The sequence below is a fragment of the Natator depressus genome, chromosome 2, assembly GCF_965152275.1.
Source record: "Natator depressus isolate rNatDep1 chromosome 2, rNatDep2.hap1, whole genome shotgun sequence".
Taxonomy (NCBI): domain Eukaryota; kingdom Metazoa; phylum Chordata; order Testudines; family Cheloniidae; genus Natator; species Natator depressus.
Window position 1 is genome coordinate 171920177 of NC_134235.1, and position 576716 is coordinate 172496892.

Sequence of the window (576716 nt, forward strand, 5' to 3'; positions counted from 1 at the left end):
CAATAAAAATAATAGGCAGCAGGTTTAATACAAAGAAGAGGAATTAATTTTTCACACAATGCACAATTAACCTGTGGAATTCATTGCCGTGGAATGTTGAGAAGGCCAAAAATATAACTGGGTTCAAAAAGAACTAGATAAGTTCATGGAGCATAGGTCCATCAATGGCTATTAGCCAAGGTGGTTGGGGGATTCCCATGTGCGAGATGACCCTAAATCTCTGACTGCCAGAAGCCAGGAGTGGCAGATGGGTGGATCTCTCTAAAATTGCTCTGTTTTGTGTACTTTCCCTGAAGCTCTGGTACTGCAGAATATCAGAGACAGGATACAGGGCTAGGTGGACCATTGATGGCCCTATCCTCCACAAACTTATCTAGCTGTTTTTCGAACCCATTATGACAGTTTTTATGACATAAGAGCCCTTGGTTTTCATTCTTATGGTGCAATTCAGACCTGGCCTAATGCATGCAGCTTGATTTCTATTTTGTATAGGTTCTTATAGTACCCTCATCACAATAGCATCTGAGTGCCTTCCATTAGTGCATCAAATAATATGTCTGCATTAAGAAATACATCTAGCACATGTGGTTTGTTCTTTCTCTCATCCTCTCTGAGAGAGAGAGAGAGAGAGAGAGAGAGAGAATTGTGTGCATAGTGTTTTCTTTTGGTAGGGTTTGTTTTTTATTTTTTAAATTTATGCGCTAATATATGTTTATATTAGAGAAGGCAAGGTTAAAGTGTGCCTCACAATTGGAGTGGAAGGTGGGGAGGTTTGTGATGGTCTTTAGTTCCTGTGGGAGTTTGTTCCACAGTTTCAGACCAGTCCCTGAGAAAGCTGTCTCCTGCCAGATGTGTTTTACTCTTGTAGTAAGTCTTCATTCTGGAGCTTTAGGCAGTTGAGGGTATGTCTGGGCCCAAGCCATTAAAGGTGTGTCTACATTGCAATGTAAGCCCAAGTTTAGTAGGACTCGAGTTAGCAGCCCCTGAGTTTGTTAAGCTAGGGCTTGAGTGTCTACAGTCATTTGTAACCCCAGGTTAGGAATTGTTGAATCCTGGGTCCCAACCTGGAGCGCCACTGCATTATGCAGACCCAAATCCAACCACCCATACCCCAGACTTCCTAGTGCTCTCCCAAAATGTAGTTCTTCCTTCATGGTGCAGTGTGGGAAAATTTGACTGTCCATCAAATTTGACTGCCCACAGGACAAAGAAAGTCGGCCCATGGGAATGTGCAATACTTTTGGTAAATTCCCAGAGTATGAATTCAGTGGGGCTGCATCTATCCTGCAGCAATAGGAATTGAACCCTGGGTCCTGGCTTGACTCAGGCTTGGACCCTCCAGCCCCATGCGGTCCTGGGATGCTGGGTCAGAGGCGTGGATTAGTGCGATTTGTGTGTAGATGGAAGGGGAGTTAGGCTTGAGCCTGAGTTCAAACCCTGGGCTTACATTGCAGTGTAGATGTTCACTGAGTCGCTTGACAGTCAGGACTGAGACCTTGAACTAAACTCAATGTTCTATGGGAAGCCCAATGTAGAAAGTGGAGGACAGGTTTAATGTCCGTGTGATTGTTTGTGTTGCTGAGAAGATCCACTGCAATGTTCTGTACTAGTTGGAGTTTCCTAAGGCCTGGTGGCTTCATGTTCAGGTATATCGCATTGCTATAGTCCAGACAAGAGGTGATAGCAGCATGCATAACCGAGGCCAGGTCATCGTCTGCCGGGATGGTACGGAGTCTCCTAGCCAACCGGAAATGGTAAAGCATTAACCCTGGGTGCTGTTATGCAAGACCTTAGCATCAGCAAGGAATCCAAGATTGCTCCTAAACTATGGACAGAATGATCAATTGTGGGTACCTTCAACCAGCAGAGACTGCTCCTCTTCAAGGTGTTTTTCTTCTCCCTCCCAGCATAACCTCCATCTTGCTCTGGTTCAGCTTCAGCCAGCTGTTCTTCATCCATAAGCTGATCACACTCAAACATTGGGCCATCTTGGTGGTAATGGAATAGTCCTATGAGGTGAAGGATAAGTAGAGCTGTGTGTCATCTGCATATTGCTGCTGCTTGATTTGACCTTGTGTTTATGAGTTTTTCTTACTTTATCTATTTAGCTTTTATAATAACAAAACAAAAGCACCCCTCCCAGATTCCGTTCATTCTTGCTAATTTAATCAGTGTTGTCAACTTTCCCGATTTTATTGAAACTCTCATGATATTTAGTGTTTTTTCTTAAAGACACAGCTCCTGGAGTCTCATAAATATGTGAAAATCTTGCCTTTCATTTTTTAAAAAGTATGTTTCTTGCCCATGTGGTTGTGCAGGATAGCTTGAAAATTTGAACCTTAGTCTAGTCCAAACAGGTCCTTATACTATGCTCATCACTTTAGTATCGGCACACTCAAGATTCAAAAAAAGGTAAATAAAAAGAACTAAAAGTGTATTTAAAAAAAAAATCTCATAAGCCAATCTTATAATATTTTGGAGCCTAACTGATGATTTTTTGAATGGTTGGACTTGGCAATGCTGTGATTCTCCACTGCTGTGTGCCTTGTGCTTTATTTACACCTGCACAAAGTATATGCAAAAAGCTACTTAATTAGAATGGTAGCATTTTACACCCACTTTACTGTCACTTTGCACAGGTGTAAATGACAAGCAGCTTTCAAGGCAGGGAGGAATTGAGTGCCTGAGGCCTGAATTTGAGCCTATTAAGTTCATTAGTTCACTTAAGTCCATAAGTGATTGAATTGAAAAATCAGTACAGAACAAATTCAGGAGAGAAAATAAAAAGAAACTAATAATTTGTATGGAACATGGGAATGCTTCTCAGCTATTGGACATGGGAAAGTTGACAGCTGTCAGCGAAAAGTGGAGGTGATGGATGCAAATTGATTATATGTGGTGTCTTTCACTTGGACTATGTAAAAGTGATTCTGATTAAGGCAGAATCAATGTAATTTTAAATCAAATCTGGGACTTGCTTTCTTAAGTGACTTAGTGCCTTCAAGTTTAAGATATTTTGCATTCTCTCTGTTATTGTTCAGCCATTTGTGGCAGTTACTTTTTCTTTCCCCTGAATTGACAATGGTAATTTCTAGAGTGTTTTCTCCTTCTCCAATAAAACTTGAGCTATCTTCTTAGTAAAGAATTCAAAGAGCCTATGAAGGACTAGTGTTCCTATTGTTGTGTGCAGAGTTTAAGGTCATTTTTCCTCCCTAAAAATTCCTGCTTGTGTAATCCTCACAATTTATTCAGTGCGATCTCTCAAATGATGCATTTGGCTTTGTCTTACTGATCCTAATGGGAAGATTAGGTATAATACCTCTTATGTTGCTTTGCCTGTCTGATGTTTGGTTAGTTGGTTAATTGTTGGCTTGTGTCTATTATTAATAACAAACCAAAGCCCATTCTTCAGTGTTTACTGAAGTAAAATTTCACTGTAAGTTTTGATCTGAGTAAGCAGTGCAGGGCTGAGCCCTTCTAAACTTTAAGAAAATGCAGTGGAATTGCTCTTGAAATTTTTTAAACTACTTGGAAATTTTTCTAAAATTTGAGTTGACAATTAAAACATAACATTTTGTTTGTAACATGATTATCTCCTCCCTTCCCTTAATACCTTTCTTAGACCCAAATCCTTACACACAAGCTACTTCATATATGAGCATAGTCCCACTGAGTTGAACAGAACTATTTGCTAGAGCTATTCGGGAATTTTTAAACAAAGTTGTTGTTATGTTGTGTTTAGGTTTTTGTTTTTTGTCAAAAAATGACAATTTGTCAAAACCAAAATGTAGGTCCATGGTGGAATTTCTGGTCAGACAGAGACCCCACCTCAAAATAGCCAGGTGGTTAGGGCACTTAGCTGGGATATGAGAGACCCAAACTGAAGTCCCAAATCAGGCAGAATATGGATTTCATCCTGGCTCTCCCACATCCCAGTTGAGTGTCCTAACCCACCAGTGTGTTAGCTGTTTTGGGGTGCGTGAGAAGGTGTCTTTCTCCCTCTCTCTGTCATTTGCAAATTTTTTGAAAGGTCTCAGTTTCATTCTGCATTGGAACAACAACAAATCTTGAAACCTTGAATTTTTTTGTGAAATGGAAATGTTATTTTCTGGTCAACCCAACTACTTACATGCTGCATGATCCTGTGCCTGTTGACGTTAGTGGAACATCCATTAATTTTGGTGGTGCAAGATTAAGCCCCTGGATCTTCATCCTACGAAGCATGTGTTTAACTTTATGCACCGTGAGTGATCCCACTTAAGTCAACGGCACTACTTACAGTGCACAAAATTAAGCACGTACTTAAGACTTTGCAGGATCGGAGTCCTAGTAAATAAGGTTTGTCAGGTGCTTAAGTCTTTCCAGGATTGGCCAGATCAGTAATAACTACACACAACAAAGACAAAACTCCTCACTAAGTAGAAATGAGATGCCTAGTTTCTTTTATTTATTGTGATTCTGTGAATATCCCAGCTACACTGACAAGACATTCAGCTAAAAATAACTATCATCTGTCTTTCTGCTCAGAAATAACTGGTAGTCATGGGGATTATGCTCTGTACAGTGACGGTGAATGCTTCTTGGCTTTGTCCCCTTTTTCTGTGGCATAGGTCTCCAAACCTGCCACATGGAATTTGCATGAAGGGGCTAATATGAGCTCACGGGGAGCTTGGTGTAAAGTTGCTGTTCCCTTGTCTGCAAATTCTGGGCTTTTTACTAGCCCTTTTTGTGTTCCTTTGAACTCTCTGGGATGTGTAAATAAACAGAGCACAGATCCCTTAATTTGGACAATTAACTAAGTTTATATTAGAAGAACATTTTGTGGTTTAAAATTGGACAGTTTAAGTGAAGTTATTGTGGACAGTATAAGTGAAGTGGTGCTCAGCTTCATTCGTTTTCTTAACTTTCTGAATGATAGCTGGGGGGAGTGACAAAGAAAGAAATCTGAGGACATTTTCAAAAAAGGGAAACATATTCCGTGATCTGTTGGGAAGCCATGTAGATTTTGTCTGCTTGTTTTATTAGAGACGCAATTACAAGGATGTCTCATGTTAGGAGAAAAAAACAACAATAGCAACAACAACAATAAACAGGCACATCAATTTATAGCTTTGGTTTCTGCATTAGAAATATGAGGTCCTCACTTCCCTCTGTTTGAGTAGTGACATTTCATGAAACTTTAACCTGAGTTGCAGATCTCCTCTCCTCCCCCCAGATGAATCAGCATTCTGCCTGCCCAACTGGGGACATGGCGAGCTGGAGCTCAAGTTACAGCCTCCTTACTCCTGCTAGCCAGGTCCTCCAATGATCTTGCTAAGGTTTTCCAGTGAAGAGGGCGAAGAGAGAGGTCCTGAATGTAAAAATCAAGCGGGGTGGGGAGGAAAGCATAGGAGATTGTCTATGTCATAAAGAAGAAGCAAAGGGAGATGTGTATTTAATATGGGTTTGGAGGCATGATTTTTGGCCCTCGAATCCTGTGACACCTCTTGTATAGAAACAGTCAAATATCAAAAAGCCACGGCTCAACATATGAACAAATGCCCGCAAGGGACCAGACCAAAATCACTTGTATGGTTTGATTTCTGAGCAGATCCGGTTTTGCACCCAAGAGGCCAGAGAGGGTTAACCCACTTCACTAGGAGTTCTCAGGAACATTTTAATGCATAGAATGCTATTTAATTACAGATAATGCTATTGTCATAGTATACTTGGGAGAACTTTAGCTCTAGAGATCGGATAAATTTAATCATATAAATGCAATAGCAAAAGTGCATTAAGACTGTACTAAAAAGTGCTGTAAAATTGCTGATGAAATGTACTCACGTCCAGTGCCAAGCTTAAGTCCTGTCTCTGCTCCCCCCCAAAAAACAAACAAACTTACAAAGAAACCCAACTGTTCAAAAATCCTATAAATGCATCTGAGCAATATATTGGACATCTACCAAATATAATCAATAAATTTAAAAAACATTAGGTAAGAGGCCCATGAACAGTTTGAAGGCCACAAACTTTCCATTTATTTCAATGTTTTAATTAAAAATATAAAACAATGGAAAACAAATTTGTTTGCTGAAAAAACAACAATTAGTTGTCTCCTGGTGGAATTTCTGAATGCCATATTTCATTCAAGATGGAACATTCACAATTGTCAACTAAAAATAGAAATTCTGATGGTGGATCTTTTAATGCAATTGTACTAACTAGCACTGTCTGGGCAAAATTCTCCTCTCAGATCCTCATAGTGAATCTCAACTCTGACAATGTGCTCTTCCTGCATGGGAAGATTTTCAAGTGATGTCATTGGGAATTCGGCATATGTAGGGTAAAATCTATGATAAAGAGAGCCAGAAAAAGGACTATGCCCTGTTTTGAGGACATAAGTGGAACTTAATGGCACATAGGCCTTATGTTAGCTCTCTGCACAGGGGTAAGTTTAACTTGTAGAGAGAGCTGAATATTGGAGATGAGATCTGCAGTGGAGGTCTAACAGTACAATTCTGCCCTAATACTATGTTGTACTTACTATATACAGTACTTTTTTTTTTCCCCTACGAAAGGACTGCAACATCTGAACCTAAAAATGAAAGGGACAGATCCTCAGCTGATATAAATCAGAATCGGTCCATTGGAGTTAATATAGCTATGCTGATTTACACCAGCTGAGACTCAGTTCTTAAATCTCTAGAGTATGTCTTCCCTGCAGCTGGGAGGTGTGATTCCCAGCTCAGGTAGATGTACACTCACTCGTTCTGACCGTGTTAGCGCACTAAAAATAGCAATGTGTGGCTATGGCACCAGAAGCGGTGGCTTGGGCTAGCAGCCCAAGTACAATCCCATCCAAAGTCCTGCCTACATACTCAGGCATCCTAGCTGCCACCCAAGGTGCTGCAGCCACACTGGTATTTTTAGCACACCAGCTTGACCAGAGCTAACATGAATGTCTGCCCAAGGTGGGAATTCCACCCCTCAGCTGTGGTACAGACCTACCCTAAGAGGGATTAGTGAGTCTGCAAGACTACAGTCATTCTTGCAGAGAGAGATCTCACTCTTTAATATACTTTCCCCCCACTGTGCACCATCCCCAGCAATTGCTGCAATAGTTAATCGAGTGAAAAAAGGCCCGAAAGAAAGGAAATTAGATCTGAACTGGGAGTCCAGCCAAATTCCCTTGAAAGGTGTGAGCAGCCCAGTATTGCCAGTTTTCCTCACTAACTTTTCATTTCTTTTCAAATTTTATCTTTCCTTCTTTGCCTATATCTCTTTAATTTCTTCTTGTGCAGCTCTATAGCTGTTCTGTAAATAACTGCCCTGTATCAGGGCTCACACTTGTGAAGACTTGTACAAGTGAGTACATTTACTCAGGCAAGTAGTTCTAGTGACTTCTCTTGCCCTACTCACCTATGTAAAGTTATTCACTTCTGCAAAGATTAGAACCTGCAACTGGTTCTGACTGGGTTCAAGGACTCCCTTGTGCCCATGAAGTCAATCTAGCCCTAACTAAATCTGAGCAGGATCAGGCCTTAATTCTGGAATTATAAACTGGCTGTGAAGGGAGGATGGGGGGGTTAACATTTGTCAGGAAAAAATTATCCTTTTATGGGTCAAAAATTTCCAAATTCTACATTTTTCAACCAGCTCTAGTGATTATATTATTTATTCTATAAAGTGTTTTGTAATATATCTCTCTGAAAAATGATAGATTAAAATAACATTTATTATTAATTAAAAATAGATGTTAATCAGTGTAAGTTATTTTATTTCAGTGAAGTTCTGCAGTAGCTGTAGTGAAGAGTGTGTGTGTCAGTGTTCCCTGGATAAAGCCTGTTTTTCAGGCATTTAGGACATGGCTGTAAAAATGTGCTCCAGGCTCAATCTTGTCATACAAGGATTAAGGGCCAATTTCTGCCTTTGGGTGTGCATATGCTTTTCCACTGACTGCACAGGCGCTACACACCTTCAGATGCATGGGATATTTTTCCAGTTACCCCAAAAATACTAGTTTAGCCAGTGTTGTGCATGTATGTATGTTGTATGTATATCTAACATAATGTTTTATTGCATATTATTATTATTATACGTATTATAAATTGCTGAATTAATTTACAATACTTTCCTAGTTTAAAACCTTTGTTTTGCATTCGTGAAACTCAAAAATATATTCAAACCATTAAGTAATTGAGCACAAACATTTAATTTTTTTTGTTACACACCAGCTAAGTCTTAAAATATACTGGCACTAAACATATACTAGGCTGTATATTCAGGTGAAGCCAACATATGTATTGTTCTTTCGTAAGAAACAGAAAACATAAAGTGTACATATCAAGATACATAATTTGCAATGTCCTCTAGATAACAACAGTGCAACACTTTAAACATAAAACAAAACTTGAGGGCTAAATTGGGCAGTTTTGCAGTGGTTCTTTTAGCAGGTTTTTGTTATTTCTGGAGGCTACTATTTCGTGCTCTAGAATCTTTGCTTCCATTTAATAATAGTAATAATAATAATAAATTCTAAAATAAGAAGTCTAAGCCCTTAAGGTTGTGAAGATAATTTAGTAAGTGTAAACCAATCTAAAGATATCTGCCTAAAAAGTTTTTCTGTCATAGTGATGTCGGTCGGGGGTGTGATTATTTCCCCGCCCCCCCCCATCCTTAACTGATGTTATTCCAGCAAAAGCCCTACTGTAGTTGCAGTTATAACAGCAAAAAAGCCCTTTTGCCAGCATAATTTACTCAGTTCAGGGAACAGGTTTAAGCTATAGTGGCAAAAGAACTCTTTTGCAGGCATTAGCTGTGTCTCCATTAGGGGGATTTGCAGGTTTTCCTCTAATGGTATATCTTACCGGCAAACCCTTTCAAGTGTAGACAAGGCCTCAGTCTGCAGACCGCTTGAAACAATAGCTTTGAGAGAAGAGGTTGTTAATTTTGACCCATCTGATAATAATTTAAATATCATTATTGTTAACTATGTAACTGCTGATCAAAGCACCTAGAAAAAGAGAGGATCAGTCATATTATGAAGATTACTGTGAATGGAATTTCATTTTGGTGTTTTGGTTTTGACATCTCCAATGAGCAAAATTTAGTTTTGTGGGTGGAGTTAGGGAGAATCACAATTCCCCCCCCAACCCAAAATAACCGCAACCCTTAACCTATATGTTATATTTTAAATAGCAAACAAAGGAAGGAAATGTGCTTTTAGTTTGAAATATCATACGGATATATATGAAAACATTACTAAAATAAATATGACATTTCTTGGAAGAAGAAGTAGAAGAATGTAGGGACAGTCCCGATATTCAGGGCTTTATCTTAGATAGGCACCTATTACTTCCCATCCCCTACCCCGATTTTTCACACTTGATTTCTGGTCACGCTATGCATGAGGTATAAATCACAAGATAGATTCGATAGATTAAATAGGCAGACAAAGAGGATGGTGGATAAGAGCTAATCTGCTAGAGTAGAATGATAATCCTCATCATTCGGGGCACCATCATTCTCCCATTGAAGTCAATTGCAGGATCTCCATTGATTTCAATGGAGTCGACTCAGGCCCCAGGGTTCCTTCCTAGGAACACTTAGGGAGATAAACATATTTGAAAATGGCTTTAAGGGACACTCTCAAGTAATTCAGGCCCCCAAATGTAGATTGTGGTTTTTCAAAATCCAATGAGGCTGAAATGTTTTCATAACATTAAAAATAAGTAAGAAAATAATTACATTTTTAAAAATGTAAACAGTCTTCAGTGGTGCTGGGAACTGAAACATAGCATCTTTTTGCAAGCAAAGGAATTTCAGAAAGTGAAACTGAACCTAGCAAGTCAAGTTGAACCTTACAAGTTAAGTGAAATGCAAAGAATTAAAAATAAATAGATAACATAAATTGTGGCAAGTGATTTAGATTTGTGAAATTCTTATAATTTTAATTATCTGAGATATTCCACCATATGTGGATCTCCCCTTCTCATATTCAGAGTAAAAAGTCATGAGTCAGCCCCCTTCCCCCCATCATGAGACTAGCTTAAAATTTTAAGATTAAAAAAAGAAACATTTTGGAATTCTTTTTATATGTCTACTGGTTTTTGAGCTCTTAGAACACGCTAGGTCACATTTTCAAGCTTTGATCTACAGCTATGAATGTTAGAAATTTACTTTTTATTTAAATGAAAGCTGAGATTCTCACCTCATCAGAATGTCAGGAGCTGGGTCTTTAAGAAAAGCACCAAATACCATGCAACTTGCACTAAAACAGTGAGTAATACGTTATGGTCTACCCCAAAAGCTCAAAAATCACAAGTAAGAAAATCATGACAGAGACCAAAAAACGATTTTTTTTAGTCTTCTGATTTTTGAACTTCCCTTGCCAACTGCTAGCATGCATGTAATGATTACAGTGCTGTGGAATTGCTAGGGATTAGGTGGCTGATGGGGAGGAGGGTGCAGGGAACCTCTGGATGGTTAAGAGGTGCTTGGGTAGCAGGTTGGGGACTTCTGAAAGTTAGAGGGTCCCTCGGGCCAGGGTATTCCTGGTTTGGATATTTGCAGCATTTGGAGTGGGACGTGGGTGTGAAGGGGAGTTGGTGCAGCTGGATGTGTGGGGAAAGGGGAGCCTGAAGTTACAATTGGGCCTCTCATCTTCAGCTGTCACTGCTGCACTGCTTGCTTCTCTTGGCTGCTGTTTCCTGCCTTGATCCAACAGGGGGAGCAGCAAGAAGGAAGGCAGCTGTGATGCAGGAATGAATGTTTGAGTGTCATACGAAACACGATACTTGGCAACCCTGATTTCTAATGGAGTCCTACTACCAAGGAGTGGTTGACATAGTGGATGGTAGAGAGGTGGAGGTTGGGGTTGATCCAGTGGCATATTCTGCAAGGGGCAACACCTGCTCCCAAAGGAATCATATAGGTGAATTTCCCAGTGTGAGTTTTATCAATGAGCCAATGCAACCCCATAGTAATGATTTCTTGTTAACATAATATTTTTACTTTGCCACTGTATGAAAGTATGAGTTCTCTCAAACAGACATGACTAATCTTCAGGAAGAAACCTCCTTAAACAAATCTGCCCATTTTTATTTTGTTTAGCTGAAGGGCCTTGGAAGTTCTAAGCTTCTGTTATGTGTTTCATTGTCAAGGTGTTGAAACATTTACAATACATTTCAAATGTCACCCCTTCTCCTTCATATATTTCTTTTTCTTTTTTTGCTCAGTCTGACCCATTCAGACTGGCAAAGGCAGAAAGCCTGGTTGTTGTTTCTTTGTTTCTCCTCTTGCCTCAAGATTTTCAAGGCTCAAAGATGTATCTTTTCCCATAAACAGAAGTCAAAACACTCTGATTCCTTTTAAGTTTTTAAATTTCTTAGCTGTCTTAATTTTGGGGGGATGAGGGAGCACTGGTGATTGGGGGTCGGGGGGAGTGGAGGCTGAAAGATACGCTTTGAAAATACCCACTGTGGGTGAGAATAGCAAAAGATGAAATATTATTTTGTGGCATGAAAAAATGTTCAAATTCACAGAAAAGAGGAGTCCCACTAGTTCAAAGTCAACTATTGCTCACAAGAAGAGCTTTGATTTAAAGGGACACTCTCAGTGCTTAATTTGTGCCAGGGCTGATCCCCAATACCTCTAGGCTTGGCAGTTCAGAGCCTCAGCACCTCTGGACTTGCTCCATCAGTTATGAATGTAAAAAAAATTGCTTGAACCCTGGCACCTCTTTCAGTACAAATTAAGCACTGGACACCGTCAGTTTAAAATCACACTTCTGTCTGAATATTTTTACTGCCTATTGTTACCACTAACATCTCAGATTACTAGACCTGAAGAGATTAGATAAACAGCATTTTTCTCATTAGTTTCTCTCTCTATTTGATAGTACTTTGTGTATAATCAGCCAGTTTCCCCTTTGGCTTCTGAGGATATTTCATGAAGCAAGAGGGGAGAGAAAAACATTTTTAAAGGAAAATGTGATTATAAGAACATGAAAAAATGGCACAGGAAGCTGAAGGATCAGTGTAATACCTGAAAGGACTTTTAATTATTTTTAATTCACTGGAGGTTAAGTTGACTGTGGTCATTCTTAAACTATAAAAATAAAATCCAAAACATAGAAGAAAAGAGTGAATAAAATAGGCTTCTAGCCACTTTTCCTACCCTTGTCATATTTCACATTATTACCATTGTACTGTCGTGACAACTAACTTTCTCCCAAATCCCAATAAACAACTCATGACTAATAGAAACATGAATAAGACCAGACTCCTATATCCTTACTCCACCGATAGTCCTATGCTGGTCAGTGGAACTGCTTGTGAAATAAGAGGCTACTCACTGTGAGCAAGGGTATTCTGGATCTCTAATTGCTGTGAAAAATTAATAGTTAACAAGCCACAGATACACCATCTCCACCAAGTCAGTATGTTCTTGAAAACAATACAAACTGTAGGGAAATTCAGACAATACTGCCATCCCCAAGTGTTCAAAAATAATGAATCAGACCCTCCCAAATCATGGATTTAAAAAAAAAAATGTTGGATTATTTTTGTCTTCTATTTTTTTAATCTTTAGGGAACATGTACTTCGCATTTTCAAGCTTTTCTCTGTAGTCATGAAGATGTTAATTAACTTAATATTTAAAAAAGTTGAGATTCTCATGCAATCTCTTGATTCAGGCACCTGGGGCTTTAAGAAAAATACGAAATTTCACAAGACTTGCAATAGTGAGGGCCATAGCATTAAAGCCTGATCTTGCTCTCATTTAAATTCCCAATTCAGGAAGGTACTTAAGCATATGCGTAATTTTAACTTCAGTGGGAGTACGTGCATCCTTAAAGTTTGGTATTTGTGTAAGCATCTTGCTGAATCAGGTTCTAAGTCAAGAGCCTGGCACCACTGGTAATTAGATCATGGCGAAAGGTGCATATCAAAGGTTCGGTATTGGGCTACACCATTGGGTATATGTCATTATTGACACGATTAGGTATATATTGGAATGTACTTTAATGCATATACCCACTCTTTTCTGAAGGGGGCCATACCTTTGATCTGATTGGAGAATGATGTGATATGGGTGGGTAGGTGTGACTGTGTTCATTTATATTTGCTCTTCTCAGGCTATTTTAATGCCAGAGATACCCATGTATGGAACCAAAATAACACAAGAGCTGGTCTTGGCATGGTATTTTGATTCCTGAATGGTTGAAACATGAGAAGGGACAATCTTGAATTCTTTTGGCATCATAACTGACACCCTCAGCTCAGTTCCAAGTACCTGTGGAACCTAAAAACAAAGCCTCTCTCTGTAGAACCCCAGTGGGAACAATGGGGGCTAGAGATTAAAACAACCAGAATCTTGTTTTATACAAATATGCAGGTGACAGAACGCAGAAGTAATTCTTCATGTTAAAGGTTTACCATTGTATCATAGAATCATAGAATATCAGGGTTGGAAGGGACCTCAGAGGTCATCTAGTCCAACCCCCTGCTCAAAGCAGGACCAATCCCCAACTAAATCATAGTCCTAGGCTGGGGGAGAAAAGCTAAAGAAAAGAAGACAAAAAATTCAAAGGCAGGTTTTTAAAGGGAGAAGAAGCTCAATACTGGAGAAGGAAGGCAATATAATAATATTTCCAATTCTTCTGATCTTTGATGTTTTTTCTTACAGCCCCAGGTCCTGGAGTCATGTGATTTCATGAGACTCTGAGCTTTAATTGAAAAAGTTTCCAGCCCATGTGGGTGCAGAACTGAGCCTGAGAACGTGAACCCTGAGGGGGCAAAAACCAGAAGGTAAATAAATAGAACACCTCAAATATATTGGTTTTTTTTAAAAACCTCTTATGCTTTTATGTGGCTTGACTCATGATTTTTGAGTGCTGGGGGTACTGAGAAGGTTTGAAGGTAGTGGGAGAGAAACAGAGGGTAAAATGAACCAGAGTGTGAGGGCAGGATAAAAAAGGAGGAGCAGGAAAGGAGAACAAGTGGGACTTTCTGTCCCGGATTGAGAGCTGGACAGAGATTGAGGATGGGAAGGGAAGCAGAAAGCAGGACAGAAGGAAGAGAGGAAGATGAAAAAGAGAGAAAAACTGATGCCAGAGGGAAGGAAGGGGGAGGTGGCTCGGTGAAGGCAACATATTCACACCCCAACCCCCATCCCTCCCAGCTATGGGAGTGGCCTCCTGGTGTCTGAGCTGAAGCTGGGGGGAAGAGAGGAGGAGAAGTGTGGGGAAGAGGGGACATCAGATTGAGAGCCTGTGTTTCTGCTGGTCCCAGCTCCTCATTCTCCCTCACTCCCAGGCACTGAACAGCACCCAGAGGCACACCCCCTCCCACACGCCTTCTCTGCTTCTGATTTCCCTCCTCCTCACCGAAATATTCCGACATTCCCCAGTGTACAGGAGGAGGGGAGCGGGTGACCCTCACGTTTGTAGCACTTCGACTGGGCAAATCCAAAGAAGGGAGTCAGGCAAGAGTAAGGGAGGGGGAAGGGGGGAATCTTTTCCTCACTCCAGAAAGTTGAGCGCCCCTCTCTACCCACACTGCGGGGCGGGGGTTTGAACCAGCAATGTGCCCTGCCCTGAAGCTCTTTCCCCCTCCTCTGGTCTAAGAGTGGAGTCTTGAAAGAGAGAAAGCGGGAGGAGGGGTTGGTGGTGGAGAGGAGTCCTGCAACATCTGTAAAACTTGGACTAGGAGAAGAAGGAGGAGGAGGAAAGGAGAGAGAGAGAGAGAGGAAGGCAAAAGGGACAACTTTTCCAACACGTGAGTATCGGAGCAGAGTGTCTTTATTTCCCTCCTTTGGTGGACTTAAAAAAAAGGGGGGGGGGCTACAATGCAATCTATACGGGTTGGTTAGAGGGGAAGGCGAGGGGGGGCCCCTTTCCGATGCAAGTTTTTTGATGCAGTCTGGTCGATTCTCTCCCCCCCCCCCTTTGTTGAACCAAATCAGAAATGTCAGTCAGGGCGGGTGAGTCAGAAGGGATCAGATTACAAGATCACTGAAACTGATGTCGGATCCGCGCGCACACACAAACGGAGAGGGCTTCTCTCTCTCTCTCTCTCTCTTTGCGGGAGGAGGGCAGGAATAAACCAACCACCAATACACACACCGCCCGGCCTCTTCTCTCTCGCTCCATCCCCCCCGCGCCCAAACAGAAGCAAAATGCCCGCTTTCATCCTTTGGGGCCGGTCCTGTTAAGCTTTGCAAAAGGGGAGAGAGCGAGATCCCCACTGCGGGCGCTGTGCGTGTGAGATACACCAGCCCGAGCTTTTCTATGGGAAGTTTGGGGGGCTTGACAGAAGCAGCAGCAGCAGCAGGTACGTGGACTGAGTTTTGCAAGAAGTTCTTCTTTGTTTAATGGGCTCTGCAAAATGTTTTGCAAGAAGCCAGAGGTTTTTGGGCACTTAATTTTCATTTCCGATCTCTCTCTCTTTTAACTTGGAAGAGGGGGGAGCGGGAGACTATCCGAGATCTAACCAAAAAAATGGCTGTCAAACTGTCCTTAACTTAAACCCTCCCCCCCAAGTATACAGTCATATGTGAGTATTCTCTCTCGCTGTCTGCCCTACTGCACTCCGAAAGGATTTTGAGGCTTAATGTCCCACAGTTGAACTGCGGATTTCCATGCAGCAGCTGCTTTTCCCCGCAAAGAAACTGCTTGTTATTTTCATGCCAGTTTCTTTGGCTGAAACTTTGTTGCTGTAGCAAACACCCTGTCCTGTCTGGAGAGGTGGAACGGTCTCGGATGTGTGTGTTAGTTTTGGGGAGAGAAGAGGAGAGGGAAGTTCGTTTTCTAGTACTCAGTTTTGATTAATCTGTAGGAGTTTCAGGGGAACGGCTTGGGAGTGGGATGGGGGAAGGCGTCTCGTTCATAACAGAGGAAAAGTGAAAGTTGTGCCTTCTCTTTATGATTTTGTTGTTGTGACTGCTGCCTTTGGAACTTGGGAAGCTGCATACACCAAACTGCTGGGATCTGTACACCCTCTACAACTCCCCCCTTCCTCCTTTCTTCCCCCCCTCGTAATGTATGGAGAAAAATATTGCAGCGGGGAGGGATTGAGTATGAATCACTCCCTACAGTTACTTTCTCGGCTTTTTTGGGGGGGGGGCGGGGGGGGGGATGGAGAGGAAGGAGAACGCATATATGATTTGCTGCAAACCAATCCCTGTACTAGGACCTCTGCATGTTCTTACATCAAATAACTTTAAAGCATTATAGGAAAGTGGATACGCGGTTGTGTTAATTAGCCTGTAAACTTAGGTTGTTTACACAGTTGCTCTTCTTCCAACCCAGATGATATAAACACACACACACACAACACTAAATGTGAAGCTTTCAAGTCCTGGCACCACGTGAAAAGAAAAGGTAAAAGGAAATCCCCTCCACACCGCCCCTCCATTTTTTTAACCCTCTGGTGTATAGTTTTGAGCTGGTCCTTTGGGTACAGTGTTTGTGGCCTTCTGCCAGTTTATATGTAGATATATTTATGTAAAACATTTTCTCTCAGCTCTTTGCCAGCTGTTCCACATTTTCCAGCTGCCACTTCTGTTTGACATGATGGACTGTACGGATCTCAAAGTAAAAGAGCCTTTTTAGTCAAAGGTATGGATGTTTGTCCACTTGGTATATAATGTTTAAAGTCTAATTCACCAGAGGAGTGCTAGCTAGCAATGCATACCCCACGCATCACACTTTATTTTCAAGGGTTAATAAAGCATATTTTTATTTTGAAGTTTCATCATGCTTATTTAACTTCCTTTATGTGGGATCACAGAAGAACTCCAATATAAAAATGGTTCAAAGCCTTTGAAATATGTGGCTAATTAAATTAACAAACCTTTTTAAAAGGGCGCCAGAGTCTCTCACTGTGTCTCTCTACATGCCTGATATATGTATCTATGTGGGAACCATTTAGGTCTCTTTAATGCTTAGAAATCACTAAATTTCTTTGTGTTATACAACTCTTTATGGTTTCGTATTTTGGGAGATTATGAATTGAAATCCACAAGAATGGGCCTTAAGCATTTTGAATATTTGTGCAATTGCATTGTAATTTTGAAAGGTACCTCACTGATTGATTCCTATAATTATTTCATTTAGGTCCTTTATTAAAAATTAATAATAATCTGACAGTTTCTTAATTACATATGTCAAGATTATTTTGAAGGGAGAAAAATGCTATGTTTTCAAAGAAGAGTAACATTAAAATGTAAAAATAGTTCTGAATATACCACAGGATTTCAGCTGAGGGATTATATTAAAAGTAATGGTGAATTAATTTAACAATATAAACTGAATGAAGTATCTTCAGAATTGGTTTATGAAATGAAATTTGGGGTTTAACAAGCTAATACATAATACATTTAGTTGGTTAGTCTACACTCAGATTTAAAGCAAACATTAAATAACATTATCTGTGAGACAAGGTTACTTTTAAGCGGAAGATCATTTCTTTTACACTAAAGATCGTGTGGTTGAAAAGGCACATCTAATGTGCGGGGAAAAGGCACTGTTTTAGTGTATATAGTTCTTTAAAAAAAAAACAACAACCAAGCAGTAAAGGAAGTAAAACTGTGCATTTCTTGCACATGGCTTTCAGTATGGCATTCTGTTTTCCAAAGCATTTTCCTGTCCAAGTAGCACAAAACAAAGAATTACCTGTATTTTCCTTAATGAGTTGACTCCTGTTTTGTGCTTAAAATGTATGCATTAGCCAACACAACATTTAGCAGCGCATGTAAAGTTCATATCTGAAGGTATATTTTGAAATGAAAATGAGGTAGTTTGTAGCTGTGTTTATAAACATTCCATGTTTAATTTCTTAATTATTTTTATTTTGGATTAGCTGGTACATAAACTAAAATATTAAGACTCCTCCATAAAAAATTTTAGTAGAATTTATTTCCTTTTGTGAGTTACTCAATAAAAATGCTTTTCAGTTATCCATTGTATGCTAACTTTGGAAAGTTTGAATTACACTTTCGCTCTTATTTTTGGTAAAACTATTTCCCCCTGCACCCAGCAGCTGGTTTGATCCTGACTCTTTGAATACAAGTAAGAAGTGAAATCTGTTTGGTTGCAAAGTGTTCTTGAAAAGTTAGTCATCTTTGCCCAGTAAATAAGGTATATGATGCTTATTAAAGCAAGATCCATTGGGGGGAGGAGGAGGGAATTATGAAAGGAAGTAGTTTAATGATCAAGGTTGCATACACTTAACTATACGGAGACTGTAATGTACTAAGAAAAAGAAGACTTGAAGGAAAAGTGAATCAATGAGTCATGAAATCCTTAGGAAAACCTTAGTAATGGAATGTTAATGCTTTTAGACTATAGTAGATTATCTTAAAAGTCAGACTTTTCTTCTTTATGCAATTGTTGTAAATCCCTAGCTAAAGAATACTTTGAAGAAGGCTTTAGTTTTGCTAGCACTCATATTCTGCAGTCATTCTGATTGTTTTGGAAGAGTCAAGAAATTTTCTGCCAACTTGCAGCTAGGTAATTAAAATGCTAAAATGGCTATAGAGGAACCTTTTTATTCAACAAAAGGTTCAGCTCTAATAATGACTTTAAGTTGCCTTTCAACTACAGGTTTTATAGACACCCTTCCCCCTCCCACCCCGCCACTGCCTTAGATTTTGTCATTTTTATATGTGCATTGATTTGTTATAATTTAAAATCAAATCAAATGAGACAGAATAAACAAAAATAGGGCATGGCTGCTGAAAACTTTTCAAGTACTTTCAGTATGTTTTTCATCTTTACTTTTATTTGATAGGTCTGTGAAATAGAGTTGTAGACTGGCACAGACTTTAAATGAAATTTCACACTTTGATGATTTTTTTTTAACTTTGATATATTGACAGCAAAAGGAGCTGCAAAGCTTTTATATAACTTGAGCAGTAACGCCAAGCAGCAGTCAAACGTCTCTATGCATTTGTGTTTAACTGCAGAAGAAAAACATGTCCATGGGCAGTAGAGGTTCTTATCAACTCCCTAATCCCAGATCCCAGCAAACCTTGAGGGCATGCCTCAGATCTTGCTGCAATCATTGTAGACTCTCACAGTTTGCAGATTAAATATGCTATGTGTTCCTGGCTCCAACAACAGTTTTATGAGCTCACTAACCTTCCTGTTTAAAGATCCTTTTCTGAAGTTTTTAGGAGCTGCTAAAGGCAATGCTGTCTGGAGTAAGTGGTACTTGTTAATTTAGAGACACTTTAGATATTTCATTCTGTCTGTAAAAATAGCCAAAATTGTTGTTTTCAGATTGAAAGTCAAATTACACTGAAAAAAGGCCCCTTTAAAGAGTGATACTGTTGTTTTTAGTGTGTTTATGATTACCCAAGGCTGCAAAGCGTACATGGAGCTTGATTTGTTTTATGATGGTTTGGCTTTGAGTAGTGTCTTTAAAATTAGACTTTTCAGTTGTAATTCCAAGTGTATCTTTTACAACATCATTTTTGAACGTCTTGTTATTGATTGATTGATAGGCTGCTATAATGCATCTTTAAGGGGTGTTTCTTCACCTCGTTCCAGCAAAATTTTAACAAAAAATAAATATTTTCTGCAGAGGGTGAATTGCAGACATTTATATAGTTTGATATTGGAGACTGCTGGGCCTCAGGAAAGTACTTTAATTCTGTGCCCTAACTTCTCCTCTAGCTGGTAAATAGTTAACGCCTATACTGCATTCATTATAATCATGTTTATGTATTTGGTGTAATAGTCTTAATTAAAACGGAAAATACTTATATCATTGTCCAACAACATGTGTCATGTTATTCCCAAGAGAACTTGAGCCAATTTTGTGTTTAAAGGTTATTCAGTGAATGAAATTGTGAAAACCAATTTGTCAAGGTACTGCACAGTTTCTGTTGGTTTTCAACCCCCAAATTCATTGTCTGCGTGGCCCAGTCATTAGTCATCAGTGTATTAGTGCTGCCTTCAGGCAATGCTGCCCAGCACTTCTTCACACCATTATAGCTCTAAAAGTGTACTCTGCCGATTTGTAGAATTACTGCTCTGATTTCCGCTTGGCTAGGTTTGAGGTAAGTCCCCTTCCTACTTTCTAGCTCACTCTAATCCATGCTTTCTTTTAAGGCTGCTTTCTGCAGAGATTTAGGGGAAAACTTTCTTAAAGACTGTGTTGGCATCATACTGTGGTTTTGTTGTGGCATGCAGTGTATAAATTGTACCTGCACTAAACTGAAAGTACATTAAATTGGTTTTGATTGAAGAGCTGGTGTTTCTCTATTTAAAAAAAATCTAAAACCTAATCAATTGATTTTACTGTTACCTAATAGTTTGTTTATACTTTAAAAAGAAACTAATTAATTGGGATAGAGTGCACCTTGTTATTCTTGACTACACACTTCCTGAGTGTCAGCACAGATTATGTTCAGAACACATTATCAGATTTTATTTCATGAATATGGTATTTGACATTTCCACTATAGTTGTAGTTATTTAGTTTTAGTTAACATAGATTGGTCCCCGTCCCCCCATCCCCAAGCCTGTTATCTTAACTGAGTCCAAAATACTTACATCTTTTTTAGGTTGAGTACCTGTTATTTGGATTAGGATTGAAGGATCAAATTACCCTTGTGATGAATTAGAACAAAGTATATTTGGATGTTTTTGGTCTAGAACCATGTTTTCTATCTCATTTGTCCTCTTATGTACAAATCTGGTAATGTCAGGAAAATCAACTGGGTGTAAAAATACTTCATCCAGCTGCCTAAAGAATGAAGCCTTCATTAAATAAGATGTATGAATACCTGAAACTGAAGAGTCAGAAACACAGATTAAGCCAATGTCACTTCAGTACAATGTCGTCTGTTCTGAACTGTGTATATTAAAATGAAATTCTAGCACTAAAGATCTTAAGTAATAGGACATGTGGCTTGGTTTGGTGTGGCTTGGCACTTTGAACCATGAATCTCTATGGATGGTTTTTCTTGGAAAATAAGACAGCAGTAGAATTCTGTGATTATATTGTGTGTACAGCCTGAGTGGACTGGAAGGTAATTTATATTGCAGCAATGTAGAGTTGTCCTGTTGCAATTTTGTGAGGTTGCAGAAACTGCAAGGAATGCTGATACTGTTTTACTGCTACAATGAGACAGGTGTAAAACCTAAAATAAAGTTTAAAAGCTGAAGATAAAGTTTTATAAACTACATTTTACACTTCAAAGTCTTCTTGGATGCCTGTAGCTTTCCTAGCTTTTTACTGGTAAGGTTAAAACATCTGTTTTGGGTAAGAATGTGAAATCCTGCTTTCTGGATCAAGTCATCCTTAACATTAACGTATGTTGAGTAGATAAACCGAGATGTAGGAACTGGAAATTGGTGATTAGAATATTGGACTTCCCAAATCATTTTGCTTGAGTTCTTTAATTTTGTTTAAAAATGCTAATTGTAAAATGTGGCATACAGGCTTTTCTTCTGTGATTCGTATATCCTTAAGTTGGAAACAGAAGATGCATCCTAAGCAATACTTGCATTATGTATGTGTCATCTGGGCTGATATGTGTTAAATATATTCTTCATTGAGCTTTTTTGCTGTATAGATTGCCATTGGTATATAGATCTAGTTTGGATTCTAAGGAAACTTCATTTATTGGGATTGATGATCTAAAACAATGAGTCTGAAGAAAACGATCATGCTACTGAAAGTCACATATAGTGCCAGTGCTCTAATAAGAATATCTCTGCATTTTTCTGTGGTAGTTGTAGTTGCAGTGACCTTTTGTTTGATGAACTAAATATACCATGACACAAAGCACATCCATTACAGGTGTTTGTAATTTGTTTTACCATCCTGTTCTGGAGAAAGGGCAAGAGAAGAGGGGAAAACCACACCATATCCTCACCACAAGTGTTTTCAGTGCTAATAACAGTATCAGCAGAGGAAGTCATAGGGCTTGTTATCAACACAGCTAGAGTTGCTGATTGTCTTCCTCTGGGGCACATTCTCATCCTTTCAAATCAACATTATGAGTGACCAAGATCAGATTTTATAGAATCCCTGTTTTACAGAAGGAAATTATATTGCTTCTATTTGTTTCTTATGATTTTAGATTTATTAGTTTGGTCCATAAAGGGTCTAGGCAAAAACTAAGCATAGATTTAGAAGAGAAATTTAAAATGTAGCCAATTATTTTAATGAAATCAATTGTATAAACACCAAAATCTGAGATTTTTTTCTATGCTAATTCTTTTAAGACTAAATCTACTTTGCCTTAGGTTGTTTTTCTGTAGAAGAGTTTTAAACATAAGGACATAGGATTATAAAACATTAGGCAATAGCACAGATTATTCTGAACCTTCAGGCGATATCACAGTTTTAAATGAGCAAGTCTATGTTGTTAATAGCTTGTGTGTCACCCTGTTAAAAAAAAATCACTTACTAAAGTAAAACTTGAAAAAAGGAATTTATTTCTGTGTTTATAAATAACATTTATGGATTCATATTCCATATAAAAATAAACAGTGCTTCTGTTCCGTCTATCCTGGATTTTATATAAGTAGGCCAGAAGTTAGAACAGGGCAAAAAGAGGAATCCAAAGCCTCTATAATTCAAATAGTGTTCTGTTAGACATGGAGTTCATGGAGCTGCTTTTCCTTTTATAAGTTTAGTTGCATAACTTTAAGACAGCTGGATATTGAATGGGTTATGAATATATATATACCCCAAAAGATGCATACTTCCCCACATCATTTAAAATTGCTATAATGTGATGGAAGGCCTGATTATGCAGTCCTTACTCATGTGAGTTGTCCTCATTTAGCTTAGTGAGAGCTCCTTATGTGAGTAAGGGCCAGAAGATAGGGCTGTTAGTCCGACAATGGACAGTTAGAACCACATCCTGCAGTCCTTACTCAGGCAAAGCTCCCGCTCAGTAGAGTTCTGCCTGGGTAAGAAAACAAGAATCAGGTCTTAAATCAGTACATTTTTTTCCTGTGGAAAGCTATTTTATTTTGACAGAAAATTTAATCTTTTGTAATAGGAAAAGTATTTAATTGGTATTTTACCTAACAGCTTCCTAAATCCCAGTAACAGAAGTACATATAATGTACTAGAAATAGTGTATAAGTGAAATAGAACAGAGAAAAACTAAGTCAGGTGTTTCTTCAGAATAAAGTGTTGTTTGGTTCTATAAAATCTGTATGTTTCAAAATATTTTAACAAACTTGCAGTAATTTTTTACATCTCTCTCTCTAATACTGATAGGTAAACAATTATAGCTATCTATCTCCTGGGTGGTGTAAATATATGTAATTCCTCTAGAGGAAAGCATCAGTTACACTGAACTATTGAACAAGTGTGCTCCAGAATAATTTCTCACTTAGGGCCCTAATCATGGGGCTGATAATAGTGCTGCTTTGCCTAGCTGATTGCCTTTGTTGTTTGTGATCCTGTATTATTGTTGCCACTAGCTATTTAGCCTATCAGGAACAGATCAGATCATCATTAATCAGGCTTTAGGTTGAGTTGTTTTTAAATCTTCAGTTGTACATGGAGGAAGGGGGGTGGGGGTGGGAATCAAAGGGAAGTAATAGGTAGGAAAGTACAGCAGGCACATGAATTTTGAAAGGTTGTATTATTACAGTCATCGCTGTGTAGCTCTTTTTTTTTCTTTCAAATTCAAACAGCAAAACTTTCCTATTTGATTCTAGTATTAGTTTTACATTTTTTAAAATTCAGCACTGGTTTATAAGGACTATGTAATTCTCAAGATAGGCAGTTTTAGAACATGCATGAAAATTAAGGAGAAAAAGAAGAGTTGTGAAGAGTAAGATTTATCCAGTTACATATCACCAGCATTATATTATATTTCTGTATTTAATTAATATGAGCCCAAATTTTGCCCCATCTTACACTAGATGCAGCCTTATACTGACCAATGAGGTTGCACAGAATATAAATCAGATCAGAATTTGACCAACAGGTCATTCATGGAAGTTGTAGCCAAACTAATGAGGCCTTAAAAAGATATAAAATGATCTAACTTTTTTGGAAATTCATAGTATCTGAATTAATTATTACACCGATATGGAAGATGAAGTACACCAAAAGCTTAATCTTACAATTGGAGGGTATCTGATAAAATACATGAATCATTTATATTTTGGGGGAGGAATTATCAAGCGTAACTGTGTGAGTGTGACTTTGCATTCATGTTTGATGTGAAGCAATGCTAAAATTTAAGAGAGCTTTGGAAGTTAAACATACCTAAATCAAGCTTGTATAAATCAATGTAAAATAGCTCTCACTTAACAGAATAAAATTCTCATGGAAATTTTGCATTTGAATGTAGATGTACAAGACAGAATTTTCTTATTCTTAATATTCCCAAGGAATAGTGTGAGCAGTTCTGATAAAATTGATAAAGAGTCCTTTATGCTTGAAAGAGACTGTGTAATTTCCTGATTGTTCTCCATGCCTCCCCTTGTGTTTTTCACTTTCACACAGTTTCGCTTTTTGAGCTTTATTGTATCCCCAAAGACTGCTTCCAGTAGGGTGGATCAAAGTGGTACATACGAACACCCCAAATATGCAGAGTAATTTCTGAAAAACTAAAGATGCTGTGTTTGCTTGCACACTGATTGGGGCACTGTGGATGCTGATAGCAATCACTGCGAACTTCCCTACTGCTGATGTAATGATGATGAATGCTGTGACACTGCTATTTCAGACCGCTCTTCTCAGCGGACGCAAACCACTTGTTAATGAATTGAATACAACTACAGCAGCATCAAATAAAACCGGGAAAGGAATTAAAAAAGAGACATACCAAATAAGAAAACAAAAGGAGGCAGCAAGTGGTTATAGTATAGAAGAAACATAAAACTAATATGCAAATCAATAAGCAATTTAGGGGCTGGATGCTGCACCCCTTACTTAGGCAAGTAGTCCCACTGAAGTCAGTGAGACTTCTTGTATGAGTAAAGGATACTTGAAGGAGCAAAGGCGCGGCAGATCTGTCCCTTTATACCAGAAATTCAGAGAGGAGAAAGAGCAAAGAGGTTAAGATTTAAAAGAAAATGAAACTAAATATGCATATGAAGGGCCAAATTCTCCTCTCTTGCAGTGTTTCAACCCCGTTGATTTCAGTGAGGTTGCCCTGGTGTAAGTGGGGAGATTCCCCCCCCCCCCCCAGTATGCATATGATTGTTTTTACTACTATGGGTGAATACACACACATTGGTAATTATATTAGTTGAATTTACTTATTAGTGAATTTTATTGTAAGAAATAGGTATTATTACCATTTTGTTGACATTCAAATTAAAAGTGATGGTATTCTTGCTTTAATTAGTGTATTATTGACAGCTGCCTGTTATAATCTCTTCAATTTAATATGAAATTGATGAAAGCTTCCTATTTATGATTTAAAAAGTAGAGACACACCTGCAGACAGGTTGCTGGTATGAGAGGGATTAGGTTTAAAATGGGATTCTGGAATTAATTGTGCAGTGGGTTCAGGCCTGCGGGAAAAGTACAAAAGATTCAAGCATGGTTGAATGGGAAAAAGCCATGAATGTTTGCTTTCAGGAAGGAATGTTTATCCCTCTGTTTACCTATGAAAGTTCAGGCTTTAGCCATATAACATTATAGCATTTTCTCTTTGTTGCAGTCATCATTCATATGCACATGCAGATAGAGGACAGCCATCGAAAAACAGCATTCCAATTTTTGAAAGCAGAGTTCAATTTTGCAAAATATGTATGTGATGTCTCAAGGTTGGGAGCAGGGAAGTCACTGAGCCAAATGCATGGGGCGTTGTAGACACTATATATAAATAAATAAACCACATAATATTTTGAAAGTGCAAAGTACTTCAGCCTGGGTGTTTTTCAAAACCTTTTTGTTAGTGATCAACTGCCAATGGAAATAAAACTTTATTTTGTCCTGGACCTTTGATTGATCTATCTATCTATCTATCTATCTATCTATCTATCTATCTATCTATCTATCTATCTATCTATCTATCTAATAGACTGCGATTTACATGTTTCATTACAGTTTCTGAGAGGGGGAAAAATCACATCTGAGCTTGAGGATAGTGATTCTAAAAGTGTTGGGGGGCCTGTAGCTCCTACTGAAGTCAAGATTAGGCCCATAATATAACTGTGGTCAGAAGAGTGAATCTGTAAAAATGATATCTTGAGGTTCCATATTTATTATCCATTGATGGCTTCCATGTCTGCAGACATGTCCAAACATGAGTTTTTTAATGGTTAGCTTTGCATACTCAGTCTGCTATATGAGAATCGGACTATTCTTTCTGCCAAGCACATCAGCACATTTGATAAAGAATTAGAACACAGTTTAAAATTGAGGGTCTGATGCTGCAATCTCTATGCTAGTAGAACTCTTGTTAACTTCAGTGGAACGTATGTGTGTGTGTGTGTGTGTGTGTGTGTGTGTGTGTCAGGGGCAGAGTAGAAGGGGAAGGAGGGTGACAAGATGGGGAGGCCTAGAAGGACAGGATATTGGTGGTTCAAGAAGCAGAGTTGGTTTCTCCGTAGTGAGATTGCCTCTGCAATGCAGATAGTAATAAAAATAGGCTTCAGTGTGTAAACTAAGACTATGTCTACATGATGGACACAGCTGTACCATCTCCTGTGTAGCCGCTCTATGCTGGCAGGAAAGAGCTCTCCCTCTGGCATAATTAAACCACCCGCAACGAGCGGCGGTAGCTATGTTGGTGGGAGAGTGTCTCCTGCTGACATAGCCCTGTCCCTACCGGCGCTGTTGTTGGCAAAATTTATGTCGATCGGGGTTGTTTTTTTTTTCACACCCTGACCGACAAAAGTTTTGCTGACAACACTGATAGTGTAGACAAAGCCTAAGTAGATATGGCAGAGAGCATGTATAACCCACACGTGTCCTGGGTGTGGTGTTCTGGCCCATTTAGTGGCACTCAGACCACTTAAAGCGAGAGAGAGCTAAGACTGTAGAGCAGATTCATTTTTAACAGCCAGTTGGCTTTTAGCTCATACTGTAGAGACTCATGCCCTAAGCTCCAAAGGTCCCAGGTTCGATCCCGACGACGACCGGGGTCTGTCTGTGTTACACATGTACAACAAGCTGATATTTATATTAGCAAGTTGCAAGTTTTACAAATTTCTGACCATAAGTGCACTTTAAAATAGTAAGTTGCTAACTAGGGCCTCTGTAGCACCAGTTATGGCATGATACCAAGGGGAGCAAAATTGCAGAGAAAACTGGCAGAAAAAGTGGGATTCTAGCCTCTAGACATCTCTCCATATTTAAAAAAAAACAACTCACCTGTCTAATGGGCTGTGAAAAAAGTAACCAAAAGAAGGAGCAGGAGCCACTTTGAGCCACAAACTCCGCAGGAAAATATGTGGCAAGCTAATGCTGCATATAGCAAATTAATTGCGGCTCCCTCTCTCTCTTGCCCCTTTCCCCCACCTCCTTCTTGGGGTAGCTGCACAATTACTACTCAGAAGCTAATGTTAATGCAGCTACTGTCCCAGCCATGCTGTGACAGCTAGAGAGGAGGAGGCTGGAAACTAGTGAAGAAGAATAATCCCACCTCATAGCTGGCTGGGGATCTTCATGGTTGAGGGGGATGAAACTACTGCAGATACTTGGCCTCTGTGTCGTTTTCTGGCTCTGTCTGTGGCTGGTTCACTCGCCTTGGTTCTGTGACAGCGGGGCAGAATGTGTGGCCTCCACAACTTTGACAGTGGTGAAGAGTTCTTGAATGAATTTGTTCCCTTTCACATGCATTAGCCACATGAGTGGGAGTGTGTGGCCCTAAGATGTCAGAAAGCAAGGGTCAGATTCTGCAGTCCCTACTTCGTCCTCACACAGGCAAACCCATTGAAGCTAGTGGAAATGTTGCTTGACTAGAAGATTTGTCCCTTAAAAGTCCAAAGAGAGGAAAAATAATGGAGACAACCAAAGTTATAGCTTTCTAAATCCCTTGGAAAAACTGTGTGGAAGATTAGCCTTCACAGAGACCACTGCCTAATTTAACAAACTGGTGGACAAAGCACTAAAAATATATGTAGTAGGATTGTCCCCTGTACTGGTTGGAGGCTGGACTAGATAAGATGATAGGTATGGTAATTAACTGAAGCCATGGACTGGCCTCCCACAGAGGAACACACAGGAGAAAAGGGAGTGAAAGTGTGTTGAGAGATTCTGAAAGTTTAAAATTTATGAAGTTCCTACCAGATTTTCCCCCCAAAAGTGGAAGGTTTCAGGGAGTAGCCTCTAAATCCTATGGATTCCTTTAGCCACTGTGCAGTTTACTGCTGATAGTCTTTTCCCCCAGGATAGCAAGACTCCTGCAGGAATTATGCTCTCATTGGCCCTCCCCTAAATGACACACAAACTGCCTTGGAAAGGAATGCGGTGTCAGTTAATACTGAGGACTTGTACGCTGCTGGAGTTGGAATGGAATTTACCAAGTTATGTGTTACTCCTTGGCTCATTCAGTCCCGTATTCAGACACACCTTCTGAAATTCTGCTCAGGGTGAGACAGGAAATCATTCTATTCTATTCACTCTATGAATTACAGTAATATTTAGCCCTTATATAGCCATAGGCACCAACTTTCCCCGGCACCGGTGGGTGCTCGTGCCCCCTCCCTCCAGCCCCACCCCGACTCCACCCTTTCTCTGCCCCATTGGACTCCTTCCCCAAATCCCCTCCCCGGCCTTGCCTCTTCGCCGAGCGTGCCGCGTTGCCCCTCTTCCCCGCGCGAAACAGTTGTTTCGTGGCGCAAGCGCTGGGAGCTGGGGGAAGAAGTGGGCACACGGCGCACTCAGGGAAGGAGGTGGAGGCAGAGGTGACCTGGGGCAGGGAGCTGCCAGAGGGTGCAGAGCACCCACCAATTTTTCCCAGTGGGTGCTCCAGCGCTGGGAACGGAGATGGGAACGGAATGCAGGTCTTCTGACTACCAGGCCAATTCCTTGTCCTCTGGGCCACTATACTTCCCTTAGTAGTGATTCACATAGTACCTGGGCCTTTCATTGTTCCCCACTATATAATGATGAGTTTTTGGATTATTTTATTGCACTGTTAAACTAAAGTGCCCCATTAAATGCAGGGAAAAGGTTAACTAAAGAGCTGCATTTATATGGTTCAGCAATTTTGCTTTGTGCATATTTATTCAATTTTTTACCAGGTCAGTCAAAATTGCAGAAATCAGTTAACATGGGGTATAGCAAAAAAGTGTCATTAAATATCTTTATAGGTTACATTGTGATTTATTATAGAGTTTGGTATTTACTTATAACATAGTTGACTTCAGCTAAAAGTTGAGCTAATCTAGTCCTAGAATAATGCAACTTATTTTCTTTTAATATCTATTTTGTGACATCTTGGTGGGGGTTAGACTAGATGACCCTTGCGGCCCCTTCTAACTCTGTTTCTACGATAATTGTAACACCGCTCACAAAAGGAAGCTTCTAAAACTCCTTTTTTTAAAGTCAAGTTTGCTGATTTATATACTTTTTTAATGTGGGACCTAGTTTTAGTTCTTACAGCACTGCTAAGCAGCGCTGTACTTCTTTGGGTCTCAGCACCGTATGTGCTGAATATTGATCACTTTACTTTAATAGACTGCCATGTGTCAAGCTAAGCTACAGCCAAGAGCTTGGAAATACCTATGTTCCTTGCAGACCAGGATCACTGTAGTCACAGTACCTTGAAGTGGAATGCGCGTAGAATTTTACCCTCTTGGAAACCCCTGGGTTTCTTAGGTTTATGTCACAAATATGAAAACTCTAGGAATACGGTGAAGTGATCCAATGGATATAAAATGACGGAACGATGAGTCAGTGCAGATGACAGTAAAAGTAATCAGTGAAAGGCAGAATAACTAAACATGCTTTTTGCATGGCTTTCCATTTTCAGGGTTGTCATGCAAAGAAAGTGTTCCCGTTATCTGTCACTAGCAATCACATTTGCCTTTCTCTGTGGTTTTCAGAGCGTTGTTCCAATACGCTTTTGTTTGAGTTACATTTTTAAACAAACAAAATGAGAGATGTTTACATTAATAAGGCAAGATAGACTAGGAGAGGTAATTCGTTGCTGTCTATTAGGAGTAGTGAGAATGCTGAAGATTAAAATTTGGCTTCTACAGTAACATGATGGTTTGTCTCAGTTCTGCTACATGGTTCCAAGCTGTTCAGGACAAAGGAAAAAAATCCCGCCTTCCCCCCCCACCCCCTTCAAGTCCATTAAAATTCTTACAGGGTTTTAAAAAACGTGGACCTTCCTGTCAAAGCAGCAGACTAGACCATGATGCTGATTCTGTTTAAAAGCAAATGTGCTTGTCTCTGGTGTTAGCATTTCCTTAAATTCCTTAGGAACTCATGCATGCAAACCTGATTTGATGAGCTTCATGAAATGGCCTGTGGATTGCTAACGCTGCTGTGCTGCAGGCTCTTCTTCAGGTGAGAAGTGTGGCAGGTTTCTGACTAAGCTTTTTTATGGCATTTGAAGTTTATGACTCTATATTCTTTTATTCAGGTATTAGTGCGAGGAGAGCTGAAGTAATGAGAAGTCATCATGGAGGCCCAGTCCCATAGCTCTGCCACAACCGAGAAGAAAAAAGTTGAGAATTCCATAGTGAAATGCTCCACTCGAACAGATGTCAGTGAGAAAGCTGTTGCCTCCAGCACAACTTCCAATGGTGAGTAACAGCAGGGATTTACTAGCAGCAAAACCTACAGTAATTTTATGTTCACTGCATTCCTTGTGAATTGAGCATTTGCACCTGGATCTGTGTTTGTTCTAAGGAAAGACTAAAGAAAGCAAACGGGAGAAAAAAGTGGATAGGATATAATAAACCCTGTTTTGGCTTCAGACATAGCCTTTTTCTTCCAAATTTTCTAATTTGAGATGTAAATCTGCTAAGTTATTTATTATAGGAAGTTCCTGTTTTGGCATTTTGGAAATCTTCTTGATTAGCCTGGCAAGCATTGCAAATGCTTTGCATTTTACCATGGAAATCTCTTCCAGTAGTTAGATAATTAGTTATTACAAAAGAGACAAAAGTAGCCTTGCCAAAATTAATGGCAGGGTTTTTTCTCTCTTGTTTTTCAAATAAACTTGTCTATTGTAAATTTTTTCCCCTGTCCCTGAAGTTCTTTAATGGCTGGTGACAAAATCTCAAGTGAACTTCCAATGAATTCATTTCAAAGTTGTGACTATAAAGGTTGCAGATTTACAAAAATGAAGGGGTTTACTCAACTCTCCCCAGGGATTACCTCATTTTGCAATTTTGCATACTCTGTGCCATTCCACGCCCCCAACCCCTTTCTTTGTTTAATTTACAAGAGCTAAAATCATTGGTCCTTACTAAAGCAAAACTCCCATTGAGGTCAGGGGAAATTTTGTTCAAAGAAGGCCAACAGTATTTGGCCCCATGGCTTATGATTGCTGCAGATTAAGCCCTGCATTTAGCAAAGAAATTCAGGCAATCAATCTGGTAACTGTTACAGAAGAAAAAAATGGCTGTTCTTTTTTGTGTATTGGAGTTGCTGTGCATCCCTGGGAGAACTCAGAGTGCCCCCTCCTCCACCTTGCATCAAGGCCACCATCTTTCAGTCAAAGGCAGGGTTCACTGTTCATTGAGTTGAACAAAAGCGCACACACCCAAAGAGAATAGGTGGAGACTTGAAGTGAAAAATGCACAAGTTCTGCAGCTGTACTGAGGGGCAGATCAGGAGAATAGTTAAACATTTGGGGGAACATATCCCTTCGTCCTTCCCAGTGGTTCTGTCACTAGATTTAAAGCATGCCCAGCCCCAGCTAAGGCAGGCATCAAGTGAACATAAAATCTCCCTGTTAACTACTGGAACAGCCCTGCCAATTTTTAAAGTATGTTAGATCAGATCCTCAGCTTGTGTAAATCTGCACAGCTCCAGTGGTGTCACTAGACTTACGCTGATTTACACCCGCTGAGGATCTGGTCCACTGTATTCTTTTCAATGACAGGATTTTACACATTGACCTAGTTTTTTTACACATATGCATGCTTAAATACCCTGATGCAAATCCCGTATAGTGTGCACTCAACCACAATGTAGGCACACGTGGGCTATGATTGACAGCGTTGTCTGATGTTTGGATCAGAGGACCAGGAGTCAGGACTTCTGTGTTTTTTTTTTAATCCCCAGTTCCGCTGCTGACTTGCTGAGGTCCTTGGTCAAGACACTTAATCTTTCTCTGTTTAGTTTACATACCTGGTTAATGGGAATATCAGTAGTTAACTATCTTTAAAAGGGTGCTGTGAGGCTTAATTAATAAAAGCACTTTGAGATCCTCAGAGGAGAAATATAAGGATAAGGAATTATTATTAACCGTGTTTTCTGTGAATGTTTTCTGCAGTGAGATATTAATGCAGTACACCCTTGGTACCCTTTTGCAAAACTCTCTGATTTTTTTTTTCTTTCTGAAAAATGCAGATTCAGATCAACAGAAACATTTTGTGTATTTATGTTAATTTTGGCTACTTGTTATGGTTCAACCAAAAAAAGAAGAAAATTCAGAAATGTCAAAACAAAATTTTTTTTTCAGTCTAAAGGGGAGTTAGGTGGCTTTCACAGAACTGAGGAGGAGGAGATTGAGAGTGTGGGACCGCCCCTTATAACCAGTTGTCCAGCGGCTAGGGCACTCACTTTGGGAGTGGGAGACCTTGGATAGAATCCCACACGCTGGAGCAGGGACTCGAAGCCAGGCCTTCCCCCTTCCCGGGGAGCATCCTAAGCATCATGCTATATAGGCTTTTAGGTTTAAGGGGTCGGGAAAGCTTCACTACTGCTTCTTCCTCAAAAAATTTTTGGTTTGACCCAAACCAAAATTTTTCTGACTTTTTCAATTTGTGGAAAATTCTGAAAAAATTCAGTTTTGATTCAACCTGAACCAAAATTTTGTTTAGACTTCCTTCGGAACTGCCAGCAAACTGAAAAATCAGTTATTCCCACAGCTGTAGGACACACTCTACATCTAGTCAAGTCAATGACAAGGCTCCCTGTGACTTCAGTGGTTAAGGATTGAGCCGTTAGGTATGTTTTTTAATTGAGTCAATCGTAAGTAAATTCAGGACTGGAATGTCTGACCTACCCTAATATACAGCCAGCCCTAGAATTCTTCCACAAAGGGCAGGATTGGGCCTTGGATGGATATAAACTTTACTCTTCAAGGGTTTTAAGATATTTCTCTTAAAGTAGTCTATATGGTCCATGTATAACATACTGAAATAAGTAATGATACTAAAACTTAGGAATTTAGAGATACTGAAGGTTATAATTCCGGTGTGCTAAAATTTTGTCTCTTTGCAAATGTGACTGCCATGTTAATGAATTTTGGTAACAGGAGACAAATTTTATTAATGCAGCATGAAAGCTCTCTGTTGCATCTTTTGTTCTGTAATACTGGAATTGTTAAGTGTTAAATGAACTTCACCAGCTGATATAACACACCATTTGCTGCACAAACATTCAGTTTCTGTTTATGAATTGCAGCTTTTTACAAAAAGGTCAAATAACATAGAATGGTTGTGATTTACAGTTTTCTGCTTTCTTAAAACAAGGTAAAGCTGCTTAAAAATATACTGAGTAATCATTGGTGTATTTACCAAACAAGGCCCCGCATGTGGCCATTACAGATCAACATCTGCCAGTCATACCATCACCTCATAAATATATCTAAAAACTGTGTTTTCCTTTCTGGACAACACATTAATTAGCAAAGTTTGCCGAGTAACATACACTTGAGTGACAGCTGTCCAGGAGTTGCTATGTGAACTGGCATTTTGTAAGTGGCTCCACTGTCTTCTAAGATTTACAATTGAGTCATAAATAGGTTGAAAGCTCTTAGGGTTTTACGCAGAACTTACAATTGTGCAGGAGAAACGAGGAAGACTCTATTTTTAGTATTTCTTTACAGTTCCTGAAAGAAAATAACTGTCCAATGCACCTGATAGCAGTACCTATGTTTAAATAAATATTATATATGGAATCATTAAAAAAAAGGAAAAGCGTTTTATTGTCTGATACGCAAACTCTGTTTTATTTAAGAGTCTCTTTGGTGCATGCGTGTTATTGAGAACTATTTGATGATAGATTTGGGGCCCAATCCTGTGGGTGATGATTCTAAGTGCATACTATTTCACATATTATTTCACATTATTTCTCAGACCCATTGACAGGCTTGGCTCATAGTTTGCACTTTGGCCATTTATGCTGAACTACCATGATTACTCTACTTAGAACAACAACAGCAAATTCTGTTGCAGTCGCTTAACCACAGACTGTATAATAGTGCTAAACTGCCAGCACTGTGTTAGTTCAGGGGCTGCCAGCATTTCCATTATAGAACCCGAATTTCAGGGATTTATAACTCCGCCATTAAAATGTGCTCCAGGCTGAAACGTGCATGGAAGGTCTCAGTACTGGAGTAAATTAAAACTTTTTTTAGGCATATGCTCAAAAATAAAAATCATGCTTTTGTAATAATTTTAAAACATGTTTGCTAGTATTAGATGTCTTATGGGACTGCTGTATTTGTTTTGTTTTGAATGAATTTTTGAAGGCCTTTGGTCTCTTCTTTGGGTTTTGATTTTGTGTATATCAACTAAAACCACACATATCTTACTATGGTACACTTCTTTACAAATCTGTCCTTTTCCCCTTTCTTTGTATGAACACTATATTTACTGCTAGGATAGTGTTCAGAATAAAACAAAACAAAACCCTTAAAAGAAATTTGCTAATGGAGATATTTATACAGTACTTTGTGAATGAATGAGAATCTATGACTCTAATGTCAAGGTATGAAAAAACTTACATTTATTTGTAATTTAATACCCTTAGAATGAATCCACTCCACGAATACAAAGTATTAATAATAAACAAACAAATGAATATCATTTTCACATACTTGCCATGTTACTAACGTTTATGCTGGAATAATTGTGCCTATGCCTCAGACATAAACCCTGACACCATATTGATGTCATGAAGCTTCACTAACATGCTTCCACATCCCCCTCCCCATCCACAAAATCGGGCCAGGGGCTGGGGGATAATAGGTTCCTACATAAGGCAGAGCCCCTAATATAGGGACTATATTATATAGCCCCTAATATAGGGACTGTCACTATAAAATCAGGACACCTGGTCCCCTAATGCACCCCTACCACCACCATTTACGAACACAATAATACCTTTGTGACATTGGATGGACACAGGTGAGGGAGCTGTTCCCTGCAATGTTCATTTATCTGTGTATTGATTTAGACCCTGATCGTGCAAAGTGCTCCATGCACACAGTAGTCTCATTAAAGTCAAGAAGGGAACAGCTGTTATGAGAGGGGTCCAAAGGTAATAAACTGGTTTGAGTACAGATCACTAGCATTTTCTGTGGCCTTTTCTAGGGAGTCTGCTTGTTAGGGCAACTCACACCATTGTCCTGCTAGACCTTTCTTTCTCCTCTGCTGGTCAAGTGATGCCTACTATGGTAATAAATAATCACCTGATTTAAAAAAAAACAAAACATTTTCCCTCCTTGATGTGAAAGCTTTAAACATTAGGTGTTTCTAGAGCGTTTGAGACAGTACCCAAGCATCTGCCTTACTGAAGTGTAATAAATGCACACAGTTAGGTTCTGCTCCTTCATCTTGTTGCACTTGCATGAAACCCTGCACATATGTGGAGCCTCATTGACTGCAGTGGCTATCTGCATGGAGGAAGGGGGCTGAGTCAATGGCTTCTGATCCTTATGAAAAATTTCAGTGTAGCTCGGAGCTGCAATCAAGCAAGTGCTGCAGCATGTGCTTAACTGTAATCATCTAAGTAGCTCCAGTGGGACTATTTGCATGCTTAAAGTTAAGCATCTGCTTTATCACTTTAGTAGATTGGGCCCTTAGATATTAAGTTCTGCTTTGCAAATAAATGGAGCTTAACGTTAAGAAAACAAAAGGAGTACTTGTGGCACCTTAGAGACTAACAAATTTATTTGAGCATAAGCTCAGGAAAGCTTATGCTCAAATAAATTTGTTAGTCTCTAAGGTGCCACAAGTACTCCTTTTCTTTTTGTGAATACAGACTAACACGGCTGCTACTCTGAAACCTGTCGTTAAGAAAACACTTCCTTTTAAAAAAAATGTTGACAACCAATCCCCCTCCCCTCACACTCATGCTATTTGGAGTTTGAATTTTTTCATTGAGTCTGTTGTGTGAATATGTTGGTGGGGTTTTTTATTTTTAGTTTATTTTTGGTGAACAAAATCCAGTGAATTCCCATTACCTGCGAACAATAATATAAAAATGTAAACCTACATTTGACATTATTGCTTGCAATATATTTGAAAATGTTTGCATTCAGCCAGTATTTATTTGCGAATGATGTTTTTATGGGCTTTGTTGGTGACTGTAAATAAAATGTTTGTGTTCTGTCCAGTTGTGGCAATAAATGATTTTTTTTATTTTATTTTTTTTAGTTTGCATTACAAACAATGCAGTTATTGTATAAAAGCTCCTTCAGTTTCTGACAGGCAAGTACTTATTTTCAGTTTGATGTGTTTTGTCTACTTTTTGACCTATGAGCACTTTTCAGTGTAATCTGATATTTCTTATTAACCTATTACTCGGCTTAAAAAAAAAAGAAAAAAGAAAAAGCTAATTATAAACATATGTAGGTTGTAGACTTGACTACCTTTATCAGAATCAGACAGTTATTAAGAACATACTTTAAAGTGATAACAGAAATTATTATATTAATGATGATGTAACTTGAAACCAAGCATGAGAGGAAGTTCACATGCCCACTTTGATTCTTGGAGCCAGCTTCAACTAGGTCTTTAAAAAATAATTTTTAAAAATTGTCCTTTAAGGATTCAATGAGAGAAGTATTCAGGAATCGGCAGCTCAATAAGAATCACATTTCCTGTTTTAACATTTGGGTAGTTACTGGCCCTGCTGCTCGCTTTCAAGCTCACCATAAAATAGGTGTTAATCATGATACCTATTCTTTGGCCCCTTTAGTTGAAGTTATATGTCCAGAGTCCTGTTGAGAGGTTAGAGTTCAGAGGAGGTTGTTAGCTATCAAGAAATGTTGCCTGTACTACTTTAGTGCCCTGTGAATTGAGTCCCTCATTGATTATATTTATATGAGACTCAATTCTGCAAGGTGATGATGTGGACTTCTCCTCCCCACTGAAATCAATGGGAGCTCAGGGGCACTCGTCACTTTGCAGTATCAGGCCCAGAAGGAAACAACGTTCTATGGAATCATCTATTGTAGGTGACAAAAATGTTCTTAAATCCTAAATGTGTGGGTGTGCATCATTTTTAGTGAGATGGCAAATATTCCAAGTTACCTCTAGTCGTGATAATAATCAAGCACAGTAGCATACAAAATAAGTGTAACATTCTGATCCTGAGAGGTGCTGAGCATCCATAATAACCACAGGTCCCAAGTGAATGAATTTAAAGGAGGTGGCTTTACTTTGGGATATCTCTCACTGACTCTTGAAAGGCGCGGGGCTAAATTGTTTTCTGAAAGCAATGAGCGTTGTTCTATCCATGTAACTGAGAGCTTAAGTTGGTCCTCAGTATGTTGTAATGTGAGGTAGGCAGTCAGTTAAACATGGGGTCCATCTGAGTAATGGAAGCATGGTCCTTTTGGTATGTTTACTAATGGGATTTCAGTTATATTGTTATGGTTTATCATAATTTGAAACAAACTACTCATATCCAGTACTATATTTCAGTGTTGTGTTTCTTAGTTCTGGGAGCCAGCTTTTTTTCATGCCCTAAACTAAACAATCCAGCACAGACCATGGTCTGCAGAGATGATACAGTACTATAGCATTAATTCTGCAGGGTTTCCCTCCTCTCCTTTCTTCTCTTCCTTCCCTGCACATAACCCTGTGTATGTTAATAGTAAGAGGGATATTAAATGTCAATCTTGCTGTATTCCTCTGCAAGTTCCTGGGAGACTTGATTGAACAGCTTATCCCTGCAATCACTGTAATCAGTAAGTAATGACCTAACATCCCAGTAGATGACATGAGCTGGAATCAGTAGAAAACACTAGTTAACATTGGTAGCTTGCCACCCAAATAAGGTGGAAGGTTAGATTTAATGAGCCACACACTTGGAATTAGAAGAGGTGGAAGATTTACTAAAGCAGCCTACTTGCAGTGGCCAAAAAGGAAACCTGGAGTGTGAAACAAACAATGGTTTGAAGCGAGGTGCTTACAACATGGCAGCAGTAAATATACCATGTATCTTGTGCACTGCCAGAGTTCAGCAGCATAAATCAAGTCTTGAAAATCTAGGATTTACAACCTACAGTTTTCAAAAAACCAGAGTCTGATTTCTAACAGCACAGCGAAATGGATGCTAGCAACTGAAACTCCAATGATATCATTAATGTTCCAAGGAAGGGCTTTCTTGCATTAAGCCGTGGTCCCTGGGGAAGATATCCTAAAAGAGAGAGGATTTCTTAATGACCTTGCACCACTGAGCCAGTGTGTGCCACCAGGTTAGGAAGCTTTGCAGCAGCACTTCTACAGTAAGTACTGTTGCAACTCTCATTGTCACTGGAAGTGGATGTCAATACAAGCATCAATACTGAAGCGTGCACGTCAAAGACATAGGAGGGAGGACAGGAAAGGCATTAAGTGTTCTCCCCTCTCATGGGAGCGTCCACAGGTGGTTGGAACTTGACTGAACTTGGGAACCTACAAGTTATGAGTCCCCATGGAACAAATTTTACACTGACTTAAAAAACCTTTGACAACCCCACTGACAAGTAGAGGCACAGCATTTGGCCCTGCAATTCTTAAAGCTAAAGTAGTTGAAATGTACTGTTAAGTAGTTTAGCAGATCATGGAATGGTGTGCATTTTAATTGGTCTAGATATTTTCTATTTCATATTTAACTCTGTGTCCAGTTAAACAGAAACAAGAGTCAGTCGTTTGTTTGAATAGGTTCCTGCTCTGTATGTTATGTTTTTATTTTTCCAACTTTTGTTTAAAAAAGGAAGATATAAAAATGCAGCTTTCACTATCATAGGAATTGTAATTAAATGCATATGCTAGTAAGTAGTTAAAATGTGTTTAGGGTCTGTTAAGTGACTATATATAAAAAAGTTCCTTCTTAACCAAAAAATCTTATCTCTGTATTTATTCCAAGTAATATCTGATTGCTTCTGCAACAAAAATAAGATTTTGCTACTTTGCATTGCAGAGTCAACACACCTATGAGAGAGTGAGCTAGATTTTATTGTCTTATTATGTTTTGTTACCCTTTACAAAATATTCACCTTGAGGTGTACAGAAGTGATTCCAGCTTGACTTTTAGATTGTAGGTTATGTCTGTAGCACTGGTGGTTAGAAAATATCACTTATAAACTGAGCACATTTGATCTGGACCTATTGAAAGACAGTAAATATAAAGCTCAACAATTTATTCTATTCAATCACTTCAAAGTAGAACTATGCTGGAAAAAAAAAGGAGTTGTTTAGTTTATTTTAAAAACTGTCTTGTAATGCTTCCTGGGCCAAATTTTCAGAAGAACTTTTAAAACTTTGTCCCTGTGGTTCTTTGGATTCTCAAAACCCTGGGGTCTGTGCATGCACATCCTTTGCACATACTAACCACATAGATATCTGCCAAATTTTCATGTGCACACATGACTTTCTGTGTGTGCATGTTCCAACCTGTGCGCCCAGAAATTTGTGCCTAAAAAACATCAGGCCCACATTTAGACACTGGGTTGAGATCACTTTGAAAATGAACCTGGATATACTGGATATAAATGTTTGTTGTGTTTTCTGTAAGATAGTGGATTCATATCAGAAGATCTAATGTAATTATAAACTGGTAAAACTTAGGTATTCTAAAATGTTTCTCTGTCTCTCTCTTTGCAGCACAAGGGTGCATACATAATAACAGGAGGTTTTGTACAAAAGTTCTTTCTGGGCCTGACTGGCTCATGCTGGTTTTCATTCCCCCTCCTTCCTCCCTCCCATTCTCTGTCTCTCTCTCTCTCTCTCTCTTTTTTTTTTTTTAGTTGTAGAAAGTTGAGTTCCATCCCAATTATTAAATCTTTGGAGACCATTCCCACATGGTTCTGTAAATGGTAGCTTCAGCCTGAGTTCTTTCATCTCTTTTCCTGCTCTCCTGGCTTGACAGTTGAAAAGGTCTGACTGTGCCACACAATGGTTTGATTGGTTTCTCTAGGGGAGGCTTTTCCCTGCCTCATCATTCGCCAGGCAGGTGGACCAGAAAGTCTCTTGATTCTTTTGTTGCCTCTCAAAGTCCGAAGTCTTTGACTGAATAAATCCTCCGTCATGGGATAATTTGCTAAGAGGAGGCTGAAAGATGTGAGAGAAAAGCTTCACTACTTGGGTGCTGAATTAATGAAATAACTGGGCCTTAGAGTTTGCAATTGAAAAATCACCAGGAATGCAGTGGGTGGAGACAGACTTCAGAATGCAAGTCTGCTATTTCCCCATAATAAAGTAGGAGAGCTTTAAGTGATATTACTAAGTAAGTTGGCTTGTCTGGAGGCCTCTGGTTATTTGCATTTGTAACCACATTTGCAGGGGAAGCCTGGGCAAAATAAAAGCCTTTTTGGTGCAGTGTCTAGTTAGTCATTAGATTATTACGAGGGGATGGAAAGAATTCCATATGACAGAACTAGGGTTGAGTTAACACAGGACGAAAAGTAATTTACAGATAGGCTGTCCTCAGTCATCTTTGTAGACCCTGATAAGGTTTCATTTCAGAATGGATAGGCGACATTTCCACTTACGGGCCCATTCTGCGACACCTGTGATAACAGCTTCTGGATCCTAATTGAAATTGGTTTCAAAATGGATTTTCACTTTTCTCTGTCTGTGGAAAATATTGAATGGACTCAGAGCTGCCACAGAGAATCCCAGACCTTGGAAAATGGAGCAGGAAGCCAGGATCATCTTTCATAACAGTGTCGATGATATGACAGTTTTGTTATCTGTCTTATTAATGAAATCATTGATCACCTGGTGAGGGAGATAATAAACTACATTCTGCTGCCATTCAGGAAGCACAATTAGAGTGTTTAAAATATGGAAGAAAAAATGATGAAACTAAAATGTTTAAGGCCTCTTAAAAACTTTTTTGTTTAAGATTTTTAGACAGCAATTTCTTAGACTATAAAATACAAAGTGCTTCTTGATTGCCTTTAAAATAAAATAAACCTATACTGTATTTAAAGATTTAACTGTTGTGTTTTCTAAAAAATAAGTGCACTGACTAAATTAATGACATTAAGTTGTCATAGAAGAGTAAAATTGCAATGGAAACCCAAATGAACTCAGAAACAGTGAAACTCAGTTTTTGGTGAAGTAGAATTGCAGCCCTCAATAGTATCTGTACACCGAAATATGCAAATTCTAGTTCCTCTTATAGTGAATTTCCACTTATGATGGAGCTTTTCATGAAAATAATTTTTTCATTACAAAATGGATTTCACTGTGAATCTTAAAGTGTAAAGCTACTTAGATGTTTTGAAAAAAAAGTTTAGTTTTTTATATGAACAGAATTGTAGCAATCAAAAAGCAAACAAATATAATAAATACATAATCTGCCCTAGAAGAAAAAAAGAAAAATGGGCACACAAACTCACAAAAAGTAAAACCTGATAGAAATTGGGTTTATTTATTTATATATTCTTTTTAGAAATTATTTGGGAAAGAATAGAATCTGTTGTTTGTATGGTTGTTATGTATTCCTTTAGGAAGGGATAGTTTTTCTGGGAAGGGATGTCAGTGACTTCTCATATTTCACTGTGAATTGTATCCTAGGTGTTTCTTCATTCTCTCTGCTAGCGTGGGTCAATCAATCCCCCTTTCTGAGCTTGAAAGAGGAGCTCTGATCAAAGGCTTTAATGATGTCACTGATCTCTGATGATTGATTAGGAACAGAAGTTCTGGAGCATTTTGCATGTCCGTCTTTTCCTTATCACTTCAAATCCATTAGTGCCTACCATTAGGGTAGCTCTAAATCAGCAAATATATGTATATATATAAAAGAACGGTATAGCTGGCTGGGTTTTTTAACCCCCTGCATTATAAATGTCATTCTCTTTTATTTACTAGGTGAAATTATGTTTAGATTTCAACTTTATTGTAACCTGAGTGGATTTGAGAATATTGCAAAGTGAAACTTCCTGGGCTTAATATTCCTCTCACTTACCTACTCTCACAAATTTAAATCAGTGTAACTCTACCTTAGTATAACTTGAGAGTAAAATCATGTCCGATATTTTTATTTCTTTGTAATGCCATCATTCCTCTTTAAGACCCACCCACTTTCCTTGACAATTACTGAATGACATTTTAAAGTCGTACATAAAGATTAAAAAAAAAATTTAGATACATTTTCATGCCAGCTCAATTCTAGAAAGAATGCGTCTTGTTAAGCCAATTTCTTAAAAGGGGGGAAAAAAGCAAGGGTTGCAGGATTGGGCCTTAAGGTCCTGATTCTGAATTCATGGAAGCGTAAATCAAGAGTAGTACCATTGAAATGTGGTATGAAACTCCCGGAATCTGGCCCTAAATATATCACTCTGACAGAGTGTTGCCATTTGAATGATGGAATTAAAAAACAAAACAGAAAATCTATGAACGCTTTCAATTAATTACTTTGGTAAAATCAAGCTTTCATATGAGTGATAATTTAAGTGTTAATGTTATTTTAGTGCATTTCTTCCCCCTTGCCATTTGATAGAGTGGTTCATCGCTCCCTCTCTTTTTCTCTCTCTCTCCCTTTTTTTTTTTTTTTTTTTTTTTTTAAAACTGTTGTGCATTTCACACCAGGAGGTGACAAGTCTTGTGATTGCAGCAGAGGCAACTGAAAGAAAGTAAAAAGAGTTCTTTTTTTTTTCTGGTGCTGGCCCACGAACATACCATAAAAATTGAATTAGACACACCTAGAGTTGGGATTGATTGCATCTTGAATGGGAAATTAGAACATCTGAAAAATTCCTTTTTGGATGGACAGAAGCACAAAAAGGAAAAGTTGGATGGAAACCAGAAAAGAACTGTAAATCACTATTAAAGTTACTTTGTAGGGGTTACCATCGGTTGTCAAAGAAAATTGCCTCTGGCTTGTTTATAGCTAATTCCTTCTATAGAAAACTTCAATTTGTGGTCTGGCCTCTGAACGGGATTGATAACTCTGTTTATAGACCCGGATGAGTATCTAAAGATAACAGATAATGCAAATGAGCCTTTTTTTTTTTTTTGATAAGCCCGTGAGGCAATTATGGATACAACTTGGTTGATGGATTCAGAGTGCCTTTTCACAGGTTATAGATTTTCTTTGCATTATCGTTTTTCTTTGCAGTGTTAGAAAAACAAAATCAAAGTCACTTGAATAGAATAGAACTAAAAAGATGGCACAGCTGATATAACTAGCTTTCCCTGCCGCTTGTAAACATAGTGGATCAGATTAAAAAAAAATACACAGGCAGTCCTCAACCTCCTCTGGAAGAAATATGATTTGATAAAATGTGGGCTCAATATTCAATTTACAGTTTCATCCAAAATGGATAAAACTAGATGTCCCATGGGAATTCAAGCCCACTCTAAATTGCATTTAGATTAGTGCTCTTTGTAAACTGCGAATTAGTGAATTTAGTGCTCTTTGTAAACTGTTTCTGCTTTTATTTCAAATGCTGACTTGTGTTATAGAAAAGAAAAGCTAAATTCTTATCCTGTGAGCTGCTTTGAGCCTCCTGTGTGGTGCTGAGGGTGCTCAACCTCTTTCTGGATTAGGCCCTTAATCATAGATCACGTCTATAGCTGACTGTGGGTTTTGAGATGGGGCATGGAGATAGCTGGGAAAAGTCAGAAAGCAGCTGTTCTGTCTGGCATGTTTCTCTCTCAGCTCTGTGTACTTTCTACTGATGAGCGTCTTGGAAGTTTCTGCTTCTCAGAGCAGAATTAGTTCCTGTTCTGTGAGGCCCATTGGAGGAGGTCTCAGAACACAGGTACAGCCAGAAGACCAATGTCAGCACGGCCACTGAACAAACATTCTGCCAGTGCAATTAGAGCTGCAGTAGCAGAGAGGCATCCACTCCCTGCAGATGTCCTGAGATCTGTGGGATTGGACCCAAAGTCGGTAGGTCCTCAGGCTACGCACAACACCCTGTTCCCTCTGTAACCGGCATTACCTCCTTTCTCCTTTTCTTCTCCTTCCACAAGGACAAAATTAGACTCTGAGTTTGTGACTTAGCATTTATTCTCCTTGTGGAGAGGGGATAATTGGCCTTAATTCTTTATCAGACCTTGGGAAAAGAATGAGAGGCTCATTGATAACTGGACCGAGTACACTAGCTAGAATTAGAAACGCATGACTCCAAGGGTGTTCAAGGACAGCACCATGGTGAGAATTCCAGTATGGGGAATTCCAGTAACTGCTGGCAGGAGAGAGAATTTTCCTCTCTCCCAGTCCTCCTGGTTGTGGGGTAGGGAACAGGAGTACTCTCATCTAGTTCATCTCCACTCTCCAGTCCCTTTCCAACCATATGTTTTTGTTTGCTTTTGTCTGCTATGTATATGTTGTTTGTTCTTTCTCCACTTCAGATTTGTCTTTGTTTGCTCCTCATTGTCTTTCTGGGGTGTGTCTCCTTGCCATTCTGTGAAACCTCCCTTTCTTTGCCCTTATTCTGCTCACACACTTCTCACACTTTCAATCCTAGGATCATGCTGATTTACTGCTTGCTATGGACTGTAGTTACAATGGGTTTCAGAGCAGCAGCCATGTTAGTCTGTATTCGCAAAAAGAAAAGGAGGACTTGTGGCACCTTAGAGACTAACAAATTTATTTGAGCATAAGCTCTCGTGAGCTACAGCTCACTTCATCGGATGCATGTAGTTACAATGTGAACCTGACATTACTCTTGTAAGTTTCACTTTGCTGGACTTGCTGGACAAGCCAAACAGCAACTGGGAAATGACAAAAGTAGGTTTCTGGGTCTTACTCAACACACATTCTTTCCCGTTCCCTGGTGAATGGGAGACTACACTTTTAAAGACTTGTTTATTATAATTCCAAACAGGGAACACATTCAGAGAACATATAATGCATATTGTTCCAATATATAACATACGGAATTTATCCAGTGAGATTAAAAACAATGATACAAAAGACAGTAGGATGCCACAATTGAAACAATTCAGTTGAATTCATAAATTAAACTCATATTTTAATTTTTAAAATAGATCTGTGTTTCGTGTTTGAATGCATATCTTGGTCTCCAAGGTCCTTATCCGTAGCCCACTGAAACCAATGGGAAGGATTGCTATTGATCTCAATATGCATTGAATCAGGCCCTTAAATTCTAAATCTTGTTATGTAATCTTCTATCGCCCTTACTCTAGTATTTTTCTCTTTTAGCTAGTTAGTGGTCAGAGGTGAAGAGCATCTCCAGCTCCCATTGACTTCTGTGGGAGTTGTGGGTAATTAGTTACCTTTGTTACTGGATTATAATTTTTATCCCTGTTGTATGGCTCAATCCTGCACACAGAGTCCTTGCAGCTCTCTCGTTGAAGTCCATTTTATACGATGAGCTAACAAATATTAACTGTGTAAATTAATTACCATTCAATTGTTATACTTCAAAATTATTCATTGCCGTTTGAACTACTCTGCACTCCAGAGAGTTAAAGGGTAGAGCTAGGAGGCCTGATTCTACCCCAGTGAAGTCAGTGGCAAAGCATCCATTCACTTCCATGGGAGCAGGACAAGATCCAAGAGATGTAATTGGGTGGCCAAGGGACACTGATTTTTTATTTTTTAAATACAATTTAAATGCTTGTCACAAAGGGCTGATTTTGGACAAGCAGTTTCTAGTCTGTTGCCTTTTAACATTTTTGTACTTGCAAAATATTTAACAGAAAACAGTATAATTTTGTTCATTTCAGAAGTTGGACACTTCTCAGTTAATTCAAAATGATTTTTTAAAAAAAACTGTGTCTGAGTTGTTTTTATGTGCTGAGTTACTTCTTATGGAGAACTAGAGCAACTGGACACTTTTCTTTCAAATACCATGAAATGCATGGGATCAGGAGTATATCTATCAAAAAACCCTCCCAAAATAATTGTGTATGGAACTGGAATCCTTCAGGGATTGTTCCAAGTCCATATCATGTTCTTGAGGGCTACATTAGCAGATGAGGAATGGAAAATAAAGATGCAGTATCCAGCAACCTCCCTGGTAAATCCATACTTAAGGAGAATGAATTGTTCCATTGCACACCTGAATACGATTTCAGTTAAGTGATGATCATCAGGCGTTATGGCTCACTAAATCGTGAGAGATGTGTTTGGCCAAACTTACCCTTTTAGATCTTCACCAATTGACCTTCCAAGAATGTAGATTTTTGGGGGGGCATATGGCAAACCCTTGAGTCATTTATAGCTTGAGCCTGTGAAGTGCTGTGCACCCTCATCTACAGTTACTTTAATGGGGGTTGAAAGTGCTCAACATCTTGGAGGACTGAGCCTCTCCAAGCGTACAACTTATATCTCTTAAAGGTGAGCAACATTAAAAACTGGGTTTGTTCCCTCTTGATTCTTTATGATGTATAAAGAATGCCTGAAATATTTTAAGGATTTTTCTCTGCTTGTTTTTTACCTTAACAATATCAGGAATGTCCAGTTTGGTTTGCTGGAGGACTTTCGGAGTACGTATATTGTCAGCTGCCTTGCTTTAAGTGAAGTGGGGGGTGTTGAATCCTTAACAAAGGTTTCCTTTCTTCAAAATGTTAAATAGTCCTTGAAGTTAAATAGGTGATAGCAAAAAGAAAGACCCAAAAAGTTTAAAGGCTCTGAGTGAAAATCGCTTCCACTCTCAAGGTATGTCTGCACTGCAAATTAAGATGTAATCATAGTGTGGGTATGTGTACCCATGATAGCTTTACCCTAGCTATCGTGGGTAATGGTAGCAGTGAAAACATGGTGGCATAGACCCTGGCACAGTCTAGCAACCAAAGTACATAACCACGGTCCTTGATTGGCTTGCAGTAGGGCAGCTAGCCTGTGCTGAAGTCCTTGTTGGCATGTGCTCACTACTGTTGTTATCTGCACTAGCTAGATTAAAGCTAGCCTTAATTTGCAGAGTTGGTCAATTTCCTCTCTCTTGACTCTTGTGATGTCATCTTTTCACTCCAGGCTAGATAGAATGATTTAAAAAAATCATTAAAAAAATACACAGATGGGGTTCGAATATGTCGAATATGGGGTCCCCAAATATATTAATTTTTTCTTCATAGATGTCCCAACTCTCTAAATTTACTTCCGAAAGGAAACAGGCTAGGGAGAGTGGGTGATGGTGGAGATTTATAAACATTCAGTAATCATGTGACTACTGTCACATGCTCTAGATTATCAGCGTATCTACATATACGTAACTAGAGCAAGTAGAAAGAGAAGGAAAGAGTAAAGAGCTCAGGAGTTAGAGTTTGTAACAGACACTGTTTAACTCAATAAGAAGTGCACATTTTCTGTTGTATAAGTAGCGTTCATTCTGCAGATGCGTACCCATGACCTTAAAAAAAAAAACGTGGGGGAGCACTTTAAATGTTAATGTCACAGGAAAGTATCCTGGAAATAAAATTTAGCAAGAGCTAACAGGTGTGTACTGGGTCCCCCCCCAGTCCCCGCTTTGCATTTCTTTGTTTACTAAAATGCTCCACTTTCTTTGTTCAATACCTATTATTGTATTATCTGCCCTGAAATGGGAACGGCGGGCATGTAGATAAATTCATTGGGAGGTCCTCCAGTTTCACGGCTGTTTATGTAATCTCATTTATTTCTCTGGAGCAATACTCTGTGTTTAATATTTTGTAATTTCTTATACTGTGTGAAGTATCCTTGTCCCCCTGTAGCACCAGGATCCTAGGAGTAGAAGAGAGGTGGTGATGCTTCTTTCTTTCTTTCTTTCTTTCTTTCTTTCTTTCTTTCTTTCTAGAAGACCACCATTACAGAGCTTTGCCAGATCAGACCCTCTCTACACTGTTATAGACCTAAAATAACATAAAATGTGCACTAGTCATGATAAGCAGTTATGGTTGGATTATAAATTATTTTGAAATTACCACATTTCTGGGGTTGGCCAAATGATAATTAAAGCAGCATCTTGTGGAGCCAGTATAAATAGGGGTCTGTCAGTGTCTGTCTAATTAGACCCCTCTTTTGGTTTGGTTTACAGGGCTATGTGATACAGTGTATTTATGTGGTAGTATTTTATTTCTGCAGACCTGTGTTCAACTATTGGCCAGGTCACAGTTTAAAATGAGTTTTGAGGTCTCATCTTTGTCTCTGTTGGACATTTGCAGATGTCAGAAAGCCATCTAGGAATTTCATTTCTTTGCTTAGAAGGCACCCAGGATTGGAGAAACAGGAGATTTTGCGGTTCAGAATGGGGTGTATTAGCAGAGCAGTCTGTGGAAGCTTAATCACTGCAGATCATATTTTCAAAGGACTGCATTTTTTGTGAGTCCATCCAGTTAGGGATACAAAAACATGCATTTCAAATACATGTGCAAATACCTGGCACCTGCAAATGAATGCACAAATGGATGTGCTTGTAGATATTTAGTACTGAATTTTATATCAGTTTTGTGTCAGTTTATATCAGTTTTGTGGAATAACCAGTGTTATTCCATCCAAATTAAAATAGACTGTCATAGTTCATATAATAGTGGATTAGACTCATTCTCTATTGATTTAAATCAAGAATTGCTATCAGTTCAACATTGAAACCTTGCCACTGGGTAATAAATCTGGCTATAATGACTATTTGTGTTTCATAATACAGTATTTAGTAAAACTTGGAATGCTATATTAATTTCAGTTGGACTTTGTATAGTAAGCATAATGTGTAGTAACACTGTATTCAGTGTATACATTTCAGAGTAAGACTAATATGGTTGGTGAATCTTGTGGGGGTGCTTGCGTGCAGGGGTTGTGGAAGGCCTACATCATGAACATTCTCTTGTATGGGGGAATGAGAATGCTGAATTGACATTTAGGGAACTCTACACCTCTTAAGCATGACCAAGTTGAGTCCATGTCAGATCTGATTGGGGAGTGAGGTGGATATTGGCAGAGGTCATTGAGTTTGTGATTACATCACCAGCTGGTGACTAAAACAGTCCTGCCCTTGCCCATCAATGTAGGGTAGATTCCATTTTCTTCCATGTAAGCCCTTTTTAGTTCTTTACACAAAGTCTGTGTAATTGGGTGGAGTGAATTTCATCCTATATTGTGTTCTAAACTGTTCTTAATCTAGCTTTATATATTTTTATATATTTAAGAAATCAACATTTGAAGAATGACTGCTTGATTGTAATGTGCATGATCTGGTTTTAAACTCCCCGAATCAACAAAATTTAGATTTCACTTTGACTACCTCCTTGTTGTACCTAGGTGGTGTAGACCATATATGGTGCAAACCTGGAATCATATATGTATATGCATAAGTGGTTGCAGGATTGGATGCATGTTATAGTTTAAATCACCAGTTGAAGAATGGAGTTCTAGATTCATAGAATTTACAGATGGACTAGATCTGTTGGGTCATCTTGTACACTTCTTTGTGTCAGTGCAGGTCTAAATAAATTGCTCTATTCTGGTACAATATTTTAAATAAAGTAGGATGAAGTGGCACCTTTAATTCTAAATTTACATGCCTTTGTGATCAAAAGCCTCCTTTTTATATAGTTTTTGCTCATTTCCTGGGAATTGCTATTAAGTCAATATTTACTCCAATATTTAGGAGTAAATATCAGAGGCACATGTAAGTAAATGTGAGAGACATATATTTAGGAGCTAACATTTCTCATCAACAATGGACATTTTTAAAACATAATCAAGCATGCTACAATACAAATTCTCTTAGAGCTCTTAGAAGTGTTTAGGAAAGTGACTTTGTGGTAAGTAGCTGGAACCACATTAGGCACTTTTAACCAATTTTATAATAGCTTTCAAACTCTTTACATTGTTAGACAATGCATTTCTCGTACTTCACAAACATTGTGCTAAACATTTCTGGTTTAGTTTTCACCATAACGAAGGACTCCTTTGTTAATTGGCATCATTGAAATTTTGGTAAAACGTTAAATTATTTTGGGGAAAGCTGCCGTAAATGAGACCTTTTTCAGTCATTCCAGTTATTTTCATTTATAAATTGATTTCATTCGATAAGTACAGAGCTCAATCTATACAGAATAAAAGAAGTGAGCTACATTGTGCCTTTGATCCATGTATACCACTCCCAGGCATGTCATTAGGAAGTGTGTGAAAAAATTAAGGTAGTCATATAATTCTATCTGAATGCTTAACAATGCTTTATACACCTTCTGTGTATTAAGCCTCTATTGTCTTTGTTAGGGCCTGGCCCCAATCATACAGCATGTATGCAGGCAAAATTTCCACTGATTACAGGATCAGGCAGTCTGGAAGCAGAGGACTTGTTACAGCAAAGCAGCAGCTTAACAACTACTGGGGACACCTACTGAGGTTTAGTGCCTTTGCACAACTGCCCTTTTGGTCTCCTATCGTGGCAATCTCCTCTGACCCAGCGGTTAAACAGCATTTAACTTCCAATCAGATTTTCCAAAGGGAAGGTTCAGGAGCTGCTGGGGAGCAGGCTGTGGTGTATGACTGCTCCACAGCTGCACCTCCTGCCTCTGGTTTTGCCCATTAAACCAGGTGGAGCCCAAGCCCTTTGGGAGGGGCTTCCAGGGGGTTTGAGGCCTGATCCACAACACAATGACGTCAGTGGGAATCTTTTCCAAGGGGCTTTAGATCAGCCCCCTTGGAGAACGGGAGCATTATCCCATGGATGTTGGCTTCTTCAGAATTGTCTCCTCTCCATGCTTGGAAGTAGAGGGGAAAATATGGCCCTTAATGACTGCTGAAAATAAATAATTAGGAATAACTCAGCATGTAGGCTAACGTGTTTTGGTTATGGTGTGTTTTGCATGTACTAAATGTTTCTACTCTCCTGTGACCTGCCGTCTTTGCTGAGTCTCTCTCACTACTTCCTTGTGTAAACACTGGGAATTAGAACAAGGAAATAGGCCTCCAGTTTGAATACTCTTGCATTCCACAGAAACGGACTACCATGTGAGTTCCTTTTGTGTCTTCTTAGTGATGAAGCCCCGGCTTAGAAAGTGTTCATTTTTATCTTTAGTGCTTCCCTTTATTGCTCGGATTATGCATAGGGTGAGAATTATTCGCCTATAGGTGATGTATAGTGAAGTGATTTAGGTAATTCAAAAAACATGGTTTATGCAAACACTTAACACTGACATACAGCAGAACCAATGACTTTTGTTTGCATCATTGGGTCCAGAAAAGATCAATCAATCCTTGTCACGGTAATGGGGCTGTAATCATGCTCTTTTGTTTGAGTACACTTTTTCTTCTCTATAGATCATGTACCAATAAGACAACAGACAAAACTAATAAATGCACACACTCTCACAGGTGATGTTTACTTAAGGAAAAAAAAAGTATAACGCTAGTTTTTCTAAGGACTTGGTTAGAACAGTAAAGAACACCTCAAAGACTAGTTAACATTTATACCAAAGATGGTTTTTAAAAGATTTAAAAAAAAAATCTGGTTTTACTCTTCAGAAAAAGTGTTGTCTTCATCCAGTTCATAAATCTGAAGCTGAAGTGAAACTACACTGTTAAACTCTGATGTGACGCAGGCAATGCATAACCTCTACAAATCAAACCTTTAACCTACTGCTTTTAAAAGTGAATGCCTAGAGGATGCTTTTGTGTAGCAATTTTTTTTATATTCTATTTAAAAGTAGATTTTATTTATTTATTTATTTATTAGGCCTTTAGTATAGTGGTGCATCTTTTGCAATGAAATGCTAATCAGGACTCTTTTGTAGCACCTTCATTCCTAGATAAAATATTTAGTACTGTTGTATATTGAACCCTGCATTTTTGACTCTTTTTCTATAAGAGTAGTGAGGATTTTTTTAGTTACTATTTGAAGTGCTGAAACTGTGTTTTCCATCACAGATAACCTAACTTTGTTGCATTGCCAGCATTCTGCTAACAGAAAAGTGCGGTACATTGAATTTAGAAAACTGAATGCAATTAATTATCAGTTATTTTCTTTTCTCTTCTTTTAAGGTGAAAAAACCTTCAATTTTAACTATCTGAACTCAGTAAGTTTCTTCACTGAGCCAGATCATGACAACCTTGCAAGTCAGGATTTATATATTCATTGATTTGCTAATTCTGGCCACTGTGGACAGCTTCATAGTTGAGAATTAAATAGGTTCTTTTGTGTTTCTGTTCGGAGAATTCAAGTCCAAATCCTACAAACATTTATGTACAGGCTTAATTAGAGGGCATATAAGGGCAGTGTGCATTCTATATGCAGTCATTGGCCGATCATTACATCCTTGGGCAAATGAGGCTCTTTAGCTCAGGTCAATAGCTCATCTAGGAGAAGCACAACTCTGAATACAACTCCTGCACCCTTGTCAGCTGCCATGTTTATGGCATCTGCTGCACCAGTGCAGAATAGCTGCATGGGCGAGAGAGTGGGAAGGGCTCTACACAAAACTTTTTAATTAAATCCATTCATAGTGCAGGCTCTTCAGCTAACTCATTTAAGCCAATCAACTTACTGGAGTCCTGTGGCAATGGGGAAGTGGTGATGGGGACAGGTAGAGAATGCTGCTGGCAGTCCTTTGTCACAAGGCTCCACACAGGCAGCCTTAGGGTGTTGGTTATTCTTCACAGATTGGGGAAGATATGGAGCTCGTATGCGCCTGTGGTGACAGGACAGGTGCAGCTCTCCCCGGTCGGGGGAAAAGGACCTGAAAAGGAACCCTAAACACAGCCTGCCCTTTCTGTAACTGTCAGGTCACTGCTCCTACCTGGTCAGCCAAGTCAGTGGTCGAAATAAAATGTAGATTCACTGACTGACTTTGGGGTCATGGAATGTCAGAACCCTTCTTGACAATTACCAAAGAACAGCCCTTACAAAACACGGAAGAGGTAAAACATAAACATTGCTGCCCTCAGAGAAACCAAACTCAGTAATGAGTCCCACCTTGAGGAGATGGGAGCAGGCTACACCTACTAGGTTGGCAAGACCAAGGATGAGCTGAGACCGATAGGGTTCGCCATACAGTCTGACATTGCCAGACTTACAGTGCTCTGTATTAACTTGTCCACTATTATCAGTGCTTGTGTGCCGACAGTGACACATACAGACAAGATCAAGGAGGTGTTTTCGGAAGATCTCAGCAAGGTCATCAGAAGCATGCAACTCCAGGACAAACTCATTGTTCTTGGCGACTTTAATGCTTGTGTGAGATCGGACTCTGACACATGGAGAAGGGTGCTCATCCATCACGGCATTGGAAGGTTAAACTCCAATGGCCAAATACTTCTCTCCAAGTGTGCCAAGTTCAATCTCACTATTACCAACACAGTCTTCCAACAGGCCAACAATTATAAGACCAGATGGATGCATCCCAGGTCAAAACAGTGGCACATGCTGGACTGTGTAATTGTACAGTCTAAAGACATTAAAGATGTGACATCAGCTCTTTGAGAGGTGCCAAATGCTTGTAAGACCATTGGCTTTTGAAAAGTATCATGTCACTAAACTTCTCAGCAAAGTGCCTCAGAAGATGCCTCAAACCCCCAAAGAAGATCAATGTGGCTGCCATGAAAGATCCTAGCAAACAATAGTCTACAGTGTCTATTCCAACTTTAGCTGCGATCCCAGAGAACTCCACAGACACTGAGGCAACTTGGCAGAATATCAAAGATGTCACATATAATATGGCATTTGAGGTACTTTCCCTCTGTAAGAGGGAAACACCAAAACTGGTTCAGTGAGAAAGACCCTGAGATAGACCAGCTAGTGGAAACTATGCAGATCACACACAAGTCCTACAACTTGGATAAGAAATCAGCAATAAACAAGGCCAGATACCATCAGCCCAAACATACACTACAAACCCAGTTAAGACCAATGAAGAACCCCTGGTGGGAGCAGAAGCCTGCAGAATGCAGGAAGTGGCTGACAAGCATGACGTGAAGGCCTTCTGCGGAAGGTCTCCATGCTGTGTGCGGCTCAAAATCGAGTGGTACAGTCCTGTCCTCACAGCAGATGGTAACCGGCTGCTCATAGACAAAGGCAATATTCTCTCTCACTGTGCAGAGCACTTTGATTTTCTCCTGAGCTATCAGCACGCTATGTCCAAAGAAGCCATTGACTCACTCCCAGAGCATCATGGAGGAGCTGTCTATGGCGCCTTTTTAAGATGAGGTTACTAAGACTATCAAGCAGCTTTCCACGTGCAGGTCCACCTGAAGTGTTTCCACCTGAAGTGTACAAATTGGAGGTACCCACCTGGTCAGGAAACCCACCAATCTTTTCAAGACTATATGGGAACAGGGTACTGTGCCCCAGGAGTATAAGAATGCTTTCATGATCTATCTATACAAAAGGAAGGGAAGCATAACTAGCTGTGACAATATCACTGCTGTCTTTAGTGGGGAAGATCCTTGCACGGGTTGTCCTCAACAAGTTCATCTCTCATCTAGTGGAGTCAGTGTATCCAGAGTCAGAGTGTGGCTTTTGTGCTTTCTGTGGCACCATGGACATGATTTTTCCAGCCTGACAAATACAAGAGAAGGCTCATGAACAGAACAAAAACCTGTACAAGAGGTTTTTTGACCAAGGCCTTTGACTTGGCGGCCTATGGACCTGTGAGGGCCTATGGACACTCTTTCATAAAGTTGGTTGCCCAAAGGCGACTGCACTTATCCAGTTATTTCAGTGACATGATGGCCAAGTTGATGGAGTGTGGTATGTTCAGAGCCAGTTTACAGGAGAAGAGTAAAGGTCATACTGTATGCAGTGAGGCAGCTATTGGCACGAGCAGCATTGTTGAGCTTGTTTTAGCATCCAGTAATATGGTGATGGGTGCTCTAGAAATGCTTAGGTTGTACTATATAGATATGATTTCCTCCTAGTAACTTCGTGAACAGGATCTTTCAGTCACTAGTCATCACCTAGAGCAAAATCAGTCACAAACCATGTTGGCAAGTATTGAACCAGCCAGGAAGAGGGGGAACTTTTCCCAGTATTATAACTTTCAAGACTTGATTCCTTCCTCATACCACTTCTACATCAATATAACTCAACTGGGTTACTCCTCCTGATCAGTTTAAGTGAGAAAAGAATCAAACCCTAATTGTTTGGATAATAACCATTTACCCGATTCTCCTTATGGCATTGCCTTCCTATAACTTTTATGAGGGTTATCTAAGCTTGAGGTGGAATCCTCAGTGTCATCAAATGTTCTCTATTGGCTCCCCCCATCCTTCATTTGCTGAGCATGATTTTAAAGAGCAGTATTTGAGCAATTAAAGGAACTCTTACACTAGCTATTTCCTTTTAAAAATACTTGTTGAATATTGTGCTCTTTTTATAAACATTTAGTTTAAACGAGGCAGAATAATTTAGTATTTAAGACACAGGAGCGGGGATCAGTATGCTTAGGTTCTACTCCTGGTTCTGACTAGCTTGTTGTGTGTCCCTACACAAGTTACTTAGTCTTTCTGAGCCTCAATTTCCCCATCAGTAAAATGAGAATAATAATATGTACCTGCCTTTTTTAAAGCACTTAGCACCCTTATTCTTGTGAAGAGTGTCATGGGACTTCTAATGACCACAAGTAATCAGAGCCTTGGTACTATGACATATCCAAAAAATGGCATCTCCAATTGTGCCCTCTGTCTTGAGCAGGGATAGCCGACTATGCTGACTCACAGAGAAGAATGCCACCTACTGATTCACTGGTTCCACTTCCTACAGCACCTGGATTTTCTTTGGAGGGCTTCCCATCCAAGCACTTACTTTTCTGAATTTATCCAGGAAAATCAGCGATTTCATGGATTTTCTGCTTTTCTTCTTCCTTTTTCTTTTTCTCTTTGCAGCTTCCAAGTCTCACAAAGAAATTTCCATTCACAGATTCCTTAGCTGTGTTTCAGGTTGCAGGGAAGGGTAAGGAAGTCTGCAGCTCTGGTGACAAAGGAAGCGGAGCAATGAGACAACTGAACAAACAGATTCCACCTGCCTCCTGCAAGAGGGAGAGTTGTGTTAGGACTTAGACCCTCACCTGCATGTGACATTAGTGGAAACCACCTCAGTAATCATCAGCCTTGCAGGGTATGTCTCCCTGCCAGGCCAGTTTCAACTCCTGCTGCTTTCCCCATCTTTGGTCTTCCCCTCTAGCATCTGTTGTCTCTATGGTAACAGACAGCAAGTGTTGGAGATTGAGTTCCGGGCAGAGAAGGCAGCATAGATCAAACCAGCCTTGCTCAAGGCTGACCTAATATTGAGTAGGGGTTCTCTTCCTCCTAGCACGAAAGGGGAAACAGTAGGGTAGCTTACTGCAGGGCAAGAGCAGGAGAGGAGGCCCTGGGAGGAGCAAAATAGAAGGGGCCTGATTCTGTTCTGTATCTCAGGTGGGGCACATCTCAGACCGTGCAGCCAAGGAGGTGAGGGCCTACCAGATTCTGGGCTGCTCTGGGGAGGATCGTTTGGCTCCTGATGTGAGTTAGAGCAACTCTAACTTATGGCAGCCTTACCCTTCCAGCTCTTTATGGGCTGCTCCAAAGCCCAGGATTTCAGAGGATGGAGTGTACTCTAGGCACCCAGGCCAGCATAAAGCCCTGTGCTAGGGGCTCTGAAGGGGGTGGTCAGTATAGGGGGCTGCATATGCCAGCCCTTAATGGAGGAATTCCCCGGGAGGGCTACTTCACCTGCATCCCCTTTAAAACCTTTGTACACTGCTGGAGCAAAGTATGGTGAAGCTGTAGGGAGGAGGTGCGTGGAGACTGGAAGATGGTAGGCAGGAGTAGGGCAGCTGGTGGAGTAAGGAGTGGAAAAAGGGAAGCTGGGAGGGCAGGATAGGGGAAGCTGGGGCTACACAAAGAAGGGAAGGGGAAAGTTTTGAGTCAGGCGTTGAAGGGAGGAGACAGGGCAGAAAGTGAAAACTGGTGAAGGAAGGACAGGTTAAGGGATATATGAGGTACCCAGTGGACCGAGAGCAGATGGGTGGGGAATAGAGAGAGACTTTTGAGTCAGGAAAGTGCATGAAGGAGAGGAAAAAAGTGCGTGGCGGGCGTAGAGGGTTTGTGTATGTGAGAAAGAGAAGAACAGCAATGGTAAAACACAGGCGAAAAACATAATAGAAGAGAGATGACAACGCTGAGGTTAAATAAAATAGAAAAAATAAAAAGCTCCAAAATGTTTTAAATATGCTAAAAAACAAAACAAAACCTTGAGAAAAAACAGACATAAGCCTGAAGAGGAAGAAGAAAAAACAAAAACAAAAAAACTCAGGAGAGGATGGAAATTTAATAAAAAAAAATTGTTGTTTTACATATGAAATATAATAATGACTCCTACTTTGTGGTATTACCATCCCATCAATTCCGGTGATTTTGTTTCCATGTGATTAATGAAGTAATTTAATCCTCTGGAAAAGAGAGATGCTATTTTTACATGCTTTGAAAAGGTGATGTCACATATTTTGGTAAGGATGTTGAGAATTATAAAAATACCCAGTACGTGTCTTGTGGCTTGTGAGAGGTGATGAAATCACAGCTGTAGCTGAAGTGCAGGCGTGTACTTATGTAGGAGCCTGCTGCACAAAAAGTGGCCTGTCTTTTTTTTTTTTTTTTCCATTTTTACAAAAACTCAACAAATCAAAATCTTTTCTACTGTTTAATACATTGGAGTAAGCATCTTCATTCAGGCCAAAGCTGATGTCTCCAGAGGCAGGGTACTTCAGTGACTCTGAGTACCTAGAGTTTATGGGAAGTGAAGTTCTCAGTATCATAGTTCCAGAAATGATGATTGGCAGGACATGTAGTGCTAAACGTGGAAGTGCAGCGGTTATACAGACATCTGAAATCAACAGGCCTTAGCCTTTTTTGCGAGTAAAGGCCCCAATGACATCAACTAGCAAAACCCTGTCAGGATTACAGGAGCTGCAGCTAATTTAGTTTTATGTCATGTTGTGGGGCGGGGAAATAAAGAGGAAAGAGAGGAAAAAGATCCCATGAGATGCTGAATTTTGAACCCGCTATACAAGCAGGGTGAAAAATTGATTGAATGTTAAAATAATGTGGTGGCCTTCCTTCTCCTTTCCTAATGTGTTATATATTGTTCTGTTTCCCTGTTTTATGTTAGGTCACATGATTTGTCCCTTCCTTATTCCTCCTGCATTTCCCAGTGCCTGAACTGGTTCTTCTCAAGTCAACCTTCTCGTCTGATAATGTTGAAATGTGTTGCATGTGGCAGGATTGCCTTTCTCCATTTTTCTTCTGCCGTCCCTCCTCTTCAGCTTTCTTTCATTTTCTCTTCTATTTTCTCATGTTATCCTTTTCTCCCCTGCCCCACTTGTTTGTTCCTTTATTGTCTCTGTCTTCCTTTTCTTACTCTGTTCCTTTCCAAATCCTTTGTTCTCTGTCGCCTTTATTTTTCATTCCTTTCTCTCTCCACCTCACTGTTCTCATCCTTTCCTCTTTACTCTATCTCTCTCTCTCCCTATTTTCCTCTCCTTTCCCCTAGCGCGCTCTCTCTCTCTCATTTTTCCATTTCCTCTCCCTTTGTGTTCCCAGTTCTGGTTTGCACCACTGAACACCTGAACCTGCGGTCTTTATGAAGCCAAGGAGAGTTTTGCCTTCTTAGGACTATGGGATCTGGCTCTCTCATCAGATCAACTTGCCCTGATTTACCCTCCTCTTCCTGATTTCTCCCTTACCCCCCGCCCATGCCCAGTTTTCCTGACTTTTTTGGTTTCTCTCTCCATTCCTGTTTCCTTTCCCATGTGGACATCATCTGTGATTCTCCATTTCCCTGTGTCCTCACAGTATGGGAACTCTTCTCTTACTGCTGCCATAACTCTGTATCATTCCTAAAGTGCCTTTATTTGATTGACACTCCATCTCCTGCTAAAATGGAACACTAATTAGAGCTGTGTATGGAGTACTTCCAGACCATAGTGAGGAGAACCAAAACATGGCTTCACACTACTCCAGTTTCATCATCCTAATGGTAATGCTTAATGAATCTGTGTAGGATCAGCTAGACTTAATAATTCACTTATTCCACCTCACAGTGGAGGCCGAGGAATGATATTTTAGATTCCAAGGAGAATCTGGAATGTCCAGTCGACAGAGTGAGTGCTATCAGCATGCAGGATGGGGAGAATGAAATGGTTACACTGGGTGGTGATGTGAAGGAATAGAAGAAAGAATGGAGGAGTACAGTTTGGATCATCTTTTCCTTCAGTTACAGTCCCCAAATACTTCGTGCAGTTGGAGAAGTGAGGGGGGAAGGATAGCTTAGTGGTTTGAGCATTGACCTGCTAAATCCAGGGTTGTAGTTCTCTCCTTGAGGGGGCCATTTAGGGATCTGGGGCAAAAAATGGGGATTGATCCTGCTTTGAGCACAGGGTTGGACTTGATCAGTGGTTCTCAAAGCCAGTCCGCCATTTGTTCAGGGAAAGCCCCAGCAGGTCAGACCAGTTTACCTGCCGCATCCGCAGGTTCAGCCCATCGCGGCTCCCACTGACCGCAGTTTGCTGCTCCAGGCCAATGGAGGCTGCGGGAAGCAGCGTGGGCCAAGGGACGTGCTATCTGCCCTCAGCTGAAAAATAGATTTATTTAAAAAAAAATCTTGCCATTTAACAAGCACCATACTTGTTGATGCATGTCCTCAGGATATGCCAGCATACGCAAGCGCACACACTAAATTTGTTAATCAGAAAGGATAACAGGTTACAGATAGTGGTGCTGCAGTTTGTCGCAGAGCCACCGTGGTGGTGATTACAAGCTGCTGTCTACAGCTTCAAATTCAGTTTATAAAAATAATGTGATATTAGGGGTTTGATTGTTGCTAGGTTTACTATAAGCAGACTTTATATTATTTTTTTAAAATGTTTGCTGGCAGAGTCTGTATTTAGATTAAACCGATTCCATTTTCTGTGGATTTTTACTTTTAAATGAGAAAGTTGTTCTTAAATTTAGTGGAGTTTACAGTTTATGGCTTGCACAGCGTACTGCTTGTTGGAGACCAAATTCGCTATTGATAATCACAGATTTGATCTAATCAAATTCTATCGTTTTTATTTGTATTATCATAGTGCCTATGAGCCCCAGTAGTCTATTACATGGTGCTGAAGTAGGATATATATGTGTGTGTATATATATATAATTTTACTGGGATATGTTTGAAATGGCTAAGACACAAGTGAGTTGTGCAGGCCATCACAAATGAGTGCTGATCAACCTTTACCATGTACCATATATTCTGTAAATACCGCATATTTTATAAAATAAAAACAGAAGACCACGCTATTTTAGAAATATGATGGAGAATTTAAAAAAACATCACTAAGAGATATCCTTGTGCTGAACTGCATTTGTCATTCATATCACCTGTACTCCACCCACCAATACATTTCCACTGAGCCTTGTTTAAACAGCCACTAATTTTTAAATCAACTTTACACAAATATTATTCATTCTTTCCCAAAAATATTGAATTATCCCTTCTTCAAAAATTAAACTATTTGGAGGCTCAGGAAGAGCATCACTGGAGTTTTCACTAGTTTTAGGGTCTGATATCTTGCAACCTGTAGAGCCAGAATTTGGGTCTTGACTTTGTCCAGCATTTGCTCATGGTCCTAGAATATGGGCTCCCGGATCTTATCATTATATTTAGAAGAACTGTATTAGATCATTTTAAAGGTGTTTTAAATTTGATTTTTTTATTGTAATTATCCATTGTCAGATGTTCAAAAGCAATCTAGCCTGCTGCTGTTATTTCACATTCCAGTTAGAAAGTTTAAAACCAGAATGCCAATATCAGCTGGTATGTCATTCTGGAAAAAGACTCCACTTAAAAAAAAAAAAAAGATGAAAAGTGTGGGTTTTATAAAGTGTGGGCTGTATAATGGGTAAAGTCATCCAAAGAATGAATATATTCTAGTGTGTGTTTCCCTCTGTCTTATTTGAAGGCAACATCAAGCTTCATAATTTATTAGCTGATTGTAGCAAAAGGAAATGTCCGTGCCGTGAAACCTTATGGGATGCAATAATATTTTAGCCAGTTGGGCTCTGATCCTGCACCATTAGAATCAGTGGGAATTTTGCTGTTAATTTCAGTGAGTATGGGATCAAAAGCCCATGACCCTGATTCAGCAAGGTACTTAAACATATGACTTCAGTGGGACTACCCCTATGCTTAAAGTTTGGTTCATGCTTTCGTAGCTTTCTGCATCGAGGCCTGTGTGTTGGCTATTGCATTTCAGATGCTAGAAATGCTGCTGAGAGAGAATCTCCTGCCTCAGTGTGAGTTTTAGGTCTCTTGTGCTCTACAGCTGTAAGTGAGCCAAGAGACTGGTTACATCATGGCTATCCTGATTATAACGCCCTGAATAGTTATAGTACAGGTGGGCACTTAGTCATTCCATCACTGGATAAAACGTGGGATAAACAATTTTTGGAAAAAAATAGTATACTAGAGAAAAAAAGCTCTAGTATTGCTGGACCTCTCTGGCATTCGATACTGTTGATTGCTAAATACCTTACCTCTAACAGGCTGAAAGGGTGAACAAAAATGTCCCCTTAGAACAAATCCAGTTATGCTCTGGCTCCGCTCCAGCTCTAGGCAAAAACCTGCAGCTCCACCGCTCCAGAGCTGCTCCGCTCTCCAGCTCCGGGCTCTGCTCCAAAGCCCTGTTTAGAAGAACTGGTTGGATAAACACCTCTCAGGGTATGTCTACAGTATGAAATTATTTCAAAATTATTCTATTCGAAATTTCAGAAGCTAATTTATACATTCGGTCTTCTGTGTCCCCACTAAAGTGCTTGAATTCGGCGGAGTGCATCCACAGTACCAAGGCTAGCATCGAAGGTCGGAGCGGTGCACTATGGGTAGCTATCCAATAGTTCCCGCAGTCCCCACCGCCCACTGGAATTCTGGGTTAAGCTCCCACTGCATGATGGGGCAAAAACATTCTCACGGGTGTTTCTGGGTGTGTGTCATCAGTCGCTCTTCTGACCTTGAAAGCTACAGCAGACAATCGTTGCGAGCCTTTTTGGTGTGCAGACACCATACTGCTTTCACACCGCTGCTCTCCTGCTACTATGAATCCACCTCTCATTTCCTCTCATCTTACTATGTAATCTCTACTATCTACTCTTTCTGTTCCTCATCGAACGCTTCCGCTGCCAACTCCGAGCAGCACAGCTTCCACTGCCAACTCTGCTCTCCCACTATTGCTGCACTTCCGAGCTTCTCCATGTTGTCTGTCCTGGGCTCCCACCTCCGTGAAAGCTATAGAAGACAACCATTTTCCGCCTTTTGTTTGGCTACCATGAACCGAACAGCACAGCTTCCGCTACCAGTCTGCTCTCCTACATTTCACGCCCTTTTTCCAGGATTACCCGTGCAGGCACCGTAGCCATGGAGCCCGATCAGAGCTCCGCTGCAGTTTTGATCACTGTAAATACCTCGCGCGTTGTCCATTAGTATGTTCAGTACCTGCAAAACCGGGCGAGGAAGCGATGACAGCGCGATTACTATACTGATGAGGACATGGACACAGATGTTCCTAGAAGCACGGCATGTGGCGATTGGGAGATCATGTTGGTGTTGTCTCAGGTTCATGCCGTGGAACGCCGATTCTGGGCCTGGGAAACAAGCACAGACTGGTGGGACCACATAGTGTTGTGGGTATGGGATGATTCCCAGTGGCTGAGAAACTTTCGTATGCGTAGGGCCACTTTCATGGAACTTTGTGACTTGCTGTCCCCTGCCCTGAAGCGCAAAGACACCAAAATGAGAGCAGCCCTCACAGTTGAGAAACGAGTGGCCATAGCCCTGTGGAAGCTTGCAACGCCCGACAGCTACCGGTCAGTCGGGAATCAGTTTGGAGTGGGGAAATTTACTGTGGGGGCTACTGTGCTGCAAGTAGCCAACGCAATCATTGACCAGCTGCTATCAAGGGTAGTGACTTTGGGAAATGTGCAGACCATTGTGGATGGCTTTAATGCGCTGGGGTTCCCTAACTGCGTCAGGGCGATAGGCGGAACGCATATCCCTATCTTGGCCCCAGAACACCGGGGCGGCCGGTACATAAACTGCAAGGGGTACTTTTCCATGGTGCTGCAAGCACTTCTGGATCACAAGGGACATTTCACCGACATCAACGTGGGGTGGCCGGGAAAGGTGCATGACGCTCGCATCTTCAGGAACTCTGGTCTGTTTGAACAGCTGCAGGAAGGAACTTACTTCCCAGACCAGAAAATTACTGTTGGGGATGTTGAAATGCCTATAGTTATCCTCAGGGACCCAGCCTACCTCTTAATGCCATGGCTCATGAAGCTGTACACAGGCACCCTGGCCAGTAGTAAGGAGCTGTTCAACTATAGGCTGAGCAAGTGCAGAATGGTGGTAGAATGTGCGTTTGGACATTTGAAAGCACGCTGGCGCAGTTTACTAACTCAGTTAGGTCTCAGCACAACCAATATTCCAATTGTAATTGCTGCTTGTTGTGTGCTCCACAATATCTGTGAGAGTAAGGGGGAGACATTTATGGCGGGATGGGAGGTTGAGGCAACTCGCCTGGCAGCCAGTTTTGCACAGCCAGACAACGGGGTGATTAGAAGAGCGCAGCAGGGCGTGCTGCACATCAGAGAAGCTTTGAAAGCCAGTTTCATGACTGGCCAGGGTACGGTGTGACAGTTGTGTTTGTTTCTCTTAAAGTTACCCACCCCCTATATATATGAAAGGAAATAAAGTCACAATTGTTTAAAAACTGTTCTTTATTATTTGTTGCACAAAACATTGAGAGAAATCAGAAGCTAGACGGGGGAGGGGGAGTATTGGGTTAGGGGGGTGGAGGAGGAGGGAAGGACAAGTCCAGAAACGAAATCAAAATTTAGAATATGCCACCTTTCTGCTGCTTGTGCAATCCTCTGGGGTTGACTGTGTGGGTCCCTGTAGCCTCCCCCCCCGCCATGTTCTTGGGTGTCTGGGTGAGGAGGCTGTGGAACTTGGGGAGGAGGGAGGGTGGTTATTCAGGGGCTGCAGCAGCAGTCTGTGGTCTTGCTGCCTTTCCCACATTAGATCCACCATACAGCGGAGCATGTCAGTTTGCTCCCCCATGAGCTTGACCATAGCATCCTGCCTGCTCTCATTGCGCACGTCCCTCCTCTCTTCGTATTCATGTAATGCTTTACGCGACTCCGCAATTGTTTGCCTCCACGCATTCAACTGGGCCCTATCAGTGCGGGAGGACTGCATGAGCTCGGCAAACGTGTAGTCTCGAGTTCGTTTTTTCCGCCTTCTAATCCGGACCAGCCTCTGGGACTGAGTAGATAGGGGCCGCGTTGAAACATTTGCACCTGCTGTGGGAGGAGAAAAATGGAGGATAGTATTTTAAAAGATACATTTTAGAAAACAAAGGGGACACTCTTTCTCAGTGAAACAGGCAATTCATAGTACACAGCACGTGTTCTTTCTGTACATGGTCTCATTTTGCCTCTTATACTGAAGTGCCTGCCACTTTGGTGTGAGTAAGCCATCACATGCGGCCAAGCAACAGAATTCAGCTTGCAGGCAGCCATGGTAAGCCCTGGAGGCACGTGGGGTTCTGCTTCTTCCGGATTCATTTCAATGCTTTCAAATGCCGGGCCCCCTTTCCCATAGCAAGCAATGCCTGGTGGGTTTGCCATATAAAAGGAGAGCCTGCAGGCTCTCTGGGATGATCGCTTCACACAACACCCTCCCCCCCCCACACACACACACATGCCCACCGCGGGGCTCTGATGAGGCTCTGAGCTAGGATGAGCCCTTTAAACTAAATGTGAACAGCCCAGTGCGGCTGGGTTTCCCCCCACTGCGTGGCTCTGATCAAGCTCTCACTCACCAGAAGTGCCTTCTCCAGGGTCATGGTCTGGTAGCATGCTTTGGGAGTGGGGGGAGGCTGTTGGCTCCAGCATTAAGAATAGTTCCTGGCTGGGGGGAATACAGATTCCCCACTTGCAGCCTGTGCACTGTCCTCCTCCTCCTCCTCTTCGTCCTCCAAAAACTCATCCTCCTTGCTCCGTGCTACTACCCCCTTGCAGGTGTCCATGGACAGTGGTGGGGTGGTGCTGGCTTCACCCCCCATAATTGCATGCAGCTCACGGTTGAAGCGGCATGTATGGGGCTGTGACCCAGAGCGCCCGTTCGCCTCCCTGGCTTTTTGGCACGCTTGCCTGAGCTCCTTGATTTTTGTACGACACTGCTCTGTGTCCCTGGAGTAATCTCTTTCCGTCATGGCCCTGGAGACTTTAGCGTACGTATTTGTGTTTCTTTTTTTGGAATGTAGTTCTCCCATAACAGATTCGTCTCCCCAACATGCAATGAGATCCAGTACCTCCCGTTAGGACCATGCTGGAGCTCGTCTGTGAATCCGAGACTGCGTGGTCTCTTGTGATGATGGACTCCGCATCGTTGCCTGTGTTGGTGGACTGTGCTGATGGTCACCTGTGCTGATGGTGACCAAACAGGAAATTCAAAAGTTCCCGGGACTTTTCCTGCCTACCGGGCTAGTGCTTCGGAGTTCAGAGTGTTGTCCAGAGAGGTCACAAGGGAGCATTCTGGGATAGCTCCGTGAGGCCAATATCGTCAAATTGTGTCCACAGTATCTGTAACCCGGAACTGCGATCTCAATTTTAGCGCTACTCCACTTGCCGAGGTGGAGTACCGAAATCGGATTAAAGAGCCCTTTAAATTGAAAAAACTGGTTTGGTCGTGTGGACGGAATCAGTTTTATTTTGAGGTAACTCGGCTAATTCTGAAATAACCGCGTACTGTAGACCAGGCCTCTGGGATAGTCTAGGTTTACTTGCTCCTTCCTCAGTACATGGGACTGGACAGGACTTCTCGACGTCCTGTCTTGCCCTACATTTCTATATTTCAGTGTTGTATTCAGCTGCTCATCAGCGCATTGGAGCACCTTCCACATACATTTAATAGCAAGAGAGAAATCCACACACTTCATAAACATAGGTAATAACAATTAAGATAGATAGCTGATTAACTAAAGAGGAAAAATCCCTATATTAGTTTTCCCTGTGATATATGACTGCAAGAATAAGCCATGTATGATTTTCATGTCGTCATATTGATGTGTTAGTTCTAGGAACTGTAGAGTGAATTTATATAGATAAAAAGCTCAGCCTTACCATGGCATACAAACCAAAATATGGAGATAATTTCTTTCCAAATGAAATGAAAATATGATTGGAAACATCATGCTTTAGTTGTGTGAAGCACTATTAGAAGCAGGCCAGTGGACTTTGATTCAATGTGATATGGAAAATTATAAAATCAAGAACCAAAAAAATCTCACCCTCTTTGCCTTTGTTTCTGAATAGACTTTGGGGTGAATTCTGCTCATAGTTACACTGAGTACCCCATTGGTGTCAGTTGGGTTGTATCAGTGTAGCGAAGAGCACAGCTTGGCCCTTAATGTGCAAAGGGGAGTAACTTATGTTTATAAACAGTATTAATAATCTCTCACTCAAAATTCACTATTTGGTTACTTGTATTTAGGAAACCTCTGAAGCCAGGTAAAGATCTCAGAATCATTTTCATTAATTTGGGATGGTAGATTAATATTTTGATTATTTTTTGTCTTGCAAAGTGCCTGAATATATTCTTAAACACTTCGATGAAGAAGTTTGTGCAGCTGCTAGTGACTTCCATATCACTAAGACCAGAGGGGACATACAACCTGTATGCCCACCATGAATCTCTGAAGGTGTGTAGATAGAAAGATAGATCCCATTTCCTAGATGGCAGCTGGTTGAGTGGTCACACAGATTTGGATGGGTAGATATATGAATATTCAGTCATCATTTCATGACTCTTCACCAGAACTACTTCAGTGGAGGTCTCTGGACCACTGATGATCTGAGAGTTGGCTGGTCACATAATACTGACTCCTCCTTGTTTCCAGCTGCATTAAAAGAGAGCAAAAATACATTCAAATACTTTTCCATGTAATTAATTGTTGTGGTTGCTATACGGGTATTATACTCTTTTGAATAGGAGAAATGGTGGGTTTTTATTATGCATTGGTATTACTGTAGCACCTAAGGTTATGAACCAATCTTGATTAAGCTGTGGCCCAGACTATGAAAAGTGTGAGGAACCTGCTCTTTATCCTTTGAAGTAAATTAATTTTTGAGGACGTGAACTCTTGTATTTCATATACATGCATGAACACTGATATTTCTTATACACAAGATCCTTAGCTTGTGTAAATCAGTGTAGCTTCATTGGCTTGGTTCTGGCCTATAAAATGAATGATGGCTAGACTACAAAACTTGCTCAAAACTTTTTGAAGATCTAGCCCAAAATCTTATCTTCATTCTCTCCAGCCAAGGAGGTTAGGAAGTTCTGGAAGCTAAGAGACAACAGCATAGATGTTAAATAAAAAGCTATAACTTTGTCAGATGGAAGATAAATATTTTGGGTGTTTTTAAACATTTAAATTATTCTTTCAAATAGTGCTCTTGCTGCTGCTTCTTAGGATATGCACAACCTGCCTCAAGTGGCACATGACCAGGATTCATCACTGAATTTGGTCTGCTGGTTGGATCATTAGCTTCCTCAGCTTGGGCCGGGTACTGATGGGGAGTGTGATGTGAACACTGACCCATGCCCCCCCTCAGGGGTGCTGGAACAATTTTTATAGTGAGGGTGCTGAGAGCCATTGAACCAAAATGTAAACCCTGTATATAATAGAAACCACTTCAAACCAGGGGGTGCAGCAGCATGCAGTTCCAGCACCTATGTGCCCCCCAGAGATCTTGCTGAATTGTGCTGTTTTACCTGGGCACATATGAGTAGCTGTCCTAACCCACTTCTGTTCTTGCAAAAGAAAAGGTTTAATGGTAACACCTTTTGGCAGCTGCTTAACAATGCAAGCCTTTAACAGTTTATATGGAAAAGGTATAAAACAAAACATTTGGGTTTTGGTTAGAAGAACTCTGACTTGATAAAAATTGAGATAAGTTGAAGAACAGTTTTGTAGACTGCTTTGAATTAATATTGACCCAATATATCAAACTAGTGAGAATCAGGGAATCAACTGTACAGGGTCTCATAGAGAGAACACTGGTATTAAATATTGCATTTGGATCAAAGTTATTTTGCTAGATAGTTTAATGAGGGGTGTGGGAATAGACTAATATGAGATTATTTTTCTGTCAAGGAAAGAGGAAGATTTATCATTCCATGGATGCTACTGTATTTGAAGGCAGCATCTAGTGGTTTGAGCAGAGTTCTGGCAGATAAGAATGCCCGAGTTCTAATTCTGGTTCTGCCAATGATAACTTAACCTCTGTGTCTGTTTCCACAACTGTAAAATGTGGAGCTCTGAAGACTGGTTAATGTTGGCGCAGCCCTTTAAAGCTATGAAATGCTCCTCTCGCCGCATGAGACTAGCAGTTGCAATTGCCTAAATTGCTTGACCTGATTCAAATGAAAAGATGCTTGGAGCATGGTGTTCTTGGTGAGAGGTCTTCAGCTCTGTGATTTTGCTGTGATTCATGAACTAGGGACAGCTTTAAGGTATAATATCACATGACCTATCAAAGTTAGAAACAAATGCTTCATTCCACTGGAAAGTTAGCTGTGGAAGCTTGCAAGATAGCTACATTTAAATCACATCACCGTCTTGCTCCCCTCCCCCCCCCGTGTGTAATTCCAGTGTGTGTGTGTGTGTGTGTGTGTTGGGGGGCGTGGGGGAAGTAGGGTGAAGATCAGAAAGATGGGATTGAAGAGACCAATATCATGCAAACTGCCAGGGCTAGAAATGCTTTGGGTTGGTACAAACACTTCCTGTGTCAGTAAACTTTTCCAGATCCTTGGTACAGTGATCAGCAGAAAGAAATTTTGGTTCCTGATTAAAACTCCTTCTTCCAATCCATTTCTCTCCTTTGGCCTGGATCATACAATTGGTGATGAAGCCACTCCAGTTTTGGTTGCTGTTTCTTGCTTGTTGGCACCTTTGTGAATGATAAGAGAGCTTTTTTTCTTGCTGCCGACTCTGATCCACAAGAATTTCAAATTTTTCCAGTTACCAGTCAGACTTGAAAGAAGCAGCACCTCAAAGTGATGGCCACATGGATATTATGATGCCAAACTTGTTCTTCTTTTACTCTTGAATTTTGTCTTTTAGATTTTTGAGAAATGTTCATCTCTACTAATGAGGGATAGCTGTCATGGACTTTAAAAGAGTCCTCTTTCAATCTCTCTCCCTGCTCCTCCCTCCAGATAAGTTATAACTTTCAACTGAGTTTATAGCCAGTTGGTGATGTGGTTTGTATGATGGGAGCCAACCAAGTATTTTCTTTGCCGGCAGCTTAGGCAAGCACAGAGTTGTCTTCCTGTAACTAAATGGTAACTCGTTGTGTAGGCGGGATCCTGTAACCATCTGTGTGCGACAGGTTCGGCTGGTCCTCCTTCCACCCAGCTCTGTGTGTAGTAAGACATTCCAGAGAGCATTGCCCCATGTCTTCCTGGCATGCTGTCCCCTGTTGAAACACTATGGGATAGCTATCCAGATTTTCACAGAATGAACTTGTACAAACACAGACCGCCTGGGTACAAAGAGTTTATACATGATTGTGTTGGGAGGACACAGCTCAACTGTTTCTGCTGTTACCAGATCAGATAAGCATGTCTAGACCTAATTTTAAATCAATGTACTTATCACGTGGATCTTAAAATTCAGGCCTCTGAATTTCAAGAAGGATAAACAAATGTCTATGATGATAATTCTTGTGGCATGTAGTTACGTGCAAGATTGGTGAGTCAGTGGCCTAGATTCTATGGCTCTCATGGGAGGGAAATAGCACAATTTGGTGCATACGGTATCAAAAGATGTGCAACATATATGAAAACAAGGGCACTATTGTGTTGCCTCTGTGTGCAGTGGTATTTGGGCAGCCTGTCTGTGGAGGAAGGAGATGTGGCCAGAAGATGGAAGTCTGTGCTTCATGCTCCTACGACCAGTGCATGGACAGATAAAGGGCAAGGGAACACTTATGAGACAGCTTAACGTCTGCCATTATTTATGTGCTCCACTTTTACTGGGTGGGGAAATTGGAGGCTGAAGAGAGGGCTGTTGTGATTGGTGTACTAACAGTGACAGAGATGCCAGAATGGGAGGCTTTAATGGGGCAGTGCAGTGTTGGTGCCAAGCTGTGATAACAAAAATCGATGCTGAAAGTAGATAAATCACCACTACCCAAAAGCACATATACCCTCTTCTTGCCACACTCCAGGCAGAGTCTGTTGTATGAAACTATCTGTCAGAGCCATTTGGGATATGTGAGACCTCTGAGTTCTAAACTTATTAGCATGCTATTTGTTGTGTTTTTACTAAGTAGCTGTCTTCCTACTTATTTGTCACTACCTCCCCTGTGAAGTTGCTGTGGTTTAAACTCTGTTGCACATTTAACTTTTGTGTGCATGATTTTGGAGCCTGTTCCTAAAACATTTCTATATTAATTCCTTCATGGGTTGTTTTCTCCATCACCATGCTTTCTTTTTCTATTATTCATTTTTGGCTTTCAGCTATGACAATGTCTGTAACTTGGCAGCCATGTGATAAACTGAGTTCTCCTTTCCCACTTTTTGTGCTAGGCATCATGTTAGTTCCTGCTCTGGATACCCAGCAATCATTATTTTTTCTATCCAAAGGCGTTACTGTCTTGATACATGAGTGGTGCTGCTTTTCCCGTACTTGCATAAACTGTCCTCTGAGCCTATATATCCATGGCATGCTCAACAAGTCATATAATCACTCATTTAGGGATGGGGATGGGGGGAGGGCACATACGAATTTTTAAAGTCAGTTTCTGTACATTTTTCAGTGCACATTTTTCATTTATTTTAGCCTTTTTCTGTGATCGAAGAGATATTTGAGGCTTGTGACGTTAATATTCATTTTGAAAATTTCAAAGCCGTTTCAAGACCTTTGTAATCAAATCTGCTGTTGTATTTGAAGCCAGGGAAATTTGAGACCAATAAAATCATTCAGAGCCATTTGTGTAGGGCGGTGGATGGGGGAGGTGGAGGTTGTGTTCATTTTGGAAGTAAAAAGTATGAAGAACCATGAAATTTCATTTGTTATTTCCCAAAGTTGCAACTAATTTTTCTTTCACAAGTGCAGTCCTGGAGTGTGGAGTAGAGTAATTTTGTTATCAAAATAGTATGTTGTTTTAAATTTGGCCCCATATTTTATATTCTGAATATTGATAGGGACAGGGAGGCAAGTAAGAGCAGTGGGGAGAGAAGAAAGTGAGGAGGGAAAGGAAAGCAGATGCTCTGCTGGCATTAAATAAATGTTGTAAAAGCACCCACACATGCAAAGTACTGAACCCTTGAAATGTTAGTTGTAAATAAAACTGAAAATTGAGTCAACTCAGGTCAGACTGTAGAGCAAATCATCACAATTGCATGTAAGGTTATTTTACCTTTTGACAGCTTTTAATAACCACTCAATTTATTCAAGTGCTTGGAGAAATAACTCTTCATTTAAACTATGTAAGTGCAAGCCCTGATAAAGAATGTGGAAGTTTCGTAGCGGGTTGGTCCTAAGTGCATCCTTGCTGTGTTTACTAATATAAAGAAAACTAACTCTGTTTTAAAGAAAAAATAGATTTAAGCCATATGTACAGTGCACAGGAGGGAGCATCTAAAATCTGATTTAAGTAAAGAGTGGCTCTATCATCTGTGTAGAACTGAAGGGAGAATCCATTTTGTTAACATCTCCCTCTCTCCAGCTTTGATTTATGTCTGATTTCCCTCTCCAGATTCCTTGCCTGACGTGAGTTTTGAAGATCTGCTATGGTCACTTATCAGACATAGTAAATAACAGTCTTCACCAGGTTTAAGATGAAAGATATTGATAACACAAATTAGAAAACAATCCAAACATTTGAGAACAAATGCCTGAGCACTTTCAGTGAATTACCAGAGTAACCCTAATCCTTATTCACACACGACACTCACTCACTCATTCACATAATATTTGCTCTAATTCTAACATAGTTGCTGCTCCCAACAGTGTGCTGTTCTGAAGCTGTCTTGAAATCAAATGGCACATGTGAAAGAATCTAGAGGTTTTTCTCCAGCTCACTATTTCTCTCTATGTTTCTCTGACATGCAGAATCTCAAGAAATATTAAACACAGAAGGGAAGGGTGGGTATTTTGTATGTGACTTTAAAGTGTTACTTATTAAAATCTTATTATTATCATTAAACCTAAACATCACTGCAAAGGATGCTAAGAGTCACCATGGTGCAAGGGGTAGGATGCTGGATTGGGACTCAAAAGGCCTGGTTTCTGTTTCTGGCTCTGCTACTGCCCTGTTTTGTGAATCTGGGTGTCACATTACTTCTCTGCTTCTTGTTTCCACTCTCACCCTTCATCTGTCTTGTCTATTTAGACTGTAAGCTCTTTGAGGCAGGATCTGTCTCTTACTATGCCTATATATAACATTTGGCACAATGAGCCCCCAATCTTAGTTGAGCATCCCAGGACAACAGCAGTGCAGGTATTTCTCAGATGTACTCCACAGTTTGATTTCAGTCTCCCAACAAGACAGTTTTGTGGTGTGAAATTCTGTCATCAAAAATAATGCAACTACTTGGGTTCACTTACAGATGCTACAGCCCAAATTTTTAAAATGCCTTGGCTTTTAGGTGCCTGATTTAAGGACACACCTTGCCTAGTTTTCAGAGGTTCTGAACACCTCAGTGCCCATTAACTTAAACTGGAATTGAGGGTGTTTAATACCTCTGTCTATCAGGCACTTAGATGTCTAAAGTTGGGCATTCAAATCGGAGGAGACTTTTGAAGATGGGTCTATACAGATATTCTATAACACGTATCATAGTCTTATAGGTTACAGCATTATAAATGTTGTCATGAGATTTCTTACACTTTAAAAAAGTTGCATGGCTATATTGACTTAGCCTTGGTATCTAGACCTTTGACATCATAGTTACTATGAGATATGGTATCCTTTCTCTCATTACAGTCAAGCTGATTCCTATGATTTTGAATGAAATAAGCAGTCAGTATCATAGCACTCCCTCATGGGGTCTGTACTGCAGTTTGTGTACAGTACCATGTGAGAGAGTACTTTTAATGTTTGAAATCATTTCCTTTGGTTCCTTCTTAATTATCATGGATTTTGCTTGAACTGCCTTTCTACACAGTTTCTTTCACAACTTTGGCCTTCAGTAATAGTTACATGGAGTCCTTCTATAGGTAGTGGTCAAATTATCCAATGATATCTGCTTAATGTAATAAAAACTGATAAAAATAAATGGTGCAAGTTTTTTACTTTAGTTCCTGAGGATCAGGTCAAAATAACCAGTGATAGAAGTAACTGCAAGGCCCTGTATGGCTACTTTCGCCTCACTTAGATGGCAAAGCAGTATTTGCTGGAGATAACTTTTAGAAAACACTCTTCATCCCAAAGTTTCCTAAAAATCTTTACAAACTACAGATTTAATCCTGTGAGCTGCAGAGCCCCCTTCAGTTCCTGCTGACTTTACTTTTTGCATCCAATTAAACTGGAGGGGAAGTTTAGAAAGAATGTAATTACCCATGTTGGTGTTTTGTCAGGACACTGCGATTAACACCTGTACACTTGCAAAAATGCCAGGGGATCTCAGGTCTGATTCTGATCTTATTTATATATGAACATGATCTCTCTATTTCTATCTCTGTCTCTCTCTGTCTGTGTACGGCTGTGGGTGAGAGTGGTAGCACTGCCTCTTTTTAAGGTTGCTCAGCACTTCCCATTGTAAGACACTGTGTTCGATTTCTTATTCCTTTGCCAAACTTATCTGTTTGGGCTGACGTTTTCCATGTCTGGTGTCTGTCTGAGTCTGAATTTATGTGGAAAATTTAAGCCAAAATGGGTCAGCTATTTCCAAGAACTGGGCTAGGGAACATATGTCGTTTTGCCCATGTTAAAAAAATTCTGGGACTTGAAATTTGCTATCCCTGTGAAACTCTGCCCAAATTTGGCGTAGTTATATGCCTCTGAAAAATGACAGTTTGCATGGGCACAGTAGAGTTCCTGAATTGAGAGCAGGGAGCCTGTCTCTCCTGTGGTCTCAGTGACCCCCGTGCTGAGCCCAGATAGCTTGGAGGAGGAACCTGCCTAATTCGAATGCAGAGGGGAGAAGAGCCGGATGTGTGAGGGGGATTAAATTGGGACAAGGACCTGGGGGGAAGGGAAACAGGGCTGAGGGCTGAGGTGGGGGAAGACTGGAACTGGCTGGGCAAAGAGACTGGGACTGGGAGCTGAGGATGGGGACTGGAGGCTGCGGGAGAAGCTAGGATTGGCTGGACGAGGAGACTGGGACTGAGAACCAGCGGAGTGTGGGGGAAGAGAGACCAATGTGCTGAGGTACGGGAGTGTGGGGAGAGAATTGAGACTGGCTGGGCAAAGAGACTGGGACAAGGATTGGAGGATACACACTGAGATTGGAAGAGGAGGCTGAGGAGGAAGATTGGAGTGGGAGCCGGTGGGGAAGGGAAACGTGGATGGGGGCAGAGGGTGTGACTGGAGGCTAGGGTGGAGAAGAGAGGCAGATTGGATGAGGAATCGAGGGTGGGAACTGGGAATGGCTGAGCAGGGAGACTAGGACTGGTAGCTAGGAGGAGACGCAGTAGGGTGGGGAGTCTGGAGGATGAGATTAAGACTTGGTGGGCAAGGAGACTGGTGTTGGTATGAGAAGCCTGACAAGTGGAGACTGGGGACTAGCTGGGACAAGGAGTGGGGAAGAGGCAGGACTGTAACAAGGACAGATTGGAGAAGATGGGGCAGAAAGGGGCGGGTCACACTTGCGGGAAACAGGCAGAAGAATCTGTGTCCACTAGAGCATAATCCCCTCCTGGAATGGAATGCAAGATTCTTGAGTCTCATCATCCCTCTGCTGTTACCAAACAGCTCCGAAACCCACTGGAAAAGTATGTCTCATCTCCCTCTAGTACTGGTCCACACAGAGAATGACAGCGTGCTACAGCTATCTGTTATTCTATTCGCTCAAGTGACAGAGAACTGTGAGGTAGGTCTAATTAAGAATTAAGGCTGCCTGAGTAATTTGACCCCTTTGTGGGTGTGTGTTATGATACAGTCTTCAGTTACATGATCACACACTGGTTTTTCTACAGGACCCATGCCTCATTCAAGGGACCTGCTCTGAGGATGCATCAGGGTTGTTGTGAAGTGAAAGGAGACATGTCTGTAGGACCTCTGCTTCATTTGTTGCAGAAGTTGGCAGGTGTGCAGTGAATGAGGCATGGGATTGCAGGAAGAGAAAGAAGGGTCTCATGGTTTACGGAGTTGAATTCTGGCCAAGAGAAGTGGATTCTGTCTCTGCCTTTGCCACAGTGCTCCTATGTGACTCTGGGTAAGTCACTTAAACCAGACTTTCAAAGGTGGTCACCAGTTGCATGTTCCCCTTTTTCTGGGTGTCAGATTTGAGACCATGGGGTCTGACTTGCAGAAGTGCTGAGCACTCACAGCTGCAGCTGAAGTACATGGGAGCTGTGTTTTGAACATAAAAAGTACTATATAATGCTAAATACAGGTCAAATTGGGCATCCAAAATGAGTGGATACTTTTGACCTTAATCTCAATGCTTCAGATCCCGATCTGCACAATGGAGATACTACCTTCTTTTCATGTCACTCTCATTTTCTGAATATAATAAATGTTTGTGAAGCAATCAGATGCTATAGTGATGAGAACCATAGAAAAGCCCATGAGGAAATTAATAATTCTGTCTTTATAGCTGTGTTTGAATAGTGTGCAGTAAATAAGGCCTCAGGCCATATATTGAACAATGAGAAAAAATAAAATATTGAATAACTGCTCATTAATTGAGCACTATCCATCCTGTGCATTGAATGAGACAGGACTGCTGTGGCCAAAATCATATGTGATCATGTGGTTTAAAGAGTATATCATAAAGCATATGTGGAAAGGGGCTGAATTAAGGTTGTAGAGACAACCTTAACTCTGGCATTTCCTAACTTTTCTGTACTTGACTTTGTAACCTTAATGATGTTCTTTGAACATAATTTCTGTGTGTGTAATATATATAGATATATAAACTACACAGATATCTATATCATGTTCGTACATATACAAACACAAACTATATATACACTCAAATAATTTTCAGAAAGAAACTTTGCAAAATATGTTTTAATAAATTAAGGATCCAATCCTGTAAATACTTAAACACATGGGTAACTGTACACATGCAAGTAGTCTCATTGACTTTCATGAATAAAGTTTCTTATGTATATGTGTTTTCAGGATTCAGCCACAAGTAACTAGGTAGTAGTGCATGTTGTTTTTTTCCCACTCCAAAATAAGTTATATACTCCCATTTAGTCCTACTTACTGACAGTCGATCTACATATCTGTCATCTAATCGTTTAAAATCCAGTTCCCATTCCTTTAAAACTTTCGACTCCCTCTCAATAATGAGATAACTGCTTGACATAGAAATTTTATTGGTAAAAAGTGTGATTTGTTCCCAACCTCCTGCGGGCCCACTCTTGCAGTTGTTACTTGTATGTGACTTTAAGTTAATGGTGATTTTGTCTTAAGGACTATAGGATGAGGCTCTTTGCCAGTAAACTTAGCTAAGTGGTGTAACAAAGGTCTGATAATTAATTGATAACTGCCCACCCTGTTCAAAAATTCTGTGAATTTTTTTATATTTCTTTTTCCTAGAGGAAATTTGTATTTTTTTTAAATTGGAGCCATATTTAACTTGTTTTCAATTTGTGACTGACTGTATGGCCATCCTTGTAAAACACCTGACCAAATAAAACCTCTAACATCTTTAAAAATCTTCCAAGTCCTCCATTCTGTAAATGTGATGGTACCTGGCAGCTCACATTTTAGTTCAGGTATATGATGTGTTGTTATTTAATCAATTTATTATTCAGCCTTTAGACACTACGGTGAGAGATGCTACAGAAAAACATTAGCTGGACTCGTTAGCTATTGTTTAGTATACTCCTGTATCGCCAACCAGTAAGGCCTTTTATCGTTCAAGTATTGGTATGGTATGCAGCAGGGAGCAGAGATCTGCACTAGAGATTTGCGCCAGTTCTAGCCAGCTACCTGTGTAAACCCCGCACCCTAGTGGAAACAAGCAAAGCAGCCTAGAACAAGAGTAGGCTCCTCCAGTGCAAATTTCAGCTTGGCCTCTTTTACACTAGGGGTTTGTAATGGTGGTTGGAATTGAAGCATTTCCACAACGTGGACAAGGTCTAGTCTTCCATACTGAGTGGAAAGTATGATAACTCTAGCACAGCCTCTCCCTTACTCTCAAGGGCACTGAGTGAAAAGGGGGTGGGATGTGAGTGGAGAATGGGTATCTCTGTGGAGACATATTGTCTTGAGTGTGATCTTGATCTTGAATAAGGCACCAAGCTGTATGCTCTGTTGTTTAATTCTATCTAACATCAGCACCAATGTTGTGTTTTGCAATGGAAATCTTATTAATTCAGGATCAGGTTCCTTTGCATCCCCTATCTTGCTCTTCACTTTTTACCCTGTGTTTGTACACACAACACTCTGTGCCTGAATTGTGCAGGATGAAGCCTACGGCTTTGCCTAGACTAAGATAGACTAGCTAACGCGTGAGCTAACATATTCTAAAAGTCCAGTGCAGACTTTGTAGACAGTGGACACTTCAACCTTGTGCTAACCTGGTGGATTAAAGTCTATGGGGGAGCCTCGGCTTTAATTCAGCCATTTTAGGGTGTTAAAGTCTACAGTAGACTTTTAGAAGGGGCTAGCTAACACATTCCAAGAATGCATCTTTAAATCCTAGTCTAGACAAATTCTGAACGAGAACCTTCATAGCCGAGTGGGTGATAGAAGAACTGTCAGGGAGAGCAGCAGCTTGGGAAGTCTGAGAATGTTGACACAAATCTCTAGTGGTCTTCAAGAAAAGAGCGTATATAATATTGATTCTTCTGGATTAGGATTGTTCTCTGCAGACTGTGACTATAGTGGATGGTTTCTGATGGATTTATAAATTTTATTGGGGTGAGAGTGTGGATGTTTGTGTCACCAGGAATCTGTAGATAAAAGATAGTACAATTAGTAGCATTTACCTGCATTATTTCTCCACATACTGCTATGTTCCCCTCCACCTTGCGTTTTAGACTTCAACAAACTTAATCTCAAAGGAAATTGAGTCAAAAATGCTGAGTTTCAGCTGATTTTATGGCAAAATGGCGAGTTTCACCTTGTTTTGATACACAACCATAAATTATCTCAGGTTCACTTGTAAGTAGGCCCAGTTGGCTCATAAGTTTCACTAACCTCATCAAGGTTCTCCTTGATCATGGGCTAAGTTCTGAATGTGAAACGAAGCCTGAAAGTTTCATGGGGTTTCAGGTTTCATATTGAAAGTTCACGCAATTCTAGTTTTTATTGACCCAATATTTCTGTAGTTCTGGTGTGTAATTCACTAATGTATCAATGGAGGTCTCTAAAGGGATGAGGCTGAGTAAAGCTCTAGCACAGTAGTAATAACAGTCATTTAATTTATAACTTATAAAGCACTCCCCACATCTCTTGGCAAAGTATTTGGAGTGCTATACAGTAATTTCCAAATAAATTAAAAAAAATTGCAATATAATAAAAAATATTGTCCCATATTTAGTGATAGGTAAAACAGAGAAGGGGATTCTCTCTGGAGAGAGGAATTGTTCTCGCTTTGGCCGTAACAGGCTTATAATTTATTTTTAAAAATACAAAGATTTTAGATATTTAGAAGCATGGAAAGAGGAGCTGAAGTGGCTGCCCAAGGGGGAATGAATTTCTACGTAAAAGTCAATCTGCCACTTGAGAGTCAACCAGTTATAGAAAATGTAGGGTTATGCTGATGTTACGTTTTCACAAACTAGTGAGCAAATGCATCACCATGTTCAGTTCAGCTACTTCTAAAACTTGCATATACACCACTGATTGGTGCCAGTACGACTGCCAGTCTGAGTCTTTGGTTATTATCAAAAAGCAGTGCATGTACTTTGTCGTTAACACCCTTTAATGCCCACATTACAGTTTTGTCTCCATGATTTTTGAAGATAAAGCCCAAAAGAGAAATATCTAGTTCAGTACAGCAAGTGGCGCTAACCTTACTACGATAGAAAGAGTCTTTTAGTCTTAGCTATGGAGTCCAACAGGCAACTCCATTATCCGTTCTATTTCTAATAACATATGCACTCTATGGAGTGTTGAAAAACCTTTCTGTCATGGAAGTACAAAATTTTCTGTTGGGAGTTTCCTCCATTGCAGGTGGTGATTTTTGAAAGATCACCCTTTGTACATCTGTGGTGGTTAGTTACATTTGATGGGACTAATACTATCAAATTTCACTTTCTCTGGAGGTTTGCCTGTCTTATTTCAGTATATGATGCTATGTGGCTGTGATGGTGCACCTGCCCTGCATTGGACTCTAAAGCGTTAATAAGTCCTTGGGAGGCTGTGCAGGAGACAGCCAACCAGAGAGTGGCTGCGAGGAGCAGCCAACCAGAGAGTGGCTGCGAGGAGCAGCCAACCAGAGAGAGGCTGGCACATTTAAGAAGGGCTGCAAAGCAGCGCAGCTTCAGTCACTCCCTGGAGCTTGAGGAGAGAGGAGGACTGGCTGTCTTGCAGGCTGAGGGCAGCAAGCACCCTGGACAGAGCAGTGCTGCAGGCAGAGATCTGGGAATTTAAAGGCAGCTCCTGGTGGACTGCAGGGATCTGCAGGTTGAGGCCCTCAGGCAAGGGCAAAGAGGGTGCTTGGGCCGTAGGGAAGTGGCTCAGGTTGCTCTACAGATGAGTCGGAGGGGACGGCGCAAGTGGCGGCCATCTACAGGGTCCCTGGGCTGGGACCTGGAGTAGTGGGTGGACCCGGGTTCCCCCCCGCCCCAGTCGCCACTGGGAAAGTGGCGGAACTCTGGACAGCAGTTGTCACTGAGGGAAGTGGCTGGACAGATATTGTAGAGCCCCCAAAACTCATAGCATAGCATGGTTGGAGACCTGTGTCACTGAAGAGGACACTGAGGTCCTGGGAGTGATGTGGATCCCAAAGCAGAAGTGACGGTGGCAAGGCACCGCCAGAAGAGCTAATCTCCATGACAGCCAGCAGGAGGTGCTGGAGTGGTGAGTTGGACCCCATCACAGTGGCACAATTGACAAAATTGTCGAGAAGCACAATAAAAGCAACACAAGCTACATGCTTAGGTTATGGTTTATCTTTTGCTATTCTTCACCACTTACAACACTTCTAGTAGAACTCGCCCAAACAATGAGATTAGGATAAAAGAATTCTTCTTATCTGAAAGGGCTGGCAGCTTGATGTGAAATATATCTGTATTATAGTACCAAAGGACTAAAGCTTTCCAGTGAAGAGAAAAAAGATGAATTTCCATTAGTGTCAGCCAGGTGTACATTTTTTTTTAAATCACCTTCAACTTCTACCAATGGCTAGATTTTCAAAGCGGCTTCTATTCACTTTCAGTATTTGTGCTTCCAAAAAAGAATGTATGTAGTCGGACTGCATCTAGCTACTTGATTTGATCCTGCAAACGTCATCTGCATGCACCATTTTTTTGGTTTTATGGGAGAAAATAATTGTATTCCCCAAACTGTAGACACAAAATTTGAGTCAATTTTTGAACACTTAACCTCATGTATTTAATAAACTGGGAGAGACATTGGTACTTTGAGCTTGCTACTACCATTGTTGATGTGATGATCAAAAATTATCATTATGAGAGGTTTTAAAAATAGACATGAGAAGAAAGTGCTGCTGTTAAGAAAACAAACTGTTTTCAGATTATTTATTTATTTTGCAGTTTTCCTGCAAGTCTATTAGGAAACTTCAGAGTCAGATTTTAAAGTAGTATAGGTATGAGGAGGAAAAGAGGAGACATGAGAGCGGAGGTCCAGATCCTCAAACTATTTAGGCATGTAACTCCGTTTAATTTGAATGGGAAACGCAGTGGATCTAATTCACCTCAATTTCAGTAAGGCATTTGATACTGTTCCACATGGGGAATTATTAGCTAAATTGGAAAAGATGGGGATCAATATGAAAATTGAAAGGTGGATAAGGAACTGGTTAAAGGGGAGACTACAGCAGGTCATACTGAAAGGTGAACTGTCAGGCTGGAAGGAGGTTACTGGTGGAGTTCCTCGGGGATCGGTTTTGGGACCAATCTTATTTAATCTTTGTATTACTGACATTGGCACAAAAAGCGGGAATGTGCTAATAAAGTTTGTGGATGACACAAAGCTGGGAGGTATTGCCAATACAGAGAAGGACCGGGATATCATACAGGAAGATCTGGATGACCTTGTAAACTGGACTAATAGTAATAGGATGAAATTTAATAGCAAAAAGTGCAAGGTCATGCATTTAGGGATTAATAACAAGAATTTTTGTTTATAAACTGGGGACGGAGCAGGAGAAGAACCTCGGAGTATTGGTTGATCACAGGATGACTATGAGCCGCCAATGTGATATGTCCGTGAAAAAAGCTAATGTGGTCTTGGGATGCATCAGGAGAGGTATTTCCAGTAGAGATAAGAAGGTGTTAGTACCGTTATACAAGGCACTGGTGAGACCTCATCTGGAATATTATGTGCAGTTCTGGTCTCCCATGTTTAAGAAGGATGAATTCAAACTGGAACAGGTACAGAGAAGGGCTACTAGGGTGATCCGAGGAATGGAAAACCTGTCTTATGAAAGGAGACTCAAAGAGCTTGGCTTGTTTAGCCTAAGAAGGCTGAGGGGAGATATGATTGCTCTCTATAAATATATCACAGAGATAAATACCAGGGAGGGAGAGGAATTATTTAAGCTCAGTACCAATGTGGACACAAGAACAAATGGATATAAACTGGTCATCAGGAAGTTTAGACTTGAAATTAGACAAAGGTTTCTAACCATCAGAGGAGTGAAGTTCTGGAACAGTATTCCAAGGGGAGCAGTGGGGGCCAAAGACATATCTGGCTTCAAGACTAAGCTTGATAAATTTATGGAAGGGATGATATGATGGGATAGCCTAATTTTGGCAATTAATTTATCTTTGACTATTAGCGGTAGATATGCCCAATGGCCTGTGATGGGATGTTAGATGGAGTGGGATCTGAGTTACTACAGAGAATTCTTTCCTGGGTGTCTGCCTGGTGAGTCTTGCCCACATGCTCAGGGTTTAGCAGATTGCCATATTTGGGGTCGGGAAGGAATTTTCCTCCAGGGCAGATTGGCAGAGGCCCTGGAGGTTTTTCTCCTTCCTCTGCAGCGTGGGGCATGGGTCACTTGCTGGAAGATTCTCTGCACCTTGAAGTCTTTAAACCATGATTTGAGGACTTCAATAGCTCAGACATAAGTTAAGGGTTTGTTACAGGAGTGGGTGGGTGAGATTCTGTGGCCTGCGTCATGCAGGAGGTCAGACTAGATGAGCATAATGGTCCCTTCTGACCTTAAAGTCTATGATTTCTATGAGTCTATGATTCTGTGAATTAGGCACCTAAATGCCTTTGAGGATTTGGGCTTAATTTTGTGTGAGATTTCTCCATTACATAGTACATAGGCAAAATATTTATGACTGCTCACCACGTGGCTTTGTGCAGTGTAATTTGTTGAGGGCCAGAGCTGCATAAAGGTTAGGTTGATTATTTTCTTTTTCTTTCCTATTGAGGTTGATTTTTGTTACTTATGATTCAGTAATTAAATTCGTATATGATCCACTTCTGCTGTCTTTGACTGTCCTCAGCTGCCGTTAAAGACAATGGGAGGTCAGGGTATTCATGATTGTAGAGAATTGAGACCTTGGTGTGCAGGGGTTAGGTGGTATGCAGGATGGCTTTGGAGTAGGCTTACGTGCTCACCCAAATATGGTTTGGTTGTAAATCTGGAGAGAGATTTTTGTTTTTAAAATTTGATGCACTTCTCTGTTCCTACATGTTTATTCCTCACAATAATACCAAGTTCTTATTAATACAAATGTTTTTTATCTTGAGAGTGCTTTACAATAGTAATTTACTCAATCACAGGTCAGTATACTACTAACTGTACAGTTGGGAAAACTGAGGCACTGAGAAATTTAAACTCTGTCTACTCAGCCCCACAGATCAGACTGCGTGGAAATGAATTTCAGTGTGCACTGGTGTGCTGTGCTGTGCTGTAACTTCCCTGTGTGGATGCTGTGGGTGCAAACTAAAAAGGTACCCAGGTTGCATTTCCTTTTTAAACAGGACTAAGTTAATACAAACGAGGTACCTTTTAGTTCATGCTACAGTGTCCACACACGGGAGTTTCAGCGCAGCACGCTAGTGCATGCTCAGTTCACACCTCAACAGTCCAAACTGCATGTAAACAAGCTCTAACTCAGTGGCTTTCAGCCTTTCCATATTACTGTACCCTTTCAGGAGTCTAGTTTGTCTTGTGTACCCCCAAGTTCCACCTCACTTAAAAACTACTTGTTTACAAAATCAGACATAAAAATACAAAAGTGTCAGAGCACACTATTACTGAAACATTGTTTACTTTCTCATTTTTACCATATAATTATAAAATTAATCGACTGGAATATAAATATATTACTTACATTTCAGTGTATAGTATATAGAGCGGTATAAACAAGTCACTGTATGAAATTTTAGTTTGTACTGATTTCGCTAGTGCTTTTTATGTAGCCTGTTGTAAAACTCGGCAAAGATCTAGATGAGTTGATGTACCCCCTGGAAGACCTCTGTGTACCCACAGGGGTATGTGTATCCCTGGTTGAGAACCACTGCTCTTGACTTGCTGAAGGGAACAGAGGAATTTGGAGACGAGATTGGTGGTTAGTCTTTTTCTATGTAAAACTCCATTATGAGTCCACCAAAATAAGTTTTTCCTGTGTAAGAACTATAGGCTCAAACTCATTATGAGAGATTCCTGTGAAATGCTTGTACAGATTGTGTTTTAATTCTAAAAATTTTCTCTTTCAGTAGGAGGCCCCTTTTTTTCATGAACTTTGTTTCTTTTTGCTTCAGTTCCTCTGAGTCAATGCGGCACTACTGCACTTCATTACTGCATATACCTTATAATTAATAGAAATTTAAAAAAATGCTTGTTAGTTTTAACATTGTCTGGATGGAAAAGTCTGTGACACATTTAGGAATGGTTACAATTCCTTGTAGTGCTTTTTAAGAAGCAAATCCTAGTTTTGTTTTAAAAAACAGGCTACTTAAATTTATTATAATTTGATAACCCTCTTTTGTTTTTGAGAACTTTCTTGTTTGGTATGAAACCTCTTTTATTGGCTACAGCTTCACATTCTTTCTCAGTACGCGGGAGTGGATTATACTCCTGAGCAGCATTCAGTGAAATTTTTGTGTATGCTTGTTTCTAAATAATCCAAGTGAAGTTGCTTTCAAGTGTTTTCCCCCTCACCTTCCATAAAGCATACACTTATTTAACTGTTCTTTTTTGTGAAGCTGATTTGTTTAGTTTTACACAAAATAATTAGGGTATTACTTGCAAATCAAAATGCCAAAAAAAAAGAAAAATGTGAAATGTTCTTTTGTTCAAGTGTACATTTCTGGAACCACTGAAACATGATTAATAACTTTAAAATTCTGATTTGAACCTACCACAGCAAATAAATTCAGCGTGAAAGCCGAAAGTTTAATAAAATGTTTCTGAAACTTCCTCTGTGAAGTTACAAGTTTCATTCCTGATTATCTGTCTGTTCATCCATCCTCAGACATACAGCACATAATGATGATTTGAAATATATGATATCCCTAAAGATGGTTAGCAATTTGGGATTAATTTAATAGAATTAAAGTGTTAAAAAGACAGGCCTAAGGCATTAACAAGATTCTGAAGTGCTGAAAAATACTATAGCGCATTAAGGCTAGAGGGGTGAAAGTAGGGATGGGCAGAATTGTCTGAAAAAACTAATTCTCAAAGCGCTTTTGCTCATCCCTACACTCCAACTAATAGTAAGCCTTCTTTTGAGCCCTGAAAATATTTGGTTAAGAACCAGCTCTATCTCCATGCTATTTTATAGTCCTCCTACTGCACAGTGGTGGGGAGAAGAAAACCGTCCTACTCTCAACTCAGAAAATGTCAGAGTACCATGGATGTGTAGAGGGATGGGGTTGGGAAAAAGGACGCAGGGCTTCAGGCTGAACGGCCCCCTCTCCCAAAATAAAACAGGAAGGGGTACTGAGCTAGCCCTTGAAGATCCAGAAGAACTAATGGCCTTTTATCTGCCCCTCCAAGACCTTAGTGGTGAATACAGGCTGTTCAGGCTTCTCCTCTGGTGAAAGCATGAGCCCTTCCAACAGCATCAGGCTGATGGTATGAGGGTCACAGAGCTTGTTTATGAAGAGGGGTGATTAGGCAAAGGGAGATGGCACATTTCTGGGGATGGGGAGCTCTGAAGCTCTACAAACATAGGTTAACCATCTTAATTATTCAGTTTTTATCTGACCCAAACCTGCTCTGCAAAGCTTTGAAGGTTATTCCTTCCCTGGGTGAGGGGATTGGTGGGACTAGGATTTAAGCAGGCTAAAAATGAGAGCCAGGATAAGTATATTAAATTATAGCTGTATGTATAACTATCCTTTGAGGCCCCTAAACTTGTACCTTTGGGGAGTCCAACTACGATAGAAGAAACTTGTTCTTTGCATTCCTTCCAAAATCTCCATTTCTCTTTCATTTTTGCCCATCCCTATGCACCAGTCCCTTGGAACCACCCTGGCATACACTTAAATCTGATGATAGAGGGATTTAAGGGCAGATTGGAATTTAAGGGCCATATATATGTGCAGCTGTAATATGGCCATGTGCATCTCTGTACAATGGGCTAGTGTCCCCCCTGCCCCCAGCAGAGGAACCTGTAGGCGAGCAAGCAGAAGGGTATGTGTTGCGGGAGATGATTTTTCAGAGTTTTCTGGAAATTGCTGCTGCTTCTTCGAGTGCTTGCTCATGTCAATTCTTCTCTTAGGTGTGTGCGTGCCCACGTACACAGTCATCAGAGACTTTTTGCCTTAGCGGTATCCGTAGGGTTGGCTGTGGCATCCTCTTGAAGGCTGCACTCATGCTCTGGTATATTAGGCGCTGCCAGCCCTACACTCTCTCAGTTCCTTCTTACCACCCCTGACAGTTGGTTTGAGCACCTCGTCTTGCATTGCAAGAGCGTTAGCGGTTCTTTACAACCCACTGTCCATCTTCTTTGTATATAATTGGTGGGTACTTAGTCAGCAAATTCAAGGAGGCCCTCCCGAAGGACTGAGCCCAGGAGTTCGCTGCTTTAATGGAAGAAGGCACAGCGGTGGCGAGAGGGGCCCTCCAGATGGTCTGGGATGCTAGGGACTCAGCGACCAGGGTGGTCACCTCTGCGGTGGTCATGAGGCGCAGCTCCTGGTTACAGTCCTCCGGGGTATCCCAGGAGATGAAGGACCTCCCATTTGAGGGGGCAGGGCTCTTTTCCGAGCTCATGAATGCAAGGCTCCATGGCCTTAAAGACTCCCGTGCCACCCTCCACTCCTTGGGCCTTCATACCCCTCAGCAGGTCAGGAAGCCATTCCGTTCTCCACCTCCTCCGCATCCCCAGTCTAGGTCCTGGGGAGCTCCCTGGCTGAGCACCTACAGGAAAAAGGATAGAGACAAGGGGTCTAAGCGGGGACACCTGTCATCTTACCGTTCATCTGCTCAGCCTGAGCTTTTCAGGAACCAAGGAGGCCAGAAGCAGGCATTTTGATGGTGCGCTCGAGGACGGCACCCCAGTTACATCCCGGGATCCACCCTCCTACTCTTTCCTCCACTGCCTGTGCCCCTTCTGGTCAGCCTAGTCACAGCTGACCTCAGACCATTGGGTGATTGGACCTGGGGTGGGGAGCCCACTTGGGTGGTCTCAGCACGCAAAGTCATTGGTCGAGTCACGATCGCTCCCTACACATCAATGTCAGGGAGCTCAGGGCATTTTGTCTGGCCTGCCAAGCCTTCCTACCTCACATAAGAAGCAGGGTGGTTCAGGTCCTGATGGACAATACAGTAGCTATGGTCTGTATCAACAAGCGGAGCCAGATCGTCTGCCCTTTGCCAAGAAGCCCTTAGGCTCTGGGACCTCTGTGTACAACATGATATCCATGCTGCACACCTCCCCGGGGCCAGGGATACAACATATCGTAGCCGCACACCTCCCCGGGGCCAGGAATGCTTCAGCAGGTCTCCTCAGCTGGACCTTCTCGTCTCGCCATGAGTGGTCACTTCATCTGGAGGTTGCCTGCCTCACCTCCCTCGGTGGACCTGTTCACATCCCGGCAGAACAGGAAATGCCACGTTTTCTGCTTGATTTGGGGGATCGACAGAGGCTCCCTGTCAGATGCTATTCTGCTCCCATGGTCGGGGGCTCTGATGTATGCCTTCTCTCCGGTGCCGTTAATTCACAGAGTCATCATGAAGATCAAACAGGACAGGGCAAAGGTGATCCTCGTAGCACCGGCTTGGCCGTGCCAGCACTGGTTTAGCATGCTGCTGGACCTCTCTGTGGTTGCTCCATTACAGCTACTGCTCCGGCTGGAGCTGTTGTCCCAAAACCAACAGGCTTCTGCATCCAAACCTGGCAGCGCGGCACCTGACTGCTTGGCTGCTGCATGGTTAAATGCGGAAGAACAGGAGTGCTCGGCCGGTGTCCAACAGGTTCTGTTGGGCAGCAGAAAGCCTTCCACCAGAGCCACCTACCTGACCAAATGGAAGCGGTTCGCTTGTTGAACCTCAGATAAAGGCATTCAGCCCAAGTGGGCCTCACTGCAGTTAATCCTGGACTACTTTCTGCATCTCAGGCTTCAAGGCCTGTCCCTTTCATCTATTAAGGTCCACTTGGCTGCTATCTTGGCCTTCCATCCGCCACTCGAGGGTAGGTTGGTTTTCGCCCAGGACATGACTTCCATGTTCCTCAAGGGTCTTGATTGCCTTTAGCAGCACGTCAGGGACCCTGTCCCTCTGTGGGACCTGAACCTTGTACTGTCACGGCTCCCGGGACCCCCTTTGAACCTCTAGCTTCCTGCTCTCTCCTTCTCTTTCCTGGAAGGTCGCATTCTTGGTTGCAATAACATCTGCCCTCAGGGTCTCTGAAATTAGGGCTCTTTCCTCAGAACCACCCTATACTGTCTTTTACAGAGACAAGGTCCAGCTGCGGCCACACTTGGCTTTCCTGCCCGAGAGGGTCTCACAGTTTCATACAGGCTAAGATATTTACTTACCTGTCTTTTTTCCAAAGCCGCATAAATCGGAGGAGCATAGGTTGCATTCCCTAGATGTCAGGAGGGTGCTAGCCTTTTACATTGAAAGGACCAAGCTATTTCGCAAGTCAACACAATTGTTTGTTATGGTGGCCGACAGGATGAAAGGTCGTCCAGTGTCTGCTCAAAGAATTTCTTCTTGGATCACTGCATCCATTCACTGCTGCTACGATCAGGCAAAGGTGCACCCTCCAGCGATCATAACTACCCATTCCACCAGGGCACAAGCCTCGTCGGCAGCTTTCCTAGCCCAAGTACCTATCTGGGACATCTGTAGTGTGGCCACCTGGTCATTTGTCCACACGTTCACATCCCATTATGCACTTACCCTGCAGGCCCAGGATGATGCTGGCTTCGGTAGAGCAGTGCTGCAAGCCGCAAGACTGTGAACTCCAAGCCCACTTCTGTGGATACTGTTTGTGAGTCACCTAGAATGGAATGGACATGAGCAAGCACTTGAAGAAAAAAACGGTTACCTACCTTTTAGTAACTGTTCTTTGAGATGTGTTCCTCATGTCCATTCCATTACCCACCTTCCTGCCCCTCTGTCAGAGTTGCTGGCAAGAAGGAACTGAGAGGGCGTAGGGCTGGCGGCGCCTAATATATTGACGCATGAGTGCGGCACTCAAGGGGGTGCCGTAGCCGACCCTATGGATACCGCTAAAGCAAAAATCTCTGACGACTGTGCACGTGGGCGTGCACACACCTAGAATGGAATGGACATGAGCCACACATCTCAAAGAACAACAGTTATGAAATGGTAGGTAACCGTTTTTTCAGGTGGGAGGGGTTTTTATTGGGATGTGTGTGTGTGTGTGTGAGACAGAGAGAGAGAGACTTGAAGGGTATGGAGTGGACAGGGTGCGCGGCCTCTGAACCCTTGCACTTGCTGTACCTGTTTGGTGGATAAACAGATGACTTCATGGTCCAGGACCATCAACTTAGCTCCTTTTAAATTCAAGGGGGAGAAAAATAAAGACACAGGACTGTTTGGTTGCCAGCTTCCACTTATTAATAACGGTCATTTTTAGAAGAGCCTAGTTTGCAGAATGGCCAGGAATGTTTTTATGGCCAGCAATGTTTTATTTAAAAATCAACTGTTTTGGCTTACAGGGCTTTTAACTCCTCTCCCCTATCCCAAACCTGATATGTTTTAAAATTCGTTTTGTAGTATTATAGTTTTTTTAAATGGTCAATAGACATTTTATATGATATGTAGAAATACACATTTGTGTGTGTAAGTTTACATTTTATATATACCTCATGCAACCTCATTTGAAGCCATTACATTTGGGCAGGGTGTAAGCTGGAGTATAGTTTGTGTCTATATAATATAATTAATTAATATACACAACCACACAAGCATATACAACATACAACTGTTAGCACATTTATGCCTATCTGTGGGTGTTAGATGATTAAGAAATACATTTAAAAAAAACCCCTCTCCTGGGAAGTTATTGTAGCTTCTTTGATGTGACTAATTAGCTCACTCAAAGTAAGCAGTGACTAACAGTCTAATAACTGGCTAACAGAAGGAACTTCATAACATTTTCAAATTCTTAATCAGAGGAGCCTTTCAGTGCTTTGCAAGAAGTTGAGAATGATTCTCCTTCCTGAGAAATAGTTGCCAGTGGTCAGATCATAAAGTACGTAGTCACTTTTCTCCAAGGTATATTTATGAATCTTGGCCTTTGAAGAGTTTAAATATTGGGGGAGAGCAGTAGGCCTGGAAATGTGTTTAAACTGCTAAGTTTGATCCTAGCTCTGTTCAACAGACTCAAAGCAAACATTTTAGTTTGCTGAGGCTGAATTACAGTAACTTGCTGTCTTTGCAGAGTTTCATAGGGAAGGAGATACTTCTTATAAATAGCAGTAAAAAAACCCAAGCTTTTATTTGTGACTATGTTAACCCTTCTCATTTCTTAAGTAGCGGTACTAAAAAAATTTAAATGATTATAAAAATATAAATTAAAATTAAATCACACAAATTGAAAGGGAGAAATTGTACAACTCAATGCCTGCAAATTTGGCAGTTAATTAGGACTGTAGATGTCTACCCCTACTGTACTTAGTTTTTTCTTCTTTTTTTTGCTGGAGCTATGTAGTGATTCTGCAACTGCTATGAGATTCTTTCTCAGCAAGCTAAGCAGTCACTAGAACGTTTCCATATGTCAACAAGCATCTCAGAGATGGTTTGTAGTCTATATACCATTCTTACCCAGCCACCTGAACATTTCTGATGCTGGACGTGAGGCTAAATCCCTCTTGCCTTACTTGCATGAGTAGTTCCACAGAACTCCTGGGATTACTTGTGCAAGGAAAGCAAGCAGGGTTTGGGCCTTCTAGTAGAAGGTAAATTTAAAAGCTCACCACCTGCTGATACCTGGGCTTCTGTGTTTCTCTTGCAGCAGTCAGTGACGTCACAAACACCTAAAACGGAGTGCAGGGGCTCTACTCGCTGAATGGCGTTAAGTGTCAGAGCAATAACCCACTGTCTGTAATGGGAGAAACACTTAGCTCTGAAGTCAGCAAGGAAGAAAAGTGATTTTCAGCTATTTGGATTTCAGTTGTATTTATTTGCTCTTTTAAAGCCTGTGTGGATTTAGACCCCAATCCAGCTCTTTCAGAAGCAGGCGCCTGCTTCTTTGCAGTCCCTGGGTCTGCAAAGTGCTGAGGGCCCTCAACTCCCATTGACTTCAGCGGGCACTGAGGATGCTCAGCATCTCTCAGGATCAGGCTCTTGCTGTGGCTGGGTAGATTACTCACTTGGGCAGCAGCAGTCAGATTGACTCGTAGGATTGTACAGGAATTCTGTACACTGCAAGCAGCTTCGGTGACCTGGTCCAAAGCCTGTAGAAGTCAATGGAAAGGCTCAAGCCCCCAGTGTTTAACTTCAGTAATATGCAGGTGTAGTTTCTTTTTCTGCCCCATGAATTCTCTGCACTGGATTAGTGCAAGGCAGCCTGGCCCTGCTCTCTGCCCACACTTTTTCCCTTTTATGTGTGAGAACACAAGCAGCAGGGGAGCCTGTACTCAACAAGATGGTTTCCACAGCTGCGGACTGACTTGTGGTGCCTCTGTGCACCTGCATGGGTGCAGATAGTCTCTTTGCATCCCTTTTCTGTGGCATACGGGGAATATACTGGTTATGACTTGACAGCTTAAACTGGTCTTTTGTAGTTAATCAGGTTTATTTAAGCACTTTTCATTTTAGCAATATGGGCCCAATGCTGCAGTCCTACAGAGAGAAACTCCCAGTTAAAGCCAATGGGGTTTGCTTGCAGCTGACTGAAAGCTGGGCTCTAAATTTCCTTTTACATTTAATTTTTCTCCTGGGTAAAAAAATCTAGCTAGTTACTGACTTCAGCTAAAGAAAATTCTTCTGTTGTTCAGACAATTTAGAAGAGTTCTAAACTTCCACATGCTATTCCCAGGGCACCCAATGATGTAGCTCAAGAAGAATTTGGGCCTGATCCTGCTGATGTTAGTGTGACTTTGGACTCTACCTGGACCTGATTCTGCACCACCGACGTCAGTAGGTGCTTTGACATTGATTTCAAAGAGTGCAGGATCAAGCCCTATACTCCATAAAGTATAGGGATTGCATTGTTACAGAGTGTTTTGGGCTTGTGCTCAGTTTTGAAACAAAAGATTGAATACAAATTTGAGCTGTACTGTGTGCACTATCATAATATTAAAATTACCTTCATGGTCATAATAATAGTGATATACTATCTTGTAAAATTTTCATATCACAAAGAAAGGCCCAGTTCTGCAAACTCTTGCTACCTGGCATTATGCTTATGGGACTATTTACCGTAGTAAGCGCTACTACACCTGACAGTGTCGACAGGCTCAAGTCCATAGTTAGTACCTCTCACAGTAACTCTTCTCCAGTTAGTTCAACTTCTTTTATTTCTGCAGAAATTTTAAAAAAGACAACAGAAAGGAACAGGATGTTAAAAAGAAAAGCAGGGAAAAACTGTGTATCCGTATTCTAAAGGTCTCAATTAATGTTTGGAAAATGCCACACATATGATAGTGAAAAAATAACTAAATCGAAAATCCATTACAAACAGGAACATAAAACTGTCTATTTTAAGTTGTTAGTTTAGATAAGGTATACTATTTGTAAGGCACAAAATGTTTGTATAATGTATGTTCAAGCACTGCGAATAAAGTAAGCATAGTTCTTATTATCTATCAGTTTTTGTGGCTTGATTGTATTTTTTATAACTCATTAAGAATTTTGTAACACATATTTGTGTCATTCTCTCTAAATCACCTCATATGTGTGCAATTGTTCAGAATGTAAAAAAATAACACTCTTGGGACCAAGGTGCTGGATTTAAACTTTCCTACATATAGGAAGAAAATTTTTAGTTAATACACGTACTGTGGAATTTATAAAATCAGCCATAATTCTACAGGTGTATTTTTCCAGCAAAATATATTTACCTGTTTTGTTTTTTGCTTGCTTTTTGCTTGAGGGTGGTCAAAAAGTGGTGATCAATGTATGTATGCAAGAAACTTAGGACACCCATATCCTAATGAGGTTGGCAATGGCTCTATTACATCATGCCAAATAGCAAAATACTGGGTCTCAAAAACACAGACCTTTTTAAACACAAGGGAAATGGCTTCTTTATTAGATATATATTCCATTAAGAACCTGATTATTCAATCTTTTTTACACTCCCCCCACACCATTTTGGTTCACAGCAACCAAAAATGCTACTTTTCTGGGAAAAACTGATATTCTGACTACAGTTTTGTAATTTAATGATGGAGAGTTTCCTTAGTAAACCAAATTTAGAGTACTAGAATGCTTATCTTATATCCAGACCTTGAACATAAAAGGCATTTTATACCAGCAATTGTTCATTTAATGAGCAATTGCAGAGTGCAGGACGGTTAAGGGATTGAGCTATATGCACCATTATTGCAAGAAGTATTCCGAAATACCAGAAATAGGACGTAAGCTCTGATCAGGGAGACTGTGAGCACAATTACCTTCTTTTCAAATCCTTCTGTGACACTGCGGGAGGAAAAAGGACTTTGAAACTTGAAAGGAAAGAGCTTGCTTTCAACCTCAAAAGCTAGGAGGAAAGGGCTCTGAAATTTGCTCAGTATTCCCAATTCACCATTAGCCTGTTTCTTCCTTTAGCCTCAAGGCATTCTCCGCTTTTTGAAAAGATGTTAAGAAATTCAGTCACAATAGAGAGCCTAGTTTTGAACATGTTTCACTCGGTCCATTGAGGTCTGGTCTTCAGCCTTTGTGTAGGGTGAATTGAGCTGAGCAGCTAGCTGGTTGGGGAGAGGTGAATGAGCAGTCTCTGTGCAGTCACAAATTCTGGCAAAGAAAAGATTACCCTTTCCTTTATTTTACAATATGCATTCCTGTACAATCCTGCTAGTGGCAATATGCGGAGCAGAGCTTGTGCTTAAGTCAATACGGAGCACTTGGTTTATAGCAACTCTTGTTAAGTTTGTCTTGTAATTGAAGCTGCTGTTGACCTTGCTTGGAGACCATTTGTAAAACCGTTTATTTAGCATAAACTGAAATAATAAACCCTCCTTCTCTTAGGCCGATTGTGATAGGGTGACATTAGTTTGATTTAATGATTAGCCGCCTGACCCCCTCAGCTAGAGAGAGCTGCTTGAATAGAGAGAGTTCACTAGGAAGCACACAGGAAGAATACTAATGAGCTTGTTAAATTTAGCATGGCACCAACCACTTTTAATTCCTCTAATGGGAGAAGCACTGCCTCTGAGAGGGAGGGAGGGAGATAGGAAGAGGGAGGGAGAGAGAGGAATGTCCACATACCCGTAGCTCGAGAATTTCGGTCAAGAGAAGAGGTTGGAGAGAGTAAGCCAGGGTCTTTTGGACTGAGTTGTAAGTATGTTGTCTGTTCTCTTACCCAGATGACGTGTGTCCTCCTTAATCAGTTGAAAGACAATAATGCTAGTTGCAAGTTGCATATAGAAATATGATTATGAAGGCTAACCTATGCAGCCTTTGCTACAATGATGACTTGTTGTTTAAATGTGGGTATCTCAGAATTTTGTTGAGGGGAGCTTCAGCATCTTAAGCAATGGTTTGAAACTGATTTTATCACTGACTTTAAAACGCTTGAACTAAAAAAGTTTCCACTTGTGTCTGCAGAATGTTAATGAAAACAAACAAACAAAAGTTTAATGGAGACAAGAAGTTCAGTGGACTGACATGTTCATGTTTGTTTCCCTTATTTTTTTTCATTTTTGTTAGGTACACAAAATAAGTAATTAAAAATGCATTTCTTAAGCATGTAGATTGATTACAAGCTTTTTTGAAAAGATTTGTTAATGAAACAAAGTATTCTTTGATGCTATATTTAAAAAAAACGATTATGGCTAAATGCCAAGAACAAATATATTTCCCATTAGATGGGAGACTCTTGGATTAATTTGATAGCTCCAGAGTGGGTACTTGTTACACGTCTTTGTGGCTGCTAGCTAGTTATCATTCAGTGGGGACACATGTGGAGAAGGAGAAGCTAATACAAATTTATCATTTGGGACTGATTCTTTTTTCTGTAACACCTCAGTAAGTCAAGAGAAACTGTGCTAAAAAGTGGGGGTACAAAACAGGTGTGAGAGGAGAATCGGGCCCTTTGACTTCAAATCATTCATCTCTCTGAAACTTTTTAGTAAATCGGATGTTTCTTTTGGACCTAAAGCAGGCCGTTTTTTAAACATAGGATAGCAGTAACCGTTGTCTTGTGTTTGGCTGTAAGAATCTATTGGCAGATGCTACTAGAGAAGTGAGTTGTTTGCTTACATTTTTGCTATAGACTCCCACTTGTTGCCATGGTGGACGGTATGTTTCTGTCAATAATTTGGCCTGGCGCAGCTTGTCTGCACTTACTCTTAAACTTTATTGAACAATTCAGCTGAAACAGAATGAGATTAGACAGCTTTCGCCTTTTGGCTCGCTGAAGTGGTTTTACTGCAGTTATAAGAGCAGGCAGAATTATTGCAAGAAAAGTTTCCCTTCAGTGTATAGAGAATTCTTTCAAATCACTTGGCTATTTGTATTCTGGAGTGCGTGTACTGTCAAGTTTTTCATCTGCTCCCGTATCAAAAACACCTCTGTGGTGCAGAGCATGAAGTAAACTCTTAACAAAATGTTTATCCATTGGATTTCCTTATTATTGCAAAAATGCCATGGTGTTTACTTAAAAAATATTTCTGGGTGACTATTTAGAGGGGAAGCAGTGTTCAAAAATGATTGACTGGCTAAACAGTAAGCATTATTTTTATGATGAGGAAAAATAATTTGTTGGTGTTGGAAAATATTTTTTCTCTTTTTTTCTCCTTTTTCAGAGCTATTTATTAAAATGAAACACATTTTGCTTTAATTTTCAAAGTTACTAAAAGTAGGTTTGAATTCAGTCAGCAATTTAAAAAAAAGTCATCTCATTTCATATCAGTAATTGGTGCCTTGATTCTTGACACATGCAGGTCTTAAGAGGGACAGAATAAAATTGAATTATTCAAACAGACATGGACTTCTTGTTCTATTCTGGGATGGCAATTTAACAAATGTTAACTTTACACGAAGAGTAAAAGAAATGAAATCCTTATCTGATTTTCAAATTGGTTATGTTGCTATACAAATCACTTCATCATAGTATAGTAGCATAGGTTAGCCCTGCTCTAGTTAAGGGTCTGTCAGCATTTCAAATAGAATGTAATCCCCTATTTTTAAGAGTTTGCATCTCATCTGCAAAAGTTCACTCTAAGGTGAAATTTAATATAAAAGGCTTGAGCCAGAGAGAAAATTGGTGGAAAAATTACTTGGACTTTTAAAAAAAGTTTTATACAAGCAGTTTTATAAAACCTAATATAAGTTGTAAACTAAAAACAGCTTCAGTGTAAAAATATGAAAACTTTAAACTCCATTAATCCAGAGGATAGAGTAGTGCTTATGCATATTAACACAAAGGAAAAAAACAGGCAAAGATTGTTAGCTTTACAATATTTTTGTCCCTGTTTATATTAACTACTTCACCATGGGCCCAATCCCGCAAGTCCTCAGCGCACAGATGGGAGACCATGGAGGATCTGGGCCCAATGACTAGCTCCTCTTCGGAAGCTGGTTGATACGATAATTGCAAATGTAAAAATAATCCATACATTTACACAAACTACATTGATGTTTTTCTTTGTTACTTTTGGGGAAAAAATGCGCCCAAAACGCTACATTTAAAATAAAGTTGTAGACTGATAAAAGGGTTTAGATAGTGGCCAGAACTCAGCCTGATGCAATTAGATATTGCTGTATGCACAGGCCCCCTTTCTGAACTCACTTATAGCAGTGAAAATCAGGGGTAACTTGACTGAAGTCAGTGGAGTCACACTGGTGCAGAATTTGTGAGAGATTAGAATTAGGTTTATGCCCTTTCTTATCCCTGTACTGAGTAGGCACAAGAGGGGGAGTTAAAGATGAAGTTTTAGCCAGAACTTTGAATGTTCTGGACTTTGACAATTAAAGCTGGATTCTTCTTATCATTCTGAACTGTTCTTTTTTTGGTGCATCAATTATAAAATAGTGCCGCATAAGTTTTTCTTCCTTCCTAAATTTGTTTTCGGTTAGTGTTCTTGTTGTTATCTGTTTTTGCACGAGAATTTTTGATGAGCTCCTGAACAGTTTTCTGCAGTTGTTTGTGAACATATTTCTTAATATTTATGTAGGGCAATATTTATCATATTTATAAAGTGGGCCTTCTGGAAACAGGAATCTGGAGACCAAATGTTCTGACTTTGTAGATATAGGTCAGGACTCCAGCCAGTGATGATAGAATTGTTAACCAGCTCTCTTCCCGCCCTTATATAAGCAATGATATACTGTCAGAAGGGTACTTACGCTAGATATGTGTGTAGATGATGGAACTTTGAAGTCTTTTGTCTCACGTGAAAGGTACCTGAAAGCATGTGGCTAACGGTTGAACACCTGCACTGTTCGCGTCTCTTGGTGCCATTGGTGGAGTAGCCAGGGATGGGTCCTTTGCACCCCCTTACATTAAGTTAAAGTCTGTCAGAGGGTGGCTTGGAGACAGACTGGCCAAAGGGCCATGGAATGAGTGATGTCATGGATCCCGTGGCCATAACAACACACCCAGGTAGTGCAGAGTAGGCTGAAACACCCATTTCAACCCATCCCCTGGAGAAGCGAGCGCAAAGCATGTGCTTCAGGCCTAGTCACTGGCCCCAAGTTGGGGATTGGCATTCACCTTCCTAATTCCTTTGCATGTCAGCCACAGAAAATCAAGTTATTTGGGTTCCATGCAGGGCAGCTGAATTTCACCCATATTGGTCACATACAGATATGTGTAAACTGTAATTTTTATGTATTTGTGAGTGAAAGATGTTCAACTCAATGCTGTAAAGTGTTAACCTCGAAGTCTGTACATCTCGACACATGTGGGTGACACTATTATAGCAGGTGACTTCACTGCTCCTATCTTGTGCTTGCTTAGTAACTGGAACAGGATAAATGCGTTTTACTGTCATCTACCTTAATTTTAATGAATAGGGCCTTTTCTATTACTCCAGGCTCTTGTCTTTTAACAGTGCATCTTTTTGTGGGTGGAGCAGCACAGTGGCAAATACAAAGCAGCAGTGGGTGGCTAGACTTGATTTAGTCTCAGCTAGCAGGGTTCATCTTCTACTGTTTGTGACAAATTGTTTTTTTCCTCCCAGTCAAGCGGCCAAAAATTCCAGCCTACTTGTCCCAGAGGCAAGAAAACAGCAAGTTTGTGTCCTTTCGTGTAGGATTAATAGCCCCGCTGGTAAATGCATCAGTGAACGGGTGATGATGATCTACTGCTCAACTGCCACTTGGTCTGAGTGGGCTAGTTTTTTCAGCTTGTATCCCAGAACATCTTTCATAACCACACATGCATGTACTGTCACAAACTTACATTGCGGCTTGGAAAGTGGTGAAAAGTGGGGGGAAAAGTACTTTTATTTTATTTGCTAAAGTGGTCTAAAAGTGTCTCTCTCTCTCTCTTTCTCTCTCGTTGTCATTTTTTTCCCCAGAGGATGAAAGTCCTGGACAGACCTATCACAGAGAGAGAAGAAACGCAATCACAATGCAGCCACAAGGTGGGCAAGGCCTCAGTAAAATCAGTGAAGAGCCTTCAACATCTAGTGAGGAAAGGGCCTCATTAATAAAGAAGGAGATCCATGGATCTATATCGCACCTTTCTGAGCCTTCTGTACCTTATCGTGGGACGGTTTTTGCAATGGACCCCAGGAATGGTTACATGGATCCTCATTATCGTGAGTATTTAATGCAAGTTCATTTCAGAAAGCAAGATTGGAAGGATACTGAAGCTGTCATATTTAATTGCATTTTGCATTGGCACTTTTCATCTCTCTCAGGATGAATCATTTTGCCTGTATATGTCTAAGATAATATAAGAATTGTTATTCTTTTCGTTTATGTAGGAAAATGTTGTGAATAGTTGCATTGTATCCCTAAATTAGCATAGGCCTCTGCAAAAGAGACTTCAGAAGGGCATGTATCATCTGTTGCTAATCTTCATGAACCATCAAACGTTATATTTGCTCCACCTACTTAGCAATACATGAAAAAAAAAGCCTAATTTTAAAAGAGCAGAGAGGAAAAGCAAATAGGCTTTAAAACAATTATTTAAAAGCTATTTTAACTACAGTTTAAAGAAAGGAGGGAACACATCTTTTGGAAAGAGATTTTTTTGTTTTGTTTTGTCATCTTCTCCCCCGCTACAGTCCCCCTGCGTTAGTGAAAAAAGTGAATGGTTTCAACTTCTGAAGTCCTGCTCAGGCATTAATAAAAAGTACGAAAGTAACTGACACTTGAACACAGATGTGGAATGGATTTCTCCACAGGCAAAATATGAGGGAGTTAAGCAATTTTTTTCATCTGCTTCTAGTTTAAAAAAAAAGCATTTAGTTGTGTAATAATGAACATCTTGAAGTGTCAAGGCTAGTGCCTTTTGATTATAGATTTATCACCTTGTCAGGATACAGATTTGCCATTTAACCTTCCAGTCTCCAGTTCCAGATGATAGGCTAAAGACCCACAAAGAGGGGCCAGTCTGTGGGTTTTTTTTCCACATAATTCAGAAATTTTAGTGTTTTAAGGCAAAAGGTCATTAGCCAGACCACTGATTAGTGAGGACAGCTGATTAGCGCATGTTTTCTTGCTAAAGAAAGTGCCAGGGATAAAAGCTAATTCTATCCCTTCATTAGTTGGGCTAGCAGCAAAGGGGAATGTTCACTCATCAGGGTGCAGATCAAAGTGTGTCTCTCACAACCTTAAGTCTCACCAACTGCCTTTATTTTAACAGAGTTTGATTGTTAATAAAGATGGAAGCTAGATAAGAAAATGAACACTTGTCTTTATAGTTGTTAAGTGAAAAGTTGATGTTGGGGGTTTTCAGCTCTCCTTTAACATGACATTTCAGTTGCTACATTGTTCCCCCTCCCCCCCCCAATATTGTTCAAACCCTTTAAGGATGTTAGTCACTCATCTTTTGAGTGCGCAGAGTATACAGCGTACTGCTGACAGACTTGCCTGCAGGAGAACGCAGAACATGCAGAAAGAACTACTACTGTCAAGCAGTAGCCTATAGAAATATTAGTTTGCATGTCGTTGGTGATTTGACTCACACATTATAGCTTCTAACACATGTAAATGCAAAATATATGAATGGAGATACTTCTGGGAATATATGGCAGTCGTGTGAGTGCACTGTACTTCTGCAGAGCTGAGATGCAGAGAGTTCTGAGATGACTTCAGTGATGACAAATGCTGCTTTGACCCCTGACTGGCTGCTGTGTCCCTTCCTAAACCAGTCACAGGTGCTAGTGATACTGCGTGGTGCATATTGGGTTCTCAGCCTGCGGCTGAATTGTTGTTGGTTTTTGGGTTTTTTTTTGTTACCTTTCCAGTCACCATTGTTTAATGTATCTAATGTGCCCACTCCTTGACCATTAGCACCTGGCTACCATTGTTGTGATGTGGCCTGCACAGAAGCATTGCTTTGGGAGCAAGGTTCTTAGTAAGTTAATAGAAAACAAAAGATTGCATATAACTAGCATGCACAAAGGAGAGGTTGGGGGATAGTTAGTCCTGCAAAACCGCCTTAAAGTATGAAAACATCAGCTGGACAGACCTACTTCACTGCTGCTAAAGGGAATTTCTTTACAGTTTTTTCTTTTTGGTTTGTAAAATCCATCAAGCAATTAATACCATATAAAACCCCATCACATTTCTGCTTACCTGTAATAGATTTGATACAGGAGGACAACTAAATGTATGAGCATCTGGCTAAATTTATAGCAAAGAAGACAGACAGACTTAATTTTTCATATTAGTTGCATCATTTATATATAAAAGACGTGCTTTTATCAAATCAGTGATTGTATTCAGCTTGACATTTTTAGTAGTCCTTATGAAGAACACTGAATAATGTAATCACATCCCAGTCCCACTGTAGCAACAGGTGAAGAAACAACCAGAAAGGCCATCCACTTTCTTCCGCAGTTTCTTGCCAGCTTTGCTGGGCAGATGGAGAGAACATTGCTTTAATCCAATGTAGCTGGGTATGTAAACATTCCCAGTAATTCCTTAGTTTTCCTGTGGTTGGAAAATACAGACTTTTCAAGATGGCTAATTTGTGCTTCTATATATACCCACTTTGTATTTAAAAGTGTGGGTAGGCTTCCTGTAACACAGGAAAAGGGAAAATAATTTTTTTGAAAGAGGACATCTGTATATTTTTATTGCAGCAAAAAAGAGCTTTTAAGTCAATTGTGTGTGGAATGCATGTCCGCTGCAGGTGCTGCAGTTATTAGAAAGGGCTCAAATACTTTACATTTCCACATGTAAATGTGCGTGTCTCTATATGTGGGTTTGAGGGTGTTTTGTTTTTTGTTTTTTTATTTTTTATGTTTTAATTAAAAAGAGTGATGGTAACTATTACTTCCAATATTTACAACATATGTGTGGAATAAATCCATTACTGAGGGGGTGATTGCTCTCTTACAGAGAGTAACGAGGAGATGAAGGTATGTTTTGAGTGGACTAGATTTTCAAAGAGCAGTGCTCAAACATATTCTGAGGCTGACAGTCCTTTTAATGTACCTCTCTACAGAACTGCAACCATTTAACATTTGAGAATGAGGGAGTGGCCTCCTGTTTGGGCCAGCGCCATTTGTCTTAGATGTGATAAGAGAGGGAAAAGATATCCAAGGCAGCACTCGACGATTTTTGTTTTTCATTTTTATCTTTACAGTGAAAGATTTCTTGGAACCACAGTTCTCACATCCATTTAATCTATTGCATAAATCTGCTTTTTCTTTTAAAAAGATTTTAGGGCAGGTGACAAAATCGTCATAGTTTCCTCTCATATGCTATACCTTTTCTGTCCTTACTATGGCCAGGTCTGCCCTACCAACTGACACTGGTATAACTACATTGTTCAGGGGTGAAGAATCCACACCTGAGCGGTGCAGTTCTGCCGACCTAACCCATGGTGTAGACCACGTGATGTCACTGGGAAATCTTCTCCCGTTGGCATGGTGGCATGTTCACTAAAGCATTTCAGCGGTGCAGCTGCACCACTGCAGCTTTTCAAGTGTAAACCTGCCCTAAGGAAATCTTTTTTTGGCGTGGTTACAGATCTCCTTGCATTTCTGAAGTTTCATACAACACTGGTTATTTTGAGTCTTGTTAGTGTAAATTCTGTCTGTAGAGGTGGGGTTGGGGTAGGTAATTCCTTTTGTTGTTCTCTCCCCAGTTTTAATTCCCATGCAATTTTATGGCTGTGCTAAGGCCGCCTGTCGTTCCTCATGGAAAAAATGAATCATTCCTATTATAAACACTTTGATTTAAAACATACTGCTGGTATTCTTCCTGGGTATCACAGCTCATCTGAAGGAACTGTTAGTTCCTAATTAGTAAAGCTCAAAGAATTAGCTTATGTAAAAGGCAGGGACACTTCAGTTGGCCTGGATTTAAAGGTCTCTGTGAAAGATGTTCACGAACAGCATAGACAGAATTCTGCTGTCTGTTACAACTCTGCAGCCCCAGTGAAGTGAGTGAGGTTGCAGGAGTACTTGCCCCACTTTTTCTGTAGGGATGTGTTTCTGCTGGTGTTTGAAACTTACATTATTTTCTTGGGGGTGGGGGAATTTTACATTTTAAAGGGTTTACCTTGCCAGATACTGAGTGTCCTCAGTTCCTATTCACTGCGTTGGGTGGGGAGGATCGGGCCCTTAATAACTGCACTGGATCATATCTTGTAGTGTCAAGTGGCATCTCAGAATCAATTTGCAAAGTGACCAAGAGGCAAAGAGGAGCAGTTCAGGCTTGACCAAAGTAACAACACAATGGCAGCTCATTGGATGCACCTGTTCATATACTGGAAAAAAAATTTCAGCACGCATTTGCCAATTTTTTTATCCTATTTAGCAAATATGAATTTTTATTTAGAAACTCCAGTTTGGGGGCATTAATAAAAAAACTTTTCTTTCTTTGTTACCTACTCGAGACAGGCAGCTTTCTTTCTGTTATGATACTGACCTATAACTGAGATGATAATAGTAGCCTAGGTCATTGCTGACTGATCAGTGCGTGGAGGAACCCCCCCACCAAGAACAGAACTCTCTCACTTTCACATGGAATGGAGTTAGCTGCATCTTTTGCAGTGTTCCTGTCATCCTCCTCCAGATCCTGTGGGGGCACTCTCTGGGTCTGTTGTCTGTGCAGAGATAAATGGCAGAAACTGAGTGGGTCCAGAGGAGACCTATATTATCTTTTCTGTTGAGTTCCCCCAGGGGTTCCCAGTGTTTGCAGCAGATACAGAGAATTCCTGTTGCCACAACTCTGGCCTCTGGTGGATTCCCAAGATTGGAGGGTGGCAGGTGGTGTGGCCTGTCTTTGTGGGGCCAAACTTCACCTCTCTCATTGGACATTAGGAGGGGTGTATCTGTGAGGGATCCTTGCAGAGATTTACTCCCTAAGGCCCTCCTGCAGCATTTTCCATGGGAGGGATTGATCCAAGTCAATAATACTGTGCATTTACAACAGTTTCTGGAGTGGTTTCAAATTGACATCATGGAGGGGTTGTTTTTTAAAAAAAGTTAAATCCAAGCTTTTAATACATTTCATAAAAGAAAGTGTTTAATGTGTTTAAAAGTGTTTAAAAGTGAAAGTGTTTAAAACTGAATGTTAGTTTAGTGCTTAGTAGAGTTGGTGGGAAAATGGTAAAAAAAAAAAATAGCAAAAATGTTTTTGTCAAAATTTTGAATTTTGGAAGAATTTCAACCAGCTCTGGTGCTTTGCTATCATGCTGACATGTGCCTTATAAAAGTTGCAGACAGGCAGAGAAATCTGAGTGTTCTCAAAACCAAACCTGGCATCCGTGGCAGCTTTTGTTCAAAATTTTAGATGGGGCAGTGTATCCTCTTTAGCTGCACAACTGCTCAGAAATGAAGTTTATGACGTTTGAAAGTGCTGCTCAGTGTTCAGCCCACTGCTTTTGCTGTTGGGATGTTCAGCACAGTGCAACACTCTCCTTTGAAGTCCTGCCGCTATTTTGGAGCCCCTCACTGGAATGTGCTGTAGTCAGTCTGGGGCATCAGAGTGGCTGCCTCTGCCTGGATCCCTGCGCTGATAGATTCACAGCTGGGGATAGCACATAAAAGCAATATAAAATACATTTGTCTTTCGCTCCATTTTTGTTTCCTAAGTTTTTTCAATCAGACTGTGCTGTAGGCACCTCAATGGCAAAAGGGACCTAAGAGATCCAGGAATAGGAATTGAGATAATGTACGTGTTTTGTTTGTTTGTTTTGTTTTTAATTTTTGGCTTAAATAAATTTTTGTTTGTAAATCTTGACCTTGGATTTTATAGGGCTTTTACCAGTAATTTTATTTTTAACTGGAAGCCACAATTACAATGCAGTCTGTAGGACCAGCTTTTCCAAAGTGCTCTGCATATACGTCTGGGGGCAGATTTTCAGTGAAGTTCTGCTTCCATTTATGCACCTAGATGCAGTGGGCCAAGTCTTTTTTAAAAATAAAGTTTTAAAAAAGGGGTGGGGGGGGGGAAAGAAATCCTTCCCGGTTCCATAGACCCTTTCTCCCTCACCCTGAGAATGGAATGCAGTGCTGCTGCTCTCTTTTATGAGTCTCAGGCTATAGATATTAAAATATTTATCCTTTCCAGCGATTTGATTTGACAGGTACATTTTTAGATGCTTTATAGTTTCTGTTTGTTGTGTGTGTTTTGCTTTGCAGGAGACAACGTCCGTGATTTAGAATTTAAGACTTCCTTTTTAAAGGTTTCTGCGCCCCTCGACATGTGGACCTTTGGGTCCCTGTGGGCATCTTGTCACTGCCTCTATACTCATGTTAGACAGACCCTGGTGGCCCTACATTACAACCGCTATGCCTCCATATTTTCAGCAGTAGAACACCAGATTGGGCACCCTTCACATTCCGTCAAATTCTGAGTTGGCTAGCGGGGTTGATAATGTCAAACAACTCTCCTCTCTAGTTGCTCAGTGTGCTGGTTTTGGGGTGTTTCTAGTCCTCTATACTCTGGAAACAAACCCTAGGTCTCCCCCGCGTGGCTATGCTAAATGCTATCAAAACGCTATAGTGCTTTCTGAAGCAATAATTTTGTCTTTATATTGTGATATTGCACATCACACAAAAAAAGTATGTATATGTAGGAACTTTTCACCTGAAACAGCATAAGTGTCTATGGCAAAGCACAAGCAACTTGGTCTCTGACCATCTTCGTGTTTGTACAGCACCTAGCACAATGGACTCCTAGTCCATGACTGGAACTCCTTGAAGCTACCACAATACAAATAAATAATAACAACAACAATAATCAAGAGCTGCAGAGGACTAGTTTGCAGACTTGACTGGTAGCTTCACATTTCTCAGGCTACTCTGCAATGCATGAGCTTGCTGAAGAAGGCCACAGTACTGCAGTAGTCTTTCTACACTTGGTCACATGAGTGGGTGAAAAAGATTTCACTGGCTTGTATCAGGATCACTGAAAATTTATCCCAGTATGTTCAGCACAGGCTGCAGAAAGCAAACTTTAAAGTTCAGCTTATTTTTAGTCCTGTCAGAGCAGCACCTTTCTGCTTTGTTAAGGTACTTAATGTGTTTTAGAAGTAGGCAGCATGGTTTCTATCTACACAGTTCAACTTTAAAACTGTGATACAGCCCTTTCTCAGCACCATGTTTGACCTCCATTTGGGAGGCTAGACTTGAACATGATTCTGCCTTAAGGCAATGTAAGTGCTTCTGCTAGTGAACCATTTTCAGAATTGCTAGTGGACAAACCTTCATTTCTTTTGAGTGAGCTCAGTACTTAGGACAAGAGCCTCTTGACCATACTCTATGCTTCCTTTTATTCACACCTAGTTACCCAATTAGCTCTCTGTTAGCCACACCATTGCAATGTCCTTGCTCTTTGAAAGCTTGCTTTGTAGCTTTTAACCCCTTATTAGCACACTGCTTGAATCACTTACAACTTGGGTTCTCAAGTTTTTTCATAGCGTGGACCACACTTCAATACAGAGATTAGTAGACTCCTCTCTCTGCATTCACAGTTGCATAGCTTGTGGCAAAGACAGCAATTGCTAACATGGAAAAATAATATTAGAAAAATGTGTATGTGCTTTCGGCTGTATTTTAATTCAGTTTTGCTGCTGGATGTAACGAAGAGGAGCCAACACCATGTGGCCACCAGCAGTGTTCTGTGGTCCACTGTCCATAGTTTAACAACCTCTAACTCTTTGTGGGTGGGTGGGTGCTGTTCTCAGAAACTTAAATTTAAAAGGACAGTGATCCCTGTAAAAATAAATGAGCAAAAGGATATATTATAGAGGTTTTTTTAGGCTTTATATTAATGGGGTTTGGGTGTTTCATGGCTATCTAAAGCACCACCCCAGCTAATAAATTAAACTGCTTGTGTGTTGCTGTTTTGTACTAAAAGAGACAGGCTGCAAAGAAACCGAACAATCCCCTTTCCATGATTGTTTCCTCTTCCTCGTTTCAACACTGCCTTTTCCCAAACAGCAGTAGCAGCCTGGTTCAAAACCCAGTGAGGTCAATGGGACGACTTCACACCAGTGAGCTTTGTAGCTCTACCTTCTAATCTCTTATCTTGCTGGTTCCCCGTGTCTAGTCATAACTTGTAATTACAATGCCTAGGGATCCATTTTACTGTTTCTCAATTGGAGGGGAGTGTACCAATATTCCTATATCTCTAGCTCTCTGTAGCAGCCATTCAAGGCAACAGCCAAACGACACACAACATATTGTGAAATAAATGGCTGAGTATGGTAACAGCTGAGTGTAGCACTTTACCAAGTGTTGAAGTAAATGGTTGATGAGGTAGAAAGTGTTGAAATAAATGCCATTCTAACACTTCATACTTTAAATTGTAAAATATTGCTATGTTTCATCATGTGCTTTTCATCTACCCACCTATGGATACGTGTTTGGAGGCATGAAGTTGCAGTCCTTACTCATCTGAAGTCCTTGTTGGCATGAAATTGGACTACTCCTGTGAGTAAAGGGTGTGGGGTTTTTTTAGGTGTTTTTTTGTTTTGTTTTGTTTTTTATTAAGGCCTGTATTTATGTCTAAGCACTTCACTGAGATTGTCAGAGTTTTCATAGGATAGATCTAGGATATAGCGTAGAAGTAGGATTCTTTTTAGCAACTAGAAAGGAGAAATGAGGCTTGGCGGTGGATTTCAAGCATATCCCAGCCTCCAATAGTTGCATCACTCAGTCCTCAGGTTCATTGGCTTGTGGAATCTTTGCTGTACAGATTGGTCACTTTCACCTTCACTTGGCCTTCTACTTAACTTGGGATCTGTAGTGGTGTACTGTTCTGTGATAATCATGGTTTTGCAAATTTTCATCTTTTACTTGCCAGGTCAGCTATGACCTTTCATCTTGATCTCTAAGCACACAAATTCTAGAAGCTTGTACACAAATAAACAAAGTTGACTGGAAGAGGCCTTTTGTGAATGAAACCCAAATAGAGTTGTTGCACAGAGGTTTTTGTTGGCTGCCAAGCAAACAACTTCTGACCTGAAAGAAGTGCTTTTCATTTCTTGTGTGGAGTGGCACAGGGCATGTCATTTGAAAGAAAAGACCATTATTTTCCATCTAAGTCAGCAATGTATGACAAATCACATGTTTAGTACAGTTCCCTCCAGCTTCAAGTGTATTGTAAACTATGGGCTAGATTGTGGTGTAGGCTAAAATGTCCTGGCAGGGTGTGGTTGTGGAAGCACGCTGCCTCCGTGGGAGCTCCTGAGGACATTGTGTTTGAGGACTTGTCTGCTCTCACTACTCATGTACACTGTTTCTGAGGGAGTGCAATCCAATGTGGTCCCTACCACATTCTTTGAAGGGTGCTCTCTGCTGGCCAGTAAAGAGGTTTGTGTGGCTATAGCATTTCTCCCACTTTGGGGATGCTAGTGCTTCTGTGAGTGCTAGCCTTGCACTGTCCTTGTGCTCCAGAAGAACAAGAGCTACTATTGTGATGGTTGGTGTAGGAATCGGAAGAATCCTCTCTTCCCCTTTATATTTTTGCATAGTCTAGCCCCTGTGTGCTCACCACCAATTACATGTTAGAACCTTTGTGGTGGAGGATGGCTCCAGATAATGCTCTTTTCTCTCAACTTCTTCCTCCTAATGCATTTCTTAATTGGCATGCCCTATATAACGGCTTGTTTAGGGGGTTGTTTATTTGTAGTCTTTGCTGGTCTGTGTGTGCCTAGAACAGAGATCTGATGCTCAGTTCATTGGCTTGATTCATAACATCCTCCTTCACCCCATTTGGATAATTCATTTAATTCTGCCCACCTGCAATTTCTCACATGGTTTGAAGTGGGAGAACATATTCTTCATTTGCAGCTCAAGTCTGTTTGTATAATATTGCTATGAGCTGGTGCTGCTGTGGGGAGGAAAGGAACTTTGCCCTTCCCTCTACTTTCTCCATGGACTGCCCAGTGCTCAGCTATGGGGACCAGAAGCACCACTTCCCTGCGGGCTGTGAAGCCACCTCCAGAGCCCTGTGGCCTGCTGCTTTCCTTGTCCTATTGCTGATGCTGTGCAGGCAGGAGAAAGGGGGTGAGGAGCTGCTATGGAATTGGGTGCTGGGCAAGAGCAGGGTGGTGGCAACAGCTACAGCAGCAGGAGCTGCTTCTTCCCTCCCTCACTGGTGCTCTTCAGGGTCCTACAGACCCATAAATTGTGCTGTGCTCTTAACCTGTGGGATGCAGCCCAGTGGGCAGCCTCTTAACCCTACTTCCAGGTTTTGCCTCCAACCTGAGACGTTCTAGACTAGTGAGTGCCAGGGGTGGGGTGTGTTTATGACAACATGCCTTATATAGGCCACTGCCCCGCTCTCCCCATAGAACAGGCTGAACCCCTAAGACATGGTAGTTTACAGTAGATGATCTAAGCATACATATGCACCATTCATACACAATGGAACATACCCAATTTGCATGCATTTGTGCGTGTGTGGTGTTCATTCTTAACTATTGTGGGTGTAATGTATTTATATTCTATATGTGCACTACATGCATGCATCAGGTAGCAGAGCTCTTATTTTAGCTGAAGTGTCGAGGGCTTTTATTCCTTCAGATGAATTCAACATTATTGTAAGCTGGACACTAATATTATAGGATGTGTACATTGAATGCAGGGTGATTGTATAAATACAGTTTAATAATTTAGTGTAGTCTCTGCGGCTTGTTGCTTTCCTTTTTTTTTTTTTAATGTGGTTGTTAATGTACTTCTGCATTCTAAAGCTTTTTGTTTTTAAGCTATCTCTGATATGCAGCTTTCATATCTTGGCACCCAGCTATATTGAACCCCATTGTAAAGTCCCTTCGTGTAAAAGCCATCTAGTTATAACTCTCAAAAATAAGAGGCTTGTCTCCCAAGGACAGCTCCATATTGCGGGTGGAGTATAATCCTTAACATTGTTTTTTTTTGCTTTCAAATAGCTGGGGACAGTGAGTCAAGGAGTGAGAACTCCCTTTGTTTCATGTAGTGTGCATTGCAGGGAAAGAATGTAACAGAGCAGAAAATGAAGAAAGACATAAAAGAATCTCAGCTCAAGGAGGTCAGATCCATCACAGGCTTAGCGTTGCCTTCAAAGATGCCTGGGACAGGTGGCAGTTCAAGACAATCAGAGGAGAAGCATCCGCTAGCGCTGAGATAAGGGATTCTTGCAGAATCCTGCTATCTGGTCCCAGTTCGCTTTGATGTAACTCTGCTAGAGAAGACTTCTGGGAGCCAGCTACTGCTTCCCTCAGTGATAGGCTGCTGTTGTTCAGCCTTTTGAGGTCTCATTATAGTGGTCCTTGAGGATTAATCCTCTTTAAGGTTTACATGGGAATGGTTTTGTCTGAAGGCCCAGCCAGAGACCTGAGTACCACCTGTACAAAGCATTATTGCATTCTTTCTTTCTTTTTTTTTTTTCCTGAGTGGTTCATATTTAACAGTATTTGACAGAAAGCTAAAACCAAACATCTAGCCTTTTTTGGCTTCCCTCTTTGGCTGTTACTGAGTTTTTGTTGAGCACAGCTTGAGCAGTTCTTTGCAGACACTGAACCATTAGCAGTAAATTGTCAGTTTCCGGTTACTCTATTTAGCCTGCTGTTTTTGGCAGTTTTTCTTTTCTTTCCTTCCTTGCCTTTCCTACCCTCCCCCCTTTTCCCTTTTTTAAAGGAGGGAAGCTATGGTGCTGTTTGTCTGCAGTATTATAGATTGTCCCACTGATGCCTTATAAGTATGCCTGCAGTAGAGGATTGTACTTCGTACTGTTTTGCTCAGGATTGAAAGCATCCAACATCGAAAGGCCACAAGTAACATTTATGTTGATTTTGTATAAAAACAGCCTATTTGCGGTTTCAGGTGCTTGCACGCTATTATGAAAAACTTTTATGTTTCTCTTTAAGGAATAAGGTCCTGCTGCTGCTCCTGCTCCCAATGATATCAACAACAAATTGTCAGTGGTAATCATGGATGCAGAATCTGGCCCTGTATTTTGCTATGTGAAAGGAAAGCTCTATTTTCATGTCTTGTTGACATATTTTGTTGGTGATGCTTGTACATTATTACATGCCAAAATGTGGATTTTTTCAAGGATGGGAAAAGGACTGTAAACTTGATTCTGAAAAAAGTATTGTGTCCCCAACAGTTGGGGGGAAAAAACAACAACGTTTACTGTTGTGCATTGTTTCCCTGATTAAACAAAGCATTGCAAAATCATTTTGATATGTTATGGCTTTAAGGTGGTGGTTGGGGTAAAAATAATGGGAAAATTATATGATATTGGATAAAGGAAAATAATACGTTGGTGATTTTGACACAGAAAATCGTATTAAACTTATTGTTTTGGGGATACTGATTGGCTCCAGGGATTCAGATCTAGCCTAGTTTAGTAATGACTGATAGTCTTTAAGATCAGACAGCTGTTTCCTCTGTGACCTACGTTAAAGAACTTGGTGATCTCAGTTCAGTTCATTGTTGGTAAGTGGTCACACGATTAAAAAAAACTGAATCACCAGCTGACAATTTGAGGAACAGGCCCAGAACTGAATGGTCATGCCGTCTCCGGTACCCTCTAATCTAGAGAGGTACTCCCACCGAAGAAGTTTGAGCAGGATAAAGTAAGGAGGGTTGCATTGCTGTTGCCTGTGCCTGTTCGGTAGCTAAATAGTGACTTCAGCTTTTAGAGGTGTCAACTGATCACTCAAGTACAAGTACAAGAGCTGTACTTCAGTTTGTTTGGAAGTTATCAGCAAACTTCTGTTCTACAGTTTTGTAGCTTAATAGTGTTCTCTCTTAATATAGGAATGTTTAAATTTGCATTGAATGTATGTGTATATATAGCATAATAACTTTATATGTTTACATAAGCCTTATAGGGAGCCTTGCTTACGCTGCCTGTAGGGGCCTAACACTTTCCATTATTAACACACCTGGCTATAACTGTCATCCATTCCTGAATTTCCCAAATCGTGATAACAGTTTAAAAGCAATACATATATTTACATTTTACTGTATTTGTGAATATTAATAAGCTGTGTCCATACAAATTACATAATTGTTTCCCTGCTAACTAATTCCAAGTGGGAGGAGCAGAAGGAGACTAAGAAAAGGAGAGAAAAGCCACATAAAATAAGTTTAAGAAACAAAATATGTCATGGTGTGAGGTGTTATAGAATCATTCAAGAACTCCTGCCCTCCTAAGTAATGCAGTCATCTAAAATTCTTGGCAATCTAAGCTTTTATATATTAAAAAATACATACACCACCTATTTGATTTATACTCACATACACATATATATTAGGGTTGTCAAGCGATTAAAAAAATTAATTGCAATGAATCACGTGATTCAGAAAATTAATCACCGTTAATGGTGTAGTTAATCACAGTGTTAATAGAATACCATTCATTTAAATATTTTTGGATGTTTTCTACATTTTCAAATATATTGATTTCAGTTACAACACAGGATGCAAAGGTACAATGCTCACCTTATATTTATTTTTTATTACAAATATTTGCACTGTAAAAAACAAAAGAAATAGTATTTTTCAGTTCACCTAATACAAATACTGTAGTGCAATCTCTTTATCATGAAAGTTGAACTTACAAATGTAGAAATATGTACAAAAAGACCTACATTCAAAAATAAAACAGTCAATTTTTAGCATCTACAAGTCCACTCAGTCCTATTTCTTGTTCAGCCAAGTTTGTTTACATTTGCAGGAGATAATGCTGCCCACTTTTTGTTCACAATGTCATCTGAAAGTGAGAACAGGCATTCGCATGGTACTGCTGTAGCCAGCATCACAAGATATTTTATGTGCCAGATGCGCTAAAGATTCATTATGTCCATTCATGCTTCAACCACCATTCCAGAGGACATGCATCCATGCTGATGATGGGTTCTGCTCAATAACAATCCAAAGCAGTGTGGACCGACACATGTTCATTTTCATCATCTGGGGCAGATGCCAACAGCAGAAGGTTGATTTTCTTTTTTGGTGTTTCAGGTTCTGTAGTTTCCGCATGGGAGTGTTGCTCTTTTAAGACTTCTGAAAGTATGCTCCACACCTCGTCCCTCTCAGATTCTTAAACCTTGGGTCAAGTGCTTTAGAAATCTCACATTGGTACCTTCTTTGCATTTTGTCAAATCTGCAGTGAAAGTGTTCTTAAAATGAACAACGTGTGCTGAGTCATCATGCGAGACTACTATAACTTGAAATATATGGCAGAATACGGGTAAAACAGAGCCAGAGACATACAATTCTCCTCCAAGGAGTTCAGTCTAAAATTTAATTAACACCTTATTTATTTAATGAGCGTCAAAAGCATGGACATATGTCCTCTGGAATGGTGGCCAAAGCAAGAAAGGACATGCGAATGTTTAGGATATCTGGCATGTAAATATCTTGCAATGCCGACTACAGAAGAGCCGTTCAAATGCCTATTCTTACTTTCTGATGGCATTGTAAATAAGAAGTGGGCAGCATTATCTCCCATACATATAAACAAACTTGATTGTCTTAGTGATTGGCTGAACAAGAAGTAGGACTGAGTGGACTTCTAGGCTCTAAAGGTTTACGTTGTTTTGTTTTTGAGTGCAGTTATGTAACCAAAAAACCTACATTTGTAAGTTACACTTTCATGATAAAGAGATTTCACTACAGTACTTGTATGAGGTGAATTGAAAAATACTATTTCTTTTGTTTATCATTTTTACAGTGCAAATATTTGTAATGAAAAAAATACAAAGTGAGCACTGGACACTTTATATTCTGTGTTGTAATTGAAATCAATATATTTGAAAATGTAGAAAAACATCCAAAAATATTTAATAAATTTCAGTTGGTGTTCTATTGTTTAACAGCACAATTAAAACGGCGATTAATCACGATTAATTTTTTAATTGAGATCAATTTTTTTGCGTTAATCATGTGAGTTAACTGCGATTAATCAACAGCCCTATAAAGGATGCATGCTGGAGTTGGGGAGGGAGAGTGGCCAGTGCTCCCAATGTTAGCATAAATTACTATTCTGTATTCATAGACCCGAGTTTTTAAATGAGGATAATTGTTTCTTTTAGTTATTTTCCAAATAATAAAAGTGCCTTGTAATCGGTGAGAGCAGCCAACCTGAAAAAAAATAAGACTGTAAAGTTCAGCCATTCTTCATCAAGAGAGGAAAACAGTGTCTTAAAATGAGATACTTGTATTTTCCGCACCTTTCCATAACCCTAACATAGCTGACAGTTTTTGTTCAAACTGAGAACAAACGTGAAAAACTTCACTGTCCTCCACCCCCAAAGTGAAATTTGCAGGTTATCAGCTAAAAATAGGGTTTTAAAATGAAAATCTTGAAATCTATTTATGGCAGGTGCTTCTTGGTACTTGTTCTAATATATTACATACATTGAGAGTTTTTGCAGCTTTGGTGTCTCCATGCCTCTTGGTAGTTCTGAGGGCAGTAAATATTATATATTTGCAGCAGTCACTTGTTACTCTTTTTTTCCTCTGGAAGGAATGAAAACTGAATTGAAACTGATCTCAGATTAGTCAGTGTGAAACTGATTAGGAGTCAGTAATTGGAAGCATCACAGTATCAGTGTCTAAATGATAAAAGGATATTTTCCGTAGCAGTAACTCTCCTCATTCTTAAAAGGTACCATGCATGCCACCACCCAGCCTATGATTTTCTGCTGTGTGATATAGAATTTTATTCTGCACTGAGCAAAGCAATTTTTAAAGTCCAGTCCTGCAGTATTTTGCACTCAGAATGTATGTAAAATGTAATGAGATGTGTAAGAACTGTAGGATTTAGCCCTAATTTTATTGGTTCAGTGAAATCAACCTTTTTGTTACAGAGTAGAGCACTTGGCACAAATACTAACGACATTAACCAAGGGTTTGATTAAAATGAATCTGGATCCAGATATACCAAAATGCCTTTCCACAAAAAACTTGAAGGCTCTTCACAGAAAGACCCTTCCTCTTTCTTTGAACTATTCTTCTTATCCAAACCTTTCCCCCACTTTTTCCCTGGGATGTCTCCCCCAGCCTCTTTTCTATGTTTTCTAGACCTCTTTCACCTACAACCCTTCCTTCTGCTGACTCTCCATACACTTTCTACTCTCTCCCATCAAGAACCTCCAGACATTCCGCCTTGCAGAGATAACCACTATCCATGCAAGACTTCCTGTCTCTCCTCAGTCCATGCTGTGGAACCTCATTTTACATAGCATCTCTTGAGCAACCAGAGTAGGGGAACCTCCTGGAAACAGAACCAAGCTGTCCAGGAGCTAGCAGGAACCTGTGTGGCAGAGAGGAATCAAAAAATGATTCATGCAGATATCAAAGGATGTGCAGGTTCAACGGGAGTTGGATCAAACTCTGTGTAGGCTGAAGCATTGACTCATTGCCGCATAGGAAGAACGTAAAGGTCCTTCCTGTGTGACAGCTTACAGACATCCACTTTAGCTCAAGTGGTAAAGGCCTGTGTTTTTGAAGCCGTGGCACCAGTGTTCTAATCCTGGCTCTGCAGGTGGCTGTGCTTTATTATGGGGAGGTGATGGTCGCTTCTTAGTTAAGGTTACAGTCCCATTATAAGACTGATTTAGACTCACTTGTAGTGCAAAAAGAGAAATCCTCCTCCTTTCAGAGTTTTAGGGTTAAGTCTCATTAACATGCGCTAAAAATATTAATTCAGTTAAGGACTTTTTGAAATGAAAAGACTTTAAAATGGTTCCTTTATAACATTTTTGCAAAGTCTCTGTTTCATTGTGTCCCTGAATTTACTCAGCAAAAGCCACGACATTTGGAGGGGGAAAAAAAGTAGATTTGACATTGGCTCATGCAAGAGGCAGTTTGCAAGAGCGAGAATAGTAAAGTATTTAAGGATTTGCCATTATATGAACATAGGCATGATGCTCTGTCAGTGAAGACAAGGGAGAAAAAATGTGATGGAGAATATTTTCAGCATTGACTTCTGAACTGACCTGGCCTATTTTTCAAAAATGAAGCAAAACACCAGGATTATAACCACCAGATTAGAAAAAAAGACTCCTCCCCATCTACTCCGTAACAGAAGTTGTAGGAATGTGCACACGTCCAATTTCCATTTGAGGTAACTGAGGACCAGAGAGCTTGTGACTTGTTCATAGGAAGTTTGTGGCAGAGCTGTGAATAAAATCGTTATCTAATGAACTAGACTCATGGTTTACTCATTAATCCATAAGGCCTTTCATGAAATCTGCTTTAAATCTCTGTTCTTAGCTATAAATGCCCCTCCCGGCATCTTTGTCCAGACGCTAACTGCAAAACATTATTATTACCCAGATCTTTTCAGATGAATTTACTAAGGAACGGAGAGGATAGCGAATTGGTTGATAATCACTAATAGTAGGATAGGCATTGGCTATGGAACCAAAAGAGTCCCAATGGCAGATTTTCTTAAAAGAAGACTGAAAACTAGACTCCTAGACCCTGATTATGCCTCAAAATAAGTTTGCTGTTTTTCAAATTACTGAGTACATAGCAGCTTCCATTGAAATCAATAGAAGCTGCTTGGTGCTCAGCATTTTTGAAAATCAGACCACTTATTTTGAAGCCTAAATCAAGTTTTAGATCAGCGGGACTTGTACTCCAAGCACTTAGTCAATTAGGTACTTTTGAAAATCCCTTCCTAGGAGCCTAATTTTTGGCTCCTATTTTTGAAAATCCTGGCCCTAGTTTTGAGTCTTGAAAATTAATTTGTTGTCATTTGCTTTTCCTTTTTTTAAAGCAACTTTTGCCAGACATTCACTTTGAAGGCAGGCATGTGTGGCTAATTTAGCTACATAATGAAAGTGCAAGAGTTGTCAGGTCTGCAGTGAATGAGACAGATCTCCACAGGAGCGATTATCAAGTTGGCCAGCTAAGCTCACTCCTTTTAGTTTAATAATATGGTGGCCCATTCATTGAAAATTTAAATAATGACAACCCTGATTCATGAAGACACTTAAGCACCTGCTTAAAAGCGGTCCTAAAAGTGCTTAAGCTCCATTTGACTTCAGTCGGATTTAATCTATGCTTGAAGTTAAGCACTTGCTCCGCTGTTGCCCTGAACAGGGATGCTTTTATGAATCAGGGTAAGAAACTTCAGGCACCTGCACAAAGAAAGAAAAAATGAAACACGTGGTGAGGTAAAAACTCATGGGAAATTCCAGAAAGAAAAACATTCATTTCAGTAGACAGCTAAGGTTTCTAAGTGACAAAGAGTGAGGTTACCTGTCTCGTGACTTACACAATCTGAGCTCTTATAAACAAGAACACTAATAGTTAAGAAGATCATAAATCTTACACTATCCAGATAATAAACAAGCACATTATTTATATCAGTTATAAACTCTTATCAAGTATTGAACTCCATCTATGACATTTTAAGTGCTTTTTTATACACCATAAGTACTTGACAAAAAAATTCTACTGTCAGTTAATAAATATATCAACTGGTAACATTTCCTCTTTAAAAGATTATGATAATATGAATAAAAATAATTTAAAAAACAAAACAAAAAGCCTAACAATTCAGGGGTCAGAGTTAAGGTTTTGTTTTGTGATGAAAGATGCATTCCTTTATATGTAATGAGAATAATGTGTGTGTGTGTTATATGGACAGAGTAAGATTTATTGTGTCCATAACTATTAATTTATTTCCTTTTAAATTGCTTGGGTTTTGCAAATGATATGTTACATAAATAAACTTCTGGCACTTAACAACCATAACAGACTTCTGAAACAAATCTTACTTTTGGAATAAACAGTTTGGACCAATATCCAATTTAATAAACTCTTCCAGGTCCTCCCCAGCTATCGCCAAACCCAGAATTCTCCCATTCCACTCCACATCGTTAACTACCCCTCCTCACCAGCAAAAACTTTGGAGAACAATTGTCTTGCAGGATAACTCAAAGGTCAGTCAATTTGGGCTTTTGCAAACTATTGGGAAAAGTGAATTCCACAATCAAGGATCCCTTCCTGAAAACCACCTGCCTACACTTGGCTCATGGTTAAACCAGGGCACTGCTAACTCATGTGCCTGTCAATCTCAAATACCATGGTATTACAAAGGGAAAAAAGGTGGTCGCTAAGATAAGTAGCGCACAACCATTTTAAGGCCGTATCAGTTCAAGCCCACACTTTAAATTGCAACGGTAATTGAACTGGAAGCCAGTGCCTACAGTGTGTGCCTACAGAGCACATGCCTACAGTGTGTGTGGGTATTTGTACAGTATCTGGGTACCTGTGCATATAGCTAGATACACGATAAGTAATTAAAAGTCTGCATATCTTATTGGGTTTTTTCCCCTCAAAAAATCTGATTGTTGATGGAAACAATGCTGAGGGATTTTTATTCTTGATGACCAGGTCAGGTGTGTGTCTTGTAATTTGTATCTATTCATCTGCTATATCTGCTATACTGTATTTAATCTCAGCAGTGGAATTTGTATATGTTACAGCAGCAGCAAACACTAGGCACTGAGCAACATTCAAAATTTTCTCCTCCTTTCTCTTGTACTTTTGCTCTTATAGAATAAAGAACAAACAAAACCAAACCTTTATGACCCTGCATGAGGATTCTGGGAAAGGAATCATAAACAGTACCTTGCTGATGTGTTTTAATAAATACTAGTTTACTGCATCCCACAACAGAGAGCAAATACATGCAATTACTTGCAAATTTCTTCAGTGTTTGTACTTATAAATCTCTGCCTAAATCTTCCCAGCTGGGAGTTAGGCTAGTCTTTTTGCTGTGGAAGCAGGCCTTTGTTCTCATGTTCAGCTTCAGCTCAGTCTGGAGTAATTCAGAAACGTATTAGATAGATTGCTGCTCCCAAAAGGCATAATGAAATAACCTTCACTCCCAGCCTTAGGGAAATAAGCACACAATCAGGGTTTGGGCAGATTTCTCGATTAAACAAAGAACTAACTGTGCACAAATTGCTCCATAACAATTTGTAAAGAGTCCACTTTATAAATTTCTTGCAGATGCAAAGCTGATATTTTTTAATCAGAGCGGCAGGGCTGTTAAAGTCAAAATGTCTTCAACATTTTCCCTTTGCTCAATAATTAGAATCAAAAATATTTAGATTTAAAATTGAATTGGTAACCATTCTGGGGTGTTTTTTGTTTCATTTTTTGAAAATCAGTGAAATGTGATGTCAACCGCAAACTAAAATCCCCATTTAATATATATAATTAACTCGTCCAGCTGGAATAGATATAGGATAACTTTGTGCTGTCAATTTTTATTTTGGTAAATTTCATATTGGATACAACAAAGGAATGAAAAGTTATTGTGCTTAATGTTGTTGTGACTTAAGGTGTTCTCTGGTCAAATTATTCAATAAATCAAAATCAGGCTCTTGTTGTAACCACTAAACATTGTTTAGAATAGGATATTTAGGAGATGTTTAGTAGCTTTCCATTGATTGAACAAGACACTCATGTCAGGCAAAAAGCATGCATATTTTGATGAATTGCAGTATTTGGTTGCAAGTCTAGGGACCTGGTAAACTGTGGTTCATATTTTTACTTGTCTTTGTTTGTTTTTAACTTGAAAGCTTACATTGCATGGAAAAATACCACTCTAAATATTAATACTGAAGCCTAACTTCTTATCTATAACGCATACTTTAATGCTATGAAACCCCCCCCCCCCCCCGCATTTAAGAACACATACATATTTGTGTACATTAGCTTGGAATAGATTACCTCATTCTACAGCTACTTAGAGAGTCCTCTATTCTATGCTAACCTAAACAAACAGAGATATTGCTATATTTCATTGAGAATGGCTGCGAATTTCAGACTCTACTTTCTATGAAATGAAGTGACAGTTCTCTGGCCTGGTCCCCATCTGATTCATCAGTGTAGATCAAAAGTAACTAAATTGAAGTCAATGGAATTATAGTGGTGCAAGAGAGGGAAGAATCCATTCCTTTCTGTTCCCCACATCAGATTCTGAAGTGTAGTTGTACTTTCAACAGACACTGGTTGGTTGTGTTTTTTCGCTGTTTCTACCAATAAAAGTGTTCAATTAGTGATTTAAAATTTTTTCTCAAACAAATAGAACCTGCTTACTGTGAACGTAGATACAGTAAAACAGTGGCCACCCTCCAGTTCATATTATAGTGATTCTTCACCTATAGGCAATTAATTCTGTGTGTGGGTAAAAAAGATATGACTAGAATAACAGGGTTCTACCAAGCAGCATAGTATGCATATAACTGCATCCACACATAGGGATTGTACCACTTTAATCAGGCTGGTTTCTAATCTGATATAGTTAAAATGGTACAAAATCACTGTGTATACCAGCCCTAAGAAATAGAAAGGTGAAAATACAACACATTCAGGGCCTGCTCCTATAAGGTGCTGAGCACTCTCAACTGAACTCAGTACCACACAGGAAGTTATCTGTATGTCACGCAATTGACATCATGGTATTAAACAAAACAAATACCTTCATATTTTGGCTCTAATACTCTCTGGGTCCAATATTTTACCTTTCATAGGTCACTGGTAGATTCTCATCTGGTGTAAATCGGCATAGCTCCATTGATGCCTATCCCATTAAAATGAAAAACAGCAAGTAGCATTTGTCATGCTGCGAAAGTCCAGATTTGTTAGGAACAGATGTATAATCCCTAGTGTTGTCTATCCCTTAGTAGTGTGCAACCCTAGGGCTTGATCTTATTCCCACTGAAATCAGTGGGAGAATGGGAGCAAAATTTGACTCCTACTTGTGCTAAGGTTAGTTGTGGTTTGTCTGTGTGAGAAATGAGAAAATAAAAGGAAATATATAAATACTTATACAGAAAGATGAACAGACTGTTTCTGTGTAAGTGTGTATATGTGCATGTGCGTGTGCGCACCCACGTGGATCATGTTTACTTCATGCACGTGAGTCTACTCAATTTATCTTGCATGTAAAATAATGGAATATTTTGAGTGATTTTTTGGGAAATGAGGATAGTAGAGCTATGCTGTTAGAGTAACAAAATGGTAACTGGCATCTTGAGTTAAAGGGAAAAAAACCCCACTGAATTTACTGGGAAACTCATCTTATCCCTTACGCTGTTTCATGTTTGACAGGATCTTCTGACAGCTTTTACCCATCAAGCAGATATGAAACACTGTTCAAACGTCTTCTATTCTGATAACTGAGCCCAGTGTTAGGAAATGAACTTTACAGTTACAGTGGACATTTAATTAACTACAGTACTGTCGTTCCAATAGAGATAGTAACAACTGCTTGAGGTACTGTACATTTATGCTAGAGAATCTGCAGTGGCATGTTGAACAGGAAGGCTCCAACTCGGTTTTCTTTTAAAGTTGCATTTAAATGTATACTAGATACGCATTCATCACTTTAATCTAAACTCTACTGTAAATTAACATGTATAGCCTCTGAGATCATACACTCTCACAGAAGTACTCTAATGAAACTTGGCAGCTTTTACCCAATAACATCATTTGTTCCATTCACCAGCAAAAGCAGACCTGAAACAAGTCAAAACTGTTTTCAGTAATGACTTCCATTTTTTTCGAGTCTTAAATGTCTCCTATCCTGTACGTATTTCATGTTAAGTCAAAAGCACTACAAGCCTGCATATGTATCAAAGGAAAGCTCACTTGTATAAGATCCTGAGATGTTTGTCATTTACCAATTAGGATATGAGTGACTTGTCAGTAAGTCAGCTTTCGTCTCAAAACTGTTACATTAGGTGCTTGATGTTCACAGTTGTTGGAACAAGTAAAATTGCCTGTCAAGTGAATGATTTTGTCATAAAGTTCTTTGCGTACCAGTTGGTACCCATATAAGGCTGAGTTGAAAACCTTATTCTAAAGTATGAAATAGTGTAAAATATTGAAATATAAAGCTTTTACTTGTTTCAAACCTTTTCTTGACTTGGTCAAAATCACATTGTTTTATCATAGCAGCACCATGGGGGTTGAGTTGGTGAACTTTTCTGTTATGACAGCTTATTTTCAGAAGGAAAGGAGTTGGTCACAATTTGATGTTCTTGGATTAAACTTGACATACAAGGTTTGTCCCTGAAGAAGTTATTTTTATCTTATTTGAAAAAAAAAAAAGTTGGCCATTTTAAGGTGTAACAATGAAAATAAAAAAGGAAGTGGCTGTTTTTAGATAGTTTTGTGTGACCTAAATAGAAAAGAAAAAAAAATAGCTACTCCTCTCCCCTCTTTCTGAACCTGCATACTTCCACAGCCTCCTTTCCTGCTATCTATTCTCTACCCTCTGTTTTCTGCAATACACCCATTCCATTTCTCACGCTTCTGTATTCCAGTGTGGCTGTTTCCTCCTCCTCTTCCTTGCTTTCTGGGTGCCAGAAAGGGGGTAAACAGCATTGAGATCACAGGAGAAACTGTGAGCCTACTCTCAGTTCCGGGGCCTGACACCACAGTAGCCTCTGGTGACTATCTGTTGGTACAACATGTTCTATAGACATTTTAAGTGTTTGTTGCTGTTTGATACTAAAAATATAAAATGACCAACACTCTTCCTCATGCTTTACATCTCCAAAGCACTTTACAAACATGAACTAAGTAGGGTAAAAGTTGCCCTAGCATAAAGGGCATGCTCAAGGTCTTCTGTGTCCATTTTGTAAGGGGCTGAGCTAGAGATTGGGTCCAGGTGGAGTATCTCTCTGCCCAGATTGATCTCTACGCTTTCTGCGTGCCACAGAGGTGGTCTCAAATAGGGTGGCTTATTAAGGGGGTTGTGGATTAGCATAGGTTGAGTGTCCTTAGGACCCAGGATGTATGAGACCCACTGGCTCAGAAATCCCTTGGTGACGTTTCCAGTCAATGGGCTAGAACAGTGGTCCCCAACCTTTCTGTGGCCAAGAGCACATTCATGCCTTCAGAAGAGTGTGGCGGCATTTCGGTGGCAATGCTTCTCCGGTGGCTGCACTCCTTGGCGGTATTTCGGCAGCAGCTTCTCCACCGGAAGCGCTCATTGGCAGCATGTTCTCTGGTGAATGCGCTCCACTCCTCTTCGTTCCTTGGCGCCGGCCCTAACCACGGTCGCAGAGAAATGCCCCAGTGGGCGCCATGGTGCCCCCGGGCACCGTATTGGGGACCACTGGGCTAGAATAACAGTTGTGGAGGGCCTGCACTCCAGTCCTGCCAGTCCATGCAGTCAGGATTTGAGGGTACATTTCACCCTTAGTACTTACCTAAGAGAAGACTGTTCTCCTTTTCTAGTTTCATTTTCTTTTACAGCTCTGTGCACAACTGAAGGTATGGGTCACAAATTTCAAAAATGGGTGCCCAAAGTTAGATACAAGTGCTCAGTGCCCAGTAGCTGCCATTGGAAGCAATGGCTGGGTAATCAGCACACTTGACAATTGGGGTGAAATCCTGACCCCAGTGAAGTCAATGGCAAAACTCTTATTGACTTCAGTGTAGCCAGGATTTAGGTGCCAGAATAAGGATTTAGGAGCTTAATTTTAGACACTTTCAAAATCTTGGTCATAATGTACCTTGCTTTGTCTTAGCTGCTAGCTTAAGTTCTATAAAGTACTGTAAATAGTTTTACTTGTTTTGTTTTGCAACTAACTTTAAAATTGTAATAATCTGTTTGCATGTTACATTATCATTTCATTTTAGAATATCTGCATCACAGTATTTACTTACTTTGTAATTTAGAAACATTTGTAATTAAAAGCTAGAATTAAAACAATGAAAGACAAGGACAAGACTTGATCATGCAGCTGGGTAAAAATCAACAGCAACAATGCAAAAACCTCAGCATATTAGAGCATGTATCTTATCCTTGTATTTAGTTTATCCTTCTTTTTCATCATCAGATGCTTCTCTTTCTCTGCTCCCCAACCCATTTTGGAAGAAATACATACATTTCCAGGTGTTTTAGAATAACTGTGCAACTTACACATCTTTGATTTTAGTGAAGTTGTCTAGTATACCTTTTGTAATACCATTTGTTGCACAATTATACTGCTGGAGAAGATGCAAGCTTTGTAAAAATCAGAATGAGAATTGAAGAAAGTTAAGGTACATTAAAGGCCTTTCTGCTCCTAAATTTTCTCACTTAAAGGGCTTGCATTTTTTATGAGCAGACCACGTAGTATAGTAAAATGGTGTACGTTCAGCACACTGTGAAACAATACTTTCATTGGAAAGAAAAATCTGGCTGCTAGAAAATACCCATATTACGAGGGAAATGAATCAAATTATGACAGTAGTTGCGTGTGTTTGAAACCTGACCGAGTAACCTATCACTGCAAAGCATTTTCCTATCGCAGTGTTGTCTCCCCGCCCTCTGCAACTCTGAGGAAGTGGATGCTACACACCAACTCATTCACAAAAATCCTGGCAGGGGGCCAGCTTCCCTCTCTGTCTTCCTCTGCGAGTCAAACTCCAGTCTCTCTTCCCTGCTTCTCTTTCTCCGCCTTAATGCCCCATGCGGTTTTTGCCTGCCAGATTTGTACCTGCATCAGCAACAAATGGAGATCTAAAAGACTCTACTTTCTTTCTTTGACTCTTTCATTTGCTGCATACTGTTCTTCTGTAGCTGCTTTAGTTTGTATTAGCTTTGATTCTGCTATTCAGATGTTTGCTCTTACTTCCAAAGTGTTCATGTGCACACCAGTGGGCTGTTGGTTTTTGACCTGTTATGTTACTTTATTTCCTGATTCTTTTTTCTTAAAGCTATCTTGCTGTTCTTGATCACTGCCTATCATTTCAAAGAGACATGTGGCTACATGCTGCTGCCAGCAGTGAAAAAGTACAGAAGACATCACAGACTTCCGAATGCCCGTCATTTGCCAATTCTTCTTCCCCAGCTGGTTTGGCACTATACCTGTTATGGCTGCGGCGACTGCTGCTGTAGCTATAGAAGCATGGCAGGATTTAGATGCATACTTCATCATAGACCTGTGCCAATGCCTGTGGGTTTGAGTCTGAAGTTGTAAGCTGGAAAAAAGTGTACACTGAATGGCTCCAACAGTGATTCCCACCTGCTGTGAGAATGTGGATTTGGGTAGTGTCCAAGCTCTGAATTTTTCCACGTCGGGGTAGCACTATATTAAGAGGCACCAGATACTGAATAGAAAATGTTGACTGCAAAAATCTTCCTAGCAGATACCTGACTGTTTTTTGTCAATTAGAAGGAAACTCTGTGGCAATTATACAACTCTTGTTCAGACTCTCAAGTTACAATGAGATATGTTACTGTTGGTCAGATTTTCAAAAAGACCTCAGCCCATTGGGTGCTGAGCTCTTTTGGAAATCTGGCTGTATATGTCTGTATATGCAGCGCCTCGCACAATGGGGCCCTTGTCTTGTTGAGGCCTCTAGGCACTAATGCAATATAAATGTTAAATGATTACTGCAAAAATGGAGAACTAAAAATGTGCTCTCAATTACACTCATGTAAATATAGTTATCTCTATTGATTTAGTGGAGCTACTCTAGATTTACGCTGATGTAAGTGAAAGCATAATTTGGCCCTGGTAGAAATGCTTTGAATAAACACCCCTCCAAGCACAACTCCCCAAACAAGCAACGATCGCAATCTCCAATTCTTTCCTCCCTGCCAAAAAAGGAATCCTAAATCCTAGTCATTGGGTGAAAAATCTGGCATCTGTTTTAAGATCTGCTGGTTTTATGTAGGTAGCATTAGTTAATTCTTTGTTGAAGCTGACCTTCTCACTATGTGTGGAAACTAGTACAAATTGGGAGCCATGCGAGTACATTTAATGCAGATGTTCCTTATCCCACTATTTTAAAATTCCTTGTTACAAACCACCAACCATCTCAAAAAAGGGGAACAAGCTGTTTGCTTCGGGAGCAAATTGGTACAATTAACAAAGAACTTAATTCCAGATTGTTAATAGAGGCCAATTCACTCCCCCCTCCCAACTGCCCCCACTATTTGCACCTCTCTTAGGCAGCTTCCACTGCAATTGTCAGGGCTCTGTTTCCTATTAGAGTCAACTCCTGAAAAAGGGACCCTTCCCTGGGTGCTCTGAAATTTTCAGAAAGGAAAATCAAAGTCAAATTTGTAATCAGAGACAAATAGGAATGAAAGCCAAATACAATGTGTCAAAGGCAGCTTTTCATCTTGAAAACTGCTTTCTCACCTGACCAAAAAATCCAAAATAACAAAATACCTGGCATAGGCTGAGTATGATAGTCCAAGTCCCTTTCCTTTAATACCTCACGCTCAGATCCTCAAAGGGATTTAGGTGCCTAACTACCATTGAGGATTTGGGCCTTACCCCCCAGCACAGTTTTCATTGGGAGCCTTGTGTCATGCCCTATGTCTTATCCAGTGTTCAGAAGTTTGTTCTAACCTCCAATGTTTCCGGTTTACTGCTCCCTCACTCCTGGCCCCAACACATATCTTTCAGAGGAGAGGGGAGGACATCTAAAGATTTACATGCCATGTCTGCTCAGAAGGGAGCTTACTGCTTGGGAGTTGTTGTAAATAGCTTCTCAGACAGCTATCAGAGCAGGCTAGCCTCCTGCGAAGGAGAGTTTCACAGACAGCAGCTATTCCCACTGAGCCTTCTCCTGCTAGGTGCTGAGTACCCTACTCCCCCTGAAGTCAAAGGGGAAGTTTCACAGAAGATGTTCATCACCTCGCAATTCTGAGTCATTTGTTTGTATTTGTGTCAATTGTTTATTTTCCCAAAATCGTCACTATGGTATCCATACTAGACTCTCTAACCATAGAGCTATTCATCATATGATGGTCACAGTTTCCATTTTCCATCTACTTCAAAAGTCACAGGGTTTTCAACAAGTTCTTGACTTACAACTGAAAACGCTGGATGTACACATGACTGTTTGCATGGTTATTGCACTGTGTACGCACAAGGAAGGGCAAGCCCATCGTTACTTTTTCTTGATCTTCAGTGAAAGGCGGCTTGTGCCATAGTTATTGTAAACATCAGTGTTCTGCTGCCATCCCATTTTGACTAATGAGAATATGTCACTAAGAGAAATCCAAGAGCACATGTTATTGTTAACTCTGTGTGTTCACATTCCACTATCAAGAAGCACATTGCTGAACTCAAATGTGATTGAGAGTCTCTTGATGATGACCTTGGGTTTGGGCATCCAGTGAGAGGTCATTGTTACCAAAGAAACGTCACCCCAAGTTAAACCTTTAGAGTTGCAGAATAGACCATCAGGAGTGATTCATATTAGTGCTTAACTGGATATTTGTGTTTGTTCAGTGGGCATTTTTCATGTTTATCCTTCTTCAAAGTGAATTCACAGGAATTTTACATACTTCTATTTTTACTTAATTACATTGACTTTTATTGTTGCCACAAACCAGATGGACAGACTGACGCTAATGTAAGAAGTTGAAAGAGAGAAGGAAGTAAAAGAAATAAGGCTCATTGAGCAAGAATCTTGGCTAGTGGTTAGAACAGGGAAGAAACATTACTCTGAAGTTCAAATCCTGGCTCTGTCACTGACTGGCTATGTGACTTTGGTCAAAGTCTCACTGCACCCAGGATTGTCTTCCTTGGGAGGCCCAGTGAGATGGTTGCTTTGCTCTCCTTATTCCAAAATTTAACTGATTAATTTTAAATAGAAAGGGGGATCTGCTGCAGAAGTAGATTCCAGCTACTGCTGGAGTATGTAGACACCTGTTGTGGTTATGTTATTAATTATTGCTCGATTATTCGTTATATTACTAATCTTAACACAAAATCCCTCCCCATTCAAATCCCTCCCCGGATTCCTCCCTACTTCTTGCACCATACGTACAAGGAAGGAGTTTCACTTATTACAGATTGCTGGGTCAGCAGGGAGAAAGTCATTATATCCACTTCTGAGTTTTTTAGTGCATCCTGTCTTCTAGAATCTAAACTCTTTGGGCAGGACACTGTCTTAATTTTTGTGTATTGTACAGAGCTGAGCTCATCAGTAGTGAACAAATAATCTTTATGGTGCCGTTTGGAAATGTTTTAAAGTTACACTTGTCCAATTAAACTGCATTTCTGGGTGCTGATAGATCGCTGACTGCATCCACTTTTGGGGGGAATGGCTGGGGGGGGGCATTCTTGTGAAGTTTAGCTTTCTCTTTTCATTTTTTCCTCCAACTTTTTAACTGTAGAATTTAGAATATTTTTTAAAATATAAATGCTCCTAATGGCCATCCCATTAATTTGCCCCCACACAGAGATCTTCCTTTTCTGTGAAGGAAATGTAGTAAATATAGGAACGTCAATTCATTAAATTTCACCAACTCTAAGTTGTGTCATTTTTTTCCTTTTCCATTCTTTCCAGTTTAATTAACCCTTTTCTTTCTTCTTACCTCCAGCTCATTCTATCTCATTTGTATTTCTCATTTGTTAGTTTTCTTTTTCTTTTCTTCTTTTTAGTGCCTTTTTAAAAACTTCTTTAGAAAGGAGTATCTTCTTTCCCCTCAATTCTCCATTTCGTATTCACCTCCCCTGCTATCAGTTATCTATTCATTGTGTTCCTTCCCAGAGTACATTGTCTCTTCCTCCTTGTTCCCCTTTGGTTGATCTCTCTGTCCTTTTACTCCTTCCATTCTCATTTCTCTGGCCACCCCTTTGATTCCCCTTTATTTCATTTTCTCTTACTGATCCTACTCCACCTCATTCATCCCTCACCCCCAGTGTCTCCCTAACCCAATGGTGGGAAACCTGCGGACCGTCAGGGTAATCCACTGGCAGCCCGTGAGACAGTTTGTTTACGTTGACTGTCTGCAGGCATGTCTGCCCGCAGCTCCCAGTGGCTGCGGTTCGCCATTCCCAGCCAATGGTAGCTGCAGGAAGTGGCGGCTAGCATGTCCCTGTGGCCCACGCCGCTTTCCGCAGCTCCCATTGGCTGGGAATGCTGAACAGCAGCCACTGAGAACTGTGGGCAGCAGTGCCTGCAGATGGTCAATGTAAACAACCTGTTTTGTGGCCCGCCAGCGGATTACCCTGGTGGGCCGCAGGTTGTCCACCACTACCCTAACCCCTCTCTCTGTTTTACACTAGAAAATCAGATTGACCTAGCTTCGTCACTCAGGAGCATGAAAAATCCACAACTCCAGAGTGACGTAGTTAACCCGACCTGAGTTGTTGGGTAGACAACACTAGGTTAATAGAAGAATTCTTCCTAGCTATGGCCTCCTGTCGCTGTAGTGTGTGTACACTGATACAGGTGTGCCACTGTAGCATTTTAAGTGTAGAAATAACTTAAGACCGCACCTCTACATTCTTTACCCTCCTAAGGTAGACCTTATCTCTCCTCTTCTTCCATCATCTGCCACCCACTTGGTGCCTCTTCTCTCCTTTTCCCCTTCATTGATGTTCCGTCCTCTTTTCCCCTGCCCAAAATGCCACAATTCACCTCTCTACCATTGAGGTTGTGGCGGAGGCTGGGCCTCCCACTATTTCCAAGTCCCCTCTATTTACTCTTTTCTGCTGCTTCCACAGCTGTTGTGGATGGGAGGATGCTGGATTTTCTTATTTTCTGTTTCCTCCTCCCATGTGTCAGCTCCCTGCCGCTGAGCATCCTTTTTCACTGAGCTGCCTTTGCTTGGGTCAAGAAGATGATGCTCTAGAAGCTCAGAGAAGGAGCTGGCCCAGATGCAGGCAGCTGGCTGGTACCTGTGGGGAGAACTTGTAGTATCCTTATCCCCTGCAGTGGCAGGTTCCATTCTACCAACCCACCAAAACCATGCATCCTTTGCGGGGCAGATGATGGCTCCCTCTAAAGGCTGAGTGATTTATCATGGAGAAATAAAGCCCAATTCTACCGTCATATAGATACGCTCAACTCCCTTTGATTTTCATAGGTGTATCTGAGGGTGGAATCTGGCCTTATCAGTGCAAAGTAGTGTTATCATTAATAGTTGAAATAAAGATGCGGGTGGGGGAGGAAGGAATAGAAAATGTTAGTTGTCTGAGAGTCTGGAAGCTTCTTTGGGCCTGGTCCTCCACTGCCTTGTACTTTATGTAGTCATTTACACCAAGGACACTTTAAAGATAAGAATTAAGCAGATTTAAGCTCATAGCTGAATATTCAGGCGAACTAAAGGCTGCAATAGAGGAATAGCTGGGGTATTATAAAGAAAAGTTCTACAGAAGTCGCCTGTTTCAAGTTGGAGGTGGGGGAATGGCATAATAAAAAATAAATTGGTTTTCCCTTCTGAATTAGAAATGCCTCAGGCCATAAGCATCTTGAAAGAAATTAATTTATTTTTCTTTTACCTTTCTGAACAGATCAACCAGAATTGTTTGAAAAATAATATTGTTAGTAAGTAACCCCTGAGAGTCGCAGGGTTTGGCATTCCCTTCATTAGTATTACTACGGCAACCCCAAGGTGTTACATTGGACGTCCCCAATTCCTGGCACCAAACGGTTAATTTTATTAGCTTTCAGAGAAATATGTTTAGAAGATATTTTAGCTACAAAAACCCAGCTTGTGTTACCAGGTAATAGTGCATTTTCTATTTACCCTTGGTCTGATGGCCACTCAAACTGCTGAGTTAGTCTTTGTTATTGAAAGGCTCTAACCTCTCTCTCCAGTTAAAGCTGCAACTCATTTTTCCACTTTAAGCCTGATAGCAACATCCTCAAAAAGAACCTTTCCATTTCATATCCTGTGATATATAAATCTCATAGGCCTAGATCATTAATGTGTTAAAAAACCTCAAAGTTTAATATGATGGGAAATATCATACTTTGTATTGGAGACAAGTTTGTCACCAAGTATAAAACCAATGATCTATGGTGCATAATTTTGATACTCCATCAAAAAGTTGTACAAATGGTGAGTTTCCCTATTTAAGGTGTTCTCAGCAATGGCCCACAGACATCCTAAGGATCCTAAAAGAATATCTTGATGGGAAAATTTGCAAAGTAGATAGGCTGTACTGCCCACCCTAAGTATTCAAAAATGATGAGATTGGCTTAAAAATTGTGGGTGTTTTTCAATACATTTTGAATCTTTTTTTATTTGCCTGCTGGATTTGGAGCCTTTAAGGGTCACATTTCAACTTTTCTCCATAACCGTAAGAGCTGGAAACTTAAGTTTTTTTTAAAAAAAGGACCCTGAGATTCTTATATAATTACCCAACACTAGGCGCTGAGACTTCAAAGAAAACAGCAAATATTGCAAGATTTGCAATAGAATTATGAGAGTTCACAACATTGGGGGTGAAATTCTTGCTCCATCGAAATAAATGGTAAAACATCCATTGACTTTAGTGGGGCCAGGATTTTACCCTGGGTATGAAAGGAACAAAAAATGGATGATGGGAGGCAAGGGTTGTTACAAGTGTACAGCTACGGTTGTTTGAGTGCCTTAACTCTTAATTTCCATACTTTCAAATGTTTTTTTTTTCTTAAATAGTAACCTTAACTCTTCGTTTCCTAGTTTTTGAATGGTTCTTTTTGATAATTGCAACATTCTTTATGTGCAGCTCTTTTTCTAGCGGTTTAACAACTTTGCAACTCATTTAAGCTGTAATGTCTCTCTTGACTACTTTGTTTCCTTTTGTATGATCAAGTTTAACATTAAATAATGATGTGGATGTGGTAGCCACTCTGTAGCTAAGGATGAGACTCGCTTTCTGTTACAGGGCCAATTTGCCACCACACATCACTGAGGCAATACTGATTATCCAGTTTAAGGGATTCAGGCTAAACTGTACTTCTATATTGTCATTAATTTTATTGTTTCATAACTGGCCTTTAGCTGGAAATGGACAGTTAGCCATTCTGTTTTTGCCTGTACAGCAGTGCTGATAGGCATCAGAAGCTTCCAGCCCTGCAGATAATCTCTTTCTGGGGTTATCATTTACTTACAAATAGATGTGTGAAGTATTTGTGAAAAGGCTTTTGAAGTGAAGTTCCACATGGTTGCTGCTTAGAGCTGAAGACAAGGAAGTGTTTACACAGGGGCAGAGGGTTTCTCTGCCCAGTGTGATTCTTCTCAAGTGCTAGTATTCTATGGCTAAACTGTTTGCCTTTTTAATGAAGTGAACTGTTTGTTTGAAATATGTGGTAGAAGGTATTTAAACGGGGACTAAAGTAAACTTTAGAGCTGTTCAAATAAGCCACGCATATCTGCTTTGTGAACTGAAGGAAAACAATTTGGCTGTAGCTTACCTCTGGGAAGAGTAGTTAGGGAACTGTTTAAACTGGGCTGAAACGGATGTTGCTGAAACCTCCTATAGGCGTTTTGTAATAACTGCTGCTCATGTAGGGGATTCTTCAGGATGTTGCCATGAAGGGGAGGGGCTGCCAGGTGAATTCTACATGATTATTCTGGTTTAAAAACAGGATTTATTCATTAGCTGTGAAAACTCAGCTACATTTAAATTTGATTAAAACCATCCTAATTAGGACTGAGGAGAGCCATCATATGTTGTGGCCTTTATAACATCATTGGAAACCCAAAGTCCGCTCTTTGAAATAAGATCATGTCAAAATATATGGACATCTGTTTCTGCCTAGCCAGATGGAGGCTAGGAGCATAACTTATACTGCAAAACCTTGTTGTAGAGAGGAGAACAGGAATCTGAGGAAGGTAGTAACAAGCAAACTTGGATCTTGTTTTTGGCAAACAGCTAGATGACAATGGTTGGTACAAGGCATGGAACACATATTGCAATGAAGTTTTTGACCTAACCGCAAACACAAGTTTTGAGAGGAAGGAAGGTCTGAGGGGAAAGATGATCTTGTGGTTATGTCATTGGACTGGGTCTCAGTAGTCTCCAATTCTATTCCTGACTCTGGCACAGTCTTCCCTTGGGCGCATCAGTTAATCTCTGCCTCAATGCTCCATCTGTAAAATGGGGATAATAATGCTTCCTTTCTTTCAGCCTTTGTCCTCTCTATTTAAATTAACCTCTTCAGCACCATCTCTTAATACAGTATGTTTCTCTACAGATCCTAGTAGAATGGGGCCTTGATCCTAGTTGGGGGCCTTTATACCCTTCTGTAACATAAAATAACATATAATCAGTAAATAAGAATGTGTGACTGTGTGCCGTTTAGGAGTAGAGGTTTCTAGCTCAAAATGATAAAGGCCACATATTCCCACCTCTTTTTTTTTGGTTGCAGAAGAAATTCCAAATTTTGTTGAAGCTGTTATACTAGTTTCCCTTGTATCCTTCCTGTGGACACTGGTTAGGAATCAAGTTAGCCGAAACGCTAGATTCCTTAAGCTAGGGAAAGATGCGTAGAAGCAGATGTTCAAATCACCAATAGAATGTGGTGCACATCTCTTTAAATGTATGATCTGTTATGTTCAGTGGCATATTTGATGAAAGCAGCATGATGAAATAAGTTGGAAAGCTCAGATACTATAGAGATGGGGGGACTATAAGATCTAGATTGATAGCTGTCAGAGTAACCATAAACTTTGCAGTTAACAGTTAAACTAATACCTCATCTGTGCTTGGTAAGAAGCTGTAAAACAAACAAAAAGTATTTTTATGCTCCCAGTGTACAATAAATGTGCTAGAATTTCACTAGGTTCCAAAAGATCTTCAGTAGCAGTATAAGAACTGACAGTCCCTTTGATGTGATTGACCAGAAAGGGACTGCTGTCATCTCTATCATGACCATTTAAACTTTTGACCTCCAACCTTTGTGTTCAACAGCTTTTTCCATATTGGGGTTAGCATATCTCTCCAAGTGCCCCTGCATTCAGTGGAGCATCAAACAGATCAGGGGTGGGAAACCTGTTGTTTCATGGCTTGGAAGTTTCCCAGACTTGCCAGGCAATGTGGATGACTACAACTGACTCTCCCTTCTAACCAGGGGAGAAAAATAAATTCCATGTGATGCCACCTGCTTATTTGCCATCAGATTGTGTCTGACCCTTGTGCAGAAGTGCGAAAGGGAAGAGAGCAAAGAGTCTGCCTCTTGTGTCTCCTTGGGTAGGGGGCAGGCAGAATTATTATTTTTTTATTTGTATTGTGGCAATGCCTACAAGCCCCAGTTATGGATCAGGACCCGGGTGTACTAGAATCTGTACAAACACAGAACAAGAAGATGGCTGCTGCAGTCTGCACTCTCACAAGCTCACAGTGTGCTTCTGAGCACAGGGACAGCTCCCTGCTTCAGCCTCCTAGAGCACTATTGACCCACTAGACAGTGGAGAGAAAGGTGAAGTAATTATTATTGGTTATTATTTGTACTACTGTAGTGCCTAGAGTGAGGGACTGGGGACCTGTTCTGCTAGGTGCTGTATACACATACAACAAAAAGACAGACCCCGCCCCAAAAATCTCTCACATGCTTAAATCTCACACCGTCCCATGTAGAAAAGCTTGTCTAAGTCAGGGACTGGGAGTGGTTGTGTCATTACAAAACCTAAACCTAATTTCCCCAATACTAGTTTCCCCCTACTGTTACTCACACCTTCTTGTCAACTGTCTAAAATGGGCCACTCTCATTACCACTTCAAAAGTTATTTTTACTTCCTTGGTATCCTGCTGTCAACTGAATTGTCTCGTTAGACTGACCTCACACTTGGTAAGGCAACTCACATCTTTTCATGTATTTATATCTACTCCTGTATTTTCCACTCCATGCATCTGATGAAGTGGGTTCTAGCCCATGAAACCTTATGCGCAAATACATTTGTTAGTCTCTAAGGTGCCACAAGGACTCCTCATTGTTTTTGCTGATACAGACTAACACAGCTACCACTCTGAAACCTAAATGCTATTGCTATTCATGTACCCGTTTTTTCAGTTTCTGCATTAGGGTTTGAAGAAGTGTTTTCTTTCCCCTGCAGTGAAGAGCTCCTGAGGGTGGCTTTCCTTCACCCCACCTTACCTACCCAAGCTTTAGGCATAAGTAACATATCATTGTGCAGTAAAAAACTCACTCCCATTGACCTCAAGTCAGTGAGTCCTACAGGTGTATTTTGGAAAGTTGTCAGGGATGAGGACAGTTTTACTGTCAATAGGTAAGGATTGCCAGAGTTAGCTTCTCTGAGTTGAGATCTTGGGTTTTTTACTCACTGCCTCATTCAGAGAACCATTTTTTTTGTTATAAAGTAACACACACGTGCACAGAGCCCCATAAATCAGCAGGTACATGACTGAAATGGCTCTGCAGTTGAAGGAGTGACAGTCTCACCTTTGTCGGTAATGTGGCTCCTTGGTCTGCTTTGGGGGAGCTGCAGTGGATGCTTGAAGCAACAGTATTGTAGGCAATACTCCACCATCAGTTCATAAGCAAAAGAAGAATGTTAGGAGGAAGAAGCAGTCAAGGTGACTTCCTGAGATACTGCTCAAACGTTGTGGAGTGAAAAGAACTTGTACAGCAAATGGAAAAATGGAAGGGAATATAAAAAGAATATAAAGAGGAAATTAAAGATCATAGAGATGGGTAGCAATGGCGCAAAAAGCAAGAATAACCAAGAGGTTAAGGAGAATAAGAAAGGCTTTTTATAAAGATATCAAGGTGGAAAGAAACACAATAGCAAAAGCAAGCTCTTTAATCAATTAGGAGAGGGATGAAATCAGTGGAATTACTAAATAAAGAGACAGAACTACTGAGCTGCTTTTAAGACTGACAAAATATAAAGAGGTTGAACAATTAGAAAGTAATGAAGATTTCTTAAATGTAGCTTTTGTTAAAAGCAGATAAGGGAATATTTGGAAAGGGTGCACATATACCAGACATCAAGACCAGATGAAACTCATTCTAAGATATGAAGGGAATTACCTAGTGAACTTACTGAATCTCTGACAATTATTGTTGAGAAGTCACTGGTGACTGGGTGAGACAACAGATGATTTGGAAAAGTAAATGTGATACTGAACTTCCAGAGAAAGGAAGGAAATTACTGGAAAATATTGTCTGGTAATAAATTCAGCTCCTATTAAAATAATGGAAATGATTAAGAGAAATCATCAATAAAGTCTAAGAATACAGTAGATGTAATGTATTGGGTTTTGGAAAAGCATTTTATACAGTGTCTCATGAAATCTTATGTGAAAAAATAATTCAAACTGGTTTCCGGTCGGGTGCAGGGAGGTTCGGAAGCTTGCTGTGAATGGGGGTATGAGGGGGAGGGAGGGAAGCTACTGAGACTTGGCAGGGGACGGTGGCTGCCAGCTCCAGACTGGGAAGGGGTGTCCCAGCAGTTCTTATTGCCATTCCTCGCTGGCTGGTGCCCAGTGCCCTATCCTTCCTCCTCATGCCCCTTGGTATCTGGCACCATGTACCAATGCAGCCCTGCTCCCGATCCCAGTAGTTGGTGCGTGTACTTCTGCCTGTCCACTGGGCAGGGAGTCTCCACTGGGACCTGAGGTGGGGAGAGCTGTCCCTAACTCTTCATGATGGCCAGCCCAATCTTGTGTGCCGCTGTGGTCTCTGCTCCCTGCACTCTCAAAGTGGATTAAAATAAGTCACCCTTGTTCCAGTATGAATGTGTCCACACATTAAATTATTCAGGAATAGCTCTTGTGCTTTAAATTCGCGCCCTACCTTAATCCAAATTAACTTTAAAGCGTAGATAAAGCTCTAATAACAAAAGGTCAATTTCTGCAGCCCTTACTCACATTGAGTAGCACCATAGTCCCCTGGCAAATGTAGAGTAGGTTGCTACTCATTGTAAGTGAGAGTGGAAGAATCTGGCACAAAATGGGAAAATGCAAGTTCATAGGCACATTGGGGGGAAATAACTAGAAATGCAGATATTCAGTGGGAGAGAGAAATGTCAGTAATGCTGAAAAACCTATCAGTATGTACAGTGAAATTCCAGTTTAAAATATCATATATAAATCAGTGTGATTTTTTTAGCCTGCATACACAGCCTTAATGTCGTAGAGCAAAGAGGTGATAACTGTCTCTCTTTCCCAAATTGGAAGGAGTTCAGGGAACAATGAAAAGGAATAAATTGACTGAAGTGTCCAATTTAAAGTGTGCAGATTGCAAGAATGCAATATATCTACATTCTGGGATAGACAAAGAGGGCAAGCGAAAGCCATCTGCAAGTATTTGAAGAGTATAAATAACACATAGGGAGAGGAACTCTTTAGGATGGTACAAAGGGAGGTAAAATAATTAGGAGTAATGGGGTTAAGAACAAAATTAGGTTAACTAGCAGGAAAAAATCTTTGACAGTGAGATCCATCAGATTGTAGAAAAACAATGAGAAGTCTGGTGGCACCTTAAAGACTAACAGATTTATTTGGGCATAAGCTTTCGTGGGTAAAAAACCCCATTTCTTCAGATGCATCAAATGAAGAAGATGTGGGGTTTTTTACCCACGAAAGCTTATGCCCAAATAAATCTATTAGTCTTTAAGGTGCCACCGAATTCCTCGTTGTTTTTGTGGATAGAAACTAACACGGCTACCCCTCTGATACTTGTCAGATTGTGGACTATTCTTCTGTAGAAGCTGAGTTGTTTTTATCTTTAAAAGTAAAAGCTCAATGACCTAATAAGTCTTTTCCATCTCTAATTTCTATTGTTATACAATTTACTTACCAAAGACTCTGAATGTAATTTATATAACTCTTCCAGCCTGTGTTGGCCAATGAAATAAGGGACCTCCACCAGATCATCAGCTGCTGTAAATCGATGTAGACTCATTGACATCTCTGGTGCTATGCTGATTTACATCAGATTAGGATTTGACCTCTGGACTTGCTTTCAAACTTGACTTTGCTACATAGGAGAGAAACACACTAGCAATTTGCATCATATGATTGACTAACTTTTTGTGGCCAGGCTTAATACTTTGTAACCCTTTTAAATGTGTTGAAGTTTATTAGTTGCTCCAAACTGACCTCCATAGGCAGATCCACACTATGTACAAGGACATCTGACATTTTTAAAATGTATTTATAATCTGTATCTTTCCATGAGTACACTGATTTTTGGCTTCCAGACTGTTCTCTCTCCTTGTCTTTGTCTACACTTGCAGCATAGTCACATTTGCAAGCACCATGTTTATACATGCGTCTTGTCAGCATAGTGCTAACACAGTCTTCCTGGCCATTGTAGATGGGAATGAACCAGACTATAAACTGTTTTACAAAATTGTTGTTTGGCAGTTCCCTGTCTGCCCTGGGCAGGGAAGCTGTGTTAGCACCCAGCTGCGGAGAACTGTGTGTAAACATTGTGCTGCAGCAGCGTAGTCAGGGCCTTCCTGTATGATTTCACTCTTAATCATCTTCAGTTTGGGTCAGGATTGATTTATTTTTTTAATTCAGTTTTATTTATTTTCCTTTAACACACAGTTTGTAATTCATCATTCACAGCTGCAGACTCCTATATGTTTGGGTTAACCTGCTTTTAATAACTTTCCGTGCATGTGTTTTTTTGTTTGTTTGTGCCAGATTCTCAGCAGGGAGATTGAGAATACAGAAGATGTCATCAGGCACATACAGATGGAATCAAAAGACAAGCAGCATTCCAGAGCATCTAGATTAAAGCATTTGACTGGATTGTTGAAAGTTAAATATGGACACTTTTTAAAAAAAAATCCTTTTGGGTATGAGTTTTAGCTGTGGTAGATGTATTGATGGTAGGGACACAAGAAGTTAGTGGGACAATGGCAGAATAGAAAGCACGTTGCAAGGGAAAAGATAAATTGGTTTTTCACTGAAGAGAGTACATTTGAGGTAACAGAGGCAGGGATTTCTTTTGTCAGTTCCCTGGCAGAGCACAATTTGTCATTTTCTTGCGGAGACCACATTATTAAGTTTGTTAAGAAGCACTGCATGGATCCAGAGGTTACGAAAAAAGATGAGCTGTGGCATACCAAGAGCCAGCTGCATTATAAGAGGTGATGTTCTTTCCAAATAACGTACTTTGTGGCCAAGATGTCTCGTTGGGTTCTCTTTTCGTGTGCTTGGAGTGCAGACACTGACTATATGCAACTGTTGTTACATTTAATGGCTTTTTAAACACCAATTTATATAAGAAAGGGAGGCAGTGTCGTCTAGTGGTCACAGCGTGACACTGAGATTTGGGACACAATAATTCTATTCCCAACTTTGCCCCCTGACTTGCTATGTGCCCCTGTGCAACTCTTACCTTTTCAGTGCTTCAGTCTTCCAACATGTAAAATGTACATAATAATGATATGTCCCTACACTGCACTGCTCTACCCATGCAAAACAGTCATAACCAATGGCCAACTAAGATGCTATTATGGCTATTTTATATGGCCAGTGCAGCACAAAGCAACCTTACTGTACTGATGCATCTGACCTCATACAACTAATAAGTCATGATTCAATCACTGGATTATCATAGGGCCTAATTTGTGTTTGCAAAGTGTTCAGAGATTCTTGGATTAACAGTGTTTTAAATATGTAAATTATTTATTATCATATAAATCAATTATTTTGGATGTGCAGAGTGTTCTGAGCACTGGACAGATGCAATCAAATAGACTTTAAAAAGTTTAGTATTCCAGAAGACAATCTTGCTGCAGTTTTCCTCTGATAGTAGTGTTGCAGTGATTGGGAAGAATGATAGTGTTCCAGCTGAAATCAATCCAATAGCTGGTTAGCCAATACCTGCAGCAAATCTGGCATATTAAAGATCTTCCAGTGCCAGTTGATGAAATCATTTCCAGCCACTTTTCTTCTTGATCAGAGATAACAGCTCCTCTTCCAAATGTTTGGTGGGATGATGATTATTATTGTGGAACCACTAAAAACGATAAAGCATGTTCCCACAAGGTGTTTGGGTTTACAAACACAGAGGAGGTAAATGAATGACAGGTGTGTAAGATTTCCTGGATTCTTATTTCTTTTCCAAAGTGGGAATCTTTTTCATCAGCAAGAACAATCAAAAAGTGGAGCAATATTCCACTTTCTGAGGTTTGTGGTGTTTTTAATATAGAGAAATGAGCTCTGAAAACTCAGGTTGAAGCTGGAGATGGAATTGTAATGATTGAAGTACATTAATGAACATAAAATATAAAAGTGTCATGATCAACCTGAAAGTCACTTTTTTTTCTGAGTTTTGTACCTACTGTAGTTACAAATAAAACCTAATATTACTGTAACTGAAAGAACTTAGTAAATAGAAGAGAAAAAACTCCACCTCTGCTTTTTCAGTTTATTTACTTTGTGCATTTGACAATATTTTGTGTACAGACAGTTTTCTTGGTTCCCCTCTTAGTCAGTCAGTTAGATTCCAGTCCTGAAAAGACTTACGCACATGGTTAACTTAATTCACTTTGAGTGGTCCCATTTACAATCAAGGCTGTGGGACTACTCGCAGTTCAGGAAGTTAAGCATGAGCCTAGGTCTTTGCAGGATTGGGGGTCTTAGTTATAGTTCTCTCTTGATGAGAAGACCCCTTGAAACAAAATGAGGAGCAGAAAAACTCATATACACATTTTGAAAGGGAAATTAATGGGCCCTCTTGGAAACTAATTTTGTTTAAAAATTAGCCAGTTGAAAAATATGCAGTTACCGGTGCAGCAGAACTTCCCATTCCAAAAAGTACCATGACTGTTACCATAAAACCAGACAACACCATCAAGGGAAGATAAATGGAAGCAAACGTATATGAAGAAATAGTAATGTCCTACAGGACTATGCGAATCAAAATATTAGAAAATTCCCATTGGATGATCAGCTGTGCACCAAGGGAAATGTAGAAATCTGCTGGCAAAACTGTTCACAATGCAGTGCACTGAAAAAGACATTAAGAAATTGCTATATTTTGCATAGTGGTGTTTTTAGTACATCTTGGGTAACAGTGTTTTATATAAGTAAATTATTTATTATCATAGAAGTCAATTATTTTGGATGTGCAGAGTGTTCTGAGCACCTGGTTCCATTGAAGTCAAAAGCAAAACTCTAACTGACTTCAAGGAGGCCAGGATTTCACCCCCAATATGTTATAGTTAGGTTAGGCAGAATTGGATTTTTCTTTTTTTTATAATTTCAATTAATAATATCAGTGTTTAATTTTAAGCATTTTACATTTTTTATCTATTTAAATTTTCACAGTTGTACAAAATTATGGGGAAGTCAAACAACTAGGGGTCAGTTAATAATTAGTTAATGACAGTAGACATTGAGATTCAAAAGTTAAAGCATTATAATATGTAATATAGGAAATGTCCCAACATCACACATAAAAATATTCAAAATAAATAGCCTTAAATCAAAATTCTAATAATTTCTCAAGCAGCATTTGTCTTAGTTTGTCCGTCTGTAAATTTAGATTAATGATCGAAATATTTTTTGTCAGTTTGTTTGGGTGCAGTGAAATTGACATTTACCGATTTTTAAAAAAAAATCTTATCCTTCCAAGCCTAATTGTATTTTGAGTAAAGTTCTAAACTTGACTTAGTGTTCTATTGTGGAATTTTGTGAACAGATTTATCTAATGATAAACCACTAAAATGTTACACATACTGAAAATGTGCACTGAATTGCATATTTTGTGTGCCACTATCTCATAATGCAGCTGCAGAGAGTGGAGCTGCACTTAGCCACTTGAGTTGATTCAAATCTTATACCATAACAAATAGTTTTTCAACTCACTAAAAGTTGAAGTCTATCTTTTCAAAAGCCTAGAGGGTTTAGCAAGAATCTCACCGTGCTTGAGCAAAATGGGATAGTAAATGGCGTTGTCTGTGTGATTCAAGTGATTTCTAACTGTAGAAGCCCTGTTCCAAAGATCAAGAAATTGATGGAAAGATTCCCATTGACTTCATAGTGTGTTGGATCTGGATAATGGTTCTTTCACTTTCTCTTGTTGTACTTTCTGCCACTGACTCAGTATTACATAATACCTCTTGGTCTGCTAGAGTCATGCAACCTTCTGCTGCATCTATTAGCAGATCATTGGTAACTCTTAGATCTCTTTCGACCTTAATTATTATTCTTTCTTTATCAAACATGCAAATTTTGATAATTTTCCCCAGTTTCCTTTATTCATTTCTCTTGTTCTTTCAGCGGAGGCATAGGTTACTGAGCTTTAGGGAACAGTGAAAGTCCCTTCTCCTCTCCTAGGTGTTTACCTGGTGGAGTGTGAGATTGATTATTATTTGTGAGGGTTGGTCCTTTTCACTGTATCCGAAGATGTATTTGTAAGAAGGGAATACACAATTTATACATATAAAAATAAAAAAAAACGACATATTTTCTTGAAAAATCTCAGAGATGACATCTACAAAATTGTGTGGAGCTTAAAGTGTTTACCAGTGCTACATTTCTACTCTTATACAACTTACTTACCTGTGCTCTAAATTTTGTTTGAAAGACCTCCTGATGTTCTCAAGCAGAGGTGGACCTTAAAGATATTTTTGCTTGTGGTATTGGAAAGGAAGACAGCTAAGGCCCCTATTCAACAAAACAAGCTGAAATATGTGTAAGTCCATCCATTTCAGCACTTAGCCATATGTTTACATCTCATTGAAGTCAATGGGTCTGAATCATGTGCTCAAGGGCTTTGATGAATTGGGCCTAAGGCCCTGATTAGGCAGTTGAATCCATACAGATGGATGCTTGTGCCCATATGGAGCCCATTGACTTTAGCCGGACTCTGCACAGATACAAGTCTCTGGCTGCAGAGATCTGATTGCAGGATTTGGGCCTGAGTTAATGAAGAACATTTTAAAGCCTTGTCATGGGCTACCCTTGCCTTCATTTCAGCCAAATCTTCCAAGATATAGAATTTTTTTATGAATAATTTCTGAAATACGACATGAAGGGTAAATTTTGTTAGAAGAGGTTGTTGATTCATTATAGTATAATTCCTGCTGATAGTTTTGTTTTATGCATGTTAAATAGAAAGCTCATAAATGTCATATTTTTAGAGCAGTGGTTCTTAACCTTTACTGCAGCCTGCAGCCCTCTGGTTCTCAAAATATGTTCTCGCACCCCTTATCAAAAATCAAAATATGTTCTCGCACCCCTTATCAAAAATTGTTGAAGTAGGTCAGTTCTTTAAACCTAGATATATTTTTTGTTTGTATATTACAGTAATTGTTAAAAAGTGTATAATGTTAATAAATACGTAAGTTTGATTAAACAAAGTAGTTGTACTTACATGCCTGTGCTTAATTTGTGTTTTTGATGATTTACCTTCTAAAAAAATCTGGCATGTCTCGCACTCCTAGAAAGGGCATCTCGCACCCCAGGTTAAGAACCACTGTTTTAGAGCAATTGCCAGATCCTTTTATTAAGGGTCTTTGTGGCTACAGGGTTTGTAGGTAGCCAAGACCTCTGCTAGCAACAGCTACAGATCAGGTTGTGACCAGATTTTACCACACAGAAAAAGAGCAGTACATTCCTGTACACGTAGTCCCATTCATTCCAATGGGACTACTCTTAGAATAACGTACTAGTTAGCATAAATGAATGTGGCAGAATTTGTCCTGTGATGGTCTGGCAGTATCTCTGCTGAAACAATTATTGTGTGAGGTCAGAATGACCAGTAGGAATACAATATGTGTTACAGCTATGCTAACTTTTTACTGTATATTTCAATTTAAATACATGTCAAACAATTACATATTTATAGGGTTTGAAGTGCATTCTAAGTGGAACCTTGGATGATAGGAGCTCTTTCAAATATCTGTTTGATGTGAGCATATTTTCATATAAATATTCAAAGCTGTTCAAAGTAGAACACTTTTGGACGCACAGCATGTAGAATTTACTACTTACCTCTGCATCAAGAAATTATCCGCACATAGTAGATTTTGAATTCCCTCAGTAAAACTGATTCCACTAGTTCTGCACATTATTCTCCCTGTCTCCCATTTAGCATGTTAGTTTGCTGACAGTAGAGTACACAGCACTTAGCAGCTGGTTTGTGGAACCATCAGTCAGGAAATTGTATGATAAATAGGAGGTAGCCAGGTTTAGTGGCACTTTATTCTGCTTCAGCAGTTTTAGCCTGACTTTGGAAAAGTCATCATGAGGTATTTTTCCAAGGGTTGCAACAGGAGATGGCTACAGTGCAGTAACTTATTACACATACGCTTGAGTTATGATGCTTACCAGCTGTATTGCTCATGTGTAAATAATAAACTGTGAGATGGATAATTATGGCAGATGCTAGATATTCAGGTCTGTTCTAGCCATGCGGGGTTGACTTGAACAGTTCTCTGTGCAGTGATGGAATACTTCTCTTTCCAAGACAAAAACCACAAACGAAATGCAGCCAGGACACACAGAGAAACTTAATATTAAAGGACTCAGAAATGTATTCTTTGAGATTTTTGCCTCATTAAATGTCAGTACAGGATGACAGAGGTTAATGAAATGACTGTATAACACAAACACATTAAATACTACTTTCTTCATCTGTACAGTTAAGATAGGTCTGGGCTATAGGTAATTTAATATTCAATATTCCAGTCCTGAGACAAAAAAATTATAGAAGATCACATTTAACTTTAGGGCTAATCCTGTACATGGCTAAACTGTGTTTAAAGAGGTAAATAGGGGAACTGCGCTCCAGAGTGGAGTTTCAGCCTGGCTCGGCAGGGATGGAAAGTAAGCTGTGCATCTTGCACAAGTTTGTTCACCTTGTGTGAGGTGGGGTATGATGCTATTTGACATGCCTATGGGGATCAGAATCCAGCCCCTCGGGACAAACCTCCCCTGTCCCTTGTTTTCCTCACAGTTACTACTGTGAGAGAGGCAGTGGGGAGAGAGATGTTTGTTGACAGTGGCTAATATGTCTTGGAGGAAAATAATGTACAGCAGGAGTAGGACCCCTACTCGGCTTACATTATTGCAATTAATAGGCTACGGGGTGGGGAGCACAGCATACAACAGGATCCCACACTATGTAGACATCTCTCTGTGCTGCTCCTGCTCCTTCAGACATTTCCCCCTGGTTTCAGGCTGTGTTGTGGCTTCTGGGACTGGTGATCGATGCAAAATGCATTTCATGCACGGGAAGCAAGTATCTTCTGGTCCCCCCATAACCACATACTCCTGTGAGGTGTATAAATTCCTGTGATTGACTGTGAGTCCTGTAGAAGTCAGCAGGGCTCAGCACAGGTGTAGGAGGGGATCAAATTGCAAGAGTGTAGGTATTTATGTCCAGTTAGTAAAGTAGGGCTAGAATTAGGGCTACCATGACTAGGGTTTCCCTGCTCATGTTAGGAAGCCACAATCACTTTTCAAACAGGATCGGGCCCCAAGTCAGTAAGTGGCAGAAATGCACTGTAACTAAGTGCACTGTAGTTGATACTTAACAAATAGCTGGCACTGGGGCTGGACAGGAAATTTCAAATGTTTCAAAATTGTCATGAAAAATTGGAAATATTTCCTCAGAACTTGTGTGAATTCCCCACCTCCCCCCACCCCATTATCTCTTACACTCCTCCTTTTCTACCAACTGCAGCTGGTTGGAGATCTCAAACATTCAAATTTTTGAGAAAAAACAGAGGCAAAATCCAATTCCTCCCCCTTTTTTTGGAACCTCACCTGGCTTGATGCAATTGTTTTCAGAGATAACGTAATCTAAGGTGGGGATTACATTTAGCTGAATACAGAAGGAAGAAAATACACATAGAATTTACCCTAAGAATCATAGCAAGACTGAAAAAGGTCTCTCTAGCTTGGTTTTCCCGACTGATCATAAATAAGGATTTTCTCTTTTTAGAATCCTTTTTAGTAAAACCATGACATTACATAACATCCGTTCTCATCAGGCTTTAGGATCACATAAACATATGGATTTAGGACAAAATAAAAATTAGTTAATAATTGGTCTGGATAGGTAGGTTTCACCCCCCAGGAGACAATGGGCTTTTCAACTGTTATGTTGCTGCTTGAACACTGTCTCCTCCATTCAGAATTGTAATGATGCATTAAATATCTTTTATAAAATAACATTCTTTACATTAGACAGTTGCAAAGGTATGAAAATGTTGATAGAGATCTATAGTATATTAAAACTAGAGCATCCAAAATGGCAGAGAGCTTTAACTCGAGAATTATGTGGAAAAATGAGGGCTAGATTGTTCTGACCTGTACGCAACCTGTGTAGTGGCGGGTTGGGGACGAGACTGTGAGGAACTGTCCCCTCTTGTGTAATGGATATAAGGGCTGTCTGGAAGTAATAGGAATTGCAGTGGCAGCTTCAGAGTTGGCCCTCCCAGGAACAACTTGCCAGAAATAGGGTGGGGAGTAACCAAAGCCATTTCTCCCCTCCTCTTTACATGCCTGCCAGCAGAGGTGACCAGCTGCATGCAAAGAATATGCTGCATCCTTTTCAAGGCTGAGGAAATGAATCCCCACGCCCTGAAGCACATAATTCCTGATGCTTCCCTTTGGTGCGCTGCAGCACAGCGTCTCCTCCAATGCAGCCTTTCCCAATCACGTTTTCCTTCTAACTTAATTGTAATTTACTCCAGATTGTACTTTGTATGCCTGCTGTTTTAGTTGTACATTCCACTGTATCTTTTTTACTACAAGCTATTTGTACTCTATTTTTAGGTCTTTCTTTCAATAAATTTTTTATTTGTTTTAATATGAAAAAAAATAGAACCAGGGATGCTTACAAAAGGTTCAACAATCCTTTTGATCTGACACTTCACATGTGTGCACTGTAATTATTTATTAAAGGCTTTTTTATGTAATTTGCCATTTAAGATAGAAAAAGAGTATATGAAAATTAATAAATGAATATTCACGCTCATCTATGCAAATTTTATGGGGCAAACTCTGTTCAGTTACACCGGCATTGTATTGAGAAAGAAGAAGTTGACCGTACATCATACAAGAGTTGGCACATCATGTGAGATGTGTAATTAATATTAAAAAATAGCTGCATGATATATTCATATTTGGAAACCTTATTTGTTTTTCAGATCCACCTCACCTTTTCCCAGCATTCCACCCTCCTGTGCCAATCGATGCAAGACATCACGAGGGACGTTACCATTATGAACCATCTCCCATTCCTCCACTGCATGTGTAAGTATTATTTTCCACATTGTGATATTATGGAGCCTACAACAAGAGACAAATATTGGAATCCTTATGGTACTTAAAACTCTGTGCCTGGAAAGCTTTGCAGCTTTCCTTTTCAAGCTGGAGAGCAAGATTTACGTTTGGAATGCGTCGAGTTTATCTGTTCATGGATTCACTGAAGCAGAACCAGGCTGGTGCCTTAGGAATGCCTGTTATAATAGGTAGCTGGCAAGTGTCACCTATATATTTTGCTGATGTTTATTCTGTGTGCTGTCATTCTATAAAATACTAAATTAAAAAGGATAGACCCCTATGAAATACTGCTAAACAAAATGTGTACTTTCTCTGGATTAGGCTTGGGATTCTTCATAGCTAAGATTTCCTGTAACATCAAAGCTTTTTCCTAGTGACTGCCATGAAGCATAATGAAATTTTGGGGGAATTTTCATAGCCCCTGTTGTGTGTGTGCACAAGCAGTCAGGTGATTGATGGGAATGTCACCCAAACAAAATGGCAAATGTAATAGAGCACATGGTTTACACAAAGATAAAAGAAAAGAATGCCAGTGATAACGTGCATTAGAAAAAGAGGGGAGAGGAGGAACCCTGTGGAAATAACCATTATCTTATTCTATATGTAGAGAGGAGTATCAGATTTGCAAAATAAAGCAATGATCTTTAGTTGTAATGTTCAGAAAACTGCCATATACCATAAAAAAATGGAGCCATAAGGAAGGCTTACTCCTGTGCTAAAAGTCTTGATGTATACATTTAATTATATCTAATAATCACCCCTCTTGTTGAGAAAATAAAAGAAGAAATGCACAAGTAATACTTTGAAGAATAATGCTAGTTGTTTAGATGGCAGATTGCATCTCCATGGCTATTAGTTACAGCTGTGTAATTACATATATACAGAAGAAAAATGAAGTTGTTTTAAAACAAGTCCTCCTCTGTGAGCAGAATTAATTGATATTAACAATCCTAACTACATGCCCAAGTACACACGCAATATTTTACCAACAGTTTTTTTGGATTAGTCTCCTATTACTGAATTTTAATTTCAGAGCAAATTTGCCTGGAGGGAAGTAATAAATCTGTGTTGCAGTCTTCCTTAGGCATTAAAGGAAAAGTGGGTATTTACAGAATGAAAGAGAGAGTACAGAAACTTGTGATTTATTCCTTAGAGTTTCACTGATGCATCAGTAAGTATTTACACCGTAATCAACCATGCAATAAAATACATAAAATAAAGATTTTGATTTAAACCTACTGTTCAAAAACAGGGACATTTTGAATTAAGGTGGAAGCAACATACAGATTCAGCCCTTTCATTCCAGGTTTTGCAATGCATATGAAGCTAAATTCTGAGGTAAGCTCTTTAGAGTCCTTCACAGGGTTTCTAAAGTCAGCCTCTGGTGGAGGCTTAGGGCATGATCCTGCTCTCTTCAAAGTCAAGGGAAATTATGCCTTTGGCTTCAACAAGAGCAAGATTGTCACCGTTTACTGTTATTTAATAATACCTGGTATTTAATAGCATCTCTCATTCCAAAGGATACCAAATTGCTCTGCAAACTAATATACAGATTCTGGGCCTGTAGTTTGCCGAGGCAGAGATTTCAAGGATGAGCCCTATTAGGGATCACTTTCCTGTTGCTGAAATGCATTAGTCTCTTGGGTGTATCACAACAGTATTTTACCAGTGGTTAGCAACAGAGCAGAGGCAAATTTTAGGTAAGCAGAATGTGGTTACTCAATTTGGAATATGAAGAGGAGTTGGGGTTAAAAACCTATTGTGACAAAAGCGTCACAAATTCTTTAAGAACCATAAATGGTCAATATCTCAGTTTAGTGTCTCATCTGAAATACAACAATACACTCTCTTCATACCACGTTGGGTCAGTGGAATCAGAACTGACTCAGAAGGAAGAGTGCCACTTATTGAATAACCAACACCAATACTTCCTGCAGCACCCTGGATGTCTCCCACAACTGCATAGCTCATAAGAAACAATAGGATTTTAGCATGAGATCATGGGCTGCAGGCAGTTGTTTGACACGCATGTCATAGTTTCAGCCTTTAACTTTAAAATTAAAATTTCTTTGTTATTGTTTATTTATTTTTACATAAACTTAAGCAGATTCTTCCCTTCCGTTTGTTTATGCCATTGCTGAAATGATAGGGTATAACATACCCAGTATGTAATGGACCCAATATGATCAGTGTAATTAAATGTAAATATGTCATTAGGTAATTGTACAAAGGAAACTTTCAGACTATAACAGCTTTTTCATAGGCATTTTCATAGGTTGTAGAGTTTTCAAAAATTCACAGTACTGTATAAACATGATGGACACCAACAGCTATGTCTCTGGTGTAAATCCATCTTTAGGAACATTGGATTTTGGCTTAGAAAGGATTAATCATTCTTTTGGAGACATTATTTGGATAGTTGTCATGGCATCCTTTTAAAAAAAACCGGATTTAAAGTTATTTCAGTTTCTGGGAGACTGCGGATAGGGCATACAACAGGAGTCAGGAAACCAAGGGTTTGTTCACTTCTCTGCCACTGACTCTCTCTATGTGAGTCACTCAGCTTCTCTGCTCCATATTTTCCCCATATGTAAAGTGGGGTTAATGATGGTTTTGCAACTTTGCAAAGCTGGTTGAGATCTATACCTAAAGAATGCGGAGTCTTACTATAATTAGGTATCAATAGAACAAATGAGGAAAAATACAGAACATTTCAAAAAGGTCTTGTGCACATGATGGCATCTGGGCCTAAAATATCTTTTTTGAATGACAGGCAAAACAAAAAAAAAAGTCAATATCAGTAAACTTTTAGGGTGTAAAGGATTCTTGCATAGTTCCACCATTAAAGATATGCATATGAGATATTAGGATTTTTTTTTTAATTACTCATGGGCAGAAATCTTGTATCCCAAATTTCACCCTGGAGCAAAATTTTATAACTGAGTTATAAACCCCTAAAATAGGGGTTTATGTTCATGGTGGAATTGCTGACAGATTCATATGTATAGTAGGACTAACAGGCACTGCTATAATTATGCTATCGTATCCTATCATTAAAGATTCCATTGAAAGAGGTTTATAAATTGCTCTTCTTCTTAGATAAACCACCCTACATTAAGGCATCAACAATATGGTGCAGAATTAAATTAAAATCTCATAAAATGAAATATGTTCTGTATTAGCTGTTTGACACTTAATTTGCCTCTGAATGAGGAGAGGAAATCACAAATTAACCTGCCTTTGTTTTCCCAACCGTGGCTTATTAGGTGTTAGAACAACTGCAATTACAGCCCAGTAATAACCCCCCAACCCTTATGAATATATACTGAAATGTGTCACTTTGTGTTACTGAAACCTGTTTGTTAGAACTGCTTCAGTTTTCCTAGAATTTCTTCAGTTTGTAGCTTAGCAGGAAGAAGCGTAACACACTTTCCCTCAACAGCAGCACATAAACAGTGTTAGTAGAAACTATATGTGTCTCACTTTTCAAATTCAAAGCATGAATCTAGGTGACTTCTATTAATGCAGTTGTATTATCTTCTGTTGAAGTAACAAGTTAAATTATCTTGTAACTTAAGCACTTGAAAATTAAAACAGACCAAAAGAAAACAGGGATTCTGTGATTTTTCTGTTTGTTTGGCTCTTTCCTCAATTTATTAACTGGATTTCTGCAGTGACAAATCACTCTTTGATTAACTGTGGTTTCTTGCCTTTTCCATTTACTGAAACATCCTTCTATAATTCCACCTTTTCCCGCCAGTCACCAGCCAATTAATGGATGGCCATGTCCTTAATACATTTGAAACCATGCTAGAAACCACAGTTATTTAAATATAATGTGTCACTATCAGCATGCTACCCTGGCCCTTGTGAAAGGGAATTATTTTTTCTGAGAACCAAATTGTAACCATGCAATAAAGTAGCTTTGGTGGTAGTCAGACTGGCTGGCATTGTTTTCAGTGTAACAAACAGACAAACAAACAAAAAAAATTGCCAACACTGATCAGGGGAACTATGATAGAATCTTGTTGTCAAAGACAAAGTAAGTGTAAAGTAGTGTAATTTTCAGCCGGGGAGCTTTTCACTTCCTGTGCAGGATGAGGGTGTCTTTTATTTTACAAGGAAGCCAGTGTTGTTTAATGGAATTCACTGTGCAGGGTAGAAAATTCCCTAGAGGGCAGGTAGAATTTTAAGGCACTGGAATTGTACACTCTTTCTGTCTTCATATGTAATATGCTACCAGTTTAGACTTCACCTCTTATCCGTGTATAATCTACATAGCCTACTTACACATCAACCCTGGATTTGGGCCACTGGGTCTGTGTAAGGGAGTGAGTCTAGGTTAGACTGAAGGAATACCTACAATGTTGTAACTTATGTGCTGAGGGGTCAGAGAGGAGTGTCACAAGACAACTAAAAGGAGGCAAGGTACAAATTAGTGTCATCATCTTCCAACTCCTCAACACATAAGTGACACCAAAACATAGACTCCCGACTCTTATTCTAAATTACACATTGGTAAGTGGGTGTAAATCTATTAGTATCTGAGTTAACAAAGTCTAAGGCTGCAATCCTGCAAACATGTACATACACGCTTAAATTTGCGCAGGTAAGTAGATTCACTGACTTCTGTGGGACTATTCATGTGCTCCAAGTTAAGCATTTGTGTGGAATGTTTACAGGATGGGACCAAGTTCAAATCAGAGAGCCTGATTCTCTGGTGCCTTGCATAGTCATTTACATCTGAACAAAGGGAGCATAAAATGCATGCAAATCAGCATGGTGTCATTTTAAGCCTAATTTTCACAGACACTAATGACTACACTAGACGGAAGGCAGAGGAAAGTTAGGCCCAGATGCTCTAACAGTTCAGAGCAGTTTCTCAGCCTTTTTGATACCAGGGACTGGCCTGCTGCCTTCCTAATCTGTGTTAGGGAGAGCTCAGGGACCGACACCAGACCACGGACCGGTCATTGAGAAACATTTGAACTTATACAAGTCTTACACATTGTGAATTTGGTTCATTTAATTCAATGGCAGTTCTACATTTGCGGGGCTTGGAGGATTGGACTCATAATATATTTTCTGTAAAGCAAGAATCTCTTGCCACACCAGGGTGAAAAGAAATCTGGGTTTTCTCTGTCTCTTTCTCTACTACTTTAATTTTTCCTTTATACTTGAGTTCCCAAGCTCCTTTCCCCTGTAGTAATTACAATGTCTAGTGTCTTACCTTTAGACCAGTGCCTTGGCAGGTGGCTTCTCAGCTTGGTGCAGTGCTATTTGACCCTTCCACAGCAGGAATGGAAATCACACGGGTCTAGCCAATGTTGCTAGTGGGACAAGATTTAACTGCTCTGTGGCTTGGAACAGATTTCCTGGGACAGCCAAGAGCGATTGAGGGATGAAGGCTGAGTGGCACATGGGCCTTTGAGGAAAGCGAATGGACGTCGGTATCGGAGACATTCAGAGCCATCCAGGAAAACATTTAGCTGTAAGCAGGCACAATGCTTGTGTTATGTAGGAGGCAGCTAAAGAAGCCTTCTTCTGGAAGTGGGGAGGCACTGTGTCTCGTCATCATCAGAAGCCAGTAACCATGGACAGCTGTTAGAGGGAAACTTGAAGTTGGGCTTGGGGCTGCTGGGAGCGAAGGTGTAGGTCAGGTGGTGCCAAGAGAAGGCAGAGGAGATGGGAAATGGAAGCTTGGAGCAAGAACATCAGAACAGCCATACTGGGTCCAACCAATGGTCCATCTAGCCCAGTATCCTGTCTTCTGATAATGGCCAGTGCTTGATGTTTCAGAGGGAATGAACAGAACAGAACAATTTTGAGTGATCCATTCCTTGATGTCCAGTCCTAGCTTCTAGCAATCAGTGGCTTAGGGACACCCAGAGCACAAGGTTGTGTCCCTTTCTGTCTTGGCCAATAGCTATTGATGGACCTATCCTCCATGAATTTATCTAATTATTTTTTGAATAGTTATACCTTTGGGCTTCACAACATCCCCTGGTAATGAATTCCACAGGTTGAATTGGGTGTTGTGAAGAAGAATTGTGTTGGGTGAAGAAGAACTCCCTTATGTTTGTTTTAAATCTGTTGTCTATTATTTTTTTCAGTTGACCTCTAGTTCTTGTGCTATGTGAAGAGGTAAATAACACTTCCCTATTCACTTTTTCCACAACAGTCATGATTTTATAGAGCTCTATTATATCCCCCGCAAGTCGTCTCTTTTCTAAGCCGTACAGTCCCAGTCTTTTAAAACGCTCTTCATATAGGGATTAAGGGATTTTCATACCCTTAATTATTTTCCTTGCCCTTCTCTGAACCTTTTCAAATTCTAAGATATCTTTTTTGAGCTGGACCAACCAGAACTGCACACAGTATTCAAAGTGTGATCATACCACGGATTCATATAGTGGCATTGTGATATTTTCTGTTTTATTATCTATCCCTTTCCTAATGGTTCCTAATATTCTGTTAGGTTTTTTTGGCTGCCTCTGCACACTGAGCAGATGTTTTGAGAGAACTATCCACAATGACTCCAAGATCTCTTTCTTGAGTGATGACAGCTAATTTAGACCCCATATTTTGTATGTATAGTTGGGATTATGTTTTCCAGTGTACATTACTTTGTATTATCAACATTAAATGTCACCTTCCATTTTGTCATCTAGTCACCAGTTTAGACAGATCCCTTTGTAACTCTTCACAGTCATCTTTTGACTTAACTATCTTGAGTAATTTTGTGTTATCTGAAAATGTGCCACCTCACTATTTCCTGCCTTTTCCAGATCATTTATGAATATATTGAACAGCACTGGTCCCAGTACAGATCCTTGTGGGACCCTGCTATTTACCTCTCTCCATTGTGAAAACTGACCAATTATTCCTATCCTTTGTTTCCTATCTTGTAATAAGTTACTGATGCATGAGAAGATCTTTCCTCTTATCCATGGCAGCTTACTTTGCTTAAGAGCCTTTGGTAAGGGACCTTGTCAAAGCCTTTCTGAAAGTCCAAGTACAATATATTGACCCCATCACCCTTGTCCACATGTTTGTTGACTCAAAGAATTATAGTAGATAGGTGAGGCATGATTTCCCTTTACAAAAGCCATGTTGACTTTTCCCTGACATATGTATGAGCCTGATAATTTTGTTCTTTATTATAGTTTCAACCAATTTGCCTGGTACTAAAGTTAGGCTCACTAACTGTAATTTCCAGGATCACCTCTGGAGCCTCTTTTTAAAACCAGCTTTACATATTTCGAGTCATCTGGTACAGAGACAGTTAATAGTTCTGCAATTTCATATTTGAGTTCCTTCAAAACTTGGGTCCATCTGATCCTGATCATTTATTCGTGTTTAATTTATCAGTTTGTTCTGAAACCTCCTCGACTGACACCTCCAATCTTGGAGAGTTCCTCAGATTTGTCACCTAAAAAGAATGGCTCGGTTGTGGAAAGCTCCACCTTATCTTCTGGAATGCAGACCAAAGCAAAGAATTCATATAGCTTCTCTTCAACCGCCTTGTCTTCCTTGAGTGCTCCTTTAGCACCTCAGTCATCCAGCGGTCCCACTGATAGCTTGGAAGGCTTCCTGCTGGTGACGTACTTGCAAAAACTAATAGCAATTTTTTTTTTATCTTTAGCTAGTTGCTCTTCAAAAAAATCAGTGTTGCATTAGCTACCCCTCGGTCACCTGGTACAGACGCTGATTTAAGTCATAGGTTAGGAGATCAGGTTAGAAGAGAATGTGGGCTGCCTAGGAGAGAAAGGAAGCAGGAACCAGACAAAGTTTGTTGGATACAAAGGCTAATGTGTACGTACTGCTTGTACATTATTTTGTTGATTAACGGAACAGCAAATCAGTGGTCATTTGCTGTCAGTTGCCTGGCAGCTGTGATGTAGAGTAAAAAGGTCTGTGTCCTACACCTGGGGCCTCAGTAGATAGTTTTTCCAATGCCTGGACTTTTACAAACTAGGGAGAGGAAGCCTGAATCTAGACTAGAGTTGTGGTCTCCTGCTTCAGTATGCAGTGTTGCATTATTTGGAATAGTGAACAATGTTTTGTTTAGCTAAAGTTACTTGTTTAGTAATATGGACCCTGAGAATTACAGATCATAAATCCTCATTTGCAAACACACCTGCAAAACAGGTTTAAAAGTAGACCATGTCTTTAAAGAGTAGCCGAGAATTTGGAAAAGCAAACTATTCTGTCTATGTATGGTAGCATGTATTTTCTGTAGAAAAGGTTTCTAGGGGGTTTGGCTTCCCGTTTTCTTTATTATGAGAGATAGTTGCAGAAGAAAAATATATTATTTTAGTGCCCACATTCATGATAGTGCTCCCCCTGTCCTGAAGTAGGTAACTACTTTTAAATATCGCTATTTAAAACAATTTCTGCATACTTAATTCTGTAGTCAGCTTTTAAACCTCTCAAATATATGCCCTGGCTGAACTGGATAACATGTATATGGAAACCATTGAAAAAGGACAGTCTTGTTTAAAAGTTTGATTATTTTAGGAAACAAATTTTAGATTAAGTGGGGTTTTGAGGCCAAATGCATTCCAATGTAAGTGGGTACAACTGCATTGAAGTCAAGTCAGTAGAGTTGTCCGTGATTGAACCAGACTAAATTTGGTTCTCAGTGTTCATTTTCCTATGCTGCTGATTCCTCATCCTTGCTTCTCCTGCTCTCGATCAGCCTTTGTTTGTCACATCATAATCTTCTCCACAGCAGTTGATTGTGATGTCAGAGGATTATGACTTTAGAAGGGAATAAACAACAGGAGCAGGTGAACTTAAAAAAACAAAGGATCGTTGTTCTTCTGCTGCAACCACAGTGACTTCAGGGCGGGGAAAAGGGGATATACACCAGGAAAACCAAGAGAATTTGGCTCAAAGTTTCAATACATATGTAGTTTTTAAAAATAGAAATTACCCCACTAAAAAAAATAAATCTTGAAAATAAACACAAAGTGGAAAATTTTTCAGTTTGGATTTTTTTGTTTGTTTTATTTCACCTCCTTAGTCTCCCTTATCTCCCTCCCACTTTTTCTTTTGCTCCCCTTTTCCAGTGGCATTTTCATTTAAAAACAAAAAGGGTTATTTTGAAAAAGTGCCATTTTCTGTCAAAAATGTTTTCAATATTAAAAATTCAACCAGCTGTACTAGAAACTTTCTAGGGCCTGTCTATTGGCCTAATGGAAGACCTAAAATGCCATGTTGGTTTGTTTTTACTTCCTTTCTCCCACATGTTGGGCTGGAAATGCTAATGCTACAGCAATCACCGCCCTTGGAGGGAGGTGGGGTGCATTGAACAGTGACATATTTGCTGTGTAGAGGAGCAGCACTGATGGACTCTGCAGTGACAATGAGTTTGTAGCAGTGCTTTCAGGGAATGTAAAGTGGGGGAAATAAGGGAAAACCCTTCCACATCAGTAAGGAATCATAGGATATGATCTTTCTCTGCAAACCCTCTCTGGATTAAACCCAAGAGTTGCTGGGCATAGACCCTCACTTTGATTCATACATGGAATGGATTTAATAACACAAGATGTCAAAATGAATTAACTTTTACAATAGGAACTCTTTTTATGTTCATCAATATCTCTTATGAAGATGGCAACTTAGAATCTTACCATTGGACATCAGTGTCACTTGGCTGCCTTATCCCAGCAGGGCAGTTAGTTACAATATTTATGTAAATTTTCAGGCTTCACTTGAGGTACAGTGGAAACAAAATAAGTGGCAATTGGAATAGTAGCTCATATATCCCGTACACAATATTGTTCTGCAGAAATGAAGAAATAACTTTGGGTGCTTTCATATGCATGTGTGTGATTTATCTTTGAATAATAGGACAAAGATCTTTGTCTCTGCATAATATAGACTTGAATTTGAGTTACTCCAGATTTACATGAGTATAATGACATCATTTGGCCAGATTCTGACTATAAAAAGCTGGAAATATGAAAAGAAAGCATAAGTAAGGAAAGTATTCACACAAAAGATAATGGGAAAATTTCCCATCAGTGATTCATTACTTTTTAAGTAAAATATTATAGCTTAAATATATAAATAGATTGGAATAACCACATTGCTATATTTATGCTGTTTGAAATATCTAAAATCTCATTCTGTTATCAGCTGAAAAGAATGCAGTCTTTAAATATAGTGCACATTCGGAGTCTCTGAGCCCGTGGCTTCTTGGACAAAATTCCTGTGTTCTTTGTGCTGTAGTCAGCAGTATTAGTCAAGTGAGCAGATATTAACTGTGGTATTCACATTCAGTGAACCGGAAGCAAGCCAACTCTATAGAGGCTGCCGTCAAACCTGTTGCAGTGGCCTGTGAGGTACTGGACTGTGACGGACTTTTTTCTTTTTTCTTTCTTTCTCTCTCTTTTTTCAGCAAAATGCTTCCACTCGTGTTAAGTCTTGCTTCCAAGAGAACTGAAATTTACAGTCTTAGCATAATTTTTTTAACAATAAAGTTACGTTATGAATTGAAAGTTCATCCCCAAATTAAGGTAGTATAAACTGTTGGAAACGAAAGCTATGTGTTTATCATGCAAAACAAAGAACATCTTCCACTACCACATTCTAACACACTCCTACTCTACTTAGAGTAGTCCACCTTCCCTCTCCCCCACCCCCAAAACAAAGACATGTCGTTTCTTGTAGTCTTGGAGCACGAATTGAGTTCAATTCAGAACTTTCCTCAAGGGAGACCAAACAAAAATCTAAGCAAGGGCCTGTCTATTTCTCTCCCTGTGTGTGTGTGTGTCTCTGTCTGTCTTTCTGTCTTTGTAACTACTGAGAGCAGGCTTCTGGAGCCCCTCTTCTCTAAGTTTCTCAAGCCTAAGTGTTAACTAGCTATTTGTTGCACATTCTGTGGTCTAAGTGAACCTACTGTACCATGTCGAAGTAACAATACAAATTTAGGCCTCAATTCTGCCCTGATATGTGCTTTGAAGTCCAATAGGAGTTCTACCCATGTACCTGAGGAGAGAACTGGGCTCTGAGTTGTTGCTTGGTGATATTGATTAAAAGATAAAATGGTTTAAAGAAAAATGTTGTGCTGTTTAAGTTTATGTCCTTAGGATACTTTATATGCCAAAAGGAGTTAACATCTTATTTTGCAAGGTGCTGAGTTCATTCTTCAAGGGGCTGAGCACCCTAAACTTCCTGTTAAAGTCCACAGGAGGTTAAGTTTCTCAACCCCCTGCCAGATTGAGTCCTTAGAGACTTATCCTGCCATGAATTATGACTGCACTTATAATTATTCGTGCATGGTATTTCATTGAAGTTAGTGACTTCACTGGGACTCCACCAGGAAATGACTATACACACCACTGAAATTCATTGCAGACCAAGGCCTGAGGATTGTATCCTTCTCAAGTCAGGGACCTCTATTCTATGTTAATTTTTTTTTTTTTAAATAAAATGTTGTGTACACTTGTGACACTGTAGAAAATTATTAGCGATCATTTCAAACTGGGAACGAAGTCTAAATATAGCTGATTTTAATGACTACCGTTTGAAATGTGTGCATCATAGACTCTTTCACCTTTACATCACCAGTTCAAATCCAGCCTACCTTACAATGTATGGTTACCATGGCTTTTTGTTGGCCTATATAAATGAATTTGATGGCTGAAATTCAGCCCATATTGTAGAGGCTACCAACACAAATAGCTCTATTTGACAACCTTCTAGACACTTTCAGCAGAGGGGGCATGGACTCAATGGCTCCTGAGAATCAACTACTCTCTACCTCTGGAGGCAATCCCTTCAGATTGTGATCTGCACACATCATCAAGACAACATGAGGAAGTTTGCACTGCTGATAGCCATCCTGTACTGTGGTACCTGTTCTGTGGAGATTTTGTTTGTATAATGTAGCTTCCAGTTTTAAGAAATGTAACCCATAAAATCCATTTACCTTGTACAAGGACTTGTTATTTATAGATTTTCTCCCTATGCTTGCATACATTTGTGTGCAAGAATCATTCCTAGCTCTGTAGATTTACTTTCCAAAAGGTCTATATTACAGGCGTTATCCAAGAACAACCTGTTGTAGCTCCAGCTATGGAGGCACACTGGTTTGGAGTAGCACCAGAATTGTTTCTTCTTCTGGCTATGGCGTTTCAGTTGTCCACATATGTTCAGCACCTAGCCAGAAGTGACTTGCAGTGCTGATTCTGTAGCAACACAATGTTTCCGTGTGCCTGCGAGGTAAAGTAGTAGGAAAAACTGAGAAAGTTCTGAAAGAAACATAAGAACTTGGGATAGAAGCAAAGAGAATGGAGCAATGGCTATTTGTATAAGTGTTTTTTGTTTCAAGTTAACCTTAATATAATTCACCTTTAACATAGGCTGTGTTTGACACAGTGGTACTAGAAGCATCCTGGTGCTTGTCACACCTGCTTCTTTGTTTGCCTGAAATCATTGTGTGTTGCTGGAGGATGGAAGATATTAGCCTACAGCTCCTTCAAAAGGCTCTGCTCTTGGAGCAACAAAACCACCCAGCCCTGAAGCAGCTCTGATTCCACAAGGTCACTCCCAGCGTTGGACGTGTGGGTGTACAGATGCACCACAATACCCATATACTAGCCTCTGCTATACAGGCAACCTGCTTAAATGGAGTGGTTGGTAGAAGCACACCAACCCACCCCTCTCCATCCCCAATGGCTCCTGCTCCCCGAACTTATTTTCCGGAATTGGCCCCTGCTTTGGGGCTTGTTAAGAGAATAGTTTAAGTACATATACATACATATATTTAAAACTGTATGGCATTTAGTGAGGTACTGTCAGAACACTTGAGATCTTCTGATGTTTAACACAGTTGCCAATCCCTGCATTACAGTGAATATTAGTTTTGCGCTGTCCACCAGTGCAGCGATGAAGAGCATCTCTCCAGTAGTGGACTAGCAACCACTATTAATGCTCAGAACTGGCATCACCATTCTTACCAGAACTATGGTCCTTTCAAATTAGAATGTTTGTAAAATGTTTTCTTTGCAACCACAGAATTTCAGTGGCAAATTTAAGATCAACAATATTCACATTTCCATAATTGAATTTGACTTTTGAAATTTAGTGACACTCGTTTTTTAAGCTCTCAAACTCACCTTCTAGCATGTAAATTAGGAATGAAGCAAAAATCCCACAGGGCTGGTGTTTAATATTGTGAATGTGATTTATTTTAGGTGTTATAAATGAAAGGATTTTTTTTTTAATTTGAAAAAAACCCAAAAAACGGTACTCAGCATTACAAAGCAGACATTGAAGACCATGTTCATTTAAGGGTAACGTGAGAGCCTTTCCAGGCAGCTAGCCAGAATAAAGAATGCCTTCTGTGCTACCTTCGTGGAAATAGGTAAGGGAAGAAGAGAAGCGCAAACTTGTTGAACTAGTAAAAATCATGGCATTCTCAAGTATTAAATGCAGCTGGTTTATAAAAATCAACAGTGATATATGGAATGGGGAGGAGGATACTGTATTAAAAGGTTTTAAAAAAGGCCAAGTTCCATGGAGGTTTTGAAAAAGACATCCAAAAACGTGAAATTATTGAGGGGGGGAGAGGTGATTCACTATAGTTTAAAATACTCATTTTTAAAAATATACGTGTGGAATTGGTGTTTTAGAAAATTGGTTTCAAAGTTTGATTCTCCTCTTACAGCTCAGTCCTGCTGTCCCTGTGCAGGGAAATCTTTCAGTGCAGACAGTGGCAGTTGTGCTTAGATTAAGGGCCAAATTCTGATACCCTTCCTCCAGCTGAGTAGTCATATTGGTTGATATCAAGAATCTGGTCATCAGACTGCAGGATTGGTTCCAAAATAGCCATGCACTTTTTCCTCAAATCTGTATAGAGACATATACATAGGAGTGGCTGTTCTCACACATGCTGCTACCTCTTTTACACATAAGGCTTCCTGTGATCTATGAACAGCCAAAAGATAAATCAAAAGTAATTATAGTAATTACTCCAACTCTCTTCTTAGTATTGCAATCTCTGGTGGTTATGGGTTCTCCTTCCCCCTCCCCCCCTTCTCTTTTGTACACAAAAATTTCAAGGTTGTTTTTTAAATACCTTGAGGCATTTTGTGAGTGTTTTTGAACTGGTTCACCATTCACCAGTGTATTTGCTCATCAGCCTTTGATGAGGTTTTTGTCATATGCACCCACTGAAGTTTCAGTGTACTCAAGCATTAGAAAAGCCACTATTCGAGAGTCTTTGTTTTCTTTGTTGAGCTGTTTATTTTGCTTTCTTCCCACGCGGTTCCCTGGCCTTGCTCTGACAACTGTTTTTCTGCATGAATTACATTCCTCGGGGCCACAAGTCTCCTAATTCTTCCAGTCGATTTGATTTCTGCCTGTGTGATTAGTCTTCAGCTCCAGCTCACAGTTGGTCTTTGCCAAGCAAACTGCTTGCTAAGTGCCTTTAACATGAAGACATAACTACATTTTTTAACCTCATTAGTGTGTAGGGCACTGCTTCATTCCAGTTTAATAACATGGCTACCATTGAGTCATCACTTGCTCTAAAACAGGTTATAAAAAGGTTACTTAGTTGTCTGGTTTTCCCCTTCATATGATCATGCTTTTGCAGGAGAGCAGTTTGGTGTCTTAAGTACATGTCCCGTTTTTATCATGTAAATAGCCCTTTGAAAGAAAACCCATTAACACTGAATAAGGTACATTTTCATAATAAGAAACTTCATAACAGTATTTCAAAAAGATCATTACAGGCTATTTGGAAATAGTGAATCTCAGTTATGAGTACTAGTGGAAAATATCTTACAGGATTCTTTCGAATGTTTTGGAGGTAGGGGGAGGGAAAGGACAAACATTTACTTCTCAGTCAAGCTTTCTAGTTATGCCAGTGTAAATCCAAAACCCACTGTAATTTGGATTTACACCACGGCAGCTGAGATCTGAATCTGTCCCAGCTCGCCTTTAACTAAGCTTTAGAAGAATGCAATCTGATTGCAATTTGCATGTAAAGTTCCATGGACAAGGTTATATTTTCAAATGTTATAAATACAGGAGAAAAATAAAAGTTTCCCTGAAAAGACAACTGCACCGGAGAACTGGGGGGAAGGAAGCAAGCACCAGGTTGCATGCCACTTGTGATGGTGCGTTTGTACAGATGCACAGCACAGCCACTCAGAGGGTGAGACTTCATGATTAATGGTGTTTATTCTTGACAGAAGCCTCCTTTATTTATCTGCAATACAGTTTAGCGATTTTATCAGTCACCTGAATGAAAAATATTCAGTCATACCAATATTGCAGTGTAAATTGAGTAGAGTCACTTTTTATTATATCTTTCAGCCTTATCATCTGCACAGTAATTTTCTAGCAGGGGTTTGATATAGAAAGGCTGGATTTAGCTGTACTTGACACAAAGCCTCTTCAATTTCCCATAAAAGTTCAGGCTGCTCTTAGAAATGTGTATATATATATACACAACCCCTCTTATCCAAGCAATTTCAGGATTTGAAAGAATAAAGATAAAATGCACAAACCTGGATGTGAGAAATGTTGTTAATATGAAAACATCTAATAGCTGTGAAGCCACTGGTGAAAGGTTCTTTAGTGTTTACGCTTGTGGTTTAGTGCAGAGCTTTTTGCATGGCTACGTAGTCTGACTTTCTTCTAATCAATCATCATCCAACTCCAATCAGCATACAGGCAGACCCTATCGTTCATCCTGGGTGTAATTTCAGAGTTGAAGACTATAATGGCCACATACAGCACATTAGTCACTGCGATAACAGCCAGTGGCACTCCTGAAGAATTGGGCCGGGGGACGAGGGGAAATAAAATTATTCTTATTCTCATGATGCGTTAGGGAAATAGGAGCCAATGTTAAACAAACGTTTATTCAATTAGCTGGTTTAGCAGCACTAAGTGTGAGAAGGCTGGTGACATTTCTTTGACCTGCTTTTTTGGGAGAAGATGCAGATGGTATTATATATCCACATATTAATGTGGTTCTTCTCACAAACATGCTAGTTAAACACATCAGGAGGTTTCAACCACTCTCTGTAAACCAGAGGAGAATATAATTTTAATACCGAATAAGAGCAGGTATGCACGAGTGCATTGCAAGAAAACTGTTGCACGCCTGAATTTGCCTGAGGAGCATGGTTGGTAATACTAACACTCAGTTAGTGTGGTGTATATTTAAAAAAAAAAATTAGACCTTTTCTGTAGCATATTGCACTGCGATACAGTGTGAAGGTGCAGTGGCATATGAAGTTTCATAATGTTTTCCACCTCCTCTGGAATGGCGCTGTGTTTTCTCTGATCTTATGTGAAAATGTACTTACAGTGTCAGTATGTTGTAGTGTAGGGACCAAGACCTGCACATCACATATTGTCTGAAGTACTGTTACCCTTGGTGCAGTAATGACCACAAGCTAACCGAACTGGAACCGGAGTTGGCTGAAGAGCGGGAGGGAAAAAATTCACAAACGCTGGGTTGGGCTGGCTTGTGATGCCTGTACTCTCACTGATTCTGTATGAAGTCCCATTGACGTCAATGTCACCAGAGTAAAGTAAGTCAATTTGTACAGTAAGGTAATACTAAATGTGGGTAAGGGTACCATTATCTGGCCCATTATCACTGTTATTTAATCTTTATAGTACCATAGCATCCAGAAGCTCCTATCAGGATCACAGCTCCATTGTGTTAAGTGCTGTACAAATATATACAAAGACATGGTCCCTGCCCTGAAGAGCTCACAATCTGAGAAGACAAATGACATATGAAGGGAAGAAGCAAGAGAGAGAGAGAATTGTTTGTAATATATTTGCAAAAAAGAAAAGTATCATCTCTGTTTTACAGGTGGGGAAACTGAGGCACAGGGAGATGACGTGACACACCCAAGGTCACACAGCAGATCATTGACAGCCAGGAACAGAGCTGATATCTCTCTAGACCTGATCCATTTCCCTATTCACTGAGTCATTCATCCTGACCATTTATGTGTATGCCCTGGGCTCATTAATGATGTATACATACATACATCTGCTGTATGATAACTCTCTTAACTGACATACTATTACTGAATTGTAGGCTCCAGAGTATCTTGTGGCTAATCATACTGTAATCTGATATTAATATTAATCTCTGCACAGATTTAATTGTTTCACTACGCTAGCTACAGTTTCGGCATTCGTTTTGGAGGCAAGGCAGGCACAGTGTTGATTAGTTGTTAGCACAGGGATCTGGACATAGGAAATCAAGGTTCTGTTCTCAGTGCCGCTAATAAATTATCATGTTATCTCAAGCAAATCATGACACTTCACGCTGAGATTTTAGATGAAAGGTGTTACAAATGTATAAAGTGCTTTTTTACAATTCATTTTAATTTTTAAGTTTGCTTGGTATTTTGCTTAGTTAGCCTGACTCTCAAAATGCAATCCTTCAGATCTGAAGCACTGAGTGATGAAAACTAAGAAGTAGCAAAGCTTAATTTAGAGGAATGCATGACTATCCTTTATTAAATGTGATTGATGAGGATCCAGAAATATGAAAAGTTGTTATTTTTATAAATCTTACCCCATCAGTTAAGTACATGTCTTTGTGTTTATTATTGTTTGCAAATTTAACTAGATGTTTAAAGAGGAAGGAGTGAGAGTTACGGGGTGGTATTTTTAAAAGCACTCAGTATTGGCCTAATTCTAGCTCCATTGAAGTCAATGGGAGTTCTACTATTGACTCCAGTGGGAGAAGAATTAGGCTCACACTAAGGGCTTGTCTTCACTACGGGGGAGATCAACGCTGCTGCAATTGATGCCGCGGGTGTCAATTTAGTGGGTCTAGTGAAGACGCTAAATGGACGGCAGAGCACTCTTTGGTCGACCCCGGAACTCCAGCTCTCCAAGAAGGGTAAGGGCAGTCGACTGGAGAGTGTCTCCCATTGACACAGTGCACTGAAGACACCTGGGTAAGTCAACCTAGGCTACGTCGACTGGAGTAGTGTACTACACATAGCTGGAGTAGTGTAACTTAGGTCGACTTACCCCGGTAGTGAAGACAAGCCCTAAGACTCATATGCTCAAACTCCATTGAGAGTGTAGGTGCCTTAATATCTTTGAGCATCTGGCCCTAAGTGTAGTGCTGTTGTCTCTCTCACCCATAATTACTTTACTTTGAAGACAGCGGAAGTTTTGCGATCGAGTAGGCTTGGGCACGGCCATAGCAAAATATAGTCCTTGAGAAACATGGTCAGTTAAAATTGGACCCACACACATGCACATAAAACCCTCACCAAAGTGGAAAACCTCTTTTTCCTATCAATGCTGCTGTCTTAAATAATGTATGAATTGTTGTGTAGTACACTCTACTGTCGTGTCCTAAAATAGTTAGATGCAGTGTACGTGTAAGTGTGTGTATGCATGTTGGTAAAGTATTTAGTCTAATCTGATTGGTTTTTTCCCTTGGGTTTGTAAAACTGCCATATGGGATTATTTTAGCACTTTCTTCTATGAATTAATAAACAATGTTTTTTCTCGCAAATAGTTTATCTGGTGGATGATATTCATGTGTTTTCTAGGGACATAATTAGTGCCCTGAGCCCAATATTGCAAGTACCTACTACTGAATGTGGGGCATATAACTTTGAGTAGTAACATTGGGATCATTTGGACTACTTAGAATTGTTAGCACTGCGCTCTCTAGTAAGTGTTTGCAGGATCAGGCCCCAGGTTTCCAGGGAACAGAAATTCTTGGTATAAAATACTCTTTCATTGTCAATAGGCATAACGTTGATAACTGGTGCCAAGGGGTTAATCGGCTTATATGGATCTTGTATTAAGCAAACTTAGTCATTTAACAAGGGATATATGACCAAACCTATTCATTCAGTCATGCATCAGAATAGGGCTGCATTTGTCTGAAATAACAAGGACGATTTTTTGTTGTTCAAATTCGAAGATCAAATGGAAATAAAAACTTTATTGCTTTGCTGACAGTCTTCTAAAGATTACTCACAAAAAAATCTCCAAATAAACCCATAGGCATATTTATGTTTTTAATTCTCCAAACAATACGGAACTGAATGGATATCAGAGAAACATCCTGGCATAGATATTAGCTCTTGCATTGAATGACGTACTGGAAAATGATTAAATATCGAGGTTTGAACTTTGACATTTTAGTAATATAACAAGAAATATGAAAAGGCGATAATAAATTAGGCTATGTTATAATATTTCATTCCAGTTGGTTGACAAGCTTTGTTCTCTAAGATAGATTATTGTTCTATCTGAAGCCTTAGCACAGTGTCATGTTTGAGATGCTGTAGTTATAGATTGCTTACTGTTTTCAGTATTACCTTTTGTTTCTCAATGCACTAATAAAAGGGCCATTTTGAAAACTTTGGATAAAACTTGGAAATTTCCAGTCTAGAATCAGATTGTTTCCTCTAAAAATAAGGAAATGCTTAAATTGTCATACAGTTTTTAAAAAGATAAGCAGTACAAAAAATAAAAACAACCCTAAAGCCCACAGTTTTATATTGATTTCAAAACTGTTTGTTCAGGCACGAATAAAAAAACCCCACCACCTTTAGTCCAGATTTTCTTATGATACAGGTCCTTTATGCTGCTGGGCTCAAATAGCCCCTGGAGAATACTGCCCTGCTAGGGGCGTTCTCCGATTGGAGTGAGGCTGGCGGAACAGCTGTATCCCAGCTCTGTTCCCAGCATAATGGGTGCAGACAGAGAGGTTTGCAGGGACATCCCTGCACAATTTAGTATAGTCCCAGGACTCAGAATTAGGAAAGCACAAAACTGGCTTAAAGCCACCTTAGCTCCCCATTCTCCTGTTCCTGTGACAGCCACAGAAGTTTAAGAATACTCAGCCTAAATTGAAGAATAGATTATTGGATGGCACTTGGGGCAGATCCCCTGCTTAGCTCCCATCTCTGGACACGTGGCTGAATGCTAAAACAGCATATGAAGGGGGGAGAAAGGATCGAGGGCATTAGTGGGTGAAAAAAAATGGCATGTTTTCTGTTTCCTTGTTGAATTCTAAAAATATTCTGACTAGCTCGACAGTAGGTTGAGAGAACAGCTAGAATATTTTGTCAAAAATTTCCCTTTTTTTTTTTTTTTTTTTTTTAATTTCAAACTGAAAAAATTGACTTTGTACGGCTAAGGGAAAGAATGTTCCCCCTCCTTCACATCCTCTGACAGCTGGAGAATAGATTTTGGGAAAGAGAAACACTCCACGTCTGTGTTGCCAACCTAAGGCCTGGTCTACACTTCAAAGTTGGTTGACAAAGCAGTGTCTGCTGAACCCCTGGTTCAGACACAACTAGGTCGATGGAAGAATGCTTCCGTTGACGTAGCTACTATCGCTTGGATGGGAGGTGGGTGATGTTCCTACAGTGCCGGAAAAACCGCTTCCATTGCTGAGGAAGCATCTGCATTGTGGTGCTACAGCAGCCTAGCCACAGCCCCGTAGCTGTGCCAGTGTCGCTCCTGTAGAGAGGGCCTAAAGGTTGGAGCCATCTGTGCAGCTGTCGTGCCTCACCCCACTCCATTGTCAATGAAGGGAAAAGACTCAGAAGCGCTCCTCCAAGTCCCCACTACGTACTGTTAAGCAGGGGGCTACTGCAGAGGTGTGCCCCATGGGATGCAGGAGGTGCACCTCTGCTCACCCCTGTGCAGTCTCTCCAAATCCTGCCTACCCCTCACTCCAATTCATAGCAGAACTGCAGTAGTTCCAAGAGACCCTCCGGCCCTATGGAGGAAGGGACGGGATTTCCCATCTGTCTGCAGCTGACCTGAGAGCGTTTTATTTTTCTTTAATTTTAAAGATGAGCACTTATTTTATGGTAAAATGTGGTTCCTCTGCAGTCTGCTTTCTATCACCCCCTTCTCCTCCAAAAAATATAAGTGACTGCAGAGCTCCTGAGAGGTGCTGGGCAGGCAGCACTCTGAATGGAGTCCTCTATCCACCCGGGCCACTGAGCACAGGCCGTGGCAGGGCAAGGCTCCATCCATGCAGTCCTTGGCCTGTCTGATCAGATTGCCAGTGACCGGGACTAATTTTAGTGATGAGGATACCTGTCCCTTAGAACTGGATGGGGAAAATCAACTCATGTTGCATCGTGTGCTGTCACTGCTCGGGTGGCCGTGACGATCATCCTCAACCTCTGCCATAGTCCTGCATGTGAGCTAGAGCAGTGGTTCTCAAACTCATTTCGTCGGGCCTCCCTTCTTAGTGTCCATAGCCATTTACGGATGCCCCTCCCCCCAAGTACCTTTACCACCCCCCAGCTCTGAAGGCAGAGCGGAGAGCCGCAGCTGCCGACAGGACACCCGGCTCTGAGGGCAGCCCCACGCCAGCAGCAGCACAGAAGTCAGGGAGGCAAGGTGAAACTCGATATTTGTCTATCACGTTTCACAGCCGACCTAGCGCCCCAGTGACACCCTTACTTCTGGGCTGCTGCTGCTGCCACCCCAGGGCTGACAGCCGGAGCTCCACTGTCTCCAGGTGAGGGAGAGGAGAGCCTGAGCCTGGGTGGCAGGGCTCCAGTTGTCCCCTTTATCCCCACCTTCTGCACCAGCCCCAGGACTGACTGACAGAGCTCTTCATCCCACCCCCAAAAAGCATGCAGCTTGCGCCTCCCTTGACACATTCCCACACCTCCCATGGGAGGCCTGCCCCACAGTTTGAGAATAGCTAATCTAGAGGCATAAAGGCTCTCTAACACTGTCAGTCCCCGGACTTACAACCTTCCTATCAATGCTGCAAATGAACTTGGGAACAATTTCCAGTAAAACTGAAACTCTTCGGATAGCCCTGAAGGCAAAGCCACTATTTAGTGTCAATAGAAGAATCATGGCAGCCCCACTGAGATTGTATCAGATACAACAACCTGTGAATAAGGTACCACATCTTGGAATAGGTATAAATAGTTCACTCTTGTTGTGCCAGATACAAAAGCCTCATAGCTGTTTCCCCAGTAAAGAGAAAAAAACAACTGCAGAAACAAAGTGAGGAAATGTTTCTTCAGTGCTACAAGGAAAGTGCAATAGAATTCCAACACTTATATTTATAATTTTGGTGTATTTTATTGTTTGTAGTTGACTATAAGAGTGTTACCTATATATTTCAGTGTTTGTTTTACGGGTTTCCTGGCTGCTCCCTCTCTATTCAGTTAAAAAACACAGTTTGGTCACATCTTTTAATAGCTCCTACCCGTTGTAATGTGCTGGCTTTTAATTTTCCTTCTCTTCCAGAAAGAATTTGGAATGCACTTAGTTTTATTTTTGAAAAGCTAAACAGTAAGTTAGTAAAAGATGTCACCAGTCATTGGTTTGATGAGGATTTCTGTGGTTGCAGTTGTGAACAGCAAAGCAAAATGTCACTCTATCTCCCCCGATAGGTAACTGTCAAATCAAATGTCTTACCTACAGTACAGCACTGGTCATAAAAAGTGAACATTGAACGATGGTGAACGTTAAACACTGTGATATCTGCAGTGCTGTGTATCTTAATGACAAGTTCTAAACAAGTATCGCTATGTACGTTTTTTAAAGAGGTTGATGTCTTTATTAAATCATCCAGAAAAAGTCATGACAAACAGGAAAGATATGTTTACCGGACCAGTTTCAAACCCCAAGCTCCCCACATGCTGATTGCACTCCTCCTGCACAGAAGATGGATCAGCTGCCTGTTTGATACCCTCCTCGCGTCCTGTGCAGAGTTGTCTACAGAGCTGGGATCTGCACAAGGGGAGAGGGCACAGACTTGGTAGGCTGACAGTGGGCGGTTTACAGCCCCGCATTATATGGGTGGGATGGCCTTGACTTGTGTCTGTGTGCGCGCGCACAACTTGTCCCCTTTCAGCCCTGAAGACATTGCCTGGAAAAGGGGAATTAGCTGTTCCCTTGAGCACTCCTCTGGTGGGGCAATGGAGGTAAAAGGGCATTCAGAAGGCAAGGCAGGAGGAGGGCCACTGGGTGAAGAGAGCCACTCTGGAGGTTTTATCAGGGTGGTTATGTCTCCAGCAGTTCCCTAGAGACCCTCCAGGTGTTGGGGCTGCCCTACAGATCATCCCTGGAGAGGAGCAACCCTGCTCTCCCATGTTTTCTTCTCCCATAGCCTCCACCTGTAGATTTTCCCTTGGGGAGGTGGATGTTATCTGGCTTACAGAGTGATTTAATGAGAATCAGCTGAATATACCATTATGAAAAATAGAAGCAGTAAAACACAGCCCCCTGGTCTCTTTTAGTGAAAGCTGGAAACATTTCTCAGTCTCCAAAGAACTATTCAGTGTATAGTAGGAGTTGTGTTGCCAGGGCCTCTGGGTGTAGATACAGCAACACTGAGGCCCCAATTCAGCAAAGCACTTGCATGTGCTTACTTCCCTTTGAAGTTACTTTAAGCACCTGTTTAACTACTTGGAGAAGAGGGATGGGGTTACTAAGGTGCTTAAAGTTCAGCACACACTTAAGAGCTTTCTTGGGCCAGGGGCTTAGCTACTATGGTGATGAATGCTACAGGAAAACATATGGGTAGATTAGATAGATTGTAACACTGGGTTTATGCAGATTTTCTTCAAAATGTCAGATCTCCGTGGAGGTGGGAGAACCAGATGCCTGCTCCCTCTGCAAGCCTCTTATTATACAGCAGGTAATATAGAAAGAGCTCTACTCTCCCACAGGGCATAGAGATTTTTGCTGAAGTGAGGGCAAGGATGATTATGATACAAAATTTACAAAATGAGGCATGACGTTCCGAGCTCTTATTGCTGAAGAAAGTGATCCTGCTCAGATTGAAATCAACAAAAGTGTTGCAATTGCATTCAGTGGAAGAAGGCTCGGACCCAAAGTAGAACCAGCTACATCAATCCTTTATCTGTCAGGGTATGTGAAGATCTGTCATGTGCCATGCCAATGTCCAGTGGACTGCCACCATTTTTTGTAGTTGGATTGTCACTGAATGATGCCATGAAGATCTCCCAAGTCCATGCTTCTTTATTGTTTGTCCATTATTTACACGATGCTCAAAGTGTGCTAAGTGCTTTCTTGACCCATAAAACACAGTTCCTACCCAAAAAATGCTTACAGTCTAAAATTAGACCCAGTATTAGGAAGAAGCAGCTAATAGTAAGGGTGTGAGAAAGGGAAGGACAAAAATTTGCTCTTGTTTGGCTATGTAACATTTGATCTCTTGTTGTTTGGTTTTCGTTGTTTTGTTTTTATAAAAGAGAGGGGAGGAGAGTGAAACAAGGTAGCTGAGGTGATTGGAGGAGGGTGGTAGCATGTTACACTCACGTGTTGGGGAGAAATCAGAAAACATTAATCTGGAGTTGAAAAGTTTAATATTGAGTCTGACGACACCCCCCATATGCTGCCCTGTCCATGCTGCTGCTCCTGGCCTGCTGAAGATTAGTGTTTTCTGGGGACCTAAGGCTTTTCATAGCCTTCTCAGAAGCTTGTGGGGCCCTTTGAGGGAGGGCTTTCTGGATGAAGTGTCCTTGTGTGGCTCCCATTTGATCTGGAAGGGGAGAGGTGGGCTGGCTTGTCTGGCTCTTAACCCTGTTCTTGCTGCTGCCCTACTTGGCTGTTGACCAGTTGGAGAACGAATAATTGAAAATAACATAGACTTTCAGCCTGCTGGGATGGGAAACTCACCCTGTGATGTGATGTCCAGCAGTGTTCTTTCTGCCCTGTACATCATTATCAGTGAAAAAGATTCTGTGACATAAACTTTACATGTCAATTTTTGTCAGTGAACCACGAGGCCAGTTTCTTCTTCCATAAATTATGGGTTTTACTGTGCGCAAACAGCATTAAAATCTGGTTTTGATCAGTAAAGCAAAGATAACTCAAAAACATACAGAGAAAAGATGCTTTGAGTAATGGTTGCTTTTCTAAGTATAACTACACTTTAAACACCTGTAAAGGTTTATTGGTCACTGCTTAGGTATTTGTGGATAATTTGTTTGGGTCCCAATGAAATTATTCCATTGCCAGAGTCTGCTTTTAACACAAAAATGTAGGGGCATAACATAAACATTACAGTGAAGGGACATTTTCAGGTGTGGAAAGCATAAAGGGGTTTACCTTGAAAATAACGAAGGAAGGAAGAAAAGATGGAGAAATACAAAGAAACAGGAAAAAATCTTTATTCCCCAAATGTTATGACCCTCGTATATTTTCTTTCAGGGAGTCTGGTGTCCCGTTAAGAACTAATAACTCTGATCTTTGTCCCATTCATATGTTAGTGTTTCTGAGCTGATATATCAGCAGAATTGACTCTTACCTCAGATTACATTTTGTTGCCTTATAAGTGACAACAACAATCCCCACTGACTGTGGTGTGTATGTTACAAAAATACATTTCTCTTTTTTATTATTTTGTGTAAGCCAGCAGCATCAAAGGAATGAGCTGCCCCAACTGGTCTCACAGCTGCTGCTTCTCTCTGTTCTGTATATACGCTAAATTAATTGAAAAACAGGGACAAAAAGGCATTTAGTTCAGGTCAGCCTATTAGACTACAGCAAATAAATGACAGGCTTAATCATTGTCTTTTGCGAAAGGACTGGTTGGCAGGGGTGAGCTCTCCAACACTTCCTTATGAATTTTTTTTTTCCAGTGCCTTGGAGCATGGATGCTGTGAGAGGCGGTACTCGGCACAGAGCATGGGCATGGTCCTATCAGGGTGTGACATCAAGGGGTGTTTTCAGGACAGGTTATTTGTCCTCATCAACCATGAAGTGGCATTTCAGCCTTAGTTCATTACAGCTTCATAGATATAGCTTAAGAAAAAAATTCTGTTCCTCCTTAATAACAGAGATGTGGTTAATTACTGAATTCTTGTTGTCGGCATTAGGTCAGTTTGTGGCACCATGCTAAAAACAAACATATGGAGAACCTTTGTTCCGTTGCTGTCTGGTTTTTGGTATCGTACGTGTAAATGAGCTATGTCAAAAATAGTTGTAGAAAAGCCCAACCCTTGTAGTGGTTTACAAACTGTGTATCTTCTGAATTTGTTTATAAATAGAAATGTGCACTTTACAATAAGGATAAATTGGCAAATCAAGGAAATGGGCTCAGGTAGATCTTCTTAAACTTCTTCCAGTAGACTTTTTAGAATTTGTAAATTATTAGGTGTCTCAGCATGCATTCTGTATTATAGCAGAAATTAATATGTGATGTACATATTTAATGCTAGTTAGATTAGTTTTCTTCTGAAATCCAAAGGAAAAAAATTATGGAGTGATGTAACATGAAAACTGAAAACCGACTTACATTAAAAATGGGTTAGAGAAATATTACTAACAATTGGTACAGAGAAGAACTCGTTCCCGATTCTTTTCTCTCCAGGCAGTGGAAATTAGTGTAAGTTATTGCATGTTCAATGCAGTTGTTCTTTATAGAATGAATATTACCTTACAGTTATTTTTTCTGTCCACATTTGTGATCTTGACTATATAGATAATCTTTCTTTTTTCTCTCTCTCTCTCTCTCTCTCTTTATTCCAGGCCTTCTGCCTTATCTAGTAGCCCAACATATTCAGATCTTCCGTTCATTAGAATTTCCCCACACAGAAATCCGGCTGCAACATCAGAATCTCCCTTCAGCCCTCCTCACCCTTATATTAACCCTTACATGGACTACATCCGATCACTGCACAGTAGCCCGTCTCTGTCAATGATCTCGGCAGCCCGTGGACTCAGCCCTACAGACGGTGGGTTTAAGACTGGCTTCCTGTTTGCTGTCATTGTGGCAACTTAAGTTATATTAATCTTGTCAACATTTCTTTTTTTTTCCTTGTTCAAAGCAGCTTCAGCAGATTTGTCAGCCATATTCATTATGTCATAAATGTTTCAATACTTCATCAGCCTATTGCTGGTCATTTGTACATTTCACAAACGTTGAAACTTCAGCAAAAAAAAAGTTCTCATTCAAAATTAAAAATGTAACAATGTTTATGGCTTGTAATATCTTCTGTTTTGTGCGACAGACCGTGGGTATGATTCTGATTTACCTTAAAACAGCATAAATCAGGAATGCCTGTACTGAAATCAAATCACCTTGTATAAATCAGCATATCTCCAGCGAGTTCAAGAGATATATTGTGTTGGAAAGTTCTTTTCCTTTATTAAAATAGCAGTTTTATTATCTTAACAACACACTCACTTGCTAATGAGGGTCATTATAGGTCTATTTAACTTAAATTGAGCTACACCAATTTATAGTAGCTGAGGATAAGACGAATGAAATTTCACTTATATGAGATATGTGATTGGTGATCGGAATCAGGTGGAGCATATTTAAATGACTCAGATTTAGGCAGCATAAAAGGAAAGTGATGTTCCCTGAGGTCTGAGTACGATGTAGATATTACCTCCCTGTTTATTTGGATGTAAGCTAAATTATAAAGGACCAAGATCTGCAATCTCTACTCAGTCCTTAGTAAAAACTCCCATTGATTTAAATGTGAATTTTGCCTTAGTGAGCAATGAACAGAATCACACATGGGCTGGATTCTGGGAAGTGTTATTTTTAACAGTACATTAGTAGTTTGAAGTTTCAAAATTGCTTTATTGTGCTGAGTGGAGTTATAATGGGCCAAATTAGCAAGTGAGTATGTAATGAAGATAATTAAACTACTATTTTAATTAAGGAAAAGCTCTTCCCAGTGCTCACACAAATTTACAAAACAGACATACTGCCTTTAGCAGAATTTGAAAAATGAGTAGTGTACTCTGTTCAAATGGATGACTAATTAATCCTCACTTGTAAGAGCCTATACCTTTACACTAACCCATTAGTTATGGGTGCATATTCGTCTTATGAGAATAAATTAAAATGATGTAATGTCAATCAAAGTGTATGTGTGCACATATCCACTGGTGATATCGACAGCCTGGTTGTTGTTTAAATCATGGTTAATTCTACACATTTTATTTTAACAAACAGTGTTATATGATGACCAGCAAAATCATTTAAAAAGAACACTAGTGATTATTTGGAAATCCTTATCTTGACACAAAGAAGTTCTATACGTTTATTGTCGAATAAATATGATATAACTTTTTTATAGCTTTTGAAACCTCTCTCTCTTTCTCAATCTCTCACATGCCCTCCCCCCACATATATATGTATATTAATATACATACATGTATATTGGCATACAAATGTACATATGCAGAGATATAGACATACATTCACTGTATCTGCAGTAAAATCTGTCTTAAGTGATCTCTCATGAGACTACAAACTGGACTAGTTAGAACAGAATCAATTGTAATGTCTTATGGCAGTGATTGTATTTATTTTTGCAAACTGTGTACAGAATTGAACATATTGTAGGCACAAGAAAACTTAATAAACTTTCCTAATAAATATGGATCAAGTTAGTACTCGGTTTATGTATTTGAGCAGAGTCACATCTTAAGACCAGAGATTGGCTAATAAAGATAGATTCTTGTACATCTAAAACATTCTACTGCATACTCTGTGTTTATTTATGTATTTGATTTTCAGGCAATATATAGGTATTTACATAGCACAGGGATAGCCACCATATAAGAGTGCATACATGCATGTGAGTATTGTGCTATACATACAGCATGTAAACTATGCAGTATAAGTTGATTTATAGGAATACTGCCATGGGCCAAAAAAAAGTTCTGAATTCTTAAATAGCCCTAATTATGAAAGTGGAAGCAAAATCCTTGGGAAATATAAGTGGACAAAGAAAAATTACAAGGAATTGTGTAAGGCTTTATAGCTTTTATTATCATTGCATTTTAGTTGCATTGTAATTACACTTTGATGGCATATACTTATAAAATTGAAAGAGTTAAAGTGGTAATATAACTTACGAAGTAAATTTATGTATATAGGCTTTTTAAAAAAATTGATATAAGAACAATTTAATAACGGCTATCAAATTAGATTCCTACATAATTTCACTTACACTTTAATTCCACCTCAGTTGCTCATGGAAATTAAAAAATCAGCATACTGCCATCTCTGTTGTCCAGTATGAAGTTTCATAGGTATCCCAATAAAAAACATATTTAATTAAAGGTTGTAAAATATGTTACATAGAATTCATAGTTAGCCAGGTAAGCCAGTCAAGTGTGCAACTCTAAAGCCCTTATTCAGACAGATCTATTCAGATCAGACCCTAATCTCCCTTGTTTGTTGACAGTACCTACCACATTTTGGACTCTACTGGAATGCAAATAATAAATAATAGTTCAAGTATATACCTGTGTACACACACAATGCTAAAGGTATAAGTGGCTTGATTATAAATTCTGTCACACACAGTTTGCATTTGAAGGTATGTAAAATTGTGCTGTTTTTTCTAAAAGTCAGGATGAAATATCTATTGCCCGTTAAATTGCTTTAGGTCAATTAGATCATTCTTTTTGGGCTCAGTCCACAGTTGCACTGATCCAGGGGCCAAACAGCCCATCGCATAATGTAGAGCAGCTTTAGAGTTGCTCTGTTATGCAACTTGTAGACGGTGGCTACAGCAGCTGAGGATCTGGTTGAGTGCTTTGCATACTATGTCATCACCTCACCCGGGAAAACAAGTGGTGTGGAGCCAGCTCTGACGGTTTTGGTCCACCCATGGATTTCCCACAGCAACACAAAGGAACTAGAGGTGGGGTCGAGGACTGAGCCAGTTGTTATGTGTATTGCAGTAGTGCCCACTATGCAGGGGGTGTGATTCTTTTTTGATTTACACAGGTGTAAAGCAGGGGTAAATCCACTGAGGCTACCCTGGTGTAAAAGCTGCTGTAAATGGGAAGAGAATCAGGACAGCAGTCCTTGCCCCAAACAGCTCAAATTCTAAAGGTCCAGTCACAGGGAGAGCTACACTTAGAATCCCACTTAGTGGGGTAATCCTGCAAATATGGCCAGGAGGAACTTTACATATGTGAGTAGCCACATTGAGCTTTGCTTTTATAAAATACTTACATATTTTAAAAAATAAATTGCACATCCTAACTGAACTCAATTACCCTTCAACCAAGCCATTATTAATTGGCCAATTTCTTGTATTTAAAAAGAGGAAAGATTTCTTAAGGAAACCAAAAATTCTTTCAATTTATGGAACATTGGTAATATAGTTATATGCTCACTATATGCCTTGATAGGTTCTGAAGCATTTCATTTTAAAGCTTGCAGCCAATGTTATTGTTAGTTAACCCAGACACTTATGTCAGAAAGCTCAGGAAGTGTTTTAAGTGTGTCTGGAAAGATGATATGGTCGTCTACTACTGTAAAACTTCAAAATCAATGACTCAGTGTAATGAGTGAGGGTTTTTTTTAATTTGTGGTCAAATATTTTTCTTGTCATTTTACAGAAAGTGACAGTGGCAAGGTGTGGATTATATTTATTTTAGAAATCAATTTGTAATTTGAAAACAAGAAGAATTCTTCTCAGCTCACTTCTCTTGTGGTTTCCTTTCCTGCACTGTCTAAAATCCTTTTATTTTTCTTTAATATTTCCTAAAGTTTGATTAAAATAATGTTTATTCTTCATTTATGTTGGATCTCACGATATAGCAGAGAACACTTTTTATTTTATAACATACTGAAATACTCTGTAAATCCTGTTCCTGTAGGAGCTCCCAACTCTGCCATTTCATTTTTCCTTTTAGAATAAACCTGGTTCCTGTGTTTGTGGTGTTTCATTTAGGACCTGATCCTTCAAACACTAATGCAAATAAGCCACTTTACCCGTGTTAGTAGTCCCATGTGAATAAAATTGTTCAGTGTTTCCAGGATTAGTGCTTAAAGTTGTATTTCCACTCAGAACATAGCCAATGAAATGGTGGAAGAATGGCGCTGAATAACAAGTATAAATATGAAAATACTCCGTTGCTGTAGAGACCTTAAATCTGAAAATCTCAAAGTACTTTACAGATATTAATGAACTGTGCTGCACAACATTCTTCTGAGCACAGTTAGGGAAGTATGATTATCTCCACTTTACAAATAGAGCAGCTGAGGACCAGAGAGGTAGAGTGATTTGCCCAAGCTCACCCAGGAAGTCTGTGGCAGAAACAAGAATAATGACTAATCTTCTGCTCAGTCCACAAAACCATCTATTAATAATTGCAGCATCAGAGGGCCACTGAAATGAAATATTAGTCCAATGTTACACTTCAGCTCGTTGCATGGAGTTTAGTGATGCTTGAAAATTGTATGGAGGAAAAACAGATCGTGAATAATTTTTGCAGAAATTGAGTTGTTTTTTATGAGTAAAGGAGGTTATCTGCAGGGGATTGGATGATTCATGAACACAGTAATGGCATATACAGCCTCTCTCCTCTATGGCACTGAGCCGTACACACCTAAGTAGACCCATTGAGGTCACTGGGACCACTCTCATGAGTACCATTACTCATGTATATGTAGGATCTGGGGGGAGGGGGAGCCTTACTCATTAACATGAATCCAGCCTTGGCTAAAAATGCCTATAAATTGTTCCTGTCTGACAGCTAATTTGCTTGAAAGAAATTAGTTTGTCCTAGTCCAGTTTTGCATTTCACAAAATATTCCCCCATTGATGACATCCTTTCGGTGTTTTCAGCAGGGCGTTCGAAGATGTGAATGATCATGGAACTTGACCTGCTTTGCAAGAGGTGTTTCAGGTTAAGATTGAGACACATTGGCGCAGGAGAGAAGCTTTTGCTGCTTGTGGTTAGCTTTTCTTGTGACTAAATAAAATGTGTTAGTTTCCAGGCCTGTCAGTCAGTCTGTCACTTTTAAATTCACTTAAAAAAATAAATATAAAAAATGAGGTCACTGTGAATGGTAAATGTCACTGGTAAATGAATATTTTATGTCTTGCCATTTTCTGAATGATGTCTTTGCAGTATCACTGGTTGAAGTATGTTGACTGCACGGGCATATTGCAGATGTTGCGTTGCTTTAAAAAAATAAACAAGCCGGTTTAATAGCCAAAGGGAAGCAGTGGAGTAATAAAATTTTGCCTCTTGTTTTTCTTACGTCATTAATGGTGCTTTTTTATGTTGTGTTCTTAGCTCCACACGCTGGAGTCAGTCCAGCTGAATATTACCATCAGATGGCTCTATTGGCAGGTCAGCGGAGCCCATATGCAGACATTATTCCTTCAGCTGCTACTGCAGGAGCTGGCGCCCTTCATATGGAATACCTTCACGCCATGGATAGTAAGTGAGCATGCTGAAAAAAGTGAGACAAATAAGGCCCTGATCCTGAAAAGAGAACCCCATGGGTGAATTCCCTATGCTCACATGAAGCCCCACTGTCATCAGTAGAGCTCTGTGCAGATGCAGGAGTTTGTGCCCACATGGTTCTCTTCGCAGGATCGGGGCCTAAAAGTAGTTTAAAAAAGAAGTGAGAGGTAGCAAAGTGAATCTGATAATAAACTTTGAAAGCGACTATGGAAAGAAATGTGATTGCTTCTAAAAATAAAGGGCTGTGGGTAAAACTAACTTTCAAGTGGACTCAGATTCCTAAATTACTAAATGTTTTTGAAAAGGTTACCTTACATTAACAAACATTGTCGTGTTTATCTTTAATGTCGATATTTTTGTTGCTGTTGACACCAGTAGTCGTTGTTCATAAATAAACATTTACGTCCATTTTCCTAACCTTAGTTAGTGTCTCTGTTCCCGCAAAAAAACCCAGCAACCAGTCAATGTGAACAACTCTTATTTTATAGCATTTGTCTAAAACATCTTCAGAGAGCAGCAGATATGTTTAAAAATTATGTATCCTGGTACTGACTAACCTTGGAGATTGTTTCTGGCTCAGGCAATGTGGATGGCCAAATCCCCAAGGATGCTGCCTCAAATTTCTAAGCTATGTACCTCCTTCCACGTGCTGCACCATCTTCAAGACCTTTTATTGTGGCCTCCATTTCTCTCAGCGAAGTTGAGGGAGAGCACTCCATCTGAAGCTGCTCACTGCTATTTTTTAGTCAACCAAATGGAGTTACTGTTGGTTGAGTAACAGTTGTGCAAAGCACTTCACTCAGGAGCTGCTAATGCTGTCTGTGAAATCCTCATTCCCCCATCTCCACCATAACTTGAGAAGTAAGAGACTGGGGCTCGGAATAAAACCTTATTGCTTCCCATGTGGCATACTATTAGAGAATTGGTTTAGCCTGTGACTCTCTTAAATCCTTGCCAGCATGTGGTTTCCTCATGTCTATATCTCATTATTGACCATGTTCCGGGGCTGCTGATCCCAAGGAGTCTGCATAGAATGTGAGAATTATGAGGCTCACCCATAGAAAGCATGAGGACATAAGAAAGTCAGTGTTGCAAGGACATTCATTTAAATTATGTTAAATAAGTGATTGATGAGATATATTGTGCAGGAATTGAGTGTGCAAATTAGACGTTTTTATTAGTCGGAAAGAAGGTGAGCACATTTTTTAACAACTCAATTTCAATTACATATTCTATATTCAGTTACTGTGCATGGTGCATTACAGTAGTTAAAATATTCCAAACATACCCATTTCCTACTTGGAGGTGCTTATAAAAACCAGAATCTGCTTTGTGGACATTATTTCTGATAAGCTTCACAGAAGATGGAGTTTTTCAAAGGGTTTTGAAGGGAGAGAGTTGGAGAGAAGGTGGGGTAGGGGGAGGATAAAGGGCTATTAATGTGTTTGGCACATATTAATAGCAACTTATTATATAACATTCATTTTCTGCTTTATGGATGGTTCAAGACATGTAAATATAACAATCACACTTGGACACATTTTCAACTCGTGTAACTGTCATAGCTCCACTGAAGTCAATGGAGCCATCCTTATTTACACTAGCTGAGGATCTGGTCCACTGTGTATAATCCTTTGAATCCCAAAGTGCTTGATAAATAATGTGCCCAATCCAAACTGGCATTCTGACCTACTGTAATTTGCCTGTTCAGTACTTACCTACCACCATGATGGGCATTCTAGGAAAACCTAAAGAGATAGATAAAATTCTGTATCACTTACACAAATAACGCTAGAGACATCAAAAGACTTACTTGTGGAGTAACGGCTGGAGGATTGAGCATGCTATAATATGCATAGAAATACAGCCTCAGCATCACAAATAATTACCTCTTTTTACTTAAAGGCAGGGGTGCTGGAACAGTTTGTATAGTGGAGGTGCTGAAAGCCATTGAACAAAACTGTAAATCCTGTACATGATGGAAACCTCTTCAAGCCAGGGGATGCTGCCGCACCCTAGTTCCAGTACCTGTGCTTAAAGGAAAGGATGTTGATCTTTGATGCATATGCTCTCTGTTCATTCATATAAAAAGGGTCCTAAACATAATCTCAAACAGGGACAGCTGTCCAGATATTTGATATATGCACTTTAATTTGTTTTGTGTTTGGTTTTAAAGTTGAGATCACACATTTGCAATTCATTATAGCAGCAACTTTTCAATTAGGGATTATTTCAGGACTAAAGTCAAAAAAATTGAAGCAGTATTATGCAAATGGGTTATTTTAAACAGTAAATAGAGAATTAAAATAAGAGCGAATCCTAAGAAGGTCACTTAGCCTCACCTTCTCTATTTGATGAGAATGTGTTTAGTCAGGCAGTAGCTTCTTTTATCTAAAGAGAGGATGAAGTTACCCTTTTACTTTGTAAAAACTAATTAAAACTATCTTAACTTGCATGGATATACAGTAAATTAATTGTCATTAAGTAGGCATCTGAATGTCCTATCGTTCATCATGCTAAAGAAAACCCCTTTCTTCTTTGTCAGAATTTTAGATTAGAAAAGAGAAACAAAACAATTAGCAGGAAGCCAATATTAAGATGCTTTTTTTTTTTGAACGATCAGAATGCCCATATTTGCATTATGATGATTTTAAAAGTCCTCTTTCCATCCTGCCCCATCTTGTTAAAAAGAATGAAAAAGAAGTTGATAATTTCCCTCATTATTTGTGACAAAATTCTGAGAAATAGCTGATTTGACCCACTGAAAGATCCCTGCTTACGTATTCTGTACAACAATGGGTCAGAAACAGAGAATGTTCTGAATTTACTATATGGAGAAGGTGACATAGAGACTGTCTCTTACTCTGTGTGTGTGTGTGTGTGTGTGTGTGTGTACAGCAGTGAGCACAATGATCAAATCTGGAGCCTTTAGACTCTAATGTAATACAAATAATAACCATATGCATTATGCAGAAGATGGACACAGAGCTTTATACAGGGTATGGGGAACACCCTGCCTTCTTCCTGCTTTATGGAGAGCCATTTTTATTGGGGTGGGGGACAGGATGCTTGGCTCTTGTGCAGGGGGTTGAAATGTCCTACATGCTCTGGAGCCTCGCTCTGTGGGAACTTTTTGGTGAACTCCCATTGAATTCAGTGAGAGCAGAGCTAGCTAGGTCCACACTGAGTGCTTTTGACAGTCCCACCCTGTAAGACTTTCTGAGGTGTGACCTTTTGACTGAATGTAGGCTGAGTTTCAAGAAAAGGTGGGACAAGTTTTGGCTAGTAGACCCATTCCTTCCCCTGTGTGTCATCAAGGGATTTATGGGTTTGGCAACCAAGACAAAATTCAGGATGTGTACTTCCATAAAGTAAAACCAAACTTCTACTGATGTCTGTGAACCAAAACCACCAAGTTTCACACAGCTCTAGTTTATTTTCAAAAATTCAAACCTGTCATGTTCACAGCCTTCAAAGAAGACCAGTTCCTTTGGCATGTTTGAAGAAATGTGATTTAAAGGAATAAAATTATACGTCTGAAAATTCTTCTCTAATAATTGATGCTAAAAACTTGAATTCAGAAATCGAATTCATGGACCAATTTGCAGCAAGGCATATTCCATTTTGGAAAGTAATGATTGAAATTGATTTCAGCTATTTTAGAAATGAGCTCCACCCTCAGAATAAGTCTTTACTTTTAACACTCACTCTGATTTTTGCCTACACATCCCTGTCTCAAAGCTTCACTAGCTGATATTACAGTTTCCTTTAGTATAATATCTACTCCACAAGGACTATATTCTTAAACAAGTCTGTCTTCTGCTCTGTAGAATGCCACATATACCTTCTATTTTCACCACCCTCCAAAGTTGATGGTTTTTCAGTGCTTGCTCAGAAGGTGAATGGAGTTTTTAATGAATCACTGGCTCTGCATTTTTGGTCTCCAGGAATCTTACAAAAAATGGAATGTGATGCTTCATTGGAAGAATACTATGAACAGATAAACATCTCAAATTAATAAACGCTGAAGTGTTTGTGTTTAAAATATATGCCAGAGCAAAGCTGCAAAGTTTATTTTAGCAGTCAGAGATGCTTATAAATTGTGATCTATTTCTTTTTATAGTAATATACGAACTCAGAATATTGTTATACTAAACATTTTGCAACATAATGAATGATCATTTCATATTTAAAACCTTTTAGGAATGTAAAACCTAATTCAATGGTGAATGCAAGAAAAACAGTCATTTAATTGGATTTTCCATTTTGAAAGTCACTGTCTCACTTGAAGCCAGTTCTACTCTTCCATTACCAAGTACTGTAGTGCTCTGATTTGGCTGTAACCATCATCTCATGTGACACAGGAATTCTCTGTTTACATATAGAACTGTTACCCCTTAGGAAACTGGCCAAGTCCCAGGTAGATGAAAGTTGGGGTCTGACTGATTTCTAGATCCAGGTGAGACGACTACGGCATGCTGTTCCAAGGAGAAAAAAAAATCTGTGGCTACTGAATGATAAGGCTGAGTCAAGGCTCCCTGTTATAAATCCACTCTGCTCTGCTCTGCTCACTCTGCTCTGCCATACCACATCTTTGTCTCTGGCCAGAGCACTTATGTGCCTACCACAGAGCCAGGGGACAGGGATGAGCTGGCCCAGAGTGGCTCTGTGCTGAAGAGAAGACTGGCTGCTGATAGCAGTTGGGCAGGACGAGGGAGGTTTAATGAGCATTTGAGGGAAAGAGTCTTTTCAAACCGCCATAGTGTGACTTAGGAATGGGTTGGCTCATTTTAGAGAGGGAAGGGAGAAGGAGGGAGTCATGCATTTGTTGAACATCTGTGGGGCACCAGGATGAGGATAATCATACTTGGTAGCTCTGTGCAGTTTGTTAAGGATGAGTATGCTTCTCTTCAAACTCCTAGGGGTAGCACAGACATGGGTGATACTTATTTGGTACAAGTGTCCTCTCCTGGGAAATGTGGTATAGAACTGCCAAAAGAGGTTCTAATGCTGAAATGAGACAATGCTCTGATCAGCAAAGAGGCAAAGTGCAACTGTGTTTGTAGATCATTTATCAGGCTGTCTAAGCTTTCACTTCAGATGAGAAATGTAATCTAGCAGGGTTCATGTTATAGTATTTTTAATGATCGCTTCATTTTCCAACAAAATCATTGGAATACATCTCTCATTTGCAGCGGAAAACATAACTAGCTGATATTTGATTTATAAACATAGTTGTGGTTTGCCTTTTTCCCAGTCAGCGCATTGTCTCATTTCAGAATCAGAAACAGTCAGTCTGTGTCTGGCAAGTCTCTAACAAATTCCCCAGGACACTTACATCAAATAAATGGCAGTCACCTCTATCTATACACATTCAGATCTGGAATTCTGATCAGTCACAATAAATATTTTTAAACTTAAGTCCTAAAAATCAAGTTCAAAATCTTTCCTAAATTATCATTGGTAACATCCCTATGCAGAGGTCAGGCTTCTCATGTTAAAAACAGAACTGTAACACGTAACAATGTCATGCTTATCCAAAGAAAGTGATCTATGTTTCCCTCATCATGAGCATGTCCGGTGTCTTGTGACTAATCCCATTCCTATCAATCTGAGGAAAATAAATGATTGATGCTTTTATCCATGTGACTACAAGGGGGAGGAGGGATCAGCTGGTGTAGAACATAGCAAGGATTATAAATAATGACAATAACAATGCTGTGAATAACATACCATTTAGCTGTTCAGTTGTGGTCTAGTGGATTGTGCAAAGAGTCCTGTTTGCCCCACTCATTTGATGTTTCACTGTGGACGACTGAACTTCAGTTATCCACTTGGTCAAATGGAGATAATAATAACAACTCACTTTTAAAGTGCTTTGAGCTAGCTCCTTAGCTAATGCAAATTGGCATAACTCCATTGATTTCAGTGTAGTGGTACCAATTTATATCAGCTGAGAATCTGGCCCATATGAGAGGTATAGATGAAAACTACTAAATAAATGCAAGATATTAATATGTAGTTATTCTTTTACTATCACATGGATCTTGTATATCCGTAGTAAATGTATAGCAACTTCTTATAGCCACTAATCAACGTTTGTACTTTCATGGAGATAAAACATATCAGGCTTTAGAAGTATCAAGGCACTGCACTTCATAAAGTAGCAGATGTACACACAGTACAATAGCACGCTCATAAAAAGAGAGATAAAACAGATTAAGTAAAATAGCTTGAAGTAGCTCGAGGAAAAAAATAAAATCTTCAAGTTTAAGTTTTAAACGATAATTCAGCAGCATGAATATCCAGTGAGAGACTGGAGGAATAAAGATGTGGGAAAAAACCCTGAACCCTGATGCCAAAGGCAATCCTTATTGGTAGTCTTAGCAGAGGTCAAAGAGTGTTCCAAATTAAGCACAGTTTATGAGGGGGAGTATAAGCAGAGATCAGATCACAGAATGATATCAACCGTAAAACAATGGCTTTAATTACAAGATTTTGAATGTTGGCTGAACACACTCAAAAAGGGCAACCAATACAGATGTCTAAGGAGAAGAGTCAAGGGAGAAAATTGCAAGCAATGAAAATTAAGACAAGTCCTGTGATTCTGTGCCACTTGCGTGTCAGACAGAGTAGCGATAGGAAGATTAGTTGGAAAACCATAGGAAGAGTTGAGACAGGAAAGAACCATGGCATGCACCATAGTTTTAGCTGCAAAATTTGTTAAGTAATCGTGAATTCTGGAGATGTTTAGTAAGTGGAACCGAGAATTGAAATAATGTGTGAAGAAAACAACACATCATAGTCAAAGAATAAGTCTGGATTGCAAGCATAGAAATGGGTGAAATACAAAGTCAGCTTACCTCAAAATAAAAACTCCAGTAGGAGAAAAGCAAAGTGAGAGAGCCTAAAATGAAAATGTCAGTCTTACTGTATTTAACAATAAAATTAGCAAGCTTTTAGTTGGACGTATCCATGAAATGTGTAAACAAAGAACATCAGGAAATTTGGGAAAAGAGCAGATCTCTACATCAGCTGTCTATAAACACTAACGAAGGCCCTGAATCAGCTATGTATTTGAGTATTTGCTTAACTTTAAGCACATGGATAATCCTGTTGGAATCAATGGACTACTCACGTACTTAAAGTTACACACATGCTTAAGTACCTTGCTGAATTGAGGTGTAGAGCACCAAGTAGTGGGAAGTATAAAGAAAAGATCACAGAAACCTGTAACCTACTCTTTAATTGTTGAGAAGTTACACAGAGCTGCAAGCCATCCAGTTAGAAAAATAGGACTTGAACCAAGAGTTTGTGGCCCTGGACATCAAAATTACATGGCACGCTCCAATATTACCAGTTTATTTGATTGAAATAAGAAGTGCAGGTGGTATTATTTTTAATACAAATAATTGGCTCTAGAACTTTGCTTACAATGAAATCGAGGATTACATGAATCAATATTAGGATGAAGTTGAAGGTGATATATCTCCCATTAGCACGATAGAATTGTGGTTACAGGTCAGGAGGAGTACCGGCCCAATAGTGGAAGTTTTCAAAGCCTCACAGAGAATTTAGCCATACATGTTCTGTTCATTTTAATGGAAGATGTGGGATCGAATCCCCTGCACTGCTCTGAAAAGCTTAAACTATAGTTTTGAAAAAATGGATACATCCACCCCACAAATCTTCTTAGTTACTTGAAAAAATTGAAATAAAATCCTAATGTCTCTTAGCCTAATGCTGTGACTGTCGAATTGATGACTTCTGTTGATAGAGTGTTTTGTTTTATGGCATTATTTTATTCATCTGTTTTATTTTTGCAGCTAGCATTGGCCAGGAGGAATTATGATCAGCAAAGGGAAAGCTGCATCTTAATCTTTATTTTGTATTTTAGAAGTTTATTTTTGGCTCTTTGCATTGAAGTGGCAGGGGTTTCAGGGAGCGCCGATGTGAGCCACTGTCTCATCGCTTGGGCTTGAATTAATGATGTGAATGTCTAAGCAGCCATCAGATTCATAAATCACCAGAAATGAGAGGGATAACATATAAAAGTCTTTTCCTTTTGTTTAGCAATTTATCATTTTGCTTGCACATTAATAAACAGAGCTCCCCTGAGGTAAGCCATAGGAAGATAAATTTTTCTTCCTAATTTTCCTCAATTGTAGCCAGTAGATCACAAGTGGAAAGAGTGGGCTTGTCACAGCATGTTGTGACTCTTTATACCCATCGCCAGGAGTCATAAATAAATGGGGTAGAGTACTTTGGTAGATAATTATTTTTGTTTACATAACAGGTGCCAGGTTTCCAAGTCCAAGGCTGTCAACTAGACCAAGCCGAAAGCGTACGCTGTCCATATCGCCCCTGTCTGATCATAGCTTTGACCTTCAGACCATGATACGGACATCTCCAAACTCCTTGGTCACAATTCTCAATAATTCTCGTAGCAGTTCTTCAGCTAGTGGTTCCTATGGCCACTTATCTGCAAGTGCAATAAGGTAAAAACTCTGCAAAGTATTGATTAATTTTTTGTTACAGCATTTTTTGTGTATAATGCTGTATTATCGATCTTACACCATAAATCTGCATGGATGCAAATATACACACATGTGTGTTTCTCTTTATATGTATATATATTTCTGTGTGTCTATACCATCTATCTTTTTGACTGGAGCAAAATTTATAGCGCCAAATATTTCTTTCTTGCTTGGAAAAGTAACTAATAGAGAACTTTGAGCCATTTTATTATCCACTAGAGGTAACTTTCACTATAAAAGGCAATAATGGTGTATAAATACACACACACACACAGAGGTTAATATTCAGATATAAAGACATAGGATGGGATTGGCACTTGTGCAACTAAGTCATTTAAATGATTTTGAAAATCCTGCCCATAAACACAACAGACAGCAAAGTGTCCCAGTGGTACTGTGTTCAAAAATGTGAAGCTCAAGTGCTTTCTGATACTATCATTAAACCCTCTAGATCAGGGGTGGCCAACCTGAGCCTGAGAAGGAGCCAGAATTTACCAATGTACATTACCAGAGAGCCACAGTAATACATCAGCAGCCTCTCATCAGCTCCCCCACCCTGCTCCCAGCGCCTGCCACTCTCCCTGCCAATCAGTGCCTCTCCCTCCCTCCCCGCACCTCCCAATCAGCTGTTCCGTGGTGTGCAGGAGGCTCTGGGGGTGGGGAGGGGGAGGAGCAAGGGCATGGCAGGCTCAGTGGAGGGGATGGGAAGGGGTGGAGTAGGGGTATGGCCTGTGGCAGAGCCAGGGATTGAGCACAGTGAGCACCCCCCAGCACATTAGAAAGTTGGCACCAGTAGCTCCAGCCCCAGAGTCGGTGCCAATACAAGGAGCTGCATATTAACTTCTGAAGAGCCGCATGTGGCTCCGGAGCACAGGTTGGCCACCCCGCTCTAGATATTTGTCTGATAGCTTTCCTACTGTGTGTATTTAAAAGTAAGGATCTCTAAGGCTAGATAACATGCATCTTCCTTTTCACCTAAGAAATATTTCTTATGGTTAGTAGCCCGTTTTCAGATAAAAGGACACCATACCTTAAAATAAGATAAGCAGCTCCCAACACACGTGCAAGAGTATGGCAGACAATGTCTCTATCCAGGCATGACAAGGAACCTCCGTTCTATTCCCTGGGACATTTTCCTTCACTATTTGCCCATGGGACAAAGTAGAGGAGCTATTCACTATAGAGCTTGTGAAATCCACTTTGCTGCTTCATTTGCACATGCAACAAATCAGCAAGAGAAGAATGGTGGAACCATGGGATTGAGAGAAGAAGAGTAGAGTGGAGAGGTGGAGAGAATTTGCAGGGGAGGATGAAGGGGGACAAGGAAGCAAACGGGACAGAAGGAGAAAAACAAGAGAGCAAAAGCGGAACAAAATAAAAGGAGATCAAGGAACTAAAAAAAGGTGTCAGTAATGAGGGGGGAAGGCAGAACAAAGAAGAAACAAATGCAGAGACTTTAAAGTGTTTGTGACATTACTACATTTTAACTGAAAAAGTTCCTGCAGCATTCCAAAAAAATCTCAAAAGTCTCAGAAAAACTGATTTTGCATTTATGGCACTCGAACAAAGACTTGTTCTGATTCCTTGCTTAAAAGCAGCCTCCACCTTCAATTTGCAGCTGGAGAAAAGAGCAAATCCCCATAGCAATTTCTTGAGAGTTAAAAGGTCAGTTTTTGGCAACGTGCAAACCTGCTTTTCCAACAAGAAAGACACACTTAAAACTTCAAAAACTGGTGATGGGGCTTTACATTGCTGGAGAAGATGGGGAGTGCAAGTGGTGTTTAGAAAACATGACTCTGGCAGACATTTAAAGTGACACTACTGTAAATACTTAGTATAAGCAAAAGTGCTGTTGTTTTTAGCACCTCTTTTTAAATAGTCATATTTCAAAGCTCTTCTGTACTTGAATAGCTATATAGTGTTTTACAGGTATGATGTCATAATTCTGAAATACAGCTCTGCAATCCATCTAAGCATAGTTCCAATTTCCAAGTACTGTAGCTGTGAAATATGACTTTTATCAGTAGCTGGCAGTGATTTTTGGCCACATCTGTTAAATATATGTACTGTAGAGGCATACTATTCCCACTGTTAGGAGGGAATGACACTTCCAGTATGAACCAGAAGGTGGGACTGGACAACAGGGAATGAATCACCTAGTAACTTCCCTGTAATGTTCATTCCCTCTGAAGCACCTGGCATTGGCCATTGTCAGAAGACAGGATTCTGGGCTAGATGGCCTATTGGTCTGACCCAGTGTGGCCATTCTTAGGTTCTTATGAACCTCCTTCTTCATTGCATATAACTTTGGAGAAGAAATTCTATGGAGAAACTTGGCATAGTTAGTCTCTTCCTTGGGGTAAACTTTTCCGCAAGTTTGAAAATATTTGGTCAAGCTCTTTTTGACATATAGGATCGCAAACACAAGAGGCACTCGCACAAATGCTTATTCATATGAGTAGTTTTTTTCAAGGCAGCTGAGGAATTTGAATAAGTGCTGATCAAAAACTGAGTAAAGTCCTAAGGATTAGGCCCAATAGGTCTCTTCATGTGAGTTAGCATTACTGAAGAGAATAATGTTTGCAAGATTGAGCTTATGCACTTTTATGGTTTTCAGAATGTTGTATTCATATATTCTGAGCATGTGTAATGGAAAATTTTGCACCATTTAATCATTCTTTCTTTTTTGATAATACTATAAATGTTCAATGTCAGAAGTGGGAAACATATTGTTACAGCCTTTCCACTGGAATCGAGGAAGAAGAGAGGGAACAGATCTTGAGATCCTTTAAAGGGTTACCCAGCACATTTCAAGAACTTTTTCTGACATTGCATCTTAACTGTGTGTTTAGCACTTTCAAAACCAGGTTTTAAACAATAGATAACACCCCTTACCTTTTCCCATGTGAATGTGTCTACAAAATTGTTAATCCTAAATACATAGTGTGACAGGGTCGGGCCAGATGGCTACAGGAGAGTAATAGAAGGCAGATATATTAGCCCCAGGCTAAGTAGGTCCCTTTTCCCTGGGTAAGGTAACAGGGAAGGTTCCAGAACAATCAGGAACCTTCTGGAGATAATTAAGACAGGCTGATTAGAACACCTGCAGCCAATAAAGAAGCTGCTAGAATCAATTAAGGCAGGCTAATCAGAGCACCTGGGTTTTAAAAAGGAGCTCACTTCAGTTTGTGGTGCGTGTGTGAGGAGCTGGGAGCAAGAGGCACTAGGAGCTGAGAGTGAGAACGCGGACTGTTGGAGGACTGAGGAGTACAAGCATTATCAGACACCAGGAGGAAGGTCCTGTGATGAGGATAAAGAAGGTGTTGGGAGGAGGCCATGGGGAAGTAGCCCAGGGAGTTGTAGCTGTCGCACAGCTGTTGCAGGAGGCACTCTTTACAGCTGCATTCCACAGGGCCCTGGGCTGGAACCCGGAGTAGAGGGCGGGCCCGGGTTCCCCCCAAACCTCCCAACTCCTGGTCAGACACAGGAGGAGTCGACCTGGACTGTGAATTCAGAAAAATGGCCAAGCTGAGGGCTGCCGTGAAGCTCCAAGGTGAGCAAATCCGCCAATCCGCAAGACCCACCAAGGTAGAGCAGGAACTTTGTCACAATAGCAACATGTGTCCAATTTGTGTTGAATAGATTATCTAAAGTCACAGTGTGTTGTATTAAGTACATTTCGTAGTTCAGGATTGCTGTAGTTCAGTAGTCCTGTAGTTGTAGTTCTGAGTTGCAATAAGGGTTTTGTAGTTCAGGGTTGAAGACACATTATTATTATAAGCAAAGGTGGTGGTGCCACCTTTAGTGAAGATTGGCCAAAGGTTCTCATGATAAGACCCTGTTGTCAGTTGCTTATAACTTTGCCAATCTTAAACCTTTCAGGATGAAACTTTTCATGCTGGTTGTCTGCATCAGGCTACATTTTTCTGAAAAAGTGTCAGCAAAAATCCAGCCATTTCCAAGAGCTGAGCAGGTCTAGCACCTCCATGCTTTAGAACAAGTACTTGACATTTGCCTGGATGGTTGCCCCCATGCCAGGGATGTGCCTTTTGCTGTTCCTGAGACAATCTGACCAAATTTAGCCAAGTTATAAGCCCTTTAAAACTCTCAGTCCATATATGCTCAGTGGAGACTTGTTAGAGTTTAGCTGCTTAATTCTGCAGAGGTTCCATCTGTATTGAGTATGATGCAGCCTAGGGACATAGAGGTTTATCAAGTATTTCCCCTGTAAATGCTTCTGTGGGCTGCTGTGGTGCTGGGCATCGCTTGTAGCAAGAACCTTGTCTCTCCATTGCTCTCAGTATTCACTCTGCAGGTTCCCAGGCATCTTGGAGAAGGAAGAAGCCTGACTTGAATGCAAGAGGACAAGAGCCAGACTGGGAGGTGGGGGGCAGTGTTGAAGGGAGCACATTGGGACAAAAAAGTAGTTTGCTCTTTAAAATACCTAAGAAATTACATTTAAAAAATCGACATTAATAGAACATTAAGGTTGCAAAATAAAACACTCAAAATTAGCAAATGCCAGAATTAAGCCTCCCTTTGTGTTTACGATACAAGTCTTTAATTACAGGATCACATGCTGTTTTTTCCACAGGACCCCTGCCTCATTCAGTGCACAGGATAGACCTATTCAGAGGATGAGTCAGGGTTGTGAAGTGAAGGAGACTGTTGTCTGAACGGCCCCTGCCTGATTTGTTACAGAAGTTGGAAGGTGTGCAGTGAATGAGGCAAGGGACTGCAGGAATAGAAATGACGGCTTCATGGTTAAGGCAGTTTAATTCTGCTCTGGATAGTTGGATTCTATCTGTGTCTATGCCACAGAGCTCCTGTGTGATGCTGGTCAGCTCACTTAAAGCAGACTTTTCACAGGTGGCCGTTAACTTGTGTGGTCCTCATTTTCTGGGTGTCTGACTTGAGACCCTGGGGCCTGGTTTCCAGAAGTGCTGAGCGACTGTCAGCTTCAGCAGAACTCAGTGGGAGCTGTGCTTCGAACATAGAAACTGCTTGATAATGCTAAGTACTCTGAAATATCAGGCACAAGTGTTTGAAATTGGCCCACAAAATCAGTGGACAGTTTTGACCTTAATCTCTCTGCCTCCATTTTACACATATAAAAGGAAGATAATATCACCCCCTCATCTCATGGGGTTGGGGGGTGGGGAGGTTGTGAACATAATTTAATTAACATTTGTGAACAACTCAGATACTATAGTGATGAGCACCACAGAAAAAAATGATGAGGAAATTAATAATTCTGTGTCCAGTGAACAAAGTGCACTAAATAAAGTTTGGGATCACACTCTGAACAAAATATTGACTAACTGGTCATTAACTGAGCACTATCCATCCTGTGCATTGAATGAGGTAGGGGTCCTGTGGAAAAAACAGTACGTGTTCATGTTATTAATGACTGTAATACAATGCCTACATATAAGGGGCTGAATGAAGGTTACATAGACAACCTTAATCCTGTCATTTCCTAACTTTTGAGTGCTTGACTTTGCAGCCTTAACATTCTTTTGACATTGGGGTGTGTGAGTGTGCGTGCGCGCATTCATGTATGATGTGAATTAAGACGGTGCCTCAGGGTTCCAATGCAGAACCAGGCCCCATTGTGCTCGACACTGCGCAAGCATTTAAAAGTACACATGCTGCCCTAAAGCGCTTACATTGTAGGTTACAACACGTAGATGAAACAAACTGGGGGGGAAGGGGGAATGGGAGGTTGGGGATGAAATAACAGTGAAACAAGCCTCATCTTCTTGGTCTGTGTTTGTGCAGTGCCTAGCCCAATGAAGTCCGTATTATGGGGATACTAGATGCTACTGCAATACGAAAAATAAATAATATTTTAGCAAAATAAGCATAGGTTATGGCTTGGCTTGTCATTGTCAGCTGGCAATGAAATAATCTGTCCTGTCTACTAGCTGAAAATTTGAAAGAGGATGTTACTATTGCTATTGTTGACAGCTCATGGAGATTCTCCGTTAGCTCACTAGCTAGAACTGCTACTTTGTAAATTTGAAACCACCTGTTTTACATTGCAGCTGGGAAGAAGTATGCATTCTGCATTTGGCACAAAGGAGCCAAATGAAACAACATCCAATTAGGGTAATCCTTTATTTGGCATTTACTCATTTGGTTACCTTCCTCAGTCGTGCAATGCAGTACCCCGCTATATATAAATCGTTTGTCGGGATGCACTTATATGTAGTATCTACTACTTGAACAATGATTAGATGTTGAACTGCTGTAACACTTCTTGCTGAGAGGCAGTGTGTCCTAGTAGGATGGGCTTGGAGGTGGTAGTCACTTCCCATGGCATTAATGTTGCCAACTCTACTCTTTTGCAAAAGGTTATGGGGTATTTAATAAACCTAAGAGGTTAGAACGTTGCTTTTTTGGCATCCAGAAATCACTGTTAGCACAGAGCCCATAGCATCCTTAAGGGTCATCAAATAAAATTCATAGGCAGTAGGTTTAAAACAAGTGTAAGCAAGTACTACTTCAGACAACACACAGTCAACCTGTTTAACTCATTGCCAAGGGATGTTGTGAAGGCCAAAAGTTAAAAAAAGAATTAGATAAGTTCATGGAGGATAGGTCCATCAGTGGTTATTAGTCAAGATGGTCAGGTATGCAACGCCATATTCTGGGTGTCCCTAAACCTCTGCTAGAAGCTAGGTCTGTGTTCCAGGGGATGGATCACTCAAAAAATTGCCCTGTTGTGTTCACTCCCTCTGAAACATCTGGTACCGGCCACTGTCAGAAGAAAGGATACTGGGCTAGAGGGACCATTGGTCTGATCCAGTATGGCCATTCTTGTGGTACCATTTTTGCCAAGTCATTCTTCAGCATCTGGGCCAAACCCTGCTCTCAGTTGCACTTGCTTCAATCAGGAGTAGCTCCACTGACTATGATGGAGTTACTCTGCATCTAGCAAGTTTAACTGAGGGCAGAATTTGGCCACATAACCCACCTTAAAATTGATTTTTGTGTTTGTTCAGGAGTCCTCTGGGATCTTTTCCAAGGATTGCAAAGAGCTGAGAAAACACAGCAGCTCTTTTTTCCGAGGATCTGCTCCTCTGCCTCTCAGTTGTATATGTGATTGGAGCAGAAAAGTGAAATTAACAAGATCTGGTTAATTATAGCCAGAGTTTGCATGATCTGGTTAATATCACTTTGCTGCTAGGCTGAAGTGAAGCTGAACATCCTTGGAGAAGATTTAAGTAGTGGGGGAAAGGCAAGCTGAACTGTAGCATAAGTTTGAGTAGTAGGAGAAGGGGTTGGGGGGAGGAGGGAGCATGAGCTTTAGCAGTGGAGGGTAGGGCTTGTGCTTCTACAAGGCGCAGCTGAATAGATTCCGAATAATTTTCCCTTTGCATTTAAGCTCCTTGTGTAAAGTACTAGAAGAGGGAAACTGACTAGAAATTATATACATGTGTGTATATATATATAGAGAGAGAGAAACAACTGCTATAGGAAATTGATTAAACTCATAGGATCACATATTAGTTTTCCTTCGGCCGGCACATGGGGAAAGACCTGGATGCTGAAGATCAGTTTCCCTCTACACACATAAGGAGGGGCACAAATCAACTGGAAAGGGGAGACCAAGAGAGAGATGATGCAAATGAGAGTAAAGTGGACTGAAAGTGAGGCCATCTCAGAGGATAATCTGTTCCCAAATCCCTCACAGTTACAGGTGGGTGAACATCATGAAGCATGAGATATTATATCCCTTTTAAAATTATTTTAGCATTAAATATTATAACACTGGATATTCATGTTATCCACATAAACATCCAATCTCTCTTTGAATCCTACTAAGTTCTTGGCCTCAACAACATCCTGCAGTGGTGAGATCCACAGGCTATTTATGTAGTGAGTGAAAAAAGTGTTTCCTCCTGTCAGTTTTCAGCCTTAAAATTTTACTGAATATCTCTTTGCTCCTGTGTTATGAGACACCGAGAACAGAGGTTCCCAGTCTAACTTCTCTATGTAATTATTTTATATACTTTTATCTCACTTCCTCTTATTTGTTTCTTTTCTAAAGTAAAGATTATTTTCAATCTCTTTTATGAGAGTTTTCCCAGGCCCTTGATCATTCTTGTTGGATTTCTCTGAAACCCCTGTGGTTCTACAATATCCGTTTGGAAGTGGGGTGACCAGTACTTCACACAGAATTCCAGAGGAGGCCCTACTATTGATGGCATTATAATATTATCTATATTCACGTCTCATTCCTTGTGCATCATCACATCTGACAAAAATATGTTGCTTACTGGAGCTGGTAAAAGGCAGGACGGAATTCTAGAATATATTTGGAAATGAGCAAGTGGACCACAGTATGTTTGGGGATACTTTACAGGAATCACTTAATGCAGGAGGTTGCACAGATCTTACTGTTTGCATAGGTAGAAAGACACACTCACACACCAGGTAAGAGACTTTGTTTACTCGACAAGCTTTAAAGGTGTTTTGCCATATTATTATTCATCTTTATTTTTAGATCTTTACAAGTCAGACATAAAAACTCACTTTGGGCTGAATTTTTTCACACAGTGTAAGGTCTCTGGCTAGTAGTGTGTAATTGTAAATAAAAGGTTTAGTTTAAATCAGTATAGTCATTTTCAAGATCTAGGAGCACAGAAAAGAAAAAGATGCCTCATAGGTCCATGTGTATTTTTGTGCTATTTTGAATAAGAGCGTAACAGCCACTTGTAGTATTCATTTATGGATTTAAACTCCCTCAATATTCAGAGAAATACTTTGTGGACAATGGGTCCATTTCGACATTCACTTTCACCCAAGCAACTCCATGAAGCCAACTTCAGACCTGAGACAATTCCAGTGAAAAACACCCTGTTGGGAGTACGTGTACATTACACACTTAAACATGAGGGGCCTTCTTTTCCACTGCTTTGTACAATGTAACCTGGGCAAAGTGGGTGTAAAGCACTACCTGATCAGTCTAGCTGCATTTTATACCCCCTTAGCACAATTATAAATGGCAGTGGAGAATTACAATAGGAACAGAAATCAAATCTTAATGTAATGTTGGAAGTTGAGTCTAATCCTAAGGAGTCTAATCCTAAAGTGGATTTCTATCTGTAGTCTCTTCTTATGAAATCTATATTTTACAGAATAATGAGATTCAGTTAGATTGTTTTGGGGATTATCCATGTTTTGAGTGGAAGGTGGTAGATGTTTTACACACACACAAACAACATGGTCTCTGCCTCTAAATCAAGCAGCATACAAAGGGTGGGAAAAGAAGGATATAAAGTGAGTGTGTGTATGCACGCATGTGTGTTCATACATACATATCAGATCTCTTTGTAGTTATAGTCCCTGCAGAGCAAATCACTTCAGATTGGCTAATTTGGCAAATGTTATTGGCAGAGTTATAGCCTTGAAACTAGGTAGTCGCGCATAATATAATGTTTTTCCAAGAAAAATATATAATAGTGTAGCTAAGGAATCTAATACAAAGCTTGTTTCATATTCAGAACATAAAATATGAGTGTTAAGGATAAATAACTATTAAAACATGTATTTAGTATCAAATAAGATTTCCTGTATATTTAATACACGTATGCCACCTGTTTTAGGACTAAAAACCTGCTTAGCCATGACTTTAGTTTAAAAGGTGTTTGCTATAAATGTCACTGAACTACAGGTAGAGAACTAAGACAAAATACTAGAAAAATTTTCTGGTGTCTTACAAAGCCTAGTTGCACTTTCTGTAGAATTCCTGGAACAAGAATACCGCATTAAGAGAAACAAATTATGAAGAGTCAGAGTGTCCTCTTATGTAAATCAGTGTAGTTCCGTTGACCTCAGTGGAGCTATGTCAATGAGGATGTAGCTATACTACGATAGTCTCCATAGTGTAGACATATCTTTACATTTATCCTGAATGAAGGGCAACTATTATGCATACCAGATTCAACAACGTTTTACCCAACACCCAGCAGAACAATGTAATGGCTGATGATTTAATTTGGGCTAGAGACCTTGAAGAACGCACTGAAATCCTTAGGAGGTTTTGCTGAGAGAAAGAAAGTTCATCTGCGCTGAACTTTAAAAAGAAAAAGAAAAAAAAAACCTTATAAAAGTTGTCTGTATTAGACACAAGTTGAACGAAGATGGTTTAATTGTTGATTCAGATAAATAAAAGTCATAGTTGGATTGCCTAATCTAGAGAGATCTATGCGGATGAAAAACTATTCGGTAAGGTTAATTCCAAATCAGCCTGTGGTCAATAAACCCTAAAAGGAATTCCAGGGCATTCCCTGGCTTTAGGAAAAGAAGCGTAAACAGGCATTTGAGAAGTTAAAAACATTGCTCACCAGTTTTAAATTATTATGATTTAGCTAAGCCATTTGTACAGCCTGTAGATGCATCTTCTGAATGACTAGGTCACTGATTCAGGAAAGCACTGAAGCACATGCTTAAGTCCATCCCTGTTCACAACAGCACTAAAGCATGTGCTTCAGTGCTGTCAGAGGGATGCTTTTCTGAACCATTGCCTCAGTTCATTCCTAAAACAGGAAGAGTATTCAGTTGCAATTGTATCAAGATCCCTTAACAATGTGTAAAAAGATGACACCCAGATTCAAAATGAAGGGGGAAATCTGGGCTCCACTGAAGTTGATGGCAAAGTTTCCGTTGACTCTAATGGAGCCAGGGTTTCACCCAAGATGCTGGCAGCTGTACTTTGTTGGGTAACTGAATCCTGCCTACCTCAGTTTCGTTGCCCTCGGGTCTTTATGCAACAGTAGAGGATAGTGTGACAAAATATGTAGCTTTATCGGCTCCACACCCATCCAGGGTATAATATTGCCAATCATAATGCAATGCAATTTATTATTTTTTAAATCACTAAAACTGCTGGATGGAAGACGTGCAGTACAAATTTAGGCATTCTACAGGAGTAGAACTTAGAGAGAGAAGCAGCCACCTTCCCCACAACTGACAAGCTCAGCAGAACATATATATGCACAGACTTATGGCTGTACTGCAAGCTTTTATGTAAATAAGTCCTGCTGAGATGGCTGACCTTGGAGGAGTCAACCAGCTGTCTGTTTTATGGAGGTTTTGGGTGTCCCCCATGATCTTTGTCAAATTGCGGTCCAACTATAAGTATATGTATCTGTCTATCTATATGTACATAAACAACATATATAAAAAAGCAAAGAATTTTCCTAACTTTGAGTCACAGCTGTTTTGTGGTGAAATCCACAGCTGTGTCTAGAAACTGGATAACCTTGTTAATAGGACAGCCACAAAGTAGCCACAAAGTTTGGTTTTGATTATAATGTCTGTTTTTCTTCTTCTTGAAGTCAGTTCCTTAAAACTTGATGTGCTCATGTAATTGCAATGTAGTTCATTGCCCTGTTTTACCTCCAGTGCAGGGTGTTTGAAACTTTAGAGAGGGGGGGAAAGAAAGAAAGAAAGAAGCACATAATATTGAAAAATAAATGTCACTGAGATTTTTTTTGTCATTATATTTGAAATATCATTGCAAGTTAAAGGAGAGTTACTACAGAGTTTTCTAACCCTTCCACCACCACCACCAACAAAGGACAATAGGCAAAAGACAAACTACATAGTTTCCCCTTCGTTTTACAGTACAGACATTCACCCTTTTCTTTTCTTTTCTTTTCTTTTCTTTTCTTTTCTTTTCTTTTCTTTTCTTTTCTTTTCTTTTCACTCTCTCACAGAATTTTAGAAAAATGATATTAAATATGAATTCTACAACCAAAATAGAAATAACACTGCATCGAATGTTATATATTTTCTCTTCTTTACATGCACTGGGAAGAAAGAGATGTGTGCTTTATTCATATTTATGTGACTGCTATTTGTTATTGCCAAGATTTTTTCATTAACTAGTGATTTTTTGGTGGCCAGTGTTGATACCCAACTTGAGACACCTTAAAGGACCTTGATTTTGCAAAAGTGCTGAGCACCTAACCTCTGAAAATCTGGTCGATTCAAGGTGTCTCAAGTTGGACACCTAAAAATCAAGGCATCCAAAATCACTCGTCACTTTTGAGTAGTTTTGGATTTCTAGCTCTCAGAAATAACTACTTTTAGGAGACTTTTTTACACCAGTACTTTTAGGTCTGCCACAATTGATAAATTTTAGAATTAAAAGTTCTTAAATCTGTGAAAAGATTAAAATGCTCTGCAGATTTAAGTCATATTTTTTAACTTTTCCCTTGATGCATGCAAGTGTTGGCTGACCCAACCGCTCTGTAGGGTCTATAGCAACAGGAGCCTTCTTTGTTCACATGTGAGATTTTTATTTTATATTTTATTGTCTGTATACTCTGTGTTTAGCTACTTATTCAACCTTGGAGAACAGGTACCGTAGCTCTTTGGCTGTAGGTGTTTAACACTCTCAGAGCTGGAAAAACTGGCTCAGATTTAGCGATCCTTTTCATTTTCCAACCGTCCTGTCCCTTTTTTCCTGTTTTAAACAGTCATAAAATAGCAACAACACATTTCTTATACACCAGGCAGCAGTGAGTCATTTTACATGGAATCATACCCAGTACCATTAGTAATGTTAGCATGGAGTAATCCAACACGCCCCATGCACAGGAATTTTAAAAACCGTTTTAGAGCATGCTCATAACAAATGTGTCCATCGTTTTCATTAGATTTTTCCTCAGTTAGCTTGTTGCACAGCATTCTGCTAAAAGACACCAATTGTCTGTGTGTGTATGTGTGTGTACAGTGTAATCCCATCACACATGGTCTATAGCAGTGGTAGGCAACCTGCACCCATCCAGGTAATCCGCTGGTGGGCCGCGAGACAGTGTTTACATTGACCGTCCGTGGGCACGGCCTCCCACAGCTCCCAGTGGCCGCCGCACGTCCCAGTGGCCTGTGCTGCTTCCTGCAGCTCCCATTGGCTGGGAAGGGCGAACCGCGGCCACTGGGAGCTGTAGGCAGCTGTGCCTGCAAACTGTCAATGTAAACACTGTCTCGGGGCTTGCCAGCGAATTACCATGATGGGCCACAGGTTGCCCAGCACTGGTCTATAGGGAACCCAAAACCCAGCATGTATACTGTATGCAGGTAATCTGTGATATCAGCATTTGAACACACCAGTTTTGGCTGAATATTCAGGATCCACTAAAATACCTTCAGTTTCCAAGTACTCTAACCAGCTGTTAAAGGCATTCCCCATTTGATAGGGGGAATGGGTCAGTTAATATTTACTAAAACTTCATTGAGGCCCGTTGCATGAGCGGTATCCATACTTCTTCATCCCTATCAGATCAGATTCTGTTCTTGCCTTGGTTTCTGTTCTCAAGGTGACATTGGGTGCCTCGTCTCTTCCTGAATCATGATGTAATGAAGTACACAGTATCAACATAGATATAAAAGGTTAAGTCACAGCCTGAGTCATTGGGGACGAGAAGGACTCTGCCCCAGAGACAGCTCACAGAGCCATTCTATCTGAGACAGCCAGATTCTTAGAGGGCACTGGGAAAGTACATGCAACAGTGGCCTTGATTATATCTCTGAATGACTGTGAGCTCCTCTACGTGCTGCCTTCTGTCTGCTGGCTGAAAGACTAAGCCATGGCCCCATCACTGCCAATCTACACTAGGGTATACAGTGATATAGCTGGTATTAGGTCCTTAGGTAAGGGAGAACCTGGACCTGGGATTGTGGTTGTCCACTGAGCAGGAGTGAGAGTTCTTTGCACCCTCTCCTCTCTTGCACAACCCCATAGGACCAGCCACAATCTTGCCCCGGAGTATATTCTTGAGATTTTTTTTTAAAAAGTTCCCTGTTGCTCCTGGCCTAGCTACACTAGGGTTATGCAGCTAGATGTGGTCAATATTTGTACAGTGCTTTGTACGTGCCATGTAAGTGCAAAGTACTGTTGTTATTACCTCAAGCAGGACTTTTAGTCAGTGCAGTGGTGCCCAAACTTTTCCTGTCTCGTCTCCTTTCCCCCCCCCCCCCAGTAATGGAATCTGTCCACACCAACCCCCCTCCATTACTGCACAGTTGGCTCAGCAGAGGAGCTTGAGCTGGGGGCTGAACTGGGGACGAGGGAGGAGGTGGGCCTAGAGGCAGAGCTTTCCTGGGGGTGGAGCGGGAATGAGGGCAGAGCTGGGCTGGAGCTGTGCTGGGGGCAGACCATGGCTGGGTGGCACTCCTCCCATCCTCCGCTGAGGCTGGCCGGTGCCCTGCCGCATGGCCCCCTGAACATTCCTCTGGACCCCCTAGGGGGGCACACCCCAGTGGTTTGGGGACCACTACCTTAGTGCCTTGTGGATTATTACCAACGGGAATGCTTTAAAAACACACACAGTATATTACATGGTGTGGAATTACAACAGAGAGAGGACAAACCTTAGGAAAAATCACAGCAATCTTTAGGAGCTCAGACTAAGAGAAGACATTGCAGACACTAAGCAAGCAGGAAGAATAGGGGAGTGAAAGGGGAGGTGGAGGACAACTCTAGTGATTAAGTGATTTTCTTTTTAGTCAGGTGAGTAAAGGGCGTCTGCATCAACACATGCTACACACGGTCTTCAGTGAGAGAGTTCTTGAGAACAAAAGCACCATAATGAAAAAGTATGAGTTTGATGTGAGGTCTTTCAACCATGCAAACATTTTGTCTTGGCCCCTGGTAGGGCCAGATGAGATGAACCAGATGATTTGTGGGGGTGTTGTTTTGAAAGGACAACAGGAAAAATCTCAGTAGCCTTGCCTTGCCTTGATCCCCCTGCAATAAGAGAAAGCAATGAGAGGCTGGATTACTGGATTTGTTAAACTTGCCACATGCTAATTAAGATTCAGGAAATCCATTCCAGATTCTCATTCAGTGTCAGCAGTTTTGTGTATCCCGATTCTTTTGGACTTCACCATCAACTGTATTGTTCAGCAGTCTGAGTGATTTCTCAAGGGCAGCAAAAGAGCTGCTACTCTCTGTTCTCCAAGATCCCTCTCATCCTTTCAGCTTCCGTCCCACCCTTTTCTAAATCACAAAGAGCAGCCAAACCCTCCTGATGACAGCATCTTATGTAAAGGCGACCTTGAGCCCAGCCAGGTCATCTTGTCTAATAAGTGGTCTTCAGAAACAGTTGGAGAGAATTGTTCTGAGGCAGGAGTCTGAGCTAGTTAGGAAGTCAACTTCATGGCTCTATAGAGGTTGCCATTTTTGAGTTGTTCCACTGAGATCTACTAGCTAATTGATACCCCTTCTTCCTATGCTGCCTCACTAACTACTTGGCCAAATTTGAGTGGTACTGTGACCCCATGCACTTGGGGGTGGGGGGGATGACCCCATGCAACACCACTCCCACAGATTTGGCCCAGCCTGCCCACCCTCAGAGCGGCTGGGGCAAACCCAAGTGCCACTGTAACCCTGGAGGTGGTGATGCCCTGAGCGGGAAGCTGAGCCCAGCCAGCCCCGTGGGATAGGAGCCAGGAGAGAGTGATTGGTGTCATGTTCTCTCGTAAGCACCACCCCTTGATGTATCCCCACCCCACAGCCTGGCAACACCACATCTCCCATACTTCCTGTGTGCCCTCTCCATCTCCTCTCCGATTTACCCTTCCTCACAGCTGTGCGATTCCAGTTTTCTCACGCCAGCCGCACAACCCCAACCCCTTCTGTCCCCAACCACTTCCCCCAGCCCCCCACTTTACCCTCTGCCCCTCATGGGCTGTCTGTCTGGGCTGTTTGTTTTTGGGGCCTTCAGATTTCTGCCCCTTCCCCCAGAATCCGCTGTCCTTATATCATTCCTCCAGTCTCACACTGAACCCCTACACCCGTCTGCCCTCTGGTTCCTTCCCAGAACTCCCAACTCCTTCCTCACCAAACCACCAGCCTCCCCAATCCCCACACTTCACCTCCAGGCCTGCGGATTGCACCCCCTCCACCTCTTTCCCATGAGCTGTGGGTATGTGTGTGTGTTTTTGGGGGGGTCTTGGCTCAACACCCCTCCTCCCAGTTGCTGGTGGGGGGTCCCCAGTTGGTCATATATGGCTGGAGAGTCTGGAATCTTAGCTCTGATACCTCCACTCTCCAGCTGGACTCTTATGGGGGGATCAAATATGCGAGTAGAAAACTTTAGTGTTTTATAGTCTTGTAGCTTATGTGAAACAGTTTAACATTTTGAGAATGAAACGTTATGAAGTCCTGAACAGTTGAATCACCATGTTTGAGGTGTATAATTCGAATTTCAGGGAGAAATTCCACAATAAAAACCTGCACTGGGGCCCATCTTTGTGTTCTTCTGCCACTGGGTGGAATATGTGTTGTCAGGCAGCACATGAAAATCATGATATCTTATTCTCAGTTCTTGCAGTAAGGTACTGAATAAAAGGGAGAAAATACAGAGACAAGGATTCTTCCTCTTTCCAGCCTCACTCCCCTGCTGAGTTTTTTTTTAGAGCTTCTTATGCAATTGCTACCTTCCAATATACACCACTTCCTACGAAGATGGGAAAAGAGTCTGTTTTGTCTGCCATGCTGCTACTTGTCTGTCCAACTTGTAATCTAGCGCACAACTTTGAAATGCCAAGTATATTGCTGATTGCTGTGAAAGAGTTAAGTCAATAAGTCATGCCCTCTATTTGAAGAAAGTGGGGTGAATACAGAGGGTCTTATGGGACAACATGGTGGCCATTGTAAGTCATTTGCATTATTCATGCTGGATATTTTACAGTTGCATGGATGTAGGAATAAAGCCTTCTCTTTGATAACGTGTGGGTTACTCAAAGCAGATGCGAAGAAAGAGAACATCTCTGTAGGCTAGGGTTTATCATTTTCATTCATCTTACTGGTGGGTGGCAGCTGGGACCATCTTTGAATTGTACTTGGGAGAAAAAAGCATATAACACATCTCCTGTTTCCTTTTTAAAGTGCCCATTTCCATCATGAGATCTACTGATGAAAAGCGCCACGTAAGAGCTAGGTGGTATTATTTTTAATATTATTGTATTGGGGAGCACCAATATAAAATATAGCAGCACTGTCTGACTGCGTGCAACAAACCGTTGGGAGTCCATTAGTTTAAAAGGCATCTTAAAGTTGGAAGTAAGATACAATGTTTGTGTTGTTTTCATGTATGTGAAATGGGGAGTGGAACGTGGTAATCATTGGCTAAGAGAAGGTCCTTCTTAAGTGCGTGTGCCTCTCTTTGGCGGGATTAAGTCGAGAATATTACAAATGTTATTCGCTGAGCTCCAATAAGTATAAGTGAACAAGTTGCTCAGGAGCACTGAGTGCAAGTAGAGCTCGCTAGTGGTGGTCTTGCAGTTTCTTTACTATCCCACAAAGATCCAGATCCAAAGGTCCGACCTTGACATTCCACTGCCAGTGTCTCAAGGCACTGATATCACAACAGCCATACTACCTCATCAAAGGAATCTCTGTTTGGATTGCAGGCTGTCCAAAAGAACTGATTGTAAGAGATCTTTTATGCACCATTCCTTTTAGGGCTAAATTTCACTCTAGGTCGGAGATGACCGTGTGTCAAAGGCAGTAACATATAAGTTTTTAAGAACAGATTTTAGCCCTTAATATCTTGTGGATTAAAACTAATATCACTTTTTTTTTAGTATGTAGGACCTAACGTATAGTGGCCAAAGTTTTCAAACCCGAGTGCCTAAAGTTAGGTTCCTAAATTTATATTTGAACACCTAAGTGGCTGGATTTTCAAACGTGCTGACCACCTGCAGCTCCCATTGAAGTTAATTTTTATTTGAACTGGTGCAAGTGAGAAGAGGATCAAGCCATTTGTGTCCCTACATGTTAAGTAAATATTATAATTTATTCCCAGAACACACCAGGAATAAAATACCAAGCACTTAATTCACATTATTTGAGTATTATATTTGTTGACCCAGAAGAACTGGGTAGCATCCTTGGGACTGTACCACCTAGATTTTGGATCATGTGTGACTTCGGACCTCCACCTGATTAATCTGTAGTATCTATAGAAACATAAATGCTTAGTAGGGCTACACGACTGCTGTTTCAGACTGGTGTGTGACGTTGTAATTGTATGTTATTTTTAATGAACAGAACAGTGTAGTTACACTTAGTAATGTGTGTTCACTAAAAGGGAAAAGGGGTGTTAAATCATTGTGTTCTTTGATGAATGGCTTGTACACTGAAGAATAAATTGAACAAACTGGCATAGAGCTCAGTGAACATGAAATCAGCTATTAGAAGAAAGCTTGTGAACAAATTCTGAGCCTGATATGCATCTTTTGATTAATGTCCTATCAATCATCCATAGTGGCTACCTTAGCTAAGTCGTGCTGTAATCATTCATGGTTGCTTACAGGAACACTGGCAAGGACTGTAGGGCTGCAATAACTGAATATTATTACTGATTTCTCCCTAACTCTTGCTGTGAACAATTACTGTTTTCACTACATTCCTGCCTCCCTTTATTAAAAGAATACAATGCAAAATGAAAAGAGAGTTCCTCAAAGACTGGTAAAATTCTCCCAGGGTATTCTTAATGATATTCTGTCCTAAATGGGCAGACTATTGTAATGCGGAGTTCTCACCAGGAATAATAGTAATGTAATCACGTTGAAGCCGTCTCTTTATGGATTGTAGTCAAACAGACAAAATGTATAGTCAGATTAATGAACACAGGCTATCTGTAGAATTATTACTTAAAATGGTTGAAATGATTTGAATTATTTTTTATCTCAATGTTTTCGGTTAATGTGCTTAACGGTAACAGTAATTAAGACTCCAGACTTTAAATTTGCACTAAAACCACCTTTGACTTTACAAGAAACCTCGATTCTTGCAAGTTATTATTTTTTTGTACACGCACGTGTCCAAATGTTTTTAATTTGCCAGGATCTTTTAATTGATTCTTTTTAAGAGAGAGAAAAAAAATAAAAAATACATTTTTTGTGAATACACTTTTTCTCTCTTTTTTTGGCCAGTGTGATTGTAAGCTATTGGCAAATGCTTGCAAGACTATCCCATGGCCTTGTCAGAGGATTTAGCTCCAAACAATTCATTTCTAAAGCATGGCACAAAAACAATGATTTGGCACTACCTATTAGTAGAGAGGTCTTTAGACTGCTGTGTAATTTCCTCAGAACTCACACTAGTCTGGGAAATACAGCGGGGTAATGAAGTGATGACAGGTATTAGCATGCATAATGGGCTTTAATAGACATTTAGTGTTGTTTAACTAGAAGAGGGAGAAGTGCTTTCCCATTGGAATATTTCTACATTGAAAAACATTGATCACCAATTTCAGAGGGGAAAGGTTAATCCATCAATTTCTGTAACCAAACGGCACTGATGGAAATTCTTTAGGTGACATTCTGGATGAACTGAGCTTTCCATCTTTACAAACAAATGAGTGATATGACAAGCATGTTGTTCAAACCACATTTAACCAATTGATTTTCTCTCCTCTTGTAATAAGATCTGGAGACATATGAACGCGCATAGCATGAAAGGAATTGCTTCGTACACGAGAACATACAGAGCTACTTATCAATAAAAGTACTAGCAAACATGTAATCGCCCATTCTTTTTCTTTATATAAAGTTTGTTATTGTAATAAATAGCTGTTATTGAACTGCTTGCCTCTTATTTCCGATTTCCTGAATTTTATTTCAGGCAGCTTTGTGTGTATTGTTGGTAAATGGGAGTCTTTTTAATGGAAGAGTAGAAACGTGATATTTTGCTGTAATATCATTTTTGCTCTCAGTAATCAATGTAACCCAGATTTGGATTTAATAGCAATGTTTGTCATTTGTTGGGGGAGGGAGAAAGGGGGGGAGAATGAGAGGGAAAGGGATAGCTTTTTGTCTATGCTACTTTAATAGCTGGAAATGTAAACTACCTGTACAACAATGGTCCTTATCTCTTTTTTGTCTGTTTTTCCTCCTAAATTCAGTCCTGCTCTGAGTTTCACTTACCCTCCCACACCGGTATCCCTCCAGCAAATGCATCAGCAAATTATAAGTCGTCAGCAAACCCTAGGTTCGGCCTTTGGACACAGCCCTCCACTCATCCATCCTGCCCCAACTTTTCCTACCCAGAGACCTATCCCAGGCATCCCTAGTGTCCTGAACCCTGTCCAGGTCAGCTCTGGTCCTTCCGAGTCCACGCAGGTGAGAGCAAACAAAAGAAACCTTTGCACCTTGTTAATGTAAAAAATAAAACAAATCACATTGTCATGTTAGCAGTTAATCACTACAGTCACTGAGAACCTTGGATAACAACTTTCTTGTGGCTATGGCCTTTGCAGTCCTTTACTATAAATCACAGGAGTGTATCTGTGATTTCTGATTGGTAGAATGCTTTCTGTCCCTCATAAATATTTCAGTGACTCCTTGTTCCCAACTGTCTCTCCTGAATCAGACAACTTAATCCAGGTGGGGAGTGGGGGAGGAGGGAAAGCATGTAGGAAACCACAGCGTTTTAAGGATAGGAACTGCTCATTCCCAAATCAGGCTAAATATAATGACTATACAGATGTAGGGTGACATTCTACTCTGCTGCACCGTGTAAATCCAGAGAAACTCCACTGATTACTTAAGGTTTTTACTGATTCGTGCAGAGTTTGATTCACTGGACCTGGATTCATCATTGTAGTTGCACTGACACATAACTGGAGTAGTGCAGTAGTGAATCAGGTTGATATTTTGGATTCATTATGGTTTATGTTGTCGTTGTTAATCATTATTTGTTTTTAGCATGGCCTAAGATTGGTTCCTTGTTGTACTGGCTGCTGCAAAACTCGGAGCTAATTCCTGCAAGTGGATCTGGACAAATCCCTGCAGAGCCCCCGTTGATTTTAATGGGGCTTCAGGCAGGTTCAGAGATGCACCCAGCAGATCTACTTGCAGGTGCTAGCATTCAGAACAGCCAAGGCCGGCCTTACGGGTGGGCAACATGAGCCACTTCCCAGGACATTGTGGTCAGGGAGGTGCCGTCGTCAAGAGACAAGGCGTGGGGAGGGCCTGGGATATGAGGCTGCAGAAGGGAGCTTGTGGCAATGGGAGAGATGCAGTGTGGGCCAGGGGCCATTTTCTCTAAGGCCAGCCTTGAGAACAGCCTGAGATACAAGAGGTGAAATGCTGGCCCCAGAAATATCAGTGGAAGTTTTGCTATTGACTACAGTGGAGCCAGGAGTTTCTCCCAAGATTTTTTGGCCTATGCTTTTGTATTAGCTCTCAGATCTTCTCCTTATTCCACCACTATAAGTCTCAGAAAAATGCTGAGATTCTAACTACAGATGTAAAATAAAATATATAGCCCTTCTTGTAAGTAAACTTTCTTTCTTCTCATGTTAATTGCAGCTAATGCACAGTGATCTCACATTTCAAAATGGTAATCACCTTTTGAAGTCCTAATTGCGTGGAATATTGACTCCTTATTACCCTTCCCCATCCTGACAAAAGCAACAATGGTTTATAATAATGAATTACACAGAGTGTATTCACTTATATTTTTTCCCCCTCTCCATTACACGTTCGAATGATGCAGCTATTCTGCAAGTTAATGCTATGTAATTGAATACAGTATAATGGCAATAGCCAATATAATTAACAATGTAGCATCTCCAAATAAAGTTGTTTAGCGGATGCTGCATATTTCTGTTTGGAGCTCTGTGTATTTATTACACTCTAATTTTGTCTTTTGGGGGAACAATATCTGCAGCAGAATAAACCCACAAGTGAATCTGCAGTGAGCAGCACCGGGGATCCAATGCACAACAAGCGTTCCAAGATAAAACCAGATGAGGACCTCCCCAGTCCAGGTGCAGGAAACATGCAGGTACAGCATGCAGGTTTCATTAATCAGACTTTCATCTCACTGCCAGACAGAAGGCACATCTTATCTGTAGCACGTTTTAAGGCTTTGTGGCCATTGGCCTAGCATACATGGATGCACACACACACTGCATCAGTCCATAATACCAAGGGATGATTATAGAATCAAATGTGAACAGTTATGACCTGGTTTGTTTTATATTTTTGCTGGGGGAGGAGGTGGGGAGAGACTTGCATCTGTGTATGTCTTTAGAGGAGTTTTCAATCCTCTGTTTGCTGTGGGGTATTTGGTGATAAAAGGTGAACCTGAGGCACTTAGGCCCTGCTTCAGCAGAGTATTTAAGCACATGCTTAAAGTTACGCACATGCTTAAATCTCATTGACTTCAACTGGGCTTTGCATGTGCTTCAGTGTTTTGCAGATTCAGGGCTTCAGCATATGATTCTGATCTCATTTGTGATGCTTTTTCACCAGCATAACTCTCTGACTTTGATAGAGTTACTTCTGATTTACACCAAGGTTGGCAAGATCAGAATCAGGTCCTCAGTCTTTTCACTGAATCCATAAAACCAAAACCAAAGTCCATCTAAATCCTACTTGGGGGTCTGAAGTAGAAAATAGCATGTCTTCATAATCTGAAACAAATGTTCAGAAAGACTCCTAACATCTGACTCTTAGCCTGAGCAAATAGCAAGCTGGGCAGAATGGGGCTCTGCTAGGAACTGAACCTATACAACCACACACATACACACGTTCTGGGAAAAAACCAAATGCATCCATCAAGTATCCTGAAAATTATCAGTCTAATTCTGGAAGAAGTTTCACATTCCGAGCCTATTACGGGATTCAGAATTGAAGTACATTTTAGATTGATGATCTTGCTTGCAAGCGCAGCCACAGTATTTGATCCCAATTTTGATACCCTTACTCATACTGAATAGTATCTCACTTAGTCATAATCTCACTGAAACAATTGGGACAACCCATATAATTAATCCAAGTATTAGAAACAGGCCCTTTATGATTTTAATTTATTTCATTGTGACTTCCAGTTATTTTTATTAAGAAGTTTTGACCCTTCACCTCCCTTCTTCCCCTAACCCTCTTCCACCTCTCATTGATATCGAATGCCAGCAGGTTTGAATAATTCGGGACATGATCTGCCTTTTCTCTTTTCCTCTTCTATCAGTTTGTATAATAAGGCACCATGTGAGGAGGTTCCTGCAGAAATGATCTGCACTGGATACTTCTGGAAAATATATTGTTAAAATAGGGAACCAGCTCTTAGAGAAATAGCCCATCTCCACTGTCTGGTTTACAAGGCCCACTCAGGGCTTCTGTGTTTTACATGTATGTGGGTAATGAGCTGAATCAAGAATAAATTAATCTAAATTGGGCTTTTCTTACTGTACCTTTCCTTTAATATTGAAGTAATTCATCTTTCTTCCCCCTCTTTATCAGAGTTTCTTCTCACCTCTCTTCACACCTGGATTGTTTTTTGTTATTTTTTCCCCCAGGAACAGCCAGAAGGAATGACCCTTGTAAAGGAGGAAGGGGACAAAGATGAAAGCAAGCAGGAGCCCGAAGTGGTCTATGAGACGAACTGCCATTGGGAAGGCTGTTCACGAGAGTTTGACACGCAGGAACAGCTAGTGCATGTAAGTTAATGGTATTCAGGAACTGGGTTTTAAAACTATGTGACCTTTTTCATGGGGGTCAGGTTCTCTGACCCTGTGCTGAGTCAAGTTTCTTAGCTAACAGCGTTGCAAACTGGAGAAGGGTTTATGAGTTTCTGAGAATAAAGAAAACTGTGAGCCAGAGTGCTTGACCTGTTCAGTCAGCTAAAGCTTAGTGTAAAATTCAATAAAGTCTTCAATAGAGAGTGTAATGGCTCTGATCCTGTAAGCCAGCAAACACTATTTTGAGTTAGAGACTTTGATAGTTATTGAGTAATAGTAAGCTGGACATGAATTATTATTAACCTTTACCCAAGTTTGATTTTTTTTCCTAAAGGGATTATAACAATAGAAAGAGGAGAAGGGGAAATTCTTCCCTCCCCCTAAGGATTTACAGTTTATTTTATGTATCAATTTACTGTAGTATGTGCACTGAGGTGGATTACTTGGCTGGATATGTATAAACTGGGTTACTGCAGTCCCTTGAATTAAGGCAAATCTTGTAGCCTTATTCGTTCCAGGTCAAAGGTTAGTCACACACACACCCCCCATCAACATTTTTTTTTTGCATTGTTTACAACTGTGTACTACACTTGGTGAAATATTGCACCATCAAATATAAGAATATCTCTTAGCAAACACACTCTTCCCCTATTGCTAGCCCATGGCAACTCTATTGACTGTACCTCTGTTAAATAATCAAATAGCCAAATAGTAGAACTATTTTAATGATGAACTTTTAAAAAATGACCTCCTGTGCCCTGACTGGGGATAGAGATGCATACCAGTGTTATCAGTTGAAGAGAACAGAGCATCAAAACCTTGATGTTTTGTGAAAAAACACCATACACAGGGCTGTATATAATGCATAATTCATTCCTTTATCGGGCCTACAGTATTAAAATAAACCTGTTGATAAATGCACATTTTTTCATGTTTTTTTATACATTCTAGAGCATTATAGGTCAGACCGTCTGCTGGTGCCCATCTACACTGGCTGACGATATTGCCCAGTGGGACTAAGGCTGCGTTAGCAATTTCCCGTCAAGACATATTTAACGGTAACAAATTTGTGATGCAGAAATTATTGCTGTATCACAGATTAGAATATGCCAAGTAGTTCAAAAGTAAATTTATTTCAGTGACATTATATTTTCACATTTTTACACAAGCGTAATGGGATTTTTTTTTTTTTTGGAGACCGTGTGAATTATTTTTGAGCAGAGGGGTAATATTTTTTTTTAATGAAGAGCAACTATTTCAACAGACGCCACAAAGACTTTGAATTTAGAAAATTAGGCCCCAATCCTGCGGGCCGGGTCGGTTTGTTTTCCTGCAGTGTCCACAGGTTCGGCCGATCGCAGCTCCCACTGGCCACGGTTCTCCGTTCCAGCCAATGGGGGCTGCGCGAAGCATATATTCCTGATATATGCTAATGATTGCAAGATTGAAGTATTAGGATGCTTGGAAAATATTTCTGAATATTCAGAAATGATCCAGTGTTGATGATGAATCATTTCCACCAAAATGTTAGAACTAAAAGAGAAAGGCAGACTAAAAATGCCTTTGGTAGTGAAAAAAGAGGAAAGTTGAAATTGTAGACATACAATCTAATTGAACTCTGCTGTGCATGTTATATAGCTAACATATTATAGTATTAAATGGCACTGCAATGTGAGATTTTAAAAGTGGAGATTGTTACTGACCTGATTTGCAGAGGGACCCATTACATTGGTAAGAGACAGCAGCAAGAATTACATGGAAATAGAATGTTTCTTATATTTGAAAGCGATGCTAGTATTTAATATGGGACCTCACAGCATTACAAAGAAAAAAGTTCTCTGTGGCAGGGACTGTGTCTTCATATGTGTTTGGACATGCTTAGTACAACAAGGCCCCGATTCTGATTGGGGCCTCTCAACACAAATGAAATAATAAGAGCAATAATAGTAAATAATAATGATAACTGCCACTTCAAAGTAGTACAAATCAAACTACAAGAGTCAGCATGATCCAGTGGATAGAGCATTGACCTGGGAGCCTATTCCTGACTCTGGCATTGATCTGCTATCAGATTTTCAAAGGTTTTTAGGCGCCTAATACTTCAGAAAATCTGGCCCTTCACCTCCGTGAGCCTCTGTGTCCCACCTTTTGTCTCTCTTAGATTGTGAGCTCTTTGGAATAGAAACTGGCTCCTAGTATGTGTACAGACAGCACGTAGCACAATGGGACCTAGATCTCTGCGGGTTCTAAGCACTTCTGTAACGGATATAATAAATACTTACAACTGGGAATTTGGCCAACAGTAATAAAATTTAATAATTTTAGTAATTTAATAATATTAGTAATTTAATAAAAACAGTATATTAATGACAGGAGGAGATTTTCAAAGGTGCAAATTGCATTTATGTGCTTAATTCCCACTGAAGGAGTTAGGTACCTAATTAGCATTTGGACTAGGGCTGTCAATTAATCGCAGTTACCTCACACGATTAACTCAAAAAAATTAATCGCGATTAAAAAAATTAACGATGATTAATCACACATTTAACAATAGAATACCAATTGAAATTTATTAAATATTTGTGGATGTTTTTCTACATTTTCAATATTGATTTCAGTTACAACACAGAATACAAAGTGCTCAGTGCTCACTTTATATTATTATTTTTTATTACAAATATATGCACTGTAAAAATGATAAACAAAAGAAATAGTATTTTTCAGTTCATCTCATATAAGTACTGAAGTGCAATCTCTTTATCGTGAAAGTGTAACTTACAAATGCAGATTATTTTTGGTTACATAACTGCATTCAAAAACAAAGTCTAAAACTTTAGAGCCTACAAGTCCATTCAGTCCTACTTCTTATTCTGCCAATCGCTAAGACAAAGAAGTTTGTTTACATTGACGGGAGATACTGCTGCCTGCTTCTTATTTACAATGTCACCTGAAAGTGAGAACAGGCATTTGCATGGCACTTTTGTAGCAAGTGTTGCAAGGTATTTACATGCCAGATATTCTAAACATTCGTATGCCCCTTCATACTTCGACCACCATTCCAGAGGACATGCTTCCATGCTGATGATGCTCGTTAAAAAAATAATGCATCAGTTAAATTTGTGACTGTACTCCTTGGGGGGGGAGAACTGTATGTCTCCTGCTCTGTTTTACCCGCATTCTGCCGTATATTTCATGTTCTAGCAGTCTCGGATGATGACCCAGCACGTTTGTTTTAAGAACACTTTCACAGCGGATTTGACAAAACGCAAATAAGGTACCAATGTGAGATTTCTAAAAATAGCTACAGCACTTGACCCGAGGTTTAAAAATGTGAAGTGCCTTCCAAAATCTGAGCGGGACGAGGTGTGGAGCATGCTTTCAGAAGTCTTAAAAGAGCAACACTCTGATGCAGGAACTACAGAACCCGAACCACCAAAAAAGAAAATCAAACTTCTGCTGGTAGCATCTGACTCAGATGATGAAAATGACCATGCGTCGGTCCGCACTGCATGGGATAGTTATTGAGCAGAACCCATCATCAGCATGGAAGCATGTCCTCTGTAATGGTGGTTGAAGCATGAAGGGACATATGAATCTTTAGCGCATCTGGCACATAAATATCTTGCAACGGCAGCTACAACAGTGCCATGCGAATGCCTGTTCTCATTTTTAGGTGACACTGTAAACAAGAAGCGGGCAGGATTATCTCCTGCAAATTGTAACCAACCTTGTTTGTCTGAGTGATTGGCTGACCAAGAAGTAGGACTGAGTGGACTTGTAGGCTCTAAAGTTTTACATTGTTTTATTTTTGAATGCAGGTTTTTTTGTACATAATTCTACATCTGTAAGTTCAACTTTCATGATAAAGAAATTGCACTACAGTACTTGTATGAGGTGAATTGAAAAATAATTTTTTTGTTTTTTTACAGTGCAAATATTTGTAATCAAAAATAAATATAAAGTGAGCACTGTACACTTTGTATTCTGTGTTGTAATTGAAATTAATATATTTGAAAATGTAGTAAACATCAAAAAATATTTAAAATTAATGGTATTCTACTGTTGTTTAACAGTGTGATTAATCGTGATTAATTTTTTAATCGCTTGACAGCCCTAATTAGGACTTTTGAAAATCTCCTCCTATGTCTTTAATGTTATATTGCTTTTATTAAAGACCGCTGGTCAAATGCAGATGTTCCCCCCTGAGGTTCTGACATTGTGTGCAGTGTGTGTCCATGCAAATTAGGGTAAGATAGAATACGTAGTTGTGTAGTGTGAGTATATTAATTCTTATTTAATATTTATCTTGAGGTAGCAGCTGGAGGCCCAATCAGGATTGGGATTCCATTGTATTAGACGCTGTTCAGATCTCTACAAAGAATGTCCTTTTATTGGCATGAGTTTGTAATAGCTGTGTGACTCATGCATGAGTGAGTTATGCAAGTCTTCACAAACAAGTACAAATAAATTGGTTAGTCTCTAAGGTGCCACTAGTACTCCTTTTCTTTTTGCAAATAAAACCTCTGTGTCACACCATTCTGCCATGTGCTCCATAAATTTCACATATTTTACAGAAAGGAGAGAGCTTTAACATTTTTAAATTGGAACTGTAAACGTGCCGCTGGGGCAGGACTGAATATTGGCTACTCTGCATGAGACCACTGTAGTTTTCGAGGAAGCTCCATATTTAAGTAAAAGACAGAGATCTTTCTCTAGCAGATTTGTTTTGTTTTAAGCTGCTGAGAGGTTTGCTATGTTCAAATGAATTCCAGTGCAGAGGGATTAGTGGGCAGAGTGCAGGTGAAGTTGTGTGAAGGGCAGGCTAAATGCAATTTATCACATAGATATCATCACTACTTGTGTGGGAGGAACATATTTATTTGTATTAATCTGTGTGTGTATCTCCTGATTCTACTCTCTCACTGAAATAGCTCTGTTGACTTCAGTGAATTTGCTCGTGATTTTCGCTGGTGTAATAACAGGAGAATCAAGTCATGTGTGTGTACGTGTGCGTGCGTGTGCACATAGGCGCACGTACTATGTATACAGAGATTTTAACAGGAAACGTCTCAACTTTAACTATGGCAGAGCTGGTGCTCTGCTACCATGTAGATCAGAGGTGGGCAAACTACAGTCCATGGGTCACATCCGGCCTGCGGGACCATCCTGCCCGACCCCTGAGCTCCTGGTCGGGGAGGCTAGCCCCTGGCCCCTCCCCCACTGTCCCCCCTCCCCCGCAGTAATGCCGCTGCACAGGCAACGTGGCTTGCGCCCACCCACCTCCCAAGCTTTCCAATAAGCCTGTCCTGCTGCTCTGAGCGGCAAGGTAAGGGGGCGGGGGCTGGGGCTGGGGCTGGGGTGGGGTTGGATGAGGGGCAGGAGCTCCCAGAGGGGCAGACAGGGAACAGGGAGCGGTTGGATGGGGCGGAGGTTCAGAGAGGGGGTGGTCAGGAGACAGGAAGCAGGAGGGGTTGGATAGGGGGTGGGGTCCTGGGGGGGTGGTTAGGGGCAAGGGGTCCCGGGAGGGGGCGGTCAGGGGACAAGGAGTTGGATGGGTCAGGGGTTCTGAGGGGGGCAGTCAGGGAGCGGGAAGTGGGAGGGGGCGGGTAGGGGGCAGGGCCCAGGCTGTTTGGGGAGGCACAGCCTTCCCTACCAGCCCTCCATACAGTTTCACAGCCCCGATCTGACCCTTGGGCCAAAAAGTTTGCTCACCCCTGATATAGATTATATAATATACACACAGACTATGTATGTGTGTATATGTACACACAGCATATATATTACAGCACAATTAAATCTAAATCTTAGGCATACTAATCACTATTTGATACTATTTTTCCTGCACTGCTTGTGTATCCTAATTTCCTCTGCCATTAGTATGAATTGTCGGTACTCAACAAAAGCAGGAGTGGACCCCAAGAGATGGTGTTTTCTTATTGAATTTATAAACAGAACTTTACTTGCTCTGCATAAATAAATAAAAATATACACAAAAGAGGTGTTATGGACCCACCCCAGAGGATTTGACACTGTAACAATTTCAGTGGTGGTTCATATTTTCGAGTGGTGTGTGCCACTTAGAACTCAGCATGGTTAAATTTTCGCAATACATACACCAAGAGGCAAGGTGTTAAACCATTCAGATGGTGTGCTTTATTTTATAGCACCTGTCCATCCTTCCCCTCTCCCCCCAACAGTTAATAGAAAGATTCATGATTCTTCATGGTTGTCTATCTCGTGTCTGACAGTACCGACTGCCCTGCTAAAGCAAGTCACTATCTATAATTGATATCCTTCTATGGAATAGGGTGCCGGTTGCAATTGAAGGGTTTTGCTGAAAGCTCTTAAATCCTGACAAGTTCTGCCCTTGTTCTGGTTCAGTCGCTGAGCTACACTGCTGGAATTCCAGGGTTATTTGAACTTGGTGCAAAAGGGATGCATGTGTTTCACATTAGCAAATCACAAAGTTGGAGAGTAGTATTAGGGCCTGGGCTGTGTTTGCCTGCCAGGTACATTGAACTCCTGAAAAGCTTGCTTACTTCCATTACTGTTTGCACATGTGTGTTACATACTTCCTTCTGTACATCCTTCAAAAAATATCTTATTTATTTTAGCACTTCAGTTTGCTGCTGGGGTCTTTATCATGCAGCTGTTTAATTAATTTCTCTGCCCAGCGAGATATTATAATTGGGCTTAGCTGAGCTCAAGTTTGTTTTAAATATTTGATAAATGTTCTCTAACGCCCAGAAGCTAATAAGATACTGTATATTTTTTTAAATCTGCTTTTTATTGCAGTTTGCCTTCCTCCCACCCCACCCCAGCCCCTAGAAATCAGTGAGACTAGAAAGAACAAAATATTGCAAAGGGGTTAGACATTAAAGATAAAAAATTGTTAAAGAAAATTATCCTTAAAGGAAACGACTGAAGTTATTGTTTAAATATTAACACAATGGCAATCAGAAAAATGCAACACTGTTTCTCATCCCTCCTCTGCTTGCTGTGTAGCCTTGATGATAATTATTCTTTTATTTGAAAACACAAATAGTTATACTTGAAGAACTATAGACCTATTTTGGTTAGTGTTTTCCGCTTAATCGTACAGCAGTAAAATCCTCTTATGGTTCTTGTGTTTGATTATATGAGATCAAGAAAGCCCTAAACTCAGACTGACAATATACATTTTGCATTTTAGTTTTCTGAATCCTTCCTGTGCATTTATAGGGCTAGGTTGCCAGATATGCTCCCCCAAGGGTGGAGGGATACCACTGCCCTTGCACTCCACTGAATGCAAACCTGCTATAGTAACTAGCACTTCTGTGCAGGCAGTGGGAAGGCTACTTGTACTTTATGCACACCTCTTGGCATATACACAAGGGTCAGCTACAATCTGGTCCTTGATATTTACAAAGACCAATCTACGATCTGCAACATGGCCTGTACCCAATAGGACTTGCCAGGTATTGGAGCCATTCAGAAGAACCAACATGTGGCATTTCCTTCATTGACTTTCCTCCAGATTCTTCCTTGGAGGCAGAGGGTTGCACCTCACTCTCACAAAAGAAGCAGAGGGTTCAGCCCCCAAAGCCAGCCCATGCTCCCAGATCAGGGCTACCCACTAGGACATCTAGGCCAAGCTTTTCAGGAATAACTGGTGATTTTGGGTGTCACAATCTATGATACCCGATCTGAGGCACCTTAAATAAGGCCTGATTTTTCAGACACTGCTAAGCACTCAGCCACTGAATATCAGCCCCCTTTAGGGTGATGCAAGTTGGGAACCCAAAAATTGAGGCACTGGAAATTACTAGTCACTTTTGAAAATCTTGGCTATTCTGCTTCTGCACTGCCTCCTGGTGCTGCTTCTGTTCCCTTTCGGAATGGCTGTGGTGGGCAGGGATTGGACAGAGCTTCCCTTAGCTACCTACAGTGTTCCAGGGCATGGAAAGGCCTCCATTCCCCATGCTGAGACTATGGGCAGGTTACTGGCATGGATAAGAGGTTGCAGGGTCAGGCTGTGACTGAGCATGTGAGACGCACCTGTGTGCACATTCAAGAAAAGGTCCTTGAAAATCTTATGGCCAACGGAACAAACAGACCTGCGTGGACCAGGATGGCAGGGTTCCACTGACAACAATTTAGCTGTGCATTGGCATCTTATTTTAAATAGGCAGTTACAAATACAGCCCTTCTCAAATGTGGTTAGTCATCTGCAGTATTCTTTCTTTCTTTTCTTCAGCGCTGACCATGCGTGCGGTACTGTATGTAAAGGCATGGCCCCAGGAATTGAGGGGCTTAATGATCTAAAGGAGCCTCATGACACACGTGTATTTAATGTATTTTTATTTGAAAGGATTGTTTTCAGTGTGTTTTGCTGTTATTTTATTCAGTTATATTGCAGTATCACCTAGCAGCCTCCACTAGGTCAGAAATTCATTGTGCTTGGCAGTGTAAAAACATGACAGCCCTTGCCCTGAATAGCTCACATACGTTTCCTTTCAGTTGAAATGACTGAAGAATAGATTTGACCATTATTTTAATTGTTATTTTCTAGGAGGAGCATTTTATCTATAACTAGCAAAGTTATTTTTTCCTTATTGGGTCCGGACTTTGCTCATTTTCAAAATGTGGACAATTAGTCTTTCTCACAGTAGGGTGACCTGAGTGAAATCCAGATCCTGGACTTGATGATGGGCTTGGGGAGGGGCAGAGCTTTTTAGAGGTAAGAGAGAGCGATGGAAAGGTTTTTCAACACCTCCTCTGTGTGTTTTGTAGCTGTCCTCAGATCTAGGATGATAGTAAGAGGAGGCACATGCATAGAGGGTCTTCGGTGAATTTTGAGTTCTTAGATTTTGAATACCACCCCCCCCCCCGCCCCGAGTTTATTATAAAAAAAAAATGATTATGGGGAAATTATACCCCCCCCTTCTTGCATATGGCACAGGCTGCCAACTGCACAGCTAGAGTGTCCGTGTGTGGAGTTGTTGTTTAGAGCACCAACATGCTTTCTAGAGAGTAAAAAGGCACATCTCTTCCCAACACACTTGTGCTCTCTCTCTCTCTGACACACGTTCTCTGTTTAGGCATATAGTGTAGAATGTTTGGTTGAAAAATATACTAGTAAATTACATCCCGGACCTCTGACCCCTATCAAAAGTAACTGTGTAAGTGCTCTTGGTTTCAAGGCTAAGTAACTCCAGACTCACTTAATGGCTGCTACACAGCTGGTTTCCACGTGCAGCATGCAAAGTCAGTAGCCTTGAGGGCCTGGCACATCCCCCGCCCACCTTCAAAATGTCTCTTTTCTGTGGTCTGCGGGCCGCCCGTGTATTGGATGGTCATGCCTTTTGCAACCCAGGGCTGTGTTTGGAGTAAGCCCTGCTATATTAGCTACATTTCCTTGCTCGCTGGAGGCCTGATCCAAAGCCCAGTGGAATCAGTGGAAATACTCACCATTGATGCCAGTGGGTTTTGATTCAGGTTCCCTAAGTGGTCTATTACATAGTGTGTATAAGCTGGTAGCCCTGAGTATCCCGATGCAGAGTACGGCCTTCAGTGAACCAGCGAGGAAACGGAAGGTTAGGTTGTTCTGGTTGCTTTTATTTTTTAAATAGAGAGAGGGTTGCAAATAAACAAACCACCCTAATCTGCGAGGAATTAAAAGGGGATTTAGAGAGAGGCCATGTAATCATTTCAATTCTAATTGCTCCATAATTAGCATTTCTCTTTCAGCATCAGTAAACCTTGTTGTTAACCTACTACTGCTTTTCGTTTGCACTGCTGGAGCCAGTTAAACTGAAAGGAAAGATGCACAAGCATCTTGTGTTTAACTAGCACAAGTGGGCACACAGATGGGAAGGACCAGGTATGATAACAAGCAAGGGGATTGGCTGTGCTTTTTGAGTGCAAAGACGTACAGGGGGAGTCTTGTGGCAATGAATATTATTTTGCATGTCCGGTGGCTGGTTTGGGTAGCTGTGCAATCACACTGGCAACTTCTTTCTTGTTTTAGTTACATGAGTCAGGTGATTTCCAACATTTATTCCATGTGTGAAATAGCGGTTGAGGCCCAAATCCTGAATATCCTGCCTGAATAAACAGTGTTTAGACAAATGTGTGGACAAGGCACGGGACAGAGCAATGGACTATTCAGCACTCATGTATCATAGCTGGTGCATAACTGATTGTATCTGCTAGTCCAGAGTGTTGGGAAGAGCACAGTAGGCCCAACTTGCTGCCACCCCCACCATAGGGGACCTGGGCCAGCAGATTTACCCTTGTTGAAATTCACTCCTGTGCAGAAAATTGCTGTAGAGCTTGGTTCTGCCAAGTGCAAGTTCTCCACTGTCTGGCACCCCACATCCTCCAGAAGAAATGCAGTGTTTCTACTGTGCTTTGCCTCCCACATGGCTGCCTACAGGGTAGAAGGCTGGATTTGCTCCACAGTGCACACAAGAAAAGCTAGATTCAAAATCTTTGATATGAGGGCCCCATTTTCCACATTGGCCACCCAAACTGTGCCTGAAAGGTTTGCGTGTGCAGTGATTGCTCCTGGGAATCTATGCGGACCAGGTTATTACATGTGGAAATGCTTGATCATGCATAGAAATGGCAGTTTTGCATGTGTCAGTGTAGGCTTGTGGGTATGCAGTTACATTTAGCTGATGCATTTTAGACAGTTCTAAGAATTTGACACTAAAGTTTCAGTTGCTCTATTCCCTTTATTCTATCTTTTTTGCAAAATCTTTTGTTTGTGTAACTTCTTAATAGAAACAAGCAGCGGATCCTTTTATCCTGATTGAATACATTCAGTGGTTTTGCTCTGAAGCTTTTATGCTCGTGTGACTTTCCTCAAGGTGCCTGGTATCTAATCTATAAAATGAATGGGTGGTGTTTTTGTCAGGAGTGGGTAGGTTTGGTGGCTTGTACTGTAGGTATGAGGTCTGCAAATACCATTCTTACATGTATCACTGGGTTGAGATGCTGCAGTTCTTAGAGTGAGATAAAGTAGTCAAGCTGGAAATGAAACAAAGCTCTAACTGTATTCCTCCTTGTGTTTAGCAGAGATAAACTTCAGTGGAGTCTCAATGCTGCTCCGTTTGGCTTCTGGCAGCAGCTTTAATTGGTAAAATGCAGATTTTTTTTTTTGATCAAGAGAGGATTATTCTTGTTATCAGTCTGGAGCATCTTATTTCAAGATGAAAAGACTTTGCTGAATTACAGATGCCAACATTTTTACAAAGCACTTTGGCGATTGACATCTCAAAGAGAAAGTATGATTTATTAGCCTATAATGGCTAACACTGAGCGCTGGTCTAGGTCCCACTGATTTGTGAAATTGCTTAATATGAATTGCCTTTTGGTGTAATTCAAGCCCCAGGTTTCTCAAATAAACTTAGTATATAAAGTGTATGTAACATTTTGTATCTGCAAGGGGGGGAGGGGAAAGGATGAGGAACACAAAACAAGAAAAAGAAAGAAAACCTGCTTTTAAATCCATCTTGGTGGTGCTTTTTACAGTAGTTTGGCTGATAAGCTGGCAGGGTAAAGATTAATAACGAGGCTTGTCGCTATCAGTACTTGCTTGTCGATTCTCTGTAACAGGGCTGTCTGTTCAGCATGAAAATTATTGATTAAGTAAAAATTGCTATTATATTGTGAAGTGATCCATAATCACAAACAGTGGTGGACATTCCTCTTTCACATCCCAAGCCATGCATCAAGTTTTCCCTTGCAGTAATTTATTGTGTGCTGACGCTCCCACTCATTAGGCTTATCCTCTCCTACATGTGTCAAGAAAGCACTAAACGAACAGCAGCAGCATGGTGGCAGGTGGGAACATACTAAATTTTCAGGTGGAAGGAGGAGGTTAAACAGCTCAGCTAGTTCCAGCCATTCCTTTCCGTTAGCAGCTTACCCCCAACAGTGCTTTTCTCCAACTATGGGCCTGATCCAACTTCCACTGAATTTAGTGAGTGTTTTGACATACGTTTCAATGAGAACAGGATCAGGCCCCACAAATATCAGGCCTCTAAATGCTCATTATTCCATGTGATTCTATTATGCAGTTGTCACTTACATTAATTACCGTACGTGGCTGAAGTTCACCCAAGCCCGGAAGGGAATAAGATCCCGTAGCAGGGTTGGATAGGAATAGGGCAATGCAGACAGCAGTGAAGTCGAATAAAGTCCGCACCCTCCTTTACATCTTGGAGCATGGGGGACAGTGGGTGATTTAAGACATAGTCTTCTATGTTGCCTTAGTTGACAGGCTTCCTGAGTTTAGGATTCCTGAGTTAGGGTTGCTTCAGTTAAGGCTTTGTCTTTTTCTCTCATTTTATTTTTTCTTAAAATCAGAGAAATTAAATGCAGCAAACGAATGTTAAAATCATCATCATTAACATTATTACTACTAATTCTCTTACTGCATTTATATAGCTAGTATTGATGCACCATTTGCCTATGATTTTTGCACTTTAAAACATTCCAATTTTGCCATAACTGGATAACAGTACCTCAGTATTTGTATTCCTTATACTTCTGTATGCTGAGTTTAAGGAGTACTGCAAATTCTGAGTTTATTTAATTACCTAGGACGATTAGCAAGTTTTTAAGTATGACCACTCTGGTTCAAATTAAGAGAATACTACATTTTTTTTCTAACAGGGAGCATATGCCTTGCACACTTACCCATACCTCTGTACAATAGAACCACTTTCTCTGAATGGATCAGAGCCAGGAGATTACCAGCTAGGAAATTAGTTGCCAAGGGGAGTCCAACCCTTAAGAGTCAGTAAAAAGCCTGAACAAATCACATACTAAAGGCACCAGGCTCAGGCTCTGATGGCTTTTGGATGAGGAAGCATTACAAAGCCACAGGCTGGTCACCAAGAATGCCCTTCCATTGGCTCCTGTGGATTTCTTCCTAGGCTAGCACATTCCTGTCAAATTCCAGTGGCCACAAAAGGGCATAGGGAAAGGGATGATCATTGAGATAACCCAGACCTACATTAGCTAGGGTTTTATATAATAGTAACTTCACCTGGAAGTGAATTAACAGAAATATATGCTCTTCAGTTCTCTCCTATATACGGCTGGCAATTGTGTTCTGTGCTACCTGACACTTATGAGTAGCCTTTGTAGCCTTAGGCTGAGTGTGTTGCAGTAATTGGGCTTTGAGCTGGCAAGGCAAGGATTACATTGTCGTCTGTATCTGAGAAGAAGGAATGCAATCTTCTCGCCAGCAACAGATGAAATGAAGAATTAGTGGTCACTGCTTATGTCTGGGAGTCTGGGAGGAAAGGTGAGACCAGCAAGACCCCAAGATTGAACGCCACCTTGACAAACTGAAGACAAATGCTCTCACGGCAGATGCAGTCCCCATCAATTCCTCAAAATGCTTCCCACTCCTAACAAATATCACACCCATACCATCTGGATTGATGCTGAGCCAGTTAACCTTCATCTCAGTCCCTGTTTCTGCTATACATCGGGAAGCCAGGAAAACACTTCTGTCCAAATTTCCTGGAAAGGAGACCTATCAGGTGAAATCCTGGCCCTATTGAAGTCAATGGCAAAACTCTGATTAAGTTCAATGAGGCCAGGGTTGCATTGTATCTGAGTCTCATCGACATATTAATAACACTGTATTCAGAGTGCTTCACCGTTCCCATCGTGGTTCTTCATGCATAGTGAACAAGTCAGGTAACATGCCCGCAGAGGGTTTTGCAGGTTGAGTCACGGAAAGAAAACGTGGAAGGTTGGGCCGTGGCTTGGGGGTTCACCAGGGATGGTGAGAGGGTGCTGAGGGCTGATTGTAGAGCTGGCGGGGACGTTGGTTGGGAGGAATGGCTGGTGCCGGGTTGGAGATGTACCTATAGCCACAAGTCAGTGGATACCGATCTTATAAGGATTATAACCTTTTGTAGCCCTGACCCATATTCTATGACAAGCTCAAAAGAGAAACCTTACAAGCGCTTGAGAGATTAAGTCTGAATAGATAGCTAGCCGAAGAAGCCCAGGTCCAAGCGTAATGCCTGATGGGGGCTGTAGAAGAGATATTGCTGCATATGTGTCCAGTTTTGGGACCCACACTACAAGAAGGAGGTGGAAAAATTGGAGAGAATCCAGCGGAGGGCAACAAAAATTATTAGGGGACTGGAACACATGACTTATGAGGAGAGGCTGAGGGAACTGGGATTATTTAGTCTGCAGAAGACAAGAATGAGGGGGGATTTGATAGCTGCTTTCAACTACCTGAAAGGGGGTTCCAAAGAGGATGCCTCTAGACTGTTCTCAGTGGTAGCAGATGACAGAACGAGGAGTAATGGTCTCAAGTTGCAATGGGGGAGATTTAGGTTGGATATTAGGAAAAACTTTTTCACTAGGAGGGTGGTGAAGCACTGGGATGGGTTACCTAGGGAGGTGGTGGAATCTCCTTCCTTAGAAGTTTTTAAGGTCAGGCTTGACAAAGCCCTGGCTGGGATGATTTAATTGGGGATCGGTCCTGCTTTGAGCAGGGGGTTGAACTAGATGACCTCCTGAGGTCCCTTCCAACCCTGATATTCTATGGTTCTATGATGAGATTACACAAAGGATGCTGTTAACATGGGATCAGATATATCCATCTGTGTTTGAGAAGACCAGAGCCACGGATGTCTCATTCTGGCTTAGGCATGGAGGCTGTTATTGAAGATAACACAGTGTTTCTTTTATTACCTATAGGTATTACAGTAGGTTATCTCCAGTTCGTCATCTCCTCTGTCATGAAACAAGTTTTACATATACACATTATCTGCTAAAGATTTCCCTAATACTTTGCCACTTCCTTCATAGTTCTAGGATAGATCTGGTCCATTTTTTTTTTATGAGCAAAAAGTGGATCAGTGTCTGTCACCTAATTTAACCTGCAGTTTCCAAAAATTGTTTGTAAAGAAAGTCCAGATCGATTTCGAATTCCTGCTGTTTAGAGGGTCTAAAATCGAAGATGACGCACCAACATTTTCACTCTCTAGATGATGTGGCTGTGATCATAGAATCATAGAATATCAGGGTTGGAAGGGACCTCAGGAGGTCATCTAGTCCAACCCCCTGCTCAAAGCAGGACCAATCCCCAATTAAATCATCCCAGCCAGGGCTTTGTCAAGCCTGACCTTAAAAACTTCTAAGGAAGGAGATTCCACCACCTCCCTAGGTAACGCATTCCAGTGTTTCACCACCCTCCTAGTAAAAAAGTTTTTCCTAACATCCAACCTAAACCTCCCCCACTGCAACTTGAGACCATTACTCCTTGTCCTGTCATCTTCTACCACTAAGAATAGTCTAGAACCATCCTCTTTGGAACCACCTCTCAGGTAGATGAAAGCAGCTATCAAATCCCCCCTCATTCTTCTCTTCTGCAGACTAAACAATCCTAGTTCCCTCAGCCTCTCCTCATAAGTCATGTGTTCCAGACCCCTAATCATTTTTGTTGCCCTTCACTGGACTCTCTCCAATTTATCCACATCCTTCTTGTAGTGTGGGGCCCAAAACTGGACACAGTACTCCAGATGAGGCCTCACCAATGTCGAATAGAGGGGAACGATCACGTCCCTCAATCTGCTGGCTATGCTCCTACTTATACATCCCAAAATGCCATTGGCCTTCTTGGCAACAAGGGCACACTGTTGACTCATATCCAGCTTCTCGCCCACTGTCACCCCTAGGCCCTTTTCCGCAGAACTGCTGCCTAGCCATTCGGTCCCTAGTCTGTAGCGGTGCATTGGATTCTTCCGTCCTAAGTGCAGGACCCTGCACTTATCCTTGTTGAACCTCATCAGATTTCTTTTGGCCCAATCCTCTAATTTGTCTAGGTCCCTCTGTATCGTATCCCTACCTGCCACCGTATCTACCACTCCTCCTAGTTTAGTATCATCCGCAAATTTGCTGAGAGTGCAATCCACACCATCCTCCAGATCATTTAAGAAGATATTGAACAAAACCGGCCCCAGGACCGACCCCTGGGGCACTCCACTTGACACCGGCTGCCAACTAGACATGGAGCCATTGATCACTACCCGTTGAGCCCGACAATCTAGCCAACTTTCTACCCACCTTATAGTGCATTCATCCAGCCCATACTTCTTTAACTTGCTGACAAGAATACTGTGGGAGACCGTGTCAAAAGCTTTGCTAAAGTCAAGAAACAATACATCCACTGCTTTCCCTTCATCCACAGAACCAGTAATCTCATCATAGAAGGTGATTAGATTAGTCAGGCATGACCTTCCCTTGGTGAATCCATGCTGACTGTTCCTGATCACTTTCCTCTCGTGTAAGTGCTTCAGGATTGATTCCTTGAGGACCTACTCCATGATTTTTCAGGGGACTGAGGTGAGGCTGACTGGCCTGTAGTTCCCAGGATCCTCCTTCTTCCTTTTTTTAAAGATGGGCACTACATTAGCCTTTTTCCAGTCGTCCGGGATTTCCCCCGATCGCCATGAGTTATCAAAGATAATGGCCAATGGCTCTGCAATCACATCCGCCAATTCCTTTAGCACTCTTGGATGCAACGCATCCGGCCCCATGGACTTGTGCATGTCCAGCTTTTCTAAATAGTCCCGAACCACTTCTTTCTCCACAGAGGGCTGGTCACCTCCTCCCCATGCTGTGCTGCCCAGTGCAGTAGTCTGGGAGCTGACCTTGTTCGTGAAGACAGAGGCAAAAAAAGCATTGAGTACATTAGCTTTTTCCACATCCTCTGTCACTAGGTTGCCTCCCTCATTCAGTAAGGGGCCCACACTTTCCTTGGCTTTCTTCTTGTTGCCAACATACCTGAAGAAACCCTTCTTGTTACTCTTAACATCTCTTGCTAGCTGCAGCTCCAGGTGCGATTTGGCCCTCCTGATTTCATTCCTACATGCCCGAGCAATATTTTTATACTCTTCCCTGGTCATTTGTCCAATCTTCCACTTCTTGTAAGCTTCTTTTTTATGTTTAAGATCCGCAAGGATTTCACTGTTAAGCCAAGCTGGTCGCCTGCCATATTTACTATTCTTTCGACACATCGGGATGGTTTGTCCCTGTAACCTCAATAGGGATTCTTTGAAATACAGCCAGCTCTCCTGGACTCCTTTCCCCCTCATGTTATTCCCCCCGGGGATCCTACCCATCCGTTCCCGAGGGAGTCAAAGTCTGCTTTCCTGAAGTCCAGGGTCCGTATTCTGCTGCTTACCTTTCTTCCCTGTGTCAGGATCCTGAACTTGACCAACTCATGGTCACTGCCTCCCAGATTCCCATCCACTTTTGCTTCCCCTACTAATTCTTCCCGGTTTGTGAGCAGCAGGTCAAGAAGAGCTCTCCCCCTAGTTGGCTCCTCCAGCACTTGCACCAGGAAATTGTCCCCTACATTTTCCAAAAACTTCCTGGATTGTCTGTGCACCGCTGTAGAGCTCTCCCAGCAGATATCAGGATGATTAAAGTCGCCCATAACAGGGCGTGTGATCTAGTAGCTTCTGCGAGTTGCCGGAAGAAAGCCTCGTCCACCTCATCCCCCTGGATCATATTGAATGACAGAACTCTCTTTAAAAAGAAAAATGTTCTTTGATTGATTTATACAGGAAAATCCTGTTGAGGAGCGCCCTCTCTCTTATTCTGAGAGGATCAGTGGTAGCAGTACAGTGATTCGTTACAAACTATTAAAAGCAATGGGAAAGATTCATGGCTTTGCAGAATGTGGTCCAAGCCTGAACTGCTGGACTCAAAGAATTACATATTCAGCAAGTACCATATGTATGCTCAGTGTTTACATACACATGTTTAACATACTCTAAATAGCAGATCGCTTTCACTGTCCCTTGCTTTCCTTGCTCTCTATCTTTCCTCCACTATGTGCATAAGATTTTCAATACAATAGCAGAGCAAAATTTTCTTAGGGCAGCATATACTTTGCTAACCTCTGCATGTAGATAGATGACCCACTGTACTAGTGTGGGTGCTTGGAACTCTTCAAAATCTGATTAAAAATACTACTCTGTAGCTTTGCCTTGTTTCATCATACCACAGCATTTCTTAGATTTATAAATTGGCTCATGGGATTAAGAAGTTTGTCTCTGCTAATATAAAATGATATAAAGCTGCTGGAATATATGGTTACATTTTAACTCAAAGAGCCTGTTGGTCTGAACCTGCTTGAGGTCTCTTTTTCAGAACCTTGCCTTGAACTGCAATGTAATTTTAACAGATTTTTCTTATTAAAGCTGCACAATTTATGTAACGCAATTTATTGGTTTTCATGCCTGAAACTTTTTCCCCTTCTGCATCTTTACTATTCCGAGTTTATGTCTCGGCTGCGTTGGCTTGATCTGCAATGTGAAAACGCGAAAGTTTTAAGAAAAATATTACTACTTTTATTTTGGTTTGAAACCAAAGTACAGTAACAGATACAATAATAGCTGTCTAATCCTCAGCTCGGCCATGAGCTCTGTTCAGAATCTCCTAGTCTTTAATGGGCTGCGTGCTGACGTAAGAGTCCTCCTGAACGGAGCAGCTCGTAGGGTCAGGGTCTAAATGCCTTCAGTAGAAAAGATGCCTAGAGTTTTTATTAAAGGGGAACAATATGGAAAAAGTAGTTAATTCACGTTTAATACATACAGTAGGTCTGATTTCCATTGAAATCACATGAGCTATGGCCGCAGGAAGGAGACCTATAGATTTTTGTCATCTCTCTTGCAGTAGTGAGAGGAAAACATCCAAAGTATTAAGCTGTCCTGCCTAGTAGGTGATAGTATGTTTTTACAAAACCAGGGTGGTATTTTCATCTTCCATAGTATTTTCAGATAAATGAAATACTCTGTTGACATACTGTATATTATTACTTTACTGTCCCCTGCACTAAGCAGAGTTCTCCAAAAAAGCTAGAAATGGCATATAAACGGTTGAAAAAATTTACACTAAAATCTGCAGCTGTGTTAAATGCGTGGAGCAGTTGGCATGCCTATTTTTCATGTATGTTTTTGTTAACGGTTATATGCAGCTTTATAGTGGGTTCCTTACTGCAAAGAAAGAATTGAAATATTGTTCATATCTGATACTGCGTATGTGGGGTTTTTTTTAGTAGGTTAAAAACATGGGTTTCCTGGAAATACTACAACGGTGGCACGTTACAACCATTTTATTCCCAATATACAAAGATCACAAAAGATGTGAATCTTGGATTTGAGCCTAAGGTCATACTGTATCTTTCCATATTCAATCACTCATAACATCAACTAAATTATGTATTTGCTGGGCAGCATTCTGAGATGAGCTCACTTATTCTGGTTGGTCAATGTGTGGTTTAATTATACAGTCATTGGAGAATGCAGCCCCGCAGCTTCTCCCCCACCGTGCTATGGTCCCAATTCTGCCCTTACTTCCATGACTGCAGTTCTTATTGGCTTCCATGAGAGTTGTGCCTGTGTGACTGAGGCCAGAACTGAGTTCTGTGTGTGGAGTAGAACCTATTTATATGGGAAAATCCTTCCCTACGTGCACTTATACTACAGAACTGTTTCCCTGTGATAGCCCTAAGACTGTGCTGGCTCTCCTGTGCTCCACTCTGTGCATTGGCTGGTAGATCCATGTAGAATCCTTGCTTTACCCTCCAGGCACAGCATCACACAAGGTGCCCTCATGGAGTAATTAGAGCATGTGTGTGTGTTTGTGTGTGCATGCACACTGGAGAGGACTGCCCCAAATCCAGCTCACCAACCAGGGTTAGGATACAGGACTCCTTCAGTGGTTATAGCCAGGAATAGTGGCCTCTGCCCATCCACATAACTTGCACTAGGTGTTGGGGCACTGGATCAACCTAAGCCCAGAGCAAACAGTCCCTGCCCCTACCACTCTTCCCAGTGCTAGCCTGTTTGGGCCAGCCTGGAGTCATCCTTCACTGGTAGAGGGTTTAGAGACCACCTCCACATGGTCCCCTTTCTTTTCACTAGTATGTCTAGTGATTCTTGGGTTATGCTCAAGGCATTCTGAATTGATGACTTACCTGTTATTTATTATACGCACTCCACACCAAAGAGAGACCATCCAATGCTCGGGGCACCCTGAGACACATCTAATAGACTGAAGAACAGAAGATTGTTAAAATTGACCAAAGGTAAAATTTTCAATAATGCCTAAATGACTTAGGAGCCTAAACCCCATTTTCAAAAGCTATTTAGGCCCTTGGGAGCCTACATCTCATTCCATATCAAAGGAATTTAGCCTTCTAAGTGACTAAGTCATGTCTGAAAATGGGAAAATTTTATGCCAAAGCAGCCGGACTTTTTCCCAACATACCCCCAGTCATGTGGTAGCCAAATGGAGCTTCAACACCCTCATCACACCTTCCCACTAGACAGAAAGCCCCACTTTCCGCTCTCGGACAGTGCCTGTTCAAATAGATGGACTTTAGCCTCATATCCAGAAGATCCCCAAACTAGGCTATGGGGGACGGGGTGGTGGCAGAGCATTCTGTTCAGCTTCACAAAATATGGAAGCTCTGACCCTCTTCTTAGACTCACGCACATACAATATAAACTTCAGTACAAAAGGGATTGGCCTGGCTTAGCTCTCACAGGAGTTTCTAAGTATATTGTAAAATTCTTTCCAGAAATAAAAAGAAAAGAGTCTGAATGCCTTAAAATGTCAGCTGCCTCTATTAGCCTCCCAGTTAATAATGTAAGAACGTAACACTCTTCCCTGAGAGATGGCACTTCAGTTTTAGATTATGTCATGTGAGGGAACATCAGAGGAGAAACAAAACTGAGAACCCATTAAAGTAGCTTTTATATAGCCGTAAAATGATTAACACCCATACCAGTTGTTGCAGAGATTACGGCAGATGCTCGCTCCGTAAACCTTTGATATTAAGAAGTAAAAACACAGTTTTTGCCCATCGCTTTATGTCTGCCTGGACTTGCACAGGAAATCAAGGAAGAATTGTAAAACACCACCTTTACTGAGCAACATTTTGCTGTTAGCAGACTTGGCATATTCTATATGTGAATGAAGGTATGTCAAATGTAACAAGAACAAGATGTGATCTTATTGGGAAAGAATCCTTATAATATCATGTTACCCCCTCCCTAAAATCCCAACGCCTATATAAAAACACAGGAACCTCAAATGCAGTCTCAAGGAATCCCTCTTCAGCCTAAACAGCAAAATATGTATGCCTCATCCATGCTGTGTCCTATACATACTGTATAACTACAATATCAGAGATTAAAAGAAAGGACATGCTGTATTATGAACTACTGTCTTTATTTTTAGGATTAGGTAACTTTTCTCTCTCTCCTTCCCGCCCCCCCCCCCCCCACTCTCTTTATATCCTAAGGGCAGATCCTTTCTCTTGGGTCAGGAATGTAATAAGGCAGGTTTTGCTCTCTCCAGGATATTGTGTCTGTCTCACTGTGCTTAAATTGCCACAGAGAGCTCTTCAGAGCAAAATACAGTATTTTCTTTGTACATGGGCCAACGATTGACGTATCCTTGGGGACTTCTCTGTCTTTAGCATTTAAACATACAAGCTGGATATGTTTAACCTATTGATGGGCAACAAAGACAACTGCAGAATTGACTGATAGAGAACAGAAGAAAATGCTTTAAATTTTGGAGCAGAATCGCCCCCACACAGATTAGCAAATAGGAAACATTTTTAACTTACAAAATTGAGAATGCTTTTTGTTATTACAGGAAAGTGAAGAAAAATAATCAGATCTATGTTAACAGCAGAAACACAGGCAAGAAGAAAACAGCCCTGCTGGGATGTGTCTTTTACATTATTATATAACATGTTCCTGTTTAATAACAAGAGTTTGCATGTCGATAACAACACTACTCAAGACCCATTTCTGCTGTGGCAACAATTACAAATCCTCCAGTTCACGATGGCTCAGGAGAATGGGCGTTGGGAATAATTGACTCTTAGTTTGTCTATTTAGAATGACCATCCCAAAATGCAAATGTACGTTAAAATGGCTTGTATTTGACAGCTTCCTCCTCCCCTATCCAAGCCCTGTGTTCCTTGTTTCTTGTGGGGCCCTGATCGGCATTGTGGCCAACGGACTCCATTGTACTACAGGTGTTAAACAATAATAAAAGGCTGTGGTTGTCTTGTGCCATGGTAGAGGGCATTGAAGAGGGAAGCTGCCCAAGAAGAAGCTTGTGGAGGAATTCTACCTTTCCGTCACTATGCCTCCTGAAGCATAAAGCAACCACTGAGATCCCCACACCTTGACAGACTGCTGCGTACTTTCCCATATGCACCTGGGATCAGCACTATTGTCTGATGGGATGTGGGGAGCTGTGTCCCTTATCCCTTCCAGTCCTTTTGGAGGGAGAATAGATTTGCATAGTATTTGTGCTTGGGGGGTTGGGGTGGGGCAAGAATTAGAACCAGGCTTGCACCTGTGCAGAGGACAATGGGGGCAAACGGGAGGGAAGAAGAAGGCTTCTTTTACCCAGTTTCCTCCCTTGCGCACCTTTGCCAGGCTGGGCACAATCTAGCTCATAGTGCCTAGCCCAATGCATTTTACAAGCATAGGCACCACTCGAACACAGCCACCACTGGGAACAGGATGGCAACCAACCAGTCCCCAGCATACTGCACAAGGGGGAAGGGGAACTTCACTGAGGTAAATCAGCTTTACTTAACACTTGTGTAAAGCTTAGTGGTGTGACTAAAATCATCTTTTTTAATCTCTTTTAGTGCTAGATTAAAGTATCGATAGTGCCTCTGTGGTTAAACTGAGACTGGGGCACTAACAGTGCCAGTGTATATTCTTCTCACATGACTGTGTCCACTTTCCTTCTCCCTCCTTCTTTGTTTCTCTTTGTTTAGTGGACTTTGCAGCACACACAGACCCTTCCTGATCTCCAGTGTGTTTCTTTCTACTGCTGCTTTCTCCTCTGTTCTCTGTGAGTTCCCTGAGTCTTCCCCCTACTACTTTAACTTCTAACTTGTTGCATCATCTCATTCCCAGCCCTCTCTCTTCAATTCCTGCTTTCCATTGCTTTTCCTATCATCCAGTATTTCCTATTTCTACCTTCTCTCCTCATCTCCTGACCATTCAACTGTTTGAAGGGCATACCTGCTTGCTGTCCCTCCCACTCTCCATGTGCATCTGAATCCCCTTCCATTTAATACTGTTGGCCTTCTTGATTGGTTATAACTCATCATTATTTCTCATTCCACTTGGGTTTCTAATTTGGATCTTTCTCCTCCCTCCACTCTTCACTGGCTGTTCTCTCCTCAAGGAACTAAGGTGGTAATCAGGAAGACTAACATTAATGACAGAGACTAATAAAATGTTGACATGGGCACCTGACTTTAAATTAACCAGAATTCCAGTTGAGCTGACTCTTTTTGTCTTATTGTAGAGGGTTGACAGCCATGGGTGGGATTCATCCAAGTACTTAGATGCCTGTCTCCCATTGATTTCAAATGCCTAAATACCTATGTGTACCCTACCCTATGTGAACTTACTGTATAAACATCTATGCTGTTTAGTGTATGTATTACTGTGGCATCACTTGTACAGATACCATGTGGTGTTCAAGTCTATAGAGTGGTTTAAATGATACCTCCTGGTTTTCACATGCTGATAAGTTTCTGAAAGAGCCACCTTTTTGAATGAAGCTTTATGTAATTATTTGATTTTTTTTTAAATTAAATGTACTGAGCAAATTGCTCCAGTAATTTTAAAATTCTGAGCACCTGGGAAATGTTTTTCACTCTAAAAAGAAAAAAAAATGCCATACTTTGGAACAGCGCTAATCAGAACTTCTGGACAGGCATGTATCTAAGATCACTCTTTTCAATGTATGGCAATAGGCTGTATTTGGCTTTAAGAACTTAAAAGTGGCTTAAAAGCTTATGCCACCATAAGGACTTAAAGCAGCTTATGTGCTTCTTCCATCTTAATGACTAAAAATGGCTTAAGTGCTTATGCCACCTTAAGGACCTGGGTCAAATACTTACTCATCTTTATATAGCAGTGAAGGAGATGTTGGCTTCTTGTTGCTGCTTACCTTGGCTGTTCAGGGCCTGACTGCTCCTCAGGCTTTCCAGTGTGATAGAAAAAGGACAGGGAGGATCCACACTTGCTTTCCAGGCAAGTGATGAAGAACGTCTACAATTGGTGGGAGATGGAGACCTCAATTTTAAGGAATGCAGTGTCCCCTGCAGAGCTGCTGCAAGGGTTGGAGAGGAAAGGGAGGGACTAGATTTTACCGATGGGATCATTTATAAAAATTCTACCCTGGGTGCAGTTGTGGTAGCAAGGGCTGATCCCACACACACGCAATTTTTACCTCCCTCTGTGATTTCCGTTGTGGGGGGATATCTGTGGTCTGGTAGGCCCATCTCTACATCCTGGCTCCTTTTCAGAGCTGTCTTCCATCTATGTGGTTCATTCCATCTCTCACCAGTTGTCAGGGAGGAGGCCTGCCATCCTGTAATGAGATGTTATGGAGGAGCAGCCACTCTGATGTCATCTCCTCGTTGCTTGACTGCCTAATATGGCAGCGGGGAGTAGTGATGAGTCATGGACTCAACCTCTGAGGAGGAAACAAGAACGGGCACTTGCGTAAGTGCTGCATGGTCACATCTCTAGAAGGGCAATGCCCTTTTTGAATCCACTTAGCCATCTAAGGAAGTTACTTACCCTCTCTGTGCCTCAGTTCCCCATCTGTGATATGGGGATACTAATACTTCCTTACCTCACAGGGGTGTTGTGAGGCTAAGCATATTAAAGATTGTGAGCTGCTCAGCTATTTCGGTACTGGTAGCTAGTACCTTAGATAAACAGATTTGATAGCTAGATATCAGTGCAGGGGTTCATATCACAGATGCCCCTTGTATATTTGATAGTTGAAGCAATTTAATTGCACATGGACTTAAGGCCAAATCTTCATCCCTTGTGCAAAAACCTAAGTAAAGGGGCTTTACATGGAGCACCTACAGGTTGGGGGCAATTAATTCCTTTCCAACCCTGCCACACAGCTATTCTGCTCTATTCATTGGTGACTCCAGTTTGTATTGTTGGCCTCAAATCTGCGCTACAGACGCCCCTTACACTAAGACTTGGAAAGTTGGCTCTGTGCAATTTGTGAACTCTCAACCTGTCCCTCCGTGCAGCTGCAGAGTATACCATGGTTAGAGGCTGTTCCACTGCACCGGCTCACCGTGGCTTACCCTCCGTCTCATGCCGAGTAACCACAGCAGTTTTGTGTCTTTTCCAGCCTTGTGGACCTGTGCACTTGGCGTGGGGAGATTGCCCGATAAAGTGGCCGAACTGTCTGTACTGCTTTTAAATCCATGCATTTAGTGGGGACTGTTAGCTTTCACTTGTTCTTTCCACGTGCTGGGGAAAAAATTGGCAAAAGCTTAGTTAGTGCAAAATTTAAGTTACATAGTTTGTTTGTTTTTTTAAAAAACTTACTGGAAATGCTTATGTTATGTTTTCCACAGCACCAATAACTTAGCCACATTGCATGCAAGTAATGCCTTTTATTTCTGGTTTTCTTGTTAAATATATTGCATAAGGTATTCAAGTGTATGAAATAAACTTAGATTTTTCTTCACACTGTTCTGTTTTATCCTCCAAACCATACTTTATTAGCCAATGCATCCTAAATTAGATCTATCTATTCCTTCTCTGTGGTTCCTGAATCATCCTTCCAGTGTCACAGGATAGTCTCTCTTGCTACTCTTTGGCCTTTGTTTATATATGAATGACTAATAGGCACCAAGTAGTCAGTCAGGATATCCCTATGTGCTCCCTTTCTATAGAAAACACACAGAAGGGGGAAATTAAACAAAAAAATCTGTTGGAAGTTCCTACCTCAAATGTAGTTGTGCATTTTCTGCTGTGGTGCAAAGCAGCAAGTGCGGCTTATGAAACCTGCATTGCCTCCACATTTTAGGCTATCTTTTATGCTTTTATTTATTGCCGGTCGGACGTGATCGTAGGCTACTTTGGCTTCTAGGGCAACTCCAAATCATGCCTGCGGTCTCTCATCCTTTTGAGCATTCCAGTAGAGAGGATGGGCCAGATTCAGCCGTGATTTTAGTGGAGTTGCAAATTGTTACCCTGCATTGTGTGTTGCCCTATATCTCTCCCTCTGTGTCACAGTATTTTTGCAGAAATGTTATATGCTCAGCATAGCAGCACTCTTTAAACCAAAGAAAATAGGCTAGAACTAATTTAACTCTGTTGATTAACATTCAATTGGCATGAAGGTGAACAGCATTCTATTAATGGGCCTTATTTTTTGAAGGGAGGTTCTATCATGCTTGTGTGAGAGGGACATTGTGTGGAATGCTCTATTCTTAAGAGAGCTTCAGTTTTCAGATGAGAAGCTTTTAATAATATAGAGCCTGTTCCAGCAGAGCCTTATGTGAGTAATCCTTACTATGGGGAGTAGACTTATTGGCTTGCACGAGCCTGTTGGCCTTAGTAAGGATTAATAACATGAGTAAGACTTAAAAGATCGGGCCTATAACAGACAAAAATTAAAAGAACAGTCTTTTCACACCCATAAGACACTAGGACTACTGCATTAAAATTCAATTTCACCAGGAAAAAAAAATCCTTCTGATCTAGTCCCTGGAATGTGACATTTCATGGGTGTAATAAGGTTACAAACAGATTATAAATTGAAACCCCATAAATCCTTATTGTACTGTACCAAAGCTTCTGCTTTGCATAATACTCTTATGCCAGAGCGTAAAGCTAAAAACTATTCATTTGTTCTCATAGTGGTGACCAAGGAATCAAAAATGCCATGCAAAATCCAAAGGTAATTATCAGAGTGAAAGAACCTGAATAGTGAAGTTCACAAACTAATGAACATTTTACATAGCAGTTGTCTGCAAGATCATTAATTCTATTTGTAGCATGTTTTTCAATGTGTGAGTCACACACATACATGTATATATTGCTGAATAATAATTAAAAGCCCAATAAAAATCGATAGACATTTTATTTAATTCTGCCTGTCTCTCTCTATATCAGTGAGCTGCTCCCAGAGTGAGGTACACTTCAGTCTGAGTAATAGTATCAGAATCTGACCCAAAGTGATGAAGGCCATCAATCTTATTGGCTAAGTGTTTTGTTGTGTTCTGCAACTGTGTACGTTTTATTATGGGGGCTTAGCACATTACATTCTCTTTACCCAGTTCATCCGTCTCCTCTTCCTCCTCCACCAATGCCCAGCTTCCATTCCAGTGTCTTTACACCTCTTTCTGGCAACTTTCTACCCCTTCCTCCCAGAGAAGCTCATTCAAGAGTAAAATAAATGAAGCAGATTAGTACTTGATTTTGTCAGCCAGTTTCTTCTAGGCCTTCCCTGAAGATGGAGGATTTCAATGAGAACAAGGGGCTTTGCAGACCAGCTTAGAGAGGACATTCAATTCATTGAGATAACATGGACAAAAGTAAAGATGACTGTGGGAAGAGTGGAGAGGATTGGAAAGGAGTGATAGGATAAGAGAGACTGGCAGATAAATAGGGAGGAGCAGAGTTATACAATGCTCTGAAGGCAATCACAAGACACTTGATGTTGTGGAGAAGGGGGGAGCCAGTGGAGGGATGTTAAGAGGGGAATGACAGTCAAATCACTAGGAAGGTGGTTTTAGTGGCTGCATTTTGCATGGATTGGTGGGATGGAGTGAATTTTAGGGAGGCCAGTGAGAACTGGTTACATTAATGAGGATGGGAGGTGACGAGGGCCTGGGTGAGAATCTTAGTTGTATGGCCGAAGAGGAAAAAGTAAGATTTTATAATTTCTGGGTAGGCAAAGCTAACAAGTTTTGCACACTGCCTGACTGTGTAGGTAAAATGATGCTGTTGTAGTTGAAACAAGAACAAAATTAACTGCCAGTCCCTATTTAAATCAGATGGAATGCAATTTGTGTAACATTCACCAGTTGTTAGTTTGTATCCCATGTAGCTTTATCCAGCTCATGCACCATTTTATTTACTGGAAGAGTTGGCCAATAGTTATGAGTTTCGGCCAGTGAGTTTTGTACAGTCACTTTTTTTTTCTTTCAGGAAATAAGAGTGCACATAAACCTCTCTGTACTGTTCTGATTCGGTTTCAAAACACTGACCATCTGTACTTTTTTGGTATAGGCTCATGTAATATGAATGGACGACAGAGATATGTATTTGAAACATAAACGTTGAAAGATTAAATGTTGTACATTGTCCAGCACATCTGTTCTGTTCAGATGCTGTGTGCACCATCATAACTTTTAAGAAATGGCAATAAAGCTTAGAAAACAGAAAAAGAACGGTCCTCTTTTATAGGAAACCCACATCTGTTTGCCATGCGGATACTGTATAATTGTGAACATAAGTGATTTTATTTGGTTTTCTGATCGTTTTCAGGACTTTAAAAAGATTAGGGTTATCTTTTTGTGCTCCAGTATGAACTACTGGCTTTCTGTATGTCTGACTCTTCTGTGAGCTACTTATGGAGCAGATACTGATTTCATCTTGGTACTAAGATCAAGTTGAAACTCTGGAAATAGTTTTTATATTTTTACCTTAACAGAAAGAATTGCATTTTCTGAGGCAGGAGGCCACCGAGTGGTAAAGCTGGGAAATGATGACTGTTTAGGAAGCCTGCAAAAACAATCAAGAAACTGTAATGACAAAGTATATGAAGGCTGGGATTTTCAAAGAAAGTTCAGTAGAGTTAGGCAACCAAATCCCATTGAAATTCATTCCATTAGGCCTCTTTGAAACTCCCAGTCTAGGGTGCTTTTTCTTAAAGGTGAGCAAAGAATTTGAACAATTAATCTTTTTCTAAATTCGATTTTATGTTGTGGATCCTGATTCAGGAGCCCATCCACGCACGTAATGAAAATGTAAGCATGTACTTAAATGTGTTACTTTACTGAGTGGAACAGCACAAGTTACCTTTTGGAAAGAGCAAAAGTCATAGAACCAAATTCTGCCTTTGGACACCTCACACATATCCCACTGATCATAATGACAGCTGCACAGGTGTTTTGGAGGGCCCTATTTAAGTCTTAGCCTTTGAGACAAGCTATTTAACAAGGGACAAACTATATTACAAAAAGACAAAAGAAGTCTGGGTTGGCATGAACTCCAGTTAGATTAGGGTTTTTTTGTTTGTTTTTTGTTTTTTTTTTATCATTGCAGTGTGTAATGTTTTCCAGGCATACATGAAGTAAATACACCCACTTTTAAGAAAATGCTGGAAATATGGAGGAAGTCAGAATGGGTGGTTTGAAATTCAATGAATCAGTTATATTGTCTTTTTTATTTGGAGGACGTATTCCCTGAAAAAAAATGTATGAAAAACTTACATTAGCATAAAGTCAATAAGGGCCTGATTTTGCAACCCTTACTCACGTAGAGTAGCATGTGAATGAGACTTCATTGGTGTAAGTAAGTATTACTCAACATGAGTAAGGTAAATTGAGTCCTGAGTAAAATGTCAATAAACCCATGATCAACTTAATATCTTTGTATGCCATGGGCCTGTTGAGGTCAGTGGAAAGCCTCTCGTTGACTTTAATGGGCTTTGCATGGGGCCTTTAATTTACTTAGATTGTAAACTCTTTGCAGCAGGGACTGTCTTTTTGTTCTGTGTGTCTTTTTGTTCTGGGGTTCCTGGGCACTATCATAATATGAATATTTAATAAAAAAAAATAATGTCTTAAACAGAAGCCAGAGAATCATACAGCTTAAGACCAGAAGGAACCACCAGATCATCCAGGAGTTAAACTGTAATATTGTTTTGTACCTATGTAGCATATAAACAATGATCATATACACGGAGAGAAGAAGGAGTTTGTGTGCCGATGGCTGGATTGTTCCCGGGAGCAGAAGCCGTTCAAAGCCCAGTATATGTTGGTGGTACACATGAGGAGACACACAGGGGAAAAGCCACACAAATGCACTGTGAGTAAATAACTCTGAGTTCCAGGCTATCCCAGGGTGGATAGGATCACTTGGAGAGCACTATAGGACTGATTCTCCACTGCCTTGCCTTTTGCAGAGCTGTTTTAGACCTGTGCAGAATGTTTGTGCAAACAGCACCACATCAGCATGGTAACATGATCTCTCCACTTTGTATGGCTGAGACTACAGAAGGTACAAGATAGGGCAGAATTAAACCCGGTTCGTCCACTAAACCATCTGATGAATCCCTAAAATAGCACATTGTTAAATAATGCAGAGGCATTTGCATGTGTGCTTAAAATCACTTTCCCACACTGAGGAGTATCTGGATCCTAGTGCTGACCCCAAAATATTAGTGACTGTGTAATGGGTTTTAATGTTAAAACAAACATGAACATATTGTTACCATGCAGGTTTTCTTCTCTTATAATAGCTGTTTTACATGGTGCTGGAAATACTTTATTGTGGAATTGTGCCATATTTAAATGAAAGAAAAGAAACCCTCCATCACATAGGATTTGGAAAGCTTCTAGTCTTTGAGATGTCTGGTTTTTTTTATTGGTTTAATTTTTCTGCAAGTCCAAGTGTGTAGAATAATCCCTATGTGCATGTTGTCTCCAGTTTGAAGGTTGTACAAAGGCCTACTCCAGACTAGAAAACTTGAAAACCCACTTGAGATCTCACACTGGAGAGAAACCATATGTGTGTGAGCATGAGGGCTGCAACAAAGCATTCTCTAATGCCTCCGATCGGGCCAAGCACCAAAACAGGACTCATTCCAATGAGGTAAGCAAGCACGCAGGCAGTGAAAGGGCCCTGGCTGCCCACAGACATACTGCTGTCAAAAGAATGTATTGTGGAAGGCAGACACAAAAATCCTCAAGAAACATGAAATAGGTAAGTTAACAACAGTAAATCATTTTAACAGCATGGTGATCTAAAGAGGCTCCTTGTCATTTTATCAAGAATCAAAGAGGGGGACTGGCTGGGTGATTTTATGGAGACTTTGTGTGGTAACCAGTGAAAGGGCTGTAATCCAGTAATAATTTTCTCGCTCCCTGAAGTGGAGGGGACACTCAGCTCCCAAGGAGAGTTTTAAGCCTCCTATTGTTGTTCTATAGTGACATCTGCTGGCTAGTCAGGAACATCGTCATCTCTGCCAGGAGTTTATTTGGAGTCTGATCCTATACATTGCCGAGCACCCTTGACTACCCACAAAGTGAATGGGAGCTAAGGGGGGTTTAGCATCTTGCTAGAGCTGCAGCAGGATTGGGATTTAGCTTCTTCAGCTGCTGTTGGTAAATATGGAAGAATCTCGAGGGGGCATGGCTTGTCCAAACTTCTGAGTTCTTCTCCCTACCCCTCTGTTCCACGTTTCGTTCTCTCTTTCCCTTTCAACTAGATTCTTCCCTAAACCTCATTCTTCCCTTCTCCTCAGTCTGCTCCCCGCTAGGCCTTGTAGAGAAATTAGCATCCTGGCTGATTGCATGGCCTGGAACCTGTGGTTCCTCTTCTCTCACAATCTCCCTCCATTTCCAAAACAAGCTCATCTTTCTTTGGTGATTTCCCATCACATCCATCACAGCAAGTCACTAGGGCTGGCATTCTCTTCAAATTTTGCAGTCTCTGTAACATCTGTGGGTCACAGATGACCCAGACAGCATTGCACAGCTCCATATTCAGGTTAAACCTGGATGCATGTGTTCTGAAAACTTCTAGACTTGCTGATACATGATAGTGCAAAGGGTAGGAGATTTACCTAAACCTGTCCAATACCTGATCTAAACTTTGGTTTGGTTCATACTTTGTTGGAATCAATTTGTCCATCGATATAAGGCACAAACAAGGTGGGGTTTTGATCTGGACGCTTTGCTCCGCTTTTTAAGCTCTAGGTTTCACATTCAACAGTGAATCACTAAATTTAGTTATCATCATTGATAGAACATCACTTTCTTGCATTGGTGACCATGCAACAACAAAAGCGAGCAAACAAATAAACCCCAAATCTTACCAGAAATGTATTTCACAATGAAGTGCACTGATGCTATAGAACCAGACTCTCAGCTGGATTTAAAGATTGACTTCACTGGATTTAAAGAAGAGCTGATAAATTTATGACCTTGAATAATAGTTATAGTTATGCTGGATCAGAATGATGGTGGTCATCAAATCCCATGCTTAGGCATTTAAACTGATGGCCTGTAGGGGGTGATGTATGAATTCCCCCCTCAGTAATTGGTCCACTGCATCATAGAAGGATTTTGCTTTTCTCTGAATTTCAAGCATTAGGTACTGGACCACCCAGAGGCAGGATGCAGAATTAGATAAACCAGTGATCTGATCCAATATGGTAAATCCCATGGAGTCAATCTTCAGCTGGAGCTGAAGCTACATTGTTGTAGCTTTGTTGACTTCAATGGAGCTATGGCAATTTACTCCAGCTGAGGATCTGCCGATGTTCTCCCTTTGTTACATATGTAGCATAATGTGCATTGTGCTCCCTTCAAAACCAAAACCAAGGAAGAGGAATAGATTTTATTAGGTGTGGTCAATGCTGAGACAGTTTCACAATGTCATCACTTTGTTAATGCACTCACTGTGGAAGGGTATAATTGTTACACTTACTGCGCTCAAAGGAACTCTTAGGAATCCTACAAGGAAACCAAATCTAACCTCAGCCTTTCTTCCCACCTGATCTGGCAGAAACCATATGTTTGCAAGATACCAGGCTGCACAAAGCGCTATACAGACCCCAGTTCTCTCCGGAAACACGTGAAGACTGTGCATGGCCCCGAGGCACATGTTACCAAGAAGCAGCGTGGAGATATTCATCCCAGGCCTCCACCACCAAGAGACCCAGGCAGTCATTCTCAATCCAGATCACCAGGCCAGCAGACTCAGGGTGCAACTGGCGAGCAAAAGGACCTCAGCAACACTACCTCAAAGCGGGAAGAATGCCTCCAAGTGAAAGCTGTCAAGTCAGAAAAACCAATGGTATGCAACATACTGTGCTTCTTTGTTTCTATTATCATTATTTGTTAATAAACTCCAGTGCACTACTTGTTTTTTTACAAAATCACATATTTTAAATGGTTTTAAAAACAGTAACAAACAGCACTTTAAAGTCGCCTGATTTTCAGGAAATGCTAAGCACTGAAAATCTGACTCCTTTAAGGTCTCTCAAGTTCAGCACCCTAAAACTGAGGCACCTAAAATCACTAGTCACTCTTGAAGATGTAGGCCATAGTCTTTAATTATGTGATTGCATATTCTATCTGAAAGCATGAAACATTTTTTCTCTACAATCTTAGGTACACATTTATCTAAGATATTTGATTATGAATCCACAGGTAATACCAAATATATGCGTGCAAGGGGGCAGAGCCAAAGTTGTGTGTTCAAACTGAACTTTCACATTTCCTCGGTGTTTAATTGTGAATTCTTCATTTTGCTTTCATATAGGTTTGTGCGATTAATTTCCTGTAGTATTTTAATCCTTTAATAAAAAAGGTCTATAAGAAGTAGGCACTGTTTCGCGAGACCAGTTGACACCTACCAACTAATAAACCAGAACACTTGGACTCAGCATCTCAAAGCTATCAATGGGAATTAGGCATTTAAATACCTTTGAGGATCTGGTCCTTGTAGGCCAGTGTTTGTTAGCATTGCAGGCTAAGTATAGTACACTTTTCCATGCTTGTGTGTATATATACACCCTTAGAATTAAGAAGTCCTTAAGGCAGCATGAGCATCTCCTGCCCAGCCATCCAAATTATGCCAATTTATGCTAGCAAAGGATCTGGCCCAAAGTCTACATTTAACCAGTTACACATGATGCAGGTAAATAATTACTATGTAAACAGTGGCCATGATTTTCAGTAATGCTGAGCACTCAAAAATCTACAGAAGTCAGTGGGAGCTTTGGAGATTCCTCACCCTTGAAAATCAAGATAGTATGTGTAAAAGACTAGCCAGTACTACAGAAATACAACATGTGTTTATAGTTTAGGGGCCATTGCTGCTTCTTTTGAAGTCAACAGGAAGTTTGTGATTAACTTCAATGGAAGCAGGATCATTTTCTTAAGAACCTGTTCTGCAGGCTCTTAGTACCAAGCATACAGCATACTGGCAGTCTCTGGGAATGGTGAGTAGTCCTAAGCACTACTTTCTATCACAGGGGTTTGCAGGAGCACTGCCTTAATTAATGTTTGTTCAATGCTTTGTAGGTTTAAAGTGACCTATGATGAATGCTAAGCATCATCTTCATGATGAATATATTTGTAAGTCTATATGTGTGGAGAAAAATGTTAACAGATTTAGATATAAAATCATGATTCCTGATGTATAGTATTGGTGTCTTATTAACTGATTCTCTACAGAATTCACTATAAAAGCCAATTGCCTATAGATGCAATATTATGGGCATACTTAAAATGTCTCGATAGTTAAGGTTCCACCAGGATTTTCCTTTAATGGGACCTTTGGAATATTATATGATTTTTAACTTTCCTTCCCTTTACATGTTAACTAATGATGGGGAATTATTTTCTTGGCTTATGGGAGGAGAGATGAATCAATAATAAATGCCAACATTTATTTCCCAGACCTTCATTGTGATCTGCACAGACTGACTGTTGCACAGAAAAATCAAGAGGCTCCACATGGATACAGCAGTTTGCTTGTGTAGATTACAGTGCAGGATCATGGTCTTACTGATCGGGCTTGTCTACATGAACAATGAGACTGTGGCAAGCCGGGGTGTGAATCATCCCCTCACTAGTCTGATGTGGACTAGCTGTCCATGAGCACTTTTCTGGGTGCACATTGACAGTTCATTAACGTGCTTTGGGATAGTCCCATTTCAAAGAGGATTGGGTCAAAGTGCTCTCACAGATTGCTAGTGCATATCAGAGGGATGCACGTGGGGAGTATGTGGGCAGTTACACTGCAGCAGGCTAGTGTGGGATAGATTCACGCCCACAGCTTCCCATGGTCTAATTGTTTGTGTAGACAAGCTCTGTGGCTCTAGTTTTCAAACCAGATCTTCTTATCGGAAGAACAACATGGCCCCATAGTTATCTGCCCCCACTGTTTTGTGTCCATGGTTTATTTCTGCTTTCCCCTCGCAATTCATTATCTATTTTTGAAAAGCACAGTTTAAGAGCTAGGTATTTATTATTAATTATTATTATTATTGTTGTTCACTGCAATCACAGGATTGGATCAGCCAAAATGGAGGTGTGGTTTGATAGATGTAAGCCCTCCAAGTTCAGGAGCTATTAAATATTGATACACATTTTTCAAACAAAAAATGGTTTCATCGAAAATTGCCTTTTTTCCAAACTGAAAATTTTCACAGATTTTTTTTTATTTTCCATTTTTGAACTAAATGTTTCTTGAAAAACAAGAAATTTTGCTTTTTTTCTGGTTTTTAGTTTATTGCTTATCTGTTTTCCCTGCCCCCTTCCAAGGCAAAATAGAAAAAATAAAAATTGGGAGAAAATGGGGAAACAAGATCAAAAGAGTGAGGAACAAAACAGAAAAAAAAATGGAAAATAAAAATTGCAATAAAAATGAGTGTGAAAAATTCAAATAAAGGAAAAGGTGTTGGGGCGGGGGACGAGGGGTTGAGTTTTTTAAACCAGTGGAACAAAAATAATTTTGTAATTTTGAGTAAATGTTTTGGTGTTTTCATTTTTTACTAGATCTATTAAATAATGAAATATTTTCTCTAAGTAACTATGTCTAGTGCACCCTTCTCTCAAGGGGGATAGAACTAGATAAAGAAGTTAACTCATTCTCTGCCATATCTGGATTCACAATATCTTCACGCCCATCCATTGGGGAATAAAAAGCTACTCACATAATCCTAACTCTGCTTAGTAGCTTCAATACCTACCAGGGTAGGAGTTACTCCATGACTAAGGTTACCACTTCAAACCCTAATTAGGTAATAGTTTTCAGTTAATAATAATCCAAGGGTCCAGTGTAACTCCCAATGTAGTCAAAAGGCAGTCATCTATTGACATTAGTAGTTATTACATTAGGCTCTGCGGGCCCAAGCCATTCCTGCCACTTTTACTTAGGTGAGAAGTCCATTGCTGTTAATGAAACTAGTTGAGTAAGAGTCACTAACATGAGTAAAGCTTTGCAGGATTGGGCCTTAAAACAAGTTAGTTTTTTATGAATGGTATTGAATATTTCCCACTGTAAATCAGCTCTACAAATAGGTGATTAAAATGTAATTTAGTTGGCCTTCTTTTCTTGGTTTTCATTGCTTTATGAGTTAAGACATGTCCCTTGTTTTTCTACTAATTCAATGTTTCTTCTGTCTAATGCGCTTAAATGTCTTGTTCTAACTTCCTAAGGACAGTGGGTAATAAGGTGAGGGGATTTAAACTTCTCTGGCTTTTTTCATTGCAACATTTTTTCTTTTTTTAGTCTTTTGCTTCTTGTCAAATCATTCTTTTATTTAATAAGAAGCATTCCATCAGACACATTCCCAAAGATGTGTAATGTACATTTTCCAAAACACTTGGCATGTGAAATAGCTAGATCACATCGGTGAAATAGTTTCAGGTGTATTTGATTGTATATTATCATATTTATGTATATACATATCTATAGAGGTACATTCCCATGATCATTTTCTCTACTTCTGACTCATTTTGACCAATTTGTGTGGCTACAAGAACAGGCTTCCAACCATTAGCATTCTTTATTAATTATTATTATTATTATTTATTAACTCTTGTACAATGGGTACAAGCTCACTGCTCCCAGATAACATTTATTCTTTAGTGCCCTCACCAGATCTGCAGTGACGGAGATTTGGAAGTGCACCACATTCCGAGTGGACTTATAAAATACAATCATTATCATTGACATTAGAAATAATTCAAATTATTATTACACTCAAGTATTCATCACAGTCACACTAAGCCACCACTCTGGCACAGGCCTATCTCTTTATTCACTTTCTTGTTAGAATTCAAAGACATCACTGATAACTACAAAATTCTAGTGAGCCGTCCTAGACAAGAGTTTGCACAAAGATCACGTGGTGACTAAAAATGCAAAAGCCTAAAAGTAAAATAATAAAATAGATACGTGTTTATGAGACTGTTCTTGGAAGCAAAATGATTTTGCATGTCATACAGATCTGTGGTTGTAATAGCTAACTGGTGCATCCTATAATGAAGTACTACTCCTAAAGAATCCCTCTCTCTCTCTCTCTCTTGCTCTCTCCCTCTTCCCCCCGCCCCCAATAATTTTCTCATTCTTGTAGGGAAGACGCTCTTGAGTACTTCAAAGACCCTGTATTTTATAGCTGCAAGAATACCACTACAATAAAATAAACATTTCGGAACATTTGTCTTACCTGTTTGTTTAAAAGAGAAAATGGAGTTGTGGCAGGTCAATGCCCCTTGTAGAATATCACCTTGGGCTGTGATCGTGCCACAAGTCTGGGAGATCGCCAAGAAAGTGAAAGTTTTGATTCAGTAGATGACTATCTTCCCAGTGAGGATACATCTATACTGGATCTGAAGGTGTATTTTCCAGCCCAGTTTGATGTACCTGTGCGAGCTCTTATCAAGTTAGCATGCTTAAAATAGCAGTGTGGTAGCTGCAACAGGCTAGCTGCCCCAAGGGCAATTCTGCGTGAAACCTGTGTACACACTTGAGGCAGTTAGCCTGTCCCGGTACACTCACCACTGCAACAGTGCTTCTATTTTTAGCATGCTGCCTCAATCAGAGCTAGCACAGGTATATCTACTGGAGCTGGAAATTACACATCCAGCTCCAGTGCAGACATAGTACTGAAAAGGTGTTACACTTGAGTGTGGCTGGAGTCTTCCATATGATCTTTTGTTCTTGTCATTAATGCAAAGAGAACTTGTAATGAGCAAATATGTTGTTTTATTCTAACGTAATGTCCATCCAACACCGTTAAAACCAGAGTCTGCCCCCAGCTGAAGCATGCCGAGCTCTGTCTGCTTTCAGAGTCCTACACTGCAGTGTGACAGAGGACTTGACTTTAGAACAACAGCATCCATTTTACACATATGGGACATAAAGCTGAGGTCCTTACTACCTGTGGCCAGTCAGAAATCGTGGTCCCAAGGGTGCTGAGATAAAGCTGATATTACGTTATATTTTTACATTGAAATTTGTTCATTTCTCATTATTATATGCCAAAGTTTAAACCCTCAGAATGCTTGTAGCAGTGCTTCTGTACTTCTGGAATATTATCAAACACTTCAAATTCTTTGCCTGTATACTTTTTTTAAAAAGCCCAATGTTGTTGGGTTGTTGTGGTTTTTTGCAAACCTAGTACTATAAATTAGCCCGGTGTCTTGGTCAAATTCCAGTTTGGGTAATTACTTTCAAATTATCTAAATGTGGTCTTGATCCATGACTGGGGGGTCCTAGGCACCACAATAATATAAGTAATAGTAATAATAAAATTTATCCTGCAATTGGATACAGGACATATCTGAAACCAGTAAAGTGATTTAATTGATCTGGGATCTTTTCAGATGAATAGCGTAATACAGATGTAATGGATTCTCTGTTAGTAAAATGCTGAGACGAATTTTAACACTGGGGGCGGGGAGGGTGTTCTCAATAGTTTTCAGTGTGGTTAAAAGTCAAGTAGTTGTGTACCAGAAAGCCTTTAATCAAAGATCATTGTCATCTGTTTAAACTTAGCTTTTAGCTTCATTTGTTTTTCTTTGACTCAATATGAAATAATGTCTGTTTACGAGGTACATTTGAAATCAATTCATTACCATTCTTTGCCTAATCCTAATTATCATTCATTTCTTATTTCACTCCAACAGACATCTCAGCCAAGCCCTGGTGGTCAGTCTACATGCAGCAGCGAACAGTCCCCCATCAGCAACTATTCCCACCATGGGATCGAGCTTAATCTGACCAGTGGAGGTAGTGTAGGAGACCTCAGTGTCATTGATGAAACCCCAATCATGGACTCTACCATTTCCACCGCAACCACAGCACTTGGCTTACAGGCCAGGAGGAACATGACAGGGACCAAATGGATGGAGCAAGTCAAATTAGAAAGGTTGAAACAAGTTAATGGAGTGCTTCCAAGACTGAATCCCATTCCACCTTCAAAAGCCCCAACCTTGCCACCTCTCATAGGAAATGGTGAGATATGTATAACTGGATTAATTGTACTTTCATTCTTTAAATTCGTCCTCTTAGGGCTTGATGTTTCAGGACTTACACGGACTGTACAACTCATGAAATTCAGTGGGAGTTCTACTTACCTAGGAGCTGTAAGAAACCCCTACATTTTTCAATACAGTATATATATATTTTCCATTTAAATTAGAAATTGTACTATACTCGTAGAAGTTGGTAATCCCACATTTTATATTCCTGGAAGTGAGTATTGCCAGTTCAATTAGTTACTAAAATCTAAAAAGCTTTTTTTAAGAGTATGGGAAACCTGTTTCCCTAGTCTGTGTCAATCAGAATAGCTCCATTTTAGTCAATGGAACTACATCAATGGGTGACAACTGAGAATGTATTGGGGCTCACATTGAAATGATGTTCTTGAATCTGTGAGCCCCTATACAAGAGTGCTATTTAGCCCTACTTGTGATTAGAAAACGGTCTTGACTTCCTAGAATCGTATGGGTATTTCCTTGAAATGCCTGTTACTTGTCTCAGACTCTAAGTGTTTTCTACAGTTGGTCCTGATTAATATTCATTTATCTGTGAATTTTACCACCAGGTATCCAGTCAAGCAGCAGCTGCAGTTTAGGAGGATCCATGACTATTCTACCCAACAGAAATGAAATTTCAAGCATGGACATCACAGTGTTAAATATGCTGAACAGGAGGGACAGCAGCACCAGCACAATCAGTTCCGCCTACTTGAGTAGCCGTAGGTCCTCTGGAATTTCACCTTGCTTTTCCAGTCGGAGATCCAGTGATGCTTCCCAAGCTGAGGGAAGGCCTCAGAACATGAGCGTCGCCGACTCCTATGACCCCATCTCGACTGATGCCTCCAGGCGATCCAGTGAAGTGAGCCAGTGTGATGGCCTGCCAAGCCTACTCAGCCTCACCCCAGCCCAGCAATACAGGCTGAAAGCTAAATATGCAGCAGCTACTGGTGGACCCCCACCAACTCCACTGCCTAACATGGAGAGGATGAGCCTCAAAACAAGGATGGCGCTGTTGGGTGATTGCAGGGAGTCTGGAGTATCTCCTCTGCCTCCAGTAAATGCTCCTCGTAGATGTAGTGATGGCGGGGCAAATAGTTATAACAGGAGGCATTTTCTGCCTCATGATGTGCTGGGAAATGGGACAAGGAGAGCCAGCGATCCAGTAAGAATGGTCTCTGACAACCTTTCTCTGCCTAGAGTCCAGCGATTCAACAGTCTTAATAGCTTTAACCCTCCTGTTTTGCCTCCATCTATGGAAAAGCGAAACTTTATTCTTCAGAACTATACCCGCTCTGATGGCGGCCTGTTCCGTAACGTCTACTCCCCATGTCCTCCGAGTATCAGTGAAAATGTCACCATGGAGGCCGCTACAATGGAAGCGGATGGTAGTCTGAATGATGAGGATCTCCTGCCAGACGATGTGGTTCAGTATTTGAATTCCCAGAACCAGGGCATGTATGACCACTTGCCAAACGATGTCCTGGACAATAACAAAGTGCATCATGGGTCAGCGATAGGGAACAACAACTTTCACCAGGTCCCTTCACCAAACAGTCAACAGACCAGCTCTGAAGCAAACAAAAGCGATCTGCCAATCCAGTGGAATGAAGTAAGCTCAGGAAGTTCCGACTTGTCTCCTTCAAAAATGAAATGTGGTCCACGCTCGGCAGGCCAGCACACTCGAGCTTTCGGACTATATAACAATATGATGGTCCAGCAGCAGAACCTGGAGAGAAATGGTATGGCCCTACAAAATGGCTATCAACATCTTGTGGAAAACAACAGCTCTTACAGTTTACATCAGAACATGATTATCAGCAACACCACCACCAGTAATCCTTTCAACATGCAGGCAAATAAGGCGCAGCCATATGGTGAAAGCAGCACCAGACAACCAATGATTTCTGGGGCAATGGACAGTTCCTGTGGCATAGTGATTCAGGGGCAGAAGTTGAGAAACAACAGCATGCTAATAAACAAGAGTCAACAAAACTTTGGCCATCCCATGGTGCCAGGTGAGCAGTCTGTCAGTATAGCTAATGGGATGCAGAATAGAAATACGATAGAACAGGAATACCCACAAAATCAGCCAATAGGGGAAGGCATTCATTATCAGGGAGTCAATCAAGTCAATCAAATAATGTTAGGGCAGGTTAGTCCTACCTCACAAATCAGCCTTTGTCAAGGGCCACAGAGTTGTCCACCAATGTCTCACAACATTGGAAACCAGCAATCAGGTTTGGTGGTGACAAAGAGTTACCAGCCATGTGCCAACTATGGAGGCAACAGACGGCAAAACATGCTGAGAAACAACCTGGCACAACAGCAAGGATTTATAAGCGATGCAAACCAGACATACAGGGTAAATGGCATTAAGATGGAGATGCAAGGTCAATCACAACAGTTCTGCTCTAATATGCAGAATTACTCTGGTCAGTTATATGACCAACCCATGGGCTTTACTCAGCAAGCCATGAAAACAGGTTCTTTCTCTATTTTGGAAGCTAACTGCCTGCTGCAGGGGACTGGTACTGCAAACTCGTCTGAGCTTCTTTCCCCAGGGGCTAACCAAGTGACAAGCACAGTTGACAGCATTGACAGCAACAGCCTAGAAGGTGTGCAGATTGATTTCGATGCTATCATAGATGATGGGGACCATGCCAGCTTAATTTCAGGAGCCCTGAGTCCGAGTATCATTCAGAATCTCTCACACAATTCTTCACGCCTCACCACTCCCCGAGCGTCTCTTACATTCCCAGCTATGCCTGTGAGCACAACAAACATGGCTATTGGGGACATGAGTTCTTTGTTGACCTCACTTGCAGAAGAAAGCAAGTTTCTTGCTGTTATGCAATAGACATGGGGAAAAAAAACCTTACGAGATAACAGATAAAAAGTGACTCATTTTTTAGTTGTGTATGTATTTTAGCAATCTCATCTCACCTAAATGGGATGTGTTTCAAGTATATTCCTTTTATGGAATAAGGACTCCGAAAACCCTAAAGTGTTCTAGGGAGAAACTGTCTTCCATTTCAGTTTTGAATCAGTATTGTTAGACCCACTCCTCTCTCTCTTTTTTTAAATGTCTGTATACTTTTTTCTTTTTTTATTGTAAACCAATGTAAACGTGTGAAGTGCATGTTTTGTTTTGTTTTTTAAAGGAAGATCTAATGAAATGACTTTGCAATTTTCTTTTACTCAAAGGAAACACAGTCTTGTATGATTGTTGCCAATGTTTTTATTTATGTAGGCACAAAACAACCAGGCATGATATACAGAGTAGATACAGTGAGTAAAGAGAGCATCTGTAAATGCGTTGCTGTAAGGTGGACAACCGGTCTATGAACAAATCTGCTCATACTGTTCCCTGATCAAGTACCCATAACTGTGTGGCAAAAGATATCTGGGGCTTTAGCAAATAAGAAATGCAAAATCAACAAACTATTTTGTCCCAAATAAGTATGTGTGTATGTACACAAGCCCACATACACAGACCTTGCACTGCAACTGGTGAGCCGAAACTGTACCATTTCTATGACAGTCCCCTTTTGGAGGGTTTAAAAAATCCCTTTGTGAACACAATTCACATATTTAGCAGAATTTGGTCTACACTTTTTTCCAGACATTATTCAACAAGAGGAGAAGAAAAATAAATGGATGTCTGGTGATTTGGGTATTTTTTATACTCTTCATCAAATACAGCATTGATTTTTGTAATTGCAATAATTACACCTAGTTCTGCACTGTTGAAACTAGGGGAAGTGTTGCCATTTGCTTCAGTGAGTGCAGAAACAGGCTGTAAGGTCCAGATGCTCAAAGGTATTTGGGTGCCTAATTCCCATTAATTTTAATGAGAGTTAGGTGCCTAAATACCATTGAGGCTCTGGGCCTAAGTCCATAAGGTAGCCCAGTGTCGTTTTAATTCAGGTGGAGGTTTTAAAAATCAGCTACTCACTGTCCCCAGAACAATTGCTTTTTCACAGAGTTATTTAGTAAAAATCTTCACTATTCACTTGCGGCAGAGTACATATTTTTATTAAACATGTAAACTCCTATTGACATACTGCACACTAACAACTTGAAAAGAACCATGAATCTATGGAAAAAAAAAAAGATCTTTACAGTCGCATTGACCCAATGGGCCCGATTGGTTCTTGGCGATCACAAGGGTGTTTAATATGTCCCCAAAGCGCTTTTTTTTTTTACTTTTAACATTTTAAAATCTAAACTTCCGATTTAAAAAATAGGCAAGGAAAGTGTCAGTAAAGAAATTATATCCTGGTAAGAAGAGTCTTAGCTAAAGCTAAAAACGCAAGAGAAGTCCTTGGCACCAGCTTCCCTCTCATTTTGATTCGATTCACTGGCCCAAGTTCTGCTTTGTGACACCAGCACAAATCTAAACTAACACCATTGATTTCAGTGGAGTTATGTGAGGTTTACACTGCTGTAACTGAGTACAGAATTTGGCACATTTTGTAATTTAGGGCCTATTCTGCTCCCCCAGCCACAGCAAAGCTCTCATAGATGCAGGAGTGAGTCCCGAACTCTGGAGGGTAAAATTAACCGCTGTGCAGAAGACCTAGACAAGGTCTATCCCCTACATAAGTCTCATTGAAGCCCTATTTTGAATGCTTACTGGGATCCTAACGTTTATGCCCCTCCCTCTGTACACAAGTGAATTGCACCCACAAGTAGTAGATTTGTTGAGGAAGCATGTAGTTAAATGGTAGTCAGCATTGGAGCCCACTTTAAAGTCGAGCATAACATCAGGGTGTGAGTTCCACAGACTTAAAGCTTGTGTTATTGTTGTTACTCAGCTGCATTCAGAGTAAAATAAAACCCAGCTGACTTAGATCTCTTCGTGACTATGTGTGAACACAAGCTCTGTCAGTCCAGTATAAGGGGCCGCTCCACTAAAGTCCAAGGAAGTATTTCTAAATCAGTATGCAACGTAACAGGGAGCCAGTGTTGGAATAGTGTATACGCTCATTACGGTGTGTGGTACTATGTTCTAAGTAACTTACATTTGAGATGTTTTGCAAGGGAGAGCCAGAAAACAAGAAATGTAAATTCTCCAGAAAGAATAAGGCCCCTCAGCAGTAGCCCTACAGGCTTCCTGGCTCAGATCCTACCTTCCTTAGCGTTCCTCACAGCTGTAACAAGCATTATAGAGCCGGTGCTGGGCCTAAGCAGACTGAGCAATTGCTTAGGGCCATGAGCAGTTCATGGGGGGGCCCCTATATTCACTTTTTATCGTAAGAATGTGCCTGTTTTACTGTTGTGGGGAGGGACCCCAAAATATTCCTGCTTAGGGGCTAAAACTGGCTCTGCCTTCCATGGTCCTGTTCATTGGCTCTTCCTCCCTCTGCTAGCTCCCTCTCCCTCTGTTCCATGCTGGTTTCCTTCAAGCCATATTGACTGCAAACCCCATGCAAACCATCATCCCCGTTGCTTCCCTGCCATTGGTGGGAATCAGTAACAAGGGACGCAGGTTGCACTGGGCTTGGAGGCAATATGGCTAGGGAAGGGAGCCAGCATGTCAAATCGTTTTTCTGTAGTGGATACACAATGTGAGTCAAGACTTGCTCCTCCATGGCTGGAGAACATCCCTCATTCTCAGAAGAATGGCCCTCTCTTTCCTAGTATTAAGCAGCTATAAACTGGCCAGTTCTTTAAGGGTTATCAGCAATCTTCTGTGACACTCAGACACAACAGAATTACACTGCGTACCATTAAATCACAATAGTTACTGCTCCAGGTGTTATCTTTTACTTAGGGGCTTAGAAGGTATCATGGTACCCTAATTAGAGCCCGTCCATCTCCTTGTTTGACACCCCACCTCCCCATAGCATGAGCAATCAGCTGAGACACTGAAACTAACACTGGGTTAAAAAGAGGGTGTTAATCACAAAGCATTCTCCATGCTAGACCGCAGTTTTCTCTGGCCCTTTGATGGGCTTCAGGGCACATTGGGCGGCCTGTCTCCTTTCCCTGGGAAGTGAGGAGTAGCTGTTTAGTGCTGCTGGTCATGCTTTATATTTACTGGGGAGGTGGTTCCACTTAGAAGGGGTTAGTAAATCATGAATAGCTGTTAAAACCATGTTGCAGACATGAGTGGTATGTGTTATGGAAGCTCATAAGCGGAAGGTATTACTGCTGGTTACAATAATAATGATGCCTCGCTTGTATATAGCACTTTTCACAGTAGGTCTCAACGCACTTTACAAATGATGTCAGTGTCATTATCCCCATTTTACAGAGGGGGGAAACTGAGACACAAGGTGCTCAAGTGACTTGGCCAAGGTCATCCAGCAAGCCAGTGGCCAAAGCGGGAAACAGAACCAATGTCTACCAAGTCCAATGTCCTATCCAATAGGCCATATTGCCATACTCATAAGCAACAAACAAGTGACTGATTATTAAAATATCCATTCATCATTAATAGACTATATATGGAATCTTAAGATAAAGTGTGACTAGTGTTGGAGTCAATGGCTTGGGGAAATCTCTTTTGGAGCCAGCCTTTAAAAATCCGTGTTTAATTTTTGGATATGAGATAATCCACTATTAATTAGCACATTTGACAACAAAGTAACAATGGGTTTCATAGATTTTTCCAGGAGAAGGGCCAATTAGATAATGTAGTCTGATCTCCTGTATATCACAGGCTATTAATTTTCATCCAGTTACCCCTTGTTTGAGCCCAATAACGTGTGTTTGTGTTTGGCTAAAGCATAGCTGTCAGAAAGCACTGTTGATTTGACAACCTCAAGAGCTGGAGGAGCCACCATTTCCCTTGGTAGATTGTTCCACTGGTTAAGAACTGTCCTGTTAAAAAGTTGCGCCTAATTTGTCACCTTTTGGTCTCATTATGCCTTTCTCTGCTACATTAAAGTATCCAGTAGTTTCTCCCCATGCAGGTACTTACACACTGTATGCAGGTACTTACATGTCTTCTTTTTAATAAGCTGAATGTACTGAGCTCTTTAAATCTCTCACTGTGAGGCATTTTCTCCAGCCCTCAAATAATATTGTGGCTCTTTTCTGAACCCTCACCAATTGTTCAACCTCCTTTTTAAACCATGGGCACCAGAACTATATACAATAGCTTAGTATTGATCGCATCAATGTCAAATACAGGGAGGGAAAAAAGCACACCTCCCCATTCCTACTCCTTTGCTTAAACAACCAAGAATCATATTAGCCCTTTTTGCCACACCAGTTAGTATTTCAAGGGAAGTTGGCAACCAGACTCTGTGCCCTCCCTCCCCAATTACTGTAGTGGGGTAAATGTGTTTTTTAATGGCAGCCACTGTCATTAAGAATAGCAGTGGAAGCACTGTCATGCTAAAAATCCGTGTGTGCGTGTCTTCTCTCCAGCCTGACCTTCAATAGAGTTCTTTGGTCCCTTCAGCTTCCACCCTTGTTTGTCCTTAAGAGCACAGCTCTTGTTCAGCATGCATGATTTCCTTTTGCAAAAATGAAAGACCTGCTTGTGCCCTCCTGTGTGTTCAGTTGCATCCATCAGCTACAGTTGGATGTATGACAGGTACTTTTGGAGGTAGCGAAGGAGACGTCCAGAATGGGTTTGATATCGAGCACTGTGGACTTGGCTATCCCAATAGCCATGTAGAATTTTAATCTCCTTCTAGGCAAGCTTCTAAAATGGTACTTGCATTTAAGATTGGCTTTGTTTCTTTCATTTTTAAGATGACATGGGCAGAATAATAGTTAGCCAGCCCATGTTAGACTATGGCTTGTCCTACTAAACAACAGTGTTTCAATGTATGTGCCTTATTTTGTGTTGATCCTGTAAAAGAGAGGGACCAAGAACTATTGCCAAATTTTAGCTATAAGGCTGTGCTTACCATTCAGCTAATAGCACATACCACTGTTAATAGCGTCTGAAATGTCTTGTAAACCTCTGGTATTCATGTGTTGTTGTTCTTGAATTGATAGAATGTCCTCTATTAAAAATTTACCATTGTCAATCCTGCAGATGTGTAAGATAAAAGTGTTCATTTTTCATTTTTTTTTAGATTTTTATAAAACTTGTAATCTTTTTTTTTAATGTGTAAATACATTTACCTACAGTAGGAATAGTGTTCGGATGTAATAGGCCTTAGTGGTCTTCATTTGATAAACCTACAGTTATGATCTGAAGTTTCCCGAGCCTTAGATCGATCTGAAGGGTCTGTAGCACTGTGTACATATAAACTGTACTTCTGCTTTCAGAACCACTTAGCTCTTTTGTAACAAAGAAAAAATGTTTCTTACAATGTCAATAAAAACAAAACCTTTGTACTGAAGTTCTTAGCGTGCAGCTTTTTAAAAATGTCTTTGTGGTGGATGACAGGGAGGGAGCCCTGTTTAAATACTTGCCATCTCTCTGCTTTCTGTTGATCTTCTTCCAGGTGTAATTTCTGATCATGTATCAGTTGGCAGGTTCTTCTGATGCATGTTTCCTTTTATGTTGGAATGATGGGCTGGGTTACTCCAAAGCACACTTCATGGCTAAAACTATTTCATCTACATTTTAAAATACTCACACAGGGATAAAATGTAGCATTCTTAATTGCCCTCTCGCACAATACAAGAAAAAGGCTAGTTGATGAAATTGAAAATGCAACAAATGTAAAATGACTAAAAGAAAATGCTTTTTGTGCATAGCACGTAAGCGATCTGTGGAACTCACCACCGCAAGACAGTATCAATAGCAGTCAAATAAGGATTAGCCATTTAGTAACTACATTAGAGAGGATAATAAAAATATTAATTTATGTAATGATAGTTCTTAGACGTCTCAGTCAGATCAAAGTGCTATACAAACATATAGGGCTACATTCTGACACCTTTTTGTTGAGTAGTACTTTATTCCACAAGTAGTCTTATTCAAGGGATAAACCAAGTGTGGGAGTGGAGGTTAGGAAGAGACAGGTTCCATAAATGTCAACTATGGATTTTTTTTTTTTTGCACCCTTCTCTGAAGCACCTGGTACTGACCACTACATGGATCCATCTTGGCAATTCCTATGGTCTTGGCTGTTTATTTTTAACCCATACAGACATTGCAGAGTTAATTTCACAAATGGAATATAAGTTCTCCAGAAGAGTGGCCATCTCTTTGTTAGCTGTTTGTAACGTCGCCAAGCACAATGGGGCCCTTGTCTCTTGGTACTACGTCAATACCAATAATAAATAACAACAACAGATGCTAATATCATCTGCTACTAAACATCTTGGGCCTAATTCTCCACTATCACATTAATGAAGGCTCCAGAATCATTCTTATGCCTGCTTTCTCTTTGAGCCCCTGATTCTTTCATTATTTAGCCACAGTAGAACAGCGTCAACATTGGGCTAGAGAGAGAGAATGATTCTGTAGCCCGGCGGTTAGCGAACTTGAGGACCCAGTCCCCCAGCTCCAAAGATGATTTTTAGCTATTAACTAGGGCTGTTGATGAATCGCAGTTAACTCACACAATTAACTCAAAAAATTAATCGTGATTAATTGTTGTTTTAATTGCACTGTTAAACAATAGAATCCCAATTGAAATTTATTAAATATTTTTTCAAATATATTGACTTCAATTACAGTGCACATGTTTGTAATAAAAATAAATATAAATTGAGCTCTGTACATTTTGTATTCTGTGTTGTAATTGAAATCAATATATTTGAAAATGTAGAAAACATCCAAAAATATTTAAATAAATGGTATTCTATTATTGTTTAACAGCGCAATTAATTTTTTTAATCGCTTGACAGCCCTGCTATTAACCAAAGTGACTTCACGGCTTCAACAGGCGTGACTGATATTTCATAGCCCCATGGGTAAGGCACTCTCACCTGAAAGGTGGAAAATCCCAGTTAAGTACCTTCACTCCCTCAGATGGAGGGGGGACTTGAGCTGGTGAGTACTCTTAACTATTGGGCTGAAAGTTATAAGAGACGTTTGACTCCTTCTGTGCCTGCTAAAACCGTGTAGGTGCCTAACACCAAGAAAGAATTTGCAGTTGAGACTCCCAAGTGGAGGGAGGCGCTTCCCTGAAGTCTGGACTTTGGCAGCTATCTCCAAGAGAGAAATGGGCTTAGCGCACAACCCTCAGCTCAGCATCTCCCATTGGCTATCTTGGGTGAGGAACCATCTAGCCTGCTGGCTTTTGTGAATCTCATTCTGGGGGCACCTCTCTCACCCCATTCATTGTGCAGGGATCTTGAGATCCTAGTTCAGGCTTTGTTACTTTCTAGGTGCCCAAAAGTTAGGCAGGGCGGCACTCAGCATCACACCTAACTGCCTTTGTACATCCAGGCCACTGCCTCTTTCTGGATTTTTTGTGCCAATCCAAATAAGATCTCAGGCAACAGCCATTCCAAAAAGAGAAGCCAACTGTTTTCTACTGTAGTTGATTCCCTCCTCGCACTCTTCCTCCTTGTGTGTCTCATTTGAATTAGTTCAGCAACAGCTGTCAGTGGATATCTGCAAAGCAAAGGGTATGGAGGAGGAGGGGGCTGCTAGTGGCATTTTGACAGGTGTATATGCTGGCGGGACTGCAGCAGCAGGTAGCTATGTGGTATGGGTTCCACAACATCCAAAATGACGCCCAAGGCAGCTGCATTCCAAGGCTGGTAGGTCTAAAAGCCGCACATTAAGAACTACAGCAGCAATGTCAGGCCTGCACCTCATCCTTTTGGATAAACTTCGGGCTGCTGATGTTCTCTGGAATTCACTTTGCAAAGGATTCAGGCTACTGGCAGCCAGGGAAAGCAGGAAATAACCATGTTCTAGAAACCCATTTCAAACACTAGCAAGCCCTAAGCCAATTGGTGTCTTAAATGACATACATTGGCACTATTGCTGCTCCCTTCCCTCAGTTAAGTATCTGGCTTTTCTCTAAGCCAGGCATTAAGGGGCCGAAGAAAGGACCCCAAAACTGTGACCCCCCCCACTCATGTAAATAGGCCCATTGAAACCAAGGTGGCTACTCACAAAAGCAAGGGCTACACATGCAGAGAAGAGTTGCAGGCCTAAAACTGGCAATTGCTACACTGCTCTGCTTAGCTGGCAGTGGAGTCCAACGCCACTGCTGAAGTGTGACTCAGCGAGGTGTTGAAATGAAGGAAGGTGGCCAGACTATTCAGTATCGCTTTACTTGCCAGCTGGCTGAAGAAAAGTATTAACATTTGCCAAGCCTGGGGAATGGTACCACAAAGTAACCAAGTGAATGGGAGGGAAAGAAGAGAGCTGGCAGGTTTAAATATTAGGCTTCAAGGAAGTTTGGTGCTTTAAAGTCTCAGGGAATGAGAGTGTGTTGTAGTAGCAGAAGTTAGATATAGCTGGCAAAGAAGCTAACAGCAAGGAGAAAAAGAAAAGGATCTTGCCCGGTGTTGTTTTTAACTATTGCCAAAATACTGAGAGTGCTCTGAGCACAGCAGAAAGGAAGTCAGTCATGCTCCCTGTCCTGGAGAACGTATATTTCAAGAGCTTGACTGAGCCTTTAGCAGAGAAAGGGCAATGCAAAGCGGCACTTCCCTGGAAGGAACTGTGAAGGTCACATTGCTCCTGGGTGAGGGAGTAGTCTCCTACATCCCTGCTTCCAGGGATGTAGCAGGCTTGCACATCCACGTGTCTCCACTGGCTGCTACATGGTGAGATGAAACGTTAGCAGCGCCCAGTCTCCGCTTCCTTGTGGGGTAGGGAAGCGTATCAAGCATTTAGAGGCCCAAAGGGACTTAGGCATTGCAAAGCCTAACTACCCCATGGAACCCACAAACTCTGAATTTGGTGCCTAAGAATGGGATCTGCAAAAACTACCAACTGCCTACACTAGCCAATAGCCACCCAACAAGGGGTGCATGTCCTAAGCCCTACCCCTTGCAAGGAGTTAGGCTGGAGGGTGTTGCATAGCTCTACTTGCGAGAGACAGCTGGGAGCCCCCTCCTGGTAGCTCCTCTGTTTCTTTCAAGAACAGCAGCAGCAGACCCCTACTTCCATACAACATGGCAGCGGGAGAAAGGAAGCCTCCCCTATAACCTTTCCCCCAGGGGTTAAAGAATTCACCCCCGGACTACAGGAGGCGCTGCTGATTAAATTCTCCTTTTTGTTTAATGCGGAGAAGAGATGTGAACTAGATTTTTCCACTTCTCAAGTGAGTGCCCTAACCACCAGCCCACAGTTACTCTCACACTCCTGCTGGCTTAATGCTTATTTAATGCAGAGTGGAACAGCTTCAACAAGAGAAGACGAGGGAGCCCCACATCAGGCTAGCCCACAGTCCAGTGGTTAGGGTACTCACCTGAGAAGTGGGGAAACCATATTCAAAGCCCTTTTTCTCAGGCACAGGGTAGAATTGAACTATGGCCTCCCCCATCCTGTGTGAATTCCTGAACCAGTGGGCAAATGTTATGAGAGAAGCTGCCTCCCTCAGCTGTTGGTTGTGGCATTAGGCATGCTCTGAGCGTTTCCCTGAGAAGGCCACATAGGCAATTGTTCCATTTTCACCAGCCTCACCTGATAATCATAGGGTGTGGCAGAACTTCAGATTCCATTGTAAGAAGTTCATGATACACATCAAAAGCTCTTGGATATCCTGTAGCCCACAGAACCCAGTCAGGTAGCTCTCCCAGTGAATGAGGACATTATAGAACCAATTCAAGTGTCCTGGCATACACAAGCAATGAGTATTCCTGTCCCTAAAAGGGCTGCGAGACATTACTTTGTGCCCGCAAAAGGCACACACTGCTCATTCACCCATCCTGCCCACAACTGGAAAGCTATAACAACAAAGAATTGAGTACTAGATATCATCCACTTTGGCTACACTATTGAGTTTCTTTCACCACCTCCTCTTCCAAAACCCCTTTCCCAATCCCTCTTCAGGGACCACTCTCATGAGGAGAGATCCCCTGACAGGAGATTGACTCTATCCTCAAGTGAGGAGCTAAAGAGCAAGTGCCAGCTCAGCATCAAGGCAAAGGGGGAGGGGGGAAGGAAAATGGAGGCCCATTGGAGACCTACATCGGCTAGATATTTTTATTTTCAAATTAAAATTCCACATCGTTACATTGGCAGCAATAATTCCTTTCTTGGAAAAAGACACAGGGTTCATAGCTCTTGACATGAAAGATCATAGAATCATAGAATATCAGGGTTGGAAGAGACCTCAGGAGGTCATCTAGTCCAATCCCCTACTCAAAGCAGGACCAACACCAACTAAATCATCCTATCCAGGGCTTTGTCATATGGACATTCACCCATCCCTCAGGTTTCTGGTAGTACAGGATCAGTTCAGGGTACTCCTGTTTTGTTTGGCAACAGCACCCAGAGTCTTCTCAAAGGGCTTTTCAGTGGTGGCAACAAGGAGCTGAAATGGCTACACTGTCTTCCCGTACTTGAATGACTGGTTTCTAACAGACAGCTCCCATCTGAAAGTTCATTTGGCAACCTGGTCCTTGCTCAGACTCCAGGTATCCTTGGGAATCTGCATAAACACGGAAAAGCCTATTCTGACTACTACACAGCTCATAGAAATTATAGGGGCAACCCTTGACTCAACCTCAGACCTACCTCCCTGTGGACAGATTCCATGCCATGAACAGTTATGTCACTCACAAATCCCAAACAATAGTTCAGGACGGTCTTTCTTTGCTAGGCCACATAGACTCATATACTGACATAATGCTGGTCACCAGGCTATATCTCTGATGTCTGCGAGATTGGTACATACGCCAGACAGACACAGCATGTACATCGTAGTGACAATCCCCATCAATGTCAGGGCTTCGTTCATGTGGTGGATGAACCCAAAATGTTTGTGTTGGTATCCCTTTCCTGCCTCCATGACATAACGATAATCATGGACACATCCCTCATAGGCTGTGGAGCCCAGATGGGGGATAACATGAACACATTGGGAGGTCAAGATGTATATCAATCTCTTGGAACCAAGAGCAGCATTACAGTAGTTGAAGCATTACAGACATTCTATACCACCTGCATCCTGGCACCTGCCTCCTATTTGAGTCCTGCTTACCAGTTATCCATGTGCGGCATGTCCATAGGGACCAGCACTCAAGGAAGAAATAGAGGTTATATACCTGTAATTGGAGGTTCTTTAAAATATATGGTCCCAATCTGTAGTCCACTACTCTGCTTTGGCTCATGACTGGATTCACAGTAGAGAAGGAACTGGAGAGTTGGTGGGTCCGCACATCTCCTTATACTGTCAAGCATGAGGAAATCCAGGGCACAGGCACAGATCACCAGACACTAGCAAGATTTTCCAGTTTCAGGTACATGGCACCCATGTGTATCCATGTGTGGAACACAGAAAGGGACCATTCATCCTGAAGTACCTCCATTTCTGATCAGATGACTTCCCTTCCCACCCATTCCCAGGTCCTTCAAATTGACATAAAACTGTTTAAATTCAGGAAAATGGGAGGACTCCACCATTCCCCCTCCCTCCACTTTTGGCCTTCAGCTGACCTAAGTCCCCACATAGACAACACTTAGTTACCACCTCTCGGGGAGCTGGATTAACTACAGCGACAGGAGAATCCCTCCTGTCAGCATAGGTAGTGTCTACGCTGAAGTGCTACAGTGGTGCTGCTCCAGCATTTTAAGTGTAGACAAGCCTGATATTTTGTGTCTCCAGGGAGGTCTGGCAATTCCACTCCCTGTTAATCCACTTGGGTTGTTTTCTGGGGCAATCTGGTTAATGGGGACAAAAGCTTTTTGTAATAAAACCTTCTTCCACTTTTGCCACTCTGACCATATTTCTCTCTCTCACACAGACCCAAACCCACAGATTACTCCCCCCGCCCCACACACACACCTTGAATCCTTCATCTAGTGGCTTCCTGTCTTGGCTTCCTGTCTTTTAGTGCACCCCATTCAAGTGTCTCATCCTCCCCTTAAAGGCCTTTGAATAATGCTGCCCCTATTTCCTCCCACTCTTGCTCCCTATGCTCCTCTCCCCCAATTGCTCCCTTCATTTGTGCAGACTCTTGGCTTTTCATTTGTCAAATTGCCCTCTGCTTTGGTAAGTGTTTTGCTTCCGATGGACCCAATGGGTTCCCCCCCCCCACCTCAAATCCCCCCATAAACCATTTTCTCCCAGAAACCCTCCTTCCCCTGTTCTCCTCACCAATAATCTCTCTACACCCTCCTTTACCCAAATCTTATCCCTTATCTGCTCTGTCTTATATTTTAAACCCATCAAGTCAGAGACAGGTACAGCTGAGTCACAATAATTGAGGCGAAGCAAGGAGATTACCCAGCTAATGAGTTACACATGGGCCTTTCAGTTGGATTAGCTTCAAACTCTCTCATCACACTTGCTAATGTCCACTCATGCATAAAGTCGTGTTCAGACTCAACCTGAGTTCCTTGTGATGTTGAAGCTGTTTAATTAAATTAGAAGAGACGACTTTAAAATATAGATTTGAGTGACATGAAACTAAAAATGATTCTGTACTGCCACCCAGTGGTCAGACAGGTTTAATGTAGTGAGCAGTCCATACAGTTATCAAACACGTTCTCTTCTTATTTATATTATTTTATTTTTGGCTTCAAAATCAAATTATCACGTAAAACGTTCTAGCATAAAACAATGTCACCCACTACCTGTATGTGGCTGAATGGCTAGAGTCAAAAACCAGATAATTAATTAACTGACAGCTTATAAAAGCATTTAGTCAAGGGCTTTTTTATTTTCCAGTTTGGGTCAATATAACACACACAAACCACCCAATAAAAACGTTGCCTTGTTCTAATGATACACAAGATTCCCCCCAGATTCCCCTGGTATCTTTCTCCTTATATGTTCAAAACCACATTGTATAAAAGACAAGGTCAAAAATTGTGGGATGAGATTGCTGAGGGGATTGGGCAATAGAGTATAAATAGTACTTTGTAAATCAATAGCACCTTTCATTCAAAGCATCTCAGATAAATGAATTAACCCTCACAAACCTCCTATGATGCAGGTGAGGGAGCTATATGGATTATTTCATCTATAACTGCTGCATTTCAGGCGTATAACAGCATGTAGCAGCACCACACAACAGTTGGGAGTAGAGAATGAAGAAAAATATCACTTCGAATTGAAACTGCAGGGGGATGTTAGGAAGGCTGAATTTAAATACCTGAATTAGAATTTCTTCTTCAAGTGATTGCTCATGTGTATTCCACAATAGGTGTGTGTGCTCGCCACATGCACCGGTGCTGGAAGTTTTCCCCCTAGCAGTACTTGTAGGGGGGGAGCGCCCCCCCCCGCAACCCCTGGACTGGCGCCTGCCTGGCGCTGGTGTAAGGGGAGCTGCGCGCTCCCCCCACCCTCAGTTCCTTCTTGCCGCCAGTGAAGGTGCGTCAGAACTGCTCTGCTCCAGCTTTGCTGTAGCTCGTCCCCAGAACTGTTTGTTCGTTCAGTGTTAGTACCTGTAGTTAGTTAGCTGGTCAGATAGTTTAGTTAGTCAGTGAGCCCAGGCTGGGGCATGCCCCGCATCCTGGGGTTTAAGTCGTGCGGCTCTTGTAGGAGTTCTATGCCAAGAAGTGACCCACACGCAGACTGTTTGGGAGAAATCCATATCAGCGAAAGGTGCAAGATTTGCAAGTCGTTTAAGCCTCGGACCAAAAGAGAAAGGGACATTAGGCTCCGGGCCATCCTGATGGAGTCGGCGCAGACCCCCGATTCTGGCACGCTGCTCAGAACCGGCACCGCAGCGTTGGTACATGATGACCCTCCGGCGCCATCGACCAGTTGGCACCGCTCCCTGTCCACGGGGCACGCCAAAAGGGCCAGAAAGACTCCCTCTTCGCAGCGGCACTGAGGGAAGTCTGGACAGAGGCTAGGCCCATGTCAGGCAGTCCTCGAACCACACCGGGCCCCAGGCCACCGACTTATGTTGAGTAGAGTAGCCTGGCCCCTTCGGAACAGGCCTCTCCAGATGTCCAAATGCCATCCATGCCTGAAGCCCTCCAGGTGGCCCGGGACATTATGTTGGCTCCACGCTCCAGAGGCAAGCCGCTGCTGGAATCTTTGCAGTTGCCTCCGGCCCGGTACCGGTCTCAGTCAAGGGAACATTCCTGACGCTGTTCACCGCCCAGCGACCACTCGGGGCAGAGTCCGTGTGGATCGCGCTTGATGCCGACCAGACTGTCTGGTTGGGTTCCGTCTGGCCGGGACTCTCGGCACTGCTCGTCCTCAAGGAGCCAATATCGACGGGCGTTGCCAATGGTCCTCGTCTCGGAGAGGGCACTGCAGTCGGTCACAGCACGGTTGTCGATGCCACTCCCGCTTGGACTCCCGCTCCAAGTCTCCCCCAAGACATTGCAGTCCCAGGTGTCAATTGCCAGTGCCTTGCCATCGTGGGTCCGCCTGTCGAGGCCATTCACAGAGCAGCTGTTACTGTTGTTACCAGTCCCCCACGTCAAGATCGCAATCCTGTGGCCATCGTAGATCCCAGCACTGCCGCTCCTTCCGGTCCAGTGACAGCAGCAGGTCTTACGCCAGCCTGGTCTCCAGTTGTAGCCTTCCCTTGATGGGCCAGGCCAGCCAACCCGAACAGCCGGCCCCGCCGGTGCCACAGCAGGTGCAGTGGCATCGAGCGTCGTGGCCAGCCCAATGGTACCAGTGGGCACTGTGCCCTGCGGCGCAGCCCCCGGTGGGAGCCCACTTGGTGGCCTGAGCTTTGGAAGCACCGTCGGCCTCCCTCTCCAGACCCCCAAGAAAGGAGTCAGTGGGACGTACAGCCTCGGCACTGTGCCCGGAGTCCGACCAGGTTGTGGACCCGCCAGTGCCGGACGACACCCTGATCACTGCACCGGCCTCCTCGCCCCACCCGGTGGAGGTGATTGCGGGTCGGAGGACTTCAGGGCCGACCAAGAACTCATAAAGAGGGTGGCAGCAATCTTCCACCTCCAGGCAGAGGGGGTGGAGGAGCCCTCAGACTCCCTGTTTAATGTGTTGTCCCCGTCGGCACTGGGTAGGGTGGCCTTGCCTCTCCATGAAGGGATGGATAAGATTTCAAATGCCCTGTGGCAAACACTCGCCTCGTTGGCCCCCATCTCTAAGAAGGCAGAACACAAGTACTTTGTACCCACTAAGGGGCATGAGTATACCCACCCGGCGCCAAACTCCCTGGTGGTTGAGTCGGTCAACTACAGGGAATGGCAGGGTCAGCCAGCCCCAACCCAAAGAACAAAGACTCTCGGAGACTGGACTCTTTTGGAAGGAAAATGTATTAGTCTTCGAGCTTCCAGTTGAGTGGCAAACGATCAGGCTCTCCTGGGCCGGTACGAATTCAATCTGTGGGGCTCCCTGCCCAAGTTTGAGGACTCCTTCCAGGAGCGCGATAGGAAGGAGTTCAAAGTGCTCGTGGAGGAAGGGGCAGCGGCCGCTAAGGTGTCCCTGTAGGCAGCCTCGGATGCTGAGGACATGGCCGCACGACCAATGGCCTCCGTGGTGTCCATGAGGTGTCATGGCTCCTGCTCTCTGGGCTGTCCAGCGAGGTGCAGTCTTCCTTGCAGGATCTCCCATTCGATGGGAAAGCTCTGTTTGCGGGGGAAACTGATACAAGGCTGCATGGTATGAAAGACTCCTGCACGACCCTCCAGACTCTGGGCCTCTATGTCCCAGCACCGGCAAAACCTAAGTTCAAGCTGCAGCAGATTCCTGCCCAGGCCGCCCTCCTGAAGTATGAGGCCGCCCATAAGAAGCAGTGGGACCATAAGAGATGCCCTCAGAGGCAGTCTCGGCCTGTCTCCCAGCCTGGGTCCTCCAAGGGCAAGCAGGCGGGGAAAAAGCGTTTTTGATGGGATGCTCAGGGGCACCCCGCCAGTCCTTACCAGGGATCCAATAAAGCTACCCTTCTCCAACAGGTTGTGTGCTTTCCTCCCAGAATGGTCGTGGCTAACTTCGGACTGATGGGTCCTCAACACCATCTCCCGGGGTTACACCCTCCAGTTTACTTCCTCCCTGCCCAAACACCCCCCCACCCCGTCCCTCTCGGGGGACCCCTCGCACAAAGCTCTGCTCGAGCAGGAGGTGGGGCGGCTCCTAGGACTAGGAGAGATAGAGGCGGTGCCCGAGGAGTTCATGGGCAAGGGGTATTACTCCCGTTATTTCCTTATCCCAAAGGCCAAAGGGGGGGCGCAGGCCCATTCTGGACCTGGGAGGTCTGAACGAGTACATGGTGAAACTCAAGTTCCTCATGGTTTCCCTGGCCTCCATCATCCCCTCCCTGGATCCCGGGGCCTGGTACGCTGCCCTCGATCTACAGGACACATACTTCCACATCCACATATTCGAGGGGCACAGGCGCTTCCTCCATTTTGTGGTGGGACAGAATCATTATCAATTCACGGTCCTCCTGTTTGGTCTGTCCACTGCCCCCAAGGTGTTTACAAAATGCATGTCGGTGGTAGCGGCCTACCTCAGATGGCAGGGGCGTGGAGATATTTCCCTATCTGGACAATTGGCTTGTCAAGGGCACCTCCTGGTTGCAGGTGAGGGATCACGTGGCGCTCCTCCTGTCCACGTGCCCCGCCTTGGGCCTATTGGTAAACAACACCAAGTCCACGTTAGTCCCGGTCCAACGCACAGAGTTTATCGGGGCCCTCTTGGACATGGTGTCAGCCAGGGCCTCTCTCCCACCAGTCAGATTTGAGACCCCGAAAGTTCTCATCGACTTGGTTACAAGGTTCCCGGTGACAACAGCCAGGGTTTGCCTGCACCTCTTGGGTCACATGTTGGCGTGCACGTATATGGTCCATCACGCCAGACTCAGGATGAGGCCCCTCCAGCTCTGGTTGGCCTCGAAGTTCTCCCAGGCCACGGACAGGCTGGAAAGGTCCTCATCATGCCAGACACTGTGATCACCTCCCTACGGTGGTGGTCAGCCCCAAACAACATGCTCTAAGGGGTCCCGTTCAGGGACAGGGCCCCGTCATTGGAGCTGGTGTCCGATGCATCGGACCTGGGTTGGAGGGCCCATGTGGGGAACTTTCAGACCCAAGGCCTGTGGTTGGCTCAAGACCTGACCCTACATATAAATGTCAAGGAGCTCAGGGCTGGCATGCATGGCCTTCTGCTCGCACTTGGAGGGCAAGGTAGTCAGGGTCCTCACAAACAACATGGCCTCGATGTTCTATATCAACAGGCAAGGCGGGGCCTGATCCTCTGCCCTCTGCTACGAAACCCTCAGGCTGTGGGACTTCTGCATAGCCCACAACATTCACCTGAAGGCCTTCCACATACCGGGTGCCTGGAACGAGAGGGCGGATCACTTGAGCAGGGACTTTTCCTTGCAACAAAAGTGGTCCCTCCACCCATGTTCCACCAGCTCTTCCGAAGGTGGGGAACTCCCCGGGTGGACCTATTCACAACTCGGAAGAACTGGCGATGCCCCTGGTTCTGCTCCAGGGGGGGCCTGGGAGGGGTGCTATCTCCGATGCCTTTCTCCTGTCCTGGTCAGGATGGCTTCTCTACGCCTTTCCCCCGTTCCCTCTAATCAGCAGGGTCCTGGAGAAGATAAAGACGGACAAGGCCCGGGTCCTCCTGTTTGCCCTGGCGTGGCCCAGGCAGCATTGGTATGGGACCCACATGGGCCTGGTGGTAGCTCCGCTGCTGTCTCAGTACCGGGGCTGCCTCCTCCATCCCAACCTAGTGGTTCTTCACCTCACGGCGTGGCTGCTCAGTGGTTAGGCAGAGAGGAAAGGACGTGCTCAGAACAGGTTCAGCGTGTCCTCCTCAAAAGTAGACGGCCCTTCACTTGCCACGCTTATTTGGCGAAGTGGTCCCGTTTCTCTAGGTGGGCAGCGGACCAGGGTGTCTCCCCTATGGCCGTCCTGATTCAGCTTATCCTTGATTACCTCCTCCACCTGAGGGCCCAAGGCCTGGCACCCTTGTCAGTCAAGGTACATCTGGCAGCCATATCGGCCTTCCATCCACCTGTGCAAGGGCACATGGTATTTTCCCATGCTATGACTGGCTGGTTCCTAAAGGATTTGGATTGTCTTTTTCTGTATTCTAGACCCCCAGTCCCACAGTGGGACCTAAACCTGGTGTTGGCTCGTCTCAAGGGGCCCGAGTTTGAACCACTGGCCACGTGCTACTGATCTCACCTCTCGTGGAAGGTGGCCTTCCTGGTTGCAATCACGTTGGCCAGGTGAGTCTCGGAGCTCAAGGCCCTAACCTCCGAGCCACCGTACACGGTTTTTCATAAGGACAAGGTCCAGCTCCACCCACATCCCGCGTTCCTCCCAAAGGTGGTCTCTGCCTACCACATGGGTCAGGACATTTTTCTACCGGTCCTCTGCCCCAAGCCTCACGCATCCAGTGAGGAGTGCCATCTCCACACATTCGATGTGCAGCGGGCTCTGGCTTTCTACCTCGAGCAGACCAAGCCGTTCAGAAAGTCCTCGCAACTGTTCATCATCTCAGCTGAAGTGCGCAAGGGGCCAGCCAATTTCCACTCAGCGGCTTTCCAGTTGGATCACTTCGTGCATCTGTTCCTGTTAAGAGCTGGCGGGTGTCCCCCCGCCACCCATTGTGAAGGCACACTCAACTTGGGCACAGGCCTTGTCAGCTGCCTTCGTGGCCCACATCCCCATCCAGGACATTTGTAGGGCCGCCACATGGTCTTCGGTTCACACGTTTACCTTGCACTATGCGATCGTCCCCCAAACCAGGGATGATGCCAGGTTCAGCAGGGCTGTCCTCCATCCTGGGAACTTGTGAACTCCTACCCACCTCCAACAGATATAGCTTGGAATCACCTATTGTGGAATACACATGAGCAATCACTTGAAGAAGAAAAGACAGTTACCTTTTCCATAACTGGTGTTCTTCGAGATGTGTTGCTCATGTCTATTCCACATCCCACCCTCCTTCCCCTCTGTCAGAGTTGTCTGGCAAGAAGGAACTGAAGGTGGGGGGAGTGCGCAGCTCCCCTTATACCGCGCCGGGGTCACGGTATACTGATCCCATGCCATACTGATCAGCTCCCCCCCTACGGGTACTGCTAGGGGAAAAAAGTCCGGCACCGGTGCACATGGCAAGCACGCACACCTATTGTGGAATAGACATGAGCCAGCACATCTTGAAGAACACCAGTTATGGAAAAGGTAACTGTCTTTTTGCTAACACATTAGGTAATTAATACTAATTGCTTTATGCAAAGTATCATGGGATCTTGCATTACAAGTGGTCAGTTTTTCATTGCAATCTAAAAGACAGCACAACTGGGGTCAGCACTGAGTCAGAAAGAGAGTGTCATTTGCTGAGGCATCTTGTTGTGCTTTGTAGATTTTCCACTGAAAAAAACCAACAGCCTGAACCTCTACAGCTTGTGAGAGCGGATGGGACCCCAGCACAAGATGATATGGAGTCTACCACTGCTGTGGTACTAGAATACTGCTGTGGTGCCTAGGAGGGTAGAGGTGAAAGTATTGGTAGATGGCACTTATTCATATAAACTAAGTCCAGTCTATTCTCCCTTGGACATTTGTCCATATTATAAGAGCCATGGCTACAAACTAGTTAAAGTTTGATTGGCAATGGAAACTGAACCAAATCTAGCACCTTTCAAGAACAATACATATTGTAAAGGGACACTCACATTTAAACAAAGCCCTGCATAAACCAGAACAACACAGTTCACTGTTACACCAAACTGCCACAAATTCCAACCGAAGAGTTAAAAGAACATGGACTGTAGCTCTGATAAAGAAATTAAAACATCCAGCCAAGCAACCCTTGTGCAGAGGGCTGGCATAAAGCAGTGCCCCATCTCAGTGCCACTTAAGAGCTCAAGGAACTGAGGATGTGCATAAGCCTTGAGTTGGCCCTCTGCCCAGGAGATGAATTGCACCCATAGCAAATAGCTCCACCCTTCAACGCAGCAGCTGGGCCTTACACACAAAAATATTTTTCTTCCAGTGGTGCCCTGGTCCACCGTAATACCAGCAATGACTGCCATAAATCATCGTATTCGCGTCCCCCATTATAGACTGCACAGGCCCAGCGCTCATTCTCATCTTCCCAACCCATTGACTGTAATTAACACTGTTTTTAGTCCCAGTGTATAAAATGCTGGTCAAAAGAAAGAGACAGGCTGGTGGTTACTCACTCCAATGCAAAGGCCAATCATAACCAACTCTTCCAGAAAGTAACACTAGCCCCAGGAAGAGCAGAGCATTGGCTTAGTAGACCAATGGGATATATTTTTCTCATTTTATATATATGTCTCCAACCACCTTTGAGGATCTGAGCCTTAGTGTTAATGGAAGCTGCCTGTATGCTTAGTAAGGGAAATTCATTCCAGCCTATTGGATGGGTAAACCACAAAGCCTTTCAGTTCTTGTTTTGGCCGCTAGGAGTCATGGAAGAAGGTGCAATAAGTGACAAAACTGTTAAAAATAGGCATTTGGGGGTCTGACTTCTCTCTCTCTCTCTCCCCTTGATTTATTTTACCCCAGTTTAACTCCATAGATGGAATGGGAGTTAATTCTTATTTACACTGGTGTGAATGCGAGGAAAATCAGGTCTCTGTTTTTTCCCCCCAAGTCAGAAAGAGATTTCCTGACAGGAAAACAGGTGTAAAATCAGAACCATGCCAGTCACCCTTTACTTCACACTGTGCTTCCCCTACTGAAATTAAAATGTCATAATTTCACAGGGCATGAAATATCATTTTATATGGATTGTAAAGTCACACTTAAGCACATTATGAAGAGCAGTAGTGCATACACAGTTTTGTCGAGTTTAACAAAGGAACCTTTATTCAAAATTTTCTGTTACAGAGGAGTACATAGATTTGCTCCATTCAGCGACTAGAAATTGTTTGCAGATTTTTTCTAGCCATCAGGAAGTTGACAGTTCACTTAGGCTATCAAGTCTTAAAGAGAGAATATTAATATACCTTAATGGTTACCTAGAACACTACATGTGCAGAACTGAAGAGCATGTGTTCTTAAACTAACACTTTAAAAAGGGTTATAGTGAAATAATTATGGATATTTATCAAGCAGCTCTCAAAAGCCATTGATCTCTGTTTTTAGCTTTCACCTGTAGTCCCCTCCAGGGAATTTGCTAGCTTATAATCACCCCTTAGCTAAACCGTTGAAAGAAAAATACAATAGACTCTACTTATAGTGTATTCAGAGGGGAAATGCAGCCCTGTGCAGGTGGCCAGCATACGGCATCTGCACCACTTAAGTCAAATTGAAATCTCTTTTGAGGACTTAACTGATGCATGGGATGAATTCCAATCCAACGACTGTCCCAAAGTGTGCCAATGCATTGCGAAGCACCATCTTTATAGAGATAGGACCAAATCATTGAGTTGGACCCTGTCTTCCAACTGAACACCATAGATGCAATCATTGTTAGGGGGTGTGAGAGTACTGTGTTCTTCTTAGACACCCAATTATTTTTCTGACCATCGGTATCCCCATCGTTACAGCAGCAGGACAAAGAAATTACTCATCTTGTGCAGTAAAGTTGGTTTTTCGAGATGTGGCCCCCTATGGGTGCTGCACTCGAGGTATGCTTGCGTCCCTGCCAGTACTGGGTTTTCTATGGCTCCAGTGGTGCTATCGCACTGGGCCCGCACCCATTACAACTACGTCTATATTTTTTTAAGTGTACACATCGTGACTTGCAATACATTTCAATAGAGAATGTGTGTATGTATTAAGAATTTGGTGCTCCATTTTCAAAAACAAACCGTGTGACAAGTGTGTATATATTTTAAGTGCCACATAATCATGTTGTCATGCTGTTGTAGTTTACATTTTATTTCTGGTAAGACGCATGGCGTCACACTGTCAGCGGCATATGCGTACATGCACGCACTGCAGTCTGCAGTGGTGTGGCTGAGTTGCAGAGCAGGAGGCTATAAACACAGGCGAACGAACGCACAAGTCCAAGTGATAAAGAAAATAAGGATGAAGAAACATTTAAGTGGCACGCAAAAGCCGAGGCATAAAGCAGAAGTTGAAGATCAGAATGCAAAACTGCGTTGCATAAGCAGTTACTTCATTAATAACAGTACAGAGACTCCCGATGAGGATACTAATAGTACTAGTAATGATGATGAGTGTGTAACTGATGATACTAGTAGGGTGGCAGGTCCAGCCTACATTGTCGCTTTTTGAAAATGGGACTTAGGTGCTTTTGAAAATGGTTCCCTTATAGTGCCTTTAAAAGCAGAAAAAACATTTTTTACTTTTCTTGTTGGGTTTCGGAATTGAAATCTCATATATGTAGCTGAAAAAAAAATCCACACCACTGAAAGTGTAGGGGCCACTCCTGCCAATTGCATGTGCCACCTCCAGGAATAAAAGGAGTGTGTTTGTCATGTGCTGAGGCAAAACAGCAAGATACTCACCAATTGGATGACCCCAAGTACACACGGCAAGCACTAGCTTGCCACATTTTTTTCAGTGGTGAGAAAGGAAGAGGAGAGGGAAGGATTTGAATTTCAGTAAAGATGTCTCATCATGTATTTACTTCCCATGAATTCTCCATGCTCTTACTCACAGGCCACGATCAAGGGTGCATGTAAGGTCTTCAGCATCCTTAATGGTAAGCCCTGACAGAGGACTTGGCGTATTGCACAATCACAACGTTCTTGCTTCATTCGTTTCCCCTTTTCAGGAGATAACAAAATAATGTAACATAACGGGTAACTCTGGCAATTATTCCACTTCCCCTGTCCCGGCGTCACTGACAGACACACAATGAGAACTGCTGCTTTATATCACTATACTACTCTCTGGCGGCCCCGCAGCCCAGCGAGGGTGATAGGTACAGAGCTGCACAGAAGGGAGTGACAGTATGTAATGGAGGTGGCTAAAGTGCAAATGAAGTGTTCGTGTAGGATCTGCTCAATGCTGGGTGTCACTTTAAACATAAACACCAACTTTCACTCGAGGCTTCCAAAGCATTTTTAAGACATTGATTTATTCAGCCTCACATCAGCCCTGTGAGCTAGATAAGCATCATTAGCCCAACTTTATAGATGGGGAGACAGAGGTTCAGGGAAGATAAATGACTTGCCAGAGTCACATAGTGTGTCAGTCAGAAATCCAGTAATTCCCATAACTATAATGGCCAATGCTGGGAAAGTGCAATCACTATTATGTGCTTGTTGAAAGGTATTGTAGTTTTTGCATCAGTGTGTACCCGTCCTCACCTCTCAGTGACCCCAGAGGAATTCTGCTTCTGTCCACAGCCCCTCTGATATTATACCTCTGGCCCTCTGCCTCCACAATACAAATCTTGCTCTCAAAATCATAATGTGCGGACACATTGAAATTAATGTTCTCTAGCAATGACATTTTAATCCTCTTTCTCTAATTATGGGATGCATCCTGGCAGTACCCTGAACTCAGTTTGGTATTTTGGTTGCAGATCAAATCATTTAGTCTGAGCTCATTTGTACCCCAGATGGGGGGTGAATCCAGCTGCTCGTGGAACATGAGGATTTTTTACTAGCTTCACATCTCTAGTTTTGGGAGCAGGGAGAATTACTTGGGACAAGGCATTGAAATGATCGCTGGAGTAAATGAGCCCAGAGAAAGTTGTACTAATGTACTGCAAAGGCCTGCTTGATCCAGGGCTCAATGTCTTGTCAAGATTCTCGTCAACAGGACATCAGGTGCACAAAAACAAACAACTGTGTTATATTATTTGTTAAGCATCTGCCTGCAGGGGAAATAAAGAGATATTCACTAGAAAGAGCATATAAAGAGTAGATAGCTCTACTAGCTTGGCTACATCATATGAGAAAGCAATTTCTTCCCTTTTCCCCTGACTTCTATCCTTACCCCCTCCGTCTTTCACTCTACTTTCTGCTTACTTCTCAGCTCATTTCCTCCCGAAGAGAAACTTTTTGGAGGCTTATTTCCTTTCACTTGTTTCAGATGTGACATAGCAACAGTACTAACTCAACCAAAGCAAATGTTGGATGGAATTTTACTGTTATGTCTGAATTTCTTTTTTATTATGTTAAGGTCATAGTTATAGATGGGCCCAAACCAATATCCCTCTAAGCTGAACACTCCCATGGTTTGGAGACATTTGGATCACGATTCATACACCACTGTCTCAGCTGACACGTCTTTCTATAACGCACTGAACTGAAACCCAGGATCCAAACTTTGTGAAAGTCCAAGTGTAGATCCTGATCCAAATTGTGTAGTTGAGGCCAGTCTCCAGTTGCGTTGGAACACAGAAATGTGCAAATACAAACTTTGTTGTAGCATGAAATAGCTTCGTTCCAACTTTCTGTATGGGAAGAACAAAAATGAAGTCATTAAGAGAGAGGACTGGTAAAGCCACTAGCTGCCTTGCTTACTAACAGTAGTGATGGACTGTTTGCCACAGGGATCAAGGTGAACAGCTATGATACATTTCAGAGTAGCAGCCGTGTTAGTCTGTATCCGCAAAAAGAAAAGGAGTACTTGTGGCACCTTAGAGACTAACAAATTTATTTGAGCATAAGCTTTCGTGAGCTGCAGCTCACTTCATCAGATGCATTCAGTGGGAAATACAGTGGGGAGATTTAAATACACAGAGAACATGAAACAATGGGGGTTACCGTACACACTGTAACCAGAGCGATCAAGTAAGGTGAGCTATTACCAGCAGGACAGCGGGGGGTGGGGTGGGGGGGAACCTTTTGTAGTGATAATCAAGATGGGCCATTTCCAGCAGTTGTCAAGAACGTCTGAGAAACAGTGGCGGGTGTGTGGGGGGGAATAAACATGGGGAAATAGTTTTACTTTGTGTAATGACCCATCCACTCCCAGTCTTTATTCAAGCCTAAGTTAATTGTATCCAGTTGGCAAATTAATTCCAATTCAGCAGTCTCTCCTTGGAGTCTGTTTTTGAAGATTTTTTGTTGAAGAATTGCCACTTTTAGGTCTGTAATCGAGTGACCAAAGAGATTGAAGTGTTCTCCGACTGGTTTTTGAATGTTATAATTCTTGACCTCTGATTTGTGTCCATTTATTCTTTTACGTAGAGACTGTCCAGTTTGGCCAATGTACATGGCAGAGGGGCATTGCTGGCACATGATGGCATATATCACATTGGTGGATGTGCAGGTGAACGAGCCTCTGATAGTGTGGCTGATGTGATTAGGCCCTATGATGGTGTCCGCTGATTAGATATGTGGACACAGTTGGCAACGGGCTTTGTTGCAAGGATAGATTCCTGGGTTAGTGGTTCTGTTGTGTGGTGTGCGGTTGTTGGTGAGTATTTGCTTCAGGTTGGGGGCTGTCTGTAAGCAAGGACTAGCCTGTCTCCCAAGATCTGTGAGAGTGATGGGTCCTCCTTCAGGATAAGTTGTAGATCCTTGATGATGCGTTGGAGAGGTTTTAGTTGGGGGCTGAAGGTGATGGCTAGTGGTGTTCTGTTATTTTCTTTGTTGGGCCTGTCCTGTAGTAGATAACTTCTGGGTACTCTTCACTATTTCACATTTGGGGACAATGTATACCTTCAAATCAGCGGCACTGCTATGGGTACCCACATGGCCCCACAGTATGCCAACATTTTTATGGCTGACTTAGAACAAAGCTTCCTCAGCTCTCGTCCCCTAATGCCCCTCTCTACTTGCGCTACATTGATGACATCTTCATCATCTGGACCCATGGAAAAGAAGCCCTTGAGGAATTCCACCATGATTTCAACAATTTCCATCCCACCATCAACCTCAGCTTGGACCAGTCCACACAAGAGATCCACTTCCTGGACACTACGGTGCTAATAAGTGATGGTCACATAAACACCACCCTATACCGGAAACCTACTGACTGCTATGCCTACCTACATGCCTCCAGCTTTCATCCAGACCACACCACACAATCCATTGTCTACAGCCAAGCTCTACGATACAACCGCATTTGCTCCAACCCCTCAGACAGAGACAAACACCTACAAGATCTCTATCAAGTGTTCTTACAACTACAATACCCACCTACAGAAGTGAAGAAACAGATTGACAGACCCAGAAGAGTACCCAGAAGTTACCTACTACAGGACAGGCCCAACAAAGAAAATAACAGAACGCCACTAGCCATCACCTTCAGCCCCCAACTAAAACCTCTCCAACGCATCATCAAGGATCTACAACCTATCCTAAAGGACGAGCCATCACTCTCACAAATCTTGGGAGACAGGCCAGTCCTTGCTTACAGACAGCCCCCCAACCTGAAGCAAATACTCACCAACAACCGCACACCACACAACAGAACCACTAACCCAGGAATCTATCCTTGCAACAAAGCCCGTTGCCAACTGTGTCCACATATCTAATCAGCGGACACCATCATAGGGCCTAATCACATCAGCCACACTATCAGAGGCTCGTTCACCTGCACATCCACCAATGTGATATATGCCATCATGTGCCAGCAATGCCCCTCTGCCATGTACATTGGCCAAACTGGACAGTCTCTACGTAAAAGAATAAATGGACACAAATCAGAGGTCAAGAATTATAACATTCAAAAACCAGTCGGAGAACACTTCAATCTCTTTGGTCACTCGATTACAGACCTAAAAGTGGCAATTCTTCAACAAAAAATCTTCAAAAACAGACTCCAAGGAGAGACTGCTGAATTGGAATTAATTTGCCAACTGGATACAATTAACTTAGGCTTGAATAAAGACTGGGAGTGGATGGATCATTACACAAAGTAAAAGTATTTCCCCATGCTTATTCCCCCCCACACACCCGCCACTGTTTCTCAGATGTTCTTGTTAACTGCTGGAAATGGCCCATCTTGATTATCACTACAAAAGGTCCCCCCCCACCTCACCCCCGCTGTCCTGCTGGTAATAGCTCACCTTACTTGATCACTCTCATTACAGTGTGTATGGTAACACCCATTGTTTCATGTTCTCTGTGTATTTAAATCTCCCCACTGTATTTCCCACTGAATGCATCCGATGAAGTGAGCTGCAGCTCACGAAAGCTTATGCTCAAATAAATTTGTTAGTCTCTAAGGTGCCACAAGTCCTCCTTTTCTTTTTGCTATGATACCGGATTTTTTTTCCTGGTCCCAATCCATTTATGAAGAATTTAAGATTTCACTTCTTTAAAAAAAAAAAAGAGTTTTCTGCCTCCTAAATGTGCCCTAGAATTCTGGATCTGAGATTTCAGGTGACTAGATTGAAACCATCGCTCTATGGGGAGCTGCATACTGCCCCTGTTCATCTCAACAGACTGCTGAAGCATAGTGATGACTATTTAAATGTCAAGAGTTTAGACAACTTCCTAGCTGATCATTTTAGCTGAACTACCCAGCTGTTTTGGGATTTGGGCAGAAAAAGCGCTTGAGTAGAGTACCATCACTTTCCCTCAAATTTGACTCCTGACTAGGAGATACAAACACAGCCCCCCTCCCGATGTGGAAAATCACAGATCATTCAGAAAGGAAAAGAGGCACAACTATTGTCAATCTGACACTGTGTGAAATGGAGAAACTATGGAACAAGCAGCCCTGAAAAAGTCAAACTGCCAACCGGTAGTAGCCCAGACTTGACATGAGAACTCTTCAGAGTTGATACACAGCTGCACTGCTGTCACCATATGCTGTGGTTTCTGTGGTTTCCTTGCAACCCTTACAACACCAACATAACAACTCCATGTCACGTATGTAGTAGGGCTGTCGATTAATCGCAGTTAACTCACAAAATTAACTCAAAAAATGAATCACACTGCTAAATAGAATATCAACTGAAATTTATTAAATATTTGTGAATGTTTTTCTACATTTTCAAATATATTGATTTCAATTACAACAGAGAATACAAACTGTACAGTGCTCACTTTATATTATTATTTTTGTTTACAAGTATTTGCACTGTAAAAATGATAAACAAAAGAAATAGTATTTTTCAATTCACCTCATACAAGTATTACAGTGCAGTTTCTTTATCATGAAAATAACGAGGAATCTGATGGCCCCTTCAAGACTAACAGATTTATTTGGGCATAAGCTTTCGTGAGCTTTCATGGGTAAAAAACCAGTTATTCAGTTGCATGAAATTTTCACTCCATGCATCTGAAGAAGTGTTTTTTTACCCATGAAAGCTTATGCCCAAATAAATCTGTTAGTCTTTAAGGTGCCACCGGACTCTTCATTGTTTTTGTGGATACAGACTAACATGGCTACCCCTCTGATACTTGATATCATGAAAGTGTAATTTACAAACACAGATTTTTTTTGTTACATAACTGCACTCAAAAACAAAACAATGTAAAACGTTAGAGCTTACAAGTCCACTCAGTCCTACTTCTTGTTCAGCCCATCGCTAAGACAAACAAGTTTGTTTACATTTACAGGAGATAATACTGCCTGCTTCTTATTTACAATGTCACCTGAAACAGAGAACAGGTATTCACATGGCACTTTTGTAGCTGGCATTGCAAGGTATTTACGTGCCAGATATGATAAACATTCGTATGCCCCTTCAGGCTTTGGCCACCATTCCAGATGACATGCTTCCATGTTGATGATGCTCATTAAAAAAATAATGTGTTAATGAAATTTGCAACTGAACTCCTTGGGGAATAATTATATGTCTCCTGTTCTGTTTTACCTGCATTCTACATATATTTCATGTTATAGCAGTCCCAGCACATGTTCGTTTTAAGAACACTTTCACAGCAGATTTGACAAAACGCAAAGAAGGTCTTTGACGTTCCCCTCTGGTGTTATCTGGACCTGTGGTCCATTAGGCCTCTCTAATCCTTGACTCTGGGAGCCAGCCTTACCCTGATCTGATGTGAGAACCCCCACAGCCTCTGGCATGTAAGCTGCTCCCAGCTACTTGCAAGTGAATGATGCTAGCCAATATCTCCAGTCCCAAAAACAATGGAGGGAACCTCCATCTTGCAGTGTCCAGTTATGCCCACTGGATGCTGCAAACTTATATAAGTTCATCAATTTAACAAATAAATTGACATGTACCAGGCTTGTTATCCCAAGGGGAGCCTCTGACACACTTCAAACCAAACACACAGCTTCAGGTAGAATAAAAAAAATGGATTTATTACCTATAAAGAAAGATTTTAAGTGAATATAAGTCAAAAAGCATAACAAGTCAGATTTGGTCAAATGAAATAAAAGCAAAATGCATTCTAAGCTGATCTTAACACTTTCAATGCCTTTACAAACTTAGATGCTTCTCACCACAGGCTGGCTGCTCTTCAGCCAGGCTCTCCCTTTGATCAGCTTTTCAGTTGCTTGGTGGTGGTAGCGTCTGTAGATGGGTGGAAGAGAGAGAGCATGGCAAAATGTCTCTCTCTTTTATCATGTCCTTTCTTTCCTCTTGGCTTTGCCCCCCCCTTCAGAGTCAGGTGAGCATTATCTCATCGCAGACCCAAACTGACCAAAAGAAGGGACATATGAATCTTTACCACATGTGGCATGTAATATCTTGCGACGCATGCTACAACAGTGCCATGTGAACGCCTGCTCTCACATTCAGGTGACTTTGTAAACAAAAAGTGGGCAGCGTTATCTCCTGCAAATTGTAACCAAACTTGTTCATCTGAGCGATTGGCTGAACAAGAAGTAGGACTGAGTGGACTTGTAGGCTCTAAAGTTTTACATTGTTTTATTTTTGAATGAAGGGTTTTTTTACATAATTCTTCACTTGTAAGTTAAACTTTCATGATAAAGAGATTGCACTATAGTACTTGTATTAGGTGAATTGAAAAATACTATTTCTTTGGTTTTTTGCAGTGCAAATATTTGTAATAAAAAATAAATATAAAGTAAGCATTATGCACTTTGTATTCTCTGTGACAATTGAAATAAATATATTTGAAAATGTAGAAAACAGACAAAAATATTTAAATAAATGGTATTTTATTCTTAACAGCACATCAATGATTAATCACAATTAATTTTTTTAATCACTTGACAGCCCTAGTATGTAGGCAGCACAGGTTATATGTGCCTCAGCACACAGCTTTTCATTTCCTGAGGCAGCTACAGACAGATTACATTTGGGTTTTTTTATACCACTCTACTGGATAGCTCTATCTTGACAGCATTCATTGTGTAACAATTGGACAAATTTATCTGTGGTGTACCTTCAGTTACTTCAGTGGAATTACATTAGGAACAAATTTGGCCCATGTCATGATGCATCTACTTTGCAAGATTATGAGTGCAATGCATTGGCCATAGTATGTATACATGACCAATAACTAACTCTACCCATTCCTCATGGCTTTAGCACATTATAGCCTATTTACTAGACCATATGTACTCTCAGATCTTCTTCTGGCTCATTTATAGACAGATTGTTCCATACCGTTGGGGAAGCTGTGCAGATACCCACCTCCCAAAAGAAAGAAAGAAAGAAAGAAAGAAATCCAAACTATGAGACCTTCAAAAGAGCCAAAGGTCATCACTCTTCTGCTACCAGGGAACTATGTGCCAATGGTCAAAGAACTCACCCTAAGCTCATGACAAAACATTAAGCAATTTCCCAGCCAGATATCTCTGCTATGACCACATCTAAACCATAGAATATTAGGAAACATGTAGCACTTTGCATAATGGACTTTGAAAAAGACCACACTGCAGTCAGTAGGCTGCAGAGATGCATCATAAACTTGGTGTGTGTGGCTTACCACCTAGTCTCTGAACTCTCAGTTTATTGAATCAGACGGTGGTGTCATCATAGCACATGCTGTAAAGGCCAATGGGCCACACACACATACCTTTCTTGTGCACATTGCCTAAATCCCACTGATCAATGACTTCCTGCCTGATTACTGGAATGCTGTGGGAAGAGGCACATAAAATTTTCTACACTCATTTAGTTGTTCTGTCAAAGCTTAAAGAAGTTCTGGCCCAGCTTCAGCTGGGAAACATATGAAATATATCAGCTGAAGCTGAATGGAATAGAAGCTGATGGCCAGTCCGGATATTGCTTCTATTTCTATGAGAAGGTTACTTCTGAAGCCAGTACTAAGGATTCATTTAAAAGCCCAGGTGTTCTAGCATTTGGCAGGTATTCTATAGTAAAAGGAGCAAATTCAGGTTACTCCCTCCCCCCCTTTTCTAAAAATACATTTATTATCTACATTCCTAACAACGTAATCCCTTGGGGATAATAAGAAATAAGAGAATTTCAAAATGTAATGCACTTTCCATTGTTTTCCTATTTGGCTTCTTTCTCATTCTTTCATTGCTGATACTGATAATAAACTAGACCTAGAGCTGTGCAGAGGATGAAAGTTCCATTTGCCCAAGGATTTCGAGATTTTGATATTTGGCTTCATTACAAATTGGAAAGAAGACCAAAAATTTCCAAATTCTCAGCAAAGGAAAATTCCAAAACAATTTCATTTCAGGTTGATTGAAAGGTTTCATTTTGACAACATTGAAATGCTTTGTTTTTATTTTCAGCTTTTTAAAATTTTGCATTATATTATGATATATAATAAAATACAAACGAAAACAACGGAAACAAAAAGTCATCTCAAAACAAAACCCCACTAAACGTTTCATTCCATACTTGTCGGAAAACTTCCAGTGGGACTTAGGCACTACTTGCTTTTGAAAATCCCAACAGATGCCTATCTGCACCTTTGGCACCTAAATACCTTTACAATTGATCCCTTACAGTCTAAATAGAGAAGACTCACAAAAGGTGGGAGACGTTATTATGATCGCTATTTTAAAGTTGGGGAAACTAAAGCATAGACAAAACTACTGGCTTGCCTAAGGTCAGAGAGGAAGTCTGTGCTCAAAGGGTGGGTGCAAAAATGCATATGGTATTATCATGAACGAATACATAAATTAGGTATTTGTGCCACTGCAATGCCTAGAAAAATATTCCCATACATAATACCTGATTTGCACACGCAGTCACAGTAATTGAATGCAGAAATATAAGTACCAAACCGTGTATGCCTTTTTACTCACATGTCTCAAGCATTCATTTTTTGAAAATGTAATAGAAACTTAAAACCATAGAAATCGGAAATAGTAAAGCTCTTCTTTGACGATCCAGTGCATCTAGCGCATGCAAAGGTTAATAGTTTCTGGCACTTTGTCTAGTCAACTTATAAAAGACCCAAGTTGGTGTGGCTTCTACCACTCTCTTGAGACAGCCTAATACATCTCACTGTCAAAAAGCTTATTTTGATAGAGTACATTATTTTCATATTCATTACTCCTAGTTCTTCTCCTAGGCATCGCATTGGACAACTCCTGTCCATCCTTACTGATTTTTCCTTTCAAATATATAAATTATCATATTCACACCCTGAACCTCCCACCCACCTCTTAGTACTCATTTAGCCAAGCAATACATATTTAGTTATTTAAATGGATCCTTTCAGTTCTCTGGTCATTAGTCATGACTCCCTTTCAATTCGGCAATGTGGTACCCAAGACATTATTCCATAAGATGTAGCATCCGAGCCATACAGTGATATGATTGCATCAGAGACTGCTTCATGCTTTTGACTGGGCATGTCACGCTTTTGCATTTACAGCCCAATTTGAGATTAGCCATTTTTGCAGGCATGCCACATGGCAACTCCATTCAATATTTGATACATCTGGAGGAAAATAAGCTTGAATTTTTCTAGAATAAGTCTCATTTTTTATATTCTCTCTATGGTTTTAATCTCTCCAGGACTCTCTTTGTATTATTTATCCATTCATCTGTTATGATGGATAAGGATGAATTACTCACTGACTGAAAGTGGCGGTGGCCTGATAATGTTCACTATAGGCAGAGGACAAGTACCAACCAGTAATATATATATTTGAGGCTTCAAAAGGGCCAACTTCACAAAAATGAGGACAATTATGAGTGAAATAGATTGGAAGGAAAAATGTAGACAGAAAAATGTGAATGAAAATTGGGAGGTCTTTACGAAAAAAATTAGTGGATGGCCAAAAATTCCACTAGCAAGAAAGAGGACAACATTGGCTAAAAGTCCATTCTGGGTCAGAGGTGAAGTGAAGGCACCAATTGGAAATAAAAACAGTTATACATAAAAAATGGAAAAAGGGAGAAATTGATAGCAACTGATATAAATTAGAAGGTATGCCATAGAGAAAATTGGTTAAGGAAGCTAAAGACATGAGGGAACAATCTATGGATGGCAGGGCTAAGGACAAGAAGAAGGAACTTTTAAAGTATATTAGGCCCCTTCCTAGATGGAAATGATAGATATAGGTAGATAGCAATGCCAAAAAAGGGCAGAAGTGTTCAATACATATTTCTCTTCTGTATTTGAAAAGGAGCAGAATGATGTACTTGTATCATATGAGGTTAATGAAGTACTTTCCAGTCCATTAGTAACTGAAGAAGATGTTAGACAACATCTGCTAAGAATAAACATTTCAAAATCAGCAGGCTCAGATAACTTGCACCCAAAATGCTAAAATAATTGTCTGAGGAAATCTCTGGTCAGCTCATAAATCTTGAAATAGTGGGGAAATTCAAGAATACTGGAAAAGTACGAATATTCCAAAAGGCCAAGTAGCATGAGACAGGCAACTATAGGTTGGTTTGCCTAACATCAATCCTGCACAAAATAATTGAAAAGATTATATGGGATTCAATTGATAAAGAATTAAAGAAAAGGAACATAACTAATGGCAGTCAACATGGTGTGACTAAAAATAGGAGGTCAAACAAACCTAATTTTATTCTTTGAAGAAATTAAAAGTGTGGTTGATAAAGTTAAGTGCATAGATATAATATTCTTAGACTTTTGGAAGACGTCTGACTTAATAGTACATGATATTCTGATTTAAAATAGTTCTATGCCGTATCAACAGAGTATATGTTAAATGGCTTAAGAACTGGCTCAAAAAAGTAGATGTCAATGAAGAATCATTGAAAGGAGGTTGTTTCCAGTGGGATTCAGCAGGGGTCAGTACTAGGCCTGAGACTATTCAACATTTTCATCAATGATCTGGACATAAATATAAAATCACTGCTGATAACATTTTTGTGGATGACACACAGATTGGTGAAGTGGTACAGAATGATAAAGCCAGGACAGTCATTCAAAGTGTTCTAGATCAATTGGTAACCTGGGCCGTTTCAAGCAAAATGAGTTTTACCACAGTCAAATGTAAAGTGACACATCTAGGGCAAAGGCGTGCAGGCCATACCCATAGAAAAGGGAACTATGAGCTTGAAAGCCGTGACTCTGAAAAAGATTTAGGGGCCATGGCAGACAAGCAACTGAACATGAAAATCCAGTGCCAGGCTGTGACAAAAAGGGCTAATGCAATCCTTAGTTGTATAAAACAGGGGAATAGGGTGATTTCACCTCTTTCTATGGCATTGATAGACCAACACAGGAATACTGTGTATAGTCCTTGTGTTCACAATTTAAAGAGGATGTTGAAATGTTGGAGAGGATACAGAAAAAAAAAGATACAGAAATGATTTGAGGGCTAGAGAAAATGCCTTACAGTGAGAGACTTAAAGAGCTCAATCTGTTCATCTTATCAAAAAAAAAAAAAAAGACTGAATGCCTTCATGGGGAGAAAATACTGAGTACAAAAGAGTTCTTCAATCTAGAGGAGAAAGGCATAACAAGAACCAACGGGCTGGCAGATGCAGCCAGAAAATTCAAACTGGGCTCAAATTTCCTGTCAGTGAGGATGATTCACCATTGGAACAAACAAGAGAAGTGATGGATTCTCCATCTCTTGATGTCTTCAAATCAAGACTGGATGTCTTTCTGGAGGATACGCTTTATCCAAACACAAGTCATGCTTCGGTCAAACACAGGTTATTTAATTCAGTAGATGGATGGGTGAAATGTAATGGCCTGTGATGAGCAGGTGGTACGTTCTGGCCTTAAACTCTGAATCTATGAAAGAATGCAACTGTGTATGAATCAGCATATTATGAAATAAGTACTCTCCTTAGTTAGGCATTCAGAAACTACTGAAAATGACTTATTTGATTTTGAATAACTAATTCTGAACATCCGGTACTCACTGGAACGCTATCATGAACAGGCTGTGAAAATTCATAGGTCCAAGTCTATTTATGTAGTGTTAGTCGAACACTTACAATCAATAAACAACCTCTTAAAATGCATTATCTGTTGATAGATGGCTCATGACCAGAAGAAAGGACTAAAGTCAATGAATAAAATGTTCACAGTAAATAGTTGAACCAGCTCTACTAGAAATATAATGAGTGAACAAGAACACTTGTACTGTAATATAGTGCCATACTGAGCAGGATCTAGCCACTTTATATATGTTTAAGTGAGAAGTTCCAGAAACCAAATTCTTGCTTTGTTCCTGCTTTATTTTGCTTGGTGAATTGGATGGACTTGTGATTTTGAGGCATTCATTTCCCTCTTACTCCCTCTTTTTCATGGTACTTTGCTCTTCAACGCCTGGACAGCAGGCCAAACACCCATATTCCTTAGCTTTTTTTCAAGATTTCCCAGCATCCTTTTTAGTTCACCTCAAATGAAATGTTTTAGTTTATAAAAGCAGCATTTATCAAGTGATTTGTTCAGGACTGCTTGTCAGTGCCAGGTTGTGATTTATCAGTGGAGTTCAGCGAATGTGCCACAAATGTGGGCTTTTCCAGGTACCAGTCACACAGACAAAAGCCTGCATATGTGGGAGAGAAGCTCATGGAACCCTGGTGTGGCATATGAGCCTCACTCTGGAGAAGCCCAGCAGAGCCTGGTGGTGTATTTGGACCCCACTGGGGGGGAGCCGAGCCCAACTATCCTAGAGAATATGCATAAAAATATTTTGAACTTCTGCACAATCTCAGATACAGCAGTTTATTTTGTGGGTGGAGCTTGGAAGAGTATAAGAGTACCTTTTTTTTCACCTCCAATCTAGCAACATGGCACATTGCACATATATCAGCTTTTTTTTCATACAGCTTAGTTTAATGTTAATGGTGGTGGTCTTTGGAGTGAGGAAGTCACCATTTGAAGATAAGACCTTGTCTACGTGACAAAGTCAAACCAGTTTAACTTAAACCTGTTTCTAAACAGAGTTGCTTTAACGGATGTAAACCCCTGTGTTGGCACATATTTTGGTTTAAGGGCAGCTTATTTGGGGTTAATGAATTCCTAATTGACATAAGCTAAACTAAAAGAAGCCCGGTTTAAACCACAAAAAGAGGGTCCATACACAGGTTTATTCTGGTTTAACTGAAACAGTTTAAAATCACACTTTAAGTTAAACCGATGTAACTCTCTCATGTAGATCACCCCGAAGTGTTTTTAGTTACACAAACACCAATGAGCCTTACAAACTCACTTTTTGTTTGTCATTTGCATTCTTTCATTCATGGCCATTTTTTGTGCGTGGTAATTTAGCAACAACGGCAACAAAAATTGCCTCCTCAGGCTGAGTTGGTGGTTGGCCAATTTTCAGGCCAGAACCAATTTCAGTGCTACTGTAAGTCCCTGAAATACAGAGTTAGAATGGAAAAAATGTGGAGCCAACCTGAAACTATAGCTGTGTGAATGGCGACACTCTAATTAAGTTATGAAAAACTGTCCCTCTGGAGAGGCATCTTCTGCATCTCACAAGAAAAAAAGTGGAGAAAATGTGAATTTGGCTGCAAGCATCAACTGTTGACAACCTGACTTACAAAGCATCTGTATCCATGCCCTTTGGAAAGAATGATAAAAGTGGTCCTCATGGGAACCACATATTTGTTTAACTCTTTGTTTCTTACTCAACCAGCCAAGGAGAAAATGTTTCATATTATTCTGAATACCATCTCAGATTCTGGCAGGATTACCCATCAATATTATTGCAACCTCTTCGGTTACAGTACTTCAGAAATAAAGCAGTGAGACTGGCTTTGAAATGCAAAAATTCAGGCAATACAATCACACTATTAAAGGGCCCTCATTAGTCCCTGGTGTTGTGTATTTGGTTGTTGTGGTAATAGCACCTTGTTGTTGCTATGGCAACTGAATTAGATTATTAGGGGATAGCCCAGCCAGTTTTGGCTGGTTTGGTTAGTTCAGTGTGTGAAAATAAATGGCTGCTTTCATGGCTCACAGCTCTCTGTGTCTCAAGTGATTTCTTCCTAAAACTGCTGCCCCCAAGGATACAACAAAGTGGCGACGAGGATGGGATCCCTGTGCTGCCCCAGCAACAGAAGGAAGTAGAAGTCAAGGTACCAAAAAAAAAAGAAAAAAAGAAAAAAAAACCCTACCAAAATCTTTTAGCTGTTGGAAGGGGGTGAGAACTGGCTTGTTGGCACTGACTGTGAAACCTGAAACTAAAACCATGGCTACACTTACAGGGCCACTGGAACCTTTTGAGGAGAATGTAGTGCAATGGCATGTGTATACTGAGCGTTTTGAGCTTTTTGTTATTTCAAATGACGTTACAGAAGAGAAGAAGGTGCCAATGTTCTTAACTGTTGTGGAGGCTAAAACCTACTCCCTGCTACGCAGCTTACTATACCCTGTTAAGCCTGAGACCAAATCTCAGTGACATTGTGGAAATCCTGGGGTCCCATTTTTCCCCAAAACCACTGGTAATTGCTAAAAGATATAGGTTCCACAAAAGAGACCAAAAAGAAGATGAAACAGTTGTACAATTTGTAGCAACTTTAAAAAGGCTAGCAGAACACTGTGAATTTAAGGAGATGTTAAATGATGCCCTGCGTGACAGGTTAGTGTGTGACCTGCACAGTGAAGCTATATGGAAGCACCTAGTGACAGAGGCTCAGCTTACCCTACAGAAGGCTGTTGATATTGCGGTCTCCATGGAACTGGCTACAAAGGAGGCGCAATACATCAGTGCATCCCCTAGGGTGCATAAAGTGTCACAAGAATCTACCCACAAAACTGTGCAGAGTCAGGAATGCTGCGGTCACCAGGCATCAGAATGCTGGTGTAAGGACCTGGTGTGTTGACACTGTGGCAAGAAGGGACATATTGAGTGTACCTGTAAACAAAAGAAAAAGAGGCCTGTGGTCTGGCCGACCAAAAAGGGGAGCCTGCATACCCTAGAGCAGACCCAGGATGACCAAGGTGACGCCTCATCGCAAGAAGTGCCACTGTACATTTGTCTTTGGCCGTGGGCTCACATGAATACTGGGTAACCCCATTGTTGGGTGGCAAACCTACACACATGGAACTAGACACCGGTGCAGCCGTCTTGCTGGTCTCCGAGACTGTGTATAAAGAAAAGCTACAGCATCTTCCGCTTAAGGCAACAAAAATTGTTCTGAAGATGGATATGGGAGATGCTGTGCCCAGGTTGGGCACTATTGCTGTTAAGGTGGAGCTCAATGAACAGGCTGCTAAATTGCCACTGTTTGTGATGAGAGGTAATTACCCAGCCTTAATGGGTAGGTCTTGGCTTGGGAAGATTCAGCTGAACTGGGAGAAGTGCACCAAATGACTAAAGAAGAAACCAGTCTGACCATTATACTAAGGAAACATGCTGCTGTTTTTGGAGAGGATCTGGGAAGTATGAAGGGAATCACTGTGACATTGAACATTAAACCTAGCAGTCAACCAAAATATCTGAAAGCCCGAACTGTGCCATATGCCATCAGGCTGAAGGTTGAAGCAGACCTGGAGTGCCTGGTCACCAGTGGAGTCCTAATACTAGTTACCCATAGTCCATGGGGCACTCCTATCATTCCAATAGTGAAGAAAGATGGCTTCCTCCGGATTTGTGGTGATTTTAAAGTCACTGCCAACCCGGTGTTGTGTGCAGAGCAATGCCCGCTTCCCCGCATCGATGACCTCTTCGCGGGCCTGACTGGGGGACAAAAGTTCAGTAAGATTGATCTGAGTCAAGCGTATTTACAGATGCACGTCGATGAGAAGTCCTAAGAGCTGTTGACTATTGTGACTCATAAGGGGCTTTATCGATACTGTCACCTACCCTTCGGAATAATGTCTGCTCCCACCCTGTTCCAGAGGGCTATGGACCAGATCTTGTGTGGCTTGCCAGGAGTTCAGTGCTATCTGGACGACATCCTGGAAGGAATGAAGAGGATCACTTAAAGAATTTAGAGGCTACCCTACAAAGACTGGAAGAGTATGGCCTACGAGTCGGCAAAGACAAGTGTGAATTCTTCCAGCCCTCTGTTAAATATTTGGGACACATCATTGGTGCTGCGGGTCTTCATAAGGCCCCTGTGAAAGTTAAGGCTATTGTGGAGGCTCCCCCGCCTCAAAATGTTAGCCAGCTGCACTTGTTTCTAGGACTATTGAACTATTATGGAAAGTTCATCTCACAGTTAGCCACACTGCTAAAACCACTTCACAAACTCCTTGGGCAGAACAAGACCTGGAAGTGGACTGAAGCCTGTAATGTTGCATTTAACAAAGCTAAGGATGGATTGCTAAATTCTGAAGTTCTAACGCACTTTGATCCATCCTTACCCCTACAACTGGCCTGCGATGCCTCCCCTTCTGGAGTAGGAGCAGTCATGTCACACATTATACCTTAGGGAGAAGAGAGACCTATTGCTTTTGCTTAACGCACTCTAAGCAAAGCAGAAACTAACTTTGCGCAAATTGACCGTGAGGCATTGGGAATCGTTTTTGGAATTCAGAAGTTTCATCAGTACCTGTTCGGGCGGAAGTTTACTCTTCTTACAGACCATTGACCTCTGACGTCAATTTTTGGACCCTACATAGGCATTCCCCCATTAGCTGCTAGTCATATGCAACGTTGGGCATTGTTACTTTCAGCACACACATATGAAATCAAATATTGGAAATCCACTCTGCACGGCAATGCAGATGGTCTCTCAAGGTTGCCTTTGCCAGTCAAACATCAAGATACTGCCCAAAAGGAAATCTTCTACTTTGAACACGTAGAGAATACACCCATCACTGCTACTCAGATAAAGAAGGCAACTCGTGTTGACCCAGTATTGTCCCAAGTTATGGACCTGGTGATGCATGGAAAATCTCGATGAACCTCTCCAGTCTCACCCGACCTTGGTACCTACATGTCCAGGAGGACGGAGTTATCGATCCAATCTGGTTGTTTGTTGTGGGGGAGACGTGTCATTATCCTACCACCACTGAGATCACAGATGTTAGAACAGTTGCATTCTCGCCACTGTGAAATAGTGCGCATGAAGGAAATTGCACGAAGCATTTTTGGTGGCCTGGATTGGACAGTGCTATTGAAGAGAAGGCAAGAGCTTGTATGTCATGCCGGTCCCCAGGACACATCTTCAGTTGAGTTTTCTGAAACTCTTCCAGTGAGACACTGAATCAAGATCCATCTGTTCCTGACTGTTCTCCTCCATTACTATCGGTGGCTGAGATACCCCCTTGCCTGGAACAAGCTGATACTACCTCCTCACCCGTTAGTGCTATGAACCCTGAGCCCATTGTCAGGCCTGCGCCCAAGGTACTTTCGGGTGCAACAACACCAGAAGTTCGCCGTAATCCACCTAGAGACAGAAGACCTCCTCAATGGCTGGATCTTTAGCTAGGGCAAACCCACAGTTATGGGGCAAAATAATTCCCGGGGGTTAGCCGGGAATGGAGGCAGTCTACCCTCCTTCTCTAGGTTAGTGTTTGTTTTATTTAAGGGATGTTCTTATTAAGGGGGGGAGGAATATGTTGTGTATTTGGTTGTCGTGGTAATAGCACCTTGTTGTTGCTATGGCAACTGAATTAGATTATTAGGGGATAGCCCAGCCAGTTTTGGCTAGTTAGGTTAGTTCAGTGTGTGAAAATAAATGGCTGCTTTCGTGGCTCACAGCTCTCTGTGTCTCAAGTGATTTCTTCCTAAAACTGCTGCCCCCAAGGATACAACACCTGGCTGACCTTTAAAAAAATGTGTTTCTGTCCAATTCTTCCACAAGCTGCCTTTATGGGGATCTTCTTAGGTCTACCAAATCACAAGGTTTGATTGTGTGACTCACATTTCTTTAGCTGCTCTCTCACGGTCGCAAGACATTCTTGTATTTTACACATAGCCACAACTGCTAGGAGGAGGAGGCCTTTTAAGAGTGGGATGTTTTTATTTATTTTTCTTTTTAACCTCAGCAATATTATAATAAGAGGGTTGGTCTTATTAAAAGTGTCACTCATCAATTTAGATTGTGTTGGCTAGGTTTTGGCAAGGGCTGGGTAACATTGTGACCACCAAGATGAGGTTTGTAGTCACATAAGCTAGGCTAAGCTAAGGGTAATCAGACAGGAATAAGGCCATAAGCTTATTGTCACAGGGATGCAGGCAATATTTTCCCTTGCATGCAGCATAACACTGCTAGCTGGGTGTGCTTCATCTTCCCTTCAGTAATTGGCTAGTCCAAGAGACAGGACACCATGTGTGATGGACCAGTAGATTGATCCCTATCCTGTGTTCAAGTCTATATTAGTAAAAGTACCTGCAAAGAAACCCTCATCAGAATGCTTGAAGCTAGGTGAAGAGCAAACCACTCTCTGCCCTAATGAAACAAAATAAGTACTCATCCACAGCCGAGTTGTCAGGTCTACTTGTTATCTTCAGAGCTTGGAACTGTTGTCCACCACCTGGATTAACTACCTGCTCACGGGTGAGCTTGGGTCAGACATTGTCTCATCATCATCCAGCACCTTTGCTATAGCAGAAGAAAACTAGATACCTTATCAAAAGAAGGGCTAATAGATCAGCAAGAAGGAAAAAGATGTGTCCGACTGGGCTGTTAATTATCTCATAAGCAGCCTCGTCTCATCACCTACACTCAGCCCCCTAAAGGACAAGAGGAGTGCACTGCAGATGGCTCAGAGGGCACATGCACGCAGATGTAACGCATCTGTGGTTGCCATACAGAGCTTCCACAATTGCCAGTTTAACAATGGACTTCCAGAATGCGGAATCAAATTCCAGTCCTCCTGTTCCACTCACCACTTGAACCACAGGAGTATCACTATTAGTGTCAATCAAGAAGAATTGTGTTTTTGTGGGCCAGCCATTGGAGTGTGATGGAAAAATAAACACATGAGCAGGTCTAACTCTGTGTATCAGGGTGCAGTAGTGCACATGCACAAACGACAATATATTCCAAGAGCTGTTTGATTTTACATTTGCCACCCAACAGCAGGGAACTCGCCACTGTTCTTGCGACAGAGAGAGCAGCCCATAAATCTCTCTCCTTTTTGTTAGTACTCGAGCCACAACTCTCACTTCCTCTCTATGACTCATTAGCTGATTCACCAGCACTTCCCCTGGACTTCAGTGAAAGGCTCACTTCGGGACAGGTATCCCAATACCGAGCACCCAATACTCAGCATCTGCATGTTACACCACCTATCAGTTCTTTAGTCCTTATTACCTCTTTAGCAGGACTAGGCCTTTTGCTTTAGCAGCTTGTTGGGAGGAGGCAGGGGGAGACACGGAGGGACCCTTCTGTGTTTCCCAGTATAATTTTATCACTGCTTTTCCCAGCGTGGCAACCAATGCTGACATGTTGTCGTTCTTCAGTACATGCTGCTTAGTTGACCAGTAAGCTAACAACACTGGCCACAGCAGCTGGGGTGTTAACAACAAAAACAGCAGCAGAGACACTACTGACGCAAGTGGAGCTTCCTAACTCAGCTTTCTTCAATGTTACGGGAGCTGGGAGCTGGAACCAGAACAGAAGCAAACATTCCCTGTTCTAATGCTCTCGATGTCTGAGAATGAGCTGTGTTTCACCCGGCATGGCCTTTAATTGTGGGGTCAAGTGAGGCACAGCTTCAGTGAGACACGGAACACACATGCACAGATGTGTGACTCATGATGAGAATAAGTGTCTATGGTACCTTGTGCTGGAGGTGAAATAAAACCTTTAGCCAGACAAAATATATAATGTCATTTTATGGGCAACAGTCACACGCACATTCAGTGTGGCATTCTGCCCCCTCTAGTGGTGGCTGGGTGGTTGATGAGCCTGCAACCACCTCAGCTAACAAAGACTGATCTTTTAGCTCAGGCAGGAGAGGCTCATACTTGAAGATGTGGACGTTTGAGGTTCAATCTCTGCTGTTGACCACCCACCCAGGGGTGCAACCGTCACATCAAAGCCCACTGCTGGTGAGTCATTAGTGTCAATCAAGAAGAATTGTGTTTTTGTGGGCCAGCCATTGGAGTGTGATGGAAAAATAAACACATGAGCAGGTCTAACTCTGTGTATCAGGGTGCAGTAGTGCACATGCACAAACGACAATATATTCCAAGAGCTGTTTGATTTTACATTTGCCACCCAACAGCAGGGAACTCGCCACTGTTCTTGCGACAGAGAGAGCAGCCCATAAATCTCTCTCCTTTTTGTTAGTACTCGAGCCACAACTCTCACTTCCTCTCTATGACTCATTAGCTGATTCACCAGCACTTCCCCTGGACTTCAGTGAAAGGCTCACTTCGGGACAGGTATCCCAATACCGAGCACCCAATACTCAGCATCTGCATGTTACACCACCTATCAGTTCTTTAGTCCTTATTACCTCTTTAGCAGGACTAGGCCTTTTGCTTTAGCAGCTTGTTGGGAGGAGGCAGGGGGAGACACGGAGGGACCCTTCTGTGTTTCCCAGTATAATTTTATCACTGCTTTTCCCAGCGTGGCAACCAATGCTGACATGTTGTCGTTCTTCAGTACATGCTGCTTAGTTGACCAGTAAGCTAACAACACTGGCCACAGCAGCTGGGGTGTTAACAACAAAAACAGCAGCAGAGACACTACTGACGCAAGTGGAGCTTCCTAACTCAGCTTTCTTCAATGTTACGGGAGCTGGGAGCTGGAACCAGAACAGAAGCAAACATTCCCTGTTCTAATGCTCTCGATGTCTGAGAATGAGCTGTGTTTCACCCGGCATGGCCTTTAATTGTGGGGTCAAGTGAGGCACAGCTTCAGTGAGACACGGAACACACATGCACAGATGTGTGACTCATGATGAGAATAAGTGTCTATGGTACCTTGTGCTGGAGGTGAAATAAAACCTTTAGCCAGACAAAATATATAATGTCATTTTATGGGCAACAGTCACACGCACATTCAGTGTGGCATTCTGCCCCCTCTAGTGGTGGCTGGGTGGTTGATGAGCCTGCAACCACCTCAGCTAACAAAGACTGATCTTTTAGCTCAGGCAGGAGAGGCTCATACTTGAAGATGTGGACGTTTGAGGTTCAATCTCTGCTGTTGACCACCCACCCAGGGGTGCAACCGTCACATCAAAGCCCACTGCTGGTGAGTCACCAGAGAACCAAAGTGCTGAATCAGACTCCTCCTGAACTTTGGGCATTGAAACTTTGGAATCAGAGCATGGATTTGGGTATGGATCTCATAGCTAACTGCAATGGTTGAAAAAAGCTCACACCTGAAACTTCCCAGAACTCTGGGACAAAGTGTAAATCTGGATACAATTTTTGTGGCTCCTGGTTCACCTTTAGTGGTTGCCAATCAGACAATCTATTCATAAAAAGAAAGAAAACATACTGTTGCCCCTTCTTCTGACACCATATTACCGCTCTGTTGACCAGCAGGAGATGTTCAGTGCCCTGCAAATTAGTTTCCCAGTGGAAGAGAAATGATCGGGGCAGAGTCTGGATATACTCTCCGTGTAACTTACTTTATTTTCACACATACACTATTCCTGAAATGAGATGGTCAAACTACATGCAGCCCCTTTCTTCCAGGAATCTGTCCAATTCTCCGGGGGCAACTCTGCCTGAAGAATTGATGCTTATCAGAGCCCAAGGCAGAAAGTAAACTCTCTTGCCTCTCACACGGCTTCCTCGCTCTTCCAAAGCTGACTCTACATGCAACCTTGCATGAGCTGAAAATTAACAACACAGTATATCTCCACAAGAGACAAAATTTGCTCACACACCAAGGAAATGGACTTGTCTATACTACACAGTAGGTGCACAGCTGTAACTCCCCCATGTGGACACTGCAGGTGCAAACTAAAAGGGTCCTCATTTCCATTAACATAATCCTCTCCAAACAGGGTTTGATGCACTTTGGGGTGCTCTGCTATTGACACCCCTCCAGTCTGAACTGAGAGGCAGTGTAGACATAGCCTGTATAACAGTCCACCTGATGACATTATAATACTCATTATGAGCCAGATTTCCAGGCAGACCTCAATGTGTCCTGTGCTTTTGTGAACGCAATTTTGTGCTCATAGATTCTTGCATCAGTATTGCACCACAGTTATTACGGGAATAAATATTAGATGTTAAATTCTGTGATTTGTATGCACAGACAGTTAAATGTTAAACTACTAATACTTGTCCCACAGTTAATTACAAATGCAACAGTGCATCTGCAATTAATTGAAAAATATCCATGAATATAGAACTGCACCCTCAAAAACAGAAAGCAGCGTTGAAAAGCTGTTTCTATTTTTCTAGCGAGCTGGAGATCAATAACATTAATCTCCCTGTCAAGTGACGATGAACAATACCAGCATTTGGGAAACTGGAAATGAAAAATTCTTTCCCAGTGAATAGTGACAATACCATGCCATGAAGAAATAGAGGGAATGCAGAATTGCCATACCATGTGATCTATGATTTGTACATTTGAAAAGAATGAATGAAGTCCTTGTGAGATGTATCATATATCCAGCCTACAGATGTCGGGATCTTGGTTGCTCCAGTTTTACACTGATACAACTCCACTCAGTTCCATAGAGTTACTCTTCTGTAAAATCAGTATGACAGAGAGGAGAATCAGGCGCTGGATGCCAGAATCAGGATACATTTCACATAAGAACATAAGAATGGCCATACTGGGTCTGACCAAAGATCCATCCATCCCAGTATCCTGTCTGCCAACAGTGGTCAATGCGGGGTGTCCCAGAGGGAGTGAACCTAACAGGTAATGATCAAGTGATCTCTCTTCTGCCATCCATCGCCACCCTCTGACAAACAGAGGCTAGGGACACCATTCCTTACTCATCCTGGCTAACAGCCATTAATGGACTTAACCTCCATGAATTTATCTAGTTCTCTTTTAAACCCTTTTATAGTCCTAGCCTTCATAACCTCCTCAGGCAAGGAGTTCCACAGGTTGACTGTGCGCTGTGTGAAGAAGAACTTCCTTTTATTTGTTTTAAACCTGCTGCCCATTAATTTAATTTGGTGGCCCCTATTTCTTATATTATGGGAACAAGTAAATAACTTTTCCTTATTCACTTTCTCCACACCACTCATGATTTTATATACCTCTCTCATATCCCTCCTTAGTCTCCTCTTTTCCAAGCTGAAAAGTCCTAGCCTCTTTACACTCTCCTCATATGGGACCCATTCCAATCCTAATAATTTTAGTTGCCCTTCTCCGAACCTTTTCTAATGCCAGTATATCTTTTTTGAGATGAGGAGACCACGTCTGTATGCAGTATTGAAGATGTGGGCTTACCATGGATTTATATAAGGGCAATAAGATATTCTCCGTCTTATTCTCTATCCCTTTTTAAATGATTCCTAACATCCTGTTCGCTTTTTTGACTGCTTCTGCAGTCAAGGCCTTTATTCCTGGTGCTGCCTTGCCAATGTGCCTTAACAGCAGTAGGAATGAGAGGGCAGAGGTGTTTCTACACCCATTCAGTATTTGGCCTCCCTGCAGTATTAAAGGAATGCCAGCATCTGTATTCTGCAATTTATATGTCATCACAAGTCTCAGGCTTTAAAGGGTTTTTTGCTGCACCATTTGGTACCCAGATTGCATTTTCTTTCCGTATTAAATTATTGTCATACAATCCAACCACTTTATACCTACCTAATATAGCATCCTCTCTGCTGAAAGGCTCCATTTCCTGTATTCTAATTACAATAAGTTCCATCACCATAAATATCACCCCTGTTAAGATATTCCCTTTTCTACCACTCTCTGGGCCTTATCCTCCTTGCACACCAGTTCTACAATGGTGCTAACTCAATTGACCTCATTGGAGCTTACTGCTCATTTATGCCGGTGTGAGAGAACATCTTGCTCAGTCGGGCTTCTCTGCAGGCTCCTCTGAATATTCAGGATCTGGCTACATTAAGGCCTTGATCCTACAAGTCCTTGTGCAGTGTGTAAGAGTGTTGCATGCAAGCTACTATTTGAGTGGCAAACTATATGTGGCAGGGTTGCTGGAGCAATGTGTATAGCGGGGGTGCTGAGAGTCACTGAACCAAACTGTAAACCCTGCATATAAATGGAAGCCACTTCAAGCTTAAGATTTTCAAAAATGGGTAGCAATTTTGAGTGTCTCAGTGTTTGGATGTCTAACCTGAGAAATGCTAAAAAGGCCTGATTTGTAGAAAGTTCTGAGCATCCCCTCTGAAACTCAGGCACGTGTGAGGCATCACTGGTTGGGCACTTGGTTCCATATTTGTAAATGTATTTAAGTGCCTGAAGAAGCTAGCTAGAATTCTCATGGGATTTTCAAAAGCACATAGGTACTGATTGATTTGAATGGGAATTAGGGCTGAGATCCACAAAGTATTTATGTGCCTAGTTCCCACTGAAATCAATGGGAGTTATACATGTAAATACCTTTGAGATCCTGGCTTCCGTGCCTAGGTGATTTTGAAAATCCCAATAGGCTTCTTAAGGTGCCTAAATGCCTTTCAAAATCTGGATCTTCATGTCTCTATAAAATAGATATATTAACAGTACCCGTCTCACAAGGGAATTATGAAGCATAATTAATGTATGCTCAATGCTTAATTCATGCTGATAAAAGATGCTGGGTCAGAACAAATGGTTATGACATTATGATCATTTGATTGGACAATGGACATCTTTAGGTGGGTTTTTTTAACCCTGCGCAACCTTGTAAAGTGTTTGGGCTCCTGTCAAACCATACTGCATTGTTCCTGCCAGTCAAGTAGGGTCTTTTCAGTGACTAGAAGGATGGGGACAGTAACAGACCTTGCTGGCTGATGGACCACGAGAAGTGCAAGGGGGTTTTATTTGAAAGCCAGGCAATGAATAGCAAGGAGAAGGCAGGTCAGATGTTTTGGCTTCCAGCTGTAAAAAAAAATCAGTGAACATTCTCTGATAAGCCCCTGGATTGAAACAGAGAGGCAAATTCTGCTCCCTGGGAGTTCCACCTGAGTAAGTGAGAGCAGAATTTGGCCCCAGATCTTCACAGGCTTAAAATCTTTGGCACCAAATTCCAGGAAACAGCCATTTGTGGATGATGCATCCCATTTAAGGGAAGAAGGGAGGTATTCTGCAATTAGGAGCTGGAGTTGCTTTATAACTCCAGCTGGTACTGCTCTCATCTGGGTGAACCATCCAATGAAGGACCTGTTCATGTCAGGCTTTTGCACTGTGCCTGATCTTATCTCCATATTAAGCGACTGTAAAGTGAAAGGAACTCCTTTATGAACTCTTCATACTGAATCAGATTTCACAGGAACTGAGGATTGGAACTGGGTGATATTCTGCTCTGTGACACCTATGCAAATGTGATGGAGTAACTTTGTTCAAGTCCATTGCGTTACTTCAGATGAGGGCAGAATTTGGGCCACTTCGCTAGCACAAATTCAGTGCAAGAGCAGATTCCTTTTCATTCTTTCCAAGAAAAAGGGAGTACAAGTACAATCGGTATATATGGCCTGATTCTCCTCTAACATACATGGCTGGATTTTGCAAAGTGCTAAGCAATCCCTTGTGGCGTTAAGCAGCCTCCACTCAAACTGAAGTCAATTACAGTTGAGGATGCTCAATACCTCATGGGAATACTCAGTGCCTGGTAGCGCTGAACCTAAAAATCTGGATTAATTTATGGAGTTATGTCACTGCAGTGACTCTGGTGTAACCTGTGTAAATGAGAAGAGAATCAAGCCCATAGAAAGAAAAGATACTTTACAATTAAGAGAAAGAGAGTGTTAACTTAGAATGGATTTCCCATTTGCTGATCATTTCAGGCCTGTTTTGCGGTGTTCACCTGGGGCTAACCTTTACTAACATTGGCGAGCACTTATTGCACAAGTAGCGCCACTGGCATCTTGTGAGTAAGGGTTACACACTCTAGCTCATTTACACTGTAACTTTACATGCCCTGCTCCAGAGCTCAGTCCCGTGCTCCAACATAAAACACTGCCCACGTTTCCCCCCTCCCACTAATCCTCTTTGAGCAGTGGGAGATTATACACTCTAGATAAAAAAAAGTGCTTGTTTCTTTGACAAATGCAAGACCTGAAGACCACCCTCTGTTCTGGAGAAAAAATTAGTTTATCTCTGAAGAAAAATGCTGTTCCTAAATATTACCCATCATTTGTGGGTGGCCTGAATGAGATTCTCAATTCATCTTATTAAAGGTTACCCTTTGAGGAGCTTTAAAAGGAAATACATTGTTCTTAATTATTCTTATCTCAACAGCTGTATAATTCCTGTTCTTGATTTAAAAAACAATATCCTATGAAGGATTATATTTAAAAGCTAGAGATGGGCTTGAATAGCCATTCCCCCAGCAATGAACTTTGCAGACATTTTGAACTGGATCTAAACTTTAATGTTTATGCTCTTTTCAGATGAAAACTCTTTTATTTTTGGTGAAAAGTAAATAACTATAGTTAGTACATTTAAAGTTCTCTTCCTTTGGACCTTTCCTTTTGTGAAGATACACATCACACTGTTTCTTTAAATTTATAAAATGAAGCCAGACAGGACTGGGCTTGGGAAGAGGCAGAAGGTCTACAGAGAGTAGCACTTTTAAAAAAACTTATTCTGATGAAGTTCCCTGTACAGTATTAGAAGACATGACTGGAGCCCCACAAAAGAAGGAGACAAAACCCGATTTTACATTTTTGTTGAAAAGCACAAAATGAAAACTTTTGTTGAAAAGCACAAAATGAAAAATACTCAGTTTTGGAGTGTCTGTTTTTTCAACAAAAACCTAAACATTTTGATGAAAGTGGAATTTTTGGTGAAAATTTCGGTTTAGTCAAAATGCCATTTTTCATTGGGAAAAAGTTTGCATGGACATTTTTTCAGTCATCTGTATAAGTGACACCTTCTGTGAGTCTTTACCATTGTCACGTGACACCTTCCCCTTCAAAAGGGGGCTGCATATTATGGGACCAGATTTGAAAAAGAGCTCAGAGGCGGTGTTTTAAGTGCTTGACTTCTGCACTTGAGCCCTGATTTTCCAAAGCACTAGGATCTCCCACTGGGACACTAAAGGGCAAGTGATTTTCAAAAGAGCTCAGCTCCCAGACTGTTGAGTTCTTCTTAAAATCTGGCCATGTATTAGGAGCCTAAATGGGAACTGAGCATTGTTGAAAACTTGCCCCCCCCCTTTGTGGGTACTGAACTCTTTAACATCTTGACCTATACGTCTCATGTAGTGAGGTGTGTGTGGGTGTGTGTGTGCACGTGCCATGGAAAGATTACTAGAAATACAGAGTCTGTGGACACATGGGCCAAGATTAAAAAAAAAGAGCCTTAAACTGGGCTCTGATATCCACATTTAGGCAGCTACATAAGTAGCATGATCTGTTAGGGGGCTTATTCCTTCACCCACTTCCTTCCTTGGTCCTTCTCGCATGAACAGAGAGCAACAATACCCGAAGTCCAAAGGTGCAAACAATTCGATGTTTATTGGGGTGAACTTCCAGCAAGCATGATTCCAGTTTCCTTCCTTAGTGTCCCCCTTCCCAGCTCTGACACCACAGAGCCTTACACCTGTGTCCCTGTTTCCTTTCCCCCCCTTAGCCAAACATGATTCCAATTTCCCCACCCCCATTCCCTGTTCCCATTTCCCCCTTTAGCAAAACATGATTCCTATTTCCCCACCCCATTCCCATTTCCTCCACCCACACGCCCACCCACACCCACTCACTTCCTGATTGACTGCAGACTATATAGTAAAACTTGAGTTCTGCTTACTCTACCTTAACCAATCATTTTCCTGAAATTTAACTAACCAATCCTAACATATTGTAACATGATTATGTAACCAATTATATCCCACCACCTTAATTAGTTTACACCCAGCAAAATTAATTATACAGCAGACAGGAACAATCACAGAACCAGACAGAGATTATACAGACAAACCATGGGGAAATGGGAACTATAATGACAAAACAATACAGAAGTGAGGATTTCACATCCCAGTATTGATAAGTGAGTTCTTGCCAGACAGGATGCTATCAAACTAAGTTTCCTTTTACATTTTCTAGGCACCTCCCTTTCTCTGGAGGTGATAGGCATTATCAGGACAGGATTGTGTTCCCTAACAGCCCCATAGCACCTTCTTTCAATGTGACTAGTTTGGAATGTGACGATGTGACCCGTCGCTTCCCAGCTTATGGCTGCCTCTGCTGTTTAGCCAAAGGCCTTTGCCTAAGCACAGGGCCTCAGACTGTCACAGTAAGAGAAGGCCCTTACACCGGCAGACAGTGATTTTGATTCTTTCTTTTATACCTCTATAACTAGCCAAGTGATAAGAATACACCTAAATTCTTAGAGTACAGGCCTTTACAGACAGGCCTGAATATCTATATCCTAACATGATCCATTGGCTTCGGGGAGAGCTATTGGGTATTGAATACCTTTTAAAATCAGGCCACCTACTTAGGTAACTAAATATGCATTTAGGAGCCTAATTTTAGGCACCCGTTTTTGCAACTCTTGGTCACCTTCCTCTACATCCCATATATTAATTTAAAGCTCAGTTTTGCAGATGCAGTTTAAGTTAAGCAGCTGCCAAAGTTTGCTGACCATGCTGCTTACCTGTTCCTGATCCACCAAGTAGGACTGAACTATTCTGCTCCGTATCCTAGCAGACGCATAGTTTATAGTGATGCTGTTTGACTGGCAAGATGTCTTACTCATGGGTGCCTTGCTTAGTGCACCCTCTGTGCTCATGCTCACTAGTAAGAATTACTCAGTTAGAAACGCTGACCCTGCCACAGCTATGCTTCCCAGAATGAGATGCCTCTTGCAGTGCATTTGAGAGACTAATGTATTTCTACTGTGACTGGTACGGTATTTGTAAAGGGAAAGAAGCTGTACCTTATTAGATAGGGCAATGAGGCTGCCACATCGGACAATCTGGATGCCACATGTTACATCCTGAAAAACATCACAGTGGTGTGCTTTATCAGCATGCCTCGACTGCCTGTGCTGTGCTTTCCACATTGCCTGAGACTGTACTGAGCAGCTGGTGAAGAACTATGGAGTTGCAGAGCCACTGAAGACTCAACAATTGCAGAGAGTATGCCCAACAGGGTGCACTGCTGGCTTCACCATTGCCAGATAGCACAAAAAGGCTGTAATCCTGAACAAGCCACTAGAGTGGCACACTGTATTCATGTTGCCAGAATGTCCCCTAAGCTTTTGGGGCAGGTACTTTCTCTTCATATTTGTTTTTAAAATACTTAGCACATAGAATCATAGAATCATAGAATATCAGGGTTGGAAGGGACCTCAGGAGGTCATCTAGTCCAACCCCCTGCTCAAAGCAGGACCAATCCCCAATTAAATCATCCCAGCCAGGGCTTTGTCAAGCCTGACCTTAAAAACTTCTAAGGAAGGAGATTCTACCACCTCCCTAGCTAATGCATTCCAGTGTTTCACCACCCTCCTAGTGAAAAAGTTTTTCCTAATATCCAACCTAAACCTCCCCCACTGCAACTTGAGACCATTACTCCTTGTCCTGTCCTCTTCTACCACTAAGAATAGTCTAGAACCATCCTCTCTGGAACCACCTCTCAGGTAGTTGAAAGCAGCTATCAAATCCCCCCTCATTCTTCTCTTCTGCAGACTAAACAATCCCAGTTCCCTTAGCCTCTCCTCATAAGTCATGTGTTCCAGACCCCTAATCATTTTTGTTCCCCTTCACTGGACTCTCTCCAATTTATCCACATCCTTCTTGTAGTGTGGGGCCCAAAACTGGACACAGTACTCCAGATGAGGCCTCACCAATGTCGAATAGAGGGGAACGATCACGTCCCTCGATCTGCTGGCTATGCCCCTACTTATACATCCCAAAATGCCATTGGCCTTCTTGGCAACAAGGGCACACTGCTGACTCATATCCAGCTTCTCGTCCACTGTCACCCCTAGGTCCTTTTCTGCAGAACTGCTGCCTAGCCATTCGGTCCCTAGTCTGTAGCGGTGCATTGGGTTCTTCCGTCCTAAGTGCAGGACCCTGCACTTATCCTTATTGAACCTCATCAGATTTCTTTTGGCCCAATCCTCCAATTTGTCTAGGTCCCTCTGTATCCTATCCCTGCCCTCCAGCATATCTACCACTCCTCCTAGTTTAGTATCATCCGCAAATTCGCTGAGAGTGCAATCCACACCATCCTCCAGATCATTTATGAAGATATTGAACAAAACCGGCTCCAGGACCGACCCCTGGGGCACTCCACTTGACACCTGCTGCCAACTAGACATGGAGCCATTGATCATTACCCATTGAGCCCGACAATCTAGCCAACTTTCTACCCACCTTATAGTGCATTCATCCAGCCCATACTTCTTTAACTTGCTGACAAGAATACTGTGGGAGACCGTGTCAAAAGCTTTGCTAAAGTCAAGAAACAATACATCCACTGCTTTCCCTTCATCCACAGAACCAGTAATCTCATCATAGAAGGCGATTAGATTAGTCAGGCATGACCTTCCCTTGGTGAATCCATGCTGACTGTTCCTGATCACTTTCCTCTCATGTAAGTGCTTCAGGATTGATTCTTTGAGGACCTGCTCCATGATTTTTCCAGGGACTGAGGTGAGGCTGACTGGCCTGTAGTTCCCAGGATCCTCCTCCTTCCCTTTTTTAAAGATTGGCACTACATTAGCCTTTTTCCAGTCATCCGGGACTTCCCCCGTTCGCCACGAGTTTTCAAAGATAATGGCCAATGGCTCTGCAATCACAGCTGCCAATTCCTTTAGCACTCTCGGATGCAACTCGTCCGGCCCCATGGACTTGTGCAAGTCCAGCTTTTCTAAATAGTCCCTAACCACCTCTTTCTCCACAGAGGGCTGGCCATCTACTCCCCATGCTGTGATGCCCAGCGCAGCAGTCTGGGAGCTGGCCTTGTTAGTGAAGACAGAGGCAAAAAAAGCATTGAGTACATTAGCTTTTTCCACATCCTCTGTCACTAGGTTGCCTCCCTCATTCAGTAAGAGGCCCACACTTTTCTTGGCTTTCTTCTTGTTGCCAACATACCTGAAGAAACCCTTCTTGTTACTCTTGACATCTCTTGCTAGCTGCAGCTCCAGGTGCGATTTGGCCCTCCTGATTTCATTCCTACATGCCCGAGCAATATTTTTATACTCTTCCCTGGTCATATGTCCAACCTTCCACTTCTTGTAAGCTTCTTTTTTATGTTTAAGATCCGCTAGGATTTCACCGTTAAGCCAAGCTGGTCGCCTGCTATATTTACTATTCTTTCGACTCATCGGGATGGTTTGTCCCTGTAACCTCAACAGGGATTCCTTGAAATACAGCCAGCTCTCCTGGACTCCTTTCCCCTTCATGTTAGTCCCCCAGGGGATCCTACCCATCCGTTCCCTGAGGGAGTTGAAGTCTGCTTTCCTGAAGTCCAGGGTCCGTATGCTGCTGCTTACCTTTCTTCCCTGTGTCAGGATCCTGAACTCAACCAACTCATGGTCACTGCCTCCCAGATTCCCATCCACTTTTGCTTCCCCCACTAATTCTTCCCGGTTTGTGAGCAGCAGGTCAAGAAAAGCTCCCCCCTAGTTGGCTCCTCTAGCACTTGCACCAGGAAATTGTCCCCTACGCTTTCCAAAAACTTCCTGGATTGTCTATGCACCGCTGTATTGCTCTCCCAGCAGATATCAGGAAAATTAAAGTCACCCATGAGAACCAGGGCGTGCGATCTAGTAGCTTCTGCGAGTTGCCGGAAGAAAGCCTCATCCACCTCATCGCCCTGGTCCGGTGGTCTATAGCAGACTCCCACCACTACATCACTCTTGTTGCTCACACTTCTAAACTTAATCCAGAGACACTCAGGTTTTTCTGCAGTTTCGTACCGGAGCTCTGAGCAGTCAGACTGCTCCCTTACATACAGTGCTACTCCCCCACCTTTTCTGCCCTGCCTGTCCTTTCTGAACAGTTTATAACCATCCATGACAGTACTCCAGTCATGTGAGTTATCCCACCAAGTCTCTGTTATTCCAATCACGTCATAATTCCTTGACATCACCAGGACCTCCAGTTCTCCCTGGAGGTCTCACATATGTGGCACCATATAATGACAAAAACTACAGCAAAAACAATCATGATAATTTGCTGTTTTAAGCACCCATTAGTGTGCTAGCTGCATAATAAGAACTGATAGTCAATAATAGTATAATAGAACAACTAGCAATGAAGTCACTGTAGATCTACAGCCATATCATTGAGATTAGAATCGGGCCCTTAGTGGGGTCAGTCATATGTGATTATTTTGTAAACTGACTTTGTGAAATCCAGTTCATATTAACACACCCACGAAGGTGGCCTGCACAGCTTCTGTCTATCAGAGAAACCACAGTATGCACAACTATGCTCTCAATGAATATCAATATATTCAATGAATATCAATATAGTTAGTTGCACTTATGTAGAATATCAAGCCCCAGCTAGAGAACAAAATACTGCTAATTTCTCAATAGTGTATATTGTATTGTTCTTCTACCCTGAGGAGCATCATCCCATTTTGAAGCCACAAATAACTATGTTCTTACTTTTCTCTCTCCAAAATAATAAATGTTACAGTAGTTTGGAATACAAGACCAATGACACCACAGTGAAGCCTTGTTCCATAAATACAGCAATGCCAGCATTCATTTCATGCAAAATGTTATTTCTCTTATGGGTACTCATCCCATGGCATATCCCATGTCATAGCTTCCCACCAGGGAAGCTAAATGCATTTGCAGTTTCCTAAATCCAATTAATAACCCCTTATCTTTATTTTCTGAGAGTGTCTAAAACTCTGCAGCTATAAGCACAGAGCAAAAACCCAGTGTAATCGCGTAAATGAAAATGTAGAGACGTATTAAGGTTGTGGCATTAAGGAATGTACCAACTCTTTCAAAACAGTGTGGCTGCCTAATGTTCTGACTCCTACCCAGAGGATAGAATTGCCAAGCAGAGTTTGATCACAAGGATATTATTTTTATAAACTTATTTATGATGATTTAATAATACATCTCCCCCACAACTCAAGGGGACTTGGAAATTAGTTGGCATTTGAATCCATACAGAGGTAGCCATCCCCAGCCTAGTAGCACTCACACACAACAAAAAATAATTTAACTCACCCAGCCAGTAATTTAAAGCAACAAAATATACCCCATCTTACCCAAAACACCATCAGACACTTTCCATGTGGAAACTGGACTGCTCCCACCAGGAATGCCTTATTGTCCTTAATACCACTGAAGTTTCCATAGATAATCTCTATTACACCAGTTTTTATGCAACATTGATGGATGTGTTGCAACTTACCACACATATGCATCATTTTGAACAGTGGATCATGTAGTTGCTAAGGATATGCCTCAGTTAGGGCTTAGCCCTAAGACATATTTGAGAAATTACAACATATATTGACTTTAATGGCCACTGTGGGTGCTCAGTAGCTCTCCTAAGCAAGATCTTAATGTACAAAGCTGTAACATATGCATGATGCATAATATGCAAATTTCAGTTGTTTTATGCTGTTTGCTCACATGAGAAATGGATTTAGGTTAGGCTGATTCCTAATGTAGCTATTTGATCTCTGCTCCTCACAGCAATTTATGTTTCAGGATTTCATTGGGGGCAGCCTTAGAGTAGCCACTTAGGTCCCAGCGTCAGTCGGCTAGGCACTAGATTCACCAAAGGCACCTAAATGCCAGAATCAGGCCTCACTGGGCTTCACAAAGCCCTGGCTCAGCTGTCCACAAATGCTGTAGGCACCTAAACTTGCTTGACACCTACATTATGGCAGTAAAAGTTCCCTAAGTGCCTATGTTTCTGCGTCTGAGCATGCACACTATAGCCCCATGCCAGGTGTCCGGATGCTCATACCCGGGAAAGAAAGGAGTTCTTCTGCCAGACTCACCTGTGTGGCCCAATCCAGTAGGTGTGCCCAGACCTCACCACCCGATCAGGCCCCTATAGGCGAGCTTACACAAAATGCTGGGGGAAGGAGTACTCCCTCAGAACTTTTAGCTCAGTGGTTAGGGTACTTATCTGCAATGTGAGAGACTAATGGTTCTAGGGCCCACCCCCCCCATCTGAGAGAGAGAGAGAGAAGGGATGTGAACTGGCATATCTCAGGTGAGTGCTCTAAAAACATAAGCTATGGGATATTCTGATGTGGGACTCCTTCAGTCTGTCCTGTTGAAGCTGTTCCCCTTTGGATGAATAATTTCAAAAAGTGATTGGAGAAGGGGAACAGGATTCTGGGTCTCCCATCTCCCAAGAGAGCATGCTAGTCAGTAGGCTACAGAGTCATTCCCACATGTCCTCTCTCTACTTGCCCAATGATTATTTATTTTTCCAAAGGGCAACGGTTTCAACAAGAAGACTAAGGGAGCCCCACCTCATGCTCAGCACTGGGCAGGGCTCCTAGCCCAGATCAGAACAGGCTGATAGCTTTGCTCTAGTTGCCCCCATTGCCCAAGAGCCATTCCAGCAGCCAGGGATCACAGTGTCATAACCACACCCCCTTTCTCCTGATACACCCTTATACATCTCTGGTGCTTGTACTGCCAAAGGATTCTCCTGCCCACAGAAAATCCTTCACTGGCTGGATCCATCATGGTAGTGTTGCATGGGGTGACTGGTATAACACTGCCATAACTGACAAGACGATCGGCCTGATTCTCTGGTCTATACACCTTATTAAAAGCATTTGTATAGTCTACAATAATCATCCACAGCTGACACTGACGGTTACTCATGTAGAATACTACAATATTTTTTTCTAGCAATGTCTGTTTCTATGCTTTTTATATTTTGGCATAAAAAATGCACCCCGTGCCATGTGCAATGGAAGGAACTGTTCCTTTATCATCAATGAAGATAAGAGATTCTCACACGAAGAGCACAAAAATTGTTTTAATTCAAATTCCATATATTTGCTCATATCACAAGCTGATGTTTTAAAATTTGTGAATCAGGCTTAAGTGAAGAACGAGTGGCACTGGCATGCTGTCTAAGCTCCCCACATAGCTCTGCCAATACAATGCGTCTCAGCCATGTACTGTAATAACCCTGCTATTCCACTCCCTGGGAATAGACTTTTGTAATTTTCCCATGATTTAAACCATTTTTGAAACAGTATTTCTATGGCCCCCACCACCATGACACATGAATGCCTCAGAATCATTAAATCATTTAACCTGACCGCACTCCCTGTGATGAAGGGAAGTATTATGATTTAAATTTTACAGATACAAAGATTTAAATGACTGGCCCAAGATGACCCAGACAGTCTGTGGCAAAGTGTGGAATTGAACCTGTGACACCCTGGCACTCCAATATTCACCACTGTCATGTAATTGGGATATGTTTTGTACAAAGTATGCCTTGTGAGGTATCATTCAACTGATCTGCTAAACATTAATATCTCGTTGGATGGTATGTGCTATCGTCATATGTGGAGTTATGAAGTTTGGCTGTGTCTGTGTTACTGAAACATGTGAGGTTGAAAACACCCACAAGCAGCCTTTCAGGTGCAACAGGAAAAAGGCCAAACAATGTTAATGGCTTATTGAGGAAATGCACACAAGCACAAGGACTGCCCCAGGAACTGTGTACAACAGAAACCCCTCAGAGAGGGCACTACACAATGGGAACTGTTTGACCCAAGTCACAGCAAAAGAGCTTTCCAGCAAGTGGGAAGAACATATAAAATGGAGACAATGACATCATAGGGGGACCTCACTCTCCCTACAACACACCTGGAAACACCTGAGGAATAAGGACTGAACGGGGGGAAGTGATGGTCCCAGGCTAATGGGATTTCTAGTCTGTGTATGAAAACCTAGGAAACAAAAGCTGCAAAGCCAAGGCAGCTTGTGCCTTAAAAATCTGTCAGCCTGTTTATCACTCAGGGTGAGAATTTGCTAATTCATCTCCTACCTATCTAGTGTGCTAAGCTAAGTTTGTGGTTTTGTTTATTTACTAGGTAATTTACTTTGATCTGTTTGCTATCATGTATCATCACTTAAAATCTATCCTTTTGTAGTTAATAAACTTACTTTATGTCTTAATCCAAATTAGTGTGCGTTTGACTAAGGGGTCTGGGAAAAATCTCAGCTTGGTCACCACAAGTGTGCATGGTCCTCTTCACATTGAGGGAGAGGCGGACCAGGTGTTAAACCCATATACTGGCCAGATTTGACCAGCGCAGGATGGTACTGCTCTGGAGTCTTAGGCTGGGAGGCTGGTGGTTAGAGAGCCCACATGTGACTGCAGCTGGGTGTGTCCCTACCAGTGTGAATGCTGGCGAAAGTGCAAGCTTTTTGGCTTTGCAACTCGTCACAGCAGCACAGTGTGAGAAGGAGCCCAGGCTGGTGGGTGAGAGGGCTCAGTGGTACCCCAGTTCCAGGTGGCACCCTGGGGGGGAACCCATCACAGAACCCAAATCTTCTGAGTTCTTACCTCAATCAAGCATGATTTTGTGATGACCCTAAATATTGGCTAAGATTAGCAACCACCACACTAATATTAAAATCTCATCAGAGTCCAGTCTTCAGAGATGGCAAGCTAAGGTCTTGATATCTGCATCAGAATCTGCTAGAGGCATCCATCTGAAGCTCTGTGGACATCAGTAAGACTCCATACAGGTGCAGGGGTGCATGCTAGCAGATCCCAATGCAGAACTGGGGCCATGAGCACTAACCATTGGCTCCACTACTTGCTGTCTTAATTATGGCAACAAGCAAACCCTGAAAAATCTGGTGCCTGATTTTGCTTCCACTGAAGTCAACGGTAAATATCTCATTGACTTCCATGGGAGAAGGATCAGACCTCTGACGTGTCCATTTTCAGACCATGAAATGACAGGAGAGTCAGATACCATGTAGCAGATAGCTTGGAAGCATCAACTAAACTCCAGGGCAATGTAGCCTGACAAGACAAATCTAGCAGTTCATTAACTATCCTTCTCCTAGAAGTGTGCACTAAACGTTTCAGTTTCTGATCTTATTTTGGATTCACTAGGCATGGCTCAAAATTGACCACAATTGCCAAGTTTCTGATCCCTTTGAATGATTTCAGTTTGAAAATGTGACTGCCTCATCCACAAATGTTCAGAAGAAAAGCTAAAAATAGAATTTAAAAAAGCCCATCACCATAGTGTGTGTGTGTGTGTGTGTGTGTGTGTGTGTGTGTGTGTGTCTGAAAAACCAAACCTCCAACCCTGATCTAAACCAGACTGTTTCTCTCTTTCCCCCCTTCCTTTCCCACTCTCTTATTTAAAGAGAACTGGAAAAGAAAAGGCACAATCCTCCGACTCTAATCTGTAGGACAGGACTTAAAGAGGAACCAGTCTGAAATAGAACATGAAAAACCTTCTGAAAAATGACTAGCGGCTTAATGCTGTCACTGTCCCTGTGTTTATTTTTCTTTCTTTGATGTCTGATGTCAAACAGAAAATAATGTCATCTGCTGGAAACTCAAACATGTTTGCATTTTGAGGTAATTAGAATTAATGTTGGAGGGCAAAACTAACACCAAACAATTCCAGCCTTTCCCATGTGAGGAAAACATTCTGTAATGACTTACATTTAATCTGGAAGTTGGCAGGCTGTCAGGAGCTGCCCAGATTCATGTGACAGGGTAATATTTCAAAACCATTTTCTTCAAAAAAAAAGTATATGTGGTCAGGTTTATAAAGGATGGTAAGGGCCGAGCGCTATGCCAGTTTTACAGGGTGTAACACCATTAAAATCAAAGGAATTGCCATGGTGTAAAATGGAGAGTAACTCAGTGGTGGTTCAGGACGAAGGAGCCAGATTTTCAAGAACTCAGCATTCAAAACTGGGGCCAGATTTTCGGAAGAGCTCGGCTCCCATTTAGGCATCTGACAAAGGGCCAAATTGTCAGAAACGCCTAGTATCTTGCAGCTCCAATTAAGACAGGAGGGGGAACATACTGAGCTCTTTTGAAAAGCTGTCCCATATTTATTTTGGACCAGACCATGCCACCCCTTACACATAGTGAGTAGTAGCTAACTCTGGGAATAGTCCCATTAAGTAATCCCGCCCTGCATGGCTGTTGCTGGAGAAAGGCTTCTTCTTCGGGGACTCCTTTTAAATGCCATGACCATGAAGCCTGGCTGGACTACAGAAATCCTGAAAAGTTCTATACCTGACATAATTTTCTTCTTGGAAAGAAAAAAAAGGTGGGAGAAGAAGAAAGAGAGAATTACAAGTGACAAATGCTAACCGTGGTGCTTAATGCACTTCTGGAAGGTGCTCAGATCCTACAGTGATTAGGGAACTATAAAAACCTGAATAGAACAGAATTGAAATGACCAGAGTCAGGATTTGGACCAGGAGAAATTTGGTTTGGTCTTCACAAAAAAAGACTCAAAGTTTGAGTTTGATCCATTCAGGCATCTTTTTGAGTTAACACAGAATGAAAGACTATAATTTGTCTTTGTAACCAAAATAAATCACAGTTCTTTTCTCTGTATGGATAATTAAAAACAACTAAACTTTGCAAGTTGAAATTTTCCACACAGCTAGTCCTCTTTGAGGAAAAGACTCCTGGCTAAGTTTAACATATTAGAAAATGATGAAGTTATTACTGAGTGAATGAAAATTTCTTTCATGTATGTGCAATACAAAAAAAAATCTACTAAGTTTAGAGTTATTGTTGATATAACTATGGAACAGCCTAAATATATAATATGTTTCCTGAAAAAGAAAACTACTTCTTTCACACCAGTTTTACCCCAAGGTATCTCCACTTACATCACTGTAACTGAGAGCAGAATCAGGCCCACATTTTCTTTGCTTCAGTTATCCAAACATGTGTGTAACTCCAGCTCCTCAGTTTGTAAGAGTCCCTGGTTTATGAAAATTGAAACTATTGCAAGTATGTGTAGAAATGTTACATGATGTACCTTGGGACTGCAGTTCCTGCTTTGGGACGTTCATGTAGACTCTCCACCCCCACCCCGGGATTCCCCTGGGGAATCTGCATGTTTTCCATTTCATACACCAAAGGCAATACTTATTCCTGTAGCCATTAAGTTTCCCATTATCTGTCTTCCTCTGACAATGGCATGTGAAATAGAAACTAGACAGATTCATTTCCTTCAGTCAGTCTTCGTCTGGTTTACTGAGGTGAAGCAGCATGACTAAGAATGCAAAGAGGAAGCATGGGAGTAGCTCCATGGTGTCATTTTCACAATGTGATTTTTAATCCGCATTTTGTTGGTCACCAAATTCCTACACAGAACTCCCGGTCCTGCAACAAAAGCAATGATCTCACGTAAACCAATTTACACTCGTGTAACTCAATGGAGTTACACCTGATTTACAATGATGCAGGGGGAATCATGTTCTTGCCTTTAAAGGTGGTTACTCAGGATGTGAACAGTATTGAAATGAATCACCTGAAAGTAGTATCCCAGCTACTATCCCAGCAGTGTGTCACAAAGGATCCAATATCAACATGAGATGAGTACTGAAGCAATCATATAGTGCTAGTAAGATTGGTGTTTGACTTCCCACACCTCCAATAACAATCCTTTAGAGCTAATCCAGATTTATATTATTTATCCATATTTATAATACATATATTATCTCATACGGTCATTCTCCTAGATACCTAACTTGTTTTCCCATCTCACTGCAGGGGACTCATGATTCTGCAAGCTCTGACAGTCACATAAACATAATATCAGCTAGATCTCAAGTGGAGTGAACCAACAGCTTTCTGCATAAGTGACAAAATCTGGGACACTCTGGGAATTTTTCTTAATGTCTGCTTGAACCATCCTACAGTGAAGTGAAATCCCAAACTCTGATCATCATCCAGACCCAATGTTTCTTAAATCTACAAAAGTGGAAAGAGAACCTCTTGCTCTTTTTCACCCAAATTGATAACATCTGTCTTACTTATCCACGACAAAAAATTTAAAAAAGTACATACCATCCATTTTAAATTTACATTGGCCTAGAAGACAACTACAAAGAAAGTACATAGGACTATTCACTCATATTCCTCGTTAATCATAAAACTGGATTAAACAGCTATCTGGCTGCTCTGACTGAACATGCTGAATAGATGAAGCTTGCACTCTCTTCTCTAAAAATGTAAACATAAAGGAATATTCTTGCAAATGGTGAGGCCATACAAGCTACTCCATGTGCTGCCCACAGATCTACTTAGTTCCAGCCCAAGCTTAGGACTGGAGGGAAGTTAAAATTGTATTTATGTGCTTCAATGCTGCTTTTGTCTCCCCCTCCCCAGTCGCCTCTCCCCACTCTTGTCCACTTTCCTCCTCATTTCCATTGACCCTGCCTGTGGTGTGGCTCCCCACCAGCGGTATGATCTTTTTCCTCAGACACTAATTGCCAGCTCTCCTTGCTCTGCAGTGAGCTGAGCACTGATCAGTGTCTGAAGAAGTACTGTCATGTGTCAAGCAGAGCTAAAAGCTCTACTTGATTAGGGTGACCAGTTGTCCCAATTTTATAGGGACAGTCCTGGTTTTTGGGTCTTTTTTTTATATAGGCTCCTATCATGCCCCATCCCCGTCCCGATTTTTCACACTTGCTGTCTGGTCACCCTAACTCTAATCAGCATTTGGCTCTTCACTCTAGTCAGGCATTTCAGGAAGAGCTGATGAGTGGAGTGACTGATGGTGGAGAAGAGACAGATAGTATGCAAGGTTCTCACAAAGCAGCAGGCTTAGAGAAGGTAGCATGTGGTAAGGCTCTGATTTCTTGTCTTTTTTACTCCAAAAATAAGGTAATATTTCTCTCTATTGGCTCTTCCTCTTTTTAGTCTGTTATCTGGTCCCCTTCACCTTTGATTCTTTTCCTTCTTTTTCCCCATGTGCTCCTTCCCATTGTTTTGCTTCCCCTCCAACCACTTAATTTACTTCAATCTGCACAGCAAGGGTCCTTCGCAGTGAAACTGACCAGCTTTCGTGAGTCTCCTTTTGCTCTGCACACACATTCTGCTCTATTCCCCGTACACTCACCAAAAAGAAAGGTATCCAAAGTGCTGTGAAGTCCTTGCTTAACAGCCAGCACAATAGGTGCCATGCCTTTGTGTCTTGTAAAAGAACAAGCACATTGGTTATATCAAAAAGAACAGGGAGCATTAATAAGGAAAGAAAAGGAAGGTCTCTCAAATCAACACCCTGAACGTGCTTTGCTATTAAAAATTCTCTCTCACCAGTCAAAAATAATTTGTTGCTCAGTGTGGACATATTGGACTTGACTCTCTTCTCCTTTATCTTGAAGTAAAGTAGTAGTGAGTCCATTAAAATCAATAGAGTTGTATGAATATCAGGTCCATTCCATGTATGGTTGTAATGTTATTGGGGCCACCAGTTCTTAAGCAGAATTCCCGATTGACTCCTGCTTAAAAACTGACATCCCAATAAGCGTCAGTCTTATGCTCTCTTCTAATGAAAAAATCCTCAATAAAAAGTAATTTATCTTTAATAAGCTGTTTGAAAATCCAGGTAAATTTGAGGGTGTTCACTGGGTCACCTTCATCTACCACAGTATGTAGTTACTTTATTCAAATATTTCTAACAGGAAAGACAGCATAGTTTTTCCCATATAGCACCTTTATGGGTTTTGCCCTTATTAAGCTATAAACTGCAAATGTCATACCAGTCTGTCGTTAATTAGATTCTCAATCACTTTTTCCAGTGCTGAGGGTAAGGTTTGCTGGTCTGAAGCAAAGGTCGCCGGAATCTTCCTTGGCTCCTTTATTAGATATATTCACCTTCTTAGTGGAATTTCCAATCTTCAGGAATAATTACTAAATTTAAAGCAATAGAATTCATTTCTTTGTTGGTGTACCAGCTACTTCACACTTAATTTCCCTTGGATGAGTACTTTCTGCCCATGATAACTTACTACACGCGAGAGTGTCAAGTTGCTCCATAACTTCCTCAGAGGCTTCAAGCCCAAACAAGTCTGCAGTCTGAAGCTCTGCAAAGAGCATCTTGGAAAAAAGGAATTTCTGAATCACCTTCAACAACAAAGTCTGACACAAAAATTAATTTAACCTCTTCTGCTACTCCAGCATTCTCCAGAACTACCTCTCACTCTGGAAGTTCTAGACATGCACGCTGCTCCTTGCTTCTAACATACAAGGAGATATTCTCATTAACAACCTTGACCTTGTTGGCTCTCTGGTCTCCCTATGCCCTACTTGTTCAATTTATTTCCAACTTAGGCTCTGTCAATGCTACGCTACAAACTTGGGTCAATACATGTTAAGTCATGCACAAGCTGACTGTGTTGGTGCTTCACATACTCTCTAGGGGTGCTTTCATAGACTTCACCTGGTATTGCCTGAGTTCCAACCACTTGGGGCAGTATTTCCGTTCTTACAGTCTGGCATTGTTAACCCCAGTAAATTCATGCCCTTCTCCACTTAACCATGCAGGTTTTGCGCTCCCTCTTTATATTCCAATGTCATTCTCATAGGTATACAAATGCTCAGCATTTCTGATAAGGTCTTCTTAAATAGCCTTCAAGCCAATTCTTCGGTCTCAAGTTTTTGGTTTTGTTGTTGTTTTGATTCCACATCAGCCCTTATTTCTCATTTGAATTTCCACACCTTTATCCTAGGCGAGTCCCTGATTATTAAAATATCAAACTTAACTTTGCAGTGATCGATACTGCCCAGTGGAGCTCATATATTCATCTTCTTGTATAAACTCCTTTATATTTAAGGCTAAGATAAGTTTCCCCTGTACTAAGCACTAAAAGAAGTGGCTTTACATAGGAGTCATTTATGGTATTAATCAAGTTCCTCTCAAAACCATTCCAGATGTGCCATTCAACCAGTCTATATTGGTTTCATTGAGATCACCACTATTATTACTGTACCAACAGATTTTGCAACTTCTTTAATTTCTTTTAACACATGAAGATCTTGAGTCAAGATCTCATACAGTATTAAGGGCATGTTAACTCCAGAGGGTTGCATAACCATCTGTGTAAGGGGCCCTCTAGTGGGTCTCATTGTGTTCTATATTTTAGAAACTGCCAGAAACCAGCTGGAGCAGCAGCATGTACATAACTACCCATTGCGTGTTTGAGAATAGTTAGTAAACAAGGTTATTTGGGACACAACTGCGCCCCTGTGGCTTCTTTATGTCATTTTTGTTGTACAGAGTGCAAAAGACAACAGAGGGACTTCGTGGACAGGGAGGGAAGGTGAGGACCTATGGCCACCCCATGGGTAAGGTGGCACAGAGCTGCTTGGATGAAGATAGATCTCATACAAATGAGATTTCCTATTGTGGTAGTCCAGGCTGTGCCCTTAAGGGCTGCGCTTCCAAGCCAGAGTCTGGGCAGGGGCACTGAGAAATGCCTGCACTGAGAAACATGATGCACTGCCAGTAGGAACCAGACACAGAATAAAGCAGATCTCTTGCAAGCACCTTATGCAATGAGTGATCTATTGACAGAGGAACAGCCAGTGCAGCCATTGCACATGCACAGGGCCTACTTAGAGGGCCCCGGAAGGCTCAAAAGTTTGTATTGTTATTAAGGACGGAAGTTTATCATGGTGTGAAAAGAAATCATGGAACCCCTTTGTCCATTTGTCTGTGACTTTTTTCTGTCCGTGACTCACCCTACAGCAGCAATTCCAGTGGCACCTTTGTCCCCTGGGGCTGGGGCTGGCGTCCTGTTCTGGACATTGCAACCTGGCACACAGAGTCATAGTGCGACTCAGTTTTGGCCCACCTAACTCTCCATTATGATGTGGGGACAGGCGGGCCAAACTTCAGTGAATGGCATTGCAACCTGGGGCACTGGGATAGAGTTTGGGTGGGCTAAGCCTGAGCAGTGCTGCGACCCTCTGTGACAGATTGCAATGCCTGGTTCAGGGCACTGGTCCCAGCCCCCTGGGACACAGGAGCCACCATTTTTAGGTGAGTGCAGGCGTGCTCAGTCTCCAACACCTTTTCTGAAAGACTTTCATTCTGGATTAGGATTATGGTGTCTGGGGGGAAGGAAGGTGTTCTGGGATTGGTGCTGTTGTGAGTGGGGGTTCAGAATTAAAACCTGCACTGGGGTCCATCTTTCTGTTGCTCTGTCACCGGAGAGACCACTGAACACAATGCAGTACCAGGTGTAAAAAGGAGCTAAGAAATACACTTAGTGGAAGAATGGAGCAGTTAAAAGTCCCACTGGACCCAAAACTCTCTGGAAATGTGGAAAACAACTAGAGAAGGTTTAAACAGTGCTTCCCTTTATAACTGCAAGCAATGGCTGCCAGAAAAAAGGAATACAGTCAGAAGGTCGCCTTATTTCTGACAATAGTTCATTGAGATACACTTGATGTGTTCAATATTTTCAGTTAATTCAAGCAGAGGAGACTAACTATGAAAATGTTTTACACAGATTTGAGGAGTACTGCACTCCACATAAAACTGAAACGTACGAGAGAGAGGTTTTTAAGAAGAGAATACAAGAAGAAGATGAAACCATACACCAGTCTATGGCTGATATAAGGCTGATGAGCCAATCTTGCAATTTTGGAGGGCTATAACTGAGTCCCTGATAAGAGACCAGATTGTGGTGGGGATATGGAACAAAAAGCTCAGAGAGAGTTTAATGGAAGACAAAGAATTAACCCTGGTCCAAGGAATTAGAATTTGCCAGGGAAAGGAAGTCACCAAGTCCAAAATGAAGCTTATGGAGGGTGCACACTCTAGACATGACAGATAATCCAAAATACTACAAGAATTGAGACCTGAGGCAGAAAGGCATGTGAAGCTCAAAGTCAGAGTTCAGGCAAAAGAGCACACGGAGCTGCACATGCTGCGTCAACCAATACAATGCCCAACATATGGGAAAAGACATACGTCCAGCTAAGACAAAGCCCCACATATGGAAAAGATGCAAGAAACACAATGGATTACATCACTTTGCAAGAGTTTGCAAGCACCAATAGCATGAACAACATGGAAAAGAGGGCGATGACAGCACGACTAACTCAGGTAAACTCTTTATAGGAGCCACGGACAATGTTGCAGCAAAAGATGATTGGGCTGTCAATTAAAAGCAAATGGGTCCTTTATTAATTTTGAGTTGGACACAGGTGCACAAGCCAATGTGTTGCCAGAAACAGTGCTATTAGACCTAAAAGAGAAACCGCAGAGATTGGAGGGTACCTGGGTAAAACTCAGGACTTAAAACAGAGAGCTTATCCCCACAAAAGGGACATGTGAACTAAATGTATGGGTAAGTAACAAATTAGAAAAGATACAGTTTGTAATAGTATCAGGATTAAAAGTGTGTCAAGCCCTTGATCTCATCAAGAAGGTGAAGGGAACCAAAACAACTGAGGAAGAGTTTGAGGCCGTCTTCCAGGGGGCAGGAAGCTCTCAACAGGACAGAGCTGAAAGATCCCGAACTGCACCACAATTCATGGCTCCTAGGAACGTTCCCTTTGCCCGTAGGCAGAAGCTAAAAGAGGAGTTGGATAGGGTCATTGCATTGGGAACCATAAAGAAAGCAGAATAACCAGCATAGTAGGTACACTCATTGGTTATTGTCAAAAAGGAAGGAGGAACCCTTCACTTATGCATAGACCCAAAAGAATTAAATCAATTTGTAAAAAGAGAACATTTTCCACTACGTACAAGGGGAGATATTTTTGGGGAATTGATCAATGCCAAATATTTTTCTACACTTGCTGCTTTTTAAGGGTTCAGGCAGGTGCCCTTAGAAAAACAGAACACACATTCATGCACTTTCAGCCCCTCTTTCACGAGACAGTAGACTGCCATTTGGGTTATATTCAGCACCCAAGGTGTTTCACTGGTAAATACAACAAAGTTTTGATGGTATAGCGGTACTAAGGTTTACATTTTAATCTGGGAAAATACAGTAGAAGAGCATGACCAGAAGCTCCAAGCAAATTTGGAAAGAACCAGAGCTGCTGGGCTAAAGCTAAATAAGCAAATGTAAATGTAATGGAAATAGCATACTTATGGGAGAAATTAATACAGCCAGGGGTACAGGTAAATCACAGTTAAGTTAAGGCCATCACCAGCATGCCTGTTCCAACAGACAAGGAGGAATACAAAGATTCTTTGGAATGGTCAACTACATAGGGAAATTTGTGATACCTCTAGCTGGCCAAACCAGCAACTCGAAAGTGCTACTGAGCAAAGACATCCAATAGATGTGGGATGGAAATCTTTTCAAGAGTTTGAGAAACTGAAGGAGTTAATTAAAGAGGCACCAGTATTGAGGTACTATGACAATAAGCACAAAACTAAGTTGTTCATGGATGCCTACTGGAAGGGTATTGGCACTTAGATAGCAGTGTGATCAAAACTGGAGAGCATAGGCACTAACAAAAATGAGCAACAATACACTCAAATGGTGGTGGGGGGAGGGCTTTGACTTTAGTCCCTGGGTGTAAAAAGTATAATATATTTTTTTAATGTGAGGGCAATGTTAGCTGAAACAGACCATAAACCACCTACTGCTATTGCCAAAGGGGGCCTGGCATTCACTCCACCCCACCCCACCCCAAGAACACAGAGATTTATTTTTTTCTGCTACAAATGAATGATCTGCAAATTGAGTACAAGCCTGGGAGAGACTTGGTGATTGCAGATACTTTCTCTAAGGCGTTTGACAGAAGTGCAGTGGAGCAAAGTCCAGAGCTAGATTTTGTACATATCAGTCTGATCAAAAAACATGTCCAGTCTCAGGTGAAACATGGACTGTGATTTCCAAAGCTACAGCTCATGATGAGACCCTGGAGAAAGTGATTAAGGCTATTAGCACAAAGGGGCCTGGACAGCATCTTCTCAGCCCACATTATTAATTTCAGTAGGAGCTCTCAGTACTAGATGGGATTTTGTTTAAAGGCACCAGAATGATGATTCCAAAAGTGTAACAGAAAAATGTTAAAAAGAATACAAGAGGGTCATTTAGGGATTGAAAAATCGAAGAGAAGGGCCAGAGACATTTTATACTGGCCCCAAATGAACAGCCACATTGAAGAAGCTGTTAAGGTTTGTCACATGTGCCAAAAATATAGGCCAAGTGAAGTGAAAGAGCCCATGTTGGTGGCACAGGAAAAATTGTACCCCCCTGCAACAGACTAGGGCATATATTTGTTTAAAGTGGCCGGAAAAAACTATGGACAACTAGACAATTATTCTCACCGCCCTGAGATAGCTTTACTAGAAGTTATGACAGCTAAACAGGTGACTGTGCATATCAAATCTATGTTTGCTAGACCAGGTATCTCTGACATAGTGGTGTCTGACAATGGGTCACAGCAGTTTGCAGTAAAGTACAGTTTTAGATATGTAATCACACCCCCAATCCAACTGATTGGTGGAAAACGCTGTCAGCATAATAAAGCACCCATGAAAAAGTCAGAGTCAGACTCGATCCATGTTTAGTACTGTTAAATTCAGAGCAGCATCAATGAAGCATGCATTGTCATCTGCTGGCATGTTGTTAAACTGAAAAACTGAAAACAAGAGTGCCTGCACTGTCAGAAATGGATGTCAGTCACTGGGGACTTGCAGATGCATTAAGAGACATGTATGACAAAACAAAAAAAATCAATATGATTTGGGATCCTGGGGGCCGCCACCACTTCGTGAAAATGACAGTGTGTGTCTCTATGATGGGAAACAATGGTCACACACAGCAGGGGTGTCACAAGAGGTTGTCCTGCAGTCATGTGAGATTGTCACCCCAAGTGGATACATACTATGGAGGAATAGGTGACATCTTTTCCAAATCTCAGAAGGGAAGGACAATGAGTCTGCCAGTTTCCACAAGAGGGGCTTGGACAGGCAGTGGCCTCAGCAGGCTGAGTTAAGGGAGCCGTAGAACCAGTGGACTTGCCTCATCCTGACAGCAGCAGGGCTGATGTTCCAGGGGAGACCCACAGGTCCAAGTGACAGTGAAGGACACCTTACAGACTAATAGCACATTGTGGGTACGTTTAGTTATGAGGTTGTTATAAGTATTTGCAATTGTGTGATATGTTAATATTGGGTTTTTAAGTGTTCATGTTATTAAGTTTTGGCTTGGAAGGAAAGATGTGGTATTAATTTGGGGGCTGTGTCTTTGAGGGCTGAGCTTCCCAGACAGATAGTCTGGGCGGGGTGTGGTGAAGCTCTTGGTGCTGTGCACAGCCAGTTGGAACCAGACTCTGAATAAAGCAGAGCTCTTGAAAGCTCCTTAAGCACTGAGTGATCATTGAACACGACACCTCACAATCTGAGCAGTGCTATGAACCCTGCAACTATTTCTCTTCATTCGGAGACAGTGGGGGTTATTCAAATACAGTACTGTGGTTGAGAAGTGAGAGGGACTAGGTACCCATCCCACTTTTGTATGCAGGGTGTGTTTGTCACTTTCCCCAAATGGCATGGGGCAAGGGATGGGGGTGTGTGCGTCCTTCAGTTTGAACAACAGGTCTTTGGATTGTGTTGTCAATTCCGTCTCTTCCCTAGATGCCCCACTGGGAATCAAGGAGGTATTTCCTCCTCTGAGGGAGCTTTTAATTTCCTTCTATTTGTGGAGTGATTTCCCTTGATCTAATGTGTGTAACAAGCTCCCAGCTTTCCTGTGTATTGCAGTCCATTTCTCTAGGGTCAATAACGTCCAACCATATAGTATATTGTATTCTAGGTCTGATGCTGGTCTAATGTACACCAGCTTAAACCCACGGACATCAATAGGTGTAAAAGCAGAGGAAGAGAGATTATAACCAGACCAATTGAAATGACAACATATCTCTGAAAAGCACTTCTTGTACCGAGAGTCTTTTCAGTAGTGCACTAATACAAACACCAAACTCAACCAAAGACAAAAGAGAAATTCAGTAATCCAGTCATGATTTCCAATGCAATGGAAGCATTTTCATAATGATTTACACTTCATCTGGGCACTGCTAATCTGTTATGACTAGCAACTCAAATCCAAGCCATGGATTAATATTTCAAAAATAATTAAAGCAAAGCAAATAATCACATGAATTATATTATTTTTAAAAATATGTGATCCTTGGTAATTTGTGGTTTTCACTCCCTGGTGCTAAAATTATGTGGTGCCTTTAAAATTTTCAGGCTTAGGCTGTTTTATGAAGAAGTGGACACTGATCACAGTATGTTGCACTGATTGATAGAAATGAAATATTAGTTTCTGTGGACAAATATACTTGAAGTTCAAGCCTCAGATGCAACTGCCTATAGCCTACAATTTGAATTCTTGACCTAACATACAGGCTAGTTTGCACATCACTCAAAACACAAGTTAACTTTTCCCCTCCTTCTATAGCTGATACAGAAATGACCCTTCTCCTTCCATCACCATCTCCTCTAAAAACATTACATTATACTTACAACATTTATTTATTTTTGGCTGCAAGCCGGAAAAAAATTATTTTTCAAATGTACCCCTCCCTGTGAATTGGATTACGTTGTAATCATTCTTAATCTACCTCAGGTCTGTTTGCCTTCTGGGGTGAAATGATGTTTTGGAAGGTCTATATGGCAGAGTGGAGTGGGCGACCACCAGGAGACTATGATATAGTACTTTTCTTTTTAATTTTACAGTCACAGGGGGAAAAACCCATAAACAGAGCTGGCTTTGTACATCTGCACAACACATGGTCACCCAGGTTGCCTCCTGTCATGAGGTAATTGTGTGGAACACTGTGAAACGATTGGTCACACAGGGAAAACAGCAGAAACATTACCCCTATCCAGGACAATTAAAACTTGACTGACAGACAGGGAACAGTGAGTAACTGGAAAGGCTGAGATGGGGGGTGAGGGGGGAATTAAGACCCACTATGCCCAATATTTTCATTAATGAGCTACTGTAGTTTCCACACTTGTGGGCCACACCAAAACTGAAGGGTTGGAAAGCACACGGGACAACAGATCCAACCAACAAAGCCAACTGTAGAGATTAGAACCTATGGATAAAATAGGCCAAAGTACAGTTTAAGCTGCTCCCAGTGCTTTGCAAACTGCAGAGGCAGGACTCTGGCTGTTAAATCTCCTGACTCTCCACCATTCTTGGCTCTGGCTTCAGGAAGCACTGCTCCTCTAGCACTCTGCCTCCTCAGTAAAGCCAGTGGAAAAGCTCCCATTGGCTTCCCTGGGCTTTGGACCAGATGGTGAAACAGGTAGCTGTTATACCTCGTTGCCTGCTGAGTGGTCTGACTCCTGGGTAGGACACAGGAGCCATTCCAGCTGGGCTGGCAAGAGACAGACATGGCCAGTGAGTCATTTCACCAGCTTCTAACATTTGTATTTGTAAAACAAAATTATTCAAACATTCACTCCTCTTGCCCGCATTAGGCACAATTATGCCTGACATTTCCACGGGTATATGTGGGAGATGAAGGAGGCATGCAAAGGAAGCGCTCCCTCAGGAAAACATCCTCAGTAGTGCACAACCCTGTAAAGAAGGCAGGGAGGCATTGAGGATATGGCCCCATCTCTTTTACAGCCTGAACATGTACCCCAAAGCTCAGGGGACAATTATGCCTCAGGGACCCTGACCTGTCTCGAGTGGTATGGCTCAGCACAAACCCCTATGCACATATGTACTTAAATGGTCCTTTGAGTAGGCTTTTCTCTTTCTAGCTCAGCCTGTTCCTTTCTCTCCTGTGTTTTTTTTTTCCCTTCTCATTATTTCTAACATTTGATATTGTCCTTCCCTTCTCCAACCCAGACAAACAATCTTCCTCTTCACTTCCCTTTTCTTCCTGAAGGAACTCCATGGTCATTCTCCTCCATTTGTTTCTGTGGCAGACTGTGAATTCATACCATTCTGAAACCCTGACTGCTGACACTCTGACTGTAATGCAGAGAGTAGGACATGACTCAACTCAAATTGAGGGTGACTTGTTGACAAACTGGATGGACTTCAGAGGAAAAAAGAAGTGATTAAAGAAATGGGGATGGGGAATGACGAAAAATGAAAGGAATGGAATATATATATAGCTTGGTTGAAAGATGACTAAGCAGGATACGATAAGTATTAGAAGGATGTAAACACCAAAGAGGCAAATTAATTTTTAGGGAATGACGAGAGAGTACAAATAGCAGTTTTGGGATGAAAATGAGAAAAGGCTTTTGGAAAATATTTGCTAGTAGTGAGATCTATTATATTGTAGAGTAGGATTACAAGGAAAGTGGTGGAAATCTCATTGCTTGAATTTTTTAAAGTAGACTGGACAAAACCCTTAAGAATACACTGTAGGGAAATATCCTACACTGATAAGAGGACGGAAAAGATTATCTAATAGTAACTCTTTCTGTCTTTATGTGATGACCCTAAACTAAGGTTTACTGAGCTACCAGCCAGTCATCAGTAAAAGAAATTATATCTACCTGGATCTATATCTCCATCCTTATGGTATGCCACACAGCCCCGTACTGCCTTAGAGCTCTGTCTAGTATATATATACACAATAGACATTTTGTTTATAGCAGAAATGTCATTCTCAATTCACAGACTACAATTCATGGCCACAACAACATGGCAATCCTCAATTCACCATGTTTTGCTGAGTTACTGAAGGGTCTGAAGGAAGTTACTGAAGGAAGTTACTGAAGGGTATCTTAAATGCCTCAGCACTGCACAGTGGAGTGAATTCATTCTGATGTTTTGGCATGAACTCTGAATTTCCTGGTTTGGGAGAGTTTAAATCAGACCTTCAATGCTATTTGAAGATCACTTATTTTTCTATTTCCTTCTTATCCCAATACTACTCCAATTATACAAGAGCAAAACACAGTATTTGTAAATAGAAAAGATTATGAAAAATCATAACCAACCATTTTTAAAATATTTAATGCAAAGCGCTTACTTAATGCCATGCTAAAAAAAGTACCACGTGATTAACAGGGAATACAGAAATATTTATCTGTGAAACACTACATTTCTAAAATATGACCTTCCAAATTGCTTATGTGATATAATTAAGACTAGAGCTAGATGAAGAACTGACTTTGCAGTTTGCTGGCAGTTTCAAAAATTTTCAGAATCCAAAAGTTGTGACATTTTTCAGTGAATTGAAAAAAAATCCATTTGGGGTTGAACAAAACATGTTTTGCTCAACTGGAAACAGATTCTTCCAGGTGGCAATGGCAGAGGCCTCCCTTATAACCTTAATGCCAGTGGTTACGGCACTCACCTGTGATGTGGGAGACTCCAAATCAATGCCAGATAGGGAGAAGGGATTTAAACATGAGTCTCCCATACAGTAGGAGTGTGCCTTAGCCACTTAGCTGTGGGATGTTGAGGGACAGGTCTCTCTAAATAGATCCTGTTGAAGCTGTCCCACTTTGTATGAATAGTTACAGCAACATTCGAGCAGAGACTTGAACTTGGGTCTTCAGTGTCATAGGTGAATGCCCTACACTCACCAGGCAATAGAGTCGTTTATTCTCTTTGCCTGGCCCAATGACTATTCACTGCCATGATGAATGACTAAGATATTGGAGGGAGGGCAATTCAAAGTCCCCCAAAATTATTTTGACCATGTCAAATTCACAAATAGTTTCAGATTGACTGAAATTGCATTTTCAATTAATAAATTGTCCATAAAATTTCACCCAGTTCTGATTCAGACATATTATATAAATAAATAAAAGATACACATGAATGGCCACGTTTTCAGCTGGTCTCCATCAATGCATCAGCAATTTTTTCAGGCATATCTGTCTGCATATGTCAACTCCTATTGTTACAATAGGACTTCCTCCTAACCATAAAGAAAGGGAGGTTCTTGCAGTCCCCCTGGACCTGTTCTGGTCCCAGGTTGAGAACACATGATCTAGCCTGACCTGCATAACATGTCATAGAATTTCATCCAGTAATTCCTAGGATAAGGTGGGAGCACAGCTACCAGATTTGCATGTGCTAATGCCAATTTGCACACACAGACAGGGTTTTGTGCATGCAAATACAAGCATCTGAGACATGCTGAATATCAGGGACCTAAACTCACTCAGTGGACTTCCATTGAGTCTGGCAAATTCATACCAGCCTGTTGGTGGTATTGCTGATTTCAACAGTCTTCTGGTCAATGAACCAATTACGTGTTGTCTAGTGGTCAAGCTGGAAGACAGAAAAGTATTGATTCAATACTAGTTAAGCCACTGACTCATGGTGTTACCCACCAAGTAAGTCATTTAGCCTTTCTGTAGTTCAGTTAATCCAGCTGGAAAATTGCAGAGGAAGAGGGGAAAAGCAGGATTCTCACTGAAAACCACAGACTGAATCTGAGCTGAGTTAAAACACAAAAGGCAATATCAGAATGTGAGTCATAATCGGAACCTCCCTGGCCTTTTCCATCCAGAATGTCTGGTAGTATCATCATTATCATAACAGCAAAGCATTTACTTTAAGTCTCGCTTCAGGCTCCATGACCAAAAAGGAAATACTGAACACTTGTGCCAGGCACACTCAGCTCCTGAATAGATTGAAGGACTATCTGAATGGATTTAATAACTTTGGACTTCTCTATGTGGCTTGAATTTAAAGTGCATAAATAACCAAAGTGAAAACTGGAGCAGAGAAGGATTTATAGTACTAATATTTTTCTTTAAATTTCTGATGGGAAAATGGAAAAAGTAGGAGCTTAAAAATACCTTTTTTTCCTTGTGTTATGCTTTCTGTCAAATTTTGCACTATAGAGACCTAAAGAACATTGTTTGGCAAATCACCAAACTAAATACAACTTGGTGTAAGTTCCTAATAATGGAAATAAAGTTGTGGTGAGAAAGTGTCTTGAGCAGTTTTTGTTGACAGAAGGTCCCTGAATCAGCTGCAAAAACAATTTCTTTTTCAGAATGTCTTCCTTATTCTGAAAATATAAATAGCTCTAATTAAAGCCTCTCTTACTATATGGATAGTAAGTAGAGTTTAAAAGGGTTGGTTTTGGCCCATACTACCAAAAAGTTGCAAAACAATAGATCTCTGTCTTTATCCATAAGGGAACCAGAAATTCAAAGGGGTTTGGCTTTTTAGGGTTTGGATATGTCTAATGTACCTATATTTAGGTGTGATATCTATAGCGCAATCATGAATTACAATCCCTTTGAATTTTGGAAGGGTTTGGGTTGAAACCTATTTCTAAGGACCAGATTCAGGCATATTTACTCGCATTGAATAGTACTCCATGAACGGTACCATGAAAGTGAATGGGACCATACACGGGCTAAGGTGTTGCTCAATATAATAGAACTTTTCTATATTTCAGGGGGGTTGTCATGATCAATACATTAAAAATTGTGAGGTGCTCAGATACTATGGTGATGAGGGCCAGATAAGTATCTAAGATAGATCGAATGTGAGTAAGGTTGTTAAAATCCGGCCTTATATCATTTAGATTCTGAGTTGGATCCAAAATTGGAATGGAATCAGGTTCTGGTCCTACTTTGGATGCAGCCGAAATCTTGTGAGATAAGTCAGTCTTGTGAGATTTTGACTCAAAATGGCAAAATTTCCTGAAAACAGCTGATCAAGGTTGTAACCATTGTAGTGATGCCCTGCCAATAGTTTATCAAGGGGACTGCATAAAAAACCCCCTCTTTAGCTTATCACAAATGAGTGTGCATGACCACACAAAGAAATTCACCCCTGTGCAAAGGGACAGCATAAGGGCTTATGCAAATTCACCCAAGGGCAGGCTCTATATACAGGGCTGCAGTTTGCCCACAGAGAAGAGTGAATAAGGACTCTATTTTCTCATAAGTAAAATTGCTTTCTTGTAAGCATAACAAAGGTGGATGGGGTCAGCACCACTTGGCAAAACAAGCACGGGAAGTGCACTTGGTAAAGTTTATACCTTGTCTTGAGGAGAGAGTCTCAGCACCAGTGGTGCAAGTTACCAATACGCTACACATAGGTGAGTCATGGGAGGGACACAAACGGGGGGGACCAGCTAAGGGGGGCACATGACCTCCCCACGTGACCCCCCATGTGACTCCACCCCACTCCCAGTCTGGGCCCTCGTGCTCTCCCCATCACCTCCCCATCCCACGGTACCAGGAGTGGGTAGCTTAGTCCTCCTGCTGAGCTGGAGATTTCTGAACCGCAGGGCTCTCCGGAACCACAGTGGCAAAAGGAGCAGAATGTGGGGCCACTGAGAGGCCCCACCCTGGCAGCTCCTCCAGCGTGGCTGTACCACCCCCAGCCCTTCCAGGCAGCTCTGTCGCCTCTCTCCTTTCTGGGATCTGTACAGTCCTGCCGGAGGACAGGGCTTGGGGCGGTACCGGTACAGCCCCATGCCAGCAGCTCCTCTGGCGTGGCTGTCCCACCCCCAGCCCTGTCCTCCGGAGGAGCTGTACAGACCCCAGACAGGAGACGCAGCTACATGTGAAGTGGAATGGTGTCAGAACCTCAAGTGAGGTTCCACAGAGATCTGTTCTGGGTCCAATGTTGTTTAACATCTTTATTAATGACCTGGATGTAGGAATAGAGAGCTTGCTGATCAAATATGAAGATGATTCCAAGCTAAGGGGGGCAAAGGGGGTTTGCCACTTTGAAGAATAGAGCTAAAATTCAGAGCGATCTTGATAAATTGGAGAACTGGGCTATCGACAACAAAATGAAACTCAAAAAAGACAAATGTAACTACACTTAAAGAAGAAGAAAATCAAAAGCTTAAAGCTACACTTAAAGAAGAAGAAAATCAAATGCACAAATACAGAATGGGGGATAACTGGCTTGTCAAGAGCACGGCTGAGAAGGATCTGGGAGTTGTGGTGGATCACAACCTCAACATGACTCAGCAATGTGATGCTGTTGCAAAAAAACGAAAGGCAATTTTCGGTTGCTTTAACAGAGACATGACATGTAACTCATGGGAGGGGGGTAGTACTGTTCTACTGAGTGCTGGTTAGGCCTCAGCTGGAGTACTCTGTCCAGTTTTGGTCACCAATGTATAGAAAGGGTGTCGAGAAACTGGAAACAATCCAGAAGCAAGTAACAAAGATGATCAAAGGGATGAAATATAAGCCATATGAGCAAAGGCTGAAGGAACTGGGTATGTTTAGTTTGGAAAAGAGGAGATTACGGGAGGACATGATAGCGGTCTTCAAATACTTGAAAAGCTGCCATAAAAAAGATGATGAAAAGTTGGTCTCTTCCACAGAGGGCAGGGCAAGAGACAATGGGTTCATACTACAGCATAGCAGATTTAGATTAAATATCAGGAAAAATGTCCTAACTGTAAAAACTGTAGGACAATGGAAGAGACTGCCTAAGGTGGTTGTGGAATCTCCTTCACTGGAGGTTTTCAAAAAGAGGCTGGATAGCCATCTGTTTTGGATGGTTTAGACACAACAAATCCTGCCTCATGATTCTATCCTGCAGGCTCCCATGAATCAACCAAAATCAATTAATTTTGTCAGAAAAATGTCACAATAAGAATGGCAAAAATATGGCGAGATCACTCTTGAGATTTCAGTGCAATCAAATCTGAATCCAAACATTAGCCTGATTTGGGTTCAGATCTAAACTTAATCAAGGCTCTGGAGTAAACATCAACTCCTTGGTCCTTATATGAATCGGAACAAGAATGCTAGACATGAAATACCTTGAACTTTGGAGATCTTAACTGAATCACTGGATTTGAACCCCTTGAACTTTGAGATAGTTTGGATGTAGATTTGAGGCTTGTCTATGTGGTGTATGGTCCACACTCAAGGGTGTAAATTCTAGTGTGCACTAGAATGTTGCACATTAACTGGTCAGTGTGGACACTGCTCTTATGCACTAAAAGTTCCCTACTGGACACTAGTGTAGACCCTTTGCACACCGGACTACATTAACATGCACAAGGAAACTTTTAGTGCATAACAGCAGTGTCCACACTGACCACTTTATGTGCAACATTCTAGTGCACACTAGAATTAGTCCTCTAGTGTGGATTAATGCACTGTGTAGACAAGCCCTTCAATATGAGGTGTGAGCTTCACAGCTGGGCTCCATCACTGATATAACATGATTATATGACTACAGTTTGAAATGTTTTGTTTTCAGTCTCTGTAAAGGCTGGGTGTTTTTAAACTTCCCTTTACATTTTTTTTTCTGTACAGAAAAAAAAAGTCCAAAATGATTGTGTATCGTCTCTGCACAGGCTACTGTATGAAGGGGAATATTACTTCTTCATTACATGGTTCTCCTTTCACTTGTCTCCCACATCCTACACTCCTGAGACTCGTAAGAGCCATTCTGGTCATAATGAAGTCATCCTTTTGAGTAATGAAGGATTTTTATGATAAAGTACGACTGAAGCATGACCATGCTGCATGAATAATATGAATGATACATCACTACGATTTTGGCGCACCTTCTATTTCCCCCTAACAGTAATGCCATGAATTTACACTAAGTTAGGATGTTGCAAGTGTTACATGAAGTAGCAAAAGTAACTAACCCTTGTATATGAGGATTCCAGGCCAGGAATTTTAAAAAGTGATTTCGGTGCCAAAGTTGAGACACCTTAAAAGGGGTTGATTTTTAAAAAGCAGTGAGCGCTGTCTCTGAAAGACTCTGCTGCTGCCCCGAGTTTCCCTCCTTCCACAGAAAAATAAAACCACCACCACAGATGAAATATAATTACTCTTCTTCATCTGGTTTAGTAACATAAAACAACAGTTTAACTCAAAGCTAGAAATTCCCAGCCATTTTGTACAGGCTCACCAGTTCATTATATCCTCCCTGGGCTCATTATTTCCTAAAGATTTTGCTCACTACAGGTGGCTTCACCCAGACATTTTTGCTAGGGAAAGCTTCTTCCCCAGGTCTCCCTGACCTTGGGACCCCTTTGGAACTTCTGCAGGAGCCTCCCCTCTGTACCCTTGTACCAGGACATCATGCCATAGCTCTCTAGCTCTCTCTGCTGGGTCCACTCTGAACCTCTCCCGAGCAATCTTCCACCACTGGAGCAGTCTCCCTCTTACAGGAAGACCTCCCCTGGGCTACACACATGATGCCTAGTGACTTGACCCAACCACTGGCCCACCCCCATCACCTGGTAGGCAGATAATTAGGCACAGGTGTGACTGAGCCCTACTCCGCTTAGGGCATCTCTACACTGCAGCTGGGAGCAAGCCTCGTAGCCCAGATACACAGACTTATGCTAGTGAGGCTAGTGTACTAAAAAGAGCAGAGTGGACATTGGGGAATCAGGCTGGATCTTGGGATCTCAAGCCTAGGGGGTCAGATGGGCTTAAGGGCCTGACCTCCAGCCTGAGCTACCAAAATCCACACTGTTATTTTTAATAAGCTAGCTTGAGCCCCAGTAGCATGAGTCTGTATACTCGGGCTTTGAGGCCCGCTCCCAGAGGTAGTGTAGATGTACTCTTAAAAGGCAGCCTATTCTGCGGCTGGCACAAAAAATCACTCAACCACTTTTGAAACTCTCAGCTCCCAGTTTCTACTGTAGTGACCTCCAATGCAACATATATTATGTGGTTCGTTTACATATATAAGAGAAAGCTTTCCTCTAAACACTCTTTGTCCTCCTCTCAAGAATAGAATGGGTCAGGATGAGGGGGAAGGTGAAAGCAGATGGAAGGTAAAAATGGATGGAATCAAGTTTACATCATGGTCTATGTCTTAGACTTAGATCCAGATTCTGAGCTGCTGTAAATCAGTAAAGCTCCACTGAAGTATGCTGATGTACACCAGTGGAGAATCTAGCCCCTAGTATTTGAAGCGCTCGTCTCACACAAATATATTGGTGCATTCAGAAATAGGCTGATCTTCCATATCAAACTAAGGAGTTCAGTTCCTGTACAGATATGCAGTGGATGAAGAGCAGTTTCACAGATGAGAAGACCTAGGTGCTCAAGAAAATAGCATTCAAATAGCATTGCACTTTTAGTCTACCAGTACAAGAATGAAGTGCTGTATTCCACTTGGAAATAGCGGTGGTGAGGTTGCCAGCTACTCTTCAGTGGCATAACGCACACATTTCATGCCATGATGGTTCATGAAATATTGGACCTTAAGCCTGTCACTAGTCCTGAACATAGCCTGTGTTGCAGCACACCGTCTAATTTTTTTTTTCAATAACGTCGGCTTGCAGGTTTGGAATGTTAGAAGTAGTCTCACATGTGGCATGATAAATCACAGGACTAAGCAATCCATTATGGAGCCAAGAAATGAGCTACATTTCTTTGCACCTCTGACAGCCTCACCTGTGCTTTGTTCTTTAATTTGTTACTGCCGGGACAACTTCTAACGTTCCAAACCTCTGAGCATTTTCCAACGTGCCGCCATTTTAAAATACAAACTGAAAAGTTGCCACAGGAATGTCTCCTTCTTTCCTCCCAAATTTGGAACAGTTCTTTCCCTTCCCTAGAATTACACTGGTCCGTACTGCACATCACTGAGGATGATATCCGTGGGATCAGTTAGGGAGACCTGTGATAAAATTCAGTTAGCAGGAACCTTTGTTTGCCTTACTTGCACTTTTCCCATTAATCCATCTCCCCAAGACTCATTCTAACAAGCTAAATCTCTGAGCAACTTCAATCAGCCTTTGTCTTTTAACAACATATATAAATATATTTCCCCCTCATTTTTACTCTTTATCAATATGAAATTACCCTCCCCTAAAAAAAATCCTAAACCAAACCTATAGCGTCACCAAAGACTCAGGATAGGACATATTCAATTCTGAACCAGTGACAGATTTCAGGTCCAGTATCTCAAGACCCTGAAGAGCTAGAAGTAAAAGTAATGGAAAGGGGAGATTCCTAGCTTCCCACACATTTGTGTCTAGCCTTAAAAGGTCCCAGAACACCAGACTGGAAAGTTGTGGCACTTTTATTCATAGAAAAGCTTATTCATCTTATGAGGTGTTTTTTAAAATGACTTTATTTATTCTTTGAAGGTTTTTTCCCCCCTCAAGGACGGGTACTTATGGCAAGATAGCCTGCTGTAGCTTTCCAGAGAAAAGGATAACAGAAAAATTTGCAATAATGTTTTTTTTAAACATTTATAAAACAACTATACATGTGGCATATATAGAATATGCGATTGTATGAGGGAATATAAAAGCTACTCTTAGTACTCATTTGGGTTTGCCACTCACAGGGATAAAGCAGTCATCCCAAGCCCATGCCAATAAAAGCTTTATAGCACCATACTGCTTATTCCTTATTTACAGGATAGCTTCTCCCTTCCACTCAGACCAAACAAAGTGAAACCAAAATCCATCAGCAAATTACATTAACCTCTGAATGGCATTTTGCCTTAATCCATGGCTTTTAATTTTCCACATCCCCGTCCTTACACAAATCTTCTACTTCTACAGACCGTTCATTGTTTACACGATAAACATTTTCTCCACATTCCCCCACTGAACTTGTATTGCACAAGCACAAGGGCTGCAGCAGATCCCACTTCCTTACTGGCCCCTTGAAACCTCCTTGATGACAGCATTTGGTGACCACAACAGGCAATGAGTACTAATATTGCAGTACAGAGGATTTCCCCCCGTCAATGAGGCATGATGCTCAGTTTCTCCATCTGTTCTTCTCATTCCTGGAAACCTGCTGAAAAAAAAAAGCCATCCTGGAGGTATGAAATATCGGCGCCAGAGGCAGCATCCTTTCCTCTAAAGAAGTGGCTGAAGAGGATAGGGCCCCAATCCTAAACTGGGCTGCAGCTGCTCCTTTTTTTGGACTGGTGGAGCAAAGTGACCTTAAAGCTTTTGTAACAGATGACTGGAAGCTCACTGCAGTCTGGTAGATTCCTGTGGAGGCATCGAGCCAACACAATGGCTCCCACACTACCTCCTTCCTGGCTAGGAAAAGGGGGTATGGTCAGAGTTTCCTTGTGCCACAGCAATCCTTGGCTCCCTTAGTAGCCTTTTGTAGACATTGTCAGCTGGTGAAAGCTTCAGGCTGCTCTAACTTACATTGGCCATTGGCCTGACACACAGCCTCTTTTTCTGAACTGCACTGTGCCTTTCTTGGCACAGCAAAGAATGAGGACTCAGGTTGAGCAATTTTTCTCATTTGACCTGGGATGTCTCCCACTGAGAGGTATTTCTTGCTTTGTAAAACATTTGAGTCAGCAGCCTCAGGAATCAGACATTCAACCTAACTGAGGTAGGATACAGCACTTTAGTGATTCAGTTTGGTGTGGAAAAATAATTACCAGCAAGTCAGTTTTACACTGGAGTATTATTAGACTTCGGCCAGCAAGCGCTCTCCCTAGCCCATCTTGCCTGGCCAGCCCAGGCTGCATTAACCTCATCAGCTTTATTATGGGTCTTCAACCAATGTTTTTCTGGCAACAATTGAAAAGGAGCAAGGAACCATTAAATCCTACCTGTATCTTAAATTTTGTTAGCATGATTCCAATGCTGAAATAAAGTGTTTATCTAAAAGAGAGTGAGCTTTATACTTTATTCAGAGTTTACCAAATTAATTTGAACATTCTTCACAATTAACGAACTAATCTCAGATTCAGGGATATCATCTTCCACAACCTGGCCCGATACCTTTCTATATGATCAGGAGCCTTTTGTTACTGGGCTCAATCTATGGGATCCTGTGTGCTTGCAAGCCAGCTGGATCTGGACAACATGACAGGAAATCAAGGGACACAGGCTTAGCAAAGGAATTTCTTAATCACAGAAACTTTACTCTTAAAAGGGCTTGAGTTACAGATCTCTGAAAAATAACAAAAGTCCTGAGACACCCGCTCCCCTAGTCTGATCTTACCCCTTCTGTGAGTCCAAGGTTTGTTGGCATTTTAGGTTGGGCAGAGTCACTCCTGCCCTTCTTCTCTCTTGGATGCCCTGCTTACATCTGGTGACGATCAGCCACCTGCACAAGGCAGTGCCCCCTCATAAATAGAGTCTCTATCTGCTTGCTGTGCACTCCACTGGAAAGCTCCAGCCCCCTCCTACTCTTGTCCCATCTGTGACACGCTGTGTAGAAAAAAACATTGTTCTATGGGGATGGGTTGGTAGTTGAAAGACAGAGTCTATGGCCTTTGACTGACAGCTCAGTAATAATCCTTTAATGAGATGTCAAGGACGTTCCTCCCAGGCAGGGCTCTATCTGCACTGCAATACAATTAGCTGCCACAGGCAAGTCTAGACTCATGTTCAGCACTACTACAAGTATGTGTTAAGACACTGTTTAGCACATAATACAAGACGGAATTGCTAATACACAAAAGGGAGTTCGCAGTTTTCTACAGACGTCTGTAGCACTCCCACCCTGTCACCCCACCTATATTGAAATGCATGCCTCATAGCATATAAGACTACTTGCAAGATAATTAAAAACTCTTATTTTTTAAGGGCATTACTGCATAAATTCGACATGAATTAGCAATCTGAACAGTGCAATTGTGTCAGTGCAATTTTGGGAATTTCATATTTGGAGAGTGCATGTAATGACGTCATGTCACAAGGCAAGAAGGTATTGTAGATAGGGGTCGATTGTGCAAGGTGTGGAGCAATCTGGCCACAAGGCAGCAAGGCACTTAAGCATGTGCATAACTTTGAGCATGTGCGTAGTCCCATGGGGTGAAATCCTGAGCCTATTGAAGTTAATGGGACTTTTGACATTGGTTATTACTCGAGCCAGGATTTTGCCCAGGCACTTTAATTGGATTTAATTTAATTTATGGGCTTAAAGTGAAGAACATACTTATGTGTTTTGCTGGATCAAGGACCAGAATGGATAGCACTTTGCAGGGTCATGTCCAAAGTCCCTTTCTTCATGGCTTTGGTGTGAAAGCATCTGGATTATTATATTCATTTCTGGACACCTCATTTCCATTTAGTAAATTGAAGGAAGTTTAGAGAAGAGCAATGAAAATGAGCAGGAGGCTAGAGGAATGATTAAAGAGGAAACGACACACATAATGTAAAATTATTTGTCCTTTCTCAAAATTCAGAAAATTCTTAAGAGAAATAGGTACATTTGCAAATCTCAGAATCAATTCACAAATGATTTGTTAACTCCTAGAACACACTTCCTCACAGTCAAGTCACTTGCCTTCTCTTTGCGTTAGTTTCCTCATCTACATCATACCTAAATGGCATATACATGCATTTTGTTATTAGGAAAAATTAGTGATGGCTAGACTGTGGCAGCCTTCATGGAACTCAGAGGGAGGAGTTTGGAGGAGGCACCAGGAGGTCAGTCTGTGTGCACATACCTTGAATGCCAGCTGCAGTGGCAGCATCTCTGTAAATATTCTCTTAATAAAGAGCCAGTTTAATTTTAGAAATATGGAGTCATCTCGCGTCATTACCCAGCACATGGTACGCAAAACATGGAGGGTAACAGAAATCCTAACCCTGTGCTTAGTTCACTGGACAAGGTTGATTTTGTGGCGCTTTTTCTCTTGACTCCATGCTGAAGATCTGCAATCATCTTTGAAAGGTTACATTATTTCTTGCCACAATTTACATGCTAAAGTTACCTTCTGAGTTTTTGTGCTTACCCACTCATGCCATGTAATAAATACATTTAATAGTAAAGCACGGTAAAAACTCTGTTATATTAGCAATGTAATATGTTGTCATAGCTGACATTCCCAAAAGTATTAACACTATCATTAAAAAATCATGCTGGAAGTGGACTGTACCACATTTCTACTTAAAAGTAATTCAATAAAATGTGAAATGGGTAGTTGCAGGTGGGAACTGCTTTTTCAAACCATTGGAAATTCCTAAATGGATTTCAGAAATTACTTGCATTTTCTATTCTATATCCTTCTATTCTATATAGGTTTTTATACCAACCTCGTCACCACAGTTTCTGAGCACCTTCCAATCGTGCATTAAGTAATGTGGCAAACATCTGTCATAGCTGATTCATTCTCTCTCATCCACTCCTGGGGGGACAACCGTTTGCACACTGTCATGGTTTGTTGCTGTTGTTGTTTGAATGTATATACAAGGATGGATTTAGGAGGCAGTATTTGAATGTGGATCCTGATTAGGCTTAGGCAAGCATTTGCATTCAAGGCCAAATTAAAGTTTAGACCCAAGAATTTGACTCTTCCCTCACCCTCCAAGTTTAATGGGGTCCCTGTGTTGGTTTATCTCTGCTGATATAAATCAAGAAGGATTACAGAGGTCTATTTCCCCTATGCTTAGGACAGTGACTTTTTCATTGTTTCTGAGGTGGTCAGAAATAAATGTAACTGAAGAAAAAACTAAGGACTGCACTGTGAAATAATGCAGAAGCTGTATGCTGGCTACCAAAGCAAGTACGCAGGAGTGGCCTGAAGCCCAAGCCATATAGACTATTATGGGGGATCTCATAATTTGGAAAAGCTATACAGACTTACAGCTCATTAGAGCACCAATCTCTCTACTTTGGTAATAGAGCCAGCGGGAGATGCAACTCACTGCCTAATCTCCACCACCCCGGAAGACCAACTCAACTCAGTGCCCAATCTCAACTCCAACAGATTATAGTCTACAAAACCAGATGGATTTACTTGGGTGCAAAATAACAGTGCTAAAAATGAAGAATGGTAAACTTGAATTATTTCTTTGCAGGTAGAAGTCTATCAGAAAAAAAAATAGAAGCAGCCTGAGCCTATGTTTTTCTCTTGATCAATTGCTACTCATATTTACCAACTTCCAAAATGCCTTGTAAATTTCAGTTATTAACACACGAACCATAGTTGGATAGGATAAGAAAAGGGAAATCAAGACAAATGAGGAGAGGAGATGTGTGAGGGAGCTTAGAGCAAGGATGTTTATTATGTTATAATTAATATTATGGCTACACGCACTTCTAAAGTGCCCATCACTAAATCATTTTGATAGAATCATAGAATATTGGGGTTGGAAGGGACCTCAGGAGGTCATCCAACCCCTTGCTCAAAGCAGGACCAACACCAACTAAATCATGCCAGCTAGGGCTTTATCAAGCCTGACCTAAAAAACCTCTAAGGAAGAAGATTCCACCACCTCCCTAGGTAACGCATTCCAGTGATTCACCACCTTCCTAGTGAAAAAGTTTTTCCTAATATCCAACCTAAACCTTCCCCACTGCAACTTGAGACCATTACTCCTTGTTCTGTCATCTGCCACCACTGAGAACAACCTAGGTCCATCCTCTTTGGAACCTCCTTTCAGGTAGTTGAACGTAGCTATCAAATCCCCCCTCATTCTTCTCTTCTGCAGACTAAACAATCCCAGTTCCCTCAGCCTCTCCTCACAAGTCATGAGTTCCAGGACCCTAATAATTTGTCTTGCCCTCTGCTGGAAGTTTTCCAATTTTTCCACATCCTTCTTGTAGTGTGGGGCCCAAAACTGGACACAGTACTCCAGATGAGGCCTCACCAATGTCGAATAGAGGGGAACGATCACATCCCTCAATCTGCTGGCAATGCCCCTACTTCTACAGCCCAAAATGCCGTTAGCCTTCTTGGCAACAAGAACACACCGTTGACGCATATCCAGCTTCTCATCCACTGTAACCCCTTGGTCCTTTTCGGCAGAACTGCTGCCTAGCCATTTGGTCCCTAGTCTATAGCGGTGCATGGGATTCTTCCGTCCTAAGTGCAGGACTCTGCACTTGTCCTTGTTGAACCTCATCAGATTTCTTTTGGCCCAATCCTCTAATTTGTCTAGGTCCTGCTGTATCCTATCCTACCCTCCAGCATATCTAACACTCCTCCCAGTTTAGTGTCGTCTGCAAACTTGCTGAGGGTGCAGTCCACGCCATCCTCCAGATCATTAATGAAGATACTGAACAAAACCGGCCCCAGGACTGACCCTTAGGGAACTCCGCTTGATACCGGCTGTCAACTAGACATGGAGCCATTGATCACTACCTGTTGAGCCCAACGATCTAGCCAGCTTTCTGTCCACCTTATAGTCCATTCATCCAGCCCATACTTCTTTAACTTGCTGGCAACAATACTGTGGGAGACCGTATCAAAAGCTTTGCTAAAGTCAAGGAATAACACATCCACTGCTTTCCCCTCATCCACAGAGCCAGTTATCTCGTCACAGAAGGCAATTAGATTAGTCAGGCATGACTTGCCCTTGGTGAATCTATGCTGACTGTTCCTGGTCACTTTCCTCTCCTCTAAGTGCTTCAGAATTGATTCCTTGAGGACCTACTCCATGATTTTTCCAGGGACTGAGGTGAGGCTGACTGGCCTGTAGTTCCCCAGATCCTCCGCCTTCCCTTTTTTAAAGATGGGCACTACATTAGCCTTTTTCCAGTCATCCGGGACCTCCTCCTATCACCATGAGTTTTCAAAGATAATGGCCAATGGCTCTGCAATCACATCCGCCAACTCCTTTAGCACTGTCAGATGCAGCACATCCAGCCCCAGGGACTTGTGCTCGTCCAGCTTTTCTAAATAGTCCCGAACCACTTCTTTCTCCACAGAGGGCTGGTCACCTCCTCCCCATGCTGTGCTGCCCAGTGCAGTAGTCTGGGAGCTGACCTTGTTCGTGAAGACAGAAGCAAAAAAAGCATTGAGTACATTAGCTTTTTCCACATCCTCTGTCACTAGGTTGCCTCCCTCATTCAGTAAGGGGCCCACACTTTCCTTGACTTTCTTCTTGTTGTTAACATACCTGAAGAAACCCTTCTTGTTACTCTTAACATCTCTTGCTAGCTGCAACTCCAAGTGTGATTTGGCCTTCCTGATTTCACTCCTGCATGCCCGAGCAATATTTTTATACTCCTCCCTGGTCATTTGTCCAATCTTCCACTTCTTGTAAGCTTCTTTTTTGTCTTTAAGATCAGCAAGGATTTCACTGTTAAACCAAGCTGGTTGCCTGCTATATTTACTATTCTTTCTACACATCGGGATGGTTTGTTCCTGTAACCTCAATAAAGATTCTTTAAAATACAGCCAGATCTCCTGGACTCCTTTCCCCCTCATGTTATTCTCCCAGGGGATCCTACCCACCAGTTCCCTGAGGGAGTCAAAGTCTACTTTTCTGAAGTCCAGGGTCTGTATCCTGCTGCTCTCCTTTCTTCCTTGTGTCAGGATCCTGAACTCGACCATCTCATGGTCACTGCCTCCCAGGTTCCCATCCACTTTTGCCTCCCCTATTAATTCTTCCCGGTTTGTGAGCAGCAGGTCAAGAAGAGCTCTCCCCCTAGTTGGTTCCTCCAGCACTTGCACCAGGAAATTGTCCCCTACTCTTTCAAAAAATATCTTTAAACCATACATATATGTTTATCTAATACATATGATGTATCCTATTTGTATAGGAAATGGAATGGAATCCAGACTAGGATCCTATTTATCCTACTCTAATTTAGAAGTGATCCAATCTATGTTTTTATTTGGATATGTGTTGCAACAACAAATATTTAATCCTTACTTTTTGGAAGATAAATCATAAACTGGATTTCATACAGTCCTCAAAATTTGTAGTATTTGGCCAAAATTCTCAGCATCTAAAATTAGACTTTGGAATCCGTATTTAGATACTAAAAAAGACATGGCATGGTTTTCAGAAAGACTAAAGACCTATATAACCCACTGAAGTCAGTGAGATTGGCTGAGTGCTCAGAATCTTTGGAAAGCAGGTCACTTTTATTTAAGTGCCTAAGTATGGACCTAGGAGAAGCCTAGCTTTATACACTCAACTTTGAAACTTTTGAGGTTAAAAAAGAAAAAAACCACCAACCTCCCACCCATACTGATTCTTGGCATCAGCCCCCTTTTGTTCTTTTGCCATTGAAAAGCTCATTTAGCTTTGAGGGGCCCGTTATGCATTGTGAAATATTACCACAAGAATAACGCTGGGAGTGCTACAATACGTATCCTTTTGGGTTTTGTACAAATAAATCAACCATATATCATAAAACACAACCTGTAATAACAATCACCAATATTTATCAAATTTCCGACTAGTTTGAAAACCTGCTCAAATACTTTGTACCACCCACAAAAACATGTGTAATAAACCGCACAGCAACAAAAATCATATAGCACATAATTACTGGCATTATCATCTACTCCCATTTTTTAAAGAGAAGTTTGTTGGTTTAGGAGAAAAAAGGAACTTTGCAGTGGCACTTCCTAAGCTAATTTGTCAGGTGATTTTTAAAGGAAAAAATGCTATACATAGCTAAAAATGGAATGGGATTTTTTTAAATAGATCATATGGTCTAATTCTAAATGAGTTATTGCTAATTAGTAGGATACATTTTACAGGGGATTTACAGAAATATGGACCTAATCCTGTTCCCACTGAAGTCAATAGAGAAACTCCCATTGACTTTAATAGGACCAGGATTCAACCCTACATAAGTAGGGGAGCCAAGGACGGAAAAACGTAGAGAAGTGTTAGTTGTTGAACAGATGTGTAAGAACCCTCCCAATTCCAATTTCCACAAAATTCAGCACATTTTATTTTTCTCCTGGTTTTCACATAGACCACAAGGTGTAAATTTGTAAATGGTTTGAACATACAAACACTACATCCTATGTTTGTGTTTGCACTGTTGTAAACTCCTGCCTTCATATCTGTGGTGAACTCAGGGTCATTGCCTGTGAGCTCATGTGAGTGTGCAGAAGATTGGTGTATCCAGGAGTGGGCCTAGTAGACACTGTGTGGGTGTTCTGTTGTAGATAGGATTTGGACACATCACTCCCATTCAAATTCACAGGAGCTGTATTTCTAGATTACTTGACTGGCTTTGAAAATTGGAAGCCTGTGTTCTAACCCTGTCTCTATGACAGTGTGACCAGAGATGCTCAATACTTCTGAAAAACTAGGCCCTTAATCTCTCTGTGTCTGTTTCCCCTTCTGCAGAACTGAGACAATTATACCACACAGAGATATCACGAGGCTAAATCCATTCTTGTTTGTAAGGTGCTCAAGTACTATGGTTTTGGGTGCAACAGAAAAGACTAGACACGGACAGCACTGGAACGCAATATAAAATATATATGTACAGTCTACAGGTGAATACACAGAGCTACAGGAACACTGTGCCATCCAAGAGGGAGCTCCCATAGACATTGTGCATGGGGCAAGCACAGTGCCACTGGCAGTGCAAGGAAAATGCAACCCCTGCTGCCACCAACCTTTGAAGCCTGTTATGCCCATGGATTCCTTTGATTTAGGGGAAAGAGAGAAGATCAGGTTTCATGGGAAAAAAAAGTTCCTCCGTTTTCCTTACAAAATTGCCCTGAGCATGTAAACAGAAATAAACTCATTATAGTTGAAAAGAGTAGGCAGCTGAGTTCCCTTCTGCAGCAAAAACAATGAGGAGTCCAGTGGCACCTTAAAGACTAACAGATTTCTTTGCAGCAGGTCTTCTGCAGCAGGAGACTGGAGGAATCTAAATAGTCCCCTTCTCCTCCTTCCCCAGGGCAGACATACACATATAAAATGGGTTAAGTGTGAATTAAGTTTGGGATGTATCCAAAGAATCATCTCGCTAGGCCGTCTCAAGGTCTTGTATATAATGGTGTGACAACAGTGGACAAGAATTGGTTGTATTTGGAAGGATGGCAAAAAATTGTTTTGTAGGGAAGGGTCTAATATGTTCACATTCCAGAAACACACACCACGCCAATTCATGCTCCCGTGGGGAAGAGAGGAGCCCTCCGCATGGATGTCCCTGCCCCACTGTGGTATCCTGAGAGCTGGAAGGATCACAGAACATCTGCTTTTAAAAGGATAAATGCACTGCCCAATCTGAGGGAGGCACACCCTCTACTTTCCCCCAAACAAAAGGATTGACATGTGGAATCTTGCACTTTTCCCACCTGTTCTTATATGTGGGTTTTTCTCCAAGTGGGTAAGACTTCATCTTTAAAAAATAATTATTGGTAAAAAGTGCAATTGTTGAAACATTTATACCTCCAGTGATGAAAGACTGTCGTTTATCTTTTAAAGTCCTTCTAGGTGAAAATTTCAAAACACATTTTTGTACACTGCACACAGGCAGTCACAAGATTAAGTAAAAGCAAATCACAAAGCAAGAAAGGAAAGAGCTCTGCCAACAGCAGCAGCTGAATTAAAAAGTTACATTCCCCCACCAGGAACTTTTCCCACCATTAACATGTGTACAAAGCATTTGTGGATGATATCCAAGCACTGCACACTAACAGTAACAGGATTAAATAGGAATAACTCCAGAATAAATTAGCAGCACTGATAATTTCCCAGACCTTCCAGCCCTGCCCTCAAACAAGTATCTCATCCCATACATTACAAGGAGTAAATGATAGTATACAAAGAAATTAATAAGCGTTAAGCTCATCAGCAAAGTTACACATATCTGCAGGGTTGTTTCCCCCATTGCTGTTAATGATGAATAACATTAAAACAGGATGCTATTCAGAGGCCATCCCAGGCTCTTATATGAACAGAACTCCAAGTCTGGTCCAGGAAGGAAGAATCTTTCCCACGGCTGTTAATATTAACATGTACATCAGAGCTTTGGTAGACAAAAGACAAGTTCACTAAACCCGAGTAGATGTAAAATGAGCTCAAGCCAAAAATGTCAAACCTGGATGCCTAGATAGTAAATGCATGTTTAGACACCTAAGAAAAATGTGGAAACAGGCTCAGCACCTGCAGTTCCCAGTGACTTCAGTGGATTTAGCAGCCTAGCTTTGGGCACCAAATTTTGAAATTTGTGACTTTAGTGTATGGAATCTAACAAGAAATTCTGCAAGCAAGAACGCCAGCAGATAAGCTGCCCTCTTCCACAGAAGTGTCCCACAGATGTTACAGAGACTAAAGCAATTTTGCATGATAGATGATATGTTCAATATATACAATTAAAGTAACGGCAAACAAAATGAGAAATGGAGTTATGCCCACCCACACTTATGAAGTGGATTTTTCCATATAAAGGAGCAGCTGAATGCAACTGTCCTTCAGCTACATAAGAACAACATAACGTGCGTGCGAGAGAATCCTGGCATGTTAATTAGCAATGTAGCTGTCTGTTGAAAATTGATGCTTCTCATGGCTTCTCTCACTGTGGCTCCCCTCTGAATAACAAAAGGAAAGTCAAAAGAAAGTCCGCAGGAACACAAATAGGCATTGTTTACTAGATGGTTGTTACATGTGGTGCACACAACAGATTTTGATACATTAATGTTCAAAGAGACCTGTGACATTATCTCATTTCTCCCTAGCCTTCTACTCCTGCTATTGTCTAGGCACTCACTCAGGCAGCAGTGTTGTGATAGCAGGTGCTTGTTCATTTTAACAACGTTTAACATCCCCATGTTCCCTTTGGATAGGCATGTTGGCCTGTTGGTCACTAAAGCATCTGCGGAGCTTGATACCTATTCAGAATACCTATTGGATGGAAGGCAGTTTAGATAGCACAGAGGTATCATTACAAGTGCAGCTTGCAAATCCTACAGAAGTGGTCACGTGTTTGAAGACACAGTAAAGGTGTCTTAAAGATAAATTTTCATCATCAGTGTAGCTTTTGCCTTAGAAGAATTTTCAAGCTCTTGGACACCGAGTCCAAAGTCCTCCAAGCAACCCCAGATAGTCTTTGTACCATGTCCATGACCATCGTCCACATGCCATCTCCTGGTGCTACTATTGATACCTCCAATAATTTCCCTCACAGGTGATGTGTGGTGTCAACCAGACTAGATCCACCCAGCCATTATGTTAATCAACTTCTAATTCCACTGATTAAGATCAAATTCTCTGCTGGCAAACACGTAACGCCACTGGCTTTTAAATCATGGATTGAAGCACGTAGATAGAGCAAACTTGTCCTCTACCTGAGTATCACTGTTATGAGGGTTAAGCTCCTGCAGGGTCTGCTGCATGCTAATGATAGCACCACCTTGTCATCACCTGCCTGATCACATAGATGGATCATGTAGAAAGTATTTTCTGCAGGTAGGCAGATGAGTTATATTACTTTATTGAACTAATTCCTGTTGGTCAAGCTTTTGAGCTTCAGACCCAAAGAAGAACTCCAAAGATTGTCTCTTTCAAACAGAAGCTGGTGGATAGAAAGTAACCAGCCCTAGTTAGCCACTGCCCCTGACTCCATGTATGTCCAACTACAGCTCTTTAACAATGCTGCATCTTGTTCTTTTGTGCATGTGATACTACTGTTGCTCCTCCTGAGCCCGACCCTCTTCCTATTATGGAGAATGTTTGATGGCCCAACAGACACATGAAATGAGGCTATTATACAAAAAGTAAAGCAGTTCTCAGCAAGGGCAGAGAGAATTCTAGTAGGCTGTATGACAAGCCTAGGGGAGTGTGTAGGCTTTTCTCCAGAAATAATAATCTATAAGTGTCAGTTTGATGGCTCCAGAGAACTCAGAAGTCTGTGAAACAAATAAATGTCACCTTGTAAATATAGTATTTTTTCCTCCTATAATGACTTCCATCTGAGCATCCTGTATTACTGTCAGAGCAATATGCTATAATATTGGTATATATTATTATTTTATAATCAACGCTCATTTGTTAGTTCATATTTTTGCAGCTTTGCTAAAGAAATCAACAAATCAACATGAATTTCTTCCTAAAATATGTAAATTCTATGATCTAAAATAAGACCTCAAAAATACAAAGAAGTTACAAAAAATAAAATAAAGCGGGAAAGTTAATGAAGGTAATAAATACATGAAATGTGCAAAGTTAACATTTAGGGTTTGGTTCTCTCTCCTCTCACTTATACTAGTGCAAAATAGAATCAAGACTGTAACGTTCTAAGTTTACCAAGAAATAATAATGAACATAGAGTAGTCGCAATACACAGTAATAAAACCCTAATAATAGTGCTGTACTCTCCCCTAATTCTATTCTGGAAGAAGATTTTGTTAACAATATTAAAACTAAAAGTGGAGCTGGTTAAATACCAATCAAGCCTCTTTATGACAACCAGTGTGACAGTTCAACCAAAATAAATTCTTCATTGTGAAATGTAAATTATTTGTACATTTAAATTAACCATTAATCAGTTAAAAATAATCTTAATTAATGATCTGCATAATCAAGTCTTTTTTGACACATGAGTGTGCATGTACCTGCACACATGTAAAATATATATTGATTATCAGCCCATTCACACTTACTACAAAAATTAAGAGCAGTTTTCTATTGTTTTTAATCACACGGTGTTACCACACGTAATTTGTTAATTAGCATTAATGTTTTAGTTAACTATGTCCTTAACTAACCAAAGAATTAGAAACAACCTTAGACATCTATCTGAACATTGTAACTCTTAAATCATTGACTCAAGTCACTGTTTCAATATGTGAGATGCTAAAAATTTCATGCCACATTACACGTCCTACATTATTTAAATGATTGCAGATCTTGTGGGGCCTTATAAATATATATGCTTTCCCTTTGCTAATATTTTTGCACTGCATGTCAGAAATGGCATACTTATTAACAGTGGTGATCTATGTTCATCTACAGTAGTTTAGAGAGCTTAATGTCTTAATATTCTTAACAACCACTTAATTCCAAGCACAGAGAGTGGAACTTGTTAGTAATATGCATCAAGTTGAGCAGCTGGGAGTAATGTTCAAGTAATTTATGCCTTAATCTTGCCACTGGCTCCACTGCACCCATGCAGAGTTCCATTGAGTTCAGTGGGAGTCGAGGTCTGTCCCTACAGATGTGACTGCAAGATCAAGACCTTATGCTCTTATTGTTCAGGTACACTCTAAGAAGATTGCATTAATTGTATTAAATAACCAGGCACAGAGGTCTCCTGATTCACAGCCTGTGCTTTGTCATATGACCATTCTTGCCCTATCTTTTCTGAAACTGGAAGACCACATCTGACAAAATATTTAATAATAATATTAAAACATTTCCCACTGACTGGGGGAATTACAGAAGTAGTGCGTAGGTTGTGTAGGCCTCTGTCCAGAAATAATAAACATTAGGTTTCAGTTTTATCATACAAAAGAGCTCCAATAGCAGAGAAACAAATTAATTTATCCTTATAAGACTGGAAGATAGTTGTGCCAGGCCAAATATAACGTGATAATTACTAGGAATAAGCAAACCCTGTGGAGCTGGAAGCTTTGCAGGAAGCTCAAACTTTTAAAAATGTTTTGGCATTTCACAAAATAAGCTAGAGCTTGTGAAACCCTAGACTCAAAAAAAAAAAAAAAAGAAGAAGAAGAAGAAGAAGAGAGAGCTGGAAAACCTATAACTCACTCCTCTCTGGTCCTACTACACTGCCCCTGTTGGAAGATGAGTGGTTTTGATGAAGATCCTAGGGGAAGAGGTGTGAAGACATTTGTGTTGCTCCCCAGAACTGCCAGCGCACATGACACTCATGCATACTATGTGGAGTGTTGTCATAGCTGTGCTAGGCCTAGGATATTAGAAGGACAAGGTGGGGGATAAAATATCTTTTATTGTTGGTGAGAGAATCAAGCTTTCGAGCTTCCATGGAGCTCTTCTTCTCCTGTCTGGACCAATGGAAATTGGTCCAGTAAAAGATATGACCTCCTCCACCTTCTCACTCATGCATACTGCCTGGCCTTCACCCATTCACCCAGCCCAGACTGAACGTGTCATCCATTCAGCGGGGCTGCAGGAACAACTTGCCGTTGTGCAGTGTTGCAATTTTATTGCATGTTTCGTGATCCTTGACACTTTACTCAAAACCTCAGCTGCTAGACTCAGCATGTTGCCTGGGAATCTCAGCTTTAATTTGTTTTAAAAAGTAAGTTGCTAGCCCTCATGGTTGCAGAGAAGAGCTGGCCCGACTCATGATTTTGGAATGCTTTAGGCTGGCTACAGTGATTGTGGCTCCAGCCACCACAGGCTGCTGTGCCACCTACAAAGCAGCCTGTTGGACCTGAGCAGGGAAAGAGTAATGGGAGAGCAGGCAAACAGTGGTGAAAGTTGCAGTAGCAGCAAATAGAGGCAGTGGGGACAGAAGGTAGCTTCCTGCTAAGTTATGCAGCTACCTCCTTGGATACCTTAGCAATACAGATTCTCTAGGCAACCCCTCCCCCCAATTTCTCCCGCCACCTCCACTCACCCAGCCCCACTCCAATAATCCCCAGCCATGACCACAAACCCAGCTGTCCTGGCTCCATGGACTACCCTGACCACTGCTTAGGGCAGAGTGTGATGACAAATTGATAACTATGGTCATTTACAATTTTTTGCAAATATGCAAATATTATGAGCTAAATTGCATCATTGCAAATAATGTGCATAAAATTCCACAGATGGAGCTGCACAAAATAGGTAGCTATGTCTCCCTCCCTCCAAGACCACTTTTCTTTAATTATATCCTGGGGAGGAACAAGTGGCTACCTCCTATCAGCTCTTGAAGGTAGAGGCTGATGCTTCCTCCATTAGCTATTGAAACAGGAGGAATAGAAAGGATATCTAGTCCTGTCTCCCTCTTGAACCAGTACCAGAAAGGTTCTCCTAGAACAGGCAGCCTGCCACCAATCTGCAAATCCAGTAGTGGCAGGGATATAGAAACATCCTTCCAGACCTGCTGCACTGACAGAGATGCCCTAGACTGCACTTAACTCGGGGTTAACTCTACCATAGCCCTGCCCAGACTTGGGTCATTTTGGCATAGCTTTCTAGGCAGTCCAGTGAGTTTTAGGGACATCTTTTCCCTAGAGACCATAAAAGAATTGTGGACAAGGACTTGGTGAATATTTTTCACTGCTGGATGGATGAAGGTGTCAAGTCCAATCCAAAAAGCCCCTTCTGAGTTTGGAATGGCATCAGTGATTCCTGCTGGTAGATCCCTCATAGGGAGGAGTCGTGACTGCCCCCAGGAGAGAGAGTGAGCACTGGTCCTACAGAGATGACTAAAGGCAAGAGTTTGGGAGCTTAGGGTCTGTTGTAAGGGACAGATAGAGAAGGAGATAGAAAATTCTTCTTCCCTCTGAGGATAGGACAGGAGGGCTGTTCCCTTCCATGGGGACCAGGAGAGGGTGTGTTCAGTGCTAAATGGTGAGATCCCAGGTGACATGTTCCTTTCTTCTCCTACCCCCAGCTCAGTCAGGAGGAATTGGTGTGTCAGGCCACAAATAAGGCCCTCATACACTTTTAACATCCAGTCTCAATAGCAGCCCAGAACTGGCATTTTGCCCACTCTAAATAAAAAAACAATTTCAATACGTTTGGTCTTCTGTTCCTAATTATGAACCCACAATGTGAGAATGGGTTTGAAATGAAGCATAATATATTCACCCCTTCCCAGTAATACTAAAGCACTTCTTACTGACTGGAGGAATGTATGCCTTTGCCCAGGAGCCATACACTATAGGCCTCAGTCTGCACAACAAAACAATTCTGGTACCACTAAAATAAGTAGAACACCCCTTCTAAAACTGGGAAACACATCACACCAACTACACAATTAAAATAAGGCATTTCTCAAGGAACTGTAAAGAGTAATCAACATACTTGGACACTCTCTGACAGAGTAGACAGATATAAGGGTTCCAATTAGTATTCCACTTGCACTGGTGTAAATCAGGAGTAACACCACTCATGTAAATGGAGTTACATCAGTATATGTGAGATCAGAATCAGGGTCAGGAATAAATAATTCCCCTTTTTTTCTAGCTGGATCATAGAGTTCAACTGAATTGCAGCCTCTCACTGAGAAACTAGCTGAAAATGGCTTCTCCTGAGCTGGGTTAACCATGGAAACATAGTGTTGTGGGCCTAGCAACAAAAAGGCACATCCCTGGAATTTGTAAACAAAATTACTTTCCCTGGGTTCTTTATTTCAACCTGCTCAAAAAGGCAGCAAAATGTATCAGCAATTTTACAGATCATTTCAGACACTTTTTGGAGGTAAAGCAACCCTCATGGAACTTGGAGGGAGGAACATGAGTTATGGGTGGGAAGAGTTTGGAGGAGGCATCAAGATGGAAGTCAATCTGTGTGTACATGGCTTGAATGCTAGCTGCAGTTGTAGCATCTCTCTAAACAGTTTTCCTAATAGAGTCAGTTTAGTTTTACAACCATGGAGTCTTTTCATGTTATTTCCCAGCACATGGTACACGAAACAGGTGGTGTCTGGGGGGTCCACAGACTACATCTAAGGGGTCTGCAAAAGGTGGTTGTTACCATAGAAAAATGGTCTGCGGAACCCTGGGTGTCTGCAGACTATGTCAAAGATTTCCATGTGATTTTTTTGTAGGCATCCACAAATGAAAATAGGTTGAAAACCACTGGTTTACACCATCATTATTAAGCAAAGGATTACAGATTTTAAAAGTGGGCTAAGTTTTCTTCACCTCCCATGTGAAGCCATCAGAACAGCCTCGCTCCATTGTAACCTCTCCCATCTTGTGGGAAAGGCACAATTTAAATATCCCCCCATTATGCCTTGCTAGAAGCAAATGACAACTAGTATGTCTACCAGTGTGGACTGCATTTCCCAGGCTGCCCTGCTCTCTCAGTTCTCAGAGGAAGACTGGCTTGAACCACCAAGAGCCAGCCTGTTGCCTTGCTGCTGGGGAGAGAAGAGAGTCCTCCAGCCTATCCTACTTGTGGCCTAAAGCTGGGGTCAGCAGCACACATATGATTATAAAACCCAAACTGCTTCCCTGAGACCATGTCCTCCCTCTTAGTGGTAATGTCACCTTTCCTATGGGGATCTGTATAAGGTAAACCTGAAACATGGTGGTAATGGCTCCCCTCAATACCCTCAAAGAGCACATATACACAACTATCCCTGAAATTAACATACTGGATCAGATCATTAGTGTATCTACTTTGCATCACATTCCTCACATGTCCCTAAAAATAAGGCACACTGATGACCATGTCTTCATAAACTAATCAGTTTCTGCTTGGCTTATGCCATAAATCATGACGGCTCATATTCTTCACAAATGTAAATCCTATCTAACATAACACTGGATGGTCTCATACTCTATATTACACACAAAAAATAGGTTGGAAGAACATTATTAAAGTTGCAAAGTCATGCACTCAGAAGTTGGGAAATGCCAGAATTAAGGCTGCCTGTGCACGTCCTATCTTTTGATTATTTGATTCTTGCACTCTAAACACAGTCTTTTAACATATTTTTTTGCACATAACTTCCTTTGTGTTTAAAAAACCAGACTGGCAAAACAGAAATTAAAACATGTGGCATTATATTGACTCCCACATGGGTCACCTGCACTGTTGGAACCTTTAGATCCACCTAACAAGTCCCCTGTCACTTGAGCTAATGGGGTAACTGATAGCAATAGCAGGTTGTCATCCTCTATGTGGACCGGCGCTAAATTTCGTGGGTTTCACAGCTGTTTGCTGACTGCAGAGGAAGAGAGACACAGGAATCTTAGGTTCCATTATAGGCTCTGGAAGGAAGTATGCTCTAGTGGGCTCAGACTCTTCTGCCTATGTCATCCAAGTGTGATCCCTTCTGCCCTATCCCCTCAACCTATCCTTCTCCCTGTTTCTTCCCCACTGACTCCTTGTCCCAATCCCATTTTCCTCACCTAGCCAATCCCAGGCTCCATTCCTCTCAGCCCAGTCTCAGTCTTTCCCCACACCCAGTCCTAGTCTCCTTGTCCAGCTGTTCCCATTTCCCTCCACCATTTCCAGATCTTTATCTCCAGTCTTCTTGGCTAGCCAGTCCCAGTTCACCCTTTCTGGGTCCTCATCTGATCAGACTCTCTCTCCTACCTCTGGCATCCACTAGCCACCATCCTCCCCACTCATGTTCTCTGTTCCAATCTCTCCCACTCCCAATCTCTCACCCTGGCTCCTTTCCAATCTCCGCCCCCGCCACCTCCACCTTCCGCTCCTTGTCCCAGTCTCTTTGCCCAGACAGATCCAATTCCCAACCCCTACACCATGGCTCCCCTTCAGAGCTTGCTCCCCTTCCCCCCACCCCACTCATCCTCAGTCCCATTCTTCTTGCACAGTCAGTCTCAATCCCCCCTCCCCATTTCTGATCCAATCTCAGTTTCCTCCTTCAGCCTACTTGTTCCCAGTACACCCCATTTTCCCTCCCTGGTGACTTGCCCTAAGTGACCCATCACCGTGAAATCAACTTGAAATACACCAAAAACAGCAACTTAGACGAGTTCAAAATATACAAATATCAGGTATCCAGAGAGAGAGAGAAACATGAATAATCAGTATTTTCTAGGCACTAAGAAGCCACTGCTGGTTCATGGATATAGTTTGAACTGAAATAGGGCTGGTTCTTTGGATAATTTTGTGTTTCAAATTGAACAAGTCTCCTAGCACTAGTTTTGAACAAATATCCTGTAATATTTTATTTTTATATAAAATTACTTGGAATTTCTACAAAGTGTGTGTGAGTGCTTTCATATTTACAGAGGGAGACATGAGTCCACCATCCCTCATTCTCCTTCCTGCTTGCCGGATGGTATAAGCTCTAATAGTGCCCAAGCAATACTAGATCATAGTGCCTCTTATGCAGGCAGGCTTGATTGAGTTACCACTTCCATGTGGTCCTGGTATCTCATACCCGGGCACTTGATTTGAGTATACCCAACTTTGGCTTGAACTTGCTTTTAAAATATGACATTGTTTTAGACATTATTGTGCTGCTAGGTACATAAACTGAAGTGAACCTTGGTGCTGCCCCAGAAGTCATGTATATATTCAATGAAATGACAATATTTCACCCGATTGCTGCTTCTTAAAAGAATGCTGCCATGTTCTGCTGCAGAGAATCTGCCACGGATGCCAAGAGCAAAGAGATTAACAGTGTCAAACTTCAAAAGGTTTAGTCCAGTCAGACAAATTCAAACACATGTTGGGTGGGTAATATGTATCTATAAAATTCTTCTGAAGCAGGATCCTGCTATTCCTAATGTAAGCCACACAGTAATATTCGGCTGCCAAAGTTTTCATCTGGCAATAAATGAGTGGCTCAGGAGCATAATACGGGAAAGCAAACAACAAAAAAGCAAAAGTACTGTACATATATAAAAGCATTGTAAGCATGAGGGTTATTTTAGAAAGCTTACACATTGGGGTTCTCTTTTCATCAGTTTGTTTGTAAGGTTAAATATCTGACTTTCTACAACAGACATGTAACTTAAAACCCCGAGCTCAGTACCCTTGGATGCAGACCAGGAAGGTTAAATACCACGAGATACGGCACTGATTATCCTGCCTATACTAAGAAGGAAGCCATGTTTCAAAACTATTTGAAATGGCTCCTGTACTAATACAGATTGGCTGCCTGAGGTGTACTGGGCCAAACTGTTCTACAAATTGTGCTCAGAGACCGTGGGTGAATCTAGGTTTTGCCTTGTCTGTATCAGCCAGCCAAAGTGCTGGCTTGCACGTCAATAGGAGCCATCTCCATAGTTTTCAAACATGTCTCCCTTCTCAATAGAGATGGGTTTACTAAAAACTGGGCTGAACTCTGTTGAATCTTAATGAACCATTCTGTAAACCTGGTCTGAGTTTTGAGTTTGTAATGAAAACTGAAATCAGGCCAATGTCTGGTGGTTTGGGGTTTCATCAACACTATTTCACATAGCTCTAGTTACTGGCTAGGGAATTGCTAATACATACAATGTGGCTGCATCAACACTAGAGAATTGGACCACTGATTGGTGGGATAGCACTGGTGTTAGTACAAAAACTGCAATGGGTCTATAGCAGCCTTACGATTTGGTTTTCATTTTTGTAACATGTCCGCATTTACTACATTCTAAACCTTTTCAGCTGAAATACCCTTTAGGTGTCTAGTCCACAGTCCCCACTACAACTACCTGAAGTCATAGATTCTGGAAATTTTTGAAAGGTCTTCCTGGAGTCCCCTGGGAATTGTGGGGGAAGAGTTCATTCCCACAAGGATGACACTAATTTTCTCCTTGCTTGCAAAAAAATAGATTTTTGCACAAAAATAATAGGTAGCTCTAATGTAGCACTTTCATCAGTAGATGTCAAAGCACCTTACAAAGGAGGGCAATATCATTGTCCCCATTTCACAGACGGGGAAACTGAGGCACATAGAGGTGAGGTGACTTGCTCAGTGTCATAGATTCATAGATATTTAGGTCAGAAGGGACCATTATGATCATCTAGTCTGACCTCCTGCACAACGCAGGCCACAGAATTTCACCCACCACTCCTGCAAAACCTCTCACCTATGTCTGTGCTATTGAAGTCCTCAAATCGTGGTTTAAAGACTTCCAGGAGCAGAGAATCCTCTAGCAAGTGACCCATGCCCCATGCTACAGAGGAAGGCGAAAAACCTCCAGGGCCTCTTCCAATCTGCCCTGGAGAAAAATTCCTTCCCGACCCCAAATATGGCGATCAGCTAAACCCTGAGCATATGGGCAAGATTCATCAGCCAGATACTACAGAAAATTCTTTCCTGGGTCACTCAGATCCCACCCCATCTAATATCCCATCACAGGCCATTGGGCCTATTTACCATGAATATTTAATTACCAAAACCATGTTATCCCATCATACCATCTCCTCCATAAACTTATCGAGTTTAATCTTAAAGCCAGATAGATCTTTTGCCCCCACTGCTTCCCTTGGAAGGCTGTTCCAAAACTTCACTCCTCTGATGGTTAGAAACCTTCGTCTAATTTCTAGTCTAAATTTCCTGGTGGTCAGTTTATATCCATTTGTTCTTGTGTCCACATTGGTACTGAGCTTAAATAATTCCTCTCCCTCTCCGGTATTTACCCCTCTGATATATTTATAGAGAGCAATCATATCCCCCCTCAACCTTCTTTTAGTTAGGCTAAACAAGCCAAGCTCCTTGAGTCTCCTTTCATAAGACAAGTTTTCCATTCCTCGGATCATCTTAGTAGCCCTTCTCTGTACCTGTTCCAGTTTGAGTCATCAAGCAGGCCAGTGCCAGGAATAGAGCTCAGGCTTCTGAATCTTGATCCAGGGGGCTATCCTCCAGGCCACACTGACTTTCTGAAGCAGTCATGAGGCATTTGATGCAGGTGCAGTGAAGCAGTGGAATTTTGCTGCAATAGTCCCCATCCCTCTGGAACAGCCAGCTCCATGATAATGTCCACCAAATGAAACACTGCTTTTGGATTGTTGTTCTTTAGACCTGGGATGAGAATGGAGATTGTCCTGTGCAAGCAGACTATGGCTATTCCTGGGCCTGGTATCTTTCTGCTATTGCTTTATTCACCACTTCACAAAGTGTGAGTCCACTGTGTACTCTTAGACTAAATAAGGTTGGATTCAGGCAAATTCTTCTGGTGGAGAAAAGCATAAAATAGGTCATTTTAGACCTTGTTGTAAATCTGAAATTGACACTGCCCCGTTTTAACTACCCTTTTATTTTGTACACAAAAGGTACAACTTATGATGGTCCCCAATTTTCAATGTTTGAAATATACTGAAATAATACAATACTGAAGAAAACAGCAGCAATTTAAAAAAAAATCCAGCTACTGCCACTAAAAATGGTTGTTCACAGTGGGCCAAATCCCCAGGTCCTCTAAATGAGCCTAGTTTTATTGACTACGCCCCCATACACTAGCTGAGGATCTGGCCCTATTTTCCCATGTCACTGTATGCCACAAATTAGATGTCTACCTCTCCCAAGCAGCAGTGGGATTTATGTGCATAAATCCTTATGCATAATGATGAAATATATCCCATGAAAAAAAAACCCTCTATTTTGTGTGTGTGCCATAAAACTTAAAAGAAGCACAAATTTTAGCTGGGAGGGAACTTTTATGGCCTAGCTATAAATCTCTGCAAGGAGTGGTTTGCAACTGAAACACTGACAAACCCTCAAGCAGAGCCGTGCCAGTGGGCGCAACAAAAATGTGTGCTCCAAATTCTACTCCAGTGCGATCAGCATGTGTGATGCCAGTATTCTCAGAGTCCACAATGGAGTAACCACTATAAAGAGTGGAAAATGGTTATTTTTGAATTATTGGACTCTTCAGAAAATAACCACACAGACAGGATAATTGTGTTGCTAGAACATTTTGGCTCATATGTGTTAACAAGATGCTATCAAAACAACATATTTTTTCATATAAATGCAAACAGGAGAAGAAAAAAACTAAGAAATTTGTTCTGACACTTCTGGTCTAACAAAGAGAGCGCTTTTTGTGTTACACTTTCAGACAATCAAACGTCTTTTTCAATTTCTTCACAAGTATTAGTGTATTCATGTTTCTTCATTTTTAGCTCCAACTCTATTGAAGTGTTGTAGCTCACATTTTCATCTGTTTCCTTCCTTTTTTCTAGTTATAGAATATAAAAAATTAATAAATATAAAAAATGGAGCACATTTTTAACTCTCAGAGTTAAATTTGGTATCATACCAAGTTGCCTTGATCAGTTAATCAACCTCCCTTCAGTTTGTTTCCTTGCCCCTTTCATGGCCAAACTGTTCATGAGACAGAACAATATTTCTATCCCATAGTTCCTCTGATGGACTTAATGACTATGCCTATTAATTATTATTATTAGTCTTATTTGAATTTCCCTTTTTTACATTTCGGGGTAGCACATCACCTCTGCTTGCCAATCATAATTATAACTACTGACTCCATCACATTTTGCTTTTTTAAATGAAATATAATGTTTGGCTTGGTCCCGTGCCAAGAATGGGATCATTCCCAAATTTGTAATAACATATCCTTGGCTGATGTTTCTTAGTAACATGTGTAAATAGGAAAAAACAGTTGCACTGCAGAGGCTTGATTTGGCCACATGTGATTACAGTTAAAGAACATGGGAAGAAAATCAGTGGTCTTTCCATGACAGGAGGCCAGTTCACCAATGAGCACATTGCACAGACACACGGAAGTGCAGAGATATGAAAAGTTAACCACTTTCTTTGCCTGGCATCAAGCTAGTGCACCATAACAATGTATTCACTAAGAACAGCAGCTGGACATAAGACATCAACTAAAAGATGAATACACACACACACACACACATACAGAGTCCAACCTCCTTTAGAATATTCCATCTGATGAATAATAATTATTTACCTCTGGCAATATTAACACCCTGTTATAAGTAATTAACTTTGTTATAACAGCACCTCTTTCCATTTAATGATGCTCCAAGTATTTGGCTCACATAGGTAGGACTGTATTGATAACAGAGTGTAAGTGTAACAGTTAGAGATGGGCTCAAGCTCGTAAAATTTGGATCTGGATCTGGATTGTGGACCAGCCAAACTTACATGGTGTTTGTGTCTGGGTTTTGTGGTTCAGGCCATTGTAAAGATAGGGGTCATCCTCAAACTTGGGTCAGATTTCAAATTACCCCCAATGTTCAGGAGTCTTTGCATCCAAGGTATCTGGATCCACAGAAGAATGACCCCATGCCCAGTAACAATATTAAACAGTATGGGGGGGAAAAGAGAGTCAATAAGAAAAATCACAATTCTTTTGATTACTTGTGATCATCATAGAATTTTTTTCTCAGACTCCAAAATGCTATTTCTGGGGGGAGAGTGATTTTGTGTGTTACATTTTTCTCTTTCTTTCTTAGTCTTGGTTATTTTCATTTCTTTATAAATTAAGCATCATATATTTACCTTAGAAAGAAATGCATTAAATCCATAATAGCATGCATACTTGTAGCAATGTACCACCTTCCCCCTGTTCAGAGATCCATTGTCTATTGTGGGTTACATGGTTTTTATATATTTATGTGATAATGTAACCATTTTTAAGCTTAAAAATATCATTCATATAAAAAAAGGAAAAAAGCTGCTTTCAATGCAGTGAACTTCACCTCGCGGTTCCGTCCCATATCCTGCACAGTGAACAGTTCCGTCTATGCTACAGTCTACCCCACAAGACTCAGGCATTTTTATCACCATGTGGTCAGGGATGGATGAAGTCAATCTTTTCTTCACATTGGGGACCATTTAGAAGGCCTGCACACTGCCTCAACCCAAAGCTGTGTCTACTTTTGGAAGACTAAGATCCATGATTCTCTACCTGTGAGCACCTACCCCTGTCAACGCTATAGCCTCCACCACTGATCTGGTGGAAGTACACCACTGATGAAGCCTGGGGTCCTATGCTCAAGTATGAGAGTCAGATTTCTCAGTACGTTGGCACTTCTGCTATCAGAACCTGATAACGCAGCGACGTATGGAAAAATAATGGGTATAAAAATTAAATAGACTATTTTGAATTTCAAAAGAAGTTCAGTTGAAGTCAGATTCATGTTTGCATGAAACTTGGAGGGAATCTTCTTTTATTTGAACTGTTATGTCTACTACTATGGACTAGTGAATTCTCCATTTACAACGGAGTTTGAAAATATTCAGTGTTTCCCCACTGTGTACAGTTGCATCCCACCTGTTCCAAGAAATTTTAAAGACAAGAACACTGTGCACTTTTCTAGGCTCTATTTGACCTCTCACTTTTGCCCACCATTTCTTGAGTGTAAAGTTGTTTTTCAAAGTCAAATTAACACACCACGTATGAACATAAACATTTCAACGTGTGGTTTGGTGGTTACAGCAGGAAGCTGGGAGTCAGGACTCCTGGTAGCTGGTCATTCCCCGAGTTGTTGGTGTCCAGCAGAGCAGACGTGCATATATTAATTCAGTCAGGTGCAAAATGGAAGAAAGGGAATTGAAAAGGCTGTGGCTGGATTGTCCCCCTACTACACCATATGGCACTTCAGATATTGTGCGCTCAGGAACAGGTGAAGGCAGGTGAAATGGGGTAGGACGACAGAAGCAGCACAGAAGTATCCCCCCATTTATATGCACAGAGGAGCAGCATGAGTGTAGGTTTCATAAAAATACAGATCCAGGCAGCTCTAATTTACACTTTCTGCTATAGGTGGAACGTATAGCCCAGGAATAAAACGGCTATATTGTGTGTTCAGACAGAACCCACCAGTGCCAGCACTGAAAGTGGGGCATAGATGACCACTATTAAAGTGTAGGAAGATGGGTCAAGAGAATCCTGAAGAAGTTCATTAGGAGCATGCATACAGAACACGACTGCACGTTACACTGGTAAAAGAAAAGCTTTGCATCTCACAGTCTCTCTTTCTCATGCTACGTATTCAGGGAATCTTAAGTACGCTAAGAACATTCATTACTATTCAGCACCTCCTTCCCATGGGACAACTTTGGGGTTTTTTTGCTGTTGTTGTTTTTTAAAGATAATAATGCTGTTTTATATTTGGCATTTACAGATTTCAGAAACTGCTACTTATAACTTTTCTATTAAAAATTAACACTCCTGACTAGTCCTGGGTGCTCTTTTGAAACTTCTGTTTCTAACGTAAGCACAGAAGTATTATGTGCATTGTGATAAGTAGGTGTTCATTCGGTCTCTTGGATACTACAGAGATGGGACTATATGGGAACCTAGTTAGATATATAGGGTGTGACCAACTCACACTGGATGGGTGCAAGAGGGTGCTTTTTTTTTTTTGAACAAGAAATTAACTTTTATATGAAGAAAACGGAGCAGTAATACAAAGAAGAATTTAAATGCGACCCAGCTATAATGTAGCCCAATGATTTCAGTGGGACTGTAGGTTGTAAGATGCAGCTGCATTTTCAGCCACAGACCAACACTAACAACTCTGTGGTGTCCTGCCCCGGTAGAACGGCTGACGTCATAGACTTTCCTGTTGATCACCAGCCACCGCTTGTGCTGCGAGTGCCCCTGGCCAGTGCGGATCACGATGTCCTCCCAGGTGAAGTGCCACTAGAATCTTAGAGTTTGCTTTATGTTATAAATGTGGTAAAGTGTACCTCCTGTAAGTACATGAACCATGCTACCAGAATGGGAATGATTATGCCATTAAAAGACATTCTGGGAACGACTATTCCAGTGTTAAACCTATGACCATGTCCAGTGTGCACCAGATGTTCCCAGAGAGCCAAGCAGACTCTGTCTGAGGTGCGTATGCATTAAATACAAGTGCCGGAATGTTTATCGTAATGCCAGAACATTATAACACCAGAGATGGAGCTATTAATTTCAGTTCAAGTCCAATGTATTGGCAAAGAAACCTTGAAGAAGAAAAATGGTGAGTCTTTACAGTAACAGTTTAAATATTTTCCATTGCAGAGATAGCTCCTACAGTGAAGGTGATGACATTTCTCCACATGGCGGCTCAACACCATTGCAGGTATATAATAATTTTTCATGGTAGAAGGAAGAAAAAAGGGCATTTGGCAGAAACTTCGAATAAATCTGAAAGGTACTGTAACCCCTGAAAATATGTTACTTATGAGAGACATTTGTTTCTTATTCACAATCAAGGTCAATGTGAAACAGCTGATTCATATGTTACTCACTTAAAACTTGGAGTTCAAATATGAATTTGAGGGAGCCATGTGACTCGGCTACACGAAAGTCTTGACACTTTATAAATTCCTAAAACACACAGATTAGTAAAATAAAGGCTCATATGTGGCATATAGAATGACCCAGTGATGTTCAGGGTGTTATGGGAGGCTGATTTAGCCCTGCCAATAGCCATTTGGAGAGTGTGTGAAATACAGATCTGGTGAAAATTGGCACAGCTCCACTGAAAGCAATGGGGCTCAAATGATTTACACCAGCTGAGGATCTGGCCCCATGGATCCAAGTGACCCAGTACAGAATGGGCTAGTCCACGTGACATCATTCCAAAAACTAGAAGTCAAGGAAACCAAAAAAGCAACCAAAATAGGAGTGCTGTCAGGCCGAAGTTTCTGTGCAAAAGATGGAGCCGAGACTATGAAACTTAGAAATTGGCCAACATTTGGTCAAATGTGCCATAAAGTCAAAAGAAAAAATATCTTCCCAAAGGTATATCTCACAATTAAAACCACAAGAGTCTCTACATGCTTGGATAACAGCACAGCAGTAAGCTAGATCTCTTTGGAGGTACAGTGAATGCAGAGCACAGTGTTCTGGACTGGGAAACAGATACAAATAAACAGTAATAGCAGAGCTGTATCCTTTGAATTGGATACAATTTAATAATAGCAAATGCACTGCTAGTCCAAAGGATAAAATATAATACTGCATCTATGGGAAGTGTACAGAAAGCTAAAGCAAAGTGGGATTTTTCATATTCATATGTAAAATACTGTTATAAAGGCAAGTAGCTACTGTATCACAACTGCTTTAAAAACAATGGGCCAAACTCTGATCCCTGAAGTCAACAGAAGTTTTACCTTTGACATTAATAGGCAATGAGTTGGCCCAGTGGGTTTAATTCATCACATAACTCAAACTGTCCATTGATATAACTCCACGCTGGGGTAAAACTTAAATAGTGCAGTGGTGAATTAACCCAGTAACACTTAGCAACTTCTAAGTTGTATATACAGTTGTACCACTGGCATTAGGACAAAAAACTTGCCCAGTTATGAAGTTAGTTACAAAGGTGTTTGCTATAATTCTCTTAGGATCACTTACAGAGGAGACAAGCCAGAATAATTCTCAGATGTCTCCAAACCTAATGTATCCGAACAGAGAATGCCACATCAAAAGGGAGAAATCTATTACTCTGATGATGCATCCACCAAGAAAAATTCCATTTGCTCTAACAGCTAAAGTAAAAATTAAACTTGAGAATGCAGATGGAGGCTAGTTCCAAAGACAGTAGCAGATTCCTAAACCTCTTTATGTGGTCCAGCCACTAAAAGAACACACTCACATATTTGGCCAGAATATTGTACAGAAAAGTTAGGAGTTACTGAAGAGGCAGAACAACATACAAACATGTTTATACCGTGGTTGTTACTGAAAAGCCAAACACAGCACAGATATGTACTGATCCACGTGATTTAGATATAGCTATAAAACATAAACATCAGATGAAACCTGTTGAAGATGTGGCCTTTGAGCTCTTAGAAACAAACATGTTTTGCAAGTCAAGTCTGATGACTTCAGCAAATATTGCTCCTGCTCCCAAGGCATTTTAAAGATAATTCCACAGATCTTTAAGGAATTAAATAGGGCTAAATTTATAATGGCTGGTGATTTCATTTAGATGAGGGACCTAAGGAACACAATGAAAGAAACAGACAAGTTTTACCGCAAGCAGGAGAAAGACACCTAATTTAAACTGAAAGAAGTAAACAATTTGGTCTAATAGAAGTTATCTATATTGGATGGGAAATCAGGCAAAGACAGATTAATCACTGGTTCAAACAAATTGAAAGCAGCAGTTGGACTGTTCACTCCAGAACATAGCCTAGATCTACAGATATATGGGGATTATGTGACAAAATTCATTCCAAATTGGTCTATGGCTAAGAAGGGCTTGAAATCCTGAGCAGTTTGGCTGTATCCAGCAAAGCACTTAAGCATGTGCCCAGTTTTGTAACCACGAGTTACTCAATTGACTTTAATGGATTATTCAACTACTTAAAGTTGGATCAGGCCAAATGTTGGATTAGATCAGAGTACTCAGTACTTTGTACAGTCAATGAACCCTAATGAAATTAGTGGAAAGTGTAAGTGACATTGTGTAGCATTAGGAAGACACAAATAAACAAACATTTGAGCCACTACAAATGCTGATCACCATTTTCAACTATTCTGGTTTAATTAAGCCAGTTGCATTGTCTGTATATCAATTTCAAAGGCCTAGGTGCATGCTTAATGCAGGAAGGGCAGTCAGTTGCTTCTATACCAAGATCTCCATACAAGACTGACACCACTTTTCCAATCCCTAAGCAAGAGAGATACGATACCCATATTTAAAAGGAGAACTCTACTTGGTTGTTTGAAGTTTCACTCATTTATACGTACACTTTTAATTTATATAAATACATCACATATCACTTGAAAGTTTGTTTAAAAATCCTTTTATCTATAGCATCACTTAGAACGGAATGTGTGATCTCAGTGTGGAATGTAATTTGGGTTAGGAACTAGTCATACTCTTAACAGGTAATAAACAGACCAACACTAACTGAAAGTGAAGCACTTTCCTATTCCTACTTCAAAATCAGAACCCACCCCACCCTCCACCCCCGATATGCCCTCCCCCTAATTTTACATAAACTGAAATCAACAGTTTACAATGGATTAAACTAGAGAGCAGTCACATCCCCAAAGGTGGCCATCTGAGGAAGGAATTAGCGAAAAGACAATATATTGCTGGAAGGAGAAAGACTGCTTGTTTCAGAAGCACTGAGTAGAAATGTTCAACAAAACCCAGTCCTCATCTATGTACTGAAAAATGTTAGCAAAGGGCAAGAAAGATTTTGTTTTGGCCTGTGGTACATACTTAGATAACAGACACAATAGCTTCCAAAGAACTCAAGTAAAAGTGCTGATCAGGCTCATGAAATCCCAGAGAGATTATGGGAAAGGCAAGAGAGATTTTGACCTAGAAATCTATTTGTTGTTACTTGATTCCTACTCTAAAATCCACAAAAAGGCCAAAACTCATAAACAAGTTGTAAAATGTTGATGGTTATCAATACTGAATCACAGTGTGTGCACGGCATAGAATACCAGGGGTTCAGATTACTGACAATAGCCCCCAGTTCACCAATATATTCACAGAGTAATGGGAGGACTGAGAAAACCATTCAGAAATAAAAAAAATAACCCCTCTAAATATTCTAATGAGGATCTGCATCTAGTCCTGCTGGATCTTAAAAATACACCAATAAACACCCTTTTTTGTAAAGCCAGTAAAGAAATTGGTATACCTGGCACTGATGCTAATGGGCAAACGATCAAGGCCTTTACTATCCGCACAACCTCAGTTATTCAAACCTAAGCCAACAGCAGACTTACCAATACATCTGTGAGAAAGGCAACCCCCCCCCAAAGAATGTTAGTATGAGAAACATATGGAACCATTGCCTGCATTGATAGCCACAACCATGTTGTTATAGCAAACCATCCATCTGTGAACTGACAAAAAACAGCATGAAGTCAGGAAGCATTTGCAGCCCAGAGTAGACTCATGATTGTATATTGTGGAAATGGACACACTGCATATCAAAGATATAGGTGGACTACCTGTGGCATCCCAGATACCTGTCAATGCAGAACTAAGTGATGAAAACTGGGCTCTTAAAGGAACAGGGTGGAACATCTGTGGTTAAGGCACTGGACTGGGATTCATGGTGCCTGTCACAGACTTCTTGTGTGACATTTAGCAGGTTGTGTAATCTCTCTGGGTCTCAGTTCTCCATCTGTAAAATACAGTTAATAATACTTCCTTTCTCTCAGCCCTCATTTTTCTTGTCTACGTAGACTGTAAGCTCCCAAGGACAGAGACTGTCTCTTGCTATATGTGTGTACAGTGCCAAGCAAAACACAGCTTTGATGTCAGTTGAGGCCTATATGCACTGTTATAAAATATTAAGTAATAACAACAGATAAGGGACTGAGAGACTCCACATTAATGCCAGCAGAGTCACTCCAGACACATGCATACTCCATTAATGAGTGTCATCCAGAACAAACCTTGTCTCACACACAGAGATGCACATCTGTGGAGAAGAAGATGATCACTGGAAATGATCAAGAAACCCCTATTAGTCACTAGAGTTGACTAGAAATGGAGGAAACAGTTCAGATAAATAAGACCCTTTTTCAAATCTTCATCCAAAACTCAAGATGAGACTTGCAATCTAAAAAGTGGAATTAACTTTTTTTTCATTATTTTCCAGTGTTGATTGTAATTCTGGTACTGTCTGTGGAAGAGGCAAAATGCTAGGAGGAGTATGGTTTTGTCAGTTGTGATGTGAACATCACCAGTATAACCTGATCTCTCTGCCAAAGTCTTTCTTTGATTAAATATCAATCTCATGTGGTTATATGCATGCCGGTCAAACAGAAAACAATACCTGGTGTTAAAATATTACACCAGGAACTGGAACTTTGTGACACCTGTGATCTGTTTACTGGCTTGTGTTAAATGCGGGTAGTGATTGCAGTCCTGTTGCCACTGGACAGAAATCTACATAAAACAACACCATCACAAGTGGCATCACTATCGCTACTCTTAGCAGAGAGATCAGGATTTAATGGACAATGAACTATTCTCACCTTTCTATCTCTCCAAAGCATGTTTTGAGAAACACTGCTGGGATGACACGGGAGAGCTTGTGCTGCCACTATGTGTTCTGTGAATAAATAGAGCACTTCACTATCCAGCAGTGTCAATCTGGCACCTTTCATGAGCACTCATACCAACAATTGCTCTTTACAAAACAGGACATACATCCTTGTTTATTTTCCACAGCAGACAAAATCTTGTGAGGTGCTGCAGGTCTTAGGAGGTGCTGAGCACCCTCAGTTTTCGATGAAGCTCATGACATGAGCTGAGGACATAGGTCCTTCCAAGATCAGAACCTAAGCTAGTTTGTTTTACACCTTCAGGAACGCAACAAAATTACCCTCAGACATTCCTGAAGGCATTGGAGTTCCTGCCAATGCGGAGAACATTTTCCTGTTTGTATCATTTCCTGAGGAAGTCCAAAAAAGGCACGCCAATTTTTTTTAAGTTATTCCATTTTAAGTTTTTAAGTTTTTTAAGTTATTCCATTTATTTCTGCTTAACTTACGTTTTTAAGTTTTTTAAGTTATTCCATTTATTTCTGCTTTGACACACACATTTTTCCATGGACATACTAGCCGCCAGCCGTATATTCCAATTCCAAAAGGATGAAGGTTTTTCAGACATCCAATTTAAAGTTAGTTACTTTTTGGCCAACATTAATTCTGTTTTCACAAAAAGAACAGGAGGGCTTGTGGCACCTTAGAGACTAACACATTTATTAGAGCGTAAGCTTTCGTGGGCTACAGCCCACTTTATCGGATGCATAGAATGGAACATATAGTAAGAAGTTATATAGAGAAGGTGGAAGTTGCCATACAAACTGTAAGAGGTTAATTAATTAAGATGAGCTATTATCAGCAGGAGAAAAAAACTTTTGTAGTGATAATCAAGATGGCCCGTTTAGACACTGACAAGAAGGTATGAGGATACTTAACATAGGGAAATAGATTCAATATGTGTAATGACCCAGCCACTCCCAGTCTTTATTCAAACCCAAGTTAATGGCATCTAGTTTGCATATTAATTCAAGCTCAGCAGTTTCTCCTTGGAGTCTGTTTTTGAAGCTTTTCTATTGCAAAATTGCCACCCTTAAATCTTTTACTGAGTGGTCACAGAGGTTGAAATGTTCTCCTACCGGTTTTTGAATGTTATGATTCCTGATGTCAGATTTGTGTCCATTTATTCTTTTGCGTAGAGACTGTCTGGTTTGGCCAATGGTACATGGCAGAGGGGCATTGCTGGCACATGATGGCATATATCATATTGGTAGATGTGCAGGTGAATGCACACACGGCGTGGCTAATGTGATTAGGTCCTATGATGGTGTCACTTGAATAAATAAGTGGACAGAGTTGGCATCGGGCTTTGTTGCAAGGATAGGTTCCTGGGTTAGTGGTTCTGTTGTGTGGTGTGTGGTTACTAGAAAGTATTTGCTTCAAGTTGGGGGGCTGTCTGTAAGCGAGGACTGACCTGTCTCCCAAGATCTGTGAGAGTGAGGGATCATTTTTCAGGATAGATTGTAAATCTTTGATGATGCGCTGGAGAGATTTTCTAAATGGGCCATCTTGATTATCATGACAAAAGTTTTTTTCTCCTGCAGATAATAGCTCATCTTAATTAATTAGCCTCTTACAGTTTGTATGGCAACTTCCACCTTCTCTATATAACTTCTTACTATATGTTCCATTCTATGCATCTGATGAAGTGGGCTATAGCCCATGAAAGCTTATGCTCTAATAAATTTGTTAGTCTCTAAGGTGCCACAAGCCCTCCTGTTCTTTTTGCGGATACAGACTAACACGGCTGCTACTCTGAAATCTGTTTTCACAGAGATTTCATCGAAAAGGGCAAAATCAACTTTAATTTATATTTACTGTCTTTTATTGGGTGGGAGGGCAACACCCACTGTGTAGCTAAACAACATCCTAGGTACTGCATGCAGCATTGCAGCAGACTTAGCATAGCCTGGACACTGCAGAAAGGTTTCATGTGGTCCTCTTAACAGCCTTTAGATACTACAGGTATTTATAAAGCACCTTAGATAGATAGATAGATAGATAGATAGATAGATAGATAGATGAATGCACCAAGCTCAGGACACAACCATACACCAGTGTAGTAGCTGAGAACACAATTATATCTATTTTCTCCAGTTCCTGCAGATAGCTGCAACAAAAAACTGAAATGGAGAAGTGTTCCACAGGGCAAAGGAATGGCAGTAGGAGAAGAGCGGCAATAGACAAGCAAGCACAGAGTCAGCACATAGCTCTGGGAAGCAAAAGACAACAGCAGTCCCAGGACAGTTGTCGCTGGCTTACAACCTCAATTTGTAAGCAGTGCGTGACCCGTATGCCAGAAGGGTTGCCTTCTTTCTGCTCTCTTTCATAACACAAAGCCTTACACAACTACTGACTCTCCTTTCATGGGGAGACTCTCCTGGGCTGGTGAAACCAGGAACCAGACTCCAGAGTCTAGCAGCCAGTGTCTGAGACTTTTAAACTCAGCACCATGACAGTCTGACTCTGCCTTCACACTGAGAAACATTCTTCCCTTACGGGACCTAACATCCTTCAATCTCCTCTGCATTAGGCCTACAGCACGGCAGCAACCGTTAGCCAAGAACAGTTGACTTTAGGTGAACTGCTGCCCACTCAGGTGCTTCTGTTATAGCCATGTAAAAACCTCACTGTTCCCTTTTTCCTTCATGGTGCTCCCAGACTCTGCTGGTCTCAGGAGCAAATGACTGTACTCCTGCTTTTCCTATCTTCATGAGTCTCATCCCCATCTCTGGATCCTGCTGAAGCATCTCTGAGAAGAATGTCTTCTATAATGGTTCATAAAGACACTTTAGAAGAGCCAATTATTTTCCCATTGGAATGCAACACTTTGCACCAAGTGTAAGACATTAAAAGTTTTTTTAAAAAACTCACACCTATCCCTGAGACCTGTCTGCAAAAGCATTATTCTGGTTACTTTCTCTTTGGAAGGTGCGAAGATATTATAGTGATGGGCACAGCATTGAAACTGAGAGATATGCCATAGATTATTTCCCCTCTGAATAAAAAACAAAGTTTAACACCACTCCTGAAGGATTCCCACCTCCCAATATGTAATCACTGGCACAGACTGAGATTGATTATTTGGGGCCTTTTTGAAGCGGTTCAGACTCTTAGAACCAGAGGCTTGGAAAACATGAGAATCACAGCTCAAAATAATGCCTCATTAACAGGGGAGACAGATTCAATAGGTCCAACAGGCAAACCTAGGAGAATGCCATCTCTTTGAAAGTGATGATAATAAAACCAAAGATGGAAAAAATAGCTCATAATCCGGCCCATCCCCCTCCCAATGAATGATATAACACACAAAAGCAAAGAATTTCAGCTACAAGGAGGATAGGAACTCATCTTTAATAGGCCATGCTTTAGGGGTTGATAACTCTGTCATTTCATGTGTAAGATAAGATGTTTATCTTTCATGCAACAAACAATGTAACACACCCCTTTATTGTTTTCCAACATCAAGTTATCATTATTCTATTTTATGTAAAATTTATATCCTTATGAAAAATTCTGTTTAAATTGCATTCATTCATCTAAAATATAGAACAAACACAGAATTTGATACAAAATAAAATATTCCCCAGTTTGTCTGGTGCTTGTGTTAAACTCCAGTTTGAATTTGCTCCAGTAGAGGGCGCTCAAACTCTAAATAAATACATACAGTACAGTTCTATTAATCTTCATTTCTACTTAATTAGAGCTCCTATTAAAAGCCTTCACTCCATGGGAATTAGCTTGCTCTCCATCCCACACACAGAAACGCAAGATTTCGCAAATGACAGAATGAGAAAGCTTCAGTCTTCTAGGAAAGCTTTTTTCCGTTCCTTTTTTTCTGGACAGACCAAGTTTTGTGCCAGAGGGAAGTCTCTCCCTTCCCCAAGGCAAGACTGTAAGATAATAACTCAAGGAGGAGAGCAATAAGGATATTTTATACCTTCCCATTTCATTTGGGGCAATGGTTTCCCCTTTAAATCTACTTCTGTCCTGTCTCCCTATATATGGTAGCTACAGCATCAGGTGCCTTCATGCAGACAGAATTTCCTCGGTCAGGCTATATGTTAGGCTAGCGGCTGCTTGAGGGAGAGAAGCAGTGTGTACCCTTCCTATCCCATAAACACTCTGTGATGGCCCAGCACTCTGCAAGAGCAACATGTGAGAGCTGGAAGCAAGAATAGCCTAGAACCTATGTTGTGAACAGATTGTCAATAATACCCCCCAATATCTTGCCTCTCATTCAGCACCATAGACTTCAAAGTGCTTCATGAAGATGGGTAAGCATCATTATCCCCATTGTACAGCTGGGAAAATAAGACACAGAGAGATTAATTGACTTGCCCAAGGTCACAGCCCAAGATAATGGAGGAGTTGGGTGAAAATAGAGCTCAGGTCTCCTAACTCAGCCTCGTATCCGATCCCCTGGAATGTACTGCCTTTCTTCTACACTATGCTGTCAAGAACTAGTACCTTTAACTAGTACCTGTAATGGGGGAAAAAAGAGACAGAAATGGACAAAATCCCTTAATCACTACTTTACTGTGCATATCCAATAGTACAATGTGACTTACACACAGATGTGTCACTTAGAAAAATGTCTCCTTTAAAATGCTCAAGAGTTTTCGTAAAAGCTAGCAAGGCAAAGAACTGGCATTATCTGATACTGGGCCTGCACACTGCCAGCTTGGCAGAATCGCGCGAAAGAACTGGTGATGCTGCTGCCAAGCTCTGTCACGGAGTGTGCACCACTGCAGACAGTGCTGCGGAACTCCTGCAGGGTCACAGAACCCCATGCCCCAAGGCTCCACCACCATCCTTTGCTTGCTTTGGCTTTGCAATTGTTCAAATAACATGGTGATGAGAGTCATAAAAGTAGGATGCTCTAGTGGCCAAGGCACCTTACTCGGACCCAGGATATGCAGGTTTAATTCCTGGCTCAGCCACAGCCTATCAGTAAGACTGTGGGCAAATCACTTAATCCGTGCCTCGGTTTCCCAACTGTAAAATGCACATAATACTTTTCTACCTCACAGGGGTGTTGTGAGGATAAAATCCAGTAATGATTGTGAAGCATTCAGAGATTATGGAAATAAAGGCCATATAAGTACTCAGATAGATAAGTATCTAGATAGCCAGACAGATACAAGCTTATTGTGACTCTATCAAGTTTCAACATTTTAAGATAAAAGCTGCTATTGCAAGCCTCTTAGGGTCAAGGAAATCCATAATAAAAACAAACCACCAGCAGTGAAATAACTGGGATTATTCACATTCAGAACAAGCAAAGGAAGTGAGAGAAATCATTTGCCAAGGTCACATTTGAGAGTTTAACCATCTAGACATCTGAGACTAAAAAGTTATGTCAGGCAATTGAATATGTGAAGCCACGTACCAAGAAAAGCTGCACCAATTTAATTTCTTCCCCCACAACCATTCAAATGGAAAGAAACAAACACAGTGTTTTATCCTTGACTGGAAGCTTTGCAAGTCCAAATTCTGTAAATGAAAGGAAAATGGGTTTATGCGTAACTGGCCAAATTCTGTCCTTGTGACGCTCCGTCGGCTTTAACTGGAGTTTGGCCCAGTACATTTACCATTAAGAGCAAATTCAGTTAATCTTGATAGCACAACAGCTTTGAAGCACAGTGTTAAAATGTCAGAAGGCGACTGTCTCACCATTTAACCTCTTTTTCCTCAGCTCTCAGACACCGGCCTGATTTGTAGTTGCAGCTGATAAATTACAAGGTTGACTCTAGCTCCTAATCCACTGGCTAGAGATTTTCCTTCTTCTAAGTTTGGCAGGCAGAAAATTTTGTTTTAAAATGCACCAAAGTGGCATTTGCAGAGCCTTTAAATTGAAAGGAAACTCTGATTTGGCAAAAAATACAAGATCAGCCCTGTTGTCTCCTGACTTCCCTCCTTCACATTTCTAAATACACACACAATTGCATGTACCAGCACAAATAAACACAATCATTAACACACAATCACACAAACATAGAAAGCAGAGATGAGCCTGAGCCACAAAATTCTAATCCAAATTCTACTCACCCCCCAAGTTTATATCGAGGGTTTTGTTTCAGCCCCGTCTCTAATACAAAGAGAGTCATGATCACAGAAACACAGTGACAGAAATACACACATATTAACTTCCCTAAGAGGGAGCTTCCAAACCTACATGGACTTAATTGTATTCTGATCCCCATAACCAATGACTAAAAAAAAGCATGAAACTCCGTGTTATGCACTATGTGGAAAATGAGCTCTTCAGTCTTGTTAAACTGGGATACAATTTGTGTGTGTGTGTCCAACTCAGACAAGCTGACACTCAATCTAATCCATTATTGCTGTAATTGTGCATGAGTTATTTGTTGTAAAGGAGGTTTGGGATCTTTCCTCTAGTGCATCTGTTGCTCTCCCACTTCTGCGTTTCAGGGAGCCTCTTTAGCCTGAGGATTCCCATTGCCAGTACCCAAACAAGCAGGGCTGTTTTCATTCTTGTGGGTCTGTGTGTGTTTGTGTGTGTGTGTCTTGGTAATATGCATGTTCAGAAATGTAACTGTGTATTTATGCACAAGAGATGTCCCATATGTGTGTCCTATTATGATGTGCAGTGTTGCACAGTGTGTGAATTATTGTGATTCTTATATATACAAGTTTGAAATGGGCAACTGGGCACATGTAATTTAAATGTATTAATACCAAAGACAGAAGGGCTGATGCATCATTAGTGGCTGTTGTTTAATGGATGAAAAAGGTTGGTAAACTCTAAGACACCAGCATAGGACATAAGAAAGCTAAGCACTCCAGGTTAAGGCAAGGTGCTAAAGTACAGGAGTGAGAACCCTTGAACCAAGTGACAAACTGACGTACTTGTTTCTCATGTTATTTCCTTTAACCTAGTATTTCACCTTTTTTACTCTCTGCATCTAACTTCAGTGAACTAATAATGCATCCCCTCCTTCCTTCAAAAGATTGGCAGCCATGGAGACTAAAGTCCCTTGTTTATTCATAGAAAAGATACAATACAGTTATCGGCAGTACATATCACTATAACCCTAGTTGTCAGAAACCATGCTGAGGAGGGTTATTTGAGTGGTCAGAGCCAGGGGTCAGAGCCAGAATGAGGTGTTTAGAGTGGGGTTGCACTGAGGCCAGAATGAGAGAAAAGCTGGAGCAGGACTAGGAACAGGGTTGGAGCAAGAGGAAGCTGGAGCAGCCTAAGGCTTGGGGAGTCTGTTGCCACTATCAGGCAGGGAAGAGTTCTAAGCTCTTGAGTGACCTTGAGCAGATTGACCTGCTGTTCCTTCTGAGAGGCTCCTGAAAGACACCAGACCAGTTTGTGGCTTGTGGATTGGCTGGAGCCCAGCACAGGAATGACCTTACAATAGATCTCTAACAGTTCTAGATCTTAGTATCCTTTGCCATTCAATCTTTGACTTCTCTGCTGAGAATGCCAACAAAGGTGCCAATTAGTCCTAATTGTGTAGGTCACTTTGCCTTTGTGCATCACTTCTCCAGCTGTAAGATGGAGATACTACTTCTTACCTACTTCATGAAGGTGATTCACATTTGTATAGTGCTTTGAAGTGATAAGGTGCTTTATATGTGCTAAGTATTATTATGAATAACAGCAGCAATCACATTGACAACCACAGTCAAGTGATGGATATACAAAGCAGGGTCCCTGTGTCCATATATTCTTACTTGTTGTATCATCTGTGCAATCCCTTTGGAGTCCAGGAGGCCACAGGATGGTAATCAAGGACAGAATCTGGTCTCTTGACTTGGCCTCCAGATACCCAGAGATTCAAGTTGGTATCTCCTGTTTCATAACAACTGGCTTAGATTAGGGCAGTAGGTAAGAAGAAGAGTTAATGCCTGCAACTAGTCAATACAAAATTCGGGTTATACACTTCTTAACTATGATGTCAGCCAAGTAGTGAATAATTTACTCAGTAAAAATTGTCAAGACTCCATCACTTGGGAGATATGCAGGAGAAAATGAAGAGGAAAATATAATGGAATAACTTCTGTACTTGTGCGGGAATGAATTAGATGACCCCAAAATCTCTATTAGCCCTGAGACATGTAAGTCAATAACATGCTATCCAAGTAAGTATTTATTCATATAGGTACTTATAAGAGACCCCCTCAGTCACTATAGTACATTTTAGACTGTAAATTGTAAGCTCTTGGAGGCAGGAGTCATTCACTACATGTATGTATGTATGCACAGAGGGTCTCCAGTACTCGTTCGTATCTGGCTACTGCACCACATCAGAAAAGTAAAAAGTAAAATGGTCTGAAAATTGTAGGGGCTTTCATCACAGAAACATAATTGAACTGTGTGAAACCAGGCTGATTTCACAATCCTTGGATTTAACTTTCCATGAAATTCAATTAAATTTAAACATTTTTGTTTAAAATATGCACAAGTTTAAAATTTAAAATTCCACTTTCAATTTGGAATTGAGCCATTTTGATTCAGAAGTTGTCTAATTTTTTACAGGAAAATGGTTGCATATCTAAGTGACACATTTATAAATATGGCAAATTTGGGCATCCATAGCTCTCTGAAGTCTGTGATCGTTTTTGATATGCAAAGGCTGCAGGATCGGGTTCCCAAAGGCTATTCTTTCCAGCAAGAGCAACAGCCTTGCAGGTTGATAGCTCTGTCAAGGAAGAAAAAAAAAGGGAAGGGAATAGATGAAAACTGGTTCAGCTTTAGCAAGGCCCAAGTTAGAGCCCTTCCTGAACAGCTGCAGATGACTTTCATGTATCAGAACCGGTGTTTTTCAGTTGTGCTGGGGCTTGGAAAGATTAGTCTATGTAGGAGGTGAGCATCCTTTCTGCATAGTACAGTCCCGCTGCACAGGGACAGCATGTTGCTGCACAGTGGGAATTTGGGAGTACGGTGGCAGCCTGTCAATGCTGCTGCATGTATCCGCTGACCATTCACCACCCACATAGGGAAGGTGCAAGCAGCACAGAGACTACCCTCAGGTGTGAGGCTGGAGAAGAAGCTGCAGAGCGACTGCTGCTGCTCTGCGGCCTGGGGAGTGGGAAGGATTTCTTCCCTCCCAGCCCTAGAAGAACTCTCCAGTACACGGAGCAGCTGCCAGGTCTGTGAGCAGAGCAAGGGATTTCAGTCTAAGAGCAAAAGTAACTGTTAATGGAAAACGTATGAGATGTCTCCACTGCAGCTTTCAGTGCCACTGCCAGACAGAAATCCTAACAATTTTAAGTTGCCATATTCACTGAATACAAACTAAAACAACTGTGTATGAGTGAACATGAAGGGGAATCTATAGCCTCTTGTTCTTTCCTGTGATCCTGACAGGCTGATAAAACAATGGGGCTGGAGGATATGGAAGGTATTCCATAAATACACTGAATGGAACTTTCAGCATCTCCAGGGAGCCATTCATCAATTCTGACAGGGATATACACACGAAAGCCTTCACTGAATTAAAAAAATGCTATCCACTTATCTCAGCGCTCGGTTATCTCTAATTTCAACAAGCGCTCAGAGAAATGTTAAGCTCTCACTAGGCCTTAAAAAATAAAAAGGGTTCCTTAAAAAAAAAATAAAGAAGAAGAAGAAGAAGATATTGTACTTAAGTACAAGAGACATTCTATGATTCCTGCTGGACATATTACCTTGCATTAAAAATGTATTTACTCACTAGTATTGAAATCTCTCATTTTCACTGATTTAGAGAAAGATATTAAAATCTTGACTGAACAATTCAGCACTCCATAGACAAGCCAGCTTTAAATTCCATTGGCATGTACTATTGTCCATTTTATGTGATTTTTAGGAGAGTTTTCATTATTAAATCTGAAACTCTTTAGGGATCAGAAAGCTAAAAATAAATAGGAAGTGTCTATATTATTCAGGAAGGGCTCAATCCTGTATATTACTGACTACATCCAAGAGCAACTCAACTCCTGCTACTCTTAATGGGAGTTGACAGAGCTTAGCATCTCTAAGAGGTGCTCTGAACTTTACAGGATGGATATCTTCAATGACAAGCACAGGGCACATTCCTAATACTGGCAAACTTCAAAAAAAAGCTCCAGCAATGATCTCAACCCTGACCTGGAGAGACGATCTCTCCAGGGGCCAGAGATAATTCAGTTTCCATGTTAGCTCACGCCTGAATCTTTCCTGACCAGAGATGGTCAACCGGTGCAAATTATGAGTAGCTGTCTTAGGTTTCAAGATACAAATTACCATCTGACAAGAAGTGAGGGCTATAAACGGATTTTATTTAGAAGCTAAACAAACATAAAATACTGGTGCTGAATCTACTAAGCCACCAGTCCCACGAGATATCTAGGTTCCATTTGGAGGTTATGGGGATGGTGATTTGACATACTGACCTGTGTAACCAATACATAATCAGTGACTTTAAGCACACTGAATACTTACTGTACTGAACTCCTGTACTATGTTAATCAACTGCTCCTTGGTACCTGCAACAAAACAGGCACATTTTGAATTTCACGAGTTTGGTCTGGAAAGGTGAAACTAAACAGACAAATGCTAGAAATTTGGGCACTAAATCAGACTAAGTATTCAGAATCATCCAAATTACTAAGGCAGTCTCAAACTGATCCTTCCTAAGATGCCCATTTGTGAATGACAATCTTACATTTGTACAGTATTTTTAATCTAAAAAGTTTTACCAAACTTCACTAACTGACTGTACAAACTATATGTATAGTAATCACTTCCTCCACTAGTTGAGTGCAGCTAGCTCTAAGGAGGAACATGGAAACTTTTTAACTGCACACAGAATCTCTGCATAATGATTAAGATGAGGATACCGTATCCAACTGAAGCGAGAGTGGAAATTAAGATAGGCAGAATTTAACAACTATTTGGAATTAGTCCAATACACTGGAGATAATAGCAAACATTTTTGTGGAACATGCCATATGTATTGGATCCGTTAATGACCGCAAGTGGTCAGTAACATGGTCATCCAGAACAGTGGCTTTCAACCTTTCCAGACTACTGTACCCATTTCAGGAATCTGATTTGTATTGCATACCCCAAGTTTCACTTCACTTAAAAACTATTTGCTTACAAAATCAGACAAAAATACAAAAGTGATACAGCACACTATTGCTGAAAAATTGCCCCCTAACACCTGGGGTATTGTTCCCGTACTGACTAGGGAGGAAAAATGCAACTTGTTGAATCACTAGTTCCAAAGTCTTCCACTGGAGTATTTCCCCAGAATCTTCCCATCTAAAACTGACCCATTTCGCTGGTGATATATTACATGACGAACTATCGCAGCCGAATTGTCAGAACGCAAATACGTTGAATTTATATAGTCAAGGATCCCAAACATTATAATAAATATATTTTAATGACTTACCTGCTCTTGCCTCTTACGATCTCATCTCTGCCCCTCCATGCCCACAAAGGTGCCACCCCAAATGCCCGTTTGTCTACATCTCACACAAATGCCTCTGCATTTACTTCCATGCTGCTTCCTATTCATAGAATGCTCTCTGTGAATATAATTGGAAGGCCACAAAACTCTCCCCCAAATCCCTCCTCAAGACCCATCTTTGCTCTGGTGCCTACAAAACGTCATCCAACTAATGGTGGCTAGGCAGAGAAGCAGCTGGGGATAGCAAATTTTATTTATTTGTTTAAATAGGCAATAATAATATTTTTAAATTAGTCTAAACCATCACACTGTGCCTGTAGCTAGCCCATGTTAGCATGTGATCTTATCACCATTACTCTCACCTTCCTTCCCATTTTCTTCTCACGGTTGGTTAAACTCACTCAGTGCATCCATCTTCTTTTAAATATGACTGTAAGATCCTTGGGGCAGGGGCCATGTTGTCCTATACATTTGCACAGCACCTAGAACAACAGCACCTGATGCAGGCCTTTGGGCTTTGCCACAATTTAAATAAATGATAACCTTATAACAACCTGGGAAGCGGGTACCAGTACTTGTAATCCCATTTTATATATGGATAAACTGAAGCACAGAGAGCTTATGTCAATGGTTCAATATTATGTCACATGGTACAGTATTACAATAAAAGTATAAATGACTCTACTATAAGGCATATCCACAAAGGGGACAAATTATTTCTGGCATTTCCCAGCTTTTGCGTACTCAACCTCTCTACCGCTTGTCAGCTAGATCACAACCTACTGCTATCAGGTATTTTCTTTAGCTCAAGTGGCAGGGGTCTGTGCAGTGAATCTAAAGTTTTCAACCCTGTTAATGACCCATGTGGGTGTCAATTTGATGCCACCTGGAATTCCTGGGGGTTTTCCCCCCAGTTTGCTTTTTCAAAAGCCAAGGAAATTTAACACAAACATCTACGTTAAAAGATCATACAGGTTGCAAAGTCAAGCATTCAAATGTCAGAAAATACCAGAATTAAGCTTGGCTGTGCAACCCTAGCTCATGTCCCTTGTATTTAAACATTGTGGTGGAATCTTATTACATAATCACATACTACTTTTTACCCAGGACTCTTGCCTCAGTCAGTGCACAACATGGACCTTCCGTGAGGATGAATCAGGATTTTGTAGTAAAAGAGGCTGTTGTTTGTAGGACCCATGGCCTCATTTGTTGCAGAAGTTGGAAGGTGAGCGGTGAATAAGGCAGAGGATTGCAGAAAAGAAAGGGTGGTTTCATGGTTATGAAAGTTATAGTGCATGGAGGGCTAGCCATTGAGACCTGTATTTTGTTCAATATATAAGCTGAAGTAACAGACATCAAAAACGCTCTCTTAATGGATATGTGGTATAATGAACATGACAGAAACACTGGTATTCAAGCCTCAGATCAGAAAAAGTCTGAAGCAAGCCCTTTAGAAATCTTAATAGAGTGGGGTGGGAAAAAACTGAATGACCATCAACAGGCAAAAGATATGCAGAGATAGCAGCTAAGTGCACTCTAATAAAAAACCTGACTGTTAGACTGGAGTATTTTAAAGACAGGAGATAGTCCAAGATATCAGGAATAGAAGACTCCATGGGTTGAAGATAACTTTGAATGGCCCATTCAAATGCTTTTATTTAGCTCTGAATGTCATTCCTGTAGAAGTCTCTTCGCTTTGAATCAAAATATCCCATACTGCTGCAGAAGAGCTCTTGCCAATAGAACTCATCCAGCTAGTCTCCATGACATAGAGATGCTAGATCTGGATGTAACGCAAGACCTTCATTCTGAGAAATGATCTCTGGAAGGTTTGAAAGTGAAAGAGAAGAGATGGAGAATGTCCTCTGTGACCTTCTGTGGTGAGGGGGTCCCAAAAGAATTAGTTGTTGAGAAGGCTTTGTCTTTGAAGGTGAGCCACTGCCACCAAAAGACATTTAGTAAGAACTCTTGGAGCAGTTGGCAGGCTGAAGGGTAGGACTCTGAACTAGCAATAAATGTAGTTGACCATAAAATGCAGATACTTCCTGTGAGCTGGGTGAATCGACACACACAAGCAAGTGTCCTGAAAGGCAAGAGTCACAAGCCAGTTGATGGGATCTAGAGAGGGGATTATAGAAGAAAGGGTGACCATCCAGTGCTAGAAGAGACAGATGAATTCGGTGAGACATCTGAAGAAGAAGGGTCTCTTCTTTCCTGGAAGTGAGGTCTTGTCTTAGAGTCTGGAGTCCTCTGATGATAGGAATAAGATGAAGGATGGTTCTGTCTCAAGAAAGCCTGAGGCCTTCCTTACTTCCTCCACTGAGCCACAGTATAGAGACCCAGAGACCAAAGGGTAACCCATAAGCCTTTTAAAGAATCAAGCACCTTGTCCATTTTCAAATTTAAAAGGTTGTGGTCCTCAAAAGGCAAATCCTCCATTATGGTCTGGACCTCTTCTGGAATGCCTAGTGACTGAAGCTTAGATGCTCTGTGCATAGTGACTGCAGTGGCCATGGATCTTGATGCAATGTCAGAAGCATCCAAAGAGGCCTGAAACAAAGACTTCACCATCGGTTGACCTTGTGCCGCAATGGCCCTGAATTAATCTCTGGATCCCTGGGGTAGTTTTTTAACAAACTGAAGAATTTGATACCACTGTAACAAACAATATTTAGTCAACAAAGCCTGGTAATTGGCTATGTGGATCTGCAGGCCTGCTGAGGAGCATACTTTTCTCCCCAAAATATCAAGCTTATTGGGCTCTTTATCCCTAGGAATGGATTTAACAGCACCAGGCTGCAAAGATTTTCCATGACCTGCTGCCACGACCAAACCCCTAGAAGAAGGCAGCTGAACAAAAGATCCTTTTGGGGGACCTCCAGTCTACTTTTCTTAGGAGATGCTGAGATGGAGGCTGGAGGCTAGGATCTGCCATAGGTCCTTGGTCAGCTCCAGAATACCCTCATAAATAGGCATTGCTAGGTGGTCTTGGAAGACTGGATGTAATACATCAAATAACTTGTGGCAACTTTCCTGGACTATTTCTAATGGACTCTAAGGTCCTGAAATGCTTTGAAGTCATCAGTTGTGGAAGACACAGATAGAGTAACAACTTCATATAGCCAGTGCAGCAGGATGATCCTCCTCCTCCTCCCTGAGATTCCTCCTCCTCACTGTGAAAGTCCTGACTCAGCTCGTGAAGGATCCCATGTTGTGATAGCTGAATCACTTTAGATAGCTCTGCAAAAGTCAACAACTTGTCCCTAGATCTGGGCCCTGTAGAATAAGGAACAGAATAAGAATGATGAGGGTCTGATGGCAGTATGGCAGTCCATAATGTCACAGAGATGGAATCCATGAAACCTGCAATCTTTCAGAAGCATTTTCTATGATGAGAAGAACTTCTCCTAATGTCCCTTTCATGAACAGAGCTTGGAGAATGAGAAGACACTGTAGGGGAAGGACTTCTAGAAGAAGATGTTGACAACAAAAATTTCTCTAGATCTCTGAGGAATTGAGACAAGCTGAGAAAATCCAGACATAAGCTCTTAGAGGTGGAGACTGGTGAAGAAGAAAATGGGTGCCATGGTATTTTTATAATTGGTACTCTGGGTTCCATGATACAGGGAGACTTGGACATCATAGACGATGGAAAAAATATCCAAGAATGGAGATTCTGGTTCCAGAGTAATCATCAGACCAGCAGGTTTTGTAAATGAAGCCAGAGTTGAGGAATTCTGCACCAAGGAAGATGGTACTAAGTCAGCACCGTGAAGTAGACGCTCCAGCAAGGGGAAGATTTCTATCACAATATGGTACTAAAGATGTCAAGATGGTACCGATGACATTGGTACTGACATGGAGGCAACTGGATTGCCAAAGACTGAGGTTCTGTACCGAAACCAAGGGACAGGAGTCAGTGGGTACCAGAGATTCACAGTGCTGGTCAGGCTTAGAAAGAGCAGGCTGGAAAAAGACAGAAGAGTTGCTCTTAGATCTCTTCTTGGCTGGGCCCAGGGATCAGTTACTGGTGCTGAAGATCTCTGCTCCTTCTTACTTCAGGCAGCAGGAGTCACTGACTGACCCAAAGAGGACAATTGTGAGGGGCCTGAGTGCTTCACAGAAGCACGAGGTTTCTTAATACCGAAAGAACCCTTTGGTGCTAGGGTAGCCAGGGCACTAACGGAGTCTGTTTTAGGAAGAGCAACAGACTGTTTTTAAGGTGGGACCTCAGAGTCAAATGCACTCCTCATGGATTTCTTCACCAAAAATAACTTGAGATGAGCATCACAGGCTTTGTGTGAGTGCTTGGAGAAAGAGCTAGAACGTGTCAGGGATATGAATTTCCCCCAGATAGAAGAGTCACTTCATTTGCCCATCATTAAAAGTCATAGTTGCCTCACAGACAGGGCAGATTTTAAAACTTGGAGACCAGTCTCTGCCATCAGACCAGACTAGGTGCTGAGGGGAGATGTAAAAAAACCTGTCCTTTTGGTTTTTGGGGTGGTTGTTGTTCTTAATTTACACGAAGTGGCCAAATGACAATAATGAAACTACAACCAACTAACACTAAATCTCTAAGCTGCACTATAAAGCAGAGGGGAAAGAGTACTCTTGTAGTGCAGGAGGGGCCAAGGATATTCAGGGCACAGGCGCAGCTCCCACGTACACTGCTGGTCAAAGAGTCCAAGTTTGCGTGCACAGGGCTCCCTTGTCTACAGTGGGATCCACGTGGAAAAACACACAAAGAACCTTAATTCTGGCATTTCTTCCCTTGTAAGTGCTTGACATTGCAACCTTGATAATGTCTTTTTAATGTAGTTTGTGTGTGTGTGTGTATACCCACACACATGTGTGTATATCTATACAGTGTCTACACAATTAAACATCTGATATGTACATAAAATACTGCAGTCATGCTAATTCTTGTGGTGATTTGTAATGGAATATTGTTTCATAGTCCAGCTATGTGATATTGCCTGCTGGTGAATTATATTTTACGAGTACAATTTGATTGTATGCATTATCGTGTGAGTGCGTATAATACAGCAAGTATTCCTTCTGTGAACATACTGGGCTGATTTAAGAGTAAAGAACCTCAGTATATTTAGTCTATTACACAGAAGGTTAAGAGGTGACTCAATCATGGTCTCTAAGTACCTATATGGGGGGAAGTTATGTGATACTAAAGGACTCTTTAACTAGCATACAAAGATGTAACAAGATCCAGCAGCTAGAAGTTGACGCTAGATATATTCAAACTGGAAATAAGGTGTAAATTGCTAAGAATAAGGGCAATCAACCACTGGAATATTTTATCAAGGGATATGGTGGATTTTCCATCACTTAAAGCCTTTAAATCAAGACTGGATTTTCTTCTAAAAGGTATACTCTAATAGAAATAAAAGGGATGGGCTTGATGCAGGAATTAGTGAAATTCTACACCTTGTGTTACATAGGAGATCAGGCTAGATTATCATATGACCCTCTTCTGGTCTGAAAATCTATGGATCTATAATTACGGACTATTGTGGTGTTTTATTGGACTGAGACCACCAAACTCATTTCACATAAATGCAGACACCAGACAACAGATGGAAACAACTTTTAGTCATTACTAGCGTAGGCTGTCTTTGATGATTTAGGGCTTGCTCCTGTCCAATTGAAGTAAATTGGAGCTTTGGGAACAGGATCAAACCCTTAGATAGAAGGGTTCCAAATACAATATTTCATATCCAATCCCACAAGCCATTCCCTCTCCCTGAAGTGAAAAATAGTATTCTTCTAATATTCCTCCAATGGGGGAAACACCGTCAACTACAAAAAAAGAATATTATATATATCTGTCTACTCCTGGCCACTAATTCAGTCACAGACATTTTTTGCGGTCTCCTTCCCATGACTTTTCATAATCAAGGTGCTGTCTCACTTCTGATGCCTGTCTGTCTGGAAGTATTGCCCCCTCTCCCTCTCTCAAAAAATGAATCATTTGCTCTTTTTGTATCTCATCTTAAAGCCTTCCCTTTCTTTCTAGCTCATCCCTCCTAACTACTCCCTCCCTACCTCCCTCACATTAAGAGAATCTCTTTTGGGTCCCAAACCACTGAAATATGGAGTTATATTTGCAGGAGGTGACTATATAGACCCCCTGGAACCTAGGATGACATCCAGTGATATAGGTTTGCAATACTAGAAAAATACTGGCTACCTAGTAAATCAATAATGAATATCTGTTTGGAAATGTAAGTTAAAAAAGAATTCCTGAAACCACAAGAAATTTGGCATACCTTTCTATTAAAGATAGATAAGATAAGATAGATAGATAGTTTAAGTGACCCCAAATAGAGACAGCAGAAAATACACTTAGGATACAATAATTAAGTAATTATTATTTGTACAGTAGAATCCACCTATAGGGAAATCACATATCGGATATAGTGATCATCCATTATTTACATATATTAAATATAGAAGCTGCAATTTTCATTACAGTGAAGCTTCACTGATGTTTTACAAAGAAAGTGTCTTTCTCCTCTGAGGATGCCACTGCACTTCATTAGTGTTGATTAAAGGTCATCTTTCTGAAAATACCAGATTTCAACAGGAGTTTGAAACAGGGGAAGGACTGTCTGACAGGGGAGAAAGACATGATTGGTGAGACATGGAAAGTGAGCTGGAAATTATTTTCGTATGACACATGAGACATGTTATAATAAAGCTGACTAAAGCTGAGCATGAGTTAGCCAGTCCTCTTGAATAATGATGTCACCCACTTTCTGCTTTCTCCAAACTTATGATTAATAAAAGCGGGGGAGGGGAATTATTACAGTAACTTACTCTTAGTGGGCAAGAGTGACATCAGCAGCAGCTGAGCAAACTGACTGAACTTAGTTGTGTGTTGTTTTTTCTTCTTTAGCAATGACTAACAAGGGGGCTAACAGCATCTGACGAAACAAAGGGCCCTTGAAGGATGCTTCTGGTGGAACTTTTGAATAGGAACCACCATTTTAATTCAGCTTAATTTTACAGTCGAATGATGTTGTGGTTGGCCCACAACATACTCTTGCCTTTTTTCTATTCATAAAATTGGTCAAAAATGACCCCACAACCAGTTCTGACACAATATTGCTTGAGCCCCATTTTCAGTCTCATCTGCTGATATTATAATGACTTTTTTCTTCATTGCTAATTCCAGGCTGTCTTTACAAGAGGAACTAAATGCATCTTTGGAGCATGGATTATAACAACAACAACCCTAAAAAGTTAAACGTGGTGTGTAGAATGCAGAGCCTCCAGTTAATCTCTGGAAGAATGTTGTGTTTAATTACATTTTCCTTTTCCAAACTGATAGAGACTTATAGAAATCCTGCCTGCTATTTAACCTTTGCAAACTTGACCTCCCTAAATTAGATCTGGCCACCTGGAAATATTTACCAACTGAACTGAAATGCACTCGTGAAAGCAGTGCCAGTGTAAATTGAATTCTTACCCCTGTCGAGTAACAGCACGTGCACCGTTCAGCCCTAAACGGAACTCTGAGGTGCCTGGACAGAAGGTCAGAAACGCTGGACTCTTTCTATTGGGTTAAGTCTTGCACATGAGGCAGGCAACATTTGTACTGATAAAAGGGGCACTACCTCCAACTCCTCCCCTCTCCCATTCCCCTGTGAGGCAGTGACAGAACAACTAACTGGAGGCTGTGGAGATATGATAATATGAAAAGGTTCCCCAAGCCTGGCATTATTAAACAGTTATTCTTTCTGACTACAACAAACCAACATGGAGTTTACATTCTAATCATTTATATTTCCAAACACTATGAGGCTTCTCATTGTCACTAAGACATCAGATGTATCTTGTGGGGAAAATACATAGGGGCTACTAATATGAACTAGTAAATAATCCCAATGGTAACATTTGGAAACTTCTCCACGAGTTGAGTGAGGAATACTACTGATAATTACTTGTAAATACTTAATCATATATCAGCTGACTGTGTCCTAAAAATGTTCTTGACTGGAGATTGGTTCTGCTTTGAGCAGGGGGTTGGACTAGATGACCTCCTGAGTTCTCTTCCAACCCTAATCTTCTATGATTCTATGACCTTGCTGGCATTTCACCATTCGTGACTAGGTGGCAACACAGTCTTCTGAGAATGGGGCGGGGCCCTAGGGACTATTGCTGTGTTCTTATCTCCATTCTGCCAGAGATTTGCTTTGTGGTCTTGGACAAGTTACTTGACCTCTGTGTGCCTAAACTTCCCCCACAGATAAACGGGAATAGTAATAATTACATACTTCACACAGGATCTGTGAAGATTAATTAGTTAATTTTTGTGCAGCACTTTAAATATGCAAGGCACTATATAAATGCCAAGTATTATTACCTGACATTAGTTATTTTATATTTTATGCTTAACTTATCGGTGTTGCTGAATCCAATAAGGTAATATAAGCTCTTTGCTATTCTTAGTGTATTCTCACCTAATCTTGGACCTCAAATGTCCTTGTGAACAATGTACTTTTCTTATAAGAGCCACATTTAGAGCAGACCTCTAAAAATGCTGCACAATATTTGTAAATGCATCCATTTGTGCCCACCAAACTCTGTATTTGCAAGTGTAAATAGCGTGTTGCATGGCAGATGAGGTAACTGCACATGTAAGTGCCCATTTAGTCATGCAATAATTTTGTCTGCAAAAACTGGAATGGGAATCAGGTAATTGCACATACAAATGAGAAGACAGATGAGTAACAACCTATTTATATGTTCAAATGCAGGGGTTTTTGATGCACAAGCAGATGTGTCCAAAAGTAGTTCAGATTAATATTTAGAGATCTGCTGATAACTTATCCCTAGATATCAACTCAGTAAAGAACTGCTTGTCTGGAAGAAAGCAATGCATTTGGTCCCACTTTGGGGTGTTAACAAGATGGACTTTTTGCTGCCAACAAGATTTCTAGCATGCGATGTGTGCTGCCATTTTTTTGGCATCAATCTCATAGGTATGTCCTCCAATAAAAAATACTTCTGAGGAAAATATCTCCTGATTTGGTCCAGCAAGGGATCTGTTAGGGAGCCAGTCACAATTCCCTGATTCTTGGCCTCTGTGTAGGTTCATAGAATATCAGGGTTGGAAGGGACCTCAGGAGGTCATCTAGGTTAGAACAGCCCAGGAGCTGCACTGACTTGTGCCAGCTGGTTTTGGCTCTACACCAGCTGGGAGCCAGCAGAGGATTTTGTCGGTAGTTTCTGCTCCCTTTGCATCACCTGTATAGCACAAAGGTAGCGAATCAGGGCAGAGAATCTGTCCTATTATATTACTCATCCACCTATGAAGCACTGTCATCTCTAGAGGAGTATATGGCAGCTCTTCTGCACCAGTAATACTACAGAAGATAAATGGTATCATTAGGTCAGAAATGTTGATTGGCCTAAGCACTCCGTCTGAAATCAAAATGCATCCCGTGACTTTCTCACAGTTTCCAAATTCAATGGTCATTTGGAAATTCTGACCTTGAGGCCCATTTCTGTTTCCAGAATGAGATACTCACTGTGCTTCCCAGAACTGGATGATGATTCAGCTCTCAAAGACTATGGAAGAAAAAAAAAAAGCAGTCTAAAACAGAAGAAAAGCATTTGCCTAATTTTTCAACTTAACTATGTATACTTTTTGTACTTGTACTTTTTTTTAAAACTTTACTGGCGGAAGAAAATTTTCCAGTTGTCTGTGATCAAAGCGAACGAATCATAATACTAAACACTTATAAAGTGCTATTCATCTTCAAAGCCTTGCCCAAGAATGACTGGATGGCTCAGGGGATTAGCCATAAACTATCTGGATATGGCACTGTCCACAGCTATAGTACCAGTTCAAATCCAACCCACATCAGTGGTCACTGAATATCATTTCCAGGATGGCTATTTGGTGGCTTATGTCAAATGAATCAGTAGTCTCAGCTCTGCTCCAAGTGAGCAGGTGTCCAAATCATGAAACCAAAACTGGAAGCTTTTTTTTTTTTGAGTCCCAAGAACTGAACAGGTAGAGAGAATGAACTAACCTCTTAATCACACAAGAAAAAGGGTGAGCAAGCTCGTATTGCTTCTGCCTGTGCTATACCTCTCCGGTGAATAAGCAGAGAATAACAATATTCAAAGCCGCCAATTTGGCACTGAGCAGAGGAGCTAAATTCAGTTTAAGAAAAAACAAAAAGTTAGAACTAACCAAGAAAAATCTGCTTCAGAAGAAACATCTCAGTACAGTACTTCGTTGATTTTGGTCACATGCAAGAGATACTGTACTTCTAGATTCTTGGTTACTGTTCCTGCACGGGCAATTTCAAAGGAGCCATTAAAAGATGTGTGCATGGAAACACTGATGAGCCCAGCTTGCACACAAAAACTTTATTCTGAGCTACCTTATGTCACCCCTTTTAGCGGACCATCCTCAGGAGTCATCATGAGGACATGATACCAATAAGCAGACAATGAATAAAGAAAATAGCTGTTTCTAAGTTCATAGCTGGAGCGCAAAAGATATTGAAGAGGAACCAATATACTAAGCAATTGGCTATGGTTTCCAGACCTGTTTCCCTAACCATTAAAAAGAACTTTAAAGGCCTGATTTTGAAAGAGACTCGACTAGGCCTCCAGTTTGGCAGGTGTAATTCTGCAAGCACTTTCCACTACCGGGACTCCGTGAAGGATGCCTGCTAGCATCACCCTGGACTGAATTCAGTTGAAGGTCTGTGAAAGTGGCAGCGCTTATGCGCTCCATTCCTATCCGTCTTACTTGTCAACAGATTTAGTAGTGTTCAAATCGTAGGCAACATTCACCCCAGCCATCAGTGAAGTTAAACCAGGGATTAATTTAGACCATGTTTAAAATCAGATGAAAACTGGGACCTAGTTTTTTTTTAAAATATCAGATCGTTAATAATAAGCAGTAATGCTTTAGAAATAAAAGAAAGATTCAGGTCAGATCCTCATCTGATGTAAACTGGCATATGAAGTCAATGGAGCTACCCTCACATTTACATCAGCCATGGATCTGGCCCTTCATTTGTGAGCAGACAAACACTCATCAGACTTTCTAAAATCACGAAGCATTACTATACTGGAAGGGGCACCAGTTACAGGTGAAACACAAAGCCCTTTACCTAACACCTGAGTTCTGGGTGCTCTTTTTATCCTGTAATGGGCTGGTATCATCGCTACAGGTGAAATCTGGGTCCAGTTGAAGTCTGGTCCCACACGGGTCATTGACTTCAGTAGGACTGAGATTTGGCTCTAAAAGCTAAAACAGAACACGTGGTGGAATTGACACTGCTATAGATGCTATGATGCCATTAGTTGCAGTAAGAGGATCTCAGAACATGGATCCCTGGATCTATCAGGCAAGAAAGGAAGGAACTGATTACCAAATATTTTGTTTTAAAATTTGCCCTTGGGCCAAATTTATCCCTGATGGTACTCCATTGATTTCTTTGGAATCACACAAGGAATGATTCTGGCCCCTCAGACCAATGCGTGTTTCCTGGAATAGGTCTTGAGTCTTAAATGATATGTTAATTAATAACCTTTAAAAGACCTTTAAATGTTAAATGCTGCTCAGTCTCTAGCCATAAACTTTTCACGTAACTTGCAACCAAATAGGATCTACAGGCTCAGGCTCTCTCCAGGAAACTGGCAATGTTTGCCAATCTCCATGTTTAATTTAAGCCATTTGATGTGACCCTTAATCATGGTCTCTCAAAATATCTTTGAAGCAAATATCACGCTTGACATTCTCCAAATAACAGAACTGTTTCTCAGTGAAAATAACTAGCCTAGCACTGTACTGGAGATCTGCCTGCTATAAGAACTAGATGGCATGCTAGCTAATGTGAACACCTTGATTACCCTCCACAGTCGTCATTAAACTATACACTTCATAAATCACAAATAATTTCCTTTTGTAAATAGATCTTTTTCCATCCCTTGGGATGTTTTAAACAGACACTGACTGTACACCACGTTTGTGTCATTTCATTTCAATCTGATAATATCTTCTGTGTCACCTGCTTTATGCATTTGTATCTTCTGGCTTTTAGTTTAGAGAGGAAAACAGCAATGTACATGCTCCATGAACGTGAACATAAAAATATTCCTTTTAAAGGCATAGCTCTTTGTTCAATGAGTTGTAAGAAAAGAGATCAATTAATAGCATGAGTGGAAGATGTAAGATATAGTTCAAGAAACAAAATGAACATACTTGCTTTTCTTCTTCTTGTGACTTCATACAAGGACAGACCCTGATCAAATAGCACATAGTTTACTTCGTCCCTGAGATGTATGTCAATAACCATTATGAAACAAAGGGGAGAACATGAAAGCTATTCTTTACTTCACGCTCCAAACTTAAGCCTTTATCCTCAGATGAACTTTATTTTTTGACCAGCTCACCAATTAGGATTGAAAACACCGGCCCCTCTAAAGCAGCACATAAGCCTTAGAATTAGCAGCAGCAAAACTGGCCCTAATTTGTCATTTTACATAAAAGCGGAAACATAAAATGTCTAAATATAAGTTTCTGGCACATTTTTTTTCACAATTACAGTACAATAAGGTACAACAGAGTGACTGACATTCCAGCTGATTTGCACAGCAATCTTTGCCAATGTGTTTTCTAAGCAAGAATGGAGACATGCAAATACTCTTGTGTGCAATTCAGGGTTCTAAAATAGCCACTAAATCATGCAACCTCCACTAGGTGAATAACGAAATGGCAGTGGGCCATTTTGCTAGTGGCTGGTAGGATTAAAATAGACAATTGGGAAAGAAGGTGGGTTATTGGTATATGAACATTTCTCTCTCTCTCTCTCTCTCTTTTTGATTCACCAGGGAAATAGAGCATGCTTGTAAGTCAACTTGTAGGTCCAGCCTCATGCAGATTTTATGTGGTTTCAACCGCTGACATCAGAGCCCTAGTCAGAAATCCCAGCTGCACTAAATGAACAATCATTTTCTGGATTCTTGATTTGACAAAACAAAAGGAAAAGAAAAGAAAAAAAATCGAGAGTCTCTCTGAGGTGCAGTTGTCCCTTCTGGAGGGAAGGGGTAAAAATAGAGGCAGCTCATTAATATGACTTGATGCTGCTTAATGGTAGCCAGTGTGAAGGGTCGGATCAGCGGGTTTTTCCGGCAGTGCTCCCGGAACACTGCCAGCAGGTGTTGCTGTAGGTACAGTAAAAGACAACAATGAAATGAACAGAGCTGGATGGGGTGGAGAAAAAAAACAGAGAAAGGAATGAGTGTGGAAAAAAAATAGGGATCAAATGGAGCGTTCATAAGGCTTTTGGTAAAGCTGTGTACCAATTCCCTAAGGAAACGAAGAACATGCACTGAAACAAATAATGTGGTCCTTAATCTCCCTCTAGAATTCCTTGTCATATATCATGTGTATGTTAGTGTGATTTACTTGGTAGCAGTCTTGCTCATTGTATACCTCAGGAATGTAGCGTCTTACCTTGTGTGGCTGTTCACTATAGTGCAGTAGTCGGGGGAGAAGTCGCTCCACTGGTTCAGGTATTGTACTTGGATGAGAAGTTTAACAAAGAGGAGGAAGTTAATGATCTCACAATATGTTGGTCCTGAGTACAAGATAAACCTACTATTCTCCTGGTCAACTTTTTCTCTATCCGTAAAGTCAATGCTCTGTGAGCTCTTACTGAATGCATGATAGCTGCCAAGTTTACTGGCATTCACTGCATTAATGATATCAGACTTGTTATTACAAAGAACTTTTAGTGTCGATACCTTAGGGTGTGAGAGGTGCTAGTTAAAACCAAATCAGTTCTGTTCTAAGAAAACAAAATTCCATGCTTGGAAACTTCCTTTCCCTGGCTTTATTTTAGTGTTCCAGGGTTCAAGATCTTGTCCTGAGAGTAAGTATGTGTGTGCTCGTCTGTAACGAAATGATGTGCTCCTTCAGGTATCTCCCTCAGTACCTCTAAAGAGGAAAATGCTCTCCCTAACAACTATGATTCTGAATGCCTCAGATTGCAGGGAACCTACTGAAACCTGTTTCAAGAGACAAGATCCTACAATCAGCAGCTTGTGGCAGTCTGAAAGGCTTATTATAAGCATATTCCTTCAAACAACACAACCTATCTGGTCATATGGTTCCCATTAAGTCCTAATTTTGCTCATTTTACCAAACTTATCATGTGAACATGGCTCATTCTTCAACCATTCTCCGTTCAGACTGGAGTCTATGTTGCACGAGCATTCTCTTGTACCAATGCGAGTTTAATATTTCTACTCGTTTTCCTGATCAACTTAGTCATATTCCAAAAAATTTTCATACCCATGTTACAAACAAGAATATATAAATACAATTGGAAAATATATTCTGAAGGATGGGGAGTCAATGGGTGTTTTGATGAGTCAGAACTGCAGAATCAGGCCCCAGGATCATAATCTGAATGACAAAAGAACCAGCAACAATGTGTGAGTACAAAAAAAGAAAGATTTTGGGCCCACTTTTGACCCCTGCACTGATTTTACTTTGGTATTATTCAATCGACTTCAACGCAGTTACTTTTGATTTTCACTAATGTGAGATCAAATTCTGGACAATTTTTTACATGTGCCAAGTCAAACATTATTTCCAAGACAGGCAGTATGTGTTGTTAATTATAAAAATTTTAGATGTCCTATTTTTAAAATGTGTGATGCGATCTGCATGCAGAGAAACCAGAAAAATTGGACATAAGCAACATGATCAAAACAAACAAAGTTATAAACAGCTTTAGAAGCATCCCTAAGTTAATAAAGAAGCAAAACTTAGCTAGTAAAGAATTATACCCACCACAAACTGATTCTGAATAAAATCATTCATTTTCCTGACTTTTCTTAAAACCAGAACTTGCAAGTAGAATCTTCAATGTTTTCTTACTACCAAAGCAGGCTAAGACAATTATCTAATTAGTAATTAAATGGCTGACAGATCCTGTGATTGAACTAACAAAAGCTTATCTGTATATATTTATCTAATAAAAAGTTGAAATTTGCCTCTTTGACTCAGCATGTTTACTTTCCGTCTGATTTTTTTTAAGCTGTACACTTTAACCTGGAGGGTTTAATACTGATACTTGAATCCATGACACTCGTACTAGACAAAGTTTTCATCAGCTAATTACCAAGAAGTATGTCTCACACAGGAAAACAGTCAGTCAATCGATGATGTCAGTTGGATAAACCAATCCAAAACAATATTCCAACCCACCTAATTTTGATTGAATAGTCCACAGTATTCCAACCCATTTAAATATGTGTGAGTGAGTATACACATGAGAACTACAGTATACAGCTTCACATTGTTCCACAAAGAGGAATTTGAGCAGTTCTTAATGCATAATACACAGTCTCCTAGAAAGAGTGAAGACGGAGAGGTAAAAACTTTAAAGTCTGAGTTTTTTTCTTTTCTTTTTTAAATTAAGACATTTTATCTGCATGTTGTCATGGATATATTTAGTGAATGTATGCACAAAAAATTACAGCTTATTTAAATTTAGATACCAATATGAATGGTATTCTCTGTAGTTATCAGATTAATATGGACTTTAAAACTTAAACATATTTAAGTGTGCACAGTACAGAATATATGTATATATGTACACCCAGTCTATATATTTGATTCAAAACTTTGTTAATGTAGAGTTCTGCTTAAACTTTAAATCAATAAACACCAAGATATGTTAGTACTTATATAATATATATATATAATAGCACATATATATAATATGTGTGGCTAAACAACCACACTGGATGAGAAATTAATTATATATACCTGTGCCTCTATAGCAATATACACCCATACTGTACTTACATGTCTGATATTACTGTGATGGGTGCTACATAAGAATTTATATGGCTATGTTAATACCGCTTATCTATATACATACCTATCTACTTTACCTGTCAGTACCTGAAACTCTAAACAAATATTGTCATCTCAAATTATAATTTCAGTCAATTAAACTTTTAGTCCTATTTCAGACTCACTTTCAAACTTACTGTAATTACAACAGACTTTGAGCTGTTCATGAGACCCAAGATATTTATATATAGCAGGGGTTGTGTTACAAAGATGTGTTTATAAGAATGGCTGCAGGGTTTGTAAAGGAAATGCTGACAGACCCTTAAGTATAACAGTATAGTAACTGAGGTCAGTAGAGCTCAGATTAGGGTGTACTGTAGATGCTTTTTAATAGAGAAAAACTCTTATAAAAGAGCCCTATTGAAAAAAGAATTGCACTATGTAACATTTGCAAAAGTCTTGTTGATTGCTCAAATACTTCTGTATATTTAATTCATTTTCACTATATTATTCCCTGCCCTTCCTCTCAGATCTCGTGCCTGTAGTTGTTTTATGGGAATTACAGATCTCACAATGCTTATATTTATAATTTACTTCTTCCCACTACAAATACCTTTGATGATAATATACGGAACCCTACTGGTTGTAAGATATAGGATGACCATATATAAAAATACAAATTTTATGTGTGCATGTGTGTATAAAAGAAAGAATGCACGTAAGAAAAAAAGAACAAAAGTGATCTTAAAGATATCTCTAAAAGGCAGTTAGAAAGAATATTGAAAGTTTGAGGTGATAAAATCCAGTTTTCTAGTTTTTCATTATAACGTCAAAACATAAGGAAGTTTTCTCAGTTAAGCATTTCTTCTTAGCTTGCTAAGGTGAATAGAGTAGAAGATTATAAAGCATGTCAGGACAACGTGAGGCAACTGACAAAGAATGATTTTTTAATATGGGGCCAGATCTACAGCTGGTGTTAATTGGCGTATGGTTACTGGTAGAGGATCTGGCTTTTAATAGTATTTTAGATTTACTCTTCCTATGTAATCACCTCTTCTGATGTCATGATTGTACTATGTGGTTTAAATGAATGAAACAAAAGAAAAGTGCTTTCTAAAAACAATGGGCCAAATCTAGAAGACTTTACTCAGACAAAATTTTTATTTGCATCAGTGAGTGTTCTGCCTGATTAAGAATTGAATAAAAACCGAATCAGGGCTTTAAGATTTGGCCAGTTATATATAACACATTTCACTGTCAAGCACTTTTCAGTCATTACTTGATTAATCCCAAACCTAAATAGATCTGTTTGAGAAGTTCTGGGCGAACACTAGGGTAGAATGAGGCATATATTTGGATAGAAGGCAGTATCTTAATATGACACAGATATGTGCTGTACTGTCTCCTGCTTGTGTCTTTCTATGCTTTGCTGCACTGTGCAGCTGGAAAAAGTGTTATGTACTACTATATGGCTCCCCTCGTCCGTCCCCTCAACAAAAAAGGTTTATTTTGCTCCCTTCAGATTTCTTGCCAGTGTTGACAACTTTTGAGCATTAAAAAGTAAATGGAAAAGTAGCATCTTTTCTCTTTTTTCATTCAGGACAGAACAATGTTAAGCTCCAAACATTCAGATCCCCTGTCTTCATACTCTCCCTCCCCCCCCCCCCACTTTTTAACATCTAATATTGGATAGGAGCAACAGCAAGGTGCTTATCCAAAGGGTGAACTCTTTTCTTTCATTCATGCTTCTCCTGTTCCGTTAAGCCTGTGATGTTGTTGAAGAAATAGAAAAAGATGGGGAATTATAGCAAGGAAACTCAAACAGAAAAATTAAGAGAGAGAAAGAGTAAAGTGAAAAGAAGTGAAAGAGATTTAAAAAAAAAAACAAAGGGGGGTGGGGGAGGGCAGAAAACATGAGTGGTGATATTTGAAGAGAGGTGTGGGTTAGGGAGCAATGAGCATAAGGAAGGCAGCTTGGCTGTTCCTCCCCCTTTCCTAATCATAGCCCTTACTCACAGACAAAACTCCCTCCCTCTTTCATTCACTCACTCACTTTAGGCCAATCCGTCCTCTTTCTCTCTCTGTGTGTCTCTCTCCTACTCTGAGACAGAGTCAGAACTCTTCTCCCTGACAGCCACAAACATCTACAGCACTTACTGCATTCAGAGAGGGAACCTGCAAACAAAACTTCACAGAAAACTTTCTATTCTTGTTCCAGAGAATTTGCTGAAGAGGCGAGGGGAAAAAAACAAACATACAAACAAACAACAAAAAACCTGTGTGTGAAGAGAGAGGCAAAGCAGGGCCTTTTAAAAAGGGAATCACAACAACTTTTGCTGCCAGGATGCCTTTGCTTTTGAAGAGAGGATTTTTGTTGGTGCTTTGCTGGATTATAGCGAGGAGTTCTCCAACCCCAGGATCTGAGGGGCACAGTTCAGTCACCGGCTGCCCATCGTGTGCCCTTGCCACACTCTCAAAGGATGTGCCAAGCTCACAGCCTGAGATGGTGGAAGCAGTAAAGAAGCACATACTGAACATGTTGCACTTGAGGGACAGACCTAACATCACTCAGCCAGTGCCCAAGGCAGCACTTTTAAACGCCATAAAGAAACTCCACGTAGGAAAGGTGGGAGAGGATGGCTATGTGGAAATAGAGGATGACATTGGACGAAGAGCAGAAATGAATGAACTTGTAGAGCAAACTTCAGAAATCATCACATTTGCAGAATCAGGTGAGTGCTAGAAAAAACTACTGTAAAATATCTTTCTATGCCAGAACTGCAATTAACTTGTTTCTTCTCCCCAACAATAATATTTTCTGTACGATTATAGGGAGAAAGGGGAAGGGGGGGGGGGCGAAGGGAAAAGGACTGTAAAAGAATTTGATTCTACCTGCTTTAGTCTTGGCTACAGTTTACTTGCTTACACTTGCTAAACTCACACAGCCAAACAGTAAGGAAGCTATCTAACCAATCTTGAGCAGAAAGCCAGGCTGCAAAGGAATCTTTCCAAACCAGAGCAGTTGCATTGAAGTACTGGATCCTCGGTCTGATGGTGAAAGGGAAAGAGCTGCAACCTCTTAGAAAGTTTCTGACGAAAGAAAGGGATCAAAATACTATTTTTTAAAATAAACCTTCCTTGTTTAAAAAAAATACCCGTAGGTGTAACACCACATGGAGCATATTTAACTTAATACAAGTGGGAGGGCATTTTTGTTGTTTAATTAGCACAGCATCCTAGGCAATACATTGTTTCAGCGACTGTCAGATAAACTTCAATAGAACCAGGACAAATACTTGTAGATGATCCAATTTGTAATGCTGACCTTTGCATGCTGGAAAAAAAAAAAAAAAGGAAAGATTCTGTTCCTAAGTGCTCCCTGCCAAAGACTGCAACCTTGATAGTGTTCACTTTGAATTACTCTGCTCTCTTTAATTGGTAAGAATAAAATGTTCAGTGTATAGAATTTACTAACTAGTTGCTCAAAACCTCATCATGTGCCTATAGGAAACCGCTGTAACATTCTCCCCTAAATGAGTAGAACCAGAACTCAGTACAATGGAATATATGTGTATGCATATACATAAGATCGTCTACATCTTGCTATAGCTGTATCACCAATCTGGAGAGGTATGAAATCGCTAATAGCAACTCTTTTTATGATGCTGTCTAGCCAAAGAATTTTTCTTGTTGCCAAGACAGTTTTAAAAGAATGTCACTGTTTTGTTTGATATAGCATATGGTAGGCAAAGTATGCACAGGAACTCCAAGCATTTTTGTTTAAAAGTTTGCTGCGGCAGTATAAACAATTAAGACAACACTCAGAGTTTCCAGTCCTGAAAACCTGTTGACTCAGATGTTCTGTTTGCAGGCAAGCCACACACAGAAGTGTGCATGCTTTTAAGAGCAGACATTCCTGACGGCTGTATGGCTTCCAACTGTACAAGAAGCCCTTGCCTTTGGCGTCCTTGTCAATGCAGCCGTTATCAGTTCTTTCCCTGGGAAGAGTCATGCTTTTCTTCCCTTGTGTGCTCGCCATTTCAAACATTGGATAGAAGATCTCAGTGCAAGTGAACACTTGAAGCAGCTGTGGTTTTCTACCTGTTTAAGGAATGGACTTATAGAAGCAAAGAAATCGCTAGGCTAATGAGCAGACTTCCCACCTGGTTTTCAGCACCTCTCTCAAAGCAGAGCACATATGGAATGAATAGTGGTTTCTGTTCATCCTGTGAGTCCCAATTATTTGTAAACTCGTTATTGTCTTTCCTGAGCCCTGACGCAAAGGAATTCTGAATTTGATATATGCCTATTAAACACGACAGCCTTAAATTGCAACTCCTAATCCAATTGGCTTAGAGTCACATGATCAAAAAGAATTGTGCCATTGCCCACAGACTGGCCAATAGTCCAGCTGCCCATTTCTCTGTTAATAACTACTGAATGCTCACACAACCCCAGTTTGATTTACGTCCATATAATGATCAATACTAACAACAAAATTAATTTAACAAGATTTGTGGTATCTAGTTCTTTAGCAGAATGCAGGATGCAGAATTTTATTCTCTTGCCTTTTTGCTTCCATTGATGCACTCCACCTTCTTGGAGCCATGGCAGGTATCTTCTAAGAGATGTTTGGGGCCTTTTTTTCCATGTCAACTGGACATTTAGCTGGAAGGAGAGGAAGGGAATTTTTTTAAAAGTGTTTAATAAAGTAGACATGTACAAGAGTCTAGGTTTATAATGAAAAAAATTGACTTCCAGTAGGGAATAATATCTGTAGGATGGGGTCATTACTTCTAGTCACTTCTTTAACCTGCTGAACAAATAATTTTCCTCTATAAATTCAAGATCTATTAATAATACTTTACAGCTGAATAACCCTTTCCATCCATGGAGCTCACCGTGCTATCCAAACACTAATGATTTAATTCAGCTTGACATCAGCTCGCTGACACATACTCACTTGTAAAGATGGAGGTTAAATGCTAAAGCAGTATTATTTTCCCTACTGTGCACACGTGGAAACTGAGGCAAAGAGAATTCAAGCCACTTCTCTTAGGTTGTAAAAAGAAGTGTGTGGAAGAGCCAGGAACAGAACACAGATCCATGGGCAATCTAAAAACCACCATCATCTAAAAAGGAAGCAGTAGAGAGTCCATCAAAATGAATGGAAACTTGACACAAGTTATATCAACTAAATGCTGGTGAAAATAAGAGTAAGAATTTAGATTTTTGTTTGTGTGGGTATGACCTCACACAATCCTATCATACTTCACCCTTTCAGTAACTGTGGTTATTCTATACTCACAGGCATAAAAAGAGATAGTTCACTTTTCATTGTGAAATCGCCTCCAGCTATTGCACACAAATATACAATGAAAATGAAGTGTGCACACACTACTCTGTGCATCTATTCTGTTTTTCAAAATCTATATTCAAGCTGATGTTTCATAAAACAGAGAGACTAAAATGAAAAATAGTAGAGGATATAGATAAATGGGGGGCGGGCGGGGAGAGGCTAGAGTAAATGTATTGAACTCATCTAAAGCACAGGTGTCCTCATATCCTTGAGATCAGCAGAAGTCTTGGCAGGTACTTTTCACTGCTACAATTCCAGGCACATCTTTGTAAAACTAATGACCAAGAGTACTGGACAAAAGTTTATAAGAGAACCCTATTGTACCCTGGCATTCTAACAAATAAAACATGAAAATGATTTTCTACTTACATATCCAGCTAAGATTACTAACTGAGATTAGTTCTGCTAGGAGCATCCTTTTGCCAAAACTCTGCGGTTTACTTCAAGGTCTTAAAAGTTGTGTTAGAGAAAAGGGGGGAGGGGCAGACATATATGTTCTTGACAGGCATAGCCAACAAGTTTCCATTGCTTAGATAGCCAATGCTTATAAAATCTGGTTGGCTACTAACCCCTTTATTATTTTTTTTAAGTAGATAGCTTATTAGCCGGTCAACTACTAAACCCTGGGATAGTTCCAAGTGCATATACTGATCCTGGCAACTAAATCAGCACTGAACGGGGTTGCTAACATCAGCCACTGGGTAAGAGAGGGGAGTTATAAGCATTGAAATCCCAAAGGTTGTTATTCGAGATATCAAGAATAAATGAGAATTGTGATAGCTATTCACATCCGTTTTACCTTTTTTCGTCATTTCATGTCAAATTTAGACGTGAATTGACTTGACAGTAAAGACTCAGATGTCTCTTTTCCTAGATAGATAGCCAGCCCTGGCATTAAGAGCAAAGTGTTTGGTGGGGATGAGGGGGGAAGAAGGAGGATGGGTCATTTATCCCTCTTAAATTGTTTAATCAATTGCCTTTTTAAAAGAAGCTTATTTAAGTGTATATCCTTCTGTGCTCAGTAAAGCACTCAATGGCCACAAGAGGGCACAACTCTTCCAAAGGCTTTTCAGTTCATGCATGTTAACCTTCCTGCAAGCTGCTGTTTTACCTAATTGGATCCTGAATCCCAAAGATCTTTGTGCTTATCTGTAGCCTCTGAGTGGAGATCTTGTTTCTCCCATCTAGTTTAAAAGGCAGAAATTCACTGGAGTGGAAGATTACCGGAAAAATAATGTGATGTAAGGAAACAGGCAAAGGAAGGGAAAAAGATAAATCTGATAAATTGGTGGATGCTTACTTTCTTGAAATCTAGAGATCAAAAATGATTATATTTTTTTAAACAGACACTGAGAAATGTGACCGTGAATCATCATCTGAGCTGATTTTATCACATTTTTTCTAGTGCAATCTCCTTGGCTTTTAGAAAACAAATCTCTTTCCCCTTGGTTTTTTTTCCCCACTTTGGCATACTTTATCAAAGATTCCAAGTCTAACAAATGAAAGCAAATTACTTCCAAGAGAGGAAAACCCCTCTTAATTAAATGCATTTTACTGAAACAAAATGAGAAGCTTCTCTAGGGGTTGGGGTGGTTGCGAACAGTTTAAGAAAGTGCAGGTGAATCCAAGAAGGAGAGAACTAGTCTAGAAAAGGTATCTGAGAGAGCATTACTGTGCGTGCAGACATGTATGCACTTGTGTCTGCAAATACAGCTGGGTACATGTGGGCACACATTTTGCTTGTATATATGCATAAGTGTGCCTATGTATTTTTATGTAGATGTATGTGCCAGGGCATGCGAGCCTGGGCATGTGTGTGCATGAATTTGTGTGTGTAGTGTTTCTGGGTAAATGGACATGGGTGCCTGGATAAATGTATGTGCATGCACGTCCGCAGGCATGCCTATGTACAAATGGATGCCGATCAGCGTACATGTGTATATAAACTGGCCTGTAGGCATAAATGTGTGCATAGATCTGTGTCCGGGTGCCCTTAAATGTGGACATGTGTATTTGTAAGTGTGAAGTCAATATTGTTTGTGGTAACAGAGCTTTAACAGTGTAATTTAAGGTCAAATGCTAATTCATTTGAAGCCAGTGGAAATTTTGCTATTCACCTCAATAAGCTCAGGATTTGGCCCTTACTGCACAAAAGTGCAATATTTGTATGGAAAGAGTGGCAGCTTAGAATTCAAATCTGCGGTATTATTAACAACACACAAATTGTTCTTTTGTCTTCTACAGTACAATGAACCATTTTAACTTAAGATTACAAAAACCTTACTGGTGAAAGCACCCCTACAACTCCCTTGAAAACACACAAACACACAAAACCTCATGAGGGAAGATTTTTAACTCTAGTGAAGGAACTCTATGTTGTAAGTGCAGAATGTCTCCTTTTTGGATAATAAGTAACATGTTAATTTATGATAGAATAAAATATGAGTCAGTAGAGCTGAATTTACTCAAATTTCAGATGAGATGACCTTGCTGGTACCTTTTCTGTTGGCCATTTCATGAACATTTATGGGAATGGGTTTTTGTTCGCATGAACATTTCGGGAATGACTGTTCTTCCTGCAAATACCTGTATTCGCCTGTAGACAAGAGTATGTGAACATGAATACAAGGTATTTGCTATTTGCACCAGAATTGCTCTTCCCTTGTTTAAAGAGTTACAGTTATCCAGTCCAGGAGCAGAAACACAATCCTGTGACTTAGGTGACCAATCACACGTGAATCATAGAATATCAGGGTTGGAAGGGACCTCAGGAGGTCATCTAGTCCAACCCCCTGCTCAAAGCAGGACCAATCCCCAATTTTTGCCCCCAATCCCTAAATGGCTCCCTCAAGGATTGAACTCACAACCCTGGGTTTAGCAAGCCAATGCTCAAACCACTGAGCTATCCCTTCCGTGAAGAATAATAAATAATTGGAGAGAATCACTGTGACTGATCCGTAGACTGAAATACATCCACATAAATTGCCATTGAATAATCATGAATAATGAAAAAATTGTAATAATCAGTCTGCTTAGGGATAGTTGCCAGACAGATAACAAGGCTAAATTCACTGGATAAACTGTGACCAATTCCTCTAGCTCTAGTGGTCACTCATTAGTAAACCTTTCAAGCAATTATCTCTCAACCACACTCTTCTCTTCATTCGCTCCAGAAGAACCTTTCTATTAACCTATTTCTTTTTCTCTGTCTCCCGGGGAACGAAAATGAGGAGTAAAGAGAAGGATGCTTTTGAATGTAATTACAGATTGGCACACTGTACAAATCGTCCCCCTCCCCCCAAAATCTAAACATAGGCAGTAGTAAAGTTAGCAACTTAAAAAAAAAAAGAAGCTTGCTTTATAGGGAAAAATAGTTCACTTACAGTATAACATAAAAATGACTCAAAATGAAACAGTAACGAAGAATGGAAATTTAAAGTCACAAAGCTCTCTTACACAGTGAACATTTTTCCATGGCCAATTTAAATACCGTGTATTAAGAGTAAGCTCCACTATAATGGTAGGAAGTATAATTGCTTTCATGGTTGGTGGTTGGGCCTGGGAGGGGGGAAACAAAGACTTAACCATTTAATAACATTTGGTTAAGGAAAAACCTGCTATAAATGTACTATCATTTTTTTCAAAAAGAAAAGGAGGACTTGTGGCACCTTAGAGACTAACCAATTTATTTGAGCATAAGCTTTCGTGAGCTACAGCTCACTTTTCCACAGTATGAATCCGATGAAGTGAGCTGTAGCTCATGAAAGCTTATGCTCAAATAAATTGATTAGTCTCTAAGGTGCCACAAGTACTCCTTTTCTTTTTGCGAATACAGACTAACACGGCTGTTACTCTGAAACCTGTCATTTTTTTCAAAAAGATCTTCTGAGATGTACAATTTAGGCCCTACCTGTGTAGGTGCACACAGCTTAAACTCAAACTCAGGGCCCTATCCTGAGGCACAGTGTAAATCCTAAGTCAGAAGGCTGGAACTGCATACTAAGGTACTGCAACTTGGCAGAAGTGAGGAAAGGAATCATGAGCCTCAGAGTGCACTTTAACACCTGCAATCCTGTGGCTTCTATTGAGAGACCTAAGAGGGAGTAGTAAATGCAGCCCCATGCAGAGATTTGCTGTGTGGGTCCACAAACCGCCTGGACCCACTGGCAAACCCCTGTTTATCTGTGACATGCCTCCTTTCCTTTTGCATTCTCCTGGGGGACACCAAGCACACAAAAGCCAATTCTGAAGAATGAAGAGGTTTCAAAGTCCCCCACCTCCCAGCTCTGGCATGGGTTTTTCTAGTGATTTGCCACCTTCCCTGTCCACTCACCCCCATTCCATGCAGTCAAAAAAAATTAATTCTTCCGTATTAGGTCATTATACACAGACATAAGCAGCCTTATGATTGCCCTTCCAGTTTTTGCAGCTGGGTACGTGGAGGATTTAAACGCATCCTTCGTTCCCATTACATGTTCAGGCTCCTGTCCTTAAAGGTATGCAAACAATATTGAAGGGCAAAAGATGATAGCAAACTCTCATTAAAATATCAAATAGTATTGTTCTATTTCCCTCCCACTGAATAATTCCTTCCTTATAAAAGCTTTTACCACATAACATAGGCAATTAATGTTTTATTTTTCACTTTTCTCCACAACTTTTGCCAACATATTTAGCTTTGCTAGAAGATTCCTGTTTGCTCTTTAGAATCAGGACCTTCTTTGTGGCAGAGACCAGCCACAGCTGGGAAGCAGAGATGTGGAATCAGATGCAAACAACCCCAATGTTTTGTTAAGTAAGGGGTGAAAGGCACTCAGACCTGGGGTTCTGGAATAAGCACACCTCTCCTATCTCTAGCACTTTCTCCTGTGATAACACAATCTAATATTTTGAGTATAGCTCAGAAGCACTGAAGGGATGAAGGGGTCAGCAGTGTTGGATTGTGGGGTTTTCCACATGAATCAGGCAGGAGGAGCAGGGTGATTAGAAATGGAAAAAGTCGCTTGAAAATCAGCCACAGCAGACAAGGAAATACAAAAAGAGGACAACGAAAGTATTGCTGTGAGCTTGTGATGAAATGATACCACCCAAAACATTTAGTGAGATCTCTTTTGCACTTTCAGTTATCAGACAGACTACAGCATGCTTTTTCATTAGAAGGCAGTGTACATTTCCAAAGCATTACGCAAGGTTTTTAACTGAAGCTAAATCCCTGAGCAACGTTTGGGGGAAAACAGGACTGCAGAATTTCTAACCTAAAACACTTGAGATGTGATTCCTCTTCAGATATTTATGGGGCTTTTTTTAAAAAAAAGACTCTTATATGGTGAACGTTCATTCACATTGGGCCAACTCTTGCGGTCTTAACTCAACTTTTACTCAGGCAAAACTCTCACTGACTACAATGAGAGTTTGCCCGAAAGAGGGACTTTGTACAAACCAAGTTAGGACTTCAGTATTTGTACTGTTAGTTCTTTCTCAGAAGCGGATTACAAAAGATCATAGTTAGCTGATTCGGGATTTGGGGTGAATTCAAGAGAGTTTTGATTTTTCCCCACCACTATGTTAATTTTCCCTCCAGCTTTCTTCCATACCGGCCTCCTGAAAAGGGACCTAAAAAAAGGTTTCTTTAACATTATAGAATTTTCTACTAAACAATGTGGGCTTGAGGACTGCATAGAAATATTTTTTCATACAAAAGCATTAGGACCGTTTGACTTTTTTGCATCTCCTTCTTTCCTTGGAATTTAAATCCATAGTTCTTAATGTTGGTATGCTGTATGGCATTAGACTTCATCTTATGTTACTTTGCAACAGCAGTTCAGACGTGAGATAAGGTAAAAGCACTGAAAGTCTATTCAAATAATAATTCATGCTGTATTATTCAATTTTTTTTATTACTACTAGGGATTTAATTCAACTTTTAGAAATATGGGGACTTATGAAAAACGAATTTTAAAAGATCCAGAGATTTTGTGTCTTTCATGCAACATCTGTCCAAACTGAGTAACTAAATTGTTACACATACTACTCATCAGCCTACAATCTACTTATGGAATTATGTCACTTTATAATTATTCTCAGCTCCCATTATAATGCTCAGAACAGAAATGTTAAATATTGCATCTTGACACCTAAGAGTATTAAGTAACCCTTTAATAAGTACTTTCTTTATAAAGCCCCTTTCTCATTATACATTAGAACCAAAAGCCTAGATTTGAATTCCCTTAAATTTAGAGGTGTTTCATATCTAGATCCAGATCCAAATCCAAACCTGGAGCATAGTTACACTACTCTAAATGCTTTGCTCAGAAGTGCAGGCGCATAATGAAGGGGGTACGTGCATCATATAACTTGAGAGATAGACCATATAAGCCACAAAATTCAATTCCTAATCCAGAACTCTTGCACATTTTGGGGTGCTCTGATTTAGGTTTTGGTTTGGCCCATTACAAAGACATGGGCAAGCTATAAAGTTGGAGTCCAGATCTGAACTTTTCCAAATTTCTGGCATATATGGAGTTTTGGTTAATGCCCATCTGTATCAAAAACTTTCTGCACTTATAAAGCAGACAGCTTTGCCATAGTTTGTTTACTGCCCAAATGGAAACATGAGCACCAGACATGCAATAGCAAAAAGGGCTAACTCATCTCCTTTTAATCACTATCCAGTGACTGTCATTCTCAGAAAACCTCACATCTCAAAGCTTTTGTCAGCTTGGATTGGCACGCTAGAACTCTCTGGTCTCTTTTCCCAAAACTTCTTACAAATTTTAAGTGAGAAAAGATACACCTCTGAAAGCAGTACCTTACCCCACAGTCCTGTTTAATTCCGTGAGAACCACATTTAACCCCCTTTGGAGACAGGTATCAGCAAAGTCGATGGGAAACAATACAATCCATATGTTTTTCTGTCCCAAGGACAGTTCAAGTCCACAATTTCATACTCTCACTGGGAAGGAAAACAAAAACAAAACAGTGTGCCCTCTGGCACACAGTAATTTAGAAATTACTGTCTCTTTGACCTGGGAATTCCATCTGGAGAAGCTGAAGATCTCTGTATCAGAAAAAAGAAAGAAACAGGTAGCTAAGAAGGCAGCGTGGGCTGCTCACAGGGTTTTAGCAGCCAGGAACTCTTGAGTTCTTACATTCACACAGGGCATCCTCTGTGGCCATAGGCAACTCACTTAAACACTGTCTCTCAGATTCCCCATCTAGGAAATGGGGATACCTCTGAGGGGTGTTGTGAGAACTAATGAGAACAATTAATGATTGTTTGTGGAATTCTCTGATGAAGAAGAGCCAGGATCAACAGCCTCGCTGATGCAATAGCCCTTTTCAAGTGACCTTTTTGATGCTTTGGTCCTACCATTTCAGTCTTGATCAGTGGTTGCCCTTGATACCCTACCTCACATTGAAAAGTACCTCACTCCACACTTGTGGAGCAAGGTGTTATGCAGTTTGAATAAGGGTTCAGAATCTGTCCCTATCCATTTTAAAGTTTTACAACTATAAATTCCAAACATCTGCTGCCTGTCCATCCTGCCCCATAGAGAAAACACTTTGCCCCCAGAGTGCTGGTCTTCTCTTTCTCTAGAAAAAAAAAAATCCAGCTTTCCTACAAATCATAATGCCATAGTCTTAGACACAAACAAACCATCTCAGATGTTTAAAAAAAAACAAAAACATCCAATTCATTCTCTCTTAACTACTTCATGCTTTAGCGATCAAATCATAAAACAGTCCTCACCGTTCACTTTAACTTCTGCCAGGGATATGAGGTCTGTATCAAAGAAACTCCCCCTCCTCAGCATAATCATCATCACTGGCATCCCAGCAAGTTTATATAGTTATGCCAGAGAACCTTCCCCAGAAGGTTCTTTAGCTCATTTCTTGGTGGATTTGCTATTACTATAATCACAACGGGCACACTGTGTTAAATTAAGAACAGAATCTATAGCTAGTAGTCCAGTAGAATTAAGCATCTGGCTGCAGAACACTAAGCCATGCCTGAAATGTATAGATCTGTGAATCTCTCAATGCTAAGAGAGATATTTAAGTATTGCTAGGTTTCTGAAACTATTGGCATATACTTCCTTGGTGTAAGAACTTAATGAAGAACGATGATGATGTATAGGGGCCAGATCCTGCTTCCTTTGGCAAATCCCCCATTGACTTCTGTGGCCATGGATCTAGCCCCCCAGTTTTTATCACTAGACACAGATTTTTATGTGTATTATATATTTTCATGGCCTTTTTTAAAAAAAAAAAAAAAACAGCGGTTACTTGCCCTGTCAGTTAATAGCAATCACAAGAGAAAGCCAAGCAAAACTAACCCCTACACACCAAGTAATGCCCATTTGTCATTAAATGCACTGCATGAATTCACATGTATGATTAATGCTCCCAAAACAAAATTTTATATGATAAAAAAATAGGAAAACCAATACTTCAGTAAATAGAGAATTTCTAGTGCAAGAAAAGGTAACATCAAAGAGATGTGGGAGACAGAGGGGGTTAGCAAGGCACAGTAGGGAACACTCAGAATATTAAATAGAAACATAACTTAGGGAATTTTATTCTTCTGGTGACAATAAAAACTTATCAAAGGAATGAAAAATACATACTAACCGGTTCTTCCCATCTGTTTTTATTTATCAACTTCAGGCACCGCAAAGAAAATGCTGCACTTTGAGATTTCCAAGGAAGGCAGTGACCTATCGGTAGTGGAGCATGCTGAAGTGTGGCTCTTCCTGAAAGTCTCCAAGGCCAACCGAAGCAGAACAAAAGTGACAATCCGACTGTATCAACAGCAGAGACAGCCCAAAGGCAACTCTGAAGGAGCAGAAGAAATGGAGGATGGAGAGCTGAAGGGTGATAAAAGTGAGACTCTCATCTCTGAAAAGATGGTGGACACCCGTAAAAGTACCTGGCACATCTTTCCTGTCTCCAGTAGTGTGCAATACCTGTTGGACCAGGGAAAGAGCTCCCTTGATGTGCGGATTGCCTGTGACCAATGCCAGGAGACTGGAGCCAGTCTGGTGCTGCTGGGCAAGAAGAAGAAAAAGGAAGATGATGGGGAAGGGAAAGAGAAGGAAGTTGGAGAATCCACAGTAGAAGAGGAGAAAGAGCAGTCACACAGACCTTTCCTGATGATGCTTGCCCGGCATTCAGACGACCGCCTGCACAGACGACGGAGACGGGGCCTGGAGTGCGACGGCAAGGTCAACATCTGCTGCAAGAAGCAGTTCTTCGTCAGCTTCAAGGACATTGGATGGAGTGACTGGATCATTGCTCCCACAGGTTATCATGCCAACTACTGTGAAGGTGAGTGCCCCAGCCACATAGCGGGCACATCTGGTTCATCATTATCCTTCCACTCCACGGTCATCAACCATTACCGCATGAGGGGCCACAGCCCCTTCTCCAATCTCAAGTCATGTTGTGTGCCCACCAAGCTACGGCCAATGTCCATGCTATACTATGACGATGGGCAGAACATCATCAAGAAGGACATTCAGAATATGATTGTGGAGGAGTGTGGCTGCTCATAGACACACACCCACACCGAGGGCCTCCTGTCTGTGTGGAGAATTGAAAAGAAGCTGCAGTAGAGGAAAGACCCGGCTATGGTTTAATCTTTCCAAATCAAACAAATTTAAAACAAACAAACAAACAAACAAAAGATGGAGTTCAAAAAGATTACAGACAGACAAAGGAAGAAAAAGAGTGCATAAACAAACAGGGCTTGAATGAGAAATTTTTTGAATAGCAGTGTGGCGAGGGAGATTCCCCTTCCTTTCAATATGTTCCATATTTTATTATATAGTATGTTAAACATTATTTGTTACAAGGGGAATTGTGTTCCCTCTCCTAGTTACCCATCAGTTCAAGCCCTGGTAGCAGCTTGCCTAACCTGCAGCAATTTGGACTCTGAGTCCAAAACGGCATTGAAAATCCTAGAAAAGCCATGTGTATGAACACTACATTCACTGGCACTTTTCCCTCTCCCCTCCCCCCAATTTACCAAGGACATAATGAGAGTGTATGTACTGTATGTATGTTTGTGTGTGTGTGTGTGTGTATATATATATATATATGCCTGTGTGTGCATGTGTGTGTTTACACGAGCACACACACACAAATACACACATACATATGTGAACACACACACACAAATACACACATACATATACTTACTTATGTTGGTAAAGGGACAATATTGCGCAGGTGTTCACACCTTCATCTTCTGCACTACATTTGCAAAAAAAAAAAACCCCACAAAAAACAAAAAAACAACAAAAAAGAAGAAAAAAATGAAAAAGAATGAAAGAAAGAATACAAAGTTACATTTCGTTAAGGTGCTTACAACATTAGAACTATGCAACCTATTTGGTTTGAAACTGTTTACCTGAGAGAGAAAGAAAAAAAAAAAAAACAGAAAGACTTTATTTAATGGAAGTAACTTTTTTTTTGTTTCAATGAGAGATACTTGAAAGGAACATGTTTGTCCAGTTACTGGAGCCGAACATTTCTATATTTTGTAAAAAAAAAAAAAAATTTTTAATCGTTTACTATTTGCACTACAATGGTGTTTGACCTGTCTAATCTTTATTTAACAAGTATATTCGAGGGAGGTTGATTGGGAGTAGGAGGGGTTGAGAGCTGCACTTATTGTGGGCTATACAAGAACTGCTACAGCACACAAAATAGTTATTTATATTATAATAATTATTATTATTTTGTACCTTTAAAAGAATAGAGACATACACCAAAGACATTTATGTGAGCCTCTAAACAGTCTGTTTGTGGTTGGTACCGGTCATAAGTAATAAGTCAGGGTTTAGATTAATGGGACAATGGGGTTGATTACATTCAGGCTGATATACTACCATTAACTAGTTTAATTGAAATATTGCCCAAAACATAACAGTGGGATCTGGGTTTAGCTGCGGATTTCAAACTGCTAGAAAGTCCTGGGTGCTTGAGTCCAGGATTCTATTTCAGACCCATCTATGGTATAATTGTTACTCCTTTCACATTCATGACACTAAGACTTTTCCCTGATGTACAGCAGCTGTACATTGTAGGAAAACAACTTCATACAAGGGGGATATATATATATATATATATATATGTATGTGTGTGTGTGTGTGTATATATATATATATATGTATATATACACACATGTTATAAGCACTTCAGGCTTCACCCTAATGTTCTTAAAGCAATGAATGTTTGTGTGCAAAGCACAGTGTATTAAAAGATTATTTTTTTAATGAATTGAAAGGAACACATTTAAAACAATCCCTCGTAACAAGAAATCTAAAGCTCCAGTGAACCACTTAGCAAGATCTGATGTCACCCTGCATGCAGCTTTGGGCCCTCTCCACCCTCACACCTGTAGAACACAGAGTAAAATTAAAGCAATGGTATTATTTCTATTTCAAATGCAGTCTTTAATAACAGACTGGCTGTCTCAACCATCGCTCTCCAGTCTGGCGACTCTTGATGAGTTTGCACACTATAAGACCTAATTTTCAGTGTCAACACCTAACCTGAAGGGTCCAACCCATAGGGCATAGGTAGATAGGTTTTTAAAATTCTATCACTGTCATATTTAAAAGAATGCTGAAGTAAAAACATTTGTTGTTGGGTAGGGGAAAAGGTTAGAGGGAATGGGAGAAACCTTAAGGCCTTGTCTACACTGAGTTTGGAAACCGTGAGGCCTGATGCTGCAAGTTCTTACCCGTGTGAGTAAAGGTTTGCAGGACCAAGCCCCCATGTTAGCAACATCCTAGTGAGCTGTGCTTAAAAAAACACTTCTTGCTAGAAAAGCACGAATATGGTTCCCCCATCTTGGCGACAGCACGGTTTGTAAAAAAAACAGTTTTATAGCACAATTAAGCCCTGTCGACATTGGACAGGGATACAGCGTGTTAGCACCTTTATGGCAAGAACCATGTTTAAGAAGTGTAATCAGGGCCTTCATTTTTGTCAGCCAAAACTCCGTGTGTGTGTGTGTGGGTGGGTGTGGGTGTACCCACGTTTGTATGAATCGATTGAGATTTTTAAAAAAAAGGAAAAAAAATTCCTCTGTTGACTAAATATCAATGTATGTGCTTATAGCTAAGTTTTCTATCTAATTTATTCATAGTATTTAGATTGCATAGTACAGCTAATGGGTTATACATTTATGTACTTTTTATACGATGCATTTTTTACAGACTTGTTTGCAGTTTGCAAAAAAAAATATCTTTGTAAAAATTGTAACAATTAGGTAAACACTAAATTTGTCACTAAAGTATTCTATAAGATATCAAGGCTTTCTGATTTAAATTTTTCCCAGGAGTTTGTATTTTTCTTTAAGGGGTTACTAACTGCCAATGGAAAAAAGAATACATAAATAATTTCTCTTTACAAATTAAACAAACCAAGTGCCTGATCTTGCATCCATTGAAGTGAGTGGCAAAATTACTACTGATTTCAATAGGAGGCAACTCGGATTCTGGAACACTGGAGGCCTGATCCAAAGTTTATTGAAGTTAGTGAAAAGATTCCCATTGACTTCAATGGGCTTCAGATCAGGCTCTAAAACTGTACATCTAGCCCTCCTGGAAACCTTGTTCATGTCAGTAGTCCCATTGACTTCTCAGACTGGGGCTTAGCTTTGGTCTATTGCAAACAGTGTGTGGGGAGAGAAACTGTATTTGCATGAATGATGCCACATCCAACACCAACTAGCTCCCACTTACATGAGACTATAGAAATGTTTTGTGAACCAATTTACAGCATGGTTAATATCTGCTAGCATATGCTATTTTTAAGTTTGATTAGATAGCAACTGCTGGCATGAACTCCAATCCTTCTGCCATTAAAGACAATGGCAAAACTCCCATAAACTTCAATTGGAGTAGGATTGGGCTCATGATTTTCCTGGCCAGAGCAGACAGAGTCTAATTTTAAAAAAAAAAAATTAATGTAGTATAGCTCAAAAAGCCAACTCCCTCCACAAGTTTATATGTGGTGAAAGGGGACTGGTTCTGGAAAACATGAAACTAGCATGAGAAAATTCTCAAGTGAGGAAACAAAAGAGGATTTTAGATGTGGTGGGTGGGTTACATGATATACATATTGGAAAGAGTGGGAGGTTTTCAAGTCAATAAGTAACTATTCCCAAGCCCTGCTCAGTAGCTTGAATTCATATGTACGCCCTGTTTCCAAATTTTAAAAAGTTCTCTCCCTTCAATCTCTAGACTCAATCATGGGGTTTTGATTTGTGGTCAGAGTTATTTAAAGAAGAGGGAAATGAAAACCTATATGATAAAATAAAATCAGAAACTGGGATGTTAATCAAGACTGACTGATCAACCCCCTCCCCCCCCTAATAATTTGGTTTAATTAAATCTACAGGTCCTCAAAATAGCATTATAAATTGCTACCACATTTGACAAGTTCTTTGAGGGGATGTGATCTTGAAAATAATCTCTCTTTTTAGGTAGCAGCATAGTAAAAGAAAAGAAAAAGAAAAGGCTTTTAAATGCTAATGTATTCCCCTCCATATAAGCCACTCCTTGTGAAACTGAAAATTAAAAATAAATTTCTTCAATATCTCTCCAGCCCTCGTGCTGTAAAATGTCTCAGACCTTCCAAAATGCTGCCCCCTTCCTTGTTTTTTTTTTTTTTTTTTTAAATCTACAAATGTCAGATATTAACAGTACATCCAACTTGGAGAACCTGTTTTAAGTACAACATTGAGATATGTATTAGTGAGGACAAATGTATTTATCTGTGATTGTCTGGGGCTTTAGTAAAAGGAAAGGCTTGCAGATAGTTATGATTCCTTTTGGGATTTTTCTGCACTTACATTTCACAGCAGAATGCTGATCTAGGGCCGCAACTTGTGCCCATTGAAGGGAATGGGAGTTTTGCCATTGACTTCAATAGGAGCAGTCCTTTAACAATCACTGTAAACTAGTACTCATAAATCCCCATAAATCAAGTTAATTTACGTGTAAAACTACAAACTTGAGGTGAGATTACCAGCATCGTCTGAGTCGGAGAAGCTTAATCACCCATAGAAGTCTATATGCTAAATAAAAAAATGAAGGGCTACTCTTACTCCAAATAGTCCTATTGAGCTCAGTGGGGACACACATTTAGTAATTACTACTCAACATGAGGAACTGTGGCAGAATCTGTTCCTAAAATGTAGATAAAAAGGCATGTGTTGGAGTTATTAAAACCTTTAAATTAAACCTCACGTTAACCATAATCAATAATATGGGTCAATGTAAGAACCAGTTTCTGATCCACTTGCTAATATTTAATAGAGCCTTATTCCACAACTGGTGCCATTGCCTTTGAAGGGACTACTTGTGGAGTAATGTGCTATGCAGTCTGAGTAAGAGAAATAGGATTTTGGTCTTATATGAACAATTACAATTCATATTTCCATGGGCAGAAACAAACAACTTCTGGGTTATATATCAATTTCTTTTTGAGATACAATGAATTTGTGTTAATTCTTAATGGGGGTTGGTATTTAAACACTTTGAAAACCATATACTGATGATGGGTTGAAGATATATATGTATATGTATATATGTGTATTATATATATCTACTATATATATATGTACACCCACCCCCAGTATAGATATACATATATATAAATTATGAAAGCCAAGATATTATGAAGCCTATTTTGTTTTTATCATTTTGTGTTTTGTTGTTGATATTATTATTATTATTATTATTATTATTATTTTGCATATTACATGCAGTGCTTTAACCAATGTCTGTTTGGCTAATGTAATTAAAGTTGTTAATTTATATGAGTACATTTCAACTATGTCAATGGTTTCTTAATATTTATTGTGTAGAAGGACTGTTTTTTAAATTTACAATATGTTTAAAGAGGTAACAGTTTGATATGTTCTCATTTGTTTATATTAGAAGTTATTTATTTCCACAGCATTCCCTCTGATATTTTGATATTTGACGGCATGCTACCTATACTTTGTACAGTTAGTGGGCAGTATTCATCAGCTCCCAGTAGATTCTTAGGCCTTACATTAAATAAAAGACCTGTTTGGGGATTTTTATTTTAAATCTTTCTTATTGGTTTGCCAGGAATAACTCAGCGCACTAACTGTCAGATACTTTGCCTGCGTGACCAATTTATTCCTACTGTAATCGCCTGAGACAGAGGACCAAAGTTGTCCCTGGTGTAAGTCCAACGACTTCAGTGAAGCGACATCACAGATGAATTTGGCTTACAGAGAGAGAATGTCTGTGCTGCAGGGGAATGCAAGGGAAAGGCAGAGCCAGAGAAGAGGAAGCGTCTTTGCATGGGGAAGGGATTGTCATGTGTTCAAAATGTTTGGGTCCGGTACAATTTTATTTTACAGCGTTCCTTTTGTTATCTTGCTCTTTCCCTCCATAACAACAGCAACAACACAAGTGAAATAAATAAAGGGAGTTTCACTGAGCTTTGTGTACTCGTCCCTTACTATGTATTCCTGGTTGGGAGAGCGGGGAGCTGGGAAAATAACAGAAAAAAGGGAGACAAAAACATGCCTTCTAGTGTAAAACAGATCTTAAAGTTGGGAATTCTACCATCACTACCTATTAATTCAAGTACATGATCCCAGGGATGATGGGATTTTTTCATTCTTTCATTTTTTAGCTAGTGGAAGATACCCAAGTATGAAAAAGAAAGCAAAGCACATCTGCTCATTTTGAGACTGTTAATTCTTCCATGACATATTTCTCTGCAACTACAAAAGGACTGAAGACATACAAAAACAAAGAATTAGGAGTTACCCTAGCAAGATAAAACTACAAGGGCTACTAGTCCATATGAATCAAGGTATAAACTGATCAACAGTTCCATGATTTGCTCAAATAGGCATAAACAATCAACTAATCAGCTGGGCTAAAGAAATTCCCCCGGTGGTATAGTACTTCGCAGTTCAGTACTATAAACTCTGAGGGTTTTTTCTTTTTTGTTTAGCAGTCCTGATTGCCTATGAATACAGCTAGTCCAGGCTAGATGGACCACTGGAATGTTCCAATATAGCAAGCTGCAGGGAGCAGGAATATTGAGGTTCATCTTTATGATAGATTACCTTTATGATAGATTGTTCAAGTGCACTCCATGGCTGCTGCCAGTTGGCCTTTCAATAATCAGAACTTTTTCTGCAGAGCCAGGAGAATTGACTCTCTTTCTTCTAGGTTATTAACTTGAATGCCACTTTTCAGCAAATCAGCAGTCACTGCCAGAGAAAATCATTGGCACTAACAATGCTGCAGGAATTCAATAAGGGATTGAATACTTTTATTAACATGTATGTATTATTTGCAGCTGTGCCAGCAAAAGAAATCTAAATGGTACCAGTAGTTGCACTAGCAAGACAAGGCTATGAGGGCGATCAGTCCTTATGCTTCAAGGTGCAAAGTGACTAACAGCGATAAAAGTGAAATCAACCTCACATTGTTCACTCAAGGGGGTCAGGAAGAAATGTATCCCCACATCTTTCCCCTACTATTGAATAACTGAGTAGGTGTATTATGGCATATTCTCCTCTCTCTGAGGCATCAGGCCACTGACCCCTGGTGGAAGCATATAATAGATGGGAGCACAGTGTCATCCAGCATTCTTACATTACTATTAAGGGCCATGTACATCACTTTGTCCTTTACATTGGTATGGGTAGCTATTATTTTAACTCTTGCTGAAATGCTTCATATAATGAACAACAGAGACCAAGGAGGTGCGTTCCACACTGATGGAGCAATCCCTGGCAAAATTGAGTATGCTCAGTACAATATCATAAGAACAAATTGCCAAACATTAACAAGAGATTAAACACTTAATAAATAGACATGACTAGATTAACGGAGAGGTGCTGAAGAATGGTTCCACAGATCCTGGCACTTCTGACATTTGCATCACTGCAGAGCACAACAGAAGGTAAACATTGTGATGTAAATGTCACAGTCTCTCCAGTCCCTCATAGGGTTAGTTGTCTTGTGGGAGTTGTTTCATGTACTATATACTGGGTAATAATATGAGAGGATTTAATGTTGCTAAAACCAAACCAGCTCTTTATCATGAGAACTATTTATAGAGTTACTGCAATTGTAGTTAGCACTCTAGCCATGTGCACACTGACTAACTTGCTGGTGCCTCCTCCAAACGCTTTCCTCCTGCAACCTGCGCTCCACCCTCCAAGTTCCACACAGGTCACTACAGGAGTGACCTAAAAGTGGCTCACGTGCTGCCTGCATCTCTTCTTGGTCCTACATGTCGCACTGAAAGATTCCATGGGCCTCATCACTGCCCTTCTCTTTCTGCTGGAGATTCAAGGTAGAGCAAATGGAATGCTATAGCATTATAGCTGTACTATAGCTCTGTATACAAAACAGAACAGGGAGTGACAAAGAAGGTAGCATGCAAGACGCCAGCAGCTAGACTCTGTGGAGAGTGAGGAATCTAAATTAACTGTAAGGTTCCACTCATCCTTCCCACAGCCAGAGGAAAAGAGAATGAACACCCTTATCTCCATCTCAGTAATCCAGATGCCAAGAAGGGCACCTTTGCTTACAGCATCTACAATGGGGAATTGAAATAGATGAGATGCCTCCAAGCCTCTCCCACACTCTCCCAGAAACTGAGGGGCTCATCAGTTACTTTATCATTGAATAGAGCTATCACAATTTATTGATGCAATGCCAAAAATTCAAACCAACCACTGCAACTCAATGCCAGGGAGCTATGGCACAATTCTTTGGTGCGTCTTATCCATTTTGCATCATTTGATGATGAAGTTGTTCTTATCTCTTACAAGACAAATATCTGTCACCTTAATTATTAGCGGCTGCGCTTTAACAAGACAAGAGACCAAAACAGGTTCTAAAACGTTGTAACAGCTTTATTCAGACTAGAACAATATTGAGAGGAACTTTGGCCTCAGGAACCAACACAGCTCCCCAAGAAAGGCTCATGCGCAGGTTGCTTCTCCAAAACATACAGAAAAGCAAGAATGTCTTTCTTTTACTTCGTTAAGCTACAGATTATGGCCCAGTCCTGTTGCAGTTGGTGTATTCCTGATTTACACTGGTTATCTGAAAGCAGAATTTGGTCCCATATTTCAATAAGATAACTGAATACAAAGAAACCCAAAAGACCTGAAAATATAAAAGAAGACAACATACATACAGGTATAAACCAAGCAAGTGGCTATTCAAAGTTGAGTGCCATTTGCCTAAGCCTTTGAAAAGCATAAAGATCACCAGGAGTTAAGTTATTTGTGGAAGATCTTCCATTTTATCTCCGGTTTCAGAGTAACAGCCGTGTTAGTCTGTATTCGTAAAAAGAAAAAAGAAAAGGAGTACTTGTGGCACCTTAGAGACTAACCAGTTTATCTGAGCATGAGCTTTCGTGAGCTACAGCTCACTTCATCACTATGCATCCGATGAAAACCTCACGAAAGCTCATGCTCAAATAAACTGGTTAGTCTCTAAGGTGCCACAAGTACTCCTTTTCTTTTTTCATTTTATCTCCATTATAAAATACAATCTCCAATCTCCCTTCTACTGTTTGCCTCTAACATTTACTCCTGGGTTAAGCTAGTGGAAGATACCAAAATCTGAATTCTGAGCCAAAAAGTCAAAAGTTCTGCAAAATTCTTTATATTTGTCAAAATAATGCAATATAATCAAACCAATTTATTTTGGTAATTTGTTTAAACTACAATACAGAAAAAAGTCACTATAACTATTCAGCATTACCTAAACACATGAGAGTTAAGTTTTAAATACTTGGTAACCCTGCATTCCAGTTATAATCCTGGCTGGATACTTTGGAAAGTGCTTGGTTCTGATTGCCCTGACATGTTATTGACTGTTCGATAAACATTTTATTTGCCCTCAAAGTCTTTTTTTTCTTTAAATGTGTAAGTAAAATAGATCCTAAACTGTAATCTAACCCCATCGTACCTCTCTGGCACAGGAATAAAAAAAAGCCAGAAAGCACACAGATCTTCCTATCTGAGGCTTCCTTTACTGTCATTTACAATAAGGCTCGTTTACACCACTCTGGGAATGTAAAGGAGCCTTAAAACTTTTACAATGTGTTTTATGCTCCTGGGGAAATTGACTAAGAATGGGACCTATTAACTAACAATAGGAACCAACTAACTAACAAACAACTATGCAGGCTGGCTGCTACATTTCTGCTCTGCCTCAGGGGACAGAGCCTGCCTCACACCTTTCTCCAAACAACCTCTACGCTGGGTGCTCTGCAATAGAGAGCAAGAGGGATACAGTCTCTCTTGCTCATTTGCACACACGCCCACCCAGCCCTGCCCCTTGGCCGTGATTAACATCTCCCCACATACGCACGCCCAGCCCCTTCACCCCTGTGGTGATTTACATCTCTGCCAGCTGCTCCAGGCACCCGAAAAGAAGCACTCGGGCTATCGGGGGAGGTGCATGTGTCCCCTGAACATTTTTTTGCTTCCCCATTTTTCTGCAGGGGAGCAAAGAAATCTGCAGACGATATGAATTCTGTGCCTGTGTAGTAGCACAGAATTCCCCTAGGAGTAAAACTTATTGAGCACTGTCTATTCCCTCTCCAATTCCCTCTAGACTAGAGGCTCTGGCCGTCTGGCTGGGGCTGAGCCACATAGTCTATAGGCCTGGCCCTCTGGGCAGGACAGAACAAGGAGCGGTCTTTAGCTCAAAGCCTCCTGTCTAGGGCAGACAGCAAGTAACAGTCTGAGGCTCTTGCCCTCTAGATAGGGTCGAGCAGCAAGCAGTCCTTAGCTTCAGCCTTTGGGCTGGAACACACAGCAATCACAGTCTAGGGGCCCACAGCCTCCTGGCTGGGGCACGTCACAAATAAGGCACAGGACTTCCAGCCTAGGGTGAATAGGTTGGGGGACCTGGGTCCACCCAAGGGGTTGGGGAACCTGGGTCCATCCTACTCCACCGGGTCCCCGCCCAGCGCCCTAATAGTGGCGGGTGGTCCTGCCACTGGGTCAGCAGCACACACTGACTCGCTTCCTGGCAACACAACTGGACTAATATGTGGTTCCCCAGGTTACTTCCTGCCTCTGAGGTTGGCACGTTACTATGGTGCAGCAAAATCAGGCAGCTTTATTACCCATGTAATTATAGCCAAATATTATTAATTTTATTGACATTTTTATAAATTCCTTTCCTTCTGAATCACAAAACGACATAATCCCCAAGTCCAGGCAGCTTCAATCTCTGATGGTGATCTTTTGAGCATCTCTCACTCAAAGGCTAGTCAGTGTTTCTTCCAGCAAGTTCAAATTCAACCCCTGCAAGCTGTTCTAGTCGCACAGGCTGTAGGCACCCGTTGGAAGCCAGCTCTGTGAGTAAATCAACTTGTGAATGACCAGATCTGGCCTGCTGCATTCATACAACAGCAGCAGAGATTATGCTGTTTAGTTTATTATTCCTGGCCTACACTGTCTAAGAAGTAAGAAGGGGGGGAACAAAAACAACCCAAAACAAAACAAAGATGAGTGATGTGGGAAGATGTAGATAAAAGAAAAAAAAAATTAAGAATGGCCTTTAAGGCATTCTTGTATAAACATAAATGTTATACAAGGTTTTCTTTTTTTCCCATAGGGAAAAGGAGGGAGTGTAGACTGAAAAGGAGACATGGGTGTAACTTCAAAGATATGAACACACCAGTGGGCAATAAATATTTATAAAACAAGACATGGGCAATAGACCATTAGCCTGCCACACAGTCCTTCCACAAAATGATATATGGAAGACTAAACCATGATAAAGAAATGCAGAGTAAAGTCACAGTGGGCCTAAATTTAGATTCATGTAGGTTTCCAAACACAGCATTTTCAATTATATTAAATGAGAAGAGGGGAGAGGGGAAAAGATGAAGGATTTTTCAAAATAAACACAACTGTTTCACATCTTCATTTTTTCTTTGTTTCTTTCCTTTTTTTTTTATTTCCCTCAACTTCCAGCCTTTGTTCCTTTGTCTCCTAACACATTATTATTCTCAATATGACAAAAGCTGTACTTTTTATGCCACATTTTTGATACATTTCTAAAGGAAAATCAAAGACAGACCTTTGACTGCAAGGAGATGTGCAAGTTTCTTCATGCTATAATGTACTCCATCCCCCATTTCCACTTAATGCCTTCACTGACAGACTGCCACCTTGGCATACCCTGATTGACAGGGTAGTTTAACAAACTACCACTTCCCCAAACCAGGTACTTCTGCTTTAAATTCATCAAAAAGAAAAGGAGTGCTTGTGGCACCTTAGAGACTAACAAATTTATTTGAACATTAGCTTTCGTGAGCTACAGCTCACTTCATCGAATTCATCCGATGAAGTGAGCTGTAGCTCACAAAAGCTTATGCTCAAATAAATTTGTTAGTCTCTAAGGTGCCACAAGTACTCCTTTTCTTTTTGCAAATACAGACTAACACGGCTGTTACTCTGAAACCTTTAAATTCATCGACATTCTATTGACAGCAATGGATAATGAAGACCTGCCTGGTACATTTAGCAGCACAGAAGAGATGCATAGTCAGATTTGCATGTTAAAGACCTTGAGGGAGTGGGACTGGGACTTGGACATCCTTCATGGTAATTTAGACTGCTAATCATTAATATATGGAACTAGCATCTCACCTAAGCCTCAAATGGCAGTGAAAAGTGAAGGTACATCCCTAAGGAGTGATTTGTTCTCAACAGAACTATTTCTTCTGTGTATTCAGAGTTATATCTGATAACAAAAATGTTCTTTACCATTTTTTACTTCCATTAGTCCTGCCAGCCTTGAGTGAGAACCATAAATGAGTTGTATTCTGTTATATCTTTGGCATAGTCTCTAGAAATGTTTACTGAGCTCCAATCAGTTACACCTACGCAAATTCACTGAAGGCAATGGGGTTGACAGGTTTGTATTTAAACACTTTGGGGTTACAATTTCGGAAGGCCTAAACTGGCCTGCAGTATATGATGACGATGTGCCAGGAAAAAGAACCTAGCTTCACCCTCAAACCCTAGTGCGTTTGCAGAGCTAGTATTTAGAAAAGACTGCTTTTCACTTATAAAATGATCACTTTTGATGCAGAAACTATTTACAGACTATGCCATTTTTACAGTCACTTTTTTCAGAGTTAAGCCATACTTTAATGCACAGTAGAACATTATGGCATTCTTAAGCTAAAGAGAAAAGGAAGATTTTTAAGTCTAGGCTTAAGAGAAGTGAATCTGAAGCCTAAATTCTGATCTGAGTTACACAGGAGTAAATCCAGAGTAATTTCATGAGATTCATTCCTGATTTTCACTAGTATCAGTGAGATCAGAATGTAGCCAGGTGAGAAAAGGGGGAGAGTTCCTATAAAAGAGTAAACAAAAGCACAGCAACCTTACATTATGAAGAACTGCAGGAGGAAGACACAGGGCAGCCAGGGAACCGAAAATTGTCCAAGGTGGGCAGTTGAGGATTCCCTCTGAATACTGGCTTTAGACACAGCCACCTACCCACCCATATGGGAGTGTGTTTTTCTGGGAGGGGGAAGGACTCAAATGTGCTGCCCTCTGGCAATCTCCAGCTGATGTAAGGTACCCAGAGACTTCTGTACAAGCCTGCCTAATTTAAAGCTTAAAGGTACCCTTGCAAGCTCCTCTTCTCGGCTGTGCCAAGTGGAGCTTGGCAACAGTATAGTTACATTCAGCATGCAAGAAGGTAGGTAAGCATGGGGTCAGAGAGGTAATGCAGAGAAGTCCCTGAGGAGTTTTGAAAACCAGTATAGTAATTTTGAATTAGAATTGGAGCTGGACAGAAAGCCCATGTATTTTTACTTATCTATTTATTTAGATTTAAAATCCAAGGCTGTAGGAAGGCCAACAGAATTACGTATACAGTAAATACAATTCAATTCAGAGTAACAGCCGTGTTAGTCTGTATTCGCAAAAAGAAAAGGAATACTTGTGGCACCTTAGAGACTAACCAATTTATTTGAGCATAAGCTTTCGTGAGCTACAGCTCACTTCATCGGATGCTTATGCTCAAATAAATTGGTTAGTCTCTAAGGTGCCACAAGTACTCCTTTTCTTTTTACAATTCAATTAAATCTCAGCCGCATTCAGATCAGTTCCACAGGAACTCAGCCAGCATACCCTCAGCCCTCTCCAGAGCCCTATCAAACAGATGTATTTTGGGCAATTTTGGACCAGTGGAGGAACAAGTTCCAGAGTCTTGAAGTTCTCACAGAGAATACCCTACCAGCAAGAAGCTCCACTCAATAAGCAAGGTACTGTGCCCTGCACCAGCTTCAGTGAGGTGACAAAAATATGGACAATAGTGGCAAGGTCCTTTTCCAAAAGGAAAGGTTGCACCCTCCTAGCCAGAAGCAGCTGACAAAAAGCTGACTGGATAATTGCTGTAATATGGTTGTCAGCAGCAGCTGGGGATCTAAAATCAGTCTAAGTTGTGAACCTTAGTAACTAATGGCAGATGTATTCCTTCAATCAAAGGCACTCATATTACCTTTGTTTTCCCCTCTGGATGCTTCCTCCAAACCACCATCATCACCTCACTCTTGCTTGGGTTGAGTTTCAGTTGGCTTGCTCTCATCTATGCTCCAATCTTGACTAGACAGTGTCTGAGGCACTGATGTGCATCATCTGAATCAGACAAGATAGAGACATACAGCTGGGTGTTGTCAGCATACAGAAAATACTGAACTCCATGCGTCCTTACTCATCCTCCTAATGGCTTCATATACATATAGAGCAGGAGGGTGACAGAAAGGCCTCTGCGGCACTTCACATTTGAGAGCTCTTTGGGAAGAGAAGCAGTTGTCCACAACTACCTGTTGAAATCTCTCAGAGAAAAAAATGAAGCCATTGAGGAGCAATCCCACAGGTGAGTCAGAAGCATCTTGTGATCAGCTAGATATAAGGTAGTGGAGAGATCTAATAATCCTACCACGGACACCTGGACTTCATCCATTGCCAGGAGGAGATCATTGGCCAATGCAGTCCCTGAGCCATAGCTAAGTCTGTGCCCCAATTGACAAGGGTCAAGAAAATCAAAGGCAGCTAGATACTGTGAGAGCTGTCTCACCATAGCCTTCTTCACAGTCTTACCCAAAAAAGGGAAGATATCATCCTGGCAAACAAATAGCAAGGTTGTCAGTGTCTAGCAATGACTTCTTTAGCAAAGGCCACACCAGTGCTTCCTTCAAAGCAATAAGTAGACTGCCTTCTCTAAGAGAGACCTTGACAAGTAAGGGACGTAGTACTTCCCCACGGGCCATCACCAGCCAGAAAGGACATGGACTCTTAAATCACAGCTAGTCAACATAAGATAGTGAATGGATCAATACATTCCCTCTTCTGGAAGCAGTCGTGGCCATTACATTACCTTATACAATTACTGAATAGAGATGAAGGGACAGAAAGTCTGTACTATTGAAAAGAAAACTGATTGCATCTCTTCACAATACAAAGAGTGCCTTCTATCTGGCCCAGTCTTTTGGTTTATGAAACCCTTTCCTGTAACTTGGCATAACAGGAAAAACATGGGGACTGGAACACACAGCCATCTAATTTGATCTGTACACTTGACACAGCCATTCAAAATAAAAAGGAATAACAAACAAAAAAGAAACGTTACCTGCTTCAATCTACATGAACAACTCCTCATCTGATACCACACCGTCCTTTCTAATGATCCTAAGTGTCATTTCTGTAGTGGGAAAGTATAATTATTTTTGTTGCAGGAATTACTGGGAGAAATTCTGTTGGCCCGTGTTACGCAGGAGGTCGAACTAAGATAATCAGAACAGTTACTTCCGGCCTTAAAATCTATGAATATACATTCCTACAACAAAAAGACCACATCACAGTAACCAAGATGAAGAAGAGAGAAATGAAAGTTCCTTCAGCTTTTCACTGTATATATAATCATTGCACACCTCACCCCCAAATATATTCAAAACTACAACACAGTATGTTCTTCATCAGTCAGCGTTTTCTCTCAACAGTCTTTGGTTTTGGCAGCACAACTAACATTTTGCTTTAATTCAGATGTGACACACTGTCAGGTTTAAAAGGTCTCTGGAATGATGACAGCTATACTGTGAGCTCATTGTATTTTACACATTGTTGGGGTATCTTTCCTTTTGTTCTAACCTCAGGCAATAGAGAATATTCTGCTGATACATTAGTAGTATATGGAAAATGCAGTTACAAACAATTGCAGTATAATACATTTAGAATTCTCATACACAGGATTTTAGCTATCTAACCATCTACCGTGGTTCTACTTGCAGCCACATCTCGTTATGTTGTGTTCCTGTCAGCTCTTACAATCTAGGAAGGGTGGGTAAGTTCTTGGATGAGAACTCTCTAAGTAACCCACAGACATTTCAGGGAGTGGTGTTGACTTCTGTTGCTTCTGAGTCAGTATTGAACAGATGCGCTAGTAGGGTGCAAAGTGGCACTATGCTGCTGGAGGTACTGACTTTGGCATGAAGCATAAAAATGAAGCCCCAGTCACCTGTGGTCATTTCAAAGCTCTTGGCTCTTTTTGTCCGAGTAGGGGTGCAAACACTTGTAGTAATTAAAAATCACAGAGCACTCGCCTACAGTTGCGACACGCTGCCTACCTAAAGTGTCAGTTGCATGGAGTATTCTTACTTTCTGACAAATTATTGTGTAATATTATTCTGTACTATTAAATAGTTGCTGCATTTTACTCTAAGGACTGCTGCACTTCAGTAGCATGCGTAGGATTTGTATTTCACTTTCTAAAACCTTTTCAGAGGACAGATGCTATGTAAATATGAGATCTTATTATACTGGTAAGTCTTTATGTCCCTGGACATGATGTATATAGTTGGGACTTGAACTGAACACTCTTTTCAAGAGGAGATAATTGTGGTTGGACTCAGTATGAAACAAATGCAGCGATACTATTTTGCCATCATCTCAAGGAATGTGATTAGCTAAAACCTAAAGGGTTTTTTTTGGGGATCCTAACTATTATGTCGGATTTCTGGTACAAATATATAAAATTGGATGAAATGTTTTACAAACAGTAATACAATACCCTAATTACAGTATGCAGTCCATCCATAAATCATTAAAAAGTAGGAATGGTAGGAACAGTGTTTTGGGGCATTTGAATCCTACCTAAGCATGGTGGGCCAAATCCTGAGGTCCTTAATCTTTATTCAAGTAAACTCACACTGAGGTGAAGTAAAGACCCCAGCATCTGTCCCAGTGCATTAGATATTCCCCACATTCTTGTACAGTATTTAGATACTGTGGTGCTTGGCACATTACAGAGACCCAGGACAGACAGACAGAGGGACTGGATAGCTCAGGGGATTGCCTGAGACACAGAGAGACGTTTTCAGAGGTGATGTAAGTGGTAGTAATTTTCAAGTTGGTAAGCAAGCGTAAACTACTGTAAGATGATAAAAAGAAAAGGAGTACTTGTGGCACCTTAGAGACTAACAAATTTATTTGAGCATAAGCTTTCGTGAGCTACAGCTCACTTCATCGGATACATAAAGTCCAATGAAGGGAGCTGTAGCTCACGAAAGCTTATGCTCAAATAAATTGGTTAGTCTCTAAGGTGCCACAAGTACTCCTTTTCTTTTTGCGAATACAGACTAACACGGCTGCTACTCTGAAACCTGTAAGATGATATAAAGCCAAGGAGAAGAAAAGAAAGAGTTGTGGCATGAAAACAACAGGAGAGTAAGTGTAAGATTAAGTCACCATTCTCCACTACCCTGTGACTGTGTGCACAAATTAGGTAATTGTATGCATAAATGGTTTATTACACCTCTAACTAACCATTTATTTGTACATGCAAGTACTGTACCTGATTGCTCATGCAAATGTAATAATCTATGTCCAGTCACAGGTATGCCTTTGCATGTGGCCCCAGAGCTTCTACCTTCTGTAACTGGCTCTTGTACACCAGATATTTAGGCAGGCTACAGTGGTTATCATTTAAAAATTTCTAATATAACCTTTGAAAATAGATAAAGTTAATCATGATATTCTCTATTCTTAGTAAATATTAGAAGGAATATTGTGATAAATTTTTAAAGGCAACTGCTGTATGCAAAATTAATACAATCCAATCTAGATGAGAATGTGGCATGAGATGCATTTGTGCGCATATGTCTACCAGAAGGCAGTTCCTTGAGCATAGTTATTCAAATCAAAAAGTAAAATAGATGCTTTGGTTCCTCTCTAGCTATACCCCCTCATACTATTATTTCATCAACGCCCATCAACTGAGGCTCACTGAGTCTAATAAGTATATGGAAGGGAGACTCAGGGCTTGTCTAGACTAACACTCAGCGAGCAGCAAAATGGGATGTAAATATACAGCTCACTAGCCTGCTGCATTCTGTCTGTTTGGACCCTGTCACCATTCACTAAAAGATCCCTAGTGTGCTTTGATACAGAACTATGCCAATGTGCACTAGGGAATTTTTTGTGCATGCTAGGAGTGTCCACGTGGGCAGTTAATGTGTTGCATACTAGCACGCTGTAGATTTGACATCCCAGTTTACTGCACACTAACTGTTTGTCTAGAAAAGCTTTAATACCCGGCACATTTCCCTCTGTCTCACTACTATACCTATACCCAAAGTCCATGAGTCAGTGTGCTTTTTTTCAGATGAGATTGAAACCTGAGGTCCTGACCACTTATGATGAAAGATCCCATGACACTTTTCACAAGAGATGGGCTATTAACCTTCTTGACCTGACCAAATTCCATTACCCATTAGGCAACATGGGGTGGAGTATTGGTTTAGTACTGACTCAGAGGAAAGAAAATCAAAACCGTCACATTTAGTCGACGCCTGAGTATGTGTGTATATATTTATGTGTGTGTTTAGAGTGTATGTACACAGCATATGTTGAACAGAAACCAAGGAATGATCTGACCATGGAGGCTCTAAACCTACTTCTGTGTCCCAGATTGATGTTTTACATCATTTATTGGCAAGAATGCCGAAGATGTTACTAGACCATGTTTATTTGCAAAAGATATATTGTAAACTCATAGATTTCCCCAGCTTTCACAGTTTCAACATCCAAGGAGGAGTTACAGCACTCAAACACTAGTGCAACTCAGTGGGTTTACATCAGCATTTAATGGGGTGATGAAGTAGAGAATCGGGACCATTGTAGTTAGCTCATCTTCTCTACGCTGTGGCTGCTATTCAGCCTCTGAGTAGTGGAAGGTTAACATTAACTTTCCTGCTTGGTGCATTTTTCTCTTTCTGCCAGCTGCCACCCTGAATTAGGTTTTTTTTAATAGTTTGATGGGAAGGATCTTTACATTCCTATTAAGAGATTAATTTAATACACTTCTGATATTCCAGTGAAAGCAGCTGTGGCATTTAGGAAATTCTGAACACCCACAACTATCACCACCAATTACTCCCTTTATTAGTCCAACCTTGCGGTGGAGACCTAGGGAGAATTTCACTGTCAGTTTGAGCATTTCACAGCTTCCCATGTTTCATGAATCTATATGGTGTACTTCACATTTCACTTGTTTGCTGCCCCACCCTGTTAAATGTAGCTGCTTTGGTAATACAGTGTAAATCACTTTTTATGGCCACTGCACCATTTTTCTGCTAACAGCTGTCATGCTGCAATAAGCTATATCATACACTAAGAAGAAAGAGGGAGGGGTGGCATGCGACACACACAGTCCAACAGATTTATTATGCTGCTTGGTTGATAGGCCTATTCATCTTTCAACACTGGGGGTACAATAAGTCCTTCTAACCCAAACAAACAGCACCAGGAAAATGCTAACAATGTAGATAATATGCATATCAGGAAACACTGATACTGTGTATTCAGCGGGGACAACCTACTCCTTTGATAAGGGAGCTGATGTATTTTAGGCATCCATTACCTTCAGGATATTTTTTAAAAAGGCATTTATAATTTAGGTCGCAAGCGTAGTGCAAATCTGTATTGAACAGTGGATTGTATCTGTTTTAAGTGTGTATGGGGGTGTTTATAGAGCTCAAACATGCTTAGACGTCTAATGCTAAATTTTCAAAAGGGGCTATAATTTGGTGCCTCAATTTCTAGATGCAAATCTTGAATAAGCTTGGAGGGCTCTATTTTTTCATAAAATGCTGAGCCCTCATGTCTTAAAAATTAAGCCTCTTTAAGGTATCTTAAGTTGGGCCCCCAAATCACTAGTCATTTTTGAAAATGTAGGCCTAGATAGCTCTTCTGCTACATTAATAATATACAGGGACAGATTAGACAGTCATTTTTAACAAACTGAGTGAGCAGCCAGGACATTTTGCCGCTTAGGGGAGCCGCCCGAGGTGAGTGGTGCCTGGATCCGGCACCCCAAGCCCCCTCCTGCACCAAGACTCCCTTCAGAGACCACACTCCACACCCCCTCCTGCACCCCAAACCCTTGCCAGCCCCATGCCAACCAGACTGTAAACTGGACTTTCTATGAAGATCAGAAATGCTGGTTTATAGAGCTTGCCGGTTGGTGAAGTGCTAGATAAAACAGCTTTTACTGTATATAAATTACAATGTGAGGGAGAAGTTTTATCCAAACAAATTTGAATACATTCACAAGTCAAATCAGCCTGAAAAAAAAAAAATCAAGTGAACAAGTAATTTTTTACATGTGTAATTGTCTCACCGTGTTGTCATTCCTATTCCACATTTAAAACAATAAGACACCAATGTGGATAAAATCCTGTTACGTATCCCAATCCAAATGAGCTATTTCTTTTCCAAGGTCTTATGCTGCAAAAATGTGGTGTCTAGGAATTAATGATTTATATATGTATAAGAAGCATTTTAGTCTGCTGGTGAAAGAAAAAAACAAAAAAACAGTATTAGCTCACCTTTGCTGAAATAAACAGATGCATAAAATGGGCTATGGTAAAGCAATGCAGAATGGAACAAAGACCATTAGCATTCAACATACTACCTAAGGTTCAGCAGTGGTTTAAACAACCAGGTTCAGCTGTAGCGCACGAAGGCTTGTGCTCAAATAAATGTGTTAGTCTCTAAGGTGCCACAAGTCCTCCTGTTCTTTTTGCGGATACAGACTAACCCGGCTGCTACTCTGAAACCTGTCATTTCAGACCAGAATGGGTGCACAGTATGGAGGAGTATACGAGTAGCCTTCCCTCCCTGATGTCCCCTGCACAGAGATCAGATATAATTACAGCTCTTTGAGCTACAGCTACCTTGAGTACTCGCTTATTTGTAGGAGGTGGGAAGGGGAAGAACTGTAGCCCTGTAGCCTGCCTGTTCTCCACTACAGCCAGAACTGACCAGATGTAGAGAGTTGTGCTCACTGCATCTTGCTAAGCGATGCAACATCGTGTTGCCCCCCGTCTTTTACCTCAGGGCTGTGATTTAATGGCCCAAATTAAACCCAAATGTTACAGAAGTATCAAGATTATTTGCAGAGATTGATAATAAAGATGGAGGAACCCGGAACCCATGGTTTAGACTAGCCAGGGCTTTGGCCCAGAGCTGTGCAAACCATCTGAGATTTGTTTCAAGAAGAATTTGTGAATGTATAGCGTCCAAATCAGTTCTGGTGGGTCCTGAAGCATTAGAAAGTTTCAAACATTTTTATATAATCACCTTGCATTGTGAACCCCTATACAAATTTGGAAATTAAGAGGTTCATGTACATTTGCAGAATTTTCCCTGAGTCATATGTGGGACTAGGCCCCAGCTGTACAACAGCAGATCTTTGAGAAACAAATTTCCTGCAGAAGGACAGGGATCTGATATTTTATGTAAGCCAAATATAGAATGATGAGTCAATTCACAATAAAAGATGGAATTACAGGAGGAGGTAAGGATAATAGGCCTAAGGGAAACTACAATTATGCAAGATGACTGCTGCCAAAGTGATAGAGGCTAACAGAATGTTTTTCTGTTTTTCCTCTCATCTAAAATATTGCTTCCTTTCCTGAGAAAGGAAAAGAAAATGACTTCTTAGCTGAACGTGCCGTCCTGAGCACATCAAATGGGCTCAACCAATAATGAATGCAGGTGAAATACCTTGTGACATCTGACACGTGATTTATCCCGCTAACCCTGTGTTGGGCTCAAGTTACACCATAAAGACAACATGCAGACCTAAAAGGTTTGCTGATTTCCAAAAAGCTTGCCAAGGGCTTCATTGGATGGCTCACATAATAATAATAATAATAATAATAATAATAATAATAATAATAATAAATAAAATGCTCTAATGAATTATCACTGGTTTGCAAATAGCATTAAACTCAAACCAAGATACATTTTGAGTATATTTGCAGTTCAAATCAAACTTTTTACACTCCTCTATTCTAGAATTCCAAATATTAAAAAAAAACTCTTAAAGTTTGCATTTTATAATAGGAAAGGGGAGAGCAACCTATACTCTAATAATTTTAAGAAATTATTATCCTAACACCAAACAAAGAAGAGACTTTCCCCAAATAACCCACCCCTGTTTTACAGAGTTTCATATGTGCTGGGATAGGACTTTGGGAGTTTTGTCAGCACAATGTAAATACATACATAATACAGACATGATCAATAAGGCTTATACTCACAGGAGTTGCTATTAAAATCTTTATAATTGCCATTTGCACATACTTAACATTACCAGAGAGTTTATGATATTCCCCACACCATGAATAATGCAGTAAAGTTAATTAGGCAAAAGGCAGAATTGTAAAGATTTTAATTTGTGTAATGCTTCTTTTAGAATCTCAGTGCCTGGATTTAAGGAGCTGCCAGTAGCTGGGAAAATAGCAGGGGAGTTTGAGTCAGGAAGGAAGAAGAATAAACCTGATTTTTTAAAGGAATTCATAACTGTTTTGTAAAATCTCTGGAAATTCTCAACCTACTGTTCTATACTACATTTCCCAATCTATGAAATTTGTTATGAAGAAAACCTTATCTGTTTTCCATCTGAACACACATTTCTATTGTGTGTTTCTCAGGGTATTTCAGATCCAAAATTGGTCAAAAATAGCCACAGGAACCCCTGGCTTTTATTATGGGCTCTGTGCGCTGCCTTTGCCAGCAGGTGCTGCCCCGCAGCTCCCATTAGCTGTGGTTCCTGGCCAATGGGAGCTGTGGAGCCAGCGTTCAGGGCGGGGCAGCGCACAGAGCCACCTGCTGCGCCTTCGCCTAGGAGCAGCAGGGACGTGTCACCATTTGCAGGGTGCCCCCTGGATCTGGCACTCCGAACCCCGTCCTGTACCCAAACTCCCTCCCAGAGCCTACGCCCCACATCTCCTCCCATGCCCCAAGCCCCGCATGCCCTTCCACACTGAAACTCTCTCCCTCTTAGTTAACTAGCATTTTTCACTTATTGGCAGCCCCCAGGCCCCAACATGCCGGATAAAACAGCTTTTTACTGTATTTTGATTTGGTTTAGTGCATAGATTCCTTGAACAAAACCAAGAATTAAAGTTACACTCCCCAGTGACCAACAAGCTATTTCTAGAAAGATGGCTAGCTCTTACTCTCAAACCTCTAACCCTAAATGAAATAATAACATATTAGATGTCCTCATCCACTTTAAAGCAGCACGTACAGTACTGTATAGATAACCCTAGAAAATAGTCTTTATATAATGTGGATTAAGCTGATGGATCATTCCACCCATATAAATCCAGAGTAACTACATTCATTTTGGATTTACACAAATTGAACTCTGGTTCATTGTTTCCAAGGCTATGTCTGCATTTATGGTGGTGTGTGGAGTACATACCGGGGGAGCGTGCAGTGTATGGGTATAAATAGCAGTGTAAACAGTGAGGCACTGCTTAGGGGAGTAAAGGCACACCAGAACTTTAGGTATTTACCTTACACAGCTCTACATGCCCAAGTAGTGCTTCCCAAGTCTGCACTGATATTTTTAGCAGTGTCGCGTCCCGCAGCTGGAGCCTTTCTCCATTGTGGGGAAAGATGCCAGCAGTGGGGAAAGACCCCTGCCATAGCCTTTCACTACCATGTATTGGTATACACTGCAGTGTGGATGCAGACTGCTGTTCGCTGCAGTATGTGGCTACACATGCCCTACATGCCTCTGTCAGTGTAGACAAGGCAAAAAATGCTCAAAAAAACAATGCAAGCCAAGGGATGTGCTCCCCCATTGTTCCAAACCACAGATGAGAAAAATGAGTGGATAGCTAGAGCTGTTGAATAACTGATATTTTGATGTATTGGCGGCCTGGACAAAATGGTTCTGGGTCAACCTGAAACAAAGTTTTTTTTAAATTTTTCAGTGAATGGAAAAAAAGTTGGAAGAAGTGGTTTTGGGTTTCACCAAACATTTTGTTTGACCCCAAATGAAATGTTTCATTTTGTTTTCAATTTTTCAAAACTTTTCTAATCATAAAATTGAAGGAAAATTTGAAATGAAAAATCAAAATGTTTCATTTTCAAAATGTCAAAACAAAACACTCTTTTTTAAAAAAATTGTTTTTCACCCATCCGAAATAATTAGGCAATTAGGCAACACAAATTCACAGAATCTTTAGGTGAACCCAAATCTGCATATTTTGGCCAAAAGCTTTGAACTAAAATTTTGCCCAACTCTACAGATGACACAAGCTAATATTGTGTATTGCCCATTTGTTCTCAGTTGGAGTTTCCAAATTCTCTGGAAGAGTCTAGTCCACAATTGCACAGCCAGTAGATGGGTTTAAATAGCAACTCTAACCTGCTACTAACAGCAAAAACAATGAAGTAAGGAATCAATTTAACTTCTAAATAGGAAATAGCCTGACAGAGAAAGTGTCTCAATTTTAAAAATTCAAAGAAATAAAATGAATTATATATGGGGGGTGGAGGGTGGGGGTGAAAACCTGGTTTAATTGAAGTCAATGGCAAAAGCCAGGTTTTCAAGCACCACACACACACACACACACACAAGTTCTGTCCACTTAAAAGAAAATCACTTACACTGCAGAGGGAGTAATTTTTTGTTTAAACAGGAACCCAATGGAATTTATTGGGCAGGAAATCTCCAACATGCAAGGAAGACTTAAACAGATTTAGATGAACTAAAATCATATAGCAATATTACACTACAGTAATATAGACACAGCTCCTTTGCATACCCACATTGTAAACTCACTGTCTCTAGATCCTATTTACTATCTGCCCTAAGGGGCATTCATCTCTGTGCTGTCCCACACCATTCAGGAAATGATTGTATGAGAGTCAGATTTTCCTCTCTGGCTTCCTGTTTATTCTGGGTGTGGAGGGACAGTAATCTGCTCGCTCTATACTAATAGTAGAGTATGGCCCCAGCTATGTCAGCTCAGCTGCATTTGCAGTGCATTGTGGGAAGCAGAACAAGACTCCACCCATTCCTGTGCATGCCCATCCTTTCTCCACCTACATGCAAGCAGAGGAAGACAGAGGAAGAGAGAAGAAAAGGGGGGAGCAGCCCTGCAGTGGTTGCTCTCTCCTCCCTTGAACTGTGACCCACAATGTAGGTAGCTAACACACAAGTAACATATTCCCCACACAGCCCTATATGGGCATGCAGGATGTGCACTTAGTTTTATTTTACAGCTACAGCTATACCACTTCCCTAAAAATAATTCACAGTACATAGAAAGTAGTGAATATGGAATTTTGGATGAAGATACTAGAGTGTAGAGGGGGAAAAAAAAGTAGAAAACTGGCATCCTGGGAAGGATGTCATCTGCCAATGAGCACAGGTTTTGAGATGACCAATGAATCAATTAATTGTCTGAAGAAACAGCAAAGTTATGAGAAAGAGCACTCTCTCAAAATATCTGATCTTGGTGGCTACAGCCATTCATTGTTATGCGAATGAGGTCTGGCTCAATCCGTAGCCTGATGGGAAGTGGGAGAAGGGAAGACCTCAGTCCTCAATTTGATCTTGAAACCGACCTTTGTCGAGGTGCAAGATGTTTTTTACTTAGAACATTTCTCCCAGCACCTGTTGCCCTTTTCCCAGCCTCCCTAAGAGCGGAAATGGACAGAGCACAGTACTTGTTTACAGTCTTGTCTGGCTCCTGGGTCACTGCTGGATTAGACTGTGGTTCATAAAGGCAGCTGTGACAGGTCTGCTGTGGGAGTGGTGCTTCGAGAATAGCATTAGATATCTGAACAGGAAAATGAGTTGGGCAGTTCCCAAAGTGATCTGCCCCCAGTGGTAGTCAGGCTAATATTATAAAAGTGAATGTTTTGCTTTTTTATTTACATATGAGATTAAAGTGAGAAAAAACTGCAACTGTTTATGCTGCATTGCTGAGATTGTATTCAGAAAGGCTACTCCAGTAAGGCCTTCTGGTTTAAACCCATAGCAACACAGAAACCTGCTGATTAATTGCTACGTGCTGTTAGAAACTTGGGGATGCTTCAGGTGGCTGCAAGTAACACTGGAGTTTGAAGCAACAAATGCTTGGATGAGCTCAAACATTCCTGGTTTTCCTGTGCTTAATATGTTACATTGCTATGTTGATATGTAATGTCACAGATGGTAATATTAGTCATGAAAGAACAAAGAAGCCAAGTCCATAGCCAAATTTAGGTTAAAAGGAGAGGGGAAACAAATTTATACAGAAGACAAGAAGCTTTAAAGTAAACCCTTAGCACCACTGAACACCTTCTCAAGATCCACATGTTGGCAAAAGTGCCTTTAGAAGACTGTAAATCTTTAACCTGGCTGGTATCCATCAAAAAAGCTGAAGAAAGAAACGTGGTGAAAATGCTCGGAAATGAATGGATGATCTTAATTTTGCAATGGGCAGCCATCCCACAAGTTCTCATGGAAACCAGTGGTAGCTTCCTCTCTTTTTTTAATTAACTGTGCAGCCCTTTCCAACAAGGGGGCTTATAAAATTTGTGTCTATCTTCCTTGCACCATTTAAACTTCCCTTTAAACATTTGTGTGCAGTTCAGTCCCCCTTTCGGGAAGAAATTCAAAGAGGAGAATTTAGAGGGGTAAGCTTCAATGAGGAAAAAAAAGTACAGGACACAAACTGAAGATGTCCCTTTGCAGATTGGCCATGCATCTGGATTGCTAGAGGAGATTAACTAGGCCATAAAGGGAATATAGTGTTCCTGGGAAAACTTCATCCAATAATAAAACTGCAATACTGGTACAAACACTGGTACGTTGTCCCACTGCCTTCCTTTTAATTCCACAAATTTAGGAAGTGGAGCTGATAAATACTGTGGCTCCATGAAAGAGATACAGTAGTAAGTCCTGTCATTTCTTGAGTAATGTCCGGAGGGGACGAAGCAACATATAAATTGTTCTGTTGAGGTTTTATATGGAGGAAAAGGACCTCGTATCTGACTCATCTGAAGACTGGGGAAGGGGAGGAGAGAAAAAAAACTGAGCCAAATCCAGACCTGGTATAAGCCGATGCAATTCAATGTAACTTTGAGAGATTTCAGGAAAGGAACAAGCACCACATACAAATACAGAACTTTCTTCCTTCTCCTCTAATTCAAATGAGAGGCGAGAAGAGAAGACAGATATTTCAGTATATAAAATGCTGTATTATGGATGTTCAGTTTGGAAACAAATGTCCCACTCTTCCTCCTCACTTAGCTGTGTCTGCAGAGGTTGGGGTCGATATGATGCCAGTCTACAAAAATTGTGCAAATAGCACAGAGGAAAGACATCTGAGGGTGCTTCAAAGGGGTGTGATGTGGAGCAATGCGAAGAAATTGAAACAAGAAAACGTTAGGCTGAGTAGCAGGGAAAATTCCTAACACTGATTTTTATTAGACTGTGGAGTAGGATCCCCAGTGAAGAGTTAGAAGGCCATTAGCCTGAGATGGAAAATACTGTATACTGTAGAGAATAATCTTGCCCTGGCAGGAAATACATAACTTAATAGGTCTTTTCCATCTCCATGATTCCATAACCTGGGGCCATTCCAATGTGTAAGGTAAAGGAAAGATATATTAAACTACTGTGAGTATTTTATAAAGCATTTGAGATATGCTGACATAAGTAAGCATATACAGTAAAGCTGTTTTGTGTAAGAGATTTTAGTGTTTGGAAAGAGATTTGATTGTTCTCCACGGACTGGACAAATACAGTGAAGGCAGCAATACTGGCAAGCTTTGCCCTCTCCCTTCAGTGCTATTCATTCTGAACTCCAGTTAGTCTTCACTGTCCTGCCTTCCTTGAAGAAAGAAATGCCAAACTAACTTGCATTACAGATGATGGTTTTGTAATTTCCCTGATTATGGCATGTATCGATCCCCAAATTCACTATAACCATTCCTTCAGTTTTCACTTAAGCCATAAAGCAGGCATGCTGACTTCAAATTATAAAATGGTAAGTTTGTTTTATATGATGCATGATTAATTGATGGTGAGTTACTAGTGAAAACCTGAACTCACCCCCCAAGATGTTGCAAGAACCTGAGAGTACACAAAGAGTCGGTCGCATTCAAGCTTTGAATGTAAAATCTGGAGTGAGGATGCATTTTTTCAAGGTCTGGAATTTTAACAGTATTTGGCAGCCACTTACTTCCCAAAGATAACCAGAAACAGTTAAGAGGATTATCATGTAAAGAATCATAGTAGATGCCCTGGTGGATTAGTAGATACCCTGAGGTGGAAACACTGAGGCATGGCACCTAAGCCATTTTGGGTTAGAAAAGCCAGAAGAGAGAGACTTTAAACTTTGCAGAAGATGAAGGTAATAGAAAAATGTAACTGGGCTTATCTGAAAATCTCCTTTCTTCAAGTAAGTTCCACAGATCCCCTACAATGGGTACTTCAGGCTGCTTGCAGCTCGGAGGCGGAAGCAAACTTCTCAGTCACTGGCAGCAGGGGATACCCCAGCTGCTGAAGTTCCCTCCAGTCAAGACAATTTGCACTGTTAGAATAATTCACATCTACTTTCCTAAACTAAACTATATTTGGAGGAAAAAGCATAATAGTTTTTCCTCCTACAGAGCATGAAAAATTCCAGCTATTGATAACAAAGCCAAGTCCTTGATGTCAATTTCTATCTCTATTCTGGATGACCCATTTGTCTCCAGGATGGCCAAATCTGTGGACCTTATTACTAAAAGAACAGACATTTTCATATAGGCTCAGTGTGATGCTCTGTATCTTGGGGGGACACCCTGCACCGCCATGTTCATCTTTATAAAATGATTGTATGGTATCCAATGCAAAGTTTGTCATGTTGGGTGTCTCTGGAAGGCTCATATGCACTGAGTATGGTTGTTATAGTGATGTTATAGTAATTGTTACAGTAATGTTATAGTAAGGTTATGTATCCTCATGGCTTAAAGCAAACCCATGCAAAAAAGTCACCAAGAACAGAGAGGCAGTTCACACCTTGTCAGGGCATGGATGGGACAAACCCAGCCCAGCCTCACAGGAACAATGGACACTGGCTTACGCAGCAACAAAAGAATCTGTTAGACCCTTGAGGGAGTCACCTCCTTCCTTTGGGCAGTTTGGTACTGCAATGTGGTAATGCTCACCTGACTCGGAAGGGGGAGGGGGGCAAAGCCAGGAGGAAAGAAAGGACATGATAAAAGGGAGAGACATTTTGCCATGCTCTTTCTCCCACCTACATCTACAGACACCACCACCACAAAGCGACTGAAATGCTGATCAAAGGGGAGACCCTGACTGAAAAGCCAGCCTGTGGTGAGAAGCATCTAAGTTTAAGGACATTGAAAGCACTAAGATCAGCTTAGAATGTGTTTTGCTTTTATTTCATTTGACCAAATCTGACTTGTTATGCTTTGACTTATAATCACTTAAATCTACCTTTATAGTTAATAAATCTGTTTGTTCATTTGGTTTGTAGTGTATCAGAGACTCCCCTTGGGAGAACAAGCCTGGTACATATCAATTTCTTTGTTAAATTGATGAACTTCTATAAGTTTGCAGGGTCCAGCGGATATAACTGGACACTGCAAGACGGAGGTTCCCAGAGTTGTGTCTGGGACCGGAGATACTGGCTAGTATCATTCGCTTGCAAGTAGTTGGGAGCAGCTCACATGCCAGAGGCTGTGCGTGAACAGCCCAGAAGTGGGGGTTCTCACAGCAGAGCAGGGTCAGGCTGGCTCCCAGAGTCAGGGATTGGAGAGGCCTAGCAGATCACTGGTCCAGATAACACCAGATACATCACACTCAGATACATTTTTCTATTCTTGTTTGTGCTAAGGTCCATAGATGCATTGTAATGAGATTTTCATAGCAGTGGGCCAGCAGGGAGGGAAGCAGGATCATCCTTTAAAGGTAGACATCCAAAACAAGGTAGATTATAGATACATATCTTTTCTGTTGTCCCCTGGGCACTAAGGGGTGGAGAAGACTGCACTGTGGCAGTCTATCACCTCCCAATACAAGAAACATGGCTGTTATGCCCTGAGATTGTCAGTGCTCCTCAGGGCTGGACTGTGAGGGGGAAGAAGGGGGAATACTTCTTGAATTTACTTAGGGAATGAATGCTATGACAGGGGTGAGGACTACCCATCTGCATTAAAAGTACAAAACTAGGTCTCATTAGAGAAGGCTTCCAACTTCAAACAAAATGCTCATCTGATTGGAGATAGTAGCCATTAGGAAGCCTACTCTCATGGGTAGGAATTATGACAACACCTCCTTCAGGGACTCAATCTGGGTAGTACTCTGTGGAGCAGAGTTGGGTTCCAAGGTCATGCTCTATGACCTTGCAGGGCTGGAATACAGTTGATGACCTAAGGAAGTATTTAATGTTGGGATTTGTATAAAACTTCCTTTTCTTGAAAATGCTGAGAACATTAAATGTTAACGTGGTAGTTCAATTGGCTGGTGCAAAGTCCCTAGTTTAATACATTTTACTTGCTGGCTTCACTTTTGGGCTCCAGGAAAGCAACAATCAGATCATCTAAGGGCTTATCTACATTTACATCACTGCAATGGTGCAGCTTTGCCTCTGTAGTGCGTAATGAAGACAATACCTATGCCAACAGAACTTCTCCCATTGGCATAGGTACTCTACCTCCCTGGGAAGTGGTAACTATGTCAACAGGAGAAGCCCTCCCATTGGCATAGCATCGTCTACACCTAGAGTTCAGATGGTATAACTGCACCACTCAGGGGTATGAGTTTTCCATACCTCTGAACAACAGTTATACTGACATAAATTCATGGTGTAGATTAAGTATTTATTCTAAACCTGTCTAGTTCCAGGTGGTGGATTAGTCTTCCACTAGCAAACCTCCTTTGGGCTATGAAGACATCCAAAGATCCAATGCTAGGCTAATCTAGCTGGAGAGCCATAGCTTCCACAGCCAGAAAGGCATAAACAGTATGACTACTGTTCTCATTTCTATCTTTTGTACTGTCGTGGGGAGCAGTGGAAAAGGTAGGAAGACATAGGACAGGAATTTTTGCACAGCTTTGCCAGAGGTCATTCCCCACAGCACATCCTATGTCATGACATACAGAGAAACTGCAGGGCAGTTTATATACTGTTTCCAAATGCAAAGAGGTTGATAGCCAGCTCACCAATTGATTTATGATGAGAGAGATATTTCTGGGTATAGGAACCACTCTGCTAATCTGACTTCTGCCATGTATGTCTTAGTGTTCATCTCCTTCTTGCTGTGAAGTCCATGTAGGGACAGGAAATTTTGCTCTGCCCAGGACAGAAGAATTAATATGAAAACTGTCAGACATGTTGACTATCATGACCAGAACAGGTCTGTTATCCATGGAAGGAGGTTCTGAGACCTCAATAAACACGATATTCCAGATGGTGGATGCTGTGTTCTCGGTTTCTGGTACCCATTCTCTGTATTGAACTGGGAAGATCCCTTCAAAAATAATCTGTTGTATAATAATCCCACTTGTGAGAGTGGAGAATACACAATTTGAGCTCGATCATCTGCTAACAGATGAGACAGTGAGATGCAGAGGGGATACTGGAATTACTGGATAGGTACCCGATGAACTCTGGAACCTTGAAGCATGCCTGTCTATGAAAGCAAAATTCCCAATAGGCTCCAATAAGAATTGGATTTTTGTTTCTGCGACACCACTTGTTTTCCATTACGGCAATCTTGAGCTTCTCTTAACATTCTTCTGAGATGAGACCTTGTACCCAATACTGTTCATCTCACCCCAGGCCTATAGCTGACTTTTCTGGCACCCTGTGCGTTTCCTGAATCCAGGATACTCCAGGAACCATATCACTCTGTGTGATTACTTCAGCTTTCTCTCTATAAAAAAAAAATCCTCATTAGAAAGATTGTCCAGAAGATAAGTGAATTTCGTTCTTTCAGAAAGCCGGTATTGTTGCTAACATATTCCTGGAGAGAGATTCTGAGAATAGATGTAAGATCAAAAGGTAGTGACTGAAACTGGGAAAAGGAAAAAGGCCCATCTATAAAACATAAGAATTGTCTGAGATAAAATGGAAATGCTTTGAAGCCAAGCCTCTTTTAGGAGCTTATTTAAGTGTTTTCAACAGGGCCCTGCTCTGCTTGTCCCAGATACTCTGAGGCTAGAAGCAGGGTGGGGAGCAGATTGTAATGCTCTGATCTGAAGCAGATGATGGATGATTTCATTTATGTTGTAACCTTGCTATGGGTTTCTGAGACTGGGAATGGGACAAAGCTGTTCCTGTAATTCTTGCACAGTTCCATAGGATACCCCCTCTGGACAGCGTACAATGACCTCATTAGATCAAAGCTGCAGGTAGGCCTTTTGATAACAAATTTTAAAAGCCTGGCACCAGTCATCTATCTCCAGGTAAGACTGGTAGGGATACTGCAGATAGCTCAGAGGTAAGAGAGGACACCTGGCCCTGCACTTGTTCTATCTGCCTCTTGCAAAGAGATATTTTGAACAGCTGGGTGGAAAAATTCAGACTTTTGTTGAAATTTGCCTATTTATAAAAATCTAAACATTCTGTGAAGATAGTTGAATTTCAGCAAAGTTCTGATGGGACCCTGGTGGAGTTCCAACAAAACCCTGGCTGTCTGTTTTCCAGCCAGCTTTCCCACCTGGCTTCATGGCAGCCCACCAACTGGACTGCATTGGAGTCGAGGACCTCAGACCTCCCAGGGTCCATGACTCCTGATAAGACCACCACACTGACTGCCTCTGAGTTAGGAACCCCAGAGCTTCCAGTGTTTGCAGTTCCAGGGCAGGCCACCGTGCAGACTGCCACTGAGTCGGGGACCACAGGGCTTCCAGGGTTCACAGCTCCAGGGCAGTCCACCTGGCAGACTGCCCCAGAGCCAGGACTCCGTTCCCTTTCATAGAGAGTTTTGAAATGTATAGTTTTGGTTCCAAATTGGAACAAAACCAAATTTCAATATATCAAAATCCTCCACTAAATCTTCTGACACAAGACCTGCTTTGCATTGATCTACCCTGCTGCACTCTGTAAAGTTTAGAAGGGGAAACAGTACTGATTTTATTTTTCATTCCCCCTGCCCCGACCCCTCTATGGGAGTTTGTCCCCATAATTCTGCTTCAGAGGGGATCGTAAAATTGTGCTCAGAAATTGCACCAAAATATTTCAATAGAGTGGCTAGTGAGCTCCTTGTCCTCAGAGAGGCAGAGCTTATTTGTCTTCATTCTCCCACATTGGCTCCTTCTGGGTCTCTCAAAGAAGGCACTGGTCTAGGGCTCAAGGATGGGCTTCCCAGAAACTCTACTCTGCTCTTCCATTCAGGATCCACATGGGTCAGGTAGGTCCAGCATTGGCAGCAGCCATGCTCTGTCTGGTGCCCTCCGTTGGTGGCCTACAGAGAAACAGAGGGTGAGGAGGCAGCTGAGCATGGCTGCTGGTGCAGGCTCTAGGGACTCAGGCCTGGACTTCCATCTGACACACTGCCCTTTTAGTGTCATTCCCCTTGTGGAGATGGGGAAATGGGGGCAAGGGAGGGGTTGCTTGCTGTGGAACCAGTTTTTTCCATTCTGCCTGGCTCTTTACCTGCTAGGGGCAACCCCACCTTGGCTGGGCTGGGCTGAGCGCATGTATTGGTGGGAACTGCACTCTGCCCACAGAACTGGCCAAGCTCCCCGACAAGACACTCAATAAATCTGGGGAGCAAGAGACAGACCCTTCTTTTACCTTCTGGGATTCTCTCAGTCTAACTCACTTCCTAAAGACTGCAAGGGAAACAGCCACTGCAAACGCCTCAGAAGAGCAAGGGGAAGTGGAGCTGAAGGGACAATCTCCCACAAAATAAAAAGGGCAGCCCTAGGACACAGCTAGGAATTAGAGGGACACATTAGTGAGCCAGGTTGCAAGTCAGAGATCAGAAAATAAGTTTGGAATTTCCCTCAGAGAAAACTCTGCCATAGGTGGGTCAGATTGAACTTCTGGCCACTGAGGGGATAGATTCAATGGAGGAAATTTCAGACAGGGGATGACAGGCATCTTCTGCCCCTAAGTTCTGCCCCTAAGCAGCCAGCAAACTGAAGTAATGGTTCATGGACCTTAGAACAACGAAAAAATTGCTTTACACCACTTTACATTCCTGCACCTACTGGTGGTTAGCTAGGAGCAGCCTTAGGATCTCACTGGCAGCAGAGATGCACACAATAAACAAAGCTGAAAAACAGCTGTGTAATGTATAGCATTAAAGCTTTCACACTACAGCAATTGTAGGTCATAAACAAGTCCCCCACTAACTGGAGGATATCCAACAAGGCACGAGCACTGAAACTCTTTGATTGTAGTCTTCATGAAATGAAATGCACACTGCAGGAAAGACCTACAGAAATCTAAACAGTGTCATTGAAACTGCCAGGCCATCAATAAAAGTAACAAATGGGAAGGGTTATAATAATATATACTTAGCACTTTAGGTTTTCAAAGTGCTGACAGGACATTAATCCTCACAACAGCCTCATGAGGGCAAAGGCAGCTTTAGCATTTTGAGGTATGCCCGTGAAACAATTTTTGGTCTCAGTCCCAAACTGACCATTCGCCATGATCACACCACTATGAACTAGAGTGGCCTTATAATTTTTCAGACCGTGAACATCATGATTCTTTGTTTTCTCCATTCCAAGTTTGGAAAGCGGTGCCAAGCTGGTTTTGCTAGAGGTCGTGCACAATTACCAACACTAGTCAAACATTTTCTAAGAACAATTCTCCCAATAAGCCGGGCCTGAGCACCACTAGACTCCCAGTCACTGAAGGCATTTGATAAATTTTGTAAATGTTTGGTTATTTTCTCAATGTTTTTCTTTAATTATTTAACTATGTGATGCAGAGTGGTCAGCAACAGACATATCTTCGATACGCAAAGTAGCCATCCCAAACACATACAGAGGAAATCTCTGTCAAAGTCTGCCAGAAAAAGCAATACCTTAAAAGTAGTGCACATCTTTTCTTTCACAAATTAGTAGTTACAAATTATTCATTCCCCCCAGGTTAAGCGATAGTGCTGCTTCCCCTGCACTAAAATCCCCGTTTTTTGGTTTCTATCACCTGTCTAGCAATTATTATTATTTAGTGTTTGTATTATTTTAGTACCTAGGAGCCCAAAATCATGGATTAGGACCCTGTTGGGCTAAACACTGTACAAACACAGAACAAAGACAGTCTATTTAGGGCTATGGTTGTTGTGCCACCTTGTGTCACTGTCTCTGGTCTCAATAAGTCAGCTTATGATTATAATGACACAGTTTCCAATTCCAGTGAGTGACATGAGAAGAATTTCATAGTCTGACATTAGAAGCAACCTCCTAGGTGACTATAAAGACCAACTGTATTTGCAAAAATCAAATCTGAGAATGAGAGTTAAGGGGCTAGCCTGAAACCTCTCTCTTCCTAATAATACATACACAAAGTTTTAAAATGCACATATCTTTTTGGTATATTACATACAGAACACTTAAAACTGAAGACATTAATGAGCCAGTCTCTTTGAATCTCAGAATCTGTCCCATTTTCTTCTTGATCTAAACTCTTATATTTCAAGCAAACTGTTAGCAGTTCAGACATGCCAGAAGAGAGCATCTCTCATTTTAGATTACTCACATTTCAGCTGGAAAAAGCAAGGCCATTTCCATTGCATCACCTCCTGGAATTCTCTTCTTTTCACCTGTCACCCAGATAAGTTTGGATAAGATAAAACTCTTTCCCTACTTCCCCCTCAAAAGACTCAATTTCCTCTTGCTTCCGACTGCCAGTACCTGTTTCACAGTCATAAATATCCAAAATGACAACAAGATCATTTGTTCATCTAGTTATCCTTGCAGAAATGCTACAGCTCTTCCTGCCCCCTCCCTTGAGGGTCATTTTTCAAGTTTACATTTAATATTTTAGGATGGCCTTAGTCTTAACTAGCATTTTAGTTTGTGAGGCCACCGCTTAAATTATATTTTTAAACCACAATATCAATTTGCTGGTATCATTCAATGCCTTCCATGCTTTTGTCCATATTGAGCAGTCCTGCAGGCATTGACACAATTTCTCTCCTGCTGACTTCTTTGGCTTGCCTGGCTAAAGTATATTTGAACACACAGCAAACAGTCTATTCATTCTCCCAAAAGCCCTAGTCAGAAATCAAGTATGCCTGAGACAGGAAGGGTCTTAAATTTAAATGTATATATATATATATTTGGTTCTGTTTCTAGGTATTTTTTTAAGATTTCTTTTCCCTGCAGAAATGTTGCACAGGCACATGGGGATGAACAATCGGGGCTAGTCTACAGTCAATTTTTTGCACAGGGTTGACTACATTGAAAAACGTATGATTTAGTCACATTGGTGCAACCCCCTAGAATGATTGCAGTAAATGATAAGAAACTTTACATTGGTATCTGAACAAGCAATATTGATACAAACTTCCTGGTACCAGTATAACTGCTTCCACACTTAGTGTGTTCACAGTTATCCATTTCCCCCGTCGATTTAGTTAATTTGGTGTAAAAATTAAATGTAGACCAGTACTCAGCCACGTAAACCTGCTTTAGCACAGCAACCGTAGTCAATAAGAGTTCCATTTGGTTCAGAAAGGGGGATACCAGAATGGAGAAGACGCTTAAGCCCCCTCTGCACCACCTCATCTATGCAGTGGCAGATCATGAGCTGGTTCTATATTTACAAAAACAAAATACCAACTATAGAAATGTGGCAGACAAGATTAAAAGAATTAAGAGAAAAAGGCAGTAGGTTATGCTATCAAATTAACAACTTTGAGGTAATGTGGATCAAGTGAGATGAACGGGTTAAAAATTATTGATATAATTTTTAATAGTACGTATATAACATACTGCCTCAATCTACTGTATGCTCTTCCATTGCATAACTGACTCATTTTCTTTTAATATTTATGTGTGACAATTAATTGTAGTGTCAACAATTCTGTTTATTTTTCATAAAGATTTAGTAACAAATATACTATATGCATTAAGGACACTAATGTACTGGACAAAACTGAGTATCGTTGTTGGAGGTTATTCTTGAAAATGATCTTGAAAATTAAAACAAAGCTGGTCAAGTAGTGCAAGTGATTGAAGGAGAATTTTGTGAATAAACTTGTTGAGTTTGCTCCACTATTATTTAGGGGGTTATGTTATTTCTTGATGAAAATCTTCAGGTGACAAACAGTTTATATGTAAAAATGTTATGGAGCATGAAAGTTTCACAAAGGTTAGCACAAGTGATGATTTGTCCAAAAATTTGTACTGAATTGCATTATTTAATAAAGGCTATTTATTATGTCCTATTAATAATTCGTTATCTTCCCATTTAAAAGAGTGTAAGCCATCCAATCAGGGAGCTGAAACAATTTTACATGACTCGGGCGATCATACACAGCATGAAACTGAAGAGCCAATTATTGAAAACAAAGTCAAAGCGAACAGATGCCGAACAACTCACAGGGTATTAATGTACATAAACTCTTCAACAAATAGTTGTGAAATACAAGTGCATCAGTAGATATCGGGATCAATTTGTGAATGATTCACAAAAAGAGAAAATAACTAAATTCACGGATAACGATGCGGAATCAATCATTCAAATACTTCAAATGAAAAATGTGTATAACCTTAAAACTGGAGAGAACAAGAATCAGTACTACATTTGGGATTTTTACAATAATCACCATTGACATATCTGCAGCATTTACTGTTGAAATCCAGACTAAGTATATATGGTAACGGAGTAAGAATGTTAACCACAAGTAAAAGGTACCCAAAAAGCAAAACAAGCCTCATGCCATGACAGTTTAGGATTTCATGACTGAAATAAGGAATTATTTGTGATTGTCTAAGTGCAGATTTTATTGAAAACGCCCAGACAAAAATAAATAAATAAAATAAATAAATAAAAATCAAGCGCTAACGGGCGAGTCCTTGTTCGGCTACCCAATTGTACAGTCATTTCTATCAAAATGGGAAACCAATGAAGCCAAAGTTAGAAATGTGTGCCGCTAGTGGAAATCATAGAATGAATATTCAAGGTCAGATTCTGTGTTGTGCCTAGGAGCTGGATACATATTTTATATACTTTTTTTTTTAAGGACTTGAAAATAAAGAGAAACTTCCTGTCTTTGCATCTCCATTAGTTTATCTCAAAAAACAGTTAAAGAATCTCTTCTATTTTCTTATTTTTAGAAATATTAGACCACAGCAAAAAATCAAAACCAAACCAAGCCCAAATTACAGCTAACCATGTCATCTTTTAGCTAGATCTGTGTAGGGAAATGCAGAAGCATTTCTTTGGGGGAGATGGGAACTATTTTGTGCCAAAACCTTATATATAAACTCACGCTTGCAACTCAGTAAACCCTAACCACACTACATATTACATATGCACATTGGTTGTGTGGATGGAAAACATGACCAGCCAAAAACAGATATTCATAGCTCCAAAAAAGGAACTACCTATTTACTTCCCCTAAAGGGAACAATAAAAGAAGTTCTCCTTCCTTGGTCCCTTCCCCACAGAAACAAACAGTACAGCCAAACTGAATAAGCCTTAAATAAAACAAAAAAATTCCATAGGGCCAGGTCAAGCATATCATGGTTAGAGTAAAATGTGGATAAATCTAGACAAGAAAGCATTGACAAGAAGAAAATAATTGCACAGAAGCAAGTGAAAATACTCCCATTGATTTCAGGTCCATAGGTCTGACTCAGCAAGGTACTTAAAGATGTCTAACTTTAAACACTTGAGTATTTCCATTGACTTCAGTGGAAACTGAAGACAAGTTTAGAATTAGACACATACTTAAGTACCTTCCTGAATGGGGCCTTAGTGTCGAGTTGCTTTCCATATTCATAAATAATAATGGTTAAATGACACATAAGTGCAGGGATTGCCCTTTTTTTTCTACATAATTAGATAATGTAACCTTACTGTTTGCTGTATTTCCTATACTTGCTGCCAGGTATAGATACCTAGGGAATAGTGTAAATTCTGATGATGACATTATTTAGCAATCTTGGCAAGAATATAAATTATATAAGGCAACTGTACAGCTCACACAATAAAGGTGATAACTGTGTTATATGATATAGTATAGCTGTCTGTTGGAAGCATGGTATAATATTTTAAGCATATTTAATATGACATTGAAGTCAAATCCAAGATATTATTGCAAATCAATGGAATCATTCAAATAATATACAAAAAGTGTTAACTTCCAACCATATTGGAGGAGATCAAGGTTGCCTGCTCAAGTTCACTGGTCTTACAGCGAGATCACTGGTCAGATCTGAGCAGTTATTACAAAGCTAGGGCAAAATACCATTTCAGTTATGGCAGTCAGTTCCTAATAATATGGGAGAAATTCACATCTAACGATTCATACAGTCATACTTTCAGAATCTAAAATATTATAAGATACTATTGTTTTATGTAAACTATTCAAATGTTGAAGTTAAAAAAAAAATCAGAATTATAGAAATGTAGGGCTGGAAGGAACCTTGAGAAGTCATCAATTCCAGCCCCCTGCACTGGGGTAAGAGAAATAAAACCTAGACCACCCCCGACTGATGTTTGTCTAACCTGTGCTTAAAAACCTCCAATGATGGGGATTCTACAATCTCCCTTGGAAGTTTACGTGACGGGTTGGACCCCTTAGGATGCAACCTGATGTGCTCAGATACCACTGAGCCCACCTGTTATGCCAGTTTGGGCACCCTTTTTACCTGTCTTGCTGAGTCAGGCTATTAAGCCTGCTCCAACACACACAGGCAGGGCTACCCCCAACTGCAGAAGGAAACAGCCAGGGAGATCAGTTCTGGGAAGGCTCAGCTTAAGGGACTTGCCTCAGAACACAGATGTCCACCTCCCAAAGATATATTATGAAATCCACCTCCACCCTGGGTTTAATAATTAAAAAAGACAAATGTTATTAACTATAAAAGTCAGATTTTAAGTGGTAAAAGGGGCAACAAACAGAACAACGCAGATATTAAGCAAATGAAATAAAACAGGCAAACTAAACTAGTTTCACTAAAGAAATTGGTTACAAATCATATTTCTCACCCTTATTGTTGCAGGCAGGTTGCAAAGTTTCTGTGGTTCAGAGTTCCAGTTATATTCCTTTTCAGATTGGACCCCTGTCTCAGTCTGGACTCCCCCCTTGCCTTCCCTTCAGGTGCCTTTGCAGGTTTTTCTTCTTGGGCAGACAGCCATGGAGAGGAGGAGTCTGGTTTACCTTCCTCCCCACCCTTCAATAGGATTTACATAAGGCAGGAATCCTTTGTTTCCCAAACTTGACCCCCCTTCCCTTACAGTGGAAAGTTACTAGAAGTTCCGGGTAATTTAGTATCAGGTGACAAGACCACCTGACTCTGTAGTATCACAGCATCCATGACTCAGTGGCAGTATGGAGCGTCCACAGGAAGGCCAAGCTTTTCACAGTCCATGGTCCTCGCTGATGAGCCATCCACCCTGTCTGGCTTTTCCATTGTTGTACCTTAAGTGTTAGCAGTGGGCGTCACCCAAAGCAACATAGCTGAAATACAGATACATAGTGAATATTCCTAACTTCAGATACAGAAATGATACAGGCCTACAAATTGGATAATTGCATTCAGTAAATCATAACCTTTCCAATGATCTCATATGAGCCATCCTGCATAAAGTATATTTCAGTTATGTCATTCATTTCATAAGCATATTTTCATGAAGAATATGGAATCACATGTCATAGTTTATTCCAGTGTTTAACTACCCTTATAATGAGAAAGGGTTTCCTAATATCTAATCTTCCTTGCTGCAGATTAAGCCCATTACTTTTGTCCTACCTTCAGTGGACATGGAGAACAATTGATCAGAGTCCTCTTTATAATGGGCCTCAACAAATTCAAAGTCTGTTATCAGGTCCTCCGTCAAGACTAAACATGCCCTTTTTTTAAACCTTTCCTCCTAGGTCAGGTTTTCTAGATCTTTTATCATTTTTGTCGCTCTCCTCTGGACTCTCTCTAATTTATCCACATCTTTCCTTAAGTATGGCACCCAGAATTGGACACAGAACTCCTGCTGAAGGCTGGCAGTTACTTCCCTTGTCTTACTTACAACACCCCTGTTAATACACCCCAGAATGAAAATAGCCTTTTTTGCAATTGTGTCACATTGATAGTAGATCAGAAACACCCGCAGATCCTTTTTTGGCAGTACTACCACCTAGCCAGTTATTCCCCATTTTGTAGTTGTGCATTTGATTTTTTCCTTCCTAAGTACTTGTACTTGTCTTTATTAAATTTCATCTTGTTGAATTCAGCCCAATTTTCCAATTAGTCAAGGTCACACTGAATTCTAATCCTGTCCTCCAAAGTTTTTGTAACCCCTCCCAGCCTGGTGTCATCTGTAACTTTTATAAGCATACTGTCCATTCCATTATCGATTAACTAAAATATTGAATAGTAGCAGACCCAAGACTGAACCCTGCGGGATCCAGTTTGACAGTGTACCACTGGTCTTTACACCAGTTGTGCACCTATTTTATAGTAATTTCATCTAGACCACATTTCCCTAGTTTATGAGAATGTCATGTGGGATTGTGTCAAAAGCCTTAATTAAATCAATATGTATTGCATCTACTGCTTCCCCCCCCCCACCCCAATCCACTAGGCCAGTAACACTATCAAATAAGGAAATTAGGTTAAATAAAATACATGCATATGATACTATACTATAGTTACATAACACAAGTCCAATGACAGCAAATTAGCTCCAGATTAATTCTCCAGGACACCGTTAATTGCTGCACTATAATTTTACATTTCTGCTTTGGGAAAGTTCATCTTATAACATAATTATATGGGATATCTCCAACTTTCCTAGGATATGACTGACTGCACACTTATGCCAAGGCAGGTGGTCAGCAGCGTTGAAGGCTGACATGCTTTCTTTTGGAATATGTGGGCTCCTGATGCATCCCAATATCTTGGCACAAACAAAGGGAAGGAGGACAGAAAGCTCCTGTTTCTAATACCTATTCACACACACTGGAAGTAAGAGTCAAAACAAAGACAACATTCTTTGTGCAATTGTAACCCACACAGCTTCCCATCTAGTGGCACCAAGACCACTTAGAGAGAGTTAAATGAGCCTGCTCTACAGACGGTTGGCTTTTAGCTCATGCCGTAGAGGCTCATGCACTAAGCTCCAAAGATCGCAGGTTTGATCCTGTCCGCCGACGACCCAGGTCTGTTGGCGTTACACAATTAGGCCGTTCTGAAAAGAACATTCCTTTTAACCCGTGAGATTTCAACAGCAAATTACATTTTGCTTAAAATGGGTGCCTTTGCAGCTTGTTGTGAAATGTATTTTAAATGGAGTGTACCCAAACTCATGCTGTAGTGCTTCAGAAACATACACTTCCCCTGCCCCCCAACAGATGGGTACACATTCTCTGTTGACCCATTCCCACACTGCATGCAGCACAATAATTGGCAAACCATTCAATACCACCATATGAAGAGCAAATACTACAGTTTGGACTACTGGGCTTTAAAGAGCTAACCAGCTCCTGAATGCAGTCATCAGGCCTTCTGCACTGAAAAACGAAGATCTTTTATAATTATGAATGACTGAAAGGGAAACTTCAAAGGACTCCAGACACATTTCCCTAGATAGCATAATCTTGGGGCTGATGTAACTTTTTTCGCTCTACAAGGAATAGTAATGCTTTAAACAGAAGCATAATGGCAGTCAATTGATTTTTTGTAGCAATGTTGAAGACTGGCACAGTTTCAGTAAGAGATTTGCCAGATGGCACAATCAAGAAGGAAAGCACCTCCAAAAGCAACACATAAAGAAACCCCAAAAAGGTTAAGAAATTGCAGCAGTCGGCATTACTTTACAATTTTTCTTTCCTTTCACTGGTGGAATTACCAGTGATAGTCTTCAGAGTAACAGCCGTGTTAGTCTGTATTCACAAAAAGAAAAGGAGTACTTGTGACACCTTAGAGACTAACCAATTTATTTGAGCATAAGTTTTCGTGAGCTACAGCTCACTTCACAGTATGCATCCGATGAAGTGAGCTGTAGCTCACGAAAGCTTATGCTCAAATAAATTGGTTAGTCTCTAAGGTGCCACAAGTATTCCTTTTCTTTCAGTGATAGTCTGTATGCACAGGATCAGATTTTGATTTCACTTTTGCTGGTTAAATGCAGAATAACTCAACTGAAGTCAATGTAATTGTTCCACGTTTACATGAGTAACAGCACGAAGGGAACCTGACACAGAATATGAACAGAAAATAAATCATTTTCCTGATTCATGAGCTCATAACTTAACTTAAATCAGTTACCAACAGCAAAGCACCCCTCTCCCTTCTGCTCCCCCTCCTCCCCATCTCTGTGTGATTGCTCCCACTCTGGTACAACCTCAAGGCAGCCCTGGAAAACATTCTGGAAGCATTTGAGGCTGCAGTAGTATAGCAAAGTGTGGCATGGATCTGGTTAATTTCAGAAAATTGGAGTGTTGGAATTACAATGTGGTGACATGACTCATCAGAAGGATTTACTTCCATGCTTTGGGCCGGTGGCCTAACAAATTGAAAAATATTTGCCTATGTCCTCTGCTTAAGCTCCAAACTAAAGTGACATATTTTATTAAAATTGCTAGTTTTATGTACTGAAAGATAGGACATCACAATCTTACTATCAAACAGGCAATAGTATGTACAACTTTATTGTTAAATACCATACTGAATTTTTAAAGAACACAAGGACAGAATTTCTTCACAGAAAAATATATAATTATTTAATTGTATATGCAATACAGTCTATATACATTTTTTGTACGAGCTATATGTATGCTGTTTAATACAATCAATATTACATGGTTGTTTGCAGTGTTGCTGTAGCCATGTTGGTCCCAGGATGTTAGAGAGACAAGGTGGGTGAGATAATATCTTTTATTGGGCCAACTTCTGTTGGTGAAAGAGACAAGCTTTTGATCTTACACAGAGCTCTTCTTCAGATCTGGGAAAGGTACTCTGAGTGTCACTGCTAAATACACGTTTGAACAGATTGTTTAGTGTAAAGATTTAAATTATCTGTTCAAACGTGTATTTAGCAGTGACACTCTGAGGGCAAGGAAAACAGACAATCCATATCTGAAAGTATATATGTACATATACTAAGGAAAACAGACAACCCATATCTGAAAGTATATATACACATATACTAAGAAGAATGGAAATAATGTTCTACAAGGGATATGTGGACAATAGAATGGTGTGTTGTCTTCCTGGAGACAAGACATGAGATATCACCTAAGATTGGATAGGCTTCTGAAGTCTACAGGCAAGAATCCATTTGTAATGGTCCATACCAGCATTAATGATTCAGTTTCATGTGATATTTCACAGATTATAGATGACTTCACGGGTTTTTAAAGGGTGCTACAGGAGAGGAATATCCAAGTAATATCTCTTCTTTGAGATCTGTTCCGTCATGAAAGTGAAGGAAGACAAAAGTCATAAGATTCTGGAAGCAAACCTCTGGCTAGGTAAGTGGTGTAAGGTTGAGGATTTTGGTGTGTCGAACACTGGTCCACCTTCTTTAGAGAGAGGCGGCTGGACAGTTTGGATGACTTCTATCTTAGTAGAAGGGGAACCAATCTTCCAAGGGACAGGCTGGCTATAGTGTGTCAGAAGGGTGAGAAACAATAAAATGGAAGGGCGAACAAGAGAGCACTCATTTAGCACAAATTCAAGATGTCAAGAATAAAACTAATTAAAGTACCAAGGGACCTGAAGAGAAGAAATTCTTTAATTGCCTATATTCCAATCCTAGGAGCCTGGGTAACAAAACAAAAGGAATTGGAACTGATCATTAATGAGCATAGATTTGACTTCTTGGAATGACTGAAACCTGGTGGGAGATTCACCTGACCAGAATGTTTAAAAACAAACAAAAAAAACCCCCACTGGTTGTAACCTGTCTAGGAAGGATCAAATGGATAGAAGTGGAGGGAGAGTGGCACTCTATGTGAAAAAATGGCATTACCTGTTTAAAAGTTACTGATAGTTCTGAAGCAAATAATCTTGAATGCTTATGGATTGACGTAACAGATAAAGCACAAGATGGGACACTACTTGGTGTCTGCTACAAACCACCATATCATACTAGAGAACAGGATGACTGTCTCCTTAAACACACATATATAATGTGTAGGAGGAAAAAAGCTGCATTATTATGGGGGACTTCTATCTGAGCGGCATATGCTGGAGGACTGCTGCATCCAACATGGGTAAATTCTGCATGAGACCTCAACTCAACAAACAAAGAGGAATTGATCTCAGAACTAAAAACAAAAAAAATTGTTGGTTTCAGAGTAGCAGCCATGTTAGTCTGTATCCTTAAAAAGAAAAGGAGGACTTGTGGCACCTTAGAGACTGATAAATTTGTTGGTCTCTAAGGTGCCACAAGTCCTCCTTTTCTTTTTAAAAAAAATTGTGGTTGCTTAGGTGCAACTGATCATAATTTGGTTACATTGGTGTGTGCAAACAGAATGAAGTCCAAACCAGTAATATGTACTTGGCGTTTTAAAAGGACCAATTTCACAAAGCTGAAAACAATTATGAGCCCCATCAGCTAGAGAAAGAATTTAAACAGAAAAATGTGAATGATAATTGGAAACTGCTTAAGAACATTTTACTAGATGCCCAAAAAGCCACAATCCCATAGTAGAGAGAGAAAAAATGAATATAAATGAGAAGCTAGGATGTGTAGAAAAATTGATAAGGGAAGCAAAGGGATATAAAGAGAAATCTATGGCCAGAAGAGACAATTAGAAAAAAAGAGGGTTTTTTGAACAAAATGAACCCTAACATTGGTATTAATCCATTACTAGATGGACATGGTAGAATTGTCAACAATAAGGCAGAAGTGTTCAACAAATATTTCTGTTACATCTTTGGGGGGAAAACAGCTAACATCCATATCATCATATGATGAAATATTTTCTACTCCAGCTGTAGCAAAAGCTTATGTTAAATAGCAGCTACTAAACTTAGACATTTTTAAATCAGCAGGTCCAAATAACTTGCTTCCAAGACTTTTAAAAGAACTGGCTGAGGAGCTTTCTAGACCATTAATGTTAATTTTCAATAAGTCTTGAACTACCAGGGAAATTCCAGAAGACAGAAAGTTAAGGTTTTGACAATTGCTAAAAAGAATAAATGGGATGCCCTGGATAAGCATAGTCCTGTCAGTCTGACATCAATCTCGACAAAACAATGGAGTGGCTGATTTGGAACTCAGTTAATACAGAATTAAAGGAGGTCATAATTAATACAAGTCATCATTGATTTATGGAATAAAGGTCAAGCCACACTAACTTTATATATTTTTTATGAGATTATAAGTTTGGTTGAGAAAGGTAATAGATGTTGATGTAATACATTTAGAGTTCTGTAAGGCATTTGACTTGATACCACACAACAATCCTAATTAATGAGAATGAGAAATGGTACGCTTTTAATTACGTTAAAAACTAGTTAAATTATAAGTCTCAAAATATAATTGTAAACAGGGATTCATCATTGAGCATCTATGTTTCCATTTTTCATAATGAACAAAATAACTTTATACTCACTATATCTGCAAATATCATTGCAACTAACTCTGATATGGCTGCCGACACCTCCATAACAACATGCAACTCGGAGCAGAGAATATAATTTAGGATATGTGAGTTTGATGCTCATATAGTTTACGGTGCAAATAATGTAGTAATGAAATAAAACAATTGCCTGCCTGGGAATACAGACAATGCTTTGTTGTGTCATTTGCTATGTTCTATAGACAAAAAACCCAGCGTTGTGCCCTCGAAGATATAGTGCGACAAGGCCACTGCACACCGAAGTGTCTCAACACCACATCCACTACCTGTGAGCTACATTGTTTTTTTAAATCATTTATATTTTTGTTTCCTTTCCTTTATCCTTTCCACAATGCTCACAGACAGCTTTACAGAAAAAGCTTTGCTCTCTGGACTACTTTACAGACACAGGGCCCAATTCTCCATTCATGCTGGTGTAAGTCAGGAGTAACTTTACTGAAGTCACTGGAGTTACACTATTGTAAAGCTGGTGTGAAATGACAATTTGGCTCCATATAATCTTCAGCTATTCAAGAACATACTAACACACTGAGTTCCAAATAAGTTAGAAGCTCCTGCTTCAGCTGATGTTTTGATAGAAATGGTAGTTGAGTCATTGCAGCTCAATGTGGATTTTATTACACTTAAGAAAGCATAAAGAGGCAATAAATGTTACATACACTTTCCTAGTATGTTTTGAATGTTGGCCACAACACACAAGTGGGCAGAACGACAAATAGTTGCTCTTTTAGAATGGGCTGTCACGGATTTTCAGTAGAAAGAGTTTGACAGCATATACTGCTGTATCTCATTGCTGGATTTTTACCCCACTGATGTACCAGGGTTCTTAGGACCATTCTGTTTTATGCCATGATTAGACATAGGCCCAAGTCAAACCCCATATTCATCACCTAAAATCTTTGCATGTGTGTGATCTCTGGACAGCCAACTGGATTAGGAGTCAGGAGGCCTGGATTCCACCAAGAGCTGGCCAAAACTCCCATTTCTGGTTTGTGAAAAATTTCACCATTTCAAAATTTGGTTTTACTCTAAATCAGAACAAAACCAAATTTTTCTAAAATTTCTCAAGAACTGGATATCCTGAAAAAAATTCATTTCAGAAAACACCAAAACATGGTGTTTCTAAAACAAAATATGAGCCCCAGAGCAGCAGCTGCTGAGCGAAATTGACATTTTTGTCATGTTCCTGTTATTAGCATTGAAACTGACAAGAATGTCAGTGCTGGTCAGCAGCTGCCAGGGCTCCAGGGTCTTTTGCTCCAGGGCAGCCCTTTCACGAGGTCTGCTCTGAGACAAGGAACTCATTCCAGTCTCTGGGCTAGATGACTCCCCAGGTTGCCCAATTCCTGAGCGGGCAGCCTGGGGAGCCAGCTGGCCCAAAAGTCTGGAAGCCCAGTGGGTCCTGTCTCTGGGACAGCCTGCATGGTGTGGCCGCCCCAGAGCCTCGGACTTGGAAGCCTGTCCCAGAGCCTCCCAGCTCCATGGCATATACTGACGGTGCATGTACGCTGCTGCTTGGAGTGAATCTCCCAGCCCTGATAGACAGACGCATGCTAGCAGGTCTCAAGCTAGTGCTCTAAAAATAGTGTACAGGGGATGGAGCTTAGACTCTCAAGCCTATGGTTTTGGATAGGCTTGACAGCCTGAGCCCCAATGTCCACACTGCTATTTTTATTTAGCGCACTACCTCGAGCCTCTAAGACTTCCAGGCTTACAGCTCTGTGGCAGGAAATGAGAAGCCAAACCCCAGTTAGAGTCGAGGATCCCACAGCTTCCAGCTCTGTGGCAGGGAACCTGGAAACTTTGGAAGTCCTGGCATGGCATGGACCTGGGCAGTCTGCACAGCAGGGCTGCCCTAAAGCTGTAGGCACAAGGAGCCAAGGTCCCTAGTTCCGGGGAAAGCCAAAGAGCACAGCTGCCCTAGAGCCACAGGTTTTGGAAGCCTGGCATCGCTGGCCTCAGGCAGTCCACATTGCTTGGCTCCCCAGCAGCCCACCCAGCTTGTGATTTGGGGAAAGTTCATCAAACCCAGCCCACTATCACGGAAAATTTCAGTTACAACAAATTGGCATTTTCCAGCTAAACTGCTTCACTGGAAGATTTCCAGTTCTGTCCTTAACTCTGTTGCTGATCTGATGTGGGTAAGTGTGACGGGGTTTGACTCACTGCTGTGGCACCTCCTGCTGGCTGTCCTGGGAATTAGCTTAGTCCATCCATGCACCCTCATCTGGTGACATCTCGCCACCATCACTTCTGCTCCCAGATGTGAGTTGTCCCAACAAACAGCATCCTCTTCAGGACACAGCCCTCTGGCTTTGTCACTCTCTGTTCTCCACGCTTCCAGGAGAACCATAGTCCACTGTCCAGCCATTTCCTCAATGGCAAGTGGGCAGGAGTGGGGCCCCAGGACCACCCACTACTCCAGGCCCCCACCCAGGAACCCGGTCAATGGCAGCCACATGTTGCATCCCCTCCAACCCTGCACTCTAGTTCCCTGGGCCACTTTCCCACAGCCCCAGCACCTTCTCCACCTTTGTCTCAGAGCCTCAGCATGCCAGCACTCAGCCAGGAGCTCACTCCCCAGATCCTGCCCAGCAATGTTCTGTTCAAGGTACTGGCTGCCCTCTGCTTGCAAGGCAGGCAGGCAGGCACCACCACCACCACCACCGCCTCCTCCCTCTCCAAGCTCCAGGGAGTAACTGACCTGCTCTGCTCTTCTTGTATGGGCTAGTCCAACCCTGAATGGCTGCTCCTCATGGTCCTCTCCAATTGGCTGCCAGTTGCACAGCCTCCCTAGGGTTCTTTTAACCCTTTATGGGCTAGATGCCCCATCACAGTAAGTCAATTCACCCATTGCCTCTCCCACCCTTTGTCTTGTCTATTTAGATTGTAAACTCTTCTGGGAAGGGACTGTCTCTCGCTGTGTGTTTTGCACAGTGCTTAGCACAATGGTGTCTCAGTCTTGGTTAAGGTATCTAGGCACTACTATAATACAAATAAATACATGAATACTACTACTACTAATAATAATAATGGTGTGTATGAGGATTCAGTATCTGGATGAGAATTTTCTTGATGTTCCCTATCTTTATATCAGTTGAACCAAACCCTTCGGATCTCATCTCTCTCAAATTTGGGGCACAATAGGGTATACTTTGAAATCAAGATCAGGATCTGAATTTTTCAGTTCAGGCTCATCTCTAAATATCAATTATGGTGACTAAATTGGCACTTAGATTGTACAGCACTGAATTCCCCTCTCCTACACTGGTTTATACTACACCAGTGTTACTCCACTGACTTCAGTGGAGTTATTCACTGATGAGAGGAGAATCAGGGCCTATCTAATCACTATTTAGATGACTAAAATTAGTACTTCCACACCACATAGGTGCCTAATAAGGCTGTTTAATAAGTATGTTTGTGCAATCACCACTAGGTTTAAATACGAAGGGGTGGGTGCGGTCCTTCTCTGTGAAGGCTTCTCTACTTTGGAACTTGTTTTCCCCTTGCTTCAACAGATGGATTAACCTTCTGGATATGCTGCAAAGTCCACCTTTTTTTGGTAGGCCTTTAGTGAGGGGAGGTAAATTGATCAACTCACAGATTGAGTATTTTACAAAGATAGTTAATTTAATGGTACTGGTTAGATTTTTTTTTTTAAACAAAAGAAGCCAGATATTTCACTTGAATATTGGATAGCAAAAAGAGTGTGAGATGCCAACTAAATACATTTTTAGAAAAGTAAATATGCAGTTTGAGTCTAGTCAATGGAAAATTTCACACACAAATGGGCTTCTGGAAATTATAAAGCTTGTCCCCCTGGACTTAGTTACGTTCATGAAGAAATTCAAGTTGTTTCTGTTAATAGCTAGAGCACAATGAGGATTTCTAACTGAATCATCCGAAAGACTATTTTAAAAAGTGACTATAATAGGAAGTATCACAAGCTTCCTGCTCAGGCTAAAAAGAATCTTTCCTTAAGTGCAATTACTTCAATGGGTTTGGTTGGGTTTTTTTTCTGTCCTCTACCCCCCTTTTTCTTTATTCCCTCAAATTTTCACAGATCTACAGTAACAATTAGTTATGACTCAGATCAAGAGGATTAAAGTCGTACTATTATTAAAACCTAACTGGGGGATTATAAGCTACTTTTGAATTCATAGGGTATCTAGGTAGCAATATTTATCCATGTATTATTCATCAGCAGATGATGAGCTGAATAGGGATGGTTGAAACAGTTTGGATAAAATAAGAACAGACCAAACTTTCACTTAAAATTCTAACTGTGCCTTGTTTTTTTTTTTTGAATTTTGAAAAAAAAATGGTTAATTTTTCCTCTCCCTGTGTCACCTCTGCACTTTCTGGTTCTGTCCAGTAATAAAATAGTCTGAGAATGAAAGTGCAAGAAGAGTCCACCCAAAAGCCTGCTAGAATGAGCTTTTCAGAACAAGAAGGATAACATATGTTCACAATCATTTTTGCACTAGCAATATTATTTGTTCTCCCATCATTTATCTTAATGGACAAGTGGGGCCAGTTAATTACACAGTGTTTCAACGTAAAAACATAACAGGAAACTTGCTACAAACAGCATTTTAAGGAAGTTATCCTAAAAATAATGGTATCTTATATGCAATAATGCATGTACATATAAGCTTTGGCTCTACAGGAAACCAGAGTGCATTGCAAATATAATTGGGAAATTTTACTCAGCACGAAAATGTAGCCTTCTTTGTAATGACACACAGAAATTGTATAATTCTGCACAGGAACACTATACAACAGTTTAGGATTCAATAACTTATTCAGTTGTGGGAGAATTTATTTAGGCATAATGTAGAATCCTGGTCCCATTCAAATCAATGGCAACACTCTCCTTGAGTTGAATGGGGCCAGGATTCCATCCAGTAAAATGCCGTTTTATTGGAATCTGGCCTGGACATGGGTTCTGTAGTGCTACTTTGGTAAAAAAAAGTACCATCAGATAGATCTTTAACAGCCTCAAGTGGGCAGGACTTTGCTTTTACATCACACCTTAGATTAGATGGCATTTGTGACGGTGCCCCCCATAAGGCTTTATGGAAATGCTTATGAATGTGTGTGTGTATATATATATGACACAACTGGAATATGTTTTATGCTACATATGCCATGTAACACATCTCTGGAGAGGTTATGATCTATTGAATCTATTAATCCTATTTGTATGCATGTATCATTTTTGTATTTGACTTTATGAATATTGGCTGTATGCCTGTCTGATTTTAAGTAGGTTTTAGTGAAGCAGTTGGTCAGCTTCCTGAGAAAAGTCTATTCTCAGTAAGTGCCCAATCAAGAAGCCCTTAAGCCAACAATGAACTTGGAGACTCCAATCCACATCTGAGCTTTCCCAGGAATGCGGATTGGCTGGTAAGGAACTCAGTCATGCATGGACATGTGACTTGCCCAGGTGACTCCCAAACTCCATTTTGTAGCTGGACTTTGCATAGGAGAGAGGAGGGGGTCTCCACCCACAAGAGGAAGTCTATTTAAGCCCTTGGGAGACCCCTCCATTTTGTCTTCAGCTGGTGAAAGAGAGAGCCTCTCCACCCCCAAAGACACCTGAAAGAAACTGGAACAAAAGACAGTAACTACGGGGGGTGTGAGTGATCACTGGACCCAGACTAGAAGGAGACTAGTCTGTGAAAGAAAGCTTACTGGAACTGGTGAGGTTTTATCTGTATTCAGTTTGATTAGACATAGACTTGTGTGTTTTATTTTATTTTGCTTGGTAATTCACTTTGTTCTATCTGTTACTACTTGGAACCACTTAAATTCTACTTTCTGTATTTAATAAAATCACTTTTTACTTATTAATTAACCCAGAGTATGTATTAATACCTGGGGTGGGGGAAGGGGGGCAAACAGCTGTGCATATCTCTCTGTCAGTGTTATAGAGGGTGAACAATTTGAGTTTACCCTGTATAACCTTTATACAGGGTAAAATGGATTTATTCAGGGTTTGGACCCCATTGGGAGTTGGGCATCTGAGTGTCAAGGACAGGAACACTTCTGTAAGCTGCTTTCAGTTAAGACTACAGCTATTAAGGGACGTGGTTCAGACCTGGGTCTGGGTTTGCAGCAGGCTAGCGGGTCTGGCTCAAACCAGGCAGGGCACTGAAGTCCTAAGCTGACTGGGCAGGAAAACAGGAGCAGAAGTAGTCTTGGCACATCACCTGGCAGCCTCCAAGAGGGTTTCTGTGATCCAACCCGTCACAGCATTCGAGCCGGTGAGAAAAGTTTCAAAACTCTATTCAAATTTCAATGGAAAAAGGGACAACATTTTCAGAAAATATTCACCCCATTTTCAAGCAGCTGGTCAAAAAAAGAAATTTCAATGACATTTTTATTGCTGAAATTCTGAAGTTCAATGAAAAAAACGGAATAAGATTTTCAAGAACATTGTCACCTTGTTCTTGACCAGCTCTGGTTGGCACTTTATAAAGATCAACGTGATCACTTTGTGACTTATACACAAGTAAACCTTCTCAGAAGTCCGTTCCTTTTTTTAAAAGAAAGAATTCATTCTTCTGGTGTTGTCATATTACTGGCTATTGAGAAAGAGAAAGGAACACCACCTGATTTTCATTCCTCCTTCAATTCCTTGTAATTCTCACAAAAAGATGCAGCTGAAGTAGCTGTATGTCTCCTTGCAGCATCCAAGTCAGATGGTCTTCAGGAAACTGTACAACATTGCACACTTACTTCTTTCTTCTTTCCAGCTTTCACTAAAACATGTGAAGTGACTTTGTTTAAGGATTCTGGTTTACTTCAGACTAGCAAACTTTTGATGGGAAAAGTATAATTTACTGACAAATACTGGCTTAAATATTTTAAAAACCTTCTGTGGCCTGGGAATGACAGAGGACACAGGGACTGGGAGGTGTGCCACAAGCCTCAAATAGCACATGACTTTACTCCTTCGTGCAACAAGGCCAAAATATCTCAGTGATGTTTTTAAAGCAATGAAATACCAGAAACCAGTAGCCACAAGTAAAGTACTTAGATACTTCCAACATTTTTGCAGGACAGGCTTATAGCACAAAGCCAAAACCTGTCCACAGAAAACCATGGTGAAACTGAAGACCATGCCTCAATGTACTTTGCGGCTACATTTTTTTTACATCTGGTGACCATACTTCTTGAGATTTGGACTTGCACAGGAGTATGTTGCATGCCTCCATTTATTGTTTGCCACGTTTAGTGAAACAGTGTTACACACCTCTGTCATCGGACATTTTACAATAAATTTGCCCAACACCGTTTGCAACTAAGTTGTAATGATCTCAGGATGTGACACACTAGCCATTTAGAAGGGGGAATCTACTCTAGGTGGGACAAAAAAGTAATTATAAATTTTGCTGGACCATTGTGTGCACACAAAATAAGGGCTTAATCATGTCAGTAAAGAGGTAGGGCTGTGCTGAGGATAGGGATGAGGCGAGCTGCCTGAGCTACAGTCCCTAGGAACAGTATACCTCTCTAACTCATTATTCTTTCAGAGACTCTGTACTATTCAACAACAATATCTTGCATTTCTATAGTGTCTTTTCATCTGAGGATCTCAAAGAACTTCACAGCATTCCGAAGGCTCACAACACCCTTGTCATGTAGGTAAGTATTATGATGGCTATGTTACAGAGCAGTAATTTGAAGCACAACATGGTTAAGTGACATGCCCACATTCACACAGCAGGCCTGACCTACACACAATGTTGCACCGGCGTAACTAAATGTGGGATGTTGGATTGGTTTAATTAAACCAGTGCAACTTTGTGTGGTTTAACTTGTTTCCATTAGTTTAAACATTGGTTTAACCTGCTTCCAGTATTTAAACTGATGTTAGAGTTTTGAGGATGGAATATGGGTTACTGGTTCCAATCCAGCACCCAAGGCTGCAGGACTGGATATCTCCCGTGGGCTGGAGAATAGGATACAAGGCCTTTCCCCTCTAGCGTACTGGCTGCAATCCAGCCCTAGAACAGGGAGACACAACATTTGTATGTAGACAAGGTCTTAATGGGAAAGGCGATGGGAATACAACCCAGGTGTCTGTCTCCCCAGTTTTCTTCTCTCTGCATCCAACTTTTGTTATTTCAGCATCAGCCAGATCTTACAGGAGGGAATACCAAAGTTTGTAAGGCAGCTAGATTTGGATCATTTGCATAAATTACACTATGCTTGACAAAATTATCCATTATTCATTGTAAAAGAATTACCCAGTGTCACTCAATATATGCCAACAGTTAGAAAAATAATACCAGTTTCAGAATTTCCCTCAATCCAGATCACTATTTAACTTCATTATGTTCTGTCAAATCTTCTGCAAACACACATTTATTTGTATAAGCAGTTTCTGTCTTCTAATCAAGGAATTTTAGTTTTAGCACAATTCCTGTCCTCCTAAGCTAAATGTTAGGAAATTACATAAAAATTATATTAGCATATAAAGGACCATATTCTCCAGCCTCTTTTTCCCAAGGCCATTGGTATATACTTTGAAAATACATGCCTGTCCACAGGGTTGGTATTAGACTCGCTGGGGCCAAGGGAAGAAAGCTAAAGCCCCAGCCCCGCTGCCCGGGGATGAAGCCAAAGCCTGAGCAACTTGTGGCATTTGTGATATGTGACATGTATGCTATAAAAAGGGGCTTATTCACTCCTGTGGAGATGGAATCCAGAGTATCAGAAGTAGCTTCATACCATAATTCGTTGAAGGTGACTGTTCTGTGCCAGGCCGCAGGCCTATTAGGAGTGCTTCGAAAGAACGAGGCCTACACGCAGCAAAGCAGCGAGTTATTGGCTTTAATGAAGGTAAGTGACACACCCGCAACGGGACTCCAAGCGTTGCTGTCACGGAGGCGGGGAACCCAGCGCACTGGAGCTCTGCTTGGGACGGAGTCCGACGAAGGGGCAAACAGCGAGCCATAATAAGCAGTACACAGAAACAGCTCATGAATATATAATTAGGTACTTTCCTAAAGGGGTTTTCCGCTACCTGGCAAAGGGCCATGCAGGGCAGACAAAACCGGCCTAAAGCTGGTTATAGCTGGCTTTCCATGTCCTACAGTGACCTGTCGGCTCCGAGAAAGCGGAAGTTCCCTAGCTAGGCCATAACAAAGTCTTCCACAGTCCCTTACAATGACAGTGAAGGAGCCCTCTAATTACTAGTGGGGAACATTTTTAAATGAAAAAAGGCTAGTAGTAGACACTAGGCCTGAGGCTTTCTGTTGGTTCTACAGCATCAGATCACCTTACTAACTGAATGCCTTGGGATTAGAGAGAACCAGAATGAGGAAAAACAGTTTGGAAAAAACCCAGCAACCTAAGATCTGGACCAATCTGATGTAAATGTTCGGTTAGGGAATGAGTTCACCTTTGCTGAAATGCGTTATAGGGTCCAGCAGCTCTAAGAACTTTCTGCTGAGTAACATATTGGCTTCAAATCTCATAAATTATGGGAACTTTCCTAAGGTCAGAAATGCAGTAAGGATGGGGAAACCTACTTGATGAAATGACAAGCCACTCAGACCTTCACCAAAGTAGAAACCCAAACCATTTTTTAGGTTCAAGAACATCTAAAAGTCACTCCAAACATGTTTTTGGGGGCAAATGGCCCTGTGACCTCCTCGAAAAAATATAAATATAAATCCTAAGAAATTGATTCTTCACTCCAGTCAGAGGGAATTTATTAATTTTAAAACAAGCCAGTACTAGTCAGTGCTGTCAGTATTTGTTGTCTCCTCCTACTGAACTGAAATAGGCCACCTGCCTGCTTTTCCTTTGAGAACAGAAGAAAATAAAAGCTACCAGAGCTCACGCACACTGACAAAATCGTGAATAGGGTTTACTCAAGTTTATGTAAAAACAGCCACACATTTCTATAAGCCCCAGCTGCTAAAAGCTAGAATTATTACACTCAGGGACTTTGGAATACAACTTTGAAGCCTAATAAGGACCAGTATGAAATGGTCGGGATGGAACATTTTACAAGGTAACTGGGTGCATCAGGTTTATGTGGTGACAAAAAAGGAGGAGGATGGACGTTAGATGGAGTAGATTAAAAAGCACTGCATTCAAATGTGCAAGTGTTGTGCCCACATTGCAGGGAGACAGCAGGAGGCAATGAATCATCCAACATTTAATTTAACACCCCCTAAAACAAGATGTATTCGGCATCAACGTGGGATCTCCAAAGGGCTCTCAAAGTTCTGACAATGAGTGGCATGGGTTACTCACACCTTTCTTTTCCTGTAATGCAGCCAGCAGTTAGTAAGCAATTTGATTCAGAGGGAGAGTTTCTGATGTGTCATACAGAACTCAGTATATCAATTTAAGGGCTCTTTGTCACTGTTGTAGATTTCTTACTGCTAATTTTATGTTGAAAAGGGCTTTTGGGGACATCCTGATGCTCTCCCTTTAGGGAAAAGAAAACTGTAGAGAAGGAAAGAGTGAGTTCAGGGAGTCATGGAAACAGGTGCAAGTGCACCAGAGACATAGTCTGTGAAATTTGTTAGCATATTGTGGACTCTTCTGGTGGTTGATTTTTTTTTTAAAGAAGGGAATATTGGGGAGAAATTAATCAGATTGTTAAAAAAACTGGCAGAATAAACATGTCAACAAACCTTCTTATTACGCACATTCTATTAAAACACTGTGAAAGATTTCTATGGAAACATTAGGCTATGAGAAAGGGGAATACCCAGCTCTGCGGAGGCTCCAGTCCTCTTTCAAAAACAGATGGGCAACAAGTGTCAAAACTGATACCTCCTTTAATCAAATCCTAGGAAGCGGGAGCATGGCAACATTGGAAGATTCAAACCCCAAGAGGCCTGGTTGCCTGTGATGAATAGCTGGAATGCTGTGCTAATGCTGAGACATTAAAGTACAGGAGAAAAAAAAGTGCCTAAACTGATTTGAATCGGGATGAATAAAGCTGCTACTTGAAATTTTTCAGCATCTGAAAACGTTTCTAAGTGTAAAAAGAAAAGGAGGACTTGTGGCACCTTAGAGACTAACCAATTTATTTGAGCATAAGCTTTCATGAGCTACAGCTCACTTCATCGGATGCATACAGTGGAAAATATGGTGGGGAGATTTTATATACACAGAGAACATGAAACAGTGGGTGTTACCATACAGACTGTAACAAGAGTGATCAGGAAAGGTGAACTATTACTAGCAGGAAAGCGGGGAGGGGGCGGCGGGAGGGGGAGAAGACAGGCCCAACAAAGATAATAACAGAACGCCACTCGCCATCACCTTCAGCCCCCAACTAAAACCTCTCCAACACATCATCAAGGATCTACAACCTATCCTGAAGGACGACCCATCACTCTCACAGATCTTGGGAGACAGGCCAGTCCTTGCTTACAGACAGCCCCCCAACCTGAAGCAAATACTCACCAGCAACTACCCAGCACCCAACAGAACCACTAACCCAGGAACCTATCCTTGCAACAAAGCCCGTTGCCAACTGTGTCCACATATCTATTCAGGGGACACCATCATAGGGCCTAATCACATCAGCCACACTATCAGAGGCTCGTTCACCTGCACATCTACCAATGTGATATATGCCATCATGTGCCAGCAATGCCCCTCTGCCACGTACATTGGTCAAACTGGACAGTCTCTACGTAAAAGAATAAATGGACACAAATCAGAGGTCAAGAATTATAACATTCAAAAACCAGTCGGAGAACACTTCAATCTCTTTGGTCACTCAATTACAGACCTAAAAGTGGCAATTTTTCAACAAAAAAACTTCAAAAACAGACTCCAAGGAGAGACTGCTGAATGGGAATTAATTTGCAAACTGGATACAATTAACTTAGGCTTGAATAAAGACTGGGAGTGGATGTGTCATTACAGAAAGTAAAATTATTTCCCCTTGTTTATTTCCCCTCCTACTGTTCTTGTAAAGTGCTGGAAATGGCCCACCTTGATTATCACTACAAAAGGCTCCCCCCTCCCCCCGGCTCTCCTGTTCTCTGTGTATATAAAATCTCCCCACTATATTTTCCACTGTATGCATCCGATGAAGTGAGCTGTAGCTCATGAAAGCTTATGCTCTAATAAATTTGTTAGTCTCTAAGGTTCCACAAGTCCTCCTTTTCTTTTTACGGATACAGACTAACACGGCTGCTACTCTGAAACGTTTCTAAGTGTGTAATAGTATGAACATCCTGAGAATGCCGACATTTTTTAGAACTGATGACACCTCCCTTTGCAAATGAACAGCAGCTCAACCTCTGCCTTTCTGCTTTGCTCTTAAGCAAGAGCAAATGCACAATATTCCCACCACCTGGGGCTGAAATAATTGTGATGCTCGATTATTTATTATTCACACCTCCTTTCTTTTACACCACATCAGGGTCAATGGAATATTTAACATTTTTACATGCTTTTCTCCCACCCCTAAAACAAAAGCTCATAAATTATTCAGAAAAATAAATGCATATTAATGGCTTTTTTCTAGAACTCTGAACTAATAAATAGGTCCTCCTCCCCTAGCTTCTGAGAGGCCCCCCTTACTGGAATAACATTGCTTCCCAAAGCATGAAATAGAAGTAAAATTCCCATTAGAACTCACTGAGACACAATATTTAGAGATCATGACAAGTCTCCTCCTTCTAGAAGATCAAAGGAAAAAAGGAAGGCATAGGTATATGTTCCAATACAAAGCTTTCTAGGCAACATTTCGCCTTTTACATTTCAGTCAGGGGTGCTGGAACAATTTGTATAGTGGGGGTTCTGAGAACCATTGAACTAAACTGTGAACCCTGTATATGAAGGAAACCACTTCAAGCTAGGGGGTGCGGCAGCATCCCTGTTCTAGCACCTATGATTTCAGCTGCCTCCACCAAATAAGGAGAATTCATCTGAATGACTTTTTCTATTCCAGGGATCTCAAACTCAAATCACCACGAGGGCCACATGAGGACTAGCACATTGGCCCGAGAACCACATCACTGACACTCCACCCCTGCTGCCCCGGCCCTGCCCCCACCCCACCCCTTCCATGAGGCCCTGCCCCTGCCCCACCTCTTTCCACCCCTTCCCCGCCCCCATTCCAAACCCTTCCCCAAAGTCCCCACCCCAACTCCGCCCCCACCCTGCCCCTATTCCAACCCCTTCCCCAAATCCCCGCCCCTGCCTCGCCTCTTCTCCACCTCCTCCCCTGAGCATGTGGCTCTCCGCTCCTCCCCCACCCCTCCTGGAAAGCGCTAAGCGCTGCCAAACAGCTGTTTGGCAGCAGGGAGTGCCTGGAGGTAGGCAGAAGAGTGGGGACACGGCATGCTGGGGGAGGATGAGAGGGAGTGGGGGGGAGGGGAGCTTGGCAGCCCACAGGAAATAACTCCGGGGAGGTGGCGGAGGGCACGGGGAGCTTGGCAGGCCTCATGAAATAACCCCGCAGGTCGCATGTTTGAGACCCCTGCTCTATTCTATGATATAGACGCTGACGCTCATTAAATAAGTACTGAAAATCTTGTCCTTTAATAACCCTTTCAACTGATATAGCTACTTTCATCTAAAGATACCAAATCAGTTGCATGCAACCTGCGGCCCATGGGCCACATGCAGCCCGTCAGAGTAATCCGTTGGCAGGCTGCGAGACAGTTTGTTTACACTGACCATCCGCAGCCACAGCTGCCCGCAGTTCCCAGTGGCCACGGTTCACCGTTCCCGGCCAATGAGAGCTGCAGAAAGCGGTGTCCAGCACGTCACTGTGGCCTGCGCTGCTTCCTGCAGCTCCCATTGGCCGGGAACAGCAAACTGTGGCCACTGGGTGCTGCAGGTGGCCGTGCCTGCGGACGGTCAATGTAAACGAAGTGTCTCACAACCCGCCAGTGGATTACCCTGACGGGCGGCATGTGGCCCGCGGGCTGCAGGTTGCCCACCAAATACTTTACAAATGCAAGTACTATCCTTCCAATTTTACAGCTGGACAAACTGAGGCACAGAGACCTCAAAGCAAAAATTTTCAGGAGTGTTCCTTTATTTTGTGTATCTCAAGGCTTGGATACCTATCTGGTGCCAATTTTTGCAGAAGTGATGAGGAGTCATGATTCTTATTAGTGGTAAATAACTTGCACAAAGTCATGCAGTGAGTCATTGGTACAAAAGATTCTTCTTCGAGTAAATGCAGATGTGTATTCCACTTAGGTGTGTGTACGCGCAGCGTGCCAGAGCTGAATATTTTGCCTAGCAGTACCAACAATGGGAAGGTCAGAAACAGTGTACCGCCAACTCTGTTTCCAGCCTCCAGGCATCCATTGAGCCTGATACCAATGAGGGAGCTGCTGGTACTGGCTGTGTCCACATCGTCAGCATACCAGATAGCCACAGACCTCCTCTGCCTTTCAGTCCTGACCTCACCATTGCTCCAGGACTTTTCCAGGGTTGCGCCATTTACAGCCCCTCTAACGGGGAAGCTACTGAACCCTCATACCTGTCGGCATCGCATCCCCTTCTAGTAGTGGGGGGAAGAGTCAGTATTAGGGACTGAGGTCAGAGCTGCAAGCCTCACTCCATATGAATGTGCTGGAGCTTCAGGCCATCCACAATGCATGCCATGTCTTCTAGGACTGCAACAGGACACTCACTGGTTCACATACTCACTGACAATACCACCACAATGTGTGGTGTGTACTATGTACTATGTGAACAAACAAGGGGGAGCACACTCCAGGTTGCTCTGCCTAGAAGTGATCTATCTGTGGCAGTTTTGCTTTGAGGAGGACACTACTCTGATATCTGTCCGTTTACCTAGGATGCAAAATCATCTCATGGACCACCTCACCAGATAGTTTTGTCTGAGTGATGAGTGGTCCCTGAAGATGAGTGTCCTCTGAGTCGTCTTGACAGTGTATGGCATTCTTGCAATTGACCTGTTTGCCACAAAGGAAAACAGGAAATGTCACCTTTTCTCCTCGAAGGGGACACTCAGTCAAGGCTCCCACTCCAAGATCTTTCACAGCAGCTGGCAATTGACTCTCCTGTATGCCTTTTTCCCAATCCCGATCATTCTTCAGGCCATCCTCAAGCTCAAGGCAGATTGAGACAAGCTTATCCTCATAGCCCCAGCATGGCCAAGACAGTGCTAGTTCTCCAACCTTCTACTGCTAACAATTCAGCTTCCCCTCTCACTTCCTCCCCATCCTGACCTGCTCACTCAGAACCACAGCCGCATTCACCATCCCACGCTCAACTCCCTGCACCTCATGGCCTGGCTGATGCATGGTTGAATGAAGAAGAAGAGCCGTGTTCAGCAGCTGTCCAACAAGTCCTACTCAACAGTAGAAAGTCCTCTATCAGAATGGCGTATTTAGTGAAATGGAAGAGGTTTTCACTATGGCCCGTGGGTTCGAACTGACACAGACTGCTATTCAGGATATCTTGGAGTACCTGCTACACCTTCAGAAATCTGGACTTGTGCTCAGTTCACTAAGATTGCATCTGGCCACAATATCAGCGTTTCATCCTCCTATTCAGGTAAAAATCAGTCTTTGCCAATGCTATGGTGATGAGATTTCTAAAAGGGCTCCTCTATTTATACCCTCCAGTTTAAGAACTGGTCCCCTTGAGGGACCTAAACTCTGTTTTGTCGGGCCTTGATTCAAGCCCCAAGTGTCCTGTCCACTGCCCTTATTAGGTCAGAAAACCACTTTCCTCATTGCCATTACGTCTGCAAGGAGGGTGTGTGAGGGCTTGTCTTCACTACTGGGGAGATCGATGCTGCTGCAAATGATGAAGCAGGACTTGATTTAGAAGTCTAGAGAAGACCCGCTAAATCAACAGCAGAGCGCTCTCCAGTCAACTCCAGTACGCTACCTCTCTGAGAAGAGTAAGGGAAGTCAACCAGAGAGCATCTCCCATCGACGCAGCACAGTGAATACACCGCGGCAAGTCGATCTAAGCTGCATTGACTCCAGCTACGTTATTCATGTAGCTGGAGTAACATAACTTAGGTCGACTTACCCTGGTAGTGAAGACAAGGCCTTATTTGCAGGCTCTGATGACGAGGCCTCCTTACATACAGTTCTCCAAAGACAAGGTAACTTTATGTCCACATCCAAAAAGGTCTCTCAGTTTCATGTGAACCAGGCAGTGTATTTACCTATGTTATTCCCTAAGCCACATTCATCCCCAGAGGAACAGTGCCTCCATATTTTGGATGTCAGGCGATGTCTAGCCTTTTATCTGGACTGAACTGTTTCGTGCTTCGCCTCGCCTGTTTATGTCACATGCAGACCGCATGAAGGGGCAAGCACTGGGCAAGTCTCTGCACAGACCATCTCTGGATGGATAACAGCCTGTATCGAGACTGCATATGAGATAGCTTTGGCTACATCTCCTCCAGGTACAAGATCATTCGACAAGAGCGCAAGAAATGCCAATAGTGTTCTTCAGTGACATTTCCACATTAGACATTTGCAGGGTGGCCTTGTGTTAATCCATCCATCCATCCATCCATTTACAGACCATTACACTAGTGCCACATCTTCCAGAGTGGATGCAGGTCTCAGAAGGGGGAGTCCTGTGATCCCTATTTTGATAGACTGCAAGTCCCCCCACTTCGCTCCTGCCTGGAGTACTGCTTGTGAGTCACCTAAGTGGGATACATGTCTGCATCTACTTGAAGAAGAAGAAACAGTTACTTACTATAAATGTAGTTCTTTGAAATGTGATGCAGATGTGTATTCCACGATCCACCCTCTGTCCCCTCTGTATCAGAGTCTGCCCCATGGATGTTAGGTGCAAAGGATCGGAGGGGGGTTGGGACAGCACTACCTCATATAGCCAGGGGAGGGGCCACAGCCACCCCTCTACAGGTTCTGCTAGGCAAAATCTCCATGTCTGGCACACTGGGTGTGCACACATTTAAGTGGAATACACATCTGCATCACATCTTGAAGAACCACACTTGCAGTAATTAACCATTTCATCCAGGTCTCCCAACTGCCAGAACCTTGCTCTAACCATTAGACATTAGACCTCTCCTTTATGGTTTGAAAACAGAAAATTATTGCTATAAAAAGTAACAAAAAGTATCCTTTTTCACATATGGTGGATTCTGGTTGTTATTTGTTAACAAATCTATCTACGTAAATGTGCCAAAGTAATAGTGAGATAGAATTTAAGATAAGCATTCCAGAACATCATAGATGGCGGGTATAATAGGCCAGTGGAGACTAAGCCTCCACAGCGCAGCCACTGCAGACCCACTGCTGGACACCTGGGCCTCTTCCTGTCCCTGCTCCACCCCTTTCCCAAGGTCCCCACCACCACCTGGCTGAATCCCTCCTCTCCTCCACTCCACCCCCACTCTCCGGCGGTCCCCGCTGATTGCCGCATCTCTCCTCTCCTCCCCTCCCCCACAAGGCCCTCTCTGCCCGCCACTCACCGCGTTCCTGTGGGCAGGGCTCACAGGAGAGGGAGGAAGAGAGGAGGAACATGGTGAGTAGCAGGAGGGGGCCACGCAGGGACGAGGCCTGGGGTGGAGGGCTGTGGGCGGAAGAGGTGGGACAGGAAGCTAGCCGCCCCCAGGGGAAGCTTCACCCACTGCCTATGCAGAAGATATTATTTAGGAATGGCATGGGCAGCATGGTGTTTTATGCACTGTATTGCCTTTGTATCAGTAATGATCTGTATAAGGAGTGATCTGTAATTATGCAATTACAACTGTCAAACTCATGTGAACACACAAGGTTTGAATAAACACGATACAATCATGCTCTACACAACAAAAACAGAACACCACTGCATTAAAATAGGTCTGTAGGGTTGAGGGTGACATATATACTCTAAAGGAAATGGTCCCGGAAATGACACTGCTTTTTCTCCCTGCAAATTGCAATCCAATATCCTAGTCATTTCACATAAGGATTAGTGATAAGTGAACGTCAAAAGGCTTGGAATTCAAGTTTAATCTAGAAAAAACATCCCAAAGATTGTATACTTATCAGGAGTTAATTTGCACATCCTGATTCTGCAACATTCAGCAAAAATCTCACAGGTATCAGTTCTTTTAGGAGGTTTCTGGCAATTCTGCTTCTAGCTGTGATTGGATATACCTGTCTACATTTTCAAAAGTGACTAGTAATTTTGAGTGCCTAATATGAGACACCTTGGAGGACTTGCAGAGGGTAAAATACTCAGAACTTTCTGAAAATCAGCCCCCTCCAGGATGTTTTGAATTGGGCACCTGAACACTGAACCCCCAGAAATCACAAGTGCCTTTAGAAAATGTAGGCCACTTTCTCACAGTATTTTGGAACTTTAAGGTTTTTGTCTTAGACTAAAAGTGGAATTTTTAAAAAAATACACATACAACACAGCATCTTAAAAAAAGATTTGGTTCAAGTAATGAATAATGGTTCAGTTGGGGTAGGAAGTTTCGTATTTTCTCCAAACTTGGTCACTCATCCCTAATAAAGATGGATTTGGAAGTGCAACAGGAGATAATTTCAAATGTTTTAAAAAAAATTTAATATTTTTCATGTTGTGAAACACCAAGCGATGTGCAAACCTAAAAAACAATTAATTTTAAATGGCATTTATTCTGCAAGACAACGAGATAGGAAAGAATAAGATATCTATCTCACAGCTACTAGTAAAAGAGGGAAAGTTCTGAAAAATCCTCATCTATCACAACGAACTGAGGAGCATATTGTAAACTCCTTGCTCACACTGGTGACAAGTTTCTCACCCAGGTTGTCTCATTCAGTCCAATAGGATTAGTCAGATGAGTAGCTGCTCACCAGTATAAGTGAGGTATTCACAGACTGGCAATTAATTTTTTCAGGATCAGACCTCCAGTGGGTGTAAAATAGGCATAACACCATTGACTTCATGGGAACACCAGTTTATAGCAGCTGAGGATCTGGACCAAAGCTGTTCCCCGTATTGTAGGGAGGGTTCATTAGCCATTGCTAGGTGCCAATACAAAAAGTGAATGAATTTTGACACCAGAATAATGTATTTCAATATTACTTTGAGAAAGAAGGCTGGATTTTTTCCCCCACTTGTTACTGAGAAACCACTACAGATACAGTTTTAGGGAAGGAATATTAATCAGGGTGTAGTCAACTGATGTCATGATTATCATGAGAGATGGGGTCTGGTAAAATAGTTAATTGGAGCTCATTGTGGAACTGAGGCAGGATCTGGAGTCTCACTGCAATCATTTCAAGTCCATTTGTGCATATGCACGTGAAACTTCTGATGACTGAGTTTCTTTGGGACGCGTCCCTTTCATCAGTATAAGACACTGTGCAGGAATCAATTAAAGCGCATTGTGTAGGTCACCAGAGATAAAATTCTGGCATATAAACCCCTCTAGGCTCTCTTAAAAAATCTGGGACCAGTACTCCATTTGCCTATTAGGTTCATGTCAGGCTTTCCTTCCGACGTAAACATCCTCTGCGGTGTGCTTACTAAGCCAATAAAAGAAAAAAATCCAGCTTTCTTGCATGATCATTGGGAGCATTGAGCATGGGGCTGTTGGAAAGGAGAGGGGAAAAAACTGAGGGTATGAAGAGAGTGTGAGGGAGGTGTGGCCAAACAAGAGCAACATCAAATTTACCAGATGGTGGCAGAAGCAGAGTGACGAGGGAGGAGAATAGGAAAAAATATTCCCCAAAGCGGCTCTCCTGAAGATCTCATATTGTTGCTAAGAAGAGAACTGCAAAGTTCCAGGAGACGTTTACTCCAGTACTCATGCTGTTCCTGCCAGCAGAAATGTGCGCGTGTTTGTGCACACATACGGTGCACATCTTTTGGTATAGCTGCAGGTGTTATGCAAATAATGGTAACCATGTCAGAGATTTTAAAGAAACACTGTTACATCTGCAATACCGTCTTCCCTTCCAAAGAAATGTTAAAATGTGAAAGCAAAAAACATTATCTTACTGACAAGAACACTAAAGATGCTTCTAAAACCAGCAATTTATTTATACTGTATTTTGTTTGTACACAGCAGCTGGGTTACAGGACTGTCATGTGGCAGTGACTGCTGACTTCAGAATTTTACAATTTTTCTAAAAAAACAAAAATTCAAACTTTTTAATTTAAAATCCAAGGAGAAAGACTTTTTTTTTTATTGGCCCCTGTACAACTTAGCTGCTGCTCACTGTTCTTAAAATCACTGGCTCCATTGTCAGTGATAATAAGGCCGGGGGAGAGACCCCAGGAGGTAAACCACACATTTATTTGGTCTTTAAGCTTTATTAGTCTGTTGGCTGCTATGTGATCTTTGTGAAACTCAGAGATGCAAAGTGTGGTTTGTTTATGAAAGCTACTGCCAGTGGCTGAGATTAGGCTTTTCCCAATGGCACCCCAGGGAGTTGGGACACTTCATGTAGTCAAGCGTCTGTCCACTTGTCCTGCAATTCTCTGACTATTTTTATGCTCAGCCTCAAGGCTTGTTTTCTTAATCTGGATTCAATGTAGCACAGCTGTGGTACTGAGCGGGTTGCCAGATATGTTTAAGGCAGCATGTTGAACCCCAGCGCAGAATGGCCACAAGTTGGTCGAACCTCGTTGTACACAGAAGAGTATGGCAGGTAACCACAAGACAAACTTTCGGCTATTGCAGGGATAATCCTCTGAGGAAAAGATCCTGTCCGCTCTTTGGTCTTAAGTTAATTACTTACTTGATTTAGTCAGTGAGACTGCAGAACTTTGAACGGAGTCCTGTTGACGTAGTAATGCATCTATAACCTTTCCCTCCTTCCCAGTGTTGCTATCTTGGCCAGACTGCAATGAATGCACTGCTTGTAGCTAAACAGCAAAAGAGTGATCAGATGGATTTCAGAGCTGCCAGCGTTCACCCTTGGCTTGCAAACACGGACACAGCCTATGGGATGTTGCCTATATCTCGGGGAGAAAAAATTACACATAGCAGATACTCCTGGCTGTGCCACAGATATTCTGTGTAACCTTGGACAAGTCATTTAATTCCTGAGTGATTGTGGACAAGTCACTCAATTTCTCTGTGCCCCAGTTTCCTCCTCAGTAAAATAGGGATGTTATTACTTACCAACTTCACTGGGATATCGTGAGGCTTAATCCAGTAATGCTTGTAAGATCTGAGATCCTCAAATAGTAGGCCTTAGAGAGAAGGAAAGTCCTGCAGTTAAAGTCACAGAAGTCACCTCTTGCTTTTAGTCACTAATAGCTTTCTGAAACTGCTACCCCTTTTCTACATTTTGTAGGCCTCATCTCTGCCTGAAGGAGATTTTTTTTTAAAGTTTGATCCAATACAGAGAATACATTGTGAAGTACAAGGAAAATGAGAGGAAAAATTCCACGTGAGAAAATTCTTGCAATGTCTTGTGACAGCCCTAGCTCCAGGAACGCTACAGAAAGAGAGTAGAAATTTGGCATGGAGTGGACACAGCCTTATACAAAAAGTGCTGTGGTCAGTGACATTTCATTTTGATTTCACCTAATTATGCAGTGCAATTGGTATGATTTTAAGCCCTTTTCAGCAATATTTTGAGTCCAGGTAATCTGTGATTCATGCACAGGTAACTTAGCAGCACTGTGAAAAATGTAGTCAAGAGACAGGGTAAAGGAGGCAGGAGTTAGGAATTATTTTATGTACCAATATGGTGCCTTGAGAGCATCTCTTTTTCACTAGTCAGCGTCTCAATTCCAACTCCACGCTGCAGAAACGTACCCGCCCCCTGAGAAGAACAACTGTTGAGATGTCAGGTGTGTTTGTTTGGGGCCATCCCTAATTAAAACTGATTTCTTCTAACCTTTGTAAAAATGCACGAAAGAATGAAACAACAAAAATGGCCAAATAATTGTATATACAAGTGTTCTCACACGCATGTAATCTGAAAATAGAACAGTCCAACAGATACAGCAAAAATGTGTAAGGTCAGTTTTGAATAAAAAACAAAATTGCAAAGTTGAGACTGCTCAGCGACTGGTATGGTTTCATGATTGCTTCAACATCCGACAGTATTTTATAATCAATGTGTTGTAACGAACATTTCAAATATCTATATAGTGCACTTTTAACAAAGGCTAGGCCTGCCAAATTTTGGATAATGATCCACATTCCAAACACTCCATAGTTTAGAAGCTCTGAGACTGAGCCTTTTTTACTTCTTGAGAAAGACAAGAGCCAATCAGAAAACTACAGTAGTTCAAAATCCTGATCTGGATACTGAAAATGCTACAAAGTTATTTGGTACTCTCATGTGGTAACTTTTCTGTATGAGAACATACTTATGGATATTACATTAAGGCAAAACAGAAAGCTCTCAATTCCACAGACGTTAATAATCATACAAAATAATAGACTGTCGTGTGTATACTATTCACATGATACAGTATTTTCCAGTGGGACCTCCATCACAGGAAGAACAAGTGCAAATGAAATATTGTAGGAAAGAACACATGGAAACTGAAGAACAATAATTTCTAAAGCCAGAAAGATGAAAGCCAATGATATTAACCAACATTGCTAGTTATTCCCCTTTTCCCCATATAAAATACTAATTGGTAAACCAATGAAATGTCAATATGGGAAAAACTTATTTGAATCCCATCACCTAAAAAGATATAAGGCTGGATTCAGAAGGAAGCCTAAAATAGCTTAAGTAAGCCTAAAGATTGTTCCAGCTCTTCCACATGTTGAACTTCACCAACCTACATTTCCTTGGAAATTTACTGAGATGTATCTTAAACCCTCCCACACACCATCTCTGAATGTGGCCCATAGTCCCTACATAGTGTGATACTGGAGGGCCAGGGAGCAGTGGTACAGTGTTAGAGGGGAAATATATAAGCCCTTGGCTAATTAAGGCGTGGTTTCCTGTAGACTAGGGAGGGTTGCTACAGGTTAATTGGAGCACCTGTTGTCAATTAAGGCCCTGTCAGGAACCTAATAAACCCACCTGCTTCAGGCAGTCAGAGAAGAAGAGAGGAGAGGAGAGGAGAGGAGAGGAGAGGAGAGGAGAGGAGAGGAGAGGAGAGGAGAGGAGAGGAGAGGAGACGGGACTGGACTGGACTGGACTGGACTGGACTGGACTGGACTGGAACTTGGAGGTGTATTTTGAAAAACCAGAGAACTGAAGTTGGGGAGACCCTGCCCCAGCAGGGGAGGGAGACTCCCTTCCCCAGCGTCTAAGGACCGAAGGTACCCCACCCAAGGGGGAAGAGGGTAAGAACCCACAGGGGTTGAGAGGGGCTGGGGCTCAGAGTGAGGAGCAAACCCAGACCCCTCCCCTGCTTTCCTCCTCTACCACCTTCCTGGGCCACTAGAGGGGCCCTCAATGCCCCAAGAGCCTGGATAAGGGGTGGCATCATAGCCCCTAACCAAGAAAAGCGCAGGACCCACCATACTAATATCAGCGATCTTGTCACACGTGGTGTGAGAAGTGGGATTTCTGCACGGTGAACATAATCCAGGGTGGGTCATGACCACCCTGCCCCAAGATGGAGGACATGGTCAAAGCACTGGTGCAAGCCACTGCTGCCCAGCAGGAGGCTACTCGGGTCCAGGCAGCTGCCCAACAGGAGGCCATGTGGCTGCAGCAAGAGACCAATCACCTGCTAATGACCCAGGCCACCCAAGATTGGGCCATGCTGCAGGAACTAGTGAACCAGGCGAAGGCCCTTACAGAGCTGAGCCGCGGGTATGGCGGGACGCGGACCATAGGGGCCAGCTACTGTTTACAGAAAATGACCCAGGAGGATGATGTGGAGGCGTACCTCCTGGCCTTTGAGAGAACAGCCCTGTGGGAGGCCTGGTCAGGCATCCTCACCCCATTTTTGTGCGGGGGGGGGGGGGGCAGAAGGCCTACTATGATATGACTGAAGAGGAGGCAGCAGATTACCCCCGACTGAAGGCGGAGATCCTGGCCAAGGCAGGGGTAATGACGGCCTTGCAAGCCCAGATGTTCCATGAATGGCAGTCGTATTGCGAACCCAGGAAGTGGGCAGGCACAAGCCCACCCACTTCTAAAGGCCCCTCCCCCCAGCCTAGCGGGAGGGACCACTGGACCCATGAATAGCAGTACTGCGAGGACAAGACACTGCGGTCACAAATGTTTGACCTAATCCACCTAGCCCGGAAGTGGTTACGCCCAGAGGCTCTCAGCTCGGAGAAAATGATAGAGCTCCTGGTGCTGGACTGCTATACGAGGGGACTACCCTCAGGCCTCTAAGCTTGGGTAGGCCAGAATGACCCCTCCACCTATGATGAACTGGTTACCCTTGTAGAGAGACAACTGGCAGCCCGTGAACTGTTTGAAATCCCGGGAGGTGAAACACAGCGTTCCAGGAAACCAGCCCTGACCCCGAGGCCCTGGATAATCGAGAACTCCAGGAAAGCCATAGCTGGAAGAACAGGCACCAAGGAGAGGCCTGAGGCCCAAAGGGACCTGGAGGTCTGGGAGCAGGTCAGAGGACCCAAGACAGAGGGCAACCTCTGGGATAAGATATCGCTATTATGAGTGTGAGAAGTTGGGGCATATGACAGCCCAGTGCCCCAACAGGGAGGAGCCCATGGGACCAATGTGGCCTAATCAGCCTGGTGGAGGTCGCGACAGCCCCACATGAGTACACCAGGCTGGTGAAGATGAACGGCATCCAGACCATAGCTTTGGTGGAGTCTGGGAGTTCTGTCACATTGGTCTCAGGGAAGTTAGTGGGACAAGACCAGCTGAGCCGGGCCAAGAGCACCAGAGTGACATGTGTCCACGGCACAGTAAATGTTTACCCCACAATTCCAATACGGATAGAGATCCAGGGAAACACTACCAAGATGACTGCAGGGGTGGTCACCAAGCTCCCCTACCCAGTCTTAATTGGCAGGGACTTTCCTGAGTTCAAGAGCCTACTCCCCCCCACCCCCCATCGAGTTAGGGGAGGGAAGTAAACCCAGAGCAGAGTTCGAGGCGCCCATGGATAGCCCTACCACAATTTTTGCTGGGTTTTCTCCAGAGTTATTTTCATCCCCTGGGAAGTCCCGGAAATCTAGATGGGAAAGGAGGGCAGATAAAAAATTAGGAACCAGGATTTTGGTGGAAAACCAGAGAGCTGCCCTGGTTGGGAGGAGGCCCCGTCAGGGAAACCGCAAGGTAATACGGACCAGCAAAGACTCAGAGATGGCTCCCAGCACAGGCAGAAGCACCCCAAGAGAAGGAGGGGAGCCCAATCCAATGGAATCAAGATTGGTCCCACATGTGAGTGTTTTGGGCAGGACCAAGCCGATGACTCACTATATGCAAACGTGAGGGAGGAGGTAGTAGAGGTAAATGGCATGCCAGTAGAAGGGAAAACCAAAGGCTCAGGGTCATACTATGTAATCAAACAGGAACTTTTGTACCGGGTAATGCCAATATGAGGGGATGTAGTAGAACAGCTCTTGGTGCCCCGGAAGCACACAAGGGCCATATTAGAGTTAGCTCACAGTCATCTGTTTGGGGGACATTTAGGAGCAGACAAGACCCTGGATAGAGTCCTAAGGAGGTTCTACTGGCTGGGGGTACAGGCAGAAGTCCAGCGCTATTGCACCTCCTGCCCAGAGTTCCAGCTGCATAGCCCCCGACCTCAGTTAAGGGTCCCATTGGTACCCTTGCCTATAACTGAAGTTCCTTTTGAAAGGGTAGCAATGGATCTATTGGGCCCATTAGAAAGAATGGCCCAGGGACACTGAAGCATACTCGTCATCCTGGACTACACTACACGGTACCCCGAAGTCATTCCTTTAAGAAACCCCATGTCCAAGCTGATTGCAAAAGAACTGGTGCAGTTTTTTGCTAGGGTAGGCATCCCTAAGGATCCCTAAGGTCTATCATCCCCAAACAGATGGTCTAGTTGAGCGATTTAACCGCACTCTCAAGAGTATGACCCGAAAGGTGGTGGCCCAAGATGGAAAAGACTGGTATACCCTCCTACCATACCTGATGTTTGCAATACGAGAAGTTCCCCAAGCAGCTACTGGATTCTCCCCCTTTGAGCTACTGTATGGATGCCACCCACGTGGCATATTAGACATCGAGAAGGAGGAATGGGAGGAACAACCCAACCTGGGGACGAACGTCATTGCACACGTGGCCGAGATGAAAGAACGAATAGCCCAAGTGACCTCCATAGTACCAGAGCATTTGGAGAAAGCACAAGAGGCCCAACGAACCTACTACAATTGTTGGGCAAAAACAAGGAAATTTCAACCAGGAGAACGGGTGCTGGTGCCAACAACAGAAAGCAAGCTCCTGGCCAGTTGGCATGGACCCTATGAGATTGTAGAAGATTGTAGAAGCCGTTGGGGAGGTGAATTATAAGGTGAAGCAGCCAGACCACTGAAGGCCAAAGCAGATATACATCAACTTACTGAAACCCTGGCTCGATCAGGAGATGTGCCTGACTGTCCTGCCGGCTCCATCCCAGCCAGATGGCCCACAAGGGCCGGTAAAGATATCCCCCGAATTAGCCGCAGAACAGTGACCAGAGGTTGTTGAAATGATCCAGCGGAACCACACAACCAGGCCGTACAATGCTGATCCAACACCACATCATCACCAGTCCCGGAGCAAGGGTGACAATAAAACCATATCACCTACCAGAGGCAAAAAGAGAAGAAATTAGGCAAGAAGTGAGGAAGATGCTGGAACTTGGGGTGATTAAGGAATCACACAGCCAGTGGTCCAGCCCTATTGTCTTGGTCCCCAAGCCTGATGGCAGCCTAAGGTTTTGTAATGACTTCTGGAAGTTAAACGAGGTATCCCCATTCGATGCCTACCCTATACCACATATTGATGAGCTGGTGGATCAGTTAGGCAAGGCCCGATACTTGACCACCTTGGACTTGACAAAAGGCTACTGGCAGATCCCCCTGGCTGAGGATGCCAAGGAAAAAAACGCTTTCTCTACATCTGATGGCCTCTTCCAATATACCGTCCTCCCTTTTGGGCTCCATGGGGCCCCCGCGACTTTCCAATGATTGATGGACAGATTACTTTGACCCCATGCAAAATATGCTGCCGCCTATTTAGATGATGTGGTAATCCATAGCCCTGACTGGGAGGCACCTGGGGAAAGTGGAAACAGTACTAGATGCTCTTAGACAGGCTGGCCTCACCGCTAACCCATCCAAATGTGCAATAGGGTTAGCCGAAGCCAGATACCTCTGGTATGTAGTTGGAAGGGGACTGGTGAAGCCCCAGTGGAACAAAGTGAAGGCAATACAGGAATGGCCCCACCTGATCCGCAAGAAGCAAGTCAGAGCATTCTTAGGGATAGTAGGGTACTATTGCCGGTTCATCCCTCACTTCACCACAATGGCAGTGCCTCTGACAAACCTGATAACAGCTCGGGGCCCAGAGATAGTTAAGTGGAGCAAGGCGGCAGAAAAAGCTTTCACAGACCTAAGGATGGCCCTTTGCAGCCATCCAGTGCTCATAGCCCCAGATTTCAAAAAGGACTTGATCCTACAAACAGACGCCTTGGAGGTAGGACTTGGAGCTGTGCTTTCACAGATGGTGGGGGATGAGGAGCACCCGATCCTTTACCTTAGCCGAAAGCTCCTGCCCAGGGAGCAATGGTACGCCATAGTGGAAAAGGAATGCCTAGCAGTTAAATGGGCCATGGAGATTCTATGGTAGTACCTGCTTGGGCAGCAGTTGCACCCTTGTGACAGACCATGCCCACTCCAATGGATGTACACAAACAAGGAGAGGAATGCATGAGTGACTAGATGGTTCCTATCCCAACAACCTTTCCACTTCTGGATACAGCATAGAGCTGGAAGCCAACACGGCAACGCAGACAGCCTATTACGACAACACTGTCTCTCGTTCCAAGTAGCCCAACCCTGTGGTGTTGGGCGGTGGGGGGATATGTGATACAGGAGGGCCAGGGATCAGTGGTACAGTGTTAGAGGGGAAATATGTGAGCCCTAGGCTAATTAAGGCGTGGTTTCCTGTAGACTAGGGAGGGTTGCTACAGGTTAATTGGAGCACCTGTTGTCAATTAAGGCCCTGTCAGGAACCGAATAAAACCCCCTGCTTCAAGCAGTCAGAGGAGGAGGAAGGAGAGAGGACTGGAACTTGGAGGTGTGTTTTGAAAAACCAGAGAACCGAAGTTGGGGAGACCCTGCCCCAGCAGGGGAGGGAGACTCCCTTCCCCAGCGTCTAAGGACCGAAGGTACCCCACCCAAGGGGGAAGAGGGTAAGAACCCACAGAAGTTGAGAGTGGTTGGGGCTCAGAGTGAGGAGCAAACCCAGACTCCTCCCCTGCTTCCCTCCTCTACCACCTTCCCGGGCCACTAGCGGGGCCCTCGGTGCCCCAAGAGCAGGGGCAAGGGATGGCATCTTAGCTCCCCGCCAAGAAAAGCGCAGGACCCAACATACTAACATCGACCATCTTGTCACAATATGTTAGGGACAAAATTCTTACCTGGCATCTTTAAATGCATACTTCCATACAGAGGACCAATACATTCCAGAAAGGAGTACATTTCCTGAACTGCAGAGATGTGATCCTACTCAGACTAGGACAACACAATGAATACTCATATTTTTATGTTATCTGCAACTCGGGAGTGCAGGGACAAAAAGAGACATGGAAAATGAGTGTGAAAAAACCCATTGGGAAGCTCCTGCTCACACTTTTACAGCAATGGACTTAGTGCTAATGTCATGACATTAAGATCTACTCACTGCTGTTGGAGCAGCCTGGAGAGGGACAAAAGGAAAAGACAGAATCTCATCTCTCTCTTATGACAGACATAACACAAGCAATAAAAATTAACAGATGATTTTGAGCCTTTTGTTTACATTAGTATTTATGATTCTTTTGGTGATATTTTTCCACCTGATACCATGCATTAACCTTTAGTTCCTCATTGCTCTCTAATGTTCATCAACCTTCATTTAACAAACCAGAGAGATCTAAGTTTCAGCTGTATTTTTTTTTAGGATCAGTTTGCCCTCTTTTTTTTGGATCATTTCTCTTTGAACTGGTTTTAAGTGTGGTTATAATCTGAAAATATCATTCTGTAAAAATGCCAGTGTCGGTTTTCATGTTTATTGTCTCAATGATTTCCAGATCAAATTTGCTCAGTTTACAAGCAAAATTTTGTTGTTGTTGTTTTAATATTTACCAGGGCTATATACTCAGCCTGGGTACTGAAAGCCAAACTGGCTCATATCTCATCCTCATCTCCAATAAAAAGATTCTGCAACTGGAATTTAGTTAACAATTCTGTTTATGATGTGTGAGACAGTATAGAATCCAGCTTGCTTTCCCATAACTGCATTGGCTGTCTAGCGCTAAAAGGAGAAAAAAATGAAAATCTTGTTTTTGTGAGTAAGATACACATAAAATTGGTCATACTCACAGAGAACAGAGATGTTGACTAAGAACATGCCATTTTCACACAGTCACTTTTCTGACCATAACCACACTTTAAACTCTGGGAATGGTTTTATTTTTCTCTCCTGTGGCACACCAGATGTGATACATGTTAATTTTTTTTAACAGGACCCAACTTAAGGCCACATGACAAAAACCTGACACCATAATCCTTAAATTTATATGCCTGACATTTTGAAAGTCCTGTGTCAGAGTCAAAATCCTAATAAATCAAACTCCTCACACTAAAAATCTCCGTTCATCTGAGGTTAAATGGGACAAAATGTCTCCATGAAGTACTCTTATGAACAACAGAAGGTTCTAAGATGTAATTTTGAAAAGTCTCTTAGGTCTCCAGCTGTAGTTGCCCACCACAACATACTAGGGATGGCTGATATAGTGATTTGCTTCTATGAACTCTCAGCTGCCTCATTGTTGGGTCTGCATGTGTCACACATTCACTTCAGTCTTTGGTTCAAAGACTGGTGGCTACCTCCCTTTGAAGGTGCTGTGCAATATGGGATGTCATAGAAGGAGGCAGTGAATTATGGGATACTTCAAAAGGGAGGATACCACCTGCCTATAGCAAAGAATCCAAGAAAGTGGGAGGAAGAAACCAGTAAGCGGGAGGAACTGCAGAAGACCTCTGTGTCTGTTACATTAAAAGACAAAGACTCCTTTAAAGACTCCATTTCTTTTTTACCTAGCCAGGAGATGATAGGCAGGCATCATAAGCATCCTTGGTCAATTGCATATGACAGCTCCTATTTTTCAAAGGTAATAATCCAGGAATCAAATTTTATAATACACCTTTGAGGCATGAAATGGAAGTCAAACCATCCAGATTTTGCAATTGTTACTTGGCACGTTGCATATGTGTAATTAAAAATCTTGTAATGGAAATCGCTGCCATAATTTGCAAGCTTTCTTTAATCCAGCTATAGTATATGCAGCACCTGCAGGCACCTGTTCTGTTCTCATAATACAACACGTCTGAAGATGATGGGAACTTAGAAAGGAATGCCAGCTTGAAAACTTGGCTGGTGCTTGGCTCTTTTGTTTACGTATCTAGACATCCCCTGACCAAGAAATATCCCATGGACCAATGAGTTTTCTTTTGGAACAGAGTCCTGGCCAGGTGGCACTAAAGTATTTTATCACAAAAATAAATTTAATCAAAAACAATTTAATTATATACATGGCCTTTAGCTACGTGTATACTGAGTTGCAACAACAGCAATATAATGAAGTAGCATGAGATTTATTAATGAATTAAAAAACCTGCTTTTTGCCAAAGCAAGTGTAAAACTTCCTTAAATATTTTGAAACTGCAGACTTGAAATGATCGATTATTAACAGACAGCTGCAAGTTTTCTTGTGAAACTCATCCTAAAGCTGTTGTGTTTGGACTGAGCTAATTGCTGTTTGTCAGGTTCCAACTGTGAGGACCCGAAATGTTACTTTCTAGTTTTCATGTTCCCAATCACATTCCCTTGGCCCAATTTTTCTTCTCCCTATTACTCAGGCAGCTTCCCTAGAAGAGGAAAGCAGACACTGTCCCTCAAAAGTAATTGTGTTCTTCAACTTTCCAAAGTGGGAGAAATCCACAGAGCAATGTCTCTCTGAACAGGAGAAACCGTTCGTTCCCTGTGCATTGAAAACAGAGACTCTTTAACCCATTCCGGAGGAGAAAGTATATTGCCATGATTCCTGGATTTGCTGTACTGACCATAAAGCATTTGAATAGCTTGTCATTTCATTGGAGGAAAAAAATTACCAGTTGCCTATAGAAAGGAACAAGCACAGATATGTTCATGTTTTTCATAGTGTTTGTTGATCTTCAACACGTAGTGAAATACTCAGTGAGGGCTGATTCAGAACTAGCTAAAGTCAATGGGAGCCCTTCAGTTGACTTCAGTGGGCATTGAATCAGATGCCTAATTACCCTAGTTCTGGGGGTTTTTTTTACTTTTTGGATAAGGGCAATAACACATATGTTGTACTTTGTAGAGCACCTTTCATTGTAGAATTTCAGATGCTTTACAACTAACTACTGGAGCTGAGTTAACAACTGATTTGGGGGTTTGGTGGCCAAACCAAAAAAAATCCCCTCCTCTCCCCACCCATTCTGTTTGTTTTGAACTAAAACCAATTTGTTTTCAGTTTTTATTTCTGGAATGAAAAACCAAAAAAAAAAAAAAATCCACTGGATTCAACTACAATTGACATTTTTCAAATGGAATGTTGATTCAAAATGATATTTAAAAACAAAATAGTTTGTTCAGAAACAAAATGCCAACTTTCAAAAAAAAAAGTTTCCTCATTTTTTATTTGGCCAAACCTATGTGCTGAATTCTACCCCAATTCACTAAAAGTTTTGCTTGCCCTCAAACTGCATTTTTCAGTGAATTTATTATTTCACCCACACACACACACACAAAATCGGCAGATCTATTAACTGCTAATTCTGTTAATCCCCAGGAATGTGTCAAATGTTATTTTTAACTTCATTTTTCAGGTTGGTAAACTGATGCACATGGTAAAGTAATTTGACAATGTTTAAACAACGCAAGGCAGGACCAGAATTGGAACTCTCATGTTAGGCCCCTGTTCAAGAAAAAAAAAATCACTTATCTCCAACTGCAGCCCCTTTACTTCTGCAGTGATGCCAGCCTCACTACCTTATTTGGTCCCATCTCCAACTCTTATTTCAGTAGGGTTTTTTCCATGCTGCCTCAGGGATGGAACAATTTCTCAACCTTAGTGTGTTAGGACTGATTTGAATTAGAATACGGTAGGGCCTAAAATTCACTTCTTCAATAAGACTTACAAACAGCTAACCAGGTCATTCAATGACAGTCAACCTTGTTCACCTCAACATTTTATAGGAGTGGGTCAGTGGAAAACTAAGCATACTGTAAAGTTTACACCTTCTTTGAATCTCCTGTTTTTTAGGGGATATCTATCTTTTTTTACCACACCATACACATCACTAGCACTTAAGCAAAACTGGTAACAAACTTGATATTAATAGCTTCAGAGGTTACATACAATCTTTAATCTCCCATTTCAGGAAAGGTAACTTTGAAAGTGGTATTGGTTCAGCTTCTATTTTATACGTATTATCTGGATTTAATTCCTATCATTCTGACTAAAAATGTAGGTAAAGCATGAAAACAATACTGTTTTCTATGGTTGTCAGTCCCCTCATGGTAATGGTTATGGGTAAAACCACAGAATCATAGAACCGCAGGGTTAGAAGGGACCACAAGGGTCGTCTAAGCTAACCCCCTGCCAAGATGAAAGATTTGTTGTGTCTAAATCCTCCAAGACAAATGGCTACCTAACTTCTTTTTGAAAACCTCCAGGGAAGGAGCTTCCATGACTTCCCTGGGCAGTTTGTTCCATTGTTCTACTGTTCTTACAGTTAGGAAGTTTTTCCTGAGATTTAATCTAAATCTGCCATGATGCAGTTTGAACCCATTGATTTGTCCTGCCCTCTGTGGCAGGAGAGAACAACTTTCCATCTTTTTTATGGAAACCTTTCAAGTATTTGAAGATCGCTATCATGTCCTCCATTAATCTCCTCTTTTCCAAACTAATCATATCCAGTACCTTTAGCCTTTGCTGATATGGCTTGCATTCCATCTTCCATGGCCTCTTCACTCAGATTTGGACCTTGCCACTGTCACCCAGACCTTTGCCCTGCCAGCTATATTGCTTCAGATTTTGGTTATCCTTGAAGGAGTGTCTCAAGGTTTGAGCAGGCTGAGAAAGCAGCAGCTCACCTCCTGAGTGAGTTGGGTGGCTATGAGCACCCCTTATTTTTCTGATCTACTTTTTGACAGTTACGCTTTTGCTTCTATACTCAAGGTTTTGGTTGCAATTTCTGAAACCCTGAATTGTCTGGGATCCTGTTACACGAGAGATTACCTTTCTCCTCATATCTCACTTTGCCAGCTCAGATCTGCTGGGTTGCTCTTGCTGATGTTCCCTTGAGTTTCATCATCTTGGACTCAAACCACGGTATTCTCAGATGAGGACTTGTGCCCTAGTAGCCTGTGAAACTGGCTATATCTGGCTATGCACCAAAGCTCAAATTTGATTAGCACCAGAGCACAAGACAAGGTGTTTATACAGGCCTTTAGGTAAGCAGCATGGAAGTCCAACAGTTAAATAATTAAAATTGATAGCCTCTAATAGAGACTGTTTTATGTTTGTTTTAATTGTTGTAACTGTGCCCAGACCCTACTGCAATGTATACCACATGAAAATAAACTTCTGACTCTCCATTCATCCGCTCAAACTAGGAGACAACGCTCCCACCGCATTTTAAGTGAAGGGTATGATGTGTAGCAGAATGGCTGGCAATTGTTACTCCCTATTGTAGAACATATTGTTTAAATTATGTAAATACTCCCAGCAGATGTGGCAACGTGAGCCTAATAATGACGGGATAAATAAAACTTTAAAAAATATATACCAAGAAGTCAACTACTATGAATGTTAGAGTTTCCCTAACTGAAAAATGGTTGGGGGAGGAGGGGCTTTCTTTAACCACCAGGCTGTCAAAGTTTGAGGGCACTAATGGAAATTGTGTATTAAGTTATCATTGCATGTTTCTTCGACGGTAGTTGGTATACCCTGAAGCGAGGTCTGCAATCCTCGCATTCTTCAATTATGATGCTTTACATCTCTTTGTTTGAACTAGGGGCATGTGAATTCATCATGCTTGTTTTTGAAAATGCTCAGACATTGCTTGCTGAAATAAAATATTATTAGTTTCTTGTCCTGATCAGGAGAATGTATAAAAAATAGGATCATGGAGACAGGCCAGAGAGAGAGAGAGAGAGAGAAAGGCAAACAGAATGGCAAATGAAGCAGAGTGGGTAGCACGTAAAAGGAATACAGAGAGACTGTAAAATCAGAGCAAAGAAGGAAAGAGGGAACAATTACTCTGAGATATTAAAAGCAAGGAGTCTCTGCTGTTCTCTTTTAAATGAAACATAATGGAACTAATTATTCATTTGTTTCACAATTTATTCATGTAATTACACTGACAGTAGTGCATGCTGCCCATGTACGTTCTTTTCACAGCCATTATTATGGGCCCTTCTGGCCTTAACTGTGTGAAGCCTCATACTAACACAAGTTTAAAAGAAATTTCTGTACCTGACTGATGTTCATTTGGGGCAAATCTATACTCTCCATCGTATTTACAAAGAACAGGACCTGTGAGCATGTGGCTTTATCCTAAGGGCCACCTCCCTCTCACTCAAACATGGGAGGAGTTGAGCGAGTTGTCAGTTAGCATACTGTGACCAAAGAGCTGGGGGCACGGGATGGTTTGCTTGAGAGATTTGCACACTATGAAAGCTACAGTAGCAGAAGCACTAATCCACTTTGGTGAAAGGGAGAGGTCTGGCTTAGAAGTAGGAGCAAATATCAAGAAGATATAGACAGATGTGAGAGGGCAGCCTTAACATCAGTCCATGGTGCCATCATCATTAGGGACCCCCCAGGGCAATAGTGCTGTTTGCAGGATAGCCTATAGCAGTGCTGTGAACAATTAATGGCAAATATCCCAACAGTAATTTGACTGCGACAGAAAAGTAGTGTGGTTGGGTTCACCTTACCATGGCCATGTTCTAGTACATAAACAGAAGACACCACATAGGTCAAGTCGTGACATCCACAAAACAGCAGTAAGGGGCAAGAAGACAACTAGCAAGAAGAGCCTGTATGGTGGATCTTCAGGTCAGGTGGCGCTGAAGCAGCATGGAGGGACCGGATTGATAGATTCAGGGCTGGCTCCAGGCACCAGCTTTCGAAGCAGGTGCTTGGGGCGGCGTTCAGAATGGGGCAGCAGTCCGTGTCTTGCGGCGGCAGCTCTGCCGCTCTTCCAGGCGTGACGGCAATTCGGCGGTGACTGCTTGGGGTGGCAAAATTGGTAGAGCCGCCCCTGGATAGATTACAAGAATTCAGCTTTAAAGTGAATGTGAAGCAATAGCACAAGGTACGACGATGTAACGAAAGCTTCTCTTGCGATCATGTTATCTATAATCATCTCCTCCATGCATTTGGAAATTCAGTAGTTAAACAGATTCTAACAACACTGGAAGTGGCTTATATGCTGTCATTTTTATGTGATCCAGCCATAAGGGAAACTGTGACCATAAACTCGTTTCACATATAAATCAGCAAAGATTTTTTTAAAAAAAAACCTGATGCTTCTAACTAAAAGTTTGAAAGAAAAAGTGAAAAATTGTCCTATTTTCTAGATTGAATACTGACTAAAAAGGTATATTTTATTAAACCTCTGGATTTAGAAGTCCAAGATTTCATCTACTGGGGTTTTTCTTTGTGTTTCTGTGTGTGTTTCATATACAGTATACTGTGTTTTGTTCATTGTTGCAGATTTTACCCATGTGTAATTAGAAAAAAATTCAATACACAGACTATGTACAAAACTCCACAGTCCATGCTCCCTTTCCTCTCCCTATCTCCCCCATCATTTCATCCAACAATTAGTTTTAACTTACAAAGGGCCATTATATGGTTAAGTTTTCATATGAATCAACACAGATGAATGCAATAGAGTACATTGACATAACCATGTAAAAAAGACTGTATGGACCAACATTTGAAATGAAAAAGCAATATTTTCTTGTCCTGGGTAAAGACTAAAATTTGTAACTGACATAAAAGGTGATTTTTTTTTAAAGACTTATTTTCTTTGCCCTGGTCCCAGTTATTACTGCTGTATTTGAGACTCCACAGACACTGCATTTCTTCTACTGGCTGGACATTTCTGAAATAGTACCACTATCAGGTAGATCAGATTGTTGGCAAAAGCTTTGGCACCACAGAGACTCAACAAATAAATTTCATCACACTGACCCTGTACTAAACAGCAACTTTATGTGGATAACCTCATGGGAATGGAAGTTGAGAAAGAGCTATTTCAAGGCCTCCAATAACTTAATCTCTGGCCAGTTCACAATGCAAAGCCATTTCTGCTTCCTTTGCTCTCAGTGCTAGAGTGTTTCTGGAATACTGTAATCCTGAGAAGGTGGGGAGGGTGACATGGGGGGGTAGGAGTTTGAGAGAGGAGGAGGAGATCCCACTCTAATTATGCGCTGCTTTAAAAAAAAAAAAAAAGGCAGGAGCCAACGGTTTTTTCATCTTGGAAATTCTCACAGCCTCAGTTACGTGAGTGCAAAAAGTAACTTTTATTTGAAGAACCAACACTCACTTCTTTGTTAAGAAAACGTAAGGCACCACCCAGCAGACTTGAAGGCTCCTATATTATCAGCTAACTATTTCCTGGGTATATGTTCACCCTTTCCATGCAGCTCGCCTACTTTTTCAATCAAGGAAGAATATAAAATGTGGGACAAACAAATTCTGTAAAGCAGTTGAAGTATCTGTGATTTGCTACAGTTACTTTTTTTAAGTAATGGAAATTTCAGAAGTGTCCAGCTTTGCAGAAGCAAAACTGGAAAGAGTCCAAGGGGAGCCCTAGTACAACACTATATGTTCTTTCCAAGGTAAAGGGATTCTGCTTAGCATTGCTTGCCATCATTTCAGAATGAGCCAGAAGAGACAGGGACAGTGTGTGTGGTTGAAAGAAACTGCCAGAGTGGGAAAGGGTTCGTATTAGTGAGAGTGTTAATGAATCACTAATGAACTATTTATGCATGGAATATTTAACCAGTTTCTCAAGATTTATTATAACTTCAAATCTATTTTTCCATTACTGGATTTTCTTCACCCAGAAATGTCACAGCATACTACTGCACTAGTCTACTACACTGCAGTTTAGAACAGTGTTTTCAACTGTGCTGAACTATTACTGTAGAAAACTGTAGGCATTTGATAAAGGCTGTCTCTGAATTCCTCATATAGAACTCTCAATATGTATGTGTCGTGGAATTCAGGCAATCCAATTTCCAGTCCGCTCCAGAGAAGTAGTTCATGTGGCTATCTCTGATCCCAAAGGGCTTGTTTTCTTGGTCCCAAAAGCGCAGGCACCAGTTTCCTCAAAGCCTACTATGCAATAGAGATGGGATCAAATCAAACCTCAGAACTGAGCCATCCCTGAACTTCTGTGAAATTCAAATCTGGATCAGATTATTGTGGGGGAAGCCAGGGGCCTCCCTGCCAGAAGAGCTTGGTCTGAATGCTCCAGACTTCTCAACATTTTAGATCCAAATCTGACTTTGGGGGTTGGTTTCATCTCTGTCCCTAAAACACACAGGGACAGACTGTGCCTGACCTTAGCATGGGGGTGCAAAGTGTTTTTCCCGTCCCTTACTTGTACTCCCTGTGCAATGGCTCGGCCTGACAGCAGACAGAAACTGCTCTTTACTGGAGTCCTGGGAGATGCTAGTCGTTTCAAACAGCGCTGGGAGTCTGGGGCAGGAGGAGATAAGCAGGGCCAGGATTCTGACCACAGAGCTGGTTGACCGTACAAGATGAAGCAGGCCGCATGGTCCAAAAGGCTGGTGCAACATGCCTGTTACCCTGTGCATCAAGGAGTTATAATGCCTCCTAGAGCACTACCCCCGCCCCACCCCAGCAAACATGGGTCAATGCCTAAAGAACACAGTCTGTCCCATTCTGTATAATGCAGCAACTTCAGACAAGCTCATATGCATGTGCCTTATTGTTCCTAGGCAGGCTAAGAATAAACAGACCATAAATTATCAATGAAACACTGAAATATTCTTCTTTGTTGTCTTCAATTTTCCTTCTGTATGCAGAGAACTCAGGCCTCATCCAGCAACAAGAAGTTTTGCAAAGCTATTGTGGTCTCACAGTTACAGAGCAACATTAATACTAATATAATAAACAGGAGGTGCTTTGGGTTTTTTTCAGTTATGCTGGTTGAGAGTTGTTTTTTTTAATAAAGGAAAAAGAAAAATGAAGACATCCCCCTTCTCGCCTGCTTCTTTGACCATAAATCTTCAGCACAAACATTTTATTCCTTTTTAAATACAATGCATCTTTTCATGAGGCAGCTCTTGGAAGCTAGCCTTACTGCATGTTACTGTATATATCAAGGTAGAGTACAGTTTACAGTGTATGCTAGTTTCAATGGGATTGGGAGGGGAGATGAAGTAGTCTTATGAGAGGAAGCTTTATTAACTCAAGGTTTAGTCTATGGATTTCACAGATTTTACTGGCTTCAGCTAGCCATGGCAATTCTATTTCATCGTGCCTGAGTTTTAAACACGACTTTGCATTTCATTTCACCTTGTCCTTGAGAAAGACAGGTGTCCATGGATAGTGTATCCGGACACTAAACCAGATATCCAGTCCAAATTCAGGAACGACAAAAGGCTACTGTGATGGAATAAATGCTTCCTTCTCAGGCCAAAATTTACAGTTTCACCTTCTTTGTCTTCCAGTTCATTGCCCTGGTAAGGTGTCTAGCAGCCGACAAACAGAGCCTAAAATTTAAGACGTCTGCAAAGGTCAAGTTAGCTTTACTTGCACGTTTAGTGAAAGGAGAGCCTAGGCATCTTGCCTTGGTTGAGTAAAGTAACAAAGCAAAACAAAAGAGAAAGTTTAAGAATTTATCTTCTGGAAGTCTTTTGCATCCTTAACAATGCCTTTGTATTTCAGGGCTTTTCAGCTGGCCTTGTCACACTGGAAAGATCTCTGCACAGTCAAGAAAATCCTCCACACAGTTTGATCTCATAAGACCCTGAGATATGATAAGGTTGCAAATCGAAAGCTTTAAAGAAACAGTGACAATGAAAGGGCAAAAACCAAAACAAGTAAAAGGGCAGGGAGTGGGGTTACAAAAGGAACAACAGGATAAGTTTACAGTGTATCGCCTTTTTAATATGGGGATAAACATTCCTTTGCCAGCTTGATTTTCAAGTTTACCTCTTTAGCACTAATACTTTCCCCCACTTCACCAAAGAAACCAAATTCAATTTTCTTTCTGCCTTTGGCTTCCCATGCTTGTGACTTTTCCCCCCAATTGTTTACTCATTTACTCTATTTTTCAGTAAAATGTCAGCAAACAATTGTCATTTGCTATCTGTAAAAGATAAGTATAGGTGGAAAGGGGAATAGAGAAATCTAACACCTCCCTGCAAATACTCCTGTACTATCTGCAACAGAAATTTATCTGTGGGTAACCTGACCTCCTAAATACACCCAACAGTATTCTGAAGAGTGAATGCCAGACCCAACACTTGGGTAGGGTAGCAATGGGCCCCTCTTTTAAAAGACACAGGTAGTCTGGAGAGTGAATACCTGACCCGACTTTCTTATGTCATCCAAAGGGACTCTACGCATTGATTTCAATGGGAGCTGGATCACATACTAGGGAAGTTGTAATGGGTCCTACTTTTGAATGTCAGGTATGGTTTACTTCTTTTTAACCATGCACTTTTGCATTTTTCTGCTGGCACATCACACAGTAAAATGATCAGTTTGGAGGAGCTGAATCACACTAGGTCATTCCAAATTTGAAAAAACAATAGATTATCAACAAAACTGTAGTTAGAAACCTGTAGTTTTGAGATTAATGTGGTATTTAACACCACAAACAAACAGGAAAATAAGGAACGAATCCTACTCATTCAAAATCTGGGGAAAGAGCCAAAAATACTGGAAAGTCGTCAGTGTCATGTGCAAAATACCTAATTGCTGTAATTTTACAATGTGTGCTCACATTGTATGTGACTGTTCTGGCAGATCACCTGATATTGGCTTTTTTCACTTAATGATCAGACATTTTTATGAAAAATTGGGGGAGGGAGTCTTTACAACTAGAGCTGGGCAAAATTTTCTGGAGGAAACATTTTTTCACTGAAAAATGCATCTTCAGATTGATCGAAAAAATCCAAAAACCTCAAAACATTTCATTTCAACATTTTCAAAATGAACTGATTCAATTTTTTTTGTTTCAAAATAACTTTTCACTTTGAATTTTCCTTCAAATTTATTTTTTCCAAAAAACTAAAAACCCTAAAAAAATGAAACATTTTGTTTCAGGCAAGAACAAAACATTGATTAGATCCAAAATGAAATGCTGGTCTTTTATGTTTCATCAAAAATTTTAAAAATTTGCATTTGTTTATTTGTTTTGGGTCGACCCAAAACTATTTTTTTCCAAGTGTTTGGTTCAGCCACCAAACTGAAAAACTAGTCATTCATACAGCTCTATTTACAATCCAAGTGCAGAGTCTCCCCACTTTTACTCATGAAGAAAGTCCCAGCGGCACGTTAATTGAATCTTATAAAACCATAGAAATATAGGGTTGGAAGGGACCTTCAGAGGCACTGAGGCAGGACCACATATACCTAGACCATTCCTGGCAGGTATATGTCTAAGCTGTTCTTTAAGAACTCTAGTAGTGGCGATTCCACAACCTCCCTTGGTAACCTATTCCCTCATGAGGAAGGGTTTCAGGTGGACCCTAACAAAATTCGGTATTATCCAAAAATAACGGATATCTACCCAGGGCCACATCTTGCTCACCTTATTCACATGAATAGTCTCTCTGAAGTCAACTATTTGCCTGAGTAAAGCAAGCATGATTTATCTCATGCGAGCTTATTTTTCACTATCATAAACCATTTTAATTTTTAATTAATTCATATAAACAACACCCTCAAACATAAAATACCGTGAAACAGAATTTTACCACGTTTCTCTGTACTTGTAAGCAGTATGCTCAAAAGAACACTCACACATTGCCACACTATCTTCGCTGTCATTCTGTCAACCTCTCACAACTTAACCTGTACTTACATAAGATGACCACCAAGGAACCCTACGACACTACTGTGAGTATTCTTCCTTTGATTGTGTCCTAACATATCTTTTGCATGAGATGTACAATTAGGGTCTTAACCTAAACAGTTGTAGATCTTTTTGCAAGAACAATGATGGTGGCCTAATGTCTTGGTTAAATTCCAATTTTGACATTTACATGCTTCCCACATAAATTCTACACCCTCAGTTGAGTGCAGAACTTTCATTTTTGTCTGAAATGGTTGGGTGGTGTTGCTATGTATTGTTTAATGGATGCTGTGTTCCACCTCAGACGTGAGTGAATTCAGCGGTTTTGAATGATTACTGTACAATATGTACATTTTGTAAGGTACTGTAGCAACTTTTGGGATGAAAGCTGCTGTATGAATTTAAGTTATTGTTCCATGGGTTAAATAGAGTGAAGGCATACTAATTTAGACACACAGATTTGAAAAGATTTCCAGTTAATCTTAGGCAATATATAATTTTTAACTTAAGACATGAACGACCATCATATTAAAGTTGGCATTGCCAACCCAAATGTTCAAAAAATCATGAATCACAACATCCAAATTAATTTCTAAAGACAATGTTTTGCAATATTGAATCGCTCCACCAATTACTCCAGGAACCTTACACTATATACATTTATATGTCTATTTTTTCACCACTACATAGGTCAGATTGATCTTATTTTAAAGATAATTCCAGACAATACCATGCAGTCCATAGGAATAAGCCATACATGTGACAGGAAATTCTGAAAGGTCCCATCTGAAAGGAACTTCCTCTGCAGAGGTTCTCCCCCTTCAGAGAAAACAGAGTTCAACCCACAGATACTTCAGCTATTCTCCGGACAGTGGCCTAGTATCTCTTCAGTTCCTTGGGGGACCATCTCACCTCCAATGGGGCCAAGCTGCCATGGACTTCCCCCCGATTGTTACAGTAGAGACCTCCCTCTGGGGTGGGGGATTCCACATCAAGGAGAGGAAAATATTAACATTAATACTGTGTTACTGTCTTTGTTGGTTTTAATTTAAGTGGGGAATGACAATGGCATTAATGAAGGGTTGGGGGTGAGAGAAACAATACACAGAAAATGCCTACCCCTCAGATTCTCCTTTTCCACCCCATCTTATTCCCTCTCCACATATGGATCCCCAACACCGAGGAGTAGCTAGTGCAGGGAAAGGGATGGGAATGATGCTGCAAGGTTGCTGCATTCTCTCCCCTTTAACGTTCCCAGAGGGCATCTGCCAAATTTTTAATCCTCTTTTGTCTGGAGAGTAGAAGAGATCATATGGAGCTAAATTGGTGTTCCAGTTTTTTAATATTTTTATTTAAGTTCTGTAACTAAAAAATAGCTTGTGGAAATCCCGGTTATGTGTTTCTTTCTTGACAGTTAAAGAAAAAATGTATTCAGGGAATCAGCAAATCCTCTATCAACAAACACTCCACCCAAGCTGCACAAGTCAAAAAAAAAAGTAATATGGAACCATGCTTACACAGGGTGACCAGATGCCCTGGATTACTCAAGGCAGTGCTGGAATTAGGCCCACCATCTGTCCCTATTTAGAAAGAAATATAGGGCCTGCTCCCATTTCCCTCAGGGTGAATGAGAAGTTTTCTATTGATTTCAACGGGAGATTCAGGGTACTCAGCGTTTTTGAAAATCAGTCCTCTTTATTAGGTGCTTAAATATATGGACTTTGAAGGCTAACTTTGGCACCCATTTTTCAAAAAAATCTTGGGCCTGTCTTTGTATGAAAATGTTAAATTCTGTCCTCTAGGACCTATAATATCTGCAGTGCTACTGTGAACACTCTCTCACACACACATACACACACACAGACTCGCTGCAGAAATCCTTAAGTGCAGAATTCCTGAAAGTTTACCACTATCAGATAAGCAGCCGCGTTAGTCTGTATTCGCAAAAAGAAAAGGAGTACTTGTGGCACCTTAGAGACTAACCAATTTATTTGAGCATAAGCTTTCGTGAGCTCGATCCCAGGGACAGAGGGGTCTTGAATAACAACAAGTAGCTACCACATTGCAATCAGGGAGAGATGATGGTTCTATACTGAAAGCCAGAAAGCCGGCCTAGCAAAGCAGCAGCAGTAATTTAGGATTTTGAAATACCAGACGATTTAGGGCTACAGTCAGGTCTAAAAGTACTACCATTATTGCAAGGGACATAAGCAGCTCTTAGTGCCTCCTGCTTCCTTTCAAGCTCTTTTATTTGTCATCTGTGTAACTAGCACTGGACCGAAAAATATAATGGGTTAAATACTTATACTGTTTCCCAACTCCAACATTATTTTAGGAAGCATTCTTTTAAAAAAAGATTATTGCTGTTCATTTGCAAGTTAAAAAACACACAGTATGCTAGGATATTTGTTAATCTGGAACTCTGGCAATATTTCATATTATGCACATTGCCTTAGCTATTTACACAAAATATAAAAATCTGATGTATGTATTTCAATGCTGTGATGAGGGTTCTGATGTAAAATCCATTGCAAACAATAGAAGTAAGTCCTTACTGGTAACAGTGTAAATATTTTATTGCAAGGGCTTGATAAGAGTGATCTCATATAGCAATAGATCCAGCATGGGTTTGAGAGAACAGCGTCAACAACCTAGCAGTAACATTGTATTGCTATAGAAAGTTGTCATTGAGATATGACAATAATCATTTGTGGATGGAAGTGATGCTGTAATATGTCTGTGGTATTTAGTGATTCACTGTATGAGCATTTTCCCAATTCTATTTTAGAAAAATGTGGAGATGGCTCAAAGAATGCCAGATCTCCATTATACCTAACCCCTATTTTTTCCTTCTGTCCCCCCAGTTCTCTCCTTCTCCCCTCTCCCTATTCATGAATGGTTTCTCCTATTTTATTACTGTTACCCCCATCCTAACATGTTATGCCTATGGGGTACTGTCTGGTTTTGCAGTTTTGACCAGTTGTGAAATTGCATAATTCCATAATTCTGCTGGAGATCCTGTAAAGCATGAGGTGTCTAGAAACAGATACAAGCTGTAAGTCATTTACCTTTTGTACTTTTAATTGTCTATTTATTTAAGAAAATCAATAAAAATTAAAGGGTAAAAGTCTGTCAATGATGCAGTAAGCCACAGTGGTTTCTGTCATATGAAAAAAATACTATTGTACCTCCATATCACCCAGCCCTGTGATTTTGCCACATCTTACAAGCTCAAATCTGCTGGCTATTGCAAAGCAAATGTCCTCTAACTATTCATTAATCCACACAGGGTGACACACCACAATACTCCAATGTACCACCTGAAGATGGTGTTATCTCTGCAAATAGAATCTACAGAGTTACCCACCCCTTGCTTATGATGCCATCTAGTATCGCAAAAAGTAAAGACTTATTTGGTGGTACTTCTAGGAATGTCACAACAAATGCTGTTAGACTATGTTTTTTACATAGGTCTTTCCCATAGTTGCAAGACTGATGGGCATGGGGTTGTGTTTGTCCTCGGAAGGAGTTAATTTTTCATATCAGTAACACAATACAGTATGATCTTCCTGTGATGTTGCAGCCCATAATGCTTCATGGGAATTTGCTTATGAATGTATATATAATATAACTGGAATATGTTCTATGCTACACATGCCATGTAACATACTTCTGTAAAGGTTATGATCTACTGAACACATTCCTCCTATTTGGAATCATGTATCATTTTTGTATTCAAAGTTATGAATGTTGGTCATGTATTTGTTTAATTTTAAATAGCCTCAGTGAAGCAGTTGGCCAGCTTCCTGAGAAAAGACTATCCTCAATAACTGCCCAATCAAGAAAACCTTAAGCCAACAATGAACTTGGAGACGCCAATCCACATCTGAGCTTTCTCAGGAATGTGGCTTGGCTGGTAAGGAACTCAGTCATGCATAGACATGTGACTTGCCCAGGTGAACCCAAAACTCCATCTTGTAGCTGGGATTCTACACAGTGGGAGGGAGGAGTGTCCACCAACAAGAGAAAGTCTATTTAAACCCGTGGGAGACCCCTCCATTTCGTCTTCATCTGGCTCAAGAGATAGCCTCTCCACCCCAAAGGATACCTGAAAGAAACTGTGTCATAACCATAAGGGTAGCCTAAAATTCCTCCTTACCTGTAAGGGGTTAAGAAGCTCAAATAACCTGGTTGGCACCTGACCAAAGGAACCAATGGGGACAAAAGATACTTTCAAATCTGGGGGCGGGGGAGAGGGTTTGTTTTGGGTTCTTTGTTTCTGTGGCCGTTCTCTCCTGGGACTGAGAGGGTCCAGACAGAAATCCATCTTCTCCCACCCATCCTAATCCAAGTCTCCGATATAGCAACCAGTATAGGTACGCCAGGCAAGGCGGATTAGTTCATCTTTTGTTTTGCTTGTGAATTTTCCCTGTGCTAAGAGGGAGGTTCATTCCTGTTTTCTGTAACTTTAAGGTTTTGCCCAGAAGGGAATCCTCTGTGTTTTGAATCTGAATACCCTGTAAAGTATTTTCCATCCTGATTTTACAGAGATGATTTTTACCTTTCTTTTTTGTTTTTCTTTTTTTTTTTTTAATAAAAATCTTTCTTTTAAGAACCTGACTGATTTTTCCATTGTTCCAAGACCCAGGGGTTTGGGTCTTTGATCATTTTGTAACCAATTGGTTAGGATATTATTCTCAAGCCTCCCAAGGAAAGGGGGTGTAAGGGCTTGGTGGGATTGCTGGGGGAAGAGGAACTCCAAGTGGTCCTTTTCCCTGGTTCTTTGTTAAATCACTTGATGGTGGCAGCATACCTCAGTCCAAGGACAAATAGAGATTTGTGCCTTGGGGAAGTTTTTAACCTAAACTGGTAGAAATAAGCTTAGGGGGTCTTTCATGCAGGTCCCCACGTCTGTACCCTAAAGTTCAGAGCGGGGAGGGAACCCTGACAAACTGGAACGAAGAATAGTAACCACAGGGGGTGTGAGTGATTGCTGGACCCAGGCTAGAAGGAGACTAGTCTGTAAAAGGAAGCTTACTGGAACACCTCTGAAGGTGAGGTTTTTATCTGTATTCAGTTTTATTACTGTATTAGGCATAGACTTGCATGTTCTATTTTATTTTGGTTGGTAATTCACTTTGTTCTGTCTGTTATTACTTGGAACCACTTAAATCCTACTCTTTGTATTTAATAAAATCACTTTTTACTTATTAATTAACCCAGAGCTTGTATTAATACCTGGGATGGGGGGGCAAACAGCTGTGCATATCTCTCTATCAGTGCTATAGAAGGGCGAACAATTTTTGAGTTTACCCTTCATAAGCTTTATACAGGGTAAAACAAATTTATTTGGGTTTGGACCACATTGTGAGTTGTGCATCTGAGTGTTAGAGACAGGAACACTTCTTAAGCTGTTTTCAGTTAAGCCTGCAGCTTTTGGGGGACGTGGTTCAGACCTGCGTCTGTGTTTGCAGCGGGCAAGCATGTCTGGCTCAAAGAAGGCAAGTTTCTGGAGTCCCAAGCTAGCAGGGAAAACGGGTTAGAAGTAGTCTCAGCACATCAGTTGGCAGTTCCCAAGGGGTTTTCTGTGATCCAACCCGTCACACTTCCATCTCTGAAATCAAGGGGGCTACTTGCAAAGAGTGAGGACTACTTGAATAAGACAAGGTTGCAAGGTCAAGCCCTTAACTTGTACTCAATGGAACTATTCCAGAACACACTTACTTGTGTGAATATTCCTTACTCCTACGAGTTGTCATAGTATTCAGTGAGATTATTTTCATCAGTAAGAACAACTCATGTGAGCACGGGCTTCAGAATTAGGTCTAATATCTGCATTTCAATTCTGCATATATTCAGAGGCTTGAAATGAAAGCATTTTATAAATAAGTGAATAAATAATACATTAAATAAACATAGCAGTACCAAAAGTGGATAGTTAGTGGTGAAACTAGTCAAATATCTACTCCCTCTTTTGGCAGCCAGATACTTCCTGGCATATCTACCTGTGTTACAAGAGGTATCCTGAATTTCTTGCCAATTTGCTCTAACCATCTCCACTTGTAAAAAGAATTTAAAATAGTCCTGGTTGCCCCCTGCCGCTGCTGAAAATATTACATCAGAAAACGTCTACTCTGACTCTTTGTTTACATGGTTCTGCAGACTGAAACATTGGAGAATTCAGTGCAGGGAACAATCCTGTGTTGGCAGAAAAATTGACAAGATGACCTAATAGGTCTTTTCCATCTCTAATTTCCATGATTCTACTATTCCTAGAGGGGAAAATAACTTGTCAGCAAAGTTATTATAGAAGAAAATATAACATTAAAAATAGCTACAGAAAATAGCCTACCATTTCCTTGCTCTAACATATGAATGCAGTTATTCATGTGACAGTTCCTTGTTCCTAACAAGTGAGAAAAGCATGATCCAAGATTCAATACAGTGGTCAACTGGAAAACCCTCTTGAACTGTCAAAGGCTCAGAAATCCTGAATGGCAGTGGAAAATGAGCAAGGAAGTTAATAAGTAACTCAGAAATATATGAAAAATGTAAGTGGAGTCTCTCTATTCATTTATTGAACTTACACAGTACAGTTTGGGAAATGTCTAAAAACTGTTAATTTTTTAGAAATATGAATTTAAGAAAAAAGAAATAGAAAACCCCCTGTTGCTTTTTCTAGCCAACACCTTGTTAGAATGATATATCATCAAGTGCTGTCACCAATTCTTGCCTAAGCATAGGTTAGGGACTTCCAGCTGCCAGCACTGGTATCTCAATCACTTCCTCAGGCACCAAATTCACAGGATAGAAAAAAAATATGAATGGTAGGAAGATCCTTCAAAAAATGGCCCAATTCAGGCAAGCATTTAAGCATATGAAGGGCCCCACTGAAGTGTGCTTTAACTACCTTCCAGAATCAGTATCTTAGTTAAATGAGTGAATTTGAAGCTTGCATCCCACAAGAATCTCTCACCAAAAGACTGAGAGTTACACCCATCGTTTGATCCTGTTCCTTAATTAATCTGGCAACCTACTGTGTGCTTTGTTTGCAAAAATGAAAACAGGGGAGAATCTGTTGATAATTAGTAAATGATCTTACCTAAACTTTAGTTATATTAATAGAGCATTGACAATTCCACAAATTCCTCATTAGGTTAATTCCTGTGTAACACTAACAATCAGCACTGTTCTTCTGATCTGACTGGCTCAAGATACTACTTTAACATGTTCCATTCTTGGACAGCCAAACACAGTCCACTTGGCTGAAAAAAGGCCATGTGACCTACAGCAGTTTTGGAACTTGACCCCGTGACCAAAATTAAAGAAGCCTTTAGCCAACCAAACTAAGATCCAGATCTCTCCTGAGGTCTGACCTAAGCAGCTGAGGCCCACACTGAACAACAACAACAAAAAAATCCTTGGAATTTAATTTACTGGGGAAATTACAACAATCCTTTGGATTGAAAAGGTGCCTTCAGTAAAATGCATTTTTAGACATTATATCCTATATTCTTAGTCAGTCTTCCAACTTGCAGTGGAGGAGAAGGTGAATATTATCTATTATAAATCTCAGCTTCAGTCAATTAATGTTCTCTAAGCACATACAAAATACCAAAAAAAAAGTATATGTATATTTAACTGTGGTGGAATCATGAGATCTTACATTGGTAGGCTTACAAAGGCCTGCCACACAAGTTGTTGTCTGAGGTGAAGTGAATATTCATAGCTATTTCTCAGCATTTAAAAAAACTTCCTTATGGTTTCTAGCATCCTGAATACATGTAAATGATAGAGAAATATGCCATTGTCAGCTAACAACAAGATTCATATTTCATGTGTTTTTATTGGAGGGCTATATTTCATGGCTACAGTAGTCTATCTGTGTATATCCCATTACTGAGGAAATACCAGAAACAGTATATCAAAGATGAAACAACCACGGGTGACTTATAAAAATATAGCCTTTATTGCACAACAAAAATCTCATAGAGCTGTAATAAATTCCATATATAAAACAGGCATGCGTTTTTAGTTAGATATGATTATAATAGCGAGGAAGTAAAATTATATCTATTCAGACTAACATATAAATACTTAGGATCATATCTGGCTTTCCGAACCATCAACACAACTCATATTTACTTCAGTAGAACTGCAAGCATGTCCTCAAAGGACATATACTGTGTTATTTGTCCAATATTCTTTAAAGTTTCAGAGGAGCCATTATGGACTATTGTATAAATTAATATTCTGGTACATATAAAAACATTCATGTGGCTTGGGTATAGAGAAAATATCCTAATGATTGTAGGTATAAAATGTGAATAAAATAATTACTACAAATGTAAGTCTCACTCTGAAAAGTTGATTATCTTGGCTATTCCATTTTAAAACAAAAATATGTTTCCAACACCTAATCACTAATCAGACCAATCACTTCCTGAATCCCATTATTTAAATCAAAGTCATATTTGTTGTATTGCATGCAAGATGCAATACAAACAAATAGAAACAAATACAAACAAATACAAAACCCCACCAATAATATGATCTGTAACGTCATGGATAACTAAGTTATTGTTTTTAACTTTAAAATATCTAAATGATTTTTTACAGCTGAATTATAAACACCTGAAAATAGGATTTTGTAATGGATGTGTGTATACAAGTAGGGACCGATGTTCTAGTTCAGAAAAATAAGTACCAAGCCAAACTTCAGTTCAGATGTTGAACTGGATCAAACTTAACCCACTTCCCTGAAGATAGTTCATGGATCAATGGAAACAGACCAACCCCATAAACAGTGATCCCTGTGAGGAGTCTTGATGGGATGAAGAGAGTGGTCCTCCCCTGAAGATCTGGAAGAGGGCTAGCTACACTTTTGAAGACATTGGGATGGGAGTAAAGTTAAAGGCCCTGTTGTGGCCTGAAGAAAGTATGCAATTAAGAGGAGTGAAAAGCATGCATTCTGGAGGAAAATGGCTTATGGGAAACGTATTTTGCAGAGGAACATGTTCCAAGTGGGAAACAGTTGCACAGTCTATTGGGGAGAAAGGGGTTTGTGTGGAGGGAAGGGAATTTCCTGGACTAGTGGTAACCTAAGTCTTCTCTGATGTATGCCACACTACAGTGAGTTTGTGGTTGATTTAGAAGTCCTAGTTATTAGTAAAAGAGTCAAGGAATGTTTTTAATCTGTGATATTTATCCTGACAGCGTTCCCATAACTTGTTCCTGCTCCCATTGAAGTCAATGGCAAAACTCCAATGGATTTTAATGATGCAGGATCAGCTCCACTAAGCTCCAGCCTCTCATGAAAAATGAGAGAATCATGGCATGAGGCAATGAAGCCCCTTTTCCTTCCTGTAACAATTTTTTTTTTATAAAAAACCTAGAACCATGGAGTAAAATATTCCATCATAAGACATCGTCTCCCTACACTGCTTTCAATATCTGCCAATTAGGAAACACAAGATCATATAGAAAAAGGAAAAACATATTTAAATAGCTTTTTAAAGGAAGAAGTGGAGTCCAGTAATTTAGGGAAGCCCCTAGTAAAGTACACTCCAGTTCAGATATGAGTAATGGGACTTTTGTAACTTACATTCACCACATGTGAGTTATAGAATTTAGCTTCACCAAAGGGAATTAAATATTAACCATTGCCCACCAGTGAGTATTCCAGATATATATTTAAAAATATATTCACCTCAGCAGAACTGCATATGGAGTGTTGGTTATTTAGTTAGATCGGCTCATGGAGAGACCACATTTGATCTCCACTGGCCACTGTTGATAAAAGCAAATCATTAAGAATAGTTTTGCCGTTGCACTGGAGCAGGAATATTTTTCTGCTGGCGCAGAGGGTTGCTTTCCAGACAAAAATCAACCTAAATTGATTCCTGAACCTCTGGCCAAAGACCAAGGATTCAAGTACATTGAACGGAGGAATCTCCAGAGCATCTTCTTAAAGTGATACTTGAAGGACTAACAAAATAATGATTCAATATTTCTACACCGACTGAAAACAATGATCCTCTCACCTATTAAAGAAAAATACAACAAGATCTTCCACATAGGTCTCCAGGTCCATGGCATGCCATGGCAACATGTGTGGCCTCCCGAGCTAATAGCTAACAAAGAATGCAGAGCCAGAATATTCCTCCTTAGTATGCATGTGGGGTGGAAGGAGGGAATCAATCAGCACCACACCACCGTCTCGCCCATCTTGGTACTCACAGAGGGCTCTCCACATACCTGAGTACCTACACATATGAAGGGGAAGGATGGAGGCAAATCCAGGGGCACACACGTTGTCCCCCCACAGCCACAAGCAGTAAATCTGCCATAAATTAATCATGCCTGAAACTGCATTTCACTTCAGTGCTGAGACCCCTTTGTGCTAGGGAACTCCAGCCGCAGCAAGGCAGACCCTAGCAACATAGCTATATTATTATTTCTTCAGACAGGTAATATGAAATAGGTGCCCACCCTATGCTCTGGCAATTTCAATATGGGACACCCTACAAAGATGTCAGGGTGCGTGTTTGGTACATCCATCCCTTTAAAATGAACTCTGCTCCACATTGTCTTCTGGAAACACCCCCTTCTGTCTGCAGCCACACAACATTCCCAAACCACTGGCCTAGTTAGATCAGTGATTTTAATATATTAAAGATGGATTCCTAACAAATGTTCTTATTGTTTCCTAATTATTTGCAGTGGATTTCAAACCAGCAATGGCACAATTAAAAAGAAAATGAAAACTTCTGTAACCCTTAGAGAAAACGACTTCCATTCTATGTATCACATCTCATGTTCATTTGAAACTCCAGCTGCATGAGACGGCTGTATTTTTTCCCTTCTTAGAATAATTTTGTTTAAAAAAGAAAGTTATGTTTGGAGGGGCCAGAATAAGTTATGAAAGAAGGTGTCAAAAAAAGAAAAGCACAGGAAAAAATTTTGTATGAGAACCAGCAGGTAAAGGCCACCTTAATCTGAGGAAGATGACTTATATTAGTATAACAAATGTTAATCACTGCATAATGAGGATTGATTTGTACCAATGCTGGTGAATCAGGGCATCAGCTTATACGGAATGCTGTCCCATCAGCTTATATGGAATGCTGTCCTTTCTAATGTAGTGCAAAGAGCCAGCAGGTCATATGACCTAAATCATGTACAAATTAAACCCATATAGTTTGCAACAATGAAAAAAACCGAGAAAATAGTGCAAATTGGATGGAGGGGGAAAAGGTATTAAGGGAGGGTGAAAGAAGGGGAGAAGGAGGAAGAGAGTGTACCCATTGAGGAGGAGGAGAAGAAGGAATGGCGTCAACCCATTGAGGAGCCAACAGTACATACACAAAATCAAACAACTATGATGCTGCCATTCAAATGGGGCCAGGTTTGCCATTCACCAATGAGAGGGAAGCTTGAGAAAGCCCCTGAGAGTCCCATCTTTAATTCCAGATGTAACTTAAAAAAAATATCATACATGCCTCTTGTTTCTGCTGTGTGAGCTCAACTCCCTGTTGGGTTATTGGATTCACTCACTCCCTGTTATCACTGCTGCCAACCTAAAACTTCCTTTCATGTCCCCTGCTTCCTGCCCCTAGCATCCTTGATGATTTTCCTGTTCCGTTTCCCTTGCTTTCTCCCCTCAAGTATCCTTCCATCTCCATTTCGGCCTCTCCTCTCCATGCTGCTGGACAGGTTTTCCCTTAGTGCGCCAGTGACCTTTTGGGTGCAGAGAAGAGTGCTGGCAGACTCTTGGCTAACCCACAGATTAACAATGAAACCATCACCAGCACTTTGGACAAAGATGATGGATTATCTTAATTCACAGGTGGGAGTAATTCCCATGATCTACAAGCTTTGTTTTGCACTGATTGCAACGTTCCATGTATGACATCTAATACAGAAATAACATGGATAACTAAAAAATAACACGGATGTGTTAAAACTAAAGGTTCAAACTTGAACCCAAAATTTAGCTGAAAGGAAAATGGGGGGGGGGGGTTGAGGGGAGGGAAGGCATCTGAGTTCTTGATAGGCCTGTTTTATTTGGAGGGAAATTTTGTTCTAAACCAACCAATTGACCTGGGGGCTGCAGAGAAAACAGACTGAAGCATGAGCTAAAGTTCCTGGATGTGATTCTTAATTCACTTACACCAAAATAACACCACTGCAGTTGATATAGGTACTGGGCCCAATAGTCCAATAATGTAAGACTGAGGAACAAATCGCATGTGTGGGATTTTCAAAAAACACTCAGTAGTGGGCTAACTGCTCCTATTTAATTCAATGGAATTCAGTCACAGCAGAGACAGACCAGTGCTGAATGTTTTCAAAATCCCACCCTGTAAGTACAGAATGTTCAGTGTGGATGAGTTAACAACCTGTGCTCCCCAAGGCACTAGTAGAGGGAAACTTACCTGGGTCAATCTTTTCTGTACAGATGTAGCAGCAAAAATGACCTGCAGGTTAGATTAAAATGCAAATGTTTGTTTATTGTTGTGGGATTGTATGTAACATGGCTAGGGGAGAGACATGCCTGAAGTAAACCCTGAGAAGTTTTGTGAGCTTCAGAGGATGATTTGAAACAATGTGCCAGACAGAATTAACTTTAAAGTTAAGTGAGTGTCCCACAAAATCTCTAGAGCAATGGTGGGGAACCTGCGGCTGGTGGGCCACATGCAGCCCATCAGGGTAATCCACTGGCAGGCCTCCAGACAGTTTGTTTACATTTGCACGGCTGCCCACAGCTACCAGTGGCCGCGATTTCACCGTTCCTGGCCAATGGGAGTTGCGGGAAGTGGCAGCCAGCATACCCCTGTGGCCCACGCCACTTCGCGCAGCTCCCATTGGCCGGGAACGGCAAACCGTGGCCACTGGGAGCTGCAGGTGGCTGTACAGACGTAAACAAACTGTCTGGCAGCTCACCAGCGGATTACCCTGAGGGGCTGCATGCAGCCCATGGGCTGGAGGTTGCCCACCACTGCTCTACGGGGAGATGTGTGAAAGAACTTTGGTCATGCCAGATCTCAGCCTTTGGAAGCTCTGCCCTGAGAAGGGGGTCCTTTATCTGCTGATCACCTATTACATGAAGAAAAGATCAGAGGCTCAAGCCAGATAAAGGACTAAGTCTCAGATTCATGGGTGTGCATGTTCTGAGCCAAGTGATTAATGACTTGTAATCACAGAAAAACCCCTTTATGGGGTTTGAAGGACTGACTCCTAACAAAAGCCCTTGTTGGAATTGGGCGGTGATCTCTGGTAAGCTTATTAGCATATGTGTAGGTTCTTTTATTGTTTTAATATGTTTTCTCCATAATGCTTTCCTCTTAAGAATAAATGTGCTTGCTTAGGGAAAGCTGGGTGGTCCCTTATAACTGTGGGAATTACACTGTTCCTAGCCTCTGAGACAAAAAGCAAAGCAAGCCTGCATAGGCAGTTTGAATTGCTGGGGAATTCACAGTGTAGGCAGGGAACCGTGCAGCCTGGAAATACCCCAGTCAGGAGGGAGTCAGACACATGTCTCCACCCAAGAGAAGTGATGGCTGGGGAACCCGAAGCCGGAGAGCAGATGTCCTAGAGAGAGAATATAGGTGCAGTTGCCATGAACTGTGATGGTAGCCATAAAAGTCATTCAAATCAGCTAACTGAGCTCTGAACTTTAAGAAGGTGAGGCTCTTCAAACACTTCAAAGCCTTCGAACCTTGCCAGTTTTGTTCCAGACTTTAAGCCTGTCGAGTTTACAAACTTCAAGACCTGTTTAGAAAGTTATAAACTGCAAGGCAACACAGTTCTTAAGTTTGAACTGATCACAGTGAGTAGCCACCAGAGTTAACCAATAATCAGTGTTAAATCACCAACCTTCCAAAGATCTTCAGTGAGAATAAATAAAATACACAATGTTTGAAGACACTTTTTAAAAGTAGAAGTTGTCTTCAAAAGTTCAAAAATCAGTCTCTCTAAAACACCTTGTCTGATTGACCTTAAACTTTTCATAAAAATTTTCTCCTTTCAGGAAATGAAACTTGCAAATTTTCAGATGAAATGGATTTTTTTTGAGAAAGTTAGGAATGGCAAAAAATAGAGTTTCTGGAGCTGCAAACATTGCTCCACAAAACATATAATGATAGGAACTTAAAAGCAATACAGAACTTATTCATGATAGTGCCAAGTTCTTGTCATGGAAGAAATAAAGTGTAAAGTTATTTTAATTGTCTTCTGTTGCACTTGCACTGAAATGTTTACTTTAGATATTATAGCATAGATAAGAATGCGAGAAACAAGCTGACCGCTACTGCAGACTACTGCTCCATCTTTGGGGACTATACTCTTTGGCTTGCTGCTATTTCCTCTTCCCATTTTTATAGGCAGGTCAAGTGCCAGGTTGCATTCAGGAGCAGAAAGACTATGAGAGGCTGAAATTTGAAAACAGGAGCTGGAGCTGGATTCTATGCTGTTTTCAAGCCTGGAAGCAGATTTTTATGAATCCAGGACTGTGAATGTGATAGCTTGTGGCAGGCCTGTTTCAATTCCACAACAGAATCTCTTTTTAACAATAGTATATTTTATTCAATGCTATGCTGTATTAAAATAACTTCTTGAAATGTTTTCTTTTTTTTTGCCTTTTCTGATGATTGTTCTCTTACAAACATAATTTAAACCAGCCATAGTCTCCCCAGCAACAGTTCTATCCCCAGATGAGCAGTATTTATATGCACTGACTGTAAAGAATAATTTATTTGATCATTTAGCCTCTTTTTCTGTTAATCAATTGTATTCAAGTGGCTTATGAATCCATTCAAAACTATTCACTAGTGGTGAAATCATTCATATATTTTAGTGAGTCTCAAGTGTTATATTGACCCACTGGCACAGGAGTGAATTCCATTCTGAATAATTTGATAAGCTGTAGATTGTTTGCAAGCAGTTTGTTGCAGGTGTTTCCTCGTACTCCCTGTCTGTCTGTTGCATCCACCTGTTGTCTCTTGTCTTAGACTTCAAGTTCTTTCGGGGCAGGGACCATCTTTTTCTATGTGTTTGTACCATGCCTAGCACAATGCAGTTTTGGTCTAGGATCTCCTAGGCCCTACCTCAATTAAAATAAAATAATTAGTATTCTAAATTTGAGCTGTGTTGGGTAGTTATGACTGAACATATAAGGAACGTGGTATTCTGTTTCCCAATTGAACAAAGGTAACTTTTTGAAACAGATTTTTTATTATTAGCAGTTCTGAAATTTGCTCCCTCCCTCCAAATATTCTGTGGGAAAACTCATTTGCTAGAACATATGTAGACAGTGAATTCAAAAGAGGTGAAGGTAGTGACATTTCTGAGTGAATGCTTGCAGAAAATGTACAGATATTTGTCCAACTCTGGCACTGTTGAAACACCCTTTTCCCTCAGCTTCCTAGAGTTCAATGCCATTAATAAACTAGAGCTGAGGTAAACCATTTATCCACTGTAGAGAAAACTTAGCACCAAGCTTGCTTTGAGACAGGGAGATAAGATAAAAAGGGAGCTTTCATTAAGCACGGAAACAAAGCCTGTTCATTCCCCGCCCGCCATCCCTCATGCATTATGTAGATTAGTGGAGAATGACAGGTAGGGATGTCAGGAATTGAGAGACATGATTTTTACACAACAAATACCTGACAGCACTACACACGGGCAAATCTTTTGCCATTAATGATTTATTTAACAAGTGTACTCTCATCTGCTGTTAACGTTAACAAAGAAGTTGTGGAAGACACCGCTCTTATAAACACGACAGGTTAGGTTGCATGTTGCAAATCACACAGACGCAGCCCAGAGGGAACAGGGCAAAGATGTTTTAAGCCACCTTTGCACATTCCCAATTCTGGGCAAGTAGGGAGTCAAAGCAACCAAACAGCCAAACTCCCATTGACTCCAGTGAGGCCAGTATTTCAACCAGGAGCCTTACTTTTCCCCATGGAGGATATGAGTCTCTCTTACTGATTTATGCTCTCTATCAAGAAAAAAAAGACCACAGATCTTTTAAAATTCTCCTGTCCCAAAGGAGATTTCCCACCTTACAAGTTTAACTCCTTTGAATAACACTGAGATCCTGTCTTAAAAAAAAAAACAGAAAAACTCTGAAGAATTTCATGAACTGATTATATCTGTTCATTGGGATGGTACAAGCAGATGCAGTTCCACTGAAATTAACAAAGCTGCACCTGTTGACACTGGAATTTAATTTGGCTTATGATATCTGGCTACCATTTGCTGGTTACAGCAATCGGCAATGAGGGCATGAATCGCCTCTCATATGCAATGGAAAGAATGACAATGGAAAGAAAATATTACATACTGTACAGTGCTGAATGTGAGTGTGATTTCCAGCTGAGAGACACTCAGCCCAACTCCTACTGAGTCAGCCAGTTGGAAGTTTCCCTTCAGCCAGCTTGGCTGGCAGTTACAGGGCTTCCTGTTGAAGTTTCTGCTATTGTAGCATACAAGCCACTGTCTCCAAGGGCTGTATCAGGGAGAGACTCTGGCCACCTCTCAGCCATTGTGACTTCTTTCCCAGACACATCAATATCATTTCTAGTCCTTACTCACACAAAACAGTTTAATATTCTAAGTAAGGGACAACAAACATTATACCCCTGTGGTACAGTCTTTCTAGTTTGTTTTGGAATGAAAAATGGTTTCCCTAGGTCTGCAGTCTAAACATTCTCCTGTCTGTGAAGCAAATGGGTTCAACACTCTAGTCACAGGGAACAGGTTCTCTGTTGGGTAATACAGCTCAGAGAGAATACCTTTAAATATTATGCATTCCGAGAACATTATAAGTACATCACATGAAATATAGTGAAATGTACAGAAGCCGCTGTTTTATTAAAAAGCCATCAAATGGATTTGCTCGTGCTACTAGAAAGCTTTGTTGCAAGTAAAAATGGATTTGATAGATGGAGCAGAACCCACACCAAAGCACCTGCCCTCAGACAGCATAGCCCGACTTCTGTGTCAGCAGCAGATGTGCATTTTGACACAGTATTACAGAGAAGAATCGTCTCCTTTGGGCTGACCTGCCTCCTCTGGAGGAATGGGGGGAGAGGGGGAGAAGGTTAATTGTATCACTGTCCAGCCATTCCAGTTGGTTCACCTCACCCTTTGTGCACATGCAAGTTTATATGAGAGAGCCCAATGGCTCAGACCAGGTAAGAACACAGGATGATGGTAGCTAATCTCATTGAATACGATTGTTTCTCTCGCTTTGTGCAACATCCTCTGCTTGTGAGGATGTTAATCATCACTACTTATTGTTTCACCTTTCTTGGGTGCTTCTGAGACATCATATATAGAGCCATGATTAACAAGATTACCAAAAAAACCCCACTAGGCTTGGGCAATTAAGACTTAGGCCTGGTCTACATTACACAGATAGGTAGATGCAATGCAGGTTATGCTGACCTAACGCTTGTCTACACTGCCAGCCAGATCGACGGGCAGCAATCGATCCAGCGGGGGGTTGATTTATCGTGTCTAGTTTAGACACGATAAATCAAACACCGATCGCTCTAGCATCGACTCCGGTATTCTACCTCAACGAGAAGCGCAAGAGGAATCGACGGGAGAGTGTCTCATATTAACACAATGCAGTGAAGACGCTGCTGTAAGTAGATCTACGTATGTCGACTTCAGGTACTTTATTCACGTAGCTAAAGTTGTGTAACTTAGATCGATCCCCTCCCCCTGCCCCCCACAGTGTAGACCAGCCCCTAGTTGTGGATGTGTCTAAATTTAAATTTTGCTCCTGCTGATGTAACTGCCCTGCCATGCCGACTTAACACCACCAACTCCCTGAGCGGTGTAGAGTCAGGGTCAATATAGTTAGGTCAATGCAGTGTCAGTGTAGACACTGCGTTACTTACATCAACTGTTACTGGTCTCCAGGAGCTGTCCCACAATGCTCCACCCTGACTGCTCTGGTCACCCTTGTGAACTCTGCTGTCCAGTGGACAGGAAGCTGTCCCTCCCCTTTAAAGCACTATGAATTTTTGAAATTCCCTTTCCTGGTTGCCTGGCTTGGGAAGCACACCTAGCAGTTCTCAATTGTTGAGTGCAACTGCCCAGCCTACCATGCCAACTACACGCTGCAGACACCCTCCTGCCAGTAGTTCTCAGGAGATGGTGGAGCTACTGGGTCTGTGGGGAGAAGAGGCTGTGCAGGTACAGGTCTAATCCAGCCATAGAAAGGTGGCCATCTGTGAGCAGATTACCCCGGGGCTGAAGGAGAAGGATTGCAGCAGGGACCAGCAGCAGTGCTACGTGAAATTTAAGGAGCTGAAGCAGGCATGCCAGAAGGTAAACAATGCCAGCAATCAATCTGGTGCGGAGCTGCAAACCTGCTACTTTTACAAAGAGCTGCATGCCATTCTCGGAGGAGACACCATCACTCCCAAGAGCCCTGTGGATACCTCAGAGGAGCCCGAGTCACAGGCCTCAGTCATGAACAGTGAGGAGGAGGAGGAGATATATGAGGAAGAGGAGGAGAAGTATGGGGGACACAGGACAGGGGAAATCCAGCTGTGCGTAAGCCAGGACATATTTTTCATTCTGCTGCAGTCCAGCCAGCCAAGCACGGGCGAGCCTGATGCAGGGGAAGGTGTTGGATCATATTAAAGAAGTTCTGAATTAAAATCACAAATGAGTTTGATTCCCCATAGTTTAAATTCCAGGGTACTACTAATTAAGAGGTCTCTTGGGTTTTGGTACTCTTTCTCTCCCTCTATGTGTGAAACTTGCAAGCTGCTAATTGTGTTGTACATTCTAAGACAGAGTCTGTTCTCAAAGCAATTCTTTGTAACAACAGCTACTCACACAGAGAGAGACTCAAAGCAATACTCTAACAACAGAAACAGCACCCAGAGACTCCTCGCCCTTTTGTTGTATTCATCTCGCTTTGTTAACAATTGTGATTAAAATAGAGATAGAGGATGTATGTGGATGGATGCTTGGTGTGGATAATAACTGAATGATCAAGGAGGTGCCAGCTTAAGAATCCAGTGTCTATCGGCTGAAGAAGGCGTCAAGTGGAAATAACCAGAGGACCCCCAGAGGGCAGACTGGAATCCACCCAACAGCCTCAAGAATGGGAGAACCAAAGAACAAGATAACATCTGGCAGCACGGAGCCATCAGGAATGTGCCATTTGCTCATTGATTCAGCAACAGCATGATGAAGCAATTCCCATAGATTGGCATAGGAATAAATTCCTATAAAAATGGACTCTAGAAAGTGAGAACTTTGGGGTCTGATTTTGCAAACCAACTTCCAGGAGCATCAGATGAGCATGTGACAAGGCCCTGCTCCCTCCTCATGTCCAGGCCACCTGGCCAGTGGCTTGGCATGAGCAACTCTAAGGCTGGTAACTATGATAACAACCTTGCAGAACCTGTGTGTGTGTATGAATGAATGTGTGAATAAATATGAAATTGAATGGCATTTTATAGCTATAACTAACTGCTTACTATGATTCTTTCTGTATTCACAATAAATGTGGCATTTTGCCTTTTCCCCTTTAATAAGATCCTGCTGGTTTTTATTTTATTGATATAACATTTTGGTGGAGAATTGCAAAAGGGGGAATATTGGTAAGAAACCTCAGTTATTGTAAATATTGGCGTGCACACCGCCAGCTCTATTGAGCTAGGCATTTCTATTAGGTTAACCAGACCTGCTGGCCTCCGGGAAGGCAGCAGGGGAAAGCAGGTTAACCAGACCTGCTGGCCTCCGGGAAGATAGCAGGGAAAGCAGGTTAACCAGACCTGCTGGCCTCCGGGAAGGTAGCAGGGGAAAGCAGGTTAACCAGGCCTGCTGGCCTCCGGGAAGATAGCAGGGGAAAGCATATAGATTAAGCTACGATTACTAAACCTAAGTCCTATTGTTCACTGAGGTATCAGGGGCAGCAAGAAGGCCTAAGGGCCAGGCTAAGCTACTCGCTAGAATAAGGAGTAGCAGGTTCAGAGAATCTAGGCTGTGTCACTCGGTGACCTGTGCCAGGTGTGACAAGGAAATTTGATAAGCTATGATTTCAGAATCTAGGCTGTGTCGCTTGCTAAGTAATACCAGGAGTGACAAAGAGATTGAAATATCCGTGTTAAGATGTTTAAAAGAAAACAGGGTAAGCCAGTACCAGAGGGAGGAATGGAGTCAGAAGGAACTCCAACCTCACCTTTTGTTAAAAAAAATTACACCTTTTAAACAAATCCTTCAAAAATTTGGGCACAATCCTTGGATTAAACAAGCCCTAGCTGATGTCTGCACTGTTTCGGACCTAGAGGATAGATTGGCTCAGTATATCCTCATATACAAACCTTTTAGTGCTGCCAAAACAGATGCAGCAGCAATTTGGTTGTTGTGGGAGGCATGTAAGGATTCTTACCTCCACTTGTCTTCATGTAAAGAGGAAAAGGCACAAACAGAAAAGGGAGCAGACAATTGGAAGGTGCTGGCTACAAATACCCAAAGTCAGCTGAAAATAGTGAAAGAGGCACTCCAGGAATGCAAAAAGAGAGAAAGATTCCTGGCAGACCAAGCTAAAGCCTCTGAGAAAATTGAAAGTGAGAATCATGTGCTCCGAGGTATGGTAAAGAAATTAACCTTGAAGCAGGGCAGAGCACCTGCAAATCATAGTCATTGTGAATCACTATTTAAGAGTCTGAGACAAAAATTGGGCTTTGCCTCTAAACAGGTAGCAGCCATTACAGCAGGTGAAGGGGGAGAAGGTCCTATGTGGCACCCCCAGACATAATTACAAAGAGAAAAGAGAGTGAAAAAGTTAACTCTGCAGAGGCTGGAGGGAATTAAGCAGCTAAACATTGTGAAAATGTTAAAAAGGAAAAGTGTTAGAGAAAGAGCATTCTTGGTTTCTTTGCAACCATTCTGAAGGAAAAATGGGCCCTTTTCCAAAGGAATTGTCTGTAAATTAGCCAGGCAAAAATAAACTATCTGATTAAAATCATTTGACTGGACAATTTAGTCAAATTTGCTAAAAGAACATAAGGGGGTTCCATTGGAACTTAACTGCCTCAAATGTATAAAGGGAATGTAAGATGTAAAAAACAGAGCAGAGTGGAAGGGATGTTAAGGAAAAGAAAACGTGTATGTATCTATCTCTGTGTGTGTGTAAATATGTAAAGTTCTAAGGACCAATTGGTTTTGTTTTTGTTTTAAATAATGCCACTAAAAATCCATTTGACTCTTTAATTCAAAGTTGCAAAACTGACAGACCTTTTTGCTAGACACAGGTAATTAGTGTTGTTTGGCTTTGGGATTTGGCATTTAACCCTTAAAAGGTAACTCAATACTTTACAAAATTTAAAATGTTTTTAAGTTGTGCTGCAGCAGGGCAGTCAAAATCAGGAGAATAGAAAAAAAAAGTCTGGATTCTTTTTGTTTGGTTGGATTTTGCTTGTTTGTTTTTGTAACAAAATAGCAGATGAGAGCTGTAGTAAAAAATAAATAAATAAGAAATTAAAAAAAGACAGTGCCCCTCTGTAGCAACAGGAGGGGTGAGGTGCACAAAACAAAAAGATGCAATGTTAGAAACACTGAGTCTTAAAATGGCTCTGAGTAATCAGACTGTCACTTTGATAAAGGTACATGAAAACTCTGTAAGCAAAAAAAAAAAAGAAATAGTGACACCTTATGTAAAAATTGATATGGATAATGTTATAGAAGTTAAACTATGGAAGGAGTGTGCATTTGCCCCAGAACATGTGCAGGCTATATTGTAGAAGGGGCAAAAGAAATGCAAACATACCATGTTACTTAATTAAAATGCTATTAGGGCTCCAAAGGCAGCCACAATAGTTTGGGTTTTCTTTTTCAGATTGCTGTGTGTTTTGGAAGCAGAAGTTTAAAAAGTGATCAAAACTCTGGTGAAAGTTGATTGTGTCCCTTTTAAGACATAGTCTCTGAGCTGCTGATGGTTTTAAATCCAAAAGCAGGAAGCGTCTGTGAAAATGCAAATGACCTAAATGATAAAGGAAGGAAAGAACTAGCAGAACAAAGGAGCTGCAGATAAAGGACACACCTGGTCAGCAAACAAATTTGTCTAAATAAAAGGCATGGGACAACAAGAGAATTTTAATAAATTTAATGATAATAAGTACCCCTGTAACAATGTGTAGTGTGTATGATTTTTGGAAAAATCCTTTAAGTTTGTATGGTAATAATGCTTGTCAGTTATTACCTGTAAAGGAAATGCATGCAGTCTAACAGACAGCACGGCTGAAGAACATGTCCTGGCCTTGGTGGAGCATGCAGCAGATGAAGCTCGAGACCGGATCAACAGATATCTACCAAACAGCAAGGTCTACAACATGGTCAAGTCTACCATTTTATATAGTGTCTGACTTGTAAATATTTGTCACATCACAGGAAATAAGTTCTATGGATATTACTTATATTTCCGGAGTGTCATGAAGTCTATGGTGGGTCAAATTCATCTTTTATGGAAGGCCAGCAAAAGAACTGTATTACTTAAGTCCCATTTAAGCCATTTAATTAGGGGTTCAGTGTCTTTTAAGACTAAACTCGATAAGTTTCTGGAGGAGATGTATGATGGGATAATATGATTTTGGCAATTAATTGATCTTTAAATATTCATGGTAAATAGGCCCAATGGCCTGTTAGATGGGGTGGGATCTGAGTTACTACAGAGAATTATTTCCTGGGTATCTGGCTGGTGAATCTTGCCCATATGTTCAGGGTTCAGCTGATCGCCATATTTGGGGTCGGGAAGGAACTTTCCTCCAGGGCAGATTGGAAGAGGCCCTGGAGGTTTTTCGCCTTCCTCTGTAGCATGGGGCACGGTCACTTGCTGGAGGATTCTCTGCTCCTTGAAGTCTTTAAACCATGATTTGAGGACTTCAATAGCTCAGACATAGGTGAGAGGTTTATCGCAGGAGTGGGTGGGTGAGATTCTGTGGCCTGCATTGTGCAGGAGGTCAGACTAGATGATCATAATGGTCCCTTCTGACTTTAATATCTGTGAAAATAAACTTAAAGCTTAACACAGCAGGAAAAACGTTATAAACTTTGTCTGCTGTATAAGAAGGAAAACTGAGATACCCCACCTCATGGATTTAATGACTAAACAGTGGGATAATTTTCCCATAACCCTTAAAAGATAGAAGCCACTGAAACCTGGCCTGCCTATAGAACAAAAACAGGAAAATATGGGGGTAATTCCTCTGTTTTGCCTGCAATCAGCAAGGGTATTTGTAAAAGAAATATTTTAAGCAATAATCTGCCACCCCAAAAAGGGGTATAAACATGTTCTTTTGTCTTTCAGAAAATCAGGAAAAGCTGATGCCAGCTGAAGAGCAACCCAATACCATGAATCTACTCTCACAATAGAAACTGAGTACTTGTGGCACCTTAGAGACTAACCAATTTATCTGAGCATAAGCTTTCATGAGCTACAGCTCACTTCATCGGATGCATACTGTGGAAAGTGTAGAAGATCTTTTTATACACACAAAGCATGAAAAAATACCTCCCCCCACCCCACTCTCCTGCTGGTAATAGCTTATCTAAAGTGATCACTCTCCTTACAATGTGTATGATAATCAAGGTGGGCCATTTCCAGCACAAATCCAGGGTTTAACAAGAACGTCTGGGGGGTGGGGGGGTAGGAAAAAACAAGGGGAAATAGGTTACCTTGCATAATGACTTACCCACTCCCAGGCTCTATTCAAGCCTAAGTTAATTGTATCCAATTTGCAAATGAATTCCAATTCAGCAGTCTCTCGCTGGAGTCTGGATTGGAAGTTTTTTTGTTGTAATATCGCAACTTTCATGTCTGTAATCGCGTGACCAGAGAGATTGAAGTGTTCTCCGACTGGTTTATGAATGTTATAATTCTTGACGTCTGATTTGTGTCCATTTATTCTTTTACGTAGAGACTGTCCAGTTTGCCCAATGTACATGGCAGAGGGGCATTGCTGGCACATGATGGCATATATCACATTGGTGGATGTGCAGGTGAACGAGCCTCTGATAGTGTGGCTGATGTTATTAGGCCCTGTGATGGTGTCCCCTGAATAGATATGTGGGCACAGTTGGCAACGGGCTTTGTTGCAAGGATAGGTTCCTGGGTTAGTGGTTCTGTTGTGTGGTATGTGGTTGCTGGTGAGTATTTGCTTCAGGTTGGGGGGCTGTCTGTAGGCAAGGACTGGCTTGTCTCCCAAGATTTGTGAGAGTGTTGGGTCATCCTTCAGGATAGGTTGTAGATCCTTAATAATGCGTTGGAGGGGTTTTAGTTGGGGGCTGAAGGTGACGGCTAGTGGCGTTCTGTTATTTTCTTTGTTAGGCCTGTCCTGTAGTAGGTGACTTCTGGGAACTCTTCTGGCTCTATCAATCTGTTTCTTCACTTCTGCAGGTGGGTATTGTAGTTGTAAGAATGCTTGATAGAGATCTTGTAGGTGTTTGTCTCTGTCTGAGGGGTTGGAGCAAATGCGGTTGTATCGCAGAGCTTGGCTGTAGACAATGGATCGTGTGGTGTGGTCAGGGTGAAAGCTGGAGGCATGTAGGTAGGACTAGCAGTCAGTAGGTTTCTGGTATAGGGTGGTGTTTATGTGACCATCATTTATTAGCACTGTAATGTCCAGGAAGTGGATCTCTTGTGTGGACTGGACCAGGCTGAGGTTGATGGTGGGATGGAAATTGTTGAAATCATGGTGGAATTCCTCAAGGGCTTCTTTTCCATGGGTCCAGATGATGAAGATGTCATCAGTATAGCGCAAGTAGAGTAGGGGCGTTAGGGGACGAGTGCTGAGGAAGCGTTGTTCTAAGTCAGCCATAAAAATGTTGGCATACTGTGGGGCCATGCAGGTACCCATATCAGTGCCGCTGATTTGAAGGTATACATTGTCCCCAAATGTAAAATAGTTATGGGTAAGGACAAAGCCACAAAGTTCAGCCACCAGGTTAGCCGTGACATTATCGGGGATAGTGTTCTTGACGGCTTGTAGTCCATCTTTGTGTGGAATGTTGGTGTAGAGGGCTTCTACATCCATAGTGGCCAGGATGGTGTTATCAGGAAGATCACCGATGGATTGTAGTTTCCTCAGGAAGTCAGTGGTGTCTCGAAGGTAGCTGGGAGTGCTGGTAGCGTAGGGCCTGAGGAGGGAGTCTACATACCACACAGACTATGCTGACAGCTTGTGCCACACGCTCTCAAAGAAACTGCGGAACCACCTGATCAACATCCTCTACAGCAACATGGTCATGACCATGTACACTGGTCAAACTGGACAGTCTCTACGTAAAAGAATAAATGGACACAAATCAGACGTCAAGAATTATAACATTCATAAACCAGTCGGAGAACACTTCAATCTCTCTGGTCACGCGATTACAGACATGAAAGTTGTGATATTACAACAAAAAAACTTCCAATCCAGACTCCAGCGAGAGACTGCTGAATTGGAATTCATTTGCAAATTGGATACAATTAACTTAGGCTTGAATAGAGCCTGGGAGTGGCTAAGTCATTATGCAAGGTAACCTATTTCCCCTTGTTTTTTCCTACCCCCCCACCCCCCAGACGTTCTTGTTAAACCCTGGATTTGTGCTGGAAATGGTCCACCTTGATTATCATACACATTGTAAGGAGAGTGGTCGCTTTAGATAAGCTATTACCAACAGGAGAGTGGGTTGGGGGGGGGGAACCTGGATTTGTGCTGGAAATGGCCCAACTTGATTATCATACACATTGTAAGGAGAGTGATCACTTTAGATAAGCTATTACCAGCAGGAGAGTGGGGTGGGGGGAGGTATTTTTTCATGCTTTGTGTGTATAAAAAGATCTTCTACACTTTCCACAGTATGCATCCGATGAAGTGAGCTGTAGCTCACGAAAGCTTATGCTCAAATAAACTGGTTAGTCTCTAAGGTGCCACAAGTACTCCTTTTCTTTTTGCGAATACAGACTAACACGGCTGTTACTCTGAAACCTGACAATAGAAATTGTGTTTTATGTTCTATGTTTTGTCTTGTCTTGTTGCTAGCACTGTTGTGTGTTTAAAAAAAAAATTACTGCAGACCTGCAGGTAATTAAAAATAAATTAAGCTCTCTGTCCCAGCTACAGGACAGCCTGATGCAAAAACAAGTACATGCCAATGTAGACTTGGTCCAAATTGGTCTGGGTAACCTAAACGCCTGATGGAATCTTTGGCAATGGCTTAATACTACCACATGACTTATGCATAAGAAAAAATTTAGAAATAGGAAACTACACAGCCATAGCTATGGGATGCACTGAAATGCAGATACTTGCCCCAGCTACTTTGGAACATGAAATGTTCTGGGTCATATTGGGAAATATTAAGGGTTTGATGCATTTGTTAAAACAGAGAAAGATTATTGTTTGACACTTATCAATATGAATGGATGCAATACGTTTCCAGTATTGTAAAACCAGACTTGTTAATGGGAGAAATTTTTGTCAAAATTGCACACCAACAGTCCCTGGAGGCAAAGGTATTGAAGGTTCGCCCACTCCCCATATTACACATGGGATCCTTCTGGCTACCCTGGACCTCGAGCCAGTGGGCTGGGGAGGGAGGGAAGCTATTGGACACTAGAGGTTGTATCGAATGGACTCCTCAAAAGTGGGTGTGCCTCACCTTGCCTGTTGCCCCAGAACCTTGTAGTAAAGAAACATCACTAGGATCATGTATGTGGGATGAATTGGAATCACAAACTCAAATTGCCTCACAGTACCTTCTCTTGAATAGGCTACGTAGAAAGTGACACTGACAATTATAAATCTTAGTGTCTAAAGGGGGATTATGTTGGATCATATTAAAGAAGTTCTGTATTAAAATCACAAATGAGTTTGATTCCCCATAGTTTAAATTCCAGGGTATTACTAATTAAGAGGTCTCTTGGGTTTTGGTACTGTTTCTCTCCCTCTACGTGTGAAACTTGCAAGCTGCTAATTGTGTTGTACATTCGAAGACAGAGTCTGTTCTCAAAGCAATTCTTTGTAACAACAACTACTCACACAGAGAGAGACTCAAAGCAATACTCTGTAACAACAGAAACAGCACCCAGAGACTCCTTGCCTTTTTGTTGTATTCATCTCGCTTTGTTAACAATTGTGATTAAAATAGAGATAGAGGATGTATGTGGATGGAAGCTTGGTGTGGATAATAACTGAATGATCAGGGAGGTGCCAGCTTAAGAATCCAGTGTCCATCGGCTGAAGAAGGCGTCAAGTGGAAATAACCAGAGGAACCCCAGAGGGCAGACTGGAATCCACCCAACAGCCTCAAGAATGGGAGAACCAAAGAACAGGATAACATCTGGCAGCATGGAGCCATCAGGAATGTGCCATTTGCTCATTGATTCAGCAACAGCATGATGAAGCAATTCCCATAGATTGGCATAGGAATAAATTCCTATAAAAATGGACTCTAGAAAGTGAGAACTTTGGGGTCTGATTCTGCAAAACAACTTCCAGGAGCATCAGATGAGCATGTGACAAGGCCCTGCTCCCTCCTCATGTCCAGGCCACCTGGCCAGTGGCTTGGCATGAGCAACTCTAAGGCTGGTAACTATGATAACAACCTTGCAGAACCTGTGTGTGTGTATGAATGAATGTGTGAATAAATATGAAATTGAATGGCATGTTATAGCTATAACTAACTGCTTACTATGATTCTTTCTGTATTCACAATAAATGTGGCATTTTGCCTTTTCCCCTTTAATAAGATCCTGCTGGTTTTTATTTTATTGGTATAACAAAGGAACCTCTGGAAAGTATGCAGTTTGCTTTGAAATTACAGGGATGGAACCCCCAAAGCGGGTAGAGTTGCTATCTGCTTTACATTCCCCTTTGGAGTTGGGACCATGCAGACCAGATTATGTGCACTGGGATGTCCCACAAATCCTCTGTAGAGATCTCGATGAGACTTTCATGGAGGTACTCTGCAATCCTCTGCTGAAGGTTTCTGGGGATGGCTGCCTTATTTCTTCAGCCGCAGTAGGACACTCTCCCATGCCAGTCAGTGATAACTTCAGCAGTACACATTTCAGTACACAGGCTAGCCGCATATGGGCCCTCAGGAGTGACATATCAGCTAAAATCATCACTGCCTATGGAAGATGTTGCCAGAATTCAGTTCCATTGCCCTGTACAAATATATTCATGCCTGTGAGCTATTCCACCCTCATTCCCTCCCCATCCCGCTGAGCACCATACTCATCATGGCTGGTGCTGTGACTGGCACCATACTGTATCAATCCCAAGAAGTGAGATTGTAGTGCTTACAACTTTTGGGGCTTACAGGGAATGAATTCAGTATCCTAAGCTTCAATTTCTGTTGTGAATACACTGACAACGATACTGTTTGTCTTGTATCTGCAGCTGCTGCCATTGTGGCATTCTGGGTCTCCCCCTCCACACCCGCAGAACACCTGAGCCAAATAAGGAGGAGAAAGAAGAGGACTCGGAAGGACATGTTCCAGGATATGCTGCAAACCTGTTCTGCATCAGAGAACAAGACCAGGGCCTGGAAGATAACCTTTGCAGACAGCATGGAGAAGGAAAGAGCGGAGAGGAGAAAGGCCTGGGAGTACAAGCAGGAAAAGGAGAGGGAGATGCACCAAGACACAATGCAGCTTCTCAGGCAGCAAACACAGATGCTGCAGACTCTGGTTGACCTGCAGGTTCAACAATCCCGTGCTTGCCTCCCTCTGCAGCCCATTGAGAACTCAATGTTGGGACCTCTACTCCCCCTCAACATCCCACATGGCAGCAGGGGTCACTGCACTACCCCTACCACCCTGTTGGGGACACTGGGGCATAGCCACTAGGTAACTCGAGGGGATGGAAGACCACGAGTGTCAATGAAGCCCCCTCGCACTAGGCCCAGGTGCCCTTGCCCCTCCCCCAACCTGGAGGCACTCGCAGCAGTTATGCGCACTAGGCCCAAGTGTCCTTGGCCCCCCCGCCTGGAGGCACTCGCAGCAGTTATGCTGAGGATCTGCAACAATATGTTGCAGAGTCAGACTGCCTGAAACTAAACAAGGCCAAACAGGGCAGATATAAAAAAACAATGCTGAATAAAGTAGCTTTATGTATAGTTTAACAAATGATACAAAAAACAAGGGAACTAGCTGGTAACTAAATTGGCTGGCTATATGGATACTTAGGGCAGCTTGCTATTAAATAACTATGCTAAAAAAAATGTACAAAAGCCTGTGTAACTTCCTGCTCTTGTACAGGATTTGAGATTCTAATCTCCCTGTACCTTTTTGAAGCTTCAAATAAACTTTTCTGCTTCTCCACCCCGTTGTGATTATTAAGTAAAGCACACCGGGTAACGAACCCCTGCTGTTGTTTTGCCTCTCGGCACTGGGTACCGGCAACCAACCCCACCCCAGAGAACATTAAAGACATCTACAGCTGCACATACACTGAGCTGTGAAAGACAGAGTTAATGTATGCATAGCTAAAATGGAAATGACTATTCTTTTCCCTTCATAAGTTCTGTTCCTTTAACTTATTAAGTTTTATTAAGTTTGAAATATTTTTTATTTGCCTGGTTCATGTTATAGAACACAATTCTATTTTTTGGAACATAATTCATCTTTATTAGTTCACAACAGATGCTGGCTGGTGATGAGCAGATCTTACAGAGATCAATTTCCTGTTGCTGCACTCTGTCAGAGAACCCATAACATCATTCACAAACAATATTAATAGATGCATTGAAAATGTTAGATTCCTACATACACAGCATTCACTACAAGAATCATACTGGGCGGCAAAAGATCAAGGCCAGGCACAGCACACCACAGAAACACACACTACTCTGGCTCATTATTAAAATGGTCTTTCAAAGCCCCTCTGAGCCATAAAGCTCCATGCTGAGCTCCTCTACTAGCCCTTGTATCTGACTGTTCAAATTCAGCAGCGAGTTGTTCCACCTCTACCCTCTGTCCCGGCAGAAACTTTTCCCCCCTTGCTTCACAGATGTTATGCAGGACACAGTAGGCAGCTATAGCCATTGGGATATTCTTTTCCCTGAGGTCCAATCTCATAAACAAACAATGCCAGTGTCCCTTCAAATTGCCAAAAGCACATTCAACTGTCAATCTGCACCCGCGGAGTCTGCTGAAGCGCTCCTTGGTGCTGTCAAGGTGGCAAGTATACAGCTTCATGAGACCTGGGAGCAAGGGGTAGGCTGGGTCTCCCAGGATCACTACTGGCATTTCAACATTCCCCATGGAAATTTGCTGGTCTGGAAAGAAGGTCCCTGCTTGCCCCTTTCTGAATAGTCCTGTATTCTTAAAGATGCACGCATCATGCACTTTCTCTGACCAGCCTGCACTGATGTCTGTAAAGCGTCCCTGGTGAATGACCAGCACTTGCCTCACCATAGAAAAGTAGCCCTTTCTGTTGATATACTCTGTGCCCAGGTGGTCCGGAGCTAAAATAGGGATATATGTGCCAGCTATTATCCCACCACAGTTCGGGAAGCCCATTGCTGCAAAACCATCCACTATGTTCTACACATTGCCCAGAGTCACAGTCCTGTGTAGCAGGAGGCGATTAATGGCCCTGCACACTTGCATGACACCCTTCCCAACTCCAAATTGATTCCCAACTGACTGGGAGCAATGTGACATTGAAAGTTTCCACAGTGCAATCATCACTCACTTCTCAACTGTCAGCGTGGCTCTCACTCTGGTGTCCCTACATAGGAGGGCTGGGACGAGTCAGCGCACAGATCCAGGAATGTGGCCTTACATACCCAAAAGTTCCACAGTCAGTGCTCCTCATCCTAAACCTGCACTATGATGTGATTATGGGATGGAGAATACTCCCCTGCATGACCTGTTTCAGCCCCAGGAGGCACCGCAAAAACTTCCCAAAACAGCCTGCGCTGGATGGTGGCGAGTAGCACAGTGGGATATCTACTCATGGTGCACTGCACTCTGCATCGATACAAGTGCTCCTGGTGAGGACATGCACCACTGACGCAAGAAGGGTAGTTAGTGTACACACACACATGGGATATAATAACTGTGACAGCTGTATGCCAGCGTAATTTAGGTCCACATAATCTGTAGTGTAAACATGGACTTACACACTTTCCCATCTCCCTGCATGAACAACAATATGAAGGCACAGACTGAACCCCATAGAACCACTTGAACCCTAATAGTCAAGTGGAAACCATTTTTTTGTGGGGTAGTTAATTCAAGATCTATCCTTTCTAGTCCCAGACTCCTATGAATTTCAGTCTGCTTAGTTCTCAAACAAACATATAAAAAAATCAAAATACAAGACCTAGAACAATCCCATCACCTAAGTGAAAGTCTTGAAAAATCTTGAGAAAGAAAATATACTGGCACATGAAGGGTTACTCTACAAAATGTCTTTTTTGCTTTGAACAAGTAACAGCCAGAAAGTGAAATCAAGATCTTGCACAGTAACTGTAAAATTATACCTAACTTGTTTTGAATGTGGGTAGTAATGTGTTCAGAAAAACTTGCTCTTTATCATATTTTATTGGGAGGGTATCCAGTATTTGCTCCATTGTGAACATATCAGAGCCCTGACATTGCTCAGAAGGACAGTTAAATAAATGACTCTACCAGTCAAGTCACTGAACAATTGTATCCCTGCCAGCTCACTTCTGGATCCCCTGCACCAATGGATTGTGGCGACAGCAGTTATGTCAACAGTAAAATCAAGAAGCTGATAGTATTTATGCCAGCTCTCAAAATTGCTTATTTGTCCGTCCTATGGCTGTCACTTCTGTTTACTATGATCATTACCACGTTTGCAGAGAGTGAATTCACGATAACACACACAGATGCTGTGAAAACATGAGAGAAGTTAAACTGTCCCTGAGAGATCATCTTCCTCCTTTGCTTCCAAGTATGTGCTTCTCAAATTGTTCTGGGACTAGATGAGGAGTCTTTTTTCATAGGATCACGCTTAAGTGATAAATAGTGAAAAATGAACCTACAAAACAATCCACCATGTGCAAATGCTTTAATCTCATCTGTAATGCTCTGCTGTCTGACAACAGCATAAAAATAACATAGGTTGATTTGTGCCCTTCATAGGGTGCCTGGGTGTATTCTTTTTCATGAGAATATTTGGATAATAAAAGCCATTTGGTGCATTCTGGTGCTTTTCCAAAGGCAAGGCATTGCTATCCAAACTGACCTTTATTTACCTGGGATAAAAGTAATCCCTGATGGGGATGCTTTTGCAGTATTCTCAAGATAAACTGTACTTGTGGCAAGGAACCCCCAACCCACTCTTCAGCTTTGAACACTTCAGCACCACAAGATACCACACAAAAGAGCAACCACAATCTAGTTCATGGGCCATATCCTCAACTGATACAAACTGGGAGGGATCCACTGAACTCACTGGAGCTATGATGGTTCACACCAGCTGAGGAAGTGGCTCTATGTCTCTATGGTAAGTTTCTTGGGGCCGGGATAATCTTTTGTTCTGTGTTTGTATAATGCCGAGCACAATGGGGCTCTTAGTCTAGGATTCCTCCTAGGCACTACAGCAATACAAATTCATAATATTGACTCTGAGGTTTTACAAGTGAATCACCACCTTGCGAGAAGAGAATTAGATCATTTTCATGATTTTATCACTCAGTGGACCCTTTGGAAGTCGAATTTTGTTAGGTGTGAATTTCTCTCCCATACTACAATAGCAGCTCAGCCTTCTTGCGATGTATTGAAAACTGTGAAAATTACAAGCTATCACTTTAAGTTCTAAGGGGTTTCCGGATCCTGCTTACAGGCTAGGGGGCTCTGAGGGAAGCATGTGATCTGGCTTCTCTTCTCAGCAGTCAGTCTGCAAAAGGGCCAGTCTTGAGCAAGATGAGTTGTGCCGCTCTGCCTTTGGTAGCAGTCTGCACAGGGCTGGATTACCCAATAGGCAGACTAAGCAAGTGCTTAGGGCACCAGCAAAGCAGGGGGCACCAAAAAAAAAAGAGATTTTTTTGTGAAAAAATTGATATTTGATATTTAAAAAAAAAGCATTGAAGTAGTCATCATGGGAAAAATCAGAACTTTCTTAGACTTCCTTAGACTCCACTACACACACTTCCCCCGTTTTTCTGTTCTTGTTGTTACTTATCCCCACCTAAACCAGGGGGATGTCCTACTAATGTAAAATGCAAGGAAATCAGATCCTGTCATGTATTGCAATACATTTGTTTTGTTATTGATATATTCTTCTGAGTTATACGTACTTGATTCATTTTCTTTCTTATATATATATTATATACATAAAAATAGTATACATTGTGTAATTTCGCGTAGCTACTTACTATGCTATAATTGATACACTTGAAGCTCATATGAAGAGGAGAGGTGAAGTGTACAAAGAAGTATCAAGTAGATTTTCTTTTCTAAACGATATGGATTTATCTGACGAACAATATTCACAAGGTTCCCAAAAGCTAGATGACTCATACCCTGTTAACTTGAACATGAATCTCTGTGGAGAAGTACGGCAGTTCCACTGTTATATGCGCACAAAGTTTAATGAAACAGGAAAAATGAAATTCAGTCACATGGATCTTCATGACACAATACTGAAAGACGGAATACAATGTGTATTTCCAAATGTAGAGATCGCACTATGTATTTTTCTAACATTGATGATTACTAACTGCTCCGCAGAATGCTCTTTTTCTCAGCTGAAAAGAATTAAAAAACCCTCAGAGAACAACAATGTGTCGGGACAGACTTGATTCACTTTCCCTATTGTGTATGGAAGCGGACATGCTTCGTCGAGTCAGCTTCGATGAACTTATCCAGAATTTTGCAATCAGAAAATTTAGAAAGAAGCTATTTTAATTTCAGCATACATGTAAGTTTTGTGTCATTTCGAAAAATAAAATTTTATTTTACGGTATAGTATTGTTTTTATTTTGAATTACATAATGGGGGGCACCATAATCTTTTCGGTCCTTAGGGCCTCTAAAGGTCTTAATCCAGCCCTGAGTCTGCATGCTATGTCCCTCTGGATTTAGTGGTTGTGCATTAAATTTTTGGAGTCTAAGACACAAAGTAGTGTTATGCTGCAACCTTTCAGGAAGAGTGCTTATGCTTTGTTTCTAACTCTTCGGCTATAACTATACTGCATGCTTCTTTCAACTGTGTGTAGAGCATGTACTCAGGTAGCCCCTGTTGCACTGCTACGTAAAGCCATGCTAACAGGGAGCTACAGTTTAGGCGAATACAGTACAGTCATGCCCAAAGGGTGTGGGTATGTCCCTGACCACACAGCTCTCTACTTGCCCAAGCCATGCCTCCCCATCTACTCTACTATTTTAGCTGGGTAGCCTCTTGCTGCCTCCCAGCTGCTGGAGCCTTTCCCCATGCCAGAGAATGACTCCAGCATTGGGGAGGCACCAGGGAAAGGCTCTGCCAGCTCCCCGCTGCTAGAGCTTTTTCCCGCCAGAGGGAAAGATTCCGGCAGCTCCCTGCTCCTGGAGCCTTTCCCCGCCGCTGGTAAGGTCCCTGGCAGCAGGAAAAAGGTTCCAGCAGCAGAGAAAGACTGAGCCTTTCTCTGCTGCCTCCCCCCTGCCAAAGCCTTTCACTCTCCACTCTCCTCTGTGGAGGCAGCCTGCTTTTCACTGTGGCGTTTAGCTACATTCCGCTGAAAGAGGTGTGTAGTGTAGAAGTAGTCTGTGTGTGTATGCTGTGAACACACCATCTTCCTACTGCCACGCCCAGCTCACCGCTGACTTCTAAAAGCGTTGGAACGGTGTCACCCTCATTACTGTGTTGCTCCAAAAGAGCTTATCAGGAGATACCATAAAAAAAAAAAATCTACTGTGTTCATGTAACCAATTCATGGAGGAAACTGCTCCACAGTGAGACCCTAAAGGAGCTGGGAAAGAAAAGAGGGAGATTTAATACAATGCTGTGATGTCTTTCCAGTTGCACCCCACATTATCGTTTGAATAAATACCAGTCAGATTCAGCTTGAAACTACTGTAGCTCTGTTATCAGAGGTGTCGTATCAAAATTGAAACATTCTACAGGAAACTGTCAACTCAGATAAATCTTCCAATGGGAACCAAACAAGACAGCTCATTTTGCCTCCTTTACTGCAGTGGCATAATCCTGTAGGTGTTGTCTGTAACACGGGCAGAGGGATTCAGAAAGTTCTTGGGCCACTGGTGCTCTAACTTTCTGCCTGTGGGCTTCCAGTGCTAAAAGGCCAGACCCTGTAAGGTGCTGGGAAGTGGGAGGGGGCTCTTGGAATCTGATATTAGGTCCTTAGAACCCTGCTAACTACTGCTTAGAGATAGTGTCAGGTCCAACTCCTTAACTCCAATCAGAAGTTAAAATGGTTGGAATGTGTCTCTTGGATGCAGAGAGAACTAAGAGTTAGGAAAGAGAAGGTAAGCAGGGAAACCCAAGGAACAGCTTTAGTTACAGAAAATTCTTAGGCTGAAGTTTATTTTATGTTATTTCAGCTACCAATAGAGCTATGAAAAATTTGGCCATGTCCTAGACTTCAGCTGAGCAGCAGAGAGAACAGGTTACAAGGCAGGAGAGTGCAAATGGCGTAAAGCTCACCTCAGTGCACTACTGATCCAGGGCTGCTATGCACAAGGCTAGTTCCCAAGCTTAAGGTGGACTAGGCAAGGTAGCTGCTAATAGTCTTGAAGATTGGCACAGGGGTTTCCCAAGACCCATTCCCTTTCCTCTAGCCACACCCTCAGGGAAAGTCACTTTCCATGTTGTCCACAATTCTGGAGGATCCTTGCACTGGAGTGATCCTGCCTGGGCCTGGTATATACACTGGCTTTACAGGTAGAATTTGTTAGCAGAGTGGCACAAAGCAGTCACCTGCCCCACAAAAGGATCAGGTTCCTCTTTTAAAAAAATAAAATTAAAAAGAGCTCCAATTGTGCAGCTGATGAGGCTATTAGAAAAGTTCTAATATAATGTACTGATGTGTATTGACTCAGCCTGATGTTTGCATACCACCAAAAAAATGGTCATGCTTCTTGGAGCACAAGGACTGCTCATTTCCATTAATTTCATACATTTCTCATGCAGTCTAGGTAGGTTGGAGTGAAATTGAGAAGAGAAGAGTGTCTATGCATGCATCAGTGACTGTTAGACAGGAGGACAATCTGTTTTATGTTTGGAGTAAAGCAGAATTGTGTCTAGAACCTAATTAAAAATCTAAGCACCGGGTTTATTAAAAGATTAATTCAAGCTACTCCATCAAGATACAGTGCAACCACTCCGAAACTGAAATATAAATAATTCTGAAGCCTGTTACATTATTCTCATAGAATTGCATAATAAATTGCATCATACTGTATCTATTTTGTCCCCTTACGCTATGCTATGTTGACAGCTGAGCTGCAGTAAATGTTCCAAAAAACCCAGTGGCAGTGGAAAAAAGGAGTGTGTCCAGAAATCACAGGAAGGATTTTGAAATCTAAAAGTTATTGAAAAGGTAGAAAGGAATGTGAAATTTTTAGGGATCCCAAAGTTTGGGGATGTTTGGATCTGAGGTTTTGGTTCAGCCTCATTAGTAGCTTTGGATAGAAAAAAAAAAAACACAAAATTTTCCTGTGAGAAAGTTTGAGCAAAAATCTTTGTTTGAAATGTGTCGATCACACAATTTTGGTTTTCCTGTGGCAAATTTTGTACTGATTTCAAACAAAAACCTTTTGTTCTTAATTGACATTTCAACTTAAAATGTAATTTGATTTCAGTTTCTTTAAACCAAAAAAACTAAACAAAATGAAAACCGTTATTATGAAATTTCCTGCAGAAAACACACAATATATTGTCTAAATATACATTTGCTTTAAAAAAATGTTGGTGTTAATGAAACCATATTTCTGGTGGGACAACTTTCTGCACAAATAATTTTGACCAGCTCTATCGATTACAGAGATTGGGGCAAGGCAGAGTTCTGATCTTGGTCCCAATTTTCCTCAAATACATGCTTGCTGGACTTCAGGGCTTTGATGCAGACACATTGCTATTGGCTATTCTTAGATATCTTTAGTTTGGCAAATCTTACTTAAATGCTAATAGAGTCTAAAGTTTAATTAAAGATAGGGGGAAAAAAAGAACCCTGCCTATATCTAAATTGCTGTAGAAAAAACACCTTCAGATCTTGAAGGTCTAAAAGAATTTTCTCAGAATATCATCAAAATGACTCAAAGGAGTTCTATATCAATGTGTATGGTCCTAGGCCTAGGGATTAGGTGTTGCACTGATCAGTGTTGCAAAACCTATGATTTAGACAGCTAAATCCCATTTTCAAAAGTGACGTGGACACTCAGGGCCTGGATCCATTCAAATCCATAGGAGTTAGACTCCTAAGACTAGATCCTCAAAGGTATTTAGGCATCTAAATCCTACTGACTTTCAAAGAGACTTAGGTGCCTAGCTGCCTAAGACAAAGAGACTTAAGTGCCTAAGTCTCTTTGAAAGTCGATAGGATTTAGACTCCTAAGGCTAGATCCTCAAAGACCCTTAGGCACCTAAGTCACTTCTGAAAATGTGTCTTAGACCATCCAATGCTGAGGAGCAGTGCCTAAATACCTTTAAAATCTGGGCCTTAGAGTTTTCCACCCTGCTATAATCAGATATTTCTAAGGTGCCTATCATCATGATGCCTAAGTACCAGTAAATTTATTAGACCAAATTCATCCCTGTTTTAACTCTGTTAAAGTCTATGGAGTTCTGCTAGAGATAAACTTTGGACACTGTGTAACAGATACATATAAACTATATAATCAGGAGAGAAAACTGAATGAACAGGATTTATAAAGTCATTTGGATTATGTCAGTGATCTGACTGGCTGACGGGGATTCTACCCAGAGTAATTATCTCCTAATGAATGCACACTCAGGGACTATATGTACTATGACACAGAGGGAATGTGTTTTTTCCCCAAAAGATCTTTGTTCCCAAACAAGAAATCCCTTAAGTATTCCCCAAAAGAGGACTTGAGGAATTATATGTGACCCACATGCTTTGGAGGTGAAAGGCAACACACACCACTGTGTCACCTGGAATCCTGACACTCTTGCCATTTGCACTTAATCAGCATCGGTCCTGATAAATTATTTACCCTGGAGGAATGCAACAGGACGCCAGTTTGTCTGCGCATACTCTCTTATATTCTACTAGACTAAATAAGCAGTGCTAAGGGTTGAGAAAAGAGCCCTGATTACTGTCAATGGGACCCTTTTTACACTCAATTGGCTCTGCTGTATGCACTGCACCCTGCCTACTGTGACACAATACATGTTTCGATGCACCCTTGACATGAGTTTCCTTAAAAGAGAAGTTCAGTGTAGTGTTCTGCATCAGAGTACGTTAGACACAATAGGGCTTAGAAACAATAAACTATTGTGTAGGAGGTTGATAGAGAAATGATATCTTAGGCGTAAGATACTATTATTTATGCTATTTAGCATCAAGAGGAAAACAAGATCAGAGATACCATAGCTAATATAAACTTTGTTAACCATATTTTAAGGGCCTGGTTTAAAGCCACAAAAGCCAGTGTTCATGGTAAAATTCCACAATATTATATAATACATTATCCTTAAATCACTGTTGTGTCTAAACTAGCTACTGTGCTAAAAAGGTCTGAGAACAGTGCACAAGGTTCCATATCCTTCAGTACTTGCTAGGTAAAAGAGTGGGGAATCAGTGCTGGAGTCTCTGTATGGAGCCTCAACCTAACTTTGAATTGCTTGCTTTTGTAGATAAGTGGGTGGGTCACACCTTTAAAAATATGATTTCCTTTCTGGAGACCTTCCAACCTGGAGGTACCTTGGAGTGTATCTGATTTGAATAGATTTGACAGGAGATCAGATACCACAGTAATGGAAATGGAAAAAATGAAAAAGTAAAGTACACTTAGATAGTGTCACTCACTGAGCCATAAGGAAAGGGAGTGAGCAAATTCTAGGTTTTGTGATTCAAGGTTTCCTTTGTTTGTTTAAGGTTTTCATTGCTTTACACAAGCCCCAGAGAGCCATTTATAGGACAGAATAATCTTTCCTTCTTATGGCACTAGTGTTCCAGAAAGGTGGAAATACCATGAAAAGACCACATCTGACCCTGGTCATTGTTGCTAGAAGTGAAAATACTCACGAAAAGCTACCCACAACTAAAAACACTGGTTATTTTGGTTTTCCTGGAATTCCAATGCTCAGCCTTTACCTCAGGCCTGTTAGGAGCAGAAGCCTACCAAAGATCTAATAGAGTGCAGGCTGGTTAGAGAAATGGAAATATCAGTGATGTGCTGGAGAGGGGTCTTTGAGGGTACAAGAATCTTAAAATTTTGCAACCAAACTGAAGGGAGCATTAGAGTGCTCTGGTGAATTCAAGCCCACAACCAAGATACTGCTAACTAATCCACGGGGCTAATAAAAGCAGCATTTTTTTTTGCCTTTAAAATATACCAGATTACAAAAAATGGATCGCAAATGCATTTAACACAGGATTGTTTCCCTGGTACTTGGTTATTAGAGCACTTTTTTCTTTAAATGGACAAAGAAATCCAAAGGTTCCCCAGTTCCTTACTCCTTTTCACTGTGAGCCAGCATACAGGCTTATCACAGGCTAACACCTGGTTTACACTTAAAATTTAGGTTGACATGGCTACAGTGCTCAAGGGTGTGAAAAATCCACCCTCTGAGGTTAGCTATGCCAACCTAACCCCTGGTGCAGACACAGCTGGGGTGTCTGAAGAGTGCTTCCATCATCTTAGCTATGATGCTACAGCACCCATAAAATAGACATGACATGAAAGGACAATTTTTGTGGAAGCCCCTTTTTAAAATATTGGTAGCACATCACTGGAGTGGTTAAGGACAGGAATAGGGAGAGAAGGATCTGATTGCACTGTGGAAAGGAAATGAGATGAATGGGAGAACAAACAGAGATGAGGTCAGCAAAGTCTCTGTCTTTCCCAGGGCTCTGAATTTAGCAGGCTGGATCCCCTTGTTTAGCTGGGCTGGGCTCAGCGTAAGACTCGAGTGGGGAAGAAAAGATGGCTCTAAGTCACCTCTCTGTTCCCCCGATTCTGGAACAGACTCGAGGCTGAACTGTGCCCAGCCTGTCCAGACATCCCTCCTACACTTGGGTGAAGGAAGCACAGAGTATGTATCTGGCTATCCTGGATTTATGACATCTAGGGATCCCCTAACACTAACAGAATTCCTGGCTGCCCTTGTAGTTCCCCAGAGTAATGCAAAGAAGGCAGAACAAGGGACCAGAATCTGTCCCCATATTTTTGAGCAGGCTTATGAAGCAATTTTGCTCTCCTCACTCTGCCTCGTGTGTACACAGACTCCTGTACACTGCTCTCACCACAATACACAAGGACATCTTCAGCATTAGGGTAGAATTGGTGAGCTGATTGTCTGGGACATTCCTCAAACTCATTACACTCATTTTATACAAATAATATAGAAGGTTACCAGGACCCCACCAGCCTCCTGCTGGAGAAATGGAGTTACTTGTGCAGGGGTCTGTGTAGAGTTACCAATATCTAAAAGAGTTTTGCAAAGGTCACTTGTCCAAATAAATTGAGGGCGTACAGGATACTAGGCCCCTAAGCCACAGCAGGATTTTGTATATGTTCTGGTGTATTTTTGCCTACATACCATGTTTTACAAATAACTAGCTATCACAACATGCCTCTGAACGAGGTCTGTAGTATTATCCCCCATTTACAGATGGGTTAAAAAAGAGAGTAGGATTAAGTGACGCTAAAACCACATAGGGAGCCTGTGTCAGAGACAAGATTAAACTGTGGAAGTCTCCTGCTTCCAAACCAATGCTTAGTCCACTACACGATGATGCCTCTCACATCTAACTCCTCTTCTTGTGATCAAAGACCGTGCTGGCTGTCCAGCAGAGGACCTGCTCAGGTGCAGGCAGTTATCTGGGAAGGAGTTAATGAAGGCTTTCATCCCATCAGTCTCAATTTAGAGGATACTGCTCCCCACAACCACATACTGGTTTCAGGCCTTTTCCAAAATGGAGGAACTTGTGTCATGGAACACAAATTAGCAATGAACATTCAGCTCTAGCGAGCAGTTGATTTTTAGGGCTACTTTCTACAAAGAAAACTAACTTTTGCAATAAAGGAGGAAGCTGAAACTAGCCCTGATTTTACTAGGACCCCAAAACTTGGGGCAGCTTGTGACAGTGACCTTCACAGGCCTCCAAGGCTACCTCTGCCATGGTTTATCTGAAATGAATCCCTGAGCATATAAAGAAATGTTCACTAATCAAAGCCCTTTCATGCTCTAATCAACTCCACTAGCTCCCATTTGTCCATCACATCAAATTTAGTCTTCTTGTCTCTACATTCCAGGCCCTACATAACTCTCTCCTTTCCTATTTTCTTAACTTGGGTCTTGTCTGTACTTGAATTACCCCTGCTTCAGTCCCTGATGCCACTGTTCTTGTGCCAACCTATCCTACTGTGGATAAGGAAAGCTGTGATTTGCCTTGGTGGAGCTTACCTCAATTTCAAGCCGGGGAAAGTTTTACCAGTGCAAATCATGGCTTCCCTTTTCTATACTAGGGGACTGCACCTGGGAACCTACCCTGACAGGTGAAATTAGCACTAAATTCTAGTGTAGACAAGGTCCTTGTTTCTTACGTTGTTCCAGCATAATTCAATTCTGCCAAGATGCCAGACTTGCAGCCCTTTTTCCATTTCTCTCACAAATGTGTCTATATTTATCAGCTTATTGCCCCTCTGCAAAGAAAGCCCTCATACCTCTGACTGACAAACCACTACTTTCTCCTCATTAAAATCACTCCTACAATCTCCCTTCCAGAGTGCCCAATATAAATGAGTCAAATATATTAACCAACTTTATCTTCTTTATTTTTAAAACATGTTTTTATAATAACTCATAAATTGAAACACTATGATTTGCATATGCCAAACTGAGCATCCAAATGAATATATTGCTGTAACCTCCTATCCTCGCACAATATTCATGGTGTCAAATCTAAAATTTGAATGATAAATTCTTTAGGGCAGGGACCATTTCTCTCTTTGTCTTCTGTGAAACACCTTGCAAACCACTGGGTGCTCAAAAATTATAATATATAAGTGGAAGTTTATATGTATAGCTTTATAGCTTAGTTACCTGTGTATTACAGTTTTCATATATATATATATATATATATATATATATATATATACACACACTACCTTTTAAAACAAAGGATGCTGATGTATAGCTTAGTGCTGGGATGTGTGTGACTATATGCAACCTTTGTTTGTAGTACCATAACTACTAACAAAGAGGCTCCTGGAATGCATTTGAGGCCCACATTTGTCACAATTTACCATGTACAAGTTCCTGTTGAAACTTCATATATATTCCAAAACCAAAAACTTTGTTTCAAAACTAGTTACAGTTGCTAAGTGACAACAACATACTTACCTATTGCGTCATTATTTACAAAATACAAACATATAAAAGTAAGGAAACCAAAAGCTAAGGATTTCATAAATCTTACACTTCCTCCAGGATAATCATAAATACACTGTCCTCATCAAGATGACACAGATTTAATCAAAAGACAAAAAACATTAACTCTGATTTTTATGGATTACTTTTTCTATCTTGATTTTAGTACCTAAATATTTTCTTTTAAGGGATATTGCTTGGAATGATCAGTTAGTATCAAGTGACAGTGAAATATTTTGGTAAAGTATTTATAATTGTGGTTTCTTGATAATAACTGTCTATATTCAGTTTAAATGGGTTAATTCTGAGGCACACAAAGACAGATGTCAAAGAAAGACGTTTAAAACAGTGAATGCACACACACACACACACACACACACACACAATCTAAAGTTTTTAAATCATATGATCTTAATAAGCCAAATAGATACAGTATATTTTATAAATGCAGACTAGTAGGTTGAAAAGTAGGAATAGCATTCCACCAGAATATCAAGTATAGAACTGGTTAAAAATAACAAAGATTTTTCATGAAAATTTTTGGTTTCACAAGGTTATCTGAAATTTTTCAGGAATGATTTTGTAAAGGTTTTCATAGTTTTATTGCACCTACTCCCCCACTGTCCCTTAATTTTAATAATTTCCCACCCCTTTCCTGCATTTTATTTTTCTTATTTCCATTTTGCCACTTGGGGGGAAAAAAGGAGGAAGAGTAAAACACAAATTTTGGTTTTTAGTCAAACAGAAAATATTTAAAAGAAAACATTTTTATAAACATTTTTGTTCTTAAAAAAGCTATTTTGACAAAAAATTAATTCCATAAACTTCTGACAGTTTTAATCAAGTTGAAAAAGCATTTAACTCAAGGTAAAATAATAATAATAATTGGTGGCAGGTCTCCTACTAAAAGCACAGTTTTTAGTGGCCATTAGGTTAAGACTACCATGCCGTTGACCCATAGGGGAATCTCCTAGGAACCACAGATTTTGGGGGAAGAACCCTTTTCTTCATAGGAGTGAACCTTCCCCAACCCCAGCTCCAGCTCCCCAATGGAACGGAAACTCTGGAGTTTCCACTCCATTATGCAGATTATTTGTGCAAAGAGCGAGAACGGTGCACCAAAGTTGAAGTGATATTTTTACTTCCTTTCATATTGTGGATTCTCTCGCTCTCTTTTTAGAGATAGCAGAGAACACTAATATATAGTGTGGTGATGCACATCTCACTCACTCCCGACTGGGGTATTTCCAGGTTGCACAGTTCCCTGCCTACAGTGTGCATTCACCAGCAAGTAAGACTGCCTACACAGTTCTCCTTTACTTTATTCCTCAGAGGCTATCCCTAAGCAAGCAGATTTATTCATAAGGTGAAAGCATTATAGAAAAAAAACATTAAAAGAACCTCCATGCATGCTAATAAGCTTACCAGAGATCACCCCCAATTTCAACAAGGGCTAAGATAAGGAGTTAGTCCTTCACACCCAAAGAAGAGGTTTTTCTGTGGTTACAAGTTCTTAACTGCCTCGGCTCAGAACAAGCACACCCCTGAATCTGAGTGTCAGTCCTTTATCCTGCTTGGGCCTCTCATCTTGTCCTCACATAACAGGTGATCAATGGACAAAGGTCCCGTCTTTGGGATGGAACTTCAAAAGGCTGAGTTCTTGCATAACCAGAGGGAATTATTTGCATATACCTCCCCCTAAAGATTTTGTGGGAAACCCACTTAACTTTAAAATTCATTCTGTCTGGTATATTTTTTCATATATCCCTTTGAAGCTCATAACACTGGTCATGTCTCTCCCCTAGAGATGTTACATATAATCCCACAATAACACAAACATTTTCATTTTTAATACAATGAACTCTTAAAATATGTAAAGTTAATTCAATAAGGTTTATCCAGGTTACTGCAAGAAAATGGTATATCTATCTCAGCCAGAACATAGGTTTTTGTGTTATGTCATCTGTATTTCTTTGTACTTGTTAAGAAAAGTGTGTTTTGTAAACCACAAAACTTTCGTCTTCCCGCACTTCTTCTTTACATTAAAAATATACTAAATTAAAACCTCAGAATAAAGGTTTTTGTGTTACAGTGTAAGATCAGTTATGTGCTTAATTGTTGATTACCTTACTTTTAGGTGTTTGACCCTTGTACATAATTATATGAAAGGTGAGTATATATATAGGTATCAGAGCAACCCTGTGTGTTGTTTTGAAACTAACGCTGTTTTTTCCTTTTGGAATATATTCAAATTTACACAGGAACCTGTTACCTATGAAGATGTGACAGCTTTTAGGGCCTCTAATCTGACCCCATGATATCCTTGGTAAGATGCTGTGTCACTTAAAAGTAAGGCTGCATGTTGGTCCACAGAGAACTTACCACTGGTCTGCAGGCTGGTCACATGGTGCTAGCTCTCCTTGTTTCCAGCTATGAGAAATAGAACAGATGGGAGATAGAGAAACTGAAATGAAGAATAAAAAAAACTATTGGACTAAAGACAGCTGTAAAACCCATTAAAATACTCTCCTAATGTGACTTTTCCATGTAAACAATTTCTGTAGTTGTCATAGGGATGTTATGTGATTGTGAATGGGTGGGGTGGGCCGCATGATCTCAAACAGGAAGGAAGCTGGTCCATGACAAAATATCTCTATTAGAAACCCTTGATCTGAAGTCTGGGATGTTATAAGTCTGCACCAAAATAGAAACACTAAAGTGATACAGAGACGGACAAACTACAGGCCACCAGATAGGAAAAAATACGATATCTTAATGTGAGGCCCCACATGCAGGAAAGAAGATCTGGACAATGTAACAAAGAGAGAGAGGAGAGAGAGACTAGAAATATATACACGATGTTATGACCAAAAGCAATATTACCAACCAGAATGCTGTAGTGTAAATTTACCTTTGTACCAAAGATAAACCCAGAAGAATGTTAATTACCTACAGCATACCACATATCTACCCGTGTCCCTGTCTATGTGCTTACACGTATCAGTATAATGTTCTGTGAACCTGATCCAAAGTTCCACTGCCCAGAGTGGGCTTCACACAGCATTACAGAATCAGACCCTCTCTCTTTTAACTGCTCCAATTACCTACCTGTCTACAAATTATCTTAATAAAAACAGACTGTGTAAGAATGCATTCCCTATTCTTTAGTCCGTTTTTTACACACCATCCTGTACTCTTTGTTAATATCTTTTTTAAAAATTGCTATTAAATTAAATGACATCATTTAATTTATTAGTAACTGGACTGTATCATAAAATCTATTATTGTTGATAGAAAATAATGTTTTTCTGCTGTTGCTACTAAAATTTTCATGGTCAATATATAACAGAAGGTGCTAATGTCATACTTCATCTGATTGTACATTGGCAGCCTCCCAAACGCGTACCTTATCTAGGTGCTTGCACATTCCTAATCACCATAATATTTGTGGGTGCCTCCCAAAATTCAAGCAGCATTAATAGGTGCCTCTCCACCATCTCTGCAGGAGGGTATGCTTTGAGAGTAGCTTCTCCTCTCATCCCCAGCCCCATTCCTCCAAACCTAGTGTATCTCATTCCCCACAGAGTTGCAAAGGAGGTCCATGGGTGGGAAAGAATGATATTATGATGATATTTCTCCTCCTCTGTGCCTTCCCAGCGAGACTGGGTCACCTTCAGTTACAGAAATAGAGGGCCAAATTTAAATATTCATATGAGGGGAAAGGGCCAGATTCTGGTATCTCACTGGTGTAAAGTCCCTTGAAGTCAATGAAGTTATATCAGTGTATGTCCACTAAGAGACTGTAACCTGGCCCAGTGTCTCAGTTGGATCTATCCTGTTTAGCACCGCACACGCCTTTGTGAGAAGGTGTTTGGTCTCTGAGAAGTTCAGTAAAATTTACAACTTTCACCGTGAGAGACAAGGTGGGTGAGGTAACATCTTTTTATTGGACCAACTTTTGTTGGTGAGAGACAAGCTTTCCAGCTTACACAGAGCTCTTCTTCAGAAGCGGTGTGAAAGCTCATGTCTCTTATCAACAGAAATTGGTCCTGGGACCAACACAAATACAACAAACACTGCACACAGCTTTCACCAAGACATGCAAACCACGAGTGAATCTTTGAACTGATATTTTGCTCATTTTCTGGCAGCTGCCATCCATTATTGCTAATAGAATTTCATTAGCAACGTTTCACAATGCCACCCTCATGAACAAATAAAGAAAATCCAGATGCTCTGGATTTATTTTGCCTTAGAGATGGAGATTCTCAAAATTAATGTAGCAAGTTTTGAGATTCTAGAATATGCATTTTAAAAATCACAAAATTTGATCAACAGTAACTGTCATCCATCTAAATATTAGGGTTTCATGAACCATGCAGGGTTCTCAACTTTCCATTCACCTGAGCGGGCATTGTACCACCTCTGTAGACGCACAGGCAAGTTTGAGTTCATGTTGAACCTCCGTTAATTCCACCCCTTCTTCCCAGGAGTGGTTCTTAGCACCAAACACAGCAGGGCCCCAATCCTGCAAAGCTTACACATATGCTTAACTTTGCTACTGTGAATAGTCCCATTGGACGTGCATAATTATTTCAGGATCTGTTCCTGAAAACTAGCCCTAGTACTGAGGGAACCAAAGCCTCTGAAAATATGCAGCGGTAGGGACTATGGAGAGCTAGAAACTCTTCAGAGTACATGAGTCGCTGCAGCAACAGCAAGACTGTTTCCCATCTGCTCTCAAGGTATGGAGTGGCACCCTCTGCCACTGATCCAGGAAACCAGCTAAAAATGGGAGATGTGTCATTCTGTGTGTTAAAGCAACACGTTTAACAATTAGATGATATTTATGCAAGCATCACATAATACAGAAACCTGTGAGCTTCAGTCTGCTGTTCTCTGATCTGTGTCAAGTCCAGAGCCCTTCCTTCCAAGATAGAGAATGAATTTTTAGTCTTTGCAGTCACATCCCTGAACCTTGCCCAAAGTTGCCCTTCCACACAGGTGAGCCGTACTTGGTGGTGATGGCCTCCCAGACACATGCAGAGCAAGACCAATGGCCATCTTGTTCCCACTGAAGAATGGGAGTGCAGGTGCTCAGCTCCCTTTGAAAGCATTTCATGGTAAGAAAGGATGAGTGAGGAGGTTGCCTTGGAGCTGTCTGCTATATTAACAGCCTCACCCTAGGTGTGCAGCACTTTCATGGAATTGGGCTGGTGTTCATGGGTTTGGGTAGAATCCAGATGATGGGTAAGGACTGGTTTCTACTTAAACTATTCACTCAATGCTGCTAAAGTTCCAATTTCTTTAAAACCAGTGACAAAATGCCACCTATATCTGTGTAAAGTCTTCACCAATTCTGAAACAAAGTGCACTTCTACCCTGAAAGGTGATTCTGTAAAAATGGCATTTTGGGATTCCATGGTCCTTTATTTTCACATGAGATTTCCTGGTAAATAGAAGGTTCCCACCCCCTAATTGTTGATACTTACATTCTTAGAGTCAAGTTAGGTTATTTCTGTATCATGAATTATCACCAGCACTAGTGACTTTGCATGACAAATTCTACCTTCAGCTATTCTTGTGCAGACTTACTGTCTTGAAACCATCCTTCTGTTTAATAGGAAACCTCTGTCCACTGCACCCCTAGCTCCCTGCACAAACACACTTACCCTGGCTCTCTGGAACTACCCCTCCTCCCAGTTTTCTAAAATTGCATGGCACAGGAGTTTCAAATAGGTTGGGAGACATGGTCACACACTGAATCTTAACCCTTGTATTTACAGGCCCATGTCAAAATGGGAGCCCCATATCTGATTGACCCAACTCTGGGTCTGAACATAGGATTGGGACCCAGGAACTGCTGAGTTCTATTCCCTTCTCTGACACAGATTCTCATTCGGAAGTTGGTCAAATCACTTAACCTCTCTGTCTGTTAGGACCAGATCCTAACTCAGAATCAAGCCAATGAAGTTACAATGGTTTATAACAGCTGAGGAATCTGATCCTCTATCTGCAAAATGGAGACTAGGCGAGGTAAGAAAATAATATGCAATGAATAATTTATGAGAGGAATTTGGCCTCCTATTTTGCTTGCAGAATTATTGAGCAAAATACAGCGTCCTTGAATTTTTTATTCAAATTTCAGAGTAACAGCTGTGTTAGTCTGTATTTGCAAAAAGAAAAGGAGTACTTGTGGCACCTTAGAGACTAACCAATTTATTTCAGCATAAGCTTTCGTGAGCTCACGAAAGCTTATGCTCAAATAAATTGGTTAGTCTCTAAGGTGCCACAAGTACTCCTTTTTTTTTTGCAAATACAGACTAACACGGCTGTTACTCTGAAACCTGTCATTGTAAGGAGAGTGATCACTTTAGATAAGCTATTACCATAAGGAGAGTGGTTTTTTGGGGGGGGGGGAGGGGTAGAAAACCTGGATTTGTGCTGGAAATGGCCCACCCAGACTCCCTCTTCAGGCCCTACGCCACCAGCATTCCCAGCTACCTTCGAGACACCACTGACTTCCTGAAGAAACTACAATCCATCGCTGATCTTCCTGATAACACCATCCTGGCCACTATGGATGTAGAAGCCCTTTACACCAACATTCCACAAAAAGATGGACTACAAGCCGTCAAGAACACTATCCCCGATAATGTCACGGCTAACCTGGTGGCTGAACTTTGTGACTTTGTCCTTACCCATAACTATTTTACATTTGGGGACAATGTATATCTTCAAATCAGCGGCACTGATATGGGTACCTGCATGGCCCCACAGTATGCCAACACTTTTATGGCTGATTTAGAACAACGCTTCCTCAGCTCTCGCCCCCTAATGCCCCTATTCTGCTTGCGCTATATTGATGACATCATCATCTGGACCCATGGAATAGAAGCCCTTGAGGAATTCCACCATGATTTCAACAATTTCCATCCCACCATCAACCTCAGCCTGGGCCAGTCCACACAAGAGATCCACTTCCTGGACACTACAGTGCTAATAAACGATGGTCACATAAACACCACCCTATACCGGAAACCTACTGACCGCTATTCCTACCTACATGCCTCCAGCTCTCACCCTGACCACACCACACGATCCATTGTCTACAGCCAAGCTCTGCGATACAACCACATTTGCTCCAACCCCTCAGACAGAGACAAACACCTACAAGATCTCTATCAAGCATTCTTACAACTACAATACCCACCTGCGGAAGCGAAGAAACAGATTGATAGAGCCAGAAGAGTTCCCAGAAGTCACCTACTACAGGACAGGCCTAACAAAGAAAATAACAGAACACCACTAGCCGTCACCTTCAGCCCCCAACTAAAACCCCTCCAACGCATTATTAAGGATCTACAACCTACCCTGAAGGATGATCCAACACTCTCACAAATCTTGGGAGACAGGCCAGTCCTTGCCTACAGAGAGCCCCGCAACCTGAAGCGAATACTCACCAGCAACCACATACCACACAACAGAACCACTAACCCAGGAACCTATCCTTTCAACAAAGCCCGTTGCCAACTGTGCCCACATATCTATTCAGGGGACACCATCACAGGGCCTAATAACATCAGCCACACTATCAGAGGCTCATTCACCTGCACATCCGCCAATGTGATATATGCCATCATGTGCCAGCAATGCCCCTCTGCCATGTACATTGGTCAAACTGGACAGTCTCTACGTAAAAGAATAAATGGACACAAATCAGATGTCAAGAATTATAACATTCATAAACCAGTCGGAGAACTCTTCAATCTCTCTGGTCACGCGATTACAGACATGAAAGTTGCGATATTACAACAAAAAAAACCTTCAAATCCAGACTCCAGCGAGAGACTGTTGAATTGGAATTCATTTGCAAATTGGATACAATTAACTTAGGCTTGAATAGAGACTGGGAGTGGCTAAGTCATTATGCAAGGTAACCTATTTCCCCTTGTTTTTTCCTACCCCCCCCCCCAGACGTTCTTGTTAAACCCTGGATTTGTGCTGAAAATGGCCCACCTTGATTATCATACACATTGTAAGGAGAGTGGTCACTTTAGATAAGCTATTACCAACAGGAGAGTGGGCTTGTTGGGGGGGGGGGGGGGATAAAACCTGGATTTGTGCTGGAAATGGCCCAACTTGATTATCATACAGATTGTAAGGAGAGTGATCACTTTAGATAAGCTACTACCAGCAGGAGAGTGGGGTGGGGGGAGGTATTTTTTCATGCTTTGTGTGTATAAAAAGATCTTCTACACTTTCCACAGTATGCATCCGATGAAGTGAGCTGTAGCTCACGAAAGCCTATGCTCAAATAAATTGGTTAGTCTCTAAGGTGCCACAAGTACTCCTTTTCTTTCATTGTAAGGAGAGTGATCACTTTACATAAGCTATTATCAGCAGGAGAGTGGGGTGGGGGGAGAGAAAACCTTTTGTAGTGATAATCACCCATTTTTTCATGGTTTGTGTATATAAAAACGTCTTCTGTACTTTCCACAGTATGCATCCGATGAAGTGAGCTGTAGCTCATGAAAGCTTATGCTCAAATAAATTGGTTAGTCTCTAAGGTGCCACAAGTACTCCTTTTCTTTATTCAAATTTGTTCAACATATTTGCAGTTTTTTTAACTCTGTGAATGAAGTGATAACCATTTTCTGCCATAGTTGATAACTATAATGTGAACAGTGTTTGTTAGTTGTGACTAGTTAAATTCATTACATTGTTGTCAGTTTGCTACCAGGAGGAACGCAAAGACATTTTCATCACTGGTACTCTCGCATGCTTCTTCAGATATTCATGACAGATAAACATGATCTTCCTAAAAATGGCAAGAAGCAAACTCAAAGGATGGCCAAATAAAATTAATTAAAGCATTCAACCAAAAATTCACTGATTTTTTTCTCTAATATTCACACAACTCAATTGATTAGCGAATGCTTGTATACTGCTTAGAAGATGAAAAGTACTACACTGAGGTAGAGATGGACATAAACCAAAGCCTGGAAAAGAACAACCTAAAACTCTAGAAAGCCTAAATTTTTCTGCCTAGGCCCATCTCTGATATAAACAACACATTTTACCCACACAAACAGTTTCATAAACACAAGAGAGAATTCAGAATTTGGACCATAAAGTCCTGTTTTTCATATAATGGACAACTGTAATTTGAGAATTTGCATTATCGGATAAGTAAAGCAGAAAGAAGGATGCTTCCAATCCTCTGAAATGTGCTTTTATGATTTTTTTTTAAACAATGTAGCTTTTTGTTGTCTTCATATCCATAAATCTTAAGCAAAACAAACCAATAATACACATTTCCAAGATACTTTCAGCTTGTGAATTAATCTTGGAAGGCTAGTTTTATTTTGAAGCCAACTTTTACTTTTAGATAATGTTCATGTTTTACTTCGCTCACTGGCAATACATTTTATGCAAGCCTCAGAGGTGAACAACAGGCCACATTCAGAGGTGAGTCTAAAACAGTCTAAAAAAGTCTAGAGAGCTGAAATTGGTTTAAGTTACACTTTCACCCTGTCCTCTCAAACACATATGTTATGCCAAACAGCTTGCCTTAATGAGACACTCAGACTCACAAGGCCAAATGCAAAGATAATTTGCAAATCAGATCCCCTTACACTAGTTTTGGCTCCTTTAAGGAAAGACTCCCATTGACTTGTGTCTCCTTGGCACACAAGCTACACCAACATGCTCTACCTTAAATGCTGGGAAACTAAATGAAAGTAACCCCTAAGGGAATCTGAATATAAAACCAATCTACTTTGCACAGGACCGTCCATGGGCGAAGTGGACCACTCAGACGTTACATGTTTCAGGATTGGAGCCACTAATATTATGGAAGTGGTTCTAATATAAAAGGTAAATACCATTTTTAGGCTGCCTAGAAAGAAGTATTATTTTCTATATTATATCCCTTGCCAAGAGATATTTAGTTTATTACATATATGCACTATGTGGTATTTGTGTTTTATTTAGAATGTGGAGGTTTTTCTTCCCTTTATTTCTCCATTTGATGTTTCAGTGGGTGAAGGAATTTTTTTTATATCTTAGGTTTTTTTAGTTTTTCCACTTCCTGGTTAGTTTTAGAGTTTAGCTGATTTATGGTTGTGTTTTTGTTGTTTGTCTGTGTAATTTGGTTGAGGTGAGGATGTCTTTTTTTTATTGGTTCATTTAATTGGTTGTTCCTATAGTAACCTTTCCCCCGCTCTCAGGTCTGAAGGATGCTTTGGGGCTTTTCTCTGGTGGTCTGCTAATCTTCATCAGACTGCAACAATTCTTTATGCCTTTCTCCCCTCCCCAGGTTTGCATGTCTTAGCTTCTTAACCCTTTGCTGCTCACATGGACCTAGTTGGACTTCTGCACTGTCATTCTTCAATGGACATTCAGGGGAAAGAAATAGAACATCAGGATGTATAATGTGCATATAGAAAACAGACATGCAGAGGATGCTCTTAGTACAGACATGTTTATTATTTAGCATATAGTTATATAGCATAACAATTACAAACTGACATTCACTTGAACAGGTTCTGACATTTTCTGCTGTACAGGAGGGCAATAGTACACATGTACATACTGTTGCCAACATTAAATTATGTAAAATGAATGAAGTAAATGATTATTTAGCCTCAGCTAAGCTTTGAAGGGCAAACACTCTTTTCTTAATTATGCATAATGGATCTACTTCCTATATTCAGTTCTCGTTACATGTTAGAACTCCAGTTTATGAGTTTGCTGATCTCACTGGGAGTTTTACCCACTTTGAAAGAGCAGAAAATTGGAGCTGAGATCGATAGATGTAGGAGGGAAGAAAATGTATAGTAAGTTTTAGGAGTCTTTTAGATACCTGCTGATCAGTGGACCAAGTACAAGCTTCATATGGCACAAAGACTCGAGTGTGCTTTGTCTCAGAAAGATATGTATTATACAAGTGAATTTTTTGTATGTGTACAGTTTGTGTTTAATAATATTTTTTCTGGAAATCTGAAAATTTAGCTCCACGCCGGCAATGGACAACCAACAATGTTGTGTGAGTGGCATAAGCCTATTTTCTTAACAAGTAACCTTTAACCCAAAGTGCAGCTCTAACTCCTCCTAGCACAGTTGTAATAATATTTACAAAGACACAGTAAAATGTCAGGAGCTTGGTTGCTGGGTTTTGAGTTTTTGTTGGTTTTTGTTTTGTTTTTTAGGAGGAGGAGAAGATGGCAAGGGTTGTGGACTAGGGAAGTGATGATTAGGGTGAACATAAGTAGTTAATAAAGTTGGACTGACTACTCTAATAACAGTTTGTTTCCTGATAGACAGAGAGGCTTTTGTTTGCCAACATGAGCTGCATCTGTATGTGACCATGGCTATCTGAATGTTCCGAAGAGAAAATAAGTGACAATCTTTCATTTTTGGCACAAAAAAATACATTATGTGTCTAATCCTGAAGTAAAAATCCCTGCAACAGATGGTCTTTTTATTCAATATCCAATATAACTTGCAATACCTCATCAGAGTTCAAAGGAAGATGGCATTATTCAGTTCCCCTCCCCTCCCCCCACCTTTTGGCACATCTATCTGTTTTTAATCTCATAATTATATTTGTCCCATCACAAAATTAACATCCTCCCTTTACTTTAGCTATGTGTATTTACCTAGTGATGGGGAAAGAGGTTTTCTTCATGGTTGAGGAAGATTGCACAAAAAGCACAAATTCTGCTGACTTGTAGGAACTCTAATATATTACGTAGAATTGCAAGCTGACATCGTGGAAAAGACAAAAGATAAAATACAGGGGCACTGAAGGGAAAACAAAGAAGGAAATGTAGTGTATGTTCTGGGCAGTGCATTGAAAAGAGCCAAATTAAGTTCAGCCACTTTCATTTTTAGAGCTCATTTTCGAATAATGTCCTTATTATGCTGGTCTACTCGTGAATTATAAATTTCATAACAAGAAGAATCAAAGATGTACTAACAAGAATCTAGAGCTTCCCCATCTGCTGGTGGAAGAGAAGTAAAGAAGCAAGTGTGTCAGTCAGTATGCATCTACTAAGGTCCAAGGTCACAGAGATCAAATTATCTCATTGCTCAGTGTCTGCTGTAGAGTCCTTCCTGCACTGTCTGATTGGTGGACTGTATGCAGAGAGGGTGGGGAGTGACTTTCTTTTCTAGAACAAAACAAGCCATTCACCCCACCCCAACTCTCCACTCATCCAAAGCAAACTGGGTTAACAACCTAACTTGTTAGCTCCTATAGAAACAATTTATGTGCATAAGATGGTATATGCAATGACGGAAATACCTTATGGTGATGGGAACTTGTAAGTAAGGAGTTCTGCTAAGTCTATGTAGTGGATACCTCACACACACAGAAGAATGACACTTTTGTGTCATTTATTTCAATAAGAAAAATTCGGACTTACATCAGAACATCTGACTTGTATGTAGGTTCTTGGTTAGCATTCTCTCATGGATAACATTACCATGAGCTGCATATATTGGTTCAATTTTGCCTTCCAGGTACACCTGTGCAGCCCCATTGACTTCATAAGAGAAAGAAAGCCAAGGGAGAATGACTGTATGTTTGTATGTGCATGCATGTACTATGCTTAAACTAGGCTAATTGAGATGCCAAAATGTAAAGCTCTGGCTGATAACAGTAGAGCATGATACAGAATGCAGCCAAATAGCTTTTCTCCTGACTACAGGATATGTCCCAGCTTGCAGGTAAAGAAGTTAAAAAAAAAAAACAGGAATAATTAGAACGAGTGGGGAAAACAGGACGGCTGTGCTCACAGAGAATAAAATTATCCCTTGCCACATTAAACACCATTCCAGAGGTATCCAAAATTCCAAAGGTACCCCTTCAATGTCACCTTCATTTGCTCTCAAAAGTAAAATTGCCTGTTAATGGGTCAAATACTGCCAAAAATTGTACCAAGATAACCTCACAGGCAACTTTGAGTCTTTTGCCAAGGAAAATCTATCAGAGTTGAGAGGAGGATAGCATTCTGATATTTTAGAAGGCTTCTGGAATTGACAATTATTTTTCTTCGCATAATAATCACAGTGACACTCTTCCCATCCAATCTTATTTTTCCTACAGAGCTCTAAGATGGGGCCAGTTCTTTAGTCAGGAGAGGCTACAAGATTAATCCTACAAATACTAAAACTCATTTCCCCATAGTCAAAAAAGGGTACTGTTAATCTTGTATCTAACTGATCGTTGGACTAGAACTGGATATTTAGACATTTCAGAAAGAATTTAATACACTTCAGTTAAAGTATAACACACTGACCACACACACACATGCAATTTCCTTCCCACTCCCTTACATTTCTTTCCCTCCCTCTTGCTGTCTCGCTTTCTTTCTAGCTCTCATAGGAAACAAACTAAAATACATACCACACAGACACAAGATAAACAAAAGTCAAGTCCACAAGACTAAGCCACCAGGACACTGGTTAAAATATTTTCCCATGCAACAAAAGGAAAACAGGCATTTGTCTATATATCTGCTTTCATCCCCCAAAGCTTTAAAAGTTAATTCATAGTTTCATAACTACAACAAAGTAACTATGTAGAGATTAAAATCGGGGCCTCTTTTTATTTGGATATCAACAGCATGAATCCCACCCAGTCTTTCTAAAAATGGCTTTGGCTGACTCTCTGAAATGCTTCCTCAAGTTCCTCTCCAGCCAAATAAGCAGCGGTCTGGAAAGGATTCATCCATTTAGCAGACACAGAAGAGCCTCATCTTGGATCTATAAAACGAGTCTTTAAATTCCACTGTAATGACTCCACAGATATAAATAGAACAGATACTATTTGTGGCATCCCAGCTGGCTTTTTAGACAAGGTGCACCCATCTTCAAACAGTGGTTTCATGTAGTGAGTAGGAACAATGGCAGGTGCCTGGATAGGATAATATGTGGAGTCCAAAAAAGGAGCATTTCAGAATGTTTTTAGTATGTGAAGATACCTACAAAGAACTTTCCTATATAGAGTACTTGTTGTTCAGAAACTGCCTTTGTATCTTGAAAGGTGCTATGTTTCCAGTGAATAGTTTCAACGAACATGGACTTGGTGCTAAGTAAAGCTCTGCTGTACAGTATAACTCACTGAAGTTCTTGAACAAACAAAAATTAATAATAGCTCTGCATCTTTAAATTGAACTCTTCACTACTAACTTTTTTTAAAGTGTTATGCCTTCTCCTGATGAAGACTACCTTGAAAACATAAGTTGTTTGCTAGGGGGGAACACTGCTTATTTTTTTACTTAAAATTACAAATGTTTGTGGTCTCTCCTACATCAAGGGCTGAGCATTGAGGATGCATTCTGTAAGTAAAATGGCCATAATTTTGCAGGTGGGTTGAGCAGTTCCATGCAGGGTGCAACAACTTATTGCCTGAGGCCTGCCACAGGTTCCCTTCTATCTAACCTGCCTGCCTCTGAGTTGCCTCTTCTGCTGAACAGCCAAAGATCTCTGGCCACCAGGAAGAGCATGAGAGGCAGCGAGGGCTAGTGGACTAAGGGTAGGATGGATATCAAAGGGCTCCTTCAGCATAACCTGACTCTCTGGGCCAGATTTGCAAAGATATTTAGACTCCTAGCAGGATTTTCAAAATAATCTAGGCACCTAACAACATTTTGATGTGAGATTGTGATGATTAATTGGGAGAGACTGTGATATCTCTACTCATGAATTGTAGAAAACTCCATGTGAGGTCCTATTGAAGTCAGTGGAACTCTCTGTGGAAAGAGGTACTACCAAACGTAGTAAAGGTGCCACAATGCGGCATTAATCTTTGCCTGGTATTATGTAGACAGTACGAAAACCCACAGAACCCTTCAGCTGCTTTTGGACAATTGTATCTAGCAAAACATTTTGCTATGTTGCCAACTGTACACAAATCAAGCCACAAGCAGGTGAGCTGGGGAGAGAAGTGACCAATGACACACACACAATGAGTCCCCATAGTTTGGGTTGCACCCCAAGCAATCATCCTCACTAGCCCTCCCTAGTCTCTCCTGACTCGCTGGCCTATGGTGTGAAGATAGACAAGAGGCACTTACATTTTGGGGATGAGTGGAGGGGTATGGCAAAAAACTGGCTCTCAGGCCTGTGCATAAAAATGCTAAGGCCTCTCTGGGAGGAAAATACAGCTGGTTTTACAATGCACAGGCATCTTTCAGCAACCTACAAAACTGGCAATCCTCGGATGTGATCAAGAAATTTAATGAGGTTTCAGAACGTCATATTAATAGGGCTAAATCAGAGATTCCAATATCTGTCAGTGACGTTATCTTACTAATTTCTCACCCTTGAAATATAAATGGGTTCTGAAGAACATGACTTATCTGAGCATTAAGCTGAACAGGGGTTTAAATAATGTAATTAAGGATAATATGGATCCAGTTGTGTTAAATATGCTGGAAAACTTCAGACACGGGAATACATTCAGTGTTAATCTCTGGGGAAGGGAGTAGCATGATAAAGAGGACAACAGAGCCGCAATTTAACTTTGTCCATGCAGATGCTCCCTGCAGACTCTGCAGAGGAATATTTTTCTGAAGTAGCAAGTCCCAATTCTTTTGGAAGCATGTAACTCCAAAGCTTATTAAAATTAAAATTATATCCAGCTTTGTGAAAATAGAGGGATAAACCTGCTAAATGTAAAATGGTGTCAAATTGCATTCAGTCTCACACAAGTTAATAAGTTATGGATTCCTGACACCAATCCTAATGCCCTGGGTGCCAATGGACAGCCAATGCACTGACTCAGTCAATCACAAATCATATCTACTATAATGCCCTCAATAACAGACAGATGAATATAACCTGTTGAACAACTGACAACGAACAATGGGGTAACATGACATTTTTGTTACACTGGTAAGCAAAATCTTATGTATTAAGAATGTCTCAAAACTACTTAGGAGAAGTGGACTGAGGATATTAAAGGTTTCAGGACATATTAAGGTTTGAAGATACAGTCAAAGCAGATAGTGTTTCCTTAATGGATCTGAAAAAAATGAGACTTGTCTGTCAAATGCTTGGTAACACTTGCTATTAAGAGAAATCTTGCAAGAATTGTTGGGCCTTACCATGAGAAAAATTACCTGCTGGAGAACCAGCAAGATTTTTAGAGAAAATCAAATACAACCACCAGCAAGCATACTCACCTTAAATCAGTTTTATCACAAATTGATGGGTCTTTTCGTACTTCCATTAGGAATAGTAAGAGAATAGGGCCCCGAGACAGACAACTCCTATAGATTGCCAAAAGCAGTCCAAGGTGAAGGACGCTGGGGAAAATATACTGATAAGCAATAGATAAACTCTGGAAAGGGAATTATATAAATATGAAAGAGGAACAGCCTAAAATTACAAAATAATTCCAACCACCAGAATGATTAACCGTTTGGTTACATAATTTGAGGATAACAGATTCTATTTTATGCAAAAAACTGAGTTGAAGTGTAACACCTATGTTTTTAAGTCATGATAATGTGACTTTGAGGAGAAAACAATCAAAGCTATAAAATAGTGCTCTCGATTCAGGTATATAGATAGATAGATATAGCCTCACTTCAGTCCCTGGAAAAATCATGGAGCAGGTCCTCAAGGAATCAATTCTGAAGCACTCAGAGGAGAGGAAAGGGATCAGGAACAGTCAGCATAGATTCACCAAGGGCAAGTCATACCTGACTAATCTAATTGCCTTCTATGATGAGATAACTGGTTCTGTGGATGAAGGGAAAGCAGTGGATGTGTTGTTCCTTGACTTTAGCAAAGCTTTTGACACGGTCTCCCACAGTATTCTTGCCAGCAAGTTAAAGAAGTATGGGCTGGATGAATGGACTATATGTTGGATAGAAAGTTGGCTAGATTGTCGGGCTCAACAGGTAGTGATCAATGGCTCCATGTCTAGTTGGCAGCCAGTATCAAGTGGAGTGCCCCAAGGGTCGGTCCTGGGGCCGGTTTTGTTCAATATCTTCATAAATGATCTGGAGGATGGTGTGGATTGCACCCTCAGCAAGTTTGTAGATGACACTAAACTGGGAGGAGAGGTAGATACGCTGGAGGGTAGGGATAGGATACAGAGGGACCTAGACAAATTGGAGGATTGGGCCAAAAGAAATCTGATGAGGTTCAACAAGGACAAGTGCATGGTCCTGCACTTAGGACGGAAAATCCCATGCACCGCTACAGACTAGGGACTGAATGGCTCGGCAGCAGTTCTGCAGAAAAGGACCTAGGGGTTACAGTGGACGATATGAGCTGGATATGAGTCAACAGTGTGCCCTTGTTGCCAAGAAGGCCAATGGCATTTTGGGATGTATAAGTAGGGGCATTGCCAGCAGATCGAGGGATGTGATCGTTCCCCTCTATTCGACATTGGTAGGCCTCATCAGGAGTACTGTGTCCAGTTTTGGGCCCCACACTACAAGAAGGATGTGGAAAAATGGGAAAGAGTCCAGCGGAGGGCAACAAAAATGATTAGGGGACTGGAACACATGACTTATGAGGAGAGGCTGAGGGAACTGGGGATGTTTAGTCTACGGAAGAGAAGAATGAGGGGGGATTTGATAGCTGCTTTCAACTACCTGAAAGGGGGTTCCAAAGAGGATGGATCTAGACTGTTCTCAGTGGTAGCAGATGACAGAACAAGGAGTAATGGTCTCAAGTTGCAGTGGGGGAGATTTAGGTTGGATATTAGGAAAAACTTTTTCACTAGGAGGCTGGTGAAACACTGGAATGCGTTACCTAGGGAGGTGGTGGAATCTCCTTCCTTAGAAGTTTTTAAGGTCAGGATTGACAAAGCCCTGGCTGGGATGATTTAATTGGGGATTGGTCCTGCTTTGAGCAGGGGGTTGGACTAGATGACCTCCTGAGGTACCTTCAAACCCTGATATTCTATGATTCTATTCTATACCATGGGTCTGATCCTGCACCATTGAAGCCAATGGGAGCAGAATCAAGCCTGATGGGCATAAAAAAATACCATGATTGAATGAGGGATTTGCATGTTTGTTCATTTCTTAATTACACACAGTACTTAACTGTTTTTGCTGAAAGACTAAAAAAAACCCCAAATAACCATAAAATCTCTGGTCAAAGACCAAGACTGAAAGTTTTATTCCAAATAGAATTTGTTTGTGAAAATTATGAGTAATTCAACCTTAATTTTAAACTAAATTTTAAACTGCCACCATGCTATTGTAGTTGTACTGTGCTAAGCTAGAGTAATTGGTTTATATGTAGAGTTGGGTAACTCATTTTTCAGTTTGCTGGCTGCTCTGAAAAAAATTTGAAAAGAATTCAGCTTGTGTTCAACCGAATCCAAAAATTGCAAAACCTTTTGGCGAAACAATCCATTTCAGGTCAAACAAAACAGGACTTGTTTGACCCAATGTGGATTTTTTTCAGGCACTGCTGGATTCCCTTATAACCGTTAGGCCAGTGGTTAGAACACTCACCCAGGATGTGGCACACCAGTTCCCCTTTCTACCTGATGTGGAAAAGGGATTTGAACTTCGGCCTCCAACATTTCAGGGACTACCATAGCCATGGGGATGTTCGAGGGCAGGTCTCACTCAATTTCTCCTTTTGAAACTGTTCACACTCTGTAAAAATAATTCAACAGTCATTGGAGTGGGGAGCATGGACGTTCCCTGTGAAAGGGGTAGGTGTGGGCTGAGGGATCTAACGGGGAGCACTGGGGAGCTATTGAGACTCAGGGTTTGAGGCGGGCAGCTGGATAGGGTCATCCCAATACTTTCTACTGCCATTCCGATGGTAGCTGGTGCCTGGGGCCCTGTGCTTCCACTCCCTCCACCTTGGCAGCTCGCACCCTATACGCCCCCTTCCAGCTGCCAGTGTCCTGTCCTGTCTCCAATCCCAGTATCTAAGGCACATGCTCTTGCCCATCCCCTGGGCTGGGTGTCTCTGCCACGACTTGCAGTGGCTGGAAGGCAGGACTGGGCTGGGCTAGGGATCTGCTCCCCAGCACCACTCCAATCTCTAGTCCCTCCTCGAGGTCCCACTCTCAGCTCCGAAGTATATGGTGAGGGCAGAAAACATTGGGAGGGAAGAAACACAGATCCTGCTCCCAGATATTTCACTGAGGGGGCACTAGCTCCCCCCTGCTGGTTCCGCCATCCCTGACTGGAGCAAAGACAGGGGCTAGGTGAGTGCCCTAACTGTCAGGCTACAGAGTCACTCATTCTTTCCCTGACCCAATGACTATTCATTGTCATTCATAGTGCCAACTCATAGTCAAGTCCCTCAAAAAAATTGGCTGAAACTATTTGGTGAATTCTTGTCAAATTCATAAAGAGTTTTGGGTGGATTGAAACTGCATTTTTCGGCACAAAAAAATAATCCCAGCTCTATTTATATGTACTGTGATAAGTCAGAAAATGAAAGATCTCCGTCTCACTAAATTGTGCTAGATAAACATAGCTAAGTCAAAAGACATTATGGGGGGGGAAGTGAGGGGAGGGAAATAACCAGACTAGTTTTGATAACACTAGAGTTAAAAAAAAAATGAAAATATACCATTCCCTAAAAGAACTATTTAAATATAATTTACAAGGCCTTTGCATGATTTCCAGAAAATCTTTCACAACAAATATGTGGTTTTACATTGTAAAGGGCCCTTTGTTTTATGAAATAAAAGTTATTGATAGAAATCAGCTACACCATTAGTACAATTTACCTAGGATTATAATGTAGCTAACTAACACAGACATTATTCTTCGCTATTAATGAGAGAGTAGCGGGTTTCCTTTCATCTGGTATTTAAACTATAATGTATATGCTGTACAGCATATCACAGTGCTAGGAAAGAAAAACATTCCCTAGCAATTTTTCTAGAGAACAATAGGAGATTGTAAAATTAATATTGGTGTTGGGATTATTGGAAATTCTATCTTCCCCTTACTTCTGAGATGGAGTGGGAAAGTTTCAGTGTCGTCATGAGGTTACCAGAAATGGGTGCAATGGTGAATGTGAACTTGTCTTCAGCGGGTGACTGCTGCCCTGTGGTCATTACTTGGGAATGGCTCTGGATTACTTTCTTATTTTTATTGGCTCTAATTTAAAAGACACCTTCTTCAGTTGGTTGAAAATAATGCTGCTTCTTTAGTTCTAACAGCAGCAGCCTAGGGCTGGAATGTTCTAAAGAAACCCAAGCTTTTGTAAAATGATGTCATATGCCAACTGTGCCAGGCAAATGTGTAGTAATAGCTAAAGCATTCTATAATTAAAACAAGTCCTTGTTAAAAGAGACTGAAAGTGATCAAAGCTCTTTTGTCTGTTGGTAGATGTGAAAGAGTTTTGCTTACATTGAAGGTGTTGTGGTTTCTCTCTGTCTCCATCTTAAATGACAACAGAGTACATCCTCAAGAATCCCAATCTGCAAAGAAAGCAATAAAAAAGTGCAGCAAAACAAATACTGCAAAATGGCTTTTAATTGGAAGGAAGTGATATACTCAAATTCAGCCTAGTGCAATGGTTTCACCCACCTTTGTAATGCACATAGCTCAGTATCTAATTATCTGTTGAATGTTTGGAAGTCATACTTCGCAGTGGTTTTGTCAAATCATGCTAAGGGAAACAGCTTGGTCCTGGTCACTTAACTTATAATATGTGATCTTTAACTGTCCAGTTGTGTTCATTCAAAATATTGTTTTACCAGTAAGCCTGCACTTCTGAAACATTTCATACAGTAGCTGTGAACAAATCTTTGTCAGCAAAGTCTTTTATTCATTGAAATACTGGTAACATACAGCAGTGGTTCTCAGCCAGGGGTATGCATACCTCTGAGGGTATGCCAAGGTCTTGCAGGGGGTACATCAACTCATCTAGATATTTGCCTAGTTTTACAACAGGCTACATAAAAAGCACTAGCAAAGTCAGTACAAACTAAATTTCCTATAGACAACTTGTTTATACTGCTCTATACGCTATACAGTGAAATGTAAGTACAATATTTATATTCCAATTGATGTATTTTATAATTGTATGGTAAAAATACAATGAGAAAGTAAGCAATTTTTCAGTAATAGTGTACTGTGACACTTGTACTTTTACGTCTGATTTTGTAAGCAAGTAGTTTTTAAGTGAGGTGAAACTTGGGGTACACAAGACAAATCAGATCCCAAAAGGGGTACAGTAGTCTGGAAAGGTTGAGAGCCACTGACTTATAGCACGCTTTGGGCCTGGAGATGATCATCTGCCCTGTGTACAGAATTGCCCTGGAGTGCCATGGCACAGATACAGAATTAGACCATGTCTAGTGGCTTCCTATGTAATTATGCAAAATTACCCTTCTCACCTGTCCTTACCTTTCTTGATTTCATCCTGTAAAAGCATTTAATTTTGTAGAAGGACAAAAATACCATAAGTCTGTTCTAACAATATTTCTAGCCAACCTGAAAGAGAAAGTATTTTAGATCTTGAAAGAAAGCCTGCTCTCATGAGTTTTCCATTCTAAAACGTAGGCCAAAGAGATGAGTTAATAATACAGGTGCTTCTCTGAGCCTAAATATTTAACTGAACTGAATCTCCAAACCTTAGGGGCACTGATTTCAAGCTTCTTGAAATTCATGCATTCTTGAGTCAAAGTGGCACAACAGTAACTGCAACTGGATGGTAGGAAGGCAGCTGATGCAGAGACAATGGCATATGATCGTTGAAAAACTACAGTAGAGGCCAAATACAGCTCAGCATAACAGCCAAATAAAAAGAGGACCACAGGCTAAAAATTCGGTGTTCAGGCCGAAACCAAATACTTGTCACCCTTGAAATGTGGTGCTCCAACAGAGAGACTTACATGACTAGAAGCCTATTTCTTAAATGGGGTTTATTGGTACTTCAAAAATACATATGTACTAAAATAGGCTTGAGCATGTAAGGGCACACATATGTGAGTAGTTCCATTAACTTCAGTACTGATGAATAAACTACAGAAATAAAGTTAACCGTAATACACAACACAATGCTATTTCAGATCCAGGCTCCATAGGTTGGGCTCCATCTCTAATACTTGTCTTTGATTTTACACTACACTTAGCACTATTATATCTGAGCCTCTTACAAGCTTTCATTTAATTTTTTAAAACAATATTACATATTGAGTTTTATTCCCTCTCCCTCCCATAGCATTTTTTTTGTTTGTTTTGGTTTGGGTTTTGCAGGAAAGCTAAATAAAATATTTACAACATTTTCCACCATCATTTCAAATGATGTCCCCTCAAATTTCAATCCTGTCTCCTCAAGGGCGAGCAAAAAAAAAAAAAAAAAAAAAAAGAGATTCATGTAATGAGAACAAGAATTTCCCTGTTGGGAACCTCTGATATTGAATTACTTGTGTGTCATCTGCAGACTGTAAATCATTCAAGTTAAAAACCCCAAGACAGATTTTTAGGCTTCTCTCATTTTCCTCTTCCCTGACCTTTCTGCACTGTATATCCTTTCACACTACACTTGGCCCATGATCACTTAACCAATTCCTTCTCCATTCTAGATGATGTCTTCTTTTGATGGGCATGCTAATCTGACACATAAACCTAAGCTAAAGTATTGTGTCAATAACTCTGAAATGCAATCATGAGAGATTATGTTTATCCTTCACTCCTCTGGTCTGTGTGTTACTTTGAAAAACAAAAACCAACCCAATTCATACAGACAAGATTTAGCCCTCATGAAAGAGGCTGTTTAAGTTTTTATTAGCACATACCATATTACTCCAGATGTTTCATGGTCTCTAATTTGATTTACACCAGGAATGAATTTGACCCAGTGTCTATAAGTAATTTCACCATAAATTTAGACTTAGTGGTCTCTAGTTTCCTGGCTCTTTTCTACATAGGTTTTCATAGTATGTCTACTCTCTGCATCTCTCTTAAAATGGGGTTTATGTTTTTTTTCTGAATAGCCCTTCAGAATTGCCTGTCTATCCAAGAAATGTTTAACATTTCTGCTAATGGATTATCCAACTCATGCCTTCTCTTTGGGATTCAATAATGTAATTTGTTCAGGTTTGGATTTTTGTTGGCCAACCGTCTGTATATGCAACTTATTTTGAGTGTCTCAATCATTGCCTTACACCAACCCTTCCAATATGGGACCTTTCCCTTCCCTTTTATAAAGTTGGGAGTGGAACAAAACCAGAATTAAATCAGAATATACTGGATGTGGGCACTTTAGTAATGTACAAGTCATGTCCCACAGCATAAGTAATGGAGGTTGCAGAGTCTACCAATTAGCCCAGGTACACGACTTCTATTGACACTCCAGCATTTTTGCCACCCTGCTAACCAAAACTGCTATGATGGTACAATGGCAAGTTGATGTAATAAAATATTTTTAAAATGTTTCTGGGAAATGACTTCCATACTTACGAATATACTCCATAAATAAGAGTTAACCTCATTAGCAAACACAATGAATTCCCAGCAAAGTTGCATTCGGTGCCTGACTAGAAAAACAATCCAAGTGTAAGCGGGGGAATAGTCCCACTATTGTGGGGAACTTTCCTGGCTTCTGCACCACCCCGGTGAAGTGGGCTAGCGAAAGGATCTGAGTCCTCGCTCCCAGTTCCTTTACCCAGTGGCCTCCCTGCCCTTGAGGACTCCCCTTCCACTCTCCTCTCTGGCAGAATCCTCCTAACACCAACAAGGCTGGGCCCAGGATTCCTGGGGGGCTTGAAACACAACCCTGCTGTGTTACCATTACATACAAGTTAAAGCAAATGCAAGTTATTTAATCAACATTTAATTTTAAAAAGAGTAAGGAAAAATGGGAAAGGTTAAAGGAAACACATCACCCTGCTCTGTGGGAGGGAACATCACAAACAGAGTCTCTGGAAGGTCAGGGCAGTTCACAGTCTGTGCCTTGTACGTCCCAGGCCTTCTTCTCAGGCCCTGGCTGTGCTGTAGGGATGCTGTGGGTTGGACACTTGCTCTGGTGGTGACCACACGCTCTCAGGCTCTAAATGGTAGGACCCGTCTTCCCAGTGTCGCCCCCGCCCTGTCGGGGTTACGATCCAAGCCTGGCCTGCACAGCCTCCTGGCTGAGGTGTCTCCCTGGGCTGGGCCCGCTGCCCAGGGTCCCTCCTCGCTTTCCCCAGCTGCTCACCGCACCCAGCTCCGGACTGCTCCAGCCCCAGCTCCAGCTCCATCACTCTGTCTCTGCACTGCTGCTGCTCTGCCTCCAGCTCCCTGGGCTAATTCTCTGGCCCCTCTGACTCTGGTTGCTGCAGCTCTGCTCCCAGGACAGGTCTGCTCTGCAGGCTGCTTCTGTGACTCTGCTCCCAGCACTGACCTGCTTCCTGGGCTGCTTTTCTGGCCCCTCTGGATCTGGCCCAGCTCTGCTCCCCAGCTCAGCTTGGACCCCTACTTTCTCCTTAGCTCGGCCCCACTCTGTTTGATCCAGGCAATTCCAGCTCACACGGAGGACGGGACCTCCCTGGCCTCCTGACTCCCTGATTAGCCTGCTCGCCCTGTCATTCAGGCTGACCTGGAGCATTGGCCTCTCCCCATTGTTCCTGGGGGCTGTCAGTCTCAGGGTCCTGATTCCCCATCGACCCTTCCCCCTTTTTAGTACTGGGAGCTAGCAACTAAAACACCGCCGCTGAATGTTAGTAAAATGTTAGTAAAACTCTAGTCAATTATTTGCATTATAATTACTAAGGTTTTGTCTACACACAGTTTTTAAACTGAAATAACTATTTTGATAAGACGTGCATGGTTTTAAAAAAAAGCAACGCAATAGTTATACCAGTACAATACACTTTATGAGCATAGAGTTATAGATTTCAAAGCCAGAAAGGACGATTATGATCATATAGCCTGATCTGCTATATAACATAGGCCATAGACCAGTGGTGGGCAACCTGCGGCCCGCACGCAGCCTGTCAGGGTAATCCACTGGCAGGCCCCAAGACAGTTTGTTTAAATTGTCCGTCTGCAGGCATGGCCGCCCGCAGCTCCGAGTGGCCGCAGTTCACCATTCTTGGCCACTGGGAGCTGCGGGAAGCGGCACGGGCCACAGGGATGTGCTGGCCACTGCTTCCCACCGCTCCCATTGTTCGGGAACGGCAAACCACAGCCACTGGGAGCTGCAGGTGGCCATGCCCGCGGATGGTCAATGTAAACAAACTATCTTGGGGCCCGCCAGTGGATTACCCTGATGGGCCGCATGAGGTTGTCCACCACTGCCACAGAGCTTGCTCAAATAATTACTTTTGAACTAAAGCATTTCTTTTTTTTTAAAAAAAATCCTTCTTGATTTAAAGATTGCCAATTATGGAGAATTTACCACAACCTTTGGCAAATTGTTCCAATGGTTAATTAACCTCACTGCTAAAAATTTACACCTTATTTTCAGTCTGAATTTGTCTAGCTTCAACTTCCAGCCACTGGACCTTGCTATAGCTTTTTCCTGCTAGTTGAAGAGACAGTCATCACATATTTGCTCCCCATGTAGGTACTAATGGACTGTGGTCAAGTCACCCCTTAACCTTCTCTTTGTTTAGTTAAATAGATTGAGCTACTTGAGTCTATCAGTATAAGGCATGTTTTCCAATCCCTTAATCATTCTCATGGCTCTTCTCTGATCCTTTATCAACATCCTCCTTTTATCAGTATCCCACCAGTGGTCAGACCAAGGCTATATACCGAGGAAAAATAACCTCACTACTCTTACTTGAGATTCCCCTGTTTATGCATCCAGTGATTACAATAGCCCTTTTGCCACAGGATCACACAGGGATCTCATGTTCAGCTGATTCCTTAATTGCCTTATACTGGTATAACCTATTCCCCTTCCTGGATGGGAAAAAGCTATGTTGGTTATTGCACTGTTAGAGTAGTAACAGTAGGACCCAGCAGTGGCAAGCATCAGGAAGTGACCTGAATGGAGTTGACTGTCGTGCAAGCAGTGTGATCTTGCTGGGGAAGCTGCTACAAAGATCTGTTTATTTGATCATCCTGGGAGATGTGTCTGTGGTAGTTGCTTCTCTGTTCAGTGCTAAATCAGGGAACATTATATTTATGTACCTAATTCTCATGTAGACTGGCCACCAGTATTTTAACCACTGTGTTGTCTAATCCTGCTCAGAGCAGATCAGACAATAGGCAGGGACCATCTTTTTGTTCTGTGTTTGTACGTAACAATGGCACCCTGTTCCATAATGGGGGCTACTAGGTGCTATTGCAATAGAAATAATAAATAGAAAAAAAATAATAGGTTGACTGAAACACTCGCAGCCATTAGTGCTTCACAGACACTAGCACACTGACGGGAGAGCGTCAGCCGTCGACTTGCCGCAGTGAAGACACCGCGGTAAGTAGATCTAAGTACGTTGACTTCAGCTACATTATTCACGTAGCTGAAGCTGCGTAACTGAGATCGATCCCCCCCCTGCCCAGTCAGTGTAGACCAGGCCTTACATGTACTACCACCAGTGGAAAGGAATTTGTGGCAGCAATTGTTGGACATTTTAGGAAACTAAATATAATGTAGACATGCTGATAAAGCCTGACACCCTACTATACTGTTGTCCTTTTAAAGAATGGCTTTGTCGGGTTCCATTTTTATTGTCCATCAATGGCCTCCAGATCATTTCTTCAGTTCACAAATAGATAGATGAAGAACAAGGAGGAGTTTGGAAGAGATTAAATGTGAAAAGTCATGAAGAACTGGAAAAATACCAGAGGATTTAAAAACACAACTTGGTATCACATTTTGAAATGGGAAAGCAGAGCAATCCTGACAAGAACTATTAATTTATGATAACGTATGTCATGTATTGAAAACTGTTAAAATTACAATGACTACTTTAAATTCTCAGGGGGTTTCCTGGTCCTAGTTGCAGGCTAGGGGGCTCTGTAGGGAAGCATGTGAGCTGGGTCTTCAGCAGGCAATCTGTAGAATGTCACCCTAGAACAACGTCTTGTGCCCTTCTGCCTTCGGGAGCAGCCTGTTTTCTCTTTGGTCTGTGTGTGTTATTCTTAATTTTAAGGAATAAAGTAGTGTTACATTGCAATCTTCCAGACATTTTTATCTGGCTTCGCTGTGTATATGCTGTGAACATATCATCCACAGCTAAACATTTTGGGGGGAAAATAATCCAAAACGTTATGGCAACTCCCATTGTCTACTAAAAACAGTACTCAAGCGTTCAAGAAAAACAAAAATTATTTGCTTTGTAGCTGTAGGACCAAAATTCTATCATCATGGAACTGATGGAATGTTCATAGCTCAGGGATTTTAACTACAGGTTGAACAAAATTATGTTAGAAACTACAGGAGGGTGCTTGAGTATTTGCTTTGGACAAGGTATTGTCTATCGGGGTGGTCCTCAGTGCAGGCTTTGCTGTCCCTTTGAACATTCACAGCCAAAGCCTTAAAAAAAGTGAGAAAACATAGTTAGCTCACCAGAGTCCCTATCCAAAACAAAGCTTTAATTGAAAAGGAAGGGCAATTGTGTCTTGTCAATTTTACTGGACTAAATTATATGTTTTCATGTAAATTAACTTGCTCTTTTAGCTGAGACTTGCTCAAAAAATTAAGGTAATAAACTATGCGACATTTATTTTGCATGCATCTCATCCAGAATTCATGACTTGGAACAATGAATGCAGAATGAGGAACTTGGAACGCAAAAATATAGAATGTACAACATGGTATTACTCATAACCTGGCAAAGAGGTCTCACAGAAAGCAAATACAGTTGGCATTCTTCGTAATTACAAGTGACACAACATTCTCACACAGCTCCACATTTTGGAAATGCACATAAATCAATATGGAATGTTTTTGTTCGTGATCTATAACTAGAATCCCTGACAGTTTTCCAAGTGCCGTGATGTGTACTGAATATGCTGTAGGCTGGTGGCAAGTTGTGCTGAGAGATACACAAATACACCTGGCATCCCATTAAAAAATTATTAAAGGCCCTTTACATATTACCGCCCAGACACTGTTGCATGAGGAACTGACATACTAATGAGGTATCAAACACATTTTACCTTAATTATTTTAGTGCAAGTATCATCATAGTACTTTCAAATGGGGTCTGTGGAGTAACATCATTATAAAATTAGAACAACAGTCAGAAAAAAACCAGACCCATATTTTTTTCCATTGGGCCCCAATTCTATATTGCCCTTCACCTTTTGTACCCATTTACATCAGTGCAAATTAAGAGCAACATGGAGCACTATCAAATCAGAACGCTGGCTCATTCCCCTCTTCCCTCAGCATTGTGTGTGGAATTATGCATGTTCTATGAAATTGGGCCCCATAAGCAAGACAGGTGGGTCAACACCTACTTTTAGCTGGTCTGAGGATCCTACTGGGGCTTAGACACGAGATAGGTGTCCAGATGCCTGCGTGAGGCAGCAGTGTGCATGTCCAGAGGCAGAAACTTAGGCACCTAGAGAACTTCAATGGTGGAAATGTAGGCATCAAGGGGATTTTAGGTGTCTACAAGGTTGGGGAAGAGGAGGCAATGGCAGCCTCCCTTATAACTTTGGGGTAGTGGTTAGGGATGTGGGGGAGCCTGGATTTGTTTCCTCCCACTGTCTGATGAGTAGAAGGGATTTGAACAGGGGTTTCACACCTCTCAGGGTATGTCTACACTTGCCTCCGGAGCAATCGATCCAGCGGGGGTCAACTTATCGCGTCTAGTGAAGACGTGATAAATCGACCACTGCGTGTACTCCTGTTGACTCCAGTACTCCACCAGCGTGAGAAGCACAGGCGGAGTCGACAGGGAAGAATCAGCAGTCAACACACCACGGTAAGTAGATCTAAGTACATCAAATTCAGCTACGTTATTCACGTAGCAGACGTTGCGTAACTTAGATCAATCTCTCCCCCGCCCCCAGTGTAGACCAGGCTTCAGTGAGTGCCACAACCACTGAATTATAGGCTATTCTGATGCAAGGCTCTCTCAGTCTCTCCTGTTGAAGTTGTTCTACTTGGATTCAATACGTAGTGGACCAGAGTGTGAGTGACTCTATAGTCCAGTAGTTAGAGCACTTATCTGAGAGGTGGCAAACCCACGTTTAATTCCCTTTTCCACATCAGGCAAAGGGAGGAACTCCCACATATAACCCAAAGGTTATAAGGGGATCTTCTCCTCTTACCACGTCCCCCCAGCCACTGTGTGCGGAGTTAGGTGTGCACTACCACTGTTCTTGCAAGAAACAGCTTAGGCACCTGACCCCAAGAGAGGGTTCTCTGCTGTGGATTGCAAGGATCAATAGGCACTGAAACTCCCTGGGAGGCTTAGCACATCATCTGACTCTGCTATTGACTAGCTTAGGCAGCTCTCTGCCTAGTGTTCTGTCTTTTGTGTGGCCCATTCTCAGATGCCTCTGTCCCCACGCATTGTATAGGGAGCCTAGGCACCTAACCAAGGGTTTGGAGATTCCAGCCAGTGGCTAGGGCCTAAAAGTTAGGCACTGCAACACCTAGCAATGCAACGCCTAAGCCCCTTTGGGGATCTGGCCCTAGGGTAAATAAGGAAATATACTTCTTTACTCTAAGTTTTCCATTAAGCGAAACCCAGATCCTTCTAAATCAAGCAACCATAACTCTGTGTGTGTTTGCGCGGTGGGAGCGGGGCACGGGGAGAAGACAGAGGCCCAGGAAGGGCTTTCTTTTTCCAATTTAACTGAACAGCATCCCTCTGTAACCAGAAAATGACATATAAGCCTCAAGTTATTCAGCGGGTAAGTCCACTTTCACAGGAAGGCCTCAAAGTACAACCAAAGGCTCTACAGTCAATGGAACTAATGTGCTTAAAAGTTAAGTATGTGCTTAAGTACTTTGCTGGATAGGGGCCAGAATCAGGACCACAGATAGTCCTGTAAATGCCACTGGATTAATGGATAAAAGTAACAATAAGACAGAAGACTATATGAGGTTCACAAATATGGACAGAGTGTAACAAACTTAAACCAGAAAAAGTATAAATTAAAAGACTATCATACATTTTCAGATAAATAAGACATTTTCCAACTGCGTAAGGAACATGATGTGACTGGGGACAAGAGGACCTCTGACAGAGAGACGAAGGTAATTCATTGACTGAAAAGACAGAGATTGCTAAAAAAGATAAATTAATTCTTTGTCTTATTGTTTCAAAAAAAAGGGATAAGATGACAGAACCAGGCAGACATTTCCCAGGAGAGGAAGGAGAAGACACACAAAGAAATTATGATTACCCTAAAACAGGTGATCAAGAAATTAGAGCATCTGAACTTGTTACTGACAAGACTCTAGGGCCTAAGAGAGAATGATCCCTGCTCTCAGCATTCTGAAGGCAAATGGCAAGAGAGACCTTTACCGGATATATTCATTTAAAACTTCCTCCAACGCACTGGGAATATTGATGACCTTGAGTAAAGTAAATGGAACTCCTAGAGTATTTATTTAGGATGTAAGGAAGATGTAAAACTCCACAGACCTATCAGCAGTAAGCAAGCTACTAGAAACACTTTCTCACTATGCTCAGGGGCACAACAGGGGAGTACAGTGTTTCTTGTAGACAAGGTAATTACTGGAAAACAAGAAGGCAAGAATGATTGGATTTAGGAAACAGCTGTACCTGATTTACGTGGGGCCTGTCAAGGCTTTGTTTTGAATGCATACTAAAGTTCTACAGGAGGTACAGTGAATTATCAATAAAAAGGTTTCTTGAAAAAAGAAAACAGACAGGAGTGAGAAGGCAGCTTATGAAAAATATAGAAGTTTGTTAACAGATGTTCTCAAACCAGAAGCTTAATTTATGTGATGAGGATTTCTTTATTTACAGTATCATTCCCCAGTCCACACCTTCTTCCAGAGCTCCCCAAGCCATATTTCTTTCAGCTTTCTCTGCTTGCTCCTTAGAAACATAGGAATTTCCAAACTGGATCAGACTAATGGTCCATATAGCCCAGTATCCTATCTCCAGGCAGCTAGTGGGCAGTCCTAGCTGATCCACAGGCAGCTAAAACAAAACCTATAGTAAGTGGTAATGGGATAACCTGCTTCCAGGGAAAATTTCCTCCTGCCCCCAAATAATTAGAGGTTGGCTTGTGCCCCAAGCAGAAGGGTTTATATCCCTTCCAGAGATCTTACACATGTATTTATTTGCTATTTACCATAACTCTGGATATTCTTGTTATCCCAGTGGTCCCCGAACTGTGGTGCATGGAGGAATGTTCAAGAGGGCGCATGGCAGGGCCTGGGCCAGCCCACTCGGAAGGTTGGGGAGGGAATGCCACCCAACCCAGCTCTGACCGTGCCGGCTGGCCCAGCTCCACTCCGCCCCCTGCTCCATCCCAGCTCTGCCTCTAGACCTAGCTTCTTCACTGTCACCAGTTCAGCCCCCAACTCCACTTTCAGCCCAAGCTCCTCTGCTGAGCCAACTGTGCCGTAATAGAGGGATGTGTGGACAGATAGTAAAGGAGGGGGTGTGACAGGGAAAGTTTAGGCACCACTATGTTCTCCATCTAAAATGTCCAATACTTTTTTTTAATCTTACTAAACTCTTGGCCTCAATGACATCTTGTAACAATGAATTGCACAGGATACTTGTACATTGTGTGAAAAAAAATATTTCCATTTGTTGGTTTTAAATTTGCCCACTTTAAATTTACTTTGTTTGTCACTGTGTTTTTGTGTTATCAGACAGGGAAAATAGAAGTTGCTGATCTTCTTTCTCTATTACAGCAGTGCAAATAACAGATTTTTTGGTTTGGCGGCCATTCTAGAAATTCTGAAATGTTTTGATTTCAAGTTGATCCAAAACAATATTTTTTCTAGTTTTTTGGCAAATTGAAAAGTCAGGAAAAAATTAGTTTGAGGTTGAACAAAACATTATTATTTCAGATATCTTTAACTGTTTTTGTAAGTAAAAGCAAAGGAAATTTGGAAGTGAAGGGCTAAATTCACAAGGGGACTTAGGTCCCACTCATAATAACCAAGGAGGTGATTCAGGTGTTAATAGCCCAGTGGTTACAGAACTCATCTGAGAGCTATGAGATGTGTGTTCGAGTCCCTGCCCCAGACTAGGAATTTGAACCTGAGTCTCGCACATCCCTGGTGAGTGGGGTATTAAGTATAGGGGAGGGTCAGAAACACCACCACTGCCATTTTCTGAATGGTGGCTGGGGCCCAAACCATTTGACAAAATAGACATAATTTCACAAAATCTTTCAGTCAACCCAGATCTGTATTTTTCAGCAAAAAAAGAAATCCCCCTCTTAATGTGCCTAGTTCTGGTCTCTATATCATCCATTATTCTGTATGCTTTTAACATATTGCCTCATTCATCTCCTCTCTAAGGCAGTCAGTAGAGCTGGCTGGAAAACAAGAAATTAATGAAAAATGTACAGAGTTCAGAATTTAAAATTTGCCAGTTACACCCAAGAATAGCCAATAGTTTAGTCTTTCTTGGAGCTGTTCCAGTCTGTGTACACAATTAAATATTCATGGGGGGGGGGAGGGAAGGGAAGAGAGACAGTCTATAGCCCAGTAGTGAGGCACTCACATGGGATGTGGGAGAGTTAGGTGCACGCCTGATTTGGAGCAGGGACTGTAACCTGAGTTGTTCACACTCCAAGTGATTGGGCTATTTCTGAGGTCTGCCCCAACACACAGCAAAATTCCATTTTGGACCCGAGACACCTTCCTGATTAAAATTTAGTCAAAAATTATATGATTCCAGACCAAAAAAAGTATGTGTTTTAATGAATCAGAGTTTTCCAACTAAAAACGTTTTCTTGAAAAGTTCCGGACTATAGTAGTTGGTCCAAATCTTGTCACACTCTCCGCACATGAATCTTTCCCCATGTTCTTAGTCATTCTTGTTGCTTGTTTTTCAGTCCCCATTATTTCTGCTAATTTCTTTTTTGAAATGGGTAGACTGAACACAGTATATACACATGAAGGTGTAACACTTATTTATATAATGTCATTATAACTTCTGTAATTTTGTGCAACCCATAATTTATACGTCATAATGTATTGTTGCTTTTTTACTGATGCTACACATTGAGCTGAGGTCTTCTTTGATTATCCTCAATGATGCTCATGTCATTTTCCTGAGTCAATAAAATTAAATTAGAACCTAGTAAGGTGTATGAGTAGTTCAAACTATTACCTCCAGTGTTCATTACTTTTCATTTGTTGACACTGAACTTTATCTGCCATAGGGTTGTCCATTCACCTAACATGATTAAATCCCTCTGAAGATCCTCACAATCTTCTCCAGTCTTGAATAATGCACATAATTTAGTGTCAACTGCAAATTCTGCTATCCCACCGCTCCCCCCATCTCCATTAATATATATTAGGGGTATCACATGATTAAAAAAATTAATCACAATTAATCACACTATTAAACAATAATAGAATACCATTTATTTAAATATTTTGGATGTTTTCTACATTTTCAAATATATTGATTTTAATTACAACACAGAACATAAAGTGTACAGTGCTCACTTTATATTTATTTTTATTACAAGTATTTGCACTGTAAAAAACCAAATACACCTAATACAAGTACTGTAGTAAAATTTCTTTATCATGAAAGTCGAACTTACAAATGTAGAATTATGTACAAAAAAACCTGCATTCAAAAATAAAACAATGTAAAATGTTAGAGCCTGCAAGTCCACTCAGTCTTACTTCTTGTTCAGCCAATCGCTCAGACAAACATTTTCAGGAGATAAATGCTGCCCGCTTCTTGTTTACAATGTCACCTGAAAGTGAGAACAGTCATTCTCATGGCCCTGTTGCACCCGGCGTCGCAAGATATTTACATGCCAGATGAGCTAAAGATTCATATGTCCCTTCATGCTTCAACCGCCATTCCAGGGGACATGCGTCCATGCTGATGATGGGTTCTGCTCAATAACAATCCAAAGCAGAGTGAACCGACACGTTCATTTTCATTATCTGAGTCAGATGCCACCAGCAGAAGGTTGATTTTCTTTTCTGGTGGTTTGGGTTCTGTAGTTTCCACATCAGAGTGTTGCCCTTTTAAGACTTCTGAAAGCGTGTTCCACACCTCGTCCCTCTCAGATTTTGGAAGGCACTTCAGATTCTTAAACCTTGGGTCGATTGCTGTAGCTATCTTTAGAAATCTCACATTGGTACCTTCTTTGTGTTTTGTCAAATCTGCAGTAAAAGTGTTCTTAAAATGAACAACATGTGCTGAGTCATCATCCGAGACTGCTATAACATGAAATATACGGCAGAATGCAGGTAAAACAGAGCAGGGGACATACAATTCTCTCCCAAGGAGTTCAGTCACAAATGTAACTAACACTATTTTTTTAACGAGCCTCATCAGCATGGAAGCATGCCCTCTGGAATAGTGGCCGAAGCATGAAGGGGCATACGAACATTTAGCATATTTGGCACGTAAATACCTTGCAATGCCAGCTACAGAAGTGCCATGCAAATGCTTGTTCTCACTTTCTGGTGGCACTGTAAATAAGAAGACGGCAGCATTATCTCCTGTAAATGTAAACAAACCTGTTTGTCTTAGCAATTGGCTGAACACGAAGTAGGACTGAGTGGACTTGTAGGCTCAGTTATGTAACCAAAACAACTACATTTGTAAGTTGCACTTTCACGACAAAGAGATTACATTACAGTACTTGTATGAGGTGAATTGAAAAATACTATTTCTTTTGTTTATCATTTTTTCTGTGCAAATATTATAATCAAAAATATACACTGATTTCAATTACAACACAGAATACAATATATATGAAAATGTAGAAAAACATCCAAAATATTTAACAAATTTCAATTGGTATTCTATTGTTTAACAGTGCGATTAAAACTGTGATTAATCACGACTAATTTTTTTGAGTTAATCGAATGAGTTAACTGCAATTAATCGACAGCCCTAATATAGATAATCTCACCGGTCCTTAAGGCACTCCACCCTGGATGATATTTTGTTTCTCACATCATAACTACTTAGTTTCTTCAGTAACTTCTTGTTAGGGATTTTTCAAAGGCCTTATGAAAGCCCAAATGCTCTTACTGTAGTAGGTGTCCTAAAGGGACAAATACTGCAAATCCTTATTCAGGCAGTCCTGCAATTGATTTCAGTGGGCTTGATCCAATGTCCATTAAAATCAATGGGAGTCTTTCCATTGACTTCACGAGGCACTGGGTCAGGCCTTTAGTAAGGGCTGCATGATTCATTCCAAATGCCTTACTATGGGAGGTCAGCATTGTACACACAGGCCACATAGCCACCCTCACATAACTCTGAAACTTTTTGATAAACCTAATTTGAAAAAAATAGATATGACTGATTTGCTTTACTGAAATATGCCTTACCTATCTGTAAAATGAGATACTACTGCCCTGCCTACTTCACACTTTTGACACTTACTAAATTAATATTTACATAACTCTCTGGCACTCCCTCAAATGCCCACATAAAAATGTTATTCCCATGTCACAGTTCAGGAAGCAGTAACACATTTCAATCTACAAACAGTAAATTCTTGAGACTGAGGTGTTGGCAGTGGCATGCTCCTACTAGGAATGGGTGAACCACTTCAGATAAAAGATCTTACTAAAACCAAATTGCATCTGAAGATTTATTTTGCTAATCCATAAAGTGGCTAGATTTCTCTCTCAATTATAAAAAAGCCATATATTTCTACAGCCTGGAAATAACTTTAAATTCAAAAGTTTAACTGGGTTAGTTTTGGGGGTGAAATGGTGATACTTTCCGTTTTATGCCAGCAGAGTGGAAAGGCAATAGGACAGCTTGATTTCTCTGTCATACAGTAGAATGTAAAATCTACATAGAAGCTAAAGTGTCAGTTAATTTAGAATC

At 41.1% G+C, this 576716-nt stretch overlaps 2 protein-coding genes and 2 long non-coding RNA genes across 9 annotated transcripts; 2 read left to right on the forward strand and 2 right to left on the reverse strand.

The window, feature by feature from the left end:
* Window positions 1–14994: 14994 nt before the first annotated feature.
* On the forward strand, window positions 14995–258277 carry GLI3 (GLI family zinc finger 3). 5 transcript variants are annotated; one of them, XM_074945305.1, is made up of 15 exons: window positions 14995–15312; window positions 30518–30680; window positions 98644–98886; window positions 146555–146660; window positions 173211–173416; window positions 178746–178892; window positions 187216–187417; window positions 207388–207604; window positions 209157–209273; window positions 210787–210927; window positions 240747–240896; window positions 241518–241682; window positions 243600–243890; window positions 249740–250067; window positions 250660–258277. In XM_074945305.1, the coding sequence occupies exons 2-15, from the start codon at window positions 30557–30559 to the stop codon at window positions 252948–252950; spliced, it is 4728 nt and encodes a 1575-aa protein (XP_074801406.1). In that variant the 5' UTR covers window positions 14995–15312; window positions 30518–30556; the 3' UTR covers window positions 252951–258277. The 5 variants fall into 5 exon arrangements, with proteins under 5 accessions (XP_074801406.1, XP_074801407.1, XP_074801408.1 ...); XM_074945306.1 differs by having other exon boundaries at window positions 209160–209273; XM_074945307.1 differs by lacking the exon at window positions 30518–30680.
* On the reverse strand, window positions 235366–239562 carry LOC141981609 (uncharacterized). Its single transcript, XR_012637855.1, has 3 exons — window positions 239510–239562; window positions 236153–236321; window positions 235366–235410 (listed from the first exon to the last, which is right to left on the reverse strand). It is a non-coding gene; the product is annotated as an uncharacterized LOC141981609 (long non-coding RNA).
* Window positions 258278–397577: 139300 nt separating the features above from the next.
* INHBA (inhibin subunit beta A) lies at window positions 397578–416387 on the forward strand. 2 transcript variants are annotated; one of them, XM_074943244.1, is made up of 3 exons: window positions 397579–398282; window positions 409577–410236; window positions 416044–416387. In XM_074943244.1, the coding sequence occupies exons 1-3, from the start codon at window positions 397895–397897 to the stop codon at window positions 416112–416114; spliced, it is 1119 nt and encodes a 372-aa protein (XP_074799345.1). In that variant the 5' UTR covers window positions 397579–397894; the 3' UTR covers window positions 416115–416387. The 2 variants fall into 2 exon arrangements, with proteins under 2 accessions (XP_074799344.1, XP_074799345.1); XM_074943243.1 differs by lacking the exon at window positions 416044–416387 and having other exon boundaries at window positions 397578–398282; window positions 409577–412960.
* A 34473-nt stretch (window positions 416388–450860) lies between these two features.
* Window positions 450861–483574, reverse strand: LOC141981611 (uncharacterized). The gene is made up of 3 exons (XR_012637856.1): window positions 483475–483574; window positions 478159–478229; window positions 450861–450944 (listed from the first exon to the last, which is right to left on the reverse strand). It is a non-coding gene; the product is annotated as an uncharacterized LOC141981611 (long non-coding RNA).
* Window positions 483575–576716: the final 93142 nt, after the last annotated feature.

Excerpts from the sequence above, each read along its gene's own strand:
- GLI3 (XM_074945305.1), top strand. The coding sequence starts at position 30,557 with ATGGAGGCCCAGTCCCATAGCTCTGCCACAACCGAGAAGAAAAAAGTT. Across the intron at positions 210,928-240,746 it reads CGCAGGAACAGCTAGTGCAT|CATATAAACAATGATCATAT; the intron begins GTAAGTTAATGG and ends GTACCTATGTAG. Across the intron at positions 240,897-241,517 it reads AAAAGCCACACAAATGCACT|TTTGAAGGTTGTACAAAGGC; the intron begins GTGAGTAAATAA and ends TGTTGTCTCCAG.
- INHBA (XM_074943243.1), top strand. The coding sequence starts at position 397,895 with ATGCCTTTGCTTTTGAAGAGAGGATTTTTGTTGGTGCTTTGCTGGATT. Across the intron at positions 398,283-409,576 it reads CATCACATTTGCAGAATCAG|GCACCGCAAAGAAAATGCTG; the intron begins GTGAGTGCTAGA and ends TATCAACTTCAG.